Genomic DNA, 519,295 nt, shown 5'->3' with positions numbered 1-519,295 from the left:
CACATTGTTAATACAAGACACCTGCTTGATTCGCTTGTAATTAAACAAGTTGTGTAACATCTAAACATTTTTTTGCAGAAGAAACCCAATCCTTCCCTACTGTCGATGTTGACGAATGAATGGCGAGAGGTGTCGATGGAGTTGGGAAAGTAGCCATCATACGTCAATAAACATTTCCTATGTGAACGTTTTTATGTCACTCTTAATGAAGCTCCCAAAGGAGGCTATGGAGGTCAAGGAAACGTCTTCTTGGAACTGATATAACACACTGGTACAAATATGTAGCTTCATAGGTATACCACAAACCTAAAATTATTTCCGAACTGTTCCATGACGTAACAATCATGTGGAACTGACACACTGGTGTCACAGGTAACATCGCACGTCTTCAAAACATTTTCACGAATCGACAGGTTCATGATATTAATGCTACTTAATGGAAAATTGCAAAGTTATATGAAGCTAGACTAAGTCATTTGCGATTTGAGTACGATATGACGTATTTTACAAGTACACAATAAAATCGATTAAGCTAATCGAAATGCAATTATGATCTGTCCTATTCGTACATAAAATGCAACGGGACACAACCTGACGGCAGTTCACATCAAGAAGCGAAATTCGATTAACCAAAAGAAGTCAAAGAAGAAGAGAAAGTTGTTAACTTTTACATACGTGAACCATTTTTAATCCTGATTCCGTTAAATTTTGTACACTGATCCTTTATCCGATTTGTCACAGAACACTACCTTAGACTATGATGCATTGGATACTCACGAAATAGAATTTTATGATGAGAGTAGCTACATCATTTTTCAGATATTTTATGGGTCAAAACGTGCATTCACTATACCCATAGCGTAATAAAGCAGTAGAATTCCTTTCTCAGAACATAAACGTGTATCAACCATATTCAAAGAATTCATTTTTTGTAGATGACAGACATCATAGCGTTCTTGGTTGTTCTGATTGCGGTCAATTCTCTGAACGCCCTCCAAGTCCCATTCACGGGTTTGGATCTCGCCAGGCGAGCTCCAGCAATTTGTCGACTTGATCCCGATCGAGGACCTTCTCGAAATATCGAAAGCCTACCTGGCCTAGGACGAACATTTCCAAACAGCCATGAAGTTGATGAACAGCAACGAGTCGAAACAATGAGTACAAGACTTGGAACATGCGTCTGAATTCAAGGTGCTGCTGAACTGGACAGTGTTTTTGATGTAAACTTGGTGGTGAACAATTTCAACAAAGCTCTTAGTATCCGACCTCTGACCTCTAGGATAACAGCTTACTTGACTCCTTACAAGGTCACCGGTGGAATCAATGGCTATATGGAGGATACCGCTTCCCTTATTTCGATGGATGACCTGATGCGTCTCTACGAAGACAAAATTGAGCACGCCAAGGTGTTTAGAGACTTGGTGCACGAAGTGGTTTTGAACAAGTACTTAACATTCTACATGTTCATTTTCTCGAACAAGAACTTCCTGGAAATGGGACAACAGGTCGTAGACGCTGGTTTCAACATAGAAATTTTCCAAGCCTTGTCCCCATTTTTTCTTATAATTTCCATTGCAGTTTAAAGTTTTACATGTCAAAAATGTATTTATATTTGATATTTCAATGGTATTTATTGCAGCTTCCCGGTATAAGGAATAAAATATATTATGATGAATTAAAATATCATCTTCTTCATGTTATGTCCCTTTTATCTTTGCTCTACATAAACAGTCCGATTTTTATAGAAGAAAAACTTTGTTAGTATGCTATTAGAAAATCTGCGATAATTTGCATTTACTCCATAATTGTAAAATTTCGAAAAGGTAATATTTCTAGAGAATAATTTTTGGAATATGTTTATATGTTTAGGGATAATTTTAGAAAGGTGTGATACATTATCATCAAAATGTTGCAAATATTATAGTATAGGATTGTATATGCAATTCCAGCTATGAACACTTTATGCGTAATTATGGATACGTGAAAAAATGGCACAAAATGACAAGACAGTACGTGTATTGCAGTTTACGCAAGCATTTTTCTTATCTATTAGGAAGCAGCAACTCGAGTGACGATAACGAAATGTTATCAAACAGGAGGAGTCCCTTTACCGATTATTCGCTATCTTTCGCTTGTCAAATTATGTGTATCTACTGCCCTCTCACATTCGAACATACTCTTTTATTGTGGTAAAATACAGGGCACGTGTCTTATCCACTTATAATTGACTAATTTCACATTTAAATGACGTAATCATATGAATAACGTTTGAACGTTCTTTTGAAAATTCTGTTTCTGTCGCAATTGTGCATATATGCGGATATTTTGCAAATTATATGGTAAATTCTACGTCACTAAACCCAAATGTGTAAAAATAAAAAATCTGAAATGTATTATGTTTGCATTCCACTGCAGTTTATTACTCAATAATGATTATTAATAGTTCATGACAATTCTTAGGTGACTAATGCCTGCGTTAGATAGGCGTGCAGCTCATTGAATAGTTCGATCGCGAATGTGATCTCTAGTCCACCCTCTTTCGCCCAGAAATAGTGATGATGTAGCACATCGTTGGTCTCAATCGCGTTGCAAAACTCCAGGTAGTCTTTGGACCTCAACTCATACAGAAATCTGCGGAAGCTCGCCGAGTATTTCACCTTTTGTCGCAATAGTTCGTGCAGCTCGTCCAGAGGCATGGTCTCCAGGATTTTATTGATCATCACGGTCAGGCCTCCGGCTGCCATACTCGGATCGTATTTGATGAACCTGGGAGACGTCTTCCAAAAGCATCGTATCTTCTCTTGCCAGGAATCCACGTCCAAACCATTCTGTCGTAGAAAACTGATCAATTTGTTTGCTTCAGGCATGTTCTGGAACTCCCGCAATATGAATCTCTTCTGGTCGTTCACGAAGCTCACGGTATCTCCGATCTGGGGGTCGTATTCCATGTATCTTTCAATGATTCGTTGTACTTCTTTTATAGGGACGAACGCCAAAATGTCTTTGAGATCTTCGTCGAGGGAGCTGTTGTCTTCCAATGGAAATACGTTTAATAAATCTGGATCGTTCGATCGAACTCTGATCCGATAGGCAAGGAATCCGAAAAAAGCAACCGAAGCAGCGGCTACCATGGTAACAATCATAATTTGAGGGTTCATCTCTTTCAGAAGATTAAGGTTGATTCTTAATGTTGATTTAATAAGAAATCATTGTACGATATGATTCGTTTCAAGCGCAAAATTCTTGACCAATTATCGACAATGTTTGTTAATGTAAATCCACTAGTCTGGTACAACATGTAAAAAACAGGATAAGAGGTTAGAGTTTCGAACAATGTTGCAACTGCGCAAAGTTTAACCCTTCAGAAACTTACGACGAAAGTTTGCACACTTAAGATACGGAAGAGAGAAAGACCTTGTTCAAAGTGGCCGAGTAGATTCGCCAGGCCATCGTACCATGATAGACATCCCTTTGCTAGGTTAACGTTTGACGCGTTCCTTAAAGAACACACGAGACGAAAGCAAATTATGACGGTTAAACTTCTATTGGCCGAGATATCCTCTTTTTGACACGAGATTTATTAACCTAGTGGATTTGTGCAGCGGTTACAACAAAAAATTTAGATTTTCTTTATTCCGCGAATTTAACAGGGCGAGCCATTGCGAAGATTAGCATGCACCTGCGATACTACATTTTTATTTGCGCTGAAAGTTCGCGAAGTCAGCGGAGTTTCATGAATCTAAATGTAGTGGTTGCACGAAACTACCTTCACATATGTCGTTGAGCGAAATAAAGAAGATAATTGATAATTTTTAAAACTATTATTTATTCTTCTATCTACTTTTAAATTAAACTACTATTACTATCTAATAGAACGTAGCTAATTTTTTAATGAATAAATTATCTTTGAATAATAGAGAATAATAGAATTTCATAGTTAATCGTTCTTTCAGATGAGCAGATCACGAAAATATTATTTTCTGCGCAAACTACATGCGTTCAATATTTCATTTGACAAAACGGTTCTTGCTATGCACCAGTCTAATATTATTTAATGCAATCATTTCATATAAACTTATAATAATTGTTTAAACGCAAAGATCTCGAGCTACATAGATTATTGAAGAGTTACAAGTGTAGGTCTGTAATATTTTTTAATTGAGAAATGTAGTACATGTCGCCTATCATCTCCGTAATTTTCCTTTCGCATGATTCTATTATCATTTCGAGAAGAGTCGTGACGTTGATATTTTCAAACGTTTCGCTTAATAATCAAATTCGCATCGTCTGGCGTGATAGTCTTCTTAAAATGCATTTCGAAGATATCGTCAATGTTTTATCATGCAAACGAGCTACGTTACAATACGTGCACGATACGCGGTGATAGTTAAAATGAAACGTAATATATTAAATGTAAATACAGTAAAATGAATGGTTGCAATACAATTGTATTCGACAGATTATGGTTATATTTCGAGGATTCTTCATATTATCATATTGTCACCTAATCCACCAACACATAATTACGTAATTAATAAATCTACTTATTTTTTCTAGTAAATAACGCATGTGCGCACATTATATGTTGTACTTAATATACTTTGAAATTATTTGATGTTTGATACACGAATTTTTACATATTTCACGCATTTTTACACGTTGCGCAAAGAACGTCTAAATATATGATATACAGATATATTTGACTATTTCATTTATAGTTTATCTTATTATCATATAATTTCTTTTTATTTATATTTATTTATTTGATAAAAAAATAGTAAGAAATTTCCTTTGTAGGTACTTTATTGCATAGGAATATATTTTGCGACGTACTCTTGTGTCAGGGGCGGTTTCATTAAGATTTTAAAGTACCTTTTTTAAGCTCTATTTTTAAATCGTTGGAGTATACTTATATTCTAGCTTACAAATAGCTTGTTAGCTGAAATCGCACAAATAATGTGGGTGCATCAGTGCTATTTATCAGGATAACTTTTCAGGAAATAGACATTTAGAAAACAATAAATTGGTGCTCAATTTCAACCAGCCGCATTTTTTGCGTAATAGGATACATTACAAAACAGTTTATTTTGAACACTCGTAATATACCTAAGATTTCTTGTAAGTAATAATCATCGATAAAAAAAACGTGAAACATACACACATTCCTTATCTATTACAAAAAATAGGTAGGCTATTAGTTATATAACATCACAGATTACTATGAGCCAAGATAATGTCAATAATGATAGATTCCTTGAAGAAGTAATCGTAATCTATCGAGTACAATTGTGTCGCAATGTTTAATTTCAATTATTGTTTTATATCGTACACTTAAAGTACTATTTACGTGTGATAAAAGGAAACGATACCTGTAAAATATGTTTTAAGTGAACTATTAACTTCTTATATAAATTTTATTGGTGTATACAATTGAAAATTCCAAACATCGAATGATTTTAATGTATGAACCGATCTTTCTCATTAAGGCATTATTTTAAGCTAGAATTATCATATTAAATAATAAATGGTGATAACAATAAAATTCGCTATTATCCTTCGCCACCAACCAATAAATAATGTTTGAATATATAGGCTTGTATATAGGCTTATTTATCTTTATTATACTATAGATATATTAGAAATTTTTCCGATCAATTGATTTGACATATAGGAATTTTTTAGTGTCTGTATTTGTATATTATTTTTTTCATATTTTTCCACTTATTTATTTATAAATGGTGAGAAATTTAGTTTATATTTTATTATATGGTAACATCTTGTTATGACTGAATAGAAGTTAACAAATTTAGGGAAAAATCATAAATTAAGAAAAACTTGTAGTTGTTATAAATTCTTTACTGTAACATAATTATACATTCTGTTTTTAGATTTAGGTTCCGTTATTCCACTTCTATTATCTGATAAGAACAGAATTACATTGGCTACTACTGTTTCGTAGTTTTGATTATATCGATATGATTGATAGCCACAGATATCATTTTACAGTTTTTGATTATGATGTAATGTTCGTTATGAAACAGCACAAAAATTAATAACGCGAAATTAAATAATTTTAACTTTTAAACAATTCCTACACAGATTTTTCTGGCATGCGAATTATTCATTCGGCTCAATTTCACTTTAAAAAGCAGGAGTTATCTATTCAAAATTTCTCATGGAAATAAAACTTTAATCCGTAGATTATATAATATTACTTCTTTTTCTACAAATATTTATTTGACATTGTATTTAATATTTCGCCATTGTGTTTACCATGTATTTAATATTTTAACATTAATTTCAAATATTTTCTATGTTATAAAAAGAAATGTAAAAACAGGAAAGAAAGAACAGCATTATTTTACTAATGTCAATTAACTTAATATATTTATAAGATATTATTCTGAAATTAACATACATATATATGAAATAATTTTACATGTTACAAATCACAATTTTTAGTCAATTATATATACATACAAACAGTCTATACGCGCATTCTTATCTGTAATACTTAAAGATATTTATAGATCAACGCTTTAGCTATGACAAATGTGAAGAAATTCGTGTGGAACGTATTGGTGTCGACATAGAGATAGTCAAGCTGTAGTAGTATTCTTTGGAAATGAGGATTCGTGAAGGTACTTGCGAAAAGGTTCTCGTATTGAAGAGATAGAATTTCGTGCAAGAAATTTCTGAAAACCTCAGAAGTCACGACCTTGTATTCGAACAAATTCGATATGTTGTACACAGATATGACCTCTGAAACGTCTTTTATATAACCTGCGATTCCTCCGGTAATTCTGAGATTAGAATTCACATTAGTTTTTCCGATATTCGCTGCCAAGGAATCTTTTATGTCCTTCATTAAAGTGTAACCGTCAAGACCTTGGTTTAACAAATACTGCATGAGGGTTTCGAGTTCGGGTAAAGCTTCCACGTCGTCGATGAAGCCTTTCATATCATCGGATTGCAAGAAAGTCATAATCCATTGGAATTCCTTGTCTCTGGCTTGATATACTTGCGTGAGCTCCAGTACTTTGTCGATGGGCACCAGGTTCACGAAATCCTGCAATTCCTTGGCCAGGGCACCTGTGCCAACGCTTGGCAACATGTAAGCGTTGAGATGGCTGGCTGCGGCCAGGATAGTCAAAACTGTGAGAGCGAATTTCATCTGAAAATTGGGATAAATTATGAAAAAATGGAAAATCGCGATGAAATTTATTGAAATGATTTAGCGTTCGATCATTATGGAATTATGAACCTATTTATACAGTGTCGTTAATAGAATTTATGTTAATTAACAGAAATTGGTATGTATATATTATTGTACAATGCACTCAAACGATATAGGAATAAAAATCTTTAATTAATTTCAGAATAATATGCAAATGGTTCTAATTACAACTATGAATTACGGTTAATTCATTAATTCTTAAATTATGAATGATTGCAATTATACTTAAAACTATATGCTACTTACTGTAGGACCTGGGTTTTTTTCCTTATTAATGCCGGGAGAATTATAACGCCCATTACTTTTTTATTCCGTCTTATATATCACGGTGAATTTGACTTACTCATTCTGATAAGATTATTTGAATTAGTCATTATTAAAAAGGTCACTAATATATGAGACACGAGTAATGCCGTTCCCAAATCTGATTCGTCAAATAGATAATTAATCCAAATAACACTATAACTCAATTTTAGGATGAGTAGTGTAAAAAATAACAAGTAACAAGAGTAATAAAAAGTTACTGCTATTTTATCGGTGCATATATGTCGATATTTTTAGGGTTTATAAGATTTTTAATGCTACTTATGAATGGAAAAATTGTTCGATTAAATATTTTTCACTTTTTTGCAGTTAGAATCAAAAGAACGTTTGGATGTAATATGGATTGTAAAATATGAAATATTTTTATTTTACGTCATCTATCGTCTATATATTATCTAGTATCTATTATTATTTATCTGTATTTTATATTGTATCATACATGGGATATACGGAATGTAATGTAAAATACATTTTTGTTATTATTACGTGTTAATGTCATATCACAAAAAATTTTCATCACGAAAAGTAAAAGGATAATTATTTTTTAAAAATATAATCAAGTTAATTGAAACACTGAAGGCATCGTATCGTTTATAAGCTCTAGCTTGAACGAAGTTAATCCTTTAAAAATTTGCAAAATTAATGGATATCATAATTAATTATATAATATCGATTATAGCCTTATGTAAAGTTTAAGGCAAATAAAATGTTAATTGCTGAATGAGATCTATGATATACTTACTTTAAAGCGCCGCAATTAGTGCAGTAATTTTTTTGAAAATTATAAGAAATCATCACCTAATTATCATACTGCTGTTATGAACATTTATGTGGCGTCCTCTATGTCGACGCTTATGAATCACAAACTCATTACGGTTATAAAACTTTGCAAATCGGACGTGACAATCAATGTAAATATCGCTATTGTACAGTACCAGCCAACTGTACGAAAACATAGATTGAATACCAAATTAACGTTGAACATAAATTCGAACCGAAGTTAATAATGACAGAATATATTTAGTTTCAGGTTCTTCATCACCGTTAAATTAATTATTAGATGTGAATTATTAATTATTTAAAACAATATACACTTATATATGTATATATTATTTCGAAATATACATTTTCATTAATCTTACCTACTTTGCATGTATCTCTTTTATAAATTAATGGATAATTACCGACAAACGTAAGAAACCGTACGTATCATATGCTTAATGATAACATATTAAACACTTAACTAATGTGTAGGTATAGCAGAGTGTAAATTATCGAAACAGGTAAGTAGACAATCTAGTAAATCGGTAGTAATATTCTTCGATAATTCAGACAAGATTACATGAGATATAGAAATTGCCGATTATTTTTTTAAGTACCGAATCAATATCGAATTAATTGAAAGTGGCGAATCTACGTAGCATTGTGCAATATTATTTAGTTGAAAAAAATGCTAAAACGTGAAAAAAGAATTTATTTTCTATTCTAAAGAGCTTGAGTAGTATACTTCATCATCGTAATATTAAGTAAGAATTAGTTTTTTAAAGATGGATCCCCAAGCATTAATCACATCAAAAATGGCTTATGCGTGTCATAAATTTTCTTATACACATTTTAATAAAAATGAAACACCACTTTCTAGTTCGTTAAATAACTTATTTTACTAAGGTAGTATATTTCCTTAAATTTCCATTTTTGTATCATTGAAATCCTCGCCTCTTTATTCATATAGAGAGATTCAATAGATAGATACAATTATACATACAAGTGCTTCTTTCCCAAAGGTCACTAAAATGTTTTAATATCAAGCACCATAGAAATTTCTACATTAGAACATTAATTTCACTCTAAAAATTCTCTCGCTCATATCACTATTTTTTCTGAGACTCTGCATTAATCCCAAAAAATCGCGTTCCATCATTAACTGCCTGTCTTGGTAAGTTGAAGATCGATTTGTCGAATAATGATCAATTTCAACTTTCGTCGAAAATAGTTATTCGTTAACGCCGTGTTTTGCTGATCAAACAGAAAAGCAAAAGGGCACCGGGTGCAGCGAATGGCCTCAACTAGCAACGGTAGCTATTCGATAAATAAAAGAGGACCTTGTTCGAGCACGTGGCGCTAACTTTTAAAAGGAAAGTATGGGGTGTCTTAACCGACGCGTCTTCTCCGTTGCCGCGGGGTTTAGTTACCCTTTCACTCTGTCCTTCTCTGGTGAGAACTAACAGAAGGACGAACAAGGGAAGGAACAAGCTGGTGCACGCTGCTTCTCTAATTAAAATTGTTACAATTTAATAAGCCTCGGAACTTTCCATTGGCGCGTTAGAATGAAGCAGGAAGTCATAAGAGGGACAAGTGAGAAAGAAGGGAAATGACACTTGAATCCACGAAGCTTGAGGAATGGAAGACGAACAACGATTGGGAGGAAGAGGGAGAAAAGAAAGTTCCAAAAGGAAAAGATGGTAGATGTGGCTGAACGCGATAGGATAATTATGATTTGCACGCAGAGAAACAGACACAATTTAGTAAAATTGAAGTGGCCTAACAGTATGAGGAATAAGAAATAAACAAGCAGAGAAAATAAAATAATGCAACCAATAAGAGTAGTACTCTACCAGACATAAATCCTAACCTATTTTTGTTTTTGCCAAGATTAAGCGAAATCTTTGAAATATGTTCGAACTAAAATACATATAGTATATGTATATTTTCTCTATAAGTTGATGAATTTTTGCTTCAGAACAGGAAAATGAACATATCACACAGTAAGTTTTCGAGATTTAATAGAAATTAAATGACTACGATTTGTTAAATTCTAAATTAGCCACAAAAAAAAAAAATCGAGCTTCAGAAGATCAAGCATTATTCAGTGATAGATTCCTTTTAGAAGTTGAAATACCAAGAAGTCGACTCTGGGGAGACGAATACCAAGCACCTTTTCGATGAAATCCCTGATAGGGACAAGGTCCACTCCATCGTTAATGACCTTCTGTCTCATTTCCAGGAATATTGGTGATTGATAAACTGTGCTGACGATTCTCTGGAATTCGTCGGAGTGCAGTCTTTGCATAAAGTTCTGGAAAGCAGGGGAGGTGTGCATCTTTTCATTGTACATGGCCGTGAATTTGTCCAAAGGGAGGGCAGCCTCTACAGCGTTGAACAGAGCTTTCAACCCACCAAGGTTTGACAATGTATTCATCGATGAGAATTTTTTGGGTGGGACGTAATCCTCCATACCGAACAATTTATGAATTTTGCTGATCACCTTTGTCATGTCCAAGCCAGAATCTTCCATGTACTTCACCAAATTCTGATATTCTGGCATAGCTTCAACCTTGCGGACCAAATCGTGGAATGCTTCGCTGTACATGTATTCGATTGCCCTTTGAACTTCGTCGTCTTCCAGGTAGGACATAACGATGTTCATTATTTTGTTCTCGTCGACCAGATTCAGGAAGTCATGAATGTCTCTGGATAGTTCGTCAGAGGCGAAGATTTCCGCTCGTAACATGGCACGGGAGTTGACTCTGGGAAGGTGAATGCCAAGCACTTTTTCGATGAAATCCCTGATAGGGACAAGATCCACTCCGTCGTTGATGACCTTCTGTCTCATTTCCAGGAAGATTGGTGATTGGTAAACCGTGTTGACGATTGTCTGGAATTCATTGGAGTGCAGTCTTTGCATGAAATTCTGGAAAGCAGGGGAGGTGTGCATCTTTTCATTGTACATGGCCGTGAATTTGTCCAAAGGGAGGGCAGCCTCTACAGCGTTGAACAGAGCTTTCAATCCACCAAGGTTTGACAATGTATTCATCGATGAGAATTTTTTGGGTGGGACGTAATCCTCCATACCGAACAATTTATGAATTTTGCTGATCACCTTTGTCATGTCCAAGCCAGAGTCTTCCATGTACTTCACCAAATTCTGATATTCTGGCATAGCTTCGACCTTGCGGACCAAATCGTGGAATGCTTCGCTGTACATGTATTCGATTGCCCTCTGAACTTCGTCGTCTTCCAGGTAGGACATAACGATGTTCATTATTTTGTTCTCGTCGACCAGATTCAGGAAGTCATGAATATCCCTGGACAGTTCATCAGAGGCAAAGGTTTTCGATTTAGGCATTTCGAAGATTGGGAATTCAATACCAAGAACGGTATAGATGATGTCTTCGATTAATATTATGTCAATTCCTTTGTTTACCAGCATTGCACGGAAGCTGAGGTAATTTCTGTTTTCGTAGAGAGCGTCCACAAATTTTTGGTTATCCTGTGACTTCAGTTGGGCTACGAAATCGCGCCAAGCGTCGGATGTTCTCATCTTGTACACGTAACCACGAATGATCACGTCATAAGAGATGAGTTGCTTCACGTCTTCGAACAAACCTTTCACTCCACCAGTGATTTGTTTTTTGCTAAACTGCTGGAATGGTGGAATGCCAATTATTTTGTTTAATTTATTCAGCTCGGCGTAAATGTAGACACCGTTTTTTTCTAGATAGTCTGCGAACTTATGGAACTCGTAAAGAGTTTCGATCTCCGAGACCATTGTCTTGAATTGTGATGAGCCGAAGTATTGAAGTAGCTCTTGGAATTCGGAATCTTCCGCGGCATATTCTAGGACGACAGAAGCAACCTTGTCCATCGGGATCAAGTCCAGGAAGTATTGTATATCTTCATGGAGCGGTCCCTTGCCGAAATCTGGGAGATAATGAGAGTTCACAGTTGCGAACGCAAATATCGCCGTGAACAATACCCCTGAGACCTTCATCTGCAAAACGGACGATACATAGTTAATTCAATAGTAAATGAGACACAATGAAAATGGAAGCATCTTCGATGGTATAAATCGAGACGAAACGTTAACGCATTTAATGAGGTCGGATTAATTGACCGCGTTAAAATTTGTTTCTTTTAAACAATCTCGATGAGTTTTGGAGAAATTTTCCCAATGACAAAATTTAATTTATCCATTCGCAGTGTTTGAAAATAAAATTGCTCAGATGCCAATAAATATAAAACAAACGTATTGAGAAACTCATTTAGACAACAGGTATTTAATAGTTTTTGAGCAAAAATAATTATAATATAAAATTTTATTTTAGAAGCATCTGTGAACTCACCGTAGCTTTGTGGGAAGACTGTAGTACTTCATGAATTTTCTATCGGCTAAACTGCTTTATATATACTGGAACGTATTCAAATAAATAAATGAAGATATCGAGATACCTGAGAGAATGATAAGATTTCATTATACGTGCACCTGTGTCTCAGCACTTGCAGAGATTAGTGTCTTATTGTAATTGATTATCAGTATAACATTTATAGATCAGTAATATTTACAATATCAACATCGCGCGATTTTTATTTTCATCCGGGATTAAATTTTTCGCAATAAGTGACTAATCATTGATCTTATTTACTATCTATACTATCTATACTATAATTATTATTGATGAAATATAGAAATATGGAATAGCAACATGGAAATATATAAAGTTTGCGCAGAAAGAACATGATGAAATTATTTTTGCTAATTTCATGACCTTTATGCCCCTTGGTAGCTAAGATAATTGGAAAGGAAATCCCACAATCTAATAGAAGTACAATGTATTTAACATGGAATTGATTATTGTATTTTAAAGTCACTTTTTTCGTTTTTCTGTGATCTTCATACACCTTACATCCACATTTTAATTTTTTCATATGTAATTTCTTTTTAATTAATTAGCTTTTGTATAATGCACTTCAAAACGTCATAGCATGAACCCATAAAATAACATTGCAGTCTAGATAATGACATTTTGTTTCTTTTATACCATTTGTTTGTTTTATGTTTTTATAGCTTTTGCTTTGCATCTGCATATTTAAGGCAACAAAGCAGACGTACCGTATTTATAAATTTCATTTTTCTTGACTTTGCGGTAAAATTTCTACACAACGCATTCTGTTGTTAAACACAGCATCCAACGAGTTACAAATTCATTCGTTTTTAGACCTTTGATGCATTTATTCGTAATATTACAAAATGTAGCTTAACTTTTCGTAAAGTAAATTATTTATTTTAAGTATCTGAGGTTGCTCGCATTTAAAGAATTAAAGATTTCCTTTTTCCTTTTCGACGGCGACTATTGTGTGGGAAACATCGTTTGAATACTTATCTTTGAATACTTAATTAGAATCAAAATGGTATCGCTGGCATTAACATTTATCTCTGTTATATTTGCTCGAGCCTATGATTTTTATGACGATAGTAGACAACTTATTATACATACCAGTTGAAATGATCGTTAAGAATTTTCGCAGGATATTCCATCTTATCACCAGCAATTCTTTTTGACATAAAAAAATTCTATTGATGTGAATCTTTTATTCATAAGTAAACTGTAGGCAAGTAAAGATGTATCTAAACAACCTTCTAGAAACTAGAGAAACTGTCCTATTTATGATTAAAAATAAAAAAAAGTGATGATACGAAGAGTATCGTCTCTATGATAACATGTTTTTAATTCAAAATAGGAAGCAATGCTGATTATTAACTGATATCAAAATTAGATGTGCTGCTTTTAATTATCATGTATCGAGAGTATCTTATCCTGCGTATTATTTTGTATATCTGTACACTTCACATTTCTGAAAATATCTATTTGTTATTGTTTTACGTTCTGTTACTAAAGCTGGCAGCAGTGAGATTCAATATGACATGGAAATAATAGTGATCCCAATTCATTTAGTATTTATCATCATAGAATTAATTTATCTACACTCATTTAACCTATATAAGGGCGATTCTGCAAAGGTGGGATTTATTTAGCAGTAATTTTATCCACATACTTTTTCATTTAATTTATGAATTGTAACAAGTTTAAGGTGTGACAGAGAACATTGCTCCAAAAGCGGTCGGACAAATGAATAACTACATGTAATTTTACTTTTTTAGAAACTATCTACTGGCGACTGAGATTTCGTCAAGGGTCTCATGTAATCATCTGTATTTAAATATTTTATTTAATAAAAAGAAATTATCTTTTCTCACACTTTCTATTACAAAGAATTAATTAAAAGATAATTACTTTTCAGAAGGATTATTTACAAAATTTGGACATCCAATATCATACGTCAATAATAATTTGTAATCGCCTAGATTATAAACGAACTAATTACCAGTCCTGATAATTGTCAGCTAAATTTGAAAGTGGAAACAAAAATAATTAAATCTAAAAAAACAATCAATATTTATTAATCATAAATGAATCATCAATCTTGACAAATTGTCAGTTAAACTCAAAAACCAAAGTATTGCATTTTTAAAACTTTTCTTTCTTTTCTTTTTTTTATACGTGGAGAAATCCTTATGGACACCCCCCCCCCCTGCTTGGAAGCGATGGGGTAGTGTCGGACTATACCGACTAAAATCCCACGGTGGACCGCCCGACGCTCAGCTGGAATATCCGGGACCCAGAAAATTTTCGGGTTACTGCCGGAGCACCCCTGCGTCTTCTGTCTAAAGAAATCGTTTCTTGGTTAGTTCGGACATTAGTAGGGACCACCTCTCTCTACGCTATCTCCTGGGCTGTCGTGCAAGTCTAAGGAGGTCCAGATCCTCCTCGGCGTGTCGGCCTCTATGACTACCTAGGACGGCGTAGGGCCGTCCTTCGGCGCGGAACCCTGCCAGGGTGGGATGTTCTCACCCTCTCCCGCTCTGTTCGTTCCTTTACGAGCATTACGCCTTCGCAATATAAGCGCACTGCGAGGAGTTCTTGTCGTCCCCTCAGCATCGCTTTCACAACCGACGAGGGGTTTAATCTTTCGTCAATCGTCAGCCGTAGAATACGACATGGGGCCTCCCAAGCCGGACAAAATTCTAACGTGTGCTGGGCCGTGTCCTCGCCCTCGCCGCAATGGTGACAGGTGCTCGTCATCTCTCTTCCGATTTTCTTCAGGTATTCCTCGAATACTCCATGTCCTGCGAGCACCAGCGTCGTCCGGAGGGATAGTGGAAGCCCTCCGCGGTCTCTCCAAGCTTCCCAGTTTGGCAGGACCGATCTAACGGCTCGGTGGCCCCGGATCTGGTCTTCGGTGAGTAGGTGGGAGCGCCACCCTTCCCACACCTCTCGTCTAATTTCCCCCCGAACGTCTCGGACCGCCTGCTCGGTGGGGGAGAGAGTTCCCGCCTGAGCTTCAGCTCCTCTGGTCTTCGTACACTCGTCAGAGCGCCAAGACCTGGAGCTCGAATGGAGGAGACACCACCAGGACAGTCGTCGACGCATATGATACCGTCCGGTATCCCCTTACGATCCTGATGGCGGTCGTCCTATGAAACCTCCTCAGCAAGAGTAGACTGTATCGACTTTTCATCAGATCCTCTGCCTACACCGGAGTCCCGTACAGGACCCGAGAGCATTTTTAAAACTAACGAATATTTATTCCTTACATAAACAAACTGGTGATCAATCCGCGTTCTTTATTATAAACTAAAGTAAATAAATTGTGCACTTTATTTTCTAACGTTCAGGACTGAATTATGACATTACCTAAACAATGCAAGGCATTTTCTAAGTTTAATATAAATACGCTCAACACACATTTTTCTCAAGCCCACGGATTCTTTTTTCTGTCTCCTATCATATTGTTTGACAGGGGACTGAGATCAGGAGACTGTGAATTTTAAGGTAAAATGTTATAAATTTTCAAGCGAATTATTATTCAATTTTGATGTTAAAAAGAAGGTTGGAAGCCTATGTTATATTTACGTCACATTAAATAATACTTAGAAAAGATAACAAAATTGGAATATAATACGTACCAGGAGATTAAAAAGGTAGCTGGCAGCAACAGGTGATTATCAACGAATCTACAATTTTAGGTAATCAAAAATGACCACTTGTTACAAAACGTAATAGATGCACTAACTTGTTTTGATTACTTTTTATTTACTTCGCGTGTTTTCATTGTTATTACCATAGACATGGTTTTTTTTTTAATAATTTTGCAGACAGGGAACCGAAATATAGAAATAATGAAAAAAGTTACATGCCGATGACTTTTGTCAATAAAATGAAATCAATTAAAGTAAAGATAAATGTGAATGATAAATACGACCATTGTAAAGTAAATATAAAAAGGTAAATAATAATAAAGTAAATAATATCAAATTTATTCACTGAACATAAGATGTAGAGTAAATTTTGTAGTTCTGACATGACAGAGGACTGAGAATTGTGTGAAGAAAAGGTAATTTTTCATATAAATAAGCTTAATTGATAGTACTTCATAATTTGTCCATAAAATCACAGTTATTATCTTTCTCTCTCATGCAAATATAATTTAATGTTTAAGGGTTTTAATGTTTAACGTTTTTAAGGGCGTTAAAAAGTGAGAGCCGTAAAAAATTTCCACTTCTGTAGAATAATTTATACTCGTACATTTTTGAGTTTTTAAATTATAGATAGCTTACGCACTCATAATTATATTTTTCATTTGAAATACAAAATATTTAAAGCTATATCCCCCTTTTCGTTATTATATTAATTAATTTGTCTCGTAATACTCTGAAACATATCTCTAATTAAAACTGTTTATTTCGGGATATTGTACAATAGTTCATTAATTCCAGGATGTTTTCAATTATTTGCTTAAACATTTTACGTGTTTTAGAAATTTTGTTATACAAATAAGTGGATCCCGGTTTACCAGGAATGTTATAAATGTTGTGAAAAGAATTATGAAGTTTCCCAGCAGATAGTGTTCTATTGTAACATTACGATTTAAGATACAAGGCATGATATTAAGGAAGATGAAATTAAGAATTTAGTCGCAAATAGAATCTTAGTTCTTTGTCTAAAAGTTCGTCTCTAATAGATTCTTCTTTGTAACTTTTAAGTCATATTGCAAATCTATAATTAACAATTTGGACATCAGACTGCTTGATAAAAGAATATTTCATTTTATTTTATATTCTATACCTTATACGACGAAGACTAATGATTTTCATCCTACGATTCTAATTGAGGATTTATACCTGTGCTGTCTTACACAATTGAACTAATATCGCTAATGATATTAGCGAAATTTGTCAAGTTATAGTCTACAAGTTACTAGTATTAATAAAATCTTATAAATCTTTCGATTATTCGACGAAAAACTATAAAACTGTAAAAAGAGACATGCAACTTACTAATTTACTAATATCATTATTTGTAAAATTATTGTGCCGGAAGATACAGATATTTTTTGATGAACACCTTAAAGTTCTTGAAGGTTAAAAACGAAAGATTGGAGCAAAGGGCACTCTGAGGGAAGAACATTTGGCGACGTATTTATATATATGCTTATTTATTGATTAAATTTTAAAAAAATATCGAAATATAAAAAGGAACTATAAAATTTAACAGGAGACATGGAGACCCAATTGGTTTTCCATGAAATCTTTGCCTTTTTTGAGGTTGACACCGTAGCTCTGAAGCTTTGCTAAGTAGTTATTGAAGGTAGGATTGGCGCACATAGTGTCGACGAGTCTTTGAGAGGTGGGGGATCCCAAGAAATGTATGAAGTCGGCGAACACCTTGGAGTTGGCCACCTTCTGTCTGAACAAAGCTCGGAGCTGTTCCATAGGCAGCATTGCTTCAACTTGATCGAGGTAACCACGGATTCCACCGGTGACGGCCCTCCTAGCGCGGTTTGGTGGGACGAGTTTTGCCAGATGCAGGAAATCATTGATTTTGTTCGCCAGGTAGTACGCATCGAGACCGGCATTTTGCTGGTAGTTGAGGAGGTCCCGGAATTCAGGGATGCTTTCAAGACTAGATACGAAGTTCCTGAATTCGTTTGTTTGCAAATAGTTTAACCATGCTTGCATTTCTGAGTCTTGGTTCATGTATTCGTGAAGGAGCGCGACTATATCGTCAAGAGGAATAATGTTGACGAAGTCCTGGAGCTCAGCGGCGAGGGCACCGTTTCCGGTGCGTGGGACTACATAGGCATTCAGGGGACTGGCGAAGGCCAGAACAGCCAAGACAGCGGCGAATTTCATCTGTAAATGCATGTGAAATGTTCGCGAATAATTATGGATGAAATTAAAATTATTCGAGATACAAATTTAAAATAAATTCGATTAGATAGCAAATTAAAACGCAAGTAACTTTTAATATAGAGAAACAGATGAAAATAAATCTTTCAGAGCTGAATAGTAATATCAAATTAATGTCTGTAATATTTATGTTACATGTACTTGTATAATATTTAGAATATCTTTTTCAATGTTATATTAAATCGTTTTGTGCACTACTCACCATGTTGCCTGAGTGAACAGATTCAACTAAGTATATCATCACTGTAGACTGCCGGTCGTTTATATACACATTTAACTACTGATCTACTCTCCATTAAGATAAGATTATATCAATTAATACTCATAAATATTTTTGATTCTTTTGGGATATTAAACACAGATATGTGAAATGTTGATAAGACGAAACATTTCAGTGATATTTATCTTTCAATAGGACGATTCGATCTATTCCTAACAAGTCATGGCATAAATTTGTTTGATAATTTGATTAACAATTTCAAAAGAATTTATCTATTTATTACGATATTGATATAAAATATCGTCTTCGTCACCATTTTGATGTCGTTAGTTTTCAGAATTATATTACGTAAGAGAGCTAATTACAAACAAAACTTTATAATATAGCTTGCTAGAAAAATAAAAAGGGACAAATTCATCGTTACACGATTTCAGAAACCAGCAATAAAGGAAGACTCTGAAGTATTTAATTGCAGTATGCTACAAAAACGGCATCGTAATTGTTCTCCAAAAGGACAACAAAAGGTTCGACATTCCACCTGCGTTCAAGTTGCAACGGTGAGTCGTATCAAATTATTTTCTACTACTGGCCAGGCAAACTTTTGCCGATATTATGGCAGCACGTGGTGGTAACAGCCTTCCATGGTGGGCTCATCGTTACTGGCATAACGGTCTAGAGGATTTTCACGACGAAACAGGGAACAACTAAGGAAAATGTGTTCGCAGTTAAGGATCCACCCGTTTCTGATTGGCGATCTCGATATTAGCAGCAAAACTCCTTTCTGAAATCGAACTTGAACCGTAAAAGATGAGTTTTGTAAAAAGCATCAGGCAAATGTTTGGTTACTTTTAGTAAAAGGTAGATGCATTTAGAAAACGAATTAGATTATAGAATAACAGAAGGACAACTTAATCGAGGCATAATTAAAAATTTGTATTCAATCAATAAAGAATGCATACAATTAACATTGTATAAAAGAAGCCTTCGTGTTACTATTGCACTTAACTATCGCATAGAAAATTAATCGTTTCGATGTTTGAGCATGCAAGGGCCGATAACATCAAGTGAGTGTCCTACACGCTTATCTGTTTATGTTTGAACCAGATAAGCGCATAATGGGCTATTATCGAGAACATTTGAATATGTTATTTGACCGATCGATTTTGGAGATTTCGTGATAACCGATAAAATTCTGAGATACATTCACATTTAGCTATCCTTGTCAATCACATTCTTATTACATCTGTCGATCTGCTTCTTGTTTTTTTAAAATTGTTATCCATTAAATCAAAATCTCAATTCGCTTCTTGACCTTGTACTTTGGGAATATTTGTTTTTACTTTCACTCGTATGACAAGTAATCTCCTGTAAACATCTTTACTCCGAATAACGTAATTATCAAAAATAGCTTCTAACAAGTAACGTTGCCTGAACAAAAGCTGAACTAGAAAATATTCATGTACCACTTATGTGAATCTTTCACTGCAAGAAAATTCACTTTCCATTTGTAGGAGAGCATCTATAATAACGTAATTTTCTAACAAACAATACGCAACGTCTAAAACCTTTTAAAAGACAATCAGAACGATGTCCTCTACAATATATTTCAAACTCTCTACTCGGAAGATTCGCGAGTTTGCCGCTAAAACTCGCAAAGAAATCTGTTGAAACAGGTGTAATCTGACGAGGAAGACCGGTAGCGAAGCAAATGCGATGGCCAATTGGAAATCCCCTTGGTTTGATGGACGAAAAAAAGAGATCGATGGAACAGGGTCGAAGGAGAGAGACAAAGTTCGGTCGCTCGTTCCTCGTTAGGGACTGCGCGACGTAGCTTTCAGCGGAATCGAAAACGAAGAAGGAGTCTCGGACAATTCGGAGGGATCCAGGGTAAGAAATGCGGCGGAAGAGGTGGCCGTAACAAATCCTCGGCGAGTAATCGAGGTCGTGTCTTGGCCAGGTTTTACTCTCAAACACTTAACTCTATTGAGATTGGATTCCCCGGCAGTTCTCTCCCGTGCGCGAGCTTCCTGTTCCGCTCCTTGATCCTCTTCCTCTGTTTCGTTTCTCTTTCAAACAACGAGCTCTCATTCTCTTTCGTCCTTTCAAGATCCACGCCCACGACTGGTTGGCTGGTTTCTTGCAAACGAAAATCTTATTGCAAGCGACGCGATAAAATACTCCGAAGGGACGAACGAGACCTATCCTTCTATTCACGAACTTCGATACTGGACGAATGGATCGTATGAAGCTCGTCAAAGCTTTCTTAGGGGTAAGATACAGCGTCTCGTAAAAGTTAAACCGAGGGTTCATTTGACGTAAGCTAGGTATGCTCGATTCTTCTTCGTCTTTGCTTAATTTTTCCATCGTTAATATCACATTAAGCCGAGATTCTATTTAAAGACTTTTCTTTTTGAAAATAGGGAAATTTGGTTGACACTATAATAATATGTTTTTAATATTTTCGTGATAAGCGGATATCATCGAAGTTTTAAAGACCTCCGATTTAGAGAACTGATTTCTTAGAGAACCTTCGGACGCCGAATCAAAAGGCGATAATATCGAAATCGAGTAATAAGGTAATAATATTAGTGAATAATCAGTATCGTGTTGATAAGTAGCGAGTTATCGACATCTTCCACTTACAAATTTCGGATAACGTTAACGGATGACTACGAAGGACAAACTACACAAAGATAGATACATGGATTGTGATATTGGATGATCACGATCAAATTCTCGTTTGCTACAATTAATTAATAAACAGATGATCGTATAAAATTTGTCGATGCTACGAAAGATCATATGTTTCCACGCAAATAACCTTATATTCGTCGACGAAGAAAAGAAAAGTCTGTATGTGCGATTTTCCACAAATGACAATGGACTTTCCGTGCGAAATTCATCTGTGAATCCGTAAGATACGATGCCGCGTCTGGACACATCGAGTCTAATATAAACGTCTTAGAATCTGTGAATCGTGGGATCCAAGGGATATCAGTAATTGTCAGAGAACACGAGGGTTTCAGGAAACTCTGAACATCAAGGTATAAAGGGGATGCGGTTCAGAGAACGTGGCTGATCATGCAAGACTACACTACTGCTCACTGCTGAATCTGAGAAGCTCGCAATCGCAATTTTCTCGTCACACTTTCCACCTTCGCGAAAAACATTGATTTTATCCTAACCTCGACAATTTCTTCGAGAACTCCCAGCTCTTTGTCTTTCCGAGTCTCTTAGGTTAAAGTTTGCTTGGAATTACAGATGTCTGGCTACTTTCACTGGTTCGTTTATTCGATACCTATACCACATAGGATTCTTTGCTTGCGATTGATTCTTAATATATTTGGAACATTTGTTAATGGTGAAGCGATAGTAGTCTACATGCTTCCAAATTAAATTACTACTTATAAAAGATGTCTGAAAGCTCGCAATAAATTCTACTAAAGAAATACGAATTTTATCTATCACTATGCAAGAAAACGTAGTTGCAGAATATTTCCATTGCTCTTCGATAAACATTATATAAAACAAAACAATCCTTTGTTCTTCACTTGAACCTCAAATTACGATATTAATTCGATTAGACAGGTCACGTAATTCATAAGCCCGTTAATAGTTCAATTTTCGATTGATATCGATTTGACAAACATTCAGGAAGATTTGACCAATCAGAAAGAAGCGAGTTTCCAGAACGAACGGGTCATATCAACAGAGAGAGCGAAGCGAACCCAGCGAAACCGAGTGCTCGCTTGTATTTCAATGTCGACGCATCCGGTTGGGTCGACGAGTGATGTGGTCTGCTATCCTCGTGCATCCGGCGGTCGCCAAACAGAGTACGGCCAGTGCTCTCGTTGTCTGTTTGCACCGTTTCAACTTTCCTTGACCCGACATGACCGTCACGATCGTCCCTCTCGTACAAATCTTCCTTTACCCTGTTAGTCCCCAAGAAGATATACGACAGAAAAACGCGCATTATTCGTACATTTGCATTCGATTCTCGTCAATCGAATATCAGAAACATCGTTTTTGGGGACATATTTTGCAAATGTATTTTTGTCAACGTTATTAGTTCGGATGAGAGCAAACATACGATGAAAATGTTGCAACTATCCATATATGTCGACGAGAAATCGATATTTTTCATACCTTTTACGCGATATGGAACATTTGTACGTTTTGAAACCTTTGAGTGCTGTTTGAGGTTTTTCTTTAAGAGAGGTTTCGTTGAACTGGGTTAGAGAGGTTTCGCGAAAATTAAAAGGGTTGTCTGCTGATGGCACGGCTTTTAGCTTGGTAAGCATGGAGATAATGTAAATTGTTATCGAAACTAGATACAAATGAGATTCAACAGACTCTGCGCAAATGTCAACGCAAGTGTACACGCGTAAAGTCAAATTGCTCGTTTAAGTGATGGACGCGAAATACGGTAAAATACTGGGAAACATCGTATTCCAGCTACCGGTCAATTATTATTGACGAATATTTGAACAGTACTATAATTGCATCGTTTTATTTCTGCTTACATGTAGATATAGTGAAAATAACACCGTATAGAAACGTTCGTAAATAATAGTACGGAAATAAAAATGTTATGCGTTTTAACAAAATATGTAACTTGAGTCAAAATTAAGTTATGAAAGTTTTCTATAAGAAATCTCTGGAGTATAAAATACTAGTTAAATAAACCTCGAAAATATAAAAAGATTCACAATCACGTATAAAACAGAAATATTCCAAAGATTTGAATCAGTATGGAATTATGCGATTGTTTCATATCTATCGATTTTCGAGCATAATATTATCTAAACAATCTTCGATATTTCTATTGTCAATATCACATAATTCTCAAAAGTCAGAAGACAATTCGACTTTGACCTTGTGGCGCGGGATAACGATAATATACAACAATCCTCTCTGTTGAAGGACCATTATAGACGCGGCGTTTGCATCGTGTGCGTGCACCTACGCGCCGCTGTGATAACGAGCAAACTTTTCGCTCCGGCCACTCGAGCAAAGTAATTATGCTCGTATTCCTCGTCGAGTTACATTAATTAACGTCGGCTGCGGTCATGACGGAAGCGACGTCGGCTGCTCGCGAAGACCTTTCCAAGGGGTGACTACCCTCGTGTATACCGAAGAATCCCGAGTAACGTAAGACGAAGGTTTAACACACATAGTTAAATGTAACTGAATATACAAAATGTCCCGCGTTATACGGTAATCATCTCAGGAATTGATCGCATGCTTGAAAATAATAAAAAATGTCCATCTAAGCATGTGTTTTGTTCCGAATTTTTTGTTTCCTCAATTGTTATCTGGTTACTAGACTGCAAATTTTTATGCATGTAGTATCTTATATAGGTCTAAAGCAAGGACAAGTAAGGATGCTTTATTTGTTAACAAGTTGATGTAGTTTATGTATTTAATGATGAATATAATGATAAAGCGTAACAGTACGTAAAAACAGTGATAAACAATGTCAACGTGTTCGTTCGGCTTAGTGGCTTTATACTCCCAACCTCTCGACATGTGCTCTTAGAATCTTCAAAAAGGACTGCTTGATCTTAGATCATTTCTTGGTCTTATCGGGGAGATGACCCCACTACGCTCAAATCACGCCACCGTTCGCGCCTATGATCACGTATGCCGCCTTCTTTGTGGATGAAACAACGGACCGAAATCGACGTTTCTGGAAGTCGCTGCTTGGCGACAACTATGCGCTCGTCGATACGTTGTATGCCCCTCGTCGGGCAGATAAGGCGATCCGCCTGCGACATTGCAGGACCGCGAGTGACATCCAGAAACGTAACCCATACTGAAGCTTCGCAGCGTAACAAAGCGTACAAAGCGAGAAAATATATGGAATATCGTAAATATAAAAATACTCATTATAATACTTGATAGATGAAGCAAATTTTTATTTACATTACACTTTTCTAATTAAACCAATAAAAATGTGAATTTACATAGACATCCTTAGTCTAGTGATTATATTTGCAGAAGATACTTCAAATGACTTTGTATTTCAGCCTGTAGACATCTTGTCATTGATCGGAATGATATCTTCGATCTTGTAAGAATGATACAAAGGCATGTTTGCTTTGCAGCAGCATTTCGAAGGCAATAAACCATGAGGTGTGGAGCACGGTCTTTGCCGAATTTAACGGGACATCTGGTATCTTGTGACATACACACAGGTGAGACGGTCTTTCCTCGTGGCGTCCGACACTAAGAGCCAACAGTGGGGGGAATCTCTTGGGTCACCAAGCGAAATCACATTTTACCTCGATACACCCGCTTCTACGGGAGCAATTTTCTCGAGAGCAAACAAGCAGACCTTCTCGCATGCATTAAAGTTTGAACGGGTTCGCAAGAAGCCAGTGCACGCCACTTCCTGTGTACAAGGTCGAAAGTCCTCCCAGGTCTTTGGCGATGAAATGAAATTTCGATCGATCCACCGGGCGGCGCGTATCGTGATCCTTCCAGCGCAAGCCTTTTCCCAGAGTCCCCGCTTCGTGATCACATATAGATATTACAGGACATTACCTTTCGAATATTTTGCTTTCGAACAGGGTCGTCTTTTCTTTTGCGTCGAAAATCTTCGAATTTGTCGTTTCCTACATTGCTCACGCTTCTGTTCCTTCGTAAAGGGATGTCTTTCACCTCTTATCTCGTATCCTTGTGAACTGTTGACAATTCTGGTTAGGAATTTTCATAAATTTATATGAATTCATAGCACCATTAACGAAGTATTATACTTTATTTTGAATTTGTCTTTATTGCTTTACTGAAATTACTAAGAAACAAATCTGTCGCCTTATCGGTATCCCCTTCAATTGTCGATTATAAGAATGAATGTTCGCTATAAGCCCTCCAAAGTTATATCGTCAAAATTCATTTCGACGAATCTTTGAATATATTCCTTATGCAAATAGTATTCGTCATTCCTCGGTTAGATGCCATTAGGTCGGCGGTATAATTTTCGTTCGAGTAAACCGCTTATATCTTTAGAGTGACCCCGAGAGACTCCGTCCTGTCCTTTTGTAAGAGCATTGTTTTGGACGGTGCAGTTTATCTGCATGGAACCACATGTTATTGTTGTGTACTTTGCCTACGTTCGTGCACCGCTCGTTCGTATCTCGTGATATAATAACCAGCAGCGACAATGCTTTAATCCAGGGACTGGTGCAGGGCACAAAAGGTGTGAGCCACGGAAGTAAGCTGATTAGGAAGCTGCCCCCTTGTTCTCGGATTCTGAACCTCCCTTCGAGGCTCCTCTGCCCTTCTCTCTCGCCTCATCTTTCTCCTCCCTTCCTCCGATTCTCTCCTTTTGCCTATACTTTTTTAACTACTCTTCAATTTTCGCCTTCTCGCTTTCCATTATATTCTCTCATTTTAATGCAATTTCTCTACCGTCTTATTTGAAATATTAAAATTTTCTTCTTTCGCTAATAAGGGTTGCAGCGAGCAAACATCGACCCTTTCAAGTCTTCACTTCCCGAGAACTATTTTACTTCTCCATCGTTTTGGCATCAAATAGCAATGCTATCGATATCGACAAACGACTGCCTTATTCCTTCCACCTTACGGAAGCAAACACTTCGTTGTTCCACACTTTTCGAGAACTCGACCAAAACATGTTTTCGGTTTCTCGCGGAGGAATCTTCATACAGCACTTTCTAACGATAATATTTCGCACAGCTTCGATCACCATTACTGCAACTGCGAGTAGTCTCTGTGTATTTGCCAACTTCGCTTCTTTCGAACTTGTTTAGTGTAACGGCTCTTTGAAACAGTTCCGAGAAGCAGAACCGTTGTATTGCAAATTACGTGCTTTTCCTCGAGCGTCCCTGTTTTTTCCAAAGTTTACCATTGGAAATCTTTCAATCAACAACTGGCGCCCTTCGTACTTTCAATCAAAAACTTGTCTCGAGAATTCCAATCTCAAAAATGGATACCAGCCTGTGGAATATTTTACTATTCGAAGAAATTGTGATCGGAAAAATGTTAACTCGTTCAGTAACAGTAAATCGTTCTGTTTGCTGGTTTCTAATTTCAAGAATTTGTAACCTTGCACAAATCCAAATACTTTTGCGTGAACATGATTAAATAAGTGTTTTATATAATTGCAACGTGACATTACGATAACTTTTATCGAAATTAAAAGATATGTATTAGCGGAGGCTTTAATATTTTAAGGATTAAAACATGATAAACATTATGGAGGCTTCAAGCTCTGAAATATTAAAAGATAACCAAGCTTAATTGAAGCTCGCATTTGCCCTAGCCCCAAAAGCTCAATTACATTTCAAGACACAAACGCCTTAGACGATTCCGCATCTTTATTTATTCCTAGTCCGAGTTGATCATAACTCTGCGACCTGTTTACGACTCCCCATAGAGCAACACACGAATATAGTTCCGCTGAATAGAATAGAACCTTCCGAGAATGTAGCTCCGTTCTGAAACCGCGAAATGGTTGCAGCGTGTGAGGCCACGTTGATCGTGTGTAGGCGTGTGCGCGCGAGAGCCAGCGGTAAGATTTTAATCTCTGGTTTTACGCGCGAAAAGCCGCGCTAATCTTCCGGTGAAATTTACGCGACGCGCGCGAGCCGCCTTTTAAATCCGCCGGAAGTGCTTGCACGTGATAAGTATGGACGATGGCCGTGATCATCCTCTGACCGCTTCCCGCACAACCACTTCGTGCCTGCAAAAAATTGTGAAAACTGCTGCTAGAAAAATCAGAAAATTTTCTATTGCTGAGTTTTTAATCTTTTCTAAGTTTTGTTTATTAATATTCTACTCTATAAATTAGACAGCACAATTCTATACATTTTGAAGAAACTTCAGTATTCATAAGGCTATGAAATTCTTTTTAGATGTTTAACTTTCGTAATGAGTTTGTATTCTAAGTATATATTGTTCCAATGAATTTTTATATCTTAATAAAGTAATATGTAAGTTACTTTATTTATCTTTCTCAAGTAAATTTATAGTAGTATGGAAGTTTGGAGACCAAGAAAAAGTGAGATTCGGCCAATGAAATTGTTAACGTGAAGGTACGTATGACACGATATACATTCACATGAATAACGATAAACCATAAAGCTTGTTCGTTTAATTGTCTCATATTATACCGTTTCTCTGCAAGCGAGCTTGGTGCTGAATAGAAGAGATCGATTGAAGGATGAAGTTTCTTTACGATGATCGCTAAATCGTTACACAGACTTCGGCTACATCACGAGAAACGTGCAAACGAGGTACTTACTTTGGATTCAAATCCGCCAGGATAGTCCAATTTAAAACTTTTCAGACACTTAGAACGTTACGCGGTTCCGTTCTCTCTACGATTGATGCTCAGACGTTGCCTACTCAAGGTCATTCTGCTCCTAGAAGTTCTTATTTATACACGATAACTTTCTTTACTTTCCAATTTTTATTGGTAAAAATAAAACAAAACAATTTGCATGCTATCGATATCGCTAAAGCAGCGCTAATGAAGTGCAAAAGTTTCTCTCGATATCACAGAATCAATGATGGGTCAAGTTAAACTAACGTGAAACTAGCCAGGTCGCGTTATTAATAATTACGTAATCCGTTTAATATGTTCTCCACAATTCTTGCTCGATGACGAAAGAGGAGGAGTTCACGAATCGGTAAACAGCCACGTGTTATGCAAATCAGGAACAGTCGTGTACGGTGGTCCTATACACAGAGACAATCCCGGTACGACGTGTACATGTGTATAAAGGCGCGAAGCAACGCAGTACGTTATAAGCCGCAACCGGAATAAGCATGTAAAGTAGAGTCCGTGCCATCATGGTGACATGTGCGAATGTTCCAGCTGAAAGGTGAAACACGCGACACGATACACTCGCTGATGAACCTGGATATTCTCTTCCTCGTTTTATACGTTTTTCACCTTCTATCGACCGTCGCAAGACTGAATTTTGCTAGAGAGAAGTGTAAATCGAGAAAGCTAATTTGAAAATGGAAAATTGGTAGATTATGCTATTTATCTGTTTCGATGTGGTTTTATTGGAATGTGAAAGAGATCTACGCCATGGTGTCAATTTTTGCATAATGACTAAGCTATACATGTTTATGGATACTCATATTTTTACAAACGCAGCTAAAGAAATAAGAAATAACAGGATGTTTCATCCAGCTCTATAGAATTCACTATACAAGGTACTATAAAAGGTACAAGGTTTTATTTCCTTTAAGCTAAATCGAAAAGTTCCGAGTCGAACGTCGAGATCCATCTGACAAGAGCTCGAGGAGGATACAAACTGTTACTGTGTCTTCCGTTAGCATCGATGAAACTTTTCAACTCGGATCATTCAATTAGGATGCAAAAGTCTCGAGTTAGGCGTCTCGCAGGTTTCCTGGCCCGTGGGACAAATCTTGTGCGATAGTTTTTCGCCCATTCTCGTCACCAATACGAAGAGAACTTGTGTTTTTCTTCCAGAGAAACAAGTCTAAATCGTAAATAAAAGCTCTTTCGAAAATTTCTTCCATTTTTATCATTTGTAAAATTTCTAATCGTTCCTTTTATATTACCTTACAATTTCTTTTGTCTATGTAATTCAGTGTGTCCTAATATTCATATTTTATGTTGGAAAATATTTAGAATACTGGAAAGATATTTAAAAAATGATAAAATATTTTACATAAAAATTATTATTTCCAACAGAAAAAACTAAATTCGAAAGGAGAAAAAACTAAAATTGAGTTTCCTTTCGCTGAATGCTAGTTTTCTCGCCCTTATGATATACGCAGATCAATAATTTGAGCTTTAATTTAGACTAACCGAGTCAAGCATTTAAGGCTAAAATTCTAAATAACCGACTACCCCGTAACGCGTTTATATTTGATGGGCTGTGAGAAAGGAGGCAAAAGATCAGTCTTGATCCAAATTTTTGTCAACTACGAATCGTATTTGCTTCGGATCACATCGAATTTTGCTTCCACGATACAGAGTTCTGATAAAACTCGTTTAGAAGCTGGCCACTTTGTGTAATGTTCTATCACATGGAAAGCCTGGCGTAATGAGACGCTGAAGAATTTTCAACGAGGCACCACGAAAAGCGTGCACCAGCCCGTGAAGTATCCTTTTCATTTCGCGCCTTCTACTCTGGGGAATTGCCACTTTGTTTTTTAATGAAACCTCGCCGCGTCGCGTTTGACTCGAATATATACCTATACGTTCGATTAGCTTTCCTGCATTCGACGAAGCAAGTAACACAAGGAATATGCTGTCTCAGATATAGTTAAGTCATTTTGTTTTTCGTGACCATCGCATAATGATTATGTAATCCAGGGGTTTCCAACATGTTTTTAAGGGGAGCGGGCTATTATCGAATCATATAACGATAAGGTAACCCTGATCCTCTTGAAACGCGATAATCGTGCTGAGATTGGAGATTGGTACTGCTAATCAAAGAACATATATACATAATCGAGTCCTCATTTCAGATTTTGTTATCAAGAAGGTTCGTACGTATACTGATATAATATTGAGAATAAATCACGGTTTTCAAGCAACACGTTTTCCGTTAAATTATTCGAAGGTTTGTCTTTAACTTTTTTAACGTTTTGTGTATTTGACATTAAAAATGGAAAATCCAAAATTTTAACTAGAATGTTTACACATTCCGGTATAAATAATTTAATAAAACACCAATTCCGCAGAAGCTGCATTAAATCGATCTTAAATTTTGCTACGAACTTTCCGAATAACGCGCTTTACTTTCTCTTAAGTTGTAGCAGGATCTGCGACTTTTACGCCAAGTAAAATCACGGCTGCCAAAGCTAGCTTCTCTTGCTCCTTCTTTTTCTTTTTTTTTTTTTCAACAGTAAAGCAATAAACGGAAGTCGTCAGAGCATAATTAATGGCCGGGCTGACGAGCCTGGAAGAGATCGGAGGACAAAGTTTCGAAGGCAAGAAGGGCAAGTGGCAGGAGCGAGTCTCGGTTGCATTATTAAGCAGCGCGTCTCGGCGAGACCGAGTGGCGGTAGCGCGAGTCTCAGACAGGCCAGAGGATTAAAGAGTTGCTAATATCGCGCTAATTGTCCGCTGAAGGAGTTCTACCAGGACATCGTTCGCAAAGATCCACGTAGCTCGATGCCGATGCGAATAAGAAATTCATGCCAGTCGCTATCAAAAGGCATTTAGAGACGTTCCACTTTGATTTAGGGGCTGATCCTGTGGATTGCCGTGGAATTTTATACCTGACTCTTAGGCGGCTCGATTCGAAACGTCATACGACGATGTATTTCTTCGGAGAAGTCGAAGAATTGCAGGGCTTTAAGCCTTCGCGGTAATAAATCGTGTTAGACTCACAGAGTCTTTGGATTCTTCTTTTCATAATTTCAAAGATATATATATAATTCAGATAATTCAGAGATATAATATATATATATATATACGATACATATATTTATTTGTATCATAGTTACTGATTATTAAAGTATGAAAATATATATCCTAATTATGAACAGACTTTGAAAGTAATTTATTGTAAATGAATTAACGATGATAACATCTAAGACTTTATTTCTATGAATTCTTGTAGGCAATTTTTAGTATTCATGAAAATAATTAAGGAAACTCTATGGTAGATTTAGAACTCAGAGGTAGATCTAGAGATCATAGATCATTATTACTTAGCCGTTAGTTACCATTTTAAGCTCCGTAGCTTAACTTGAATGGCTATGATTCGAGAGAATAATGCAATTGCCATGTTACAGTAGGAACACTGTGTGTCTCGATTGAATATCTAATGTTATTAAGTGCGGATAAACAATTATTTCGAGCAGCTCGGTTCCGTAGTTTAATTTCACGTTTAAAAATATACAGCAAATAATGTAGCGCGTTAGTACGAAAAATATAGCAGATAAATACCCTCAACTTTTAATTTACACTATTCTCAGGTTCAAAGGCAGCCGCGTGCAACTTCCTGTTGATTTTCAACAAAGTTACTTAATTCGTTTCTCTTTATGCTGCCCGCTTTTTCCCTTGTTATGGTCAACAATAGTGCCTGCCATTCCTCTGTATTTGCTGGAAACTCCACGAACGAAAATATCGAAGCATTTCGACGACTTCTTGACAGCAAGATCGATAACAGAATATTATCTGGATTTTTCCTGCAGCAAGCGAGACGGCGAAGTTCGGTAAAGCTGGCTTATCGTGCCTTTCTCCCTCTTCCTGGTTTTTTTTCTACAATGAAAGAAGACGTCGCCCCGATATCATCGATTTCCATTGTACGTGCGTTTCGCAAAAAAAAAAAAAAAAAGAATAATAATAAAACAACAAACCTCCGAACGATCCCTTTGTTTTTGTGATTGCACCAAAACAAAACCAAGAATCGATGTTACGTTGATCCCTTGTGCGAGACTGGTTTCAGTTACGCGGTAGTCTGCGGAAGAAAATAAGTCACGTGATGCGTGATCTAACCGCCCTGTTAAATGTCGAAGTTAAGTACCTTTCTCACGTAAAAAGTTCGTTAAGGGTGGCGGACAACGGATGCATAAAATATATGTTGTAGTTTCAATGCAGTGAAATGCACTTTAATCCATTAAAGGCTAATGCTGTGTTATTTCACTTGCAAATTCTTTCAGTTAATTTACGATATTAAATTCAGTTTTGCACATTTGTTAGATATTTCTTTTTCGTCGTTATTCTTTCTTTTCCTAGATACTACAACTTTAAGAAATTTAAATAAGTTGAGGTATTTATAACGCTATGACAAGCTATTAACTTCCTAGATTATGCGGAATTTGTTTTATATTTTTCTATATTTTAGTGCATTTCGCGTGACTTAATAAAGTATCAGCTATGCCTTACTTTATATAAATTTTAATTTTATATAAATTAAAATAGTGTATTTATCTGTTATTTCACTACTCGCTCCTTAACCAGTTTAATTACTTTCCATCCAACAAGAAGTAAAGAAGAAGCGGCACAAGTGTTTAAGACACTGTATCTTTTGTCAGCTAAAAGTAGATTCCTCGATCTAGCTAATCGTAGTTTTGAATCTCTTGATCCGAGTCACTTTTCTCGACGATCTGCCGTGAAATCTGAACGGGCCACGAGAAACCGATACGCCTGTGATGGAACGTGAGCAATAGAGATAGAAAAAAGAAAAAGTGAAACAAATATAATACTTGTACTGTCGACAAGATAACCGGCCGAGGACAATGTATTTTCTTCGACGTTCGACAAAATCGAATTACGGTCGGATCAGAAGGCGGCCGGCCGCCTTTCCTCCTTTCTGGTTTCAATTGCTGCGCGGCCTCGCGATTGGACGAGTGCCGTAGAAATTAAATAAGCGCGCGCAAACAGAGAACGCAGGAAAGTTCGTTAAAGGGAGGAAAGGCGGGCCAAACAAGCGGCGTTCTCTTTATTTCGCCTCCGGATGCAATCGAATATTTTTCTTTCCTTTGCCTTTCGTACCTTTTTCTTCCCCTTCTTTTCCATCTTTCCCCGATTTCGTTTATTTTTCTTCGTCTGTACGCCCCCTCCATCTGGCGCACTATTGTATATCTGTCTGCGTCTGTCAAGGGGGATCGGTGTACGATCAGTGGAACAACGTACAACGCCCTTTAATTTTTCACGGTCCGATGTTATCGTACCCTCGTTATAGAGCAGACACCCTCGGAGATAGAGAAAAATCGACGTGGACGATAAATAAATACCTACGTGTCAGTGTCTTTCTAGGAATCTCTGATTCTGATTTCGTTACGAACTTGCAACTTTTACGCATTGGAAACTCGTGGTCCTTCTTTGAATTACGATCAATATGATTGGAATTTAGAGTACGTATTTTAACAAGACATCAAACTTTATTAATGAAAAGAATTGAAACGTCCGTTCGATGGAGTATAGATGAGAATACGCGAGAAGAAGGAGAGTTCATTCAGGAACGATTCTCCTTTCATTCAGTTCGAAGGATTACGTAAATGCGTAAGATTCGCTGAAAGAAATATGTAAAATGAATGTATTCAGTAGAGTGAAATGCATACACGAGTCAGAAATTGAAAACGAACGAGATCAAAGAGCTCTTGATCTGCCTCCGTTTGCCTTCACAAATGTTCGTTAATCAAATAAAACGTTGCGTCTCTTTTAAGCCACGTACAAGTGCCTCGAACTTAGAAAATATTTCAGACAAGCAAGATATACTATAGAAAACGTTTTTCGCCGGGTTGCAATCTCTGCTCTTAATTGTGTACATGATGAGCAAAACAGGGGAGATACGAAATAATCGAGTGGGAAGATCGAGTCCGGATCAGACGATCGCGGAGCAAATAACCGACATTGAATCGTGACAATTGTGCGGTTAGAGTATTCGTTTATTTATATTGGATCGCAAATGGGGGAGAGTATGAAATCGCGGGACAGAATCGTTTCATCCATGCCTGCCGTTGTTCTGCTATTGACATACGCTTTAATATTCGATGACACGGCCTACAAGTGCAATCGAACCTTTCGGTAAATACCGGTTAGGGATTTTTTATTTTTTATTTTTATTTCTCTTTTATTTCGCATGCAGCGCAACTCCAGTTATTATTTTTCCTCTCCCGAAAACACAAGCTGCGGGACAATTTTTCGAGATGCGACACCAATCACGCCTAACGTTTGTCATTGTTTCAAAAGTACCATCCACCGTGCCGAATGGATCTGATGATGTTTTTGAAAAGATCAAACAACTTCATTGTATACTCGCTATCGAACAAAAAAAAAAAAAAAAAGAAAAGAATACTAAGCAAAATGCAACGAACATTCTTTCATCTCTCCATTCTTTATTCTTTCTTTTAATTATTAAATTGTTCTGCTTCTCCCGACTTTCCCCAACTTTCCAAACAGAATTTGTTACATTAAAAACGTAACGGAACTTGCGTGCATCTCGAGTGAAGAACTCGAAGAAATTTCTCGGAAGGAACATCGGAAGCTTGAAACTTATTTACCTCAAAGCTTGCTTCTTATCCGATGGATCAGTAGCGGTACAAAGATGAATTTACAAAAAAAAAAAAAAAAAAAAGAAAACATCTTAACGTTACAAGCCTGACCTATTTTCTATGGTACATTTCTTTTAGAAAGGGTCGAAACGCGTTATTTGTCATCGTCAATGTCGTGACGGTTCGACAGTGAACATTCTTAAACCAATTAAATCCGCGTCGTCGTCGTGGGTAGTGTCGACCGAGGAGAATAAACTTTCTGGCGAAAAGTTCGTTAACGTCGTCCCATCGAAATAGAAGCAGAAACGTTCACTAGGTGATGAATACATCGTCCTTGAAACGATCGAGAGATTTATGCGCAACAGTGAAGGCAGGCGATAGCGTGCATTTGCATTTCCGGCCGCTAATACGCGATACTTCGATCACCATTAGTCGTGTATGCTCGCTGTAATTTCGTAGCGGCCTCGGGAGCGGATAATTAATTTGTAAATGGCAGCCGAATCAATTGCCTCGAGCCGATCCTCTTAATGAAGTCTCGCGTTCCGATTCTAGTTTCGACCGTCGTTTCTATTTGGTTCGTTGATCTTGGTTTTGTATCCTCCGGTGTCTACGGTATCGATGATTGTTTATTTGTTTAAAAAAGTATCTTTCTCGGCGAAATTAACAGAGAGAAAAATTAACAAAATATCGACGCGATTTTAAACGATTTTAATCGATAATTTAATTCATCGTGTAACTTAATCGACATTTGTTACCTATTGTGACTACGGTTTTGGTTTTCGAACAGTGGTAACTTAGTTACCACAAGCGTTATATCGTAAAGTTTCTCGCGGAAATGTCTTGTTATTTGCAACCGATCGTCCCGTTTTATCGCGCGTTGCATCCGCAAACCAAGAAAGTGGGTTAACTTCGTATGACCGGCCGATCTTCCGGTGCACGATTCTCCCGGTATCAAGAGAACAAACACGCTTCCAGACCAATTACGCGTTTTAGTGACGCGTAACTGCCGAACATCTGTTAAAGGGATTATCCGAGTTTCCTACGAATTCACGGCAATTCCGGCTCGAATTATTTTTCGGCTGATAGAGGTATAAGGTTTATCAAACCGCATAAAATACGTTAACGATTACGAGCAAGCTACGTTTTTATCTGTTTGTTAAAAGAATAGTTTGTATAATTTCCAAGTACCATGATAGTTGATTTGCAGTTTGTCCATCTATTTCTTATAGCGATTCTAATTATTTTTCGCGGTAATAAAGTGATTCAACGTTGCATTAAATGTAGCATTAAACGTAATTGCATAATTAAATATGTTCAGTAACTCGATCATTGCCTAATAACACTCAACATCTGCGGCAAGTCACGGGCATCCGCAAGCACCGTAGGCGTCCAGTTCGAATTTCCATTGCGAGTCTATTGAACCGTCTCGACGCGCCTCAGAGTAGCGCCCAGTCTCATGGAAATTGAACATCGAGCAACACCTTTAGAAGTTTCGCTTCCAAACCTGGAGACTTCGATCTTCCTGTAAATCATTCTACGCTACCACCCTCGAAACTATTTGGTTCTCGCTGCTTTGCATGCACCAACTCCTAATATCACGAAATTAATGAACATCGAAGTGTAATCGGCGCATAACCTTGGTCGGAACTCCGCCAGAATTACCAAATCGAGTTCATGACGTCGATTAAGCAAACAGAATTTTTCTCCGTGCAGATACACGTAACCGAGTTAACAGTTGCTTGCGGGACGTATCTTCGAGTTTACGCAACTGCAGCGTCGCTGCCAACAAGTTTGGTCGTTTACATCGAGTACCACGCGCAAGGTGCAACTAGTGGTGATAGACGGAGAGGAGTGTGTGTGAGTGCGCGCGAAAGAGAGGAAGAGAGAGAGAGAGAGAGAGAGAGAAGCGAGAGGAAATTCGGAAATCTACGTAGAACGTCTGCATAGACCGCGTAGAGTTCTCTAAGTTCGCGAGGATTCGAAGGACAGAAATGGCGTCTTTCGGTCCACGTGAACATCGATTTTTGTTCGAGTTAAACACAGTTAACCGACCGAAACTGCTCGGAACGGTGTGTAAAGGGGAGCGTAAAATCGAGAACACGAATTGAGTTTTAACGACGCTTCTTGTGTCTGACCCGTTTCCGTCTGTTTCTACTGAAACAATCTAGTTACGATGCTCGGTTTAACGTGGCTTGATTATTAGCAAACGTAAGTCGTGAAACAAATTAGTCCATAAAGTCGAGGATATGAAGTCATTTTACGATCTGTCGTTGATAGTTCGTGGTTCGAGTTAAGTTAGGTATGATGTTAATCGCGTGGTAGTTTTTCACTGCTTAATAATTACAATATGCAGGAAGTATACTGGTCAACATTATAAATATATTTTCTACGTTTCGTCTTAGAATTTATTTGTGCTATTTTCTTGTTATATATAGGAGTAATTTATTTTTCGAGAAGTTTAACTTTAATTGTGTATATAATGAAATTTATAAAAAGGAGAGTAGATCAGCTATTGTAATTGGCACGCTTAATCGCTTAATCGAATTTTCACAAACAATTTTCTGTCTTTCATGAAATAAATATTTAATTAGTCTTAAATTCCAGCAATAACCAGACCAATCAACTTTCCATTAGCCATTTCTGGAAACAAAGGTTCAACATGTATTCGAGTTCAAACAGAAAGCAGAAGAAGCACTACCCAGTAATAAAAAAATAACGAGGAGCAGCGGTTAGCCGGGAGGCATCGAGCTGAGGAGGAAAGCTCCATAAGCAACGTGAAATTTTCAACGCGTTAATAACAGCGCAACGCTCGGAGGAAATTGTACGCGCGCGTCGCCGCTTTCTCTCATTCCCCGTTCCACCGTTGCCCTTTCCGGTAGTTCCCAGCCTCCCGCGTATTCCGCGACTTCTTCGGCTACTTTTTCCCCAGGCTTCCGACGCGACGGGGGAAGCGTCGCGGCGCCGAATGAAAGCGGCGGCCGCGCGTCACGCGCCGCTAGAAATTCAATTTCCCGTCCGCGCCGGACGTCGATGCTTTTGGGAAAACAACTGTCAGCCCGCGTGGACGAAGCGAAAGGTCCACGACCATTTATCGGCCTTTCGACAAGCCTTCGATTCCGCGAAACGCCGATCGTTTGACGGACTCTTTACGCCAGTTATACTTCCTATGGACCGAGAGAAAATGCCTCTGTCTCATGATGTCTCGCGCTAGAATACTGTCACTGACAGCAAAATGTGCTATTTTGATTCGAAGGCTGTATTTTCAATCCTTATAAGTCCAATGGTTGGATTGCTACAATTTTTCTGACATCATTGAAACGTGAAACGAAAAATCACTTTTCTGTGTTTTCTCAAAAAAGTTAAAAAGAGAGATCGTAGTTTTAAATGTATTACAATTTACCAGCTATTACTAGAACTGCGTTTATAGCTTAAAAAAAGATCGTAGTCTCAAACTGGAATTCAGTAACCTAATTAATCTGATCAAAGCATTAATGTTATAATAAGAATGTTTCTATCCTCAGGATGGAAACTTCCAATAAATTTTCAAGCGTCAGAATATTTCTTACGAGCAACTCTTCTAAAAATGAAACTATTAAGAGCAAACTATTTTACAACAAAGAAGAAGCTAAAAAAGTAGTACGATGGAGTAATGTCCCTGGGCTTGGTCGTTTCTCGCGAGCTATAAAAAATTCATAACATATTGCTATGACACGGCGGGAAGGAATGTTCGATCGAATCTTAGGCAACAGGAGGATTTCGGATCGATTCGATCAATGATCGATTGACGATCACCCCTGGCTAGACTTAGCAGACAAAATGACATGGATGAACGATCGTCCTGGCGCGATAGAGGGTTGATGGGAATTGTGGCACGCCGTTTATTCGGTGGCGAACGAGGCGAATCGAAGTGAGGGATAACGTCGATACGTTTACGCGCTTCCGTGTTTCCGCCGCAATATCCTGAAGCCCATTGGATCCTGATAATCCGTGAGTGCGAAATCACCGATTTGCACGTATCGCGCTGATTGAGTGCGTGTGTATTTTAACGGTATTATACGCACCGTTCATGAGCAAGCTGTATCGGACCGATAATAAGTTCGGTTTTACTTTCACCGACGTGAATGCTTCGATCGTTGAACGAGTCTACTTTTACGTCCATTCTTTTCGGTGAAAAGCTTCTGTTTTACGAGAACGACAACAGTGTGGAAATTTTTTATTGAATTATCTTTGAAAGAATGAAAAGATGGAATTTGAAGTATTAAAAAGTTATTTTAAAAATTTATGAAATGGAAATATCGAATTGCATTATAAAAGAAAACACGCGACGTTCCTTAAGAACAATTTTCCTCAAGAACAAAAATTAAGAAAGTTTTTAACTACAAATTTTCACAATATTGACGTTTCTCTTGAATAGAAACGAAGTTTCCTCCTTATTTCCGCACCGAGAGCCTTAAACGTTCCTTATTTTCTTCATAAATTGACGAAGGCTTTTTTCGACAAAATTTATAGGAAAAGAGAAAAGATAAAGGAAGGCTATTACGTTAAAAATACCTTCGTTAACGAATACATACCTTCGTAGTTTGTGATCCTGTATCAACGATAGAACGAGAGCATGCGATCAGTCGAGCTTGCGTAAGCTTAGAATAATATTCGTTGCCCATCGTAGAGTCGACGTTGCAACGGCGCAGCTCATTACACCCGGTATGCATAAGAGGATGATTCTCGAGGCAACGACGAACCTTTACGATGGCCATGGTCAGTTAATGAGGTTTTTGCAAAAGGGAAGCGTAATTTGGACTTATGGAGAATATCTAGCTAACGAATGTTTTCTATGATGACCTCTCGACTTGTTCTAATATTATAAAACCTGTTTTATTCTGAGCGATTGCGAATGATTTTAAATGACCTGGAACAACCTTGAATAAATTTTGAATTCCCTTGAACGACCTTCAATGTCCTTGCATAGATCTTAGTTAGTCAAACATATGTTAATTTCGTAGAAACGTTTACTACAATTTTGGACATGTTTTAAGTTTAGGAATTCGGATAAAAAAGAGATGATATCTCGTTTCTGATCAAAGAATCACTTACATTCTAATAAGTTGCTTGGTTTTAAGTCAATTGGCATAAAAATGGAATTGATTCGAACTTGGTTTATTCAAAGGTGCTTTGACTCTAATTTCATTCAAATCCAATAGCAATTAGAATAGCTGTTTTCGATGCTGTTCTAATACGACGATCAATGGACGCGGCTATCATGGTCGTACACAGGACAAGATGGATCGAAGTTACGATCGAGTACAGAGGGTTAATTGCGGAATTAAGACGAGTCGATTCGCCGCGTTCGATCGCGTTGATGAAATTCACAAGTTCCGCGAGCCTCGGAAAGATGAAGTGCTCTCCTCCTCGAATATCGATTAACGATAATATCTGTCCGTTGGAAACTCGCATCGAAGTACGTGATTACCTATTGTCAGCCGGAACTCAATTTTCTAATAGAGTGCTATAAACAAATTCCCCTAGTAGAGAGTATCCGTGGAATTTCGAACCGAGAAATTTTTCATCGGAACGACTGAATGTCGCTTAAGGGGAAATTACTGATATTCCGCTGCTAATATCCTTCGAAAGGAATGATTATAAAGGAATAACAAGAACGTGCTACAAGGGAAACAGAAGGACTCTTCCTTCTATAACCATGTAATGAAAAAGCGTTAGTGTTCGTTTCATTTTCTTATCGACTTCGTACTTTCGATCCTCCTCGAAGCGTCATTTTTATTGTCCTTTTCCTCGCGAGAACCCATTCCGAAGGGCGTGTTAATGAATCAGGAGGCTCGCGAACCTCGGTAATTAATTCTTAACACGATGGTTTCACGATTCGGCGATTTCCGCCCTCTGTTGCGTTCTCGTCGGCAATAAAGTTTGTGTACGGCGATTCGAGATAATTCGAGCAACCACAACGTGCACGCGTGTACATAAATTTGCGACTCTCAAGATTTTACGAGTACCGGGTCCCAAGGTCGATTCTAATCTTCTGGAATTTTACTGTCTTCCCCAACGTACAATTCCCTCCCCGATATATGCAGTCTAACATTTCTTACAAGACATTTAATGTGTCTGATCGCGATCTACTTTTACTACTTTCCCCTTCTTACTTTTCTACTTTACCATTTTTGCTAAATTCAAACATTCTTATCCTTACAATCCTTTGAATGCTTATAAGCAAGCGTTTCGACAGTTTATTTCACAGCAATTAGCAAGTTATCCTTTTCGTAACGATATTCTGAAATTGGTCATCTTATCTTTTAGCTGTCTATTTATTTATCAGTGTCGGTCATTTTATCATTAGATAGTTTTTAGTAGGATGCAAGTGCAGGATGTTTGTAGTACATCGAGGCGTCGCTAGGTAGCCTATAAGATATTTGCTTTCTCGCTAATTGTCTTAAAGATAGTACGTTACATTATATACGAGAAACAAAACGTACCTAACGTAGTTCCTTCGGTGGTTGGAACGATGTAAAGAAGAGTTAGCGTGGGCCCTGCGTAAGGATGACAAGTAAAGTCGTGAAGTATTGCATTGAAATATATGTAATGTTGTGGTACACCAGGATTGACTGTGTAGTTAGTAATACTACTACATATAGTATAGGTGTGTGTGTGTGTGTGTGTGTGTGTGTGCGTGTGTGCGTGCGTGCGTGCGTACGTGCGTGCGTGCGTGCGTGCGTGCGTGCGTGCGTGCGTGCGTGCGTGCGTGCGTGCGTGCGTGCGTGCGTGCGTGCGTGCGTGCGTGCGTGCGTGCGTGCGTGCGTGCGTGCGTGCGTGCGTGCGTGCGTGCGTGCGTGCGTGCGTGCGTGCGTGCGTGCGTGCGTGCGTGCGTGCGTGCGTGCGTGCGTGCGTGCGTGCGTGCGTGCGTGCGTGTGTGTGTGTGTGTGTGTGTGTGTGTGTGTGTGTGTATATGCGTGCCAGCATCTCTGGAACAGAAGAAAATATCAGTTGGCAAGAAGTGAGACTAGAAGAGTGGGTGAAACACATGTAATTGTTATTTATGAACATCTTGTAATCGCATGTTAAATAAATATAAAAATTTTTTATTTTGCCATCTTTACATGTAATGAAAGTGTTCCTACATATTTATTTCTGCGATTACGATCCACAATTGTCAACACGTAGTATGCATTCGGCGTAACCAGAATCTAATATGATAAATGGTTAATGTTTTATTTGAGACGACTTAAGTTTGTAAAAGAGGAAGTCATATAATATAGGTTTTCGTCTTCCTGCAATTATAAGGTTTCTCGGAGTGAAATATTTATTTTGCGAGTACATCGTATCCCGGCGACTTATATCGGGGTTCCATGCACTCGTACTGTAGAAATAATGGTCCCAGTAAGCATATCGGCATAGCAAACTACGCGTAATACGTTGGACAACTTGATAATAACTTGCGGCCTGGAGTTTCAGATAACCAAATTTATTGTGCCGTGATCAAACATCCCGAATACGAAAGATTCTAATAAACGGCTTCCGTTGCGGGGAAAATTCAAAATGTCAAAAGTATCCTTATAATTTTTTAGAATTTTCAACCTCAAAATGTCGCTTTAAAATAGAAACGAAGAGCAATTTGAAAAACACTATCGCGCTATGAGTGTGAAAATTGTGACGTTGGTCTATGTGTCGTACCGTGCTTTAAAATATATCACACTCAATTGTATTATTAATTATTAAAGTAACTTATTACAGTTAAAGTACATGCATCACATCTTTGAGAAAAATTATAATTTAATTATCAAAAACTTCATTCGAATGTGCTTGCGTAGAGAACAGCATTGTCCGTCATACATTGCAGTGCTGTATCGTTTACGCGTAATTCGCGTCAATCTCTGCCATACAGAGAAACAGCCCCGCACAAAATTCAACCGTTTCTAAGAGGTTAAGATCAGCGAAAGCTGCCAAAGCTTCCCAGAAATTGACAGGGCGCCACGTGTCACGCGGCATGGCTTAACGACATCAGGAAGTTTCTTCTCCAAATAATCTTGGAAGGACTTACATCGACGTCATGGGACCGCCATCTTGCGGCTAGTAATCCGGGCTTTGCAAGTCAAATCGCGAGAATGGATTTTCGGTGATGTCAAGGACCGCGGAGAATCGACGAAGCTGCAGGGACAGAGCGCTTGCAAATTCAAGAACGCCATACAGTTAAACTGCTCGAAGAACGAGCGTTGTCAAAATATGGAGTCATATGAATCATTTAACACGTTCTAGGAATGTAAATCGAGTTTAATTACTTGCTATCGTTCAATCAAATGGTAACACCTGCACAGATTATAAATGTATCGATAAAAGTAATTCGTGTTAATCAAGAGATTGATTACTAAGTAAATGACTAACTATTGACTACGTAAATAGCATCGAGTTCAATGCTGATAAAGTTCTTGGTAGCAATCGTCAATGTCTCGTTCGAAGAAGAGGAATCATTAGTGTTCGTAGTTGAAAATAATTAGCTTTGTAGTTCTGGATTGAAGAAGAAATCTGAAGTTCCCAGAAAGACAAGAAGAATTCGAGAAAAGTTAAATCAATCGATAAATAAACAAGATTTTTGCCAAATTAACTCTGGTTCTCGCTGTTTCTGTAAGCTTGAAAAATCTGCTTTCAGAAAAAAGGAATAATAACTTGGTAAACAAGTTCTGAACGTATTTGTGCGATTTTTCCATGTGAATTTTCAACAAATAAAAAATAGAACATCTGTGCTTTGTACTATTTTTCAACACAAGTAGAAAAATAAAATCGAACTATCGATTATAGATCGACGGATAAGGTTTGGAGCATTAACATCCTATTTAGCCTATTCTCGAAAATGGGTATCGATGTAGATAAGTTTCTAATCAGTAGCTCCGAATCACAGCATTTACCAATTTTTCTTTTTTATCCGACCACTTTTATCTTGAAAAGGTTGCTATCGATTTGTCATCATAAGCCGGGCGATTCGATAGCTAGGAACAAATTTACACGCATATATTAACGTCCAATATCTATTCATCACGTTTCACTCTCTAGAGCAAACTTTGCAAACAGACTTCGATTCCCATAATTCATCAGGATTTCTAGATTTCCGAGTTCGCCTCGAGCCTATCTCACCAGCAGACATCTCTTCTTTTACAGATTCTCTTTCTTTTCTCTCGTCAGTTTCCGCCGCTTATCGAACGCGGTTCGCGAGCACAACACACGCACGGCTCGTGTATTCAACCGGGGAGGATAAAGGAAAACTAGCAGGTGCAGTGTCCTGGAAACTAGAGGAACGGTTTTCGCTGTTCGCAGTTCTGTCTGCTCGCGTGGAATCGCGATTTCGCGTCTATGATCGATAGCGACGAGCTGGCATAAATTTCACGCTTCTTCCAAATTTCCAACGAAACTCTCAACTTCCGAATAGGAAGGTTGAAGTTATGAATATTTTCCGGAATACTCAAAAGAACTTTCAAGATGACTACGTGAAGTTAACAATTGGAAAGTACATTACGGTCATTCTGATTATCTTCACAACTGGATTAATCGATCTTCCTTCCGAAAATGGAATTCGATGTGATTAGAAGTTTAATGATCCGATCTCTGAGAAGTGCTTTTGTAATTCCGATAAGGCTAATGAACTTCTCTTTATATTAATCATCTCGTGATTTTTGCTTTTTCTTGATTTCTGCCTGCTCATGATCATGCAAAAATACATACAAATACAAATAACGCGTAAATCTTATACACAGAAGCATCATACAATTCCGTATTTGCCAATTTCCTACAATTCATGACTCAGACACAGCGATTTAGATAATTTCGGATATTTTAGCAGCACGTACGTGTAACGTAATGAATGTTTGCGAGTAATGGAACGTGCCAGTTTCACGATAATAGGACCCTGTTTTTAACCCGCAAGCAACAAGCTCTAATATATTGCATAAACTTTATTGCATCACGAGTATCTACTTTTCTTCACTCCTGTCGCGGTCTTTTCAATACGTCGCTTTATTTCCTTTGTAAAGTTAGCCTAAAGTGTTCTCAACTTGCAAATACCAATATGATAGAACTAGGGGACAATGTAAAACATATTTGCGTATCTCATAGCAATTTCATTAAGCTTAAACGAAGTTAATCTCGTCTTTGTGAGGATATTTCATTCTAATTATCTTTAGAGAGGTTATATGTAGGATGATGACATAGAAATAACGATATTGGTAAGTTATAAAATTCGCATAAATTTACCATCTTGATAGATGCTATGAATTCGTAATAAAATTGTTATTCCCAAGATTATTTAGACTTCGAACGTAACTTGCTACGTAAGTAAGAAACATCTTTTACCTCTTAATTGTTTGGTCGATATAAACAATCCATTATAATAATAAGAAAATATATAATGTCACGTGCATTCGGTGTCTAGCTTTTAGCATATCACTGTCTGTTGCAGCGAAATCAAGAAGATTGTTGGATTTTTCCAACATTTGGATTAAGTAGAAAAAATACAGTTTTTCCCATTCTTTGACTTTATTAGTTTATGTATTATTCCTAATCAAATTTAATTATCGTGATATATAGTAAATAAATTATAATAGATTTTAGAGACACTCCGGCATTCCGTAGCAATATGTATTTGTCATTTTAAAATTGACTAAAAAAGAAGAACTGAACAACTTATCAGACTGCTAAAACTATTTGCATCTTTCATGTTGTTCCCAGCGCCTTATTCAGGAACTATTCTATATAAAAACAGAGTGATTTCGAATCGACTAGCGAAAGATTTCGATATTCGTCACGTCTCGATCTCCACCTCCTTATTTCGAGGATCGCCAGGACAGAAAACGCTGTGACACGGTATCACGGAGGAACTATAATTTACGAGGGGCGAATCTGTCCGGGACAGCCATAAACGCTGCGAGGATGACTCCTGATGTTCAGGGGCATTAACTTCGACGTGAATCCAGACAAGGGAGTGAATCGCGCGACGATATCGCGGCAACGAATAACAAATTAGATATCGCCGCGGGTTAAAGAGGCCGGAAATCTTTTGCTAACGACTTCGTATCCTTGCCCCATTCGGATTTGCATTTACATCGTTGTACTCGCTCATAAACATAATAATACTACGGATGGAAGGGGGTGTTCGGTCCAGGGGTGAGTTTCTACTTTGTGACGAACGCTTAGATTCGTTTTCATAGACAGAAAGAGAAGGACAGAGAAGGAAAGAGAGAGTTTAGAGCGCGCTGGGAAGTCAGTTCGTAAACGTTCGTATAATTTATACGAACTCTCCTCCACGCACGGCGTGTATTTATACGCTCCCGCGAGCGCATTTGCATGCGAGCTTAGGGACGCCGCGCCGGCCTTTTGCATACTTCGAAACGCTAGATACAACCGTAGAATCGGGTGTCTCTGACTCTGAACCTACGTTAATTCCGTCTGCTCTACACGTAATAACGTATCGCGAGAGCACTCGCGTTTTTAGTGGGAGCAGATGTGAATTGGTTGAAGTAGTTCTTCGATTAATAAAGTTATATTCTTTGGTTTTGTTTCTAATCCGTGACTATTCTGCGCTTAGAAAAAAAGGTTGGTTCGGGACTGATCTCTTAATCTGATTTGATAAGTTCTCTGATAACATATGAAGACTACAGGGAAAAAATACGGTAAGTCATACCTCATCTGTAGGATGTTTAAAATATACACATGTATCGAGAAGAATGCGTATTTCGAACGAAAATGTTTGATTCTCAGTATAGTCCTGGTATTGTATCCTTGATACGAAGAGAGACTATAATAAAACAGTATAAACAGTAGCTGGAATGTTTCGTAGCTGCACGCTCGAAAAAGTAGAGCAGTGCGACGATTCTAATTAAAAGCTCTTAAGTACTTGACGATGCGAGCAAGACTTGAAAGGGACTCGTTGAAACGGTGTGTGCAACTGAATGATTAAAGGGTCAAATAGAGAGGGAATAATGAGAGCCGCCGTGTCACATCTCTCTCCAACTTCGACCTAACATTTCTTGAGACACTGTAAATCATTAATCATCCTCTTAACGTTTTACTTTGATACCAAGTGCCTTAGAGAACTTCTGGATGCTAGGAATTTTAGGTAACAAAAAATTTACCAAAGATCTCGTCTAATTTTACATTGTTCAGAAATACCTTACTTTAAAGGCTGCAGCTTTTCTAAACCTCTAATGTAACCTCTTCTTCTTCAATGTTCTTTGATGACTCATCTCATTTTTAAATTCGTTGTGGTCTAAAATACTTTGTCACCGGATTTCTCCATTAACTCTTCCTTCCATATTTATATCTTTCTCTTCATACTGTATATTATATATGTATATACCGTATACTGGAATATTATGTGCATTCTAATAGATATTTTCCACAAACAATAATTAAATTGTCTTATTTTCAGATGTCAAACTCTCGATCAATAAACGAGCCTCTTCTTCTAACTGTATTCGATCTATCAAAAATAACCAACTAAATTTCCATATCTTTCCAGCTCTGTACAGCATATACCAGTTTCGCGTCGAACAGCAAAGCGGATGCAAACTGGCGAACAAGTGGGAGTCGTAGAAGCTAAGACAGATGAAAATTGTAGCAGCGGCCGATGCGATTGCACCTTCGCAGCGGATCATCGTTTACAACGACACGCTCTTAGGCGGAGTAGGTAGTTAGGCTCGTATTACATTTACGCGACGTGCCGCATTAATTTATTATCCTGTAGTCGCGTTAGCCATCGCTATACCAGCGCTCCTGTTACAGGCGCTAAGGTAATTATAACTCAACTCCCGACACGCGAAACTATGCAAAGCCAATCTAAGCCCCCGATCCGCGTCCCCCGTCCGCTTCCAATTCCCTCAGCCTTTCCGTCAGCATACCTTCCATCGTGGCCCAACGTCTTGAGTAACGAACATCGGTGTCGTGATGGATCGACGCGCGACGCCGCGCCGCCTTCCGCCATTAAATCGCGTTGCGTTCCGAGGTAAGAGCGCGCGCGATCTACCTAGCCGCCTGGGCCTCCATTACTTTCGCGGTTCGACTGCCTCGAATTTGTTCGGTACCACATCTGAGCTTAACCGGCGTAAATCAGATTTCAGAGTTTAGAAGGGACCACGGGGGTATTTAGCCCCGGCTTTGATAGGAATTATTCCATGTAATTCTGTTGCCCAGCTTTGTATAAGGGCTCTTAACTCATTAAACCCGTTATTTATAGATCGCGGGTGTTTACGCGTTTACGGGAAAGTTTAATGTGGAACAATGTGCATAACGCATGTAATATGCAAAAGTATATTGAATATTCGAAGTAAAGTACATATATAGTCGTTATAATGTTTCGAATGCGATACAAATCCGTGTTTGATTGCGTTTGTTTAACCGCGTTCATAAAAATATAAATTTTAATAAACATTCGTAGACTGGTAGTTCAGGATAAATGTACGATTATAGAGAAGAATAGAGCATAGAATATAAAGTTATAGATTTGATAGAGTTATAAATTCAATAAACAAATCAACGATATGTTAATAAATTAGCGGCTCGTGGTCTTATCAATCGCGGTCAGGTGTCTGTTTCTAAAAAACGAACTTTCAGTGCTTTATTTAGCAAAGGAAGGGAGATCGTCTGACAACAGATCCAGCTGAATGGACGACAGTGTTGCATTAAGAATTCATGAAGTGGCTTGATGGGAAGAGGTTGATTAAAACATCGAAATTTTCAGTCAAATATTCTCTCCTGCATCTCTTGTTTTACGACAAAGCCTCGTTTTTCATGTTAAAATGAGATAGGCAACAGAATATTCAATTTAATGTGACATCGTATGCATATTCAAAGAAACTTAGGAAATTATTAAACCCTCAGAGGATAGTTTGATAGATGTTGGAAATTGGGCCTATTCACTGATTATTCCAGTTTGAAGTAGCCCTACTTCTTCCCTGTCTTGATCGAACGAATGGTGGATTACATGAAGATATTGACTGTTCCATGTAAAATATACGACGAAAGAGGAAGAAATTCTCACATAACCTAGCATCTCGTTCGATCATCCATCAACGATAACGATGCTCAAACTGAGGATGCGCCAAAGTTCGTTTGTTTGATGCTTCCGCTACATTAAATCGTAGATTTGTGAACAATCGAAATCCAGATTAGTAAAATTATATTTGTTGGCTGGTGATCGCATTCCAAGTCGCATAAATTCGCCAACAGCATCGTCTTCGCATCCTTTCTGATCGATTCGCGCTCTCCTGTTCCTGATTTCCGCTCCATCCACGAACGTTTCGTGTTTTACATTGTCTGGAGAATGAATCCTTGCTTCCACTGAAAAGTTTCGCGATAGACGCTCGAACATCGTTTGAATTTCCCCGCGATATGGAATCACGATAACGTTTTATGGCTAGTAATTGTCTGTGTGTCTCGAGCTCTGTTTCGTCTCCGAAGTTATTGAGAACTTTATGACTCGATGTATACATCTTTAGTGTCTTACATTGGGACGAAGTCATAATTTTAGAATGCCAGAAAGACGCAGAAGAAGATTCATGTGTTTGCGTTACCGAATGGAAATGGTCGTACTGAAGTGTGATTTTCTTTCACGGTATATATTTACGAAGAACATGAATTATATCGAAAGTACGGCAAAGAAAAGTATAGCAAGAAAATTACAGTTGTTTTGCGATCTTTTGGATAGAGAAACGTACAAGGCTGAGCAACCAAGGTTGTAAATTCGAATACTAACAACAGAGTTGGTCGTGCGTGCACTGTCCTCGTGAAACAGCGGAAAGTGCTGCGGGAGCAATTTTTTTGGATATTTTATGTGACTCGACCACCCAAGCTGCATTATGAATACACGAGGAACCCTTGTTGGCAATTATATTAAGGAAAAGACGGTGAATGTTTCCTTCAGGGGCGCTTCGTAACGTTGTGGAACGAAATATTCTGGAAAGCGTGGAATTTCTCTTATCCGACTTCACACACGGAACAGGAGCCCAGTTAAGGGTATTTGGGTATACCTTTAACTCATCTCCAAAAACTCCATCTCGTGAATGAAAGGCTACTGCATATTGTGATCTATGCATCGTTCCAGAATAGAGGATTTTAAAACAAACACACATGAAAAGGGCGGCCAATAGTCACAAAGCAAGCGGATTTCGTATCCTGAAACGGATGGCGATAATATTTTCCGGGACAACGAAGCGCCAGAGGAGTCTAGAACCTATATATATATATGCGCACGTGTAACTGTATACGTGCGGTCTAGCATCGAACGAAGTGATTCTACGGTGTGGAAGAGAGAAGGAAACGGAGTCGATCACGTAGACCCGTGGAGGGAAGGTTGTTCGAGGGTGCTCGAACGGACGTGGGAGAGAAAGGATGAGTAGAGACGGAGAAGCGCGGTTTTCGACGAACCGGAGGATACCGAGGCGGGGTCACGTTCCATGGAAGTAACTTGGCTAGCAAAGCCTTCGGGGCTATCAAACTTTCGGCTTGATACATCGAACCCAGGCAAGTTCTCGCACCATATTCTACCCCCGTGGCCCCGCTATCTCGCTCTGTTCCCGTACCGGGGACTGATCAGCCCCTATTGTGATTCGCGGCCAGCACAGACGCTGCAACCTCTTCCAGCACCGACTCTATTTGCAGTGGGCGTTAATACGGGCGATGGAACCGGCCACACAGTCGGTATGTCTCATCCTTTAGAATGATCAGGGGATGTATGGAGAGGGCGAACGAGGTAGTACGAAGGCTATACGTGCGTTTACTATACATCCACGGATACGTGACTGGTCCACGCACAGAGATTTCGTTCCGGAAGAACTCCGAAATATAGACAACTTTGCCTGCGAGTGTGTTCACGCGATTTAAAGTCGGTGAAGTTAAAGCGAATATTATTATGTTATTTACAGTGGTACTTTTGTTACGTAAATGTAAAAATCCGAATCGCTATAATTGAAATATTAATAGAAATTGTAATGATGACTCAATTTTCACAAATATTTCCTTCTAAACAAGTTATTTAGAGATAGAAGCAAGTAAAGTAAAGTATATCTATATGTATATATACGTCTTATGACTTATGTATGTAATTAGTTTAATATTTGAGAATGTTGTATATGGGAGCTTAATATAATATATCGATGCTTAGTATATGCCCGCCGAACAGCTACTGTACGTTAAACTAATACGTTCGGAGTACAGCATTATTCAGGCGCCACGCGTGGCTGACTACGCGCGATATCATTCTCCTTATCCTATATACATGCAAGACAAGAACGCTTAACCGCAACTTAATCCACGTAATTTACCCTTCTCTCAGTGACTGCTGTTTAATTCCACATTATCCACCAACAGTATTTTTATGGAACCAGTTAGAAACTCTCATTTGCACACAAACCAGTCTGTATATCCGAACATTCATCGAGCTCGGTGTAGGAATGAAAATGCACACACGTAACTCGGGCGGCGAGACCGCAGAGCAGAAAGGAACGAGCGCGAGTACGAACAATTGTTAGGAATAAGTGGACACGGCGTTCAAGATAAAATACGAGCTCCGAAGCCGGCGACGAAGGGGCGGAAACACGAGGGCTCTCGCTATTAGATTATGGGTGGCCGAACAACAAGATTGCGGACGAAGGGGAAGAGGTCCATTAGTTTCGCCAGCCGTATCTTGCGCCGTGTAACTGGGTTAACAATTTGGCGGTCCCATTCTCCATCGCAGACCTCTCTCATCCCTTTGGACGCGCTGGAAACGCAATTGGAAAATTCTCCACGTCGCGCTACTTACAAACCGCGACAGCTTGCTGGATTCGTCGCGTAAAATTGATTATAAGTCTTCGAGTTAATTTCAGTTCTTGGTACTTTTAATTTATTACGATGTATTTGTATAGCTTCTGTGGCTTGTAAATTTGTTGAGGCTTCTGTGAACATTTAAATTACGATCAATTAAACCATTAAGGTCGATACTCGCTTAAAAAATTTATATGTATTTATTTTGATTCGCTATCTTCTCACTTGTTATTGGATTGTTCAAAAAATTCTTTGCCTTTTTAGAATGTTCAAACAACACAGTCTTTTTCTACGTGCAATCCTATCGTTGAGTTTAAATTTGCATCTGCAGCTCATATATAAGATGTATCGGGTGACACGAAGAAGCCATCGACGATCAATTGATTTTGAGTACGAAGCAGCGCCCGTTTATTTCGTCTTCTGATCCCTGCGTTTGTCTCTTCGAGCCGAAGGATCAAATGCGTTCAAATCGACAAAGAAATCCCGCTCGTAATTTAAGGATCGAAGCTCGCTCAGAGCGGGAAAAGAAAATATCGGGTATCAAATAACTGCATAGTAGGTGAGTCCTGGCCCTGAACAGAATTAAATTCCATCGAGACACTTGAGAGAGCGGTGACTTGCTCGTGGAGGGATCACACGAAAGGGTAGGTCTCTGCGATTTCATTCTGCTGGGCCGAGGGCTTGAGAACGTTCTCGGGGATTTGGTCGTCTGCGAGTTTGTGGCATTCAAAACTCATCCCATTCAAATCTTTCTGGACCTCGTCTCTCTCTGTCCACTCGTCTTCGACAGCCAGAGGACAGTGCGAGCCGAATGCCGCTCCGTGCTTTGGTAAGTATCGTCGGTATAATGCTTCTGATAGGACTGCGCCATCCTTTTAATCCGGAAAAAACATGTCTGATACGGAAAGTCGATGAATTTTATTGCATTCCGTTTGTTTATTTATTACTATAATTGTTTTGCTATAAACTATTATGGGAGGAAAGATCTTTAGAGAAACGATTGAATGTGTCTGACTAAATATTATTATTTTCTACTTAGAAACGGCAGAGTTTTATATTAAATATGCATTTATGTTTCATTCTGCGAATTTGTATAGTTATTTATTTATTTGTACTATCTATGTTTAAGTATGTACTATACTTTGTAAGACATAATATATTAGAAATAATTCTCTAGTTCTTCAAACCCTCCATCATCAAGAGAGAGTATTAAGTGATCATTTACTAAAAGCAAAGAGTAATTTTTTTTATACGTATGTACCATAAATAATTATAGAAAATATATAAATGTTACATAACGGATAAAAATGCCTCCAGGCAGGGTTGAATAAATTATTTATACAATTATGCCTGTTAAAGATTCCAAAAGTTCTTATAACGAGATTGTAGCTCGCAACATTGAAATCACCGAACTCCATTTGATGTCCAGCGATAGAAACCCCCAGCCTGGGGTTATCCCGTTAGCCAATTCTCGGTTATTTGCCGTATCCTCTTGAGCGGTAGTTCTTTAGTTTCAGGGTTTCCGGATTGGTCTGAAGTAGCTCGGATTAAGCGAATCCGGCTCGCTAGATGCAAGCCGCACCTATTTCTTCTCCTTTCAAGGAAGGAAAACGTTTAAAGGTTTTACCTCTTTGCCAAGTCTAGGGGCTATATTTTTCTTACAGCTCGCTGCTCGCGTCCGGTTCCGTGCCGCGTATTCACCGGCCGAAAATTTTCGGACGATCCGAACATTAGCCGCAATCGCAACTCTTCCGTGCTCCAGACAGATTAATTGGATACCTACGTTTTACGGTTCTTCCCAACGGGAACAATGATTCTTGGTTAGATATTTCAAAGTTCACGGTGTTATAGCGGCGACGTATTTTTCTACGGCTTGGAGGCATTTAACTCGACACTATTCTGCCTTCGAGCGATTTATAGCAGAGTGTTCGATATTGTGTTGCCCTAAGAAATAATCATAAATTTCAACTTAAGAGAAATAACACAGCGCATAGAATCGAAATCGAAATTGACTGCACATGTAGCCTGATTTGGTTTGCCTGATTCTATCATACAATGATCTATCACTGTTTAGCAAAAATTTGTAACGAGAGTTTCTCTTGTTCCTTTATTCCAGAGGAATAAGCAGAGAGAATGTGAGAAAGAGAGAGAAATTTCGCGTTGATCAGGAACAGTTGTAAATTTTCCAACGAAGAACGTTTTGCATCAGGATTATACAGTATCCGTGTTACAAAGTGACTGGTTTCCGCTTTCGAAATTGCCCATTGGCCTTTGTCTCTCCTCAGACGGCTATGTATCGTTGCCTAGGAAACTTCTCTCATCCCTGGAGCGAATGCTAAACCAAATTTTGGTCGGTGGAAATTCGTGAACCGTTCTTTGCAGGCCCGAATACGAAAGTTGCTTTAACGCAATTCGAGAACGCATACAACAGTCGCAAACACTTTTCTGGATCCCACGTAAATAGGGGGTTATTAGGGCGGAAGCAATTAAGCGGCGCGCAATTGCCTAATTGGCAGTCCCCTCGTGTATAAATAACGTCGACAGCTTGTACGCGATTCGTAACGCTAAAGATAGTCTTTGTACTTTCTTCGCTTATTAGTTTTTTCAACTGTATTTCATTCTAATCTATACGAATAAAGTTTGTAAGTGACATCAAATCGGCTGTACCGACAGAGTATGTAATCATCGCGTGACTGTGTTAAGTTACTATAAATGCTCCTCCTTTGACTGTAATACAATTTAATTTTTGGCGACGTTGCATCTCGTGCTTGAACGTACTAACAGCGCAAAGTTTAACTCGATAAACAACATGAAACGATAAAAATTTAATCATAGCCATAACATTAAATTTTCAATCTGAAACGCTCGTTATTGCACTAATTTCGACGAAGCACGACGATATCTTTCGATAGCAGAACCACCATCAACGGAAGAAAATTAATATTGCGAAGGTAGTTTGTCCAAGGGACGATTAAATTCGGTCTTAATTAAATCAGCCGAGAAAAAACGTAAGCGCGATAAGCATGCCAAGCGACGTGGTTCCTTCGCATTGGTCGTTGAAACGACGATTCGAATGCTGCCAGCCGATCCGTGCCCTCTAGAATGGCAATTCCATGGAACAGGGTCAACGAAGGGATGGGACCAATAAGGAAGAGAGAGAAAGAGAGAAATAAAACGAAGGATAAGGATGTATAGAGATAGTAAAACGTCGTTTATGGGCCGATTGGATGAAAAACGCGGCGAACGCCCTCTTTATATTTCGTCGAGAATGGCTTCGTATCTGGACACTGGTTGGGAACCCCCGTAGAGAAAGGGCACATTATAATTTCCCATAAAACGTTTTATGATGACAAAACGCCGTGAACCCTCTTCCTGCGACGACCATCGGCGATGGTTATAGTTTCAGAGAGGAACGCGCAGTAAACCGTACAACCTGTGCGACATGTAACGCAACGAAACGGCTGATCGTTGTCCTTTTGTCCCTTCCTGTGACACGCGTCAAAGCGTTTATTCCTGTTGGCTATGAATATTACGAGTGCATCGTGTCTTTGATGAATGCACGTGGACGAGAAAATCGGCTGTTTGCTTGCTGATCTCATTCGACGAGATGCTTTCGTCATGGGACGGAAGGTTCATCACGTTCCAGATTTATAATATCGCTTTTTATCTAAGAACTACAATAGTTTTTCGTATCGTAGCGATTATTATTGACTTGACTCGCGACTGAGAGAAAAGTTGAGATAAAGACGTGTCGTGGAGTTTATTCGTGATAAGAACAAACGAGATATCCGATAGAAATAAAGCTAAGGCTTCAAGAAGGTAAGTCTAGGCACTAGGATCCCCGTAAAGAGATGTCGAGCGCTTTGAAACTTCGTTCTCCGTTACTTCGTAAATTTCTCAACAATCTCTATGAAGCATCCTTCCTTGACTATAAAGAGTTCGAAGTTCGATCGATTTTACGTATTCTACGCGATACTCACCTTGTTGGATCGTCTGAAAATTCGGTAGCTCTGATCAAACCGCAGGATTTGAACTGCCACGCGAGATACTGTTGGGGTCGAATGAAGAATACGAGACAAGTGATCGTGTTTTGTATTTTTTTGTCATTTTTTTCAACAGGAACGTACGTTTATTTGCACTGAGCAGAAATACAAGCTATTCATGAAAGATGAGGTTACAGCGGCCGCAAGCCCCCCCCCCCCCCCGCCCTTTTTTCCTCTCTGCACCCCGGCGTTCGTCAAACTCGAACAGACACTTTTATCCTCCGGATAAACGCGCGCAAAGCAACTCGTTCTTCTCTCTCCCTCTCACCTCACCTGCTTCCCCTTCACTTCCCCTTCCCGCCCGTAGTCGAGTGTACCCTTTTCTTTCTTTTTTCGTTTTCCTTTCTTTTTTTTTTCATTATTCTTAATCGCTTTGCGTTTTCTTACCACCGCACCGCCCGAACGTAGAGCAAGATTATTAATTATCATACATGTACATATAATTACATTTTTGTGCATTATCATAATTTAATATACATATATAGATGATATATATTATATCTTAGAAAATAAATATATATATATTTTTATATATATATATATTTCAATATCATTTTTTTTTTATTTCATCTTCGTGTAATTCTCCTTAAAAAATAACGATATTTAAAGTACGCTAACGGTGTTTTTTTTCTTTATAATAAGAGCCACCAAGAGAGGAAAGAAAAGAATGAAGAGGAATAAAGTGCTTCTTTCTCTCTCTTTCTCGCATACACGCACACGCACGCTTCGTATATGTATATTTATACTTATATTATATATTTATGTATACGTATATATCCGCAAGCAGCGCACAGTATACACGTGCATAGGAATTACGCAAAAACACAAACACACATACTCGCGCGCGCACACGTACAGACACAAGACGCTTTCGAAAAAAGAAAAAACTTCCCTTCTCCGTTTTGCATACGTCTAACCCATTCAATTTTCTCATTCATTCTCTTGCACCTTCCCTTAAGTTTCCCAATCATATCAGCCCTAAGCATTTTTCCATTCCTCTAGTTTTACTCTTGCGCTCTATACCTTGTTCCCTTCCCATTCACCAATCCTTCTTCCTATCAATTTTTACTAACTGTTCCGAGGTGACCATCGTCCACCCCCGCGCAAAAGGGACGAAGATAATTTCGAGTCACGGCTTCCCCTAACAAAAACCAGTGGCATCCTCAAGCCGACCAGTTATCGTTGACCATCGATCGATATTCTTCACGATACTTTCACAGAGTAACTAGATTATTTTCTTTCCTTTACTGTGAAACGATTTGTGAGAATTTGCAGACAGGTCAATACTCGCACGAGTTCTTCCTCGAGTGATCTAATTGCATTTGTGTAAAACTAAATTAAGTACAGAAGACGAAATAAGATATTTATTTGTGTAAAAAATTTTATTACCAATTTCCAAATATTAATACCAATATTCCATTCCAAATATAAACATTTATAAATATTAGTAGTATTGTATTTTAATGTTTAGAAGCATACAGATTTCTTTATCAGAATTATTCCAGATTAAAAATTTGCTCACTTTTCCTTTCAGCCCTTCACTTTCATGAGGATAGGTCGAATTACGAATTCTCTACCTCTAAATTATCTCCATTCTTCCGAATTTTTCTATGACCAACCTCGGCGTTGCAACGAATATCCGCACAAGAAGCAATTGCTATATCCGTCGAATAGTGACTATCACATAAAAGCTAATTTCTTAATTCACGAAAGAAACGGCCACCATTTGAGAGCGAATGGGCCAGCATAAACGCTAATTCATACTAATTACGATCCTACTAAATCGATAAATATATTGCCAGTCGAGTCTACAAAGACGTATCAAGACCAACTCATTACGCTAAGATCCTAATGAACCACAGGATCGATAAACAGAGTTAACAAATTCGACTAAAATCGAGCCTCTATCAAAGATACTCTTTTTAAACATTTTCTTGCTCATTTTTCCTCGCAAGATCACATTTTACGATCTTTCATCGTAAATGACCACCAGGAATCGGTTTAATATCTCATTAGGAGGACATCTGTGTTGAAAGCAAGCTCACTCAAGCACACGATGAGAAATTTGTTTATTAATTGAATTATTTACAAAGCGCGGCCGGCCCGGTCGCTCCGTTAGCCGAATAAAGAAGCATGCGTTAATCGTTCGTTAACGCAAAAAATCATCTCTAGGCAGACAACAATTATAAATCGATGGGAATCGCATTGAACAAGATACGTTTGCGATCGAGAACGATCGACGAAAGTATGTTAGACAAGTTCCGAAGGGGCGAAGAGCGCGCGAAACGAACCCAGAAGGTTTATGAAAATAATAAAAGTAGCGTCCTGGTCGACCGGGCAACGGTAGCGTTGAAAGCGCTTCCGTAAATATTTTCTCAGCCCCTCTCGGCTCGATCGACACGCATCCCATGATTCCCTGTCGCGTTTCCCATCGATCGTCGCAGCAATTTCGTGCACACATCGAGTTAAAAGGTTCCGATCGCAAAGGTACGCAGGAAGAACGTTATCTCGTCGACGCTCGTCGAGCCATCCTCCGCATCCAGCAATATTCGTTTCGCGATCGATGGATATGGATCGCGTTACATAGTGTGCCTCGTTTTACGAATCGATGCACTCCGAGTTCCTCCCGAAGTTAGCGATTCGTGGAACATTTTTGCTCGTTCAGCTCGTTCGCGGTTTGCTCTTGGTTTCGCCTTTGTACATGATGAACGAATAAAATCAAGGGTAACGTTAAAAGATCAAGAACAATGCGGTAGTACAGCTCTTACGATATTAATCATAGCGGCGATATCAATGATATAAGGATAGCAATTAAGACTCTGCAATTAGATTAAATAATTCACATAAAAATTTCTGCGCGAAGTAATTCCTAAGAATTTGCAATTCGCACGTACATTCATCGCGTTCTTCTTTCTTTTTCGATCTTCAGCTTTTCGTACACTACCCCACCCGATAATCCATCGACTCGATAATCTACCTCGATTCACGGCACGTCGCCTCCACGAGACATTACACTTTGTTCACTCATGCATTCGGTACACCATACATCTTCGCGGTCTTTAGCTTCTTTGTACATCTTTGTTCTTCACGCACGTGCACGCAGTCGCGATCTTTCTCTCGTACACGAGTCTCCCCAGCTCTCTGTTCGTTTGTCTCAACGATCAATCATCGAAGGTTTTTCTACGAAATTGAGGGTTCGAATAATAATTTCATCTTTTTCACGGTATCTGCTTTTTTATCTCAAAGCTAAAAACGACCAGAGAGAACCAAGAAGACCAACAATAAGAAAAAGCAGAAGAAGAAGAAAGGAAAGAATTAAACGCACAAAGGACAAGCTAGCAGTTTGGCTCGTTTTATCTTTCGACCAGTCCTTTGTGGCTTGTTTTCGTACCCAATCTGTGGGGCTTCCCATTTTGATAGGGTCTCTAGTATCCATAGATGTTCGCTTCAAACCTTCCAGGTTTCTCAGAATCATCATATGAAAAGTGCTACCTTTATATCTACGACAGCACGCTTTTAGCATGTAAATGTCTACCAGACAACGACATTAAAAAGTAGCAATTTTCAAATTCATTTCCAGATACAATTTCATCGATATCAATAGAAGTCCGAGGATTGTTCCAACCACCTGAATTCAGAATTCAAGTTCGACAATCTTTTGGAGACAAGAAACCAAACCTCTATGAATACTATTACACAGGGATCGACGGAGAAGTAGTAACTTTTAAAAGGAGAATTTCAGGGAAACACGAGTAGATGTCAGTCGATTGTAGGACGCAACTGATCGGTATTCCTCTGTGACTTTCTCGAACGATCCGGTACACGGTGCACAATTTCGATTCTTTTCTCGACGAAATCTCGAGTTGCTGTCGGACGTGATGGAAAATTACAAAATCTCGTGTCGAAGGATTTCGAGGCGAGTCTCTCTGTTCGTTATTCCCGCGAACGATCGCGAGGTTTTTGTGCCGCAGCTCTATATCCTCGTCGAATCTCGAGTGTTCCTTTAGAATCGGCAAGTAGGCCTGCGTAAAGAGCAATTAGGCGTTGATTCTCGAAAGGAGATTATTTTCACGTTTTGCGCATCGTTCGTTATCCTGTACGCTTTCTTTCCCTTTTTCTTCTTTTCTCGATCGTTCGTTTCACGCTCCTCCCTTCCTTCCCGCCTAACTACTAGCGGTAATCCTAACGGAATACTCTAATTATACATTTACATTTATATTTATAATATATATAATATATTTATATATAATAATAACCAATACAAATATCACATGTGATCACCTACTAGTCTCGTTACACGAGTACTCGCTAATCCCGTTGTACAAGACGAGCCGAGCCTTCGAGAGTTTTTCAAGTCAGCGCGGAGCTCTCGACTGTTGGAAGTCGTGGCGTGTAAATTAGTCCCGGTACTTTGGAAGGATATTTTCTGTTTTTTCCTTTTATTTTCCACGTTTTACTTGGTTTTCTTACTATTTTAGTCCGTTATATTTGTTTATCTAAATCTTCTTTTCTTTTCTTTTTTTTTTTGGTTTCTTCTGTTTTTCTCTGCATTACTCTCGCTCGTTTTTCCTTCTTTTTCTTTTTATATTCTGCATTCTTTTATTTTATCTTTCTTTTAACGAGTCATCGTAGGATAGATTCTTAATAATCGTATACAATACAACTCGCTCGGTGTTTAATCCTCGAACGATCGTCGAGACTGTTCGAACGACGAGACTCCTTTCTGGCCGACCTCTATACTCGTCGATCCCGCCTAAATTTAAAAATCGTGTAGCGCGCTTAATCACGCTTCGATCGAAACACGCGCATCAATACGTTCTCCCGAGCGTCCACATGCAGCCTGCTCGAATCGTAGCACGCTTTGGTGCACACTCGTATGCGTTGTTTATACAGCAGCCCATGAAATACAAGAGCGGATGTTTCCACGGGCCTTGGGGGTGGCTTGACGTATCCCTGCATCAAACTTCGCTGGACAGCCTCAAGAAGAGCGGTGTCGAGGGATGTTTTCTCAACGAGGTGATCGATAGCCTCCGGAACGAGCTGATAAAAAGCCAGACTACTGCCTGTTTTCGTTCGAAAGAGCTCGAGTTGAAATATTTCGATATTTCGAATATCCTTGGATATCCATTGCCAAATTTTATATTTTAATATCGTACAGCGAAATTTTTTTCCATTCTTTCAGTTGTTGGCGATCTGTAGAATAATTTCGTGGTTCTGGGATTATCTGTCACCTCGGTGAGGAAACGAAGAGTTAGTACACAATACAGCGTTAATAGAAGAAGATGAAGAAGAAGAAGAAGAAGAAGAAGACAAAGAGGAAGAAATAACGCTGAGAGAAAGGAGCGACGGCTGCGCAAGCGCATTCTTCGTTTATTACAATTATATTCCCCAGCGGCAAAAAAGCTGCGATTACAAGACTCTTTATTCGCTTAATCCCGTTCTCTCTATCTGTCTTCGATTTACTTGCCCTCTGCCTCTCTATCGCACGCATTAGTTTCGCATTTTTTCTCCTCTTTTTTTTGTATCTTTAGTTTGCGTTCCGCTTTGTCGTAATACAAAATACTCGCTTAAAGTTTCTCCACGTCTTTTTACGCGCAGGATCACACGTAATAAATCACATTATCCTAATATGTTAATATTCACAATTATACAAATAGAGATGTATACACAACGAGGTACAGAATTCCAGAAAAAAATCATACTCGCTCGCACGAAAATTCTCGGTCTTTCGCTCGATCCCCTTTCGTCACAATAGAATCGCGCTTGCACCCGCAATTTCACGTAAGATATATTTATTCGTTCAAGCGTTCGCCTTTCACTCTTCACTGCAATGTATAATGCAATTATTAATACATCTAGAAACACCGTGTTCGTTTTACGTACAAGAAGAAACGTCAATGATCGACAGTTAATCGTGGTTAAAACATAGAGCACGGTCGCATGTCTGTATAAAATCCCTAAAAATACTATTATACCCTACCATGAATTGTGTTGGATGACAATAGTGACTATGCAGTGACTGTTTTCCATTTTCGAAGTCAATTTCTGGCTCGCGCCACGAGACACACCTTCTTCTATTCCTTAGGGAACAACCGTCGAGCCGCTACCTGTTTCTTTTTTTTTCCTTTTCCATTCTGCAGTTTTATTCTTTTCTATTTATTTTTTTTTTCTACGGCTCGTTGGAGATTAAACAACCAGGCTGTTCCAGGGGAATCGCGTCCCAATGGACGAGAGGCGATTCGTTCTCGCGGCGAGTACCTCGAAGATAGAGTCATGACCGAAATCGTTCGGTTCCTTTTCAGTTAGGCCTGGAGGCAGCCCGACTTTCCTGCGATTCGTCGGTTCTTGTGTACCTCGTGAAAAGCGATTTATTTATCGGAATGCATTGTTCGCCTCTCTCCATCCCATATTTTCCTTTTCATATACCCTATGCGTTGTAACCGAATTTCTTTGCTCTCGCCTTTTTTTTTCCGCCAAGAACTCCTGTTGGTATGTTATCCCTTTCCGCGTTCCTTTTCTGTCCTTCTGTACCCTTCTGTTTTTTCCCGCATTTGTGTCGCCTCGAGATCGAGACACGCGTACGTACATAACGTGTAATGGGTAGACAACGATGCTATTCTTTCCTTTTCCAATATTTCCATGAGCGTGTGTGTTTGTGTTTTCTGGTATGTGCATGTGTAAATTTGCGTTTTCCGTTGTTACCTTTTTTTCGTCGGTGTGCACCGTGTGTTATCGGTGGTATCGAGAGACTCGTGTCGCTGTTAATGTGTCATGAACCGCGTCTTATCGTTTTTCTGCCGGTATACGAAGAGATAAACGTTTATCCGATCGCCTTGTTCGCGTTGAACTTTGGCTGATTCTCAGGATATATTCTTCTTGCAGATGTGCTTACGTTCGTATTAGTTCGTACATGTGTGATATTTTAATGTATGCGTGCATATTCGTGTAAGATGAAATTAGAGACGCGGAGAAGGACGGACGCCCCTTAATACGCTGCGCCCCCTGTGATATTTTTCTTTGTTTTCTTTGATATTGTTCTTTGTTTCAATTAACTCGTTGCACGATTTTTACAAGTCTTTAAATGCCAAAGGTCACTTTTTTTAAAATATAGGTATCTCTCTTCCCCACCCTCTCATAAGCATGCTTCGATCCCTCCCATTTCGATCCCACATTTCTCTGCTTAGTTTCCTTTCAACACTTTCTCTTCCTCTTTCTCGCAATTTTTGCCCCTCGAGCTTCCCCTTCTCTATCTCTCTTTCTCTCGCTCTCTCTCCCACTCTTTCGCTTCTATACTCACACAGAAAAGCTTCAACACGCGAAACCAAATTACCCTTAGCACTTAGCCTAACCACCTTTCCCCTCGCTATTTACTTAAATCTCTTCTAAAGCTGTAATTTCCTAAAAATAACGTTAGTTCTTTAATCAGTTCGTTTTTTAGTGTATTGAATTTTACACATGCCCTATTTTTCATCGTATTCTATTTCTCCTCTTTTACGATACCTGTTCGACGACACGAACGGTAAAAATCGAACGCGTCGAATTGAATTTAAACGAGGAGTCCTCGCCTGTTTCTTCCTAAAATAGATCTTATCCCATTTTGTTCGTGCTGTTCCTTTTTTATCCCTTACGTCCTTCGGTCGCGTCTGTTTCTCACGTCGTTTCTCTTTTCTACCTTCCATTTTCATTCGAACGCTTTCTCCCCCGACACTCATCCATTCACGCCGGCTCTCTGTCACTCACGGTCTTCCTCGCTTTCACGTAAAATCCTGCAATTCACAGAGTTACTATACAGCATGACTGAAAATATTTCAGACCACAATTAAGACAATTACGAATCGTGCCGCATCTGTCTGCCTTTCTTCCCCTTTCTTCCCTATTCTTCTTTCTTTTCGTGAACTGCTCGGTATTCATGTACGCTCTTCGTGTCCATGCTCGTTGAAATATTTCTTTTTTCTTCACCATTTCACCAACTTCTTATACACTATATTCCTCACGCTACGTCTCGACCTTATTGTACGCAAGTATCATAAAACACTTATGTCCATCTATTGTACCTCGTACAACGATACAGTATCTTCTAAAAGATTCCTTAGAGTTTCTCTTAGGTACTTACATCTCTATCTATGTATATCCACCTATCTATATTTATAGACTTTTTTTTATTCATTTATATATAATAACTCTTTTAAATCCCCCCTCCCACCCGTCCCCAATTCACCCCGATCTTTCATTCTTTCTTTTTCGTTCCGCCTTTCCTCTCTTCGTCGAACTATTTATCTGCCTATCTAAGGTGTCTATCTAACGTTCTAGCTATCCATCTATCTAAACTTCTAACTACCATTTATTAGTTTTCTTAAGGTGCCCGCTTTCTCTCGCCTTATCTTTACTCGCTCGACTTATCGTTTCTCTCTTTTAATTACACCTGTATCATCTGTCTTTCCTAATCTTCTCTATATCGACCCTTTTCATCCATTACACGCTTGCTTCGCATTGCTCGAGTTTGAAACAAACGCGGATCTTGTCATTCGCGTGCGATCCTTCGTTACGTATTATATTAATGTACGTGTATTTATATCTACAGTGTTTCGTTGGTCGCCGGGATGGAAACGCGCGAAACGCTCGTCGCGATCGCGAGGTCCGATCATTACGACTCGATCGTTCCGTCTCCTACCCCATCTTTTTCCTCTACTCCTCGTGGTTAAAGTCGCCGTCGGTCGAGAAAGCTTCTCAGTCGCGCTAGATACACGAAGCGGAGAGCCCGCGAAGAGAGAAGATGGTACGAGTCGTTCCGAGATTTTCCGATCTCGAGGAGCGAGAGGATCGAGCGAAACGCGGGCTCGTTTGATCGTTGGGGGGTTGCGAACGATCCGGACGACGGGTTCGTGTATGTAACGAGAGGAGCGTCGTGACCGAGCGACGAGCACCGTTTTTCGTATCCTTGTTCTCGCCACTCTCGCCCTATCAGAGACAAAGGAAAAAGAAAAAATGTGTATCGAGAAAAAAGAGCGGTCGGGGCGTCCTTTGTATCGGGACGCCGCGCGATACCTCGCAGTATATGGCTATCAAAAAGACATCTGGCTCCTCGTTTATCTTCGTTTATCCTAAGTCCTTGTAAATGCTGCATATATATATTTACTTTATTTATAATTATCCGTGAACATGGTAACAAATAATGAAACACTGACAAAAATTGCACAATATACAAACTTAGTGTTCTGCTCTCACACTCTTTTTCTCACACTTTCTCTCTCACACGCATACTCTACCTTTTCTTCTTTTTACTTTTTTTATGCTTTCTTCCTGTCGTGGATTCGTTTGTGTCTTTCTCTCGCTCTTTCTCACTCTCTTTCCCTATGCATGTTCGTTTTCTTTGAAAATCCCCGTCACACCTTATCTCTTTCTATAACCCCCGAAATCGTTTTTGAAACACATTCTCGCGGGGAAAAAGAAATGTGGTCACTCAAGCGTACACACCTCCTTGACACACTCACGCAAATTGACGCAAAGAAAGAAGGAAAAAAATATTATAGAGAAAAGAAGAAATACACAGGTGCCACAGACATCGAATAACGCGCACACATACATACGCAACCACACGCGCGCGAACCGCGTCGACGCTCTCATATCAGTCAGGCTTAATTTGTAGGTACGGTATCGTTACGTTCTACGTGCGTTATCAGTTAATTTATTTGGCCACTGAACATTTAAAATTTAATTTCTTTTTTTTATTCTTTTCCTTTAAATCTTCGTTTCGCCCGCCAGCTCGGCCGCTCTTTGCGCTGTTCCGCGCTTTCAGGTAAGATTAGTCTTCTTAAGCGGTAAACTCCTTGCCTTCACGTTCTGTTTCTCTTACTTCATTCATATTTAATCGTTTTAGGTTATTACTCTATTTTCTTTTTTAATTTCTTTCTTAATCGCTTTTACTACTCTATTTTGTTCACCATTCGTTCGATGAGCGATCTGCGATCCATCGTTCGTTCAGTCCACGGATACAATTCACATTTTTATTTCAAGTAACTAATTTGTGTTACCCCTCGTCAATGTTTTTCTTTTCTTTCATTTTTCGTTACGTTTCTCTAGTTTCTCTTTCCCCTCTTTTCTCTCGTTCCTCCTTTTTGTGTTTCCATTTATATTCCCCTCCACTGTCATTTCCCTACGTGATTTCGATCCCGTTTGTCCGCACGGAAATCGATTATTAGCGAGACAACGATGCATATCGACCGGAAGATCATAGTGTTCTCGGGACACGCATAGTCGAGGTGAACTGCGAGCGCCGTCTGCCATCCGGGTTTTGCGTGCGTACGAGAGGGGGTGGCGTGCTCGGCGGGTGAGTCTGACGCGTGGAAACGGTTCTAGAGCTTTGTGCGGAATGTTGCCCGTTTATACTTTGTATAATCCCTTATGTATAACAATATATTGTTTCGGTGAGTAAGACGAGAATATTAAAAAATATATATATCATTTATTTCTGTTGAGCCTCCGACAAGAATCTTGCCCGCCGCGCCGGGACGCGTCGCCACCCCCGTCCATACGTCGCGCGGTTACGCGTGAAACAAAACAGGAGAACGTTACCTAAAAAGCAATCGTACAAAAGTACAAAGTCAGATTCCATATATACTTTTTTTTCTTCACTTATTTTCGTTAAAAACCATAGGACGCGCGCCACTACGAAAGAAGCCCCGTTCGGTCGAATTCTTTTTTAAGGAAAAAAGTACCCTCGAACCGGTGTCCGAGGGTTGTACGCGATTCTTTCTTCCTTAAAAATCACTCGTGAATATTCTCGATGAGTAAAACGGTCGAATCTATCGTTGAATAGGATCATTCTAGCGTTCTTTTTTTTTTCTCGTCTATCGTATATATCGGTATCATTCGCACAAGCTCCCGGTGGAAACGACGCTATGGTAAAAGGATGAAAGGGCGGCGGACCGGATCATCGGTCGAATGGAGGCGCCTCGCGATATAATTCGCACTGTAAATTTGGGATTAGCGCACGGCACGGGTAAACTTTGCCTCCGTCGAAACTGGCCGAAATCACGTATTCAATTACGGTTCGTCCTCTCGCTTCGTGCCCTCATCCGCCGCCCCCTTACAACAAACCTCCGTGTGACACGGTTCCGCGTTCCACCGGGTCGCGAATACAATTTCGATTATTGCCACCCGTCGAAGGATCGAAGCTCAAAAGCGTCGTGCACGTTTCCCACCCACTAACTGCTTTTCCCGTGGCCCCCATTCATTGGGATATGAGAGGGAGAAGCATGTATACGTGTAATATATATGGTTTTCTCTGTGTATATGTGTAAGAAAGAAGAGGATAAATGAAAGAGAAAGGAAATAACGTTTTGGCACCGACAGACAGCGTATTATTGTCCTCGCGAACCGGGTTTCCTTGACTTTCGTTCGAATCTAAACGCGACGCCTTTGAAACATCGTCAGATCGGTGTTTCTCAAACTGTGTGCGCTACGTTTCATCGTTTTATCAGGTTTCTTTTATCATTTTTCTTTTGCTATTTTATTTTATCTTAATTATCTTTCCTTCTTTCTCTTTTTTTTGCGTTAGTTAAAGTTTCGGTTTCTGGAATTCGACCGTTTTACGGAAGACAGACGGCTTACAAGGGTTCACACACGAGCTGTACACCGCTGTCGCCGGACAATTTCGCTCGTTCGATTAACTTCCTCTGACTCCGAAGCAGCCATTCGCGTAGGCTATATCTCCAACGGTACACGCGCCGATCTTACAATTTAATGAATTGGCAGTGATTAACTTCCCGGGACGAGACTCGTAGCGCGTTGTCTTCCAGCTGCTCGCCCCGGTGGCTCCGTCTAATCGCATCAACAATACCAGTCTAATCCGCATCTGATCGTTGTCGACCCACCTGCTGTCTCTAGTGCCAGCGTTTCTCGCGTAGTAAATATCATCAGACCTTCTTCCTGTCTCTACTCCTCGCCTTTTAGTCTAAACGAACTGCCTCGAAGAACAGAGGAACGCGCGTCTACCTGTTTTTCCGATTGCGATTTCCAATTGCAATCAATCTACGAAGTGTCCTGAATCTATAATCTCAACGATACAGTTCCAATGCCGATTGTTTATCGTTCATCGGTCGATTGTTGTCCGTTCTAATGGACAATAGCCACCAGAAGTGGCCGTTCTTCACCGATCGTCTCGCTCATCATCGATTCCCTCTTATAGACAGTATCAAAGCCCGCAGAATATCTTGCAATCATATTACACCGACGAAAATCGTGGCCAAATTGAGGGCCATCGTAGCGGTCGATCGTCGGTGATCGAGTTCGATGTGGATCGTCAGGTATCTGTGGAAAAAACGCAATCACGTGGAGGCCGTGTTGCTCGACGGCCTCGGGAATCCTCGGGAAGGAAGGAGCTTCGTCTGCCGGTCCTGGACTGTTCCGCGCGTTGAGGACCGTTCTCGATGACGATCGATTACACGTGTCTCTTCATATGGAGGGCTAGATGATCGCTGCGAGAGAAGCATCGGTCGCAATGTCGACACTTGAACGGTTTCGCGCCAGTGTGCTTGCGATAGTGGCGCGTCAGCTCGTCGGAACGCGCGAATCGCCACTCGCAACCCTCCCAGCTGCACTTATACGGCTTCTCTCCTGGAACGAAATAGAATCGATATATTAGTTGCGATGATTTACCTTATTTTGAAGAAATTTCTTCATTTTAGGAACTGTTACAGATTATACAAGGGCATATAAGCAAATTTGAGAATAAATTTTTATATCTAGAAGGCACTAAGGATTAATCCCATCATAAAATTTAGGAAAAAACGAGCGATCTACGCTTCAAGAATCGAGAGTTAGATGACTTCCGTTTAGATTCGAGGAGCTAAATTATTCCAGGCGTAGAAATCGGAAACATAAGTACCATATTAAAACTAATAACACGCAACTTATCCTGATCGTGAACATTTTAATAAGCTTCACATATGTACTAACCTCCATAACTTTCCGATATTCTGCGACACACTAGACGTGCGCACGACGAAAGGGGTTTTATTGTCCCGGCCACGCGCGTCCCTTAAAATTACTAAAACCGAGGACGGTATATAAAATTCCACGTATAAAACGCTGCCGGCTGGTGGATCGACAATAAAGTGGCGGGCGACTGAAGGAGGAATGGATCCTCTGGTAGCACGTGTGCCGCGACAAGGGATGATCATGGAACGGCTGGCACATTATTAACACGTAAATAATCTATTTGGTAATATAGAAAGAGGCTGACTTTGATGAGACCGCATTACAGGACAGGAAATGTGGACGCGCCACCTGTGGCGCTTTGCCGTTGTGTTCAACAAACTGTTAGGTCTTTGTGTCGTGTAAGAGGAGGAGAGGGTGAAAATTAAAAAATAAAAAGCAAAATATCGGAAAGAGGATAAAGACCAATTGATACGAATACTGGTAAGCATTTGATCGTTGCATGTAAAGAGGGAATTGTCTCAATTTGAGATTAGGAGATTTTTGTTAAATAAAATATCGTAGAAAATGGGGAAAGCATAGTGGAAAGACTGGAAGAACTCTGAAAGACCTTAAAGCCCGCTATTAAAGGTTGAAAAACTTGGAAAGACTTTGTCTTGGTGGATTTAGCAAGGCGCTAGCAGTTTGAAAGGCAGCTAGGAAGATTGAAGCAACTCCGGGGGCTTCGATGATTGTCGTTAAAGTTTCAGAGACGCTTCATCGTGGCTTTTCAGAAAAGTAGCAGAATCGAAAGCAAGTTTTTGTCTTCGACGGAAGGTGGTTCTCCTCGTCCAATGTTTGTCGCGTCTCTAATCAAGACGAAGTGTATACGCTATTCCTTCATAAAAACGAAAATAATGGGGGAGCGCGTAATGGCGACCGCGTGGAAAAGACGATATAAACGCGCGTATAAAACCGCGAAGTAAAACGTTTTGACATCTACATCGTGCGACCCTAAACTTAATGAATTAAAAAAAAAAGAGAGACTGACAGGGAGGGTCAGGAGAAAAGGAGCAGGACAGAGAAGAAGCCTTTAACGCAGTCGACATTCGCGTGATGTGCTGTTTTTATTGTCGCGTGCTTGTTTGCGCGCGGCTGCGAACGCTTCACGTGTAATTTAAACGCAGTAATGTCGTGGTCATACTGTGAACGCGTGATCTTAAAAAAATGTCCGTCCCCTTAATATTGTTTTCCCCCGTGTCATATCATACCACTAATCGCTCAAAGAAATTCGCGAACGAAATTTAATGTAATCTTTGATCGCGATTTTTTTCGCGATAATAATGCTTTCCTGGAATAATTCATCAACCTTCTTTCTTTACGCAAGGCAAGCTTGACTCGAACGTAGTAGAGAAAAAGGTTGTAACGTTTCACGAATCCTCTCTGCGAATCCTCTCACCGCAGCAAGAAGCAAAACTTTCTCCCTTTCAACGTTCTCCGCGAACGTGCAACCACTTTACAAACCCAGGGACCTACCTAACGACGCACCAACGCGGGCACCCTACTTCATTCAATTCCAGTAACACGCTCCGACCGAGCGGCTTTAAACGCACGCAATCGCCGTCGTGTCGAGCTATCGCTCGCACACACCGAAGACATTCGTGAAGCCATTCGTTACGATTTCCTTAATATTCCTCTCCCCTTCCACGGGAAGATCAATTCCTGCTAACGAATTGACGAGCAGAAAATTCTACTCGATGCCGTGCGCCGGAAGACAAGACAGAGTTACGACTGACGTTTACTCAACATCGATGCACGGAGGTTGGAAAAATTTACACAGCATCCAATTCCTAGCCTCGAAATTGTTCCGCGACGAGATTCGCTTTTTCCATGAGCTCCACCCCATCGTGGGAAGCAACGACGACAAATCCAGCGCGAACGTGGCGACGCATAACCAAATCCGATTCTCTCACACCTCGTGTCACGCTGGCTGGTTGCTTTGTCAGAGATAGCCGCGACTTTCTACAGGAAAAACGACGCTCACGTCCTCGTGTATCCTTCCGCGCGTGTTCGGTTGAACTACCCTGGCGCGGACATCCACGAGATGGAGGATGAGCGTCGTCTTCCTGTGCACGGCTAGAAATTGCCGCAGCCAAGGCTGGCAGCAAGAATTTCGTGAACGATAAGGATAAACTGTTCGGAGGTGGCGGAGCAATATATTCGCGAGGCTGCTGCGAATACATTCCCGGCGCTTGAGTGGCGGAAGGAAAAATTGGTGACTGCATAAGGTACCATAGAATTGCGTGAAGAAAGGCAGAACTTGAGTCTCGCGCTTCCGTTCTAAGAACGGCGACGTGACTTGTGTCGAGTTCGCTATTGCTTTGGGATGTATCGATGAAAGCCGCATCCCTGATTTAAATTCAGGTTAGTTGTTTGATTCGACGTTATTTTGCGCGGAATAGAACTAACTTTGTATATTTGAAATAACATGTAAATACAGGATGACTCAGAAAAATTTTGATGAAACTGGAATGTGCTATAAATCTTTTCCGAATATGCATAGGGAGTATCGATAGGGTTAGAGGTTGAATGCTTTGTGCAAGAGCATTTATATCTGTAATACAGCTCCTTTCTCGATGCAACTGCAATATGCAGCTGCGTTTCGGAGTAGAGCAAATAGAACAGTGGAGCAAAGCCATCGAAAAATGGATTCTCGTGTTTTATATGAATAATGTGCACCATTTCGAAGAATTATGCCGAGACATTCTGTAAATTTACGTATTCGAATATTCATGATGTTGAAATAGCAATTTTTAAGTGTGCACTTTTAAACATCCCCCTTTCTTCTTTCTTTTTTTTTTTCTGTAAAACAACGAAACGTCAAACAATCATAATCCCATTACCCTCTCATCATTATAACCCTCTGGCCGTATCTACACCCTCTAACTTTATCTCTGTACATCGATCCCCTATCTCGATGCCCTCTCATTATCAGGACATTAGTCCCTCTCGATCAATAATGTACCTTCCATTTCACCTTTGCCTCGTTCTACCGTGGAATCGCACCCTTCCCCCCTATAACCTAAAATCCCCGGCCGCGAACAGAATTACAGAAAAAATCAACGGGACCATTACACGTGCAATTAAACGAACCAAAAAAAAAGGGGGAAGAGAGAAGGAAAAAGCAGAGGAAGAACGAAAAACAAATAAAGAGAGAAGGCAAAAAAAGAAAGGGAGAAAAAGCAGGAAAAAATCAACGTGCGACGTGTCGCGTGCGTGCATAGGCTCCATCGAAAAGGCAAATTGAATTTCGAGTAACCATGGTGACTGCGTAACGTGGCGAACGACCGCAGTCAGTGTGTGTCGCCCGCGAGAGACACGCGCGTGTGTATTATGCGTGGAACAGAAGCGTGTGCGGGTCAGTCAACTTGGACGCGTGTGAGTGTGCGTGTCACGGCCGCGGCGGAGACGCGCGCCAGGTGGACGGGGCGGAACGATGTGTAGGTGCATCGTGCATTGCGCATTTTATCGCCGCATAATGGCCTCCCGGCGGTTCGTTACCACCTACGTAATAAAGCCATATTAAACAGGACGGCTTAAAGTGTTAACCTGCTCTACCCTCTCGACGTCCCGCCCCTGTTCTGCGCTCGTTTCGAGCCCGTAACGAACGTTGCTAAACGACGCGATACGTCAGCTCCGCGCAACCCCCTATCCCATATCACCAGCTTTGTTCCGTACGAGTATCAGTCGTCTGTTTATCTCCTTTGTTGATGTGCGTGCACAGTTCGGGAGATTGGGTAATTTCTTCCTGCTCTCCGAAGGAGGGATGCTGTTATTGTTCGATGGTACCGAGGGTAGTGTTTCCCTTGGTCGCATAGTCGTCCGTTACCCGAGCCCTCGGATGTCGGGGAAAAATAGGATTAAGGTTTTATTAACAATAAGTTAAAACGCTTCGATGGTTTCGCAGGCGTTTCGAGATACTGATGCTTCGAATAACGCTCGTTCGATATTCTTCGAGCGATTTTTATAAAATCCATGTGACCCATGGAGAATGGGAAGAAACTTCCCAACGCACTTACCATTATAACGAATTCTCGTTCACCGCCCTAACTGCGTTTTATGCACATCATCCATAAATTCCGCGTATATTCCATACAAACCAGACCCGGTACAAATAGAACATGATAGAGGAAGAGGGATGCGAGGACAGTCGCGGCGGTGGGGAAAGCTAGAAGTGGCTGGTTTCACGTAGTCCTCGATGACGTTCGTCCCGTTCGGCGTAGAAACGATTTTTCTATGTCCTTCCCTCCATCTGACGTTCCTCGAGAGGTCTGAGTGGGTCGGTATTGCGTCGATATGTCAGACCGTCCCTGGCAATGTGTGTTCGTCGTCTTTGCATTTTATTAAGTCCGTCGTCGGCGACGATGTATAGGCTACCTTCCGTCATGTCGCCCAGGGATAGGACAACCGGAATTTATGACCAAGGATTCCATCCCTAGTCCTGTCTCTCTTCTACTCCCTTTCTTTCTATTTCTTTCCTGTCCTCTGTCCTTTACATCCGAACACGTTCCGCGCGAGAAACGTTTCGACGAGAGAAACGCGCCTAATACCGAAGGACGTTTCGTGGATCCGCATGACAGATCGGTGGACGTGGAAGATTCTTTTTCTTTCTCGTTTCTAGTGTGCGCGCGTGCACCATCGAGAGATTCTGAGAGACGAGAATCCGCCAGGTCGATGGAAGTAAAATTTTTTACAGTTTCGACGTGCTAGAGATTCTGGTTGTCCAGCATAGGATATTCAGACGAACCAGCGGCGATATCCTGACAGAGAAGATCGATCAGGAATCTGGGAATAACTTTATTCATGTTCGCGGAGAGAATTTTTCCTGACAGCATTGAAATTCTTTCATGTACAGGAAGTTGAGAGATGGCTGGAGAATACTGAAAGATATTTGTTTATATTTATTTATATTTAAATAAATATTTATAGTTACTGCTTTGACCGTGTCCTGTATTTTTCTTGAAATTCTTCACGGACTTCAAATGTGAATTGCGAATTTCGATCGTGAAAATTTGAATGATTCTCGACGATGCATGAAATTTATAACATGGAAATATCTGCGAAGTTTTCCTTCACGATTTGATTGCCAGTAAATCGCTGCTAGTCAGTAAACGCAGGTCGCAAAGTAAAATTTCGTTGAACGTTAGTATCGCAAGCTTTCGCGAAGTGGTTTTACGTTACACTTTCCGGGAAGAGATACGATATTTCTTTCGTCACGCGTGTCGATGGAAAATGTCAAATTACGATGAAAATTTGGCGAGCGAATATTTTCTAAAATTACGTGTCGACGGAAATGAAAATTTAATTAACCTCGATCTGTATGTATCCTCCATTAAAAGTCTACCATTTCTTTCTTTTCTTTTCTTTTTTTTTTTTTTTTTTATTAAAGCTCCATAACCAAACAGACATAATACTCCGAGTTAAATACGATAAAAAATTGAGAAAAAATTTAATTTCCTTCGCGAAGCGGAGCACTTCAATTTCCAACGAAGCAAAAATCGAGGATCGGCGTTCGAAAAAATCTTGATCCGTTCCACTTGCGCGGAAGTCGGAACGGCGGAGAGCCGGATTTTCTTCATTTTCTTTCGTAGAAATATCGTAGACTGTAAAGCGGTAACAGCTTTCTTCCTGCGAAGAATTGCGCGTCCCACAAAGCGAGACATGATTTTCTACAGCTGCGAACGTTTAACCCCCCGCCGTTTCAGCGTTGTATTAATACGAAGAAAGGATCGTGAAAATTACTCGACCCTGAGGACTGTCTCGTTAAATTTAACTCCTTTCAAGATTGTGCGCGACAAAAATTCGATAAAGTAAAGCCGGTTGATCGTTTAAGGGAGAAAAGGTGAATTGTGAAACAAAAAAAAAAGGAGAAGAAAAGAGGAAATAGAAAAGAAGAATTCGAGCAAAATATTACGAACCGCGCGAAAAATTTCCAGTCCGCGTAACAAAGGGCGAAACTTCGCAAACCACAAAAGAAGATTCTACATTGTTCTACGAGAGCCATTGTAGCGGACGCTGTACAACTCTTTTTTATTTTTCCGCATTTAGCTGGTTTTAAAGGACGCTATTCCTACCGTTACGATCGTGTGACAATTTTACAACCGGACGATACAATCTTCTATCGGTATTTTAATCAAAGTTCGTAGACCCTTCGAACTGTAATAAATTTTTCCATTGATCCACGAATATCGAAGAATATTTAACGAATAACGGAACGGCATATCCAACGTTCTTTCCGTAAGGATTAATAAAACTCGTCACGTTTTGGAATACGTTTAGCTGGAATTGCAAGAGACTGTCTTGTAAGGTTGCTTGATAGATTGTTCGCGGTGGTGCTGAATTTACGTTCGCACGATACGAAGGGTTCCCGGGTACGATGTTTTATATTTTTTCCCGCCGTTCCACTTGAGAAACGACGTTGTCAAACCCTACCCCTAGACAGGGGCGGTTCAGGAAAATTTTGCTAGGGAATCGGGTTGGCAAGTCGTTGCTTTTTCGAGGGACAAATTTTGCGCCGGGACGGCGGCACTGCGGCGCGCGGTCGTATACTAAAATAGGATGAAGCACGATAGAAATGAAAAATGAAACGGGATTTCCCGTAAAGAAATATCGTACGCCCCGAAAGAGAAGCGTATGAGGTGTTTGTTTCGGAAGGTCGCAGCATTTATTTCGGAAACGGAAACGTTTCGGCGGATATAAAGCAGGATCCCAAAAGAAGAATGGGGATAAAATCACGTGTTTCGAGGGAAAGAAAGAAGTACTTCCGTAAAGAACTAACTTACACGCGGAACTTTTACTCACTCAGCATCCTTCGACTTTCTAATTATGCACTTCGCGTTGTTTATGTTTCGAGAAATAATTTCATAAATTTGTGTAAGGCAAAGTGTTCGCGACATTTCGTGGACAGGATTTACGTCAGAAATAACAGGAAAAGTCGCAGGTTGTAACATACTTAAGAAGGATTTGATCTTCTGTAAATGCAGCGTGTCTGAGCATATACGGAATATTCTACTTGTATTTCGTAGATAGCAACCAAAAGCAGAAGTCTTATCGTGTTGAATTTTATGAAACTACTACAAAGCCAAACATTCTTTCTATTTATATATAACCAACCATTTTCCCTTTGGAAAGAAATATTTTCCAAAAATGTTGTTTTATCACAACAACGTGCGTCACTATAACTGGCCTATTCTACTGGCAATAATTCCACAATGCAGCGCACCAAAAATTCGGACTTTCCAAAAACACAAACTAAAAGCTACATGCGATCTACTACAACCAGCTACTATTTCCTACCCTGTAACATTAAATTTAGTTATTTCAAAGATGAAAGTATTCTCTCTAATTAATCATAGAGTCGAATAAGAGATTCGGTGCGAAACGTCACACGCGTAAAACTTCTTAGCGTCTCGGAGTAAGTTGTAACGGAAAGTTGAAACGGTCGATCGTTGAAGATCGATGACAGGGCGCGTGGTTTTCCCGGTAGTGTGCGACGATGTGTGCGAGTACACCCGGGTTCTTGGCTGCCTGTTTCCGTCCCAGCGGTATCGACTACGGTTAGAGATAGCACGTTCCTCGTGTTGTGAACTGCGGTTTCGCTGTCAACTGTAGCGAGAACTTTGACGACGTTTCCAATTGTTTGCGGTGCCAGGGTACCGGGGATCGGCAGTGGCGGACGAGGGACGGCGGCGGCTTCTAACTTCGCTGCGTGTTTCGAACGTATTTCGAACAGTGCCCGAGGTACGAATCGATATGTACGTACACGAAGATCACCCGTGTCTCACGTGTATGTATGCATGTGCACACGCGTATCCACGCAAGACAGAGCAAGAGAGGGTTACATGCATACATGTACGCCCTTGTTCATTACATAGTATCAGAACATATTCTGATTTTACGCAAGATGTGATAATTGGTCCAAATTACCAAGGAAGCGATAATCGATCAGCATTTTGCATTCATGCAAGAATTTAATCTTACCATAAAGTTAAGCTTCTTCGCCTAAGATTTTAAACGAGATAATAATTCTCAAAGGTTTCGATAATAACGCCTATTTGAGACCCACTTCATTTTCTAAAAATATTCTAATACTTATGAGTGGAGGTGTGTAAGGTATAATCCACAACCGAACGAACTTTCCTGTAAATAATACAAGGGTCGGGAAGATTATTTCGGGAATAATGCAGCAGCCGTTGATAAGAATTTTAAGTATTCACCGATTGCCCCGGTTGCAGGTACGCGCGTGGGAATGCGAATAATCGAGCAGTGAATTAATCAGAGTATCATTTGGGAATTGATGCACGACAAAAGCTTCAGGTTTAAGAGTTTCCAGCCGCTTTGCCGCGGTGAGCAAGTTAGACAGCTTAGCGCTGAACACTTAAAGGAGGAGCTATAGAGTTGTGTCTAGTCTGAACTGATCAGAATCGCCCAGGGTAAAACACACAGGCTTCGAGGTTAGGTCCGGGTTAAATCGCACTTAACGCCGAAGACTCGAGATTCGGCAAGCTGCTAATTAGTTTCTACAAACCACCTAGTCTTACCGAGGAATCTCTCTTCTGCAAAATCGCCTCTCAAAACTTCCTATTGACTCTTATATCGTTTGAAATATAATAAATAGAGTTATTTGCATCACCTAATCTTCAACATCTTAAAATCTTAAACATTGCACGGAATAATCAAACTTGTTGTATATTATGGATACCATTAGTCTTTAAGTGAGCAATCTATTTTCAAATGTAGATCATCTAAAAATTGTTCGTAATCGAATTTGGTGAATTACAAGGCAAATTATTTAGCTGCATTCAAATATCTTTTTGATTCAAATAATTCTATCGCATTCTATCGTTCAAACAACGAACGAAGCAAGCAACGGTGGAAACAAAGATCGACCCACGCCACGATCAATCGACGTGTATCGAGGAAAATACGCGAGAGGCTTCGTGTTTGAGGTTTAAGCGTAAGAGTAGACGCTTTCAATTCTGCGAATACATTCGCCTAAAGGCAGAAATACGCGAAAAGGGTGGGAAACCAGTGGCCCGACTTCGGTTTCTCCCGCTATTATTTACAAATCGTATTACTGTGTACAGGCCAATGTGTCGTGGCCTGAAATTCCTGATAATAATGCGGGACCACCCCTCTCATATCGACGTGTGGAGAAATTTTGGATTATACTCAAGTAGGGAACGAAGATTTATTCCGAAGCCGACGGGATTTCTCGTTTCCCCGAGTGGCCATTTATATTGCAGAAAGAAAACTTTCGAGCATCTTGACTGATGTAATGTTGCTTTGGGAGGCTCACGGCTGAAAATTATTGGATTAAAGTCGATCGATTTGATTGCAGAGAAACGCCAGTTTTGTCTTATTTTAGAGAGCTAAAACATTTTAAGTACGCTCACCATATTTTATTTTGTTTAGTTAGGTAAATAACGTTCACTTGTAAACAGCTCATGCAGATAATAATTTCAGAATAATTTAATCAGACGAAATAATAAACATACAAAAATCAATCATTTTAGTTTGCTCATTCTGCGTGTCATCGGATATTTCATATTATAACAAGAATTTGGGGAAAGCAAAAATGACAGAATAAACGATTATGAAGCAATTTAATACCTTGAGTCCTTTTCACCTGAAATTTACTTTTGATTCGACACAGAGGAGCATACGCGGCGTTCACATCGACTAAATTTCGTAGTCAGAATCCTTTCGAACGAGAGCCAGAAACGAACAACCGCGGCGTTCAAGAGCGAGCTTGGAAACGACTGGAGAAGTTGATTTCCAAATCCCAGGCCCGATAACGCAATAACTCTTCGCGTTGTTTGTTTTCGAACAGAATAACGCGTTTTGGACCCCTCGCTAGGTCGATAAATTATCGGGCCGTGATTTCCTTATTTTTCGCGTGGGAACAATAGCCACGGACTCGACGCGAAATTTGAAAGGTTTCAATACATCCCTCGCGGTGAATGCAAAGAGGAAACGCTCTGGTAATGTGCAGAACAGCCTCTTCCGAATGGCTAGAACGCATCGCGAGCAGCCACGTAGCGATAAATAATTTTCCAGGGCCTGTGTGTATCGGTCGCACTCTCTGCAGCCTTTTATTATTTTCCTCATCCTTCGTTTGATTTAAGCGCGTTCGAACGCCATTCTATTTCTAAGGCGTAAATTATCGCGCCTTGGCTGACCTATTTGCGGCTGTTGCCTCTCGCTACGTAATATTATTCGCTCGAACGACAATCAGTACGTTACTTTGACCGATATCCGACGATCGAGGAAAACCGTGTACTCGATCATCGAGTTGTTGCACGAAGTTGTAATTAAAAACGAGATGATCGAAACTGGTTATTGGTTCCGCGAAATCGATCAGGAGAGATCGATGAGACGCGAATGACGTTATTATAATACGACTCATCTTGGAAATAATTCGCGAAAACGCGATGATAACGTAAAAATATTTTCGTCAAGACCTTTGTCGAAGTTTATTAAAAATTCAGTGAGACGATCGAAGTGGTTTGAACGTATAGAGTTTCCCGTCTCTTTGATTTTTCTTTTCCTATGAATTCGACGCGAGGACGTTCGATCAATGCCGGACAAATCCACGGGATAACGAATCTGTCGTTCCTTAATTTTCCAAATATATTGACATTCCATCAACGAGCACTAAGGGAACGATTGCGAAAAGTTTCCAACGAAACGATTGGACTCCGTAGAGGGATCAAAGTCCTGTCCACAGCTCGAGACGCGAGAACAATGGTGTTTGGAATGGAATTCCGGAACAGAAAGTCTCTGTAATTGGAAATCTCTCTCTTTTTCCCTTCTTCTTTTCCATCTTCGTCTTCTTCTTCGGGCGTATAGTTGCTGGGAGACTGGTTGGACCATCGGATCGATAGTTCCTCGATTCCCACGAGGAAATCGTATAGAAAGGCTTTGCCAGCGTAAAAACGGAGAAATCACTGAAACGCGATATTGACGGGCAAAGTGGATAAACAAGGAACAAATCCTGTTTCCTCGAAAATGTTTAACGCTCTCCTGGCAATACTTTTCGTTCGAACAATCGTGTCCCGTTAAACGTCTCGACAAATCCATCTCGACGTTGATGCAATCGGTGTGTGCCTATTCCATTTCGCCAACTGAATGAAACAAAACGTCGAAAACAAAAATACAACGTTTCCATTCCGCGATATATATCGTGAACGACGAAATCGGAGTTGGAGAAAACCTGTGCTTCACAGCGAGACCATAACACCGCGGTCGATCTCATCAACTTGGCTCCGCTGTTTAGAGTTAACATCTTATCGGCTCGTTAGAAGGGAATTAACAGGACCCTGGACGATGGCTTTGACTGTTAAATCGTCTAATCGGATCGATTCGTCGTTAAGACGAGAGTCTTGAAACGTAGTGAGAGGGAGATCCCAAGGAGAGCTGGGTCAGGGATGAACGACCTCCTGCTGGCCCGGCGGATATCTACATGCCGAAAGATCCTCGAAAGGAAAGTTCGCCGATGGAATTCGTAACGAGCCTTCATGTTGACTCGGCCACACGATCGCCCGTACTCCGTGATTCGACGATTCGCCTCGTTTCGCGTCCCGGTCCTCGCGAACGCTCCTTCCAAGCCGGCAGTAATTAGATTCGCCGACCGAGATCAAAGTATACCGGTATTTCCATCTCTGGAAGAAAGTTGCTCGCGGACTTTTCTCCGCCCGCCTTCAGCCAACTTTTTCGTTTGCGTCTCTTACCAGCACTACCTTTTCTTCTCTCTTTCTATCCTCGTCTCTTCGAATTCGTTGGAATCTGAGAAGGCACCATCGACGGTGGATAACCATACACGTGCCTAGCATTGAAGGTTCGTACTTGATTTCGATGATAAAATTTGATTCGAGAAATAAAAGAACGGTGGTTGAAGTGTCTAAAATATTGAACTATTTTCATAAGTAATAAGATTCTTCTCGGTAGGGATTGCTTGTTGAAAATAAACATCTATCTGGATATTTCCGCAAATTGCTTGTTATTCTTATACCAGCTTTTCTACTCCTCTTTTACAAAACTGATAAACTGCTTATATAGATGTTTATATATTTACGGAGAGTTCAAAGATGCAAAACTCTAAAGGATTATATACTATGCAAAAACATATAAAATATACAGAGCAAAGTACACGTTATTATATTTCGGAGATAAAACAGATATTTATTTAGCTTTGAAAGTACGAAAACCGAATAAAATAAATTTCTGCTTTCAGAAAAACAGCTACTTATAGAACGACATAACAAAAACGCTAAAAGTATATTCTATCAAGAACCTGTGCTCGGCACAATCGTGTACAGCAGACGGACTAGCAAACACAATGGGACATCGAAAACTGGTTACTCGAAAAGGAAACAATATCGGATTGGATTAAGCGAAACCCTGTGAACGTCGAAGCGTTACACGAGTCCGCGGGGCGAACGATTAACTGGAAAATCCCGGGGATCCGTCAGCGGGAACATCCGTCACCGGGAAACCAATTACGACGGAGGTAATAGCCGGCTAGGGGGCAGGACACGCGTGGCGTCCTTTTCAGCCAGTTCTCCCCGACCAACGTTTTCAGCGAAATAAACGTTCGACCGTAGTACGATACGTGCGCAGACATCGTCTGGTGCAGCGCGTTCCAAGCACGAAGGGAGATCCTTGCGTCAGGACGAATTCATAACAGAGTCATAATTGCGGGACGGGGCCCCACAGTATGCATAATCCCGTAGTTAGCAGTTCTGCTTAACGATCCGCGAGAAGCAATCCCGACGTACCTGCCACGCTGCAGGATGAAGGTATCCCAGCCAACCTCTCTCTTATTGCCAACCCCCTCACCCTCTGCCTGTCTCTTCCCTTTTATTTCTATTTCTTTCCCTTTTCGCCCCGTTCTTTCCACCTATCTATTCCCTTCTCGCTACTTTTCGCTAGTTCTTTCTGTTTTCTTATTTTCTTGGTCTTGCTATTCATTACTCTGCTTTTATTCATTTCCTATTTACTTGTTTTAGCTTTCTAAACAAGCGATGAACGAAGTTATCGACAGATGTTCGTTAAAAACTTGTAGAAATTTATAAACGAGGTGACTGAAGTATACACGAGATTTTAGAGGAAAACTACTCGGTGGCAATACTTTTTTTTTTATCACTGTGTAATTGTATTTAGGATGATTCGAATAGAAATGGTTGCATAGAAGTATACTGTACAGATCCAAATTCTTGCACCTTGGTTCGCGTTCACCTTGTACTGCTCTAGCGTTTCCCCTTCTGCTTTTGTTCCTGTTTCTCTGTAATTCTCTTCTTCCATCAACCTGTCCCATACCTATTCGCTTCTCTAGGAATACTCTCGCTAAGCTCATCCTCCCTAATACAGAGGCTGAAATTACACATCTGTGCGCTTTCCTGTAGACACGAAGCAACGTGTATGGATGCAGATGTGCACACGCGGATAGGTAAATAAACACATATGAAGGCGGCCGTGCGCACACGTGTAACTATTCACGTGCGTAAATATATGTGGACGCGTATACACGTTTAATCACTTGTACGTACAATATTACGGGAACGAGGGCGCGTGTGCTCGCGGCGAAACACGCCGGGATCCGATGTAATGATGGAGCGGATTTTCAGATAAATTTATGAAAGACACGATGCATGTGAAATGAATCGCGTGATTAAATATTTGACGGCTACCCGCCAGGTCAACGATGTATTTTACCGTTGAAGAATTTACATCGAATCGAATTCGATCAATTCGACTTGCGTTTCACGTCAAACTACATTTTGAAATTCGGAACATGGTAATTTGAGTGGCATTTCAAAACGAAACATTTTACAGAGCATTAGAGGTAGAAATGAAACGTAAGTAGAATGTGAACTGAACTGGCCAGACCAACGAGTTTAAAGTCTAGTGCAAACGAACAATGCGATACTGTTGCAATTTAGTACTGCACTTGCACTCCCGTCATCAGGAACGCAAAAAAATAATGCTTCTACATATGTATATGTAAGAACACCAAGAGTGATTTTGTAGACGTGGAATCAACGTACGCAGATAATTACGCGCGTGTACACCTGAACGCGTATCTGCTCCCGCCGAAGGGATTTGAAGCGTAAAGAGACAAAAAGCATGAAAAGAGAAGGGATGAAGGGGGTTGCAAGCGGAACGAGAAAGAGGAGAATCCTCGTTAATTACAGTTCTCCGCCATCACCTGCTGCCGCAACCAACGGGGAATAACCGCGAGACGAAGAAGAGAGAAGCGGTATCTGCATGATAATAACGTGTTCGGTCAGTTCCTCGCACAAAGTGACGCAACTTATCGAAGTGACGGGGATGTTGGAAGATTATTCATGTCTCACATGTTTCGTTCGTTTTCTCGTGATGAATGTCTAGATGAAACGGAGAAGCGTACTTTTTCGAGAATTATCTTTGCATATTTAGTATGCCTAAATAAACAAGATGGTAAACAAGATGGAATAAAGATGGTTCAGGGTAGTAAATTATTAGTTCAGGGTATTAAGTATTTGATTTTGAATAAATTTTAAAAGAGGGATCGTAGAAAACCAAAAGCGTAGAACGAGTTTCCTTGTTTACATTTTATCATAACTAAAAAATCATATCCAATTTCTGAAAACCATCTTTTCACTCGAATATCTCGTACGATAAATAATCGCGATAGCTATATCAAAATCCGATTAAACGAAAATCTTTGCCGCGAAGCAAGCCGCCTTGTTACATTCTCATTAGGAGATAAGCGTAATTTAAGTTGTACCGCGAAATGCAAAGAACGGTTATTCTCTCTATCGATCGAAGAAAATACACGGGTAGGCTGGTTCGATGGTATTAAACATGTATCATCCGGCTTCGCGCACATGGGCCTCGCATTCATCCGGTTTGCGTACACGATTCGAGTACCCCAGAGCCGTCGTACAAGCCGAACAGGCTCCCTTAATTCGGCTTCGTAATTAATTATGCATTGTTATTTACCGCGATAAGGGAGACAGGGAACGCGTCGGGGAATTTATCCCTGGTTGCTCACCGAGATACGTCCGCGATTGTTTCCCGTCCGTTCCCCACCGTCAGACGCCAGGGATAATCGCGTGACTAACGATTAACTGAATCGCGAAGAAAGGGCGCGCGGTGTCGCGTGAAACGCGCAAAATTATCGAGCTACCGCACGGTATCGTACAGAGACAGACGCGTTCTGTAACGTTTATTAATGGCCAGCATCGGTACATTTGATAATTGGTAACGCGCGTCACCTTAATTACAGAAAGCGTGATGAATGTTCGTAAGAACCGAAGGAATACTTTACGCTGCCTGGTCATCGAATTAGAATCGCTAAAAACTTTCCAACATTTTTCATTTTCTTTTTTGTCAAACTGAAAGGAACGAATGAACTCTATAATAGCGAAATGTATTAAGTGTTATACACGTCTTAACACTTTGTGTTTTCTTCCATTTGCCTTGATTATGTACTTTCTAACGCGCAATGGAGTGCTGTGTAATTTATGTTTTCATTATGACAATGTTAAATGATCTGGGATGAGTGCACGTGTGATTTGAATGGATTCTAAGCATTTTCAGTGGCAATAGAAATCGAATCATTTGTATGACTATTAAATATCTTTTGATGGAAGAAACTCTGTCATTTGTGATAGAGCGTCAAAAATGAAACTTTTACATATGTTTCTAATTCGATGACCAGTGACTACATTCGATCATTATCGCAAGCTCTATCATTCAACCGATAGTACAAATACTACAAAGTGACACGAAAGAGAATAATCTAACGGTATTCGTTTCAAGAATTCTTCTATAATTCTTCATTCGCTAATAACAGCTTGGTAGGTAAATACAGACGAAAGGAAAGTTAAAACCATCTCTCAAAGAAACTCTCGAGGGAATGTTAATCGAAGTCTGAACGCTCTGTTTCCAGCGCAATACTCGACCCCATCGATCGCTCTGTTCCGGTCAAACTTTTTGCCCCATTAAACCTCTCTCTTCGACTCTAATCGCAAACTAATCGATCGATCGCAACTGGTAGGTGCCGTGAAAAACGCGGTTAGATAGGATCACTCACCTGTGTGCGTCCTCTGATGGGCTTTCAGATGCGAGCTCTTGGTGTATACCTTCTTGCAACCCGGAAATTGGCATTTGTGTATCCTGCGCTTCGTATCAGGTGGACTGTGCTCGTGGCTCCTCGCGTGGTGCCTGTTAGCTACGGTGCTCGCAGCTGCAGTTGTCCCTGCGTGTGCATGTTGCGTGCCAGCAACTGCGGGGTAACCATTCGCTGTGACGGAGATCAGTCTGTAAGAAAAACAGAGTCATATCAGAACCATGCTTCTTGCAGCTCAAGTTTAAATTGACCATAAAACTGTCTCGAACTTTTTATTCGAGGATTTTGCGTGCTACCGATCCTGTTTGATGACTCGGTTATTTTAACGGATATTTTCTAGAATTTGTTTGATGTGGCTAGCACCGATAGTGGAATTTGTGAAAATAGAAATTGTAGCGAAGGTATAGTTTCCAGGTCATCGATTTCCAGGATTTACATATTATCGAAATTCATGTAAATGCTAAAAGGCTGCCTCTTTATTTACTTGCCGCGCGGTTTTACGATGCATCATCAACCAAGACGAGCTTATACGTTTCGACGAAATAGAAAAAGTTGGCGAATTCGTATAGAACTGTCGTTAATCATTCGGCCAATCTTCCAAGAAAATTTCGTCGATGTAAAAGTAACTCGAAATTAAACAACTTCGTTGCTCTACAAAATGTTCTACCTTCGTTATCCTTAATTATCCTCTTCTATCTACCTTCCTCCATAATTATTATCCTTAATTCATAATCTTAATTCTAAATATCTTTCAAAGTTCGTGGTAAATTGCAAAAATTTTTAGTGAAAAATCAGTTACCTTGCGACACCCTGCGCGTTGCTGGTGGTAACCCTGACGATGGCGCTCCTGCCGCCCGTCCCATGAAGGTTGAGGTTCTGCACATCGAGCATCGAACTCCCGCTCGACGAGTGACTGGAGTTGGAATGACCTTGACCCGAGCCCGGGCTCGACGGTGGTGTCAGGATTTGACCTTCGCTTTCGCAGCCGCTATCCTCTTCCTCCTCGATTTCCTGGTGCCGGGTAACATAATTCATTACGCAACGGGATTACGACAACGGGTGGAGGCTTCTGATTAAAGTGCAAGCAACTGGTTAAAACGGTATCGAACATCGATATCGTTACCGCGGCCTCGCGCGTGAATCGATCAGTGCCAAATGACCCCGTAAACGGATTACACATAGCTGTGCGTACGTAAACGCATGCCGCATGCACGTGTGCACGAATTACACAGGTTCACATAGCCGGTAGAAAATAGGAAGAATCGTTATTTGTATAACAGCCGGTGTTTGACGGTAATTGAAATTTGACGGGCATTGTGCGCGCGATACGTCGGAACGATACTGCACGAAAAAGGGTGGGAGCGATACAACTGAACCTGTAAACGCAGGTGTTCTTGTCGCGGCATACGCACCAGTCGCGATAATTAATTTCGTTTGATCGTTCCTTTCGTGGCATTCGCGCCGTATTAATCGCCTCGCTCAAAACTCGATGGTCGAAACTCGTTGGCAAATGGAACAAAAGAAAAACAAAAGAAGCGACATATAATGCTGCGGTTACGGTGGGTGCATGTTCTGACGAACTGTCGTTCTGATGAATGAAGTAACTGAGGAATGAGGTAGCCAGTGCCACAAAAATCTGTGTATACGAAGAATACAGGCGAAGAAATATACATAAGTAGAATTTAATATATAGTTAATAATATAGTTAAAATGATCCTATTTGATTCAAAGCCTTAGTAATATGTAATTGATTAGAGAAGATAATGAATTCTAAGCTTGCTCTTATACGAAAAACAAAAACAGTGACCTATCGTATCTTTCTTCTGGGATCTTCGCATAATTGATTTTTTAAGTAATTTAATAGAACGTTGAGTCGCCAGAAAATGCATCCATTGTAACTATAGCCTACATACATACGTCATAAATTCAAGATAAAAGAACACATCATTGCGAAGAGAAAATTCGAAAGATTCGCATGCATATCCGGTTGGGACGCACCTCGTGTTCCTCGTCCTCTTCGAGGTCCTCGCTGGGTTCTTTCTTGAGAATAAACGCCGTGCACGAAACGGAGGGTGAACTATCCCAGGACAGTGCCGAACACGCCGAACTCGATGACGACATCGACAAGGAATCAAGGTGCCGATCTAGGAGATCCCTATCGCGGCCGTTGTGGTTGTGATCGCCTGGACTGAACTTTATATCGTCCAGACAGAGCGTTTCCCTGTCTTCCGACGACGTCGTCACCTGTGTCACGCGAACGCCGAGGTTAAGAAGAAAGAAACGACTTTGACACGTGGCTCCAGACATACTCGAAGCGAGTGGAACTTGGCGGACGATCCTATGAGGAGGTATTTTATGGCTTCGACGCGGATACTCACCTCCATTTTGATTGGCGATTCGAATTGTGCGTTGGTGGTGCCGGTGGACGCTGTCCACGAGATAGGGGGCGCCCTGAAGAGGTTCCAGGGTGCCGTATCTAACTCTGTGGGCAACTTTTTGTACGACTGCAGCTTCGGCTCGTCCTTCAGGTACCTCTCCATCTCGTAGCATGTCTGGAATAATACATCAGGAGTTAGTTACTTTGAAATACTCGAAAGCTTTGATTAATCTACTATAGTTGCACATAACTGTGAAATCAAATCCTCGACTGCCTATATTTCTATATATTTACTTTGTTTATTTATGACGATCATTAATATCTGTGTATGTTTCAAACTAAATTAAAAAGTTGTGGTTATTACTACAATCCTTTTCTTGTATAATGATTATAAAGGCTGAAATTCATTACACATTGAAGATTACAAATAACCTTACGCGATGTTGAATAAAAAGAAGGATTATAAAGTTATTATTATTAACAGCCAGACAACAACAGTAAATTTTCCCTAAAATTCGGTGTACAAAGGAACGCGGTTCTAACGAAGGGCGTGATAAACCGCACGGTTCGAAATCGTGGAAGACGTGATGTAAACTATCTTTTGAGCATCGTGGACGTATCAGAAGTCTGGCGAAACCTTTCGATCCGATCGCGAAGCAAACACCTGCGGCGATGCGAACTTCTCGAGACAGCGGCAAAATTATCTGCAGCAGCCAAGCGGTCGTGTACGCGAAAACACATCGACGTCTTCATCGTCGTCGAAACAGCTACTCGCGAGTTACCGAACTTCCCTCCCTCCGCCTGCTTTCTCTCTCTCTCTCCTTCCCCCGTAGGCTGTGCCAGTTTCCTACAATTCCTCGGAGACGAAGTGCAAAGTTATGCTACTTCGGTCTGCATGAGGAATTGTGCGCGAGCTATGCTCCGCAATGAGATTACGTCGCCGATGACTTGCTTCTGCGCGAATCCTCTGTCCCCTCAGGTCCTGCTTGTCCGGTTACTTTAATGGATCTCTCCCCCTCCCATTTCCGTTTTAATATTTTAATAAATTTCCCAAGAATTCTCGAGGTTGCAATAGATGATTCATGCGACCTCGATGACGGGAAATTTTAATAGAAACGCTCAAGATCTAATGAAGAATAGACCAAAATAGATGGACTCTATCAACGCTCAAGATGAATGTCCTTTGTATATTAAAGCTCGGTGGTTTTAATAAAAGTTTCGTTGATCTTCAAGGTGAATTTTCATTACAACCGCTGTCAGCGTGGTTGTGTTCTCTCCTCTAGAATTATTCAGCCGCCCTCGAAGTCGAGTCTCGTGCTCAAGACGATTCCAGGAAGACGCAAGGAAACGGCACCGAGTATTTCGCTGTCGCGAGATTTTCACGCTGCTCTATTACCGAGCGAGGGGTATTAATTATTGGCAACGCGATCTTCCAACAGCGGTTGAATTATGCGGTCGACACGAAGCGAGACGTTTTACTCTCCTTACTTGCCACAGGCTGCACCGCGATAACTGCTAACCGTTCCCCGTGTACCAGACCGCGTCTTCCTTCGGGCATTCTCTGCCAATTTATTACCGCAGCTAACGGTTAGCAGCGACGGCGACGGTTTTGTCCGACGGTTTCACGGATGAAACCACTTATCTGCATCGCCGCCGTGCTATAATTCCTCTTTTCTATAAGCCCACTTTAGGGCCAGTCGATAATGGTAACAAAGACGCGGGAAAACGGTGATTGGAAGCTATTTTATTCCAGCTGCATCGAACCAGGCCCTTCTCTTTCCGGCAATTTACACCGTTGACTCTTCCCCGAGTTTTGATAACTCGATAGTCAAACTATTATTATTAGATCAATTACTGTCGAATTTCTTAATAATACACAGATTATCACTTTTTTATCTTTTACGTATCTTGAATAATTTTACCAAAGACTCGTAGCAATGAATTATTTATTTAGTTATTTGACAGGTAAAAAGAATCTGTAATGTATTAAGAATACCGGACATGACAAAAATTGACAAAGTATAATTTTCGTTATGAGCCCCTCTGACTATTTACGACCACCGATTGACCATTCGAAATGCTTGACACGCGCTGACGAATGAAATTCTCGTTCCTGGTGGTACACGAAAATCAGGAAATTCGATTAATCAGCGAACAACGTCCATTACCGGTTTTTCTTCCTTGCAGCGTGAGCCACAGAGGAAATTCAGAAATTGCAGTCACGATACAAGGGCGGGAAGGTTGGCGCGCTGTAATTATCCACGCTGTACCGACCGATCACTATGATACCGGGGATTTCCCGATCATTGTAACGCTAATTAAAGCGGAGAGACGGCACGCAGGTCGCGGTTGCAACATCGTCGTTGCATTTTGATGGCCAACGGTAATAATCGTTCTATGAATCTGCATGTATATACCGAGAGAGCCGTGACCATAAATTGCTGGAGCGAATTGACGGGCAAGAGGTGAGCTACTCTTGCGCGCGCATGTTGTAAATATAATGAGAAGCCTGCATTGTAAAATTTGACACGCGGAACCGATGAATTACAAATAGTAGTCCCGTTACAATTACCGGCCAGCCGACTCTTGATCTCGTTACGTTCGATGGAATTATCGCTGTCGAATGACATTCGGCGAAATTAGCATCGAATCGGCGCACGTCAATTGCAAGAAACGTCCACGCGGTTAATCAATTAAAACAACTCGTTATTATCTCTTAATCTGATGAGAAATATCCAGTATTAATGAAGTTTATTTACCATTTATTTGATACCTGTATTAAGATTAAGAATTATAGACGAGATAGAGCAGAGTATGTTCTGATTAATAGCATTTGGTGACTCCCATAATGGTCAATGCGTTGACAGTACCTAAATTGTAGCAGGGTAATAGCACAATTCAATAAAGTTCAAGAAGATTTAAGAAGATGGCTAGTTTGCTCGGAGACTAATCGGCCGGATGGCATTCACGTTGCTTCGGGTTGAAATTAAACCAGATGGAAGTTTGTCAAGTTGACGTGTAGGGATTTTTCGGAAAGCGGGAAAAATGGCGACAGGACGAAGTTACAGGGCTCCGTCTAATATCGTTGCTCCCTTCGGCAAGAAAAATAATCATTCTCAGACTCCTTCATTATTCACGATTAAAGTTCGTCCAGGAAGTTCGCGGAAGCGAGTAACGGCGTTAATATAACTTGGGAAAAGAATTTTATCACCAACTCCGGAATCGTTCCTCCTCCCGGTTACTTGACTCGCCACTAATCGACATTGGGCCATTATAACGCTGTTTCATGCTGATCGAACGAATTCGACCAAAAGTAGATATCGATGAAAATCAATAAAACTTTAAGCAAATATTCAGACCATCTTCTTACGAAACTTTACTGCATTCCAAGCCAAACAGGTATGTTTAAAAAGTTTTATTCAACTTTATCCACAACGTGACACTTTCACACGTGATGCAGAGGTTTGCAGTCAGACAATGGTCTGAGGCATACGTGACCGTGAAATACGAGAAGGTACGCCGGTGTTCACAATAGTGCCCGTCGTAAGCAATTGCAGGACGAAAAGGAATTGAAGAAAGATATCATAAACTCCATCTGATTCAAAATACTGTATAATAATTCCAGAATATACTGCAAGATCTATAGATTGGTGGATTACACAATCGTTACCATAATGATTTTCCATTGGACAGAAACATAAGCGACCGAATCACGAAATGCCCCATTACGCTTTTACCGATAACAGTGATAACCCCATAAGCCGTCGCCGTTGGATTTACGAGGCATACACCGTTGTATATTTGCCGGATGAAAACGCGTTCGTTTGATGATTAAACAGCGATCCTCCTGATGTGAATCCAACACCGAGGTCATTACTATGCATAAGGTAAACGACGTTCGTTCCTCCGCATTGAAAAGACTGCTGATATAATTCATAAGTTCCACGTGCACGTGACGTTAAGTTTCATAGAACTTCCATCAAAGAACTGGATTGTTTCGACTTGAATGTCACATCTGTTGGAATCTACGCGGCACTTCTTATGCAAAATAGACGAGTAATAATTAAAAAACCGACATCTGGTTTTGACATGGAATTATTGTTATTGCATATATTACGCGTTTAGTGTGAGATCTACGAGATCCCTAATTATGACTATACTTTCATTCAAACGTTCCAGATTCATGCTTCGCTTGTACGTTCGTTGATTTGAAACCAACTTCAACAAATACGCATGATACAATATATGTATTCACAATCCTAAGATGTCCATATTTCCTTCCATAACCTACAGATCCTATAAAACGTGCCCAATCGAATGACGAGAAACATAAATTTATGACAAACCCCTATTACTCTATCCCCTCACGAATATATCCTTTCGCCAAACAACCCATACGAAACTGCTATCGATCGTTGGACGTCTATCAGTAGAAACATCTACGTTTGATCCTCTCTCTAGTATCCCTGGCCTTCATCGATACGACGCTTTTCCAGGAGAGCCGCTCTAATGCGCGCTCGAGAATCGGATGGATTATGGAGGAAAATCAGGGAACTGGAACACACAGGCGAGACGTGGCGCGAGTCGATAATATCCTCGTGTTGTTCTACGTCTCCAAATCTCTCGAATCGGATGCGAACTGATCGTAGTGGGACAAAGCACGTGAAAATAGAGGATCTAGGAAAGATGTGTGACGCATGACTGAAGCGCTGTGTAAACGAGTGGTTGTATGTGACGCGATTCTCAATAGACTTGGTTACCGTTGTAACGAGCCCGATTCCGGGAAGCACAAAGCCAACTTCCCTGTGCTCATTCATAACCAGAGGAAAACTTGAAGAGGAATCCGCTCCCTTCGTGCTAATGCTTCGCTTCGCCATCTTCTACGCGCAATCTTCTACTTGTTTTCTGGCTATCCCGCTGGCGGCGAATTTGAGGTATTCTCTGGTTCCCTCTTCTACGTATGAAAATACCTTTCCGACGTAAAGATGCTCCTTGTTCGTATTATCGTAGTATGTCAGGAATTTCAGTTTTCGTTATTATACTTATTGTTCCAAATTATAGTCTGGAAAAAGCGTGCTTGGATAACGAGCTTTCTGTTATCTTCCTCTCATATAGGGAAACTAAATCGTTGAGCTAGGCCAAAACATATTACATGTCACCAGCGTGTTTGTTACCCGAATATACAACCAAGATGTTCATAAGGGCTAATTGTAGACGTAGATACACATCCCTCGTGGATACCATATCTCCCAAAATTACAATACAGTTTATCCTGAGAGTTACGTGTAACTTCGTTCCTCTGAGTCTATGTTATAACAAAAACATTTATCGAAATATGCTATAAATATAACTGTCAGAGATCCCCATTCTATAAACGACAGAAAAGAGCAAAGAATACAATAAACAAAGACATATAGATTACGAAATTTCCCTTTCTAACTTCGAAGCTTTCAATCTTTGGTGCCATCTGACCGAAAGAGGGGAAAAGAATCAGCTGAGATCAAGGATCCCAAACGACGTACGATTTACGAGAGACTTTGGCGATAACGGTATCAGCGAAGAATCCACGTAACAAAATGGTCAATTCATGTCGAAACACAGGCAGCAACAAACAAGCAAGGAAAAGATAAAAAGAGGGGAAACTAGCGTTGTAACGGAGGGAAAAGAATGATCGTCACCGCGAGCTAGACGAAGAACACGTGGAAAATGACTCGCGTTCCCAGGATCCCGTTATCGAGGCACTCGTAGATCCGACTGAACTTTCTCTCCGACGCAATTCAGCCTCTTTTCGATCCTTCTCGTTCTCCAGAACTTGGAATCTCGCGTTACTCAGCCTGCGGTGACGCTTTGACGGTAATGATCAGAGAACCTGGGGGACTTGGCAGTAACAGTAAAATAAACCACTCTCGAAAGGACGCGTCTCAGACGGTGAAAACATTGGAAACGCGGGGTTGAAGAGGCAGAACAGACATTAGAGATCGTGATGGACGAGGAAAGGGACGAGGAAAATCGGCTTCGGGCTTTGGAAACCGAGTAAAGGCAGGACAGAGTTTAACGTTTACGCTGTTGAAATATTTGGACACGTTCCGGTCTTGAAAGAAGATGATCCACTTTGTCGGATGTATAGAATACGAAAGAAATACCGTTGGACTTTGATACCACGATAGGATTTGACGGCGACGATTTTCGACTGATCAGATTCGATGTGGAGACCTTAAACTCGTGGGACCGAACTTTAAACTCACCGGATGCACGAGGGTTAGTGACGGAGCTGGGTTCTAGGGGACCAAATACGGGATGATCCTAAACACGGCGATACTGATGTGAACAGTCCACACATGGATAATCTAATATAAACCCCTAACCTAATATTAAATATTAGGACTGTATACCAAGAGTTTCTAATTTGATAGATATAATTTGATAAATTCGAGAAAGATATTTTAAAGTTACAGTTTCAGAATATTCGCAATATAGAGATTCAAAAAGTTTGAGTGGACCTACAGCGTAGCCATGATTCACGAAAAGTGTGTACGAATGGTTTTAAGATTGAGAAACAGAATAAGAAGACCTCATAGCTATAAAACTCTAAAATATTCAAAGTATTCCTAAGTGTTCAAATGGATTCCAAAAGTTCAAATGGACCTACATATCTAGTCATTATGATTCACAAAGGTTGAAATGCAGTTGGAAATCTACAACAACCGAGTGCAGCCGAGATTATCACTATTCCAGTATCCTTAAATTCCTCAGACACCACCCACGAGCAAAGTTCTTCGAGATAAAGTTCTTCGAACTTGCAGTTAGGCGATCGTCTGCCTTAAATGACGATCGGAAACATAGCGTCCCTGTGACTAGTCTACGGGCTTCTTTTGTGTCCGGTTGCACATGGTGGACGCGAAGTTCCGCAGTAATTTCGCAGCGCTGTCATTAACAGAATTCGTGGCCCAGTCGAGAGAAAATGAATGATAACCCGGGCCGGTCTGGCGCGTAGAACCATCAATGCTGTTCAGCCCTCCTGCGGAGGCCAACACGGTGGCAGGCTGCCAAGTCGTTAAAGAGATTCCCGCAACTTTAAGGGTGCCGTAAACCTGCGAATTTATCTCGTCCTTTCCTCCTACTTTCTCGACTTCATACCAATGGACATCCCCTTCCCTTTCGCAAAATTTCGACGAAAGCATCGCACGGCCCTTTCTCTTCTCGCCTCTGTGCTCTCTCGTTTGTTTCTCTTGGTTAAGCGAGGGAGAGAGAGAGAGAGAGAGAAGGACGAAGAAGGGGCGGAGTCAGGTGCATTCCACGGATATCAGGATTTCGGTCGGTGGAACTGATTAAATGGAATATATCGTGTCCTGGTTCCGTGCCACGTACACGTACGCTACAATCGCAGGAGATACGAAACCGCACGGCGACACTTTGTCGCGCGCCGGACAGGATTTACGATCACGGCCCTTTAGGCGTTTGAATTACTGTCTCGATTTTACGAAATCGAGAGAACCGTCGAATCACCAGACGCCATGCCAAGTTTCCTTCTTTACACGTGTACATACGTGCGCGTACATCGGTTGAAACGACCATTGCCAGATTTATCGCGCTCGTACCATGGAGATCCGAGAGTTTAGTGATTAACGATTGCGAGGGATGATTGCTGCGTTTTCGGGCTATATTCATAGGCTAACGCATTTCCATCATTTCGTAGTCAACGTTGAATTTGCACGAAATATTTAATGCGCTCGAACGTTGAAAGTCTATTTGTAGAAATAAAAATGATCAACGTACTATAAGGTTACTTCACACTTTTCATAATTATCTCTAGTTCCCATATAATTAAACGTAATCGGCTATAACGTCAACAGAGCGAATTAGCATGAAAACGGCGTCAATTTACTTCCAAATCCCCTAAATTGCATCGCACATATGTAGTATCGTTAATCGAACGACATTCCTTGCCCCTGAAGCATTCGCGACGTTCGTACCGATACACGACTACATTTCAACGACGCGCCCTAAGCCCCTGCGCCCCCGACTGTCTCTGGAGAGCATCAGCGTTCCATTCAGAGGCTCAGTCTCCTAATTCGATTATGAATATTCGAGTGAACGTCGAAACTCCCCTGTTTGAACTCGATCGAGCGGCCTTCAGAAGCGCTTCCGCGTGGACGACGTTAGGATTAGACTTCGAGATAAAGCGAGACAATCGCTCGAAGACACAGTTTATATAAACTTGGACTAACGTGAAATTTCACCGAAGCTCGAAGCTTTCCTTCCAATTGAAAATGCAATGGGACGTTGTCGTCGTGCGTGTAGCGTGACCCAGGGTCAGGGTTAACGACGTTAACAAGCCGTGACTGACTGACTTACGACTAATTCAACCGTTCCCTCGTCCACGAACAGATGCCAGGCACAAGCCTCGTTTCGTCGATGGAACGCGATGCGGGTTGTGCTAGCTTTGGTCTCGTTAGGGTGCGGTCCTGCGAAAGGCTGCAATTGTTTGTTATTGTTGTGACGTCACCTCGTTAAGAGCGGCCGCGCGTCTACTCTCGTTAGACGGTCATTTGTAACCCTCCGCGCGAGGGCCGCGATTGGGAAACGCGGGAAACCGAGCTGGAATGCGGTTGAATTCGCTCTGAGATTCGAGCGCTCGACGAATTCCTCCGTGGATGCTTGATGGAGCTAAATTGATTCGGGACCCTTTTGCGTTGACGGCGTTACGGTCGATGATGGATGGAATGACGGAAAAAGGGGGATGAATACGCTGGTAGATCGTAGATCCTGGATTTCGTGTCTCGCAGCAAACCATCGAACACTTTAAACGATCCATCTTGCTCCTGTAAGATTTTGCAGCGATATGTTTTGACAATTATTACGTTCACGCTTAAATCAAAAATCGAATACCGTCACTCTAGCAACATTTATCAGGAAACTATTATGAATATATCATACACGTTGTACAAAACTTCCTGAAATTCATTAGTTCTGCGAGGAAACACCACTGACACGATCACATTTGTTAAAACTGGAAATGCACATACAAGTTACGAGTCCACCGTGGTAGGGAAGATAAATGGTTTCCGAAAGTTTTCGGAGATTCGATTCGAAGACGCTCTATCGAGACGATCGATCCGACAGGTCCAACGTCCAACCAATTAACTATAACACACGTTTCTAACAGCGAACGCAATCAAGCACGGTACGTACAAGCAGCATCAATTCCGGCGACAGGCCGTTTTATCGTGGTATCAGAGGGGGCAGGTAATAGCGTTGGCTAAGCAAACAGCCGATTTTTATTAGGCTTCGTGGTCCCTTTGTGAACGGAGGAGCTTATCGTCAAGGAGGAATACTCTTGCGTTCGTCCTCTCCTCCGTCGATCTTCTTGTCATTGTCTCGTCCTATCTTCCGACCTCCCTTCTCGTCTTCCAGAAGGAACGTTTCAAAGCCTCGGCATCAGCCCTTACGAAGATTCGGGGACACGACGAGAGGGATCAGTGCCAAGGATCATAGGGTTCAAATTCTCGGAAGAACCGCAAACTAACTGGCTTTTCGTTGTACAACCAAGATCAAAAAGATTTCCAGCCGTCACCACAGGGGACGCATGCTCGCCTCGTCTACGCGGTATATAACCTCGATCCGAACTGGAGGCTTCTTTTCTACGCGAGCTGCTCGTTCCCGAAGGCGCTCTTACCGTCATGCCACGCAATCTTCTCCGCTCCGGAGCAAATCGAGCAAAAACTCGTCGTCGCCCTTGAAACCATCCTAGCTCCGACTTTCCCCGAGATCGTTCTTGCATTCCTTCAGATTCTTTTACGGTGGCTCCCACCCCTTCCGCTACGCCGTGATCGTCCACCTATTTTATACGTTTCCACCCCAACTACCGTCTAGGGATTTCGTCTCCTCGCTACTCTGGTTGCGTGTTCTTTCTACTTTGGTATTATAGGTGCTTCGTGCAGGTATCTCTTGGAATAATGACTTTTTGGTAATTTTGATGATAAAAAAAAAAGAACTGAGAAATTGTTTATCGAGATATCAATCTTGAAAGCGTTTTTTGCCTTAGGACATGACTACAAGCAATTTATTACTACGGTTACTTTATCGCAGTAGCTCTAATATTCTTCATGAACATTAATTTATTGGAAGAGACACAATGAGGTCGTTATTTTGTAGATTGTTAATGGGGCTATGAAGACTTACCATCTTTCGCGCAATCCATTACTATATGTATACTTCAGATAAAAAGTTTCTACGCCGAGAAAGTAATAAAATTGCAAAATTTATATCCTCGTCGTTATATTCATACACTGCAAATTAACTAACTAGAATATTTTAATAATTCATGAACAATAATTCGCGAAGAATAATACTCTGTTTTCATCGTGGTCGTTGAATAATCCCTATTGAAGTATCACCGAATCAAAAGTCGAAGCACGATCGCGGCGAGAAATTAAAGAAATGAAATCTCTCGGGGATGAAGATAAACAAATCACAAGTCACGCTCACGAACGCAACGCGAATCTGTCGGCCATGCGTGCGGGGCCGTTCGACCATGCCGCTTTCATCGAATTCGACAGCACCGGCCGGAAACGAATCGGTGGAATGGGGTAAAATGCGCGGTGGACGGTTCATTCGTTGTGAAATACGCTTCCGTCGTGCGTCTGTTGCTCTCACCGTCGCGAAAGGAACTTCTCTATTCACGATGAATGGCCGCAACGAGCGCGTACAGGTGTCGATACGTCATGGTTTGCGGCTTCGAACAGCAGAGGCGCGGTTGCTCGATATGAAAAGAAGATATCGATCTCCTGATCGACCACGATATTTATAACAGAATTTTTTGAGAATATTTCTCTTCTGTTAAACTGCTGTTAATTGGAGTTTTTGTGTCTTTTCGCAAAAGTAACGACAGCAATATAGACTTAACGAAGGATTTATCCGCCTACGAAGGCTTAAGGGATCTGAATAAAAGCTTCAGAAAAAAAAAAAAAAAAGAAAAACTGCAGTTCGATCACGGTAGCAGAAAACGGGTAGTAAAAGTTTGAAGCATAAAGATCCAGGACGATAAAAATCAAGCTAGAACCGGACAGTAATGGCCTGTGGAAATTTTAAAAGCCACCTCGGTCCGATTACGACGATAACTCTGTCCTCGTTCGTAGGGATTCCTGACGATCCATATAGACCTGGACCTGGCGAGTCGCGCAACTTCGTGTTCGCGAGTGTTCAATGTAACGATATTTACGGTAGGCCGGGAACCGCAAGCGATATCGGCCTTATCTGTATTCACGAGCACGATATAAATTGCATAATAAATCGCGGCGCAACGTCGCCGGAACGAACGTCTATCGCGCATCTAATTGGTTTACGTGTATCGTACACAGACCTGGTACCGATACGCATGAAAAGCGGAAGGGAAATAGACCATACCAAGAGGCAGAGAAGAGAACGAGGAAACCCGAGACGACGTCGAGCGCCTAACTAAAGTTAGCGGAGAAGATATGCTGTAGGAAAGGAGGCTGGAAAGTAGAAGGTGACTGTGTAAATTGCGAAGGCTTGTTGGACGTGGCAGGAGCATCAGAAACCGTCGAGACGAAGCGGAACAGAGCACGAACAGCCGTCGTTTCTGGATCGTCTTTTTCTTTTTTCTATCGCGCTCCATTCGGCCTTCTCGTTCGCCAGACAGACTCCCTTAGGGAGACCGCCATTGAAAACGCGATTTCTTCCTTCCCTCCTTCGCTCTATTCCGTGGTGTGCTTCTTTTTCTCTCATTATCCTCTTCCTTGCTTCATTCTTCGGTCGCGAGAATTGGAACGTTCGCGTACGGGACTATCGGCTTCTTCTTCGCCTGGCGAACCGGCGAACGAACCAGCTCGGTCGTTCGCTCGTCGTAAATCTGCGTAATGAGGCGTGTCGAAAGGTAGCTTACTAGATGAACTATAATGCCACCAACTGACGATTGGTTCAGCCTCTTTCATGCTCTCCACATTCACCGAAGATTCTTTCAATATCCTTCCTTTCTCGTCGGGCGTCGAACCTATCTCCTCCGCCTCCTGCCTCGTTCCTCGTTATTTCTACAATTATCCCGGAGGTTTTCATCCAAGCTGCGGAGGAATTTTCATTAGCCTGCGGCAACGGGACCGTGGCCAGATGGCCCCTGGATGGAAATTTTATTGCGCGCACGTTACCAACCAGAGTTAATTTAACGATAGTATCGATGATACAGGAAAATATAGTCGAACGACTATGGGAGCCGAAGTTACATCGTCGAAAAAATTCGCGGATAGTTAGTTTCAGGGAAACGTTGAGTCTCGAAAGCACCTTTAAAGAGTTTGTTGTTATGCCAATCTAAACTGGCGAAAGAAAATTTCCATTATTCGAGTCCCTAACGATCGAACATCGATACCAACTAGAAGCATGCACAATCCGAACTTCGGTTTCCGCGTCTAGCAGACGACCGTAATCATTTCGCTTCAGACCGTGGACAATTGATTCGTCGTCAGTGAGAAGAAAGGGTCGGTTAATTCATTAAAAATGCTTCCAGAGCACGGCGTCCTGGAGAAGGGTATCGAGGAAGAGGATCCCCGCAAAAATCTTGGTTCCACGCGGTTGAATAGCGCGGATCCCGAAGCAACAACGGAGGCGGCGGCGGCACCGGTAGACATTATTAAATTACATTTAGAAGCGTGGAGCGGGGGTGTCGGAGGAGGAAAAGTGACGGAGTAGGGACAAAGAGGGCCGGCGCGCGCTCGCGGCTGTATATATTAATTTGCTGCCGACAATACATATTCAAGTTGGAATTCATACGCTGTCAGAGGCAGCGCTCGGTCGACTGAATAGATAGACATTATGGATGTCATACGGAAGCAGGAGTGGCGCGAAGCGAGAGAGGGACGCGCGACGTATGGGAACGTACGTTTCGCGTATGGTTCACGCTCGTATGGCTGTACGAGCCGCGACAGGGACGGATAAACACGACGAAAGAACGGGTACGACATAGAGAGGAGAGCAGGATAGGAAGAGCGGATGCAGAAACGAGGGAGCACAGAGCGAAAGAAAGAGAGAGACGGATAGAGAGGAGAGAAACTGCATTGCACGTTCCATCGTGACGTGACATCCTATTCGAGAACACGCGCCGCATGTAACAAGCGGTTCCGAAACTTCTCCGGTAACCGTCGAACGAGGCTACCTGCATTTTACATCCGCCGTTTATTGCGCGGTTGCGCGGAAACGTGCCGCGAAAAACGCGACACCCTGTCTTCGGCTTTTAATCCAGGCGCGCGCCGGTCATTCGATCGTTACTAGGATGAACCGCCGGTGTTTTGCGGATGAACGTGGCTGAAAGGGAGCTTGAAAAACGCGATACCGCTCCGTTGCGTTTTTACGGAACGGAAGGGCGTGGAGTGATCGAATTGCTGGACTTGGCAGCTGGATTTGCTGTTCGAAAGAGGAGGTCGGGTGTGCGGAATCTGGTTCTTATTGGAATCAACGTGTGTGCGAAAATGGCAATTTCCTCTTCACAGGCAGTTGATCTAACAGGATTATCTAACGGATTAAACAGGATTATTTAATTCTAGATAGGTTAAATTAGAATTATCGTGTATTTTCTTTTAATATCGAATAGGAAGGAAAGGGGAGGATTTCTCGTTAGAATTTTTTACAGGATCGAAAGGAAAGTTGTTAAATCATCCTCTTTTTTTATACAGGGATATACGCCGCTGGAACACCTCTTCCGAAGTCTATCATTCATAAAGTACCCGCCGGAAAGGCCATTTCGTCGAACGCGCGGAGAATACTGGCGAATCCTCACACCCGTAGCCAAAACGGAGGATAAATCGCCGGTACGTGAATCATCGACGATATCGATCTCTTCCTCATTCGTTACCAGTCCATAAGCTCGTGCCAACCGTTTCATCATCTTTCTATTGAATTAAGTAAACCGTGACTAGAAACAGGCTTGAATGACGCGAAATCTAACTGTTAAACGAGATACGGAGAACAACGTCGGTTCGAGTGCGAATTTCAATCCCGATTTGAATTAAGATAGGCTGAATTAGATTAATAGCTGATATTTTATCCGCGTACTGAGCAGCTTTCATAGATGCTATCAAATAACAAGGAAAATGTAATTACGTCGAAAACTTTGGCGAAAGATTTCCGTTTCTGTAACGATTTCGTCGTGCGATCGAACAACGTTCATACGAACCGCTAACCTTTCTCTGGATTTCTGGCCCCGGAGGTTCGTGAATCCAGCGAGGTAGAAGGAAAGAAACCACGATGGGCCCCGGGCCAACGCACAAAGAAGCAGAAACTCGCCCGCGAATGTACGAACGCGTAAATCACCGCGCACGGAACCGCGAGGGAAAAGTTCGGGTCTGTTACTCCGGTTCAGCGACGAAGCCGGAGGCCATAACTTTAAGCCGCTCGACTTGCTCTACGACGACGACATCCACGAGGACGAGGACGAGGATGGAACGGTGGAATCGAGACGCGAGCTCGACTTTCCCACACGGTTCCGGTGTTCCATTTACTCGAGGCGCGCGTGAAACGGACAACTGCTACCGTGGCTCGTGCCAGGAGAACTCGTTCCATGAACACGACTTGGCAGATTTATCACTCGCTATCTCCTTGGAATCTTTTCTACCATTCTTGGAAGGATCTGACGATGAGTTAATTGACGAGGATAGCGTTCTTGCCTTGATGAATTCTTTAGTCAATTGGAGAAATTGTTAAGAATATATTTTGCAGAATCAGGAGCTTTTAGCGTTTATACAATTTCATATACGGAATATACGACTAGAAATGAGTACTATATACAAACGTCGATAACAACGAAAGTATGAACCTTAGGAATTACAATTCCAACGCTTCGCTATTTTTCACAGCTCTTTCTTTGTTCCTCCTATCGTAATCTAACTGCAAAATCAACCACCTTACTCAACCAATTCTTTCAATTACGAATCTTCGATCCAGAATCCCTTCGGGTGGTCTGAAAAACCACAAGACTCCACGACATAAAGTGGCGGCGTATTTCGTGACCAGCACGTGTATGGCGCTACGCAATCGTGACGCGGCCCGTTCACTTTCGTGGCCCGGCCATTTACGGCAGGGCGTGCGTGAAAGTCGGGAATGTCGTGGTGTATCAGGGACGATGGCACCGATTACATCGATCCCGGTGATTATTCCGCGAGGGCCCGCTCGTGTAACCGTGGGCTTTCATCCTCTACTCTCAGTGGCTCGTTCATTGTCCCGAGCTGGGTTGAATCGCGCGGTGACCGACCACGCACGTGCACGACGAAGCCTTCGTGCCACTTTCAACGCGCTGATATAATGGGGCCAGGTAGAATTCTACACGACGCGCGCGCACAATGGGACCCCGGTCTCTCGGCTCTGGTCCCTTCGTTGTAACACAATGGACGTAGTCCTGCCACCTCTTGAAAAGGAAAGTTATGTTTTCTCGCGACGACTCCGGGTCATATTTCTGGGGATAATGGCCGAAATCGGTGGATATTTCGGTCACCTTTCTTGCTCTCCTTTGGCCTGGAAATTTTTGGTACCAGAGACCAGCCATGTATATGGAAGAGTAAATAATGGGACGTAGAGTTTTATGCTGCACGCGCCAGTATTTTATCGTTTAATCTCGGCTGACTACTGTTGACCTTATTCTACTTTTCTGCAAGTTTCCGTGTTTTATCTGTACAGGGACGTTGAGATACGGAAAAGAAAAATTATAAATCTTCGTAAAAAGGCATTCGCTGTAGTTCGTAGCGCGGTACAAACGAAACTTCCCCAGGTATGTCATAATTCGATGTTACGTAAGAAACCGGTTGGAAGCGTGGGCCAACCTTGAGAAACCCTCCGAGAAGAAATCGATCATTCCCCCGATTGCAGACCCAAAAACGGGCAAAGGAACGGTCTCGGAACGAGATGAAAGTGGATCGAATATACATATACACGTTGCTTTTGGGATATATCGACAAAAACGTGAACTTTGTACGTAAAATATACGCACGATTTGTCCATAAATCTTTCGTACATAAAATCATTATTCCTCCACTCGTGTTTGGACCTACTTTCGCATTAAATAACAAGCGGTACCCCGTCAAAGAAGATTAATAGTAACCTACATAGAATTTTCCAAAGAAAAAGGAACTAAGAGTCTAAAAACTCTCTAACGAGTTAACGAATGTTGCCGCGAAGTCGCGCACGCGACCTCTTTATTTATAGGAGTTACCTCTCGTTCCAGACCGCGTCGCTTGGTTTTCCATCTTCCTGCGGGCTCGCGACCGGACACGCTCGCTCCACTTTTTCTCCTTTTTTCTCACCCTAGCGTAATTTATTCCCCGTGAAAAAGTTCGACGATAAATTCAACTTTCAGCGTTTCTGCATCGCCACCCCTATAGCAGGCTGACATTGCCTCGTTAACGACTCGATTAGCTCACGTGCTCGTCCATTTCCCTCTGCCTTCGTTTTCCCTCTTGCTCGCCGGTCGATGCATAATTCAAGCGTTATATGGGCCGCTGTGAGGCAGAGCGCGATCGATTCGACCGCTTAGGCCGCTGTCTGCTCTAAGGCAAACTACTTCTAACGCTTTGCGTTGCCCGTTAATGGCTGTTTGCGTCGGACATAAAGTATGCGCGCGATCGTTGCGTTGCGCACACGCCAAGAAAGGCAGCAATTAAGCCGGACTACGTAAAAATCGTGATCACGGTTACGAGTTAACTAATGGTTGCACGATCAGCTTCTACTCCCAACGTGAAAAAATTGCTATCACCGCGGATTTCTCCGAGCACGCGGCGAATTTACTTCATTTTAATTCATTCTGTCGATAAGAATTAATACCGCGACGGTTTTAATATCATCCGATCGAACAGTGACTGTGGTCAGAGTCGTTATTTCGTTTACAGAAGAACGTCGCTGATCGTTAACGAGATAGCTCCATCTCCGACGTCGATTGCTCGGTAATTTCGGTTTGGTGATCAGATTCAGATTGTGTCCAGTGTTAAATCATCTCCATATAATCATAGTAAACCATGAAAGAAACAAAATATCAGATTCGTTAATAAAGATTACCGGACAGTGTTTCATTTTAATACTCCATGAAAATCATGTTAATGCATCGCTACTGTCCTGTGTATTGCGTCAAGATTGAAAAGATAAGTCTCGTGCGTTTTATCAATTGCTATATATAGAGTCCGAATCGCGACCAATCTTCCGCGTAATTCTTCAATCGCTCAGAAAACCTGAAGTCTCCCTGGTGAAAGACGAGAGGGAGAAACGGGTTCTTTCAAAACTCCAGCGTAGCTTGGAGATTTTATTGACAACGCGTACATGTAGCGGAGAAGAGTCGAGGTGGAGAGTCCTCGTGCCTTCGTCCCAGATGGATCCTTCTCGTCGTTTCCTGGTGTTCATCCTGGGCAGGTTTCAGACGCGCAAGGAGAGAGAGGCAGAGCGATGTTGAGAGAGAGAGGGAGAGAGAGAGAGAGTCTTGACGGTCGCAAACAGCGGGTAGGACGAGCGACAGCGAAGGCGGAGGAACAGGAGTGAGAGGGGAGGAATCGACTTTGTTGCTCGAAGGTTTACACGGCCAATCTCGCTTTGATGTCCCTCCCGTCTCGCTGCCGCCTCCTCGCGAACCCTTCGAGCTACGACAACCCCTTACGACCTGCTACACACACACATACACACGCACACATACGACAGATTACGTTTGTCGTACGAGCTGACGTGTAGTTTTGTTGCGTATGTGTATTTGTACGTACGAGCGTCGGTATACACGAAGCAGACGCATATTTATACGCGGATAGAAGTGTGCTCGCGTGTGTTTGCTCCAGTCTACAGCCTCTGGTTTCCGGCCCGTGGACGCGTAGTCATGTGTAAACCTCTGCTCTCTGACGAACGGCTGACGGTGGGAGGTGATTCTTCGTGGCTGCTGCGGAACACGCAAGGATGAAAGGAAAAAGTGGAACAACGTTCCCTCGTTGCGTTGCAATTGGCTACGGTTTTGCGGTAAGACGAAACGACAGCAACGTTTCGAGTCGCGTTTCTAGAATGTGGTAAAGAAATTAACGGAATACTTGTAAGAGTTTTAAATTTACACCAATCTATCATAGCTTTTTACTTAAAGGCTAAAAGCCTACAGTTCCGTTTTTAGACGCACGTAAGCACGCCAGAAATAGATCGAAAGTCAGTTATTTAAGTCTGTTCTACGTATATAAAGACGATGTTCATTAAAAGTACCAATATAGATTGAACTTCGCCCGCAGAAACGTCTTGTTTAATTTATGACAACCTAGAATCTAAAGTCTGAATAACCTATATTTACTCGTGTCATAGTTTCATTCTTTGAATGCGCCAACGATCTTAACTTAAACTTGCAATCCTATAGGCTTGGCGAATAGTGGCAGAAAAGTTAAACGACTACGAGGTACGCATCGTCCAATTAGTTCGATGTATTCATCAATGACGAAATATCGCAGGAGGCTACCACCATTTGTCGTTCAAGAAATAGCCAGCCAGGCTGCACCATGTAATCTCACAATCAGTTTTACACGATCGACCGGTCAACGATGTATTTTCCTTGAAATAAGAAACACCTGTCCCCGGTACAGATATTCGAAAACGTTTATCCCTAACAGACAATCGGATCCACTCTTTCAATAGTGGTCACCGGCCGAGTCCACAAATTTCGTTACGGACGCAACGCATCGACGACGAGATCCGCGACAGCCGGGATATAAAGGTAATTTGTTCGGGACGGCTTTTAGCTTGCCTGCCTCGTATGGAACACCTGCGACCTCCGTATGCGCCGATCTCGATATAAAACGGACCGTTCCGCAATCTGTCCATCCTGAATAACCCGCCATGTCTTTCGTAACTGGGTCCCCGGGAAACAACGTAGCGTATTGTCAAAAATTATTTTTATAAAATTAAAATTAAAATTATTAAGAACGAATATCGTCAAAACCCAATGTATCGTATTAACATCAAAAAGTTGTGCCGTGTTACACTGTGCGTATTTTGTTGTGTGCTTTCATTGCCCTTCTTAGTGAAAATATTAAATTTATTCAATTTTCAAGATATATTGAAATTATATAGAAAATTGCGAAATAATGTATAAATATTTTTCAATATATAATTATATATAAATATTTTTAATTGAATGAAGAAAAAGGAAGGTGGCTCTGAATGAAACGGTTTTCGGTGTACCAAAATTCTGAAATCTTCCTCCCCGAGGCATGTCCGTTAATAAAGAACCAGCGAATTTTACGAGAAGTCCAAGGAACGAGCGTGGAACAACGATTCGCAATCTCCGAACGATCCCTGTCACCCAATCTTCATTCATGCACCACCATTAAACCGAATTTACATAGAGAGGACCGGCGACTCGCCGGGATACCAGAAAAATTTACGCGTGGTCCGATGTCAGACCGGTTCCAGCGTGGTCATCTGAAATAAAGAGAAACGCCGATGGTTCTCGCGCTTGTTGCAATTTCTTCGTTACAGAACGAAAAACAAGAGGGAGGAAAGCGCGCTCGTGTGTATACGTGTAACGTGTCACTGGAACGCCGTGGAATCTCCCCTTCACTTGTTGCGTCTTACGCGAGTACGAGGAAGTCGTTTCATCCGGCAACGACGTTCCTGGAACGCGAATTAATTGCCGGCGTCAAATTGTATCGTTCTTAGTCGTCGCGCGCGCCACCCTGCGTCGCCCTAAAGTGGTACTTTAATTTTCCCGTGCGACGATCGCATTATCCGATTGCCATCTCGTTATTATTTTCTCCAACGATCGTGTCCAATAGTTTCCAGCGTATGAAAATTACGTTGTCGTGACCCGGACTCATAACGTCCGCGTGTCTTGCTCCGATGATCGGAAAACACGGCAATTCTTTATCTGTTTGCTCGCTTTGCACGCCACCTAGCGGTTGGAATCACGATATACATAATTGTTTAACGGAATCATGGACGTGAAATTAATTGTCAAATTATCGAGGATACGCGATACTATAGCTCAATTATGAGTTTAAAAGTAGGCGTTTGCAATAGGTCATATTAACGCATTGTTGATCGTCTACTTTACGCAGAAACTAACACAGGTTACTGAATTGGATAACCATGATAAGTAATTTAACAAATATTTGACAAACTATCCATCTTATATTTCAATAATTACATGAATTGATGTATGTGCAAACACATCAACAATGCGTGAATATGATCAAACAGGAAGCCACGATAAAAATTTTCAAGAAATCCTGACACCGTGATCCATTTATGTCAATTCAGCGTGATTGATTCTCCATCATGCAAATACGATGGTACTTTAAAGAGAAACGGTTTATAGCAGTGTCGCAAGATAATTAGTACTCGAGATAACCGATAATTCGTTCGAGAATAACAATGGTAATTAAAAGGAAACAAGAACGGACGAAACGGGACAAGATGAAACCGAAACATTCGTTGAAGTTGTTAGTGGCAACGAACGAGAAACCTAAACGCATTGAAATGATGTAGGTAGCACAAATAATCGGGAGGAAGCACTAATTGCTCGGGTATTTGCTCTTCTTTACCGTGAAATTTTTATCCGTGAATCTGGCGCGCCTCAACAGCCGAGTGTTTGCTTACACGGAACATCGCTAAAACCATTTTACATCCGACCGCGTTACAAGAATCGTCGGCTCTGGCCTCAAAGCGTTTCATCGACTAGGCCGGACGCACTAGAAAAAGCAACTCGAACGAACGGCCAATAATTTATCCCGTCCACCCCGTTCACGGAGCTTTCGTCGCGAATCGAAAGTTCCTAGCTAATGACTGCCATTCCGAGACGCGATCTCGTTACTTTCATTACCGTCCCGCGTTACATCCATATACGTAGCACCGTATATGTTCGCCACAACTCGTATACAGGCATCTCTTTGGCCCATAAAGTTTTTTATAGATACATCTTGCGCACAGCGCGCGTCGGTATCTCGTTGTGCGCGCGAGTCCCTGACCGCAACTTCGCGTAACGTACAACGTATAACGATGGAAGGTCACGAGCGCTCGTAAACTTTGCCAGACGTACAATGGCTTGAGAAAGTATCCTACCACTCACCGTAAAAAGATATTTATTGCAAAGCTATGCCTATTTAGTAAACAATTAGCATACAATATGAATGACCACCTCGAATGCTAATGAAATTTCAAAACCTTTCATATAATACGTAATACTCATAAAAGGTTCCTATATACGTTCGAATACTTTCATGAGCTACTGTACGTTGCATTAACATAAAGATCAACATAGTCCCGGGGCTGTATCGTTCAAGAGAAACGACGCAAATAGGAGAAAACGATGGTAAGCTGTGCGATCTGTTTCTCTCTCAAAAGGATCTAGCTAATTCAAACTAGTGCAGCGAAGAGCCATTTGTCATCGGGTTTCAACGGTTGGACGCCTATTCGTGTTGTAACATGCCCTTTACCACCCGGTTCAAATTAGAATAAACTGAACACGAAATACGCGATGTTCCTTAGGTACCAGTCAAGAAACAAAAAAGACGACGCCATCACTAGTCTAGTCTAACTTCGTTTGAAGCGTAGTTCCGCGACGGACCTAGCGTACCTCGTTCCTTTGACCGAGTCGAAACACGGAGGAGCAAATAAAGATCGCGCCGCCGCGTAGATTCTCGCCACGCGAGGCTGTACATCGCGTTTGATGTACTTTTAATATCGGCGTAATGCTCGTGTCGCGTTAAACGTAGCCCGGAGTAAAGTTGCATCGTGGCGTTCCGTCGGGTTGGCTGGCAGACATCAAAGCGACCCGGGAGAGCGATGCTCCGCGAGATCGTAAGTCGGTCGACGGGAAGTTAAATTCATTACCGGATGATTTCATTGGCCGAGGAAATGAAACGTCTGTCGACAAGCGGCTCGAAAACGGGAGCGAGATGTAACCGGCTAATTACGACCGTTTGTAAATCGACAATGATAACCGTGAAACATTATTGCACGTTATTATTACGGGTTGTTAAATTTGTACGGTTCTAATTTTTTTATGAATCGTTACAGTGATATGAAAGGTTTACGTTATTTTATCAGATACAGAGCAAGAGTCGATGAAAAAGGGGATGATTAAATAATTATTCTAAATGCTAATGGCAGCAGCGATCGGCGAACACGGTGTAATTTAACGTAGGCGTACTATTTGATGAGCAATTAATGATGTAGGATATTAGTAATATTCTATCCTCGCGTACGCGTTACCAAAGCCATCGCTTAATCTACTTGGTTAATTACGAAACTTCATTATCTACACGCATGTAACACTGCCATAGCGGTTCGTTGTGCTCGCGTTCACGTGTGATTGCCTGCATATTCATAATCGTTCATGTTAATTCGCTTCTATTTAGGATTAACTGTATTAGACGCGATTCCTTTTCACTTTATTCTTTATCATTCTTTTCTTTACGTTTTCTTTTTATGTATTTCATTTCGTAAAATGAAGAAGCAAGCGATCGATGGATTAATTCATTCACGTGATCGTCGAAGAGTTTCACGAGCACCTCGATCTATTCAAGATAACATTTTTCTTGTTTCCATAAAATTTATTAGTGATACACCTTGCAGGTTCGTTTTAATGCTAGCAGCATCGTGCCCCGCGCGACAATGCAGTCACCAATCGCGTACCCTCGTAAATCTCAATCAATACCGTATAAAGTAGAACAAAGATAAAGGTTAAATAGGAAGGGGAAAGAAATTGGTACTACTGGAATATCCAATCTATGTTCACCGATATTGAAACGATTCACATTCAATCAATGATTTTATTAATTGTAATTTTCCTATATTAATCCTGTATAATCTATGTTAAATACTAATAGTATTTAAATTTCGATTTCATCTCAAAAATTCAAAATGATATTTATTGGAACATCCAATCTATGTTTACCGTACTGAAATGATTTGCATTCAATCCGTCATTTTATTAATAACAATTTCCCTACATTAGCCCTATGTGATCTATATTCTATATTAATAGTATTTAAATAAGTAAATTTCGATTTCATCTGAATAAATTCAAAATGAAAAAATATGGAATTGCATTAATTATGGAATAAACCAATACAGGAAGATTAAGCTACCCTGAAAACAGAAGTGCTTTAAAGAGGTTACCGGAGTTCCAACCACTGATACACAAATTAACACTGCAAACTATCGATTCGTGTATCGCGTCAGAATTTCGCCAGACGGTGAAATCCCCTCTTTCCCATAAACAACTTTATGATGACGCGTTTCGTGTCTCAGGTAATTTCGATGCTCGTTCAACGTTGTGCTCGACCGCAGACCGATGTCCATGTGTGGCAATAGAAACGCGAATCGCGACCGCTCGTAAATCGACACGTGCAACGCTTGAAAATGTCTCGAGTTGCCCAATACCGGCTGACATTTACGCGCAATTATTCAATTTAATTAACCGTCGCCGTTAAACGCGTCGCTTGGTGGCGTCGACGCGCGTCGCACTGGTGGTCTCTCGCGACTGAGATTATCCCAGACTGCCGGTTTTATGGGAGAACTTTGCTGGACATAGCAAGCAGACTCATCGCCGTGCGGTTTATCGCGTTACGCGATACGGGAGTTTCGACGTGCTTCTCGTTGGCGATTATTATCAGGCAAGCCATGCTAAGATTTATCGACTACTTTACTCCTTTCATCCTTCCACGGTTGCTCCAAGGAAAGATGGAGGACGGTGGAGTTTGGTTAACAACGAGCGTCGAGCGTGTAATTACGTAATTGGATGATCAATCACGCGGAGCTTCTAATTTTTCAGGCGAAGCGCCTCGCCGTAGAGATATTAATTGCGCGGAATTCTTGATGCGACGGGCGTGTTGTTGCTTGGAAAGTAACTAAACGAAAGGATGAAAGAGAGAAATACTTCTACGTTCTGTTATTCAACTGCGTAAGGAGATTCTTCAAAAAATGGCTAGCCACCACGATTATGACTCAGATTGTCGTTCATTCCGAAATAAAAATCGAAGAAGTGAAATTACCGAGGCAAACAATGGAAGAATAAGGCCAAAGGGCAGTGATCGAGAAAACCACAAGAGGATCTCGTCTGTTCCCAGAAAAGAATCGTTGATATCAAGAAGTCGACGGATTCGGAATCCCGTAACTCGACTCGAATCAATCGAAGGTGATTTGTAAGGTTGGAGCAGGGGAGGGAGGTGGTAGAAAACGAAGTCGCGTATTAAAATCGGTATAAAACGTTATTATCCGGCGACGTAATTCCGCGGTACCGATCGTAAGCTCCCGTGAGTCGAGCCTGGCGTTCCTATCGGCGTGGAAACCAACTTCCCTCTGGTAGGGGTGCGGCTGGAGTCCGTTCAACTTCCAGATAATGCACTCACCTCCATCTTTGCCGCTGTTTCCCTCTCCCCCTTTCCTTCCCTGGAAAGCAGGGCTCTTTCGCCTGGTGGCAGCCGCCCGAAGGGAAGAATTCGATATCAAATTCTTTTAAGAACATCCCGCGCGACCGAGACGGCTGCGAACGAGAACGGGAGGAAAGGACGAATACTGGCGGTCTCGAGGGTCCGACGGAAGATATTGCCGCATTCCTATGGTACATAATGAGCTGTGAAATTTGGAGGAGGTCATCTCGCGTGGAATTCCTTTCGCTGAAACCGTTATCGAGAGAGAAATTTTTGATTGCCCCGAGCCGTTAGACTCAATTTCTTCATAGTCTTTCGTAGAAATCAGTTGTTTTCTTGCAAATTAAAGGATCCCTGTTTATATAACGTTCGCCAATTTTTGGCGTATCTATGCGTTTCCCTTCGCTAAGGAGGAAGACAAAAATATCGCCGATAGTAACAGATTTTTATGATATGAGTAACAACGTCGTAGAACGTCTTAACGTCGATATTCCTCACGGGTGGAAACGAAGGATGACCTCTTCTCCGTAACGTCCGTTCAATCCGCGTACCGGTTGTAAACAAACAAATTGCCAGATCAAGTTTTACGATCCAGTTATAAACAGCTCGATATTGAGAGGCAATGAAAGGAAAACGCGCGATCACATCTAACATCTACGACTGCTTCCCACGGAGGAAGCGTTGCGCCTTAGCTGTAAACGACCTTGAACCATCGCCTCGAACTGGGGAATTAATCGAAGCCGCGGCGCTCGATCGTAAATCATACGCGTTTTATTCGACCCTATTCGCGGTTGGCCGTGGTCTAACACCTGGTACGTAAAGAGCTTCCCAGCTGGCGAGGCCGTAAACCGTCTTCCGGAACACAAACCGCCACACCACCGGAGGGATAGTTACTATCTCGGTACGCTAGCTGAAAATACCGTAAACCACTCCTCTCTGTTCTGGCGAAGCATCTTTAAGACCTCGTGATGCCTTTCCCCTCACAACTCCCGTCGGGGATTCACCGGGCGTCCGTGAGCTGGCTGGAAAGTTTTCCACCGGCACGCGGCCGGAATACGAACTAGAAATCGTGTTTTAATTAAGCGGCCTCCACGCGCCGCGCGCTTCCGCTTGAATCGCGACACATTTTACAACGAGATAAATTTGTGCCGTTTGGAAAATAGAATGATACTATTACCACTTATAGTGATTTATTTTTACTTACGTACATAACAGTCTGAGTGACAAGAATTTTAATGTTTAGCTCCCTTACCTGTAACAGAAAAAGGACGTATAAATTAATAAAAGGTTGTGTATAATCAGAGAAGGTTATTAACCAGAGGTGACAGTCACAATTCATTCAATCCCTTTCACTTTTATATCCTGTCTACCCTTGTTCATCACGTCTCATTGTTTATGAACTTCTCGCACGTTCGCGTTTCTTTCGAATCGCATTTCCGCTTCCCTATTCCCGGCCCTTCTCCCCAGCGACACTTACTTTCTCTACAGGTTCTGCCTACGTCCGTGTCTTTCCCCCTCCTCCATGTTTCCCTCCGCCAGCCCTTCATTTCCCCGCTTCGGTTCTTACGTTTATTTCAGCCACCCTTCCCTCGACCAACCCCTGCGCCGTCGACGTCAACAAACATCTTGATTATACCGTGAAAGCCGCCTCTACTCCGAATCCTGACTGGAAGCTCGACTTTACTTTTCCCTTCTCCCTCGGCCTCGAAAAGCTCTCTCCATGCTTTCCACGTTTCTTAACACTGTCCTCGTTCGCATTCCCTTTTCCTAGATCTATCCATCTCTGTCCGTCATGCGGGATCTCTCCCTATCCATCTGCGTGTTTATCCCGCTTCGTTTTCTCTGTTTTACACCTTTCTTCTATTTCCATTCGTTACGTCCCTTCTGTCGCGCTTCCACTTTCGCTCTATTTATCTCCATCTTCCGTCTTTGCCTACCTTCTCACGTTTACCGGCTTTCTGCCTCCTCATCCCCTTATCCTAGCCTCCGTAGACGACCCCTTCCCCCTCCACGCTCATTTCCGTGCCCCTTTCTCTTCCTTCACCGATTCCTTCTGCAACGCCCGCGCTTCAAGCTCCGACGCGCGAATGGCACAGCCGCCGGTATTTGCATGCGAAATTAATGCCTTTCTATTTCGCCCCGAATTAAACGCAAGTTTGCATAAAGAAACGTCGATTTATTCGTTTATTCTTCGAGTTAAAAAGAAAACGGACAGTTCAAGATGGGGGCAAGAACGATCCCGTCGCTTCAAGACTAGGGACGTCCTCGTCATCGCATCGCCACGAACATCGCAGCACCTTCCCTTTAAATTCGTTTCCCTCTTTCTTCTCGGACCTTCCCTTCACATTTTTCGATCTTTCTCCTTCTCTTCTTCCCCTTTGCAAAGAAGCGCGCAGGGGGGATGAAGAGGAAAAACTCATAGGGCAGCTGCTGGTGGTTTTTGCCGTTCCTCCGCTGTCAATCGACGACGATCCACCGACAACTTCGTAAACGACGTTACGCCCTCTGCTCCCTCCCGTTCCACGCTACGCTTTTTTCCCTTGACCCTACAGCTCGACCGGTCGTTTTTACGAGCCGCCTCGAAGGATCCCCAGTCGTTTTATCGTGGAGATGCGGAATTTCGACAATACGAGGGTCTGATAATCGAATTTGACGATTTCAATCGTGGGCGAGAAAGACTTTCGAGGCATTAACCTCTCCACGAAAACAGTCCTCATTACGGTCGAAGAGTCGAAGAATCGAAGAATCTCGAGGAAGATAATGGCGGTTGATTGCGGCGTATCGACGCGGGAACAGCAGATCGAAAGGAATTCTAGAAAGTTGGCGGATGAAAAATAAAGGTTCGTAGAGCGACGAACGCGCGTCGGTTGAATGAGTTCGTTAAAAACGTACATCGAATACTTCTGAATGACCAATCAGGCGAACCGAAGTCATTGACAACCGATGGAATGTAGAAACTGTCGAGCAGCTATGCTACAAGGATCCAAGTGCTCGTTGAAAAGAAGTTTTCTTCGATATAACGGAGTATAAAGCTGGAGTAAGAGATGTTCAAGTATCTAATTTATGCATCTGTCCGTGTTTCCAAGTTTTTAACAAATAAAAGGAGACCTCAGAGGAAAGGTTCCTGAATTTTCTGTTTTGTAAATCTATGCATAATTACGAAAACTCCACAGACTGGCAAATATAAACTTTACCATTCCGTGTAACAATATTTAATATTTACAATACGATGAAATTTCAAAATGCTAAACATATCTACAATATGGACATATATTCAAGTTTTCTATAGTAAGTTCAAATATCTTCGAAAAGAAAAGAGTTATAAATGTTTAGAAAATACGAAGGCTTGGTATTCAATCTAAACTTGGGTATCATCACGAAATCCTCTGCTGTCTGCTTTAACATGTGAGTACGAGCCTGAGCTGCCAAATCACGAATTACAACGTGGAAGCATTTCGCCCCATTCTTGTCTACTTTCACGACGCCAGAAAGATACAACCGTAACGGGACAAAGAATCTCGTTATACGTTTCAATTACCCGTCGCCTTCCGTGGCCAGGGACCATTTATCTTCATTTGGTATCACGCGGGTCGTGGCGTATTTCCGGCGCAACGTGACCCCATCCCTTCCAGTCGCGCCGATAGCGATCGCGCGATTAATCTGACACACAAATCCGCACCAATTAAAACGCCGTGTCCGATAAAAGATTAATTCACGAACCGGTTGGTGGAACCACTCGCCGATAGCGCAGCAAGCGTTTCGTGATATTAATATGGGATCATAATTTACCGTAACACGACAAACAGATCGGTTCCAAGGGGAGAATACAGCCTTTCAAGCTGCGAATTCTAGAATACTTTGCGTTTATTGGTTACTATAATTCTCAATGTACGATGCTTCTGTGGAATTTTTCAGGCGACGTAGTTAATTCAGGATATTGGAATTTCAATGTGTTTCAGAGTTAGTTGGATAATACTACGCTAACATTTACATGAATTAATTGTTAACTCCTTCGTAAAATGGACCAAAGTGTAAACCAATTATCGTTAATTATAGTTCTCTATCGATATTGAAATTAATGTTAAAACGATTTTCCAATTAAACTGTGTAAATAAATATTCACCGAAATATTTTCTTTTATACTCATTTATCAACATGTAGCAGCCGCGGCAGTGCGCGCAACGCGCTCGTCGTGGCTCGAACGACTCGTTTCTCAGACTATCCACTGTGAAAAAGGTCGCAGCTTGGCCCGTAACTCGAGCACGCTTGAGAGAGTCGAGGAGCGGCGGATTTTTAAAGCGGACTAACTCCGTTTGAAGACAGACAGCGAGAATGAGGCAGGCAAGAGTAAAACGAGAAAGACGAGCGTGGAATCGCGTCGTAATTCGTTACAGCGTTTGGTTTTACAGAGCGAAAGGTGAAAATCGCGAAGAACGAACTCCGATAAGGTTTTTCCTTTTTCTCATCCCTTACGCTTCTGCCGAACGGAATATTTCTCGATGGGGATGCTAGGTCGACGAGTGGGAGTATACAACCATCGTATAATCTAACCCTCTCACGCACCCTTCGCAACTCTAAACGTGACTTATCTCTTTGCGCAATATCGTTACTGTTACTCGTCTTCTTTGTAGTCCTTTGTACATGCGGGGTGAACTTGAAGAAATGGCGACTAAGAAACACGTTTCTATGTATGAAGCCCGAATTGAATATTTTTGAGTTTGGAGTTTTCTGTATCGCAAGTAGCGGAAAAAAGAAACGGGAAGAAAACGAGTGATCTAATATTTTTATCGGCTGACATTTTTTGTTAAAGCGTTCTTTATAGATTTTAGAGTATTATTTGCAAATTGAATACTTCGCGGAGAAGCAAATGAAGATGGTCGACTGTTTTTCTTTTTTTTACGTTTGTAATTCTATATATTTATCGCTTGGTTTTTTTCGTTAAAGTGTTCTTTACGAGTTCCACTCAAAGCGTAATATCGCAAATGACCATCAGGGCACCGAATTCAACGTTTCTGTTCCCTTTAAATCGACGACTATCGGTACGGTCGAACGAGCCCCGGTGAAATACTGCGGTCGAAGGAGCGCAATTCTCACTCGAGACGCGCGAGTTTTATCTGGCAAATTTACGAGAACGGACAGACGTTCCATGAATCCCGGCTCTGTCGCGGATAAATCCGGACGTCAGGGACGCGTTCCGCTCGAACCACGACTAGACTGTCAACGAATAGTTCCCCTCCCCGACTATCGTAACTACGAATCGCGGAAACGATTGAACTACGATCTCTACATCCAGGCAATACGCATACGGTTGTCGAAACACGTTCGAAAGTCGTACCATGGAATTATAGACGGAATTATTGATCCTCTACGTTCGTAATCTTTTTCCTCACCAGTATATAACATAGTAGTTTTATTTTGTTATATTTACACGCGAGTAGAAATATTAATCAATATTACAATGATCTCTAATTGTATATTTTAATGCAATTTTATAATTGGACAGTACAAAAGAACTTAATAATACGAAAAAAAGACGTCGAATTCCAATATTTCCATAACAATAAATTTTATATATTACACTGCGCCATTTACCTAGTATACCAAAAATAACTAGCACAAAATGAATAAATAATGAAAAAAAGGTACTAATCCACAAACAAATTTTACTTTTGTCTAAATTCCTCATGAGACAGCACTAATGCTATTACCTACCTCACAATGGAATTGTAACCCCTGAACCACATAAAATTCCATGTACGGATGCCTTCGCGCAACCCCCATTCTCATTGTTACACACCAACAGGAAAGAAACTGCACGCGTGCACGCTCGATATCGAGACTCGACGCCGAACGGGCAGTCGTGTCCCTCGGCATAGCATCTTGGGCATCCCGTGAGCACGAGGCATGTGTGCAACGCGCGCGCTTCATGGTACATCACGGAGCAGCTCGCGCGTCCCGCGTGCGTGTACGTTCTATATGGATGCATAGCGGGCATCGCGAGCGTTCTGTAAGTAGCTCGATCGTGCGCGCGCGTTCTCTACGAGCGGATGTCCGCGTAGGTGTACGATACCAGCGCGCAACCAACCGCTCGTGTTACTTGCTGAAATTCAAATGGAATTGGAATACAATGCCGGTCGATGTCCACGTGAAACCACGTGAACAGTTTCGTTAAAATGTTCCGTGTAAAAGTGTCAAAGATCGTGGGACATTTCGTGGGAAATTACTTGTGTATATCGCTTTAATCTATTCCAATTATTGTATGAAAATTACGGGAATAGTATATGGAAAGATTTTCCTTATCTATTTTTCTTCCTATCATGCGTTCGTTCTTTTTCTTTATTTTTTTCTCTCAATCGAGTAACCGATCAAGTCAACAAAACTATTAACCGCGACCCCATTTCGCAAAGAAGAAACTGAAGAACGAAACAAAGTATATTCCCATGGCCTTCTATAGATTATCGTCGTGTCAGGCTAAACAATCGTCCCTTGGCCGGGAAACGCCGATCCAATTCATGCAAATGTCCCAGAGAAAAATAGCGGACTTCGTGTAGGGTAGCAGGATTCGCAATTTGTACGCGATCGAACGGTCGTTCCGAGAAAAAGAATAACTGCGACGAGCCGGGTCAGGGCGATCCTGATCGACCCACATTGATCATGCGCAGTACCTACACTTGGCTGCGAGAAGGATCAAGTATCCGACAGAACGTACAATGAAAGATCACCGTGTCCAATGGATCGATCGAAACGCACTGGAAGCGCCGTCTGCAGTCACGACACGTTCCTCTCGTGAAACAACGCGGTTTCTAGTGGCCATTTGCTTTATACTAGCGACCATGTGTGACACTACAAGGAGATAACATCGCGCAGACACACCGTTTGTGTCTAGAAATAGCACGAGAAATCGAACGTCGCTGATGGATGCTTAAATGGGACAGACCAGAGTCGATGCTGAATGTTAACGAGCCACGATCAATGAGTACTTTTGAATTCAAGAACAGAGGAATCGCTAGCGAGATCTAGACTGCTGCAGCAGTGGAACTTGTGCCAAGATTCTATTCGCTGGTGGAATGCAAAACTTATACGGCATAGTTATCCAAGGACGTGAGACTATACGCAAGAAGATAGCCAAGGAATCGCTGGTCTAGAAATGCTTAAATAAAATTTATGAAAATGTTACGTAGACCAAGGATGAGTAATCGGCGAGAGTTGATCGATCATGCATCGACTTAAACGATTTCGAGGAAGGTAAAAGGACGAGATCGATCAAAACCGCATTTAGATTGTATTTACAACTGTTTCTAGACTAAGCACAACAAAATCTTCCGATAAAACCATATAATCATACCGTTTATTGAGTATAAAATTTACCCAACCCGTATTCTTTCAGAGATTCGATCTCGAGGGGTGTCACAGACTGGATCTTCTCATAGGATCATACAGAGAACGATGATGTAAAGTGAAGGGAAGAATAAAGAGGGATGAAAAAGGGTACTTGAATAAAAAGGATTTATTTTTGCATCGGCCGTTGTATTCGAGCATTTCTTTTGCCTTATGCGGCGGTGTGATATTAAATCCTTCTTTTTCTTCCGTCCCTTCATTTCGGCCAGCTACCCTCCGTATTTTTTTATCCGCCGACTCTCGAGATCCAGTCCCATTCCGAAACAAATCCGACCAATTCGGTTGCAACCACTCCATACTCGAAAAAAGAGCTCGTTATCGAATCAACCATTATAGCATGACACCCTTCTGCTCTTTCTATCTATGCGAGCGCATGTGCGCACAGATGTGCGTGTGTTTGACTACGCGCTCACAGGCACGTACGCGATCGCTTGTGGTTCACCCTTAACATAGATTGTTCATTGATCGATCATCAAAATTCAAGGTTTTTTTAATCCAAATGTATTTCTTTTTTTATTCGTAGAAAAGTTCGTTGATGTTATCAAATTTTTATATGTCAGAAAAATGACGTGTTTATAGATGAAATAAGATACAATTTCGATACGTGTAACATACAAATATTCCTCTAAAAATTTAATTACAGAACATGCTAGTAACATAGGAAGTATTGTTCGATTTCGAAACGCGATTCTCGTTTGGACACGTAAGAACAATCGGGCGAGGATACAAGATAGTCAGCGTCATCAACGAGCGGTCGTTTAATCGACCCTTTCAAGCTGCGATTTCCGGTCGGGCGACACGAGCCACGGTCCGACAATCAGAGCTGGCAAACGTTAATTTAACGCCACGCTTTCGGGAAATCCGTTTTTGCGAATCCCGCACTTGGGTTAATTGCTAGACCAGAGGGGGTTGGGGTTAATAGTGGTGGCGGCGGTCGGTGTTACCAGGATGAATGGAATCGCCGTGCGAAAGTACAGGTAACACGCTGCCGTTGCTCGTTTGCTTGTTTTCGTTCACCTCTTTATCCTATCGTGTACAAATCCTTCCTGCGAATACAGTCGTTTTTAGTACTTCCTTCCGATAACATGAGTATATACATATAACATTTAACACGGGTGATTTTTGATTAACAGACTATTTTTATTTTCAATCATGTCATATTGAATGACGAAGCAAGATCAAATCCAATAAAAATGTCATCTTCAATTAGAATATTTATCAATATCAATATCGGAAAGAATTCATTTAACGTATGAAATATAAACATTTACTATATTTAATTGATAAATTAAATTTTATATATATATTAATAAATAAATTTACACTTCCTACAATCGCACGGTATATCCAATCTACATGGCACCATGTTCTTTATTCACCCCATGCACCTAGCACTTCCGCTGAACAGGGTGCCAAAATCGTTCGATAATGACGACGACAGAAAAAGAGCGCGTTATCTCCGTGGTACAGCTAGTGCACGGATGGGTGCTGTCGCGGCGAGAGATTCGGCAGCGTAGATTAGACGGTCCCATTGTTTCGCGATCGCGAAAAGTGTACACGGTGATGGAACGTTCTCGCTACAACGCTGTTCGATAGCTAACCCGAATTGGCCAGGAAATTATTTTCATTGCCAAAATTGATTTTCGCCAGCGGTGTTCGTGCGATTAACGTTAAAAATATGGATAAACTTCCCGATTGCAGACCGACGCCGGATCGATGTTTGCTCGAACGATAAATGTCCCGGTAATAATAACGTTTGTGTACCTCATCAAGTATTTGTTTTCTCTGATGCATGGTGTACTTTCGTATCAATCAATATTACTATCACCTTGTAATGCGTTGCTCGACGATTCTACCGCTAATTATCAGGCCGATTAATTTGTAGCTATCGACGGTTCACGAATTACGCGCGGTTCTCGTTCGTGGTGAGCAACAACTTTTTTGTAAAAAAGATCAACTATCTATGGATCGTGTGCACGGTACCGAGATGCACGGCCTCGATATGACTAGCCTTTAAGGAACTGTCGTTAAGTTATCGCGAGATCTGTAGTGCTACTCAAGCTCTTCTTCTCTTCTCTTCTCTCTTGCTCTTTGTATCATGATGAGAGTTCGACGAATTATGAGACTACGTACACCTCGATATATACGAGCAATATATATATGAAACAAACATTTACGTGAAACTACATATATTTCGACTATATAAAAATATAATTCCATCTTAAAATCTATAAAAAAAGCTTAGCGATATAAGGTTATGTCCCTCTGGAAACAAGGATTATCAACTGAAGTCGTCTTTAACTACAATGAATCTACGCGAAATATAACTTTTTTCATACAATTAAAACGTACGGGACTTTGCTGCGTATACACGTTCTACGAACTCCCTTCGCGTTCCAGTACCGGATCCTACGAACGCCCTTCTGATTCGAAGGCAGGAAAAACGTGGCGGCTGAATTTCCCGGTGCGATTCGACGGACCTTTTGTCGAAGCGGTGAAGTCAATCGGTCTCATTCAACGGATTCCCCGTTGTTGCCTCGAGGAGGAGGAAGAATGAAGGGGGATGGAGGAGGGTGAGACGATCAGAGATGGAAGGCAGGAGGTAGTAAGGGTGGAAGGGTGTTGGAAGAACGGACAGGTCTCGCAAGCCCGGCGTCAGCGTCGGCGGATGTCGAATTCACCCTACTCCTCCTCCTGAAACCGTTCGATTTCTCTTTCCCTTGTACGCGCGCGCCTCCGGCCAATTCGAAATCACATTAAGTCCGTCTCAATGCGTCCAGTCAAAACTCCAATTTAAAAGTTCCCTTGCCCGACCCCGGAGTTCTCTGCCACTCCCCGATCGACTAGAATTAGAAATACCGAAAATAGTTCTTCATAGATCGACTACCGACTAATTGCAGCCTTGGCCCGTGAAGAACGCATACGTGCACAAGGGAGAATATAGTCGATATGTAGAGAGTTTATATAGCCTGTGTTTATACACCTCGAGTTCATCCTTTTGTCGAATGTTTGACGGCTCTGCGTACACGAAAACCTCGAATAGAAGAAAAGACCTCTGAGAGATCCTTTTCTTTGAAAGCTGAATAATCGACGAATTCTTCGCTAAAAACTGTTGGTTAAAGAACACAGTTTAATTTCGCGTATCTGTTCTTAAATCTTGGAAACTCGATAAAAATAACGTAAAATTCATCTCTCTTTGCCGGTTCAATTTAATAACCTCGTTTTCTTGGTGCTCTGTTTTTGCGGGCTCGCTAGAAACGAATCTCATTTTGCAGTCACGGTTCCTTTTTTCTGTCCGTGTTTCCTTCAAAGAAGAGATTCTTCCCGAAAATTGATTCCTGATTTAGCGAAGCTCCACGATGGTTTCCCATTATTCCGCCGACTGTTATCCGTCACTGTGAAACGCCCCGTTACATCACATCGACAAAGGCACAAAGACGTCTGCCAACTAAAGTATGTAATCCGATGAGGCGCGCAATGGCCGACATAGCTGCGAAACGTCTCTTTGGGATCCGAAAGGCGTAACGAATTTACTACCAAATTTACGGGCTCGTTGTTTCGCTCGAATCCCAAAGATCGTGTCCGGACCTCTGAAGACGGTCAAAGAAAATGTGAACGTAAAACACGACCAGGACAAAGGAAATGAAGAACGGAGGAAGAAGAAGAGAGGCTAAGGCAACGAGACGATAAATCAAGGAATTTTGATCTTCACGGCGAGACACTAATGCTCAGTTAATCCCGGAAAGTTGGAGCGACGTGGTCGACGCGTAACGGGGCCGCGCATCGAATATAAAATATGTAGGAAGTTTCCTTGAACCTAAGAGGAGCGAAGAAGAGGTAAAAGCGTCGATGGAGGAGCTGAAGGCGAAAAAAAGCAAGGGGGATGTTGAAAAACAGAGGCTCGAGAGGAAGAAGAAGAAGAGGAGGAAGATACGGAACACGAAGGTCCGTTGTTTTCTGGGTAAACATAAATCCCACGTCGAAATAAGTTTAAAATTGCCGCGTAATCCACGGGACTGCGAGCGTTCGAGTCAGCTGCGAAAAAGTTTCTTTCTTCGCCGGACACCGAGGACTCGGTAAGTGGAGACGTTAAATGCACCGTTGTTGAAGCAGCGTCGGGAATATTTTTCCAACCATCAGGATGACGGTGGAGAAGAAAGGAATCTCATTAATTCCCGGACCGAAGACGACAGCCGTCAAAAGTTTCCGCGCGACGACGACGGCGGACCGTCAGGGCTGAAAATTCTTTCGATCATGTCTGGTTTAGTCTGGTCCCGTCTCGTGGCTCGATAAAAGACACACACAACTATACGTCCGTTCTAATTTTCCCCGATCGTAATTGAATCCTCGTTGCTCGATCCTGTAACGAACGGCACGTTACTTTTCTTTCTTCATCCCGGCGGGTAATCGGCGATCGGTCATCGTTCGACGTTATTGCTTCTCCGGGCTCGCCCTTTTCGATATTTCGTTCCACCATGTAATTCGTTTGTTCTTCCATCGAGCAACGTAGCGTTCGCGTCCCTTGTAATGGAACGACGAGGTAAATTCGATTTTCTTCGACCGATTGAAATATCGAAAGATTCGATGGATGCTTTAATCGCAAAAGCTTCGGCGAGGCATTTAAACCGCTTCTAAATATGTTCAAGTAGTTACCAGTTCAGAGATAACGGGCCAAACAAAGATTGTATAATTCTACAAAAAATTTTGCTGCTATATGTGTATAACAATTTACGAATTATTTTCGTAACAGTGGTCATTGCACCTATGATTGCTTCTAAACGATTCTTTATATCGAATACATTTTTCACGATCACAGATCGAGAAATTCGATTAGAAACGACGATGTACTCGACCAATACACCCACCGGTCAGGGCAATTAAATCTAAAATAATTGGTCTGGGCCAGGTCCACGCAGGTCATTCGACTTTCTAACGTTTCCGAAAGATACATTATCGAATGGTTCTACCGCAATGTACGCATTAATCCCGTGTAGAACCGCAACAAATTAAATCCATCGGGCCAGTAAATCCCTTGGAAGACGCATCGCGTACCTGAGCACGGCCACATTAAATACAGTTACCCAACCAACCGAGATAGAATCGTCCGTGGCCTTTGCAGAGATCAACGATCTAGCGGAACCAAGGCGTGGTTGATGGATAATGAAGACGAAGGTGCAAAGGTCTATCACGGCCGGCCGATGGTATTAGACTATCAACGTATTAAGCGCTGATCGAGGAAAGGAATTGCCGTTTCTCTAGATACATGAAACCCTAGAGAGTTCCTTCACTGATCGATACTGATCGACCTCTGCCGAGGTCTAGATATGAATAAATACTCTTACGAGAAGAAATCTCCAGATGTAAATCTGATCGTTTAATAGATTTTTCACGTGATAGTAAAGCTTGAAACATCGATACTAATGGTAATACTTTATAAAATGTTTAATCCTTTTCGTAAGTTTCATATGTTACTTATCTTCCGTACTGTAAATTTCATATTTTAAATATTATAAAAAATTATAACTTTTGTATTCTTTGAAGCAAGGATGCATTTACCAGAAGATGTCGAAGCGTAATCTGTTATATAGAACCGTTAATTAACGAAACTGCCATACAAAACTTTGTACTACGAACCTATTATGTATAGCTGTATGTAGAGTATCGGGTTCGATCGATGAGTGTAAATTTCGAGAACGTTGCGTCAATAAGCGGAGGAACCGATACTCGTGTTTAATCGTTCAATCGATTGCGACCAGGTGGTGTTGAAAGAGTCGATGATACTGCGTTTCATTTATGTATTCGTACTATTCAGCGTAAGCTACTGCTTATCGCAATAAAGAAAACGTTGACTAATAGCGTGTTCGATTACCAGTACTTCTTTCACGATAGAAGTAAATATTTGCAATTTCATTGTTTTCAATTAAACAATGTTTCGCAAAAGATCAACTTTAAGAAGATAACAGGGAAATCTATGCGTGACAAGCAAAAGAATAGACACGGAGAATATGAAGACAAGAAGTTCAGAGATTAATAAGACTCCGTACGATAAGAGATCGACTTCTTATCTTCGTTCGTTATGGTACCCTGTGCACCCGATGGAGAACCGGTTATTTCAGAACGGTTGTGGGTTAACTAGAAAATTTTATAGCATATTGTACCGAGTGCTACCTGACTTCTTATCCCCTGACCGAAATGAGAAACGATAAAATCGATAGGTGGCTCGAGTCGCGTTTCACCTTCGGCCAACGTTGTTATTTCGAGCAGCCGCGATTATAATGATCGTTTAATTGACCGCATTGTACGGCTGTGTATCGCGATCCTCGAACGAACAAATCCACTCGTCCGTCCTGTTGAATTATGCAGCACCGAAGACGAGCGATTTGTTGATTACGCGTTGAAAAACAATGGCCATTTGTAGGTCGGTTGCGTCGGTCGTAGAACAATGAATACCCTGTCTGCCGGATGACTCAGACAATTAATAGCGCGAGAACGTCGGCTGGCTCTACTTCCTGAATTTTCGTAATCGATGCAATTCGCACAGATGCGAATGATTATCGAGTCCTTTGAAATAATACCGAGTGCACGGTAAGAAGAATGTTTTCCTTGGATAAGTTGTGAACGCTTTATGTTGGTTTAACTAGTCGGGAATGTTCTTTGAAGAGAAGGATAAATTATAGACGTACGAAGAAGAGAGTGTTAGATTGAAGGATGATGAGTATGACAGGTTGATTGTCATGTGAAAGGCGAAAGAATATATTCCCGAGTTCAGAAGAGAAAGTATCGTGAAAGAATGTTAAAAGCACCAGTGCTAGAGGCGGTCTATCTTTTAACTGTCTCATTCGTATTTATCATGCCAAGGTTGATCGTATTGCTTACATCCTACACGGTATAAGAACTTCATCCAATTCGTTTTGTAAAATAGCAAAGAAGTATGTACAATGTTTTAAACTCTAGAGCAGGAACTTCTTCTTGAACTGTGCTCAGCTTACGCGTTATTTTTCCTCTGATTTCTTGTGCGTTACGTGCTCGTAAACGTCACATCGCCCGGCAAAACCTTCTAGCAAAATTTCCTGATACCTGATTGCTGTGCTCGTCAAAGTTGTCTTCTCTTTTTCATTCCTCTTCTAAACTGCGTAACGTTGATGTTATGTTCTGAATACATTCCAGCGGGAGGTCGAACCTTGTCCCTAGGAATCTTAATGGAGCCGGAGGATAAGCGGGTCCACGCGAGGGGAGGATCAGTTCTCATCTCTGGTCAGAGCAAACAAACGTAATTGCACGCAAGCTCCTCCCCGTCTCGTGGCCTCTATTACTCCGGCTACGATTTAATCAAGGAAGCGGCATAAAACTATTATCGGTGGCACGGCTAGTTAACGGGACCGAGGGATCATAGGGTCGATAGAAACGATAGACTCAGAATGCGCGTTTTCTAGCGTGAGATCGAGACCCACCTGTCATGTGGACACGCCCGGAATGCCGCTCCTTGTTGCTCGATTTCTGAAGTTACGTTCTTGCCAGCTCTGTTCCATTATATCGGTGATAACTGAATGATGTTTGAAATTATGTAGTTTATTGCAGGTGAGATGTAACGTTAGGTGGCCATTGAACGGAACCAACATGAGTTCTATAGTATCTGTACTACATTCTTCACACTCCACTTGCTACTATTTTATTTCAATGTTAATTAATAGGTTTGTTACTAGTGAAAGATAGTTGAACTTAATAAAAAATTTATTCTGAGATATAGCGCTTAGATGAGTAATAATTATGAAATGAAGAACAAGAATTCATTCATGGTACTCCTATACTAGTGCTGAATAAATGCAGGAAATAATTTCCTGATATGTGTAATATGTACAATAATTTAGAGTAATTTACAATAATTTTACAAGTACAAATTAATTTCCTGGATGAAAGGATCACGTCAGAAATATTCAGTTCTAGAAACGAGTTCTAAAAATCGATAATCCTGGCGCCTGTAATTTCTTCACGGAAGAAAACGAAACGGAAGTGGTCGGAAACGGCACGACTCGTTGTCGTCGCAATTTCCCTCGGTAGATAGACGCGATACGTGGTCGCACTTATCGAAAGCAAGCACGGTTTGTCACCAGTCTGTCACACATCGTCGTCGACGCAGTGAAGGCAGTCGCATGGAAACGATCGTGCGCACACTTTGTTTCAACCTCGCGTATATGACGCTTCCAAGTAACGCACTCGATGCCTGCCGTGAGAATTACTGACGCTCTCGCGTTGCAACGGGGAGATTAATCACGCGATAGCGCCTTAACGACTCTCGAGCGACAACCCCTACCAGACTTTTTTCTTCTCGCCGTCAACCACCGATACGAGCTATCCAACCACCTCGATACGTACTCTCCATAATTTCACCACCGTTTCCAACCATTACGTTAAGTTTCGTTTTACGACGACGGTTCACAGGAATTTTTACATCTTATTTTGATGTAGGTCACGAAATTCTATTGGGAAAATGAATATTTTAAAAGTAATCTTAGAAGTGGGGTAAAAAATCTCAAAGTTCTTCATTTTCTTTAGCAACCAAGTCCAATTTGTTACTTATCTTACACGAATATGGTATGAGTTTTCTATATGTGGCGGCACTCGACGAGCCAAATACCACCACTCGACACTAACTGGTGTTGGACGACGGCAGCGCAATGGTTAGCGCCTTAGGTTATGAACGTTCGGAACCAGGGTTCGAATCCCGGCGACCGGAGTCCGATTTTTCTTCCACGCACCAAAAAAGCGGAGGAAAAAACAGCAATACCCCAGCAGCGCCATCTACAGCCCCTGGCAACAATTACTCTGGAGGAGGCTCAGCAACTACACTATCACGGACAAACATATACCACCTCATATATGATCAATAAGTTTCCTAGATAATATCTATGAACAGGGGTGTACCTATCGTAATCCAATAGCCAAGAACTGTAAACTTGATAAATCTCTATCGACGAGATGATAAAAGAAAACAATAGATCGGTCAGGAGGAATACTCGCGCAAAATTTAACCACGCGAACTATACTGGTAACAATCCGAGCCGCGTATTTTCCGTTCAAGCCCCGCAAATAATCTCCGGTTTCGCGTGCAGCGGCCGTAAAAAGCGAGGAAAGCAGAGTTCGCGATCGTTTGTCCTTCCGGCCATTATCGTAGTTGGCGGGAGCCGGGCGTTATCGCGCGTTTCCGCGCCTGTTTAAACATCACGCGACACGTCCCTCTGGTCCGGGGGATTAAAGAGAGGGGTAGGAGGGCGAAGTCCGTAGTAGAAACGCAGCTGCATCCTAAGGGTCGTTAATGATATTCGCAGGTGACACATCTAATTCAGTGACTGTGCACGCCGGAAGCTGGATGTGATACCGGCGCGGCGCGTTGTCATCGTGCACAATGAGGATAAACGAGAACAAACGGCGGCCGAGGTGAGAGGGCATGTTTGCATTTTCATGTCGTTGCCAGCGGCAGGAAATACGCGAAATTACGGCTGGCTCGCCACCGCCGCCTGTTTCCAACCATTTACTTAGCCAGACCGCGTGTGCACAACGGATAACCAGTTCGCGGAAAGAAAGAAATCGTTTGATTGTTACGCTCGCGGAAGCGTCCTTGCAACCACGTTCGTGTATACGCTTATTTATTGCCACCGGATGGATAATCAACTTCGAAACGGTTGCTTTATAATCGCTGGATTAGAGACACGCGATGCAACAAAGTGGTTCCAGGTGATTGGCGAGACGGTTGAATTACGCACGTAAGAGGATGTCTTTAAGCAGGGAAAATTACTTTGTTGCACGGCAGTCGGCAATCTTGTGAATCGAAATTTCTCTCGGCGAGCAGAATTTTTCCCTCGAAGTCAAACCGGTATACAAGATTTATTAATATATGGAATTAATTTAATTCAACCACGAGTCTCTATCGTTCGTCGGAAGGTAGAATTCAGGTTAAGAACAGGTTCAAGAGAGTACAGTTACGTATCGGATACGTTATACGCGTTTAAGATTCTTTAACCTATGTAATACACTAACCATTCACGGTATCGGAAGGTCGTAAAGTCTTGTTCGGATTAGAAAAGCTTGTATTCGTACAAAAAAGAAACTACTTAGTAGAAGTGGTGTGAATTTAGGAAAGATGACTACAAGTGAGTATCTAATAGAACTTTCAAGTCAAGAAATACCATACACAATGTTGCACAAAAGCCTACATCTTTCAGGAACGATGATTTTCGACAAAGTAAGAAAATGGAAAGGGAGCCATAAATTCAAGATCTTGGGTTCATGGAGGTAATTCGTTGGGGCCGAGACTGCTGAAATAGAACAAACGCGGTCGCAGTGGAGGTGAATGCGAGCAAAGACGAAGGACGCGGTGCATTTCTCAAGGAAATGCACGAGAGATACGCGGTCAGCGAACCGGCTGCGTCGGTTTCAGCAAGAAGAAACGACGGAGGTTAAAAAAAGAGGAGGATCGAGAAAGATGCGAGGCATGAAAGGCAGCAGCACGAGCCTGCAGACCCGGTGAATACGTGGCGCGCAACGTATGTTATACGCGTGCTTATTTTAATTCGCTTGTTAGAGGGCCAAGAGGGATCAAAAGGGGTCGGCGACGATGTGCTCCATTCGCGTGGCGCGCTGTTCTTGCGCTCTCTCCTCCTCTATCTTCGCAGTAGAATCCGCTTTTTCAACATGGGAAAAAATTCGCGTCCTGGTTTCGCCTCGAAATTCACCGTCCCGTGTCCTTAACACGCTGTTCACCGACTATTTTATGCGAAAACTAACACGTCTCACCGGCTATTTTCATAATCCAACAAGAACATATGCTTAAATCTAAATAAATTTTAATAATCTCATTTGTACATAATTTATTTCCATAAACTTGGTGTATTCGCTAAAATATGAGTGTTAATGCTTATTTTGAGCGTGGCAGCTTGTGCACACTGCAAATATTCATGCAAATTTATACTTTTATGAGTACAATTAAAAAATGGAATTAATTATACTTGGGATATTTCATATATTTTTGTAGATTACATACATTCTGTGTTTTTTCGGGCGCTTAAATTTCCCATAAATGTATAAAAATCCACGGTCTAATAATTACTTACATTTTCTGTTTTTTCGGTATGTTATAAGTAGATAATTCCAAAAATTCCTCATTAAAGAATTTCCAACACGTTATTTCGCAGAATTTAACGATATTAAAATTCTGATTAACATGCCAAAATTCCATGCAGCTGAGTAATATAAACAATTTTATACTTTAATAATTGCGTAAATTGATTCATATACAAGCATGAGTGCACTCGAGACCGGTCAATAACATTAAGCGAAGAATGGTAAACTGATATAACGTTCAATGTTTGCAGATGATCAGCGTAATCGGTGAAACAAAATGAAAATTGAATAAGCCGAAGGCAGTAATTCTTATCGTTAAACATGTAATTACGCAACTCGTGCTGAGAAGTGTGGTAATAATAGTCGCTATTATTAAACCTACTATTATAGCAACATTATGACTACAATGTTATTATCCAATAACGTATAAAGTACTAGTTAATACTACCGATTGTATCTTTTTAATTGCAATAACTCAAGGTGAATAATAGCTGTATGTGAAAGTAAAAAAGATACTTTAAAGAGGAGCAATTCTATGCTCTATTATCGAAAGTTTCACTACGAATTATAAAATTTCAATTTAAATTTCGATGACATCTTAATTTTAAAATTCCAAAATCCTTTACGTTTCGCGTCGCGACTACTGAATGGAATAATGACAGGTTTTCGTGAAAGCTTCGAGCTGGTGACGTTCGATCATCGAACAAATGCAGTTTAGTGGCGTGCGTGTCGATCACATTACTGTCATTACTGTCAACACGGGCGTGGACGGATGAACGTTTCGGATGAAAATGATGCGATTTAACACTTCACTTTGCCAGGTCATCGCTATAAGGATCCTTTTTCCAGTTGAGGAGATAACAGAATTCCTAAAAACGCGCGATATGGATGAAATCGCGAATTTCTAACGCAGTATCGGATATTGCAATAAAATTAAATCTGTATTCTACTTCGTATTAATCAAAATTTGAAAATTATATGAATATTTGACGTAATAGTAAAACATAATAATAAACAAAGCATGTAACTTAATGGGAAATCGCGTAGAAAATTTAGATGTTCGAGTTGAATATATTTTGTTCAGAATTGTTGAATAGTTCTTCCATGGAATTGCACTGTATTCTTTCCTTTAAAAAAGTACGTAATCGATTCTTACAGAAGATACCAGCAGAGCGCGATGTATGAATTAAAATAAACTTTCCGCCGCGTTACCCTGTTCTTTTCACTCCCCCGCGTTTACATTTCGTCGCTTTAACTGAATAACTTTCCTTTTTCCCACAATTCTTTCCTGCAGTCTTCCGTGTCTCGTGATACATTTACAGTTAATGCAAATGTGAAAAGGGATCCGTTGGCTTCTTCTTTACAATACAATTTCATTTCTCGCAGTCGTTTCTCCTAGCCGAGCCACGACCAAGGAATATCAATATAATATTTCCAATATAGAATACACTATTCGATTGTGCGGGGTCAATGGTATCTTTTCTATTGTTATCCGGCGTTATTAGAAATTATCTCTTCGCCTTGAAACGCCAAGTTGGCAAAAAGGAATCCACATTGCGATTCTTCTTCCAAAGCAGATTTTCGTTTTCCTTCCTTCTTCTCGATATAAATAATTTTATTTGTAATATGGAAAAATATAATCTTTCGGAAATAAAATTTAAATTATGACATAGAAAATTTACAGTATCTTTTGATCTTTCTTTATTTAAATTCTGAATATTTCTTTTAGTCGATGCTCGTTCGTAGTTAGGAATATTCGCAGCAAACAAGTATATTCTTACCATTTTATTTGGCTTGTGTAACGACTGTGTTATACCAAGCACAGAAAAGGAAACAAATTGAACTGCGTAGAAGGAAGAAAAAGGCGAGTATGTTTATCGAGATTCCAGTTGAAGATTGAAACGCGACTGATGGAATCTCGGACGTGACCAACCGACTAATGTTGTTTTACTCCTCTCGCGAATCGCACATGACTCTCCTCGCAGAATTAGAAACACCATTAGCTAGCTTGAATTTCACACTGACGTAGTTGACTTGGTCAGTAGGCCATGATCTACATTTTCCTTCCAAGATCAATTAAAGTGTCTGACATATTTCACTCTAATCACTCCTTTCCCACTTTCGCTTATCAACTCTGTCAAAATACCGATACGTCTCGTATCAAATAACTATAAAACTAATTGTAGCCTCGTTAAAAGTTTTACTACTATTGTACGATAGAACTCTATTTCTCTGAATTCATCAGAGGACAAACTATTTGCGAAATTAATCGGGACTTAATTCAAGTAAAATTTCTTTCATACTCATTACGCGGTCAAACTGGCGACTGTGGAGGGGAAGCTAAAGTTTGACTACGCTTTCAAACATTTCATCAGCACATGGTGCGAGCAGCTACTTTGAGACGCGATCTCTCGTTTCGCCCGAGGTGCAAACTGGTCGAAGACCCGTCCGCTTATCAGTATCAGAGCGTAATCATGGTCCGAGCCGAGCTTCCTCTAATTATTAATTAACATTTCGCGTTGAACGGCTAGCTGGCTATCTATTAATCGTGTGGCGCGGCTGCCCGAGTCGATCGTTCGAGAAAGCGGCAAAAATAATTTGCGCTCGGAGCTAGGTAAAGGTAACGAAAGAGCGAAGCGAACTTCTTTCTCCTTTCTCGAGTTCCTTTCACGAAGAGAAATAACGAGTGCCCTGTGAAAAGGAAGGCCGTGAAAAGCCCGCTAGCCCCGGCTGCTGTTGCCCGTGTACACGCACCTAATGCGATGGTAACGCGCGATCAAAGGCTTGAAAGGGGCCGCGTGTTTTCTCGAATTAGGCCGTGAATGCATGCCAGCCTACTTTGATTAGGAGACTGCCGAAGAAAGAACGGCTTGTTGCGCCCGTGCACGGTATCCTTGGCCCCGTCAGCGTCCCTTTTCTTCCCGTGTTTGCCGTCTTTCTTCGCCATGTTCGTGGCTCGAAGAAAATGAATTACACCGACGTTCTACCCAGTAGTTTATTCTTATTAACCGACTTACCGTGTATCGCGAATTTCTTGAGAATTCTCGGAAGAGGAGTGTATAAATAATTCGAGTATATTCGCGACGAGTCAAAATAATGCAAGATGAAATATTATTTCTTGGCGCGAATCTTTCAAAATGTTCTAGTCGAAGAGTTCGAAGTGAGAATGAAATTTGATTATATTACACAATTCCTCGTCAACACCCTGAAATCTGTGATACAACGAAGGAACGAGCGGGCAAACGATGTCCAACAAATTGTAAGAACTGACCGAACGAAATTACAGTCCCCTAGTTCGATCTACCCTCCTGTTAGCCGGTTCCGTGAAGGCTATCGACGGCGAACGTATAGAGAAACGCACACGAGAAAGGGAAGACATCGAGGTATCTTCGAGCGACGAACGTGAACCGGTTGAAGAAGAGTGGAGAGAGCCGTAGTAGGCCGTGCACATCCTCAGACTGTGTAATCTGTCGTCATGGCGACGCGGGCAAAGCCTCTCGGCGCCTTTCCTTCTGAATTATTTACGGGCACCGTCTCCACGAGGACGGTGTCACGGCTCGAGGACAGACCCCGGTTGACCTGGATTGCGATCAGAGACACCGAAAGTCACTTTTTCCTATCTTACGATTGCTACTAACGGGATCGTGAGAGGGTGGACCGACGTTCCTCGTCAGAAAGGGGGAGCCTTTTTCTATTTCGTTGGCATTCCTAAGTAGCCAGAGTTTATCGAGAATCGTGGCACGCTTGGGGGATTAGAATTCGACCCGAAATCGAGTCGAGACTTCGCCCGTGAGCATCGAGTGGCTTTTATCAGACACTGCTAATGGGATCTCGTTGAACCGTTTTTTTCGAAAGGGATGAAGAAGCGAATCAACGAGTTACGAGTCGGAAATAATGGATTGAAATTATTCGACGCGTGGTACGCGAAATCGAATAATCTCGCGTCCGATGGAAAAACGTTGATTTTAATTGGAAAACATCGGCCCCGGTTTCCCGGGGATGGTTCGTGATAAAAAATACGTATTAAAATCAATTTTTACAGAGATTACGGATTGCCAGGACGAGAGTGCTCGCCGGTACTTTTCTATGGTTGATGAAATAATAACGAGAAATACGAGATATTTCCAAGTAATGAAGAGTTATGCGGTTGTTGATAATTTATAAGCGATATCGGCGGCTGATCGATGACACTTCCACGTCGTTGCTCATCGTTACGTGGACCGATATTATTTGTCGGAATTCTATTTGTCTCCGTCTGACAATATTAATTTAACATCCTATTAATATTGCGAGCATTAATTTATGTTGGTCATTGTCGGTCGACTGTCGTTTACCGAATGCGTGTATATACCACCGCATTTATGGACGCACGCGTACGCCACTGAAAGCGTCCGCAAATGCGTTTAGAAATTAATGTCCCAGGTGCCTTCGTGCATCTCCTACTCGAAAGAAACCCTATATTTCCCCGAGCCTTCGTTCACCAGACAGTAAAACAGAAAACAACACTAAACCCCGATAGACTCGAGTGCAACATACTACTATTTACTTTACACTTCTACTACTTTTGTTTCCAACATTTTTCGCAGGCTGTTTGCCATTGATCTTCCACTTTCGTCCGAACACGCTGCGGCAAAAATTACCAAGAAACGCCATGAACGGACGCTGTATCGCGTAATAGCCGTCCCCTTTTCGTTCGAAAGTCGAGCCGTGCCACTCCACACCGTTGCTTTACGCTCGAACCAGCTCTCTGTCCACCCTCGTCGATTTCACCGTGTTCGATACCGAAATAACTTCATGGCCCGGACGAAAAGCTGTAAAAAAATTCAACAAGAACTTGCAATTCGATCCTCGAACTGCCATCCCCGGCAGCTGCAACGCGGACAAAGCGACGCGAATCGCGTTTTAATTACTCTCATTCCTGATACTTTTTGAGTCTTTCTGCCACGCGGCAACTTTCACTCGAAGATATTTCAAACTTCCGTTTAATTAACTCGACCCTCTCAGCGCTGCCCCTCGGGGACACCGTTGGCGTCGTTGTCTACCGTTCGCAGGAATTAGTTTCATTTTTCAGGGCGTACGCGACAACGGCTGCAACAAGGAATCACATTATCTCGCCTGACATTTACTCGAACGGAAGAAGCTCTCTCGCTGTATTATTGTAATTGATTCCTCCAGGATCTGCAAGAGAGGCAGCAGTGTCAGGATCGAAGGCACGCAGAGGGAGGGTAAGTCGATTATCGAGACTCGGTCGATAAGGCAAAGAAGAACGCCTAGCGTTCGGACAGATTTACGTCTGCCTCGATAAACCTTCGAGATTAAGAGTGCCGAGTTCTTTCTCTCTTTTCCCTTCTCTTCCATTCCTTTCTTTCTAGTTCCCTTCCGCCCGATCCAGACCGAACGAAACTTTATTTCGAAATCCATGGAGCACGCTCGGTCGTGATGAAACCATATATACTGCACCAGATACGTATCAGCCGGCATTACGGAAACATTACGGAATGATCGATTTTTCGCGGTCCTGTTTTTTTTCCACGGAGCAGCCTCGAAAGAGAGCCGTGTGCTAGGGAGCGAGCAGTGTCACGCACGATCCGCCAACAGATAAACGTGCTTCGACGATTTCAGACCTGTGCTCCGACCTCTGATTCGAGGGATGAAAAAGAGATCGAGATTTCTTGCGACAGAGTCTATCGTACGTGGAGATAAGAACGGAGTTCAGGCTTTGTGAAAGAGGGTCACTCTTTGGTGATTCTATATTATAAAATTATCTTTCCTTTATATACAGAAAGATCTTACTTCATCTTTACTATCGCTTTTTCATCTATTGTTAGAATGTTTATATATACCTTAAGACCGAAAAGATTATTCCTCTTTTTAACTGTGTTACACCAAATTATACTAAAGTATCGTGTCTTTCAAGGGGTCAAATTTTACATGACATTATCATCCATATCATTCTTTGCATAGAACTTTAAAAGGACACGACAATTGGATCGTGTGACATTATTATTCGCGAGAATTGTTCGAAACAGAAACATTATTCTCGCGTATAAACATCTTTCTTAATATCGGCCCGTCTCGTCAGAAAACTTTGGGAAATGATGGTGCCGCGATTGAAATAATATCATCGATTAAAAAAAAAAAGAAAAAAAAATAGAAGAGAGAAGAACGAAGGAAAGAGGAATAATAATAGCGAAACGTTAAAACGTTAAAATATAACAGGGGAATGCGAACCACTCTTGAAACCGGCGGCCACGCCGGAGGGGAGTGAGTTTTCGGAAGCGCGCGGGCGCGGTAAACGAAAATGTTTTCAATATTTCCAGCGGCGATAAAACTCAATCGATGGAAATCAAGTACCCTCGGCACGGGCTGCGTCACGAGTCGCCGAAAGTATTGCACACAGAGGATAAAAGCATGCAATTAGAGAAATTGCAGTTCACCCCGCTTTCCTGGCGGTGACGGTGGCTGTGTGCGCGCGCGTTCACGACCAAGTTTATCGCACATCAATCCGAATAATGGTGTATCGATGCAATGCGTTTTTCAAGTGCGTCGATACTCGTTTCGAGCACGCATCTCGCGTGTGGAAACAATGGGAACGAACAAATAAAGAAAAAAAAGAGGAATAGAAAAAATAAAACGAGATGCAAACCGGGGGAAAAAATTGGATACCTACGGAATCATATTCGAGCGGGACGCGTTCGCTACGCGCTTGTTCCGAGCGAATCTCATCGATTCCAACGTGTATTTACATATCGTTCGAACAGTCGGCAGAATCGAATTCGCGTCTTTCGACCGAGTCTTTGACAGCAAATAATAGTACTGGCCCGCTGCGAAAATAAACCGAAATCAATATTATTGCTGGTGAAATTTATTTCCAGCCTTTACATTCATACTTATCGATAAATACGTTGAACGCAATCGGTGTTAAAGTCGGGAAACTCAAATCTCGATAACAGGCGCAAGACGCGATGTTTATCGAAGCGTAGAGACTGTGTACGATGTTGGATCGTAGGGAGTAGAAAATTTGGGCGATATCAGGGAAGTAGCCCTTAATTTCTGTGGTCGTTCTTCGCTCGCGGTTACGCTGTTGTTCCAACCGCATGGCTAATGAAATCTTCCGCCTTTCGCCTCGACTATCAGCGTCGCGTCTCTCCAGGGTATTCATCGGTAATTCGCTTCAGATGGTATCTTTAAATAGAGGTCGTGTCTCTGTAAAGACGCGCGACAAGGAAAAAGCTTGGAACGTTTACAGTGGATAGGATAAAAGATCTTCGCACGAGGATTTTTTGCGCGATCGTCACAGTTTCTTGCGGAAAGATCGTCAATTTCTTGCCGACTCTTGAAAGTTTGTGGTACATGCCGTCTTTTTTTTGTTAGCAAATTCAACGAAAGATTTAGTGAACGTTGTGGAAAAAGGCACAAAGACAATGGTAAAACATGATTAGGTTTATGACTCAGATTCTTCGGCGACTTTATGAATTTACGTGATTTCCATAAGTTGCGTAAGCGTTCGGTCGGTTCGATGCAAATGTCTAAGGTTGCGTTTGAAATTTATTCAAAGATTACGCTGTTCTCCACATGCTGTCTATTTATATACTTCCAAGCCGCGTGGCAGAATTCACGATTATAGACTCTGAAATGCGTGAAACTTAGACTATGAATAACCGCATGTATGTATGAAACAAGAGGTTACCTCCGTCTAGGAATAACAGCAAGAATCGCAATAGCTTTTAAAAGCGCGAACGCAAACGAGAACTCTTTTCGAACTACAGATCTTTTACGCGTTCCTATTTACCAACCTTTTATTCTATATTCACTTCTGTAAGTATAAAAACTATGCCATCCTCTTATCTTTCACCTTTCGACGAACGAACACCTTACGTTCCCTATCGCGCTAAGAAACCTTTCCCCATTCCCGCGCAAACGACGCAATCATTTCGCTAGTACGTTCTACGTTTATCTCTGAGTAAGTAAGTACCGTCAGTAGTTTGCATTCCACTGAAAACTCCTTCTTTTTGGGCGCGCCATGGATAGACGACGACCGAGGTCGAGGTCACCGCCGATGAGGATAGTCTTTTGCGCACCACCGGTAACGAACGACGTCGTAACGACGTCGTTCCTGAGATATACAGACGTCTTGGCCTCGAGTACGTTCATTTTACCCCCACCCGTTACTGGTCTCGCGATTATAGCACAGTGACGCGTGGATATATCGGGGGTTGCCGGTTTACAAGTTGAGCTCCTGCATACCTAGCGCTGTTGGTCCTCTTTTCTCCGATGACTGGACTCGATCTGCAGTCCCGTACGACCCGTTCTCCACTGTGAACCGACCCTAAAGAATCGCCCCATTAACGCGATTTATGGCCAGCCAGACTTCGAAAAAAAATATCTATCCGGCCGTCGCCCGCCCTCCTCTATATGCGTGCGGCTGACTCTGTCATAGCCACAGGGGAACGTTACAGGTCAACCGACAACAGCAAAAGTCTGGTCGCGGGAATGCGAACCACCATTGCGTATGATTTTCGGAGCTGCCGTCGGGGAGAACATCCGTCCATCCCGACTACGCCGGAATCGCCGCCGTAATGTGCTGATCACGTATCGATGATGAATGTTAATTAGCGAAATTACGACTACCGGTTACATGACCGATCGCAACGTCCATGTAACGAATCTTCGTGCATCATGGCCGAAGGATATTTGCCTTGGTAATTGTCGTCATCGAACAGGCGATACACAACCTTAGAATCTCTCTCTTAGTATTTTCAGAAAATTCTTTAAGCCATCTATATACAGGGGTTGAACGAAATAAAACACCTCTTATATGTTTTGTATGTCATAAATGTATATGACATATATTCTTATGTAATATATATTCTTTAACATCACCTTAATTGGCTTCTGTGTCGGACTATGAAAAAAATTTCAGTCGTAGATAAAGAATCGACAAATCCGTACGGGAAACTAGAAAACCAAAAGGGCCCCCTCTAGTCTTGTGGCAGAGCAGCACGGATCCGCGTGTAAAACCGCTAAGTGCAATTTCATCGGATGCATCGTTGATGCACAGCGAGGCCTTTCAACGAGACGTTCGACAATGCCTTTAATCAACAATAATTCTACGCACATGGAGGGTCCCGGCGAGGGATTTCAAGGGAGAGGGAGTGAGTTGGGAGGCGAATAGAGGTGGGGGTACGATCGAGGTCCGCGTTACGTTTTCTCTCTGTTCCCTGCGGACCTGCGTCCAGGAGCTTCCGCCAGGGGAAACCGTCCACTGGAAAATTAACACTGTCGGGATTTTCGTCCGATACGTCGCCCCCGATCCATTCGCGACGTTGTGCCACCCCCGCGCTCCCCTTTTCCTTTCTCTCTCTAGCTTTACGTGTTCCCCTTGCGCTGTACTTGCCTGCCATTGCCGGGCGAATTTATTTCTTCCGTCAGTGATTCCTCTCCATGCCACGTTGCGCACGTGCATTATACGCGTACGCGGACCCCGCCGCTTCTGAAAACGGAAACAGCCGCGCCCAGTAAGCTGGAAATTATTTTGGGCGCCGGTATTACCATGAGAATGTGCCGTTGATTTTGACGACGGTGTTGTACGACGATGGTCAAGAGGGAACGCGATTTCAACGAGTTTGACTTTAATAGAACGATGTTATAATCATTCTTAACTCTGTTATATCGTATCTATACATAATCCCCTATAATAATGTAGTGGAGAACTGTCTACGTCCGGTAATCATGAAAATAAGTAAAGGAAAATATGATTTTATTGACATAACAACCGCTCCAAACAAGTTCGGATCTGCTACTAAATTGTCTTGGTATTTCTGTACCAGAAAATTATCTGGGAACATAAATAACAAAGAGCTATCATCTTGTAGGAATAGCTAAAACAAACATAAGTGGAGGATGCTATACGTTGTTATAGCACTCCAAGGTTAAGAGAAACCACGGGGAACGATGTTTAATTCTTATGAGAAAAATGGTACAATATGTCATAATTTAAAAAAAAATGGCTGAACTGTTATAAGTATTCTCACATCACTGAGTCCTATTGAGACATAGCATTCCATTATAAAGGCAAGTACGTAATCGGTTTTAAAAATAATGGTTAATTTATTCTTTTTCAAACTTGAATATAATTGCATTTATTGTTAAAAGGAAACCGACCTCGGAAGAATTAAGTAATTTCTACGTCTGAATTATTTTAAACCACATGCCTCGTCTATAAAAAAGTAGCTCAAAGATTCGCATATCCTTCAATTGAATCCAAATTCGAGCTAAAGTAACGTTCTCCCTATCCAGTGAGGTGGCAAAACAAATTTCCGACATTCGAATGATCGTGTAGCTCTTTTATTTAGCTTCCTTCCCCCAACGCCGTGACCCCGTCGACTTCCATCATTTATTTAACTTCCGGGCTAAGCCGAGGCGCACCGGATGGAAAGCGACGGATCGTGAAAGATGGAGAGCAACGATTACGCTGCGCAGGCTAAGCGTACGCACGTGTCGGTCACGTACAAAGCACGTAAATACGAGAGACGATTTCGGCAGCTGGGGAAACAACGGGAACCCTTTTGCCTCGTTTCCGGATTTCCCTGTCCCTCGAACCGATCCGCACTGCGTTTACACGCTGCTCGAACGCGAACAAAGACGCGAACAGGAAATCGTTCGCGAGATCTCTTCCTATTCCCGAACAACCCTCGTCGAGCATTGTCGTTCGACTAATGTAACACAATCATCATTAAGATCATTGAACTGGGGAACCAGAGACATTTCTCCTTCTTTCTCTAGATTTTTCTGTTTTTGGTTATAAAAGCTAAGGCACGATAAGGTTATTTGAGTCAGAAGGATATTCGCGAGTCAAATAATTTACTTTGTAATTCGCCAAATTTGGTTAAGAACAATTTTTTAACGATCTATATTCGATCTAAATTGAAAATGTTTATTTAACCTTCTTCTCCAATATGTTTCGTGAGTGAAGGATGATGTGTTTTATTTTCCTTCGCGGTGCAAGAGTTGCTAAAGAAACGATTAACGAGTTCCGTGGATTTACAAGAGACGAGGACTACGAGTCTGTTGTGAAATATTATACAAGAAGTTCGTGAACTATCCGTGTTCTCGTTGATACTAGTTCAACGTTGATGAATGGTCTTGTTCTTACTAAGTACAATGAGTTCTTCGAGTTTCCTTAACAATTAATTTCAGTTTGTGCGAAATAAGCACTTTACACATAGCAAATTTTAATCTATTCCTCTGGAAATTATTTTTTATTCGGTATTATATATGATATTTATTTAAAGTATGAGCCATTCGTAAAGTGTAGTAGAATCTTATCTAATTTCGCGCAAACGTATCAGACAGCTATCCAAAGTAATATACTGTTGCCTTCCAAGCGCGAGTGTCGTTGCTCTATAGCTGTGTATGCATTAATCATAAATACCGCCTCGACTACTTGAAGACGCAGTGTCACGTTGCCTCCAGTGCTTTGCTGGCAGTTATGCCTTGCAGGTAAATTCGATGACTCAACCGAATCAATCGACTCTGTTTAATCCACACGTGTTTCTACTTTGGAAATGTTACGCAATAAAATTCCAACCGCCTAATTCGCCAAACCCATACTAATAATTCAAAGCACATTTGGCCAATAAATAATTTGTTTGCTCTTTTCGACATACACGATCTTCGCTATCCATGTACTTACGTTCTTAGAATACCGAAAAGTTTGTATATTTTGATAAATTGTTGTTCAGCAGATTTAAATATTTACAGGGCTAGGAATACGTTTCCTAAGAGATCATAAATCGAACGCTGGTCGCAAAATCGGATCACCGACGAATCTGACACGGTATCGGATCCTTCGAAACTACGAATGACCGACGAAGACGGACGCGAAAACCAGACGAGATCGAATGGGAGATGGGAAGAGCGGAGAAAGAGACGGAGGAGAAGCCAGACGTTGTACACAAGGGAAATAACATGCTTCGTCAACAGTGCTGCTGTAACTAATGGATATTCTGGCGGAATAGAGTGGAGAAATGGACGGTCCACCTCCGCACGAACAAGCTCACCATCCGGAATGCACTGCTCCTCGTTATATCAACGACGTCACGGCTGCTGAAATTTACGAATCTCGCGTCTGCGACAGGCATCCCCCGTTCACGAAGCTACACACGCCGCGAGATTGCTTTGGAGCACGTGCAGAGCCTCGACGAGAAGGGAACTCGTGGACGGGTTAAGACATGCCGATTGCATTACCGCCAATGCGCGAGTAACACCGGACTCGCTAGAAATTGGTTCTCTCGTTGACAAACAGAAAGTCAGACATTGGACTGCGGAACGAATATGGTCACCGCGTAGCCTTTCTTTGCAGTGAGATTGCGTTTTTGACTTGTTTACTGGGTTAACTGTTGACCAGAAACTTCTGTAATAGGTCCAAATCAATTTTAGGTAGATTGATTTTGGCTTTTACGAATGTAAATATGATATAATTTATTTGTAAGACAAATGAAACAGTATGTAGTGGTAGGAGATTCTTACATAAGATGTTGAAGAACTGGCTGATATCCAAGCGAGTGATTTGAATGATAAGTTAACCTATTTTCTCTTATTTATGGGCTCAATGAAGTTAAAATGTGTATTGTGAACGACAACAGGATTGATGTCGTCTTTTACGGTGATACGAGATCAAAAAATTGAGAAAAATAATAAAAATTTCTTCGACAGATGATAGTAATTTAGTGACAAGTGATAGTAATTTATAGACAATTTAGTGGACTGAGTCTCAACATTAGACCGAGCAGCGTTTAAACTAAATATAAATCGCATTAGACTAAACATTTAATCGAATATTCACGACGCTTCAGTAGATCTACTGACTCGAAAAACCTACCGGTTGAACGAAGAATTGTTTTTGTCGGCGATTCAAGGAAAGCGCGCGGCGGCGTCTCGTTTGCGTTTTTTGGTCAAATACGGACTTTCGTTCGGAGCCCTATTTACTCAAACTGGGAGCGTAGAAATTTTCGACCGACCGCAATCCAGCCTCTGCATCTGCATAGGATCGACGTCGAAACGGGCTAAAAGAAAACGGACGAACAGACAGAAGAAACGATCGAAGAAATTACTTGCGAAGCATTCGGTAGCGGGTATGGATCCAGCAAAGCTGACCTGGGGTAAGGGAAACAGAGAGAGGAAGGGTACAACGTACCATTCGTATCCACCAACGTATTCCTTCCTTTCGTTCTTTACCTCAAGTAACGAGTACGCACAATCGTTTAACTTTCCCCGAAGAAAAACAGGTATCCAGGTTTCTCGTCGTTCTCCTTAGCCCAGCTCGCTCCATCAATTATTCCCGTTAGAAGCGCGGCTCTCGCGCTTCACCGCACGTGCAATTTCTTACAGAGATATCTAAGTTGACCGTTTCATCGTTAGATATCCGGTTGATCAATTCATCTTTTACTCTTACATAGAATTTTCTATGTTGTGAAGATGTTACTGAAGCATTACGAAGTAATTCTAAAATGGTGATATTTTTTGTAGATATTGTAAATTAAATGCTTTTCACTACCGTTGTCCTGATAAATTAAATAAATTACGAAAAATTTTATTTTAGTCAATATCTCCAAATATTCCCAAAAATAACAAAATTATAGAAAGTATATTTATTGGTAATCGTAGCGTAAACGAGATGGCATTAAGGGGTACGGTGGTATTACGGAAGGAAAACTGGGAGAAACGAAGACGAACGGAATATCCCGATCGCGTCTCCGTGGTTTCGAGGTTAGGTCGGCTCATTCACGACGAGCTGGCACGTCGAAAGTCGTTCGGCTTTCAGCCGGCTGGCGCGTACGCGAGTAGACCGCGCAGTCGTGGACTTTTACTTTCCAGCCCTTACGAGGCCGCTTGTTCTCATCAGCGCCGGTGAATGGCGCGCCGCCTCTTACACCGGCGTCGCTGCCGCCGCCACCGTCGCCGCCATTGTGCGAATATGAAATCGATAGAATCGCGTGTACACGCGGCATTATCCACCTGCCGGCTGCAGAAGATCTGGCGCCGACCAGGCTCCCCTTTCTTCGTCCTTATCGATATATCCGTCGTAATTCGGACGATCGATTGCGACAGCCTCGAGTCAAACCCCTTTCGTTGTGCCCGAAGGGCATGTACGTTAGACCTCAACCGAGTTTAGCGACTGCTCGTTGTCAGAGGAAGATAAATCCTAGAGGAGACGCCTAGAATTGACGTCTCTCAGCATTTTAAGTAAAAAGAATTTATACTTTTTTCGAGGAAATTAAATTGAAGACGAGAAATGTATCTTAAAACTTTCAATTTTGAAGTGTCCGTAAAAATTCAGTATAAAAATGAGTCATTTATTAAGATTAGCATATTACTGTTTTATAAGACTAATAGCTAATTTGAAAAGAAAGGAAATTTAGTATTCTTAGTTATATCGCTCTTCTTATTAAACCATCAAAATGCTTCACGTCGTTTTCTGTTCCGCGAAAACTAGTCTTCGGCTGAAATCTTTTCATGCTTGAAATTAGCGACGCGTGCAGCGGTAAAGGCGGTTAATAGCCAGACGAACGTCATAAATTACGCGGCAATGAAATTTCAGCGACGTAACGACAAATAACGAGGGGCAGGGTCGAGAAGGAGTGCCCTTCCTAGATGAAAAACCAAAAAATAGAAACAGGGAAACGGAGAGGGAGAGAGAGAGAAAGAAGAAAAATATAGCGTCTAGTGTGTAAACGTAAGGGACATTTGTACCTGTCAGTAATCGCATTTATCTTCGCCGGTGTCGCCCGTTATGAAGGATCGCCCTGTTCGTTTGACAGAAAAATTTTTCGAAAACAAACACGTTGTATCTATGTATCGCGAATACGTGCGCGTACACGCCAGTGTACGAGGAATTTATCACAAAATAATGTATCCATTTGTCAAAATTAACGCGTCGATAAATCTCGACGATGGTAACTTCCGCGTCCCAAAGAAAAAAGGGAAGAAAAGTTAGAAGAAAAGCAAAGAAATGGTCGTGCACTACGTGAAGGAAGACGTTCCATCGCAAGGAAGAAGCTCGCGTTACGCGGATACGTCCAGTTACAGATATTTATTGCATTAATCACAGGCAAGCCACGGTTACGAGCTAAACGATCGAGCCACGAAAGCTTCGAGTCGTTGGTTGTTTTTCCGGGAATTACGACCGTCCAGGCCCGGCTCTAATCCAATTCCCAGGTTAGTTTAAGCGAACCCCTCGGCGTACACGCGATGGAATCGCAGAACTGCGGACGTTTCGAGCAACCCCTCGCGCGTAACGCGACTCGTTCCCATGTTTCTCGCGTGTTACGCGTCGCTCTCCCTTGAAAACTTTCAACCGAGGAGAAGTTTCACGTGGACTCGTCGTGTTTCAATCGTTCTTTTTTTCTCTCTCGTTTCCCTGTTTCTTGGAGAACAGTTAGAAAAAGAGCAGGGTATTGCCGCTAAACCAATTTGCTTCGTAGGATTTCGTCGTGTTTATTTTAGTTTTTACTTCGAGGCGGTCTATGGATAAAAAGAAGACAGACCCTCATGTTATTTCAATGTGTAAAAGAATGTTCGAAGGGAAATTGTTCGACTAGAGTTTCGGCTTTAGTTAATTTAAAAATGTCGAATGTCTAAGTTTCAAGTACATTTAAAGCATATTTGTTAAAAAAGATAGGAAAGTCACAAAATATTCTCCGGTGCAATTTCTATCGGCGGTCTGGAAAGAGGAAACAGAAATAATTGGACCATAACGTCACCTGGAGAACGTTTTAAAAAGTTTTAAGTAGCCCCTTGTACAGCACCACGTTGCACTCTGTGACTTCACCCCCGCCCCTCCCCTATTAGGGTATTCCAACTTATAAATGATATATAGCATCGTAGCCGGCGGCACAGCGCTTATATTAAAAGTTTATCTTCCTCTAGAAATTTCACGATGTGAATTGACTTGTGACTAATCGGATGAGAAACTTGTTCGAACAATGCCCTGACGCCGGAAGTTTCATCGGCTTCTTCGCGAGGAGCAACCTTGAAATGTGTTTTATATCGACGGTCGGAAGGCAACTAGTCTTTTTGAAATTTAACGAAAATGTATGAGAAAGTTGCACGAGAGATATTATCAAGGAAAGAAACGATAAAGAACCATTAACTGCTTATTTAAGTTCAAACTTTTGAAATTACGTAGTTTAATACCTTATGTATTTGAAAAATTGAATTTTTGAACAATTAAAAGCTAAACAATTTGAATAATTAAAAATTTGAAACTTCAAACGTTTCAAAATTTAAAAAATTATAGATTTAAGACTTCGATATTTAATTCAAATGCAAAGTTTTGAATATAAATAATGAGCAAATCGCGATGAAAATTCCTGAGCTGTGATCAATCCATTATACTTGAGGCAACAACCCTGCAATGTAAATGCAATTTCCTGGTTCTGAACGATAAAAACGGGTTTCCATGGGAAAATCTATCATAATAGCAGAGTACTTGAGTTCAGGTTAATCTGTTCGAGGATTAGTTCATATACGGTTACGTGGAACGTACAATAACGATGCAAAGCGTTCGAACGGTCGGCAAATGGAACCGTATGACCTACCGCAACGAGCTGTAACCTGTGCCATAACGGTTGTATTCCATAACTTACGATCCATACGTAATATTTAGCTAAACTATTAAAGGAATCGTAACTCTAAACTATCAAACTTCCGAGACGTTTAATTACCAATTCTTACGAGAAATATTCCTAAACGTATACGCTCTTTCACCCGAATAACATGAAAATTCAACATGACACATTCTCATTTATATACGATGTAGCTTTATTTTCTAAATATCTTATCCAATATTAAACTTGTTTCATCGAGAACGAAAAAACGAACGCCAGCATAAATTCGGCCGAACTTCACCAATTCGACTTCCGCGGACAATTAATAAAACTCGCGACATGCATATGCATGGCGGCGTGCTTTAGCAAAGTTCGACCCTCCGCGTTCCTGTTCCATATTCACGTGAGCCAGGACTACTTCGAATGTCGCCCACGGTCGACAATTTCGCGGGGTCGACTTGGTCGATTCGTCGGTTTCTGGATACGACAGCGGCTGAATGCCGCGGGAAACAGTCGGCACGATCGATCGCATTCGTGTAGACTTATGACTTTCCATTTCTTACGCTCGATGCGATTGTAGAATCGCGTCGGGGAATGTTTATCGGGCGTCAGTGACGTTGAAGAGTCGTAAAAAAGGTAAAAAGCGAGGTGAAAAGAGAAAGAAGGAGCGAAACCCATGCCGGAGGGCCTGTCTCGCGGAATTCGATGGAAGGATTCTTCTCGTGGCAGCTCTGACTTTTTAATCCTGCCTTCGACCGTTCGTAGATAACGCTGGAAAATACCACTCGCTCCTGTCTGTACCCCTGGAACCGTGAAATGTGAGCGTTCCCGATATCGTCCAATTTATCCTTCACCAGAGAGAAAGAATCCGAAACTCGTCTGTGAAATATCCGCGTAAAATGTGTCGTATTTAGTGATTCCTTTGTTTTTCGATGTGAATAGTCGTTTGTCAGCAGTCACAGATTTTTATTCGATAATTTTTGGAGGAGTTTGATAAATGGTTATTGAAAAGTATGGCTGAAGTGAAGTATTCTAGATAGTATTTTCAGGACAGGACGCTAGAACAACAGATTGGTTTCAGCATCGTGGAACGTGACGTGAACGAGGTGGATGATGTCGCATGCAGTTGCATCGACGTGTCGGAAAGCGGATTCGCTCGGATACTAAACATTCCTCATTAAAACTATTTACATAAGCTCCGTGGCATAATAAGATCAAAGAGATTTTGCGCCCTCCTAAGCCGCGAATCCTCCCTGCCAGTCACTTGCAACTTCATAGCTTGACTAAGTTAAGCTATAAGTTAACGGTGAAGCTCGAACGTTTTCCACGAAACGATTACTTTAACGTCGATCTCGTTCCTCTCGTTGCAATCTCAAGGGAATTTCTAAATTAAAAAAATTTCGGCGAAGCACCTGAGCGACGCTAATGAAAATGATCGTTGTACCATCCTGCTGATAGTCTCGTTATCCACACTTGACCGCGTTTAATATCGAAGTTTCCAAGAAAAGAACGGGAACTGTCGGGGATCAAGAAGGATCAGAGAAGAACGCTTTGCCCGAGGAATAAATGACGCGAGAACAGCACGAGATTCGTCGTTCTGATTGTACCTTAGACTACGAGGAACAGAGCGGTGGACGACCATATTGGCAATCTCGCGATTCTCTGCGTCACTGGTGTCTATCTTTGGACATAACCCCGTATAGAGAAAGCGCCAGTTCGCCTGGATCTATTAAATCTAATCCTGAACCCTCAAGAGCCCCTAAGATAGTTTCAGCTCTTCTGACCTGGAAGTGAAATAAATCGCGGGAACTTCTATATCTAGCGAGTCTAGGGGTCGTGGATCTAAAATAAAGGAGCCCTACGGTATCTAATGTTATTCTTCTCCTTCGTGCCATTCTAGCTGAACAAAGAAATCCCATTCCCCAAAGAAAAGGTTCTTGCATTAATTTTCGATAATGCGAACGTTCCTTTTCTTTTCTCCTTTCTTAAGTTTCCTCAATTAAGAATTCCAAGTCCTCTTGACTGCTGGATTCCAATGTAAAATTCCATCGAAGAAACCGAAAATGAGCAATCGACTCGCGAAAAAACCGGAAGCATCCGCCGGTAAATCAAACGTCGAATTACTCCAGACCATCGGAGCCTCTTGTCTTTAAAGTTTCAACCGGGAGTAGACGACCGGGGGATTCAGTCGGATCCGTTGAACCTATAATCCCGGGCCCTTTCTGTCCCTAAGACGATAGCAATTCTGGCTTCCTTGACCCGGAAATTCGCCAGTTCCCGCGGGACTTCCAGATCCTTCTTTACCACCGCTAAGCACAGAGCGAGAGAAAGAGAAATAGAGAGAGGGAAAGAGAGAGAGATCCTGTACCCGGGACGTTTCGGGATCGTGGAGAAAGCGGGTCGGAGCCAGAGAGAAGGAGCTCACTTGGCAACGAGCACTTCGTCTTCCGCGGCGCGGAAAGGCTCGTGGAAAAGCGGGATCGGCTGAGAACAAAAGCGCAGGAACGGCTCTGAAGGAGCCACTCTGGGCTATTTTCACGCGTGAATCGTTCCTTCCGTATGTACGGGCTGAAACACTCGCATTTCACCTCGTGGAGAATCGTACGAACGCCGCTGCTCTCACGAGATCCCTCGGATATCCGCTTGGCTACGAATTACTTCAGCCAATGTAGCGAGCTGCACGTGGCGGCCTGAATTCTACCAGTTCAACTTGCTCCTGCCTCAAAGACAGGAAACTGATTTCGTGGAACATTTGAATAATGTAATTGCAGTTTAGAATTCAAGTTCGAACGCACACTTTTCTGAAATACCATGTAGACTTCGGTTTCCATAAGTATCCAACGTGAGTGCAATAAAAATTGCATACCGTGCGAATCATTTACCAGTCACGAGCGCGACGTAACGATAAATAAATATGCACATACGGAACGAGCCGTAGTATCTGCAACAATATCGTTCCAGGAGAAATCCGCTCGATATTTTCACCCTTCCAATTGCAAGTCTCCCAAGAGAAGAACATTCGAAGGAGGCTTTTATGGACAAAGAAACTTTGCGCGAACATGTATAAAAAATCAGGCTTGACTTCTGTATCGAGAACAGCTGGAAAGAAAACGAACGATTATAACTTGCAACGATTTATGGTCCGTAAAATGTCCAAGATCCAGTACTTGATAATATTTAGTAGCTGAAACAAATCTCTGTTTAAGTTCCACCTCTTTATTCGCGTTAATAAAAATAGAAATTTTCATAAATATCCGCAGTCTACTAATTATGTATCCTGATAAATAAAACTAGTATCACTGCGATAGCTTTTTCTTTAGATCTGTATAGTACAATGTAGAATAACACAGTTGGCCCGCCTTTTCGTGCAGAATTCCTAGAATCCATTGGTGGTTTCACCCTTACTAGCCGGAGAATTCAAGCGGAAGAGGCGGTGCGATCGTTCGCGTGTAATTTCAATCAGCTGTTCGAGTACACGCGAGACAGCGAGCGGTCCGCGCACACACACGGTGAACCCCTTGCGCCAAATGCATTTTTCATGGCAACGAAGGCCTGCTGACAAACACGGAGGCGGGAGTGGACGAAGGGTGGTGCCGATGAGAGGCTTCGAGCACCGTGGAGTTCTGCGGTCTCTGGATTATCCGCCGCTGACAGATGAATGCCAACGTCCGACCGGCTTGATTGGCATCCTCCGTGTTCCGCCAGTTCTCCCGAACGAAAAATATTTTATAAACGCACGGGTAATTGACGCGCGAAGCCGGCGTTTTCGCGGATTTATCCGACATTGGCTTATCCTCGTTCTCGCCACCCTTCGCGTCGAATTTTCACGCCTATCGGCCGGCTTCTCGCCATCTAGTCGGTTTCTTTTTTTGCACGTCTGCTGCATTTCCGTACATCTTTTTCGGTTATTTTCCTCGCAACGAGAAAGTTTATACGTATATTTATATATGTTTCGAATGGTACGTTATTTTCTTCGCGGGAAAACTCGCAAATTTCAAGAATGATTTTATCGAATTTATTAATTCTGCAATGTTATAGCGGAGCTGCCTTTTTGATCCACGTTTCCGAACAATGGTTACGATTTCGCTATATAGAAAATTCTTGCGACTACTTCATACAGCGAAACTCCATAATACAAAGTTATTGCTTCTTCGATCTTCGATTCGTCTTTCGTCGCGACAATCTTTGACCGGCGGCACCGGCTTTAATGGCCGCTTAGATCTGCACCGTCGACGCTATCCACAGCACAATTTCAGCGGAAATGCCGCTATTACGTACATCTGGCTACGTTCGAGCCAGTCCCGCGTCTGAGAATTGACTTACGGTTAAACATAACCCGTGACCCGTGTATGCGATCGGGCAACGTAATGTTACCTGTGTTATCGTTTGTCGAACTTGTTACATAAGGATCGCCTTACATTCCAAAGCAGTGTATCTGATATTTTTATTAGACTGTATGGATCAATTTTAATAGATATAATTCGGATTCTGAACGCGTTTCTTGGACCAATTTTATCAAGAACCATCTAGATTTTACGACACGTAATGAAAGATAGAAAGTCGTAGTTGTTAACATAAAAATTATTGAAAATTGTATCCATTTTAGATACGAAGAAACTAAGCAGGAATAACTCAAATATCTTAAATCCATCGTTATGTCCTGATGCAAATCACGCGATATCGAAGAGATGAAAGAAATCGGAAGTTCCTTTCGATCGAACAACCCAAGTCACTCCTTCCACAAGGCGAATCCATCAGAAATAACGCGGTACACCCACCAGTCACTGTTCCGTTCGGTGAATCCGCGAGCCCTGCAGGTTGCCGTTTCCCCTGGTCGATGCAAATTCGAGTTTCACCCCTGTCACGTTGGCAGGCAGTAAAACGAATACAAAAGAAAACAGAACACGAGAGGAACTAAGAACGGTGATCGGAACGAGGGTGGAGGGTGAAACGCGTCCGGTGGAGTTCGAAATTCGTCGGCTCGCATTTCATTTCGCTCGATAACCGAAGTTATCTCTTTTCCGGATCGGAAGCGCGTCCCGGTCCATCGCGGTCACCCGATTTCGCCGGAATATCGGGACTGATAGGCCCCGGCGTCGCATTACCATAAATATCAAAGGCAGGACTGCTGCACGGAATGGAACGGTCGCCGAAGGGCAAATTGTAACGTAGGGCGTAGGAGTTCTCGCTTCGAGTTGCCAACTTACGAGTACGCCGGGATTACGATGCAGTTTCTACGAGTGCGCCAAGAGGGAGGGCTTGAGAGCTGGAGGGTGAACCGAGAAGAACAAGAGGGTGAAAGATGGAAGGAGAGAACGAGAAAGAGGAAGAGAGGTGGAGTCGCCGTGGAGGCGATCGAGTCGCGCGTCGCTATTATTTACGGGGCAAGTTGCAAAGTGAGAAAAATTACGTTGGCCCGGCAGCCTTGCCGAGACAACGCAACGGTGCTTTATGCCGCAAGGGTCGACGCGTATATCGCGCGCTCGCTGCGAGCGGACTGGCTGTCGAGAATGTTTACGAGTGTTCAGCTTGGCTGAGAACGAAACGCACTGAGATTACACCGTCTGCGACACTGCACCGTGTCTATGATCTTGTACATTTGTCGAGTCTTTACGCGTATACGCAGGCTTGTTTACTGGTTTTACGCAGGATTGGCGCGTATTTCTGATATGGTGTTGTAGAATTAGAGAGTTACATGTAATACAGAAGCGATGAATAATAGAGAATAAAATTTGCGCATGACAGCTTTCTACGGGTAAGAAAGATCTTGTGATTTAATTTCAGAAATTCACTGTTATAATTCCAAATGTGAAAACATTGGATTCTGAGATTCTAGAACCATTTACATTTTCATAATCTAATCTCAGAGCATATTTCCCTGTAAAATCACTTGTTTTCAATGAAACCCTCATTTGCTTCAAATTAACCATTCATGGAAACTTAAATCGGTGGATGAATAAAGATTCCAAGAATTTTCAGTTTGTCACGAAGATTCGATGTAATCAACCAACCACGAAAAAAGTACTGTGCAATTTAAAATGTCGTAAGAACGTCCGTGGCTATTAACTTCTAATTCCTTGTGTTATTACGACTCGCAAGCACGCGGTATCCTTAAGCGGGTTTCCGTGTGCACGCGGAAGACAAGATTGCCGCCGTCCTCGCGTAATTATGCGAGCTTAATGAGAGGAAAATGAAAAGCCGTTGCCAGCCAGGGCACGCTAATTTTCTAATATGTTTGAGAGCGGCTCCTCCTAAGACGACGTTAAATTTGCGAACTCGAGCAAGAAAGACGATGGAATACGTGCGCGCTAATTGTTGTTACATCGAGGCGTCAGCCCGCTAGTAGAATGGGAAACCCATAATCAGACACCTCGGGGCTCAACTCCTGCGCCGTGAGTTTAGAATTGTTTATACACTTTATGAATGGCAAACGAGTTAATGGCGCATCTAATTTATTAGAAAAAAATAAAAAATTGTGCAAAATGAGAAAAAAAATTGATCGCTGCTGATAATTATCGTCTAGTGTACATAAAAAGAACAACAGCTACTATTTTGACTTTCTCTTGTATTAAGAATTGAAAATTTCGATAGAGGTTTATTTTAATTATTTATAGAGTAGTTGAAGTTCGACTTCGAAAGCACAGTCTACATTTTACATTAAAAAAAATTAATATATGAAAATTAATTTTAAAACTACTCTTTGACACATTGATTAATTTCCAACAATTTACACATTTGTAGCTTGTTCCACTGGATGGACCGTTTAATTCGACGATAATTTAATAAACAGCGATTCCAGCGGCCGACTTCCGCTCGTCGACTGAATTAAATCGATCGATAAGCACTGATTGACCCCTTCGGTTCCAGAGGTGGGGGAAAAAAAGCGGAACGATCGAGTGTGCACGTCGAGGCATAAATAACACCGTGTCGGTTCCGACCCTCCTTTTTACCGTATTCTGGCCTACCAAACGATCTCGCGTGCTAATTTTAATTTATCGTTCCCGGTGGAAAAATAGAGGACGATCTCGCGCGCTTCCGACCCGTTATTTGGAACATCGTCGGATCAATGTATCCGCCGGATCCAGCTTCGCCGCTTCTCGTTCACCGTGCCAAAATTCTCCGTCAGCCGATGGAAGCGGCAAAAAGCGAGAGAGGAAAACGCGCGCCGACGGTCGTGCGATTAAAGCATCGTTAGCATCGATTAGCCTCGCTAAATTCAACTTTGCCACGGTTTTTCGCGCTACGAAATCACTGTAGAACCAGTTCATACACATTTTGTCGGGTTTAATTAAAAACGATTCTTCCTAAATCGAACGAGAAAGTACCGGAGACTCGAGAGGAAGTACCGCTAAACTTCTACTGAAAGAGTGCCACTTTCAGCAGCCACTTTTGAAAGGGCGGCACGAAGTCATGGCTTTCTGGACCATTTCGTTTCCCCACCTCCTCGTTCCAGTTTCCTCTCGTGTTCACCGAAAATCCTTAGAAGAAACTCACGCGAAGGTGCCCAAGAACAATTTCCTCCGATCCAGAGCGAACGAGAGTGCTTACGGTTCATTTCGCGCGTGTCTGCCAGGTTTGGCTGTCTAATTTTTATCCAAATCCGACCGCTATCGCAAAAATTCCCTTTTTCCTCGACGTAATCCACGGAATATGCGTAACCAGCAACTATCTTGCGTCGCATAAATCCCAAATTTCCCGCGTTGGCCACAAGAAACATCGCGCGAGCCATAACTCGTTGAGAACCGGCGAAAATACGTGGAACCAGTCCACGATTCTCGGACGAAGGAAAAACAACATTGTCCTTGTTTAATCCCTCGACTGACCGCTGTAAATCTCCGGATACGGTAAAGCAGCCGAGTCCCGGGGAAACCTGGATCGGGTGCGTGCAGTCGGAATATGGGAAAGCACGGTAAATTCAAAGGAGAGCGCCGTATATTCTGTAACCTTTAACGCAATTAAGTTGAAATTCAGGGGTGTGCACGTGGCCGCACCGTGTGCTTTTAACCAAATGGTCCTAGCGAGCAAACAGCGCGGCGAAACGTCTACGCTTATGCAAAAGTGGCGAGTAATTTGTGCCCGTTTTTCCTGCGAGGAAGAAGCTGCTTGGCAAGGCCTGCAAATGCTCACCAATCTGTTCGCGGTATCGTTGCATAACGCCGCTGCAAAAAATGCGGTGCAGTTTCCGCGTTTTTTCCGAAGACCGATCGTTTTCTTTTTTTTTCTTCCCCCCTCTTTCCGTTTCTTTCTTTCCATGTTTTTGCAGGTTACGTAGCACAATATATAGGATATCCGGGGACATAGCGAGTCCGTAAGAACGATTCGATGAATATAAATGGTACGCGAGAGATGCGAATTCATAGAGAGGCGTGCCGTAATTTTTTGGTGCGCACCTGCACATTTTATAGATCAGTGAATCCGTGATGGTGCTATCGTTTTAGTGGTGCTGAAATCGATGAAGTTTTTCTTTAAACGCGGTTAATTTTGCTTCGAGCTTGGCCATTAAACTGCTATAAATTACTTTTGTACATTATCTGTTGGTCAATACATTTTAGCTACTGCAAGAAATGCCACGATCGAAATAAAATTAAGCGTCCGCCACTGAAAGGTTAACCGATCGATTTTCGATATTCCGTGGTAAAATCAATTACCGTTTCAATTTAAATGACGTAGAGAGCGGTGAAGTTAAAATTAGAATCATTTGTAAGTCCTCGTCCAAAGACCCATTGGTAAAACCAATGCACGAATGATCTTTGATTCAGATACAGGCTTGGCTCAGTATCAAAGCGAACGATCGTTCCTTTTATCCGGCGGAACACCCGTTATCGCCCTTAATACCCGTGTAGCAACATACGAAGAGGAAAATTACAGTTTCGCACTGATACACAGCAATGAAAATCTCCGAAAGGAGGCGATTCTTAGTCATGGCCACGTGCGCTCGTCGATACGAGAGTGGCAAAGAAATGAGCAGGCGTTCATCCATGGTCGTTTGCGTTCCTTCTCCGGTTGTAAATGTTTAACTTGGAAGGAAAGGGGGCGAAAGATAACGTGGATTCGCCGTTTGTACGTTAAACACATCCGCTGAAAGGAAAGGTGCTCTTAGACTCGGTTTATCTTCTCTCACGCTCGATCGTAGAACCTCTACCATGTATCATTGCGTATACCATTGTGCGTACCACTATACTTGCGTACCATGAGATCGAATCGCCGTGGTTCTTCGAATAACAAAAATCTGCCTTTTTCTTCTTTACGACAAGAACGATACGAAGTAGCAAAATATCACAAAATACTCTACAGAAATATGTAAGTATCAAGAGAGAAAGATAAAATGTATAGAACGACGAAGGAAGAAGAAAATTTGCACTCGATGCAGCCTTGAAAATTTATCGTTTGCCACTTTTCTAATAGGGTTCGCGAACGACGCGCCGGAAGCGACGCCATGCTTCTTTGTTCCCTCCTGGGAGTGTATTTATAGCGCAGCTGAAAAGGAACATCGAAATTCGGCGCGCACCAATGAAATACGAATCTCTCGGAAAATGGCCGCACAAGTAGCCATCGTTACGAACCGGAAAAGGCTAGCTACGTGTTTGGAAGTGCATGGTCATGTGATAGCTTCCATATACTTGTTTCGAAACAACAATGGATCCGCACATCCGGAGTATGCAAATCGCGTTCGAAGGTTTGGACCTTTTCGTTGGTTATTGTTAATGGATTTCGATAAACAACATCGAATGAATTATAGAATTTACGCGAAATATCGTTACGTTTATAATTACGTTAAATCAGAATCAAATACACTGCTGCTCGGACAAACGTGATCTGTATATGACGGGCACTAGAATTAAATGCAAAAGTTTATTCGTTTTTCGAACGTTTAATTTTAGAATGACTGACTCTAATGAGACGTCGCTATGAACTTCGAACGTAGTCTGAAAATTTAGACACGTGATAATGGAGGAATGTAAATTTCGCGGTAGACAAGCGTCAAGCGGCCAACGACTAATTTCACACTTCGCGGATCGAATTCGAGCGTCACATTTTATCCATGTCATGACTCTTTCATAACCGTGTGTCGCGAAATCATAATTCTCCCGCGCTTGCTGATTTTCAAAAAATTTCACCTCTCCCATGGAAAACTTTCGTACATTTTTTAAATGTCCCCGACCTTCCATCTAATTATTAAACTAACTCGAATCGTAATGTTGGAAAGTTCGTACTCTATAGAAACTCGCGTTTCAGTCAGGTCCTGGAAGTCTTGCTCCAGTCGCGATTCGTACTAATCATCGCATTAACGAAAACACTTACAGCGTTCCGTGAAGATTACAGTCTCCCTGAAATATCAAAATTGCAGCATCCCATTGATCTTCGCAGTTATTATTCATACCCGTGTTGAAACCAGAAGCTCACGGAATATTCTCGAGCCTTGTGAAAGCAACAATTCGGTACGAAGTCTCCAAGTTACACGCTCTTCAAAGAGCGATTTTGCAACTGGTGCTAATTGAAACGAGGCTCGAGCATCGCGCTTTTGTTTCCGAAAAAGAGTCACCCTGTCGCTTGCAATTTACGAAAGATTGTTTCAACTACGTATATAGCGAGCTTAATAGATAAATTTGTGAACTCTATTTCATTTTCCTAAGAATCTTAGCCTTACACATAGAATGTACAAAGCAGAGATTATTTTCAAACGTATATAATAAAATCTTTAACTCTTTCCAACCCCTGAGTATGTGCTTCATTCCTACGATCCAACTATTCAGGATGCACCGTCTAATAGATCAAAGCGTACAAACGTACACAAAGCAAGACAAACTCAAGCGTAAACATCGTGAACGCGTACGTATCCTAAGGAATGCGTCTCGTATATGCACTTTACGTTAGGGACGGGTTGGTGATCCATAGGCGGAAGAGGGCACGCGAAAACCGCGCTTAATTTTGTAGAATCTCGCCCGAATTCCATGAACTTGGCGGACGATTATGCGTATTCCATTAACTCGAAATGCAATTAGAAATAAAGGAGCTTGCTAGAATACCTGCGATTCCCCTCGTCCTCTTATTCGCTACCCCTCGTTGCCTGACCAACCCCCTGGGGCGGCCATTGCGGAAAACACTGGCAGAGAATAGCCAAACCGGTGAAAATTAGCGCTTACCTAAAAAACAAAAGACAGAGAAAAACGATTAAATTTTGCTTCACGCTCGTTTCTCGCACGTTGTAACTTCAGCTGATAAAAAGCAAAGTTGAGTGTGTAAAAATGGTTAGGTAAAATAGAGAAAAAACTTTTACTTTATTAACTTAACGTTTAGAAAATTCGAGTATTTATATAGTTTAATTGCGAACTGTTCGTCAGAAATATATTTAATTACCATTCTCGCATATCAAAGTAAAGAAATTGACCATGGAAGTTCGAAACAATCGTCTCGCTTAACGAAGATTTTATCGATCATTCGACCGATCGATCGACGAGGCGGTAATTATTATCAAATGCTGTCGCTTGCGTAGATGCGAGAAAACGAACAGTCACTCGCGACGGAACGTTCTAATTAATATCGACTGGCTAAAAAGAGGCGTACGCTCGGTCAGTTCTGGCGCAAAGGTGCTCTTTCGTGCGTCGAATAATCAACGCCGAACGCGACGCAAAGCTGTCCAGCCGAGCGACAAAATCGAAAGTAACGACACGTCGAGTAATTATTATTTTGATCGTCGAGCCGTGAGCACGAACTACGCAGAAGGGGAGAAGAATAGGGGGATCGAATCTCATATCCGACCGGAGTGGCTCATGGCTTTTGATCGGACTGACTCTACTCCGTGTCTTCCGGTTTCTCGCATATCGTTCCGCCCTTGATTGCACCGGTAATGAATGAGTCTTGCGTTACATTCACCGAACGGTTATTTTCAAACGATATCGTTTACTATGTAATCAACATTCGATTTCATTAAATGCGATTTCATGTAAATGAAATGTGATCGACGAAGAAACGGATATTTTTATTATTCGTTTGTACCATGGATTTTTTAGCTTTTTGCAACACCATCCTTTGAATATCACGCGTGCAAATACATTCTATATCCCATCAAGCTTGAAATAAATCACGACTCGTGCTTTGATCCACATGAACGATCTCCAATACAAATTTCCACACCAACACATTGTTATCTGAACTTAACACACGGCGTAGAATTAAGCCGAGGATCCACAACAAAACTATGTTACAACGTTGTTCAACACAATGGCAACCATTTTCAGGTAATTCCGCGCTGCAGTTCCTTCCTCCCACCCCTTTTTTCTTCTCCAACCACTCCCTCTCCCTCTTTCTCTCTCTTTCTCTCTCCCGTGATTCCGTAATACAGTCGCCATTATTCTCTCGACATTAACGACCTATAATTATTTCCAATTGTTCTGAATTTAGTGGACCATGGCGTGCGGAACGTATCCTCGCACGATATTGCTCAGAGAGACGGCACAAATACATTTCGAGTTAGTCTTTAACCATTTGTACGTACTCACGGAAGATTTTCCTTGGCGAACCTATATTCCGCGACTTACACAGAATTCTATGCAAATGATTCCCGATTTAAAAGTATGGCATCTTCAATTTTCTTACTTTCCTAATGTATTCGAACAATTCCCTAGGCCCGTGTGAAATATTCGCCATGGCTATTGAAAATTTCACGATGACAGATTAATAGCGTTATAGCGAATAAATACAATTCTCTATGAATTTATTCGCATTGACGCGAAAAATTTCCTCTAAGATTGCGAATTTATGTACTCTTCTACCGTGATGGATTTATTTCGTGTTTCAAAATGTCATTTCGCTGCCGTTACTTTGTGACGCATGAATACTTGATCTGTCAGACGATTGTCAAATATTCGCAACGAAAATTTTGCGATTTCCGATGTGAATACATTAACGTCGCTGCTGTAAATATTTCACATTGGTTTGGCAGATTCTCTAGATCTTTTAATTTTTATCCAAACTATTGCTCTGATGTTAAAAACAAATGTAACACTCCGTATTCCGTTCATAGCCACAATCACGTTTTGCTTCTTCCAAAAAGTAAAACGATATAGTAAAACTGGGTAAAGTCTATTGATTTATTTCCACATATTTCTTCCAACCAGAGGATCGCTGATTGCTTCGAAATCTCTACAAACGTTTGTCTTTCCATGGAACAGCAAATCACGTTTCTTTGCGACCGCGAAACTCGCTGGATTCGAGTATCCGAACATTACGCGTTTTGCATATATTAACGTCCTTTTATTCGTCCCTCTGACTGATTACAGGAGAGACAATTCGTTGGCGCCGGGTGGACACGTTGAAAGCCTCTAGCCCCGTAGTCGGCTACGAATTCGGAATCGTCGATGGGAAATACGTTCACCGAATTCGTTACCGAGATTAGGTTACACCGGGCCCGGTAATGCAAGCGGCCGATGCGCACGGATAACGCGAGTTCGGCGCTCCTAAATTAAGGCTCGGCGAAATATGGTGTGTGTTGCCATACGCGGCTCGCTACACGCGTACATCGGGGCGAGATAGCAGAATTGGCAGGAAATTGCAAATTGCCGGCGAGAGCCGGTCCGGACCGCGGCTGTGCGCCCGCCATTTCGAACCTACGAAATAACCTGACCTGCAAATTGAAACCGGTCGTCGCCACTCGAAGCGGCCCGACCACCGATAACCGGTCGACTGCCAGCTGACGACCGCCCCAAAGCGTCCCGGAAAAATAAGCGCCACCCGAAGGCTGCGAACGAGTTGGATTTTACGTTCATGTATCTCTATACATACGTATGTGTACATACACGTGAATATCATACTTGGTACTCGTATACCAGCGTTCGTTCGTTTCGCATCCGGCGATTCTTCGATTATTTGTCGAATTTTTCGTTTCCGATGTGTTTCGGGGTAAAGGGGTTTGTTCAGCGATTTGTCTCAATTAACGAATTTTTGCTTCTTCCATTTGTAAGTTCATTCCACAGATTCATGAAAATTTAATAACGAGATCGGCGCGTCAATGTGTCGCTCGACGGTGTCTAACGAACCGACTGCCACTCTGAATAAATATTTCAATACGCGGTCCCGGAACAAGGTTCCCACTCGTTCCGATAACGTCGCACGTTTCCGGTAGGGGAAAACACCGAGCCTCGTAATTTCGTACCGTTTCTCCCTCCATCTCTGTCCACCGAACGATCGGTCTTTTTCGTGTTGAGAATGGAACGAATGAATATCAAATACTGGTTGCAAATTGGAATAATGCGACCTAGTTGAAGATCGAATATTTTTTCCTGAAACACATAGTATATTTATCGTAGCGTTTCTTTTTTTATCGCGATATAAAACAGATCGTAGAACGAAGGGACACGGGAGGATGACTTGTGCAGGAAGAGAATAGGAAATTTCCTGGCGTTGCTCGCGTTTTCACGGAACACAGTCACCCGTCATCGGTTGTGTGTTCACCCTCCGGCCAGTGTCAAACCAGGCCGTAGCAGGGTGCAAACGAGCTCCCCACGGCCTCGTATTCATGTGCTAGCTGGCCGCGCGATTATTTACCTTTAATTAGAAGCTTCGACCTATTGCTTAGCACGCCGAGCCCAGGGGTATCGTGCCGCCGGCGTTGAACAAGCTGCTCTCAGCGCGCATTTACGATATCTATAAATATGCAGATGCATTAATAAACACCGGCGTGCCGGAATTTTAATATCCTCGCCTGGAATTGTTAGTTTTCCCACGAAGAGCTGACGAAAACGGAACGATTTGGAAGTGAATTCAAAGAACGTAAACTGTATTATTGAGAATGTTATGGTTACATTTTATGGAATATTTCAGCTTACGTTTTGAAAGTTTATTACACCGAGGAAATATTATATTGGAAATGGAAAGTATTACTGACTGTCCTGGCTTTATTGTTGCTTATTATCTTCTTTTTCTATTATATACTTTTTAAATTACTGTGCCTCACGAAAGTATTTAAAAAATTTTAAACAGTATAATTTCGATGCGAATAATGATCACAATGTACATCAACTATAGCTTTCCTGGAAATGGAATTTAAAAGATTCTTCTGTCTGGTTTCACATTTTGCCATCCTTTGATTCCGGCGCAAAGCAAAATTACAGAATTTTTCTGACGAAATCTATGGCTCACCTAACCGGTTTTCACCCGTGTAAATACATTTGTACGAACGTAAAAGGAACAATTTTTAAAAGACTTTGAGTCTCTCTATCCGAATTTTCAGCGAAAAGAAACTCAGTGCGGTTTAACCAACAATTCGAACAACGTCCATTTTTATTTATACATCTGTTCGGTAAAACGCACACGTATCCGATCAAAATGCGATCGGAGAGATATTAAGCAGTCACGTCGAATGGCATCCGGAAGGGCGACACAGCGGCGCGACCTTAAAGGAAACTTCTCAGTCGGCTAGCTCCATTTTTAGCGTTGTCGATAGCAGGAAAAGTCGTCGAGAAGCCGTTTCGCGATTTGTTCGGCGTAGTTTACCCGTGAGTGGACATCAAACGAAACATACAAGCACTGAGGACTAGTCGAAGACCGCAAACCGTTCTTACGTGTCCGTGTACGGACTTTCCACGCGGAAATCGGTCCACGTCGTCTCTTTAAATCGCCGTTTCACGCCGAGAGATCCGATGCGAACCATCGAAAAACCTCACGAAGTTTCTCGACTTTCAAGTTGTTTCCCGTTTCTTCGTAAGTGAGTGGAGGATTGCATTTTTGGAACGGATTAACTTCGACATTACTGTGTTATTTGCAGATGGCAAGGAAGCATGTACGACGATGGTTGAAGTTTTAGAAAATATTTTCGCGATAATTTTCATTACAGACATCAGCGATAAAAACGCTGATGTTGCACAAAATATTTCTTCACCGCAATTTCCATCAAATATAAGCAATAGGATAGACAAACGAAAATAACGAGCAAAGTAAAACAAGCGCCAAAAAACCTAAATACGTCCCCTATATTTCTATATAATTGCAATCTCCCTTTATTTCTTCCAACACAAAAATTCCATCATGCTTCGTCCGCAAGATTCCTGCATACCAATCCATCTTTATTATCACTCCCATCTAGTATCCTACTCTCACATATCCAACCGTCATAATCCACTCAATATTACGCAACACTAAAACCATCCCATACATCCATCTCTCCTAAACACGGATCACATTAAACCAACGTCCGTTATTCGAAAAATTTATTTCCTAAACCGGTCGTCCATCGATCCCGGACTAAGAATGGTGTCTGCGTGATCGGGCCAGGTTCTGGCCAGCTATGAAATCCGAAGAAAAACCGTGGCAGCATCAGCAGGTGAGAGTATACATAAATCTTAGACTCTTGCTCCCTTCTGAAAAATAAACCTTTCGTTCCTTTCTTGGCGCGCGCGTTACGACGCCACGACCGGCGACCCTGTTTCCGTAGCGGGTGGTAGATGAAAGTTTTCCTTTGTGCCGCGCCTTGTCACGCCGGCCATTTCAGCCAGAACGGAGAGAAGCCCAGAGACCTTCGGCCTCGGGGGTTGAAGCAGGGCGAACGAGGGGGTGGCGCGTTTTCTGTACACATATTCTGAAATCCCGGGGGTGTCTGACCGAGTGCTCGCCGGTAGCCCGGGAGAATGAGAGACTGCCGTTTCATGCCCTTTCTCGAGCGCGAAAAGAAAGTTTGAGCCGGATGGAACGCGACCAGAGACCGTCTCGCGTGGCTCTCTTCTTAGGCGGAGGGAAAATTTATAACGCGCGATTCTACGCGTACAAGAAAATTCTCGTGGATCAGCGCTCAACCACGTTCTCGTCATACGCTTTTGTACTTACATTATCTTCTCTTTTTCTTTCAGAAATTGAGAGTTCTTTCAATTTATTGAATATTTTATAAATTATCTTTTACTAATTCTAGCAATTTTGTAAATTAGCTTCTGCATATTGTTTCCTTTTTCTCGTTGCTTTAATTTCTCATCGTAGTGAGAGAATACCCGTTCTAGTAAGAGACCAGAAGTTGTTATAAATTGTTCGTTTTCTTTTGCAGGATTTACATCAGAAGGAAGGCTTTAATTCGCAAGTTCCGTTCGAAAGAAGGACGAGCCTGGAAATTCTTAATGAATACCACCAGTGGCTGGTATTTACACCGGCTCACGTTCGAGATCGAGGCGAGAGCCAACTTTTCCCATGTTTAGTTAACTCTTCGACTCCGCGGCGCCTTCTCTCCTTCCGTTCTGTGTACACCGGTGCGAAACCGAGGAATGGAAGAGATAAACCAATAGCGGTTGGTTCGGTCAAGGGCTCAGTTCAAACGTTTCTTTTTTAATTAAACAACACAACCGACGCTTGCGGTTCCACTTTGCGCTTTAGGTCCCAGAATGAAACTGTTCTGAGTTCACGACAATTGCAAGAAGGTAGATCAAATCAGGCTCGACCATTAGAAACATGTATTTACACTGAATACAAAATCTAATTCCTCGATGAGAGACGACTTTTGCCAGTTTCACGAACAAAATATTCGTAATCTTTTCCACTTGCAAATTTTTCGTTTGACACGATTCTGTACCGAATATAGATTGCTAGGAATTGTGCAACTTCATGCAAGACAATTCATTATCTAATAGCCTTAGAAATTACATTTCCATTCTAATAATCCAATCACGCGTCACACCATCTAACCTCATCTAATAAAATTCTTCACACATTTCCTCCACCTTCAACATCATCAAATCAAACATACATTTTCAAACATAATCATCCATTCCAAATCTCGTTTGGCAATCATCATTCGCGAAACATGCTGAGAAATAAGCGTGTCCCGCTGTACGGTAGAATTAAAAGCAAATATCACGGTGTCCGGGAGCAGGGCAAATCAAGATCGATGTACCGGGTCGAGCCGCGTTATTACGACTACTGATATAGAGGCACGTGCGTACGAACGCGAGAGGGTCTGTGGGAGGTAGAAATCCAGATACATTATCTGGTGTATCCGTAATAACGGCAGGTTGGACAATCGGCCAGCCGGCCAAATGGAGGCAAACTCGCTTGGTGGTCCCTTATTCTTCGTGTACACAACCTCGTATATACTTCAGGATTACGAGAGGCCGCTGGTCTTACCTTTGATCCTTCTCTTTCCACCCACGAACACCAGGGTGCAAACATACTTGGTGGAAGCTGATGCAACCCCCATGAGCAATCTCACCGGGACCATATTGCATCCGCTCCGTTAAAACAGCGGGACGCGTGTATACAGAGCCACGCGTTATGCTATTTGGTTGCGTCTTACCTGTTCCACGAAGATTGCATTCATAGAGCGAGTTGGTTAGAGATGTTTCCTTTTCCCTTTTTTACGGAGACTGGGGATTCCAGAGTAGAGAAAATGGAGGTAGCTGGGAAGAGGAATGGGTTTGTAGGGTGAAAGGAGGTGGATTGAGAGAGCCGAATGTACTTTTGTGTGGATACGGTGGTACTGTTACGGTAGCGTTGTCCTGTTAGGACGAACGAATATAGATAGAAAAAGGAACATTGGATCTTCGTTTTGTTTTCTATCGATTACGATTGTCGCTTCAGTATATTCTGTGTGCTTTATTGCAAATAGTACAAACGTCTAAGCATTTTGCGTATACATAATTTGTGGATGGGAATGGATATTTAGAGAAGCCATGGAGCAGAAAATTAATTTAATTAGAATTAGAACTAATAATAGAAATAGGTCAACAATCCAAGGAACGCGACTGTCAAGATTCATGTTGAAAAGAAAGTAAGTCTCGGTGAAATGAACAATTGATCGAGCCAATGCAAAACGCGGTAGGCACGCTTGCATTAAAATGCGAGCACGTGTTTGTGTACGAGGGCGTCGCGAGCGGAGGGACGTTGGCTGTAGCGGCGATAAAATCCTCGGAATTCCTGGCTCATTAAATGACGCGAGGCACGACAAACGGGCGTCGGAGCTTGCTCGATCGAACGCGCGCCGGCACGCCGCTTGCCAAACCCGCACGACTGTTTGGCGATCGCAAACACACGGCTGAAATATTAACGCGATAGCAGCGGGAAACGTTCGACCCTTCGGGAAACTTTCACCGACTAGTTATCGATCCTGGAACCTGCAGTGTACTAGCCTAAATGGATCGTGCCACGAAATTTCCAGGGATGAGGATCGCAAAGAAAAAATCGATGAAGCTGTAAAAGTGGGTGTCGAGATGGTGAGTATTTGATTACGATTAAAAACTGTTCATTTCTGAAGATCCCAATACGTACTTTTATCACGCGCAGTTAAATCTTCATACGATATCATGCTTCGAAAATCTCTATTCACTTACAATCAATGATATAACCTATACGGTCTTATCTGTCCTCGATCACTCATCATTTCTACGATGCAAATCTGACCCTGTATAAATATCCCCAATCCAACAAATATATTATAAAATGCAAAAGATACAACTCTGCTGACATAACAGGAATTACTAATACAGAAATAATCACCAAACTGCAAAAACTCATACTATTAAGTGCTCATAATTTACGAGTACGTTATCGTATTCATTCTCAGTGAGCGCGAACGAGAATCGCAACATGTAACGACTTCCTGCCGCTTCTTTCGACCCGATACAAGACCGATAGGATGAAGAGCGCAGGTACTACGCGAACGCTGTTTCCCTGGATGATTAAGGTTCCAGCGACTGGCGACATTTATCCTCGTTTAGCCGGAGAACCTGGCCATTTAAAGGCGTCCTGGGGTCCGCGAGCTAGCAGCCGGTAGGCAGCCGCCATTAGGCGGCAATAACGCCGGCTGGCCTGCACGGAAGCGAGCTATTGAGGCCGTCGTCGGCTTAACGCGCCGCTTGCAGTTCGCCCGCAGTCGCGATTACAGCTAAGTGCATTCGCTCCGCTGCCACGAGCCCCTTCTCCGTCGACCACTACACCGGCTAGTGTTATACCGTTGCACGTGCACCAAGAACACGCTGCATCAGCCAGCGAATACTAGATAGACTGGCCATGGAACTACGACTCGTTCGTTTGCTCTTCGAGGTGAAAGCGCCACGTTCGATAAGGGCAATCGGGGAAGATAAAACAAGAAAGCTTTTATACATACACCTCAAACGTGTTTCAAAAAATATAGGATATGTCAAACTTATATTGACATTATAGAAAACAATAGGAAACGATTGAAATCGTAAATGTCTCTTCCATTTAAATGTTAAAATAATTTTGACGTACTTTATATTATTTTATTTATTAGATTAGAAAAAAGAAAACAGCTCATCCATCAACGTTCCTAAAGGCAATATTTCACGTTTCATCCGCGTGTCTTCCGATCCACAAAACGAATCATTCTCTCGTACACGCGAACGCCGTCCAAATTTCACGAAAGGGAAAGAGAGAAGAAGAGACAGCACGCGTTGGTGGAACAGCTGAAAACGAGGAATCGGCGAGGGACGAGAAGAAAGGGAAACGGACGTGTGTTTCGAGCGTGTGTTCCGCCACCCCCTGAACGCCGACGGGAAGGATAAGAAGAGGAAGGGAACCGCTAGCCCTCCGTACATTTCCACCCCAACCCATGGGTCCGAGCGTACCGTATAAATAGATAGGCTTGAACGAGACCGTAAAAGCTTGCGGTCTCGTTTCGAATAATTGGATTTGTCTGGAACGGGACCGAGAGACGCCGACAATTCGCGCGCGCGACCACGCGTTCCTGTGACTGTGTGCAAACGTGATTCATTCTCCGGCAAGCTCGTTCTCCATTTCCGGCAAGCTCGTTTTGAATTCGTCGCCTCCTTCTCCTCCCCGATTTCAGGCCGGCCGGGCAACCACCGAGCGCATTCGACCGCGGCTTCTACCTCGGACCAAACAAGGAAGCGGAGAAAGGACGGGGAGCGTAAAATTTGAAATGGTGCTATCGCGAAGTCAAAGCTTCGGAAACGAGGGTTTCCTTTAACGGTTATATTATACATTCTCATGCGATAATTCCACACGAAAGAATCTTCTTAGAGAATTTTCCTAGAAAAGCTCACTGGTATAAAATTTTGCCAAAAAGCCATTTCACATTTTTTCTTTTTTTTTCAGCGATTTGGTTAGACAAATGAAATTCCAATTTTAAGGGTGGAATTTTTAACGAATATAGAACGAGTAGATCTCGATTAACAGGCCATCATTTTATAATGCGCAGAGTTCCACTGTGTAAACGCGGCAGAGGAACAGGAAAATCTCGTCAAACGATCCGAAGCTTGTTCGTGCACACAGCGTTCGACGATCTCGCACAAAGAGCTGCACCTGCACAACCACTACTGTTCCCCGCATACCGGCGCAATTACACTTAACGCGGCAGAATTACGAGGCATTCGTGCGGCACGAAAATCCGCGCGGAATTACAAGCATAATTTCGACACTGGTCGAACCTGGTTTCGTCGAGTCGCTTCATACACGCGATCGATCCGATTCGGCAAACAGTCGTTTCTTCACCGGGTCTTTGCAATTTTCGTGGATAATTTATGCGAGCGCGCGCGCGCGCGCTGCACCCCTGCGATCTGCTGACTCATAAGGTTCGTTTGCATGCTTGCGTGTCGCAAGTCCACCCTAAGGGGTACGCGTCATGCAGAAAACTGGGAGTACCGTGCGCCCGTGCACGTACACACGTTGAAACAACGTGCCTCGTCGATCGCATCGACGTGAGGGAGAAAGGAGAGGAAGTACAAAAATTAGTCAATATAGTTTTAAAAGATCTAATCGCGAGAAAGCGAAGAAAGATCGGAATCAAAGGAGCCACGGTAGATTGCTCGCGAACCGATATAAGAGAGGACCGAGTAGTTAGAATCGAGAAGAGGGAAGAGTCGATCGTTCGTTTGCATAATATTTATCGGCGATTTCTTCACCGATAAGAAGATCACGGTTCGTCGGCGTAACGAGGGAGTAGATGGAGATGGAAGTTTCGAGAAGGCTCGAATCGAGAGATCGGCGATAAGCGACAGAGCAGGGTGGAAAAGTTCAGCGTGACCAACTTTATCTACCCCGCTGGGGTAGATGAAAGGATCAGCTCGCGTGTGAAAATGCGCTCGGTATCCTCGCGCTCGAAGCGAGATATCGGCTCGATGCACGCGACTAATTAAAAATCACGAATACGAGACGCGTACGAGATCAGCGTGAAAAAGCGTGCCGCTTTCACAGAGATAGTAGGAAAGAGAGAGAGAGAGAGAGAGAGAGAGAGAGAGAGAGAAAGAGAGGAGAAGAGAAGGAGACGGTAAATCAGAGGTGGGGTACGCGAAGAGAGTAGAGCAGCCAATTTGATTACCCGATAATAATTAATTGCTCGTTACGTCGCGCGGCGCGATGCAATTAATCACTGTCGACGGCTTTTCATTTTTCTTGTCCCCATCTGTCCCTCTATTCTCTCTTCATCGTGTCATTCCCTCCTTATCGCCCTCGTTCTCTTTGATTCGCCCGGATCGACTATCTTTCTCTCTTTTTCACCGCCGTCCTCCCTTCTTCCACCTTTCTATCCCACCCCTCTTCGCGTACATTTTTCTTCTCTTTTTGCCTTCCTCTACTTTTTTTTTTATTCAGTCAGGTTGGTTAGCTAGCTGCTTCGTGGTCGCACTCTATCATGCGAGGTTCATTAGGCTGGACGTGTCACGACCGCGTGGGTGACCGTGTGCCATCAAATTGCGAACACGGACCGTGTCCCATTCTGCTGCACGAAGTGCGCTTCAAGAGTGGCCCGAATGGGGGGAAAAGGGAAAACAGAGGGTCGACGGAGGACAAAATAAATAAATAATCGTCGTCGTTGGTTGGCACACGGGACCCGGCTCTCCGCTCACCCCTCGTAGCTGAGACGGGGAGGGGGAAGAGAACGCGAGGCTGGGGACTCGACGGGGCTATAATCGATCGGGGACGAGCGAAACGTGAAAACGCGAAATTTCCGCGGGACGCCCGGCAAGCCGAGGCTGTAACGTGAATTACGAGCAGGACGCGAGCAAACTACGCGGAAGAACGTAATTGCGCGCCAGACTACCCCCGGCGAGCTTATTAAGTAAAGGTAAAGACGTTGCGTAATGAGGCGAGCTACTTAACGGTGAGAATTCTGATATCGAAAACCGGTGGAAGGGATGTCAATGTTGGCGCTGGTACACGGATAAAAAGGCGAACGCGCAATTGCCGCACCGGCGAGCTTCGGGATTTTCATTAAAGCGCGGTCCTTTGAAGTCGGCCAAGTAACTGGTAATATTTTGCGAGAGTCACGCGCGATTGACGAAGCCGTGTAACGATCGTGCGGAGATTTCCCGATAAAGTCGAGAATCTGTCTTTGCGTGAGATTCCAGGAACGACGCAATTTCGAACGATTTAATAACTCGGATTAACGTACTATCGATTTGCATTCAAAATCCTTTAAGATTCCGATTCGGCTGGTTATAAGAATATATCTATGTGATCTTAAAACTCAGCAACGTATTAACGCAACATTTTTTTAGAATTTTCTCCTGATTAATCAATAGTCCAGTTACTCTGATTCAACTTGCTCGAAGTAAATTCTTGACTAATCAGAACGAGGCTTCGCTCTAAAATACTCCAACGTTCCGCAAGTTACACAATTCGCCGTTGCTATAGTAAACTTCCAAAATGCATCTGCTCTACTTGCCTCTAAAACACCCGACAAGAACCGACAAATTTGGACTTGGAAACAAGCTAGCGGAAAAACGGTTAGAAGAAACTTGACCACGTCGTACCAGCCGTACCGTGACTTCCGGGGAGACATTACCGGTTTTTGCTGGACGCTCTTGATGCAAACTTGTTATACGTCGGCGGATCGTTATGCTCAACGGGGCGAGAAATCATCGAGCTGCGAGAAATCAAAATGTTTGACGACGCTCGTTCGACTTGGTGACGTGTGCGCGCTCGCGTGCCACCTACACACGTCTGGAACACGGAAGGGTGCGCACACATGGTCGGGGATCGAAACGCGAGGGATGAGTTTGACGGTCGGCGGCCAATCATCGGCATATGCCACGGCATGGAGTTCATGAGTGACGTGCCGACGCTGTCTATCCGGGACGGAATACTTGATATCGGGACTACGGGGTAGCACCGAGAATCGCTTAATATGCAGAGTAGGATTAGGAGATGCGTATGCTTGATACACCCTCTGCCACGATCCTCTTCGACCTATGGCGACTTCGAAATTGAAAGACGACTATACTTTCTGGTCGAGCTGTTTGAATTCTTGGAAGTTGTCTTCTTGGAGTCATTGAAATTTTATTGTTGCCGTTGGAAACATAGTTAGGATATTTTGGCCATAATATCTTCATCGTTTTATAGTTTGATTGTTCCATTCATTTCGTTTTAGTTAAAGTTTAGGTTAAATCCAAACAGAGTATATTTAAGAACTTCCCAGTACAACAGATTATCGCAATATAATAGGGATCGTAATAAAGATAAATTAATTCGAAATTCAACCCTGTTAGAACTTAGAGATCGAGGCCCCTTAACCTACTTTTAAGCAACTACTAAATACAATGTATACTTCAACAACTATTATCGAACCTTCAGCACGATATAAAGAGGAACATAGTACACGCGAGTGAACTTTATTGTTTCCACTAAGAGTATTTAAAATTCCATCTATCAACGTCTCGTTGCCATTAAAGAGGCATCGATAAGACAGCGGCGGCAGAGAAAGATTTCTCGCGTTGCGACGAACGGCCGGCGGCCATAAATATTTCCCGATTTTTTCTTTTTCAAGCCCGGTTGTTATACAATCTCCCTTTGTACCTGTATTTGCTTTCGGGAGGCCAAGCCAGATCGCAAAGGCCAGAGGTAAAATGTTTTATATTTTACCACCGCACCAGAGATCGGGTCTTTGCCATTACATGAACGGAACACGCACGCGCAAATTCGAACCGGAAAACAGCAGGGGGTACGGTAGACCGTGGTGTTCACGGAATACTAATGCTTATCAATCCCGAGGGTGCTATTCCTATGGCATATTGCCGATCGGATGAGACCCACGGAAGCTACTACTTCTTTCGAAGGGCGCTCTTTCAGCTCTGGAATCGCTAATGATGACGTATGCGTGATCCTTTTCCATGGCGCATGTTGCATGACGATGCCAAGCTGAGGAAACGTCGAAAGATACAATGCACCTTGGAAGTTAAACGATACGTCGATTTGTAAGGAAAAGCAGGATTTACATAATATTCTAGGGACATTCTAGAGGATAGTATTCCAGAGGATACTCATCTAGGAAGAGCAACGTTAGGAAGCAGTATCCCAGAGAACAGTACTCGAGGGATGATACCCTGAGGGTTTAAGTATTCCAAGGAACGGTATTCCAGAGGGTAACGTTTTAGGAAATAGTCTTCCGCAGTGTAACACCGTACAGGGAATTCTGCGAAGGCATAAAATTCTAGGGTATAGTATCCTAGGCAACAGCCTGTCGTTCTTGTATTCCTTTAAACCTACCCTGGTAAAAACAAAAAAAAACTTTAGTATTCGAAACATCCTCTTCTTACAAGACAAAACTAAGTAAAATATAAATTGGAGCAAATAACTTCAGGCACCAAAAAGTCAAGGTTGCAAAGAACTTTCAAAGAATGGTATCCTTGTAAACCAAAGGGAACACGAATAGGGCTTCAGATCGACGCGAATCGTCGCCTTATCGTCCGTTTCCTCTCGGTCGAGCGTAAGGAAACTGCTCGAGGGACGCATTACGGGGTGGGCTGTGAGGCGTTTCCGCCTCCGTCTTCGAAGATGTCCAGGTTGACGTAATGCTTTCCCCGAACAGGGCGAGGACAATCGAGGCGGCATGTACAATCGTGTCACGCTAACGAGCGCGTCCTTCGACTAACATCGTTAGCAGAGATTGCAGCGGAGAGGAGAGGCAGAACGCAGCTTCCCCCTTCGGCCGTGCGACAAGCGGAAGTATCGCGATTATTCCGGCGCAGAACCAACGCGTTTCCAGAGCCACGCGCGCGGTTCGATTCGTTCGTTCGATCTACCTGCGAAGCTCGTTACCACGATCAACTTGAAATATGCGCGTGTACACGGAATTAATACCGGTCGATAAGGAGCTTAGCCGGTCGCACGGTTTTAATTCGCCTAACTGCCGCTGTTATCCGACCACGGCTCTCTCGAGTGCAGCACGCCTCTTTAATTCGCAACCGTTTCATGATGATACACTTTAGTTTTGGGAATTATCGTACATATCGGTATATTGCCCGGAACTACGAAAAGAGAGAGAAACGAAGGGAAACGATTTGGTTTTTTCTAGGAGAAAACCAGGTGGCTAGGAACGATAACTCGCACGACGAACGATGGGGGAAAATTATCGCGAAGGACGCGCGAGAGTTAGCCGAAAGAAAAGTCTCAAAGGGAGGCATTACGTTTGGCTCTCTCGGCCGGCTGTTCCAGTGGTGTCTGCGGGTGAAATACGATTGAACCGAGCGAACCGATATTCGGTTGGAATCGGTGGGAGGCGAGGTAAAGAATAAGAGCGCTTTTTCTTCGCGTGAGGTAAGAACAGTGGAGAAGAACAAAGGAGAGAAACGTGGAAAACTCGAGGGTTTGTAGAGGTGAAGCGTCGTGAAAAAAGCGGGAGAAGCGAGAGAGCCACGGGGTAGCCAGTAGAGTTTACGAGAAATCCTGGCCGTTAGCCAGGTTGCCCGCTCTGCGTCCGGGTGAAAATTATTCGAGATATGAATTTACGGTCGGCGCTGGGCTATAGAACGAAAGAAGCACGAACCAGAAAGAGGGGAAAAGGGGACAGGGTTACGAACACCGGTGGAAGGTTAGGGAGAGGAAGCAGCGTGGATGACGACGAAGTCTCCGAGAGCTAGATAAGGCGAGTCGCGGTAGGACTTAATAAACTTAGAAACCCGAGCGGCAAACCCACCAGTCTATCCGAAATTCCACCCCCAACCGCCGTCGCTGCCGCTGCCGTTGCCACCAACCACCGTCAAACCTGGTCCCCTGCTTATCCCTTGGCCCGACAACCCTCTCACGGCTCTCAAATTACCTCAGCGTCGAATTTCACAGGCTGCGGTTTTTCGAGCCACACGCTGCCTCTCTTCGATACTCTCTCGCCTCGACCTCTTTTACCAGTCGACGGCGAGACGCTCGAAAATCGTGTCGCGAGCGAACGAACAAACCAACGAGTAACCTCGGTCCAGCGTTTCCAAGCCCGATCAAAGAGCTAATTTTCGTCTTTGAAGTGTCACGGTATTCACTGTCTTGCGATATCGTCGCTGGAACGTCGCTTTCGAACTAATTTGATCGAACGGTTTCCACGTTCTTTATTTCAAGAAAGTAAGAGAATTAAGTGATGCATAGAGAACTTACTGTCTTTAGACAATTAGCAATATATCAAAAGCATCCACCAGACAAAGGAAAATTGCAAGCTATTTTTGAACCTCTGTTGAGACGAAGATAAAGCACAGATTTTTAACTCGGGAAGATTAAACTTAGACTATCCCTCTTGTCGCAACTGGAATATTTTCCGCGCCTGGGCGACGTTATCCAGAAAATCCAACGTCGGTTTCAGCAATGCTGAGAGACGACCCGCCGTGTCCCGTCTCTTCGCAGAATATACGTCGGCCCTTAAAACCTTAATGAACTCTTGTCTGCTGTCGAGTAAAACGCCATCCGGAAGAGTCCGCGTAGCCGGAAATTAAGGAAGTCCCCGAAACGTCGCGTATCAAAAGTTGAGTAACTTCTTGGCGTGCACGTTCGTACGTAAGCGGCGAGCTGGGTCGCGTTAACGCGCAAAGATATGGGGCTGAAGTCCAGTCGGATCGTTTCCGCGCCAACTTTGGACGTCCACGGAATTTAAATGCGTCCTGGCCACGACTCTGCTTTTCCGCTCCGTTTCTTAATCGTCGTTTACAGCCGCCATCGCGATAGAGTTCCGTATCGCTGCAACTTTGTTCGACGATCAGTGGGAAAACTTAGGGTTTGCGCTCGAGGAAGAAGGCGAGCGCACGATTTTTCACGCGGAATATTCAGTCGGTGGAAATATTCAACGCACGGGCTGGAACACACTCTACGTTAGGGAACGGCGTGAAACGGGAAGGCACAAAGTACCAATTTCAAACGTGATCTCGCGGCTTACGTTTAAGGAAACTTTGTAAACACGAGTCATGAAGTATGCATGGTTTGCGCGATCGAACGCGGCTGGGCACCGCGTCTGAGCCGCATTCGACTTTCCATCATACAGATGCTGTGCGCAACCAGAAACTGATCAAAGTTTTCTCGATACGACAGGATTTCAAATTAGTTATTTATACGCCGCATCGAAAGAAAGAAAATGACGACGATGCTTTGGTCTATAGGATGATGACTGGAATTGGGTGGTTGAATGAGGATGGAATACTCATTTTTGCTTTGTGATGTGTCAATGGCTACTGTCGTAATTCTGAGCGAAAGATTGGAAATTAATAGAAACAAATAATACAAATAAAAGGAAATTGGAATAATACAAATTAATTTGATACAATTTTTATTCAATTTCACATTCAATTATATATTATTCATATTGAAATTTTGTTTCAGTCTGTAGGTTAGAAATGTATTTCGCATGTTTGTATGTATACATATTTCACTATACTATAATGAATCAATATTGCAGAAGCAACTACGCTCATCATTCTGACGTACCCCACAATATTCCCAACCGTAACTTTTTCTTTGAAAATCCGAAACACGATGAATACCGATTTTCAGATACAGAAACCGCGCAGCTGTCAGTGCGTTCTGCTTTCGATTAGTACGTTAAACATTATAATAGATACAATATAGTCAGATCTCCGTTGCAGGAAAGTACCCATATAATTCCTATTAGTCAGCTTGCTACAGAGCTTGGAATTTCAGTAGTTTCAGCCTAACGCGGTCAGACAGCGCGGGTATTATTGCGAGAGAAGCGGTGCACGCCATTATCGTGTGATACCATTGTGTCGACTGTGTGTTGTCTCGCATCGGGGCAAAGGTAAAAGAAACAACTGAAAGAGAAAGATGAAAACACGTTGATAGGATAAAGAAGGGAAAAAAATAGGGACGGGAATATCTAGGAGAAACGTCGCGGAGAAAAGCGAGAACACAGGAATGCCTGCGGAACAGAGACATTGGAGGGGAGAGAAAACACGCACTATTGTTTTACGCTACTTTGTTATGCGACTGCCGGTCGACCGTGCACCGAGGGAACGTCGCCAACCTGACAACCTACATCGGGCACAATGACGCCGTCCGCGCTCGGTATATCCGTGCAATTGGAAAATAAGTCGTCGCGTGGCAAAAACGTTTCGCGGTGGCAAGATGGACGAGCGGCACGGGAACACACGGCTACAAAAGGACAACCACGTGGATCGAGTTTATCGCGCGAACGTGACCGGTTCGTTGTTTTTAGGATCAGGCATTCCTATGCATTTTACGCTGGCGCCGGAGATAAGCGCCAGATTCTAATTAGGATTCAACAGACTTGGAATTTATCGCCGGGTGAAAAGAGCGCGTGCTACGTGGCTGTCAGGCTAACTGAGTTTGCTACCCAATCTTTTCCTTTCTTTCATTTTTCGTTGTTTTTCTTTCGATAGTCAAATCGAAATGGAGTCCTTTCGTTTCTTATCTTACGATAAATGCGAATTGCAATGATTAAGACCCGAGTAAAAGAGAGAACCAGGGTAATATCTTGTAAATTTGTGCAATTTCAAAAATTCATGGTGATGGTTACAGACAGTCCAAATAGAGAAATTAGTGGTAGAATAGGGCGTCAAACAGTTGCGTAAAGTAATCGCGTTAACGGCAACAATAAAATCGCGAGGGTACTCGACGAACGGACAGAAGTCGGTCTTTATGACGTCAATTAGGAAGAGGGCGGCCATGGGGAATCAGTGAGAGAGGGAGAGGGAGAGGAAGATAGGCAGTTTTACAGGGATTTTAATTCAAACGGAGACACTCGACCGCGAAACGAGCGGCACTCGTCTTGTTCGGCGACGAAAGCCAGCCGCGATGCGTCGTGTTTCTCGTTGGGAGATAACTGGCCCGTGGATGCCGCAAATTGCTGGAATTTCGAAGTGGCTAACAACACATAGATACGCGCGGCCCGAGTGGGAAAAATCCCGTTCGCGGTAGCTTTCCGAATTACGTCGTAATTAGTGCGCGATATAATATGCCGTGGGTCATGGATTGAGTAAAGTGTTCAAAACGTTCAAGTGAAGGACCGACTACCGTTGAAGTGAAGGACCGTAGGATAGAAGAGGTTTGCAACGGGGTTGAAAAACGTAAAGAGCATGCTGAAGAATCGTCCCGCCGTCTAAAGCCACCGGAAAATTCATCGAACGGAGGCGTGCGCGCTTGCTGTCCTCCGAACTCTGCTCTTCTTCCTCCTCCTTTTCTAGTTCTCTCCCTTTCTCTCTTTCGAGAGCACTCGCTTGGATATCGAAAACAATTTCAATTTGAAAAGTTTAAATACCCCGACCAGGAGGTGGCGGAGGGGGTTAGTGGTGGAGGAGGACAGCGTGTACGCTTGTGAGGCTGAAAAGAGATAGAACGGAACGAAAGCGGCCGACAGAGAATGGAGGACAGGGAATTGCGAGAAAGAGCGAGAAGCACAGGGGCTTTGTGAAAGTGGTCGGTATTTCGAATTTCCCTTTAATTTGAAATATAAGGATCCTTCTCTCCATGGTCCTTGCCGCCCGGAAACTCGCAACCCTCTCAAAGGCGACGCTATCTCCCCGACTCTTGCACCCTCGACTTGAAAGCCCGCCTCCCTTCCCCAGCCCCTTCCGGCTCCGCGCACCGCTTCCGTCTTCGCCTTCGCCGCCCGTTTTCTTCGGTCTTTCACCTTCGTTTCTCGCCGTCATTCCCGCTCGAAATTCGCGAATTAGTCTCTTTCAGAGACAACCTTCCTTCTCCTTCGTAAACTCGCCTGTCCCCCACCCTCTCGTTGTCATGGGATTGCCACCCTCTTGAGCGTGTCTGCGAGAACGCGCCACCCGAAAAATTGTTGGAGCTCGGTGATGGAAACTTTGACGCGTTTTAAGGCGAATCTCGCAGAATCGATGAGAATGAGCGGTGATTATTAAAGTTTCGTAAAGAAATTCATTTACTATTCCATATAAATAATAAGCATACTCGTATAATACGAAAAGATATTAAATATATGTTTTGGAAGTTCAAGATTAAATTTTCCTGCAAATTGATGCATCGAATTAACTATAATTTGAACGTTTATTCTCGTGATTCGATGGTAAAGGGAAATCTTGCAGACAACAGCGACAATTAAACGCAACACGCGCCTCGTGAGTCCGAAATGTTTCGCCATGCTCTGCGGAAGTTCCTCGAAAACTTGAGTTGCTGCGGTTGGCAATTCATTGTACATTCTGGTGACATGGTGATCTATGTTCAGTCGAAGAAATTCTGATGCTTCTAACTTTTCTGCTTAGTTCGAAAATGGTGATACTATTTAAGTACATTCGATATAGGATCGTTGATTTCTTAAACCTCTGAACTACTTTTACCCTATTTCCGTTATTTAAAATCTTTTCTCATTCTGATTCTCACATGTAAGAAATTATGAAAGAGAACGGAGGAGACAATTTTAAAGCTAAGACACATGATTAAGTAAGCAGTATCTGGTCCTCGATTTGTTCTATATCGACTCGACGATACTAATTGAGTTCATGGCATTATATTTCCGTTCAAGGTGTTCTGAAAAATCTGATATTATCGACTATCGACTGTCAATAAATTAAATATAAAATTCAAATTAAATATTCAGATAGACAAATTCGTGAATATTCACGATCCAGACATTAGTTACACCTACGATATAATCTTATTAATATTACGAAATTCATAATGAGACTTCAGTAAAAGGATTATAATTACACTTTCCATGAGTCTCCACAGAGCATCAATCTCAAAGATGAATCACTTCCAACAACGGTAAAAGGCATGACTCAGCACGAGCGTAGAAGGGCCACGATTAAGTTGGTATCGAGCAATCGGACCAGGGATCGGTGAATCCTTACATGGCGACGCGACGAGACGCGCGAGGGTCGTGGTTACCAGCCATAAAGAAGTACATGGGACGAGCGAAGGGGAAAGTTGCACTTTTAATAAAGAACCGCATGTTCCGTGTTGCTCGTTCCTTCGCTCCTCCCACGGTTAAGTCGCGTGTTTATACGCGAGCGTTTTACTCATCTCTCCGGCGTGACAATATTAGTTCGTAATATGAAAAAGAATGGTCGTCGCTTCGTGAAGCGGAAGCTGGTGTTGCGGAGAAGCGACGCGAAGAGGACGCGTCATAAATTTCATTTTGCGCCCCCGCAACCGTCGGAACGTAACGCGGTGACGACGCAAACCGTTATTAAAAGTCAAGTGAGCATTCGTTAAAGGGGTTAATCCCGTAACCGATTCGATGTCTGACTGGCTCCGTTTTGAAAGTTTTATTAACGCGCGAGCACCCTTTCGTTATCCACGCGCGTGCCAGGAATACTAATAAGCGTTTTCCAACGGCGCGTAAGAGACGCAAGTAAGCGACGTTAATGCCAGCCATGTGAAAAAATATGGTTCCCTGATTAAGATGATGTAAGAATGGCGTTTAAGAAGCTTAAGTTTAATTAACTCCAAGTAATTCTGTTTATGTGCACGTGAATCTTCTTACAGTTTGTCTACCAAGAATAATTGTTACCCATAATAGTGAGTTTTACTTCGTCTTCCACTCCTCTTATTTTATTATTTCTAATAGATAACTCTATGTTCAGGTTTCGTTCCCTTTCGTTTACTGCAAATTCTTGCACTTTCATAGCTGCGACAATTTTGTCGACGATGGCATGTGTACAATTTTGAAATTAAAGTTCTCTGGCTTTTTGACGGTAATTTATAGAAATTTCTAGTCCCGAGTGAACGACTTGTTCGAAACGTTCGATCTAAGAGAAATGATTTCAGCGTTCAACGATCTCCGAACGAAATAATTGCTCCTGAAACGAAAGAAGTTAAATGAGTCCCTCACGGAAGTTCAACGAGCATCGGCGGCGCCACTCCAGCAGGCGACCGGGCTGAATCGACGGGGACGACAGATTTTTCAGGGACGCGCCCCGACCTACCGCTCGATCCCGATTCAATGCGAGGATAATGAAATTTTTCTGCTCGTCGATCCCGACCATTTTTGCTCTCGTCTTTCTCCATTTGCTTCGTCCATCTCCTTCCACTCTTAGCTGCACACCTATCTCGTTCGTTCTTTTATTCTCTCCCCTCCACGGTCCACGGTCAACATACCTTAACTCCATTTATCACTTCTCTTGTTCCCCTTCCTCTATCTATCTCTGTTCCACTCCCATCTTTCTCTTTCATCTTCCCCTGGATCGCGTTGTTTACACGAATGCGTGCTGCGCGCACGCGGAACGAGTGAACAGACAAGCGTTCAGGGGGTGAAACAGGCTCGAGTACTCGGACCCGTCCGAATGCCAAGAGGGAAAGGGCTGGCGTGCTCGATGGACACTGCACGATGAAGTATTAGAAGAGCCACGAGAAAGACACCGACTGCCTCTATTTTCCGTCTCCTTTTTTAACGAGTCGGTCACGTGTTTCCTCAATTAAACCGAGAGCCATCGAGCCCTTCCACAATGGCCTACAAACACGTTCCTACACGAGCGTGCACGCTACCGTAGCTCATGTCCATTTACGCTTCGTGCGCGTATATAAGCAGCTGCCTTGTCCGGGGGAATAACTATTAATCACACATTAATTCGTCATTATCGCTCCCGATTAGCTAGCACGCGATATTTAGCGAGAAAAATTCAAGACGAACCTTGTGATTTAGAAAAGATGGGATATCGAATAGTCTTTGAAGAAAGAAGATCGTTCAGTGGTGGGAAAGCGCTACTCGTTGAACTTGAATGGTCGATTGATTCCAAACAAACTCTAACAGTAACCTTTACTTCATTTATAAAAGAATCTTCTTGTTCGCATCTAACTATATCAGGAAGTTACGCAATTTTTCGTGGATACGGTTATTAGGCTAAGCTATGGAGAAATAACAGGACCGAAGAATGAACGCTAGAAACAAGTCCGAAGCGTGGGAGCACCGCTTTGTGGAACAGGTGTGCACACGGGTCCATACGATAGGATCGGTGCTTTCGGAGTTACCATTCCGGTGCTCACGATTTCAGTCGAATGGCCTTTAATTAAGCCGGCTTTAGGGGCGTAAGCTCGTTATCTTGATCTTGGGGGGTCGTCGAAGTCGTGGGGGTCCCTTTTACTTACGTTCGAACCCCCGTGAATGACCGTGGCTCGCACGTGAGCGTCCGCCTTCCCGACGTATTTCATGTACATCGCCGTAACACGTACGCCCATGAATCACACGTTATGATTCATTGGAGGCTTTTGGCAAACAACACGGTAATTGGTGAGTTTTTGGAAAACACGAACTCGACGACGATTCGATTCATTAACACGATTATTCGGTTGAAAGGGGCCAAGAGTTTGTAAATAGAGGTGTATCCTTAGTTAAGGCTACGAGAGTCGATGACGATGACAACGATGCGCGAGCGTGTAACCATGGGACGACGATAACCCTGCTGAGTCGAGTAAACGCACGCGAGGGATCCTCGAAAGCATTAGAGGCATCGTCGAAAGGTACATAAAGAGACAATTAACTCGACGCAGCGGTAGAGCAGCGTGGAGAGCAGCCAGAGAACCGGTGACGAGAACCACGAGGATGAAAGATAAACTTCGCGAGTAAGAGGATGGAGTAGATTGAGGTTCCCGCGGGACATTCGATGCGGTGGTGGTTCGCCCGCAGCGCAACGAACGTTCCTCGCAATTCTCGCGGCTGTGGCGATCGTATATGCACCAGGGATACCCGGGGTGGGCGCGGATGAGAACACCGAGAGCGAGCTACGAGCGAGCCAAGCGGAAGAAGACGTAAGTACTCACGAGCGAGTGAAACGGACGACGAGAAGAGGCGGTGGTGGGTAGGAAAAATGAAAAGAGGAAAGTACCCAGCGGGAAAGAAACGAGGGAGGGAGTCAAGAAAATTACTCCTGTGGGATGGGCGGCAGAAGAGCGAGAGTAGATAGATGGCGCCCAAGAGGGTGGTAAGACTCGGCTACCAAATGGTACGAACATCGTCCAGATGCATCGTGTATCCCGACATATAACTCCTTACGAACGCGGACGCCTTCCGCAAGCGCAAGGAGTAAGAGGCTGCATCTCCGTTCTATCTCCAGCATCTATCTTCTTTTCAAACGATTCTTGCCGTACTCTCGATCCGACGAATCGTTTCGTTCTCGTCATCGAACCTGAAAGAGCTGACCGACCGCACACGGATATTGATCGAGCAAAAGTTCACAGATAACGAAGAGATACGAAGAAGAGTTTGAGAGTGGAAGATTGCTCGATCGTTGACAGAATCGAGATCGCTTGCCAGGTAAGAGTAGATACGTACACTATCCTTCGCTCTGCTCGTGAAAACAGTCGAACGAACAAGTGTACCCTCCGTGCCTCGAGAATGTCAAACGTCCTCGTTCTCATTGTCGTTGCTTCCGTCGTCGTCGTTGTAGTCGTCTTCCTTCACGTCGTTGCAAACGTTGTCGTTCGGAAACGAGGGAAGACGATGGTTGCGAGAAATCACCGGGGTGCAAGAAACGCTGACGCCGAGCGTCGTCCGGCGAATTCGAAATGGCTCGAACGGAGGAGAACCGGACGGATGAAGGGAGGGGCGGATAGGGAACGAGAGAAAGAGAATACGGTATCATATTCGTAGCGCTTTCCCATTAGATGGTGTCAAACGGCAGGAAAAATTTTGAGAAAGTGGACGTAAGGGGAACGAGGACGAATAGCGGGACAGCTTCGGCTAGGATTAATTTCCATGACTCGACTTTCGATCTGGAAAGAGCTGAGCCATGGCGGAAGATCGACCGACTACACCACGACTAGTACAGGCCCTACGAGGCTCGTAGATAACGCCTACGCTCTACGTTCGAGTGCTTCCTGAAACGTAGACGTTCCGAGAACGGGAAGAGCGATGACTCAACCGGTGTGTCGTGTCCAAGCTTTTCGATCGTGCCGCTACTAACACACGCGTAAATCGAATTAAACCGTGTCGTCATTGTCGTTAATATACCTCTATATTTACTAAGATCTGGTATTTAATATGTTAATTTTTATTTCATGGTCCTTTATTCATATTTCATGGTAAAGTTAACGTTTGTCTTTAATACCATAAAGCTTGTGGAAGATATCGGATAAAATCAACGACGTATAAACAATCTCGAAACGGAATACGCTTCAAAGCGGCCAGTTTTCTTCTGGACTCCGAAACGTCAAAATTGCACGTGCGAATTCGACGATCAGGCCGAGAAAGAAGTTTTTTTGCGGTTTCCTGGAGGACAAGCGTGACAGTAGGAATGCGGGCTTTAAGCGGAGGCATCATCCTGGAAAATGAAGCTTCCTAGTGAAATTTCCTTCAGATCTTCGCTCTCTGTATCTGAGAAAGTGGAACGAGTCGTCGAAGGTTGGAAGGGGACGCGAGAGGAACGTTAGGGATGTGATGAGGACGGAGACAGGATAGAATGAGGGAAAGCCAAGTAGGTAGGTGGTGTCGTGGATAAGCGAGAATAGGGTCGATGATATTAGCTCGATTATACGACGTTCGATCCACAATTTTCCGAATCACCAGCATCGCGCCCACCATTAGCTCTTCGTCCTTTTTTTGCGTCGATTATCGAACGGAGGGACGTCTTCCCATCCTGTCAACAGAGGGAGAGAGAGTTTCCTCAGATTTGTCTATCCCTCTGCAACCACCAACCTCTCGCCACCGATGTCATCGGTTCCTGGGGGAGGTCGCTAATGTGCCTCGAACACGCCGCGTGTCTCGGCATACTAAACATCTCGCGAGGCCGCAAATTCAGGTAGATACATTTTCTACCCCGGGGATTCGACGGAAGGACGCTTAGGTGGCTCGTTGTAGTTGCAAATACTCTGACTCGCTCGAGTTATTTCAGAACAACTTCATTGTACAGAGAGAGATGAACGTATCATTTGTTAATAACAACATAATTGAGTTTTCGATTTAAATATACACCGGTCTTTTATTTTAAAAAATTAAAAGAAACTTTTCTGCGAATATGTTTGTGTTATATCAGAAGGTTTATTTTTACTTTCCGAGAACATTAATTTGGTGCACACAGAGATATCTGAATCTTCCTGTGCACGTTATCCGGATGGCCTGCGGCTATCAATGTAAACCGGTTGCTTGACTAATTCTCGTGGTAACGAGCTTCGACAGACTCCATTCGTTCCATCGAACAGAGAGCAACGACTGCTTCGTCTCGATCATTCCGAAGTCTCTTCCTCTTTCCGTTCGTTCGCCGCTGTAAATAATTTCCCGGTTCGCGGGAGGAGAAAGAGGTAGGGGTTGTAGAACGCAATAACGATGCCGCGAAAGTTTGCAGGCGGTGCAGATTCGCCAGACGGAAACGTTGTCCGGCGACGTAATTGCGAACTTTCAGAAGGAAGCGCAAAGAGGAAATATACATAAAAACGCGTTCTTGCACGGCGTCTCGTTACGGTTGTTCGGTCAAAAGCGATACATCGCCCTCGACGGTGGCCAGCGTTGCTCTGGCCGCGTAATGAAACGCCATTATTAAATTGAAACACCGTTTGAGGTGTGTACAGGACGGAACAATCCTCCGTTCTCATTACGCAACCAACCTGCCCTACTCTCACCCCTCTTGCACTATCTCACTCTCTCTATGGTTTGTATACCCACATGTACATTCTACACATATATTTTAATTCAACGAACTGCAAGCGGCAGATTAAATTTCGCGCGCCGGAATGGGATGTTACGGGCGAAAAATTTCAAAAAGGGACGAACTACCGCGCCGCCAAGTCTCTGAATTCATTTTAGGGGCACGCGCTTATAGAGGCCGCGGAAGAAGACATTTGGAGAAGGACAGAGAGAGGTAGGCAGAGAGAGGAAGAGAGAGAGAGAGAAAGAGAGAGAGGGAGGGAGAAATTACCCCGGGGAGGGCAGAGATCGCTGGAATTTTATGCCGCGTCAGTGGGAAAGCCCGTCCCCCCGCAAACGGACCCTCTATCGCCAAATAATACGGCCCTGTCTGCCTCTCTGCCTGCCTACCGCGTAGTCGGCCGCGACCGCAAAATTGTTGGAGCTGACGCGTGATTTTCTACCAGCGTTTCCGTACGAGCGACCGCCGACGCGCTCGGCTATTTAGTTTCCCGTTTTTCTTCGTAACACACGCTCGCCTGCGGTTCTATCCCCAGGGACAAGATAACTTCTATCATCTAGACGAAAATTGACTCGATAAAAAGATCCAAACTTTCAAAGTCCTATTCGATTTTCTAATTTTTCACGTTCTCGACAGTTATGGTAACCTTGACGCGAAAGCCCGTTCCTCGAAGACAGGATAGAATCGACACAGCAGAATTCAACGTCCTTCTAAGAGTTCCACGAGCCTTCGATTTCCTGCGACACCCACAACCGTTCGATACTGGTCAGATAACGAGCTCGGGTGTCACGAATCGACGTGCACGTATCGGCTTTCCATCCAGTCCTTACCTCTATAAATATTTCACGTATCACGAGTAACTATTAATAAAACGACGACCTTGTCAAAGACCGAGAAATCGACGTTCGACGGTCACATTTCTATCTCCATTTCTCTTCCTCATGTTTCGCGACGAATCAACGATCCAGGACAAAAGGGTACGCGACGCGATACTTCTTGCTCGATCGTCAGCAGCTGCAGAATTCACGGTGAATTAACCGTGGCCGCTGGTTCCAGGCACGACGGTAATAATCGAGAGACGTCTCGGTGTCGCGTCCAGCGGGACGAACCGAGGGGTAGGAAACGTTTTCCCTCGCGAATTATTTATACGATTTCCGCTCGAATTCAGACGATACGATGGCCGAACATCAGAGGGCAAAAATCGACGGTGGACGATCGATAAAAAGGAGAACTGTACGCCCTCTTGTCCCGATTCTATTACACGCCAATAACTCGTGCGTCGAGTCACCCTAATTTCCATTCTGCCATCGAGAGGCACGTCCGATTTAATGCCGTTCTTCCAACTTTTATCGACGTTCCTGTCAGGATAGCGCTGACTACTATCAGGGATGAAATTAGAGAAGGGGAGGAAACGCGTTTGGTGGACAGCGCGCGGTTATTCAGAGAGTGGGACACGTTATAATTTTGAGGGAAGTAATTACGAGAACGCGAGAAGAACGGTCTCGACTCGGCGGTTCTTGAGAAAATTAAAGTGTGAGCTGAGGAGTCGCCTTGCCTAATTAAGAAATCCATCCACATCTTCGCCTTTCAAGATCGAAGCAGCAGCGCCGCAACTGAAAACGACGAAGATAAGACTTGGCTGCGACAAGAGAGAAGCGAAATGAGAGGAACGAAGAAAGTGAGACAGGTCTAGAATGAACGAACGAGAAGAGTAGACAGCGAGAGAGAAAAGGGGACCGAAATGGTAAGAACCGTAATTAAATCGGAGCAAAATCCCGCGGAATAATTAATTGGAGAGCTCCTAAAGTATACCGGGCGCGTCGGTGGACGCGTAACGTCGTTAGCCAAGGGCCTTTCGAGGGTCGTAAACCCCGTAGGCGGCCCTTTGGTAACCGTCCTCCCACTTCTCTCTCAAGAGGGCTCGCCTCGAGAGCAAAATGGAAGAAGAAAGGGTGCCAGTTTGCTTCTAACTTCCCGGAAAACTAAATTATTCCTGTTACGCATGTACGGGTTCTCTCTCTCTCTCTCTCTCTCTCTCTCTTTCTCTCAAACGAACGAACGAACGAATGAAAGAAAGAACGAACAGATGTCAGAGCGATGGAGGAAGGAGAAGCGAGAGGCTGTATTATCTTTTTTCTTCTTTCACTAAAGAGTTTTATAGCGATTTGTAACGAAAAATTGTTTCGCGCAATGGGATCGGATTTATTGGTAGGCGCAATTTCTATTTTCTCTTTCGAGACGGAAATAGCTGTTGATAACAGTTTCGTAAATTTTTGCCAATAGAGCGCGTTCAATTTCGATACATAAAACCATCAACTATACGCGTCAGCCGTTCTGCTGACTGGAAATTCAGGTTCACTCCTGTTATTTACAATAAACGAGTTACGTTTCTATTTGATGGAGGGTATAACTATTATTGTGCATATACCTAAATCATATTGGTCTGTGTACAATCCCACTGTGTACATTAAAAAATTGAACAGAACTTTACTACCACGTTCGACGCGTGTTTTATTTTTGTTTTCAGTTTTATATCCACCAATAAATAAAATTTTAAATAACAGTTACTTAAAAAATGAAATAGGAGTTCACCAATTTTACAAATACTCGTACGATATTTTTTATCGACCGTAGCAACAACGTTTCAACTGCAAAAAAACCTCGAGCAACCCTATCGTCGACCATTCATTTCCATGAAAATTTGGCCGGTCCAGGGATATTATACGCAGACAAGCATGCAAGAAGCAAGATCGTGCAATGTGAGTGTCGGAGACGCGTTTGTCGATCCGTGAAGGGCCAGCGGAGGGAATCGAGGTCCGAAACCGCCATCCTGGCTTCGAACATCCCTCGTCAGTGATGCGACCATCGTTGTCCGCGCCGAATGTTCTCCTCGATCAGAACGTCACACGCGCGTCCCCGAGATTTGTGCGGCTGCCTGGAATGCGAAACGTTTGCGGTTCGACCGTCTGCCCTGAGTCTAGTTCACCTACGGTGTTCTTGGATTCGCTCCAAGCTACGCTAATTAGGGGGTGACTTGGTCGTCAACGGATTTTTTGACGTCGTCCGCGATAGTTCGATTTAGGGTATGAACCGTTTCGATTTAGAATTAATCGAAAGTGACAAAAAATTCAAAGAAAAGAATGTATTTTCTGTATAATTGTAATGTCGGGTACAAGCGTGAATTCGATTAAACATTAAAAAACAAGGAGTAAAAGTCTCGTATGGACGAATGTGTTAGCTTTGGTGACTGAAAACCATCGATGAAAGCTCGCTGTACAGGGATTAGGGTCAAATATCTTGTTATATTTGTATTATCGGCGTTTTTCTGTGGGAAAGCGAGGTCAGTTTTAACCACGTACTGGAAGTAATCGCTTCGCAATCCTTGAAATCCTATCATGTCGCATGTAGCATAAAATATATTACATTCTATAAAATCCTTATAAACCCTATTTACAGATATTTATATCTCCGATCCAGTTATTGAAGAGTAACATCACCTAACTCTGTGAAGACACGATCATAAAAATTCTGTGATTCGTCTTTCTTTTTATTTCTTACTTCCTCTCCCCCCCCCCCCGTTTCTTTTTTTCTTTTATCGAGAAATCCGAGTTGCTGCATTCGTACAAGTTTGCAAACACATTCCGTGGAACGATCAAATGGTCGGGCCAATAGCATTCCGCGCATACTTCATCGCTCGAATAAGGGTGGAAGCGATGCATCGTACGAATCGGTGACACTCGGTCGCGACACGGACCACGGGATTACGGAACGAGCGACACGGAAACAGAAACGGACGATAAACGGATCTCGCGAGCTCCCTCCCTGTCGATTGCCTTCCACCATACGGCTCCAATATATGTTCGTCTGACGCGTCGCAAATGCAGTCGCCAGGGAGACGGTCAGGGAATCGTTTACTACAGTCGTTTGAAGATTCATACCGCACCAGTGAACAACCTCCTTTCCCGCCGACTACGAATCGATTTTTCGGTTTACGATATAACACTCCATTAAACCATATAAATAATATACAAATAGAATTTTTAACTTAAATTAAGAGAAGACGCTCAGAATATAAGGTAGCTCACGAAAGTATTTGTAGTTTGTAACTTCAATACGTTGTAGCTTCAATATGGTACATTGTTAGATCGATTTCAGACTTGTAGATGGTAACCGTGTCTCGTCCCAGCGCTAATGAAATTTCAAAATGTTTTATGGAACACACGTAAAATGTACGTAAAAGTGTTATATGCTATAAGCATTCGAATACTTCTACGAACTACTGTGCGTATTGCGGTAGAAGATTGGGAAACAAGAAAGGTCGACGACACCGGAAGATGACAGAAGTCGTCGCGACAAACGCGCCGCTATTCACGACGTCGCAATGCGGCGGAGTTGTATTTAAAATCGACCCAGTTCCCGGGGTAATCGCAAAGATCGACCAACCCACCGCATTTTCGGCCCTCCTCGACGAAATGCGTTTCCGTTCCCTTGATACGAATCCACCGCGATACAAGAGTCCGTTGCTGGATTGCGACGCGCTTTCAGCCGGATATATGGTCGCGAGTACAGCATTTGCATGATTTCGTAGTCGTATATAACCGACGCTTTGCACGGACTGCTTAAGTTATTCCGTTTAGAAGGGGAATGCTTCGAAAATCAGTTTATACCAGCAGACCTCCGCATTGCGAAACCGGAGTAAGGCCGAAAGTACAATCGGGAGTAAGCAATTCTCGTGCTTCTAAACTTTGAAAAATCCATCGAATATTCCGTAGGAGAAAAATTCATGGTTTCTGGAGTAAATTGTAACGAGCTTTGGCCCCTTCCGTGGTCGATCGTTACGAGCTTAGCTATGACTCGTGGCACGCACAGTTACTGATTGCCAGTGGCACGACGACGAGACGAATTGTAATTTCTTAATCAAGCGGGTGTGCACTAGTGCGCGCGAGTCCCCGTGTACGGTGAATAGCTGAGAGGACGCGTTGCAAAGCAATCCGGCGGAGTTTCCCGTTGCTAGCCCGAACTTTGGCAAGATTACGGCCTCTACACGGACATTGTCTGGCTGTGGTGCGCATACACCGGCTCCTGCTCGCCTTGGGGTATTTCATCCACGCAATAAACACGGACAGATATATACGCGCACCGCCGCGCAGCATAGCGGAGCCAAGGGCTTTAATGCGCTCTCATTTTCCACGGCGAATATATCGCATCATCACGCGCGCTGCTTTCCTCGAGCATACTAATTCGCGCTTCGAATGAAAGAAGAAAAAAAGGAAGAGAGAAGAGGGGACGACCGTATTCGGTTATTCCCTTTCCCTCGCTTTCTCCCGACCCCTGTGAAACCGTGGAATTATTCTTTTTCACGGGAGCTGCGAATAGATATTTTTTTCTTCCTTCTCCCTTCTATCTCTTTTTCTCTCTATCCCTCCGCTTTTAGAGTATGGCATAGAGAAAGGTTTATTAGATCTCATACCGATCGTTGCATAGAATTTAGCATAAAAGACACTCGAGATCTTTTTGAAAGTAGAATTAATTTCATCCGAGAACTCGAGAGGTGTTATTTCAAGCCCCCGTGAAGTCTCATTCAAATTCGGGGGAAACTTCGCTCCGAAACCAGCCTAACTCGTATTCAGAAACTCCGCTCTTATTTAACCTACTTGCACTTACAACCAGTATCTCGGGGAGTCGGTTGTCGTGCTCCGTCAACGCGAGCGACCAAGATTCAAGAAAGTTACGCGACCGCACAATACCCATGAGTCAACGTTTGCTTCTCGAGTGATTTAACCGAATCAAGACCGGTGACAAATCGGGTGAAAACGTCACGGATGAGACACGCTGATCGTTCGCTATTTCCGAGGTCTATTTCTGAACGAGGGCGTGATTATGCGAATCGTCGGGAACAAACGCATACTGTGTGCACCGTTATGGGCCTTACGCGAGCTTCTATTTCGAGTAAGCGTGTCATCGTCATCGTTTCCGAGCGGCGTAGCGGGGACGTGTCGTGTCGTTCACGAGCGGCTCTCGACGAACGGAGCAAGAGAGCCGAGAGAGCAGCGGCTAAAGAGAGAGAGGAAACGAGAGCGACGAGGTAGCTCTCTTCATTCATGCCGGCAACGAGCGCTTCATTGGCCCAGATTAGAACGTGAATAGTAGCGGTGGACATACGGTGAGCTCTCGCAGGTGGATTCGATTTCCTCGTGCACTCGACCTCCGGGAAACTGAGTCAAGAGGACGGGCGTGAAAGATTAAATGGGCTGAGATACGAGTTGGACGAGCCGAGGGAGAGCTACCGCCGCTCTAGTAAAACTTTCATCAAAGCGCTCCTGGATACGTTACCGTCGAGACGTTTCTTTCTCTTGGCTTGCTTCAACGTCGATACCGCTCTCTCTAGTAAAAGATTATGTACATACCTGGAAGAAAAAGAGAAAACGAATTAACTTCTAATTCGAGATATATATTTCGTTGAGTAAAAATTGAAAAATTCGTACGATGGTTATACACAGTCGAAAAAGTTATAACCATTTTTTGACAAGGATTACGTCATGAAAAGACTGATATGTCAATCACATCATTTTCCAATAAGTTCTCCGTACCGATAGTTTTTACCTATTTCCATCACGTTTGACATTGCACAAATAACGCCCACGCGATGCCAACTTTATATCTACAACTCTATCCATATTTTCGTTTGTATTTCGATTACATGCATTCCACGAGCGACACTGACTTTCCTGAATTTTCTACCTAATTTATTCAAGACATTCTAAATGAAGTTTAAGTGAAACGATTTCGTATCAATAATATAATTATTAATTAATTAACTTTCTATACCTCTTACAAATAACTGTCGCAACATACGTTTTAAATAAAAAGAAAAGTAGTTTAGAATTAAATATGTACATTCTGGCATTTATGAAAAAGCGACGCAGAGGACCGCGTGTTATTTGTTAAAAGAAAGAAACAAGTTTTAACCCAAGATGGTTTCCGCAGCGGAGATATACATAGCAACATAGAGGGCATCGTGAGAAGATATTTAAAGTTTTCCTCGTTTTCTTACCCAGAAACGGGCAAGGACATATGCTTTGTCCCTCGAAGCTCTCCTCGAGGGACGCTTGTACGCTCGCCTATAGCTGAAACTTTGGCGCGAGTTTCCCACGAAGCTGCAGTTGCAGTCTTTGCCGCGAGCCACGTCGTCGCGGAACCGTGGCTTGCGATGTCTTCTACAAGCGAACCGTGTTACAACTTCCTGCAAGACCGCTCTTCTTTTTCAAAGTAACGGCGACTCCGCAATTCGCAGCGTCTTTTGAACGATTGAAACTGCATGCTATACATCGAATCAACCGATCCCTCGAGAGCTTTATTCTTGGAAATTTAACACATACGATGCATAGAACTCAAAACTGACAACAAAGATACCAATTTTACATTGTGAATTGCTGTTTCGAATTTCTTAAAGTGATATTTTACTACGAGTCACGTTTTAGACCATCTCTAGCATTTTTTTTTTTTTTTTTTTTCCTAAGAACATTCGTTGTGAACTTTCGATATTGAAATTTTTCACGTATAATTCAGTAATATTCACAATTTTGTTGCAAAGAGATAGTCGAATTAATGGCTCAATAAATTCCAAAACTTTGGTATTTCAGCTGCAGCGTTCTAGTTTTCTAGTTTCGCTTTGTTCGTTTCTAGGTGAACAAAATATCGTGGGAATAGAAAACAGGAAAACTCCAGCTTCGCTCATTCATTCGATATGCTTAATTCTTCAAATTCTATTTGGTCGGTCGCGTTTCGGTTTCTGCTGTTGTTCGGTTTGCTCTGAAACATTCATCGACGTTACGAAGGCCTGGCTGGAGGAGATGAAGGCAAGCCACAGGCTTCTTATTAAATTTCTATCGTGGTCCCAGCATATGTCGCTATAAAGCGATCGTTTTTACGAGAGCGTGTATCGAGCAAACACGAGGCATCCCCGCGGCTATTTATACGGCGACCAGGGGTGGCAATCGTAACAGACGCCTCGACCACGCTCGGGTCGAACCGTCGATTCGTCAACTTGTCTGGCATTCGCCCGAGTTGCGAGTCGTATGACCGATCGAACGACAACGACCAGAAGCTGTTTCCCTGCGTAATTCATACGGTCACATCTGTCACGAATTATGGTAATAAGCATTGTCCAGTCGACAACGTGTTTTCCGATTGATTTGCGCACAAGAAAAGCATTTCCAAGGGATCCATCGGATTTAGGGAAACTTTTCTGGCATGAAATGGGGGATCAGTGTATTTATTAAGAATTGCTTAATTGAATATCGTTACGATTAGCATTCCTGAGCGATGACTAAGCACAGGATTCACATCAATACGTTCTTTTACTCCCAATCGCTTATTTTTTTCCATATTTCATCTCCTATTGCGAATCTTCTATTCCATGCACATCCTCTATTTATACAACTTTTGTGCACAATCTTTCATAGTGCTTTCTTCTAATCAAAGAATCGTCTGGATTCCTCCGCACGTGAACGCAATCAGGGACATCGAATCGAAGTCCAAGTTGGCCGAACAAAGAGGCGGACGAAGACCAGGCCTCGAAGAAAGAGCCGACATACGCACGATAACGGATTGCCGCGGAAAAACTGTCCTTTCAGTCGCAGACGTCGAGAGATCGCAATCGTGTGGTCGGCCTCGCCAGAAGGGTAGAACCGACTAAGAGACTAAGAAAAGGAAAGAGAGAGCAAACCGGTCGACAGGTTCGAAAGGGTCATGGCTATTTCCTCGTAAAGGGGATTCCATCGTGGAACAGGACTGCGGAAACAAAGAAGGAAATGTGACGGGACGCCGCGAAGTTGAAAGCAAAGAAGAACGGGCGAATGCGAGCGAGAGGCGGCGCGGTGAGGTACGCTAGACGCGTATATCGATTACCGGCTCGCTGTCTCGAGTCTGAAGCACACACAGGAACTGAGAAAGGGAGGAGGTGGTGCGTGGAGAGAGCGGGAATCCTATTCCTCTCGGGCTGCGAGCAAATCCTTCCGCCTTCATCCGGTCGGGCTTCTCCCGGCGGTATCGCGCGAATCCCTGATTTTCCGGCTGTTTTCGAAAAATCAGTCGACGTCGCCTGTGTGTGCTCACGATCCAGTGATTCGAGGATTTATCAAGCCTGGGAATTCCAGACTCGCGGATCGTTCTTTCGAGAGTTCATACTCAAATTCTCTCAGCGATTTTCCACCGTTTCTGCCTCGGAATTTTGATACGGATTCGAACACGGGTGAAGGTCGGGTGATTGGCTGTAAATTAAATGTCGCGTATACCCTCGACGATGTCAGAAAGTTAATAGGAGTTTTTTAGACCTACTCTGCCCCGGTTCCTCTACGTTTCAGACGTTCATCCATTACAGAGATTAAAGGAACTGGCGAGAAAGAATGAAATTTTACAGAAACTGCGTCGGGTTCTTCCTGACAAAAATCCCCGGATTCTCGAAATCCGGTTATACGTTTCCATCGTTCGACGTGTCTCGTCTCCTTCTATATTTATTTCTCCATTGATTTATTCATTCCCATGTTGGTGCATACTACTCGCTGGTCGAGGGTGACCTTCGTTCGCGCTCCAATTCTTTCGTTTCCCCTCGAAAGTTCACACGAACGAGACACATAGCTGTGTTTCGAAACGCTGCACGATGTTTCTCCGGTTCTCGCGTGGTTTCGCGCGTCCCCTTATTTCTTGGCCGATGCCCTCTTTAACTTCGACCAGGGGTGAGCCCGTGTTTCGCTCGATAACCTAATATCGCGATCGTTTAACACCGCTACATACCGTGCTCCCCTAATATCACCGTTTGCCCAGCCGTGTTGAACAGATTACCATGCACGACGTCCAACGAATTTCAGAACTCGTCGTTCCTCGGTTTGCAGCACGCTCTCGAGCAACATTTGGTTCGCTCGATTGTGAAATGTTTAAGAGAGCGTGTGGCTGGATTCGTTTCAACTGCTGCTTTGCCATGCACGTGCGAAGAGCACGCAATACCAATATGTTAATACCAAGTTTCTTCTATGTAGATCTGACGTTAAGCCCAGCTACATATATTGCAGCTATATACAGTCTACTCGAGCTACGCATCGATCGTTTCGTAAAGATCGACCACGTTTCTCTCACATTTGCGACATATTTCGTAGCAAACGTCGTCGGTATCAAAGAGAGACAGAGAGAGAGAGAGAGAGAGCGGGAAGATCGATGGCACGGATCGATGTCGGCACGTGTCTGCCGCTTTTAAAAGTAGCCAGGAAAAGAAGGAATAGCTCCAACCAATGCGATTAAACGGCAGAGCCGCGTTAAAAAGCATCGCTAATTTGCAGCCACCCGTACCTTCGACCTTTTTGCACGGTCTGGGCGTTAAAGCAATTATGGTTGCGGTAATTCCACGAATTAATTCCCTTCAGCCTGGTACGCGGCCCTCTCAGCCACCTCTGCTGAAGCTACACTCCGATTCTAACCACTCTTCAAACTCGCGGAAATTGTTACGTTACCGCTAAAAATCGACAATCGAATTTGCGAATTGATATTTCGCTAAAGATTACTGTTTTGCACCGATTATGGTCGTCAGTCGGTTTTCTCAGATCACAGTCTATCAGACCAAAATATCGAGAAGAATGTTCACAGATTTGAAAAATCGATATCAATTGCATAACTAGATTTAATTAAACTGGCGTGACGATTTTCATAATATCGAGAGCTGTTGCGCGAAGCTGTTCAAAGAACAGGATGTTGTACGATATTTCCACGTCGTTAAATCTCCTAGTAAAAGCACGACAAGCTGTAGCTCGTAACCCCCTCCTACTTCATGATATATTTAAGCAGCTTAAGTATCGCAAGGTTTATTAGGAAAAGATGGTACAGAGACTCGAACGATGCATTTTCGAAATTAAAAAGTCACCTCTTCGTTGCCCCCTCTGTTCGGCGTGGCGTGTCAACGACGTATTAATTAATGGCCAAAGTCGTCGCGCGTGGTTAACGCAACTTTTAATTGCTTTCGCGAAACTACCGGTCTCGCGGAAACTTGAACGGCTTTTAAGTTCACGCTTACAATACTTTGTGCAAAACCCCGTTCGTACGCGATTCATCCGCTTTCATTTCGTATGTGGCGAAAAAAGAAAAATACGCGACAGTTTGCGGGACGTTATTTTCCCGTTCATCTAGCTTTAGTCGAATAGATTGCGATCGTTTCATCCCATGAAATTATCGCGAACCACCACCATGTTTATACCGCCTTTAATGACACACCCTCCCTCGTGGCTCGTGCTTGGCCACTTAAGCACCGGGCTTAATGGCGCGGAATTAAGGTGAAGGAATAACTCATTCGTACGCGTAACGTCGATGGGGACCATCAGCCCCGCTCCAATCCTCTCCCGGTCTGTAATAACTTTATTCCGATGCGGCTGCCACCCTAAATACAACCTCCCTTCGACCACACGAAATCCCACGAACGCACCCCGAATTCTCGACGAGCAGTTAAGTGGATCGATCTTAATTCTTCCGCGATGGATCCCGTGCACTTTCACCGACAAAAGTGCTTCACGTTCCCCTCTTTTTCTCTTTCTTCATCCTCTACCGCTTTCTTCCTTGCACTTTTAACCCCTTCCATGGACAGCCGTTCGCTTGCAATTTCCTTTTTCTCTCTTTTCATCGACTCGTTGGGGAGAATAACAAACGGCACTTCCTCCTCCTCGATTGTGCTTACACAACCGCGAGATCGACAGTGGTCTCTCCGTTTGAATACGAGAACCGAGTTGAAGAGCCGATCTCTTTTCTCATTTTTCTTCGATGAGTAAAACGATCGTGGTTTTTTGAGGGGTGGCCAGTGAAAATTTTTGGGGCTTCGTTACGCGATATTTGACTGTGGTAATTATTGGATTTCAAATATTTGACTGTTGAAATGTTTTAATTTCAAATATTTGTATTTTTCGAATTTTTGAATTCGTAATATTATTAACCTGATTTAATTTCCAAATTTTCTGGGAGTACGTTGCAGAACATTTGACTATTGGATTTTCTAATCCTGAATAATTGATCGTTACAGCATTGAACTACTGGATATTTAAATTAGAAAATTGTAAAATACTTTAATTCTTTAACCCGTAACTTTGTTAACTTAAATTAGTTTCTGCATAACTAACTCTGTTGGTTCCGGTTGAGCGAATTACTGAATCAATTCTGCAAAATGTAATTCACTAAACGGCGAAAGTTCGAGTTCTGTCAACCTCCGTTGCTTTTTACAGCTATAGCTATATACTTTTTACCAACTATTATACCGATCGGAGTCGGGATCGCGGAGCACAATCGCGAACCTAAACAACCGATGGGCAAATTCACGGAAAGCCTCGTCCGGAGTTCCAATTAAACTTTAGCAATTGCTGCGCTAATTATCCGCCCTCTGGTCATTTTCCAAATTAAGTAAGCTTCGACGGAAGCGGCAGTCAAGAGACAGCCAGTGTTATTCCAAGTTTCTGCTCGTGCGGATTGATTAATATCGACGTCCGAAGTCTCCTTCTCGACTCTTTCAATTCGTTACATTCGAACTCAAAGTCAAAATCTTATCGCTAATTTCTCTTTGCAAAATTCCTTTAAGGCAGACCTACAATTGACTAAAATCCCGTTGCATGAGAAGGAACACGAAAGCGGAAGAAATTCGAATCACGATTCTAAAGAGAATTAAACGGGAGCTAGCAGAAGAAAATCTAAAGCAGGAGAAGTGCCAGAATCGCAACGATTCTGGCGTGGTACGGCGTGTTTAGGCTCCAACAGGTAGATTCAGCACGGTCGACAATGCTCCGCAATGCAGTAAGGAAATTCGCACCTCGTGACTGTTATTTCTTCCCTTCCATCAAGTTTCCCCCTGTGTCAGCGCGTTTGTACGCCGTGCTTCTGTTCCACGTGTTATTAGGGCTCCGTGAGAATCGCAGTGCCACCCTTCCGACTATACAGCGGCAGCATTTTCAGATATTTCTAGGTGGTACGTTTCTAAATTTCTGCCGCTTTCTATCGATTTTCCACGTTGTAAGCTCTTCTTGACGAGTACAAGAAAGATGGAAAAGGCAGACAATAAATGCAGATCGTGCGGCTAAGAAATAGTTCCTTTTTGGTTCCTTAATAGTATTCTAGACAACAAGAAAAGAATATTCTTGGTGCCTAAGATTTCGAAATTACATAGTTCCAATAAAAGTATCGGTATTTATTGTTCGAAGAATCAAGTACGAATGGATATTATGACACATACCGGATGATGTCGCCTCGAGAAGGCGGCAGGGGTTGATTTCTGCTCTCGCAAATGCTCCCCACAGCACGAAGACGGCGAGCGATAAAGATGAATATGGAAAACATGGAAGGGGACTACAGAACGCAAGAACAGAAGGAGAGCGAGAGAAATAGGAAGAATGGTAGCCAAGAAGAAGGATAGGTATATAGAAAGAGAGAAACATGCAACCTACGATTGGAGTACCGCGTCGAGATCCGCTACGATGGTAGAGAGCCTCCCACGAGGGACACGGACAGAGTACAAAGAGAAATAAAGAGGCAAAGAGAAACCGGTTTCATTCAACCGCCATTTAAAAATTCTGAAACCACGACTCTTTGAAAAATAATCAACGGACGAACGGCGCGGGTTGCGTAACTCTTAGAAAGTGGCTCTTCGTGTCTCGACCGATGCCGGAGGAGGAGTAGAACCAGAAGAAGGAGAAGAAGAAGCAAAAGAAAAAGACGTATATCACGTGGTGGTGCAACAAAGAAGGAAAATAGCGAGCGTGCACGATACACAGAGCCGTAGATGGAACATCGTAAGCCCCTCTGTGCGCCTATGGGGAACAAGGAGAGTTTCCTGCGCCTTTGAATATACGTATATACAAGAGCCGCACGCGCGCGTATCACGCTACCTCTCGACGGACATTCCGGTTCCGGTTTTGCCTTTGATAACGAGTATCGATTATCGATGGGGAGCCGCATCTTCCATTCGAGTATGACTCCAGACATTGGAATCACTTTTTCTCTCTGGCTTTCTGCTCCCTTTCTTCTCTCAAAGGAGCGAGCCTTTTCGCGTGCACCAGCCACGGTTTATCATCGACGTTTCCGTGCTTTCCTTTATGCCCCCCCCCCTCTATTCTAAAGCCCCGGTTATTTCCTGAACAACCGACTCGACGAAATCGTGACCGCGAATAGCGAAACATCGCGGCGATCTCGCGACTTGTTCTTCTACTTCTCCGCATATTTTCGAGACCCAAACTAGTGCTAGTTCCGATGGATTCGCGTGTATCGACCAAATCGGCCAAGACTACTTGATATTGTATTTAAATACATATCGATTAGCAAGTTAAAGAGAAAAATTGTATTATTTTCTATCAAGAATTAAACAATTGATATAAACAGTTAAATATGTAAATAGATATATAAAGATTCTCTCGAGATTGTCCAAGAGACTTGTCCAATATAGGTTTATTTAGGTAGCAGTCGTATTTGGAATACATCTATGTCATCCATCACGATGTGTTGCGTCACCATATGTAGAAAGTAATATATAGGTATAATTATGCTCCATAAGCCAACTGACTCGATACATTAAAATAACTTTTCCCTCCATAAAGTTAACCGTCGACCCACTATATTCAACATGTCATGTTCTCGGTAAATTCGATAGGTTAATCAAATCAATTTTCAAATCTCAGATGTTCAGGAAACCTACTCCATTTGCTAAATTCAGCGCGAAAAATCCAGCATGAAGGATCGATATCACGGCTGGTTCGAATCGGCAAAGGTCGTTGCCATTTTTTTTAACCTGCGGTTCAATAATTCTCGATCCGTCGACGCATAAATAATGAACGCTGTTCCGTCGGCCACGTAAATCAAATCGACGACAGCCGTTTCATTTCGAGGTCGATTTGTCTGCCGCACTCGGTCGGCTCGATCTTCCAGCGAAATACCGACCACCCCCGGTGGCGGAAGCACGTGTTCGTGAAATATTGCAGCACGTTACTTCGAATGCCGAGGCTGTTCGCGGCGTGGGCTGACGCTGATCCACGCGGATCCCGTCGAAGGAACGCGCGACGAATTTTAAGACGCGAACCGATCGCTAGTCTGCTGCTGTGTCTATTGACGTTTCGTGCCTGGAAAAGGTATGTGTCGGAGACGGTCCAGAGAACGAAAATATCCAGGACTTTTCCTTGGAAAAATCCTTTTACGAGTGTATTGTGTGTACGAGATATTTTGAAATTCGATTAGCGTTATAGCGAGACTCGACTGTCACGATTACGTTGGCTAAGCTCGAAAAAAATGAGAATGTGCTCAGAATATTTCGTAGAGATCAAAAACGTATCCACCGTAAGACATAGATTCTTGAACAATGATCTGAAATATTAGCAAGTGATGTCTAATGGAAAATCTACTATATAATTCTCATTCTTTATTCCTGCTTAGCTCCATCGAATCGATCAACCGAGAAAATACACGCTACCACGAACCTCTGTCTAAACATGCCACCAATCGCCGAAAGAAAAAGAAACAAACCAAACTTTCGTAAGTAGAAACAGTCTAATCCTTGAATCTCATAAAAATCAAAGAACCTTTGTTTACAGCTAAAAACAAGAAAAAAAAAAAAAAAGAAGAAAAGAAGAACGATAGACAAGAGCGTTAAACTGCTCGACAATTTCCGAAGATTAATTAACGGAATGATTGATCAGACACGCCGATACAAAAGCGCCGGCTTATTGTCGCGAATTAAAAACCGCCCAAGGTCGAGGCAGCAACACATAAGAACGAGGCCCGCTCCTCCAGCTTAGTGACGAGCTGTAACGAGCCAGTTGAACATTACGTCGTCCGTTAATTAACTTAACGACCGTTCAAGTGGCCCGCGGAAACGAGCAGCCCGCCATCCGCCCACGCGTTACTCACTCAAAGTTCCCAGTGTGAACGATCCTTTACGACGACAACGGATCGTGCACTAAGATAGGAAGAAGATGAACGTTTCAAGCGGCTCGTGGGTGGAACGAAGAGACGAGCACGTCCCACGGGCTCGCGTTACCATCACGAAGCATCTAGACTGGACTAGCGGCTATTTATAGGGCTCGATTAAACATGATCGGCCGGAGAATCCACGCGGGAGTCGCGAGTTCTTTTTCCGGCCTTTTATGAACGGGCTGGATCAAAGGATCCCGGGGAGAAAAATGTTTACGCTGCTCGTTAATGGACTGTACTAACTCTTGCCCTATGGCGGTACATTTCCTTCTCTTTCTTTTAAAGGGCACTGCTTTCCGGTGTAGATACCGTCTGCGCGGTTGTGTTTGTGGTTGATGTATAGATGAAGATTATAGAGGCAACAGACAGTGTCATAAATTGTTCCTACTATACGGGACCCCACTCGTTTTATTTGTCTTCTTTCGTTTCACTCTTTTGTAATTTAATCGAACGACGAGCACGTCAAAATATGTTAAACGGTTAAACGAAAGCGTAGCCCACGTAATTAAACGTTGATGCTAAATCTCTGTAGGATATCCGCCCATTACGTTAACATGGGCCGACTAACGTAACAACGCCACGGTATGATGTTGTACAGTGTAACGCAATCTCGAGGGTAGAAAGATACGGGACGAGAAAGTTGTGTCTGCGCCGGCGAAAATGAAAAATCGGGAAGGTTTACAGAACGGGACGTCGTATCGTTAAAAGTTCCACGAAAAACGCCGATTTCGTTACGGAGTTGGTAGTTTGTTTCCTTTTCTTCTTTTTCGTTTTGTAACGTTAAAGCGGTAACGACGCCGAGACATCGTTCGGATGTGATTCGTTTAAAAAACGAGGATCGTTAGGTGATTGCGTAAAGATGTTTAATCCAATCTCGTGGCGCTTCTTAAAAACACTTTATTAGTGCGAAGGTTCGATAAAAGAAAAACAACGCTATTTTGGATCATCAACTGTTTTCTTTTCAACGAAAAAAGCACGGCAAAAGTAATTCTTACTTGAAAGGATAATAAAGTAGAACGAAATCACTTTAAAACTTCCATCGCCTTCAATGAATGCTACGCGCCGTAGGTGTTGAAGATTGCGAACTTTGGTTGAGATCGGGCAATTAGCAAAAATAATCAGCAGTCAAATGGTCGTTACGCGATGCGCAGATAAATAATTAGTTGTTACGTAAGGCGTCCGTTCGCGTGGGTTGCGTCAAGCGATATTGTGACTCGTCCGTGTTTTCCCAGAGATAATGAAGTCTCTGTTGCGATTTCGTTCTCACAGTGCCTGCTCGATTGCTTTAAACGCCGATTCGAATCGGTCTTGCGTGTGCACACACGCGAACGATCCTCGTTGCGTCCTGTTCTATACTATCGACGCTTGCGTAACGTCGCATTGCCTCTCGACCGAGAGTGTCGTTCAACGACTACCATAAACCGCGATACAAAGATCTCGAACGGGGAGACAAGAGAGATGAGAGAAAGAACGAGCGAGGGAAAGAAAGAGAATGAAGAAAGGAAAAAGAAGAAAGAGATCGAGCACGAGAGTGGCGGGGGGAAAGCGAGTGGAAATCAACGAAGGGGTGGAAAGGGCGGAAGGAGGGCAACGGGAAAGCCGTGAATGGAAGACAAGCGACGAGAAGAATCGCGCGCGAAAAGAGAAACGACGGAGTAGTAAGCGGTTGGCGGAAGGAGGAGGGGTTGGTGCAGGGTAGGGGGCGTTATAACGGGAGTTTTACGACAGAACGGTTTAATTGTCCGTGCTTCGTGGTCGGCGGCCATTCTACGTCGAGTACTCGGAGTATTCTGTGTGTGCCAAGGCTCAATTCGTACTTTCTCTCTCTCTGTGCCTGTATTCCTCCCTCCCACCCGGTGCAACGTTCTCTCACTCGGTATCACTCTCTCTTTCTCACCTTTTTCTCTCCCTTCCTCGCTCTCCCACCCCCGTTCCCAGGGAACAACGGCACGAAACGCGAAACCGTTTCATTATCAAGCACGGTCGGGCTCGCTTTTGTGGCGTATACTGTAGACTACAGAGAGACCAGAGAGTCAGAGAGGGAATGCAGTGACGGCAGAGAGGAAAGAAGAGGTACGAGTTGCGGGCGGCAGGCGGAGGTGGCGAAGGGAGGACAAAACACAGAGAGTCGGAGGGAACAAGGGACAGAGAAACGAATCCAGATGGTCGGGATGAATCCATTATGCGGCAGGATGGCTGATAACGCGCCTCTCTATCTCGTAGTCGGGGCAAACAGTTATCGTTTCGTAATTGATAGCTACAACGAGTGCGGGATTTGCCCTTTCCTACCTCGCTCTCTCGTTCTCTCGTTTTGCTCTCGGCCTGTACAAGCGTGCTACCGGTTCGGCCAATACCGCCGTAAGTGGCGGCCAACGAATTACGAGCAGCAACCACTTTGTTACCGGCCAAGCACCGACGCTCTCGTACTCGGCTGCTCGATTTTGCCTCGAATCACCGCCCCCTCCCGCAGCCTCCTGTCTTGTACCAGCCTGACCTAACTGACGATCATCGCATCTACGAAACGTTACGGACTCGTTTCGTCGATCGTTTTCCCGCAACGGCTATTTTTCTTCGAGATAAAATTGTTTTAGGAGCAATATTGTTATTTTTAATACTCTGTAATTGGCTAACAGGATACGGAACAAAAAATGATTTTATAAATTTAAGTAACAATAGGAGGAAAACGATGAAACCAAAAGAACCCGATCCGAAGATTCTTCTAGGCGTTGAAAGAAAAGGGCTAATATTTACGAGCGCGTTGCAGGGCTTGTCGAGAGAGCGACTTTATCCTTGGCAGCCTAATGGAGCCATATCGTCGTGACGTTAAGTTCGCGTGCGCGGCGTTTTTAGCGTCGCAATAACCGGGCAGCCGCACGTGCATCGAAACCGGGTCTTAAGGCTGCAGCGCCGGTAAAAGCCTTAGATATGAATATGCGCATAAATGTGTATGCATGCGGGGGTCTTAGAACACCGAAAGGGCGTTTCCAAAGCAACGTAATCGCCCTCCTCTCCGGATCATTTGCACAAGATCCTTCCGTGATATTCCTCCGTCACAAAAACGAGGAGGGCTTTTAAATTAAATTAGAAACGCGAATCGAATCGAATCTATCCGATCCGTTTATCCACCAAAGATCATTCGATTCGTTCTAGATGGAGACGATCACGGCGAAATGGACCAGTAGATCGTACGATCTGTCGGGAACTAAAGTTTACACAGTTAAAGATACAAACATATGATTTGCGATATTTTTACGAATATAGGAAAATCGAGCTTCGTTTACAAGTGCATCCCGTCAACCTCTTTTTGTCTTTTCCCAACTTCTTTTAATTCTGTTTGAATCGCTAGATTAACTTTTGTTAATATTGCGAGTGTTATCGAAGAAGAAGCAATGTGATTTTAATACTGTGCAATTGTAATAAAAAAAAACTGCAACCGTTATTCTCAAAACGAGATAATTACAGAATGCTAGACATAATGCTTACACTCCTCTAGAGAGTTGTTAATATACAACGTCATTGTGTATGTTCTTTCAAGTATAATCTTGAAATAAAAAAGTTGCATCTGTCGTAATTGGATTCGCAGGATGGCGGACCAGGTACGATCGAGCAAACATTTTTTCAGGGATGGAATGCCATCGACGTGGATTACGTAGCCGATTTGGAGCTTGCGTGGCACTCTTAAAACCAGCTGGCGCGGCTCGAGACGCGGTATGCGGCAACCGGAATTCACGGGGTCGTAACCGCGACCTATCGGCGAATATTGGATGCCGTTGCATGCCGCTGCTCACCTCGGCATACCAGCCGAGCATACGAAGGAATGCGTGTCCTACTGCGCGATGGAAAGCTTCCCGTCCAAGGTTAGATGTCGACGAGAGTACGTGTGTACACGCGTGCCCGTCGGTGCTTCGAGTGAATGAGACCTGGGAACGGGCCGCGCTCGATACATTCCACCTTTACGCCATGAAACGACCGAGCATCTGTATGCAAGTATACCTAGCGCTGTCCGCTGTTCTTCGTATTGCCGATGTTTCCAGCTCCTTACTCTCTGCTGTAACGTGGGATTCGAGGAACTTTGCACTCACGGAAATTACGAGTGTCGAAAGTTTGACTCAGGAGAGCGAGAAGAGAATAGCGAGAGTAAGGAGAATAAATCTCGTCGAGCTGGAAGTAGACTCTCTTCTACTATATAAAGAGATAATTGTCGAAAATTGGAAAATTTCATTTGTACGGTCAAGAAAATAATTTTGTGAAACAGTGGCACAGTTTTCATTCGAAAGCTTGATTAATCAAGGTTCAGGTATATAATTCAATTATTTCAAGTTCGAGCTATTTAGCGAGTATCTATTTCGAAAATGAATTAAATTCATCAATACTGATTAAGGCACACTTGCTACGATCAAGTGCCGTGAAACTGCTGTAAGTAGGGAAAGGAATTTCAAGATTAGAAATTGGAGTAATTAGGCTCTGTATTCTATTCTTGGAGAACGTTGCACCGTGGTAGTTGAATGCACTTTTGCGCCTTCGAAGAAGAGACTGCAAGAAGAACACGCGGACTAACGTCAGCTGCGCGGTTGCGCCATCGAAAATTCTATTGTTCCCGTTGCGAGCCAACGTTAACGAGATAATATTGAGAAGAACGACGCGACGAACCAACAATCCGTCACGTTGCCGACGTTTAGTATTCCCTCTAATGGATTTTCTGCGCGTTATTTCGCATTATTATTCGTTACTAGATAAAACTTAATCGACCAACCTTCAATTATCGTTTCCTTCAACGATGCTTTAAAGTTTGATCGCTTTGAAATAATATTATTGAAGTGACTAAAAGTTTGAATATTTCGAAAACTTGCTAAGAGCTTTTGAATTCTCAGTAAAGTTGTTCATAAATAAATTTCATTTTAATTTCAAAATGAATACCTTTTTTTTTTCTAACTTCCTGTTAATAAACCGCTTCTAAACACATTCTCGTTAAATTTCTATGTCTGCTCAGAATTCTAAAGCCACGGGAAGACATCCATCAAAGACTTAACACCAGTAAAGATCTAAAATACGCGTCCGTTCTTTCCACCCTGGACGAGAAGGATACCCTATAACGTTGGACACGTTTCGCAGAGCAGCGGCCCATGAACTTTCGCCAGACCGAGAAACGCCAATTGAAATGCACGAGCACCACTCTGGCTGGAAGTCACTTTCGGCAGTCCTGAAATAACAGTCCGACGGACAACGTGCTGAGAATCTGTCGCTTCCTGAAACGGCCAGCCGGCGAGATGCGAATTCGTAATTGGCCCAGAGACGATTTCACTGGATACTACGGATCCCGCTGTAAACACGGCCTCGTAAAATGAATGTTGCTGAACCTAAGTATTCCGACGAGTACAGACCTCGTCGCGCGTTTACGGTTTTTCCGAAGCGTACGTGCAACTATCCGCTGACGATTAATTTCGCACGAAATTTCGTGCAAATTTTCGTATAAAGTTTCATATAAAATTTCACAGAAAATTTCACTTAAATTTTGTACCAAATTTTGCACAATGCTTTCACCGAATTTCGTTCCAATAATAAGGATTTCGTCTCGAAAATTTTTAATTACAGCTAAAAAAACAAAATTACCTTAGCCGCACGTATTTTTCCCCTTGGACTAGGCTCGCGAATAAGTTATATCAAAGGATACGTGCGACGAACATGACGCTTTCATTGACAAAAACAAATGAAAAGGACGGAGAGCGGTAGAGGAGGGTTAGGTCGGGAAGAAAATTAGCGTCCACGTGAAATAACGAGCACATGATGCAACTCTCTTTCGCGATGCTCGTTCGACGCGGCGAAATGGAGCAAGATAAAAGAAAGATGTAAAAACGTAATGAAGTCAAGCGAAGCCGAATATTTTTCAAAAAATATCGCGTGGTCCAAGCCGCGACTGGCGAGATTGGATGACTCGGGACGATGCAAACAGAAAAACGAGAAAGCGAGAAAGGCATGGTGGAAGGGTACAAAAAATAAGAGAAAAAAAGAAGAGGGGACGTTAATGCCACCACCAGTTGCAACGTTGCAGACCTACGATGTCCGTACATCCGCTGGTTACGCGGAGAAACACCACGACACGTGGCTGTGTACAAAAGAGCCACGTCGTTGACCGATGAATATGCATGAGTGTGAAATGATAAAATCGTACGTATTTCGTTGTGTACTTTTCCCCCCTCGGTGGGTGTGTGCTTTTAAAAATAAAGCAACAACTCTTGGAACGAACGAGCCATTAATGTCGATACGCGATGTCTAAAAACCGCATCGACGATGCGCGTCCACGAAATCGACATTTTTATAACACTGCGCTTTTTTTTTCTCCCTCTGTCTTCCTTGTTTTTCATGTCCTCGTTCGTTTCCACAGATCGTGGCGCAAAGGTATCAAGAGAGAAACGATCCACCGGAAACGAAGTAACGATGCTATACAGCCGTCAGGATTTACGATGCCACCGCAGCTATTGCTGACTTGAAATTCGTGTTCACTACGAGGGGCGACCACGTTTAGAACACGTTTAAAGTACAATCCGACGACTACTATAGCTTTGCGCGTTGTTTTTGTTCGTTAACGATTTACTAAGGTTAGATATTAAAAAAGAAAGAGTGAAAAGTGTTTGATGTATGCTTAGAGTTATTTACGTTTTAAAATACCTAAAAAGAATAGTATTCGCAATTTAATCTTAATACTCTCTTTCGTCATATGACAAGTTTTTGTATCACAACAAATCGACTTTCTGATTAATTTGTAAATAATGTCTTTTACGAGTTCACGGTTTCAATTAACACCAAATATAGTTACAATCCTTTCACGACCATTTTCTCGTAAAATCCGCGGTAATTGCTGCCGGCAATGCACGATTCACGATACTGACCTACCCAAGCAGCTGTTGCACGCACCCTTCACGCTTGCAATCTCTCAGCTCTCTTTAACAGCCCCGTTGTCACTCTTCGCCTGCTCGTTACTTGCGTTACATGCGTTACCAGTGACAGCTCAACCCTTAACCGGTGGGGTGGGTTTAAAATGCAGCCGCGTTTGATTGGTCATAACAGATGTCCAAGTGAGAAGATTGTATCTTCGATAATGTATGGCAGCTGGGTCGATAGGGGTAATGAACTGTTAGTGTCATGATAGATTTATCATAATGAGAATTAACAATTCTTTCTGATTGGTTCGTGTATCGTTCCACCGAAGTTAATTAACGAAATGATTATTTTCGTTGCTAAAATAGCAAAACGGAATATATAGTGCGCTAATTAAACGCAAACTAATCCATTTTGAATATTATTCCGCAGCAGTGCCTGAACACTTACGATTATCAAAAACAAACGCCAACAAAGGGAAATATTCTGACAAACGGGAAACAAATTGTTCTAACTGTTAAATTACATTCCATGGTTTTTCATGGCATGATTTCTACGACGAGTACGATCTGAAGAAAGGGTCCTCGGTTCGCGGAAAACGAAAAAGAGAAAGGAAGGAGAACGTTAAAGGCTTTCTTCGTTTCGCGGCGCTCCTCGTCTCGTTTGCCTCCTCTGTCTCGCAAAACCGGCGTCGTTTTTCTTTCCTTCAAACGTCCCTCGGAACTTCGCGATACTTCCCTTCTCGGTGTGGCCGCGGGTTCTTTCGTCTAGTTCGCTCACCACCACCCACCCACCCCTGTCGTTCCGTTCTCTCCCCTACCATTCATCCCATATTCTCGCGTACTCCAGCGGGCGGCTCGTTAAAAAAATCAAAAGAGAGAAAATAATTATGAGTACACGAATCCACCCTCGTAACGCTCGCTAGTCAAAGCTCACGTGACCCGGGGCTTTCGACCCACCCTACCCCATTGGTCCACTTTCACGGTAGGTCTCGACACGATTTCGTGCCCGCCATGCGTAACGAAAAAAAGCGGAGAGTGAGAGAGCCACGGGGATGGCAGGAGGAGTAAAAGGGAGAGAGGAAGGAAGCGGAGAAGGAAGAGAAAGATCGTGGAGACGAGAGGGGCGGAGAGAGAGAGAGAGAGAGAGATAAACGAACAGGGGAGAAAGTGAGGGGGGAGAGAGAAGGAGAAAGAGAAAAAACGCGTCGTTCCGAGAAAGGAGAGGAGCTGCTGGCAAGACGGGATCGATACGCGCAGCGTTCGAGCCTTCCGTTGCGCAGTACTTAGAGCCCTTTTCTAGAAATTAATCGATAGGTGAAACATACGAAATGCCTCTCACGCAAGGTCGCTCGTAATCGGCAACGTGAACGTCGCGTTGCATCGATGCTATTATTTTGGAAGTCGAAACGCGCTCACGAATCCGACCACCCGTTACTGTCTTTTACAATTTATTGAGAGAAAAAAGCTCCCCCTTTTCCTTCTAGTGAGAGTAGCGAAATAAAGCAAAGTGTACCATATCAAGAACCTGAGTATTTCTTTGAAATATTTTATTTTCTACATCCCGAAACAAGAAAAATCACATCTACATTCGCGAAAAGCCAATGTGATTAATATTACTAATTTGGATTTAAAATTCAATTCGAATTATTATCTTATACCATCATCCTTATTTTAGTTAAATCAAAATTTAAAAATTTCCTCATTGTTGACATGGTACAACCTTGTCCGAATAACCTCGTCCAACGAAAGAAAACAAAGCGTGCGTTACTTTTTTACTGATATCACCGACGCCGACTAAAGCGATGTCGCCGACGTTGAACAGCGAGAAGAAACGGATATATGCAAAGTCCATGTCGCCGATAGTGACGTCTCATTGACTGCGTGAACCAGTGTTGTTCTATGAATAGATCGCACCGTCGAATAGTCTTCGCGACGGTCGTTCTCTGTTCGGCTGGTCCATTAAGCGCACGCGAACCTCGTGCCTAAGATCGTTGCCAGAGAAAAGCGCAGGTTCGAGGCTTTTGACCCCTTTCGAATAAGCGGTCGGTTGCGTAACACTTGGCACGATCGCGCGTTATATCGAACTAGCTATGCGACTCGTGTCCACGAGACAAAACGCGCGACGCGTCGCGTCGTCCAACAATTCGGATAATTCGTTACGTAACATCAGTTAGACGTTGATCGAAAGAGACCACTTCTGTCAACCGATGAAAGATTGATCGGCGGATAATTGAAATCTCGAGGTCGATTATTGGTCTCGTTGAGGACTATTGCTCATGGTTGATTTTAAATAAAAGAATCAACTCACGTTGTTTAAGCGAAGATGTTTAATTTCGCGCTTTATTTCTTTGTGATCTTCGGGTTTGTATTTGAAAATCACATATATCTATATAGATGTTCCCATCTTTTGCTAATGATATTCAACGTAGAAAATGAAGGGAAATGAATTTATTATATTTTCCCCACATCTCCATCTGTGATTTACTTTTTGAGATTGTATAAAGATAGCACTCTCAGATAGTACTATCAGAGTAGAATTATTAGAGTTTCGAAATATTTCTGTGACTTTCTTTTATGTATGTTCATTCTTGTGTTAAGTGTGTTAGAAGTTCGTCGTTGTTCTTTTCTGAACTTTCACCTGTTCGACCTAAGACTTCTACATGAACATTTTTATATTTATGACACATATCTGGCGATCTGAATACGAAGGAAAAGAAAGAAATCTATTGTTCGCTGTTTTCTCCCCTCAGGTAGATGCGGTAGTAATAATTCACGCGTCATTAATGCGTTTGGTATTCGTTTTGAGTCGAAGTTTCACGAAATTCGTGTTCGCTTTCTTCTTCTCTGACATTTGGAAATCGGGAAGCTCAATTTATGTCGATGATTTTACGATTAACTGCGTTCCGAGGGAAGGAAAGCAACAGGAAACGAGTTCGTCACACTTTTATTTGCACACGAATTTTTCGAACTTATGTCGCGTATCGTCTTCTGTCGCGAGTCGAACTATTCGTGAAAGTTTTGGAAAGTTTGACGAGGTTTCCCCGGCGTTTGGCCAGAGGCCACTGACATATGGACGAGCCATGGAATTCAGGGTTTTAACGAGCACATGAAAATGCAGACGATCGCGCGACCAGCCTGCACTCGCGTGTATTTTATAAATTCGATACGCGTAACTTGGCCGTATGATTGCGCTGCAACCGGAAACGTTTCCGATGTAAATGCATTTGGTCGTTACGAAATTTGCCATGGAGATGAGCGATCGTGTTTCATTTGGGAATCGTCATTACGAGATCGATTTATAATTGAGATACCATGTGTGCCATAATATGCATCCTACCTTGTTCGTTAGTATCGGAATTTCGAAAATTCCACAGGAAGAAACAAAGGAAGACTCATACAAAGACAGGGTTATTTGAATTGTCTAAGGTTCGGTATTTGAAAATCTAATCTTGAACTTTACGCACTAAATAATCAAATTTCTTGTATATTGTGAGAGACAAAACGAGAAAGTTCATAATTGAACGTGGCGAATTACAAAGCAAATCATTTAACTTGAATCAAATAACTGTACCATATATACTACAATAAAAGCATTGTCTCGTTTCTTTTATAATTCGAAGTAATCGAGAACAAAGAAAACGGAAGAAAGAGAGGAAAGTCGATGAAAGGAAATTTAATGTTCCGTAGGAAACACGACGCCAGGCTGATGCGATTCTTCGGTGCAGAGAAGGAACAATTATCATTCGTAGAAGCGAAGAGCTGCAGCGGCTACGGTTGATGAATCTCGTTACGGTGCATCAACGTATGGCCAGCGTCAGCGTCGAGAAATCATGATTTCGCTGCTTTTCTGCCCACATCCGCCTTCTCCCCTGGCCGACAGCTCTATTGTTGCATTATCTTCGGGCACTGACCACGTCGAGATTAAAGTTTTAAAGTTCCATAGAGAAGCCTGAGGAGGAACCTAGAAAACTGACGAGAACGCGTTCTGCATAAAGGCTAGGCGAGCCAGCCGCGTCGCACAAAGGCGTGAACATCGAGGGACGCCGGATTGGAAACACAGCGACTGTATCGTTTCTGTATTTTTCATTTCGATTCAATTTCAGCCGGCTTCCTTCATATTGGAATCGATTCCCTTTCCGCGATACGAAACAAACTCCTGCTGTGGAAATAATAATGGCACTTCGCGATACGAGCCAGATTTCCTCTCGATTCCAATGTTGTTTACCGTCTTTCTTTAGAATAAATGTTTCGATAGATTTCAAAAGGAAGTAACGTTGTGTGAATATAATTAGAATACAAAGAGATCAATTGTGAGCGTATACTATCGGTATTGCTACTTTAAGAATACCGTATTTGATACGTATCTTAACGAAGACTCTCGTCGCGTGAAAAACTATTATCGTCTATTGGTTGAAGTATATTTCAAAATTAATTCTTCGCCAAACTAACACGGTGTGTAACTTTAGCGACATTGAATCAATAACTCAACTACGAAGCACTTGTACGACCTCGTTGGTAACTTCATACTTTATACCTCACATACTTACGCTCAGAAAATAGACGGACCTGTCTTTAAAGTCTGAGTCGATAAAGTTTCCCATCGTTCATAAATCTACTTCGGAAAAAGCACGGCAAAGAAAAAGTATACTTCCTGCTGGCAGCACGTAGTCAATGTGAAAGAGGAAATCAACGCGTCATTCATCCGGTTCGATGAGTCACGAGATGACGAGAACGAGGAAGATTCGGCTCGAAAGAGCGTATTACGCCACTGGCTTAAGTCCTCGTTACATACAGCCCCGGAGTTCATGAAAGTTCCACTGGAACGAAACTCGGCCGGGCTTCCAGCCGGCCGGCTGTTCGTCGCCGCGCTGTATTTCCGCTTCTCTCTTATGCTCTTCTCGTTGTCATCATCGTCGTCGTTCGTCCCCTCGAAAGCCTGGATTCACGAGCTCGCGCCGCAACTATGGAAACACTGTCTCGCTCGCCAAGGATCTCCAGGGAGCCGAGAAGCTCCGCTGCAGATGCTAGAAATACCAGTCGTCGACCGTTCTCCGCCTACCGCCCCCACCGTCTCCATGGTTCCACGATATTATTTTATTGGACGTGTCGTATTAAGTCACGTACGAAGCATCGAATACCACGATATAAACGTGTATTCGAAATAATTCCCAGGGAAATTGGTCCAATTACGGGCAAGTACCGCTCCAAATATTTAGATTGGCCACCGATCGAGATCCTGTCGAACTCGGAATCGCTCGACCGATCCGTGCTTCTTGCGAATTTCGAACTTGTTGTCTCTCGATCAAGATGGAGTGGGATACCGGAGTGTTTCAAGCAGCGGGCCAGTTTTGTTCGAGTGACTCGGTGCTGAAGGAACCTTTGGGATTCGGTAATTAGTGGTTTCGCTCTGGTCTCTTGATTCACGGTTAAGTTTGTTCCACGATCACGTGAATGCGCATTTTCGAGCAACCAGTCTCGTCCAAAGAAATGCGCACGGCAACCGAAACTCTATACAACGTTGTATAACGACTAAAATACTGCGTCTCTTTGCTGTTTTTCGAACGAGTCAGCTGTGTTGCTCGTGCTACGATCATGATAAGAGCGAAACATGAGATTCCTAATGATTATCAGGAGACAAGCAGTTGTGCTGTTCTGATCTTGCACTCTGTACTTCTGTGAAATTGATGCTTCGTGTTTCCAAAGAATAATGAGCGTGAGAATGAAATATTACGTCGACACTGAACTAGTAAAACATTTCTATAAATTGCTCTTTCTACAAATCAATCACCATCTGATAACGCGTTCACCTGCACGCTATTCGTTTTTCAATAAACCATTCTGCAACATCATTAGTCGAACACCATAGAACGTTACATCAGAAGGGATAACGCGGAGGTCCACGCGGAGCCGGTGCCGCGACCGAATAAGAAACGCAAGTTTTTCCGTGGAGTCAAGTACGTTTGATTAATGCACCGTTTCCTCTGGGAAACGGAGCCTCGTCGATCTAGAAATCTGTTATCTGGCTAGTCGTTTTCCAGTGCTCCAGACCCGGTTTCCTCTTCCCCGTCCGGCGGCGGAACGAGCTTCGACAAATCGTGCAGCCAGTAGAAGGACTAATTACACCTACCACGGAAGGACGATTCGCTAACGAGTTTCCGGCTGGTGCTCGCGACCGATTCGCGCTGGAATTAAACCGACTGCGTCGACGATGTACGGTCAATTTTGATCCCGGGTAAACGTCGTCGGGACTGAGTTAATCTCTTTCATTAAGGTCGACCATCGGTCTCGTTCCACCGTGAGGAGTTGCCACAAGCAATATGGCGGTGCACGAAAGTGTTTGCCGACCTCGAGAGATGCGAATACGATAGCTGCCACCGACTATTATTTTTCGTCGCGCCATTTAATGGCATCTTTTTCATACTGTTGCTTTTTCTCGTATGATTTACAGATACGGTTATTACCTCAGGAATCTATTATCAAAGGGGAGAAGTAAACGTCGAGTAAAAAAGAAATCGAAGAAAGAGGAGACCGTAATGGTAGATGGATTTTAAGAAAATCTGTGGAAGAGATAGATAAGCGGGAACAGGAAGAACGAGCACAAACGAAATGACTTGCGAGAACGTAACAAGGCTGTAAAGATAAGTTGAAAAACACGCTGATATTATCTCGGAAATTGGACAGAAAATATTTAACCAGCCTAATTTCACGCACAGGAAAGAGCCTCGTTCACGTGTCTTTCGTCATCCATCTTGCAATTAAATCGCTTCATAAAACAACGAGAATTACGCAACGCCACTATAAAAGTGAAGTAATCCTCATACCAGTATTGAAATTCGATCGCTTAAGCAAGAAAGTTCTATGAGGAACGGTTACAATACCTCCGATGACAAAAATCTGTCAAACGATCCCAAGGAATTTTCCCGGTCGCGCAACGTTGCGTAATAAAAGTCCGACATTCTCGTTCTTCTCCTCCTCGTTTCCCCTTTCTCTGTTTTCCTTTCCGGGATAATAAAATTCTCCGCGAGCAATTAGCCCTTGTAACCGGTGGTTGCGCGGAGGAACATAGATCGGGTCGACATAATTTTCGAACTTCCTTGTTCGAGCTAATTCGACCGCGCACTCTGTTCGTGGCGCTCTATAGTCGTAACACGAGGCTATAAATTAGCGGAAGAACGACCTGAGGAATATCGACCCGGTTCCGGGCGGTGTTTGCGCGATTATACCGGACACTCGTCGACTGGCCACCTACGCGCTAATGAAAGGCTGGCCTTTAGTCGTAAACTTTGTCCCTAAAAAGAGACCTCTGCCAGCTCGAAAGGGGACGTGGGTGGAGAAAAAACGAAACATTGTTGCGAGGAGGATTGATGGAACCGAGCGAACCTCGTTTGCGGCGCTCGTTTTCGTTGGCAAATGTTTGCCTCGATGGATAACGACATAAGTACTCGGCTGGAGCGTCTTGGGCAGAGGTAGTTGTCTGTGTACCCTATCTTTTTAGAGTCGGTACATAATACGAGACGTGAATTTCAATTGGATTATTCGCGAGGAAACAAGAGAGACGGAAGATTGGTAGCTCCGAAAGTATCTCCATTTCTAGCGAATAAATACTAGCTGCCGATTGCATATTTCAATTCGTGTTGCTTAATCCGGATGAGTTAAACGAATGAAAATACGTGAGCTGCGTGCTGACTTTCTACTTTTAATTTCGTGGTTCGTTCTAATACCAAGACGAATGAAAGAAATAGACTTATAGTTACAAGAGTACCTACAAGCTAACTGATAGATAATCGAAACCATCGAAGTTTTTTCGATTGAGGATATCAAAATTAAATTAAAATAGGCGAATTAGTCCGAAATTAACCACGATCGCATTAACGAATTTAGATTTGTAACTCGATGCGGAAATCTGTATCCTGCTTTATCAGAGTACCACGCTATTTGATATTCAACCGCGATATTTTTGATACTAATGGACCGATAATCTTCCTTCATTTCGTGTAATTTTTATCAACGCCTTCGTTTAATCTCATTAATTGAAATTCCTCTATTCCTTCCCATTTCTAACACTTTGATTTTAATGGACAGAGATGATCTGCCACGCGAGTGAGCGTTTATAGAAATGTATCAGTGTGTGTGTGTGTGTGTGTGTGTGTGTGTGTGTGTGCATGCAAGAGATGTATTATTATTATTATGCTGCATTCTCGTGGCAGAATACTAGCGGAGCTAATAAGAGAACAGGCCCACCGCGAAATTGCTTTCTGCCGTTTGATCATAATCCAATCGTTCCACCACGGACTAAACCGTCTAATGGGACGCGGAACCCCGACATCTCGGCCGGAAAATTTATGAACGGCTGTTACTCTATGCAAAGAGGCCGCCCAGTGGAGGAATGTTCGGCGAAACGCCGAGTTGCGCCGCGCGCCACTGTTAAATTAATGCAGTTTCTGCCCTTTAAACGGCGTAACGCGTACGCACCATCGGGAAAGCACGTTCCCATTCTCGCGAACGACTAAAAAGGAAATCGAATTGTCCCACAGAAAGAGAAACACGCGTACATCGAGGTAAACGCGAGTTTCTCTCCTAACTCAAGTATACTGCAGTGGAGCACTGCATTCTCTATTCATTTTCATTTTGACTACATCTAAAGCATGGTAGCTCTTTGTTATTTATACTTTTTGAGTCCTCTTGCGTAATTGAACCAATATCATTAGTGAAACTTTACAAGTCACAAACTACAAGTACTATTAGTTTTCTAATTATCCTGTAAGAGGGTCCTGGTAATATTTTGACGTGTAAGTAAACTCTATGCCATTAAAATATATTTTTCAGCCATTTAAATTTTATTGAATTTTATCCTTTTGTGATTCGAATTTCTGATATAGCGACGAACGCATGGTATTCCAAGATTAAACGCAAGTTCCTAGGTGACTTATTTTTCAACTAGGTTGACCCTACACACGAAGGCAACGAAAAGGGAGATCGATTGCAAAACTCGACAGAAAGAGCAACAGTGCAATGACAATCGGTAACAGGATCCAGCCGATGTGGAAAAGTAGCCCTTTGAAGACGAGAACTCTTTGTAGCCAACGTTAAGAGCCACGGAAACTTTCGGAAATTTCAAGAGCGCGCTTACCGGCCAAGATTTTCCTAAGTTTCTCGACGATGAGGGCTTCAAAGGCGAAGTTATCAGTTGAAGGAGGCTTTAAAAGTCTCCCGTATCTAATTGCTCCGGTTAACGTTTATCGCGTTGATACGCTCGCTTTTTATGGACGGTCTCATTATCTGCGAGTAACGACGCGCAACAGCCGAGCTCGTTCGCGCTCCGTTGCTCCTAAAATAGGTAAAGAAGCTGCTGCGACAAGGTCCCTCAGCAAAAATGGTCGTAAAATTACGCAACGTCTCCGAGGTTCCTTCCATTAGACCTGGCATGTCCTAGAAGTCATTGCGTTCATGCAGTTTCGAGATATCTTTCGCTCGAACGTGCAGTTTTTCGCCGCTGACATCATAGGCGATCGTAAAACCGCAATAAAATTCGCTGCTCGCGTGCAATGACTAGATGTCCGAAAATATCAAATGCGCTCGGGGGTACTGGAATGAGGAAGTCATGTAAAATAGAGTTGCTCGAAATAAGGAAAATGACGTGTCTGAGAGCTGTAATTAGTGCGGAATATTTGCAAAGATTAAATTGGAATAGATTAACTGGCAGCGGAATGTTACCTTAATATTGTACTTCGTTGGTCAGAAGAGACAAAAACTGGCAATTTTCTGAATTGCAATTCACCTTATTTTGGATTGTCAGCAACAAATTTTACTTTTGGTTATCAAACCGAGAAAAATAAATAGCAGAGGCAGGTACCAAAATCTCTGGAGAAAAATCACGTGGCTGGAAGTGTGTTACAAAATGAGAGTTGCACCGTTGCGAGTCTGCAAACTGATTAAGCCGCAGATAAGATATCGAAGCATCGGTGGATTTTATCTCGTACTCTCTTTGCATATAGATGGAAATACTCGTAATATGATACGACGTTGGTGTCTGTTTGGAAGAAGGTCCTAAAATATAAAATACGTTTCCTCTGCATAGCGACTTCATAAAACTTCGCAGAAACGAATCACCTCGAAAGATCGACTTTAGATTGGCGAAGTATCAATACGATCGAGGGGAGAACGGAATGTTACGATAGAAAGTTCGGACAATCACGAAACGTGCTGTCAGCTCGCGTCACTTCTCAGAGCGATACTGGTATCGCGATTTTATATACTTGTGTTGAAAGCGGTTACTTACATAATTTGAGCGTCCAGATCAAGCTGTTGTGGTTTTTAACACGTCGGAGTCGACTTGCAGGTGCTAAAATGGTAATCTGGTTGATTTCTAGGTGCGAAAGTGCGAATTCGAAGATCGTACAAGTCGGTCGTGCAAATTGAAGTTTCTATTTGGTCGAATTTTTTAATCATCTTTGAAGATATCACGAGAATCCTCGTGATTAAGGAAAAAAAGAGTAATAAATGAATTAAGTGGTGTCAAAAAAGAAGCCCGGCGGTTTCCAGAGGCGAGCGCGTCCATGGTCAAACGAGTACAGGCTACCGGTGTTGATGATGTAACTCCGACCAGTCTCTCTGTGTCGTGCACAGCCACGTAAATCTGCGTCTACCTCGTCCCGAGAGCGCGTATGCCCACCTCTTTTCAACTTTCTCTCTTGACGAGTAAACAGGACGGTTCAGCTGTGCTGTCGTGCCAGCTGGTCCGCACGATGGCATGGAATTTGCATTTTTATTGGAACCTTACGTCCCACGGAAAGACGTACGGGTATCTGTGTGCACACTCGTGATCTCGCCCATCGAATTCTCGGTTCGCTCTTTTTTTCACTCTGTAACCCGTTCGAACGAGAATCGACAAGGCTGGGGCGAGTGGAATTATTGGCAGTCCTCCGTGGAAATCGTAGAATCAGAAAATCTTCGTTGGGGAACCGTTCGATTTGTCAGTCTCGAATCCCAAACGTAGAAACCAGATAGAGGAAGAGGTGGGAGAGGCACATGCGCGAGTACGTGGCAATCGTACGTAACGAAATTAACATAAATTTCCCGTTAACGAGCCGAGCAAGCGGTAACGACGGCTCGAAGGTAGTCAGTTGCTATCAGATCTTCTTCAAGGCCTGTTCATAAAAGACGACACGTACGAAGCTGAATGCAGTCCGGTGAATGCAGCCGTTTGTGGCACGGCCTTGGGCCAACGAAGAACGCCGAGCACCGTTGAGAACAGCTAAGAACCGTTGAGGACACCCAAGGACCCCAAACAAGTTCTAGCCTCCCGCAATCCTCTGCTGGTATTCTATTTTTGAGGCCGTCCGGTATCGCGTGTCGCCGTTTCTCCAAAATAGCCTTATTGCTGCGCGGATCTACCGCAGCTAAGAGGAGACGCATTCCATTTATTTTCTCGAGTGTTGCGTCGAACCTTTGTCACGGTGTTAAATTCAAATAAGTTGACGGAGCATGGCCATCTTCCATAATTTTGGTTATCTCTGATGTCATTTTATTGGATTTTACTCAATCTGTATCTATTTAACTCATCGGTATCTTTCGGAGAATGGAAGTGTATAAAAATTTTTGAATATTACTGTTTATACAGATGACGTAATATTACTTTCTTTTTATACGTTTTAACAACAATTTAACGAGAATATAATATTCTTTATATTTCATAAATCCACGTCGTTATTTACGTACAATTAAACCGCAGAATGTCCCTTTTTGGCGCGTTTCTTCCCAACAAAAATCACCAATTAATGCCCACGCGACGTGCATCGATTTTCCGCTGGTCGTGACCCGCCAGGACTCGACTGATTTACAACCACGCGAATTTCCGCCCGGAGCTGTGCGCGGACACGTCACAGTTCCATTTGTTAAACGACCAAGTCCGCCAAAGTTCTCGAGATTACTCGCGATCGTGACTCACACGCTCACGCACATCCGCCGCGTCGATTTCATTAATGATTATATCTCGATTGGTCGATCGATTACAAAATGCTTGAGTTAAACTGAAATTGCCGGAGGCGAGATCATAGCCTTCATTCAGTATGTGGAATATTTAAATATTTTAACGAAGATCGGAGTAATATTTGATCATTAAAAACTGTGATTAGTTATCGGAGATGAATTTTGAAATATTCTCTCTTATCGAATGTAATTCATCATTCCTGAATAAAATTGGGTTGATTTTCTTTTTTATAAAGTTATCGCATGCATTGAATGAGCGGGTTACAAATTTCATTAAAAAATGGAGAATGTTCAATTTATGAAAACGCGAAGGTAAAACCGAACACCCAACAGTTTGAACGATTCCACAGGTGCCGGTTGCACTCAAACGACTACGCTCTTTATCGAGAATGAATAATTTCTCCTCGGGCGAGGCGCACCAAATCGATTGGGCCACTGATTTTCCCAATCCTCGGGAATTTCCTTAGGGAAATTAGCCTCATCGGAAGATTCCCATGGTTCACGTCAAGCGAGATCGCTGGATTATGGGGGAAGGGACAGCCAGGGGAAGCTTTGCGAAGTTTCACTTCCCTCGAATTCACCACGAGCCACGGCACACTTTGCTTCTTGTCTTCTTCTTTATTTCGCCTTTGCGAATCGAGCGCGTTTCTCTCTGAACATTTCCATTTTTCTTTCCTTTTTTCTTTTCTTGAAAGTAGTTGCGAATTCGACGATAAATCACGCGAGACGAAACACAGCATGGTCCCCAGGTCGCATTTATCGCGATGGATACGAGGCTACCGGCAGGCCGGAAAGTTCCAGAGCAAAAGTTACTTTTCCAATAATCACGCTGTGGGATATGGTAATTTCTAATGAACAGGATTTTAATTAAACGTCCAGCCAACTCGGCGGACTTCGCCGTAGCCGCGTCTCATACTCATTTAACTCGAGTCTTTTAACTGAAAAGTGAATTAGCGATAATGGGACAACTATTTTCTCGTCCATTATGCGCTGGACACGTTCGCTGGACATACCGACACGTCCCAGTCGTCTGTCTCTGTGGGCGAGAGGCTCTTTCGACGTTTGGATCGCGCGCGGCCACATGTTCCGACTACGCCACTTTTTGAAATGAATCGAAAAAATCGATGACCGGTTTCGCGGTGGACGCACGGACCGATATTTCGTGCGACTGCCGGCATTCAATTAAAATCAAACCGGCGGGAAATGGAAAGAGTCGATGGCAGCAGCGCGCGCCGGAACTTCGGCCGGAGCCAGTTTCAAATTTGAATGTCTGATTGGACCAGCGAAATTCAATTAAGCGCGGTGGCGTTGAAAGGAGATCAACGCGGCCCTGAGGACCGCGGGCGCTTCATTTTGAAAGATCTTTTGCCGTTCTTTGTCCGCGTGCCAAGCAGACTTTACGCCAGTGCTCATGAATGATCGATCCACGTCGACTTTAAATCGCCTCTCCCTAAACTATTTCTGAAATATCTCTCGTGCGAATTCTTCAGTTTTCGGCATCGATCATGCGCGTGGACCGTGCAGTTTTTGATCAAACGTCTCTTTAATCGACGATAATTGGAAAATGTTGCGTAACATAAAGTGAAATTTTAATAGAAAAGTCTGTATGCTTTGAAACTTTAAAGCACGTTATTACGTGTAAATTCGTAATAAAATTACGCAGATAAACATGGAAAATATACTTGTAGCACTTTTCCACTGAGTCTTTCTGTTGTATAACGCGATGAAAATAATCAGCGCCTAAACTAGGACACAGGCGGAAATTCCAACCGTAATTTCGAGAAAGTGTACATATTTGTATAACGAATGAAATTAAAGGATTTTTACCTCTTCCATTCATTCTTTCACGAGCTCGTTTCATACCTGTACACGCTGCATAATGAGAAGTCGTGCTCGTTTGAAAAAAAGATCCAATCACCGGGAAACACGGCTCGTTACGTCATTTCCCCGTAACAAAGGTGTCCTCGTCCGCGTTCAAACAAACAACTGGAGAGCTGGTTGCAATTTCGAGGAGCATCAGCAGCGATTACGAACGAATCAAAGTTGAGAATTCGCGGCAACGATTCCACCCTGCGCACGGTGGTCGGACTCAACCCCACCGAAACTCTAAATTGCTCGGCAATGTTCTTTATCCTTACAGACTAACGGTGTTGGCCAACCCCGACGGCATAAGAACACTCATAAACTGCAGCTTCTTTGCCTGAACGCTTGTAAAAGAGAATTAAGAGGACCTCTCTTCTTGCCAGTTTGTTCGGAAATAAGAATTCTGCGGCATTTACAAAGAGGCCAGTTTACGTTTGACCGAGGCCACGAGTGTACCTTTGAAATGAAAAATCGTCAGATTCCCCGTCTGATATTCTTTCACCCCTCTGTCCTCTCTATTTTTCCGACGTTTCAAGAGATACTCGGTGGTAGAATCGGAATGTTTCCCTGCAGCCGGTCCCGCGGTCGTTGATCGTTGCCCCCTTCGTCATTGTTCACGATTCCCGGACAATTTAGTCCATTATTACGAACACCGAGCTTAAGAATGTAGGTTGGGGTCACTGTTTTAATTATTCCAGCGTGGACGTTAATTGACGAAGTGTCGGAGAAATGAATGAAACATAGCGCCGCGTTAGACAGCAAATCGCGTGGGAGCATCTATTCATAAACAGCACTGATCTAGATCGTCGGAGAATCGATTATTATAGGCGCGACGCAGCGTCTACTAGCGTTCGCGACCTTTCATCTACAATTAAGCTCATTAACGCCCGTTCCCGACTGATAATTAGCTGAAACGTACGCAACAAAGCGTGGAAACCCGGCCAGCTTCAATTGGCCGTGCTTCAGCGTAGCCTCGGCAAGCTCGTATGTACTCGTCATCTTCCAAGAATGTTAATCACGTCTGGGGATCGACACGATCGCGTCTATAGTCTTCCTTTCGACGAGAGCCGTACGTTGAATGAATCAGCCTATGTATGTTTCACGTATGTCGAGTCGCTACATACTTAAATCAGAGATATGTATAATATTTGAGAAATGCCCGTCGGCGGTCGAATCTGTTTAATATCAACTAGCGTAAACTGTGTTTCTTCGTGGAAACGAGAAGAATCCATAGCGTTTCATCAGCAATCGTAGCTGCGCGAGTTTATTGGAAATTGAAAGGAAGAAGTTAGGAGAAATTAAAAAGCTCGTCGCATACTTTCGCTGGGAGCAACAGCGGAACCGCATCGATCCAATTTAAAGTATGAAAAGCGGCAAGAAATTCCGAAGAAAATATGAAATCACGAAAGTTACGCCAACTATTTAGCTGGCCGATGGAACTTTCGTGCGAAGTGTAGGAGAGAAAAGTTAAGGAAGAAATTCGAAAAAGGGCCCGAAATATTTTCTTTCTCCTTCCTCGATTGTGACTCGAGAATCTTGTGAAAAGTGGTGTTCTTTAAAGAACTGCTAGAACGGAAACCGCACTTAAATAGGTTACGCGGCGTCGTTCTAAAAGATCCACGTTCGCCGCAGTAAGTAGCGGGGCCTCGCCCTTCCAACAGCCGAGCCGAGTATCTCGTTTGATTTGATGGAAACCCGCCTTAAACGTAACGGCGATAAAAGGGCGATGCTTCTCCAGGACGACGGTAATAGCCGGCTAGTGATTGAAATTTTTATCGCTCCCTTTCCCTTTCGACTCGTTCCTTTCTCTTCTTCGATCGATCGGAATACATTTCTCGTCAATGTACCAAAAATTCGCGGTTTCAGATTTATACGAGACGGGTCGAGTATAACGCGGAATTTACATGACAAAGTGGTGTTGCCGGTCGATTCTCGTCTAAGTGGATCGAGCGTCGTTAGAGTCTCTTTCGAGGAGTCCGTTCACTCCGTTTTTATCCTGTCGCGGGCGGACATTATCCTTGAAAACGTACCAGGAACGTCTGTCGCTTTCCAACCAAGGGGCATCTCACCGATACGACTATCAGAGAGAATGGAGTGCTTTAATTGATCCGATACCGATCGATATTTTCAGCTCGACCTTGCGATAGCGTAGGTGAAGTGGCAAAGAAATAGAAAAGAAAGGAAAATCAATCCGCGGCAGACTTCGAAACGAGAACGTTAAACGCGAAATCGTGGTTTTAATTTAAAGGGAAATCTATTAACTTTACAGGACGAACGGTGTACATTGTACAGGAAAATAGATATTTCAAGCAATAAAAGACCGTTTACATTTTCCCTGACATACTGACACTCCATGTTTGTTTCAGCTCGCGAAACTACCCTCTCAAAAGGACTTCGAAATCGCGTTCCGAAACGAGACCAATATACGGGATGTCAAGCAAACGTCGCACTGGGTCACGCTCTGTCGCCGCCAACTTTTTTCATTTCCCCGTAGCGACAGCCTAATTTCGAGGCCTGGAACCGGCTATCAAAGGCTTAATTATTCGGTAGAAATCTCCTAAAAGGTCGCGCTCGAACCAACGTTGGTTCAACCAGTTTCCGTTGAAATTTTATAGTAGAAAACTTCATCGCGCAACGTCCGTATCCTAGCGAACGAAGCCCTAATACATAGATTATGCGTCCGGTGTGACGAGTGTCTTTTTCCAGAGCGAAATTTCCATTGTAAATTCTGAGAACGTAAAACGGGCCGTCTCGAAGCGACGAGGACGCAACAGGCATCGTAGGCGTGCATCTCGACGCATCTGTGCCTGCTGCTGCACTTTCCGATGCACGTGCACACACGAACACAAGAGACACGCGACGAGAGATTTGCAACATTGTCTGGTACAGTCAGACAACGTCTCTTGGCTCGCTCGAGCGTGTAATCGACCGGTCTAAGCGTCCCCTTGTGCACGCGCCCATGTCCACGTGTGCATGCACCAAGAGGGTTGCTGCTCTCCGCTTTGTTTCCCGCTCCCGCCGCTCTATGAAGTTCTCGTGAAAAATGTGTTTTGCGGATGATACACTTCACGGCAAGTGGGCCACGCGACATCCTGACTGCCTTCGTAATTCTCTTCTCATCGTGTTCACCTCGTTCTTATCGGTTAGTCTCGGCAAGACGGGAATTCAATGATCAATGGCAGTGTCGCGCGACGAATTATGATTGCCAGTGGAAATTGGACGAAGGAAATTGAACGCCATGCGGTTGCGGATGCTAATGCGAAGAGAAAATCTCATCGCGATGGCATTGCTATGAATACACAACTAAAAAGAATAGGAAAATTTTTCTTTCGAATATTCTAAATTTCCAATTTGCGAACATGAATAATCCTGAACTCCGGAATTAAAGAAACACAATGCTTATATCTATTACCTTTTTGTATTTTTCTATGCATGGAGTTGATCAGTGTGACTTCTGAACGACTTAATTTTTAATCCATGTTTCAACGTGGTTGAGAAAATTTTTAACTAAGTAGACCTTCAACATCGAGAAAGCGATTCAAGGAACGAACACATCAAATTCCCTGGAAATTCATCTGTCTTCTATCCAGGCTCGAGGATCGTTCTGACGACCAGGACCACGAGATCTGCCCCGCGTCAATAGTCGACTGCTTCTGCACTGCTTCACCGTGAAACACTCGTGCGATGCTCGAAAGTGGAAGATCCCTCTCGAAAAGTCGAAAAGTCAAATGGCATGTTAAAAAATATGTTCGTACCACCGAGGAAGCACCGATATTCGAAGACAGAATGACAGAAACGTAACCGCGTCGAGGTCGGAGCTTTTCACTTTAAAAAGCGCTCGGTCTCTCGGACATTTTCCGAGCGACGTGAAATTAATCCGAATTACGAACGCAAAGGGGAATGGTGAAATTTCATTCTTTCCGTCGAACGACCGTTTACCGGACCGATAGACGGGATAACGTACTGCGAAACGGTTTTCGTTAAAACAATTCCGTGCCACGCTGTCGATCGTCATAGCGAATTAAAGGCAATTATCGGAGTGACTGAACCATAATACGGAAATCGCGACTGGGAACGTATAACGAGCGTATCCCAAACGTCGATGTTTATATAACTGGCGAACAACAGCGTTCACGATTAAACGCTTCGTTAATGTAGAAAGTTGTAGAATGAATAGATTGGAGAGATAAAATCGCAATTAATAGTTGGTTCAGGCCTATCGTGTTCTTTACGTAAAATTTCTTATTCAATTTTGTTTTTTTATCGCTGAAAAGTTTTCTAAGTTTAGGGAAAATTTGATTGTAAGAAATTAAATGACCTTTAAATGTTCACGTATAGTAAGAACAGTTTCTGGCTAGATGTTACAGCTTCGTCTTTCTGAAACAAGAGCATGATACAACGTACAAATCCAAGAACCGTAATAGGGTTAAGTGGATATCAAGAAGTAGCTTGATACCTCTACAAACACAACACCCTAGAGTTCAAGGCACTAACTCATTTTGGGACGAGCTCTTGAGAGGGGAATTACAGAGGCGAGTCTCTAAACTCTAAACTAAAAAGCACGTGTTTTTTCCTCCATCGATCTTCTGTTTCGTTCGATAATTATAATTCCCAACTAATCGTGAATAAAAAATGGGGCTCCATGGCGAGGAAAAAATTAACGAGCGAGAAACGAAATGAGTCGATACAAAAGGTTTCCCAAAGATGTGTCATAGAAAAGAGCGGTGATGGAGTGCTTCGATATTTTCCAGAAGTATAACTCCTCGCGGGTTATCTCGCGACCGAGAAAAGATCCGGGAGCAAAAGCCTACAACGTCGCCTTGTTCTCAGTTCTCGAGTGCAGCAGGCAAACAATACCAGTAGTGTTCAATGCGAAAGTTTCACGATTCCCACTTCTCCTTCCCCGTTCGACCCTTCACTGAACCCTCTTTCACTCAAGCGACTCTGCTAACGAAGACCAGAAACTCCTGGAACTAACCTTATTTGTATGGTAAACGCATGTGAGCTGGACGGATGTGTAATGAATGCGTGCGCCTGTATGGGAAATGAATGAAGTCATTCTCGCATGGAGGCGAACGCCGAGCAAAAGGAAAGCTTCGATGTCTCCTCAAGGTGAGGGAAGGGGAGTTTGCGAAATTTGTCGTGCAAGAAGCGCCATGGCGACGATCGAGAATCGTGAAACTATGTAGGGATATGTCGTAGAAGACCAGCAACAAAAATCTAACTGATAGCAATAAAAATTAAATCTCGATATAGATAAGAATTTCGTAACGTAATCGCTTGCACGTACGTAATTTACGCGAGCGAAACGAAAATAACGAAGAGTCACAAATAAATACGTTTACGGAGCAGTTTAAAAAAATTGCATTACACGATTATGATAAAACTGATTATCGCTTTGTAATCCGATGGCGCTTCGCGAGAAAGCGGACGATTATTTATGGCACGTATTCCCCGTCGTATGAAAATATCAATGAGAATTGGACTGCTGCCACTTCTCTCTCGGTCGTATACTCGTACGCGCGTATCTCTGACACGCGCGAGGAAATTTGTAACGCGGCAAATTACCCGAATTCATTGTAACGCTGTGGTTGACGAGCAAATCCCCGGAACTCGACAGCTCCGACCCGTGAATAAAATTTACAAACGCTACCGTCCCGATCTCTCGTTCTCCTAGATTAAAGCGCAATTTAATAATTATTTGTATTAACAGAGACATAATAATGGATCTTATATTATTGATATAATCTTTGGTATTTATTCGTGATATTTATATCTAACGTATTCGATAAATTTCGCGTTTCCTCGAATTTTTTCCCCAAACAATATTGCTTTCAACTGTAAATTCCGCGATACAAAGAAGCATTCCTGTATAACCACAGAACATAGAGTATTTATCTGACGGAGGGATATTCGTGAGATCGAAATCCACACTTTTAATGAATGAGTTAAAACGAACGATAACAGTTTGCGAACGATTATACATACACAATCGCGAACAGATTCCGCGACGATTCTTGCTATCCATTTTCTCGCTGTTAGCGCCGATTTCGTATATAAGCACATACGTGTGTTCTAGTGGCGATTGTCGAGATAATTAACGACGAATCGATGCGCGTCTCCGCAACGAAACCTCGTAACAAAGACGATGAAAGGATAAGAGTCCATAACAATGACCACGATAACCACAAACCATTAATTGATAAGAATGATCGAACGATCGAAAGGTGGCGACAATGAGTAGAGAGAAAATAAATGAAATTTGCTTTTTCCGGTTTTACAGTTAATGACTTCACGTCCGTATATATACGTATAACGCGATATGTACATATCAGATAAACGTATTAAAAATATGATACTCGTATATGTTATATTGTTTGTGTTTCTATGCAAAGGAATAAGTAAACACGGCTTGTAATGTAACGCCTGATAAAAGCTATCTCGCGAGTGTCGTTGGCAAGGAATGGGACACACACTATCGGGTGTGTACAGCGAAGCAATTTGTCGCAAACAAGTGTTATTAGCGTCGCATTACTAGCGTGCTTTCGAAGTTGTTATGCCTGTTCACGGTCGTATGCAATGAGAAACGTTCTTAGGCTTACGTTTAACGACTGACTAACGGAAATGAACGATAGTCATGAGAGCAAGGGAGGATCGAAACTTTGACTCCGCTAGCGTATAAAATAAAATTGAAACGTAGAGCGATATAATTATTCAGAACGCACGATATCTTAATCAAGCAGTTAACTGCTTACTTACTCCATGAAATCTACCAATTTCTAATTATGCAAAGTATCGAAGTTATCCATGTGCAATTATGTTCTAAATTTTATCGCTAAGATTCTTCACAGAAGCTAACAATGCTCTAAAATGAAAAATTCTTCTTCAGTTACTCAATGAATTGAAATTATCTACGCACAATTTTATTTTATGTTTTACCGGCGGAGTATTTGGCAAATATCTAGGATACATAACAACGAAGGAGGAGAAGAAGATGAAACTTAACAGTTAGCAAACCAATTATCCAGCATATTAAAGTTATTCGCACGCAATCACGCTTTGAATTTCATCGGCATGGTCCTCCGCAAAAAATCACGGTACTCCAAAACGAAAGGAGAAAAAGGAGGATGTTAAACAGAGCGATGTCCCGTTGCGCGCGTTGCATAGTGACTCGATTGTAAATCGTCGGGTTGGCGTGCGTTGCATCATTCATGCGAGCGGAGGGCGAGGGCGCCGTATTTGGCTGCGTCTCATCCGAGGCTTTCTCGCCACAGGGAGGGCTATTTGTTCATTAATCTTATAACGCAACTTCTACGGCATGAATTACTGATGCCCGGGTTCGCTTATCCTGGCGTCGCGAACCAGCGTGAAACATCGCGCGATTCCACGTCGAAAGGTTTCAATTAACTGCCGGCGGACCGGTGGCGAGCGTTGAAAAACCATCCCACGTGGATGTGACCGGATCCGTTCGCGAATTGCGAAATTTATGGAACGTTATTGTAGCGTAGGCCGCGTGTGGTTGGTTAATTGAATTTTGCATCGGCGAGACTCGTGAGAGTTAAGTTTAAATAGCAGAGTAGCCACGCAAACCAGGCTTTTTTCGAGGCTATAGATAAAAACTTAAGTCGTAGATGAAAAGGGTCAAGTTCGTTCCTCTCCAAAAAACAGGTTCCTTTTTTGTTCATTAAAAGCGTTTGCGTAACGATACAGATATCCTTGACCATAGATATGATTACGTGAAAGAAAGTCTGTAGAGAATTCTGAGAAGATTTCTACAGAAAAGTCAATAACGATAACCGGATACAGGAAAATTCAACATTCATCACGGACATTAATATAGTCGTTTTGAGAAACTCTGATTAAGAATTTTCATTGTAATACATCGGTTTCCTTTCATCGCAATTTATATACAAGCGAACAATACTTGCGCGATGATCGTTTCGGACAAGAATGGCCGTTGTTTCTTGTATACTGTAGTTTCTGTCAAGTCGCTAATGAACAGGCGTAGAGCAGAAACATGCTCGCGCTTTTCCGCTATTATTTCACCGAATTTACTTCTAAGCGAAGCGCACAGCGGCTGACCCAGTTTCTCCGGCACCGAAAGAAAAACACGTGAATATGACATTTATTAAAAATTCAAGCGAGTGGCTACTTGGCACGCTCTGCGCGGCCAAAGCCAGTGGGTGGGTCTCAATGCCCGGGTGAAACGCAGCGCGATGAAATCGCGGCCAAAAATATTCGTTACAAGAAGAATAGAGAGCGAGAGAAAGCGTCTCCACGTGGCAACAATAGAGAGAACAAACGTTTCTGCGGTCCGCTTTTTTGATCCGTGGATATATTTCTCGTCCTTCTAAGTTTGAAAAAGATTTGATTGTTCAACCGTGCGGTAATTATATAGTTTCAGAGATATACATATGCAAATATATATATATATATATTGCAAAATTATTAAATTCGGTGAAATGTGTCCAATTTTATATAACTATCGATCGTGCTTCCAGATAAACTGGTTTGTCAGATTCACATCTAATTTCCACAAAAAAGAAATTCGCGTAATTTAATAAGTACCGCCATGAACGAGGTAAGGAATCCGAGTCGCGCACCCATCGGCGTCACGCGTCTAAAGAGGCGTAACGAGAAAGACACGGAATGGAAAAAAGAAGATTACGCTGGTGGCAAGCCATTAATTGGAATGCCCAATTACCGGTGTCCGCGAACGAATATTAAATTCCCCGACTCTCGAACACGCGTCTCATGGCACTCTATTTCAGCCGCGAACATTCTTGCTAGACAACAAACACTGCCTGGAATTAGAATTCTGCGTCACGGCGACAGCGTACCGTGCGACGCAATAAAAGGTGAGCAAAGCGAGACGAGCGACTCGATTACGTTCAAGCACCAGAGAAACCGGTCTTCCGTAAACCTAGAACGCGCGCGGCCGTATTTCAACGCCGACTCGCTGGCTCCTGCTTCGTTTCTCCGGAGGCGGTAGCGACGTAACCCATCCAACTGGTTGACGCTCGTCCTCCAAACAGGTCGCTCGTCAAAAGTCGAAATTTTGTAAATCCTTGAAAGAAACGAAATGGACCATATGACGGTAAAATAAATGAACGACTCGTACAGGTTGCACAACACAGTTTACGAACGCGAAGCGAGCGGCACGACTTTTCTTTGTGACAATGGCAAGTGTGCCGTTGGACAAGGGCCCTTCACAATAGCGTAACACGAAACGGTACGCGATGGCAGCTAAGTGCGTCGTCGTTCTTTGATGAACGCGCACCGAACAACAGAGTTTCTCAGTGCGACTTTTGCTCCTATTTTCGTTCAGGAAGAATACAAAAAAATATTGAAGATTCTAGACTATGCTGGGGATTTTGAAGAATCTAGACACTAGAGAGTCTAGAGCTCCGAATGCTATCACTGGATCGTAGGTGATTAACAATAGTTCAGGTGATTAACAATAGTAAAGTTACATAAATCTGGAGTACCTCATTTTTATTCCTTATAAGTAAATTTCCATAGATCGTTCACAAAATTTTTCTCTCCAATTTTTGTTCTAAATTAAAAAAATGTTTCAATATTTAATCTAACCAACGAGCGTATAATGTAATGAAAACACTATAAAATTTCTGAGAGACCATTTGAAAAATTATCGCAAGAAGTGAAAAATTTAAATTGAGGAAAAATACCCCAAAACAAAAGGTAACTTAAATCTAACTAGCGAGGGTTGGAACAACTATGGAAGGAGTTTGAGAGACACTGGAGCGGTACACATCAGTGAGAAGAATGAGGCGGTCGTTAAGGGAGGTAGGGTTGCAGCAGGGCTCGGAGGGGTAAGCCAGGGGGGCCACTTCTATTGAGGCTCTTTTTTTCGCTTCTTTCATGCCAGCAACACAAGTGGAGTCAATGACTGCCGCGGGCCCATTCATGAAATTTATCGAGGTAATCGGCCGGTTACACTCTGTACGAGAGTCTGCGGGATGATCGTGGCTGCGTACACGCGCCACGCGTCTCTGCTCGTCGGCTCTGAAACCCTCTGTTTTACGAGTCTCGCGATCGCTATCGAGTTTCCTCTCGCCAACGTCGTTATAACCGACAGTGGATACCTGGAAACCAGGTTGGAGAGCTTGCCTTCCGGGACAGCTGTCGGCACGCTTAGTTTTCGATTTAGCGAGTCGAAGGGCGGACGGTTGCAACTTTTTCGCGAGGGCGCGATTAGTTTGCGCTTCGTGTTCGCAGGCAGCTTGAATTTTTAAGCGGTTTTTTTTTCCTCGGACCCTGCCTGACCCTCGACAGCTGCTACAAACCATGCTACGGCAAATGATTTCTTAAAATAGGGCGGTTGCACGTTTTTCAGAGAATCTCCGTCCATATAATTTTCGGTAAAATCAAAAAGGGTGAGGTAACGAGCACGGAGGTGCAGTAAAACGTTTAAAGAATTCAAGCGCGCTGATGCAAATGGAAATAATACGTACGATTGATAACGCCAGCCCATGCGCGTAAATATAAAAAATAAAACATATGTTCCCATGGCGGAAACGAAAATCGGCGTTTTTACCGAAAAAATTGTTCAGACAAGAAGCAGCTCCGTTCAACGTCATCCGATCTAAAAATTCAGTCTGAAAATTCGATACCTATTGTCATTAACCTGGATATAATATCGTATTGAAATTGAATTAGTCCTATGGACAGATTGTCGATCGAAATAATGGAACAATGGAATCGACGTCGTGTCTATTATGTGAGACAAAAAGGAGTATTTCAGTATTCAACTCCTTAATTTCAGAAAACTTACTTCTGGCTTCTGTGTTCAATAATATCTTTTTCTAGTCATGTTTAGATCTTTTCCTATGAAAAATTCCTTATAAGCCCTCTTTTCTATTCTCCTCTTGCTCGTAAACGTTCCTGCGTGTCGTTCAACGGTGGCTTACACGGCACCCTCGATCCAACGCGCGTTCATACAAAACACGGAGAACCTACGCGACGGGTCGTTTCAACATCGCCAGATCCTCGTATAAGCGCGACAAAGGAGCATAGTTTCGCTGGCAAACCGGCGGCCGCGTCGCGCTGTGCCGCTGTGTTTGCCGACGATCGAATGATCGATCTGCTCGATCGCGAACTAGACGACGATCCATATATGTGTGCGTATTTGCGCGCGCGCTTCGACAAATATAAGCGAGTAGATTGCGTTCTCATGCGAAAAGCATACGCTGCGTGCAACTACGCCGGCGTGCGCGCTGTTGCATTCGTAAAGCCCACTGCTGCACGGGAGAACCGCCGACGCGGACGTCAACAAATGCGCGCGATACCCACATTGTTGGGAGTTCAATGCGCTTCGTTGACTTTGACGGAAGTGGAAGAGCGAGGGTCAGTTGGAGGGTAGAGGGTGAAGAGGGATACAGGCGATGGCGCAATGTGTGTGTATGTGTGGTTAGTGAGAAAGATTGTTTGATGTTGATGGTGAAGGGTGATTATTAGATGGGGTTGTTGTTTGAATGGAAATTTTAATGGTACGCCGTAGAACTTCGTTCATCTGAACTTATAGAAGGAGATGATAATTTCGATAATCGAATGGTTCTGATAATAGAAGCTCGCTAGTTATATCCTTCATCTATTCTTATTAGTTTCTGGACGATAGGATCTAATCACTGGAAAAACGAGTTTGAACGTTGTACGGTTGCGCGTTTTGTCTACGTTCTGCTATTTTATTTTATTGTATTACGTTTTGTATTACGTATAGTCGACCCTTTCCTGATACATTATGTAATTTATTCAGAATACAAATGAATCATTATGTAAATAAGTATATAGAACGATAAGAAAATAAGTTCTTACAACTTCCCTCAATCATAGTTTGGATGATAGAAACACACGTATGAATTCGTATATCCGAACAGTATTTGAACGTTCACTTATTCGTATAAACAAAGTATGGCCAAACGGAGTTCCACCTCATTGAGATTTATCGCCGTATGTTATGTTTAGCAAGTAGTCTCGTTGGTAGATTGTTCACAGAGTTTATCTTCCTGAAAAAGAAAGGATCACAACCTACATACATTTCGACAGTCGGCATTTGCTTAGGACAACTTCAGTCGAATTTCATTTGAAGCTACAATTATGAGACAACGATGCAGCGTAACGATATAGGAAACTTAATAGAAATATTCGTCGAGTATCAGCTATTATTTTCACTAAGCAACGTGGCGCAAGATTCGACTTTCCATGCAGCGTTTAAAATATTCTTCCCGAGAAGCACGTAGCAGGTTCTACGCATCTCTCCTCTCTTGAGCTACCCATCCACGTATCTGGAATGCGAGCTACGCTATCCCCGTCTACAGCGTGAAAAAATTTCGTGGAAACGCGGGGTCACGTTTTCGCCAATGGCGCCCTTGCAACTTTCGTATCGCGGCCACCGCTGCAAACAAACCTTTGAGCTTTTTCAAGAACCTTCTTTGGAAGAGTTCTGCACGGCTGAACCTTTGCGTGACACGACACAAGCAACCTGACTCTACCACACTTCCTTCGTTTTTCTAACGAGGAGCAGAAAAAAATGACAATCTTCTAATCAAGTTTCTTTTTTTTTTATAATAGAAACAACGACGACAAATGAAAAAGAATTCATCGACGTGATTAATCGATCGTGTCGTGGTAAATTCATCGGCGTCTGCTGTAAATAAATTTGGTGCAGGCTGACTTACGTGCTATAAACGCATTTCACTTCTAAATACATTGGAAAAGGTTAATCGATAGAAGTCACCGCGAATAAAAGATCAAGGTTCGAATTCTTTTGTCTCTTGGCCTGCTCTTTTGGATCAACCCCTAACCTTATCAGGGAAACACGTCGAAACCACGTGTCTTACAAAGATTCAATACTTATCTTCTTTTCCGACCTGTAATCTTAGGATTAAGAACTCGGGATTAAAAATCTCCGTGTCCCAGTTTTGCCAACAGTACGCAGCTTTCTCCCCGATAATAATTCACCGATTGAGGCGACCGTAGAGTATTCGCTGTTCGATTCTTCTCTGAACAGTCACGCTATCTTTGTTCCTTTCGACTTCCACCTCTGCTGTTACTTTCCTGTTTCATCCGCGTTGCGAGCATTATACACAATTAAGCGGAGGAAGACGTTGAGTCAAACGACGCCAGACGGAAAATCGATAGGCAACGATATCTCGGCTGTCTTGTCTCCGTCGTCGGGTAATATCGGTGTGGTATGCCTATAACGTACAGTACTAACGACACAGACTAGTCGCCCAGCTTAAAATACGTTGCTATCATAGAAATGTTTTGAATTTCTCGCGAAAGAGAAAAAGCTGCAAGATAAATTTACGTAAAATTCAACAAACTGGAATAATTCCTCTGAAAAATTGACGGATTATGCACGTAATATATCTGGAAATAAATATGAGTTTCGAAAGCGTTTGTGGACAATTGAACACTTATTGAAAGAAGCTATTATTATTAATCGTTATTTAATTAATGTTAGTAATCGTTTGAATTCGACAGAGTGAAAGTTTGACACAGTCTTGTGCAACATTGTGCAACGTTCGGTAAATACGAGCAAGTCGGCTGTCGACAGCAGTTGGCTCGATCTTTCGACTATTTTTACTATTTTACAGCGTTTAGTTAACGTATCGTTTCCGCCGCGCGGAGAAATTTTTCCACTGTGAAACTCGAGCCACGGGGGTGCTGCATCGCGGCGCTTTGTCGGGTTTAACGTTGATTACGATGTTTATAGCGGAACGTAGCATAATAAGTGAGCGCCACTCTAAACAGCGAGACACGCGTACGTGTTAGGTGCTGCGGCACTCGCGACTACGGAGAGCGTAACAAGATTTATGGTAATTAAAACACGCGAACCGTTTAAGAGGCTATTTTGCTCATTATCGTGATAATAAGGGTAATAATAGACGATGATCATGGATGATGATTCTATGGACGCTTTGTTTTTGCACTGGTTCTTTTGAAATCTTCTACACCGTCGCGTTCGATCGCCTTCTAATGCAAATCGTATGTGTTTGGCCTTGTACGTGTCTAAAGCTTGATGAGCAATGTAAGCTGTTTCGCGAAACGTGATAATAATTTCCAAACTGTGATTGACACAGATCGATAGTTAGGGCTTCGAGAGTGAATTTGTTAAAAAAGGAACATAGATACTTTTCAGAAAACTAGATTATTCTTTGATGCATTATTCCTATGATAATTTCATACTCGTAATTTACTTTGACGTATGACTTTAACTGGCTACGAGACATAACATAAAACTCAAAGTTATTTGCTTCTCTTGTCCTCAGCACGATTGATCTGCTTTCTCCCGGGATCTTTCACACGAGCTTGTTTATATAATTGATTCGTCGAATCGCGGAAATAGAATCAGCCGTTCAAGAGTGAATTAACAAGCGTCCGTCCTCTCGTGCATCTCCGTCTGCACATCATCCTCCCTCGGATTACTTGCAGAGGGGCTATCTTTGTAATCGAGGATGACGACTGCAATACACGTCATCCACGGTAAGTGGCAACATCGTAACGTCGAATCGGATTGTAACAGGAATATGCAGGTCACGCGCCGATGCCACTGGATAACCGTGTCATCGATTAAATCCTATAAATACAACTGTCGGCCGACCATCGGACCATCCGAGTATCAATCGCGATGGGAAGAGTGGCTGTCCGCGGTCTACCAAGGGTCGAGCGAGATCCATCCTCCCTGACAACAGTTTTCTATCCCGGGGTGAGTATGCCGCAAGTTAAAAATCGAACAGAACGTACTCGAGCATTGCTTTACGTTCGTGCAAGTTTCATACATGGAGAGGATTGAGAAAATTTTGAACTAAAAGAACGAGAATGTTTCTGGCTGTTCGTGCATGGGAAATATACAAATTTATCGAGGAACGTCGAAGCGGAATGTGGAAAGATTTTCGCATGTACGTAGCTAGAAACAGGGCAAAGATGAAGTGATTGCACGGCGAAAAAGTAAATGTCGAAGTCTACGGGAATAATCGATTGTGCGAGACATAGTACGTACCGGGTGAAATTCGTGTAGCTACAGGGGAAGCAAGGTTTCTTTTTTTTCTTCGAAAATTTCGTGATATTCGATATTCCTACGTGCCATGGAGCTCGCGCGCCAGTTCTCTTGTATCAACTCGACGAGATCGAATTCTTGCCGTGCCAATTAAAAGAGAGCGTAATTGAAAAATTTCGCCAATCTATCCCGACGATCATCAAATAATTCCGTGCGATATCGACCTCGGATTCGACCTCGTTGCTCGGTGATTAGAAGGGTATGGTATGCCGCGGTATGTAGCTCGTGTCCGACGATATTTTTAAATAAAATTCGTCATGCCATCCCTTGCGAATTCGATCGACTGCATATATAAACTCCTTTGTAATTTTAGAAATGACTCTGGTAGAAGTTTCGGTGGAGAATGGTTGATTCTAAAAACAAGGAACGCAAAATGGAAATGGCAGCCGTGAAATAAAGTATCGACCGATAGACATCTTTGAAAGTACATAGCATCCGGTGGCTAAACATCAGATAAGTTAGGAGTTGGGTCGATTTGAGCAATTTAAGGAAGATTTGGAATTGCATGGAAAAATAAGATAACAGAAGGGAGCACGTGCCATCTGCTACCAAGTTCCTTCTCTTTTTCGATCTTCTATCTCTCGAGCAAACGAAAACGTGGCCTCCATCTGCTTTTGCAGATGTTTCATCTACTTGACGCCCCCTAACCACCGAGAAAAATGTTTGGTTTTGTGACCTTATCCTACGAAGGATCTCTCCGTCGGTCTATTTTTGGGGAACTCCGGCTCTGGGTAAAACAATAAATAGTACTACCTAAATAAATCTCATTCGCGGACTCCATTGCGACCCAAAAAGTTCAACCTTTCTCTTGGCAAGTGTCGAGGAAACGATCCTTCTTATATATGTACCTAGAAATTTATGGAAATAGATCCTACCTTTTTAGTCTTCGTGGTCTTGTTCAACGAAATTGGCCACCCAAACCTAATTGTCCAATTTAGAGAGAATATACAGAAAATTACCATATCATAACGCTAGACATTTCAGGCTTTCACAATTTCTTCGTCATACTTTCAACAAAAAAATATTTCGTACTACATTTCGAACACTGTACGGCGCTATTACAGAAATAAAGGATGACGTTATCTAATAACTCACGTCATCATCCCATAAGAACGCGATATTCGGCATGGTAATAATTTTACACGGAAATTACCGTATTGATCTGTAGCTGGATTCGGCTTATTTTATACGTCCGGCCATTTGTCGTGTTATGACCGAATACTCGATCCGTCAGATTATTCTGAAAATTCCAGGGGAAAACTTTCATAACCTTCCCCGTCATATGACTTTCGATTAACATTTAAAACCAATGACGCGACTACTATTAACGCGGTCATTGACGACACGATATCTACAGCTTCCTAAAATGACTCTGTTTACCGCTAACACAACTTTTAAACCTTAGTGTGACTTTCAAAGAATGACCATAAGCGTCAATGACTCGACCTTAGCTTTCAGAGTTAATAATATGACCCATAATGCTTTTATCTCACTGAAATGAAAACGCTAAAGATTTTATTACAGAGGTAGAAGCGATTCGATAGCATTATAATATTCAATTAGCTGCAGTAATATCACCGCGACTGAGTATAAAGCTCACACAGGGATTTTCCAGAAAGAGATATCACTTGCGCCGGTGAACCGGTAAACGTTTTATCAGAACAAAGTCGTGTAGTCTAGTGTTTCAGCCACCACAACAATTGCACCCGCTAAGCAATACTTCGCGTTTATAATTGCAATTTCAGAGGTGGCATCTACCACGCGCACGTGTTACCTTGCTTTGATTATTGTTTCTACAACTAAGGCTATTGGTCATATTTCTAGTTGTCCTGTGATATTCGCAGCTTGGTCGCCTGGTTGCTGCTATTTTAAATTCGCAACGAGAGTCGACAGTTCGAAACTTACTTCTACTCGTTAATTACTCAAATAGGAACAAAACTCTATTTGATGGAATAGGTACACATACCACTAATTATCACTGAAGCAATAAATCTCTCCGTAATTAAGCTAAAAAGTGAATCGAACAAAAACTCGATAATAGCGGAATTATTCCAATTATGAGGAAAGGAAAAAAACCTTCAAAATTAACAAGCTACCCAACAGACTCGAGACAAAAAAAGAACTGTTTAAGTAAAGAAGGAACGTACAGAAGTATAACAGATCTCGTGCAACGCGAAAATATTACTTTATCAACAATCAAAAATACTTATTAGCATCCTTTTATATTTATTATAGAAACGGGAAGCAAGCATTTTAAAGCTCAACACATTACCTAGCAGATCAAAGTTCACCGAATCGCGCTATTCGCTTTCGTTTCTCAACGTTATTAGAAACGAACCAATTCACGCGTTTGCATTTCACTGGCTGATATCCAATCCGTATCACGACACGCCAACGCAAACTTTCTTCAAGTTCCTCTTCTCCGAACCAACAATAATCCATGTCTCCATTTGCAATTCCACTCTTACACGACTAATCATTTTCACCGGTCGACGCTTCACCGAAAAGCTATTCACCGCTAGCGTGCAGCCAGCGTAGAGTCACGACGAAAACGCCTCGCGCGAAAAGCAACGAACTTCGTTGAGACGACTTCCCACCCTCTTCATTCGTCATCGGTATCCGCAACGAAATCGAAAACCGTCTGCCGCAACGCGAAACGAACGTGGATACACGAACGGAGACACGGACTGAAAACAGACAGACAGACAGACAGACAGACAGACAGACGCGACGCGGTGAGGAGGACAGGGTGCGTCGAGGGTGGACGAAGTTTCCACGAAGAACTCGAGCCTAGTTGGCATGGCTTGCCAATAGCGACGTGGCACGAAATTTCGGGCTGCGTTAAGGAGGGTGTTAAGATATTAAATCCGAGAGCTTCGCCGGCTTCGGGTTCCCAACTAATTATGGAGTTCGCTGCTACAACCTTACACCCACCCCTGCCCATTTCCCGCCCGTTGCAGGCCCATCTCACCCCCGTCTCATCCTGCGAGCTCGGCTAGCAATTGATTTAAGACTTCACTTGCAGCTGTGCGGATGCAAAATTGCACCGAGGAAATTTTACCTTGGCTTGTTCATCTTCCACCTCTTTAGTGTTAGGCTTTTTTGTGGAAAACAGGCTTCTTAAGGTGACTTCCGTTGGTTCTACGACGCGTGCAAAGAAATCTCGAATGGATATAGAGGCGCGTTCTTACCTGAAATCAAAAAAAGAACAAGGTTAGTCGAATGCAGTAAGAATTTGCGATCTAATAATTAGTGTCAGATTCCTGACAGTGTCTGATGAAAGGAAAGAAATAAATTAGACAGTTGAAAAATTACGACAATAAATACTGTTATGCTGTATCCAGCGCATGGAAAACACAACGATAAACCAAAGGAAGTTATGACAGGTCTGACAACGTTGTTCCAGAAAACGTAAATTTGTTTCTTTTGTAAATTTCAAACGTGTTATTGAGGTTTTCTTGCGCGCGCGAAGCCGTGCAATGAGTCACGGCGCAACCTGAAAACATGATTTGCAATTTGTCGAGACGCTTTACTGTCTTTCCTGCCTCTTTAATTTACGAGCGGCCAAAACATTGACGGAAAACATCGACATTGTTATGTCATCGCGTCGCGAGTTACAAAATCACTTCCACAAATTCCACTGCGCGATTCGTTAATTATGCAAAGTAATGTTTCGTGTAACGCGCACGCGTTAACTCTTTACGCGTTCGACGATTTTTTCGTGACGACGCATAATGCAGCACGTTGATACTCGACAGAGAGTAAAAACCAATCGTTTCCGCTATATATAGAACGAACAGCCCTGCAGCAAACTGGATATCGATGCATACGTGATTTAATTAACTCCCAGTCTGCTTAATAAAGGCTTATTGTTCGGATCGCATTCAAACAGGCACGATTAATCGTGTTAAAGGGAACAAGGAAAATGGTAAACAGTAACGACGACCGAGGAGGTAATAAACGCGCACCTTTTAACGGAAATACTTTGACATTTCTTGATTAGTCTCGAGACACGTTCGTTTATTATCGAAATTTCGTTAAAAGGATTGAAAAAAGAAGGAGTAAAATTACAGATTCGCAATATCACCTGAATGTGGAATATTTTCTCGATAGCTTTGTTAAATAACCTGAACCACTAGTTCGTTTCCATCGATCAGCAAAAAATAATAACGCAGTACCTGTTAATAAACAATTCCAACAAATTTCTCAATACCTTTAGTCAATGCGTTATTACACAAACTCGTTATATGAAATACCAATATGGTAAGATACGGTAAGAAAAGAAGAAGCCGATATTTCTGGCGATTTCTGACGAATAAATCAATTATCGAGCAATTCCATGGTTGAGGAATTCCTAGAAGGAATACAAGAACGTGTCAAATTCCTCGATACTCGGATACAAAAAGCAGGCATGTTGTATTCAAGTCCAATTCCAATTCCAACGCTCCAATTAGTCGGCGTCCTAACGATTTAAGACATTACGCAATGGACGCAGACGTCGTTTCTTGGGAACACGTCGGCCGTAAAGGCTCGCGTAGGTCAGTGAAAGGCACACGGCTCTTCGAGTGAATCGACGTGCTGCTTCGCGTTCCATCGTCACGGGAAAAAGGAAGAGGAGAGAACGCCGTAATTTCTGGGGAAAGCCCCGCGGAATAATAGGATTCGCGACTGCACAAAGCCCTTTTTCTTCTGTCGTTTCGTCTTTCGTTCGCCTCGCGACTCGCGTCTCCGTTTTATTACCGACCCAGAGCTTCATTAAACGCTTTCAGGGTTGGAATTTATTTAGGGGCCAGATGTAACACACTCAGCCGAATACGTGTGAGTGACATGTATATATTTTTGCCGTTTTTCATATTGCGAGACATCGCGAGAGGCGAAGGATCGCGTTTGATCCCAAATGAAGGAACGAAAACCTCGTTGATGATACTCAGCTTTTACCGTTCGCTTTGATTACGATGGTAATTCGGCCGAAACGTGATTCCCCTGTACAGCGGAGCCAGCTATTTTTCTAGGCATCGGGCAAGCAGTCGTTTAAAGGATTTAAGTTTAAAATGGAAAAAGAATTTCTTTGGATTTAACATGACCTAGATATTTCCAACTCAATTTACGTCTTCTATTGTACTCTGTAAAATCATCCGTACTTTCACGATCTTTCTCACTCTTATAAATACATATTCGCATGAACGCACGAACAAATTAATCAACTTAATGTTGGTCATCAATACTGAATTCAATTAGCAAATTCTAATGAAAGAACACCTTGTTACGGAGTATCGCGCGAATCCGAAGAACGTACGCAAGGCACGATGCATGATGTTTTTTCATCAGTTACGCGTACCTCCGGCCAATGACGGGCTGGTTGCGTCGACGCTATAAATATTAATCCTATAATTGGCCTACAAAGTGATTTACTCGTCTCGTAAACGCACGCCGTCGTTATTTATATCGTCGCATGCAGCGTGCGCTTGCTAACGGAATCTGTTCGCGTAGGTTATGCGCGCCGATGAAAACACCAGATTCATTACGTATACTGCCAACGTGAAGTCGCAATCAATTCTTACAGGCGGACGAACACACTGATCGTCTCTGGCGTACTCTTGTGACGACGAAATAGTCGTAGGAAAATCGTTTGTTTGGGCGAAACGAGAGAAAAAAGGATTTTCTCGACGCAATAGTAGTTGGAGTTCTATCGACGTAGTTCGAGAGTAGTTGCTGAAATATCGTTCTTCGATTCTGAAATTTTCCACAAGTTCCGAGCGCCATTTAGCTGTCTGGCTTTCGCGGTTTCTTGCCTCCTTATACAGGAAGTGCCCTTTACGTTCTACATATTTCATCCGGCCGCTATCTGAACTCGTTCAGAAACTCGATTTAATTCCGCCCTTAAGGAAGAGACGAATGAGAAGGGTCGAAGAGAGAAAAGAGAATTCGGAACCTACTCGACGGTACAGTGAATTTTTTCGGCAGACCCGTCGTTCTGTACCCTTGTTTCGATCCTGGAACAAGGAAAGAACGTCGATCGTTTACGCCGTCCGACCGTCAGGGCTTGTCCAAGAATACCAATGACCCGAGGAAATTGCAAAGAAAGAAGACAAGAACACCGGAGATCTCGTGCAACCTGACGGTCTATATTTTCGCCTCTCTCGATCAAACATGCGATCTTGTTGTGTTGGAACTAATGTCTCAACGTTTGAAGTTGTTCTTTGAAATCTAGCGATTTTTCTTATTTTAACTTCTAACTTTCTTTTTCAATTTTATTTAATTATTAAACTAAATATTAACTGCTTAATTTTAATAATTCTGACTTTATATCAACTACATACACGTGCTATTAGCTACCAGTTTGCTACATAAAATTAGATTTATGTTACAAGGGTAAAATCACAATTTTTCTACGATTTTCCACTTTCTACTAAATATAAGAACAGCAATTGACACTCCTGACATTTAAAAGAGCCAAGAATCGAGCAAAACGTAATCCCAATCAATCTACCAACGTCCCAATTCGATCGCTAAAAATTATTTCGCCCTCGACAATCTCGCGAGCGTCGATTTAATTCCAACGATGCGCGAAGGATTTCTTTAGGATCGAATTAAGAAAGAAAAAAGGGAGCAAAGAAAGAGGTCCAATTACCGGCAGAATTGGATGGTTCCGCAACGCGTCGCGCGGTTTTTTGCTCCTGATCATCGGCGCCGTGTATTCCGTAACCCAGTTCCGTGACGCGGTTTCTCAGCCCGTTTTCTTTCCGGCACTTGACGATCTTAATCCAGGCGAAGTCGGCTCTCGCGTGCACCTAAGTAGCTGTGCCGACCTCCCGGCGCTTTTCCATATGCACGCTTCGCGTACTTACGCGCGAGTGCCCGATCAGGTCACATACAGACGTGTACGCGGTGCACGTCGCCGTCATCGTCGTCGTCGTGCACGCAGTTCCTTACCGCAACGAAATCGATACGCGTTCTTTCGACTTTTTCTCGAGTGTCTCCACTATGTCGTCTAGCGAAGGAGGAAAGCATCGAATACTCGTGGCATTCGCTTCGAAATCTATCTACTGCCGATTCGAGGAGACTGAATATGCCGGAGATTGCAGTTCGAGATGCTTGTAAATGGCTAACTCGTGTGTTCTCGCTGAATGCGCGTCGTTCCTTCGTCGTTCAAGAAATTCTAATAGTGATAATACTATTTATTATAGATGCCATACTCTTTGCTATAGTGAAATGCAAGCACAAACCAGGATATGTACACGAGAAAAGAGTAGAATGGAGTATAAGGCTTCATAAGGGAATGTCAGGATGGTCAATGTAATCGTTTATAATTTTGAAGATAAACATTAGGTCGGATATAAATTTACAGTTCTGTTCTAGTGTGGGTAGTCAGAGTGTAATTAAAAATGGATTCTAATTATGCTACGTTCTTCGAATCGACTTGCTAATTTTGTGGAGAAGAAAAGGTAAAAATTTTTCTACAGAATAAGTATGGATCTGATAGTTAGGGTTCCAATTAGGGGAGGAAAGAGGTATATTTATTATTCGGCATTTCATAGACCTGAACTGAGGCGTTTCAGGCTTGGAGATCTTACAATTTCTTTATTTCATAGTATATATGTGTTTTATGGTTTCACGTCGATGTATACAGCTCCTTTTATGAAATTTATTAGGAAGCAAAATGGATCGATAGTCTGAGAGACTCAATTCACTATAGGAGAGTCACGTGAAAATCCGTTCTCCGATTAGGAAAGCTTTAGACATCACGTCAGCGACTTTTACGACTCGAAACTTGATCGTCGCTCTAACGGCTTCTGAGCCATAAACCGGCTGATGGACGAGCCAGAATATGAGCTACCTCAATACCACCGTTTAATATTTATTAATCAATCACCCGTACGTCGACGGAATATCTCAGCACGTCGACCGAGAGCTGCTGCGACTAGATCGCATAGCGTACTGGTCGTTTCTAAAGTCGGATAACAAATTTTCAAACTTCCTTATGTATTTTCTTTCCGTCATTAGCTATTGTATTATTACATATAATAACAATATATAAAAACTAACGTCATATTTTTCAATTTTTACTGAAAATTGCAACGCATGTTTGCAGGCTTATATCTTCGAATCTACCAGGCTATTTTCTTCTTCTATTATTTTATATTAAAAGTATTTTCTTTTAACTATTAAATAACGGAATGGAAATTGGGAAACTAACAAAAATGAATTTCTTGTGTCTTTCTCTGATCCTTAGTTACGATCTTAACCTATGTTCAGATATTTCACAATGGTTTCTTACTTTGGAATCACTCTGTAAAAGAAACGACGACCATCATGCCTTCACGCTCCTCATCCACACAGGAATTTTCTCGAGATCGTGATCGCGAATGATGGCGGCTCCTTTCGACGAGAACGCACCATTCATAACAGCCGCGACGCTGTCGAAAGGTAACGATCGCTGTTTGTTCGTCGATTACTGGCTACGACGTGACATAATGTGAGTTATCGGTCAACGGATGCGCGGCGCGAGCATGGCCAATCAATGGCGTGGCAACCGGGAAATATTTATGACCGTGGTTACAAAGTCCTCGCGAGCCACCGATAGCCAATAATCTATATTTTTGTTTCTGACTGTGATGAATGCTAATGCCGACGCGTGCTTGCGCGATGAATCACGCGCTCCGCCAACAAAATCTCACGTATATTTCACTAACTTGTGCGCGACTTCGCGACGTGCCGTGACGTATTTCACAGCAACGACATCTCCTTGTTGTTCTTGCTTCAAGGTTACAGTCGTGACATTGAAGCTTTGGAATATTTGAATCGACGAATGTCCTTCAGCTGTAATTTGTTGATGTAAGGAGAATGATAAAGAGAGAATGACAGAAAGAAAAATGAATCATCAATTTGAAACTTTGTTAAAGTACATTTCTGGCTGATCTAAATACGTATAACGTATATGTGAGTCTTAGCATAAACACAGATGGTACAATTCAATCATTCGTATGATAGACGAAATTATCTAAGAACAACAATGAACCTGGTTATCGAAACGCTTATTAATAAACGCTTACTAACAATCATAGACCGAAGTCAAAGAGGAAAGTACAGTGCAAAGAGTTGAATTAACGAAAGATTCTGACTTAGTTACGGGGTCACGATTACTCACGACTATTCACAGCTATTCCTTTGTTAATTATAATTAGCGTATCAAGCGAGGATACGTGTTACGTCGCCTTCGACAAGCGAGCAAACTTCCCTTCCCAGTATCTCCTTAGCTCAATCACGACACACAGCGTTCACGAATCGAGAACATCTGTTCGATGTCAGGTTTGCAAACGTGGCGAACGTTGAAAGCGATCATCGTCGACAGCCTTTACGATCGTTTACGTAACCCCCGTGAAACGTGCGTGCAACCTCGATACAGCTTAAGCGTGCAAGCCGCGCGATGCGTGAACGTGATGCGTCCTCACGCCCACGTGTCTCTAATTGCGGGATGCGAACAGTCGAGGCCGTGTTGCGACTCGACTTTCGCTCGCTAAATTCACTCGCTCGTTACGGCTTTGTTTTCTAGCCGACTGTGGCCCGTTCAAACCGATAACGACACCCTGTTCGACGTTTCGTCGCACTCTTTTTCGTCACTGTAATAAACGACGCTAGGCGCGTTACACGTTGTTTTTACGAATCGACAGTAAAATCTACGAGCGTTCAGTGTCGCGCGGATTTTTCAACGAGTTCGCGAATCGTCGGAAATACGGGCGGGCTTAATGAAAAGCCATTGCTTTGTCGAAGAGATGCTTGAAACGGTCTGCGCAGCAGATGGGCACAAATAATCCTGCTGAACCGCTTTAAAGGCGTATACACAAGCGTGTTTCAGTGCTTGTCTTCCTACTCCTTAATCGGAAATGTGTATTTTTTTAATGATAGAACACAAGGTATCTTTGAAATTCCTCTCTAACATCAATATTACGGTACTCAGTTCTATCGCTGTTATGTAGGTAGGTACCTTAAAACGAACATTTCACACGCTTACGAATATCGACGTAGAAAACGTCAACTGAGAACTTTATTCGCTCCTATCGTATCGAAGCTTCTCGTTGAAAGAGCAAACATATCGATTCCGCGTGAAAGGGGACACAGGATGCACGGCACGAGGTCGAAATTAAAGACACTCCACCGTTACGATTAGATTACGTAGCTTCGTGTTGGCGTCCGCCAGGAAGCGCAGGCGGATCGTTGAAACGGCGCGATGGAAATCGTCTTGATCATATACATGCACATACGCCGTTGCAACCACTTTTCTCGGTGCATCCATGCACGCAGACAGACTCAGACTCAGACTCAGCCGCTGCCAGCTAGGTATTTACACGGTACGCCGCGTACCGACTTGACGCGTTCGCACACCCACGCACGGAGCACGCAACAGCTCGTCCCACCTTCTCTCTCTCTCTCTTTCACTCGACGTGGTTACAAACGCGGTCTCGATCCGTGGGACACGAAAGAGAGCGTCTCGCTACGGCTGTGCTCACGTTATACGGGATGTTACAATGAGCGTGACGTCATTTCCGGAATATCCAGCACCGACTGTGAGGAGGAAGCTAGGTCGGTAGGTTGGTAGGTAGCCAGATGGATCAAACACATGGATTAGCCTGCGTGCCCGCGTATATACCGAGTGCTCGGCGAATTTTGCGTGAATCTTATCGGTCTTGTATCTCCTGTTTGCGCGAAGAAGATGGGATGCGTGTAGATACGAAGATGTTGAGAAAGGATTTGTCGACTGCAGGCGTTAGGAAAGGTCTGGGCTGTGGGAGTTTTAGAGTGATCGCCTGTCTTCAAGATTTCAATCGCTGACAAATGTATGGATAAGACGTTCGAAATAAAAATTACACATATACATAATACCTTCTCAATGAACTTTTACAAACACAGCCATTGATAGTAAAAACGCACAAACGCTAGTATTTAAGAAACTGAGTAATTTGTTCTCTGAAAGAGATGCGAACACGTCGCATTCAGAAGTTACAAATTTTTCAAAATTCAAGTTTTACCTATCACGAAAAGTTCCAGCGAAAATCGCAAATTCAGTTCTCCGCGACATTTTATGAGAAGCTGGTATCGAAATGTCAGAGGTCCCAAGGTGTAGAGAATTTTGACACCCCGTACACCCGAGCGCGGGCATCGAGTGTGGTGGTATCCGATCGGTAACAGCGCACCACCGACTCGCAGACGGCTGGCTTTTCTCGCTTACCGGAAATTACGAAATGGCGTTACTTTCCGCGTTTCCGTCGGCGTAACGCAAATACGAATCCCATCGACACCGTGCCCATTTCCGTGGATTACGTGGAGACGAGGGGCCGTACGTACGGTATCGACGGAGGGGCTGGCGGATCGAGAAAAGGGGGATGATGATGCTCTCTCTCGGTACGGCCGAGCCAAATACCACTTCATACGTCGTTGGAACGGATCGAAGCTCACGCTGCTGGGATTAAAGCGGCGATCAGAGTACGATTCGCGCAGGAATTACTGCCTCGAGATTCACGTTGGAACGGTTAGGGGGAAAAGAGGAAGACAACTCGGGGAAATTGCTCTCCGCGTTCTGGTGCATACTCAAAACACTTTATTTCGTTCGAACGGTGCCGGAAACGCCGCGAGGTTTCCCAAGTTCTCGCGTCTTTCGCTACGCTCCTCCAACAGATGCACCCAGGAATTTCTCGTGAAAATATTTGACGATACAAATTAAGAAAAGTTAGTGGAAGGAGGAGCGTAGGGAACTCTCGTGAGCGTGGAAACTCGTCACGGAATTCCGGGCTATTTGCATGGTCGCGTAATGAACGATCCTGCACCCTGGTTGTTTGTATCGGGACCGGTGTTGCTTTTTGATATCCCAGATCGTCGAACTTTCCGTGCGGCGCGTGCTTTCCACGCCAGTCCAACGAACTCGTAAACACAGGCCGTGTTAGCGCGTTTGTCCTGCAATGTTTTTCTTTACAGAGATTGATTGGTCGAATGCAAATCTACACGCTCGACGAGGAATCGAATTTTCAATCGTGTTACGTCGACCTACGTAAGCATCGACTACGATCGACCAAGTCTCTGCGTTGTACACTTTCTTTGTCAGTCGTGCATACGAATGGAATTTGCCTCGAGCTAATCGTTGGAATGGTCTGTAGTGGTTGGTAAATAGCCAAGAGAAATATCGACCGAGTGTTCGACGTGACTGGATAAGTACCAGTCGTTAAAGTAGCTAACGAAGATCGTCTACGATCGATCGTCGATTCATCGTTCGTTATATGCACGCGCTATGACAGTGCACAAGGTAGATAAGGACGAAGGAAGCAATAGAGAGCAAGAGGTTAGACTTCCGGCAAATAAATCACACCCTGCGGATTAGCCTGGCTAATAGCGTCGCCACGTAACGAGGTCTGCTAAGTTAATAAAGCAAGCATAGTCGCTTCCCGATGCGGGATACTGTTTCCAGTGACAACTTTGTTCGCTGTGACCGCGTTAGTCGGCTAACTGCTATTATTTAACGTCGCGTGTCGTCGGTTCGCGGTACAGTTTCGGTGATAAAAATAACGATTGTCGGTGGAAAAGTTCGTGTCTCCGGAGGCTTGCGTGAAACGTGGTTAAACGAACGTTGACGTGTCTCCGACGTGATCCTCCATGAAAGAACGCGACATATACTGTGAAACCTGCGATATACGTTCACCACAGTTTCAGCGAAAATACGACATAACACGACACGCACTGTTGTCGTTGTTAATTCCTGCGGCGATTAGCCTCCAATTACCTTAATGACAACGCGGACAGACGATGACCCTTAATCATTGCTGGCCAATCAGAGTTCCTTCAAGCCCAGCGTCCCATTCGTCGTCCTCTTTCCGTGTTCTCGTTTCGACGTCAACGTGATCCTTGGAAAATTCCGGAAGTCGACGCGGTCAAGCGATCAGATACATTTTCACGGTCGTTAGTCGAATAATACAGAAAGAAAAGGAGGAAAGACGATACAGAGAAGGGGACGTCAGGGTCCGAGATAAAGAGACTGAGAGTGAGAGAGAAAGAGAGAGAGAGAATGCTTTTGGTTCCGAATGAGCCCCGTTTCTCCCGTGCCATCATCCAGTTCGCCCAGTCGGTTTCCCCTTTTATGGCACATAACCGTGACTATTTTCACGGAGCAGGCAAGTAATTCAATTTATAATTGAGCGAAAACCGCCGCTAGTGGTGCCATCGCGTCTAGCCAACAGTCTGTTGGCCCGACTCCGTACGGGTCATTAGTACGTCGGCATATCGACCGCCGTTTCTGACGGCCCCTTCTACCATCAGTCGAGAGAGACCGACCGCCGCACCAACCCCCGGTCAGTCATTAGGAAATACTTCCACAGTCCATCCATTCACCAGTCTGGCCTCTTTTCGACCTTGCTCGCGTGCCGGCCGCCGTGGAGAAATCTTCGACGAATAGCAGTTTCTCCGAATGCTCCGATCGAACATTCTGCGCCCTCGATCGTTTCGGAATCTTCGGATTAGCGGCGGAGAAGGGTGGCGTTCTTTGAATATTACGAACGGGGAATCAGAATCCGTCGATGCCTCTAAGTAGGTCGGTTGATAGAGCAATCGTCGTGAAAAGGAAACGATTTAGTCGCGAGTCCTGGAGAATCCTTTTGTTCCCGTCGAGAATGGGTATCTAGTGGAAGATTTATCAGTCCTGGAGTGGCGTTAGTCGTTCTAGAGTTTTCAAAGCTTCGAACGTGCAGAGCGTGAGTTATCTCGGATTAAGCTTCTCGTTTGGTTGATGGCTTACCTCGAGCAGGAAAAATTGGTAAGATGCCTTGCATCAGTGAGATTTCCCAAGCTCGAGCTCGGTTACGGAGCCACATGTCGGTAATAGACTCGTTAGGTATTCATCCGATTATGGATGGAAATTGTAGGGAAGCGAAGTAAAGATGAAAATCGTAGTTATATGCTTTACGAGGACCGGTGATACCGTCATGCTTAGGAATAGACCTTCGCAATCAAGGTTCTTGTCGAGATCCGCGTTCTCAGATGAAAAGATACGCGGACCAGCGATACGAATTGTGCCATGGACATAACGGTATATCTCGTATGAGTTGGAATCTGCCACTCATATTCCAGTACGTATTACAAAGCTATTTCTCTGGCAGAGTACGTTTCGTTTTTCTAAGTGATTATTCCTCTTGTAAAAGCACCGCTTTTAAAAATTAAACCAACATTCGAACAATCGATCGAAGCACTAAGCGAGGGGCGAATTTCATCGATTCCTACGAATATGATCAGAGAACGGAAAGTATCTCCTTTGAATTAAGTTCTATGAAACTCAACAGCTACGATCCAATCATGGATATTATCAATTGTTTCGGCCTCGGTTATTTCGGCCTTCGGCTGATCACTAGTTCTTTCGTCGTTCGTTCATTCCAGTGCGCGCGCGGTCCGCTAAAATATGCGCGCGCACGCGTGCAAGCGTAATCCATACTTTCAAATTCCCGCGGGAACCCGCCGCGTCGCGGCTTTAATGCCATTCCACTTTGGCAAGCGTAATCCACGAAAGAAGGGGCTCTGGAGGGAGCGTAAGACGCAAGCTTCTCCGAATAAACGTTTCGAGTGCATAAAAGAAGCATGGCGAGTCTAATTGAACGAAAGTATAAAAATTTAAGGAAATTTTACTCCGCATATCGAAAGTAGATCAAAATCCCAGATGCGTAGCGTAAATTAGTCGATTAGAAATTTTAATGTCGCGCAGATGCCTTTTTCCATGTCAGCGAGAACATATTGCAATAAAAATACGACTTGTGAAGTTTCATTTAGATCGGTAAATAGTCTATAGATGCAATGAAATAACTTTCTAAGAAATTATGTTGAATAGTGTATAGTGTTGACCTTTCGGATTTATAACCTCCGACCTTTAATATATATAGAGAAACTTGTCTCGGCTGCATTTGATGAAGGAATACTATAACAAGTTGCAGCAACAATTTATTTACGAGGGTGAATATCCAGCAACAACTTCCAGAACGTTTAATTGATATTTCAAAAAGAGATAATTCGAAACATTCCAAAATCATATCAATGATGTGATTAACAAATTCAGCTGAACATAGGTGATAAAAGAAGATTAAAGGTGAGTTCGAATACCTCGAGCAACAAAATTTGTCTTCCATCTATCTTGCTGGAACCAACCAGGAAAAAATAAGAACAGAAGCTGCCAGGTCAATCAAAGAGCAGGTTTTCAGGAAGCTTTCATTTCCGTTAGGTGAAATAAAAATGGAAAGGAGAAAAACGACGTTCGAAGACGCGAGACGTACGGTCATTCATAGAATCCTGGCAAACTTACCCGGTCTACGGAGCGCATCACTGTTCTACCCGGAGCTTCGTGCTCATCCCCGTTCTCGCGGGGCGCAATGAATCAAAGCCGAACGAACATTACCGTGAGCGTATTGTTCGCGCAATAGAATTCGAGCCAGAGAAGCTCTCCTTTCTCTCCCGGTAAGGACGAACTTGGAACACGCCGGTGTAACCGTTGTTCCCGTCTTTTTCCCTTTCACGCCATCTTCCTTACCGCCCTTCCTCTTCTCCACTAGCCACCTTTTCTTCCTCTGTCCGTGTTGCTCGCTCGTCACGGCGTCTCCATGGAAACGAGGACCAAAAGCTCCGTCCCGGAGAGCTACACCGGCGAACTGATCGAGACGGAACCCAACATACGGCGTAAGTACACGAAGAACAGAGAAGAAGAAACAGCCGATGAGGAGTAAGGGTTAGGCAGCCTGGAAAGGAGACGCTGCACGAAGGACACCGATGTCGTTGACGTCAACGACGACGCAGACAGAGAATAGAGACAAGACAGAGACGGCTAACACGGAGGCAGGGAAACTTTGTAGACACGACGTTTCCTGTCGACGAGGACGACGTAACCTCGCGGTGCGAGTGAACCACTGGCCTCAGCATAAGCGCGAGCGAAACCTTCGACCAAGTGCCCAGAGACGGTAACCCAGCGTGCGCCGGGGAGACTGCTAAATCATGTAAACATCGTGTAAATCCACGACACGGGTTCCGCTTGGATCTAGGAGCTCGGTCGTAAAACCGACTGAATATCCACGCGACGCGTGGCCTCGTCCTTCTGTATGCAGCTTCTCGTTCATACGACGAGTGTCCAAGCGTGTTGCATATAGTCGAGCTCCACGGTATCACGCGTGATCTGACAACGAACTGCGGAGATTGGTCATCCTTGTGTGTATCCTTGTATTCGGTGTTCACGTATGTGAAAACGATATTTGCTCGTGCCGCGCGTGTAACCGTGTCAGAAGAGCATTAGATTCGGACGGATTTACCGATAATAAACTGTCGTACGGGGAGATGCGATTTAAGGTACATATTCGTAGCCGGGTGCCGATACCAATAGCCAACCTATTACTGACGTTGCCTGATATATGGTACGGTCGGTCACTATTGACTCCAATAAAGGGCTCGAGACCGATCGTTCCAGGCTCCGAGATTATTTCCAACGATACGATGGAAACGCTTGCTGGAATTAGAGCTCCGGGATCGTTAATTCTCGATCGTGAGATTTCGATTCTGCATCTGAATTCAATGTTCGAATTAGAGGATCGTTCGTATATTTTTGAAAGACGTCGAGCTGAGATTTATTTTCCGTATATGTTATTTCTATCTTCGATAAATATCTAATTTGTAATTTCGAAAGAGGAATAATTTAGATGAATGAATCGAATAAAATAATCCAATGAAACTTTCATTAGATTCAGATCTAATTCCAATCCACTTTCTGCGATTGTTTCAGCAATGCTTGTTTTCTCGAGTTTCATTTTCTGTATCTCGCTATAGCTTTTCGCTTTTCATCGTTCAGTAATGTCGTATTGTTCGAAAATTTGTATCAGCTGTAGAAATTCTAAATCGCGCGACGTAATGCGATTACGGTTCGTGTAATGCTTGGAGCAATGCATTGTGAATAAATGCATGCAGCGATCGAACAGGTAGATTGAGAGAAAGAGTCAAAGCGGTGACGTACACGAGAGAGGGTAGTTTATCGAGAACGTGGCGGTAGCACCGCACCAAGTTCGGATCTGTTTCAGTATTTTAACGGGAAGATGATCGAGAGTTCGGTCCGTGCAATAGCTTTCTCTCAACTTACCATCGATACTCGTGGCACGGCCAACTTTATAGAAGCAAACTTCGCTATCGGACCGGGATCTATCGATTCTCTATAATAAATTGTTTCCACCGCATCGTCCATTTTCCACAGCGACAAATTCGTACGTCTCCCGACGACCTCTACATCATCGGGATCCCGCTAAATGGCCGGTCTTAACGCTGTTATTTACCGTATCGACGAGAGAGAAAAAAAAGAAAGGAAGGAAGGAAAAAGAAGAGAAGTCGCGAAACGCGAGATTAAACGAAGTAGAATCTTCTGGAAGGATCGAGTTTTGTGTAAATGGTCGGGAATGAACGAACAGAACAAAAAGTGTTCTCGACGAAAAGTTAAAACGCCGAGGAAAACCGCAAACGCGAAAAACGCGGGGGTCGTTCGTTCGTCGCGTCACGAGTTTACCGTTCGCACGTGGATAATCCAACTTAAGTTCATTAAACAGCCGCGTGTTCGCTGGCTGAATGAGGAAAAAATGCCATGGACAAACAACACCAGGTGCAACCGGTGTAATAAGCTGCGTAAATGAATCTTTTCATCCCGTTCTCGGTTGGAATTCACCCCTCGCTCGCGCGCCTGTTGCGTCGACGCGTAATTTTCGATATTAATGTGTCATCAACGCAGATTCGCACCGACTAAATTATGCGTCCGCGATGAAAACGAAGAGTTTATTAAGTGGACAACCGACTGTGCCGATTAAATGGCCCCTCGCTGTCGCTTTCAAGCGCACACGAATTAAATACAGAGGAACGCAATTTTTCATGCATCAAATACCAAAACTGTTTCTTCTCGACGAGTTGTATTTTCTCGAGTATAAATCTTATTCGAGACTCGAAATCTCCATAGGAGATTGCGTACATTTCGAGGCAGCATACTTGAACGAATCGCCCATTTTTATCCCTCCAAGACAGCTCTCCGCTTGGTCTACGCCCTAATGCAGCTTCGTCCATCCCCTATCAATTCTCCAACCACCCTCTATATTTTATTTCGCTGTCACTATCAAATCTGAGATCCTGCGATTCGTCCACCATTTGTCGCAATAGGATTTTCTCTACGCTGACCATTACGTTTCGCAAAAACTCGAGAGTGCTACGATGATCGTGGACGTTTACGAGTCATTTGATTTCGTGTATCGCCTCCCCAGCGAAATTTCCATTTTTACAAGATATCATCGAGTTTCTCGGATAGAAGAGAATCCTCTTTCGCTAGATCCGCAACAAACAAAATAGTTCCAATCATATTTCTTATTAAATGGCTGTTTTAGTACCGTCGTTTCGAGTATCTAGAGAAGCAATGAATAATGACCGATAAGACATTAAAATTCAATCGAGATGAGAGGCTCGCTAACATTTTATCGCTTTCCATCTATCGCACGCGTCTTTCGTACAGTTTTTTCCATGCAGCTGTATAATACCTCCATCAAGCTACGTTACCAAGCTTCTCCTACAAGGGTCATGATTATAACGCACGAACGGTCAATAACAGTGAATCTTAGTACACGCGGTGCGCGTTCCCCCGCGATGCCAGGGGCCTGGACATAATTACGCGTAGCGGCGCAAGTTACGCTTAAGTGTGTAATATAATCCGCCGGCATTAACGGTACAATGTTATTACACGTGTTAAATTTGATCGCCGGCTATAAGTTTCGCGCGCCTCGAGTCGTGTCTTAACAATGCTCGCCACACAACACCCCCTTCTCTCTTCCGATAGTTCTACGTCTTTGCATGGAATCAATATCGATTTTCACCCTCTTACCGACTAGCCTATACGCTTATAACCCCGTTCAATCTGCGGTTAAACGGCCTCCGGTTAGAGCTCCGCGTTTCCAACGATGTAGACGCGGTTGTTTGATAAATAAATAATCTGATGCGTCTGGTATCGGCTAGTTGATCGCACGCTGTCTGCTTTTAATAGTAATGCTCGATTATGTTCGAAAATTCTTGCAAACAATGATGCTTGTTTCTATTCTTGCCAACGTTATCTTGATTCTTCGTACGATAGAAGACAGACAGAGAAAAAGCATAGATTTTTTTACACAATTACAGCATAGAACTATCTTGTAAGTTATGGTTCATGTGTTGGTGTGGATTAATGCGTAGGAAGCGAATGTAGGAAGTGGGACAAAATATAGTTTTTCTTCGAAAGGAGAATGGGTCATCGAAGTCAATGTTCTACTATAGACTCTCGTTTCAACTGCATGATGTAAACGCGATGCACAGTTTAGAAACATCAAAGACAGGATGTACAATCTAGAAAACATTTCGACCCAGAAAATATCACAAACCTATACCGATTTGTATGAAAGATTGACATAGTGAGAGAGAGAGAGAGAGAGAGAGAGAGAGAGGCAGAGGAGTTACACATTGAAGGTTAACGGGCGAACGGATGCAAGTTAAACCGCCCGAGGACAAGTTATCCGTCAGTGGCCATAAGTGGCCGAAAAAGCGGAAATTGGAGTAGAAATCGGTCGTTGGTGGCGGTATCGTCGCGGAGGGGGTGGTTACAACGGAATTTCAGGGACGAGAATCAAACTAAATCCCTGGTTGGCGACGGGTCGAGGGACGCCGGACCCTCCATGATTTATGTCCGCGGGGGTGCTGATACAATGGGAGAATAATGAAGTTGAGCTACCGTCCGACCAGTCCCGACGGCTTAGGTTGGCAAATTAGACAGAGAATATGGGGCGAGAGTCTGTCGGATCGTGCGGGGGTGGCTGTCAAAGGAGGAGGGGAGCACGACGGAACTCTCGCTGGGGGCACAGAAACAAGGGGCTTCCACGTTGCGATTACACCAAAGGGAAATCCATATTGTGAATGTCCGAGTGACTGACTGGACCGTTCCCCTACTATCTCTACGCTTTTCTCGCCCTGTATCCTCTGAGCTCTGGTTTCATTCTACACTCCTCTCGTCTATCCGACGCGATATCTACGAGGCTGTAGTGCATCATCAACGATGGACATGCATTTTCGTCCTGCATCAGATATTAAAGGGTGCTCGGTGAGTGGCATTACTCGCGACGTAAAATTAAATGCGTCTTCTGTTCGAATTGCTCTTAAATCTATCGAGATATACCTACTAGCTCTAAATACACGTTATGCTTTTACGATCCTTTCTGTTAAAATTCTCTCTGTTAATCTTTCGTACGCCTGCTTTTACGTTCTTAAACAAGTATACCGTCACAATATAACGAAAGACGCCGTCAATCAAGTCAAAGATTGACGACGCAATTGAGTCCCGTTTTAACTCACCCTGGTTCGACCGATGCGTTCTTTTGTTCGAACCGGCACCCATTTCAGCCGCTTCCCTGTACCCTACCCTATATCTTAATGACGCACCTGTCAAACACACCTGATGCTATAGGTACGCAGCACACCTGGTCGATCGGAGCACCGAAGCTCGAGAAGCGTCGTCGCGGATGCTATTTAATCCCGGGCAAAGGCGAGGCGTAACGATTCGTAGCGTTTACATTGCAACGAGGACGGACCATTAATTGCATCGTAACACGGGACAGACTGCAATAAAACGTCACGCGTTGACGGCAAATCTGATATTGTTTATTGCGTCGTTCGTCATAATTAGGAGCTGCCGCATCGGTGAGGCGGAAGCGCGTAATTAAACTGCTGTAACGATAACGCTCGTAATACTTACGAATTAATTACGAGATAAACGCGCCGAGCTGGCTTCGCGTGCTCATGCCCGACGAGATCATGCTTCCGAAACTTTTAAAGTTGGCGCGAAATATAGACACACGACCCGACATCGACTAGTGCAGCGCAACTCTTTTGCATAAAATTTAAACACTATAACGAACCTCGAGCGTATCGTAATCCTCTAGCTTGTACCGCGCTCGCGGAGTTTTTAATCGGTTTATTACAAAGGGCATCCGTCGAGCGGATAAGGTTATCAAAACGAAACCCGGGTAAAATACGCGACGTCCACAGACAGAGAGAAGGCGTAGGGGTGGAGGCAAAGGCTGAAGAAACTTACAACGGTGTGGCGCGACAAAAAAGCAACGAGCCACGGTTCCGAGCTACCTTGTTAAAAAGTCCCTCTTAACGAGTGCGATGTAAAAGCGGCATCTCAACGTGGAATAAGATGCTTGACATTGTTTATCGGAAGATAGCGAGAGCGCGTTGCCGTACGAGCGAACCTCTTCCACGGAGTAGCGAAGATAGCTCGGTTGAAAGCTCTTCTCGACTCTGTCGATCAACACGATCGATTATGCGCCTTCTTTCGCGGTAATGACGATGCTTTCCGTATACACGACCTGCATACGACGTGTTCCATAAACTTTATTAAACTTTGATGCAAACTATCCCGCGCGGTTTAGCACTTCGTTTCTCGAGCGTTTGCGAACAAGTTTAAGAATCGGACAAAGGATGTACGATAACGTTGCGTTATCCGGTCGTGAGTCGAGACTTTACCTGCAAATTCGTTATCGAGGAACACCTTTATTTATTGCTTATCACGTTTGTTTATCTTACGTATGTACAAAGCAATTGAAAAAGATGATTTTGTGAGGTCGGTTGGAAAAATTGATGAGAACAGAAACGATCAATTTTAACACGATCAGAATTAATTGATCGCGTTTGGACAGAACAAATTATGAAAATGTACCCGTATTTAAAAGATTACAGAAGAAAATACGCTGCACTACTGTATTTATCCCAAATAATATACGCTGAAAAAAGTATCGGTAATGGTTAAATGCAAGATACCATCGACATGTAAAATCCAGCAAATGCTTCTTTGAAGAGATTATGCGGTTTCCGTGCGAATTCTAATACACTTCGGCGTCGAAACAAACCACGAAGGCATGAGGTAGGAGGAGGCGCGCAAACAAGGCTTGCTTTAGCGGGCCGAGCTCGCCTCCGGAATTACGACTTTACGAGCGTTTCAATTTCTCGGCTTACGTTCCACCCCTACGGGGACTCATCCGATTAAGCGACTTTACGATCCCGTGGTATCTTAAGAGGAAGACGGACGGCAGTTTGGCTTCCACGGAGGCAGCCTCCTACGGGGGTGGCTTCCACCCTTCCGTAAATCTGACCAACGTGCACCGTGCGGTCGAGAGGAATTACGATCGGTCGCGTCGTCGCTCGCAAATGGGTCAAACGGACCGTGACCTTGGTGCCAGAAGCCATGGAGAGCGTCAGGAGAGTTTACCTTGAACTTGCGAGGGAAATATCGCGTCGCAGCGGCGATCAGAGAATTGTAAAATTTCACCGGCTGGAAGATTCAATTTATTCCGTCTTATTCGATTACGCCGTTTTATGGAGCTTGAGACCGATACCATCGCGCGAGCTTTATGACCACCTTTACGAGCGGGAACGCGTGCGTGTTTCAACCGAAAGCTATCTGATATTCCGTCCGCTTTACCGCCGTAGCCTTTACGCGGAATTACTCGTATCTAACTGTTCGACCACCTTATCACGCGACTCGCTTAGACATATCGTGGAATATAGAATTTTCTGAGAAGCTTTTGCTAGAAGCTTTTGTAACGTCGTAGTAGTGGAAGTAATATTTTGATAGGCTCGCTTCTTCTCTTCAAACAAAACCTTCTTTTACACGCACGATCATAAAATCGCATAACAAAGAAAAGCAATATATCGAGACGAAATTCTCACCACTCTCGTATCAACTCTTTATTCGTGACTCTCGTTATTCGATAAAGGTTCGTAATGGGATAGAAACAAGAATAAGAATTCTCAGACCTGTTACGAGAAGATTTAGAAGATCGTAGAAATTCATATATGGAGCAGGCAATCCCCGTGTTACGAGTTTCCTCCGATCGATATCGCAGTTTCGGACTACGGACCAGAAGCGATTTTCCTAGCAGTTAATTGCAAATAACGGCGCGATCGGAAGGGATCACGGATCGAATCGGTATGTAGTATCAGCTGGAAGTTTTCGATTAACGTCTCCAGACTGTTCGTGTGTAGCGCGTGCAGGACCGCAGGTTATTTATCGAGGTGCAAAAATCGAAGCTGTCTCGACCTCGCTCACGGATGCCCCGTTCCACTTTTAGCCGCGCTGTAAAACCATTACGAGACCCATTAGAGAGCCCCGAAGCTCTTTCCATCGGAATCGTAGAAAAGTTTCGCGGTAACTTGGGTAATTAACGAGGCCGTGGAACTCGTTCACTTCCCGATATCAGGTCGAGAACTCGAAACGGCGCCCGTGTCCAGAGAGATTCGCATCTAAATCGATTTCGCCGGTAACGGAGTCCGATAATGGTCGCGTTAATCAGCCCCGGCGTCGTCACGGTGACTTCCGGGGCAATTACATGTATCAAGGTCACCGGTTTGGCTTAAAAAAATATCGCCTCTAGCTCCGACTCGCATCGAGAACAAACCCCCCGTTGAATATGCAGTGGTTTGGCTCGATCTATAGGCGAATCGTTTTTCGCCAATATATCACAACGATCCGAACGAAGAAGCGATTAATTAATTCGCCTTCGGTTCTGCCTCGTTGAAGATCCTCCAGATGCGAAAATACACCGATGCAACGAAGAATTATCTTTTCGCCAACCACTTTTAATCAGGTAAACATCCATTCGATTTACAGCAGAGTTTGGTCGAGTGATGGATATGCTGGCACCTTTCACGTTTCTTACCGAGGAATTTTCTATCAAAGTTTATTACAGCAAAATTTCATTCAAGTATCGATTCCCTCGAAACGTTGCTCTAATGTTGGATATCTTTGAGACTAAAGTTTTACAGACATTTTCATAGGGTTTTACCCGAGTTAGAGCTTAAACAGAAGTCCGAAGTCAGTGGGTGTTTTAAAGTTGTTGTTAGTCGATGGGAGAAGAAGCGTTCGATATTTTGTTTTCTGCACTTTCCTTTAATCGCTTTTGGATCGTTCGGTAATTGCCGTTGAGCTCACGATTATCTTATCGCTATCACGCGTTCCACGAATGAAAGGGTAACAATTAATTATCGTGAAAAGGAGTGCAGTATGACAAATCGAGCGAATTACGAATTCGAAGAGCAATCGACTAAAAACGAATCTGCTGCGTTCGTCTACACGGATCGAGCAATCGAGTCGTTCCATTGAAACTGACTGCTACGCCATTTTTCATAAGGCAACGCCACCGCGTAAACCTTTAAATGTCCATTTTTCTCAGAGAATTTATCGGTACATTTACTTCGCGGTAGAAGTAAGTACTCGGTCCAAGCTCACTTGACCGACTCGAATATAGTCGTGTTCGTGATACGAAACGTTGCTTCATAATCCGCCTATAAATCGTCTTAATACTTGGCGACTCGTACCTGATCGCCGTTTGATATCGGTAAATGTAAGAGGAATCTGGTATTACGTGCACATCAATGACGATTTATTTTCTTCAGAATCATTCCTACGGTTTGTATATCCTAAGGTTACCTTGAAGTTTCAACTGTTCTCATGGGTAGCGTGAAACATAGATCAGCGATAGGAAATAATCTGTCACTTCAAGAACTCTTTTTCGACGATATTTTCCTCAGGTATATGTTACTGTGGCGAAATTGCGACTTAGAAAAGTTTTTATATTCGGAGAAGCAATTCTGATAAGATAGGGCGATTCTGGGAAAGAAGGTAGATTCCAAGGTATTTTAGCAATAAGAAACGATACGAAGGCATCAGGAAAAGAATTCCGCCAAGACAATAAAGCAAAAGATAAAAGTATTGCGAGGCATCAAAAAAGGATTTCAGCGGCAGAAAGTAGCAGAAAGGTATTAGAAAAGGAATTCTATCAAAGAAAAAAGCTAGAATTAGTATCTTATGTATAACGAAAATAATTCCAAAGACAGCGCACAAACATTAAAATGGATAACATAAAACATTTTTACAAAGTTAAAGTTCTGCTTTCTGTAAGATGCTAAATAACGATACAAGCAAACCAGAAAAGATACTAAAAAGATCTACTGCCTGAACCACCCGTAAGATCGCTTCATGCGGATCTGACGGAGGTATCGGATCCTTAAGCTTCCGTCAATCAGATCATCCCAATACCACGATCACGTAAACTTTGTCACTTGATCGATTTTATGATCACGACCCGTGAACTCTTGCGGTCTACCACAACATCGACAAAGCCGCACAACTTCATCAAATAAATACTGAACGAAATACTTAAAAGCAGGATTTCCTTAAATCCAAGCGATAAAACCGTATAGTCCGGACCGTGTACAAGCATATCGATTTCAAGTGACCCTCGTTATTCGGGCACGTTCTTCTGCGGTCTGAGAAGTCACTTAAATTTTCTCCAGACATCATTTACCGAGTTTTACCGCGGTTAGGAATGGGAGGCCAACTAAAAGTTGGAGAACGACACGGTAATCCGTCGGATAATACGCGATAAGTCCCCTGGCTTCGTGAATCGGATGGCTATGTCCCGCGAAATCTCCCGTAGCTTTTGTTTTAACGTCCATGGGATCTTTATTGATTTCTAATCACCGAAGATTTCTGCTTCGTATGCGCCGAACGATTCATCCTAAACAACGATGCTTCGCGCGCGCGCGTTTTTAACATTTATGGGAAATTTAAAGGTAAAAATCCACAGTCTAATTGTCACGGTTAATGAGTTTGCATCGTCTCCCAACATGAGGCGAGAGTTCAAAGTTCTTGAATTTAGGGGGATTTATTAACTTTTAATCTAACAACTTGAATGTCTCGTTATATTACGTACAGGACTAGATGTTCTTTGAATAGACAAAGACGTTTGTTCGGTAATAGGTAAGTTGATATCGTTCATCAACGTTAAGAGCCTCGAAAGGAAAATCCGCATACATTTAACGATAAATTAGCCGCGGGGTTCGTTCCGCCTCTATGCCACGCCTCCAAAGGCGCGATATGTGTAATAAATCAGGAAAGCAGCGGGTCACAGGGTATGTTTATGCCCGAAGAACGAAGAGTGAAAATCATATCTCCGTCGCCCGCTGTCGCGCGATCAGTAAGCACAATGCCCCGTTTCAATTCTATTGTTTGCACTCGCGTTGCATGAAAATTACGGATATATTTCTCCTTGTTCGTCATTCTCTTCTTTGTGGTAACATACAGAAATAAAGAGAAAGAGAGAGAGAGAGAGAGAGAGAGAGAAAGAATACATCCAAGAGGAAGAGCGAGCAAATTTCTTGGAGGATTTAGCGTGACCGAGAATATTGGCAGATAAAGTAGCTCGATGAAAGCAGTTTGCCGCTTTGAAAGCGGCGAATCTCGTAAAATAAATACCTTTCGTTACGACCGACCGGGGTAATTTATTATTATACGCTACAGAGAGAGGGGTATTAAAAAGATGCGGAAGGCATTAAGGAGACGTTCCAACAAAGTAACGTTTAACCCTTTGTCGGGACTATTAATTTTTCGCGAGAGCGCGCAGTTTTATTGAGGAACGGTGATTAATAACCCCCCGCACGACTTACACCCTTCCACGGCTCTCTTTGGCTGCCTGCGTTTCAACGGAACCGAAAGAGATACGGGTCTCGGGAAAAATTCAAATTATCCGACCCCGCTGCTGCTTCATGTAGCCTCCGTATTAACTTCTGCTCCGTGCGATTTGCATACCGGCATGATAAAAATGTCGAAACGTGCCACGACTTCGTAGACTGGATACTCGCCTCGTAGCACGTGAAACTCGCGGTCACTGAAATTTCCAACTCAATGATACTCAAGCGGGTAATTACGCGGAAAACAGCCACCCGTTCGGGCTAACATCGATACGATTCCAGCAATCTACGCGAAACTCAGGAGATACGCGATCTGGACAGGACGACGCGTTGATTTAGAAGCGGATAGTGAAGTTCAGCCTCCGCGGAGCCAGCCGCACGGTTTCTCCCGATTAAACGAGCGTTCTACGCCGAGCTATCGGCCGAGCATCGATCATCGGCCTCCCGGTTGCGCGCTTTTCGCCGTTCGCCTTTCCTTTCCGCTCGACTCGTCATTTTTGGCCCGTCAGTTCGGCCGACACGAGCTCGCGGAACGCGTCACGATACATCGCCGAGAGGAAAACGAGTTTCTATCGACTAACAGCCGATATATCTCTTCCGGCGCGCGCACTTTCGAAAACACGAACGAAAAGGCTGTCAGCGATCAGTGACGACAATGACAACGACGACGGGTAAACGCGAGACTCGGTAATACTAAGCGGACTCTCGGATTTTAATTCCGATGAGAAATTGACGCTTGCCGGAACTATACTGATGAAATATCGCCTTTCAGATTTGAATGAGTTTCGAATTGGTTAGACGAAACTGAAATTGTGCATTATATCTCCGTTCTCCTAATAGTAAAGTTTGGACAATCGTTATAACTCGCGATTTTCTCCTAGACAAATTTCCAATTTCCAATCTGTATCGGTATCTATACTCGAAGAATCTTACTTCGATATTCCATGAAGATAGCGTCTAGTCGTTCGTATCGAGCAATTATTCAAATACAAATCTCTGCTTCCTTATACGTTACCATTTTGTATTCATTTCTCAACGAACCGGTTCTGGCCGCAAAGGATCGATTCGCTTATCTACTGATCAGTTTCTCACCTGCAACAAAACCCAAAAGAGATGGAATTAATCGCATATCATCCGTAGAAACGACGAGCGCGCGATAACGCGAAGGATATCGAGCGAGAAACGCGGTTCGAAGCTCCGACGAACATCGAAGCGAAATTGAAACGAGGTTAATTTATAGGAGTACCGAGAACGATCGCAAAGAGACTCGCTTACCGTGGGATTAATTAAGCATTTGTGAGAGCACAGGTCGACCCCGTAACGACGACATTAATAGAACGTCATCGGCCGATCGCGAGCATCGCTCGGAGTATGTATTCTTTACGATTCTCTACATCGAACGATCCTCATCGACAGCCACAGCAGGCCCAAGATCCCCGTCTGCGCGAATATTCCAACGTATTATTTTTTAACCGACTCAGTCATCGGATTAACGATCGTTCCAACCTTCCTACCTGTCCACTGGGATTCCTGACTACGACGAAAGTTCGTTGGAAGCGAGCTCGAGGAAATGGACAATTTCGCGGGGACATAAGTAGCAGGAAATGGAGTAATTTGGTAAAAGAATCGTAATTCGAGTACGTGGGAGATTAGGTGGTTTAGCGGATCTAAAACACGGCTGGAAGGTATCCGAGAAATTTATGGATATAGTCATGGGTTATAGACGCCATCAGAGAATAAAAAGCCTCGAAAATGAACGGGTAACACGTGCGGTGAAACGACGACGTCAAGGGGACATGAAAAGTAGCCCGTGTAACTGCACACGGGATAGGATTCTTGCTTGCGGAGAATCGTTCTCGGATTACTTCGGCTCCGAGTCCTTCTTGTTAACGCCAGAAACAAAACGACGCCCTCGTGAATTTCGAGACTTTTTTCCGCCACGAGACCCGTAACGTCGTAAATAGCCCGTAACTTGGCTCGTCCCTTTTCTTATCCAGCCCGCGAGCGTACGTTTCGCTAATTTAATCGATATCTCGGCTAACCGATAGCAATGGTCCCGTTACGCGATTAGGTGCCTGCAGATAAGTCGTCACGATAGGATCACGGTAACGTCGTTACGTGGCCGTCGAGCGTGCGGTGTGGAAAAACGCGATTGTTCACGCGCGCGTATATACGTGTCGGTCGTGCGCATATACCAGGTCGTGTATTCCGTGCTCTTATCGGGCGGAGATACAAAGTGGAAAAAGTTTCCTCGCGGCGTACACACGGTTATCTCCAAGAGTTTAGCGTTTCGCAATCGACGCGTAGCAGGAACGAGCGGAGCAAGAAGAAGACGTCTCTCGAAGACACGGAGGATCCTTCGGAATCGCCTTGTTCGTGTTTGATCTCATCAAAGTTTCGCGATGAACCTGGATTCCAGGCGTTCGTTTAGCCGGCAGCTTTACAAGCGCTGGCAACGAGCAGCCGTTCGGATAATTATTTAATTCCCCCTCGGTTTCTGCCGCTATCGGTTCTCTCCCTCGTCGACCAACGGTACACACAACGTCGAACGAAAGCGTTGCCCGTTTCCTGGCGCGTACCAATCGGGCCACGATAAACCCCGGATATCTCCAGATATTCGTGGAACCTCTTGTTGAAACAGGGAAGACGATTACGTTTCTTGGGAAACGTCGTCGATGGCTCACCTCGACACTACCGGTGAGGTGATCGATGTTTCGCAACGAACGTATCGAGTACACGCGTATCTCGCTTCGCGTTCGATTCCAGGGATCGATATACGATATACCGATATACGATTATTTAGCCTCGATTTAGTCTCGAATTTTCCGTTCTTCGCGTAATCCTCGCGTGATCCAGGAGAGAGATCGTTGAAGTAAAAAAGAGATCCAACTCGGTTGAAATCGATGATACGAACTTTGTAGCGTGCCAATGAAGCAACGGGCCAGTTAGCCACGCGCTCTTCGCCGTGCTTTTCTTCTCGAATCGTACGACCTATTAGCGGGCTAACTGCTTGATTACACTTGAGTAGTGCTTAATGCTTGACCTATAAACTGCTTCACCTTTGCACCTCCGTCACGATATTGTTCGCGATCGAGAGGCTGGGGCCGCGTGGCGCGACGCGGCGAACAAACGACTCCAAACATTCGACGGCTGCGGCGCGGAGCGGTGCAATAGAGGCGAGAGATCGATGCCCCGACGGGAGGTGGTCGTAGAACTCGAATGCACTCGAGCCAAAGCACGAGTGCTCGTCGAGAAAGGCCCTCGAAGCCCGCAAACTTTTCGCCGCAATGCGACGACCAGGAAACGTAACTTCCCTCCTCGGAAGCGGTCCCTGTGAAAAAACTAGACTCCACGCTTCCTGCGTCTCCTCTGCGTGTTCCTTCCGTGTTCTACGGATCTTTCTCAGCGCCGTTTTCCACCACAATCGATATACGGTAGAACCCTCCGATCCGTCGATATACACGATCTGACTCGTCCTTTCGTCTTGCGAACCCACCGTAGCCGCAGTATTTCACGATCGTGGACGACGTTTCAGTGCGCCGTAACCGATAAATACGAGGTTCAATTCGACGCCGATTCTCTCGTCCGATTCCAGTCGAAACAAGACGAACGGACCTCTAACGTAGAAGAAACGTAGAGTTTCCTTTATTCTCCTTCCTTGATCGAATCCACTTTACTTAATTCGAAAATTATTCGGAGTACGAAGACGAAGACGAAGGCTACGACGATGGATTCGATCTTCCGGATATCTCGATTCGTGGTACGAACAGTACAACTGGACACGAGGGTCGTAAAGAGAGAATACGTGTAGGTATATCTATTAGGTAGACAACTAAGTGATTGTGGATTTTGTCATTAGGTGTCATTAGGTGTCATTAGGTGTCATTAGGTGGTAATGACAAAATCCGCAATCACTTAGTTGTCTACCTAATAGTTATGAGAGACTAGAAGGCTGAGCAAGCCAATATTTGGAGGATTAGTTGAACGTAACGCGTACCATCGATAGGAATATCAGTTTCGAAGGTAAGTATACTCGGCGGAGAATGAAATGGGTAGTTGGAGGATGGAGGTGGGGGATAGGTGCATAAATAAATAAACGAGGGAAGGGAGAAGAAACAAGGGTAGGAAGAGGGATAGATGGAACTGTGGAGGGAAAGAGAGGCAGGAAGCAATGTTAATGACATCAGAGGGTCGACATCAAAAGGACCAGCTCTTTCGAGCGCTGCATATGGCTGCGAAGTGGTGGCATGTAACCGCACGGCTCTCTCGCGATATTGCGACACAGTCGCGCGATTAATTACGCGTCCGCCGACGGAGCGGTTTCGGATCGAACGCACCCGTTACGTAACGCGATTGCGTGGACCAAATAATTGCATCAACAAGACTAAGAGCGAGGATAAAAGGACGAAAAGCGTGAAAAGTTGACGAAGAATGTCCAAGTGGTGTGATTCTGGCATTAAGGGACTGCAACAACGTTCTAGTTTTACAAAAATTCTGGATAAATTCTGGCCCATCTACTAACAACTTTAGTTTGTTACAAAATGAATTCATTTAATGGTGTGCACAACATTTGTGCTTAAATGAATCCTAGGGTGAATACACTATAGAGGATTAGTACGTATATAGTTTTGGTATGTGTACTCGTAAATCCACTTTAAGTTATATATCGCGGCGCCAATTACAGACGTAGATAAGTCAAAGATTAGTTATAGAATCAAGGATTATAACGTCTCCCATACGCGATTACTACACTATCTTTCAATCGTAAAAAAAAGTGACCACCGGTCACGTTACTCATTAATCGTGACATTTCCTACGATTAATCGCAGTAGTAGCTACTAGAACTATATCGTGGACACTAGTAAGCGGAAGAAACGCAGAAACCGTGACAATTATAAAAATGGTGTTCGTTTGCTAGAACCGCCAATTGTAGATAACGGTTCCAGTCACTCGAGTCATGTAATCGTAGATATCTTATCGAAAAAGAACACAGTGGAATTTCTATCAAGGAAATTCACGATTCGTCAAAAGATTCTTGCAATCGAGAACCTGTCTCGAAAAACTTCGATGACGATTATGTCGAAAAGGGCACACCTCGCGGATTTCAATACCCTCAAATAGGTACGTTATACAGGACAACGATCTGAGTAACTTTTCCTCATGCGTGTTATCGCCGTTCGCATTTATATTTCGAGATAATTTGTAAAAATAGACTTGATATATTCAGGTTTGGTATTTTTTGAGGTTAGGTTTCGACTAGATACTACGTAAAAAGCAACGCTTATACGAAACTGTATAGTAGTATACTATCATTCATTAACCGGGAACATTTCAGCCATAATCCCAAAAAAAGGCAGTTGTGCAGCCATTATAATGCAGCTTTTTATTCACTCCGGAGTAGACAGACGCATTTTTATAAATTTTCATATTGTATAAAGGAAAAAGATAAATGGATAAATTATGGGTTAGGATAAAGTAGTGGTAGCTATCAGGCGGCCAGCGGTGTTAAGCGTAACATAATTTTCAATGAATCTATAGATAAATATTTGAAATGTCGCACTATGTTAATTTATTTGTCTGTTCGTCATATACACGATAATTGGAGTCAGAAGATGTGTACACATGTTTTCCGTACTTAATGATAAGCAGACGCGGTATTAGTTTTTGAGTTATAAGCAAATGTATGTTTTGTTGTATATATGAATAATAATAAATAGTAGTAATCAAATTTACGATACACTTAGAAAATTGCATGAAATAAGATCTAAATCGTTAATTAATTGGCCGGATGCCAACCTAACCTAACCTATAATCCATTGATTTATTCTTTTTTACTCATATTAAGGATGATTAATATAAATGAGTTAAGTTTAGGAGCTATATAAAAACGCGACCACCTATATACCAGAATGAGGTGTATCTAATGGAAATTAAATTTAACTGAAACTTTTTACGAATATCTCGCAAACGAAGGTCGAGTAGTGGTTATTACATGTGTAGGAAAAAGTTGTTCAGAATGTTAACCTTGACAACATATTTCAAGCTCATAGAAATCAGCGAGGTGTGCCCTTTTCTGTATAATTACCGCCTTGAGACTACATTTACCAGATTAAAAATCACAAGAGGAGGACATGACGAGTCACGTTTCCTTTTTTTTTTTTTTTTTTTTTTTTTATAAAATAACAATCTTAAAATCCGATATATCGTTAACCAATCCTATCGAAATTATTTCTGCATTAACGTTTGGTATTAAATATGTGCTGTTATCTCTACCTCTTGAACACTCAAAACGCAAGTCATGCGGTATAGCATTAATCAAGATAAATTAACATAACAAGTAGATAAATTGATATTGTTAGTTTCTTATAAAACATCAGAGATTTATCCATGACCAAGTGATACAAAAGTCAGGAAATCAACAGAAATGTACTTATTATACTTTTCCCATGACGACTTCCATTGCAAAATTTCCCCTCGGTTTGGAGAACACGTGGCGGCGGAACGTAATTAAGGAAACGGTGCGAACGGGGAATTATAGCTGGTTGGTAATTGGTCGGCTGTCTTGGCCGAGTTCGCGAAATCGCGGCAAAGTGTGCCTGGCGTGCGATAAAATATGCATTCAGGAACGCGCGTCACGCCGTCGCTCAACTTTCCATCCCGAGAACGGCGAAAGTTTCGACCGGTCGCGTCGACATTTCTCGCGTCGCGACGCGTGCACCCACCGCCACTACCGCCACCACCATCGTCATAGCTGCCGCCGGCCGCGGCGGAACGATAACGCTAATTAAATACGAGTCGCACTGACACCGCGTCCGCCTAACGAGGCCCGTAATTACGCGACGGCTTCATCTTCTCCAGGCAAAAACCCCGTCCTGGACCATTACTCCAGGAATAAATCGTCATGAGGAGGAATTCCAGAAGTTTCTTACTCGAAGATGCTAGATATTTGCTGGATAAGAGTACTTCTGATCTGTATCGTGTGAATTGTTAATTATCTGATGTCTGGGTATGAATGGAAGAAGAATATTTAATCCTTTCGCCCTTTTACGGATAACGTACAATGACAGAAGATAAAGATCGATAATATAAATTGCTTGAAAAAAATATTGCAAATGGAACGTTGCATCGATGCAATGTATATTTCTCGATGATACATATTCGTCAAGATCATTTCTTTACATTTTGATCTCGGTTGCAGAGGGGTTAAAGGAGGACAACGTGTTGAGAAACGATTATCGGGAAAAGTTTGAATTTGATACGGAGTTACCGAGTTAAATTTAGTAATCGATAAAAACTGCCTTGATCGCTTTAATTAGTCGTTTTATATTAAAGATTGTTATAAATAATTTCTGAGCTGATGGTAATAATAATCCAGAAACGAGAATGATTCAGTTTAGAAAGTAATCGCGATGACACGTTCATATTTTCAGGGTAAAACGCCAACAGCAAAATAAATATAAACGCAACAGTCTGCCGGTACATTGTAATTCTAAAACTGGCCCTCTCTAAACTCACTGGACAGTTGTTTCGCTCGCTGTGCTCTCTAAACTTCGCTGCCCTCTCGCAACAACTGACCGCCCTTACGGTCATTGTCTTCCATGTATTTCATCTATACATGTAGATACACGCATATACGTTCACATATACATTCAACATCACCACTAATGCTAGAATTCTAAATTCTGAAACAAATCGCGATGAAGAACCATCCATTCTATGATAACACACGAACAGTATCTTAATCGTTCATTTTATTTTCTTAATTTCGTTTCCATAACTTCGTAATGATTCGGTGCATTAACGTCAGTTCTCGATTGTCCAATAGAATGCTCGCAATAGAACTCTTCATACTTCATGCTTAAAAATTCCTTCCCTCATAATCATAATCACTGGTTTAATTTCTTTAATTTTCTAAATTTGGCCCTCATAATCGTTCATTCTTTCGAACGATTTCAACGAACGATTTGCAGCCATTGTCACGTTCACGCGTTGATGTGGATAGTGGAGGAAAATATTCAGAGTTGAAATTCAAGGAAATCGACGCAGCTCGGGCACCATCGAGGCCGCGTTACAAAAGGACGGAACGCGGTTTGAAACGGCGCACCAACGTACCGTGAGCCAGAGCAGATAGCGGAGTAAAGTAGCTCCTAGAAGTAATGTCAACTTTTATGTAACGACCATTGTCAGCCGACAGTGGAGTTCAGTGGAAACGCCTTACGATTCTCGGAGCATTCGAGCTTCGTCGTCAAGGCAGAAGTAAATGCGTCGTGTTACGAGCGACGCACACGCGCGCCAACGCGTGCAACGTTGTCGCGCAGCCTGAACTAGAGGTGAAGAAGCTGGTTGAAGGAAATTGTGTTGCATCGTATCTGAAAGAGGATTCAGTGATGGATGTTTTTGCAAGTAATTGAGTAGAATCTATAAAATTTAACGGCAAAGTTTATTACTCTTTTAAGCCTTTGAAATTCAACATAAAATAGCCATCACGATGGAGTTAATAGACAAAGAAAATTGTAACAGAAAATGTTATTATTCTAAAATATTTAAAGAATTTTATATGGTTCAAAGATGAATAGCTCTATTAACGAATAGTGCATTAAAAACCTCAATTTTATAAATTTTTGTGATTGTCAATAATACGTATAGACGCAAAATTCCTATGAGCAAATGACGAATTTGGTGAGAACCGAGGAGCGCCGTTACGGATTTTGATACTGCTTGGAATTACCGGTTGGGATCAGATGGTGGAAATTTGATCGGAACTAATCCTAAGTACATAATTAATTTCGTACATCGCCGCTCTGTTCATTGGATAAGAAAGAAACCCTCCTGACGAATTGATTGCTTCCGTGTATCGAGTTAACGGGTTCTCTAGACATCTGTATGGAAACGCGAATTCAGCCTGTAATAGTCGCAGATAAGCGTGGAAGCTTCGTTCGACTTAATGAAGACAATTTCTAAACAACTTAACCTCGAAAGATATCGGCATGAGTCAAATACAATTGCGCATAACCGAACATCCTTGAAAATGAAAAGAATGTAATGAATCGTTCGACTAATCTAAACCACGTAAAAATTCCAAATATATCAACAGCCTATAGCTCCATCCTCAATCTCTATACGGCAAATCCAGTACTAAATTCTAAGAACCACCCTGTGTTTCACACGGGTCGTCTATTCATCAGGAACGTCGACGCTATTCCGTGAGTTACCTACATGGTCGACGCACGAAGGCTCGATTCCCTGGAAATTTCGAGGCAAAGGGCAGCAGCATCCCCCGAAATCACGGTCGGGATGGTAGGCGTGCGAAGGGTAGTGAGAGAAGCGGGCGTAGTCGGGCTCGAATTGCGGCTAAAAGCGAGAATGCATCCGGGGGCATTAGCGAGGTGTCTATTTTCATTTAAGGTAGAAGCCGGCTAGGGGTCAGATGGCGATAATTCGGTCGGTAATAGTCGCTACTCGTATAAGCAGTCTGCAGGCTGCGTTCGGCTAACAGGCTGGCTATGGACAACGGCGTGCTACGGGGGGCGGGGGGGGGTAGGCCAGGGCACACAGGGTGGAAGGATTGAGGAGGGGTGAAGAGCGAGCCGGCGCGGCGGCGACCGTGAACGTAGGAAAGAGGGTAGGGGACGATTCGCCGCGGGGGAAATGAAAATAAATGATAGCGACGCCCGTAATTAATTTAACGCGCGAGAACGGACTGCGAGGCGACTCGAGCGGGCTGCTTTATACGCGACGCGCGTATAAACATGTCCGCGCGTGTGCGTGAACGAACGCACCTCTGCCTCTGCATGGCTACGTCCCTAGAACGGGAACCGGATTACGCGATCCTCGTATCTGGCTGCCGGTCCTGGAAAAATATTCCCAGTAAATGTCGTATCTCTGGGGCAAAAGTCTGCCAAGGGTCTCGAATTTGAACGTTTCATTCGAAGGGGTGAGATAAAAGAGTTTGAATTTGGAGATGTTTTCCAAGAGCGGTGAAATAGCAGCCAGTAACCTTGACGCAAATAATCGATAACACCACCTTCGGCGGAAGAGTTACGGGTTTGTTTTCTCTCGGCTGACAACGTTTATTGTTCAACCTACTTCGCCGATTCTGTTTCGCGTTATTAAAATTAGGAGCGAACTTCCAAGTAACTTCGTAGTCGTTCTATATCGTCGGTGGGATCGACCCGGAACTCGGTCAACGTTCATACACGCGCGCGATGTAAACGAGGCTAAAATTACGATCAGTTGGTCGACGAAAGCCACGAGAGAGAAACCACGCCACAGCATCGTAAGTGTCAATATCGCCCTAATAATGCTTCGAGTGGGACTTTTAAATGCACGGTTACGGTTCGTCAAAAATACCTTCATATAGCTACCGTGTTCCATGTGATTGCGTCGTGATTTTTGCCCGCTACGCGATAAAACCGTGGTCGATCGTGCCTGCAAATCTCATTACCAATTCGTGGGTGTCAAGCACGAACAAATATAAAGCCGTCGGTAATATCTAAACGACAAATAGCCCGAAATCTCATTAATAAATCGCTCGTGTGTACGCCGGGACAGTCGGTCGTTTATCGAATATACGATTCGTCCTCGGTAAACCACGACAATTTCATCGCGATGTTATTGCGTTCACGTGTTCCAGCTCTGCGTTCCACGCTTGTCTCCTATTGGCCGCTGATTTTTATTTCCACGCGGGGAGAGCCTTTCTTAAAGCGGAACGAACACGAAGAATGCTTGCAGAATATTGAAATTTATTGAAGTAAAGGTCGCTAAAAGTTCGTAGAAATAACAGAGTTCAGTCATTGACGTCACCAAATACGTAACATCACTAATTTCAAAATCTAAATACGAGTTGGTCAATTCCTTGTACCATTAAGCGTATTTAACATTATCTGTCGAACTATGATCCTATTCGTGATAAAGGAGATACGTAAAGAATGTGCGCAGGCCCGAGCTAATCCACGTTCGTGCACGCATCTCTGCCGACGATAGGTGTTAACAGCACGTACATTTATTGCATGCGACGTTATTGGGCCTGGTAACGACGTCCGTCGTGTTTCCCCGGAAAACAAGCTCGGACGAGAAGCGAAATGGCATACGTATTTGCATGGGAACGAGTGATACAGCTTCGTGCCATCGGTTGTTTCGTAGGATGCGAAAAAACTCACGAGGGGGAACTAGAAAGAAAGCCTAATCGAATGGAGCTCTTGGATATCTTTCCTTGATCCTGTTATATATTACGTTTCCCCTCGTGTTTATTCGCAGTCTCATCTCTGACGAAAAGTCGTATAGGGAGTGGAAAAGTCTTGTTTGCTAATCAGTCAGACGCCTGTAGGAAAATTTATTCGAAATATCCTCTAGCCATTTCTAGATTGGTGAGAGGGAATGCAGGAAACGAATCGAGTTATAGATAAATAATCACTGTTGAATAAGCGCCGTGGTGTCTGTGTATCCTAGTAAAAGGTTTTTGCTTTAAGTTCTGTAACGAAATTAAACAATTACTACTCCAAGGTTATAAAAGAACATTAAAAGGACAAATTTCATAGAAAGAATCAAGATAATTAAACGAACGAACGAGCCGTTCTCGCGATCCTCTCTTTAAGAGCTATTTAAAGAAGTCGAACAAAGAATATCGTCGAGTCGCGTCATCGCAAAATGTAGACGGAACGTCTGCTCGTTTGCGTGGAACACAGCGCAGAAAAGGCAAAATCGCAAATGTGACCAGAACGTATTTGTATAGACGCAACGGTGGCTGCCCTTTATACCGATGACTGGTTTCTGGGGCGTGAAAACCCCGCGAGAATGGTAGAAAAAGGGGAGGAAAGCGGCGATCTGGTCGAACGAAGTGCACGCCACTGACTCGATCTTTCCGAATCGATATTCTCGTTTCTTCTTATTCAACCGCGACTATTGTGCCCGGGATTTTCGATTGGATTATGCCGAAAGGAGGGTTCGGAAAATTACCGTGGTTATCAACCAATTTCTCTGGAACAGATTTCTTCGTGATGGAGCAATTCGAGCCTGTTCCACGGCGATTCGATATTCACGTTCCATTAGAATCGAACGAGGAATCTCTAGTCGCCGGGGCAATACAACAGAAATGGAATCCGCGTAGAAGAAAAACTCACGTAATTAACGGCGCTGCGCGAGAAAAGATATGCTCTCGTGAAATCTGGTATTCGTGCGGTTTGGCCACGGTCGACGCGAACCACGTTCTCGGCACAATTGTCGAGCCATGCTCGCCCCGGCGAAACCGCTCTTTTAAATCACGTTTCTTGCGAATTTAGACACGTAGGAGGGGCGATCCCCTCTCGCGCGAGTGCTCGAGTCGCTTTGAATTCCCACGAAGCTGTCCGTCGAAGCCAAAAGCAGACCCTTTGAAGCCCCTGTAATTACCGAGTCCGACTTCCTGGCGTACGCGAGAGCGAGGGAAACAGATAGACCGGCCAACAGAAAAGACAGACCCCGCTACTGCCCTTAATGACTGCCACGTTTTGTGCGTGCATCGAGACAGGGACGCTCGAGACCGAATCACGCGACTTCCAGGGAAACGCGCCACCCCTCTTGCCGCAGGTACGACAGCTCGCAACTTTCCCGTAACACCCTCGTATAATCGTACAAGGGTCAGGTTGTTCGTCCCACACTTGTACGAGCGATCTTCGATCAAGCTAAATAAGAGAAATTGAAATTGCAATAGCATATCGATAATACAACGACTTGAATAAAAAGGCAAATCTAGTGTAGACGAACGTAGTTGTAAATAGCATCGAATCGTTGTTGGTCTGAGTTAAATTTGCCATGGTTCAGAAGGCGAGAAAAGATTTCAGGCGAAAGAGTGGCGCGGTTTTTCGCATGGTCATAGCGAGTGGCACGAAAACTTCTCCTCCGGCTTCTTGAACGTATTATATATCGCGTGCTACGCTGAAACCCATGTATCATGCAAAAGGCTCCATTTCCTTTCGATCGGATACCACCGTTACATTCCCCAAGGGCGATAAGGTAGGTACGAAGCTGAGGTCGACTGCAGAGGGTCAAAGGCCCTTATTGTCCTACAGTGTGCGTCACGGTATCGCGACATCGTGCATCTGACGGCAACAGCTTCCGTCTCCGTTTCTCTCTTTTCGTTCGTCCGTCAGCTTCACTCCCTACGGACTTTTGCACGGTACCAACTCGTTCCAGGGATGAAAATGCAACGTGGGAGGGACGCGGGGAGTTGCGGTTCCGCTACAAAGTACTTTGTAAATCGCGTTTTGTGAAACGAGAACGCGCGGCAGGGGCCAATAAAATTCAGTCGGGGATTTAAAAGGGATACACCGGTTAATCGTGTCGCGATCGAACTACAGAAACGGTTCGGGCCCTGAAAAAAAATGCAAAGGGACAAAGGAAAAGCGCGATTTTGAACTCGGTATCGTTCTGACTGAATCGCAACGGCTTCCAGGTGGAAAGCGAGCGCGCGACGCGGTTGCACCCTTTATCGGCGGCGAAAATGCGATTGCGGGAAAGACAGATGCGTGGTGACGGGGAATCCCGACGCCCGGTTCCCATCGAATTCCATGCAAGTTAAAGCCGGATTAACTACAGATGGATGGAGCCTTCGATAAGGCGACGTTTTGTTTCTTCCAACGTTTGTTCGCGCTGCTACTGAACGAAAAATGATACATATTCGGCTGAGTATGCGAAATTGCATCACGAACGTCTTTTGTAGAATCGCTGTTTACCTTGTTGGAAAAATAAATATTTAACCATACTCTTCTCTTTGCTTTTTCTATCTCGTTCGAATCCCTTCAGACATCTTCTTTCCTTTGGAATACCTCGTTTATGAAAGGAATGGAATATGCACGATCAACGATTACAAACTATCTATGTTTTCATAAAATCTATTGAAATTTAACATCGATTTTGAGTCGTATAGAGTAGAACAGTAGAGTTAAGAATTAAATAGAAGTCGCAGTCGTAAACAGAATGTTTTAACGAACGAGCGCTTTCAACGTACGCGTTAAAATAAACTTCTATTTTTCCTGCACACGGTGTAATTGTAATACATTGACACCGTGGATAACGATACCTGGAAATCTCAACACCTTTTTTCAAATGACTGACAAACGGTGATCTCTGTTTACGACCGTTGCACCCTCTTGTCTAGGCGCGAATTTAACGCGACAATGGTTAAACCATTCGAACTGATAAAAGGTACTCCAGGAACATTAACTAAAAAGCGTGGAAATCCGGCAGCGCTTATTTTCGCAGAATAGAATTTGCATACGGCCGCACGACAATGCGAATTTATAAATCGACGGACATCCGCATGATCCGGCTTATACGAATATTCGCATTATTCGACTAACACGGATATTGCCGACTGGTTGCGGATATTCGTATTATTCGGATTCCACGGATTTACCTGCAGCCCGAACATTACAAATATGGAAATATTACAAACAGAGACGGGACAGCGACGCAACGCCTGAAAATTCGCGAATCGAACAGTAATACGAATAATTGTTCCGGTTACAGTGTCCCCGCAAATCCGCCTATTTCGTATAATTCCCCCATATTCGACCGGTTCGCAGACAATCTACGCATTTACCACGCGACGCGAATACAACTCTGTCCTTTCGACCCTTAAATTCAGCTTTTTCCTTTCTGTTTTTCGACGCTATTTTAGCAATGAAACATCGAAAAACACGTTAATTGTAATTAGTGAACTAGGCGCGAATTTACATCGGTAGAAGGGCCACCTTTTCAGATAAATTGCTACAATTTTTCAGTGTGTAAATTTTCACGTATTTAGTCGCGTTCCTTCAACATTGTTCGTGCTCTGCGTGTGACGTGCGCTCGTTGATATTTAACATTCTCCATAATGTGTGCACGGTGACGTCTATAATATCACGGTAACGTGTGTAACGTGTGTTCGATGATGTTTAACCGCGCGCCCCGTAAGCTACCTAATTGCGTTCCCTTCCACGTGCAAACACGATCCACCCTCTACCTCGACTTCGGTTCTTATCAATGTTAATATCAATTTTTCGATAACAACTCATAAATACACAGAAATTCCGATCGAAAATCAAACCGATTCCTTTATACGCCGGGAAATTTGAAACAAATTTTCTGTGAGGAAAGCAACGTGGCTATCGCACTGAAATTACTGCGACGATTTCCACTCGAAATCGACGAAAAGCATAGAAGCTCGTCCCATGAAGCAGACTCCACGCAGACGAAGAAAACGCGGGAACCGCGCGACCGCTCCGCTCATCCGCGCGCGGTCCGCGTGAAAGTGGTTCTAAAAGAATAGAGTTAGCGGGAAAATGCGGTTGCCGTTTCAGCTACGTCGGTGCCAGGGGCCGGTAGGTAGGCAGCCAGAGGCAGCGGCGAGGAACGAGCGAGCGAGCGAGCGCTCGACGCGATCAATAACACGTGTGTACGCACCGACACACACCGCCGCACGCACTTTTACATTCAACACCGGTGTGCCGGTGGCACCCCAACCGATCCACAACCACCGCGCCACGACCACCGTCGCCACCACTACCGCGATCACCGCCACCCTCCCCAGCCATCTTTCTCCAACCAATGCTTTGCGTGTCTTCTGTCTTCCTCGCACTATATCCCCTTTCTCTTTCTGCCATTCACCGTTCACTATACATTCTCGTTCTCTTCTTCTAGCTCTTCCTCCGCCTCTTCCTCTTTCTCTTCCTCGTTCGTCGTCAGACACGAAGCAATCCCGCGCATTACGAGCGCCCTTCTATCCTCTCTTACGGTGATCGTGGTCGCGTTGGCTCGTGCGCGCGCGCACGTACGAAACACGCGACGGTGCACGCAGAAATTACACGTACAGAAATGTATACTACCTACCTAGCCACCGGCGCCGATATATAAACGCGGAAACGTCCGGAGGGAATGGAAACGTGTAATTGTGTAAATGGTACAATGGCCGACGGTCCCTCGTTAGAGAGATCGTCCCCACCGTGGAAACAAGATTCTGATTAACGCCCGAATTTTATCATCCACCGCAGCTCGTTTGCTTCTACCAGCTTCCATCTCTCTTTATTCTTCTTTCCTCTATTTCGCGTTTTCCATCGTTTCGCTACTTTCGTTACTCGTGTCCCGTTTTCTAAAGAGTCTTTCCGTTTCCGTTCCACTGGCTGGCGAACTTTCTCCACGCGTGCACCGACGCGTTTCCGCGTCTTCGCTGAAATCCACCTTCCCTCATTTCCACCGCGTCGTTTCCGCCAACGCATTCGACGTAATTTCGATACTGCCTATTCCGAGAACTTGAACGCGTGTTTTCTTTTTCGAGCGAACGGCGCCGTTAAAGGGGATCGCTGTATCGCGTGTACGAGCAGAAGAGTCTTTACAATGGCACAGCCTTCGTAGAATCGAGGACGTGAACGGTCCATGGGCAAACACAGAGGACGAACGCGCTGTAATTTCACGTGGAAATCCATTTAAAGCGATTGAACGCTGGATTCGGAGAAGAGGATAGGGAAGAAAAAAAAAAACTGTTCGAATCGTGGGATCGCAAACGTTTTATCGCACGATCGTGATGCTGGATTTAAATTTACTCGATTTCAGGCAATCCAATTTGGCTAATGAAACGACGCTGTTTGTCGCTAGGCGAGCACAAGCGCGCCTGTCGTGTCTCTTTTCCGCCCTTTATCCCGTTTCTACCCTCTCGACTCTCCTTGTCGTTTCGTAATGTACAGACCAAAACGGCCAGGTAATTAAGTTGTAATTGATAAGCGTGTTATTTCGTCGATATGGCCCTCCCGCGGAAAAGGAAAATTACGTCGATTCGCTCGAGCCCGATGAAATGGGCATCGCCTCGCGCTGTGACTGTGGACTTCGCGTTGTGTGGCATGCCGCCCCAGCGCGTGCATTTCAACCCCCGTCGAATTTGTCCTGTGATTAATCGGGCGAACGTAAATTAAGAATTTTGCGTTACACGCGACAATGCGCTCTATATCCTATAAATTATATTCGTTGGACATGGCATTGTTCCTGACTAATTATAAGAAAAAATTCCGTACACTATCGCGAACGTAACTTTGAAAAAAGTAAAGCAAAGAGCGTAACTTTGCGGTGTCGGTGCCTAACGCGAAAACGGAAGGGCTGGCTCGGTGAAAACGGGGCTCGCGATTATAAATAGTGGAAAATACCGCGAACAAACGGAGCTGTGCACGCAGCCGTGGCCAAATACTCGCTAGTTCCGGCTATGGGTCGCAACGGAAGTGCAGCCGTAAACCCGGGCACATAGGTGCCGACCACAATGGCTCGTAGAAAGCGGCCGTGTGTATCGAGGAACGGTCGGCAGCGTTAAAATTCACGCCCGGCTCGACCGATTCGTTTTTCGTCCGCGCGACAGTTAATAAACACGTTTATTACTCCCAGTTATGGAACGCATAGTCGGCTAGGCTGGTGGAGGCGTGTGTACGCGAGTATCGGCCGAATTAAACGAGGATTTATATCGATCAGGAGACCGAGTATGGCTATAAAACGATATTGAAATTAATCGTCGACGAGAACGATCGGGGATACGTGTCGAAAACGAGCGTGCCGCTACGAAACCAAAGAACGAGAGAAAATGTCGATACGTCGCGCGAAGCAGAAAACAGCCGGCGCAAGGTGAATGACACGCCGACAATCGCTGGTGCAGCTACAATAACGGTTCGATCAGCAAAACCTCCGCGTTCCCGGTAATCTTGCAACATTCCGCGCATACCACGGCCACGCTGCTTCGCTCCTCGACCAGCGTTGAATAATAAATATATAAATACCATCGCGCCGGATCCGGGGAACCGTACAATTTCCTCCGCTAGCGATTCAGGACCGAACGACTTCCTATCCCGTGCGCAAACGATCGTCCCTGCGGTACCAAATGGCCATTTAGCGAAAACCAGGAAACGACAGGTCCGCTAGATTTATGCAACGACGAATTAACGTCGATTGATTCGCGAAAAATATCGTCGGTTTCTGCGGCGGTGCCCACTGAGACACAAGATGCCTGGTCATCGTTGTGGTCGTAGTTGCCATGGCAAAAAGCGCGAGCTCGTGGTTTACGAGCGGTCAAAGGAAAACTGCGGAAAAGGAGAATTGCTCGCGGACAGGGAAGAAACGTCGTAGAATGACTGAGACAGAGACATAGGAATTGCGCGTTCCAACTGCTTTCTTTCTCGTCGTTTCGTTTGCCGAGTAATCGCCTTTATACGGAGTTACTTGGGCTAACGAGCCTGGTCAACGAAAAACGTTTTCGTTAAATTACCATTAAATTGCCAATCATTGAACAGTGGGAGGCTTCGTTTTTCTCCGTTTACGAATCAGACATCTCGCCGTGATAAGTTTAACGATCGAGTAGAACGCGAGTTGTAGATTTCGATTAAATAAATCAGACGCAAACCAGGAATACTCGAAGCGAACGTCGAGCTCGAAAGGGGTGATGTTTCGAATCTACCAGCCCCAAAATTTGTACAACGAGCGTAGATCGTAGAATCTTGTTTCAGGGGAGGGTTTGGATGAATCGCTGTTGAACACGCGAACGTCTACCCTCGTTCTACCCGGCCATGGCGTGCGAGTGCACGCACGCCGGCGAGACATCCGGCGTACACGTAACGAGGGTGTACGCGCGGTTGGTCGGTAGATCGGTAGTGTAGTTCACGGTGGTGAAAACTTGGCTCGCGCTTGGCTACCGTAAATAGCGGTTGTGAGCGGTCGCATAAAATTCGCCACGAGTCCACGGCAATGTATTCAAAAGCATCGGCTGCAGATATTATTTATGTTAATATAATAGTCTTCTCACCCTGCACACCGCTTTTCTACAGCAACAGCCTCCACGATGGAGATAGGTGGGAGTAACATGGGGGGGGGGGCGGAAAGGGAAACGCTGGCTGAAGCAACGAAGTTGTAGGTCGAAAGGGATAGAACAGAGGCATAGAGGAAGGGCGGAAGAGAGCTAGCTAAGGTAATAATATGCGTGTACGCGAATATACGCTCGCGACGTGTGCGGCCAACACACGACGGAATTCACGCACCTGCTCCCCACCGAGTTTCTAGCCTCGCCCTCTGGGACGTAATTTGTGAGGTTTACAGGCAACCAGGGGTCGAAGGACACGCCATAAAAGGGATTTCCAAAAGACAGCGAGACCCGCGAGAGGCCAGCCGTATCTACCATAGTATGTCCTCGCCTATGGTTGATCCTTCGATACTCGATCCTCTCCGGCTAAATAGATTGACCTGCGAATCGAGGCCGGGCGCCCCTTGAAATCTTCTACCCGTTCGACCGGGATAATATTATTTTCGTCGCACGGTAAACTGAAAGAAAAGAGGCTACGACCATCCCTGAAATGAAAACCAACCCTTTCGCCTGGGGATCGTAATACACTTTGCCGGATACTTTTGCCCGAGAACAGCGCAAAAGAAGACTCGATTCGATATCGATCCGAACCAAACATAGCTGCCAATGATCAACGGTTTCGTTATCGATGACTCACGAGCCTTACTCGCGAGGTTTCCTAGTTTGTCAGCGCTGTAATCGGCAGGCAATCGCGTGCTCGTTCAATTATTGACCGGCTCGCGAGCTCCTACGCATCGGTTTTCTTCGATATTTCTGCACTTCAGAGCCAAACTGTTTTCTTAAAAATTTACCGTTCTCCTTTTTTTTTTTTTTTTTTTTTTTTTTGAAGATTGTATTATATACAAAATCATTCTCTTTCTCTCTACTATCATTTTATGTTCTATTGAGAAATACCAAAAAAGGACATAGGTCAATTTATGTTTCATATAGAGATTTCTTTTATGAAAACACATACGAGGGAACTTCGAGAGCAAGACACAACCTTGACTTCGCATTATCTATGTAAAATCCAACAGCTTCGCGAGTCCACAATTACGTTGTAGATCATAACAAAACGATTACCCCCAATTCAACCATACTGATCGCGTTCAATCTTAAGAATAGAGGAAACTGTACTTCTCTGATTACTAAACTCGATTCCATCTTCCTAAATTATCGTCCACATAGAAACTATGAAGTTGAGAACTGATTACTTCAGAAAATAACCCGAGTTATGCCAATCATAAATCAACTTTATATTCGAGACAGACTTTTGAGAAAACAAGGTTAAGCGCTCGCCAATAAATATATCGTAGAGAAATAAAACAAAAACTAGCGCGTGTTTTAACACAGGGAACACGTTCATACGGAGAACGACCATGAAAAAGCAATAAAGCGAGGGAAACAACGACGGCCGTTTCGATCGGCTGGCAAATTCGACAACTTCGTCGGCCGCGTTCGCGATGGATCACACTCCCAATCGAGGAAAAAAGAAAAAGAGAAGGGAAAATAAAAAGAAAGGAAAAATGAAAGGGAGACGTAAAAACGCGGGGGGGAGACTCGAGCGCGACTCGACGCAAGCGACGGCGTAATAGGAGGCTGCGGTCGATAAGACCAAAAAGACGGACGGTCGGATGAGCGGGCTGGCGAGCGAGTGAATTGCTACGCGAGGGGGGATGGTAGATCTGGTTACTCCACTCCTGTTATCCGTTTGAGGCAGTTACCCCCGCTTTCAGCTCTGTTAAAGACACATAACCGCGCTTCGCGAGAGGGAAAAAAGGAGAGGAAGAAAAGGGAGAGAAAAAAGGAAGGAAACGAGCCGGAGTGAAAACAACGATCCTTCGAAAGCAACGCTATTCAAACTTTACCCAGACCGTAATTAATTGTGTATCTCCGTTTAATCGAGAATTGGCCAGAACCACGGTTCATCGGCGTCGGATGTCGTTTCATTCGTTTTCTTTCTTCGCACAGCCAAATCCTGTACATCGAATCCTTTCGCGGAGAACCACTGATGGATCGGCTAACCGTGTCTGGTGAAAATATCGTTCTCGATTCGAAACAGCAGACTTTCGTTTAAAGCTATCAGTTGGACGCCGATCGATAACATGCTAGTTATTTTGGTGGAATTCGCGTAATGCGGAGCGACCCGACCTAATCGATGAACCGAAGAAGCAACCAGTTATAGGGGAAAAAGTTCAAGGGAGAAGTTTCTTCTCAGTTCGATCGACCACTCGTACGGTGAACGCTCCGACGCGTTGAGGCTCCGTCATAACGGTGAAACCGATTTTTCGTATGTATCCTACGCGTCAGAGGCTGTGGTACATCCAGCCAATCTTGCCGATAAATCATGCTAATGGTGGATTGGTACTGCAGGTATCATCGCGTTAATACGATAAGAACAATAACTCGATGTTACGATAAACGTTCACCGTTGTATTTTCTATCATAATAATCATCTATTATAATATTATAACAATCATAATAGTTATAATAATACAATAATCATAAAATTGGCGGACTATAGCGTGCGATCTTAATCATGGAACACAGAGCTGTTTAAAAATGTTAGAAGTTTTTCGAATAAAAAAATTCGGTTAATAATTTTCACGTACATGAAATGAATTTCATGATAAATTATCGAAGACTTCAAATAGGAATTCGTAAATCTTCAACGTGTTTATCGAAACTCGCAAGTGTTAAAATCCGTCGCTATCGACTTGTCAGATGATTCACAGAATGTTAAGTAATTTTGCTTGATATCGCGATTCCAAATCTATGCACATATACAAAATATTTGATTATTCCGTGTTTGAACGTATCTTGATAAAATCGATGTTTTAACGCCGATACAATTCCAAGGAAATGTTGAATTAATTATTCGACGAGAAGTACCGTATACTACGCCCTTCTAATGTAGGATAAGGGAAACTCGTTTCTTAAATATCTCACCATCTAGATACTAATTCACTTAATGTATTTCTAAACGACCCAAACGAGCCAGGAAAAAAATGTGGTTGCTCGCCGCACCCATAACAGACCAATAACTCACATCCGCCATCGACGATGCCGTACAAAGATTCCAATAAAAGAGGGAGAATCCTCGAAACGTGGTGGATTAAACATCAGCTACAGACATCTCTGCGTAATATCGACTAATGCCGCGATTAAAATCCACAAGGACAGCTCCATTAAGGTCATTCCAGACACGCGTTCCATAGCGTCATTCTCCTAATAACAGAGCCGCTTCTGTCTCGAAACACCATAAAGGTCGTGCTATTCGAGGCGCCGACGAAATTCCGCCATTTTGGAAATTCTTCTCCAATTTCACTCGTTTTATTTTCAAGAAGCGTAGTCGACGAAGAAGGCACGTTCGTTAAGGCACGAGCGGAAGAAGTACATCTGGTCATCGAATTTTTTACTCGTCGGTGGTCCGCGTATAGTTTTCACGCGTATTTTCCTGCCCGCGTGCATGTGCAGGACGTACCTATCACGTGCGTGCATGGTACGTTCTCGGAATGCACACGCGGGCAAAGAGTTTGGCCGGTAGTATCGCCGATGCAACGGTGCACGCGCGCTGAAATTCAATGCCGAAGTATGCATGCTCGCGTGTGGCAGCATGATAATGATATTCCACGGGTTTGTTCGCTGCTCGGAACGCAATTCCTCGCCCTTCTACTCTTTCCATTCCACCTTCGGTTCTCCTTTCAGCAGCGTAGTGTCAAGGCTTGAAAAGTTACGCTCGAATCGACTCCGGGATCGTCTTCGGTAGAAACAAAGGTTCGTGTAAATTTTCCATGGTTCAAAGGTATTTGCGCGTTGTGTCGCGTCTCGTCTTCCTGACGAAGCGTCGAATTTATAGTTCTGTGTTTTTTACCTCGAATGTTGGATCGCCCCTTCTGTTTGCGATAACGTATGCTCGGAACGGTAATGTGCGATTTCTCACTTGCAAAACGCTGTCTGGATTTGAACGAGCTGCGGATGTTTTTAAAACTCTTGGAATAAAATCGTAAACTCGGTGACAGTAGTGTATTTTCTCCATTTCACTGTATAAAGAACGTCGAAAACGATAATCGACGAGGAAGGGGTGGCTTCAACGCGCGTTCGGCATAAACGCGCGCAATAATCGAGTTCCTCGCAGCGGACGAAGTCAATTAAAAATATTTCATTATTTTTGCAGGCCGTTACCCGCTTGAAATTCAATATCTCTCGATTTTTCCAGCGGCTCTGAAAATTGCGTCCAGTATAATCGTTTCGCGGCACAGCGTCGCGTAAATATCGCGTCCATCGATTTGCGGTAGCAAGGAAGACTCGCAAGTTTTCCAAATTTCGATCCTCGTCATGTAACAATTCGTTAATTGCGTGAGGTGTCGGGAAACTAATTCCGCGATGTACCGTTAATGGTCGGTTTGATTCGTAAAATTCAATAAACGATCACATTTGTAACTGCGCACCCGCCTATATAATAACGTTCGTAACGAATTCGTTTGAAAATTAAATACATATTGATGAAAAAAATCATGACAGCAACTTTCCGAGCCCACCATCAATACTCATTAATTCACCATGGATTTAATTAAATTTCAATGACGGCCGACCTTTCAAAACGCAACCCCTGCTTGGACAATGCAACCAAAGCGCTACCTAAATCACGATAGCAACATTGACTCCATTTTCCCGCTTCATCCGCGCTTTACAACCCTGCTGGACGCCGGGGGCGGATGCGTTTGCGAGGTCTGCACCGCTGGTCATTACGCATTACGCATTCATAAGCCGGGATTTAAGGTTAGGTCGTAGCCCGACGCTAAGTGCATTAATATCCACTTTTAGCAGAGACGAATGCACTAGGGACTGTCACAGTCCCCTCCCTTGCCTGTGCATGTATTTAACTGCGTCGTCAAGGTGCACACGTAGGGTGGCGATCGAGGGCCGAAGGGTGAGTGACACGTCACTTTCCGAATAAAATCGAAGCTTCAGGCTCTTTCATTCTCCACCACGTCGATGGAACTCCTTACAATCGCGTCGTATTATGGCGTCTTTTATCGTATAGAGAGACGATAAAGGCGTGACGCTTAATTTCTTCGATATTCCCTCCTGAGAGTGTACCCGTTTAATTGACCATTCTGTTCGTTCGTTCGTTCTATGTTACTCGTATGCAAATTTGATGGGCTAATTAGGAAACTTTCGAGAAGCGAGGTCGCTCGGTCGTTATTTGGAATCGTTAAACGACGAGAGTGCTAGAAAATCGGTTTACCAGCCAAGCTAAACATACATGCATATCGATCATGGATCATTTTTTAATTCGCACAAATTTTCCAGCCGATAGTCTAGCGTTCGTCGTGAAGAGTGGAAAGGATCGAAGAGGGGAAATCGAAGAGGGAGACAATCGGAGGCAGGAAAACGTAAGAAGATTGCAGAGTCGAAAGAGCAGACTCCTGTAGCTGGCGCGAAAGGTGAGGTTGAAAGCCCCGTCCCTTCCTACTCGTCGCGTCGCTTTCACACTCTTTCTCTTTCACTCTCCGCTTTCCACGATCTATGGCCGGCTTAACTCCGGCACGCTCGTATTTTACAGGACACTCACAGAGTCGTAGTGCGCACGTACACGTGCCCGGAGGCACCAATACACAGACAGAAGGAGGAGAACACCCCCTGCTGGAAGTGTCTCCCCGAACGCTTGAGGCCCTTCCTCCCCAGTGCCACAGGACGCTCGAACGCGCCGCCATCCCTCGGCGTCTTTCCCCCAAAACCTTGCCACCCCGTATAAGCTAAAAACGACCTGGTCGCTTAAGGTTTCGTTTAATCTTCCCTTATCCTACGTCCTGGCAGGTACCCGTACGATCGCACGAGATCTCACCCCGATCCTTTTTTCGTCCTTCTATCGCAGATGGAACACGGGGGATCTTTTCCCGGTGGTTCTCGTGTCCGTGCGACGTTTAGGACGATGCCTCTTCCTGCCGCCTCTCTCTCCGAGTCCGTGGATTTAATATTGATGAAGGGCTCTCTCGGCTGAGAGAACACAAACGTGATTCGTGTTCCTTCGAGCATGGTGTATTTTCCTTTATCACGGGTAGCGCGCAATTAAAAAGGATGCTTTTCCGCGTTGCGTTTAAAAATTACAGAGTATTTCTTTTTTTTTCCAACGTGCAATTTAATCTCCGTGCATGTAAATATCGAAGTCAGTACGGTGGAAATTAAACGTCGAAGAGATCGTAATTTGATTTTTACCGAGTCTACACGGTTCCACGTGGTGCGTATTGAATTATAAGCTGTCACAGCCGGAAGTACATTTGTACCGTGACGCCGGCTACCGGTGTCTTGCTCGTTTTTCACGGCAATTTCATTATCACTGCTCTCGGATCCGGAGTCATTCGATCACCCGTGCAGCCTACCAGTCTTGCCGGAGCTACTCCGGGCTCGCGCAAATAAATCTAACGCCCGGTGAGGGTGACAAGACACACCGTCGTGTTCCTCTCATCTGTTCCCGGCGAGATAGAAGTCGGTCGATCAGTCATTGCGACAGCCCTCCTGCAACGACTCCAGACAAATCGGTAGAGAGCGAGACGGGTGAAAGTCTTGGTCGCTTCCTTTTCTTCGTGGAACGACCCATTACTCGCGTCAGCCACGAAGTTCCCAGTAAATTCGTGTTTTGCCTCCAATTTTCTGTGCTTTACCTAGTTGTGCGCATTGCAAACGATGAATGGAGAAGCTATTCTATCCAAATATAAACGTTTGGCCTACATAAAAAATTCTTCAGCTTAAAAAGTAAATACGACGATCGAATCAACCTCTGTAGATTTTTCAGCAACAATTCTATTGTTTTATTTTCTTTTGAATTATTCTTTGTCATTTTATCAATTTGCAACGAACGTTGTTTTACGTGGATTCAACGACCATATAACGGCTATCCAATTCCTCTTGTTCGTATCCGTTTCCCATGACCAAAAGGCCAACTCCTTCTCCTCAATCCAATCCCCTATTTTTCTTCCTTCCGCACTCGTTTCCTGAGGGATTGGTTATAAACGCTAGCAGCGAACCGGCGCCCGATATCCTCTGCGCAGAATGCTTCAGCGCGCGGTCTTTCGGTCGTTTTCGAGCACAATTTTAGAGCAGCGAAAGCCCGGCGACAAAAGAGGTAGGGGAGAGGAGAAGCATGGACACAGTGCGGTCGTCGTTTGGCCGACGAGCAACCTTTGTATCGAGGGCAGCGACTGTGAATCCGGTAGCAGTCGGTGTACACACCGCTCTTCCTGCTCGTAACGCGAAAACACGGTCCGCGACTTTGTCCCGTGAACGCTTTCCTGACGATCCTCGGGATAGGCCAAATTTAAATTCTACGTGGAAATTGCGCCGAGTTCGTTAACCTTCTCCCGTGGTACTTGGACCAACTAATGGTCAATCGTGCGTTAAAGTACCGTGAATTCCTCTAATACTATCGTTTTTAATTTAATCCAAAGGTTTAACAAACGAAATATTAAATACGCCTAAAAAGTTCTGCGTCACCCCGTATACAATTTAACGCCATTATAACACACTTTAACTGTCGATACGCGATAAGTCCAGGCTACATATTCGCATAAGCGCCTACAAAAATTACAACGAAAGATCGATCGAGCGACGCGAGTCGATGGCGCGTTCCTTTTTGCGTGGAAATCCAATTTCTTCGCTGGAGAACGGTAAATAACGCGGGGAATTTTTTCCGAAAAGTATACGGGAGAAAGATCGTGCAGGATTACGGGCGTGTAGGGGGGTAGGAAGAGACGCGGAAGGATGAAAAGGAAGAAGGAAATCGGATGGAACGAGAAAAACGGACGGAGGTAGTTGCGGAGCGCAAGAACGGAACCGCGCTGGCGTGGTCAGCCGAAGGCAAAACAACAGCCACGAGCTTTATTGACTGGAACCGATGAAAAACGAGGAGAGATCGGCCACCAGCGTCGTTCTGCCGCACGCCGAAACTCCCAGCTCCCTTCCTGCCTCGCTTAAACTTCTGCCGCGTCTGCTATCGATGCGATAGGTAAACACCAGCGATAGATACGCGACATTACCAACGAGGATACGTACATATGTACGTCGTATAGTCGCTACGATTTTCCAGCTATCCCTTTGGAATACGCCGGAAATATTGTCGCTCGTCTATCCCCGTCGTTCCGAGCGTTTCTTCAACTGATCGATTAACCTCGTTGCGATTCTTCGTTCAAGCTGACTCGACGTCTGGTTCCAGCGTATCTAATGATGATTTAATCCGAATCAATCATGATCTCCAAAAAATACCAAATGAATACTTATATCCTGAATTAAAAGGATCTTACGCGTTAACTCACGTACAAGAAGAAAACGACGATTCGAAAATGGTTCAAAGACCATCGTGGATAAATAATATCTATTGGAAGAGCAACGTCCAGGTTTCTCCCCTTTTTTTCGCAATCGATATTGTCTCCCCGTGCTCCCAGCGGCGCATTACACAATCGTACCTGCTGTATCGCGCAACTTATCTCTCGCGCGGCTCGCGACACGTTTTCTCGGCTTGATTGCATAACGCGGTTTACATACCGCAATTTAAATATTCCACCTCGGTGCGTCCCGTTGTTCGCGTGTTTTTTCCTGAAACGTTAAACGTGCTGGCTCTAAGAAATACCACTTGAACAACTTCCTCTCCTAACTAACTTTACGATATGCTTTCAAGCGTGATACTATTTTGAAGTCGCATGAAAGCCATGAAATTAAGCGTCAAAGAAGGTCTACGAATCGAGCGTGATTCCGTCCGACAGAAAATCGAGTCGATTCCGAACTCCGACGGAGATCGGTCCCGGTGCAATTTCAAAGATTACATCGAGAAACGAACGATGACGACTGGCAGCGCGACATCGGCCTCTGGATCAACTTCCGGTTTCACTGGAGACCGCAGCGCGAAAGATTAACGACGTATCGTGTCCAGCGTCATGCTCGGCAAGTATCGAACGGTGGACAGCCCTGTCGATTCCTTTGGGACTTTGACGATGAAACAGGAAGAAGGGAGGGCGATCGATCACGTCGTGCCATCGTGAAGCGGATCGTTGACTCGTCGACCGACGAATAATCGCCGAGGTATTTCGTTACGCGGAACGCCGTGGACGGAAATTTAATGGAGAAGAAACCTCGTTTTTCATTCTTCGTTTAAGAGCAGCCTCTCGAAAATCAAACGTAATTTATAAGTATGTTTCTTGATAATTAGAGTCTGCCTGCTTGGCAAGGCTATTTAATAAAGGTTGTGGAATTAGTTTATCGATCCACGTACGATTATATTCGATCTACATACTCTTTTCTATCGAAGTTCGAATCCAAAATTTCCGTTATACCGCGAGTAAAGCTTGTACGTGGCCTTACTCCTATCTGATCTCCACATCTTAGGAACGTCAGTACCGATAAGAGAGATAAGAGGTATGTTTCCCTTGAGCCGCCATATAAGCTGTTCGGGTTTGTTATGCGAGAAACGGCATTCTCTAAAAGATAATAGCGCTATCTGTCGTACGACGTAATTTCTCGTCGAACGATATTACTCAAGAAATCAAAATTCCATTGCGTTTAACGACCAGACAATCCCGATGATCGCTGTAACTCGTTGAAGAACTGGGAAACGGCATCAAGAATCCTCTAAACGGCTTTCCCCGCGCGATGAAAAGAGCCGTGCATCATTGAGTTCTCGTGGAGAATCTACAAAGGAAGTGGAGCAATTTTTTTCGATGCGTACGCGCCCGACACCTCGCCACATGCATATCACACAGGGACGCGAAACGAGCTTTACAGCTTACGCGTACGCGACGAATCAGTGCTCATCAAGGCCGGTTGTGGTTGCGCGTTTCTGCCGCCAATGGTGCCGCTCCATTCAAAAGGAGTGATACGACGACACAGGTTACGAAGGGTGCGGCAATCGAGAGAGATAGACAAAACGAGAAGGAAAAAGAAAAACAGAAAGAGAAGAAGATGCAGTAAGAGAGAAAGAAGTTCGCGTGTCGGAGAAGGGACGCTTTGAGGGCGGAATGTTTTCATTTTAAGGTCCTCCAGCGTCCTTCAGAGCCTTTCCACTGGAAGCCCCTTCCCGTTTCTTTTCTCTGATGCACTGCCTCACCCCCTCGAGAGTCTCCCGAACAGCCACACCGGCACGTCGCCCACCACCACTACCATCGAAAACGACGACGACGACGACGCCCGCTGCCGCCTCGGGTTTTTAACCCATTCTTTCGCGCATTTGCAGCTTTTCCAGCACGCCTTTGATGCGACTGCTTGGGGTTGCCCGCTAGTTTCTTTGTATATAACCGAGTATACAGAGAGAGAGAGAGAAAGAGACTGGCGAAGCTCGACCTCGACTTCCTCCGCTCTTTTCCGCTGTTCCGGTCTGCCTTCTTCGCTCTTTGTTTACACAGTACCACCGCTGGATGCTTGGATAACGTTCGGGAAACAACCCCTCGAATCGCTCCTTCTCCATCTACCTATTCTTAACAGTCCTCTCGCTTTTTACCCTATCCTCTCAGCGTCTACTTGTCGTTAATCATTGTGCCGCGAACGCATTGTCGATTCCGCCTCTTCGGCGAACGAAAAGAAGAGAATCGACCCACGATGAAACTTGCTGATCGAGCTCGAGGGTGCGGCCCAGTCGAGGGTGTAACGCTTCAAAGCGGTTGGAAATCACGCGTTCCGAGGAATCAGCCCGAACGAAGCGACTTCCACACTGTCGTCCTGCTCGTGAATCAACGCAAAAAGGAACTCGAAGGAAGTACCACGCATATGCTCGTTAAAGTTTCATCAAACGCTTACAGCGTGACTAATTAAGCGGGCAGCGTGCGAATTCCAGACGAAAACAGCAGCCGCGCTAATGGTCGGAGCTCGTAAAGAAGTCTCGCGCATAAACTTGAACGCGAGAAGCAGGCACGTAAGGTAAATGAACGGCGAAAAGAAAACAATACGCGTTGCGGAGCCAAAGAGCAATTTCATCTCTCGATTTTCTTTTTCCAACTCCTTTCTTCGCATCCCTTCCCCCTCTTTTTCCCCTTTTTCCTTTCCCTCTTTTCTATTTCTCACCTAACACTCGCGGAAACTCGAACGATTCGACTCGGTAACAGGAACGAGCCGCGTGTTTTCATCGCGACGTACTTTGCGACAATCGTAATTTACATAAGCTTTCTTTTCATCTCGATGACGTCTCGAGCCAATGAATACGCGTCAAGGGGCGCAAGAAGTCGTGTAAAACGCGCGAGAATCGAAATCCTTACGAGCGCTTCGCTCACTTCTAACCGGCACGGCGCGGCGCGGCGTCGCGTCGCGTCATTTCTCCACGATTGAACATCTCTTCTCCCTTCGCTGTCTGTCGCGGCGCGAATGTAAAAAGATTTAAGTACAGGAAAAACTTCCCGTCATTGTTGCTTCTTTCGTCACGATCCCCTACTGTTTTACGGTTATTCTTGTCGCCCACGACAGTCAACCGCGCCGCTGACGGATGACTCGACGTGCGGTTTCCGAAGAATCGGAACGTTTCTTCGACCGACGTTTCTACGATATCTGTATTTGTCCTGCTCCGAAAGCAATCCTATCTTTACGACTAATTCGATAATACGACCACCTCGACCGAGTGTAATTGAAGCGATATCGCCGAGAAAAGTTCGGTGAGTCACAGATAGACGAGGACAGCAGGTGAAGATAGAAATTCTATTTGGAGAAAAACGGCTAAACAAATATCTATCACATGTGCAAGTAATAAAGCCAAGAAGAAACGAATCGTAGCGAGTTTAGTGGCTTAAGATATCAAACGCTAGAGGCGATACACGAGAAAGCAGCGTGTTTTTGAAAACGAATTGTACATGGAAAAACTCTTCGCCTAGTTTTTCTTTATTAAAGTTTTCTTCAAAGGGCAACAAGAACGTTAAAATTTTGCAGCACGAACTACTACAAGTTCCGCGAAAGCCGGCCAGGCTTCCGTTTGGAAGGAATCCATAAAACTGAGGCAAGATGTCGGTTTATGAAACCGAGACCCGACTATCCTTCCAAAAAGATTCGAAAAGAGTGCTTTGTCCGTTGATTTTTGCATGCAAAGCGGTACGACACGTAAAATCGTTGCGATGAAGCCAGCTCATAAAAAAAAGGAAAGCGGAAAGAGAAAAAGAATGAAGAGAGGAGGAAGAGAGCTACAAAACAAATCGCGGACTATATGCTCGACTTTCGGTTATTAGTCTATCCGTGCAGCCAGAAGAGATAATTGAAAAATCAACCGTAAAGTTATCGATTTTCTGTCGGGCGTATAACACCCGATATACACTGGCTGGAACACGAGATGCTCGTTTTCTATAAGCGACTGGGGCTAGATGTCGACGTGTATTCAACAACAGCTTTACGAGCGGCGCTCCGCTCTTTTATCAGAAATAAACATTTGACTACCGAGAACGCGAACGCGCATTCCATCGCGATGTAACGCAATCAAAAAGCTCACCGATCTTTACGGCCTCGTAAATAAAATTCGTAAGAAGATGGCCGTACCACCGTCTGTTTCTTCCTCTTTAGGTAACTTCTTGTTCGTTCTTATTCATCGTGGACGATATCGCGAAGTCGACTCCTTAGGAGCGTCCCTGAGTCACTACTACGCCCTCGCGATTACGTTTCGCGACTCAAACATTCTGACATATCAGACCGCTGCCATCGCGGCGCGTATAAATCTTGACGATAATGGGGCTCGCGTCGAGCTGCTGCATTGTCTCGCGCCTCCCTGCACTATGCCATCGTTTAAAAGTTACCGTAACGGGAATTTTTCTTCTGACAAAAGACTCTTAACCAGCCACGGGTGAGGAATACTGAAATTGCGTCATATCCTGAAATTCTGCGCCGGAGATCCAGAATGGAAGGAACTAAGCTAAGGGATTTTAAGCTGAAGCTATTTTTTTATGAAAATGTCCGTGTCCCGTGGTATACACCCGAGGATAGAGTCGGAAGTAGTTTCTCTGTGACACAAACAACTTTAGAAGATTGCTCTGCGAATTGTGGTCAGACGTTTTCTCGAAAAAACCGGGAGACGTTGAGCAATCATCGCGCGCTGACAAACACACGCGAATTCCGTTGAAAGTTTCTTCCAGTTCTATATCCGATAAGGTCGTGTTCTACTTTTCCATAGATACTATCTTCTGTTTTGCAGAATCGAAGCTCGTGTTCTCACTTAGGCCCTACGCCGCGCGAAATCGCGCTTATCACGCAGATAAATGTTCGCATCGTCGATTTTATCGAAGTCGGGTCTCGCGTGTTTGTATCCGCGAAACGAACGCTTCGTCGTCGTTCGAGCGAATCGAACGACCACGGGAGAACAGGAAACGGTTACCATATCGACGCCAGATATTTTACCTCCTACCTTCCATGGAAGTCTTCGTTTTCGCTTCTCTACCCTTACGCGAACCCGTTCCGAGAAAAACACGGAAGACGCCAACTCGCCAGAATTTTCTTTCCGCGTGCTGAGTTCAACTTATAGAAAGCAGAATCCGATAGAGCTGCCAGTTTGTAACGAGCTAGAGCGAACACCGATGAAATTTTCTTTAAAAGAAATTCAACTTCGTTTAAAGATCGTCATTGATTATTATGAATACAATTTGTAATCGAAAGGGACAAGTTTCGTAGAACTCAATCACGTTCTAGGATTACAATCTGTAGGATTACAGAATCGACAACTTGACGTGAATCATAACTGGAGTAGATCGAAAGATCGATCTTTTCTTTTTCTTCGTTCTTTTTTTTTTTTTTTTTGTTCAAGGATCGAATTAAAAATAGATGATCGTAGGCACTAAGAACGTAAATACGTTCTATAATAAACGTACATTGCTACGAATCCAGTATAATCCTAGCGATTCCCAGAAACGTCACCATATTCTTTCCCGCTAAGTCTCTGAAATGGCTTCCATCTTCAGAGAAACACTTTCTAAGCAATCTGTGCCGTAGAAGTTTCTTCCATTTACCCTGGAAAAGCACGAGCCTTCGAGAGAGCCGTGGCTTCCACTTGAAGCAACCTGTATCTTCTTACGCAAACAGCCGTTGCGTCACGCTCGTTCCTTCTATCGGAACCTCGTGTACACCGTTCGTATTTACTAGGAACGTAGACACAGGCAACAGAGGGACGACGTAGAAAAGAAAGGAGGACGAGCACGTGTAACGCTCGGTTACGACCCGCTGTGACCGATAAGTAGCGCTCAGTCCCGCTTCGAAACTCGCGCGGCCTCGGGCGAATCACCACGACCCGAACCGTCCCTCCAGCCACGCCGAATCACCAGTCAGCTTCCCCCAGGTTTTACCTGGCACGAATAACGCTGTGTGCACGTGTATCGAATATCCGATTTCGAGCGCGACTGCACGGACGTGGGCGACGAGGATTTACCGTACGCCCGTGACAAGAAACGAATATTTTATTTATTTATCCCCCTTCGGACGGACGTGCGGTGTCAAGAAGGCACCGATGCCTGCTAAGATGGATTAACGAGCTGGATTATGCACGCCGAGTTCACAGCGTACGAGGAGATTACGACTTTCGGAGCCATAATCCGTACGTCCTGAATCGCTCCCCTTCTGATACCAGTTCGATAATTGCGTTGATGCGTAGGGTTTATAATTTGGCAAGGTGAGATGAAATCCAGATAAGATCTGAATCTTCTTGGTTTTGGTTTGCGAAGAGCAATAAAATAGCTTTGCTCTTATGTTACTTTCCATCGGTAAAAGTTGTACTTTGACTAACACTTTCATGGCGGCTATTACTCGAGAAAGTAGCGTCTATTTTTTCCGATCGGTATAGATTTCTACATACGGATGCATAGTATCGCTTTTCGTAGTCAGTGAATTACGAAGAATCAATTTCGCGCTGACCGCGTCCGAAACTTTCAAATCTACGTATCAACTGGTATTTTCCTTCACCTTGTAGAAGTCGTCCGTGGGAACGAAACTGGATCTGCATGGAACGAGATCGAAATGCAATTTTATAGAGCAATGTCTACAGATCAGAGAATTTACCGGAGATCGTCGCGAAATCGTAACCATAGAGAAACGAAAATGGCTGATCTCGCAGTAAGGATTCGATCTTCCGGAACGGGCAACCTCAAATTCAGTGCAGTCGTGGACGCGGTGGAACAGCCACTTTCGCGTCGATTTTCCCCGAAACGTAGCAGCGCACGTACGAACGTTACACGGTTGCCATAATTCAGAACGAACACCACAGGAGTTTCCTTGCACGTACACGAAGATTGGTGGTGTCGTAGGCGCGCGCAGGCAACGCCACGCTTCGGGACACCATCCACTTTGCTCGTAAAAATACCGGTGCAGCTGGCAAAGAGACCGACCGAGACTGGCAAAAATAACACTTGAAGAGGTCTTACTTACGGGCCACGCGGTTGGGGAAAATTCGAGCGACGAGGCGACGAAGAAAAAGGTGTGGAAGACACGGTCGCGCCGTTGGAAAGGGAGCACGGCGTGACAGAAAGGGAGCTGACGGTGAAGCGAGCGTGCATGCATTTACCCTGACACGAGCGTGTACATGGAAAGGGGACTAGTTTTACCCCGTGAAAGAGAAATGAGAAATTCATACGAAGCATCTGGAGCACTTCTGACTGCGTTTGAGGTCGGAGAATCTTGACAGATTCTATTGGTTATAGTTGTGTGTATCGCAAATAAGAAATGTCTTTGTGATTTCTGAGCGACGCATTGTAGGAACGCAGTTTCCAAGGTAATTTGCAACGAGACGCTGGAAAAGATAAACAATTACGAAACGACGGTATTATAAGTAGGCATATTCGTGAATCGATCTCTTGAAAATCACAAGTTCGTTTAACCAACTTCTCAAGAATGCGGCGGCTGCCAAACGGAACATAAACTCGTTCGTTCGTCAAAGTGTCCATTGTGTTTCGTCCGGTTGACCAATGCAACGACAATTCAACAGCGGTTATAATGGCAGCAAGTGCACGTCGTCACGGTCCATTTGGCCTGGCTGCAAAAAAAGCGCTTCGCGATGCTCTCCCGAATTACACATAAATTTCTCTCTAATGCGCATCCAGCGCATTTGCAAAGAGCTGAACGGCGAGAGGAAAAGACTTTTGGCACGGCAAGGATAGCGAATCGAGCCGAGCTTCTGGCTGCGGGTTCGATGCACGTGGCTTGACGCATGATCTCTGCCGTGAATCGTGCTCTGCTTCCTCGACCGAGAAGAAACTGCACCCCCATTGGCTGTTGCCTTTTACGATCGCAAAATTGCTCAGCGAATTGGCCGAACGACTCGTTTAGCGAACGTCACGAGAAATTTTTCCGATAATGCGATTCCGTATGTTTCTCGATGAATTATCGTAAATATATCATTTATTTATCGCAAATGTACATCGTTATGTTTTCGCTGTGGCTCGGTATCGTCCAGTATCGCTTGATATCGGCGCCAGATCTTTGATAAACCGTTTCGCTATTTCTTTCGCCACTTATCGCGTCACACATACCCGCTCGAGCTTTGAACATCGTAGTCGCATTATCGTTCTTGGATTACCGATAAACCACTTCGACCATCTTTCACGTTGTTCCGTTTCTCATTCGATGCGATTTTTCCACGACATTTTTCTCTCAACGAGAAAGACGAAGGAAGGAGAGGGAGAAATCGATAAGTGATTTTCGCGATTTTTCACATTGCTCGTCGACGCAGCGAGAAACGGTGAAACACGTAGAGAAGCGTATTTCGAAACCACGTCGAGCCGTTCCATACGATTCCACGTCCAAAATGTACCTGTACAAAGAACAGAAGACTGCGTCAAAGGATGTGCCGTTGGAGCGCGGCAAGCCGATAGTCACGAAAAGCAACGTCACGTGCGCCAGACGAGAAGAAAGGAATTGGATATTCGCAATAGGGACGGCCGGCACGATTACTCAGACGTGCTTTTCAGCATCGGATCAAGGAGGACGTGGAAAAAGGGAGAGGTTAAGATGGCGAAGGTGCGATGTTCTTCTTTCGACGAAGCTTTCTGCGCTCCGACTCCCGACCCACGCCACGCTTTATGCCACGTAGTGCTCTTTTATGCTCTCAAGACGACGCGACGTACCGTTTCTTTCTGCCCTCGACTTACGACTGAATAATTCGTTTTGTTCGCACAGAGGTGTTAATATCGACACTTTGTCTTTCTTTGCCTTTCTTCCACTCCTCTTCGATATCTTCGAAACCTATCGCATTTAGAGAAAGACGTCCATAACGGGAGGACAAGACTGTTTTTATCGACTTTTTTTCTATATCGATCCTACGACGAATAAGAAACGAATAAGAAACGAACAAGGCAGGTAAGAGCAAGATGAACGGTATATGAGGGAGAGAAAGGTACAAAAGGGAATAAAGAAAGAGAAGACAGCGGCAGCTTTCTGTTACAAACTCGCCCCGGCAAAGCAAAATAAAATTAACCTTCGCCGCGTTTTATATAGCCCGTCTCTCGCGAAAAGACGAGAAGCAGCAACAGCAGGAAGAAACGGAGGTACCCACTGGCACTGTCTCTCTTGGTTCCTGTCTGCCAGCTCGAGTCTGCCTCCGTCCTTTGCTTGGTAGCAGCATCGTCTACTCGTCTGCTCTGCTATGCCGGTTCCCTCGTCGTCTCCGGTGCCGTCGTCTCTCGCTCGAGCCGAGTTCGAGCTTGTCTCATTCTTACACGCAAACTCCATTAGAAGACCCCTGAACTCGCGGGGAATATCGTATTATGACACCGGAGGGCTCGGAAACGGCTCAAGGAAGGAAAGAAGCGCATCGTTTGGTGGACGAACCGGCGATTCAAGAGAGAAAAGGAACGAACACGGACGTATAAAGGAGGAAAAGCGATTCGTGGAAAACGCAGAATGATCTGCTCGCGTCTATTTTTTCCTCGTTGTAATAAGAATATTTTGCCGCAATACGCGACCATTTACAGCACATCGACGAAAGAATCGCGAGCGAGCTGATATCGCGGTAGCAGTTGTAATCGTCGGTAAGGCGCACTTATCGCCGCGTCGATAAATACCCTGGAATGATGACGATAACATTTACTAACGCGAACCATGCTATCTCGCCGGAAACGTCTCGATATTTTATTGATAATACATTTTTATCGTATTCGTACACTCGTAAAGAGGGGTGGAACGCGGACCGAATGCATTACGCCGCTCTAAGACGCTGCGCATGGCGGGAATACTTGTCCTTAGAAATTCCCAGAGACATCGTAACGTTTCGGTACATTTCTTTTCGTCATATCCACTCGTGGCGCGTAGGCGCTCGTTTCAGCCCTTCGAATGAAATACGTTGAAACGCACACACCTGCTCCTATCTTGCTTTAAATAAAAGGGAATCGCTTAGGGATCGTTTAGACGTCGAAATGAAAAATACATGCTCCGTAACGGTATGTCAACGTTGTTCCAACCTTTTATGCGAGACATAGCTCTGTCTCTCTCGGAATTCGATCAAAGCTCGACGAGAGCGAAATTCCTCTAATCTCTCTCTAGTCACTGCTCGCTGCAAAGAAGAAGAGAAGCAAGGTAAGAGAGAAAGCGAGAGAGTTATTCCGTCAGAAGCGGGAAAACGGACGGGCCCTGCAGAACGCGTGGCACCGTAAATTCAGTTCTGTTTCCTCCTCCTTTCTCCCAACTGCTTTTCTACCCTCTCGTCGCTCGAAGCCAACGGAGGGAAGGCAAAGAGAATTTTACGAATCGAAGCACGACGAGTGCACCTTCTTCCTCGGCGGTACAACGGCGACGTAGACGACGACGACAACGACTACGGTGAAGAAAATCGATAGTCTGCCTCAGCCTCTCTTTGAGAGTTTCTTGCGATCGCTCGTCGAACTCTCACCTCCAACCACCACACCATCACCACCAACACCACTGTACCACCACACCGTCGTCGCTCACCCCTAACCCAACGACGGCTCTCAACTTACCCCTGAGCCAACTTCCATACCTTTAGACGCGATCCATAACGCTTTTTGCCCGAAGCCTCGGACGAGGCAAAATAGTTCGAAACCCTGGGTCATCCATCAAACCAACGCGATTCTCCACGACCTTCCCTGCAAGATTCTTCGACCTCTATTTAGTCTTGCCAGCCAGAACGGTCTTCGGTTGCACGCTGCGCTCGTATCGGATAAAATCTGTACGCGAGCTACCACGGTTTTATGGCCACCGACGACGAGAACCCTGTCGCGTTGAAACTTTTATCAATTTCGAGAGACGACGTTCTCCCCACTCGTTTTATCTCGCCGTGACGCGTTTGCCAATATCAGCAGCATCTTCGGAGCACGAGCTTTTTAATTGCGAATATCGCTGCAATTCTTTAACGATCGAATCGGAAAAAATGTCCACTAACGTAACCTATCGGTAAATTACATAACCTTTAACTTCGGCGTTAAACAAAAATATTTTTTACTAGTCTTTTGATAAGGAAGGAACTTTTGAGCAGAGATAATGGATGCAACGTCACGTCAATTATTAGAGAATTAATAGTACAATGTGTGCGAGGAGTTGAAAATAATTCGATGTCCCTCTAGATTTAGACCCGAGTGGAACATATCGACCCGGTGGTATATCCAGACATTAGAGACCGAGATCCATCGATGTACTAAAAGTAGAAGGAATATCTGTCCTACCAACCGCCGTTACACCCGATCCACCCTGCCGAACGTTACTCAACCTTACTGGCGTAACTAACATTTCGTTTCCCCTCGTAGCCTATAACTGGTTCACCGACGATTTACGAGGTTCCAGTTGTTCTCGGAAGAACAAAGAGAAAAGAAACACGGAAACAGCGTTGGATATAGGGTGTTTTATCTCTCACACTTCATATTTTTCTGCTCGTTACTCTCTCGTAACGAAAAATCATGGTTAACGATCCACGAATCCAAGAAGCGAACAATGCGACACGATACTCCATTCTTTGTGAAACTATCGACTTTTTTTTATTCTTTTCATGTACGATAAACCGAATTACAGGAAAAAATTTGATATTACTCGTTACCTGGTTACTCTGGACCATAACACAACTCTATAATGCGAATCTACAGATTCAACTTCGAAAGCGTTTCGAAATTTCGAACATTGGGAACACTCGTAACGTCGTTTACGGTACCAGCAATGTCCTTGAGCTCGCAACTGATTTCGAACATAATATGCGTCACACAGAGAAAATAATGAAACGCAGACTCGGGTGGATGCAAGTTTTCGAGTAGGCACTTGGAACAATACGAACGGGCACGCATGCAACAGAATAACAATGAGCGGAGAGGCGGGCAAAACTTGCCTCGTCGGTCCTAACCGAGCATTTATTACGACGCAATCCAGTTATCGAAGTTAACCGACAGGACAAGTTGATTGCAGAATAATACGGTGTAATATCCATCCGTGCCTCGGCTCACGCAACCACCGACAGATCGTCTGGTTCGTTGCTTTCGAACGATGACATACTTTCATCGGTATCTTTCCTTCACGCGTCACCACGCTATTTTTATCGATCCCGGAGTGTTGAGTCCACGCGCACGAATACGACGGCTCGCGTAGAAAATAGAAAGAGATCCCTTCCTCGCTGCCATTTTCAATCGCCACGTTAACGATGTTAATGAGTCGCGGGCCGTAATCGGCCACGCGCCAGGTAGCCGCCAGTGAATCTTCGATCGCTTCACGGACCACCGCGGCTGTCAATTTTGTTTCCAATTCGTCGTAGAGTCGTAAAGTAATGCCACTCTACTACCAACAGCGTAAAAGCGTTAAAACGCCGACCGCGAGTCGCGTTCAATGGACGCCAGAGGAAAAACCGGCGCGCATAAACGAAGAAAAATTATCCAACCCTCGTCGCTCGGCCGAGAGTCGTCTTTTTCCCCTACGTGCACACCTGTGCCCGTGTACTTGTCATAAGTAAGCGGAAAAACGGGTCACACGAAACGAGAACATCCATCCGCGACGCCGCTCTCTGACATCAATTACCGAGTTAGCGCGCGAACTTGTTTTCCCACACTCTACTCGGTGGCTTCCTGATACTTAACTCTCCAATTAACGCACCTGCTTGAATCAGCCGAGCGCGGATCACTAGAGCAAGAAGTTCTCTCTGTTTATGCGTGTGCACACGCCTCTGCGGAAACGAACGTCGACGAGAGGAAGCGTTTGTCGAGAGTGGAAAGAGACGAAAACATGGAGCAGGAACGAAGAGAAAGATGAAAGCAACCATCGCGATTTATTGCCCAATTTGTCGGGAAAGCCTGTTTGGTTCAGTCTTAGATGGTCCGTGAAATGGCCAGTGTAATTATTTTTCAAGGTCTCGGCCTTTGAGAAAAGCCACGATGAGCTCTCGCGCCAGCAATGGTAATGAAAATAACACGAGCCACCGAGTGCTGGCGGTTAAATATCAACCGGTCTGAATGTATTCTTAGGCCGACTGGCTGGCCTGTTGGTAGAAAACGGTAAACACAATTCCATATTTACCAGTTCGCTCGTTTAACGCTGTGTCCACAGAAATTATAATACGTTTGAACGTTCGGCCGGCCCATTGCCAGTTATACAGTTATTCATCTACTGGCTTTCCAGAAAATTTCCACCTAACCAAAGAACATGCTCGAGACACGAAATTTCGTAATTTCAGTTACAAGCATCGCGAAACGGACATCGCAAGACAGGCGGAGACGTTGAAGAGCTCTCGCTACTAATTGCCACCACGGAATAAGGATCCCGAACTTCTTAGCTTTTTTGCAGTCATCGATTTCTCTCAATTGGTAAAAATAGATCGACTTTCTTGTTAAGACCAACGTCCTTCACCGTGACTGGCTGAGCATCATTGGTCACCGCGACATCAACGACGCTTTTGTCGATCTTTTAAAGAACGAAGAACACGTTCGAGAAGAAATAAGAGGAAAATCGGTGACAGCGTGATTGTCAAGGAAAGACTGATGGAATCGTGAGACGATCGTGCGCGAGAAAGTCGGTGCATGCCGCGTGCAACGGCAGCAGCAACGAAGACACGGAGACACGGTGTACGCGGTTAACCTGCATCGAAGATAGGCCCTAACGAGCTGTAGTTCGCTACGTAATGGAGGTTACGTCTCGCTGATAATTTCCGATAAGTGCTCGGCCGCGTTAACTGGAGCAACCGCCCTCCGGGCTCCTTGCCTCTCCACGATCTACAGTATCGGCGTACTAACAACACCTACACCACGTACACGAGTGCTCCTCTTCTCGTTACTCCCGCCGTGTACGCGTCTATATCCAGCGCGGTGATTAACCGAGCCACATTGGCAGCCCTAAAGAAGATGAAAGCCGTGCACGAGCGAGCAATCGGGTTATTGCTGTCGGTGAAATTCCGTTTTAAAGGGGTCTGTTGCCCGATCAATTCCGATCCGTCGAATTAGTCTAGCCGAGTGTCGAGCGTCGCCGTCGTCGCCGTCGTCGGTCGAAGAGAAATAACGAAACAGTCAATGCCTCGATATTTGTCACAGGACCGCTTTATCGTTCTCCCTACGGCGCGTGTTGGCCAACGATTCATCAATTTTGCGGTCGATCGAACGGATTAACGGACTACGTGCACCAGCTGATTTATAAATATAAACGGAGCTCTTGCACGTTCGTCGCGGATAATGAAGAATCATATGGACCGCGTCGCGAGCACACGCCGCCTACTAACGGTAAGTAACGCCACATACGAGAGAGACGGGGACGAATGTACCGTGGAACCCGTGACCAATGACTGTTTTAGAGATCACTTTGTCAGTCGCGTCGCGTCGTTGCGTTGCGTTGCGTTGTGTGGTATTGGTGCGACGAGCGTGTGCTTGCGCATTCCTTTTCATCAAAACGAAGAAATGCGGTGTAGTGAATTCGATATGGTATGTGAGGAACCATCTATTCTTATAATTGGTTAATTTAGTTTACTATATCCGCTATTATTTTTTGGAACTTTTACTACCTTCTTTCGTTAAAAATTTAATCATATATCAAACAGATACGAGATACGGACAAACTCTATAGTGTTCGCACGAAGCAATCTGCTCTATCACAAACGAGCATCAACGCAAACAATTTGCACAGCGTTACACAAATAAATGTCGCGACGGGTCGATCCAACGTGTTCGCGTCTCCGTTATTACCTCAATTACCTTCTCAATTTATTATAGCTGGTAAAACGTTACGCGGGAATATAGTTTGCGCCCAAAATCGTGCAGCGTTTGGAGAGAAATTGAATTGAGGAAACGAAGGAAGAAGAAACGGGAGAGGAACAGAGACGAGCCACAAATGAGGATAGAGTACGGTAAAAGGAAGACATTGCGAAGTTGAGGAAAACTTTGTCGAATTGAGCCGGCTCGTTTTCCGACAGTAATTGTCCCGATCCGTTTCCGGCGGCATGGTTTGCTCGTTATAGGGGCTGTGGGGAGCATCGATTATTCCCAATTATAATAACAAATGCAAATCAGGAATAACGACTCGGCAGTCCGGTAATAAAGTTTTCCCGAACGGTCGCTCGTTGGTGCTTTTATCGTCCATTCGAGCGACATCTTTTCGGTCGAGTTCCACCGGCCGATTGTTTCCGCGTCGAACGCGTTGCCAACAAATGGATGATTTTTCGGTAATATTGGGTTGGCAAATAAGTGATTGCGGATTTGGTCATTAGGTGATATTGACAAAATCCGTAATCACTTAGTTGCCAACCTAATAGAAACGGAATTCGATGGAAATCACTGAACGAAAGTGGCCGCGATGAACCGTGCGCGCGATCCAACGCGAAGCCCGCGTGGCCGCTAACAACTAATTAATTAAAATTCAAGTTACGGTTATAGTGGAAATAAAGGCAGAATTACAAGCGGCTCGGTCGCGATCAAGACTGCGCAACGGGTCTCGAGAGTGCAACAGCACGCCGCTCGTAATTACAGCAACAGAAAGGAGCAGAGAAAAAACGAAAAAGGAAAATTATGCAAAACGAGCTCGGCCTAATTTTTGCGAAACGCTCGCTCACGCTACTCTTCCCTGGTTCCTCGTTCGTTGGCACACCGCTTGGTGACGACTGATCGAGCCAACCGGTAATTAAGTTTAATTACGAGACACAACTTCAGCTGTCGTAAGTCACCGCCCCTCCCAAAAAAGTAATTGCCCCTGTCTCGCATTTTTACGCTGACATTACCCCCTAGGCGAAATCTTTTCTTTCGCCGGGAGATTTGCTCGACAAGTAAGAGGCACGAAGGGAGAAGAGATGCCATTGCCACACCGAGGACCGACCACTTTTGCCACAGCATCGCGCCGCTTAACACGGCACGTCGGACACTCGAGAGGGCCACACAGAATGAAGACGACGTTGTAAGGGTGACGATCGAATAGAAAGGAGTGAGAGAGGTAGTTTTGTTCTTATAAAAAGGAAAAAAAGAGAGAATGTTCGGTGAATATTCGAAACGAACGCAGGAGAAACATGAAGAGAAGCGAGCCGAGAGGAATTTCAAGCTATGTGCGCGGGGGGGGGGGGATATATAGTAGTAGGACGAACGGGACCGATTACCGTGAGTAATGGCGATAATCGTCACGGGACCTGCAGCTAGAGTCACGACATCGACCTGAGCCCGCCAATAGCCAAACCTAGCAGAACTGAATATTCATTAGCGATGATAATGCCACACGATTCTCCATCCTGTACAGCTCCCTTCTCTCGTTTCACTCGCGTTACCTCCTACAGTCTCTGCACCACTGGCAATCTTGCCAACCAGCCAGTAGCTTTAGTCTCCACCTCTATCCTTTTTCTTTTCGCTCGATTCACCCTGTCACTGTTATTTTTTCCTACCCTCCACTATACTCCACTGCCTTCGACTGGCTTTCCTCCTTTTTCTCCTTCCTCAGTCACTATTCATTATCGTTAATACCAACTCGTCCCTTCGTCACAAACTCCCTTATCCTTCCAAGTTTTACTCTAGACTCCCTGTCCCCGGCTTTCACCCCACGCCAGTTTCCATATCCATTTATTTCCACGAATTCCTGTATGCCAGCCAATTCCTATGCACAAAATTCCACGAACTCGCCCACGATTATCCGAGGGCCCGGCGTTCGCCGGGCACAGAATCGCAGTGGCTGATTATTATTCAGAAAGTATAACGCTCGGGCCAGCGCGAGGGAGCAAGGCGAATCGAATACTCGCGTACGTTTCCGCATAACTTAAGGGAAGTAACATGCAGAACGCGCTCGTTTCCCAGCGTCGATATTCTTGGGTGAAAAGTTCGTCCCGGTCCAACGAGCCTGCGTCCAAAGATCGCGATAAGCGAACGCGACGAGCCGTTTGAAAGCTGCCCGCGAGGGAACGCATCGTGTTCTCTCTGTGCATGATTCGCTGCGAATAGAGATCGAAGACGCGCGGATAATTGTTCGATGGAACACGGAGCGACGGTTATAAAACAACCTTTTCAATTTTATTCTATACATACCTACCTGATTTTCTTCGGATCGGTCATGACTAGATGGTTAATCAGAGAATGGAACAGAGTCACGATCGTTTTCAACGTAGTGTTTTGACAAGTGTTTTGGACGAATCGTTGTTGATTTTCCGCACGCAATGATTTATGGAATCTAACTTGGAGATTACCTGAAACGAAAAATAAAAAGATACATAAGTGGAAATTTATTGGAAGTATTGGAAGTTAGACTCATCGAACACGTTTTAAAACCATTAAATACACAGAGTGTTTCGAAATGAATACAAAAGTGGCTCTGACAAATGGCTTGCGACATCTAATAATTCATTAATATTTTTACGTTTAAACCGTACGTTGCTCTGTACATATCATTTCCTGGTACGTGAATAATACTCGTGTCGTTAAAAAAGCTCGTAATTAGAGTCGTAGTATAGCGCCGGAAATGAGTTCGCCGATGCTTGGATGACCAGTGAGTCACGTCGGCGACCCATTGAATCATCATTGGCGATTAATCGCGACGAACAACGAGATACGTTCTGCTTTCGCTACGTCGTTTATTCTCGACGACCTCGTCGCAACCGAGTTGAATAATTTCAACGCGGTCCCGGTAAGAATAATTTAGGACGTATTTTGTTCATCCTCCTCTCTTCGGTTGAAAAGATGGCGATGGGAACAAAAGAAACGTGTGCTGGCAGGAGCCAGCCGGAAAAGCAAAACGACACCGGCGCTTGGAAATTTACAGCTAGGGCGAAAGAGGAAAGGGGCAGATTCGAGCTATTGCGCGCGTGCAAAATAACCTGCGAAGCATGTGTGTGCACGCATTCGTCTTTCCGCGCGACGAACCAGCCCAAGGGCTCGCGCGACCTAAATACACGCCACGTTCCAGCTCCGCTTCTCTTCGAGAAACGGTTTCGCCCTCTCTTTCCCCTGTACGAGTCACGAATCCGCGCCAAAGAGAATCTCGAAAGAGTCGGATCATAAATCTTCGGCTTCCTCGCCGCGAGAATATCCCGATTTTCAGTCCTCTGTCGTGACAAGAAAAGATTTTCTTTTCCCTTCCCCTGTTTCGCGGTTCTACGGTCTTCCAGTGAGTCCCCCTCTCTCTCTCTCTCTTTCTCTCTCTCTCTGTGAGTTCACCGTTCTCCAACGTTCCAATCGAGTTACAAGAGACAAATCCTACGAGTCTCGATCCAGCTCTCTCCGCTAATGATGCTGAGATCGGTGTTGATCGAAATCCCAAGCAAAGACGAGCGACCGTTTACGCTCGTGACTCGTGAACCTACTCGAACGTTGCCCAACCATCTGATTACCAAACAATGACGAATCGATGATCCGGATTACGGCGAAAGAGATATTCGCAACAGTGAAAATACGTATCAGGAAATTGACCGATTACGTAAATTTCGCGATAACTGAACCTAGCGTCACCGAATGTTCGAGAGATTGCGCTATCGTAATCGGTACATATTATGCAGTAAGAAATAATAAAGTTACATACGACAGATCGTTTACTTCGTGTTTTCGTGTCGAGCCACTCCGACTACATGTTTCTTCGACCGTTCCATTTGTCCGAGGTATATAGTACGGATAAAAGGCTCGTATTTGTCGATGGTTCCGAAGAAAATACAGAAACGTGGGGAAGGAAGCGAAAAAATGCGAGAGTTAATGCGTCGACATTGTTCTCGACTCTCGCACATCCGCGAGCGAAGATATCGACATTTGCATTTACAGTTCAAACGCTTTTCGCTGGGCATTGTGTGTGCACGGGCGATCCGGAGTAAAAGGTTCGATAACGGATCGCCTTTTAGAGATCGATTTAACTCGATTCTCTCTCCATCTCGGTCAAGGAGCCTGCTATAACTTCTCGGTCCCGTCGTCTCGACAAGCAGCCCGTACCGCTCTCTCCTCATCGATGATGTCATCCTTTTAATGCGGAACGTCGAGCAGCCCGCGGCAAATGAAAATATGCTCAGACGTGTGCTGACATTTGAATGGTAAGTATACTCGAAGGTTAAGTAATTCATTTCTCGAATCGAACTCGACTCTCCCCTCGGACACTCGTTATCGGTCTATTCTTGTATGAAGAAAGAGCCCATATGCTCGGAAGCATCCCTTTCTATTAAAAATCGAAATTTTCCTTAAGGATATCCATCCTTTAAATACATAAAAGAACGCTTATTCTCTACATACATCTCTGTCCATAAATATTCAGATATATCTAACAGAAAGGTAAACTTGAATCATATTATTAAATTTACCATTGTATTTTTTATTCTTTGACTCTATGTGTTCTATAAATGATTCCACGAACGGATCAATGATTACGCTTTATACGAGACTACCAAGTATCTTAATACTCATGAACAGACGCGTACCTTCACCCCTATACCCTTCATAGTCCAACCAGCCAAACGATCTTAACCTCATCCAACGTTCTCAGCCTGCACCCAAAATTACCGCAACAAGCCCGAATGCTCGACCAAGCCATTAACAAAGAACGAAACAACGTTGCGAGATAAATGGAGACTAACGCAAGAAGCAGAGACGACGAGAGCACGTGGATGTAAATCGTCATTACGATCGAAATGTGGAGCAGGGGCATCGCCGAAGGGCTGGGCGAAGGGGTGTCTTCATGCAAATCTTATCGAACGTAAAAGCTTGTGGAATGGCGCGGAGATGGCAAGAAGATTGGAGCTGCCGGTGGAAGAGCAGTGTCATTCCTTATCTGCAGCCTTGGCCGCATAAATGCATCGTAACGGGGCGCGTTCAAACGCCGGCCCGCCGACTGGGGATACGCCAACCGGCTGCATCGTAGACTGCACCAATACAATGCATTTCGCGTACTCCGACAATGTCCGACGTGGTATCTATAGCGCGGGACGGCGACCGAGCGAAAGGGGCGAAGATACAGCGGCAAACGGCTGACGCATTGTTTCGTAAACATCATTTGGCGGTATCTCACGAGGCTGAAATTTTTCGGCCGGCCTCTATTTAAACACTTTTAATATGCATCTCTACGTGCCTTGCCTAACTAGCTCTGCACGAAATCCACCGTTCTCCTATCCCTCGTGCCGTTTACCCTTTTATGCTTATCGCGCGGTGTATTCTGTTCCTATACGCTGGGGGGGGGGGGGATCGGTTTAAGCACGATGCCGTTAAAACTTCGTTTTTTCCAAATTCTTCTTCGTATCAATGTGTCAGAGAATTTATTAATTTACAGAGAAGTAGCGTGACGTAAGAGAAGACGTGTCGTATTGGCTTTATTAACGATAAAATTGAAGCTTGAAAGGATGAAGTCATATTGTTGGTTAACAACTATTCGCGAGTCATAGATCCAATTTACAGCGAACGAGGTACGAATATCTGATACATTTGTTTACTTTGTAATAGAACAAATAGAACGCCAGAGGTTTATTCAAGGAACTAGTAGAGGAAACGGTGACCAGTTTACGCAGCAAAATTCCGAACAATTAATACGACGTCGCTATACCATTCGTGACACTAGAAGCGAAAATTCATCTTTCCTTTCTATCTCAAGACCTAGAGAGTAACGTAACGAAGTATACGTAAGCGCATATTCTATGCATCGTCCTCAAGAGCCGGGAACTAAAGTGTTCGTGACCAAGTTAATTCACTCTAGACGCGGACAACAAAAGCGAACGCGAAGCTGGGAACAATGTGATGATCAGAGCGGAAACGGTAAAATTTGAAATTCAGCGCGAGGAACAGCGCATAAATCGTGCAGGAGCGGGACACCGAGCGCGACGAACGAGCTGTGAGGCGGCTTCCTCGTTCTCTTCGGAGTTAGCCAGGTCGGAACTGGTTTTCGTACGAAAATTACCGCAACACGATACGCGGGCGGTGTGTATTTACGAGCACGTGCTCGGCGTCCCGGCACGCGTGGAATAGGCTACATGGAAAATGGAGCGGCGGATGCAAGGATGCGTGACCCTACGGGCCAGACGTTGCGCGGAACCACCCTCGTCGAAAGTTCGCGCATGGGAAAATATTCGGAAGCAGCAATTAAAAGTTTCGGGCTTATCTCGAACCGAATGGGGATTCGAGGATACTGCAATTAAACGGTCGAGTGCGGCGTGGGAAGAATTGCGAAAAAAGTCCAAGAGGGAGACGGATCGCTTGTTAACCAAATGATAATGAAATTTTTATCGTATTAGACCGTTCCTTGACGAAATGAGTAATTTTTACCGTGTGTACCATTTGACGTGTTTGATTTGCGATCGCGAATAGTAGGTCAGAGCAAAGAAGAATATTCGAGCGAAATACTCGGTACACCGATAATCACACGTCTCGTCTCGGTATGATCGATACCTTGAACTTGAGTTAGCAGAAACAGGGGACAGAAAGCGGAGATGATCGTGCCTCTGGTTGCCGGCGAACGCGTGACGTATAGCATCGTGGGATCTACAGCGCGGCATTAACAGTGATGTAGCGTCCCTGAATGTAATATCGTGTCGCGTATAACCCGATACACTCTAACGCATGAACCGATATTACTTTTCGGAGGGGGGAATAAATTCGAAGCGACGCGCAGTTCCGCGTAAAACGTAAATATACTGGAGAATATTCGAGTCGTTTCGAAATATATTATCTTCCGTTGTGGCGGGGGCGCAGGAACGGGAACGACGACTAGCAAACATTCCGGGACTTTTCATCTCGCGATAGTAAACGTCCCTTGTTGCCGCGCTATGGAGCCAAGAGGAGAGGAAAAGCGGGATGCTGAACGATGAACCGTTGAAAAAAATACGAAATAAAGAGCGAAGGCTCGCGAAATCGCGCGACGAGCGGAAGGAACGCTGCGAGACGAGGGAACAGGGATGTTATCGCAAAAATAGAGAGACTTTCGTGGCTTCTTAGCGAGGGTGGAAGCGCGGACGCGGCAAGGGCGAGCAGCGGAGATCGGCGGCGGGAAGAGGGGAACAGCAGAGAATTCATTAAGGTATGAATAATGCGTCTGCGATGCCAAGGCTGCTGCCGAGAGCACCACCGTGCATACCATGGCCTGCCCACGGCACGGCTGGAAGAGCATGGCTAAAATTAAAGCGGATTCACCCCCTCCGCGGCCACGGCCTCTAGGCGAAAACGTTCTTCGCCACTCACAGCCGCCACGTGCTTTTCTTCGAAGGAACGTAGGCTACGGACGAACAAGGAAAAACGATGGGACGTGTAGAAAGGACGAAAGATCAACCGACAAAAATGTTAACTATCGAGGAAGATTTTCGAGCGAGATTGTGATACACGGATAAAAAGATTCTCCTACCACTGTTCTATATTTTGAATTTTCAATTTACCGTTATGGGAAATGTATGTAAAATAAAAAGTTCAAAATACCAATCCGAAAACCTTCAACGTACTTCTTTACGAGCAAGATTTTAACGTCTCGAAAATAGTTAATGGTCTACACTCGGAACAGTGCGTCGTTATAGTGAAAGCGGTTATCGGGAACATCGCGTGAAAATACAAAAACGTATTCCATTCATCGCGATTACGATCGATTCCGAGACTCAATGTCCCAATGGTAACTTTCCCGTTTATCTAGTTGTAACGAGAAATCTCCGGAAACCGCGGTCACGACTCGCTTTAAATACCTTCCAATATCGTTCTAATGGAGCAAATACGCCATCATGTTTTTCCATATATGCCACGCGGCCACAAGCCTGTTTCGCAAGTGCGGAAGAACAAACGACTTAACAGAAGACTAAATATGGAGCCACCAGGATTTCACTATTTCCACGAAATTACTTAATCGATTGACGATGATCATTCAATAGCTGCGATCCTCCCCTTAACGCCTGGTGACGCCATTGTCGCGATTATAATCGCTGTACGCACGCATAACAAATCTTCCACGCCTCGTCGAGAGAACTTGGATTTCCATCGTACATACATAGAGATATACGTCGTTGATTTCGTCGATTTTCACCGCGACTGGTATGCAGATCCAGCAGTAGGTCGTGCGAATGATTGTACAACTCACTACCAAGGCGATTTATTTGCAAAGACATCGACATTACGTAGAATCATTCCTTGTATTGGGACACACATGCTTTAAAGGTTGCCGCGACTTGATTCGCGACAAACACAGCGAACGACGAGCGTGCCAGACGAGTTTTACGAGCTCCATGGATCGAAGAGTGATATGTCGCGTCTTTTTCGACCGGAATCTTTTTCAGCGATTATACGTATTTGCTCGATGAAAGGGGCCAGAACGGGTCTCTGTTTACCGTGACGAAGACACTAATGACGTTAGAGGAGACGCGACGGTGTAAATTCATTAGCAGCTGGCATCGCGTCCTCGTGGATGAAAAGCGTAGCGACTGGAAGGATGGAGCTCGATCAAAATCCACCGACATAAGCTTTCAATGTGTCGTCTGTCACGCGAAAATATTAACTTCTCGAAATCTCGAGATTATCCCTTAAAACTACGAATTTGCAATTCTACATAAAGTAATCGCGTTTAAATACGGAAATATATTTTATACATTTTTTGCTACGAAGTAAATCTGACAGAATAGACACAGTAAAGTCCTCGTAACGCGAAAGAGCGCGGAAAACTGCGCAGTTTCACGATACGCCCAGAAATACCTAGATCCATCTTCTCGTAGTGGTTGGTGGCGTCTCGCATATAGGTGTACGAGGCTTTTCGAGTATCCGGCGTGGATGCTTGCCAGATGTCTGCCAAAGCCGTGTTTCGGATGTGTACGCTGAGAGCTAACCAGAGGCCCAATGCGGCTCGGAAGTCGATGACTGAGCGACAGCTGGTATTAACTGACCGACGAATGAAATAGGTAGGGAAGGTAAGCGACTACTGGGAAAGAACGCAGTGGTGGAGTATCTGGAACGTCTTCCGGGAAATACACGCGAGAGATCATGTCCTGTCGCATCGTTGAACCGTCAGGAATTTGTGACATCATCGCGCATTACCAAAAAATCTTAGCTTGAAATATTCCTGGCACGAATGTCGGGGACAGAGTTATGAATCCGATAAAAGCTGAATAGCGATCGATTTAAAAATGATGTAAACATTCGACAGAGAAAGAGGGAACGGATTTATGCGAACCAGCCTGAATTCTCGGAAATTCAAACGGCGTGGCTTGCAGGTTTTTCAGCGGTGGATCCAAAAACATCGAGGCACGCTGGTAACCCAGTTACGATAGGGGCGCGTGTGTTTCTCTTTCGTGATTCTTACGGTTTCCACCGGCATTAATTAGCTAATTGACCGAGACACGCGGTTAATTAAGCCTCGAACGACTACACCTCCGAGAATAATAGAAGGCGCAACCATGCGTAGGAAGCGTTCGCGGTATGAAAGACTCGAAAAACGGATCCGATTAAAAGAGAACGGTTTCACCATGTTATAATATACCATTCTATGCTAGTGTTTCGACATCGTATTCACTGTTAAGTGATGAGTTATTCGGCGAGATTCAAAAGACGAGGAACTCAAAAGTAGAGACGCGTAGCAGAGACGCGAAGAAGCTTTAAACTATAGAAAGAATAGGAAAGAAAGAGGTACGAAGAATAAAAAAGGATGAAAAGATAGAAGCAGCTGCAGCGAATGATACAAGTAGACGAAGAAAAAGACGAAGAGCTCCTTATGAAGGAGTCGACAACTTATTCGAGATATTAATTTCTCGTTAAAACTCGCTCGGTGAGCTTTAGAGTAAAGGCGGACTAGTACGCCTTGAAATGGCATGGAACAGTTAGGAAGAAAACGAGATGCGGAAAGAAAAGGGAAAAGGGTAAGTCTGCCGCGGAGAAACTCGTTGCCTGCTTCTTCGGAGCAAAGACCGTAAATCGAGCGACGATCTTCCTTCTTCGCGACGACCAAGTAATTACGGCAACGAGGGACACTCAGTTACCGAGCAGCCCTTTATCACCGGTCATCATAATCCAGCAAGGAAGACCAGCCAGCAGACACACAACGCTGAATCGTTTAATATAACGTCCTTCTTTATTCGAATTTCAGAAACATACATATTTAACGATTGCATACATTAATATGTTACGCGAAACGTTACCACGAATACCATAAGTCTTTCACCGAAAGCGATTTATCCGATGCTTGTTAGCGATCATCCTTCACCGTGACAGGTGGCAAGAAGTACAACGATCGATCTTCCGCGAGGATTCCTTTTACCACAGAATTTTCAGACGATCTCGAACACACTTGAGCACCCTCTTACAGCACGTGTGAGCATGCTCGCGCGCTGGCCTTTTCAGGTGAGTTACGACGAGGATAGCGCATGGAGCGGAGCAACGGGGACCGTATTATTTCACTTTGGTGACAAATTTCACGTGGAAAGAAGAAAGAATGCAACCGACGGTCGCGGGGGAATAGAGAAGGTGGCAGGTGAAAGAGCCGTAGCGTAAACGGGGGAAAGGGTACGAAAGGGTGGAAAGGGGATACAGAGGACGGCGATAGAGAGGGACGAACAAATGGAGGGAAGAAAAAAAGAAAGAAAAAGTGGAAGAAGGGGAAAGACACGGGGAACGCGACGGCGGCGCGTCCGCGCGCAGCCGGCGGAAATACGGAAAACGACTGGCCTCTTTTTCCTCCATCCGGTTTGAATTACTATCATCTCGGCGAGCATTGTCTATTGTGGCGGAGAATTATTTTATTATCGCCCGGTCGGTCGGCTTCGAATGCTCTCGGGAGATCCACGGGACTGTGAAGTGGAGGAGGAGAAAGAGACGAGGACCGGTGGAGGCAGTGTCGGCGAGAGAAGAGGCGAAGGGGTGGTGCAGACACGGAGGAACGACCGTGCAGCTTCCACGGTCCCGCGATTTATTGATCTCGCGAAAGAAAACGAGAGGACCGTCGAAAAACGCAGCCGCCGCGACCACCACCGTCGGGGAAAATGGAAAAATATCGGACGGAAGTAATGCTGCTCTCCTCTGACTCATCCCATTCGCGTAATTACCAACGAACCTCCCCCCGGCTCCTGATGTTACAATCGTTCCGACGATTTGTAGCGGCATCCGTGACCGTGGTCGTGGCACCGAATAAATACTACCGGCATTTCGTGTTACACGCTCGCGAGGATGTTCGACGAGAAGATCGGTCGATTTAAGTATGGTCAATGAAATGGATAAAATATGTGCTTCCTTTTAAAGGATTGTTTATAGAGGAAAGAACGCTTCGTCCGTAGGTAAAGTAAAAAAGATATGTGAAAAGTTTTACGTCGATTAACGCGTAATCTATGCCACGAGTAATTTAAAGATCATCCCGTTGTTCGTTATCGATTTGTATAATTAATACGTGTACTGAATGTCGTTTCGAAGACCATAACGAAGAAATATCGATATTACTCTAATTACTCTGAATCGTCGCAACCTGATCGTAATTTACAGTTTCCATCGATGCGTCGATTACGATATCACTGCGAAGCATTCAGCGGTCCCAGGATACGGTGTCAATAGAAGGACAGCCAGGAAGAGCGATGGAGAGCGGCGTATCACGCGATCAGTCGGCGCGACAGCGAATTACCTGATAATAGGGCTGACCCAACAAGCCTATAGCGACCTTTTCGAATTAATTAATGCCGTGGACCTGTATACCGGAATATCCGCGGGGAATGCAACTTGTTAAATCACTGGATCGTAAAATGGCTGACGTCCTACTGCTCGCGCGTTTCTCTCTTTATCGCCAGGTTATATACGTATAAGCTAACTTTCATTCGCGTATCTTGTGCACGTATACTCCAAATAAGAACGTGTAAAGTAAAGGCCTTTTCACGATAATTTCGGTGTAGTAAAGATGCAACGCGGTAACGAGCTGATAGCTGTGCGTTACAACGAAAGCATTCTACCACGCTTGCCGATATCGATATCTCGGTTGTATCGAATTTCGAAAGGGATAACGATACAACGGGTGCACGCACGCTCGTCGTGTTTCAAGCCCAACATCGCGTCGTGTGCACGATAACTAAACCTCGAGTGCTTTCCCTCTCGCATTACGGCACTTACAGCTGTTTTGTCTCTCGACAGCGCGGCGGTTGCTCCCTGGCTGTTTCCATTTTAGGAGAACTCGCGCACCGGGATAAAACGAGTCTCGTATGTAGAATTCACCCTTTCGATCGTGAATGATTTTATTGTACAAATTAAACTTCGTACGAGGTATCGTTTCATTGATGAATCTAGGGAATTGAATTCGTATCGACATGTTACGTGCCCCGTTTGCCAAATGGTTACGCCGACCGACAAAACTACTCTAAGTCGCATTGAGAAATCGTTGCTGCGTAAAGCTCTAGTGCTCGCCCTTGCCTATCCTCCTTTAGTTTCATTCGCCGGTGTAACAAGCACGGCAAGAATCGATTCAGCGTGGCGGCTGGCTCGCGATGCACGCCGGAAAATCCTTACGTCATTGAAAACGCGCACGTGTACGGGCCCGGCTCGTAGTACTCGCGAATTGTACACACGGGAAGCGATCAATATCTGTTTTCCAACTTCTCGTTTCGATTCCAGCCACTCTATCCATCGGTCTGCAGCCATTGCTGCGCTCACCAATACACCCGAACCGTGTGCTTCGGTTCGTATCTCGTAACGACGTAACTTCTGATGGGAAAAATCGAAGCCATTCGAAGAAATGACGTTCGACCTCGATAACGCGAACCATGCGGTGGAACATCGCGTAAGTGCTCGACCGTTGAAAATAACGAGGATAATCGCGAAGCGCGCAACCTTCTTCCCGGCAATCCTATTTTCTATATCTCCAGTGAAATTGCCAGGGAGAAAGAAGTCGACCGAAAATCGGCCCGGAGATACGCGCGAACTGGAATTCGCTTAACGATCGGTTTCGCGTATCGCACCAGTTATAAATAACATCCCGAGTAGATTCGACGTTCGGATTGGTAACGTCATCAGTCTGCTTAACACCTACCATCTGTACCACAAGCAGACGGCGAAAGTGGCATACACGGAACAATAAATTTCCTTTTTCTTTTCGCAAAAGCAACGCGAACGTAAATAATCGTCCGTCGATTTTGTTCGAAGCTGTGTATCGTGTATCAACGAGACGAGCCTACGCAACGATGCACGCAAAAGGAGCTGACCAACTGCGAAACACGACAATTACGAATTTAAAGATGGTATCGGAGCACACCTGAGAAAGATACTCGCGCCAATAGCTTCTCTCGCGAACGCGCAACGTCGATACTTCCTCACCATCACGAGCAAGACCAACGATTACTCATCCGAGTTTCACCCAATTTGGCCTGCGCTTATGAAATATTAATAGATTCTGGTGAAACTTAATTTATTCCCCGAGACGAGTCACCGACACAATATCTAACCGGGCACGAGACTGTTGTCGAACGGTTTAACACGATATCCAGACTCGTCTCGTAGTTGTAAGTCCACAATGCTGTCCATCATCTCGCGTGACAAGAGAAATCATTGCTACGTGCGCGCGATCGTATAGTGGAACTGGTTACGCAGGATCGTTCCAGGACATCGAGGCTCGACTGAATTGCGGCGCGACAAGATCGATCCAATAATGCTTCGACAAATGTGTTGTTTGCGTTAGCTAAGTACACGCAAACCAGTGGCTCTCAAATTATAAGAAACGAATTCTTTCTTCACTTTCCACAATATACGAAGCAATTCATCAAAAATCTAAAATTGAAATAGAATAAATCAATTTGTTCTACCGAGCGTCAAAATAACAATCAGGGCGCGAACATTTAAGAGTCATACTACATCATTGGTGTCGTGTATGACGTTCACGTATTGACTTATCACTCTCGGATCGCGTAATTGGCAAATGCGTTTTTTCAGCGATAATAGGAAAGATAAAGCGAGTTGCATGTTCTTTCGCAAAGACTAGAAAAGAGCGGATCTTCTGCGATCGTCACCATCGTCCGGCTCCTCGCTCGCCGTCACTGTTTATTAGCGAGATTTATCGAGCTCGCTACGCCCCGTAATAACACGGCACGCTGATTTATTCAGATTTCATTCATGAAATTACGCTTCTCCAGGCGTGTGTACACGCTCGTATAATATGCGTGCACATGTACAGATCGTGAGTCTTCGACGTAGCATCGCCACCACCACTATCACTGGTGCGGCGGCATCATAGCCGTCGCCATCGCCATCGCTGTGCACGCATAAGAGAAGAGGTAGCCGATCGTTCCGAGCTCAATAACTTTCAAACGCAGGACAGCTTTCCAATCTAGCTCATTAACATCAATGATGCTCCGTTACAACGCAGTGGCATGGCTCGAGAGCGGCCAGTGGCGCTCATACACCGCATCAGTCGGCCAATCAACGTCGACTACGTGGCCGCCACGGAAATTCAAGTATTGGATACGAAATCGATCGGCCGGATCGAGTTTTTCCTGCGTCCACCATGTTGATGTAAACAAATGTTGTTACGTGACGCGATGGCTCGTTTGATCGCTCGCAGTCGATTTAAGGTTAATGGATTAAGTAGCTCGAATTCAATCCGATCGAAAAACAAATTTATTGGCAATTATTTCGAGCCGGATCGTCGTACTGACTTGACTCCCTATGTGGGAATGCTCAACGATCATAGGAAGAGAATAATAGATCACTCGCACAGATATTTAGACAACTTTGAAATATGTATTCCGCCAGGCTTTCTCCTCCCACCCATATTTTTTATACGGCCAACAGTTAAAAAGGTTTCGTGCCCAGCCATGGAATATTGCTAACAGATGCTGCACCGAAAATTCTAAACTTCTTTTTCGTTCAGTAAAAATCTACGCGTGGGCGAGACCACGTTGCAGTCGGTGAATGTAGAGCGAAAATGAACTGCTACAATTAAGTTCATTCAACTCATGGCCGTTTACTACCGAGTAACAATTAACGCAATAATGTTCTACAAATATTCGTTAAACCCAACAGATGGCGAGCCAAAAGCGAGTCATCGTAAAAAACAAACCGTGTTGTATATCCAGAATAAACGAAATATGGTTTTCCTAGAAACACCCGTGAATAAAACAACGAAATCGGCACAACCGTTCAAACATCGAATTAATCAATAGCGCTGTCAAGCCAGTGTCAATATACGATTTCGAAGTGGTTCCTTAATATAATTTGAGTCAATGTCTCTTAGCTAACACTTGGAAACTTACACAATCCGTTTGTGGAATAAGCAAACACTCCATCTTTTATATTTATTCCTGCAAGGAGATACGCGGCCAACTCAAAGCTCGAATATATCTAGTAATACATCTTGAGGAGGAGAGGGTAAAACGTATGCCGTGCGTTTACCGGTACAGCTGTCGCGACGCGGAAGAAAAATTGCTGCTCTGGTCGGCGTGTAATTTTTACACGTCCTGGTCGGATCGAGAATTTTTGAAATTTCCAGGACGACCGTCGATCTTTTTCGCGACGACAGGATACACGGCTGGCGAATCTACGGACGGAATGCGTGCACGGCGTTGTAACGACGATTCACGGCGCGACGAGCAACCTTAATGTATTTACAGAGCTGAAACCCATTAACGCGTGTCTGCCAGTTGTTAACGGCGTGGCTGGTTGGCTGGCTGAACGAGCAGCCGACTTATCGTTTCGCTTCCGGCCGTGAGAACGCCGTTACGTTCCTCTGTACAGCTTAAGACGAGACTAACGATCAAGCCAACCACCTACCTCTCTCTTTCACCCTCTCTCCTGACGTGTTTGTCGTTTGACGTCCGGATTTTCACGTCGATCCGCTTACCGGCCGATCGACGACGAAATTTCGCGAGTAAGATCGATGCAAATGTCGCTGTGGATCCGCTTAACCGGTGCGACAGAGATGGATAAAACTGAGATAGAGGGACACGGGTGAGATAGCGGAGAAAATCGAGGGAAAAACTAGAAGAGAATAGAAGAGGGAAAGAACAGAGGGAGGGATTTTAATCCCGGCAGCCGAGCGAAATTTCCTGGAATCCAAATATCGGTCGTCGCGGCGCATCAATATTCATGATCTTGATATTACATTGAATCGAGTTTCGACAGGTTACGCAACGAAAGTAAAAATAACAGCAACGAAAGTAAAGAAGATACAATACGATATAGTCATTGCGTTTGAGTCATCCATTAGGAGCGAGTACATATTATGTATCGTGAAAATAGCGTGTAACTGTTTGCACGACGATTTTTTTCGCGTAAAATACAGATCACTCGCAGCTGCAATAAACGGTATTCGAGCGAAGATGATTACTCGATGCTGATTCATCCAGTGCGAATTAAACAGCTTTATCGATCGGTCACACCGTATACCGGAATGCTTATCAATGAATCATAAAAATTCGGGGTAAACGTACTAGTTGCGTAGACGAGTCTATCAATCATACCAGTTACGCGTAGCACGGTCCATCAATCAAATTGCTATGGTATCGCTCGTTTCGTACCCTGGCATCTTCCTATTTATATTTTCACTCGGCTCGACGCGCCATCCAAGTTATCGATGCGTCCGCTCGAATCGATTCTCGATGGCAAATTTATCGTGAAATCGTGTCGTCCCGGATTATAAGGGAACATCCGGTCGCGGCAAGCGGGACGAAGAGAAAAAAAGATGATTATGATGCTGAAATACATATAGAAACGTGTCTTTCAAGCTTATCAAACGGATCCATTTGATCCAAACGAATCGACGTTCGAAACTAAAATCAGCAACAACTACGAGTACCTCGTCGAAACTTCACGTCTAATTGGAAAAAAGGTTCACCGGCATGCAGGTGTCTCTCTGTTAAGGTCAAATTTAAAACACGGCCACGTCTTCCATTAATCACCGAGAGCAGATATCCAATTAGTCTTGACGACATTTTGGTAGTTAATACTTGAGAAATTACGAGGGAAAAAGTATCCTTGAATTAACAAGAACCGAGTAACCAACGAAATACCAACGTATAGCAGCGAGTAAAAGGTTCATCACGTTTTTCTGTTTTAAATTTCCCTTTCTTTTTTTAATGAACCAAACACCCTCGAACATGTTTCACGCTCGATAACTCAGGGGACGTTATCCGTGGGAAATTTCAATTATTCCGCCTAGACTCGCAAACGACGCGTTTAGAAACACGGACCGAAAGCGCCATTCTAAAGTTAGACGAGTCGCTGTTCTCCGAGCTCTAAGAATAACTTTACCGTGTCGTCCTGTAAACAAACAAAGACCATCTGACATGTTCCGAAGCTGAACATCATCACGCTGCAACTGCGAGCGCATATGTTCCGCACCGGGCATTCTATTGCGTTGCAGCAATTGCGCAATTTCACTGTGACGAGTGCGCGTTCACTTCTTTTCTGGCTCGTGGAAAATTTCATTTCAGCTACGATGTCGCGCTTCGATCATAAGTCCTCGATATTTCGCTTAACGTTATCGTATTCGAAATTTTTGATCCCCTAATCCTGGCTGCATGCAAAATGGTAAATGTTTAACTTGTAATGTTTCGCTCCCTATGGGGCTTTGGAAAGTCAAGCATTGTCCCTGACAACGTGCCCTTTAGAAAACACCATCTGTTACATTCCCCGAGATCGAGAATTTTAACCTGGGGTAGCTTGGGTAAACAAGAAATTGTACACTATCCTCCGAAATTGAGCGGCTCTTTACGGTTCTTCTGTTTGGACGTTAGCTAAATGGTTGACTTTTCAGGGCTAGACAAGAAAAAAAGGAAAGAATAGAAACTGAAGATCATATCGGTTTTAATGTATTGTCCGTAAATCCAGCGCGTCTAACTGGTGTTGTTTTCATGGGTAATTTGCAACCAACAGCTAATCGAGTAACAGAGTGATTCTAATAACGTTTATTTACTTACACGCGCTACCCGATATTTCCATTTTTATTTAAAACGCGTGTCTTAACGCTTGCTGTGGAATTACGATATTTGCACGTTGCAAATCAAACGAGGAAGACCTTCAACGAGGAATGAAAACGTCAACGTTTTCAAAAATAATTACTTCAACCTCGATTCGTTTTACAAGCCAGTCCACGGTAATTGCCCGAGGACGTCTCCGATGGCATTCGTCTACAAATTTTATCACCTCGAGTACACGTTGACGTAAGATCCCGAAAATTCCTGAGCATCGATCGCGGCACGTTTTATCGCCGACGATACAGCCGCGCCAACGTTTCCAACGTTTATAACGATCAACAGCTGTCAACAGGCTTAAATGTCGACGAAGCGAACGTTAAAAAATAACTATAAAACGATGAGAGTCCTGTATGCGGGATTGTCACGCGCTATTGTTGTCTACCGTTCGACGCGTAAGAGGACAGTGAGGCTGGAACAATATAACAATAGAACACAGCGAGGCAATGATCGTGACCACTGTGCACGATGCACTGCTTTCCAGCTACGGAAGGAATGGATAGCTTTTCCACAGAAACCTCCGCGACGATTGATTACATGCAGCTAACAACGCAACCATGCAAGTGGCTTAACGAGTCGGGTTAAGAAGCTATAAAAAGACTAAAACATCGGTTTATAACGAGACGAGCGATATTACAACTAAAAGCGGGAGATATATAAACATGGAAAGTAAAGGTAATCGTCTTGGTGGTCACGCTATCTTATCTAATTGTCTTCTTTGTCTTCTTCAAAGACCAATCTTAATTGATCGCAACAATAAGTCGCACTTACTAACTCATCGCGTCAATGATTCCATTACGCGAGCTTCGAAAATTTATTAACCAAACAGAAGGAAGGCACGAACGGGACGAGAACATTTTACCAGCTATCACGGCTTTATCGGAAGCAGCTTTTTTTTATCTATGAGACGTAATTAAGACTCGATAATTTATCGCACCATTCGGCGACAAGCAAGTAATCGGTAATCGAGAGAACATATTTTTTTTATCGCTTCGTTTTTCTCACATTTCCACTGATGCGCTAATATCCAACATTTCGAGCAAGGGCTTTGATAAATTTTAATAGGATTATATGTCTTTTCGCCGCAAATGTACGCGCACGTCGAACAAAACGGCCACAAAATTTGTCTGACCGATCAAACCGACGGACCGAATGACGGATAAAGGGGCGAGGAGAGGAAGACCAATTTGTTTTTATCGGTCCTTTGTTTCTCTCTTCGGTTTTGTAGCCCCAGTCCTCTGCTGCCGCCCTCTTTCCGCTCTTCCACCCTTGTCCCCGTTGATTTAGCTTGCAGCAGTTCGATACAAGCGCCGGTTCACGCAAAGCACGTTAATTCGACCGTGACTATCTACGCAAATTTTCCTCGACCGATTGTGCCTTCGACACAAAATGGTCAACTATTAACACGCGACGAGACTGCGCTTGTCTCCTAGTCAGCCGTTTTGTATCATTGCGTCTGATATACTAATAACGATAAGCTCGATGAATCAGAATGGCCAGACAATGCACGCTACTTCCACCATCCATTAAATTTTGTACGTTCATTGTCATTCACCCACAACATGAATCACCTTATCGAAATTATTCGATTCAAATATTAAAGCGAATGTCACAACTTTCATTTGTTTCCTTCGTCCCGAATAGAAGTTTGGTCATCGAAGATACGAGTTCCGTACGTTCACCCCGCCTCGGAGGATACCGCGAGTTACGCAAAGCCTCGCAGCATCTCGATCAGAAACACAAGGCGTAGATTTCCGAGACGCGGCCAACGTCCTTCCACAACGTCTGGTCTACTACGTGTACCATGTGTATACCGACCGGTTTGATCGGCTGTGTCGCCTTTTTCTGTCGGCTTTCCCAAGCGTTTCTCTTGTCTCTTTCTCCTCCATTGCTATCTACTCTCTACAAACGAACTCTCGTACTTGTCCCGTATACGCGCGATTCTCTTCCCGCGTTTCCGGTTTCCAGCACTTCGCAGTTGACCCCCGCGACCCGGATGGCAAGATTAAACGCGAACAAATCTCTCCTGTTCCCTCTCGTCTCGCCACGACATTTTACTCCCTTTCTCTTCGTCGTTTACTCCGGATATCGTGCAACGCATCTACCAACGCCGTACCGTCGCGGTAATAAGTTATATAGGTGGAGTTCGATTAACTCTGTGGTGACCCTCAATAAAATTAGGGGAACACAGGCTGACCGAATTGATAAATGCTTTAACTCGGTGTTCTCGCCTAGCGCCACGGCGTTAATGAGATTTAACGAGGACGCTCCCGAGAAGTCGCGGGGCGCAAACACGACCGCGAGCGACAGGATCCATTCTGGTACGCGAGAGAAACGGTGAAACGCGTGGCGTGCCATCGCAGTGAGCACACCGACAGAAACTCAGAAATAAACCATCGTGGTTCGCTTTATCCCGACTCTCTTCGTTTGAAACGAAACGCGCTCGTACCGTGTCCCCCACGAAACGGAACAGGAACGAGGGATAAGCGCGATTGTACCGTAACTACCGCGAGAACATCCTGCGTTCGAGGTTTTCACGGGACGCATCGATATTTCCCATGCATCGCGAGTAGGTAGGCAGATTTTGCCCGACCCTCTGTGAACGTTCGCTCGCGACTAAACGGTGTAAAGCTTCCACCGAATTTTTCAGCCGATCGAGTTTGTTCGATAACCAACGTGTGTGGTTACACGACCCAGGGAAATACGGTAGACTTGGAAGAGATATTGAATCGACTGGTGGTGACTCGCGCAGTTCCTCGAATCGATTATCAAACAGCAACGATAGCGCGGAGCGTAGAAATTACGATAGTTTGGCAAGCGACACCGGGTTCGAAGAAAACGCAGCAGCTAGCGTGGTTAGGAAAGAAGGTTGCGCCATCGAAGGTTAACAATGCCACGTTCCGTAGCCACGGCTACAATGGCATCTTTCGCATCACTCACATTGCGAGCCATTGTACCGGGAAAACCATTGTTTCTCGTCCCATTGCGCGCATCGGCGGCCTAAAGGTACGGGAGAGGGAGAGGGGAAAGAGAGATCGAGGGTGGAAACGGGGGCGGTGGGGTTGGAATACGAACGGGACAGACTCGCGTACCAACGGCCCGTGTTCGAGACAAAAGAGTTACGTCAGGCCCATTCACCCAAAACGCCTTTGTGCGTTCGGATATTCTTATTTCAATGCCAACAAGAGGAACGGAACAGAGGAGACGCTGCAAGAGGAGTATCGGTATACACCGACACTCGGTCAAGTCACTCAGTCGTGTGCCGTTTAAAGCCGCTCGGAGATTTGCTCTTTTCTCTATCCATTCGGGAATATATCGCGCGCACGAGAGCCACCGAAAGAATCAAGAGAAAATCACGGTGAAAGAGTGCGAAATATTACGAAACTCCCGGTTCTCATCCAAACGGGAACGTGTTTGGAAAATCTACTGTTTACCGATGAAACCGACTCGCGTATCGTTCCATTTCGTTCGGGGATTTCGGTACTTTCTACTTAAAAAAATATATATAAGTATATATGGATGTACAGCCGTGTACGCGCGTACCCAGTTTTTGAATTTCGCTCGGACGATAAGCGGGAAATAAATATGCAGAGCTATTTCCTTGTTGTCTCGATACGGTCGCATCGTCTACCTTATCGTTCGAGCTTTCACGATGAAAACACGGATCGCGAACAACCAGTGGGAAAGCGACTCGACCACCTCAGGTTTCTCGCAATTACCGACTGCCCGGAAAAATCGAAACCGTATTAAATGCTGTGTAAAAAAAGAAGAAGCCGCGATGAGATATACAATTAATGAATTTCTGAAGCGTTGCTCATTACAGTATTACCGTGTGATCCTGTAATGTGCACCTGCGAAGCATGTCGAATATTTCACTGATTTTCATGCGTTCCGAGTCCTCGTGCCTTGTTAAAAAACACATCACACACGAGGACGCGCGTCCTGTATTCCTCGTTACGAGCGGCATCGTGCGTTCGTGATTTCAGAGAGATAATGAATCATTCGCATACCTTCCAACTTGGAAAATACATCTATAAAATGCGGCAAAACAAGAAAATGGCAAGAATGATTCCTTCCATTTCAACGGAGAATTATTGAAGTAAGGGAGATATATCGCGCAAACGACAATCGCGATGATTCACTGGAATGTTTATCACATAGCAAAGCACGCGACGCATAGAGTTACACGAATATCTTCCTCGATACGTTCCTCCGTCTATTCAACGTTCACAATAACTCGAGAGGAGATCCAACAAATTTTCAATCTCGCACGTGCAGCAATGCTACAGCGCAGCGCTCGGTTATTTATGCGCTTGTCTATAAAATTCGAAGCTCGCGAGGGAAGCGATACACGTCCGGGTGAAAGTCGTGCAAAAGAAACTCTCACGAAATTCTCGATAGATAAGCGAATGCGACCAAAGGACGAGGAGGAACAGAATCAACGGGGCGGAGGGAATGGAAAAGAGAAACGGAGCGAGATTGTCGTCGGCAATGCACACGACACATGGCAGAATTGTGAAACGTACGTGTACCGATACACACGCCGTAAAATATCGCGTTGAGTCGAGTGTGTCGTAATACGCGACACGAAGTGGAAGCTCCAACCTATGTATAAGGAGAAAACAAAAATATCACCGATGCCGCGCAGCGGCTGTCACGAGCGTATAATTCATGCGAGCAAAAGTTCTGTGGCTCGCGGTCCGCCGCGGTTCTCGCGCGAATCGTTCGAGCTTTCACGCGTGTGTCGTAAAACACGAAGCTCACTAGCAACACAACATCGTTTTGAAGGCGACGATATTGTGTACACGTCGGTAAACAAGTGAGTACGAGACGAGGAAAAACCAATAGATGTTGGTGCATATCGGACGACGTGACCAACTCGATGCGTATCATGGCAGCGAAATGAAAAGGTACATATATAGAAAAAAGAGAGAAAGAGAGAGCGAAAAAGTTACGTTCAATTGCGATTTACAACGAGATCGAATCAAGGCAATTCGAAACGAGGCAAAATTCAATCGAAAATATTACAAGCACAACTGCTATCCGGCAGGAAATTTTAATTCGCGATTTTGATTCACGCATGACAATATCGTATCCCGTATTAATCGAGGAAGCGAGAGCAATGTTGCAGTAGTGAAAATATTTGTACGCACGGCAATGCACGCGATCCGCCTAACGATCAATTATTCAATCTGCTGAATTATTTACGAAAAAATATTTTCCGTTTCGCGAGTAGAAGCGGAGGGAGAATGGTTGGTTGGTTCATAAACGAGCATACGCATATTAGAGGCCTCAGGATCCGCTTAGCGTATCGGGAATGAATAATTCATCGTGACTTGATACGTAGGATGTATTTCAGTAATTGCATCAGGTGTTAGATGAAAGGAAACTTCAACAAGGTCGCTTGACACCTTACACTGGCTATTTTTAACATCAATTCCTTTTTTCCCCGCTCATCATTGTTGGCTTGGACAATTATCGTAATTAGCTACATTAATTGGCAGCGTTCTAGGAATTATCGCTTAAAAACGGTATTCAAATACCAACAACTGATCGATGTTGCGTTTCATCTCTTAATCCAATTCCACGATGGAAAACTACCAAACATTTCTTGTCTTTGTGTCTTCTGATGTTTGTTCGACACAGCGGATATCTTGTAACAATTTATAATAATAGCAAGCAATTTACGTTAATTACGAGGAAACTCGAAATCAACGAATCAGAAAAATATCCATGTATAACTGAGTTTGTAACGAGCAGACGAGCTTCTCGGAGTGCGACGCGATCGAATTTTCGCACAGACGGGCATTATCGTCTATCTCGCGCTATTTCGCGAAATTCCTTGGTCGTCTGGTTCACGCCGAAATTCGGCCAAGTTACATCAGTTCTGACGGCGTCGCGCGTCAGAGCCTCGCTTCCTCGCCAACGACAATAATTGCTGGCGAAACTGGATCGTGTAAAGTTGGGAATACAAGAATATACAACAGAGCACCTGTCGAATCGCATTATCGGTCACGCGACCAACGCCGTCGCGTTGTCGATGTGACCCAACCATCTGTTCGCCTATCGAATGACGCTGTCCATGTACATCAGTGCGTACCTCGTAAAAACGGTGCCGATGCTGGTTACAAAACTAGCGTTACTTTCGGCAAATATCGCCATGAGACCAAGTTTTATACCGGCTAGTAGTTACGTATAGCACAAGGACGGAGGTTCGCGAATCCGGTTTTAGAAAGAACAAACACACGGTCCAGGAGTAATGAGATCAGTTGCTGGAACAACGAACTAATCTACATGCGTCCTATTCTCTGTTCGTTCGATAAAGTAGATACGCGAAATAACTCCGAAGCTATTCGAGTATTGTCGGATGCAAAAATAGAGTCAGAGACCAAGAGACTGAGCATGATTAAATAGATGGTATTTCTTTCTTTGACCGACGTTTCGCTTACTCTCCAAACACGAGAGATACCGCGGAGTGTAGAAAGCCGGAGAAATTCCATTTAAAATAGTGGCCACTTCCGACAAATTCGATTTCAGCAGCGAGGCGAATAAAGTCGCGGTAAAAGGAACGAGACACGAGGTAAATTAATGCAATCAGAAAGATCGTAATTGAGGAGGACAACGGGGACCCGATGAGGGAGCTGTGGCCGATCTCGGGAATAGGACGATATTGCTTGCTCCTAGCTAGCTAGCGTGACGTATTTCTTGGTCGATAATAAAAACACTCGATCGTACGGGTAATTAACGAGAAAGAAAAGAAAGCGACTAAAGTGCCGGTCGGTTTTCAGTTGGAAACCCTTCGAGACGTTCAATTAGGCACCGCGCCAAACTAGACCCGACCCAACAATGTTGCGCAGGTCAAATGTCGAGTACCAAGCGACAAACCGAGATTTCCTCGCCATAAATTTCACCACGCGACCTAATCATCGAATACGCCATCGGCAATTAAAAGAACGACAATTAAAATGTACTACTTAAATGACAAGAGATAAAATCAAAAGTACGAAATTACGAAAGGTAATTAAAAGGGAAGGAGGATTCGCTGACTTTTTTAAAATTCCTCGAATAGCACATCGATTTCGATAAGAAATAATATATTACGAATTTTTGTGGTTAAAATGCGTGATATTTGATTAAAAAGGTAGATAGACAGATAGATACATAGATAGATAGATAGATAGATAGATAGATAGATAGAGAGAGAGAGAGAGAGAGAGAGAGAGATGTGTATAGTTTGTGTGAAATATCAAGCAAAAGTTAAAAAGTATGCATATATATTGCTCAGCTAATGTCAATGTATATTATGGAAATTTTCAGAATTTTAATTCACCAATAAAAAGTCGTTTGGTTGGACTACAGATCAAGAAATATCGCCGATAGTTTATTTGCGTTTGATGAAATAGTTCTTTAATTATTAGAATACTTGAACTCCTTCCGCTATATATATATATATATTAAACTTGGTTTTATTCGTTAAGAAAAACAGTTATAGCCAATATTAATGGAATCTTCGCTCTCTCTATTCTCTTACGTGTATTTTAAAACAACCTGTACGACGACGGTGACCTAAAATATGATAGAAAAAAAGGCTGGAAATTCCAGAGAATCGCGATGGTAGCGAACCGTTAAAGCAACACGCAACGCGAACTTACGGCGCTACCAGTGACGTCACGCGTACTATTTTAACGAAGCGAGGAAACTGTTGTACTCCGGCTGAGATATTGAATGGGGAACAAGTACGTCCCTCCTGCCTTCACCGACCACTGGAAGGTCATTGCACACTCGTAAACAAACAGGACGCGCCGTCTATAGTACGCTCGGCCGCGTCACTGAACGTACACACCGATCTAATACCACGGCTCAAGGTCGTCCCGTCATAATAGCCCGCTGCATATCGATAATCGATTTAAACGGAGTCCGACCAAAAAATGGCCAGAGAAACCAAATTTCTCGGAGATTAGTCGTAAATTCAAATTTTACGAAAAAAGATGGCGACATAACTGTTCACGAACGAATTTATTGAAATTTTCAAATATAGTAAAAGATACGGACAAGAAACGGATAAGAAACGGACGAAGTTATCTAGCGTGTAATTGACTTCACGTGCGTCAGTGAACTCGATGGACAACGACACGCGTTACTTACTACGTTGACCGTTAGAAATTCAAATATGGCGGTCGAGGTTACAAGCGCCTTTTCGCGTTCGAAATTCACGGCCGCTGTTTGAACTTGTTCGTACGATGTAACGCTAGACGCTAGGTTTTGACTTATTACTCCGTTCTCTTTTAATGAGAAAGTAGTAACTGACATCTATAAGGCAGGACAACGAATTTACGAGGTGGTATGGATTCAAATGTAGAAGCATTCTTACCTGTTGCCAATGATCCTCGAGCGATGGCTGGGCCGAAAAGTATCCGGTGTCGTGTATATCTTGCAACTCCCTAAATATGTTCCCACTCGGCAGGATATCCATGGTTACGCCGGTGATCCGTTCGTAACTGGCTTCGGCACAAAAAAAGAAACCGACTCCTTCGAACCAAACGAAACCAACAAGAAGATATAAACAAACAACAAAACTCTGATTTGCTATACTCGTATACGGAGGACTTAGATGGTAATGGTGCCCGGTCACTAACTGCACGCCGATACGCGGCTCGCGATTCTAACGCACGCACGTACACGCAGCAGGTAGTGGCACGCACACGTGCTTATCATCGAAGAAGCACCGACGGTTACGACGTCACCGTAGTAGGATGACCGACAGAGACCGATACGGAGCGAGAGAAGCGAGATTTACAGACAAATGACTTCTGTGGTCAAGACGAGGGGAAGACCGGCTAATCGCTTCCTTTTTCCGCGCCCGCACAAACACCAACGAACACTATTGGCTCGTATACTCAGCGAGTGGAATATCTGATTGCACTACCGGCGTTCTACTGTTGCTGCCACCACGGCGCTGTGCTGCGTTGGTACAGTCGTCGAAAAGAAAGCGGCACGCGACGCACTGCACGATCTCTGCAGCCAAGGAAATAACTCACTGCAACGCCGTTGCGTGTGCAGATCGACGTTCTGTCTGTTCTTGATAGCGTCGCGTACACGAGACACGCGCGACAGCATCCATCATACGTGGAACGTGACGACGAGGAACCTTGTAACCACGAACGACGAAACGTCAAAGCGCCGGCACGAGTCACGACCCGGTATGTGTTCGAATCATTCGGCTTCTCACTTTATACTCCCAAAATCTCTCTCTCTCTCTCTCTCTCTCTCTATCTATCTATCTATCTATCTCTCTTGTTCACTCGTTATACGTTTGCTTCGATCGTTCAATACTCTCTGTCGATTTCTTTTCCTCTCTTACTTCTTTCCTTTCTTGTTCTTTACCACTCTATCTCTTTCTTTCGTTCTCGCTACGACGCGAAATTGGAGCTAACCACTGTCGACGTTCTATATTCACTGGCCTTCCTTCTCTCTCGTTCTTTTTGCTCCGGTAACTCGTGTACATATACACTTTGGCGAGGAACACACGCGGCTCGGCCGTCACCTACCGGCTTTTTTCCCGCGACACTTGCGGACGTGGCGTCGTGTCACCGTATTCAATCGCGCCGGTCACAACGATCACGAGCTAGATACACGTCGCTGGGGATGAACAACGAAGAAACACCTACAAGATATTTAACACTCCGCAAGGAGCAACGATATCCCCAACGGCTAATGCGTACAGACTCTTCCGCGCGAGCGCCGAAGAGTGACTGACGTTCCCTTGCCATAACTGTACGCGAGGAGGGCCGAACTCGGCCGAGTTGTACCGAACGCGCGCTCGGTGCCGGCGACGCGTTATCACGGCCGGCGACCGCTTCGCGTCGTGGCAGCACCGCTCGGTGGCGTCGCGACGCCGTTTCCCTTGCCTTTTACATCGCCTTTTCTTTCGCATCCACCTATCTTTGACTCGCGTGCCATTTTCTTACAAAATATCCTACAACGAAACGATCGGTATTATGGTTCCAGCAGAAAAGTCTTTAAGAGGAAATTGCCTTGTGCGTGGTAACGTAAATTAAGTTATTCCTTTTTTTGTTTTCCTTTCTATTATACATGCATTCCAATTGCTATACTCTTATAAGTATTCTATACCTAGAATAATGAGTTAAGTTTACTAATATATGAATGGTAATTTATAGACAACTTTGATAAAGGATCGTTATGTCTCGGATTCCTTTTTGTATCGAACTGTAATTACGGATCCTTTTTAGTGGAACCCGATAGCATAGCATTGGCACGAGAAACGATTAGTTTCTGTTTGAGTGGTAGTAAATTACAGCGTCAGTTACACTCTCTGTTCTTTGAGCCAAAACTCGAATAGGCTGGCTGAAGTTCAGCCTGATGGTCATTCCTAATGTCATTGTATTCATTTAGCTATTTTCGAACTGTTATTGTCATCTTATCTACAACTAACATCTAGGAATTTACGCGTATGAACAATATTGCTATTTCCACTAAATCTAATCATAGAAACGATGTCAGATACGTCGTATATACTTCTGGCTTCATTATATTTTCCTTAATTTCGACATCGAACTCGAATCTACGTACGTCGTCATATTAAATTTATTACTCTTTTATGAGGAAACGTATTTGAAAACAGTCACTTAGAATCTCTTGCTTGCCACGATTTCTCGCGGCTTATTCGATCGACTCTTACACATGAGACATCGATTATGAGCGAAGAATTATTCGAAAATGAATAATCGGTCGTGAGTCAACGGGCGCTCAGAGCGGAAAGTGGAGAGAGAGATGAACGCGTTATGTCGCTGTACGTGATTCATGGATTCTGCGCATTCGTTAAAAGCTGTTTTGTAGACGCTACTATAACGCTCGGGAATGTTAGATTAGATACGTAAGCGGCATTTATGGCGAATGGAATTAGAAGACCGGCTCCACTTATCAAGTCTGTACCTCGTTTCCGTTCGAGCTATCTTCGTCGAGCTATCGCCCCGGAGCGCAGGGAGGACGACCACCGGATCCAAAGGACTCTTTTTTTTCTCTATGTGTCACCCTTTTGTAGTCGTATATATTTTTGACGATGCAACAACGTTGTTATTCCTCTTACAAAGAACGCGCGTATGCGAACATCATCGATGTGTTTTCAGCAAGAACAAACCGGAAATATTTGCAAGGAAACCAACAAGAAATGGAGGAAAGGTGCGCACAAAATGCATTAATATCAGTCTACTGTGAAGAGTGATCGCATTAACTTTCAGATAACGCTAATATCCTCCTGATTGATTCTGAATGTTACGTAGCACTGGAGTCTGACCTCTCGTAACCTCTCAACTTCGACTCGGTTTCTTGGATGCATTCGGTTCTCTCAGTGGGTTAAGACGGCCCGGCACCATAAATATGGTGGTTGTTGTTGGATCCAAGCCCAGCTCTCGAAAGCTTTCTTGTGCACCGAGATGCATTGGATCGTCGATTTTCGCTGTTAGTTATGGAGTAAACCGACAGAACGTTTGTTAGTCTGGAAAACAGTTGTTTGGTGAACATCGGCGTGCAAAACGACCACATCGTCTGTTTCGCCCTCGCTAATTCCATTCTTCTTCGCAGTTATTCCTTCTATTCTCGCTACGTCTATACAGAAAATATATGTATATCATACCGAGTTCGTTCCTCGATTATGAGATAGCGAGTGCACGCCGACGAATTTAACGTTCTCTCATTCGGATGGGAGTCGTTTCTTTCTCGCTTGGCACGAGAAGCGCCTCGATCACGAATCGTATCGTTCGCGAAAGATCCGAAGTCGCGCACACGTAATCTATTTCCGATGATAATTTACATAGAATTGTAACGACTGTTAATCCCTTCAGCGTCGTTTTGTCAAAGCACGTATATAGGAGCATTTGCTTGTTACGAGCTTTTTTGATCAACGGATCAAACACCACTAAGAAGGCCATCCACGAATACAATGACCTGATCGTTAACCCTCTTTCCGGCTGTTGTCACCAGGGTGCAATAGCCGAGAAAGCAACGGACTTCTGTATCCTCTGCTTTATCGCGCAAAACGTTTCAGCTTGGCTCACTGTTGTTATTGCTTTATTATACCGTATTGTATTTGCTCGCTTAAAGTAATCGTACAATTACATGTATAAAGAATTAACGAAAAATTCCTCTAATTCCTTCCTTTCTCCTTTCACGAACGAAACATTAATTTACATTATAACGTTAGTTACATTTGTCCAGAATGCAATTATCCCGAGTTACATTTCGCTCGTAACGCTTCCTCTCGCGTTTCTGCCCGCCAGCGGTCCAAGGTGAACCACACGGCCGTCGTGGCGGCAACATTCGGCTCTCGACAGTACGTTTTCTTTGCTCGCTCACGATTTTCACGATCGTGTACAGAGCGCAAGGAACACCGTAAGTATGACGTAATGTTCGTGTTGCATAATTCCACGGCAAAGGCTGCAACACTCGCACACCGCATCGCAACTATTCGTGTCAACTGTTATTCTTTGAACGACCCTCGCCGACTAGCTTGGCCGCTCGCATCCTTGAAGCTTGGAATTTATGGGACGAGGACACATGACCATGCGTATCGCTAGCGCTAATGATCTCTTTCGGTAGCGTTCGTGAAAGTTCATTGAACAATAAAGAACGCACCTGTCCGATCGTTAAACATCTTGAACGTTCATTTTGTCTATACCCATCTGTGTGCTCGATAGATCAGTTTCGGTTGGTGCACGCGGAGAAGAGAAGTCTGTCGTCGTAAATTACGACGTGCCGCGAATATCCCGCTCCTATCGAAATAAATTTTCACGAGCGCTTTCGAAATACGGTGGAACGCGGGAAAGTCCGCCTACTAATGAGGAGGCACGCGTGCACACGAAAGCCACGTAGCTTCCACTGTTTGATATCGTCACCGCGTATTTAGTTGCCGGCTAGCAGCATATTTGACTTGACAGAACTTTCCACGGGAATTACAGCTCTGACCCTAAACCATACTTGCTTTGTGTACTTATTGCGATTCAAAGTACTGACACGTCAGTACCTGAGTCCCCGTTGCATTGAAGCAAGAGAACTAGTAAAAACTATTCCAACGAAACGAGCCTGAAATTGCAATGCGAAAATGGTGTAACTTCCAGTTACGTTTGTTCTACGACACGACTGAGTGTAAGAAATTTTTATTGTCGCCACGGAAGGTAACTAGATAAAATTATATATAATAAAACACAGACGGCATAAGGGAGCCAGCATAACGAGAATGACCCCCATGTTCTCATATTAGACGACGTAAGTGGGACAAAAACGCCGATTTAAGATTCTTCTTTCTCCTTGTGGTACTCTGACACAGGGTGATCGGCCGAAGTCTCCTCAACACACACTCGTAAAAATGCGTCGAGGGTTTCGACAAAATTAAGGAACTTTACAATTCACATTCCCCCGAATTATGTATGAGTCACATTATGGTCGAAAATCGTGATACGTTAAATTTCTTTTCTCCTAGTGAAGGGGATCCTCGTTAAGAGTTAAAATTTACAACCGCTTTGACGCATTAGTGGTTCCCATCAGAGTGCTTCCCGAAAGAATATAATCGTTTTATTTCGCCTTGTTCAATTTTCATCGATTGATGAACTTTAACGTGCTTGCACGTTCGCCTAAGATCTAATGGCGCCTAAGGAAGAATCGAATTTTCGCCTTCAGCAGCTAGCGTATGTGCAAAATCGACTGGTTAACCGCGATTTCATGTCATTCCTCGAGGGTGTGCATCCTGCCCTCGTGACATCGTCCCAGTGGTCCATTAAAGCCTGAGGAAGCAAGCTGGTCGTCGTGAACCGCAAAATCGTGCTATCTAGGACGATGCTTTCAGGATTCAACTGTGCTCCACACATCTCGAGAAAACTTGACGAAATTCACAGTTACAAAAGTGAACGCAATGGAATAATCAAGAGAAATTTATTCCCCAAACGAATATGAGTAATTAGGGTTATGTAGAGCAAATATTATACGTTGTAATATTAATTTAAACTAACGAGTCGCGATGGCGGAGTGACCGTACGTTTCGTAAATTCCAGGAAAATATTAACGCTGAAAGTACGTGCACACGTGTAATTTGAATTTTAAGTACAATTAAGTTAATTACTCCAAATATTTAATAGTGCCGTTTTTCTTGATCAACGAATGCGAAATCCTCGAATTATTCGATTTACAGTTATGTAAACGTACGAAGAAATGTTAGTCTTCATCGTGCAAATGACGGGTTTATAATATTTTCAAGCAAGAACCGATTAAACATTAGCTATTATGGTAGATACCACAAAAGTCGTTTTAATAATTAAAAAAGTTAATCCAACTTAATCGTCTTACTTGTTAAGTTTGCGTCGTAAACCTCCTTTTATGCATAACGAACAACCCTGTCCTTTGCATAACTCCTGACAAATTCCCTATCTCATCGGTCCCCTCGGTTTAGGGTTCGAGATTTCAACGCAACAAAAAACCACCCTTCTGTAACCCCTGCACCTGATAACCTGTGCACGTTAGAATCGAATTAAAATCACTCTCGTACCAGGGATTTATTCCCCGGCTACAACCTTCCTGCACTGTTCAGCCTCCGAAAACTTGTCTCCATTAAAATCAGATAACATTTGTCAGAGCCTTGGTTCACGTATACACGACCTGTGATCCTTTTCCGGAACAGCTTCGAGAACTATGACATTATGGAGGGATTAGCGCCAAGAAAGTCGAACGAAAGATAAAGGACCTAACTCTTGGATCATCTTTAAATGTCTTTCGCTGTATCCATAAAAACGGAAGCGATAAAGAAGTATATCTAAATGTAATACTTTTAAACAGTGAAATTTTTGGTGCGTAATTCAAATTTTCTACTCGGTTAGAGTGCGCAAGATACATAGACGTCAGTATGATAAACGTAGCTTTATGACTAGTTCAGATACAGTATTTGGTTATTACTCGTGAAAAACGAGAGCTGTCCATTTTTGTGTGCGTTAATACGAAGATATGGAGTTCATGCAATATATCAGCGATATTCCTAGCCTCGAACCTTATCCCCTTTATTCGAGTCGTGGCACGCGTAGGTACACACTCCGCCTACCGCAAAAGCCTTCGTCACGCAGGACGTGCTCGGTTTTTCACCGGCAATACACCCATGGTATTTCAGGACCATTTATACCCGCAGCTAAAGGTTAAATCTCTAGCAAACAGCTGCTCAAAAAGTCACTTGCCACCTAATTAATAGGAAATGCTTTTCCCTTGCTTTTTTTCTATTGTTATTTTCGAATAACTACCCTAAACCCCCAACTATTACAATTCCCTTTTAACTTCCTTTCAACATTCTTTCACCCTCTCGGCGAACACAAGATTCTACCATAGTTACGAACCAGTCTGTTCTACTTTTACCCGATAATCTATCGTTCTTGGATTTTTATTTTAACTCCACTCCGCAGAAATACTTCATTGATTATCTTGAGAGTATTCCATCGTAAACGCCACAAGAAATATGTACGTCTAAGTATCCTGAGCATTAATTTCTCAAACAGATTTCCGGCTCGTATTTTAGACGTTTTTGTCGAAACCTCGACACGACCGGCAGGACATCGTGCCAAGATTTCTCCTCATCGGAGAACACGGGCACGAAAATTTTGAAACAGCTACACTTAAGATGTTTCGCGAAGCCAGGAAAATCCTTTATTTCGATTTGTCGCGCAGACAAGGAGGAGCGTGTGTGTGCAGCAAGCACGGAAACGGGTAGGAGGAGAGAGAGAGAGAGAAAGGCGAAGGCACGAAATTTCACTTAGGCTTTTGTCCGGAGGAGGGTGACTTGCACGACTGAGTCACTGTGAGTATCCCAGGGCGATATACAGACAAGCTCCGTTAGACGTATATCTACGTTGTGTTTCTCATGTATATTTCGACGATCTGTCGGGGCCAAGAGTCGGCTAGAGCTTCGTTGATCCTTTCAAGGGTAAAAAACAGGCCTGCAAGAAACCGCGCTTTAATGGACGAAACGAGTTCCCAACCACATGAAGCAATATTGCTTCCGCCTTATACTCCCTCCTTGTTCTACCTCGTGCGATACTCCCCTCTTGCCGAGAATTCTCCTCGGTCCACGTTGAAATAACACCGATCACGCCGTACAGCCCCTGGCTGACGTGTTTCGAGCCACCTATATCTATCCTTCCCCGATGCTGCTTCTCCTTGTGCCACTTCGCGGTTTCTCCCTTGCGATTGGGACAAGCTACATCCGACGGGGAAAAAACACAAGAAGGAAGAGCCTAACTTCATTTAGTCGCGAAATAGGTATTCTACGGACAGTGATTGAACGACATTTAGAGGGCGCCGAAGGAAACTCTGAACAACAGGTTTAGCAAGGAAACCGGAGGTTTCCTCCTTGGGAAAACATTGTCCGCAGTTGTGTTCTCATTCGGCTGCACTTGTCTTTCTTATATCGTTTAATACAAGACGCACGAATGGTAGAAATTACGCTGTTTTCGATGTTCATTATGTAAATGGCGAACCATGGTCGTGGGGTTAAGTCGATGTACGCGGTATAGGAGCAGCATCATTGGCAACAATAGAATGACGGTACATCTTTGCGGCGTGACTCTCATTTATAGTCGTTCTGATGCAGAAGGATCGATGTTTAACGATCGACACGGACGACTCGAAGATGATTCATCGGTCGTTTGGTACACGTGGACGATGATTGGACATCTTCTGGGAGCAACTAGGGTTAAGAACGATTCGAACGATTGAATATATCGTAATAAGATTCATGTCGTAAATACGTAATTGATTCACATATATAATTTTAGTTTTAGTTTTATTAACGGAATACTTTTGTCTGAATGGACATGTATCTGTCATGAAGAAAACCGTGACGTATACTGTCAAGGTAGGTTTACGATCGTGGCAAAAAGGCATAGAAACGAGGAAGTCGAAATGAGTGCGAAGCAAAGAGAAAAAATGAGGTACGAGATAAAGGGAATTTTTCCTGGCGCACCGGAAGTAGTGTACCGCTCTAACAGAGTTCGAAAGAGTTAAACTTTATCGCTGGCAGTGAGAGAGGAAACGGTGGAAAGAAAAAGAGAAATGAATGGAGGATAGCAAAGAGGTCGAATAGAGAGCACAGAGCGGGAATGGGGTTCCGTTCTGGCCCTTGGAACTAAGTCTCTTTGTTCCAATTATCGCGGTTCTTCGTCGACCAACCGAGCTTGCCCGCAGAAGCGATTTGACCTTTTCCGTTTCCGGTTAACCGCACGGTAGATGCGGTTACTCTTTTCTTTGGTGACACGATTTTCTCTTGTTCGCAGGTGCTCGAACTTTTCCCATGTTGCAATTCACTTGATAACGTCCACGTCCCATCGCCTCGGGATCTACTCGGGCGACAGTGGTTCTTCCGATAGTGGAATCCGTTTCGCCGGAGATTAAACTCGCGGACGCTGACGCTAACAGCGCGCAAACGAAAGAAGGGAAACGGCACAGGCGTCGCCGGTTCATCGGGAGGGGGTCGCAAACAAAAAAAGAATCGCAGAACGAAAATGCCGCGACAATTTTCTAGACCTACATTTTCCGGCCAATTGAACTCCACCAATGCTATCTACTTGCTTTTCGATTACAACAATGCTCCCTTCAGCAGGTTCAAGCACGCGTGCTCGTGCACCCTCTGACTAGCAATTATCTCGACACGCTTCAGGAAGGATCTCTTCGAGGGGTGCGAAACGGTTATCCCACGTGTCGTTTCTGTCCCGATCGGCTTCCTGTGACGCGTGTGTGCGTGTGCAAGTTCCGTACTCGAAGAACGCGCCTCGAGGGGTGGGTTGAACGCGATCGTTCCGCTAAGTTGAAGAAGGGATTCGAAGGCTGGAAGCCCCCGGGGGGAAAGGACAGGTTCAGAAGGAGAGACAGGGCGGGGAGTGAGTGGCTGATGCTACGGAGTCGCGTTGAGCCAGATGGATCGGCGATCGTTTGTCGTTCTTAACGCCACAGGGGCTCAACGGCAGCGTTGATATTCACCGACTGATGCCGGAAAAATTACCCGATTAGTTGGTACTCTCCCCTCACCTCCGCATTCTCCTCTTGTACCACTATACAGCATCCAGCAGCTCGTTCCTTTCTCCTTCAGCGAATCTCGACCAATCTGGCCCAATTCTCAACCCTCCTGAACTCCGTTCCAGCGTATGAGAACAACCCCCTACCTTGTAATGCACCCCCATTAATTAGGATTTTCCTAGCCAGAGAAATTAACGCGAACCGGCTAAAACCACACGGAACTAGGATAGCGATTTGTCTCGGTAACCTCCTTTACGAAACATCTATTTCCCATACATCATCCTTGTAAATTGTCCTTTCGAACAAAGTGATCCCGTATAATGCTCTGGTATAATTTACGAAGTGGTGTATATACCAAAAGTTGTACCGTACACGGTTTTCGTTAATCTTCACGAAGTTGAACAATAATCCGTATCGATAGATACGGAAAATAAAATAAATGCAACGTAATATAGGTACATAGCGAGAAAGGTAGTTTTAAAGACTCGTAATAGATACCTGTACAGATATGGGTAAGTATATACAAGTTTCGTCTTTGATAATGTAACCGACGGGATGCAGAATGTGGGCCGAGGGCAGAGAGTATAGGAGGGTGGTAAGAGTGGCTTAGGGGCTCTTAATAATTCGGATGCACCGAAGTGCCTCGTACCTACTCGCCTGGCCCCCTTCATATACATATATCTGCAGACACTTAGCGACCGTATAAGCAGAACATCCTGGAGGCAGGAGGGTTGGCGGGGGTAGCGGAGGAATACGTAAATTCGCGCTATGGCTGCCGCGTTGCTACAGGACTTTTATCGTGCAGAAACATTTACCGCGCTGCGCGGGGCATTTACATGCAAACGTGATCGCCTTCCATGTTTTCCTCCCTGACTTTCCTTCTTACGAAGGTCAACGCATTACGTTTTCCGTTCCATGTTTCCTTCATCCCTCCGCATCCTCTTCAACCCCGTTTCCATCTCTCTGTAGGAATTAGCCCTCTTCCTTTGCCTGCCACTTATTCGTCTCTCTCCATCGTATATAAGCGTTCTCTCTGCCTCCGTGCCGGATTCTGCGATTCTTTTCTCCTCGCTGGCACGTCACCCCTTCTATATTTTGCTCTTTTGTGCTTTTTGTAGCCGCCACTGGATACGAGAGGCACGGAACGCGTGAAGATGGAAAAAAACAGCCGCGAACGATCACAGCCGTCCGTGTATAAAGCACGGTCACAATTGCAATGCCACTTTCCGTATATTTGTTCTCCTATACATGCCATTCAGCGACGTATCAACAGGTTTTGGGGTGCGACGAGATCCGTCCACGGTATACCAGGGAAATCGTCTCCATTTATTTTCACGTTACGCGAAATAGGCGGTCGACTGATAAATCTTAAAGCGGAACGCGTTGATCAGGAATTATCGGCGTGTAGCTTTTATCCGTCGCCGTAATCCATTTCGTCGCGTCTATGGCGCAAAAGAAGCGTCCTATAAAGAACAATAAGGGATGTTGCCAGACTGAAACGAGGATTTGCGAGATGCATCGTATAAGGCCTCGAATTTCATACAGTTTCGTTTCTTTCTGCTTTTCCCTGTCGTTTACAAATTTATGTAAAAATTCCTTTCAGGTCCGATTTTCGCGCAAGTATCCAAAAAGAGTGTACAAGCGCATAAAAGGTTGGCGGAGAGCAACGCACCAGATACGAACGTTTCACAAAGCGGCTAGGATTTTAATAACTCGACGAACGCGCCCGTGATTTTAATCGCTTCTCGTCGATACGACGATCAAAGTTTCTGCACAGAAAGAACTACCGTCCGAAATTAAGGTAGCACGTGCTTAAACGAGAATTTCCGACGAGCGAAACGCGACCTGGTTGAAGTTTCTTGTAATTTCATGAGACGACGAAAACAAATTTTCCAATAATGGTGCTTGTCGCGACCATTAAGTACACTGGAGAATAGAAGGAGAGGTAGAGATGCGGGAAAAGGAACAGAGCCGTAAGAAGGAACAGGAAGTTCGTCAGTGACATATTAGAGAACGAGAGATGTTTCTCAACTGTGGGGGTGGGTCTACTCTGCCGGTCGTCGTACTTCGAGTCTTGTTGGATATGCATAGCACCGCGGTCATTTGTAACGCTCAACCCCTCTGGCGTATCTAAGGGAGCTTTTCGCGGCGGTGACCCTACCACCCTTCATCCGACCGCCGCTTGTTCTTCCTGTCTCTGCTACTCTACAACGCCACCAACACTATCAGCTTCTTTTCTTTCGCGATGGGGGGTGACGTCACGCGAGAAAGCGACGTATCACCCGCCGGCAGTCATCCGGTGGCTCGCAAAACCCTTCTCGACACGACGCGACGTGACTCGCGACGTTAACTGGAGACAGGAGACTGCAGCGGGAGAAGAAATAAAGAAACGAAAGTAGAGAAAGAAAATTCAAAGCGAGAAAGAAAGGAGGAAGAAATGACGGTGGTGGTGCAACTGAAAGGGAAGCAACCGGAGAAAGGGAGTCAGAAGAACGAGTTTGCTACGACCTGACCTGCCGTTCCTCCAGTTTGTCCCGTTCCATGGTAGAAACAGAAGCCGACGAGCTGAGTCCTTTTCTTCCCTGCATCTTCCTTAGCTTCCTCTTGTCTTCTATATCCGGCAATCTCATTGCATCGGGCGGAAAACGTGTCTCGCGGAGATAATGAAGCTGACGAGAGAAAAACTATACCTGGCCCAGCGTGAAAGCGAACGGATAAATGTTTCCACCAGCTACCAGAGGACGTTAAACATGAGAATTGTTATCCTCGTTGCGGAAACTCCGCGATACGTTATATGGAAGCTTGTTCTCTGTTAATTGTGTATAATTTGAATAGCGTCGCGGTGAATTTTTCAACAAGTCATCATACAAGACTTCGAAAAATTTCCATAAACAGCGACCGATCGTTTCACTTCAATCGCATCGATAATGGAACTCTACTAAGCGAAATAAAATCCTAATCGCGGTGCCATTATTTCCTCATTATCCGCTATTACCGCTCTAACTCAAATGCAAAGTGACGTCGTAAAATTACTGTTACATAGTACACTAATGGTATTTATAATTATCCTTGTCAGGCGAAAGTCGCCTCGAACTAATTTCCTTCCGTTACGAGTAGAGCTCTCTAAAACGAAATCGTAACACATGGAAAACGTAGGAAATAGCTCCGTCGTGCCGTAGAATAATTTCGTAACTGGCGCATAGCTGCTTCTTCACATTCTATATATGTATATACATATAACTTATATATATGTGCATAACTTTGATAACCGAAGGACTGTCTCCGCTTTTGTACCTGATAGTTCACGTGGAGAGTTCACTACGTGAAACTCGTGGGCCAAGCCGTTTCAGGATTTTGAACGGCAGCAAAGGTCGAAAGCCGACGCCGAACCTTAGCGAACCATTACGATAATCCTGTTGGACCTCTGGTGCTCGGGATTTGACTCCGGGCAAGGCGGTGATGGGGCGAGCATTAAATTCATCCCCGTTCGGACCTGGTGCTATACGTAACAAGGCACGAAGATCGCAATCCCGATATTTTCTACATCGAATGTTTCGCCAGGCTTTAGCCTCACTGGCTCGTATTGTGAGTTGGTGGCGAGCCGAGCAATTTTGAAAATATTCTTATTGCTACGTTCGTATCTTTATCCATTCGTGTATTTTCCGCATCGGGTTCTTCCATTCGGAATAAATCATTTTATAATATGTACGCGAAAAATATTTCTTTTTAGTTTTCAAACAATTTTGAATATATATTGTAATAATTATGGTATTAAATTATAGCAAAGAGGAGAGAAGTATGAACGAATAGTATATCAAGTTTCGTTAAATTTCTCTGCAAGATACTATTTGAAAGCGAGGTCGCGATGTCAAGTTGAATCGTGAGTCTATTAGTAACCCAGGAGAATCGTAATGCCGATAATTTTTCTGTTTGAAGAGCGGCCCCTTTCAGTAAGAGAGTATTCATCCATATTCCACGCCGTCATAAAAGCTCCACACGCGCTTCTTCGGTGGATATTTTTCTTGGTGGTTTGCCAAGAAATGTCTCTTTCATTCCTCGTAAAGTTTCAGGAATATAAGTGTAACTCGCAGTAGTGCTGTACTCAACGCTCGTCGCTTTCTGTGTCCCTGATCGTTTAATAGTTTGAAACGGTGTATGATGCCAATAAATTGTTCACTCTAGCATTTAACACAAGAGAAAAGAGAAAACGAAATATCTTTTCGAGCTATTCAAATCATCAACAAATATAAAATTAGTAAATATAATTCGGAATTCCCTTGAATAGCGTTTCGTTCCATTTTTCCTTTCAAAATGTAGCGAACTTGTATCCGTCCGAATGGACACATTTTCAAGATGATATCGATTTCCCATTATGTCCTAAGCCACATCCCGCAAGACGTTCAATTGATCCTGCTAGCACACATTTGTCGCTACACGGAACGAGGAAGCCTACTTTCGCGAGCCTGTCATATCCTGCGGCCGATCTCCTTTTCTCTGCCCTTCTTCGCCTCCATCTTTCAGATTCGTTCGTTCTTATGATCTCTTAAAAAATGTTCGGCTACTTCGTGTCAATCCGTTTCCATCCGTCCGTTCATCCAGCTCTCTTATCCACGTACAAGCTTACATAGTACTCGATGGGAAATCTATGTAGGGTTCCTCTTCCCACTCAGACCACTTAATTAATTCAATCAATACAACACGCGACAAGCGTGTCACAGACATGCAGGCTCCCTGCTTCTGAGGGTCTAAACCCTTCGCCTTGCAAAACTCCGAATCATGGTCGTGAAAAATAATAAGCCTCTTCTGCGTAAAATTAATCCCTTGAACGTTCCAAACCATATATTTCATCTGAACGTCAATCATTGTGCGTTCATCGTTCGGAAGGAACAACGATCGAAAATGGATACTGTAAATAGTATTATTGAAAATTTTATTGAAGGCGTAAATCTCTGGTGGACACCGCGTCTAGGATATTTAATGTAATAACGACGATTTACGCGAGGGCAGTAGGCAAAACGGACATCCTCGAGAATCGCCTCAGTCCTCGACGCGAGATAATTCGAACGAAGTGGCTGTGAATAGCAGATAAGCGGCGAAAGTTCTTCGTCTGGAAGCTAGAAAACGTAGCTCGCGACCACCGATTGCTCCAGACAGTCGCTCGCGACGCTTAAAAGCGCTCTCTCGCTCTCAGACCTCTCTCATTTATTTCTCGAGCGCGGAATCTCATAAAGACCGTTGAAGATCGATGAACATTCGTTGCGGATCCCGCATTCGTTCCAGCGTCGAGACGAAACGAGAAGAAACCAGAGCGCAAGAGATGGAAGGAGAAAGTATTAGACGTGGAGGAAAAGAGAGATTCGTGACGAGATCTGCTCGAAGGGATATTCATCGAAACGTGAAACGTTTTTTAAGGCAACATCGCGTACGAACACAGGCTGACGGATGGCGGAGGCTCTTTATCTCGTGGAGGATGCGGTCTTTATCGGGTCGGAAAGTACGTTAGCCACTGGTATCCCGGTAAGATTAGGATGTCGAGAATTGGTAAGTTGGGTTAGGCGGTCGTTTGGTTGGTGCAGATAAAGCGGAACGAAGTCGACAACCTGGATTTCCAAGTTCACGAACTTTGTTTCACTTGAAACCGATAATAAGGATAATAGGAGAACGGAGCGGCGCGGCGGCGCGTTGTTTCTCGAGTTGCACGCCGCTGAATATTTTCGTTAAGACAGGAAAGAGAAGAAAAAGTATATGAAGAATGTGAAAGCGAGGAAATTAAAAATCAAAAATCAAAAGATATTAAAGAAAAATGGGAAAGCGGAAAGGAGACCATCAATAAGGATTTCACAACCGCGAGTGCGCTGGTGCGCTGTTACGTAATAACGACTTTTAAAATACAGACCACCATGGTAGAACCCATGAAATTAATGCTCTGATGTCGTTAGGCAGATTCCCTTTCCATCGAACCCGTCGATCGTTCCCGCGGAACTTGCCGCGAACTGCAATTTCCACTGAGTTAAGTATTTTTTAACGAGCCACAGTTTTTTAATATCGCGAGGCCACTTAACGGATTTCGCCCGCGTATTTCCACGTAAGCCCATCGAACTAGAGAATTACCGAAGCTGAGAGAAAGAAGAGGACACGAGTATAGTAACTCGGGAAGGATTATTAGAGCGACCGCGATAATTTTCTAAGAACACCGAACGTATATACATACTCTGTATTCTCTTAGTACGCAATCCCTCGTTTATTATAAAGCAATATTTACACAGCGGTCTGGCCTTGTTCGTCCCTGCTTCTCGGCCACAACTCGTGGCCTCTTAGGACGGTAAGCTGGTTTTGGCTGACTCTTCTCTGGCTGGAATCTCGTGAATTAAAGGCAAAGTTGATAAACCCGAAAGAATGTTTGGATTTTCTGGCGAGATGCTGCGGAGAAGGGTTGCAGAAGCCGGAGGGAGGTCGCGGGGGGCGGCAAAGCATTCCGATCCTCGAGGGAAGCACCCTCGAGGATGCCGTACCGCACTGATGTGTGTTGTACCAAGCCGCAATGTACACACGCATTCACGTACACACTTACGCGCTTACTCGCCCAGCGCACGCGAATTCTTCTTCGTGCGGATACGTTGTACGCGAGCACGTGGATACGTATCCCGGATGTGATGCACATCATATCCATTCGCATATCTAGCGAGCATTTTCGAGACCGACCTAACGATTTCTCTGAACAAAATGAAAGAATGATTCCGAATGAAAAGGAACGAAGAGGAAATGGGCAACGTACAGTGTACGTAGAAAAAGTAGAAAAAAAAGGAACCGGAATAGACGTATCGTTGAAAGGATTTCGATTCTCGACAAGAGCAATGTTTCCCGGGCGTTTCGAGCTTTCAATCTCAGCGTCGCTTGTGCGAGTTTCGAAATTATTCCAGGAAGTGGCGTGTCACTGTCGCGAATGTATATGCGAAATTTCGAATTTCGTTCGCGTCGTTTCGTATCCGGCCCGCGTCTCGAGACCTGTTCGCATGCCTCGAGCGAGATTAAAGGTAAACACCGCGCGAAGATTGGCAGTGGCAGTATTGACTGTTTGAGAAAATTGCAGCTACGGTTGAATAAGAGATTCGGCGACTGAAAAGAGTCTGCTAGGTCCGATGTGTACTCGCACTGAGATACGTTACCTAAGTAATGCATATTATATTTCGCGGATGAAGCTAGGAAACGTCGAACACCAGCTCCGATAATACCGATATGTATGCTCGGAAAGACGCGTAATCCCTGTCGTGAATCGATCGTAAAATACAAGCAGCCATGTTATCGACTATAAAATTGTATTTGCTCTTCGGATGTAGCGCGTCTGGCAAGAATAGAGTGGCAATAAACGCGAGGAAGAAGGATGAGATACGTAACGGATAGGCTGAAAGAAATTGTAACCACGCGGACGAGGTGACGGAGGATGGATTGAATGTCCTGTATCTTGGCGAAAAATGGAGGCAACGCTAGGTCACAAAATGAACATCGCAACACGTAGATGACAGTTGGAAAAGGTATGATATATCGATAAGAAAAGATAGATTTATGAAACTTAAGCACGAGATTGGACTAATGTCCCTAAATTTTTGGTAATTACGGTTAACTAATTGATTAGGAAAATATTACGCTAACCGTTATACGATTATTCTTTGGTTAATTGCAGAAAATTATTTCCTAATGCTTACCATTACCAATGTAAACTACAACATCGATTAACCGATAAATCTAATCCCTTAGACCTCTATGTTAACTTTCAAGCGCGTGACTGTAAACGCGATGTCATAGCAGCGTCGACACGAAAGCAGGGTGCAAAAGCGCGACTACGGTGCTTTCGAACCGAACGATTTTATCTCGCCGCTTCAATTTTCCCAGGAAATTGAATTAACGTCACTCGAAAAGTGGCTGTACGCGCTCGTAATTTCGATACACGCGAGCACCGACTAATACTCCTAAACTTGTATGCATCGATGTTACGAAGATCTCGTGATTTCAACAAGGTAAACGCTTTAAGAACGAGTTTAAGATCGAGGCGACATCGATCGGTTTCACTTACGGACGAATGTCAATCTCATGGCGGGTTTAATTAACGGGAAAAATGTGAGATTCCGTAGTAGCCGCGACTGATGGAAATAAGGACGACAAATCGGGCAAGCTAATTGCAATCGGCGTCGTTGAACAGCCATCCACGACGAGTTACGTGCCAAACTTAACCGTAAGTATGCGAGTGAGCGGCATTACCATTCGATCATCGTAGTTCGTGCGCTGCGGTATAACGAGTCATTGGACTTCGAGGTCTGCCAATGACGGAGGGAATGAATTATGCAGTCCATTCTACGGATTATGGTGACCGGAGGATGTACACTGACGCGCGACAGCCAACGACTTATTGGCCACGATTTATATCCAGCCGGGCATGCATGTGTAACGAAGATCCCTGCTGCGTATAATCACTCCATGGCTTAATCGACTTTTTTTCAGCTTCAACTACGGCAATTATGCGCTGAAATCGACTCTCTACGCGATGACTTGACTTTTACGAAACAAGTATAAGTATCGCTCGGATCGGTCTCTTTAACGATCAGTTTTGTAATATTATAAACGATATTCCAGCTTTCACGAAATTATTTTCCTTGCTTTATTTTTGGATGCGAAAATTTTCGAAAGTACGTCGTTTACCATCGTGGTCTATTATTCACCACGAATGCAACGCGTAATCCATCCCGCGACTAAGCATCATCAATCGACGAACCTTGTTCTTGGGAACCACTCTCCGCTTCCATATTTCACCGACTTAGATCACGGGTCGAGATAAATGCTCTAAAAATCCCGGTGGCTATCCGTATCAGGAAACGTCAGATTCCAGCGGCGTGATTGCAAGATATGAAGTTGGAAGGAAGACCCGTTCACGCGCGTGAATCGTAGGTGATTCCGGGGGATGATCATCGAAAACGTTCTCGTCATCGGCGATCAGCCGCGTTGTTTCCTTTCAACGCATCGCCTTCCATCTCGACATTCTCGGCCACGAGCACAACGACAGTCTTCTTTTCCTGTAGACGTCGTCGTGGCATACCGGGCATTGTTGCCGGGCACGGTATCGCGTCTATTGTCTAGAAAGACGGGGGTGTGCGCATACTATCTCTCGGAGCGGCATTAATGCACGTAAGGGTGGCAGCCTGGCGCCATCTTGCTCCGTAAACACTCGCACGTAAATTGGGACTGAACGCGCCTCTCGGTACACCGGAACGAGGTCCCGTTGGGTCGAATGGCCTCTGTTCTTGCAGGGATTCTCAGCTCTCGCCGGATCCAAACATTACCCAGTTCGTTTTTATGCAAGCTGCCTCGAAGAACGCGGTGGCGCGCGCGAACACGATTAGCTAGCGCTAATTCTAACGCGTAGATTCTATCTCTTCCGCGCGACACAACGATTACGAAGACGAAGAACGGTGCCCACGGGGACGGAACATCTAATTTGGCTAAGTAGAGACCACGACTCTTGTTAAGATTGCTCGAACGACCTAGCCACCGAGACGATAGCGGCATTTTACAACGAAAGGAAAAGAGAGTAAGGACGAACAAAATCTTTTTATAACTCGTTACCATCGTCCAGAAGAGAAAAAGAAGCAGCGTATTCTGCTGTCTGGATACAATGTCGGCGAAGTTAGCTCGTTGTATAAAAGATAGGGGTCGAGGATGATGATAAAGCGGAGCTTTTGATTCGCCGTAAAGTAAGATAAAGTTTCAGCCGCGGAAACGCGAATACGCGGACACGAAACGTTCTGGTAGTGCTACGAGGCTTGTCCGTGGTTCGTACTCTTGCGGGCAGTTGCGAGAATGTACACTTACGCAGCCATGCAAGGACAAGAAGTTACGTTCCTACTCCCCGCGGTACTTATATCCGAAGCACGTTATCATGGGTTCCCCTTCACGAGGGTTGCCATTCTCGTACCTTCCGCTTCTTTATGTTACGGCCAATTCAGTATTCTCCAGACGTTGTCTCTTTCCTCTTTTTCTCTCTTTCTCTTCCCCCACGTTGTACGTTCTCTTTTTCTTTGTTTCGTTCTAACGCGCTCTCCATCGTTTCGCTCTTTCTGCCGTCCTTTGCGTTGTCCTTTCTTCTATCTATCTCCCATTTTATTCTTGTCTCCCTCTTTTCTTTTCCCGTCTTGGTCAAGCCACTTACTTTTCCTTTCTTCAGAACCGAAAGTGAGGACCTATGAACGGAATATCCCTTCGACCGAAATATTTTACGGTTTTGTGAACGCGAATATACCGACGCCTCTTCGGCCGTTCGTCCTACCCCTGCTACTTCAAACCCTCTTGTCTACTTCCGCATCCTGCGCGTCAGATAAGAAAAAATGTACACGCAAATCTCATTTTACCACTTACCCTAACTCTTCGACCATAACGGCTGTCCTCTACCACCATGGAACTCGTTTCTGCCCTGATGGTGTATACAGTTTCCGTGATTTCAGCATACGATAGAGCCACCAGCCATAATTTACGCGATGTCAGATCGCGACAAATGTACAAAATGTTCATACATATGGCAGGGGTCGATCTTTCGAGTAAAATTGACGGTTGTCTATTTTAGATCCACGCTGTTACTTTGATCGTATCCTCGATATATTTCGATCGTCGAATTCCAAATGATTTAGATTCGACCGAAACGCTCGTTAACTACGCTCGGCATGTGTTCGTCGATTTCGAAGTCCGTACCACGTGCCGACCATCGGTAACGCTTTAACGTGGCAGCGTTTAAGAGCTGTTCAATTATTAAGGAACGGCTGTGTAAAGTGAAAACACAGTTCGGAATCACGTAGCGCTTTGTCGGAATTACGTGCAGCCCGAGGCTTCTCGATGGAAAACGACCCGAATTGAAACAATTAAGAACGAAGCTGGCATCGAAAGTAAAGGTCGCGAGCGTGTCACGTTACCACGATAAAGATCCGTGCTATGCACGCGGGGGCGGCATGCACGCGTAAGCGTAATTATTTTTTCGGTGTAACGATTGCGGGCAACGCGACCCGAGGTTAAACGGTCGCCACGAATCGACTGACTCACCGCTTGTCGAGCCACCCTAGACTTCATTTAGGTTATTTCTTACCTCGCCCGCACAAGCGAACCAAACGCTAATTACGTAATATGGCCGAAGGAAGCACCCAGGATCGACCGTTTAAGCGCGTTGAAGCAAAGCGCACGGTATGGAACGCCTCGCGGTCACAGTAAATCGGACAACGACGAATTAGGGACGACGAACCTTAATTAATCACTTCTCTGCGTTCCATTACGTCGAATGACAGACTGCACGGGTTCAATCGTCAGCATTCGACCGTCGTAAAATCTCTGAATACGAAACTGTCAGATTTATAATACGTGAGAAATGCGCGATATAGTTTCGCTTTGGAGATTTAAAGTTCGCGTGATTTAAAGATTTACTTTACGCGGAGTGGATTATGCATGGTAGTCTGGTTTCGAGTAAAAAGTCTTGCGTAACGGTAGATATTTTGCGTATCTTAATATTTGCTGCTCGTCCAGTCATGATGAGAGTTTCGGCCAGCAGAGAGGCCACTCGCTCGATTTCCCTTCGTAACACGGCTAATTCCACGCTGCTAACAGTCTACAAGTGCCTGTACACGCACCGAGGGCCCCGTTAACGGGGTCAGTCCCGTGGCTCCGCGTATTCTCGGCGTGCACCTGTGCGCTCGTCGGCGATGCGTCGCGATGGCCGCTGGCTCGCCTTGAGGCAACTGGACCGTGCGAACTTTTTTTCTCTGTCCGAAAAACGAATGCTTGATGCACGGCTGGATCGACGCGTCCATTAACCCACATTCTCAAGTACGCGCGCGGATCGAAAGTGCTGCGTGTCATTGGCCACGATCGAGTTGCCGGCGGACATCGATATTTATCGACGGCTATGACTCCAGGGGCCGATGACGCCATCGTTAATTCCGTAACGAGACGTAGTCAGAGGCACCTCGAGCATCGCTCGAAGCAGCGCCCACCGACTCTTTTGTGTATGCGTAATTTCGAATTCAGTTTGAAAGAACATCGTCGTCCCAAATAAGAGGCGGCAATTTCGATGCTATAGAGTCGCGACAACAGTGAAAGTGGCTCCGTGTGTATCATTGTCTTTCGTGGGACAAACGACACGGACAGTTTCAGTTACTCGAAGGCCCGACCCAGTTACTCGAAACCCGGTGGAAAAGTGTACGCGGTCGAAAGCCGTTCCAGCAATGTTCTCCTCCATGCAATGACGCAACGACTTCGTGCGGTCGAGCTCGTCGCGGGCTTAATTAGCGGTTAAAAAGTCAATTAGCGGTGACCGTGTTTGTTAACCTTCCACGGGTGTCGCGTGACACGCATACCTACGGTGCGGATTCCCAGCGACCACGTAGAACAAAACGGCACCCATACAAAGGGGAAAATGTCGCGCATGATCCCTACCTTTGCTCATTTGGTTCGCGTCCTTTCTTTCCTGACACCCTGCGCGTCGTTACATCCACACTCGCGTCCCGCACGGAACGGACAGCCTAGTAAAAAATTACACGTCCAATTAAACGTTGAATCACTCATCCTGCTGCCCCTTTTCATTCCGCCTAACTCGGAGAGCCGAGAAGTCTCCCTATCCTTTCCTTCTCGTCGCCCCTTCGTTGAATCCTCGTACTCTTCGCCCCTCTTCCTTCGCCTTACTTTATCCTACGTCTCCGTTAGCTATCGTTCCCGGACAATGAGTGCAATTGCTTCGGTTTCAGAAAGGTTAACGCACCGGGTTAAATGCCGGGGAATTCGGTGTCGCTTTCGGGCGGCGCGGCCACGGGATCATCGTAGCTCCCTTCGTCACCGTGCCAGTCTAGGCATTAAAGGTTCGTTAAGGATCGGGTCGGAGAACGTCCAGAGCCAATCCTCTCGCCAGCCAGCCAGCAAGAGCTCCCCGTTGGCAAACCGATTCTCCCTTCGTTTTCTCCCTTCTCGTTTTCCCTGCCTGCTTTTTATCTCCTTCGAACCGATACCCAGCGCGCGGTTCTTTTTTGTCTCCATCGCTATCGTAATCAGGCTCGTGGCAGAGACGCGGTCCACTGCTTTCCACCACAGGGTGACGAGTCCAGGAAACGTGGTCGACGACAAGAAGCTTGATTGGCGAATACGACGACGCGTCGCTCAGCCAGGTATCCCGCGTTCAACCCTATTCAACCAGCCGACTCGAGCAAAAACTATCCGAGCTCTCTCGACTCGCTGGAATGCAATCCTCGGCTCCTCGGTAGCACGTGGTTCGATAAGTTACGGCACCGCGGCTCACGCTCGATGATTCACGTTGGAATCGCAATCTCTGTTTTGCCGTGCGCGGCGGAAATTGCTCGCGATCCCCTGGAATTCGTATTCATCAAGTTGCACGGTTCTGCAAATAACCGACCGATTTCGCCTCTCGCGCGAAATGAAACGTCGAAACGTGGTAAACGCGGCTTCTCCTTGTAGCGGCCTGGATAAGGCGAAGGAACGCGTTCCTCGTTCTCGCGAGAAACGTTTCCCTGTCACGTGGCCTGATTAAACGCGATACCATCACCGGCAAATCGTATTATCTGTTCGGTTGTTTTCTCCCATGTAAATCTGCTCGACGAACAACCTCCTCGGAAGAACCAGCACCAACAATTTTGGTGTTCGATTACACGAGAAAGTGGTTTATTACATGCTCGTCTCGAAAATATGAAGCAAACTAAAAGATAGATTTTAATCTTCTTAACTTTATTTGTGTATATGTATCGTGTACCAAGTAGTTTCTGTATTCGGCGTTCCTGACGATCGAGTCTCTTTATCCGAACGCAAACTCCTATTCTCTGAAAAATCATGGGTAATGAGAAAAATTAGTGAAACCTTACCGTAAGAACTTTCACGTATGAATTTCTCAACAAATTCAGATGAACGAAGTTCGACCATGTAATATTATGATTTAAAAAAAAGAAATCGAGATCCAAACACTGTCCCAATGGGGTCAAATGAAAATAAGAGTCGGCGCAATCGCAGTTTATAATTATAAATTACGCAGAAAGACGAGTCCGAAACGAACGCACCGCGAAGCAAATCCGGCATATCCTCTTTAAGTCCATCTCTCGATCTTTAAAACGATCAAGTCCGATCCCCGTTGCGTTCACACTCGAGTGGTCGTTGCAGCGGTTGTAGATTGCACAAGAGACCGTGGCAGTGTATCTCCAGCTGCGAGGGTACCGTGAGCCGGCTAGAAAGACAGAGACGGGTAATACCTAGATAGCGAGAAAGGAAAAGAGACGGCTGAACGAATTGCAATTTGCACGGTGAAATGCTGCAAGGTCATTGCTCTGGCATTAGGGACGACCAAACGAACGATCTCCGGAATGAGCTGGATGAAAGCACGGTCTCTTGATCGAAGGGAATGACAGCCTGGTCTCCCTCTTTCTCTTTCTTGCTCTGTACTCCCGTTTCGACTACAACCGCATTGGATCGGCCTGGCCGTGTACGCGGCCGCGCTAAATCGCTCCATTCTAGTGCCAGTTAGAGTTCAATGAATTCTTCGTCCCACTCCTTTTGGAGTCGCTGCTGGCTCGCTGATAAGCACGACGAAGGTTGTAGAACGATCTCCGCTCTATCCCGTCGCGTTGCATCGAGCACGAAACGATTCTAGGATCGCAATTTCTGTCCTTTCCACGCGAGGATATCGCTGTTGCGTGATGGCTGAAAGGAATATATAGTGGAAAAGGAGAAGGTTCGAGGATGAGGCGAAATCGGATACGGCTTTTCATCCTGTTATTTAACTTATCAGTAAATCTGTCTTGTAGATTTTACTTTGACCCTACAGGCATTTCGTAGATAGTAGAAACGGGACCCGCTGGCACTGAGCTAAGCTTTGACGTTCAGATAGTTTCGTCTGTTCTGTCTATGACTGTATCGTGATACAGAAGCATAGTGGAATACAGCGTTACAAACAGCGGAGAAATATCAGAAAAGTCAATGGCTTTTCGCGAACACGTGTTGATCCTCAGACAAGGTGAAACTGTGTAAAGGAATCTACGAATTGAAGAGAACGTTATTAATAGAGTTTGCGATAGATCGCGATAGATGCTAGTAGAAGTAAAAGATTTAGAGTTCCTTTTCTTTTCTGATGAAATTGGGCCCTGGGAAGTAGGTCAATTCGCGAACTGGATAAATTCAGTCAACCGCGAGTGAACGAGGGAGAATACGGTGTGGAATAAAATTATCGATCGCGGGACACAAACAGAACGGAACGGAAAAGGAAGAAGCAAGGAGAGGTACAAAGAAAGGAGAATGAGGCAGAGAGAAGAGCACCTGGAAAGGACAGCCACGTTGCAGGCTTTCGTGCAATTTCGCTAAAAGCATTAATTTGGATTAAAAGATCGTCTACGCGCCGAAAAGATGGACTCCTTTAAGGAATTGAAACGGTATTCTCTCCGTGGTCGGACTTAATTGCTCGTTCGTGGCGCGTGCCTCCGCCAATAAGAAAAATTTACTTAAGATTTATTTAAGATTCGTTTCGTCTGTACGTGTGCCGATGCTTCAGAAGCTTCAACTTAGAAAACGTTCTCGATATCATATTCTTCACTTGCAGCAGGTAAGAAAGTGAATGTCCATAATTGAATTCCTAATAGCGCAAGTCACTTTGATGAAATTCTTTCCTTTAACAATGTTTCATTCATCTGTGTTTACTGTGTGAGACCGCGAAACACAATGAGTCCCGGAATAATTTATTCTTCGAATATTTAATTATCAATGGTGTTGGAACAAGTTCCATATATTCAAAGTACTATATACACAGAGCAGTGTCCTCCTATTTTCACGGAAATTATTTCAGTTTCGACCGTGCCGAATTAATCTGTTGCACAGATAACGCAATTTTAGTTTCGACTGTGTCGAATTAATCTGCGACGGAGATAGCGCAGTTCTATAATTTCACAATCCTTGTTTAATCGGTAAAACTTAATGATAAATTTAATTCCATTATCCTAACACGTCGTGTCCAATCGGATAAAATTACGCAGTGACGGGAATAAAATAAAAGTTAGGAAAGCATGAAAGATTAGGGTTGGCAACCTTTAAGCCGAGTTTCGATAGGAGATCCGACAGGGAAGGAAAACTGCAAAGAAAACCAAGCGCGAAAGCGGGGAGTCTCATTAGATTCTGCGGGCGCTGCTTCGCAGAAGTTTACTTTCGAAATATCGGCAAACGATGAACACGGAATCTCAACGAGGGAGAAAGAGAACGGCGAATCATTCTTATTGCAGTCGGGTGCACGACGGAGAAATTGTTAGTTGCCAAACTTACGGTACTATGAAGCTCTTCAGGAACGTTGTCCTTTGTCCTCGTAAGTCGCGAAGCTCCCGAACGATACTGTTTGCAAGACGGTTACGAAATTTGCGAGTTTCCCCATCAACTTTCATAATTTCGTCGACTTTTCCGTGAATCGCATCATATTTTTATTGCTCGTATCGTCGTATCGTTTTTATCAATTGTATTACTCTATTTGCGAAGCGTGTTAGCTTTTTTGTGGAGATCTCTGTTGGTTTCCGCGAGTTGTAAAATTAAGGAAACGAATGGTAGAGCAGTAGAGTTGCACAAGAGAGTAAATCGACGTGGTTCAGTCATCTTCCGTGTAGTCAAGACGCCACATAGCAAATTAACTATACGAGGTTACGAAATTATCGTATTGCACGACGGCATCATAATTTGGAATTATTCTAGTATACCTGATTGCACCTGATTGCCTGTCGTTAATGACACAAGAATTGTTGACACATCATTTACCACTTGCCGATTCTCAAGTATTTCTAGTCAATCTTTCGAGGAGAAAATTGAAACTCGTTGTCATTCTCGATTAAATACCATATTAGCAGATCCATTGCAATGCACGCTCGGGAAAGAGGCAAAAATAAAAGACACATATTTGATGTTCAATCTTCTTGCAAAACATCTGTTTACTATGTAAAACATCACATCGAGCATAATTCTATTAGCGGTGTGTATATACGCTATGCAACGAGGTAATCGAGAAAGCAACATCAAAATGAATATATTATGAATGCGACGGGTGACGCGCGGTTTGATAAGCTGATCCATAGCGAAACAGAGTGACGCCTAAAAACGCGTATGTAAATCTTCTGTGGCTGAACTTGCACCCCACCGATGCGACGGACAGCGGAGCAAAAACACGAATTTTCCATTCAAATTTCACGCTGTCCCGCATAGCGGTGAAACGTGGCTCGCGCGCCGGACAATTCGACGCTCTGGATCAACCGAAAAAAAGTGGTGAGCCGAGAGGAAACAGGACAAAATACGCGCGTGAAGGCCATCGCTCTGAAGCGAACGCGGAAAACGAGAAGATGGAACACGCGACGGGAGAAAATGAGCGGAGACTAAAGGATCTCTCTAAGGGATAAAGAAAAAGAGAGAAAGAGAGAGAGAAAGAAAGGGATGGGAATGCAACGAGCGCTCGACGAACGCGGTTTCCGATAGTCATCTCTGCATCGTATAAATCTACTTAACAATGGACAGGAGTGCACTTCCTGAAACGGGGCCACGAATGCGCCGAGGAGCGCCAACAAAAATCGACGACCATTCATCGACGAAATACCGATTCCCTGCATTTTAACTAGATGTGTTTGTTCCGCGAACACGATTCTGCTACGTCTGTGGAAACCGTGTATGTAATTCGAGTTGACTGTGGTACCAGCTTCTCCGCAGTTGCGTTGCGTGATGGATTAACCGTTGTTGGAATGGAGAGAGGAGAGGATGACTATCTGGCGTTATATGCTGAGACGATGATGGAATGTCCGACTAAGATTATTGAAGATAATATGGTAGCGTGGGTGGTAGTTGGGTGATGAAGTTTGAGAAAAGTTCATCTGTGAAATGAGCCGTTCAAAGCTACATATATTAATTAACTCCAAAACTGGAGTAAAACTCCTTTTTTTAAATGTTCGACATTAATCGTGCATCTGGATAATGAGATTAAGAAATCTACAAAAAGTTAGATCAGTTTGGACTCCGAAAGGCTACGACTGAAAACTAACGTGGTAGTATCGATTCCTATAGCGAGTCTACTGTTTGGAAATCTCTGTCGGCTACAAAATTTATAAATAATAAAAGCTACTTGTCTCCTTTCGCTGTGACGCCTATATATATATTCTCTCGAGAGTGGAGACTCGCACGGAGAGTGTATCAACGATTCTGTATTCACGTTTCAGCCAAGTAGTATCGTGTTGAGAGAAAGAAACACGAGCGTCGTATTGTGGGAAAAGCGTCGTGAGACGGTTTTCCGCGTGGTGGATCGAGAAGGGGTCGTCTAACCGCGATATTAAATAAAAGAAGAGCACTCTGACAGAGCTGGCGGCAAGCCGATTGCCGATGGATATACGGCACCTCCTCGCCGCGCGAACACGTACGTTTATTATGGTGTATGGCCATCTACATCGTCGCACCGCAACACCGTCTGCTTGGAAATGCACCACTATTAAAGCGCATCCCTCGCATCCTTCCCGGCAACGTCGCGCACGGCATTCGTTGATATGCAGACGATGACACGCTTTCCGGTTCCGGCAGATTTCGCACTCCCGTCTCGTATGCCGCGAAGCTGCTGGATCTTCTCGCGTAAATCCTCCGAGGGTAGCTCCGAGAGACGTACCGGTTTGCAGCTTCGTCCATTTTTCATCGCGCGAAAAATACGCGAGCGGTCGTTATCGCCTGCTCAGAGAGGAACATTTTTCCCGGTTGTTTTATTAATGGATGATGTTTCAAAGTTTCCCGCTACTATCATCCGCGTTCGTAGGAATTCCTTTCTGAACTTGATTGTCCTTTATCTCTTTTTACCGGATGTTTTTATTTCAGTAAAAATTGAACGATAAAACCTTCGTTGCTTCTATTTCTAGAAAGAATATTTGTTATCGAGATAATGATGCAAGAGAATCCTCAATAGTTTCAATTTCATTCTACGGTACATTGAATGAAATTTTTTATGCGAGCCGATTGAAGAAAAAAGTTCTCTATGGCTAGAATAGCAATATGATATTGTTTGACAGCGTGTCGCGTTCGTAAATCCCTGCCGCGTCGCCTAAGGTTGGATTTTCGATCAGAATTTCCGTAATGTGGCCCAGGTGGAAGTTACGCGAGGAATCAGGACACTCGGTGTTCCACGAAAAAAGCAGGAGATTCAGTTACGTACAGGCAGTTGCTGAACAGGCTTGTGACTTTCCATAAAGGTGAACAAGGGGGTGTTAGTACCGGGGATGAAGTCCCCACGGTGAAAAGTTTTCTCCCCGCTTTGGAAACACGATCGGACGATACATCGCTGGTACGTGCGGAGTATATCGAAGCTGGCACCAGTTAACGTCGAGTTTTGTGCATACGCGATGCAGCGAACGAAAAACCTCCGCAGGCTGGTGCACGTGCGCTCTACGTTCTGCATATGCGCCGTATGGTCGATCATGGTTCCCCGAACTTCCCGTTACAGGGAATAATTCATTTTCTTTCTCTCATTTCCTCTCTTCTTCGTGCCTTGCTCTCTGCCACAGTCGCTCCCTCTTCCTCGTCAACTTGATGGTCTTTTTTCTGTTCTTTCCCGCAGTTCAAGGGCAAATCGGGGCTGACACACGACGTACGAGCCAACTTGTAATCGCTTCACGGCCCCACAGTTCAAAAAGACACACTTCTCTCCCTTTCTACTTGGCTTCACATCCTTCGGAGACAATGTGGCGTCTGTCTTCGAGTAGCGGTGTGGAAGATGCGACGTTGCGCTAAAATTCAACCGTGTCCTCGCTACTTCCGTCTCATTCTTCCCCTCTGTTCTACACAGTTGTCGTTTGTTCGACAACAATAGCAGAAATTTCGTTCTTTTCCCGCGTCTGTCTTCGTCCACCCTCCGTCGGCCGCTTTTTATCCTGGCACACGTATCTGTTCGAGCGACTCCTGCAAATCACATTAACGTCAACCGCGTGACGTGTTTTCCTGTTTTGCAAGCGAGACGACGACACAACGCTCGCTTATGAATAACGCTCCGCCGACCAGCGTGCTCCTCGCAAAGCTTTATGATCCGCGATTTCGACTGGCTTAACTCGATCGTCTTCATCGTGCGTGGATCATCCGACCTCGTTCTCCGTGTACTCATTTCCATCTCCCTCTTTCTATCTTGCCTCCTGACTTTCTCGTTATCTTTTTTGTCCTTCTCTCCTCTGTTTCTCTTCCCTTGATTCGCCACGGCCCTCTCCGCATGGTCTTCGTTCCACACGCGAATCCGAAGGATTACGATGTGCTTATTTGCGTACCGAATTATGCAATTGAAGCACCGCCCGACTGTGTGGTTATTTCATGCGTGAAAGTAACGCCAGGAGTACCGGTCGCATAACAATGTTGAATACGAAATAGCGCTGAGTGAGCACGAAGATGCGAAATCTCAGTGTCAGAGCCGAAACGCTCCAAGGGTTATCGTTTGATGTGGCTACGCTTCCGCCCGTGTTTCATCAGGCAATTGCTTGAAAGCCAACCATCGGGAAAAACAGATTCGAACCGATTGATACAACCTTTTCAACATTTTCCCTGCTCTTTTCTGATTTTCGTTGCCATTTCGCTCCGTGTTTTATTATTTGATCATTTTCGTCGCTACTTTGAAACGTTATTCATATTAATTTCGTAGACGGTAGACTTAGAAACGAATACTACGTCTTTTTCTCCGCTTTGTTCGTGACTTCGAATGTCCTTGGTTATGTAACCATCGATTTCTTTCTGCATCTTTTTGTACAACTATCCAATTGTTTCTTCAGCGAGGTAGTAAATAACACAGTTGAAGGCATTTGTTCCTATCTAGCATTATATGCCGTATTAAAGCGTGTCCTTTTTTATCTGCCTCCTTTTCATCTTTCCCGTTATAAATGCGACGTAGAATCCGCTATCTATGACCACAAAAATACCAATTTTCTTTCAATCGTTATTTTCTCGTACAAACGTCGCCATTTAAAACCGCGCGTGCAGCCCTGCAATGTCCATTTGAAAACCAAAAGCCAAGAAAGGAGAGGGACGAAAAACCACGTTGTATGCACGTGGAAAAATTATTTCCGTTACGCCAAAATGGATTGTTCGTTGAGGCCTTGAAAAGCACGTTCCGCGACTAGCGCGACTAGCTTCACAAAATAAAATTTCGCGATTAAAAAACTCCTCGTCGATAGAAATCGTTATATTGCTGCAACGAACCTCCCGCAAAAACATGTAGGGAAGGACAAAAAGAACAATTACATATTAATAAGCGAGCGGAACCTTGTCGATCTTTACCGTTCACCACGACTAACCGGTGAATTCGATTCGTATCGGATAACCAGCACCGGAAACCTCTTTTTCTCATGCAAACGAGCAATTAGTCGTACGTGCCTTCGCGATTGAGTCACGATCGCAGCAGGTATGGGGGAACACGCGAAAGGGAGCTGACGCGATGACGAGCACAGTCAGGACGACGGGAGAAGCGACTTGGCGCGCGAGCGATCGCGCGCACGTATACGCATGGGCCGATTGCGCAACCGACAGTGGCGCGCGTAGCATCCGGTAAGTAATTTTAGATGCGTCGGTATGCGCGCGTGGTCAGCCAGTGAGCCGCCCTGTGTTGCGGAGAACTGCACCAGGAAAAGGGGAACAATGCTTTTCCCGTTCGAGACCGGGATCGCTCGTTGATTGCACCATCATTGTGCTGATTGTGAGAATAATTGATAAATGGAATTCTTCTGGGAGATTGCGCAGAGGATGCTTCGGTGTTGGATAATTTTAGAAAGCTGTCGGTGGTGGATTATTTTACTACACACGAAGAATGTAGATGATAATGAAGGAATGCGAAATGATGATAACCGCCGATGAATCAAATGCTATTTTGGTATGCAGAAACGCTGACTCATGAAAAATTATTATCTTAAAAGAATTTTGAATTGGGAAATACGTAATTTTGTAAATTACGAAAATGAAAAAGTTAGGGGAAAAAATTTGCCACGTGAACATAAACTGCGAACAAAATTTCGAGCCTTACGTAGTAAAAATAGAAATCGCCAACTACTAAAGTTCTTTGGCAAGAAAGTTAAACAAAGAATAAGATAGGCGCCGCAAATAAACAAGGACAAAAATGATAAAGCAATCGTTGGCGTAACGTCGTGCACGTACTATCGTTTGCTCGATCGCAACTATATCGCGTGTACAGGACAAGAAACGTGCCTGCTATTTGATCGTCCGTAAATCGAGTAATGCTTTCACGTCGACCTAGTAACGGAACTTTTCGGCGCAATTGTTTCACCGCGCTCGATAACAGTGATGCTTCAATATTTACTCCAGAAGCGAAACCAATTAACGAATAAGCAATAAAAAAAAGAAGGAAGGCGAGACGAGAAAGGAGCAGGAGGGAAGCGGGTAAGAGCGGCCAGCTACATTCATTGTCAGCGAACAGCATAAAAAAGAAACAGAGCACGCGGAATACGAGTCAATAGAGCGGAAGATGGAATTTCCACTTCGCTATAGAAAAAGTGAAACTAGTTCCCACGCGAGCGACGATAAAATATTAATGCTATCGATTCCACCGTGAAACCCCAAGAAAAAGCCGCTATAAAATCAATTTTTTTTCGAGCTTCACCGCATATTGCATACGTAAGAGAGGACAGCTCGTGGTTTATCGGTATTGCGATAAGAAACAGAGGATACAGTCTCCACGGTGGTGACACGCTTCACCGGATTCACAGAAAGTCCCCACGATTGATATACGCGATAGACAATCTGCATGGCTCGAACTTCCCTTTGATTCAGATTTCATTCACTGTTTCTTGCGTGCTGCTTTCGGTTGCAACTTCGGTGGCAGAAACGCAGAAGTTCGCGCGCACTTTTCATGGTCGAACTACGGTGACGCGAGCAACTGGTTGCATCGATGACCACGAGCTTCGACTGTGAGAAATGACGGAAGTTGGAATGCTCGTGTATCCGTTAGCGTGTTTCGTAAGAACGAATTAGATGATAAGGGCTTTCAAGCGTGCGACGGTGGAATTAATTCCGCTAGATGGTAACAGATACAACAGGAAAATATATCTCTCGATTATTTAAATACCTTGTCAGATCATCTCTCTTCTCCGATCTTTCTGCATCGATGAATTTAATGATATTCTCAATGATAGTTAAAGGAATACTGAGAAAAAATTGTCTTCCTAAGACATACATACGAAGCAAACATCGTAGACATTCTAATCGATGACAGTGATGTCGTGCTCTCCTATGAATCATGGCATGACGGCTAAACGCATAGCGCAGTAAACCGCAACGTCTGTTTTGAAAGTTAATCGCTACGATGCAGCATTGAAATTCGTAATACGTGGCAGGGAGCCACATCCATCGCATACGAAGCTCCGATAAGTGGTCGACAAAACTACGACCGTCAAAACCGCATAGAAAACTCCGTATCTAGAATGCTAGATGCTCGCAGAAATCCACGTTGCGAATAGCTGTAAGCGAAAGGGATTGCGCACGAAACCGAATCGTAGCAAATATTTATATAGGAACTGCAACCGAGAAGCGCCGCGCAACATTTACCATTTTTCTCTTAAATCCACGTATATGCGTCTGTTTTCACGATACAGTAAGTCCAACAAATTCACTTTACCATTTGTACGTATAAGTGAATATTCATGGATTTTTACGCGATGTAAATATTCATAAATTGGCCCAGCTAGACTGTTTGTCGAGCAAAATAACGAAACGTCCGATTAAAATAATCGCTACGCTGAATTATTTTTCCAGGAAATTTAATATGCAAAGCCTGGATGATCGTGTGATCGGTACGCGGTTGCTGAAACTTGATTTCAGAGAAGCGGACAGGTTAACGCCGAAGAACGACTTGATGACGCGTTGGATTTTAAATCTAGGCTAGAGTCGATACCCGTTCGACGAGAACTGCGCGGTAAGAGGACCAGCCACCGGTAATATCCGGACTGTTTTCACGTTCTACGCGACAACTTTTAGCGGAGCAATGTAATCTCGCCGTGGTACGTGTCAAGTACCGTGCGATAAGACATGGAACGTTACGATAATTGAATACACAATTGTTTCGGCCGATACCGAAACGCGGCGGAACATATCGCGCGTGAAAACAGTGGTGCGCGATGGTTTCACAGCAGGTAGCCTGGAAATACGGCCGCTTAAACGCGAATCGAATGTTTTTCAATCGAAAATCCGTGTTCATCGAGATTGATTCGAAGAAATTCCATCAAAGATGAACTTGTTCTATTGCAGGCTTGCTCATCGGATACACGATGAGCGTATTTTCCCTTACAATTGGCGCATGTTATTCGAAATTCTCGTAAAACTGTGGTCGGATTGCAGTGGGTTTGCAGTCCAAGATGCTCTCGTTCTTTTCAGCAACGAATACTTCTCTGTTTGTGGAAACGCGACGAAGTTTCTAGATACTTGGCTTACTACAAGCTTTTGAAGGACTCTGTAGTACTGACCCACGGTGGATTTCACTTTTGAACAATCGACTTATTTTTCTTTCCGCTGTTCTTTTTTTTCAAGTTTATCCAGTGTGCTCGAACGAGAAGAATGCGAGGCATTTGCGAATCTGCGAATCCAGGAGGGCTTGTTCTAGAAACACTTGCGCGCAACGCGCCGAGAGAATGGTAAAAGAGGTCGGAACTGTTACGGCAATTGTGTGTGCGCGTTGTAAAGATAACGACGCTCTCATGGCAATACCTGCACGGTTATCATTAAGACCAGCACCGGTTGAAAACGTTACGCGGCCAAGAGACGCGGAGGTTGTTCGTCGGCGACGCCAGGCATCCTACATTTTCGTCCGGTTCCAGTTTGCTTACGCAACTTTCGCGGATGCACAGTAATGCACATACACGATACAAAGGGAAAGAATCGCTGGGAAAAAGAAGAGGAGCGTCGTGGAACGCGCACCATTTCTGCCGCGTGGAATTCGAGGATCGTAAACAGTTGACATTCGCTGCGATTTATGCGACTATGAATGGCTGACATTTGAATATTACGCAGATTTCTTCGACGAGCGCAGTCACGGCTATGCTCGCGGCGTGTTACTGTTATGACCGCCATTATATAGAATTTATTCGTTGTACCGTTACACGGAGTGTTCGTTTACAACGGTGGCGTCCAATTTTCATCGCGATGCGACCGACGATAATGAGGAAGGCGCCCGTGCCAAATTCAGACGAACTCGTTTGAGCGTCAATTTCGTCGTCAAAGATCCTTCTTGTACGTATATATGTAAATATGTATTACATTTAAAGCATACGTGAATATTATGACAATCAGATGGATACAGGTTTATGGTAATTAAGTGAGAAAAGGCTGTTTTATAAATCGTACGACCGATGCGATCAAGAAACGATAAAAAGAAGGAAAGGTTGTACGCTGGAACCGGTTGTGTAACGCTTTACGCGGTGTAGTAAAGATGATTCATATCAAGGAGGCACGCATTTTCTGAATGACCTATAGAAACCTGTATTTGCTTGCGTGTATACCTACATGTATTCAGAATTGTTCAACACGGCCATCTTATATCACAGAGGATCTTGCGTCGTAGTGACTGGTTTTTGCATTTCTTTCCTCCATCCTTTTTTTTTTTTTTTTTTTTTTTAACTCCGACGATGATGTCATATTTCATGGCTCGTTTCTCCTACCTGTGACTGAAAACCTCTTAAAGAACGCGTGAACACCTAATCATTCTCGACGTTCGATATCCTGTTTTTGCCTCGGTGAATGAATTTAAAAATTACGACTTGGCATGTTTACGAGGAAAACGCTTGACGCCATTCCTCGAAATGATTCTCTACTTTTTTAAATTTGTGTTAATGGCGAAGCACACGATGATATCATCGGTAACGAGAGTCATTGTTCAAACACACGACTCACTTGTTTCATTGACTGATTCATTAGTCTTGTCGTCTGTGTACATTCTACGATCAAGCGAATCCAATCATCTCGCGACATCAGAAAAGCTACTACTGTTCAATGAATTGTCTTTTTCTCGTCAACGTGACGGTACCGGTAATTGACGGATTAGTCACGGTCCGGTGACTCACGATTTCTGGAATATCGACATTGATATTTGCGACACGAATACAGAAGGATCGTACGACGAACTAATCGCCTCTGAAACGCATGTTTGTTAATCGAGGACATCGGTTCTTTCAAACTTCGTCAATTCGATTCTCTTGAACTTGAAAACAACGATCAAAGTTTCTACGTACATATGCTTAACGAGATCGTCAGAATTCTTTTACGCAGCGTACAACAGGAAACGCGAACTTGTTCGCCGACTACGATCATCGCAAGATATCGCCTCGTTGCTCGAAACACGTGTGCCAGCTATCGCGCCACGGTTTTAATAAATAGACGCTCTCGACTGCGACAAGATACGCGGCGCGTGTACGAGTTTATGCGCTCAATCTTCTGCAACGCGAGGCATGGAAGGTATATAAAGCACTTAAATTGAAAAAGAGCAGCGATCGAAGGCATGTTAAACCACATACACGCGATGTTCTCTCGATCCTGATAGGAGACACGAGGCGGTATCCTTATATTCCAAAGTATAATTTAATAGAAACATTATGCGTGCAACGGTAATTGGAAAATATTTCTTGCGAATGAAACTTGTCAGATGGAAACATTTATGTATTCTAATAACGAAATGGATTTTGAATGTTTGTCAAAATTCCAAAGCCGTGTAACGTGACAAGGGTTGACGAACCCTCGCGATACTAACCCCGTCTTGCTCATCGATTCTGCTTCATAGTACTGGGATTTCGTAGTTCCAATCAGACCAACGCGTCCACCAGTCGAGGCAAAAGCAATTTGCAAATAGGTTCGACAGTGTAGGTTGATGCGGGGGTTGAACGGTGTCGCATCGGATTCGCGTGACACGCGGGTCCAGGAACGATACGCGAGATCCATCGCGGATATCCACGTCAAAATACTAATTAGTCGTCGGACGGACCCTGCGCGCGTTCTCTACTCTGCTCTCGCGGTCACGCTCAAGTATTCACCCCTCTACGATGACGCATCGATCATTGATTCCAATTCGGATCTGATTTTACCGACTGTTTCGTCCAGAAATTGGATTTTCCAGTTTCCACTGGGAGCGGCAGAGAGGATCATTGTGCCATGGGTTTAAAGGGTGCCGCGTTAGAAGGGCTGTTACCGATACTTCGTTAAATATTAAGCATCCTCCACGCGGACATAGGGTTCGATAATGAGCCCCTGTACGCGCGTTGCTCTCTGTTTGTTCCCGAAACGAAATTTCATTGGTTAGCGATCGATGGATCGGCTATTTTTGCGACAAAAGAAAAGAAAAACATTACCGGTACTTTGTTAGTTAAACTTACTTTAATGATGGTACCCTTTCGGTAAAATTATCGTATTGCAGGAAATTTTTCTAAAAACGAAAGAGAGATTCTAGAAATTCTAGATTCTGTCTATTACATTTGTTATTATTCAGATTTTTTTATAGCAATAGCTGCCAATTTTTATACAAATGTAATATCTATAGAATACTCTTTTAATGGTATTAATTTTCTCTAGAAGGATGACACCGATTCGAATCGACGTTTTTATCAGAAATCCTCGATGAAAATATCCGCTCGCGTGTTGCACAGCTGGTAAAACATTCGCAACAAAGAATCATTTTCCAAATAAGTGTATTTGTGTCGACGCATTTACGATAATCCAATAAGGTCGGCAGCGAATTCAGTGGCGTTAGTTCTCGCGTCCTTTGCAAGGATTTCCAGCAATAATACTCCGGCCTGTTAAAGCGATCGCCTAGGAGATTATCCGTAATTGCTAATAGACCGAATAGTCGGTCGTGATATTAGGTAAGTACCAACGTTTACATTGCCGCCGACAGTAATACGATGGAAATTCGCGGTAACGAGACGAAGAGAGGGGAGACCTCGTTCCTTTAGAATTCCATCGAATTGCCTCGAAATTATAATAATAGATTTCAACGAATCCTTTTACTCTTCGTTAATTCTCAGTTTCTTTCATCTTCGCTTCCAATTTTCATTCAAAAGCGAAAATTCTAAATGTATCACGCAGAGAGTCGTTACAAGAGAACACATGACTTTACGTAAAAATAAAATTATGCAATTCTACCATAAAAATTTTTATTAAGAAAATACTTGAAACGGAACCACAGCTTTCAGATTAAAAGTTATACTATTTGAGTTGCCATCCACGATTCGCGAAAACTTGCAAGCAAGGAACGTTAAGAAACTGCCAGAGATTAAGCCAACGTCGATCTTCCTGATCCGAGAATTTCGGAAGATGAAGCTCCTTACCCGTTTCAAAACTCAAGCGTTTCAACGACGAATTGGAACGCGTAGTTCCCATTGCTGTACGTAATCCGCGATCTACAGGAGTTACGCTCGCGGCGTCCTTGCGAACGATAATCGCTCGAGGAAACGCTCAAGCGCGATTATGCAACTGTAACTCGTGTTCGATATCACCGTTTGTTACGTTTGCGATCTCGTTTCGATTTTTTATGGTTATTCTACGAACAGCAGGGAGTACAAGCTCGAGGAATTGCGGACGATTATTTCCACATGTTGTCTCTGTCCTGCTATCGAAAGGTTCCGTACACTTCTTAAGTTTCGATCGATGAACGAAACGTTCGGTTCCACGATGAGGCTATTGTTCTCCGATGGTGTTGATTCGATGCGTTTTTCACGCGGTTGGTGGTCGACGATGAATAGAAAGGCAGGAATTATTATTCCAACGGCGGATAATCAAGAATTAACCATCATCGGAATACCGTTCTTCAAAGTATTGATACTGGATTCGCTCGACGTCATATTCAACGGCGCACAATGTTACAAATGAATATCATTTACGATTCTATTGGCTGCCTGACGAACTATAGATCGGAATAAAACAGCAAAGTGCTACCGCTCATCGAACTATGTCTTCTTTCCCAGTTTCCGTCGATATTGCCTTTATCGGCGAGAATTACCATAATTCACCTACATTTTCAGAGACGCGTTTTAAGACGGTCGATAAGCGCCAACTCTGGCGTAAAGTAAACCCTCGCATCCGACGAGCTACGAGTGGTACCTCTCGCTCGCGTTCGTCAGAAAGTCGCGTTTTTATTCCACGTTTATCGCGGATTCTCATGACCTCGCTGTCTTATCCGTCATTTTTAGCCGGAGGTGATTTCTTTGAAAGCTAACCGACTCGCCGAGCTCTCGTCGCTAACAACCACGGCGCCCCTTAATTGCGCGGCTCGACACACTTCTTACTATAGTTAATCGTATAACATGCCACGTTATGGCCTCGTATTTACGTAATCGAAGTTTCATTCATGCTTCTCGACTGACAAAGGACTCGCCCTTAAAGCGCAACAACAGTCACGCTTTGCCATCGGCGTATTTTCATTTTGTTTTTCTAGAATCGATTCAACGACTCGCGCTCGCCATTTATCCCGCACAACTTCTCAGGAAATGCGGTTTCCTTTCGTGGTGAAAATGATATCATTTTTCGGCCCGATCGCTTACGCGCGCGGTTCTAAAACGAGGTTCAGGATGTGGGTTGACCGATAATCCTTGATTGCGTAGCTTGAAGTTTATGGTTACGATTTCCCAGATAACTTTTATTCTTATTACTCAATATAGCCTAGAAATACGCGATTAAAATTGAAGTTTACGGGGTCAAGTAGTTGATATCGAGGATGATACAAGGTGCGCTTTTAAGATGATCACGTGCAATAAACTGGGGCACTCTTGCTAAAAGAAGAAAATTTCTATTCTCCACTGCATGGTGCTGTTTATTCCAACATATCGTAAAACACATACAGTACTCTTAAAAAAATAAATGAAGTCGACCTTGACACATTCCTGGCTTTATTATGCCATACTGTATTTATCCAACACACGTGTATTCTTTTTCTTATATCATAATTCGATCTTAATTCTCTCATTAAATAGCGTTATTAAGATTCCGCTTGTGCAATTTACCTTTTCGTCAGGAACATGAGAACGCTCGGATGTAAAATTCGCGCGACACGTTGCGCAACCGTGTAGGCAAGAGGAGCAAAGTCGAAGGATCAGGCGGAGGATCGGACGATTAGGCGATCGAGCGGCCAAGCGAGCAACCAGTTTCCTCATCGACGTGACATAACCGTTGCGAATCAATTACGGTGTGGAAGCCCGTTGAAATCGCTTCTGGCATATTCCGCTCGAATCGACCGGCGACATCCGCCGTTCTGACGCCGAAAGCCGATCGCGTCGCGCGTACAAACACAAACGAGGGTGCGCGCGCGCCCGTGCAACCCCCGTCAACGCATATACGATATCCTTGAGTAGACTTGGCCTGTATGGCGGGCAAATATTTACCGGCATATTTCGGAGATCGTTAATATTGGCTCTCGCCAATACCCTCGTATTGATCTCGCGCGAGCTAGGCTTATGTAATCCAAAGGTCGTATCACTTTGCGACGATTATCGCCGATTCCGTATCTGAAAATACTAGTCGAGGCGGTTTTGCGAACGCGTTTGCGGTTTTCATTCGCGGAGATTCCGAGGCTGACGCTTTTGGCGAATTAGCGATGAAGTGCGTGTTTAGTTTGTACGTTACGTGTTATCGTTGGCGTTTAAAGTATGTACATCTCGGAAGCACGTAAATTGAATTGAATTATATTTGGATGGCTGTGGAATATTACACGGCGTAATTTTAATCAAACTTTCGCAACGTTTAGCGGTCTACGTTAACGTTATACTCGTACAAGAGAAATCCGTGTATAATTCGACTGGTTAGAGTAGTTATCAGATATATCTTACTAGGATGTAATTTCGAAAGGAAACGTAACCGCAGGCAAAAAATTTTCCAGCGAAATATCCCAAAGAACGTCTTATTACCGGTAGACCACCGCGTAAGCCGCGTAATTTTAATTAATTTAGAAGTTAGCACGTTCCGGCCGCGATACTCGGGTCGTAACATCCATTCTGTCCATTACGATTAATTAGCTTCCGCGCAGACGAGCCATTTGTGTGTTCCACTTTGATTCGAAGAATACTTAATGGGGGGTGCTTGGTTCATTAAGTCGATGAGGTGTACAACAATAATTTACCTTGCGATACAACCTCTGGCATACCATGGCTATACCACGAGTATAATGCTACAGCGGAGATGCATAAGAAAAAAAGGGATAACTTGTAAATACCCGACGCTCATTAAACACAGTTTCGTTCCTCCCGTTTAATACGTTTTAATAACCACTGCTACGCAACGCGATATGCTAATCGACGCTAGAAATTTGCAATTACATTCCCTCCTAATTACCGGACTGCGTACGCGAAGCTAAAGGGTCTCGTCGAACTTAGCCGCGTTGAAAGCTGAATTTTACTCCCGTAATCTGCAAATCCAGCAATTTTACTCGAAAATGAGGAAATATCGAATTTACGACAACGAATTAATATCGCGATAACGATAAAATGGTTGCATCGTTTTCCCACATTTTCAATTGGTCAAAGATCGAAATCGTCCCTGCCATGAATTTGCGTCCGCTTTGATCCAACAGGAAGTATAAAAAGTCAAACGAACAACTGGAGAAATTTTGGGATCTCTTAGCTTGTCGAACAATCTCGATTAAAAGCAACGTTTATAGTTGTACGCACCGAGAGTTCGTCATGGATAGTATCCAGAGAGAACACGAATGTAAGTGGCGGAAGGCAGTGTAGGAGGAGCGGACCTGCATCCACCGCTTCCGGAAGCAGCCACGCGCAAAGGAATTCCGTTCACGGGTATGTCACCTCGGCGCAACGTATCATTACGAGTTTCGTTCATGTCCCAGAGTTATTACGAGGATCCTATTTCATTGAATGTCACGTATTACAGATTCTCTCTGTAAATACAACGTTTTTTGTTTGACGAGCAAAGTACAGTAGTTAGCCTTCTTTTGTTCGGTATTGTTCGTTGCTTATTTCCATGCTTATTTTATTTCCTCTGTTTCCATCGAATAAACATTACCGACATTTTACGATTTTCATCTTCATTCTTCAATTTCACGAGAAATTCTTTAAACAAAGCTACTCATTTGGCGATGATATTGGTCCAATTGAAATTCGAGGTAAAGTAACCAATTGACGATCACTAATTTTTCGACTTAGAAATCATGGTATCGACCTTCTCAATAAAATCCTACTCACCTGCATCTGTAATATCGTATCGTGTAAAATTTCCATTCCGAGTAGCCAAGAACGACATAACGAGAATAATCGTAACTGTGTTCAGCGATTTCTAATTGCGAACGGGTACGATGTTGCAGGCGGCGCGACGCGTCGGTTAAGATAAAACGGCGGACGCGCGTCGCCGGAAACGGCGGTGGCTGCATTTAAATTCAATTATACAGGTGTTGTCGGCTGGCTACGTAAAAATCCACATTAAACGCGACATAAATTATGAAACGGAGTCGCGGCTAGCGATATAGAGAAAAAGATGAATAACGTGGAACGCTAAGTTCGCGGCACGCTGAACAACGAGTGCGGTGCACTTTACGGGCAGTAACTAACTCCTGACATTTATTTCAACGGTTCGTATACCGGGGTTTATCCGTCTTTTACGGCCACTCGTTGGCTGTCGCTCTTTTTCGTATTCCTCATGGGAGATGAAAGTAGAGGATGCCTGTTTTTTCGTCGCACCGACTACCACATAAATATCGACAAATATATGTATATTGTTCCTTTCCTTCTGACACCTCCCAGAATATTTGTTCACCGTCTATTCATCTTTCGTCAATTTCATACCATCTACTTGACTTTTTATTTTTACGTATCTTAGTTTCACGCGTGTTACGCGAGTGATATTTGTGAGAGATCAGAGTTATTAACTATTAAGCTGTATCACGTAGGTACCGATCAACTCCACAGAATGAGAATTACAAAGAAGCAATGATATGAAAATATCGTTCTTCAAAATTCGCCTGAGAATTTACGATTCTTTGTGCTAATCATGTACTTGGGTACAACAAAAGCTCGCACTTGGTCAATTTGGCTTCTAAAAGACTCGATCATGTTCCTGTTTCAGTGAAAATTAACATGAACTTTGTCAAAAGCGCTTGAATGTTTTTAGTAATAGCAAAAAATATATATATCCGAAATCTACAGCTTTAACATATTTGGTGCATTCGGTGTCAATTATGAGTTGCTGCCGTTTAAACGGTAAAAGCTCTACGTTTTATGATCGTTGCACGAATTGCAATGGCATGTTCTCGAAACGTTGTATGAACGTCGTTAACCGATTACGTTAAATTGGTGTGTAAGGACTCGTTGAAACTAGTGCAACTTTATTCTCGTTCGACGAATACCTTCGTGGAACGCGTTGAAAGCGTTTTAAGCGGATTAAATCGAATTAGAATACGCCACCGCGGAATTTGACTCCGGGTTTCATCGCGAGCCCTGCAAAGCTCATCTGTCTTTGTTAATTTCACCAATCAAGGCCGGACAATGGATCGATTGCATCCAGATAGTACAAATACGTACAATGGGACATCTCAACAGGCGAACCCTTTGTCGATGAAAGTCTGTTACATTGTTCGATGGCCGGCCTTTTGAATACTCCGTACGCGAAAGCAATGACCAACGTAACCAGTGGAACGCAAACTGGAACGTGTGATTATCGATCTGCTAAAAATTCGCGTTTTGCGCTTATTTCGAAAACCTGAACCTGAATTACCTGATTGCGTGTAAACGAGTTAATCATCCATATCGAAACTGTGGAATTAGTTATTCCACGTTTCTCTTCTCTTATTTTTTAAAGTCCGTTATTCCGATCCAATGAATGCTTTGAGTGCAATTACTAAATTTCCAGCTCCGTGTCATATAAAATATAACAAAATTTTCTATTCTTTTTACGATTAATATTTAAATTGGTGTAACAGAAAATTCGGTAAGATGTTAAGCCTATGTTGTACATCGCCCGCGGTTCAGCGGAAGAACTTGCACGGAACCGTGTAATTAATTATATTCATGTAACGCACGCACACGTATGACGTACGTTGGTGTCAGCTATGTGTGTATGCATGCGTGCACACGAACGTTTTGTAACTTGTCCCGCACAGAAACGCGTCTGTTCAGCTTGTTCTACGAGTGAGCGGCGAGTCCTGGCAACTTCATGCTCACCCGCTATACTTTCCAAAGGGTAACTAGGATGAGTATCATGACGCGTTTAAATATCCCACCAACCTAATTACAGGAAGTAGATCTATTTTCCAAATGTTAGTTCGTTGCTCTGTTTTCTCCGGTCATGTTAGTTCGGCATTCCGATTCATTATAGACTGTAACGTGATTTCGTTGTTTGTGTAGTATCTTCGACCTAGTCTTATACAAAATGCTCGTACGGTGAATAGAGTAACGGTTTAACCAACGTCACGACTAATGCTATTCTATCGCCGGCATTAGAGTTATAAATCCGATGTTGGTTACAGAAGGCGGCATAGTCCACTCGGGATAATCCTGTAATCGCGTGGTACGAATGAATTTAAGGCGGAGATCCGTATAAGCCCTCATTATAATGTCTTTTTACTAGTTTACGTAAAAGGATATGAAAGTCGACGCGGTTGAACGTTTCCTCTGGCCATTTTTATAGGCACGAAGGGGCAGAATTTAAAAGACATAAGCGCCTTGAACAAAGATAAATAGCTGAGCAGTGGGCGTTCTTACTTTGTGAAACGCGAAATGTCTCCTTTATAATCCTTCATAGATTTATACAAATTTACAAAAATACTTAAATGCGTACGTAATGTACCGAAGGTACAATAGTACTTCATTTATTTTAACTCCACTTAATTGAAGGAAATTTTAGTCAATGTCCGATCAGTTGAACTACTACCGATTGAATTCACCCGTCTGAATACTAAATCTCATTATGTGAACGATAAATTATAAGTAACAAGTATCCCTTTCTTCCTCCTGCCTGTTCTTTCTTCTTTTTAGTTTCGCTCCTCCTCTCGCGCGCACACTCATACAGTTTCCAAAGATATATGCAACTATGCGGTCATCTTCGATGCGATCGTATTGCACCGGCTATGGTATGCACACGCTTGGTAAAACTTTCTCAGACCACCTACGTTGAAATCGTACTACAGTACCTTAAATTAGAATAATTAAACATATGTATTTTAATAAGAATCAATTTTATTCTTTATTGAGAAGGTCCTGCGTTTACATGTTTGTTTTATGAATAAAACGTTCGATATCTTGCGTATAACTGACCATTCGTTAAGACTAAAAAGCAAAATTACATTGGTAGGTGGAGATCTCTGTTTGAACACTACTTGATAGACCACCTAGGGTTAGGGTTAAGCAGATCGTATCTTTCATCCCCCGTCTTTGATCATTTTTTTCTTTCAACTACAATATTGCATCCAACGAGCTAATCAGTTCGTTCTGACCTATGTTGAACCCGATCGTTAACAGAAGCGGCGGGATAATCGCTGCAGATAACCATATTCCGGTTTTGCGGCTAATTGAACTGCTGATTGATGTATTATCTTCCGGACGAATCGTTGCGCAGCCCGATTGCCATTTGATCGGTTTCATCAACGGGTCGAGGCAGCGTTCGCCGAGCGAAGAAAATATTTTTAACCTTTCTACGTTTACGCAAACTACGCGGCGTTGCGCCGTACCGCGTTCGTCCAGAAACACTTCATTAGCATCCGCTTATTTACAGTAAAAATAATATCGTCGAGATACTTTGATCGTAGTTGTGGAAATAACGAGAATCTGACGTATACCTGTCAACGTAATGACGATTCAACCAATCAGTGCCGAAAATGTCAATTCGTATACAGCGATAGGACGACCAACTTCAAATATAATTCGTCACATCTACAGGAAGTATTAATATCACCACGAAATTACCAAAGCTTTCGGTAATCCATATAATACTATTCGACTGAACTAAAATTACAATAAAGTTTGCGCAAGTGCAAAGATATATTACTACAAAAATATTAGTTGAGACTTATGAATTTGATTGATTTTTAGTTGGTTTTTGTTTGTTTACTTAAATTATTAGAAAGTGGAGCTGCTTGTTACGGCAACTCCTTTAATCCTTGGAACTAATTTCTTGGAAAGGGGCTCTGACGTAATACGTAAATACGTCAGGTATTCGTATCTCACTCGCATTCAACGAAGAAGAGAGAAACGCGTGTACCTTTCTCAATAACTGGACAACCAGGTAAGTTCCGAAAATAAACGAATCGAATTCTCCTTGTCACACAAAAGTTTTAATATCAAACTCAACCTCATTGAACTAGGAATCTCCATCAAACAAGACGTCATTTTCCCATTTCTCTGTACAGCAGGGTCCATAACAATTTCCCAACGACTTTACCTTTCTCTAACGCCAACTCCCGACCAGGGAAAAACTGCGAGCCGTATTGTCGGGCCACTCGTGATGCTTGTTTCGCAGCCACTTTCGCGAAGCGTCTCTCGAGCGGTTCGTCTCGCGAGAGAAGCATTGAATCGGAGAAGGGAGCGGCAGCCCATCCCCTCGGGGGTGTGCACACGGACAGGAAAAGAGAAGAAGGAGCAACGCGCGCGGCGAAGGAGGGCCGTACTTTGCATTTTTATTGGCACATTACGTCCGCCGCTCCTCGCCACTGTAAGCAAGCGTCAAAACCGTCTTCCGGCGATCGCGGGTACGTGCCGACTGAAGTGGCAGGATGATTCCACCGACCGAGTCTTATTGGAAATTTCACCGATAACTCGGTGCTCCATTAAGGGACGGCCACGGCGGCGACCGGGAATCGCGCGGGCTCCTGCATTCGATGCACGAATTAATGGATCGACATGCTTGCTCACGTCTGATGGATTCGCTTACCTGTAGATTGCTGCGGTAAGATAGGGGAAAATTGGATCGACTGCAACGATTCCCTCTCGCGATTCGTCTTTTCCGTGTAGTAAGTAAGAGAGAGGTAGTGTCAGAGTTTTCTCGTGGAAGTCGAGATCGCCGATGGAAGCGGTTAATTGGCCGGTGATCGGTCGATGTGGATAGAGTTGCGGTTATCGAGGGTTTTATTGTTAAATGATTGGGGTAATCTGAGGAGGAGAGAGGAGGAAGGTTAAAAAAGAACAGGTGGATGTTAGAGTTTCGCTCGAATAAACTGTTGAATATTCAACGAGATTTCACAAGAATAGCGGCATATTGTTATATTTGACGAAGAAAGTATTTTAGAATACATATAAAAAAATACGTACACGTACACGTATTTACAAGTCTTCAGAACTCGATCCAGTTTAAATAACGAATCCCGTAAAGACAAAAAGTTCTTCTACCTCCACTTCTAGTTTATTCACAATTACATGCCATTCTTTATATCTCTTCTCCTCCCTTTCTCTAGTATTATTTGCAACCATATCCAGCAACTGACTACAAAAATGGAAAAGATAAACAGAAAATGACATTTGTTGCCCGGCATAAAGTACAGATATCTTAACCAGTGCACGATACTATGAATTTACCATTTAATACGCAGCTCTCCTGGCTGACGTTTTATTAAGCCGCGCCGTTCGTTTCGCGGACACGCGGCTACAAGTAATTTCGATCCGAAATAGCAGGATCAACGCGGAGAGAAATGTTTGCTCTTCGCTAGACTTGACGAGTAATTTACTGTCACAACTTACCGGGACACAATAACGCGCGTTTTGCTCGCGAAGGATTAATTATACCGGGCCGTATTACGTCCAGGTGGACGTCCGACGTGTCTGTAAACGACAGCCGTCGTATTTTCATTTCGCCGAACCTAACGATGCGACCGCAGCAACGCCACGGATCGCGCGCCGGTTATATGAAATATCGTTCGCGTTTCATTCGCGTGTCCCGCGAATCATCGAGATTCAAAGATCGCGCGCGTCGATCCTACATCACGAAAAATGTTACTGACCCACGGTAAAATGAAAATTCAATCGATTGATTAGAAACCTGTGAATAAATCGATTAAAAAGAAATTGAACGAGTTTCGAATTTTATGGTCTCGGGATTTCATCGGGATCCGTGCGAGCGTGTCATCGTAAAATTTGAATCGCTCACCGTTTAAAATATACAAATGCCGACAATTTAAACTTTTGCTTGGTGAAATTTGTGGAGCGCTGTTGAATTAATTTAACAAATGTGACCATAATTCCCTATAATAAACACGAAATGTAACTCACGTAATTGATGTTTTTCCTACAATTTTTATATGCAATCAACAAGTAATTATACACAAATATTACAATATTTGTGAGGATTGACTCGTATAACCGTATCGTTAAACTTGCTCATTTCTTTCTGCAAATTCTATTGTTTAGCTGAGACGATGTCCTCGAAAGGACCGTGTGATTCCTACCGTGTCTCTTACATCCAGTGACACGTGGAACGATAAGCGATCGTTGCTATCCAGACAGAAGGACATATTATCTATCGCGGGTCTTGCGCGAAGGTAGGTGTACTCAGGGAGAAACGAGAGAAGCGTAGAGGCGACAGAGAGTCCCCGAATGCAATGCGATGCCTATCGATCGGCCGCCATGTGTGAAATAACTCACACAAATAACGCACACGCCGATCCGCATACAGCCATGTACACGCCGCCACCCTTGACAGAAATGTTCTTTCTTGCGAGCTCGAATATTCCGGCAGACAAGGCCAACCACGCGGCTGACGGGAGAGGATGAGTGGTAAGAGGAAGTAGAAGTAACGCGCGTGTAACGGCGCACTCGGTGGTCGAGCCGGATTTTTATCCAGGATCCGACGATCATCTCATTGATGAATACGCAGTTTTCATGAATACCATATGAGGTTTGTCAGGACGTGTATCTTCGGTACGGCGCGACATTCGATACGATCTCGCGCGAAGATCGGAACGTCGAGCCGTTTCGTCTTTCGCGAGGGGATTTGCACCCAGACATCTTCGAAACCGTGACGAAAATTTGATCGTCGCATATTATTTATGACTTACGAGACTGAGATGAGAAAATAACGGCTGGCTTCGGGCAGAAACATAGTCAAGACAGGGATCGATCCCGAGCCTGTTTTATTTCATTTCGATCGTGTGCTGCGTGGTTAAGGTCTTCGTGGTTTCGGTCTGTCTTCGATCGATTATCAGAAACTATTTTTACGATGCGATAATCTCTATCGAAAAGCCCACAATTTGCGTTTCTTATTTTTTGTAGATCGCTTAGGAAACGAAGAGCTGAAAGATGAATCACAGTTGTAGTCTTGAAATTCGAAGAGTATCGTCACATTTTTCGATAATTATTTTACAGTGATTGTTCTACTGTACCATGAAATTTTATTTATTTATATTGTATATATTTTTCTATATAAAAAAAAATCAAACGTATACTTCTGGTTCGCCTTTTGCCTCATTTTAAGTAAGTTCCGCGTCAACTTTGCCGGCGAAGGGATTAGCGCATCGCGGTCGTTATAAAAGCCGCGAACCGATTTCATTTTATCGCGACGCTGTCATCGGCGAATTACCGCGTAAACCGGCCGGCCGGCGGACCGCCGCTCGAGTGGATATTACGCTGGATCTGCAATAACTGTAAGCGTTTCGGGATTTATATCGTTTCATCCTCATGTAACCACCATATTGGCCGCTGCTTCAGAGCTGCTAAGCCCCTTACCATTCGCCCCGCGCCGAACAATATCCGGCTAACTTATATTCGAAATGTTGCAGCTCACCGTTGCCCTCCCGCCCTTCCCGATCCGCTCACTGCCTCTCTTCTGACCAGCGCCGATCGACTCGAGCCAGTCCGCTGGCCCTGCCGATGCACTGAAAATATTGTAACCGGTTCCCACTTTTCTCTCATTCAATATCAGCCTTGTTATTTACGATATGTATTATCCGGTAAGAAATATGACAATCGCTGCCGCTTGTCGCGGTAGATTACCGGCCTCGAGAAGTCGTTGCAGAACGGATGCTCTCTCCGATGAGGCCACGTGATACACTAGTTTTGTTCCTTAAACGTCTTATCGAGTTATTGCGGTTTAAGGAACGGAAGTACATTAGGAATCGAAGTAGAATTGACTGTCATCTTGGAATATTCTACTCTGTATTATATCGAGGAAGTTCTCCTTGTTACAGCATGGATATTGAAAACATAATTCTTAGAAATAGTCGTTTGAGAATGTATTCCTGCTACTTTGACGTTTATAGCAAACCTGTTAGGTAACCTTACCGATGAGTCCACTGATGAATAGATCCCGCGCGAAACGCATCCTTCGCCCTCTTTGCTTCCTCTAATATCGCAACGTCACGCGGTAATATAACATAATTGATTGATGATGCATAAATCTCAAATATACTCTAGCCACGCAAACTTAATATAATAATATCCCAGCGTTTCCTTAAATCCAAAGATTCCACAGAAATAAATCATCGTCTTCTGCGTCCATAGCAGTTTTTCCAGCCGAGACAGAATCACGAGGCATTTATAAAAGAAGACAAAGATCTTGCTAAGGTCCATTTAGATGATCGGCGGTTTCGCTTTGTAACAGGGGTGAAAATCGCGGTTTCCTTCGGAACGCGACGCATCTATGCTAAGAGGAACGGTAGCCAAGGTGAAAAGAGCCGACGGAGCGATCGTTGAATCACGGCCAGATTGTGGGATGAGAGGCAGGATTGGAAACGACCGGTTTTCGGTAGTCTGCCAGAGGTTTTCGTTGTACGCGAAACTCTTTCCTCCTTCCTCTGCCTTGTATCGTTCGGTATCTCCTTCACTCTCTGCGCTTTCTCGCCGCATTCATTCGTGTACATCGCTCACCCTCGTCCCTCCTTCTATCTCCTCGCAGTTCTGGCTTCATCCCTTTCGTCGCTTCTGTCCGCCTCCTCGCGAAACGATAAATTTCCCGGCTTTAAATCCCGGTCGCGGTACCCGAGCATCTCCACGACCGCGGCCACCGAACGATTCTACAATACACCATGAACGGACGTACAGCTTGTACCGACTTCGCGTGTCTTGTTTACCGGCCTGACGACATATTTATGAGGCTTACACATACTCCCGCCCCGATCCAATCTCGATATTCGCATCACCTCCCCTTCGCGCCATCTTCATTCTCCAAAACTCTAAACCATCTCGTTTTGCCTTCGATTCTTCGATACTGTTCTTCTTTCGTCGCGTTTCTGTCTCTTCTTTCGAGTTTTGATTTCTGGCTGAAGTCTAGTATTGTGCAGAGCTAGAAAAAGAGCAAATGGAAGGAATACGATTGATCGTAACAGCTTAGATTCACTTCGATTTTATACGAACTTTTAGCTGTAACATGTTATTTACTATTGTACGTTATACGATGCATGTGGCCTGATGAGTGAAGCAAGCGAAGTATATATCAGCAGCCTTCCTTATAGTTTCATATAATCTTGTATCAAGGGATTCTGTTGAATTCTGTTGCAATTTTCTCGGATCTGTGGTGTCTCAAAAGTTTTATGTAATGTGGGTTCATCTGGTAAGCGTCCAAGGTTTGTCGTTAGGAATAGTCATTAATTATGACATCGTTCACCCTCGTAGGGGAAAGGATAAGCAAATTAACGCGTCACATCCTGCATTTGGGACTCCCCTTCGGGATAAATTTATCGGGCTCTGGTGGAAGCTCCACCTCGACGACGCTGGACCAGCTTGGGGCGGAACTTCCTCGTATGCTCGTGTTCCGGTTCCGATAAGAGCCCGTGTCGCTTAATTAATTCTCAGCATCAATTTTCTTCCGACGTTTTCGAATATTTCCCTTTCTCGTAAAATCGTGAAACCTTTGTAACGCAGCCAGATGAAACTCTACTCCTTCACCTTCCAAAAGCAGTCGCGCTGTCACACCAAAATTATCGAATGAACTTAAAACTACCAAGACATTGTTTGAGGAATTAAAAAAACACGCTGGAGGTTGCCCGAAGCTACGCGTGGTCTGCATTTCGATTCACGTTATCGATCATCGCGGTAGAAGCTTGTAATGGGAAGTTTATTAGGGAGCCATAAATGAAATAGGCCGTCAGCGTGTCTCTTTGTACGCATCACAGACGCGGAGTCAATTCAAAACCCTGGTCACGAATCACGGCGTCTGTCCGCGTCGTGGATGGGAATCGACGCGTCGCGGTCGAACGCGCGAAATATACGAACGACGCGATCGATCTCTCCGGTAATTGACTGATTATCGGACCGAAGAAGTCTCCCTTTCAAAACCCAAGTTGCCAGACCCATGGCTTCCTGATACTACCGAGATCAACACCTTCTCGTCGAGCGTGAAACGTTCTGTGTGATAAGGTTTTCTCGAGCTATGTTACGAATCGTAAATTCGCGACGTTCGATTCTCTGGGGAAGAAGAAAAATCTGAAGTGTATTTATCTCGAGTAACTGCAACGATGGAAGATATGAAATTGAAAAGCCGTTTCTCGTCTTTAATTGCTTGAATTATTGCATGGAAAAGATACATCCAATCTTGATTTCCTAGTTCCAAGTTCATAACGAAGGTGAACAACTCAGTTCTTTTTTCAACATCGTCGTCAGCCTTTCTGAATATTTTAGGCGTTTTTGAAAGCACAAGAATACCATTATCGTAAAACAGAAAAGATACCGGTGCAAAAGGTCCTCTTAATATTACAGTACGTTAAATATACAAGACAAAAATGGTGTCTAGAGCATACTTTTACAACCTTCGATAAATAGTACGCTTTTTTCCGCTACTTTTTATTTGTCATTGATGTAACTCAAGTGCCTACAAGTATAGGGGACATTTTCCAATTTAGCTCAATCGCACGCAGCATTGAACGTACGTAAGAAGACAGTAGACTGCACGACCAGAACAGTCGAGCGGCGATTATTCTGTCGTTGCATCCAGTTTTCTCGTTTCGTTCTTCCAAATTTCATCGGGTTTACAATGACAGCACCGGCGGTAGGAATTGATTTGGGAACAACCTATTCGTGTGTCGGCGTATTTCTCAATGGAAAAGTCGAGATCGTCGCTAATGACCAAGGAAATCGCACTACACCGAGCTACGTGGCGTTTACCGAAGCGGAGAGGTTAATCGGTGATGCAGCCAAGAATCAAGTAGCTATGAATCCCACGAACACGATCTTTGGTAGGGTTATAATTCGATGATCGTGTCAAAGTTTAATTCCTAATCACAGACTTCCTTATTTTTGACATTACTGTTACCGATAGTCTACGGATGGATTTCTTGATAATTGTATTCATTAAAATACTGTATTATGATACATAAAAGCCACAGATAGAAATCACTATAAATTACCTTTCACAAATTTCAAATCTTAAAATTTGTTCAATTCTCCGGAATTTAGATTGTAATAATGAAATTACGATAAACCAAATTTCTTCTAAAAGACTACTGATTTGTATTTGAGGATTGAAACGAAGCTAAGCAAAATGTTCCATCTTCTAAAAAGAAAAAAAAAAAAATAAGAAAACAAAATTAAGAGATACTTCTTGAATTCGGACGTAAAATCAAAACGTAGAGCATTACGCGAGCAGAATTTTTGATAATCACGCTGGCAAGGTCCGTCGACTTGGCAGCGTAGCTAGGATCCCAAGAATCACCGTCATTTCCGGGTTTCTGGGCTGGCTTCCGGCGCAGTAGCTGGTCCGCGAAAAGAAACGCGACCGGAAACCAGTTCAACGTCGAGAACGCTCTCGTTTCGTGGCTGCCAAATCGACTTACCGTTCCGAGATCTATAGTCGTTCAGCGGACGAGGTCGAAATTCGCCCACGATAAGTTCGCTCGTTTCGCCACGATAAGAGCGTGATCGTGATCGTTGCGTCTCTCGATCATGCGCTGAATTCGCGGCCAATTATGCGATCGCTGCCAGAAATCCTCGAATCGATGACTAAGGGAAGCGTAAATGAAATCGTCCGACAGATGCGAAGAGGCTGATTGGCAGACGTTACGATGATCCATCAGTCCAAGCTGACATGAAACAGTGGCCGTTCACCGTAGTTAACGACGGAGGAAAACCGAAAATCCGAGTTCGGTACAAGGTGAGTTGGCTAACGTTTAACGGGACCTGACGTCCAACCGCGTGAACATCCACAGTTAGACAAGGAATTTAATTAGAAACGTTTGACTTTGTTCTGTGTACGGTATCAATGTTGCTTTATGGATGTTGGCCTACATTTCGAACAATCAGTATCTTATCAAACTGTAAACTCATCCTTTGTAAGCTGGCATATTTTCCTACATTCTTAAGGATTGACGTTCAATCATAAATTTTTCACTTTTCCGAGCTTTCAAGGAAACTGGAACGATTCTTGGATACTTATCGGTATTTCTATGGTATCATGTTCGTTCGTTCAGGTTCGTTATGTCAATTATTCCGAACCTTTTTTAATAAAAATAAACATCAAATCTAAAATTCCATTTGGCTCTAGGGAAGAGTAGGCCATCTTTCAAACGAAACCTAAGAAATTAAACGTTTCGGAGGAATTTATAACACACTCTCGCTCTTCTCTATGATCAATTCTATCCCGAGTTGCTATATCGATTCTAGGGTGAGACGAAGTCCTTCTTTCCCGAAGAGATCTCGTCGATGGTTTTGACGAAAATGAAGGAAACGGCGGAAGCTTATTTAGGAAAGTCCGTCACGAACGCCGTGATTACGGTACCAGCGTACTTCAACGATTCCCAGCGACAGGCTACCAAGGACGCCGGTACTATCTCCGGCTTGAATGTCCTGAGGATCATTAACGAGCCGACTGCCGCAGCTATTGCTTACGGCCTCGACAAAAAGGGCCGCGGTGAAAGGAACGTTCTGATCTTCGATCTCGGCGGCGGTACTTTCGACGTATCGATACTGACTATCAACGACGGCATATTCGAAGTAAGTTTCGTCTATGCACGGACCGCGAACCGCATTCCTCCGCGAAGGAACTTCCTTTTTCCTACTGCCGTTGGAACCCTCTCGGGACGGAGCTACGTGCTTTTCCACGCTGTGAGAAACAAGTCCAAGGAAAGTTTTTAAATAAAAGCACCGTTCCTTATGGTTTAATGCGAAAGCTACGTAGAACGAATAAATGCCAGCAACTAAGTCTTCTGACTCAGCAATTTTACTGCCAAAAGAGAGTAATGCTGCAGCGTGATGTTTCGTTATTATCTTCTGTTAATCTGACGATTTTAGTAATGATTTGATTAAGTCAGTACCTTGAGTATCGAATAGAATAATTTCTACGTCGAGAGTTTTAACGCTTTAACGTCTGCTGATTTGTTGCTATCTTTCTGCATGGCTCGAGTAAACGAGAATTTTTTTAATTTCATCGCATGATATTAAATTCCTCTGTGCTTCAAGATCACTGACCGCCAACGTGTTAAGACTCGTAGGATTTTTTTACTTTCTTGTAGAAACGTGAGTTTCTCTGACTCAACATAATTTTTACTCGCTCTAGTTTTAAACACAGTAGCACAAGAATGCTTTGAAAGAGCGATTATAAAGTTACGACGGTTTTGACAGTAAATATTCAGATTATCAGGTATCGCGTTAAAATCGAAATTTCTGGAAATATCGAGGTTAATTGTAAAGTTACGACAGATATCCAACAATAAAATTAATATTACCAGAAGAGTAGAGAACTTGCATTCTAGAATAGAATACGCATATAATTTCAGGTGAAGGCCACTGCCGGTGACACCCACCTGGGTGGCGAGGACTTCGACAGTCGCATGGTGACACACTTCACACAAGAGTTCTCAAGAAAGTTTAAGAAGGATCTGGCGACGAACAAACGAGCTGTTCGTCGGTTGAGAACAGCGTGCGAACGCGCCAAGAGAACCTTGTCCTCATCGACGCAAGCCAACATCGAAATCGATTCCCTGCTCGATGGCATCGACTTTTACACGTCCATCACGCGCGCTCGCTTCGAAGAGCTCAACCAAGATCTCTTCAAGTGTACGTTACAGCCAGTTGAGGAAGCTCTGCGCGACGCCAAGATGGACAAATCTCAGATTCACGACATCGTGCTCGTCGGTGGCTCGACTAGAATTCCACGAATCCAGAGGTTCCTTCAGGTTGCTTTCATTCTTTATTTATTTACGGGATAACCCTTTCATACATAAAAGATAGCATATAGGCAGGAACAAGTATTCACTGTTGGCGAGCAACGCCCTCTGAGCCAACGTTTGACGCGACGCGGTGTGTCGGTTCTTTAAAACGAAGTTAGGGTGATACAGGGCAGGTTCGATAATGAAACGCATTAAAATTCGATTACATTTCCTAGCGGAGCGACCCCAGTGTTTTAAGGGTTCGAAACGCAGGACGAGGGTACGGTCGCGAACAATATAGGGAGGGGGAGGGGGGTCGACGCCCCCAGAACGAACGTTACAAAATTAATGAGCTCTATGACAAAGTCAACACCCGCGTTTTTCGACCCTGCGCGTAGTCACCGCGTTACCGGTACCATTAAACGTACAGCCTGCTCGAATATATTTATGGTGTTTGACGGCACGAAGGGCTTCGACTTTTATCGTTCGGACACCAATAATCGTAATTGAATTAGAGTACTTTGGAGGCCATTGCGATCGTTGCGATAAATTCTAATATGACTGCGTTCGCAATTTATTGTCCTTTCCAATAGAGACTGATTAACGTAATGTAACGATCGAGCTTGATGCGACGAAATTAGAAAATCTTTAAATAAACTAATAGAATATGTGAATATCCTTCTGCATATTTGAACTTACTAAGTACTGTGGCGTCTGTTATTCTTCGACTCCTAAAGTTATTTATTCTTCCAGACCATTAAATACTTTAACGACTTTATCTTTGTAATTACTAAACTGATGCAAATGTTTCTAGGAATAAGTCTTCACTTTCATCTTCTGAGTTACATATCTCATCGCGATAATTTACTTACTATTCTAGATTTAAGTACACATTAGAGATTGATTCTGGTATTAAGAAAAAAGAGATTTTTTAAACAAACAAACGAGATCCCAATCCCTTTTCCTTCCATTGACAGGACTTTTTTAATGGAAAGGACCTTAACAAATCGATAAATGCGGACGAGGCTGTGGCGTACGGGGCGGCAGTGCAGGCGGCCATATTGCAGGGTGACAAGTCCGAAGCCGTACAGGATCTGCTGCTCCTGGACGTGACTCCGTTGTCCCTCGGGATAGAGACCGCCGGTGGCGTGATGACCGCTCTCATCAAACGCAACACCACGATCCCGACCAAGCAGACGCAAACTTTCACTACCTACTCGGACAATCAACCGAGCGTCCTGATCCAGGTTTACGAGGGGGAGAGAGCAATGACCAAGGACAACAACCTCCTGGGAAAATTCGAGCTTTCTGGGATTCCGCCGGCGCATCGAGGCATACCGCAAATCGAAGTGTGTCTTTTCATAGAAACTTCAAATTAATTATTGAATCCTTTTCTCAGGACCGTTAAACGTTCGCAATTAACGCATAAATCAATGATTACCAGTATCGACAATTAAAGCAGAGAAGCTGACTACTAGCTCCCATAACGATAAATCGCAAGATCGCTAATAAACGTTTCGTAGACTGGAAAAACCAGAGATAAGAAAACAATTCCAATAGAGTATCAGCGGTGCTGGTACGTAGCGAGACGCAGCAATTGCGTCGAAAAAGGAAATCCTTGGCAAGGATATACACAAATCCGTCGAGAGGACGAGGGTTAGGGTTACGACTGGACAGGGTTGAGAGATCCTTTCCAGACGATTCCGTGCCTCGAGATTTCTTTTCTGCCTGTTGCCACCAGTGTACGAGTCGGATGGAACTCTATTGGAATTGTCAGGCTGTCCGGATAAGTATCGGAACGGAAAGCAGACGCGGAGGTGGAAGGACTCGAAGGAATGGAGATGGCGTCTGGACCGCGCGATGTCGAACAAAACAACGGAGAAAGTGTCGTTTTTCTTTCTTTTCTTCTTCTTTCAGATTTCTTCCATTCTTTTGCTTCCCAGGTGACCTTCGACATCGACGCGAACGGTATCTTGAACGTGTCTGCCGTGGAGAAATCAACGAACAAGGAGAACAAGATAACGATAACCAACGACAAGGGACGACTCAGCAAGGAGGACATAGAACGAATGGTGAACGAAGCGGAAAGATACCACGCGGAAGACCAATCGCAGAAGGAGAGAATCGCGGCGAAGAACAACCTCGAGTCGTATTGCTTTAACGTAAAGAATTCCATCGAGGATGAGAATATCAAGGCGAAGATTGCGGAAGGAGACCGGAAACTCATAGCTAACAAGTGCAATGAAATCATCAAGTGGCTCGATATCAATACTTCCGCCACTAAGGAGCAGTTCGAGAATAAATTAAAAGATGCTGAAAAAGTATGTTTTCTTTTTAATATGTTCTTATTACATATTTTATATTATATCTGTGGAGGGAGATATGTTTTTCTTCTTTTTTCCTTTTTGAATAATGAATTCAACAGGCGCTATTGTAATCGAATCGTGATACGAATTTAGTGAACCTGTTGAAGTTTTTGCTTTATTATCTTCTGCAGGTCCTTTAATTATCTACTAACGATACGAACGAATAGTAGCTTTCTACCTAACCGACTAATAATATATTTCCTTGAAAGTCCCATTATTATAGTTTATTCATAATTAGCACGTAGTTGTCGTTGTTCTAATTTATAAATAAAACATGTTAATTTTTCAGGTTTGTAAACCGATTTTTACCAAATTTTACAACAGCACAGGATACGGGCAAAATTATAGCTCTTCGGCCAATCCAACGATAGAGGAAATAGACTGACTGGATATTTACCCTCGGTAGGTTATACCGCGTGCCGCCGGTGCTTTGATAAAACTTTTCACGCGATATTTAAAATTCGTTGTTCATATTTTTCGCACGACTCTATATTAAACGAGCTTAATTCCGAACGATCAAAATATTTGTGAACCCAAGACAATTGAACGCTTGTAAGCAATTAAAACAGTTCACAAGGTTGAATCATAAAATAAACGGCTCCACGTTAATTTCCAACGCATTATTTATTGCAAGCGAGTTTGGGAAAGGTAGTTATCGTAATGATTTCGTAATACATTCGAGATATGCGATAATATTGTCAGACTAACACAACGACCTAGCGTCGCCGCTTACGTGTACGGTACGCACGTATCAATGTGTATACAGCGTGTAAACTGTTTCATCAAACGGGTCCTTCTCGCATCACGTTAAAAATTAATATTGTTTATGCATGTAAAGAATATGTACACAAAAGGGGGAAGGGAGACACTATTAAATATTTAATGAACTTAGCGTACAGGTAAATATAGCCTACGCATTAATGGAACGTTTCTTCTCGTAAAAAATAGATTATGCAGAGCACCATGGTTTCTTCATCATATTAATCATCAACGTCTTCCGTTTTTCTCTTTTTTTCCATTTTCTACTTTTTGTTTTTTTATCTTCGAATTAACTGAATTTCTTATATACAATTTTCCGTATCGTTGTCGCGAATCACCGCGATGAATCGCGACGCTGTAACGCTGTTTGCAAGCACATTACGAAATGTGGCTAATTCCCGAGTCGGACGGGCGCCGAGATTACAGTGTCAGCGCCTTATCAGCGCGGTATCTTGCGAACAATCGAGAAACAAACGAGGAACAGAAACTGACTATAATGTTGTCGCAAAATTTTATGCCCTGTGCTCAGTCTTTCACGCGCGTTACAATTTACTTTTTGTTCGTTCTTCTCGTTCCGCGCGAAACGGTTCGATCGGCTGATCACTTTCTAATTTACGATCCTTTCCAATTTGTACTGAGATATTAGGTTAATCCGTACCAGTTTTTACATTAAGTGGAATTCCAGTGAATTCAACTATTTCATGATATTCGATCGTTAGAAATTAAGTTACAACAGATAGTAGATTTGACGATCCGAAAGTGTTACAGATTCAGCAGCTCGTAGTTTCGAGCATTGCGAAATCGAAATAGATCGTTTGGTATTCCACCTTCATCTCTGTTTTCGCTCTAGTGCCGCTAAGTAATTTAAAGCATTCCAATATACTCGTTTATTTCAATCACGGAATTATGCAATCGCGCCGCGAACCTTTCGCTGGGTCGAGTAACAGAAGACAGATTCCATCTCGGGATCTTTGAGTCTGTCAGTAAGTATCTCATTACCGAGCTCAAAAAACCGGAGGATCCTACGCTTCAAATTTTTGCCACGTCTTCTTCGTTCTCGAATTCGTCGTCGAGATCGAGGCTGATCGTTGCGACACGATTGTCGAAACGAAGAACGCAGGGTATGTACGCAAGAACGGGATGTAAAAAAAAAAAAAGAAAAATGGCTCAAAGGCGGGGAAAGGAGCGACGAACTGCTTGGAAAATGACCGAGGCATAAAATTTTTCGTAAGACCACCATGGAGGCTCGAAATTATTTATCTTTGATATGTTCGCTTTCGAGAGTCCTTGGTACGGTCGTACAGAAGTAAGTAAGATCACAAGCGTCATAGAGGCTCACGAGAGCCTCTGGGGTTAGAACAAAAACATAAAAAATAGTAATCGTTGTATATGTGAGCATGTATGTATGTATAATGGTTTCGAAAGTGTTTCGAATCCGAGTCTCGTGCATATTTACGCACCTGTATCATCGAATCATGTGTGTTGTGTTGTGTCGTGTGTTTCCTATGATATATCACTTAAACGCTAGCTTGTTTCATCTTTTATAATTATATACATGTTACAACGTCGCTAGGCATGCCTGTATTGTTCGGATATAGTATATCTGACGAGCACGTGACTCCTTACCCTTTATATCACATATCGTATATACGAAGGCACCAGAAGTAATTCTAGGTCAAGAATCATACCGCGGCTTGAGCGCCGCTCACATTATGCTAACCAGGTAATGGAAACATCCATAAGCTGTACACGTGTTTACTTTCAGTGGCGTTCGTCCAAACGTTGCCACGAATGGAATACGTCGAAACGTAAGAGCGACCCACTGCTCGAGCTTTTCTTCCGTCACGTTTTTAATTTATCATCGCCGAGAAAATAACGTGATTGCAATATATTAAAATTCCGACCACCCCAATATATCTAATACATAAATCACAAGAAAATTAACCGGAAGATACACTTGGATCGAATAACTTTGATCGTTAAAGATCTATTTCATATCACACAATTTTAAACGAAAGAAACGAAATTTTATTCCATTTCGTTGCCTTATCAACGAGTGTACCCATTCGTGGCGCCTACTTCGATACTTCATTCTTCATCTCGGCTCACGAACCACATGATACAATTAGTGCAAGTTTAGTAAAGACTAGCCATTCGAGGCCGTCTCTGGATCACGCTTGGATCTTAAATATCGTCCATCGTCGTGCGATAATTAATTTTACTTTCGCATAACATCACGATGAATCGATATAAAATTCTCGAATCGTGCAATTTTGCACCAACGAGAAGACGTCTCGATGATTAGTCCATCTAGGACTCCAAGGATATGTACAATGAACACGTGTGTTTCTTAAAAAAAAAAGAGAAGAAAGAAAAACGATTCCAAGCTACCAATACGCCTATTCGCTAGAGATATCACGTTCCATTCATCGATTCGAACACACGCGTAGCAGGATCGTTTACAAAATTCAACGTGTCGTTTGCAAAATACCATGGATCTGATCGCGTGTTCCTTCCTGTCGTAAAAAAATCGTATCATGCTCGAGGGAACACGCGTTTTCAGGTATAAACAGGCGTCTCTGGTGCGATCAGATCGCGATCGGGTTCGCGTTTGTTTTACGACTAGTCGATCGCTTCCCTCAGTGCGGCAAGCTGCTCCTCTCCAAGCTTCACTTTGTCCTGAATCTCACGGCCGTCCACGATCAGCTTCGCCTTCATGTTGATGAAGTGTTGATAATCCGCGAACTCTTCTTCGTTCAGGTACTTCGACAGAATTGTCGATACGTTCACACTGCGCTTGTCGATGTTGCTTTTTAGGATCTTCGCCTCTTCCAGTTGATCTATCAACTTGTCTCTTTTACTCTCCAGGATTTTCTGCGAATAAAAATAGAATGTTCTTTATTATCGTTCTTTGTTAAAAATTACTTGGAGTTTCCTAATTGCTGCAATATGTGGTAGAAGCTTATTAATTCATTGAGAAACAGTAGTTCATGTAACTGAAGTTTATTGATTTCCTCCTCTAGCTATGATTTCTCTTGGATTTCTATTTACTTTAAAGTTTTTACTAGAATTAATTTTTAACCATGTAATGAAACTTATTGCATAAGATCTCGTCGATAAATCAAGACGACTTTCTGCCTGGCACATGATTAATTGCACCTGCATTCTCCGTCCTTCCTGTTCAACAATTACAAATCGCCTTACGAAAGCACGTAACACCGCGAGTCGATGACAACGCAAGGACGCCGAGTAAAATTTCAATAAACGCGTATTCACTCCAACGCGGTCCGTGTTTATTTAAAATATCTTGCTTCGACGACAAATTATCGCTGTTTGCTTCGGTCAATCGACCTTGTATCCTACCCGTTTATCAATTTACGCGTACATTTCCAGAAAAAAACTAAATATTAATATCCGCGCATTTAATTAAACTATTACTCATTGTCTGTCGGTCCTTGTTCAGTAAAACTATTCACATAATAAATTAAATATAATATTTAAATTAAGAATTTACCCTTTCCGCGTGATCAGCCGGCATTCCGTACAGAGCATTCTCAGCTCGAGCCAATCTACCGCTCAGGCCAAGAAGAAGGCTCGTGATCTTGCCTACTTCCTCCACGTGGAGCCGATACTTGGAAGCTTCCGCTGGTCTCGCGACCGCGGTGATCCTCGTGGCCACTCGCGCTCCCAAAGCTTCGTTTACATCTCCCTCTTCTCGCACAGCTTCCTGTTCCGCTCTCAGAACCACCAGCTTCTTGTCCAGCCTCATCATCAGCTCTTCCTGCGAAGAAAATCGACAACGTTTCAAGGATTCGCCCTTTTCGACCGCATGACAGAACGCAACGGAAACAGACCGTTGTTCACGTCATTTTTAAGACAGCTTGATCAATGGGAAGATGCATTAGGCGACAGAGGATTAGAATCCTGATGACTTGATACGAAAGGGAAAGCAAGGTTTAAGAGAGTTGAAGGATGATTATATAGAAAAAAAAAGGAAGAGCTCGGTTCCGGGAATCGTTCGCATAAATTAATACATTCGCAGCTGGTAATTTTAAGGAAAGTTCCTGCGATTAAAGAACGAATAAGAATTTTAAGAATGTACTTTCAAATATCCCATGCCTTATACTAGTTACTGTTGTTAATTCGAGTAAACATATTCCCAGAGTTATTGATCATTGAACAGCTTTATGAAAAAGGGATCCATAAAACAAACCTTTGAATTAATCAAATTATTGGAATTTTAGTTCTAGTATTTTAAATTTGTAGCTATAATGGCTCTTAAAGAGCTGTGTTATGTTTGAAAACTAAATTATATATTGCCCATATTTCTCACAGAACTGTAACTCATTTTTCGTGGTCTTGGTCCAATTAGATAGGATTGATTTAATCATATTTCCAAAAAATCATTAAAAGCGTAATATTACGTTACCGACTACTGGGCGTATGAATACAACCAACTCTTTTCCATAAAAATTTCCTTACCTTTTTCTGCCTGAGATCAAGACTGTCGGTGGGAACGACAGGCGGCGACGAGTCTTCCTGCCGCGTCAACCCCTCGACGGTCACGTCACGCGTGTATCTTGTGAGGAATCTCGCCTTTCCTTCGGATGTGGTGAAGTAAGCCGATGTCGGGGACAGAGGACTCGTCAAGTCCGTCGATAATGGAGTGACCGGAGTAGAGGGTATCGTCTCGTGCCTGCAACAAGCATAGTTTCCATCTCTAAATCATTCGTTGGCGACTGGTCTTGATGTAATCCTGGCGATCACGGGCCACAAAAATCCTTGAGCAAAATTCGTGATCGTGGACGACACGGATTGCATCAGCCGGCAGCATGACTCACGATCGAATCGATCGGCACGTTTTGTACAATGGGGAACGTCGCACGGATGATTTACTGTGTCGATGCAAACGCATGTCTTGTCGCGCGGAACCACGTGGTTTCTCGTAATACGTTCTGCTCAGGGTTTGATGAATTTGAATTGTCGTGGCTCTCCGTTTGTTAAATGATGGATGGCCAAGTAGATAGAGCACGACTAAAATATTTAAATTGGATGCATTCTCTCGAGATACTACAATACTATACTATCGGAGAACCCCTCTAGTAGTAATTAACCGCTCGTCTTATAATACAATATCGGGCGACACACGTGATTAGAGTCAGGGTTAAGATTAAACGAAAACAAGTTTAATTTGAATTTTGAACAAGCAACAGTTCATCTTAATGTTATGCATGCTCCGATTCTTCTAAAAGCGTAGAATATATGCAAGTATATGATAGAAATAGCAAGGAAATGATATTAAGCGAATCTTTGGAGTTCTTTTCTATATCCGCTAGAAAAATCGCATGGCAAGGGGTTAGTCGTGTTATAAGAGCAATTTTATAAAAGAGGAGAAAGTGATAAAGAAAGGAAAGCGCGGTTTGTGGCAGTTCGAAGAGTAAGCACACCGATTAGCCGACTGTAACGCTCGACTCGGCTCGCTCGTTGAACTACAGGGAATTAATGAAAAGCGGAAGTGGATGCTGCAGCGAATATGACCACCATGCCGCGTTTACGCGCAGATCTTACGCGCCGCGCTTCAAGAAGCCACCCGTGACCGCTTTCGAAAGCGTTTCTGCTCCACCGGGGTGTGGTAGGAAGCTCTTTTGCTCGGGTTCTCCGTATAGTTAACGAAGCAAACGTTACAAAGTTGTACCGGTGCCTACGGGGAAACGTTAGTTAAGCGGAACGACTCTAGGGTGTATAGTTAGTTAGTTCGCTATGAACGGATCAGCGGATGTTCTTAAGTCGGCGATTAGTTCAGATTGTACGGGAGTAGGTATTGCGAAAGGGAACATGGGTTTTAATGTACTTCTCCGTATCTTTGGTCTCCATGTTGAACGTGTTCTTGTGGCGTGCAGATTGTGACGACAACCGCGTGCTAAGATCGAGCGAAACGATGTCACCGCTAGTCCGTGTGAGACTGGCGAACGAAATGATGCGTAGACCACCAAGTAGCTAACCTAACAATATCATTTATGGTTAGTTACGTAACCGCCTTGCGCCTCTAGTACTTTCTCCCGGCGCGTGCCAGCGAAAATATTGTCCTCGATTGGTCGGGTGGTTCCAGATTGGCGGGAAAGGGAAAAACTCGTTTCTCCATCGAAATTAATCAGTGACAACTTTAAAAGGCACCGAAGAACGTTCGTGGCTACCTTTACTAACTTAATTGCCGAAAAATATTTTTCACTTTCCTTTTACGAGAAGCAAAGTGTATGAAGATATTAAATTTTATTTCAAGATCTAATAGCCTTCCTGCATTCTTTGTATCATTTCCAAACCAATCATCTTCTTATCGTTAAGGAACTTTTAAAGTCCGAGCACGGTGTGTGACTTCAATTTTACGTTGAACATTAAAAATCATTTTATTTGCCAAAATAAGAAGAAAATTGGAACGTAAAAATTCGAGGATAATGACAGATTCATCGTCCCTTCTCGCGATCTCGTAAAACGTCTTCAAACAAGAGCACGAAAGAAGAAACGATAGATATATGGCGACTAGGAAATTATAAATCATACAAATAGCCCAGACAATTTATTCTGTGTCATCGATTCATACCTCCTCTTGAAAACGACAATTATATCCCGACGTTAATAGAGTTCGTTTAACGATGCCTGACTGGGAATCTCGCGGTCACGCCCACGTAAACGTCACTCGCCGTCCAATAAAGGTCCTTTCCATGAGCGACGACCTCTTTAGTCGAGGATCTTGTTTGCGGTGCAACGTGAAAAAGGGAAAACTCCTTGACACCGTTCCGCCGCGACCGAAGCGGGAAATTTTCTGAAATCGCGCGAATTGCCCCAATCGTGAAAATTTATAAGACTCGAGCGCGTTTTTGTAACTAGATCTGTATCTAATCACTGGGATCGGGGACACGGCTCGATTGATAATGCTGCATGGTCGAGGTGTTCGGTGAAAGTGGCAGTCGCAGGTTCGCTCATGGAACAACCTGTATGAAATATCGACGTGGCGTATCGTCTGGGACGATCGGTTAACATTTATGTAACGATAATGAGAGGAAACGGCGCGGATAGCTGAGAGAACATGCAAATGATAGTTTCAAAGCTATGGAAATTATAGGATTTTGCATGGTCGTTTCAATCGAACATCGCTCGCTATGAGTTTAAAGTAATAATCTATAAAGTGAAATGCGGGTTAAAAGTATCTTCTGAATTTCAATCTATCGTGAGGTATGCTTCTTTCTACGATTCGTGACTATTATCTCGGCACTATTATCAAGTTATTATTATAATTTGGAACGATAAACATACAAAATTTATATTATGTAGATTTAACATTTCGAACTTTAATCTACGGATCCTCGCGGTAATATTTCCAACGTCTAAACAAGGAACAAATAACATTCTTTTGTACAACACACGCGGGAATCTCCTTGATAACCAGTTTCCAAAGAGCCTCCAATTATTCGAATTACAATAATAATACTCACTTTTTCTCCTCGTCTCCGTTCTCGGAGCACGGGGTCGTCGGTTCCTCGAGGGAGAGTCGGCGCCTAGGTCGCGGTTGCAAGGTCGCTTCCACCCTGAATAAACCGGTAACATAGTCGGTAGGCTTTTTGTGCTCCGGCGCTGGAACTGATAAGAACAAATCGTTACATGGCTTGATCGTTTTGTTCAGCGAATTTCTGCACGCTTGGAATCCACGTGCGAGCATATACGTTGTACATGAACCAGGCTAAAGGCAATAACGACGCGTAATTGAATAATACGGTTGACCCGTCGATTGGTTTAACGCTTATTAAAATAAAAGGTCGACGGCCCCGCCAGTGGACTCCACCTCGTTGCAGATGACGCACGAGCGCATCAATGGACACGTGGTAGGTCTGTATGTAACTAGTAACTACAAACTAGCTTGCGTATCTTATCGGTGTGTCCGCGAGTGTCGTATAAATGGTAAAAATTTTGACAAGCCGATCAAAGTCGATGACACTAGCCAGGCTAAATTTGCTCGCGATAAGCCGTCGATGGAATAGGAGAATTACTAATATCGATGTCTGGCTGACTTTTATGCGACGTAATTGTCTCGAACACGGGTAATCCGGGATCAGCCTAAACCAGGGATCAAAGACCCAATGATGAAAGAATAAAATATGACAGATATAAAACATGTCTAAACATTTTACGTTCGACCGAAAGCTAACGGTATTCTTTAACGTTTCCCCCTCTCCTTCTTCTTTTTTTTTTTTTTTTTTTTTATCAATAAGCTATCGACGAGACCACAACTCACCTAGAAGAGGCACCAATTTGTCGTTCGGATTGAGCTGGCTCGCCAAATCCCTGCCCAGTTCCTCACATTCGATTTCTTCTGGTAGTTTCTTTCTGCACAGTGGAATTTCCTGAGTCTTGGTTGGTGTTTCGCACTCCGTTGGCTCCAAGATTTCGGTCTGCGAGGCTGCGTCACTGGTAGTAGTGTTCACTCGGAGCACAACTTCGGTACGTTGCACCAATGTCAGTCCCTCTATTCCTGGTTGAGGCGACATACACGGTGATACCGGAGGAGATGGTCTGTCTTCCTCGACTGGAGAATTCCTCGACGACGATGAAGAAGAAGCCTTCGACACGCTCGAGATCGAGGACGTCGAGGACCTTCCTCCGGATCTGGACTTACTGGACGAGGAAGATCTGTCTACTCTCAGCTCTATCTCGTTCGTTTGACTCGAACGGACAGGCGAGCTAGATCTGTTCGAGGAACCAGTGTTGTCCGTTTGTGTAGGACTGGAGACTTTTCTGTTGTTAGGTGAAGAATTCTCGCTCTTAGAAAAGCTGTTGGATAATATCCGTGGCGAAACACGAGGGTCTGACGATCTACCGGACGAAGAACTGGAACAGCTTCCAGATCGTCTCGGTACGGCGCCTCTCGAGCTGTCTCCTTCCATCTGATCCGGTGTTCTAGGAGGTGAATTGGTCGGGGCTGGAGGCCTTTCCGAAACGGCCGACGCCTCGATGGAGCTTCGAACTTCGTGACCTCGTGGCCAGCAACTGTCCGTCGTGATCGTCATTGTCGTGGATGCCGACGATGTCGTAATGCATGTAGTGATCGTGCTGGTCGACGTTGACGTAGCGTTCATTCTCTTCTCGTTACGCCGATTGAGCAGCTCGATGTTCTGCGAGGTCATTTCGATGGTAGCGCTACGCTCGCGGAAGAAATCCTCCTCGACAACCGCTGAGGGCGCGTCCATGCTTCGACTCTGTTTCTAATTGTAATTTATTCGATTAATCTTTCGTTAAAGTATAACAGAGACGAAAATTTTCAATAGAATTAAACATATATAGATTCTAAATATTTTTTCACAGATGATAGATTTTCTAACTAACTAATAAAAAAAGTAATTACTATGCTTTCTAGTTTATGCCTTTATGGGAAATTAAAATTTTTAAAGATGTACATACAAATAGCGTAATATGAAAACAATCTGGTAATTACTAAAATAAAATAAATACAGTAAAATTTTCTTCTCTACGTCCTTACTACTTCCCTACCACGTACCATAAGAAAACAGTAAGTACTACGAGTACTTCGAGGAAACACTACTCACTATAAGAAAGAATATATCAATAATGGCTGTGCTGTTCCACTGGGGTAACCTACTCCAGCGAGGATGTATCGGTACAATACGCGCTAAACGTCCGAAAAGAAATATTACCTCTCTGTTCTGAGGTAGGGGTTCGCAACTGGCCGCCAGCTTCCTGCGTTCGCGTTCCAGCTGTCGGTTCCTGTCGTTAAGGATCTCGACGCTCTGGGGCGACAGCCGTTCCCTACGTTGCTCATAATCGTGCCTTTTCTCTTGCTGCCTCTTCTCCTGATGATGATGATGATGGTGATGATGCTGATGTCGATCCTCCAGGTTATCGTTATTATTATTCTCGCTGGTTCGTGATCTCGCCTCACTTGACTGCAGTTTCTTGTTCAAATCGTGCGACAACTTTCCGATCACCTCCGCCGAGTGTTGTTGCTGTTGTTGTTGTTGCTGTTGCGCGGACCGTTCCTCCAGCCGATGATGAAGAGCGTCCACGCTGTGAGACTTGGAAAGCTCTGGCTGTTGCGAATGATGATTGTTGTGATGGTGATGGTGATGGGGCTGCAACGGATGATGAGGCGTGACGCGCAGAAGAACCGGATCGTCGTGATCCCGCGGCGGTGGCCAGTCCTCTAGGCGAGATGTCGGTGACATGGTTCTTTTGTAACTGCCCTCGGTGTCGGGCGCTCCTCGTTCTCGACGATACGCCAAGTAAGAGGCCTTCGATTGACTCCTAGAACGAGAAAATTGGATGCTTACGTTAGGAGATCCTGATGAAGTTAGATCGCAAAGACAGTTGTTCAGAAAGTCGTACTTCTTAAATTTTACTACGCACTTTCCGAACAGCTCAACTACTTATCGATAACTTACTTGATTGACTAGTTTCGTTGTGCAACTACAAAAACATACCCAAGGAGTTAGAACGAAAAACGAAGAGTAATTATTCGTCTAACGCTGGCTGTTTGAAAAGTTTACACCGTGTGATTTATAGGGTGATCGATTGCGAAGTAAGACAGTTAGCGTTATAGATTAGGGTCGATACAATCTTTAGGAATTTTTGAATTACATAACGATACGCATCGACCTAAATTCTTACGGTTTTCTTATCTTCATTTTTATTGCTGTAGGATATCTTGGCGAGGATGATCCATCGTCTAGCAAGACAAATACTGTTCTATATTACAATCGCGTCTTCGTCATTTGTTTGATCCGGCACCACGCCCGAAATTTCCGTTATTGCTCAGCTATCAAAAATAAACGGATGAAAATAGAGCATCGCGAGACAGGAAATACGCACATGGTAAGGTTCGAACGTAAATAGTTGCGCATCTGTTCACTTTGATCGTGCGACTTGGCGTACCTACGACTACAAGGTTAGGTTATACTTGAATTTCCAGTTCGCGCCTGGTTAGAGACAGGTTCGTTCGAATTTCGATGAGGTTTGTTCGTATGAACTCGCGTCTGATTATCCAGAAGGCGGCGTCTTTCTAACTGGACGCGATACACGTAGATGTTCGGAGAAAAAAGTGGACGATTCGTAAACACGCGATTTCCTCGAAATTTAGATTCCATGTTCTTTCTCGACCGTGTCACGATTTCTTGTTTGTACTTAGTTCAGACGCAAACGTTCGAGAGCAATTACGAGTGATAAACTTACGCATAATTGCTCTTTGAACTTTTAGATTCTTTTCGTGACCCGCGGAATTCTTTATTTCGATATCTTTAGCGACAGGGTCGCGAAATGGCAATAAGCTTGAAATATCAGGCAATTCAATAGAATGCAACGTTTATGTTCGGCTGAAGGGTCCGTTGCTAGTTATCCTATTAATACTCGATAGAAATTATCTGCGTACATATATTCATAAGCGTAATTACTACGTCGTGATCAAATTTCGAGTATTGGCGGAATCGCGATTAAACGGGGACCCCCATCCACGGACAAAGCATAAATAAGCATACGAGCCGATAGAATGGAAATTCTTTACCAATCCCATTTCTACGCCCATATTTAATACACTTCACCGCGATATTTACGTTTCTGCGCGTAATTGACGCGCAATTATACGCTAGAAAATTCTAATAAAGCCAGTGGAACGGGACGTTTGCCCACGTCCATGAACAAAATGTCGATTCCGGCTCGTTATAAATAGTATATTCTCTTTTATTCGATGTAATTTATTCTCATATTTGCAATGGGGCATGGGATTGGCGTTAAGGTTTGTCGAACCTATTCGTGATTCCACGAACGGAACACAAAGTGCTCTTTGGCGAGCGTGCCGAGAGTAAAAGTGATCCATTGTTCGGGCGTCTTGCTTGCGAAATTCTTACCAACGCATCCACATCGATTAATCGCGAAGCGTGATTGATTAATTCGCAACGATTCACTTGCCGTCCCTTTAAATAAGGATACGAAACACCCAATACTCGGATTATAATGCAAGTGCAGCTCGATGGATACCGGATACGACGAGAGCGTGTTACGTGAATTTCAACGAGCGTTCCGGTTCGGGGAACGCTCCCGATCCTTTCTCAGCGGCTTTTCCGCAAAGACGCGTGCGCGTGGAAAGTGATCCGATCGTCGGGATGACGAGTAACGCTCTCTTTACTCGCCTAGGATCAGACGAAATTACGTAAGCAGCGTTTCGTGCGAAAGTCATCGTAATCGGAAGGAAAGTGTAACATCTGTTGGCAGATCTAGTATGTGAAACGCTTTGTTAGAGAAGAGAAAAGATCATGTAATATCTTTTAGACGAACGATTTACTAACTATTCTTTGAACGTCGGAAGAAAAGAAAGAATGAAAGAAAGAAACTAGGACGTAAGCAAATTTCTATTTTAATGTAGGTGTCAGTTAAAGTGGTTCCTTGGCTACCGTTTATGGTATGCTCTTTAAATTCTATCCTTCTTACGATTCGAAAGCGATGACAATCAGTACAGCAATTATCTCGGTCTCGGTGCAATCGTCCGGTTGAAACCGAAGTCCGTGACAATCGATATCTCCGATGACTTATCATTAATTGATACTTGACTTCTTGCAAGGCAATAATCTACGTTATTGCAATTCGATATCTATGTCAAATTTGCTCGTTTCGATCGAATCTGGGCTGATATTGTCATGCTCCGTCTGTCGGTATATCGTCATCGCGTGCCGGATTTACGGCCCAAATATAGGTGTACTTTGAAACGTACATGCGTAACAAGAGTAATGCGAAACATGGTTAAATAGCTACGCCTCGAGTCGCTTTCTTGAATTAATCAATCGCGAATACTATGTTCGATGAAACATGACTTGATTATAATTAGGTATAAAAATCTAATCTCTTATGATTCTTAATTAACGAATTACACATTACTGTCTATGTTTTGTACTTTCCTTGCTTGATGGGAGAAAAATAAGTTTTACGAGTCACATGATTCTACATAAGGGTTTAAACGAGGGAGGTATAAGACAGACAGGTAAAACAGAAACTTTTCTTCGAAGAACCGCTGGACTAGAAGTTCACACGGCTATCTTGCGCTGGATTTCTGCCCCGTTCTGGTTAGGAACGTGCGTGGCTGCCGGCGGAAAAGAAAGTTTTTGTCGTAACGAGGTAGTCCGAGCTAAGGACGAAAGTAAAATTTGCATCTCGATTCTAATCACGTGGCTGACTCGACACGATTTTGTCGTGATCGGAGCAGAGAACTCGACACCAATCAACTCGTCATAATTTTGTCAACAAAGAACGCAAACGGGTCAAGCGACTCTGTTTAAATTTCTTTTTAAAATCTTCCACGAGTTTCTGAACCACTTTTACGACCATTCTTTCGAATAATACTCATCTCCTCCTTAATACTTCCTCGTATACGTATATTTGGAGAAAATAAATCTCCTTAATTTAGCGGGACCAATAATTCGGATCCGCAACAAAGTGTGTCAAGTGAAACGCGATTAGTTCGAAACAAAAATGACCGGCGAACTTCCGAACTAACACGAGACTGGCATCCAACAACAACCATTAATTCGTACTACCTGCGTCACGCACAAAAACATCCTCGAAAATTAAAGCTTCAAAACGATCGGGTCGAGAGTTGATTGGCAAAAAAAGGAAAAAGGAGGATCTCACGAGAAATCGGCGCGGGTCCGATGCTCTATCATTTCCGAAGCGCGCGATAGTTCAGCGTGAGAACGAACCTGGAAGAAAAATCAGCCATCCCGGATCCTCGAGCATGCGAATCGCTTCCGCGAGCGTTGCGTTCGTACGTATCTTTGTCCTAGAATGTTCCGACCTCTAGAGCGAACTGCTCGATTCGGCTCTGCCTTTTTTTTTCATGGCTTCTCGTTTAATCGTCCAGAAACGGCCGCGTACCGTAAACGATTCCATTGTAAAATCGCCGTTACGTAACGTGGCCGTGTAACTCAACGTGTTGCGCAAGCGGCGCGGCGCGTGATAGCGCGAGATATAGGTATAATTTTATAAGTATATACAATTATGTAAGCGGACACAGGAGACAGGAGTCGCGACTGTAGGAGACCGCGATTTCCTGTTGCGTTCTCCGATCGCGCAAATTCATCCGCATCACCTATTGAATTCTTTCTTCATTACCTCTTGAGTCGATCTCGAAACAAGCTAGAGAAAAACAACAGTTTCCAGTCGGATCGGTGGAAAAGCTCGAACCCGGAAAACAGATCGCAGGGAAAGTGCTTTACAAATTGCTTGGCGCTCGAGATATATGCACACGACGTGCTTTTAAACGAGGACTGGTAATAAGGTTCGTTCGTAAAATAAGTAACGAGGCATTTTGCCGGACGGAGCTGACCGCAACGGGTAGCTGGCGAACATCAGGCTTAAAAGTTACTCCTGGTAATGACCATACGTAACGACGTACACGCACGGGACCCCTTTCACGACACGTGTTTCTCCTCGGTTCCTCTTTTTCTTCCCTCTCGAATGCGGATAATTATCGCCTGGGATAAAGCACGCACGCGAATAACCAGGAGGAAGCTGTCGACGCGTTCGCGTCTTTTTTTTTCTCCCCCGGTGTAGCGCGTTTGTCCTTACGTTCTGGTGGCGATCAAGAGAGCTTAATTAAGTAGGCGTAAGCGCGGAAGACGCTGCGACGAGGCTAAAGCGTTTCTTTAATCGTGAAACTATGATTTTGTTCGTTTTTCACGTTCTCTGTCTATGCTTTTCTCTTTCACGAGGTAAAGGCAGAGGAGAAATCCCAGAAGTTTCTAAAAATGGTTTATCGATTCTTAGGCTCAGATTAATAGCACGATCAATTAGGAGTCCACTTAGCGAACGTAGCCAATTTCGAAACTTTATTGCTCCAGTTTCCTTACCGTAATATTAAACTGTATATTAGGGAGCCGTACGTATTACGAAATTTGCTACGATTATCCATTCCAAATTCTCTGTCGTAAATTTCCCTAATAAAAACGTCTCGAAATACCGTTGATTTTCTCTCTTTTTTCCTTTCTTCGATTATATCGGACATTGTCTAATCTGCAGGCCGTTTTTTCGACAAGGTGTTGGTCGAAGAAAATGATCGATAAAAAATCTAAAAAGACCGATTACGTAAGGCAGCACTACTCGTTCGATCATTAAGTTGAAATTACCTATAAATCGTGGGTCAACAACTGCAGCCTGTCAAAAAAAATTTGCGAGGCAAATAACAATGCTGCAGCTCGGTTGTAGGAGTTAAAAGTAGAATCGGCGAATTATTGGCGGGATGCAGCTTCTTTCGCCCGGTAGTCGCTGCAAGAACCAGTATATCACGGTAATTGATGGTTAGCAGCGTATTTCACGGCCGGTCGCCTTCGATCTATAGCCGAGCTCAAATGTTGGGCGTTTATCTCCAGAAACGATATCGGCTTTGGACAAGCAGATAATACCAATGCAAACATATTGACCCGCTTTTTTTCGAAATTCCATTGCATACCTTTGACTCGCGTTCTACGATCGATATCGATAAGACTTTACGCCGTATAGTCGATGTTTATTCTCGAAAGAGGAAAATTTATGAAGTTATTCCCAGCAATCGTTAGTGTACACGTGCTTGCACCATTAGCGTAAATCGAAGAAATTGTAACAGCCAAGCTTTTAAACGTTCATGATGAAAAATTAATTCGAAAGAGAAATCTAAGAGAACTGTAATTGCGCGAAATTACCAACAATGTTACTCCTTAATTTATATTTCATTTTTATAGAGAAAACACTACGTTTGAAAACAACATATCTAATGCAAACGCGTTTCATTATACGCGTGAATATCACGTACATCGCGAAGTGACATTTACATGCCACGGTATATCGATACGAAATAATACATTACGAAGGAGTAGCGGATATTCGAGAATAATTTAAGTTTGTCTGGATCGTCACGATTTTATTCCGTGACTGTGAGGAAAGATAGAGGTGGCACCAAAGTGCAATGTCGAGTGCAAAGAAAATTTTTGCATTTGTTAGTCCTTCATGTGCTTTCACGAATTTCCGCTTACAGTCGTTTAGCTAACTCTTTCGTGCGCTATCGTCTGGATCTGAAATAATTAGGCGTGTTGATAATATCCTTTCATCGGTTGTCAGTTTGTTGCCACGATCGCGACATCGAGTTCTCGACCAATCTGGAACCAATAACGTTTCCGTTCTCCTTGCCTCGATTTGCTTTATTCGACGCGATTACCAGTCCCCCGGTCCACCGATCGAGGAACATTAAATTCCAAGGAAATACCGATGCGTGTATTGTGTATCGAGGCACGAACAAGAACGAATCGTTCGTGCAGTGAGATAAACGTCGTTGAAATGTTCCTCCGAATCACGAATATTCCAGCAAGCTCGAAATTGGTTGCCTTACCAATTTAATACGTGACCAATTAAGTTCGTGCAAAGTGGAAAAAGTGGTTTCCATGTTATTTGGAGGTGTCTGTTGGGTTGTGAGAGGCCGTGTTTTAAACTGGATTTATTTATCATCGTTTATTTGCGCGTGGGTATGCGAACGAATACGTAAACCTTCTGATAATTAATTAAATGCGAGAAACACACCGAGTGTTTACTTCAATAATATTTCTTCAAGACCGGGCGATCAGTGACGCTCCTTTACAGTGTATCGACCGATCGATTCAACAATTTAAAATTTATATGAAATATTTAGTTTGTTTCTTTTTTAGGAATCTTTGGTATATGATTTTACGATACTTAATCTATTCGTATTTCCAAAACATGGTGCTCTGAGGGCAGGGTCTCCTCTCTTTGCTTGACGAACTTTTGACTTTTCTTCAAATGAAATGCTAGAACTAAAATAAAAGCTTTTAACGCTGGATTGTTCAGTAGGCTCGTAAAACATCGAATGGAAGTCTGTGGATGCCAAAGATGCCAAGATTTCGTCGGTTAAAGCCATTGAGGTCGAGTTATAGTTGGTAGACAACAGCGGAGATAGCGAGTTACAGAACAATTATTACAACACTTCGCTAATTAACTCAAACCGAGTTTGATCACGCGTAACTTCGTCGCCGATACGACGACGACTTGGCGAACCGAGAGAAAGAGGGACGGGCGAAAGAAGGAAGTGCAACAATTTAATATTTATGAGAGCGTCAGGGCAACAGTTTAGTCATTCGGACGGATCGCTGCGGCGATCGTCGTATCCGGTGGCACGAAAGGATGCCGATTCAAGCGAATCATCTGGAACGCGCGTTTTCATGCCGTGAAGCGCCTGTGCCGTGATGGGCTAATATCACTTCGCCCAACGATCGCCCAACTAGAAACGTAACTGTATAACCTGATTCAGTAACGTAATTATTTATCATATAAATCACGCTATGTGCATAATGAAAATGACTACTTTAAGACCTTTTTTCCATTTGCTAGAACGGAATAGAAAAATTAAAAGCTGGACTCAATGCATAAAACGCTGCGTAATCAGAGAGACTATGACAAACATATGATTCTCAAATTTTTGTATCCCAGTGTTTTCTGTCATCTTAACAAACGAAAACACTCTGAGAACTTTCAGGAAGACACTAGCGTAAAAGAAAATATTACACGTTTTAACGACTCTACCACATTTTCGTCAAATTCAGGAAATTCTTTAACGATGAAAGAATACGAATGAGATAAAAATGTTCCAAAGATCGTAGTGGAATTAAATATCGATACCGATATCTCGAAGCTCTAGAATTCCAAAGATCTATTACTTTATCTCTTTTATACACTTTATCATTAATTCACAAAACACTTGCGATCGAATTCCACTGAAGGTGGCCGACGTTTTAAACCTACTCCATAAACTCATAGCCACCTGTCACCTTTTGTATTACCACTTGTCGCTAATCAAGCGATTCAAATACAAAACCATATGGAGCATTTCAGTCCCGTCATCGTTCCGTAAGCCGCTTGAAAGCCTCGACCAATATTATTATATCGAACCCTTTGAAGATACTCAGAAGCTCCGAATTATCATCCGTATTATCATACTTTATTCGCAAGGGCTTCGTATATCGTCGAAACACAGGGAAACCCTAAAATGTTGGCAAATGATCCAGAGCAACGACTAAGCCGATTTCATGGAATCGCGGTCGCAATATCGATCGGTTCTCGCTTTCTACGTTGAAAAAGTTTATTCAGGATGCCAGGTCGAGTGCAACGTAATCGACTTGGCTATTGTTTTCGCGAGAGCGTTGCTTCAAACGGCACAGGTGTTAACTAAATACAAATGGCCGCGATACCTACCCAGGTATGCGTATGTAAATGCTCGCATCGTGGACGCGTTTCTACGTCGGCTTTGGTTCTTTCGAGGCTAATGACTGACAACCAGCTGTTCGTTTCGGCAATTTGCAACACGAAAAGGTAATTAGCACTTACAGAAAAAGACATCACCGGACAAGGTATACGTCAAACTAAATGAAGACGTTGCGCGTCGTAAAAAGTGAAAACAGAAGTACTGTTTGCCACGAACGTCCTGTGAAACATTGGAAATTAAAGATTGTCGCCTTCGACACGTCCGGGAAACGATATTCGGTTCGAAGAACTTTTAATTTCCTATTGAAACAAAATCCAAACAAATTGAAGGCGTTTCACGAAATCGAGTGATCACGAGCTTTATTTCGTTTCGTCATTCGGTTTATTTTTCTGTGGAAACGCAGGACCGGGCGACAATGCGAGTGAAATCTCGTGTTGTTCGCGTTGCACGAAAAGTAGGTAACCTTCGTTCGCTGGCGATCTCGAAAAATGCGTTTCGACTTGAGGATATCGGATGAAAGTACGCCTCGTTACCCCGGGAATTGCAGCAGTCACAGTACTGTCGAGGACACTGTCGGCAATGTTGGGCCGACTTTTTACGAATCGGCAATACGAACGATTGAAATTTACGGCTCGTTGTTTCGATCCTTGGATTGCTTTTCGAGAAGGTCCGCGACGCTGCGCTGCTCGAAATAATCGACGAATTTCGAAATAACCATGAGGCTTGAAATTTAAATTGTTTTATAGATAACTATGTTTCTCAATCTTGTAACGCTGTTTGCATCCAACCGTATTTTTTTTATCGATATAAACCTTTTGTTACCTAAAAGGATTTTTCTTTGTAGAAACGAGAACAAGTTTGAAACATCAACATTCAAGAACCACAGTAGAATTAAAACAGTCGATAAAAAATATTACAAAACGCAATAAAACAAATAGTTATTTTACACTTAGGGTAGCATCTTGTTACTTTAATTGTTGGCAACAAGCAATTTTCCCTGCCGTGAAGAAACGACCGTCCACAGAGCGCGACGCGTCACTCGGGCACAATTAGCAATTTTCCACGATTCGCTCGAATTTCATCGTCTGCCCTTGGTCTCGCGTCGCGAGTCACGGTTTTCGACCTCGTCTTCATGGAACCCGCTCCTGCGGCCAACGTACTTATCTTCTCTCCTCCTACTCAGCTCCGAACACCGTGGAGTACTGTTATGAGTAGCAGAAATGCTGAACAACGGGCAGCCATAAGCATCAACGAACAGGTATTTCGCTATTTTCCCATGGTGCACAGCTATCACGAATCGATCGCTACTCCTTCCGTACGAATTCTAAAAGCAGTTCACTCGCAGTCTCACGAAAAACGCGTTATGTCGTCGCGTCCTGGAGGGAACAATCGCCAATTACTCTATTGTCGTCGATGACGTGGCATTATTCTTACATCTTGCAAACGAAGTTCCGTCGCGACATTTGGATTTTTATAAAGAAGAATCAGCATGAAGAGAAGTATAAAGGAAGGAAGCTCAAGAGTGAGTTTCTGCTCACTTTCCACTGCCACGCTTTCATCCTACTTTGCTACCACTATCAGCACCTGTGATCTTGTTGGAAAGATTTGCGCCTGATGAATTAAAAATAGGAACTGGAAATACTTTACGTAAACGATTTCCTTCCGCCAGGGAATAAAATTTATTCGCAACAAAAATAAAAGTTATTTCCACGTATCGGAGGAAAGATGAACAATGGAAGTTTCATAATTTTACCTTTGGTCTCGATCAAGAAATTCCAGAGTGTCTTTTGTAAGTGAAACACGCCTTTAACCTGCTTATCACCAGTTTGAAGGACACGCCTGTCCAGATAATTGTAAGGCACTCGAAATTGAAGATAACTCAAGAGTTGGACGAAGGATAAAGTTTCTACGAGCGCAGGCTTTTACAATCATGCGAGAATTTGCATACTTATCCCGCGAAATAGAACCTTGACGTGACATGTCCTTCACTCCAATTGCTCATCGCATTCGAAACACCATCCTTGTGTTACGCCGTCCGGTCTGGCAACTTATACCGCACCCAATGATCAACGATCAATCGTTTCAACGACCAAAAGATGCAAATGATCCATGAATCACCCTGGAAATTCTTGTCACCCATCGTGTTAAAACGTATCTTAATTTCAATTCTTCGTTGATCGAAGCACAAAAGAACATCAAATTGTTCGCGTGTAACAATGAATTCAACGTTCGAGCCGTCCAATACGTTTCGTTGATTTGCGTCACAGACGATGGTCGTTGTTCAAACCGATTCAAACTTAGCGATATTCGTTATTATCGTTTCTGCATTTAGCACGAAACCACGTGAATTTCTTGGCGCGCGATTAATGGAAACTAATACGTCGTTTCGGCTCATAAACCTCCCGATACGAAGGAGGATTCACTTTCGCGCGTCAGTTAACTCTTATTTCCATTCAAGGTCTCCGTGATTCATACGCGTTTATAAAATGCAATTGCACGCTGCAAACAAACGCATGACAGTCATCAGCCTACTACGCTCGTAACAGCCTGCATTTATTATAAACGCGCATAAGCGAGAGGGGAGTCGGGTTGTTTTCGTAACGTGCGGAAATTCAGGTCAATCGCTCGATTCCTCATCCACGCGTCTTCATAATTATAAAGTTGTCTGTTTTCGATCTTCATGTTGGTACACGAATTCCGTCTAATTTTTCGATAGCGACAATGCAATAGTGATAAGTTACGCACCTTCAGATTTTCCACAAATTTGAGAAATCTACTTGCGATTATTATGTTAGAGATAAGAATAAGATAAACGTATCTGTGTTAAAGAACAACTAAAAGTATAAAGGAAATGAGAAAATTTTAAAACGTCGCGTCGATGAATAATGGCTTGGAGTAACACATCAGGCAGTATTGCCTTTGTTTCAGTGAAAACTACTTGATAAAGCTGGTATCTGTGCGTGGGAAGAGTGTTATCGGAGTTATCAAACCCGCATGACAGCGTTAACCTGCGTACTTATCGCTCGCCCTCGGTAATATATTTCGTCCGAACTTTCAAACGCGTTGCGTACTATTCACCGGGTTCTTCTTGTATGCGTATACCCCTAGAAAAATTCTACAGACGTCGTACAACAACGATTCGTGCTTAGTGCATTCGTTTCTGGCCTCGATAAATTACGTTGCGTCCTTGGCGCCCTGATACAATCCCTGGAAGATCCTTGCAGGAAGTTGCCGTAAAAAGAGGAAGAACATTTGCTACACGATTTCGCTTCGATCAGAATCCTTCATTTAATTACAAACAACGTTAATTACTCTCCGAACGACACTCGTGAATTAAAAGAACGGCGGTAAACGCGTAATAGATCATCTTGTAGCGGCTGGTCGCGAGAGCAATTAGGGCATTTGTCAGCGCTTGACTTCGCGTTCGAGACCAACGAAAGGAAAATTATCCTTGAAAGTTACAGGCTAATTACCAGATAGAAATTGGTGTTCAGCGCACACTGTATACTCATAATATCGCATAATAATCGATTTCAGCAAGTTAACTCGACGATTAACTTCACACTTCCTTGAAGGTTCCGCAAGTAGCACAATACTGAAATTTCTACGCGTCCGTTTCACGCGACACATTCCAAAACGATAAACCGTACACTTGACACGTATTCTAAAAGCGAAGCTAGTCGTTAAATTAACTTTACGAGGGACCGACGTTTTCGTTGTTATGTCATTAAACGTAGCGTGACGTACTGGTGCAAGTCCATGATGGTTTTTTTACGTAATCCCACGAAGTCTGCGGGACAGGGTCGCGACACGTTTCACCGTAATAAAAAGTGCGCGTTTACGAGCCGGCCAACAACACGAACACGTGGCTACCAATCGACTTTCACGTTCTTACAGGTTAGAGATAGGCCGAACCGCAACGATCGGACACTCTACTCGTTTCTGAAATTTTTCGCTTTACTCTGGTCGCGTTAATTCTGCGGTAAAGTCAGGTACAACTTGGTAGAAGAAGCGTGTCGATCGATACCTCGAGATCCGATAAGAAGCGACCTGTGGACTCGTGTCGAATTTCTCAGGGAAACGTGAAACTTTGGTCGAATTCGCCGCTAGCGACGAGCATGATGAAATATAAACTGCGAATTTTACCATATCGAAAGCTCGATCTGGCTTGCATAATTCGCGAGTTTGTATGAAAAAATAAGAAGGCCCTAGGAAGATATGATTGGAGCATTCTAAAATCCAAATCCTTCGAATCGTGTAAACACGAGTTCGCAATAACTCCGAAACATGCAACGCTTTCACGAATCCATCGCAAATACTCGTGAAAACCGACTTCGAAAACCCGAAACTATTAGCAGAATCAGCCCGCATAAAATTGAATTCGCTCGCGGTTATCGAGCCACTTACGAACAGTTACCTTCGCTCTATCGATTCCTCGTCAGTGTTTCGATAACATTCAAATGACAGCGCTTCCAATTATGCATTAGTCATAGCACCTTATACGCAATAACAGTGAGTAGTAGTACAAAGATGGTACCATCAACAATCACGAAACCTTTCACGAAAAGACATCGTGTAATTTCATCGGCTCGTCAATTCTCTACGTCAACGTGATCAGGGTAAATAAAATGGTCGATGATCGGCTTCGTGGCCTTGACAGAGCCGCGAACGACCGTAAAGAGGAGGCTGCTACCAGGTTGCGTAGTATGTTCCTTGCAAACGACGTACAGTGATTCATGCTCGACCCCGCGGCCCTCGTTCGTCCGCCATAACGGTTTCAACGTCGATTAAAATACGTAATGGACACCTTAATTGGTGAGCGACACGTAACGCGTGCCTGCACGATCTAAAATCGCGGAAGTCGCGGTTGTAAAGCGTCGTCTACTTTCCCACGCTTCGAATTAATTGCTCCCTGACAGACACCGTGAAGGTTTTTCTTCTTGCGTGCTCAGTAATTCATACATTTGTCATTCTAGAAATAGTTACTGTGGTTTCTGACAAGTGGCTAATACATATTTTCAATAGGAAGGATGACAAGAGCACGTGGCAGTCAACAAGTGACCAATGTTGATGATCACAAACCGAGAAACGTTTGAAAACACGAAATCGGAGTCGATCTAAACTCGTTTCATCGATCCAGATCGATTACCTGGTCATTTGAGTAATGCCTCGAACGAGTTGGTTACAAAAGCTAGTCTAATTGAATTTGATCTATTCGAGCTGTTTAAAACGTGTCAGCGAACTCGAATTTCTTGGACGATTCGATGTCTGTTTAAGCCTGCTATTCGACTGTGGCTCGGTTCTCGAATTATTCAACTTATTTGTTCGGATCGATTTCACTCGATTCCACCTCCATTCGAACCTCCAATTACAAATGAACCGATCTGCTCCACCGAGAACGTAAATCACCGGGCTAGAATCGTGTGAATTAATGAGGCCAAAGCGAGCAAGCTACGCTTTAAGTTTGAGCGCATAAAACGCAACGGCTTTTAATTCAATGAGCATTGTGCGAACTTGTCGCGTGTTCAATTGCTTGTGGCACGCAAATCTGCCCGTTTCTACCTTTATTTATACCTTATTAATAAAAACGACGATAAAAAAGACGTCGGGACGAAAATCTGAACGGTGAATGAATTATATAGATCAGTCTTCGTATTAACGTGGGACAGAAAGAATCGTCCAATAAAAGACAGATATGAAAGTTATACAAAAGTGGCGGATGAGACAACTCAAATCTTTCATTTGGAATAATAAATCTGATTGACGCGTATCCACCTCGCATATTGCTCGACGAATCACATGCGTTCTCGGAGGTGGAACAGCAGGAAGCTGAAAGTGCAACGGGGCATGTGTCAAAAAGAGATACTCTCAATGTCGACACCCACGCACGTGCTGACCATGTCAATCAAGCAAGAACGATTTCTACCGAAACGACAGTTCGATGTGTTGATTGGAACGACATTTTAAAACAGTGTTGCTCTATACATTGATTAACTTGGACGCGGAAGAACGACGAAGACGAAGGAAGCGAATAGAGCGCGAGATTCAGGTTCTGCAACATTGCGAGATCAGTGTCAGCAGATTGGCCTCTTTTCCGATCCGGAGAAACGACTAACGCGGAGGAACGGAGCGTAAAGGAACACGTAGAAAGCATTTGTCAAGAGGCCAAGATCTCTCAGTGGCATGTTAAAAAGCGGCGAAACAAACTGGCACGGGCTATCCGCAAGAAGTACTCTCATTTTCCATGCTTCGCTGGTCGGAGACAAGGTCCTCCAAAGGTTCGCGAAGATGCGTGCCAACAACAGAAGAAGAAGAGTGCATGCATTGGTAGAATGAGACCGTGGATCGACTCAGTGGAACGAAGATGGCGGAGCGAGGTTGTTCGAATAGTAGAATGAGATCAATCGATAAATAGTTAATTGTCACGATCATCGCATGGAAATCGACTGAACTGGGATTGGCTGTTGAGGAGTTGAGCATTAAGTTGACGGAAACGCGCACAGCACCTTCGACGTTTTGTCTCGCTTATACCTGCACTTATCTTTTCTCAGGAATATGATTCGTAGAAGGCTGTTCTCCGTTTTATTGCAGCTTTCGTTCGCGATTTTCTTTCCACTCACGGAGACGTAATTAGGAATGACAAAGACCCTTATCCTTCTTTACGACGACGTAAAAATGTTTTAGTGCTTTCGGTGGAACCCTCTTCCGTAACAGAAGACATCTAAGCGTACGGAAATGGCAACGATGTTCAAGTTTGGCTTCTATCTCCAGTTTCAATGCTACGATATCTTTAAAAAGATAAGATATTCCAGAAAACTTACTCTGCGTACTTATGCGACGAAACGAAAAGATTAATAAAAAGTGGAGTTGATCACTTAGGCTTCTGAGAGGCTCGTATTTCATCTAAAAGTTCGAAGACAGCGAACAAATACGTCTGAAAGAGCAGGGACAACACTAAAAGCCGGCAAACACCATTACCAGAGTGGTCGAGTGACAGAATCCTTTCTTCTGAGACGCATAATCGCAGAGAAGTTCAAAGGTTGAGGTTGTCGTGGTTTTGTCACGTCTTGAAAATCAATGTACCCACGCTGAGGATGGCAATCTCTAGACCTCGCGTGCCGAGCGTTCCAATTTTACTTTTCCAGCGACTCGCGCACGATCGTTGTCTTCTCGCCTCGTGCGTCTGTTCGTTCCCGCTCGCTGTCTGGCGATACGTTCCAACCGCGAACAAACGAAGGCTCGAGTGAGAGTACATCGTCGCAGGATGCAATCTCATGTGGCAAGTGATCGAGGTTATTTATAGACTAATTCAACCGTGAAACTATGAGCGATAATGGAGACGGGAGCAAGAATGGAGAGCAAGAATGTTCCCTTTCAGCAAACATATTACTTTTTTGTTACACGAGAAGATAATAAGCAAAGACTTGGTATTGTAGTGATTAGCGGTGTAATGTCGGAAAATATACAAACAAGCAATGAATAGACGTAAACCAATAAATTGAAAATGTTCTTCTTGTCTAAAATATTTTTCATATTTATATTTCAAAACTGAAGTTTTATCATTTTCCTCCTGTGTATCTCTTTCCTTTCATTCAATTTAAAATTACGAAATATGTGAAAAGCCGTGCTATCGATTTCGATAAAAGCACAAAGCACTCGATCATGGAGGACGTGTGAACGCACAGTCGCTTCGAATTAATAACAAGAAGAGAAGAGAACAGAGCAGTAGCTCGATAACGCGGAAACAGCTGCGGCGATAAAAGGGATCGTGTTCCTCTGTCCCGGCGAGGAATTGTAACTTCTCCGGGTCGCTGGTGACAGGCATGGAATTTACTGCGATGCCTCTGCGCGTGTACTCTTCGTCCGACCGCGACGTACGAGCACGTTCGTTCTAAAAATTAATGCCGAACCGGATGACGAAGACTAATTGTAAATGGTGCTGCCAATCCGTGGGAATTCGCGCGCTGATTAAATCGCAGCCGCTATGGCGATCACAGCTGCTGCCGCCGCCGCAAGAGGTGGTGTAAATGATGAGCTCGGCATCCACGGGCCGAACGTACTAACGATTTCCTCGGAACGAATTAGGAAACGTCGATTTGATAGAGCGGCCGCTGCAAGAATGTGATACTTCGCACTGCACTATGCTTGGTGGAAAATATTTGTTGCGAGGATAATTAACGATCGCCAGGCAACAGACCGTGTTTAACCCTCTTTGAACATCGCCATCGCCACGCATCAGTTATTATTTTATCCGTGAGACAGTCTACTACGTTTTCTTGCACAATATGCGTTATTAGTTTCGTCGATTAAATAGCTACTGATAGAATCAAATTAGTGGTTTCTGGAATGGTATCGACACCACCGTGATTAAAATTTTTTATAATTATTATTGAATCGTAACTTGTTAATCAGGTGATCGGTTATTGATATGGAATACTAATTAATGGACGTGCGTGGTGCTTGGACTATTATTAAGTAGATTGAAAGTAATGTCCAGTACAGTTAGTTTGATGTATATAATTTATCATAATACAGTTGATTTGAGATAGCGAACTGGTATAATCAATAGTCAAGCACGTACGAAGAAAAGGAATCGATCAGTCGTGTTTTTCCAATCAGGTTTCTAATCAATGCAGCTAAATTAAGGAAACCTTTTCTTCGGGAGAGTAATGTTCTCTTCCTGTTGTTGCTTGGAAATTCGACGTTCGTTGTATGCCCACGAATCTAAACCTAGTTCTGAAAGGTTCAACCGTGTCAATGGAAAATTGCGATTACAGGAATAATCTTTGAGAACGTTGTTAACATACCGGCGATACACGCACGTGAAAAACGACGAGAATAACCAGAACGCAGAAAGAAGTCGACAGTACGGTAATTATAAAAGCCAAGAAGAAGAGGAATCGGGTGAAAGAGAAAGAACAAGAAAGACAGACGAGGGAGGTAGATTGCGAGTGAACCACCTCGGATGGAAAAGTAATGAAGCAAAATAAAGAAGGTGAATGGTGGGAACTAAGTAGTCATTCCGAGGCGTTGAAAGACAAAGGATAACGGAAAAGGGGATTTTTAAGGCGGTTAATGGAGAGGCGGTGGAGTGGCTACGAAGAAGTCATGAACGAGTCGCGTCGAGCGAGGAAAAGAATTCGATGCTGTTAACGGTCGCGAATGCGAAAGGGCATACTGTTAAACGCCTTAAAAGTCTTGACTGGTGGTGTTAAAGGTCCGTTTGGTACTGGTATTACGAGGATTATTACGGAGATATCGCGTCAAAGTGTGACGAGCAAAAGCCTAACCGGTGTGAATTGTGAATCGTTTCCGTGTAACTGGCACGAAGCCATGGCTCAAACCATAACCAAGTTTAATATCGTTCGTGGCTAAATTACTATCCTTCCGACGAATCGATCCGTCTAATATCCTTTCCCATATTTTACGAGACACTTCAGAGCGTTCTTCTCCCGGTTGGTAACGAAGCTGCATCGGAACTATTTATCTTCGCGGTTACCTAACACATCGCCGGAGAGGTGAACGGTGCAAAAACGCTGCTGAAACACCGTCATCGATCCAATCTGACGCGCGTAAACGACGATAATCGATCGGCGAACAAAAAAGCGATCTGGCTCGCGTCGACCTGAACCATTAAGTCGAACAGGATGTTCGCGACATTAAACTCCGGACGAACTGATTCACACGAATCGTAAAAGCATAGCTCTGATGGTACGCCGTGCGTTCGACTTTGAGGAATAATAAATAAACCTAGTTTGATTACCGCGTTATATCTTAAATCAAACATCAGGGGTAGATTAAAGACATTTTCATTGGACGTTCGTGGCTAGAGGTTCGACTAAAAGAGAAAACCATCAAAGAACCAGAAGCGGGAACCCCGGTTGGCGACACGAGACTTCGATTAATCCCATCTCGACGTCCAAGAACTCAATTTTGCCGGAGCAATTACCACCGTAAATGATTCCCAGCTGACATTCCACGGTAATGACAAAAGAAACAACCGGAGAGAGAGGAGGACGGTTCGAGAAGCAGACCGATTTCCCAGAAGTCATCGTAGAGGCGTCCAAACAAAGGGGCTTGTTGTTTCTTCCGCCTACAAACCCAGCTACCGTGTACACGGAGCTCGTTCAAGGTAAAATATCTTTGAATTCCGATAGGTTCGCCCGAGAACGGTATAGATCGTGACGAGGCTATTGATATTCATCTGATCTCGAGTGTCCTTCGCGTGCTATCCTTTATGATAAGTCGCACCAACCGATGATAGTTACTAGACGAGTAAAGTGTCGCTATTAATGGTCGACGATGACGAAGAATAAACTACGGCCGGTGACATTAAAGAGTGGGTCCGATGACTGAGTAGTTCAACAGATGAGAATTATTAGAAAGTGGACAATCGCGGAGAGTAAATATTACCGCGGTAAATGAGAGACTTTAATCCCTTGATAAACGTCTCGTAACTCATATAAATAACTCCGTGAAAGTCTACCTTTCGTTATCTAACGATTTTTCTTTTTTAAAACTGATGATATATCGAGTGACATTAGACCCGCAACACTGAAGTGCTTTATTAGTACATAGAAGAAGGCTGTTAATAATTCCAGACAATATAACGTGGCAGTTCACCGTGTCGAAAAGGATACATTCGTTTAAAAATCCCAATGTGTTATTCGTAGTATTTATAGTCAATAAAGTCACTTTTGAATAGCGCAAAATAATGGCAGCTCCGTCTGAACTTTGATCGCGACACGTTGCTTCGTATACCTATTTCACCGTCGAGCAAACGTCGATCCATCAGCCATCGACCAAAGTCATCCTTGATCGGCACGAATATTCATTTCGCGCGAAAGTTGTCCAATGTCGAGTGAACGAAATTTCCTAATAGCGTGGCCGTGATCAATCATCGTCTTCGTGTATCTATGTTCACTTTCTTCATCGCGAAGGGCTCCGTCGCGACTTTTCCGGCACGATCTATCCGGCGCTGAATCGATTACCTCTTCTTGGGATCACCGACACCCGGAGCTTCCATAAATCAACCGGGAACTCATAGGACGAACCAGAGGCGCTCCGGGCCGTAAATCGCGAAACGTCTCTATTCGCGTCCGTTCGTAGATACGCGCGAGCGGCATCACCTTCTGCCTCCAGGTCCTTACCACGGTTTTATTTTGCGCCCATATCTCGCACGTGATTTTTTTCATGTCATTGATTTAGTTCCACGTAGGCTATAACTGAACGAATGGTGGGATGTCAAAACGAAGGATCGTAGATTGGAAATGAAATTTTCAAAGTGGAATCGGTACACGCGCGTATAAAGTGTATCGAGCAAATATTTGCGATGGAACTAAAAGTTTACGTACACGCGCTAGAATAATCTAGTTCTGTGCCAGTATATCTTCGGACTAATGCACTAGCCTCTTTCCTATTTAAGAAGTCGAAGATCTAAATACGTTCTCCCAGCGAAAGCAGGAATAGTTCTAGTTCAGTCAGTCGATTAAAGTCAAAGTCTTGACTGAGTGGTTTATATACGAGTCTATAATCCTGGTGATTCTGCAACAAATAAAACTTGTCCAGCAAAACCACCGACCAGCTTCGCTCACGGTTTGTTCCGCTCAACGAGAGTGGCTCTCGTTAGAGGGGCCCACGATGACAAATGCATCGATTAAGTAATTATTACTCTCGATTACCGGTGCCTTCGTTCTTCTCTCTTTCGATTTTTCCAAACCTATCATTCCCTGTTCAACACTGTTGCAATCGTTCTTCAGCGATCGCAAATCAAACGATCGGAAGAAATCGAATGCCGGCTAATTAATTGGTCTCAGTCCCGCGAACGCGATCTTTTTTCGACCACTTAATTCCGCTTTGGCAACCGTTTCTCCAATTACGCCGAGAAACCCGAGAAAATCGAATACGGATGATCGAGCCAGCCGAGCAGTAACACCGCGATCTTATCGAGCTGATATCCTGTCGCTCCGCGTCACGAGCCTGTCTCGAGGAATCGATCGCACGTCTCGGCTGCTAGGCTAATATTGACAGCCGGTGACACGGGTTCACCGACACGGACACGCGGCAACGATCGTCGCCAACCGCCGCGCCGCGCCGATCTAAATGCCTCGATACCATTTTATCGATCGTTCTCGCGCTCTCTACGGGCTTCGAGAGCATACTTGAAGCACAGTCGAAGGAGAATTCACAGCAGAAACGTTCCACTCGATTCCCTTCGATTGTCTGACGCGATATTTATTCATTCAGTATATTGTTCCAAGTATTTGCTTAGTTACATATCTGATCCATTTAATATTTTTATTTTATCAAAGCTCGTAAATCTCAAGAGGAATTTATTTGCGTTAGACCGACCATTTCCTATTTTTCTATGCCGTGTTATTTTATCCTTTTCTAAATACGAAAAACATTATTGTTAAATCTTCCTCAATAGGAGGAGCGAAGATGGAACAGGTGTCAGTCTGGTTGCTAGACAGCACGTGGTAATTAATATTTCGCGATGTTAACTCGGAAGCGTATTCTCGAGTATCTATACGCGGACGTATGCGTAGAACACGGGCCCGGCGTGAAAGCTAATGAGCCAGTGCAGCGATCTCGTCAGAAAACGAGCGATGGCTCATTACGCCGTGGCTGCAGCCTCGCGTCTAGAACGGACGCGTGTGGCCGCGTCCTCGCGTGCATTGTTTGCGATGTTAACGACGCGTCCGTATCTGATTCGATGCACTACAAAGGGAAATCCTCGCATTTGATTCTGAGTTTCAATTCAGACTGGATCGTTTCGTCATGCCGATTTTCCATGAGCGGAAAATTCGCGTGAAATACATTAATCGGGATGGAATATCGATAGAACGACTGTGCCAAGTCTACCGTTAAACTCGGTCCCGAGGCGTGTCTCTTCCTCGATGATGGATTTATTTTCTGAGAAGAGCGATTTAATTGAACAGTCCATTAGCGGCGATATTTCATCTTGTACAGAGAGGTCGAAGCATCCTGATTGAAAGCCAGCCAATGAATGGGTGTATCTGTACGCGGAATTGAAACGAAGATGCGTTTACCGGGGAACGGAGTTAATAGACGACCGATTGTGCCAGTTGAGTTGACCACTACGATATACGCGATGTCGTGGAAATTTGTTTTTTTTTTACAGCTGATATATTCTAGATACTTCGTATTATTTATACCATTGTAGCTTTTTATGGTTTTACCCATGGCAGTACTATTTATTGATATGCCTATTAATTCTCTCATTTGTATGATCATATGCCTACGTATTTAGAATTATGAAATAAAATAAAATATTACTCTGATCAAAAGGCGGAATAGGTCATTTTTACTCTATTCGTTATTCAACTACAATAAAATAAAATTTATGAGATTAGAGGAATACCATGAAATATTGATCAATGTTTCAAATTTTATATCTAATTGCCTCATTACATCTTTTATCACAGTCATTTTACCGCAATCTGTCCGAAGAAAAATCGAGCTTAGTAGATTCAACGGCTATTAGTCGACCATGAGACTGAAGTCTCGTTCGTGAGAGAACAACGGTCCATTATGTCAGACACAGCGAAGCGTGTCGCAAAGAGAGGACCGGAAGAGCTGGCTGCCAAGTCTGAGATGCTCCTAAGAGCGATAGCAAAACTGCTTCCGGTCCTTTCTAATCATTATTAATCGATCGATGACTTTGATCGAAACAAAATCGGACCATGGATACGCGTTAATATCGAAATGAGCGTAATTAGAATCTCAGAACATGATAATCGGAAGTCGATAATACCGGCAGCCTGGGGAAGGCGATTGTTGATAGTCGGATCGCGAGCAGACGACGAGAATGAACTCTCGTAGACGCGAGGGCGCCGATTGAGAGATACATTGAAAGACTTTAATTCGAAAGGGCACCGATGTTCTCCGTAAATTTTTGCGTGTTTTTATCGATCAAAGTGGAACGTGAGAAAGGAGGACTTGGTGCAAAGATGGTGAAGATTTGGATGATTAGAGGAAACTGATTAGTTGAGAGTCGAGGCAAAAAACTAGGACAGAATTATCGTACAATTGAACGCATGTTTTCGTCGATGGTTGTCTGCTCATAAAAAATCTGATCTCATAATGTTAGGTAAGTTTTCCAAAATTTGTATTCGATATATTTAGTAATTTCAATATTGTATATACATCATATACTATCGTAAACAAATTAATTGCGACAAAGCAGGCGATAATTGTTTTATTACCAACAGGTTTATTTGCTATTTTCCTGCCGCAGCTGTACTCCGTCTCCACAAGGGAGAAACGTGCTGACAACACGAAAGATGGAAGAAGACGGTATAAGAAAGAGAAAGAGAGAAGTTTTGAAACGATGTTGCAAGTTGAACGGCGCGATACAACATTGGCATTTCACCTTTCTTGCAGTAATTCAGCCTGCATACCCTGAACTGAATCCGGCGAAATGGAAACGTTCCATAAAGTTCCTTTAATTGCTATGTTTGGGCTACGAGTCGAACGAGGAACGAAGTGAAAAAATATTTCGATTAAAAGAGTGAAAGAGAGGAAAGAAAGGAAGGAATGATAAACACGTTTGAGTTACACGTTTAACGTACTGCAACAAGTAAATACGCGAGGCACCGTTGCTGGCGGCAAGAAGCGGAAATAAATACGGCCGTCGCGGCGTAACGTGTAAACGTTAAATTAACCGGTTAAATATCCGTTTGATCCGGCAGTTAAATAACAACCTACCACATGGTGTACATACAATATAGTTAAGAGATTGGGAGAAAGAGCGCGCGTACGGGGAAAAGGAGAAGGGGAGTGTAGGGAGAAATATATGTAGAGGATACGATAGAAAGAAAGGGAAAGAGAAAGAGAAAGATACGAGACAACCATGCGTCGTTACTGAATACGCCGAGAATACGTATTCACGAATCGACCGCGAATCGCCAATAAAGTCAACGATGAACCTCGATCATCGAGTTCGATAAATACAGCGTCCTTGCGCGACTCTATGAGGATCACAAAGCACGACAAATAGAGTACGAGGCACGAGGAGAGTTAGCCAACGAAAGACACGCTCGCTTTGCTATTCTTTCTTGCCTGTTGCGGCCGTATCGAACGGATAGTTCCCAGGCTTCGCTTGCTCGGTTACTTCTTAGGCTACGTAAGCCGATTCCCCTGAAACTAGCCATCCTATATCTATCTACGAACCGTATCAAATGTATATGTATATACATGTATGGTCGATAGATGAGTTAATTAATACGAACACACGTGAAAAGCCAGATACGTTAATCCGCTTCGTCAAACGGTTTTTCCACGTGAGCTCTGCTCGTCGACGGTGAGACTTAAAATTCAACGGATTCGAGCATGTAATATGCGTCGCTAACATCGCTTATCCGGTTGATTGATGGGCATTGTCGTAAAGAAACTATTTTCGAACGGTTTGCTGTGTCATAAGGAACGATCAACATTTTATTTTTCAATGGATGAGAGCAACAAACGACGCTTTGTTCGCAGCTACCTTGGAAGGCTTCCAGAAGAAGCGGTGGCTACGGGAAGCCTTTGAACAGTAACGCCTCGATATTCATACGCGTTCTTTTTCAAAGCTTCGTCTGAGACGGTAACCAAGCAAAACATTGAATATTTCCTCGATGACTCTCCATTCGATCGCTACGACCCTATAATATTGTACAAGCAAAGAGATCGTTGGAATTTGCGATTTCTTGCACATTCGATTCCTCCGTAGAATCAATATAACAGAGTATGTTAGGTCACGGTCGAAAATTAGCCAAGATGGCGATCATTCGTGAACTTTGATCGCTTAGAGACCCATGTCCTCTGTTAATTCGTTCCAAGGATTTTTTTACGACTGGATCACTCAAGATCTACGCTCCACGACAAGAAAACTATCCACGAGTTCATCCATCACTGTCAAGCGGAAAGCTCGTCGGCCGATAAACTTTCTACTTATCGTTCAATACACGCACGCAAATACGCCGATAAACCACGCAGTGAACCCACTGTATCTTTTTATCACACAGGTGAAAATGAATGACGCGATAGCGTGCGCTTCTTACCAGTGCATGCCTCTTCGACTACGTTTCCTAAGCGAACCCCCGACCCCTGTCGATGTTTTTCAACCGCGACGCGCTATCGTAAAGAACGAACGAAGGAAGCATTGGGTCCACCGCTACCCACCAATTTCGCTCCAATGAACCGAATCTCTCTTCCTACGTGTTCCTCTGAACGATTTGCCGAGCGTAACGGTCAAATTTTGCTTCCTGTCACGAGACCTGAGCACACCATCGCGGAAGAATTGCGCAGATCAGTGACCGCGATTTTCGAAACCTCGACGTAAATGAAAACTAAAACTTTTGACTGATACGATGCATTGAATATTAGAGGATAGGTTGACATTATCAATTAGGTCTAGAGATATGGAGAAATGTGAATGGAATTCGGTAATCTACTAGATTCGAATGAAGTCCAAGTCTGAGATAAGATTGACTTATACAAGATATGTTGTATTACGAAGAGAACGGTACACCGTGATCGAAGATTATTTGCTCGGTGCTATAAATTAAGGTTAAATTCAACGTCCGGTGTTTAGAATACTAAGAATAGTATGGGTATTTCCATGTCTATATTTCTCCTCGTCTTTATAAATTATAAGATTTTATAAACGTGATATTTCTAAAGAGACAAATTGTTATTAGCTCTTTAAGTGAACCAATCGTATCGACTATAAAACGTCGTGCAAAGGAAATAAAAATCGGAAAGATCCTGACATTCAGAGACATTATTCAAATCAACGCGTACCTTCGTATCCGGAATTTATTGCTCCCGAAAACCATCGTGCCGATGCTGCCCACGACGTTGTAAATGTTCAGATTCAACATCTGTCCATCAGCCGTGTGCTCGTGTCGCGGCGTTACAAACACCTCAGATCATCGTATCTCCTCCGTTGGAGGATGCTATCCACTCGCGTTTTTGTCTTCTGTTCTGTCTCGTCACCGTGCAACCAATCACACATTTGTCAACATCCCTTTAATCCCCTCTTCACTCGCCGTTGTGTACTCCGTTTGAACACGCTGAGAAAGATCGAGGAACACCGAGAACGACGAATAAATTACGATCAACATTCGTATACCAACTGAATCGCGTTCGAGTATCAATGATGCCACTGTGTGTTGACAGCTGTCATCGACTTTCGGAAAGACCGACGCGACACAAATGCCACGAACGCTGTCAACGGAATGACTGCGGAGCACGGGTCGCGATCGTCGACGCCGCGTTGAGGAAGGGGAAGGCGTACGAGCGAGAGGGAGATAGAAAGGCTTCAGAGAGGCGGACAAGGACAGAGCAGGCGACGTTAGCCGAAGGTCCACGAAGAGCGGCGAGGGGCCCGATCCAGGGACGAATACACGGGGACAGGTCAACGTGTCTCATTATCTTCCCCTGTGATCTGAACCGGCAAACTGTACGCATGTAAATAGTGCGGGGAACGCTCATGCTCGCACCCCTGAATCGCATTAATGCCGTTGACAGGTCTACCTGACTACTACCGTGCTACGGTGGAAACGACACGAGATGTATCTGCCCGGGGAACCGGTTTAATTTGATGTCTAGAGAGCGGCTAATAAACTCTGAGATATGTGATTCGCTCTTTTCTGGATTGCCTTTCGTTTCGTGATGCCGTGCCACGAATTCGAACTCTCTGAGTGGGGTGAAAGGATACTTCAGTGGGATAGTGAAATTTAACGCATCAATCGTCATCTGCATCTATCGTATTCAATACATACAAACATATGCAGAATCAATTCGATTTCTTGTTTGAAATATGTTACTACAAACGATGTATTAAAATAATACGCGCTTATATTGTTCGCTCTATTTAATTTTCGAAATAATAGTTTGTATTTAGTATACGAACGTTGACCCCGTTTCTAACATTTCGGCGAAACAATGAAAACAATACACGAACAATCATGGAAGCTACTTTACATCGTTCGTGGATTGTTCATTGCCGTACAACAAGCTTTACGAATTAATTCCTAAATGGGCGGTTGGTCTGTGGATTATTATACGCTACAGGCCCGTGATTCGCAGGTTGCAACATCTGCAGTCATAACTCATTTCCTAGGAGGACAACGTTCGTAAGTTACGGCCATGGTGGGCACAGGCCGTAGCCGCGAATACTGTAATTTATATGTTATAACTGCCGAAGTTGCGAAGCGAGAGTTTATGACTTCGAAAAGGACGCCGAAGCTTTCCTGGCTGTCGGTTCAGCGGCAGGACGCTGTAAACGTCATCCACATCGATCTGTGCTCTGTACCTGCCGCGTGATTATCCTTTTCGCGTAATAAACATGACCGAGGTATTCATTCGGGTTGTGATTAAATCTTCGCGGCATCGAGGGCTCGAACGCGAGCCAAGTCGGGTCTACGCACACGTCGCGTAATTTACACGAGCCTCCTGCAATCTCCGATCTTCGATAATGTGTCTCGATGATACAAAATCGTGGAGAGCGTCGGCAAGGGGTGGCGAGTTTACGGATGATCACCGGCGCCGATGCTGGCCGATTTAATGGAATAGAAATATAAGGAGTCTTCTTTCTTGTCCTTCATCTTTTTTTTATATAGAGAGAGTCAGTATCGAGAGCCATCTTCGGATATTTCAAACTTCGTCTATTTCATTTCAGATAATTTTTTTATATGTTCCTATTTGATTAGTAATTATTAATCAAATAATTTCTTAATCAGAAACTGTAATTATAAAATAATCGAATCAATTTCTCAAAAACAGTGTACAGAGAAATAGGGGCTAAACGAAGAAGGATAACGCCGACAAGATCGTAAAACCGTATGACGAGTGAGCTTGTCTTCACCAGTTAGCAAGTTGATCTATTAGCGATGCTAGACGAGATCTAACATTTCGCACATATGCTTCTGAGAAACCATGGTCAGTCGCGTCCGCCGTAAAATTTCCATCGACATCTGACTCGCCGCCTCCCAACGCGCTGAATCTTTTCTATATACGTGGCACGTCTACTCTTCCTCGGTACGTTAGCCACGTTTATTAGAAGCGAAGGGCGGTCAGGCGTGTTCAGTTACGGCCATACATTTTTAACAGTTTCCTCGATCTGCGAAGGTCCGGTCCTCCTTTTTCGCATTCCCGTGTAATAACAGGTCTGCCCGCTGAGATCGAGCGGATCCGCTCGTCCCAAGACAGAAAACCGGCACAGCCCGCGGCGATTGTCGTAGGTAAGTGAGTTTGACGCACAACGCGGCTGAATACTTGGCCAAGACCTCTCTTACTCCTCTCTTCTACTACCTTCCACCACCGTTTTGCGTTCCAGCTCATTCCATCTCTTTCATGCTCGATCGATCGAAAATACAAGTCTCGTTTTTCCTCGTTCGTTCTCCATCTTCATCGATTCAAGACGTAACCTCTTCTTCGACACCCGTAGACATTCGGGTATCCTCGCGAGAATCACGAGACACGTAGTCGGATGGAAAGAACAAGGGATAAAGAGAGAAAGCATCTTGTCCAGAGTAGCGCCCGGTTTGATTGATCGGGTGAAATACTGTGGCGAGCCGAACGAGTCAAAATATAGGACTTCCACTTATCGCGTGTACGCTGGCTGGAATCGTGTCCACGATCTCTCAATGACGAATGGAATCCATGGGGACGGAACGTGAGCAACGATAACATCGCGAGATCCTCGGATGAGCATCGTGGATAAAACGAAAGAAAGAAAGCGAGAGCAAAAAAGCAAAGGAAAAAAAGAGCAGAAAGGTAAAGAAGCGAAACAAGCGGGCCAGTTTCACCTGATTTTTATGGCCGCTCTTGGGCAAAAGCTGCATGCGCGCTGTGCGCGATGAGTAACACCGGAGAGGCTCGTGTACCGGCACCGTTACTTTTTATCCGACCCTCCTTCTCTGCCATGAACAATCCCGGTCCGAAACTCGATGAGATATGATTTTTAACCGACGGACAAATGAACGTCGTCAGTCGTGTATTTTTTCAAGGGATAACAGCTTGAAATTCTATTTTGGCACCACTGGGTCCGTAATTCGATGGATGCCGGACGAGAGACCGTCTCGAATCGGGCAACTTTCCAAATTCTAGTTCCGAGCGCTTCCCGACCTCCGTCCCGACGTTTCATTTCAGGAGCAGACGTTTCAACAAGGGAGTTATTACGCTGACATTCACGGTTTAAATATCGTACAGAGCGTTTCTATAAATAGGGGCCACCGCGTGCTTAATATCACGATATGTACATGAGCTTTGTACGAGACTTGTTTTTCTAGGAAATCGGTATTATTCTAAATGTTGGATTCTGTTTGCTGGATGCGAGCCAAATATCTGGAATTGAAGGAATGCTTTGCATTCAATGGGAGGAGTATATTATCGACTGAGAACGCGTGGAAGATGCTTTCGTAAAAAAACACGTAGGCTTATGGGAAGAACCGCGAGGGCAAGAGTCGCTGAAGTACATGACATATTGCAAAGTGGCGAGGCTTGTTCCCATTTATCAATGGAGCGGTTATCGGTGCACTTCCGCGGACAGCTGGAAAAACGATGCCATAGAAAGTGCGTTTATACTTTGCTCTCTTTCCAGCGAACGGAATGGCAGATTACGAGAACGAGGACAATGCTACTCTTCGTGCAGATATTTTTCCTATCGTAATAGTCGAAGGCGGAGACGCTACGGCGAAAGTTCGTACTTCCAGTCAACCACTAATAAGTACCCACGAAAAATAAATGATTTCTTAATCCACAATCGAAAAAAATAATGGTTACGTTGAAAACTTAGTTACTGTAACGATATTTTTCAGAAAATTAAAGCCTCGCCAATATCGTAAACGTAGATACACTTCCAACGTGAATTATTCAAAAAATATGTCACGTGGATGCGACATATGAAGATTTACGAAACACTTAATCGAGAACCGCTAATATAGTCGTCAAACAAGCGAACAACCATCTTGATCCTCGCATAGGTAAACCATCTGACTTTTTCCCGGTGATGTCATTCGTTATTCTGGACATCGGTAATGCCTCTAATGTAACTGTCGTGTATGTATATATGGCAGATGCTATTCCGGTCGATTCGCGACCCTGGATCCTCTCGCAGGCACAAAGTCGTTTTAAGCTGGTATCGAAATTTGGCGAACAGCCGGCTCGCGAAAGAAAAACAAATTGCTAATCACACGTTGGCATCTTCGTCCATTAATATTACAGAAAGTCCTTTCATTTGTCGGACCTGGCCTAATAAATTCACTGTCGGCGCCGTATTCACAGCGACAACGTTCGTCGTGACACGCTGTCAATCAGATCGAGATCTACGTCGATTTCTACGACATCGTGGAGTCTGGCTTCTCATCGATTTGCTTTGAGACATTGTGTTCACGTTCGCACATCTGTTTTTACCGCCGTGAACTGTTTTCTATTCAGAGAAAATGGGGAAAGCCCCTATCCATTTTGAAAACCGAGATTGCTCGCCAGATGATTTTTGTCCACCATGTGTTTGCCAAACCTTTGCTTTAAGCTGGACATTGAAATTCTTTATGTTATTTCTCAAACAAAATCTGGAAGTTTAACCACGGATGTAGCATAATTGTAATGCAAACAGCAGACTGTTCGACACGTTGTACATCAGAGACAGCGGAACGGAGGAAATACGTAAGCTCTCGTCACGTTCGACTCTCACGATAGTGCATAATCTATCAGTATACTTAATACCACAACCTTCAAGTTTACACAAGTCATTTCGTAATTTACGGACATCATAGTTAGGGGCTGTCTCACAAGAATACTCGGATCGTTATGTTTCAGCAAGAAGAATTTATTATCTCTCTGTTTATGTTACCTCTGCCAGCATCAACTGCGGTTGGTCTACTGCGATCCTACGCTCTTGAATGAGCTCTAAACCAATTATATTTCTTATTTCCCACCCACTTTTGCTATTCGTATCTTAAATAATACGTAATTTCTATAAACAGTCATCACGACGAAATTCCAAGTAGAAACACGAAACATGTCAGAGATACCTAAACTTTATTATCAGACTCTTCCGTAATTTTTTCAAAAATTCCGAGAAACATTCGACCTCTAGCTTCAAAGCTTCCGTTCACGACTATTTCTCAATATTCTCGTCCAAACATTATTTTCAGGAATTCGAGTGCCGGAATAGCGTCATCCTATTTATATCGTAGCGATGCGGTCGTCGTGATGCAGACGTTCTATTCCACACGCGCAGAAGGCGAACATCATCCGTAGCACCAGAGGATGCGCCCGTGATCTCTGCGGTTTAATGGCTGGCCTTCTTGCAGGTGCAACAGTCGCGGTTACCCCTGGCCACCAATGTCACTGACCCACGGCAATTTTCCAGAGAGCAGCGGTCAACGATTTCTTGGGCCGTGTCGCGAGGGGTCGTGAAACGTCGCAGTCGTTTATGCGCTCGTTCGTCCCTGGGTCGGTCGACTCGTGAACACACCGGAAACTTTACGATCCGGAGCTTTTATTACACGACAGTTTGGCCACACATGGCTCTGAACAATCGTATGCGAGCATCCGAAGCGCACACAGGTCTAACGTTTTTTTCGTTCGATCCTTTGCCAGGTCCTCTGACCATTCATCGGAATAATAGTCCTTTCATTGGAAACACGTGTCCGTCGGAAGTGAATTTATTTTTCTATTTCGGAAATTCGATATCACGAACCAAGACGTTTCCATTTTGGAGATGTAGGAAAGCTTTGACTTGTATCGATAATTATATTGCATTTGGCTTTGTTATTTTTTTGCGTTTAGAGATAATGATTTATGAAAATGTACTCGTATAAAAAGGTTAACTGAAAATGCAATAAATCTGAAGTCAAAGGATTCTAAGGGGAAAAGTAAAACCAGTGAACGCAGTGAAAGCTGCGGGAAGCAAAACACCTCGAAGTAGCGGCCGACCTTATCGTCGACACGGTGAATTGATGTTAACAGGAGCCAATTAAATGGAACGCCAGCGAAACTGGACTACTTGACGGAACGAGACGATGGAAGGTGGGCTTCATCGACGAGGAAGTAGGCGGTACACGTGTTTACCCAGGTGCAAGCGACACGTAGACATTTTTCACTATAGAATTAGCCTCGATCGAGGTTTAAAGAAAAAACGATCGGCTCGAACATTTTTTCAGACCACGCGTTCTAACGGTAAATTACTTGGTTAATAATGTCGAGCAATTTGACCATTTACTCGTGAGATAAAGTGTCGCCATGAAGATACCGTTCCTCGAGACGCTCCCGTGAGTCCGTGTCCGGTGTTCGCCGGTCTCGACTCGCTGCCCATTGTCTTCTTTCGTCGTTGTCATTCCTGTCCCTTGTCACTTGCTTCCTATACCCCCCGAGCTTCCTCGATGCTCCGTTTGGAACGAAGTCGAAGTCAAAGTCGAGACGAGGACGCTCGTCAGACTCAGCAAATTAAATAGACTACCGTATTTTAGAGATTAAAACTACAGATCTTCAACGAAAGTATTAATTTCGATAATTGTTTTCAATTAATCCGAAGCATAGCCGATAATGTATTAGCAATCTGGAGAATATAAAAAAAGAAATGGAGAAATCAAGAAGGAAATACGTAGAAAATATTGTACGTGGAAACGGTGATGATCGAGGTTAACGAGGAACGAGGGGAAACTCGTTACACAATAAATCGTGTGAATCAATATCAATTCGCGTAAAAGTTACTTGTAAAACGACGTATCCGGTAAATCCATAATCGCTATATTACGACCAGTAATTAATTAAATGTATATATCTGTTCCAATATTTATAACGGGTTATCTGAGAAATACAGAACAGACTCCTGGTAGGCGTTTCCGTTCTTTGCGAAAACATAAAGTCGATTAGATATACTAATTCGCGAGTTGATAAAGTTTACCTCGTTAGACTGAAAATTTCGTAATATTTCAGGAGAGTCGTTAGCTGCACCTAATAAAATCGAAACAAGCAAAACCACCTAAGTATTACAGGTTTTATGAATGTCGCTTCTGCTCCAATCGTCGTACAGTTACGAAATTTGCTAACAATGTAAGACACTTTCTTTTCGTCGGATGTTAATCGACTAGTTAATGAAGGCGTATACGCTACCACTATCGCTTCTAAACCCGCTTAGAATTAGTCAGGATTGCATGCAATTGACCCCGTTTCTTGGCAAGTCGTCAAACGAGTCTCGCCACGCACGAAGGGAGGACGTTACAAGTTGTTGGAAGACTGCTCGAATGAGTGTGCTCGACTTTCCGACCGACGAAAGTACTTCTGCCGCAATCAGAACGCCGGCATCGTTCTCCTTTTAATTACCGTTGATAATTAGTAGACGCTGCATCGTACTCTTGCGACACACGCATTTACATCTTCGCTACGGATAATCGTGTGAATAGTTAAACGATACTTTGAGGATGATAACTTCAAGCGACGAGAGTCAGCAATATATATTATGATGTATCATTTCTTACTTGTTGCTTCTTGTTAATATTATCAAACGAATTATTTTATGACTCATATCCGTAGAGATAAAGCGTTTAATTAAAAGTATATCGAACGATGCTTTCTCGCATTTCCCCACGCGAGATCGAGAACCGATAACTGTAACTACGCCCGATAAATATATATATTTTAGAGATAATCCATCGATTCCACAATCAAACTGGAGTTATTATTTCACAGCCCGCCGTCGCAAGAATGGCAAATAAAATTCTCTAGTTTCGAAATCGCTTATCGAGCGTTGAGTGGATCGGTAGAATAAACGAACAGATAAACATATAACAAATTTTTCCGCGAGCGATTCGAACACATTCTCCTACGCTCTTTGACGTCAAACTATTTAATTGTAATCAAAATCGGAGTTTTAAGTATAAATATAATCGTGAAATAATAATTTACAATTTACCAATTATGAATTACGATTATATCGTGTAACCGTCGATGTCGCTACGCAAATATACACCTTGATAACGAGTGTCGTTCAGTATAACGTTACGATGTATCGTCTTATTCCTTTTTAGCAAAGATTTTTACATTTTAGCACTATCTCATATTGAACTTGAAGTCATATTGAGTTCGTTCGAAGGAAAAATCTTTCCTTTCCTTTCAAAACTCTTCAATGCTTTCAAAGTCAATGTATTTTTAATAGTCATGTCAAAGTTTACAAGAAAGATCTATGTATGCTTTAAGAATCACGTCTTTGGAAGAAAGGTTAATCTAATTCCTTTGACGCGAGCACGTATTCGATTCGAAGCGTGGTGGCGATAAAACAAGAAAAATCGTCTCGACTAGCGATAATACGATATACCGTGGACTTCTTTTTCTTCCTTGGCTATAGCCTTATGCGGTGTCATCCGACGTAGTAAGGAGAGGAGATTCGACGACAAGTAACCGATGTTAAGCGATACTTGGCATACTCGTCGGTTACCCTGTCGAGGTCGCGGTCTTTCTTCCATGCAATCTCAGGTGCAGAATGGAACGAGTTTTGCTTGTGCAGCGGCGAGAAGAAAGGGACTAAGGTACGATTCAAGAGCGAAACGAAGAGAACTGGGGAAACGTGAAGACTCGGCTCAAATACCATGATGATAGTGACATCTAACCAGATGCTTTATTTAAGTTAGTAGCTTGAAGAATGAAATATTGCTTATTAAAACAGTGGAGGGCTAAAATGAGATCAGTCATGTATGTCAATCGTGTTCCACATCTGACGAGACGTCTCCAAGCGACTTTGTTCCCAAGAAATGCGTACAATTTAGATTGTGGAGCGTGGCTAACGAGCAAATTGGCGCCGTTAATAGTTAAGGTCGAATAATTTTGTTTCAAAGAGAAATGTCTGCGATAAACTTTGGTTCTTTCCTTAAATTCCGTGGACAGAATTTTTTAACAAGTATTTCAAGAATAGCTCGTGTTCAATAGAATCATTCAACTTTCCCTCTGGAAACGCTATTATTTTCTTAAATATATTTACGCTAAATGATATGTACATATTTATGGCCGTATCATTAATCTCTTCGAACATCGAACTCGTAACGGAAAGCGAAACTGCCAGCATAAAGAGTATCAGTAACTACGCTGCGGGTAGTCACGTAATCAAAACGGTGGAATAATTTTTAAACCAACATTCTTCGAATAACTATGACTTTACGATCGTTATTAAGAGAAACGTCGATCCATTCTAGGGATTGTTTAATCGTGGCAACTGAACCGGCAGACGTTTCCTGCGAAAATACATTTTTGCGCACTCGACCAGGCACGAGGCTGAAGCACAATCGCAATTACGCGATTAGATTACCGCCTCGAATGGAATCTGCGATCTGAATCAGCGCATTTTTCCCGTCAGTTTGATGCTGACCAGATGTTATCGAAGAAAAATAAATTCGCATGATTTCTTGAGTACCGGCGTGGAACGCGTCTACCGTTGTCTGCTATGAGAGTTAAGAGAAGATTCAAACATAGAACTGTATCGTGTTCTAACCCGCTACACACGGGGATCTTTCTTATTGGACGAGGCCGAATAGTCGACGAATTCTCACGCGTTCAATTCTTCTATCCGTGTGGTGGAACAGCAGTGCCACGGCGAGCATAATCGAGCACCGAAGAACAGGCAAACACGCCCGTGGTGCCACGCGGTAACCTTTTTTCTGACATTTCTGCCTCGTGGCTCGGTTTAGCCGAAAGGTTAAGCCTCCGCTTGAATACCCCGGACGAAAGAAAGAGGGAGAGGCGGCAGGCGAGAATAATCGGCAGCCACGTTAAATACCTGCCAACTTCATCGTACAGAAGATCTCTCTGTCTTGTCTCTTCCCGTCGAAGGTCAAAACGAAGCGGAGCGTTTGCTTCCCGAACCGTGTCGCAGGGTCGGAATCTCGTTCGTCGCAGTCGACAACTCGACCATCACAGAAGCCAAGCTGGTCACCCAATCAGAGCGAGAACGAAACAAAAGAAAGGTGAAAAGACTTATCGCTCTGTGAGATCGAGCCTACATCCTGTGCCCTCCGTGGAACGAGTCCGACCGGTGAATCTCCACAACCGTGCAATTACTATTAATCCATCGTTAATTTTCTTCCATTTGGATGAAGTCGTTCGCGATCTCAGGTATAATCTCGTCGTTGCTTTCTGCAATTGGTCAGAGTGCGCCTCATGACCCAAAAAATCATGGACCGGTGAACAAAGAGGCGCTGGGTCACGGAGAACCTCCGCTTCCGTGAAACGCGCTACCACGATCCTCCGGATGGCAGGGCGCTTCGTGTGCGATCGACCTTGCCCGAGTTCTTGCTTTTCAAGAACGCAAAGACTCGCGTTGCAAGGAAGCCACTGACGACTTTTTTCTTGCAACCACGACTGGTCTGAACGAGGTTCGAGACAAGTTGTACCTTCTTCGTTTCGCGTTTTCTATCTTTGAGGTAACCGATCGCAATTAAGGTTCAATACCCCCCTAGTTCTTCTGAAGATTATAAGAGTTTCAAGCAACAACTTTGTCAAGGACGCGGCGGAAACAAAGAGAACCCGCGGCAGAGATGAAGCAGATAAAAAGCTGAAGGTTCGCGGGGGAATAACGATTTCAGAGTTTAATGGTGAATTTACGTGGACGTGACGATTAAAACCAGCGGGGATCGTGAACAGTTCCGAGGAGTCATTCGCTGGCAGCCAGCGACGATGTCGTTTAAGACTCTCACCGGACGCGATTCAGGGAAAGTCACACGCTCGTAAATCAACGCGGTAATGGGCACCGTTAGATTTGCAATGATAATCTCATGGTAATGCATACGATTCGGTCGAGCGGACGAACGAGAAAATAATTAACGAGCGAGCCAAGAGTTCGCCGAACTATCGGCATCGCTGGTGCTGATCCCCGGGGATTTACGAGTTCCTGGATTTAAACCGGCACAAAAACGAGCATCAAGGGATCTCGTCTGGCTTCGTAGCTTGATAATCCATCGGTAATTCTTGCTCAAGGCTCGTACGAGCCAGTAACGATTCTACGATGTTCGGTCTGGGGAGTCCACGAGTTTCTTTCGTACGAATATTGAGTACTTAAAGAGAAGCTGGTTCGCAAATTTTTTTACTTTTAGTTTTAATCTTCGAGAATTCATAATCGAATTCCAGTTTGAGGCTATGGCTTTACAGTGTTGTATCAATTGATTATAAAAAGCGGTACTGAAGCATTAATAAGGAGAACAAGTTGCAAATTGCTCGAACCGGCTAGTTCACGCAGATTATGTGTCATAAACTTGCAAATTATTAAACAAACATTACGTATTTTTATGAGAGGAATGATGATTAACGCTGATCCTCATGGAATTTCAGCAAAATTTTTTCGTGTTTCTTCTCAAGCCACAAATCAAAAGCAAGCGTTGTGTTTACGGTTCTCGGTGAAACGACGCCATCAAGGGATGTAGCTCGAACGTTTTCGCGACGCGGTGCGTCAATTTCACGAGTGATCTATCGATCTTCGAGGGTCGTTAATAAGCATCCCGTCAACAGCGTAGGGTAAGGTGTATCCGCGGTTGCCTCTAATTCAACTGATCGATCGCAGGATAAGGGGTCCGTACGATGGGACACTATACGTATAATGGACGATCCTGCGAGCGCCAAGCGGTGGCAGCAACCATTTACCATTCAATTACGCCGCAATTACAGGATCGTGTGCGTTCCGTGGCTCAAGCTCTTCGACGATCGCATACCGTGCGCCTTTTCTCGATAGACGTTTCGACCCTCTCTCTGAAATCTTTAATTGACGACTGTAAAACGAACAACCCGCGAGATTCTCGAGATTACAAAACGCGACAAAAAGGTAATGATTCCTAATGCCCGCCGAAAAGCGAGATAATGGTTCTTACGATATCTTCGATGCGAACCAACGATCTTCAGTCTTATTAACAGGCTCCTGCGTCGCTGATACATACAAGTACACGTAATGAAGAATAATTTAAGAGTCATACCAGAGAAATGACGAGGGTCATTAAAAAAGCATCAAACTTACCCCTGTAGCGCATGTGGAGGTGCCGGTCGCGGCGGAGGTGGCAACGATTTTCTGCCTGGAGTGTTCTGTCGCGGCGCCAGGGGTGGAGGAGGAGAACTAGGTGAACCAGTACCACCGTATCTATCCGTAGGACACTGAGGTTGAGGTTTTTGTTTCGGTGCGTCGATGTACTTAGGGGGCAGGGCGTAGTAATTCCTCTGTGTCACGTCTCCGTGACGTTGGTGATGGTTGGGCACGTATTTCGGGGGCTCGTGATATTTCTGAGGACTCGACTCCGACGGGAACATTTTGGAATTGGCCTCGTAGCCCGTCTTCACTGGACTACCAATTGCAAAACTGTGGTTTCCACCTTCTAGATATTTGGACGCGCACTTAGAATTCTCAGACACGGGCAGGTAGTTTGGTCTCGTTGCCTGATTAGATTGATTACTCGAGGCACTTTTATCGACGTTCTTAGGCACTTGCGGCTGAGGTCTCTGACCAGAAGAGGATTCCAGTCTCTGAGCCGAATCGTTCCTGAGTAAACCAGAAACATCGATTCGCGTTCCGTCCACTCGCATCGATTCTTGCCGAATGATTCTCGGTTCCACGGGTACTTGAGGAGCAGGTCTCTGGTTCCCAGAGTCGCTGTATCGCTGCGAGATGAGATCAGGTAGTTGCGCCGGTGGCCTGCTAGAGAAAGGTCGCTCCTCCGATATTCTCCTGGCTGGCGTTACTCTACCATTCACCATTAACTTCTGTGTTGATGGGTATCTTAAACTGGACCGACCCGTAGCCACCATTCTATGTGTGGCGAATCCAGCTGAAACACCGTTCTCCAGCACCATCTCGGAGTCGACATGCTTCAATGCTATGGCAGGTCTAACGAATTGGTGTTGCTCCTGTTCCTGGGACACCGTCTTTACGGGCGAATTTGGGGAAGACTTTCCGGACTTCTCGTGATCTCTCTTGGAACCATGTTTCGACCTTCTCATCGAATGTCTCTCTAATTTATGTCTGTCGCAAGATCTATCACGAATCTTTGTCTCCTCAGATTGATGGTGCGTGCTGCTAGGCTTGCGCTGGCTCTCAGTGAAACAATCTTCGCTGAGCTCTGGCGGCGGAGGTGGCAGTGGATCATCGCAATCGTGAACTTCGTTTTCAGTCACTGTAGGAGGAGATGGCGGTGGCAAATCGGGACTGGGTACACGGTCGTTGTAAACGTTTCTTAAGTGTGGTTTTTTGGGTGGCCTTTCTGGCACCCAATCGTCGATAGATATAGCTGGTCCTACTATCACAGGACCTAGCAAGTCCGTAGAGAGACTACCGCAGCTGTTGCTGTGCTGATGCTTAGGACTCGACAGTTCTCCATTACCTTGGTTCTGATTCCTGTTGCCATTTTCTCGCCAGGTGCCACTGGCGTAGTCGGAGGCGGAGCTCGCTCGTCTCGAGGAAGACGGTCTAGGACGAGGGGGTGGCTGAGGAGGGGGGCTTTGAGGCGCAGGAGCTATTCCTTGGGCTAGTTGCGGTTCTGATCTCCAGGATGCCTGGTGGTGTCTCTCGTAGAAGGAAAGCAATGCTTTCTTTTGTATAGCTTTTAACGTTGGGTCAGAGACCCTGTGGCGCTTTTCTGGATCCAAGTAAGTGTAACGCATCTGTTGTTGTTGTTGTTGTTGCTTCTCCAGTTCATTTATACGTTCCGCCACTGACATTTGTGGCTGTTGAGGCAGTGCCGGCACCATTCTGAAAGAAAGAATACAAATTTAATAAACTTTTGATAAGGACAAGGGATCTTTGAGGTATGTGGAATTATAACGACACCTTGAAGATTGCGTAGATTCCTGAGGCTGAGTAGTGCTAACAGGGTACAGCTTGCGTTGATTTCGTTCGCGGTCCAAGTACAACACACTCTCTGAATGGTGTCTTTGTGGAGTTTGAACTCTGGCACTGTGAGCGATCAACTGTTTGCTACACGGATGTCCGTTCGCTTGACTAACATCCGACATCGATCCATGTATAGGGTTCCAATTTTCGGGACTCTGAGGAGTCGCAGCACCGAGCTGCTGACGAATTGGACTCTGTGGCATCGGTTGAGCCAGTGAACCATACTTATCACCTTCGATCCTCACCGAATTGTCCCACTGAGATCCTGACTGCGATTTATCCACTAGAGATTCCTCGTCGATGTTCGACTCTTGCCACTTGCTCTCTCGAACGGTCGACGAAACGTCTGCTACGTTGGTCGATGTGTTGCAATGATTGATCACAGCCGGCAAGCTAGATCTACCCTGACTCTGTTTGTTGCGATCGTTCATCGAAACTTGCCATTTGTCTGGCCATTTTTCGCTGTGCCTGCCCTTTGTGGTTGGAGATAAACCGCTGGTGCTGACGTCGCTCATAGATCCTTGCCACTTGTCATGACAGCTGTTGTTAGGTTTCTGAGGCAAAATTCCACCGTTAACGCTGCTCACGTCCGACATCGATCCGTGATGCCACCGATCCGAAGCGCCCTGGCGAGCTGGCAATCCGCTGGACACGCTCACGTCCGACATCGATCCGTGCCATTTCAAAGTCTCGCTGCTCGAGGCGCTTCCGCTGGACGTCGTCACTACGCTATCTCTTCCTTCCCTTGATGTATCCTCCCAGGTGGAGGTTGGCCTCTGTGCCACTGCCTCGCTGTCTCTTCTCAACCTGCACGAGCAATTTGAGTTTAAATATTACATCACAAGATAAACGAACGATTATCGAATAAATTGTCCAGTATCGTACCTATCGAGGAAAGGAGTGTTCGTCGTAGAATCGACACTGGAAACGTAACTGTGATAACCTTCTGATTGTGCGTAGCTAGCTTGCTGAGAATGTTGCACCCTCGTGTATTCTTCAAGGCCCGCTTGTGTTAGGGTTGCTTCCCTGTAAATGTCCACCTACCAACCAAAGCAGAATCCAATTACTACATTAATCCATTGGCAAGAGAAAACGTTGAACGACCAAGGTTAAGCGTTACCTGGGACACCTGAGGATCCTGATAGCTTCTAACGTAGGCTTCCAAATCGGCATGGCTGAGGGTCTGAGCCGTTTGTTGCTCGCGTTCAGGAGGCGATGGCACCACATACTCCGCATCACCCAGAGCTTTGCCCTCGCGATCCACGCGAGGCCACAATCTTGATTCCTCTTCCACGGTGGTTCTATTACGCGACTCGAAAGTTTCCGCTGGGATCTTCTCGCAACGTTCCATCACCGTCTTCAGCTGCAACAGGAAAATCGTTGTTTTTCCTGAGTGGTATTCGAAACGTTTTCGTCCGTCCGCCTTCGCGTACACGAGTGTTGTACCGCGGGGCTGCGTAATCGATTGCGCAATCAGCACAGGCCGCGCATACATTTGCCTGAACCTCGGTGCGTAATTGAACTTAAGCTGTATTCAGTTTTTGCCACGCGAGCCGCTCTTCCCATCGAGTGTCAGCGTAATGCCTTTCGGTTTAAAATAAACCACCAGGCAACGAGCTAATTACCGAAGTGAGCAAAAAACGCGTCCAGCTAATAAGGAAGTTCTAAATTGAGCAAAAGGAAAGTCGAATGAATTACGGCGCATTAACGTTCCCCTGTACCTGGAAACGTTGGAATTCGTGTACAAGACGAGGATTCTTAAAAGTCTTGGGAGGAGACATGGGGCGCTGGTCGGGCGAAACAACGCTTCGCCTCGAAATCGTTGGCCTACTTTTCAGGAAGTCGCCGGCGCAACCACGCGGCGATTATGTCACCGTGAGAGAGAAAGGAGGGTGCGAGTGTGGGAGATTAATTATACGCGTCGTTTTAGGACGTAGCGATTTACCAAGGTTCCGACGTGCCCGTCGTTCCACCGATGTTTAACGCGACACGGTTCGACCAATTAAACTTCCTTCGGCCGAGGTTCTGCATGTGCCCGGACACACGTCGTCGCTGTCCTCTCGTGGAACATTTCGCGTGCAACCAGAAGCGCGCCGAAAATGGTACGATAAGCTCGGCCGGTGTCCGCTCGTGACTCGTTAACACCGAAAGTGCTTCACCTCCTTGCAAATGAGTTTTCAATTTCGTAACCGCCTGTGACGCGAAGGAATGCTTGCTGCACCGACACGTGTGCGAGTAAGTACACCGAATGAATCGGATCGTGAGATTTTATCGGCCTGCTGACGCATCGGATCGGGAAAAATTCCCACCGGCGGCGAATCGATCGAGATCTACGACGTGATACTGTGAATGGGCATAGAGATACGTTACCTGCTGCGTGAACGTAGGATTGGGCCTCTTCGTGTGCGGTCTGGTGTACTGGGCAGGCTTCTCCTTCGGGTAGTTGGTGTGATCGGTCCAAGACTTGGATCGATGTGATCCGCTGTGTCCTGAGCTGTGAACATCCTCGTCGGGGTGTCGCTCCGGCGCGCTCGGCCACGACGGGTACTTCTCGTGACCGGGGCCATAGCAGACGCCTTTGAGGCTCGACGCGTCTCGGACTGGCGGTGTTGGCGGTGGCGACGCTTCGTCTCTTTCATTGAGAGGGAGCGTGTAACTGTCGAATCCAAGACTCTCGCTATACCTGTTCGTGCAAACAAGGAAATACGTCCATTAATGGCACGCGCGTTGAATCGTGTTTGGTCACTAGTCAACATCTATGGAAACGTCGTGACGAATCGTACGCGTGGGAGCAATTATACGCGAACCGAGAGCGAATAGTCGGTGATTAGCGCTCGCACCGCGCGATGAATCACCTGCGAGACGCTCGACAGTCCCGGTAGCTGACCACGGATCTTTTCTCTCCTCGTCGGCGATGTCATTGAACCACTTTATTAGCAGGATGTGTGGCCGCCGCGTAATTTATGGAATGACGAACAAGTTCAACGTAACTGGAAACGTGTATAATCAGGCTATAATTGCGACGTCGTGCGTGGACCCCGTCTTCCTAACGACGAGATACCACGCTGCTCGCAACACTACGTTTGACCTATCGCGAAATCTAAGTGTGCCGAGACTAATACAGAGAACGTCTAATTGGCTGCCAAACGGTATCTCTTATCTTGCCTGCAAAAAGCTGCTCGATAAAAGAGTGCGCGAGCTAACCGTGGAAACTCGTTCCCCGATACAGATGGGGCAAAATAATTCATTTCGATGCAACCGGCGGATCGATTCCTCAATGAATTCTCGAACGAAGAAGAGAAACAGGATTTGAATGACTGGAAACATATTTTCTTTAGAAAATCGATAGAAATCGGCATGCAACGATTTTACGTTCGGAAGTTCAATGATTCTAAATATAAAAAATTAAAAAGATCGAAGATTTAAGAACGCGAGTTGCGTCAATTCAGATGTAACATCGCGTGAAAGATAAATGTCTCGAAAAGCAAAAGGCAATAAGAATGACTGACAGCAGAGATGACACGACTAACAAAAGTCGATCGAAGGTTACGTACCCGCTGTCGTTCTTGTAGCCCGCAGTATTCTTCTTGTAAGTTTCGTTGTAACCGGCAACTGTGGCTTTCTTCGCTGCGTTGGTAGCCTCGTGCTCGTTTTCCGTGGACCTCCTACCGTCGTTTCTACGCCGATAGTACTCGTTAGGAGGCACCGTCCGAGACGGACTCTGCTTAAGGCCATAGCCTTCCTGAGGATACGACGAGGTACTCTTGAAATTGGCAGTCTCGCTGCCATGGCCGTGACTCGCGTACTTGTAGGAGCCTGGAGGACAGGAAGGTGGGCCCGGGGCCTCATCCTGGACTCGATATCCTGGCGGCGACGGCTGCAATTCCGTCATCGTGTAACCAACGTCCCCGCCATCCGGGATACACCTATGCAAACCAGTAAAAATAGGTTCATTAGTTTGCGTTTTTATCGTCGTGTCGATGTTTTATAAAGGATAGATAAAAGTAATTGAATTATTAACTGAGTTATTAGAACTTAGATTTTCGGTTTTACATAGCATAACCGATCTGTCAATTGAAACATCCAGGCCAGACAATTTCCTCTTTAACATCCAAGCGTTCTCCCCTACGTGATAATCGTCAATGTCATTCAGTGAGCCACTTTGATAATTGTATCTTCCTCTCGAGGTTTTTATTAGTTTTGTACGATAGCCATTACAATAAGTTTATCCGAATTCTTTCTCCACCTCACCAATTTCTTTCGCGCATCTTACCTCGTACGGAAGTAAGATCCAGTTTTCAGAGTCCCGGTTCCCCGCGTTTCTTACACCACCGTCTTTTACACTACAGAAGCAACTCCTCACATTCCGAGGATCTTACGTTCCGTGGATTAACATTACTTCCGACCAATAAATTCGACTGTCCCGAGGCAATTTACCGGAATATGCAAAAACTTGTAACATTCTCACGCGTCCTTTTTCATCGACGAACGCGTACACTTTTTACCGCTTTATGGAGGAAATAAGCCGAGCAGACAGCCTTCTAATTGAATGGTCGGAAGGTTAATTAAGACAGTAGTCGAACGATCCTGACGGTGTACCGCGAAACGGTACCAATTTAAATTAAAATCGTTAATCAGGAACGCAGCCACAGAGCCGACGCGGAACGGTTCGCGATTAGTCTCGGTTTTACGGATATCACCGTTGATCGACCACGGTCACGCGTAAATTACAACATACCGTAGCTTTCACTCGGTGCACGCGCACCGTATATATAGATTCCTGGGAATCTAGATCCCCGGAGATCTATCGGATCGCGACTCGACCACGCACCTTTTACGACTGCCACCACCGTACACACTAATCAATTTGTTCACGCGCGGAAAGTACATTGTTTAAGTGCAAACTCGACGAATCGGGCGCTATAGGCGTGTCCGCGATAAAATCCAACGAGCTCGCTTTAACCTTTCGCTCGCGATCACGAGGAACGAGGCGCGATGAGTCGCGCCAATGCTGCTTTATCGAGACTATCGAGCGTCGTTCTTGACTTATATGTGCCGTGTAGTAAGGTCTGTGGATGAGAAAGGTGTGCCTCGGTAGCGCCTTGCTAATGAGGATGAATGGACCATGATCTAGACATGAATTAAGGGAGATTCGAAATTGGCGCTGGAATTATGTAGTAGCTTTCAGTTTTACGGTAATCGTATTTTATCTTTGTTAATAGGCCCATAAACTTCTGTTTCTAGTACCACTTAGAACATCGATCTTCTTGTATTAGAACAGAAAAGTAGGTTGGACATATCGTGCATGATATGACAAATGCTTTATTACGAGCATGGGTAAACGTTGCTCTCGACTAAACACCTACATTCTACATTAACTCTTTAATCAAAAGAAGTCGGATGAACTTTGGCATGCTCTCAAAGCCGCATTACAAAGGATGACTCGGTTGCTCCTGACACGCTCGTGGCTCAAAGAAGTCGAATAAAGGATTGCTTTCATTTGTCGCTGATGAAAAATTGCTACCCACGCGTGGCCTCCGCGAGACGGTTTCGTTGGAACGGGAACGCGTCATATTGACCGTCATCCGGCAGTGAGATGTGGGTCAGCCGAATGCTCCCGAAGATCTGCGGCTGGCCGAACAATCGGCCGTGTATCATCAGTTATCACGACGTATCCTGCGATCGCTGCGTGATACGAATAAGCCGTTCTAGATTCTTCCACGTTAACCCGGGAACCGCTCGCGTCCGAGCACACAATCGTTGTCGTTGTATGCCCCGCGCGATCAAGATCGATGACGTTGGCGGAAGGCATCCACCGCCGTTCCTCTGCCGTATTCTCTTAAACGCTTAAACGTTTCTATGGACACAGTCCGTTGATCCTGTCCCCAACGGCTGGACATACGAATGAAAACGTGAGAAGCGGACAAGGAATTCGCCCGGTAAATCCTCGACGCCTCCATGACCATGTATATTTATGTCTATGCACGCGTGAAACCGGTACATCAGTGAGGTCAGCGATATAGAAGAGAAGGAAGATGGAAGAAATCATCTGGTCCACGATGCAACTCAACCCACCGCGATTTTTCCTCCAGGCGTTCCTCGATCGTGGCGGATGATCCTCGATCTCGAGCTCCACTTACCAGTTCGCTGGATCCACGCGTTCTCAAGCGGCCTGCACGCATTCCGCCGGTTCAACGGGTTGCAAAATGCGGCGGAACGATTTTGTAACGAGCGAAAGTATGCGGCTGGTGTACCGCAATGCATAGCAATACGTAAAAACTAATAATAAGAGATCGTTTCGAGTGCCTCGATCTACGCCTGCCGTTAACGAAAAGTAAGTAGAGCGACTTAATAAATGGATTGAACGCGAATTGACAAGTCGTAATAAGCTAATCATATTTAATAACCACGACGGCTGGATGACGATAGACAACGAGCCGCAGAGACACGAATTCGACAAAACGTAGCGGCCGAGAATCGTAAACAGCTCCGAGCAACCGCGTTTAAAGCTAATAAATTGAATATAAAAGCCCGCTATCAGGTCTCGTATACACCAGGAACTCACGATCTTTAGCGTGCGTTAAATTGAATTCGTTATGGTGGGCGTGTCGGCGCTGTAGTTTCACGTAATAAGAAACGAGCCTGAATAGACGCACATGACAGAATTATGATCCTTTGGGATTCGAAATGCCTGTCGTTTCGTACAAATATACTGCGAATTCCTATATTTCAACGATTCTGCGTTTTCTACGTAATCTTGTTTTTCTTTGTTCCAACGATTCTGCGTTTTCTACATAATCTTGGTTTTTCTTTGTTCCAAAGATTCGTGGACTAGGTAGGTCAGTTTAGCGAATTAACGTGCTACTCGTGCATCGTTTTTCCCTCACGCAAATTGTCTCGCGGAACGCAAACTGGTAGAAACGAGTCCAATTACGATGGTTCCTTTGTACTCGCGAGTGAGTTGCATCGCGTCTGACAACAAAATATCCGCTCTTCTGCACCGGTTCTTAGTAATAGTTTAATAATAGTAGCTGTAATCATATCCTACCGGATTCCTTGGGCGAACACGCAACCCTGTTCCGGAACGTGTAATTTTCCCTGTCGGAACCGTCAAAACTTTAAGCAGGAGAACGCGCCAAATAGAGAACATTAGAAAAATCAGGCCAGTAGCGCGATGACTGTGTTTACAGACATTATTTTCGATGAATGAATCTTTTTCTTTTTTTTCTTTAAAAATTATCGTGATGTTTTCCAAATGGAAATTATGTAGGGAACTAATGAGATTTGGAATTTTCGAGTGCGTGTCTCTTGGTCGTATACGTGGCGAATACATTATGTAGGTAAATCTCCAAGGGAACGTGTAATTTCCTCAGTTAGGATCATCAAAAATGCTCGTGCACCCAATAATTCTTGTCCGCTGTACACGGTTATTTTACGTACTAATACACCGTTCTTGATATTTCTTTTTACGAACACTGTTGCCATTTTGGTAATGGTCGACGATCTTTGGACGTTAGCTCTGCAATTTCGAGGTTTCAGCAACAATTTGAAAGATCAAGCAATATCGTTGTGTTTTTCGTATGCGATCTATCCCGAAACAAATGCTCTCCGTATCAAAGCAATTGAGTAGAAATTTTTCTCAATTTTACAAACTTTGACATTCCCAAATTTTGGATCCTTGAAACTTTAAAAATTGAAATGCACCGTGATAAGATCGATACACTGAATACTCGAAGAGGGTTGGTTTCTGCGGTAGAAACGTTAATAAACTCATCGCGTGGTGAAAACGGAACGCGGAACGAAACTCGTACACGCAAGCCGTGCCTAAATTATCAGATCGTTACGAGAGCGGCGGACAAAACGAGCAGCATGGTCTCCAACATGGTTGAATGGGCTGGAATCGCGCGTACGACAGAACGAATCTGAATGGAACGTAACGAGACGTAACGCGCTCGAATGGGAATGGAACGCAGTTGAACTGGGGGAAATACGTCGAGTCGAATCAAGTAAAACGAACCGTACTGTTCAACAACCAAAAACGAAAGTACAAGAAACAGATCGTACGCAATACGAGCCATTTGGCGAGCCACACGCAGAAGAAAGACAAGAGAACCGAGAAAGACGATAAAAGAAGAAGATGAACCGTGATGATACGGGATATGGTTGCGGAATTACGCGTGCGAAAAGGAAAAAGAGAGGCGACGACGTTGAATCTCGGCTTGTACGTCCTTAAATCACCGGCGTTAATTGCCGGTCGAGCGAGATCGTCGCCTTGAGTTTCGCCGTGATAAATTCGCGGCGATTCATTCGCAACGTGCACGCGTTCGTCCTCGAGGGTTGTTTTCCCTGTTCGCGCGCCGCTGCGTCTTTCCTCGCCTTCTTTGCGCCGGCTTTATCGCGTCGCGTCGGATTGCAAGCTCGCAAACAGTGGGATCCTTTCGACAAGCGCGCAACTCGACGAAGTTCACAGAATCTGCAGCGACGCGGAGTATCGCGTTTCCAAAGACCAAGGACGGTTGCGAGATGCCGCGGAGGAAGTGGATACGCGCGTATCGGAGGCGCTAAAGAAATTTGTCGTCGCATTAAAGACGCGGAATGCCGGGATTAAGTGTCAGGGAGGAACGTAAGGAATGGCGTTTGTGAAGCGGTGGATACCTATAATCTGCCAGAGACGAGAGAGTAGACATAAACAAAACTACTTACAATCGAGTGTTACTAGACGGCAACCAATAGCTGCAGCAATCGTATTTTGTTTATGTCTACTCTCTCGTCTCGTTGCACAGATTATACAGTGTCTTTCTTCAGAAGACTTTCCTATTTCGTGTAAATTTGTTTTCATTACTTAAAGCAAAATTAGATTTCAAGTCAATCGATTCATCGCTAATTCATAGAGTAAAATAGGATTATCTGTTTAAAGGTAGAGTCATGATTCTGGAAGTTATTATTCTTTATAATAGCATTAGAGATGGTGCATATTCGCAGAGAACGAGAAACGATGAGCCGCCGCTAATTTCCTGTATGACAGTCTAACAGTAGATCCAGCGGTTCAATTAGAGGCTCCGATCAGGAAGTAAACATTTACGAATCTTTTATTTCGCCGCGAGAACTGTTAACTGTTTTAGAAAAACGTTGCATACGTTTCGTAAGAATAGTAATCCACGTGTAATTACGATTACTTAAGCGCAGTTAGCCGTGCACGCCAGTCGTATAAAACAAATGTTTCCCTTCGGCTTACACTTTTAAACGATGCCAAATTAAATATCTGTCGAGATCTAACCGGTACACTTCATTCTTCGCGGTTTCCGGCAGCAGTTTGATCCAGCTGTTCGACACAGCTCCCGTGATTACCGTAAATCGTTCTTTACGTAACGCCATCAACCGAACGATATCAGCTTTTAATGCACCAGCTCTGCGCGTCCTATCGAATCGCATAAATTCACGTCCGATACCACCGATATTAACGAGTCTATTGCTACACTGTAGTCATTTTGCGCTTTCAAATTGGTCAATGCACATTTCCATTAAAAAAATAGATGCTAAAATATATAGATGCAGCATTTTCAGGAAGTGCAACAAATCTCACTGTCTTCCGTATGCTGGAACAAGAATTAGACGATCGTGGGCAGAGTAAATCAGAAAGTTCACGGGAGAAAGAAGAAAAAAATGGCTTGAACGACCGGCTCGTGAACGTTATTCGCGTTACATCACGTAATTAATGCGGCCGACGCGCACGTGTTAGTTAGGGGAACGATCGAGAGCGAGCACTCGAGAGTCGGATTTTAATTCGCCTGTAATACGCGCGCGCGCGCGCGCTATTTTAATCAGGCGCAGTATGGAATTAATGGCGGCACCGATGCATCTATCAACCTGCTTTCGAGATAAAGACGTTTCGATGATGCTGGTCGCGCGATACCAACTCCACGATTAAAGGAGTGAAAGTCTCTCCTCGAGATTCGCTATTTATATGGATTACCATACAGTCTGACAACGAATTCTTGCACGAGGAATTTCGAGGCGAGAGATACAGACGAAATAAATAACTAGATAATTCTTTCGCAATGATAAATGTTGAGAGAGGTGCGATGAAAGGTCCCAGAAATTGCTGTGAACTACACAGTGGACTACAAAGAACATTCGAATTAAAATGTTAATGAGAACACATCCCCTTGACGTTATCAATATCCTGTGACGGCAAGGAGGCATTAATTCTTCTTTTGCGTTGTCCATCGAAATAGCAACCGATTTGGTTATACTTCAACGATGCTGTATCCACGGATCTCGAATAATTGGTTGATAGGATTCATTCCGGTGGAGAGGCTGGAGCGCAATTGGCGGCGTGCGATTCACGATGCATCGTAAAAGGAAGTAAAGAAGCCGATGGAAAAACAATGAAGGTCAGCGTGCGCGGGTCGCGTTCCTCGCGGCGACAGCGGGCCTCGGAAAAAGAAATTGACGAGGAATGCGGGAGGAGGTTAAACGGCCGGCCGTAGAATACCAGAGACAAGATACGAGAGGGCTTATCGTGTCCCCGCGTCTATTTCTCGATCGCTCCGAGCGGTAAATTCAACGCGAGCACTGTCCTCGAGCGAGCAAAACGACAGGATGGAAGGCAATTACCGCCGGAGACAGCGAAAAAGCCAGATCGATAGACGATAAAGGGGCTTTCGTTATGACGAACGAGCGAGATGGCCGTGTACGACCGTACGAGGATTCAGAGACGATGAAAAATAAAGAAGAAGTTCTTGCGAGTGTGTTTCAGAACTCAGGCCTGCCGCCGAATGATCGATAATTAACGTCCCCATAGTAAGCTTTAACTTACGACGAGCAAATAATCGTGATGTCTTGGTCCGGAGTTGTGAATCTTATAGTTAAATCGTCAATCTTATGAAAATTTTATACATCCGTTTGATAAATTGCAGATCACAGAGAAAGAAGCCGAAGCATAGCTTCTTCCCTCTCTCTTTTTTTTCATAAAGATCACAATACGTGTGAGTACTATGGATCACGATTTACGATTTACGATTACGTATAAACTTCGAATGACACGATTAGCACGCTTATTTTCAGTGTCGTTAATTCTGTTCAGATCGTGAACGCCCTGGAGGCCGCGTTTGTTATCGTAAATTGAGATTAAGAGGAATATCAACTCGCAGCTCGACGCGTGTAAATCGGAGAAAGATAGGGGAGAGCTAGACAGCTAGGGTACCTCTTAAAAGCCCTATTAATCCAGGCAACATTACCGACCCAACGTTCGTCATGGACGACCGTTGCTCGGAGACACGAATTATAAATATTCAGGCTGCGACGACGAGCCTGCAATGCAGCTCGCAGACAGGAATACGAGGGCTGGAAGGAAGCGTTTCACGAGAATCCGTGGGCCGCGGAATGGAAATCTGGCCGCGATTCGATTTTTTTTCTTCTGTTGCTGCCGGTCAGAATTATGATCCAGCCCCCGAGGCACGAGAGCGTTGGTGGCAGGGCCGTGCCATGGGTCTGCGTAGGCCCCTGTTGGCCGGATTGGTTGCTTCCAACGGTAGCTGGGTCTCGAAGAAAATGCAGGCCACGTGTACATTCTGCTGGTATTCTCCGAGAGATGTCTACGAATGCTGTACATCCATTAGCGTAGGACGTCGTTCCTATATAACGTCAATAGAATAGCGGGTTTTTCATTTGTACAGCTCATGGAAAAGTCTATTAGGCCGTTATAGCGGCTAAAGTAGGTTAATGCGTTTGATATTACGAGAGGGTGTAACTCTCGTCCTTCCCGAAGGAATAGTGAGCTTTAAATTTCCATGGTCGTAAGCTTCCTTGAGTTGTTGCTATTCGAATGCTCAGTTACTAACCACGATTTTGTAGTAGACGATTGTGGTAGTTAATAGCTGAAACTTCGAACGTTATTTATGATATACGGTCCTCCCATAAAATTCTGTACCATCGTTTTGATTACCATCGAATCGTTCATCACACATTCCAAACCAGGTATTTCCACTTGAGTTCGCGTGTACGGATAGCGAGCGAGCAAACACTCGTAAGAGAAGTAAGTTGCACGATTCAAGGATGAAATTACGAGGAAAGTATATCCACGATTAATCCAGGATGCCTCAGCGATCGTCTTCAGGTGCGACTGTAACTGTTCAAGGTAAGTGCCACCGAGTTCTCGTTTATAGTAGGTAACAGGATAACGTTTCAAAGTCTATTTATCAAAGCATCTCGACTCCGTTAGCGGGAACGATAACGCGCGTATTAATAACAATCAATTAACGGAGATGAACGTGCATAGCACGGACCACGTCGATAAATCGAAGAATTCGAGGGCGCGTGAGAAGGATAACCGAGCTTACTTCCACGCTGATTTCAATAGCGCACGAACAAAGCAGATTTTTCAACAGACGAACACGCATATTTGCACGTGACGACAGGCTTGTGGGTCGCGCAAAAGTACATAGGGACTTTTACGCAGTCGCAAAACAGCCCAGCCACTGATCGACAAGGTATATTGATTTTTATCGTGCCGATACCAGGGAACGTCGATCATTAAACATTCGTTTGACGTAACACGACGTTTACTTCACTATAGTGTTTTCGTGACAATAAATATCGCAATAGCACCACATTCTTCATAAAATTGAATTCGATTCGAATAATTTTCGCTTTAATCTTTCGCAATTTTCTTTGTTAAAGTTTCTTTGATTGTACACATTTGTAATCCTTTAGAAAGTATCATCCTCCCAAAGAGATATCACGCTGAACGCCATCGTAAGATATCCCCGACACGTTTCAAATTTCCAAAATTTATAAGAATCCAATTTTAGCGACACGGAACACAAAAGTGTTACGCCCGGTCGAAAATTATCATTCGCACAGCGCGTAAATATTCTTTTATTTTCAGACAGGATAGCAGGATGCCGACGGTGAAACTTATTGCCCTTATTAACGCGATCATTCGCGAGTCGACCTGAGGACGTACGATCGCGGAAGGGGACGAGAAGACGACGAACACAGTGAACGAGAGAAGGGAAACGACGCGACGCGTTGAAATACGACGAAACGTGCACGGCTGGTCAAACGCTCGGAGGAACGGATCGTAATTTTCTTCGCTTTGGTCTCTCGCTGGCTCGATCGAGGGCTCGTGTTCCCTTTCGAAAGTCCGTGCCATAACTTGGCCGGTGCTTCGTTGCCCGGTTATACGTATGAAACATTAAGCCCGTATAGCGTTCGCTGATTAACGCGTACTTTCATGCGAGGGACGCATCCAGGATCAACGATAACGCACGGCATCGCCATCTCGAATGTTGTACTTGTAACCCAAATTGCTTTACGGTATCCTTTTTACCCGTATTTATAAGCAATAGAGCGCTTGCGAGAAATTAAGCAAACTTGAAAAATCGTCGAGAAATTATCGAAACTATTCAGAATTACTGAGTCTGAAATTTTAACCCTTTCTTTCTTGCTCTTCCGCGCCCTGAATCATTATTTTAATTACAAGACTATTAACAATCTATCGCAGTAATCGTCGCAATAATGTTTCGATTAATCTTGATATCCACATCATTAATTTTCCCATTCTATGTATTGTTATTTATCTTCATGAATAGTTCAAATGATTCAGATTTTGCAAACAGTTTCTGCCATCTTCTGAGTAGAAAATTCTGATTGATCGATCGTTTTCCTAATAACCTACGTCAATTATTGTGTCTTTTTTTTATCTAGCAGCTATTCCAATGTACGAAAGCGTACTTACATATTCCCGTTGCAATATATTGTACAATCACTTGTTTCGCGTTTCATCGTAAACATCGAATCTAACACCAGGAAGCTCGCGAGTACTAGGGTTTCGGAATCGATTCTTATCGATCGTTTTCTCGCGAATAGCCTCCGTCGGATTCGTCGCCCCGTGAAATGCGACCGACGTTGATCGCGATTCGATTCCACGCCGGATTCGTCCTCGATCTTCGATCAGTTTGCTCGACGGTTCAAGTGTCACTCCATCGTACAGATCTTCAGATAGTCAATAGCGGAAAGGAGAGGTTGAACGAGAAAAATCGGGCCGTCGCAATTTGTTATTTACCATTCTCTACGTTCGGTAGCAATTATTCCGCGGCGATGCGATTCGATAGCACGCGGTCGGGTGCACTTTCATCCGGCAGTGTGCAGTTTTACGGCGCGTCGAATCGCGCGTCCATTTGTTGCCGCGGAGATTATCTATCTGCATATTTCTTCGGCCCGCGAGATCCCGCTGATACCTCAAACGATCGGCTGGATCATATATCTCCGACGAAAGAGAAAAATCGGACACGCTTGCTCCCCCGATCGATCGATCGCGTGATAGGCTATTGTGTTTCTCTAATTCGCTGCCCCGATCGGCGGCGTCGGTTAATCGCGATCTCGTTGGGTCGAAGGTGCACGATCTCGACCTTGGACCTGACTCGATCGCATACCTTTCTAAATTTTCGCAACTTCAGTCATTTACAGAAGAAGATTTGTTACGACAATAAATTAAATGAGATATAATGATCTATCGAAAAAGTCGAGTGCGATGGGTATGCTGTTCCATGTTATTCCATAACGACAATTTGTCTTTTATTCGCGAGTAAAAATTCATACCAAGAAATTTCATCAAGAACTTTAGCAAGGGAAGAGTTTATACATCCTGAATCTGTTAATGGTCGCGCATTCGATTGGAATGTTGTGCGATTTCCTTGGAGCAATGCGTGTATTCGGAAGAGGCAGTGCGCAGAGCATCGAGGGCCGATCGAATAAATTCGTCCCGCGGAATAGGTCGCGGCTGGGAACGAGAAAATGCTCTCAGGCCCGAGGGATCGAGGCAGAGCGGTTCGTTCCTCCCACGGTCCCATCGCAGACCTTATCTGCCTGGCATACGCGCGAGTGCGTCGAAAAGAATCAGCCAGCAGGCTCTCTCGTACGCGCGTTGCAAATGCGTACACGCGGTGTGTACGATTTCCTGGAGTAACGGCCCCGAGGTGATTCCTCGTAGCGCGGTCTTTCGCTCTTTCCTGCTCTTGTATGGCGATAAACGCGAAAAGAAAATGGACGATTATCGAGTCAATGCATCGGTATCGCGACGATATCCGGGTGGAACGAGCGTCCGGGTGTTTCCGCGCGCGCGAGTCTCGAATAATTTCGCTCGAACGGAATGGCGTTTCGAACTTTATAGATCGGCGTAGCGTGGGCAAGGCGCTAATTAACGGATAGACAAATCGATCCGGCATACGAAGGGCGTAATAGGCGTAAACTGTTCGGTGCAGCTGCTCGGTTCTAACCGGTATCGATGGATCGTGCACGTGGAAGCGTCGCGTTGCGCCACGAGAACCGTACCTCGCCGATTGCGCCATCGGCAACGCTCGCGGAATACGACGAAGGGGAACTGATTAATTAACGCGGAAAGAGGCGGTGTTGGAGGGGGCGAACGCTGCGGGCGACTCGACCTTGTCGGTATTCGCCGCTAGAGGAACTCGTGCATAGAATAATACGGTGTGTTCAGGGTATGAACGGCAACGGTTCGGAGGATTTTTATTCTCGCCGTGGCAGACAAACGAACGGAGAGCAAGACGAGACCGCGGCATTAAGATTCCGCGGGACGTTATTAATCGTTTAAGCAAACACGAGATTCGCTCGTGAAATCAACTTAATCGAGTTTATCAGCGTGAGACTTCCGTACATGGATACGCCGGACAACGAAACGGAATACGCGGAGAAAAAATGAAAGGCACCGGACGAGTATTGACGAGAAGAAGAAGTCACGTAGTGCCGCATTTTACAGTAATATCGTTATTACCGCGTGTTTGACGCTCCGACGCAATTTAAAGCGCCGTCTACGCAGTCAGAAATAAATTTGAACGGGAACGTAGACGCGGGATGAATCTATTAATTGCTAGAGAGCCGCGAGTTTGCCTTGCCACGGTCCAGCTTCCTTATCAAGAAAAGAAGTTATCGGGAATGACGTATCGACCGATCGGTATCGCCCCGCTGCGTAACTATGGAACCGCGAGTTATCGAGCCCCTTGCGTGCTTCATCGCGTCAAGTCCGAGGGAGGAAAAGCTCGTACCTCCTACGGCGACCGCGTTTCTATACACGAGCGCAATCAAAGAACGCCGATTCGTTCGTTCGATTCTAAGAGCCAGCTGGGGAGCAGAATTTCTTGCCTCGAATACTCGTTTTACCAGGGCATCGTCTGAGTTACGTCGCACAGACCAGCGAGTCGTATGGAACGAATGACGCGATCACGAACCGCGGCATGGACGCTCTCGTTCGCCTGATTCAGCGAATTAAGCAAGCGATTCGATGTAGGTAGACCTTGATGATCCGTGGGGCCCCGATTCTGATGCAATCTACCTGCAAACGCTTCGAAAGGAGCATCGAATGTATCTTTGGGCAACGATCTAGAGAAACGAATATAATTATTTCCTTGATACATATTTAGTCCTTGTTATTGTTCCGCGATGACAAACAGAAAAATTCAGAACATGAAACAGCAATAGCCTCTCTGAAGAGAAAAAATGAAAAAGAATCGTATAACCGTAACGACCTATAACACAGGCCTAACTTCGTGATTCAACGATCAAAAAACTTTACGAAGAAAAAAGAAAAATATATATATATATATATGTATGAACCACTTGCAAGTCGTGAACAACTTTGCACGCGTTGAAATCACCAGCTCGCTGCTCCGCCTAGCGTTGAAATCTCCAGAGACACGATCGCGGCTGGCAAGTTATTCCAGCTTCGAAGTTCACCGGACCGCTCACGAGGTACGCGGTAATGAGCGGTCCACAGCGGTAATTCGCAGGGAAGCCGTTCGACTCCGAAGTTAGTACGCTGGCTCGGAGAGGACCGGGCGAACGAGACGATGCAACGTCCAGAGGGGTCTAGAGGGCCAGTGGAGGCCCCGCGGACCGAGCCTATGGGTTAGTAGAAGGGACCTCGCACGAACGGAGAGAGAACCGGTCCTTCCTCTGGCTCGACGACTCCTCTCGCTCCTCTCTCCTTTCATTGGCGTAGGACAACGAGCGTGGGTGCTAACCGAAGCCGCGCGGATTTTGCCGCGACCGCGAGAGGATCTCCTAACACGAGCCCTACTGCTCCTCGTTAGCGGTTGATTAGTATGGATGATGAGGCGCAGGAAATTTTACGAGGAACGTGCCTGCTTCTTTTGGCCTCCCGTGGGTGGATGAATTGGATGCAATTATGATTTCTCCGCGGAACGGGGCAGGTTGCGTTAGAAGATTGCCCGGTGTAATTTCCTTTCTCTTTTTCTAGTTCTTTCATGCAGGACTGCGAGATTGAGAGATTGTTGATAATAAATGATCGAGTTCGAGGTTCGTTCGTTTAACAGCGAAGCGGAGGTAGCATTCCGCGAACGTACGTATCGCATGAGCGTGCACGAACGCGAAGGTTCAAACCTGGAATCGAGGTACTTTTTCGACGATGACCTCCCTTCATACTCCCCACCGTGTTTCGGTCATTAACCTCGGAGCCCTTTCGCGTGATACGAGCACGTACACCCACAAAAAGCCTGAGAGCGAGCGCATGTCATTACATAAGCGTATGATGAACGCATAAGTAACTGTAATGCGCATCGGCCCTCCCGCTTCGTATACTTCCGATACTATCGAGCCTCGATAAATGGACGCGAACGTCCGAGTTGTAGATGCAACGGAATAAAAAGGACCCTGACGTTGCGGACCATCGTGTTCGATTACATAACCGATCGCGATTGGATCCTGTAAAAGACAACAACCACACGAATCTTGACTGGAAAGCGGGATTCCTCGTAAATCCCGTCGAGGAGTTATCGACGTCGCGAGTTCTCCTCGAGCCGCGAATCATCCTAACCCGACGAATCGTTGGGCGAAATCGCCGCGCTTCTTTCGAGGCCAACGATCACGGTAATTGAAGGCACCTACGCACGGTCAACAGAAGAGATCGGTGCTTCCGAAGCAGACGAACATCCGTGTACCGAGTGCCGTTAGACCACCACCCTCTTGTCAACGGCTGTCAAGCAAAGGAGCACTGCCCTCGCTTCGCACTCAGCCGCTTAGTTCTTGGCGACTGACAACCAACTCGTGCAAGAGGCCGCAATACGTACACCCACCTGCAGCACAAAACGACAGAGAAGTGAATCACGCGTTGCTCGCATATAATTCACACGAAGTGGGGGCCAGATACTGTTAACCGCTGTCACTCGCTGACAGCTGAGACACTACGAGCCCCTTCCTACGTCTCCTCTTTCTTCAAGCTTTTTATCACGATCGCCTAGATTTCAGATCGTTCGACCACGAAACGTCTAGGTCAACGAAGAGTAATCTCCGTTGATCGATCGGTATTTGCATCTCTTGAAACTGCCTCCCGGTGCTTCTCTTTCTTCTCCGAGGATCCATTACGCAGGTGACACTGGCAACGTTTAGCTGGCGGCGTTGTACAGTATACTCGGTAAATCGGGGGTCGATGCATTGCCTCCGGTGAATCTTTGATCTTCGATGAAAATACGGGGAAGGAACAACGTTGGCAGATGGTCTACTTCGCTTCTGTTTTGATAAACGGGAGAAGCTTAAGGCATAGTCGTCTTAAGGCTGTAAGAGCGTCTTCGAGTTCTCGAAATACAAAAGCTCTTTTACGAGACGTATGTAAACACGCGCGTACACCTATTCACGATTTTGGGTCACGTTCGGCGTTCGTCCCACTTGGTTGCTAACTCTGTTGCCGCAGTACAATCGAACGCTCGCGACCGGTATTCACCGCCTTACCCATCTCTCGGCTACCTACTATTTACAGTATAAGAGATAAACAGCGGCTCCTTTCGCGCCTGTTTACGGTACTCGCGGGGTAGATTAAAATCAGCGAAAGAAATACGCGTCTCGAGTAGGCCATGAGGAACGTAGTCGTTCCCTACGTGCGCGCAACATCACGCATGCACGGAGATCATGTTTCCCGAACAAGTACCAAACAGGGAAAAAAAAAAGAGAAGGGGAGATCGGTGTCACCGAAAATCAAGCGGCCCACCCGGTCGATCGCCGAGCAGTGAACACGAGCGTGCTCGAAGACACCGTGGCCAGATATACAATAAATATCGGCGACAAATTAACGCGCGCCGAGGGAGAAGGCTCGGTTGCTCGGCGGGCAGTCGTCGGGTAAACGTGCAATTACTAATTACAGATAGCCGGTGATTCGAGTAACGGGAACGCGAAACGCTGCACTGCCTACCGTGGTGCGCGCAGGGTAATTTAATTAACGGCAATTATATCGCCGGCACGCTGATTTATGCGTCCTGATGGAATCGCGACGTCCGTAACGCGACACGGATCCTTCCTCCTTCGCGCGACGCCTGCGTGCACCACACACTTTCACCGTATCCGTAACGCACCATTATGCCACGCTTTAAATCTCCGCGTGACCACGGGAACGGCCACGTTAATTGGCGTTATCCGCGCGAAACGCGTCACGAAAAAGAGCCCGATGCGCAAAAACCCGATACCCACGACGTTCCTCGTCGATCGGACCGCCTTCGTCCCTCACGAACCAAAGATAAACGAGAAACTTTGCTCCGCCACGACACGGCCACTAAGAGCCACAAAGAGCCACTCGATACGCACCCTATACTGCCAATCAAGGTGTCAACGCTATCTGGAGTACGTTTCGAGGCGGTTCTCTCCTCGACTCACGAGCCCGTCAGGATACCAGTCATCCAGAAGGTTGGAAGCGTATCGCGAGCGGATGCCGCGAGGGTTTCGGACGTTAATTGAATAATTTGCATCCCACCTGTCGGTATTCGTCTGGATGGGACGCGCTGTATGACGGAACGAGGTCACAAATGGGTTGGATTCTTTCTTCGCTAATCTCGTCCGTCTACCGGTCATCAACAATTTCAAGCGTCAACTAAAACGAGCAGACGAATATTATTCCGAGAAATCAGAAACGACTTCACAGCAACGAAATTGCACGTTCGAGCGAAAACACCTTATTGCAGTAAATGAGAACCGGACGATCACGCGAGACGCTGCTTAAAGGAAACGAAGAATAAATCGATTTAACTGGTTGTCATTAGCGTGCATTGTCAGGAACGACGGAGTTTTAAGCGATCGTGGTGCGTTTGAGATTATTACAAATTGCAGGTTGGCGCACGGATGCAATAAGGCTCATTCGTCATCGTTTCACAGTGGCGACGGTCATTGTTATTTAAATCCGCGCATCGTGGTGCTTGCTCGCGGTACAGTTCTTCTCCATGGTATACTTCGACAAACAGGCTGCGCGAAGAGAAGCAACCGGGTTGCACGAGTTTCGCCGCGAACCCGCTCGTTGCTCAGGAATTTCACCTAGGCAGAAATGCACCCCGCGAGTATCGAGAGACCGGTTATTGCTCGACATTCCTGACCGTCGACCAGATGTCATCGGCCAAGGCAACCTCACGGAAAAAGGCAAACCGGAGGACATCGACTTTAATGCGACGGTATCGGTTTCAGTCTCCGAATACCACGGCAAAGAGCCACCTGCCTCTCTGTCAGCCTTCATGAACGCACGTGGAATCGTTCTGGAAACGGCGATCCATTCAACAGCGGGATAGAAAAAAGGACTACCTTGAGGGAACGACGCAAAGAACACGCTCTGTGTGATTTGGAATTAACGTCGCCCAACCACTTTGCTCTTAAAAACCAACCGCCGTAGCTGAATGCCTTGCAAATTCGCGAAACGGAATTTCTCGATGTCCAAATCAACATGGCTATGGCGAAGATTCTATTTGTTGACAACGCGTAGGTAGACGCGCGTAATGTATCGCCAAATATGAACATTAGCGAATTCTTTCGACTATTAAGACGGTCATTTGTCACTTTCGAGGCTACGATCTACAGACGCTTTTGAAAATCGATAAGTAATTCCAAGCGAAAGCGAAGAAGTCTCTACGGAAGTTTGAAGTTCATCGATGCCAAATTTCACGAGGAGAGGCATTTACTGCGTCGATGATATTTTGTCGGCAATTATATTTAGAATTCGTAATCCGTTAAGCGAGAGGTCAAGTGGGTTAGGGGGTTATGAGCGGCGATTTCAAAAAGTGGCCGTGTCACGTCGCAAGGCCAAGAATGCAATCGGCGGCGTACGTCTCTTTCTCGATTCGTTTCCAGGCCTTTCGGCCCTTGTACGGTCGACGGTCGGGCAAGAAGTGGTCGTTCGAGCATCGAGGCACGGCCGCTGCAGCCGTATGAGGCAGCGACACCTCTTTCGTCGGCTTCGCGTCTCAACACGTGCTGCTCCAGAAATCAAATGCACCGGGGGAAAAACCGTGCATCGCGTCTGTAGATTAAAATAAAAACGCGAACCGGGCGTCCGCTCGTCCGCGCGCAACCCGCTTGAAAACACCAACCGGGCTTTTTCGTGTTTCTCCTTCTCGACGCCCGATCCTCCAACAGTTTATAAAAAAGTCGCGCGACAGGTCGCCGTAAAAAAGTAATTGCAACGTATCGCAGTTTCCATCGAAATTCCGTGCTGTCACTTCGATCTAGCGATGCACAATGCAACTACCGATAGATCGAGCGGATTTCGGTGATCGGTCGAGTATCGATCGCGTCGATCGACTTCGTTATTCGCTACCTGTCCGTCTACTTAGCTCGGCTAGATCGAGTATCTGCGACACGTAGGATAGGATCAGGATGGAGTTGGTTGGATGAATAGGAGTCTTGCGATTCTTGTCGCAAACGATAGACGAACGGCAGAGTCGATAACGGAAGGAATGCTTGGTTCGCGGATTAGTAGCCTGACATATGTCATAAGAGATATTACTACGTAAAAATATTAGAACGTAGGAATACCTCGAGCAACAAATGTATCTGGATTAATCGAATTTACGTTCAATAAGTATCAAGAATGATAGCACGAACCACTCGAATCTTGTGCCTAACGTAAATACACGTTCCGCCTCGATTGTAATGCGCTTACCACTAACGATACAAATCGCCGGTATAAACTCCTCCCCGAATCGATTCCATATTTTTACGACTTCATCGCGAACTCGACAACGTGAATCGTTGTTACATTCCCCCACCCCCACCCGATCCAATTAATCTTAACGTGTATCGAATAGCGCGCTGCAACACACTTCCACGTAGCAACCCCTATGAATTCGGAGCGGCGAACCGATTGTTCGACGAATGGAAAAAAGTTTGGATAATCGAGAGCGGCAAAAGAGCGATTAACGGCAATAATAAAAGCGGCGTTATCGAGCCGCGGACCAGCAGCTCCATTAAAACAGCCGCAACAGTCCGTTGCCGTAATTTTACGTCGTTTCCCGCAGCTATCGTTGGATCTCCGCGGCGCTACTTCAAGGTTCCGAGCCGTGTAAAGCTGGCTGCTACGCTCCTTTACGACGCTCCGCGCCATACGCTAATAACTCACGCTCTCAACTATCAGATAGGTGTATAACAGAAGCGCTGCCTCGTTCTATCTTCCTCCGGGGTTCGAGCCACGAAGGCAGCATCGTTGCTCCCAGGCCGACGATTCGTTCGCGCGCGAGAATGAACCGCGATTTATCGCCGTGATGCGGCCGAGAGCCCGCAGGACCCTCTTTTTCGCGGCCGCACACCGATCCAAAGGGAGAGCAAACCGGCAAACGAGGGATACCTTTGGCCGCAGATAAATACTCGCCCTGGCGACTTTATCACTCGCGCGTACACGTGTAGACCCGTGTGCATACACGTTGAGTGCGTAAGGTGGATTGAAAAGCGCGTACGATGGAGGATAGTGTTTTTAGCAGAAAGGTTTGCTACGCGAGCAGCAAATGGATCGAGTTCGATACGCGATAGCTTAAATCGATTGAAGCTCGTAAGGTCGATTGTTTTATGTTAGTGACATTAGATTAGCAGTTTGCATAAACTTGTATTGAACGAATTGATATCAAAAAGTAGTAACCTTCTTTTTCGAATAACTTTTACGATATATTATTAACAAAAAGTTAGGAGTCATTAATGTGCTGTAATTTACATCCTCTTGCTATGATATAAACTCGGTGATAATAAATGATGTAGCGTCAAGTGATAGAATCTATTTGTACAAGCAGAGAAATGGGAAGACGGCTAATCAGCGTGAAGGAATGAGAAAAATTGTTATCGGGCTCATCGCGGAGCTCTGTTTCTGCCTGCGGTCGGCCCGTTTATTTGCTCCAATTTGTTGCGCTTTAATTCCCGCGCGGCGCGCAGTCACGTTACTAATGATGTTATGAACGTTCTGTCATTGCGCGGATTCCCGGCGATCGCTTCGATACGCGTTCGACGAGCGGTTTTAGCCCGGCTACCGGTTGCATCCCCGCATGCCACGGATCCGAGCGCATGCCGGCAACGAGTTTTTCATCGAGCTCGTACGCCAAGCAGAGTCACCGCGACTCGTCTTCTCGGCGACCACGAAAGAAGCTGCCTTCGCGTCGTTTAATTTCGACGACAACGAAGACGACGAGAACGAGGAGAGAACGATGAGAGACGAACACCGAGTCGAGGACGACTCGGTATCGATCGCAATTACCGGCGCGCAACCGAGAACCAACAGCCACCACGGACAAAACGAGCCGCAGTTCCTTCCCGGCGAGAACGCGGAACAGTCGTGAACAGATGTCGTTCCGTGGAATGCCGACCGCCGATCCTACGGGCTCTCGTCTCTCCGTCCTTCCTCGTTTCTTCCCGTTCTGGAACCGACGACGCCAGAGACGCGACGTTCTCGGAACGAACTCGCCTGATATCTTGTCGACGGATGCCCATATTTTTCCCTATGGTCGAACGGTAGCCACCTCTTTTTTTCTAAGTTCTTTGAACCCATGCCAGTCGAAAGCATCAGTGGAAAGGTTGAAGGTTCCCTTTTTCGTTTAATCATAACGATAAATCTAGTGTATAAAGAATTTTTTTTTTAATGCCATAGGAATAAATTACGAGAGTCTGTTTTTCATGCGTCTTGGAATTTCCAGAAAATTCTGTCGAGTAAAAGATCCAAGTATCTGAAGCATTTCAAGTATCCAACCCCTCGAAAACGCCCAAATCGTCGAAATTCTTTGACCCTCTGGATAACCCGGTCCGAACAAGCAACAAGATAGGCCAAGTATCTTTCAAGCATGCGACCATCGAACACCGCTATTGAAAACGTCGAGCGTGACAACGTCCACCGATCTCTTCGACACGGTCAATATTTTCGAGCCAATTAATTTCCATAAAAACGTGCGAACCGAGGCAAGCCGAGAGGCAAGGCGGCGCGGTGCGACGAACATCCCGATAAACTCGCCAGCCAATTACACCGAATTTATTCGCCACGACGTCGATTAGCCACACCGTGGCTCTCGGCTCTTCGATTATTCCCTCTCCTGTGTTTCCGTGCACATCGTAATTCCTGACGAAGCTCGACGAGGTGATACATCAGCGATGGTAATGGAGAGAAAGCGCGACGCGCGGACTTTTTCGCCAGGCCGGATACGGTCCATGCGTGGGAGCATCCTTCGATCGATCGATCCACGATTACACCGGGCTACACGGATAAATTCGAGCGCGATTGTCCATGCTCTGTGTCGATCGTCGATAATCTTTACGATGAGCGTGAAGCATGCTCTGGACGCTGGACGAAGGAAGAAAAAAGGTGTCGCGATCGTGGTCGTGGCGTAACACTTAAATGACGGGGCCACGACTTCCTACAAATTGCCCATAAATCGGCGACCAAGCGACTGACAGCCGAGCGAAATGCCAATCCGCCATCGATTCTTAGTCGTAGCGAGAAAAGCTTTCCATTCCGGAGGGGCCGTTTCGTGAATAATCGAGCACTCGACCGTTTTGAACGCGCAAACGTATCGTAAGCAGGATAAATGGAATTGAGGCGTGCGTTTATTAAATGAAACAGTGTCGCGAGAAAGAAGAACGTTTCTCGTGAAGAGCGTGAAGTTCACCAAAGGAATGCCTCTCCCATGAAAACGTTTCGCATGACAGACGTCCGTTGGCCGGCGATAAATCTCGTGACTCGTAGGCTGACTGGCAGCCCGCTTAGACGGCGGCACGCTCGTTCTTCCTTAATCACCTTTTTCAATTTATTCGCTTACGAAACGCCGGCTTTTTACCGCGTTACACGTCCTCGCGCGCGGTCCGCTTCGAATACCGTTCCCTGCACTCGCTGAAAAAACTGTCTCGAATCTGTTCGTAGAATTACCCGGCGAATAGAACAATAGATCTGTTGACTGGACTATTTGGATCGTAAAACGACGCATTGCAAAAGCAAAACAGGCCTCAATGGATAGATATCTTGAATGGGTTAATTGGGTGTTGGCAAACAGAGTTAGCGATACAATCGCCGATTAGGCACCGATGAATTGCAAACTATCGCGTGGAACAATTTCTACCTGCTTTCAATTTTTACTTGAATTTAAGTACGCTTTTTGTATCTTTCGTAAGGATATTTTAAAATAGATTTAAATGGCGGTTGTATTAACTACATACGTTGTAAAGAAACGATTAATAAGCAGAACTCTAAAGGTACATTCCGCTAAGAGAATCGTGGACATTTTTCTCTGACGTGAGACAGCCAGATGACGGGTAATGACAGCGTTAATTCAAAGATTTGATGTTTCCCTGTGTGGTCTCTGGTCACGTGAAATCGATCTTGACGGGAAGACCTGGGAACGAAGCCCGGTATCGAGCACGCAGGTGTGGCTAAACGTTCGCAACGAGCAATCATGCGCTATTAAATGGTGCAGCTCGACGGAGCATCGGCTTATGAGTTGTAACGAAGTCCGGCTAATGCCGAGTCGTCAAACAAATTTATGCGTGCGTATCAGATGTCAGCAATTACGGCGAGTTAACATTTCCGTGAATCTTGGGAAGACACTCTTCCCATAATTGTCCGGCACCATGATGTTCGTTTCCTCTCGTGGGATCGCACTCCCGAACATATCACGGAAAGATTTGACTTTCGAAATGTGTTTGACTAAATCTTACTGTTAATAATTATAGTCGTATGGTGAATTGGAGACGTAAATGAATTTGATTACACGCTGTCGGTAATACGAATTTGGAATATTTTATTTGAATAGCAGAAAGAGGAAAGTATTTTTAACAAATCGTTTGCAGCCATAACGAATGCAAGCCTGAAGGCGAAGGAAAATAAATTCGTAACGTTCTCACGAGGCAGTCGAAAATCCTCAGGGCTCGCGTGTAACGTTACGCGCACGTTTGCCCGCTGTGCAGGTACGAGTTAGTAAACCTCGAATAATTCCGTCATGCAGTATTCTTTAATCGGTGATAAATAAAAAGAAGTGGGAAAAGAAAAGAAAGTCGAATAAAATAAAGAAGTGGGAGAAAGGTAAACAGCGAAGGAGAAAAGAAGAAAGACAGAAATTCTTCCCACACGAGTTTAGGGGCTTGCCGCGGCGCGGCATTGACCTTTAACATCGCGCACCGCGTTAATCCTGCTTCCCCACCCCCAACCATCCGATGCAGCGATGAATGAAACGATCCCGGCCATTAATCGTCGCGCCGTTTCCACGAAGGAACGCACGCCTCGGCGCCGAGCTATGCTGATTTCAATTAATTTCACGACATTCCAGCTTTTTCTCCGACGGTGAGAAGCAGCCCGGGACGATTGTAAGCGTCGCGAATTCTCCGCGAGGGTTGCAAAAGAAAAGTCCACCGGCGTTCCCCTCCGCGTCCACATACAGGGGAAAGAAACGCATTACTGTTTGCCCCGGCTGTTCGAGGGTTCGACCGGGCCTCGGACCAGACCTGGACTCTCTTTCCCTCGGGCGAATGCCGCGAGTTCTGCGTTATAAAACACTTTATAATTGCATTTCCTGAGGGGCTACGGAGTAACGATAATTGTGGTAATGGCACGAAGAAATATGGTATTAAAATATGTACCAACCGTGTTCTTTTTTCCCTCACACAACAGATCGATGCGACGTTCGTCCTGTCGAGGGGTAATTGCGCCAATGATAGGAGGCTTCGCGTTCGAGAAGAAGTAGAAAGGATTCGCTTAACCTTGCTGGTTTTTCGAGTGCCGCGTTCCGTCATTTTACGAGTGTACGACGAAAAACACCATAACGGAGATTACGAGGGGAATAAACCTGCTGGTTCAATGCTAGCAATGAAATCCTTCGTTTACATATTGCTTTTTAATTGATAAAACGTTGGACGATCGCACGGTGGACGACGCGGCGTCTCTGCTCGTTTACAGTCGAGGGAATATTATATTCCAGCAGTGAGAATATGGAAAAATTCATTGATAGGATTCGCCAAATGAAAATAGATGATCGCGGAGACCTTTTAATGGCCGACGCGCGTTCGATCATTGTCGCGCAATTGCTTCGTTAACGACCATTTTACAAGCGTACAGGGAAAGGTACTCGAGCGTTGGCATACTTCACGGGAGATTATGTATTAGAAATTACCGCGTGTCGCGTCTGGCGACAATGAACGTCAGAACCGTCTACTGTCGTGCGAGATCCGACCGATACTCTCTCGAATAATTCAACCGATCGACCCATATAGGGAACGCGTTGCCACGGTGTATTATTAGATAGCTGCGGGGGAGTCTTAATTCAAAGCCGGAGGTACGTGCCTAGATGAATTCTAGGCTGCTCTTACCTTAGCTCCGCTTCTCTCCTGAATACTTCATGTTATTTGGAAATAAGTTTCTAGTCGTAAATTTTAAGCAGCTTAGAATATATCGGATTGTGTAATATGCAGGAAAGTTTTATTATGAGATTTCACCAGCGATAATCGTTAAGTGGATACGAAGGGAGAACGTGGAAAACTTGATCCATGCAGAACTGGAATTAAACGAATTTGGTATGGTAGACGAATCGTAAACCTAGATATCATCGCACTAAGATGGATTTATGGAAATTAGATGAATGGGACAAATTGTTTAAAAGAAACTGTAATTATATTGCGTACAGACAGATTATTACTTCTAGAAAAATTATAAATACAATCAACAGTTAGAACACGTGGGACTTCCGCGCAATCGAAGACAATTCGCATCACTGTACGAAAATTTCCTAGTTCCATCAATCTCGATGGGTACGACAATATAACGACATAAATCATCATAGCTCAAGACACATGGCGTTAAATTTCTATATACATCCTTCGATATATGTAAAGAAGAAGAAGTCCCAGCTTCTTCAAGTTATATTTCTGTAGTTATATTTGTAGTCCTCATTTTGGTTTGAATTCAATTTAGAATGGAAGCCGCTTAGTATTCCATACGGGCAGACTCCAGACGTTTAAAGTAATCTCATCATCTGGCCATCTGTCACGGCATGTCCATGGCAAACAACAGTCAGCATTCGCGATTTCGCTTTTGTTCCGGCTGGTTCGTTTCGAGGTTCCGTCTGGCTACGTAAACCAGTTCGACCGTGAAGCGTAGGCGGTTCGCCACGGCGCGGCGCGGCGACAGCGAAGAGCAAGAACGAGACACGCGTTTACGCGTTTCCATAATAAAACACAATGCACATCGGGGTATATTCTCTGGCCTACGCTCAACATCCGCCGTTCAAGGTTCCCAGGGTATGTACGTGCAATCGTAAAGCAGAGTTCAGCGCGAGGGGAGCGTGCTTCTTGAAATGTTTATACTCGAGTTTCTCGTCAACGACAGCGGCCACAAAATCCTGTGGCGCAATAACGGCGCAAGGACGACTTCTGGTCGCGGCTACGACGGCTGGCGAACGAGAAAGGATTCTCGTCGTGTGTTTCTCGCGCGGTGGCGAGAAAAAAACCCACAGCCGTAAACCTCTTGTCGCTCGATACGGCCGCGATAACTTCCGTCGTTACGGCCGTCTTCTGACTTTGCGGATCACCTCGTAATTAAGATGAGAAGTAAACACCGGTTCCGATAAAACGAAATACGCGAGAACGTTGCACGACGAACGAAAAAACCGAACAGATATCCTCGCAGAAACGCTCGAATCCGCCTACTGGAAATAAAACGAGCGCTCTTGAAATGCAGTTGTCTCGATGCAAATGTCGAACACTTTCAACGATAATACAATGTTTCAGGTTTAAGAGAATGGAATTTAAAGTAGATACGGATTCCTTGATCCCGTAGGTGAAGTTTGTTATTTGGATATTCTTACAAGTACCTTCGTATAGCAAAGGAAACGAATCGATCTTAATGAATACGACCGAGACAGATATTTAATTCCAGATTAAACACTAGCAGTGTATGAAGAATCGCAGGGTACTTGGGATCCCTTCGACCGAAGAAGATATTAATCGCGCGAAGGGAAAAGCGAGCAAGATGATCAGGTGCAACATTCGATACGCGAGCTTGCGTATTACGGGGCGTCGTAAACCTCGATGTTCTATCATTACGTCGAAATACAGCGCTGGTAACCGGTATCAATAAGGAGGAGACCGTGTACTAGTGATATGGAAAGGTCTATTTTCACTCGACGGCATTCCTGGGTGGTTACGGCAAACATCCATGAACTTCCTGAATTCTTAAGAAGGGAAAACTCGGATAATCGAGGCGAACCTTTAATCGGATAGTCGAGACAATTACGCAGTCAGGTGTCTGGTGCTGAGTTACAGCAAACAACGTCGCCCGGAATCGAACGATCGCAGAAATCATCTCAACGTGGGCACGCCTATGTGTTATATTTAACTTCGTTTAAAAAGATGACCAAAACCGATTGACGTAATAATCACCACGATCTCCTTTCTAGCCAGATTTGCGGTATATTGAACAGCTTTGATCGTAAAACGGAAAGTGAATTTATACATTTTTGCCGTTGCTCGGTAATAGCTCTGAATCGCCGTTTCTCCGACAGTTCCATGTTACTTTACAGTCGTACGGTAGTGACATGTGCTAACTGGACTCGTGAAATTGATCAGCGGGTTCGTAAGGTACACCTGCAATCGATATCGTGGAGAAAACCACACGCGTTACGTTTCCTGGCAATGAGGTGCTCCTTTTACAAGGACGCGGGAAAAGGATGTTGTAGCTGAGGCAACATGTACGGTTAATGAGCCTCGACATATGGTGCTTTTAGCGTTAGAGCGAGGAACGAGGATAAGGGCACCGTGGGCAGTAGATGGAAGAAAAAATATAATTTCAGAGACATAGAGTTTGAAATCTGGATTCCTCCGATCGTGGAAAGACTATTCCGAGAGTTGAACTATGCAGCTGTGTTCCTCGGTTTAATCTCGGTATTGAAACTATACCGCCCACAGAGAAGCAACCAGATTGACGCTTAAAAAGATTTGCGCAAGAGGTATACAAATAGAAGGTAATGGCGATTGGTTTATCTGTATATAAACCGGGTATCTTTGTTCTCCAGGAACATTGTAAAAAGTGTTTTGAACAAAGGTGACACGGATCGATGAAAACAGCATATGTGCAAAAAGAAGAAACTCTCAAGGGTGCTTGTACTTTCCATGTAAAGATACGTTCACAATGGGCGAACAATGTTTCGCGTTTTTAATGAAGTTCTTTTGAAAAGTACAAAGGAAAGTGGAGAGCATAATAAGTGAAAAATGTGACACGATACGAGATGGACAAAAAGTAATTCCGGTCAAGGAAGCTGAATCTGAAATTCTATGGCACTTGGCTTCTACTTTCTTCGCCCTTACTTTCTACCGTAACTAGGCAGCTCTGCATTTAGCGTGAAAACACGCCGCTTTGTGTGTTTCACCTTCGCGGCGAGAACATGAATTATAACGAGACTCGAGTACGATAAATGAGCTCTGAGACTAGTTTCAAGGAGATAACGTTCACGTTGACGTTTCTTCGTTTCAGACGGTAGTGACGTTGAAATATTGAAACGGACCGGGCCCGACCTTGTCGACGGTCCTTTTTACTACCGGTTCATCTCGTTCTTTGTGCTCGGCTCCAGTGACGAGCACAATGAGAAATCGCTTCTGTTACCCAACCACCGCGGATGGTGCTCCCGGTTTTTAATATAAAGCGATTCGCTTTCGGGCATTCTCGAGATCGTCAAGATTGCACCAAAAGGTGCCACAGGAGATGGAAAAATAAAAGAACAGGGTTGATTTGTTTCAGAATTCAAGAATTTTCAAATATTGCATTTCAAATATTTAACTCTTCGTAGGCAAATTGGATTTTTGACGATTAAAGTCTCGAGTTTCTTTCCTCCAAATTTTTATTCTCATTAAAAAAAAAATCTCGGATACTTAACAGACAGTTGTATTAAGAACACTGACAAGTATTCGGAATTCTGTTAGATCTTTTGTAAGCTTGCTAACTATGTACGCTTTGATATGAACGATCTAATTTGCTTACGCAGTGTAAAAAGATACATTTGCTTGGAGAGAGTCGATTCAATTTCCCAGAAGTCATCTTTTCTTACCTCAAATAAACAACAACAACGAATCAAGATATATCGTCACATATTCTCAGCCCGTATGCGCCTACAACGACAGCATATCCCGTACATCCTACCGTTCAGCGAATTCCTTCGTTCCGAAAGAATGGCTCTGTCATCGCACGCGGAAACGGAGAATATGGAACGTCGTCGTGTCGTAAATCGACACGTAGTACCGAAGACGAGCGTCTCCTCTTTCCTTGAGGTCAGCGAAGGAGCCGGAAATGCGGGTCTCCCTCGAGAACCATGGATGTAGTTATGCCCTCGCTGGCCTCGAAGGTCAGATCGTTGGCGAGATCAACGACGACGATCGAACGAGCATCGCCGAGACGCACCATCGATAAAGAGGACTTAGCTGGCGCGTTCGAGCGCCCGCGGCGCTCGTTTCTACGCTGCTTCTTTGAACAGGAGGAGCATCCTGTATATAAAGGAAGTCGAGCAAACAACAAGATGACAACCGTATACCGACATTCTGTCGACTGTCCTGCGTGGGCATATAACGAGATCTCGTTTGAAGCGTTGTTATTCGGCTTTACGACTGTTTCTTTTTGATCAGATCTCCATGCTCTGCTAACGTCCTAACAACGAATGTGCCGACTTTTTACCAGAACGTTATTCGGCTAGAGTAAAGCAGACACGAAGTTCGTAGCTGGAAAAATTAGATGATTCATAGAAGAGACAGAAAAAGATGTTCTACAACTTTTCCTGCCAAAATTTTTTATTAAACATTCCACTTCTGGTCCTCTTGCGCATCTAATCGGCTGTGTTTGATTTTTCTGAACTTCTGAACTTCTGCCATTGAAATCTTTGAATTTAGGTTTATTAATTTAGCCGAATTAAGGATTGAACACTCGTAGCAGAAGAAAGCGTTGACAATTTTTTAAACGGGTAACGTTTAAAAATATTCCGGACTAAATTCCAATGGGGAGGTAACGGGCGATTCTTTTCCATAACACGAACAATTCTTCGTACCGTAAGGATGACACGAGGCGTGCGCTAATTTCACGCTAACGTGTGTACACGGCAATTAAGCGGATGAGAGTAAGCAGAAAAAGGCATCCGCTCGCACGTGAAAATTGTATCGCAATCCACAAAGCAGCCTGAGAAATCCTGGAAATCATTACGACAGCGTGTCACGTTGGCCCCCGAGACAAAGAAACATTAGATGCATCTGTGAATAAAACCGAGCTCGCGTGTCTTAATGTTCCCACGTGTTACTGGGTCAGTATACTTTTTAAAAGCGGGTACCGTACGGCCACCTTAACCCATAGATAATCTACAAACCTTCTGGGCCTTCGACGTTATAAGGACATTACACCATTCAAAAATCTTGCAGGTGCGTTACGTTTATTATGAAAAAGAGACAGATCATGTAACTTCTATATACATTTTCAGATAGCAAATTTTTTAAGCAACGCACATATATAACATACAAGTTTTCTATGTTAAGCGTTCAAATATTTTCGTGAACCAACGCGTAAAATAATCAACTTACAATTTTCGTAATGACATTTAATAGCTGAAAGATGTATTCCATTGCTTTAATTAAGTTCATAAATATATGAAGCCTAATAAACATCCACGGTCTACTAATGATCGTTAAACGATGGTACTGCCGACTATTCGTCGAACAGCGTAGAAATTTGTTCAACAGCGTAGATTAGCTCCAACCGACGATCAACAAATTGCTACCAGTTTCTTGCGACTTTTGTCCTTCCGCGATAGAGGTTCGCGCGTCAGGGTTTATCGATTGTACGTTGAACGTTATCGCCAGCGCCGGGCAACGCTTACATCCATTACACGTCCAGGATAATTGCACGACAGTGAACGAGGGCCCATCGACTCTCTCGACCGGCGGTAACGTTTTACGGCTAATTAACGTTTGTCCCTATCGGTGGGATCGTTACGCGGGCTTCGGGAGCGACGTTCGACAAAAACCGCACGAAACTTGACGTTCCCGCGATTTCCACGAAAGCCATCGCAATGCTGGTGAATCGACGCTCGTAAATCCCGCCGCTTACCATTACCGTTAGTACTCGAAGAGCAGGAAAGGAATGGGAGAAAGAGGCAAGAAACGTAAAAGAGAGGAACGAACGACGAGAGAGGAATTGCGGTCGGCTCCTTTCCTTTCGCCCTTGAAGCGCGAAAATGTAATTGCATTCCGCGAACACGGCGCCTAGCGTGACCCAGAACAACCGAGTAATCGTCGAAACGAACAACGGATAACCGAGAATAACGATTGGTGCTTGGTTTGGTTATACCAAAGAGTTCGCCAAGAACTCTCGAAAACGCCCACGATCGGGCTGAAGAGCTGACCCCGACGTCACCTCGATGGCGCCACACGTTGCTGGAAACCTCGCTGGACGAAGGTTACTTTCGCAATCGTCTGGACCAACCGTGGATACGAAAAAACGTGGTCACAGCGTGATTCTTCTTCGAGGTAGACAGGACTGATTTAAGCCATCGAGGTTAGAAGCGTGGGTGGCACATACGCGGAATACCGAGTCTCGAAATCCGGCGGCGACCTGCATGGATCGTCTGGTCGAGTTACATACACACCTAGTAGAGTAATGAAAGATTCGAAGGAAGATCCGGGACGAGATGATTCTTTCTGCGTTTGTTAACAATTTTTGCTGCTAATATGCAGTAACAGACCACGTTGTTATATGACTTTGACGTATGGCACGTAAGGTATGAATAAATACAGCAGATAACACGCAATCGCGAAAAAACGCGATACTGTTATATAAACGTTCAAAAACGTCGAAGTAAAAGGGTTTAGCGGAGGAAGCATAACGATAATGTTAAGTTTCAGTATACGGAATGTGGAGTAAACATGTACATAAATAAGATAAACAGCTTTAAAAAGATAATATTATTATACATACTGACCGGTAGATACCTAAGCAAGAAAAAATGCCCCTTTTTCTTGTTAGTTCGGCAACGAATAGCGACCCCATTATACACATGATGGGTTTCGATGCTTCCTTGGCGACTATAACATCATCGATAAATCACATCCGCAATTACAGCTTTAATTAGACCGTGTAACAATATCTAGTTAGCACAACACGATCGCTTAATCAACTAAGTCGCTAACAAGAAATGTCGCTTTATGGAACGAAGAGACTCTCGGTGACTGCCTAATTAGTTCGTGGATCGATCCAGTGCTGTACAATAGATGAAGATAAGAGACGATAAAAAAACACGTCATGCTACTTATTCTATCATTACAGAATCATTGATGCAATTATCAACTACGGATAGACCACGCTTTGTAAATGGTATTTCCATCTGCTAGCACGATCAAATTCAATAGCGTAAGCGTTTAATTATCTCGGCGAACATCACGCCAACTCCAGCATCCGATTCTCCATCGAATGGGTTATAATCAAAACGTTAATGAGAACGGAAATTAAATCCGTTCGGCTATAACAATACGGCCGACTCGAGGATTGTAGAATCGACTCGAGCGAAATTGTAGTCGAAAAAAACAGATGGAGCCGTAAATCCTTGCACGATTCACGGTTCAATCGTGGCCCGTGCAAGGTACGGACGAATCGATTCTCGGATACGGGCGAGCAATCGTTTTCATTATGAATTACGAGGTCGTGGTCTCGCAAGGTTGCGATCGACTTTATTGCCGCTAACTTTATAGACTTTAATCGAACATATATTAAAATCGGAAGATTCCTTAGCCATGATAGATGAATAGAATTTCGATTTGCGAAACGTTCCACCTTCGAACTTTCCAAGAACTATTTTCCATAATTTGTACAGCACTCCTACCTGTCGACGTCTCTATTCACGTTTCTGTATCGGGTTCAGCCTTCGACTAGTTCGAAAGCGGTAGCCGTGTCACAAGTGGATAAAACGTGTACCCGTCAATTGAGATGCCAAGAAGATCGATCGAGGAACAGTTATGCGTTAATTGTATAATTCTACAGGCAGGCTGCCCGTTACGCAACCTCTGGTTCCACCGTTCCATTGTCCTTTCCAAATCAGAACTTATACCCTGCCGGTCGAACGCGACGTCGAAACTCCGCGCCGTCATCGATGTAATTATGCTTGCGACTATTACGGCCCCATAATGCCTATATAATCCGAGCGAAATTGCGCAAGTGGCAAAGGTTATCGTTCCAGGTACCGGCCCGATCGATACATTCCCCCGCGAGTCTTTTGCTACCGTTTGGTCGATGCTACTCGGCTCCTTCCAGGCAAGAAACTTTTACCATTAAAGCAACTTTCTGGTCTCGCAGCTTGTAGTCTGCTATGGAAGATAACTTCAATTAGGAAGATAATCTTAATGCGCGTAGTTTGTATCGAGGTAGCAATTATGACGATATATCTGAATTGGTAATTCTGCATGTTGAAGAATTTTTAGGAAAGCTACAGAATGTAATTTATAGGTTATAGAAAAGAGCAATCTCGCACGAAAAGAGATATTACGGAGCACTTCCTCTCGACTTTATTCTTCCATAGACTATAGCCGCTATAAACATTGAAAAATAAAACTATCATATCATATCCGCATGTATATCATAAAAATATTATATCCGCACTATACGCTGTAGTTGGTTCGAGAGGCAGAATCCTGCTACTCAGCGTCAGCCCTCGCGACCAACGCTATACTCGATAATAGCCTGACATTATCAGATAAATCCACACACGGACAGCCTGACTAAACTGGCCTAGTACCGGGTACTGTGACCTCGTCGAGGCGATAACGCTCGATCACAATGATGGCCACTTCTTGCGGTCGTTCACGGTAGATGGTCTGGCCACTTGAATCCTCGCACAAGGTTCAAGGTAATTGATGGAAGCTGTTGCTCACCGAACGAATTGTAAGCTTCCAATGTCTCATTGAACGGACGATATTTCGATCCATGAAGAAGGACGCGTACGTGGCTGGATACGCAGCGCGTCTCAATGCTGCAGGTTAGGTAACGGTGCAGCAGCCAAGTGGCAAACACGAAGCCGACTTAACCCGCAGAAGGTAAGAGGAAAGACGAAGTCGTGCACGACTTTGCACGAAGACTAGGTGTGCGTGCGACGAACGATGGAAAAATATTCTTCTCGACTGTAAACTGTAAGTCATCTTCACCTAGCCCAGATCTCGAATCGGTCTCTGAACGACCACGACTTCCGTCGTGACTGATCTTACTTCAGACTCGATCGTTCGAACGATTATCATCCCGACTAGACTGGCAGAGTCTGGCGAGAAGAAAGGCGGTACAACGGTAACGGTGAAGAGATAACTCTAGGATGAGAAACCAAGAGAAACCCTTTGAGTTCGTAACTGATAGAAGTTGGGACTCGATCTGGGAGGAGAAAGGGAGAAAGCGAAAGCTCGAGTCACCGTGATGAATCCGGAAGTTTCTCCTCGGGGGAGAATTCCGGAGTGGCATGGCGGATCGAATCGTGACGCTCACCTGGTGAGACGGTTCAGTAACGAAATAGATAGTCGTTTAGAAACGAACATCGAACGTTAGGTAGATACAAGAGGAATTATTTTAGGGAAAGAACGGAGAGAATTTCTTGTCACGAAGAAAGATCCGGCAGCTTGATATCCTTAAACAATTTTTGCCATAACATGAACATTGGACCACCGGTACAAAATTTTTCGAAATCCGACACCAAACTTCCACGTGACTTAGCAGGCCCTGACGATCAGCCACGCTGAATGTGCGGGTTTTCTTTTAAAGTTCCACCTTTTCGATCAAACACCGTGGAGAAGCCTGTACTCGGGGGCAGGCAGATGTATGGGTGGTAAACCGAGACGCGGTAAGGTCTGCCGACTGGATCTTTCGAATGTAAGGCCGAGGCGTCATTCCAGGGACCACCTGGTAACCAGCAATCATATACATATATCCTTGGTTCTCGAAATTCCTATGACCTGAAGCAGAAACGATGCTGCTATTCGTTGAACGAAAAACGATCGTTCGAAAACAGATGATTCGATCATTCCAACGCATCGACTGGTTTCACAACCATTACCATGATGTAAATTGTAACTCGCGTTACTGATATTACACCGCGGTAAATATCGCGAGAAATAATTCGAGAGTATTGGAATTCACGAAACATTCGATGGATTCATTTGCTGTATTTTCTGAGACGTGAAACTTGGGCTTAAAATAGCCGGGCTGAAAAAGTGGGTTTTGAAATGCATGGTTCGAGAGACTCGTTTGTCACTTTCAAGGTGCACAACACATTCGTAAAGTTTCTCGTGTATCGCTGTTGCGAATCCAAAAAATTCGTCACCGTTATGCAAAAGAGTTCAAAGGTGACAGCGTTCGTCATTCGCATCCTCGAACCATCCAACGTTGGACGAGCTGGTCCGACGAAAATACAGTTGCCGCAACGGTGAACGGTGAATAAATTTACTTAACTAATGCGCCGAGGCACGGACGCCGGCTGCGAATTAGCGGGAAACGTAATGGCTCGGTGATTACTCGCTTAGTAAACGAGTAGCCAAAATTATCATCGAATCGAGTCGATCCGAAATAGTCCGAATCGTTTAGTCATCGTCCCAAGGCAGCGTTCCACTCGCACAAGAATCGCGTTCTGGCGTCGATAGGCAGCCACGTTGCCACACCGGGACGGCGACCGGCAATAAATTACGAAGATTGATGTTTCGCAAATCAAAGGCGATCTGCCGGAGCCGCGCGGCTCGGCGGAGGCAGAAGAAGGAACGCCGCCACCGTCGCGCCGCCGTCGTTCGTTGGAGGAAGAGGACTTAAACGGCCACGAGAAGCGGTCGGAAGAGCTCACAAAGAAATCGTCTCGCCACCTACGACGACCTCACGGCTCTTTTGCCCCTCAGTCCCTCGTTCCCCGCGAGTATTAGGATTTACGGTCTGCACGGGATTGGAGCCGCTCTCGTGGTCGGCACGGCGTTCACGCCGCTTGAACGAGTTTTACGAGTCGTGTCGATTTGCAGATCGGAAAGGTTGACCCGTTCCTTCGTCAGTCGGCCGGCACGACGTCTTTAAACTGCTCGAAAAGCAGTCTTACTTTACGTCCGTATCAGAGTTTACGGTTCGCACGACCCCGATGCGAAGTGGATCTTAGAGGCCATCACGACGATTTGCATGGTTCGAATGCCGTTTTCAAGGCGTGCCGTTCGCTTTTCAACCTAGACTGTGCCAAGCTGCTGCTTCTCGTTCGAGCACGCTTGTCCTTTCGGAATCGCAGCGAGACCGACCAGCTAGCCGCCGCCACCGCCGCCGCGTAATAGGCCCGACAGCGAAGCGGCGTTAACGATCCCCGTGGCAATGCGATTTCCTCCGGTCGTGCGAGAAACGCGACCGTTCCTTTCTTCCAATGCCAAGATTACCGGCTGATTTTTGCTCTGGCTAACCTGCGTCCCTCTTTTTACCCAGCACGAAACTCGCTTCGATTTACGGCACTGTATTTCCACTCTGCGTCCAATGTAAGCAATTCTTTTCGTTGCTAACTGATTCGTCGATTTCTATCTGATCAAATATGTATCTCTAATTATATACGCGTATTCTCGATTGCTTCGTTGCAAACATTTAAGAACGAGAAAATTTGTGGTGCAATAAAAAAAAAAAAAAAGAAAGAAGGGAAAAGAAAAAAATAAAACGCGTGTCACTTTAACAAGATTTTATCGAACCTACGCCCTAATTGCAGTCAACGTCTTCTCTGGTACAGGCCTGATCGCTTCGTGTTGTCAAGCAATTTCGGCGGACCACCGGAGGGATACGATTGAAAAGAGACGCGCGGGCGCGAGCAAAAATAACGGTCGACGAAATCGTTAACGGGAAAGAAAGGCGAAGGATGAAACGGCACAAAGCGAGTCGATCACGAGCGCGATTATCATTGTAACGGCATTTCTTACGATAATTGAAGGATCGTGCTGCGTTTCGGCAAGCTCGAAATATACCTCCAACGACGAATGCCGCGAGTTACACGCGAGTAGCGCGAGAACCGCGCGCGATCCACTCGATCGCGAAACGCGCGTCTTAATTCGGATCAAGGACAGGCGACTTAAGCTAGCCCAGGTTCCGTGGATCCCACTCGTTTCTATCGTGTTCCAACTAGTTCCAAGCTGACGGTAAACTGCTCCGATAGACCGTAACCGCGAAACAATAAGAAGCCGACGGCAATTTCGCAATTCAACAGAAATGTCAAGCGACCAACGTGCGATACAATTGTCCTCTGACAAAGTATTCGAATTGTAGGTACACGCGAACCACGAGCACGGATCGAATTGCTTGTATCGCTGGATAGGGAAGCTAAATCATCGGTTTTATAGAGTTTCGTTGTGACATGCATTGTAAGTTACATGTAGCATCTCTATATGGTAGTTTGATTCAAGTGGGATAGATATATCACTCGAACATAAGGTCTATTGATTACAACATAAGTTAAACTCGGGATAAGTTCGTGATACCTTTGAATTTTTTCTGTTGTAATATAGGAATATACATAAGATAATATAGCAGAATGAAAAACAGGTTGAATAACCATTTGTTCTAGAAAAAAGTGTATAACAAAACTGCAAGTTGTTCTCAATCCTAAGGTACCAATAATTAAGAGATTACATGGATCGTTTTCTGCATTCCTGACCACTATCATCTTCTCGGTTATATGGAATCATCTCGGCCGATCTGCGTTTAAAATGTTCCCGGTATTTTTCACCAGACATGGCCATAAAATTGTCGAACAGTAAACGAAAGTGACTGGAACCAGCGTCGTGATCCGTATTTGGAAGCGTTCCGGTGAGTATAATTCACGACTCGTCCTTAAAACGTGATCTTCGAGGGATCACGCGCATTGGTTTTCTCACAAAAATTCTGAGGTTAACTGTAAAACGGTGCCTCTGAACGAACACACGTGAGTTAAAGCTGTGTCTAGGCGCGCTCGCGCGCGGATAAAGCCCGCGGGTACAGCCGCAAACACACCCACTCTCGTGGTCCGCTAATGGAATTACCTGTTCGAGTTTACAGAAACCCATAACTGGGGTTTGTTCTAGGAACGCGGGTCGTGCGAATGCGCGCAGCTTCGTGTGCGTGCTCCTGAGCTGTTTCGAGCGCGTGTGAGATCGCGCGCGCGCTCGTGCGCTGCGATGAAAATTATCCCCAAAGGCGATCGGTGACCTTCGATCCTGCAGTGCCTCGCTGGTTTCCCGACGTGAAAAGTCCTGATTTTTGTCGCAGATCGCAAGACTTCCATGAATTTTATTCAATAATAATGTAAATAAGTAAGAATATAAACAATTGTAAAACATAAACAAACAAGAGATGTAAAACGTAATACAAACAATTAAAAAATATAAGCAAATAAGCAAAAATTTAAGCAACACATATATAGTATGATAAGAGTGTTCAATGCGAGAGGTTTATTAATTTATATGAACGACCTAACGATTGGTTGAAATGAATTGTCTAATAGATTCTCATATCGGAGCGATCGCTAATTGGATCACGTATCTACCGATGGAATACTGGTAGCTAACAATTAAGGAACTTTTTTAATCAGCAATAATTTCGTAGGATACTCGGATATTATATTTCGTAGGATGCCCGACGTGAAATTGCCAAAGGATATCGATGGCGTACGATTGATGAAATAATTAGCGATGTCCGGGCAGTCTTTCTCTGTTATCCAGTGTAGATAGAGATCTTGCAGGCTTTATTCATCCGGTGTAGCGGTACATTGAAAGGAAATAGCTGGGCACAGTGGTGAAGAAGCTTGCTATACGACTTCCAGAACCGTCTGCCTTCGATATTTCCTTTCCCCATTTAATTCGTCACGCCACCTTCTAACTGTGTATTATTAGAGACACGGGGTCTCGATGGTGGTGCGCGCGCCTCTGCGATACCAGAGGAAATATCTTCCTCGCGATTATACGAACAGGAAAGAAGCAAAACGGGCGATACCTTTCTGTCGAATGCATTCGACGCGGAGTATCGGCGTCGAACGAGTCGAATCAACGAAACTATACCTCCGAATTAACAATTACAGGTAGATTCTAACGATTCTAACGGCCTGCGGAAATATTAGCCTGTACACGCTTAACGGTATACAAAATTTATCTATCGCGTAGCTCAACCGCACGTCTCTTTCAACGAAAATTCCTCGCCGAAGAACAGAGAGAATCGCAAACGAGATGCGTACACGGCTGAACGCGCTAAGCAAACAACGGGAATTCGTTTCCGTGGGATGGTGCACTTCCACGCCCACGCCAACCCTTCGTTGCTGGCTCGCAAGGTACACACATTCGATACGGAAGGATCGAACGTCAAACAATGCCAGTCGCTGTATAGTCTCGCGGCTGCGGCTCGCTTCTAACTGTTTAACGTCGTCGCTAACTAGAGAAACGACGAGCAGGGAAACGAGAAGGGATCCAGCAGCTCCACGTAATACCGTGGGAGCCAACGACCTCGTTTCACGGTTTCTTCTCCGTGAAAGTGTTCCGATATTACGAGACCGTGGCGTACTGTTAACCTCCCGACAACGGAACACACGCTTGAAATCTGCTCGCAACACGGCCGAGATCGCGAACCTGATAGATCGCGGTCATTTGTTCGGCACGATCGCGTTGTCCCGCGTTTGTCGCTCGTTTGCTCCATCAGTTACGTAAGGGTAAACGTCCTGGACGTGGCTTGTAAAGCGCGTTTAACTCTATTCACCGATAGACAATACGTTATCGTATAATAAGTAACAAACGTGGAGAGCTTTCCCGCACGATCGCTCGACGAAATTTATGTAAGAGGAAAAGCAAACGATCCCACGTTCATATCGAGCTGAACGGAGAAAACCAAAGAATCGAAGATTCGCGTATCCAATGGCGCTCCTCATACCAGATCCCCAGTGCTTTTACCGTTAAATCGGCAAAGCGGTTTCCACAATTTTGCCGTAATAATCCGATCGTTCCGTCCGCGAAACGCTCCGACGGAGCTGCTATACCGATAGAGAGACTCAACGAACCAACGAATCGACGAACGAACTCGGAAAGCAACGAGAGCGCGGGAGAGACCCTGCAGGCAATCGCCGTAGTGCGGCAATGAATCATCCGGTTAACGCAGCCTGTCTCGTCATTACTTTCCTTAGCGATCGCCTTAGCGTTCCAAGACCAGTCTCGCCAAGCAGCGGGTAAGGTCAGATGCGAGCGAACGCCGCGTTCTCGGGAACGTGGTTCGTGGTTTTTAGTGGAATGCGCGCCCGAGAGAATCGAGAATCTGCCTACGATCAAAAGCCATCGGCCTCGCGTCTATTTTCCAACACCGATGTTGGAAACCATCTCGACGTAGCTGCAAAGTCGTCGTGTTACTATCTATCGCGATTCTCGTCGCGTTTCCTCTGAAACTCGTTCGGATGGAATTATGAAGTTTGAGAAATCTTTGGACGCGCTCTTTATATCGGCGATACGAGATATGGTCGAACGGATCATCCGAGAGACCACACGCACGCCGTCCATCGAGAAATTGAGCGCGCGGTCAGATTCCTCGCGAGTTGTCCAGCTACTCGGCACATTCACGTAACGCGGCACGATCGCTATCGATGGATTCCGTTGAATTCTCGCGTTCACGGTGCGCCTGCCAGGCATGCGTTGATGCGCTCCCGTACGCGTTGAATTTTATTCAGTCGGATGGATGGCGAACCGCCGACAGCCCCTTGCTATTTTCGGCCAAGCATCCCAGTCTGAGTAATTAGGATGCCTCGAATAGCAACGAGGAAACTCTTCGCCGTTCCCCTCCCTCCGTTAACTTAATTAACTTGGATGTTATGGAATTCTCGTGGGAAAGAATTCGGAATTGTTTTAAGCCGCCAGAGTTTGAGTAGACCCGCGAATTTTGCAGTCTGAAGATTATCTCTCTCCTTGATCTTCGATCACACTCTAACGTAACGAAAGAAAATATTCCACATGTTACATAGTTAATTAAAAGTCGGCGCGGAACTTCGTCATGCGCGAATTTTCGGCTTCGTTTGCATTCGCGACAAAGCAGAGACCGATCGATCTCTTTGCAAACTTTCGACGGCCAAACGACTCATTGTACCCCGTTCTTTGACATGCAGATCACCCTTTCAGGGAACGCCGAAACGAAAGCGACAGTCGCATTTCTAAAGCCTGTCGTCATACCAAAAATGCTTCCAATGTATCCGAACGGAGATCTCGAGGCGTCGAAAGTGTGAAAGCGAAGAACACCTTGAGGACAAGGCTCGGTTGGCAAGGGCCTCGACTAGGTTCGCTAGGCACGCCTCTTCCATCGGAATATCGATACGTGAACGTCGTGGTACGCCAGCTAAATATTTAAGAGCGATCGGGGACGTTCTGACCTACATCGTTTCATTCACTCGAACGACAGATACATTATCATTCTTTCTAATAGCTTCGATTGAAGCTCATTCGAAAACGATCGATCAAAATATACGTAAGGTAGTACATGATTGTGATGCAAATTCAAGAAGAACGCTACCTTCAGGACACGCGTCGATTAGATCCTCGTTCTATCCTCCAGCGAAGTTCTCACCGAATCGACAAAACGAAAACGGCAAAATGAAAAAATATCGCGGCAACGCTCGTCATAAATACTTCGATAGACGTTCCCGCGGCGCAGCGAGGGGCCGAATAAAGCTTCTCGCATCTCGGCCGCAGGAAATTTAATAGCGCGTACACGGTCTTGCGGCGAGTAGAGTCCGATCGTCGTTTTATTCGTAACATTCCTGTCGCACTTAATGACGTCAGAGCTCGGGGCAACGCGTAGGGCACGCGACTTGCACGGCTATGCGAAGGATCCCTACCAAGGTCGGCCGCTACCGACTAGGATTATCCCGTGGAATCCTCCTCGATCGCCGCTTCGAGCACGTTGCTGCTGCTCGAGCAAAACGTCTCTCGTCTCGTCTCCTCTCTGCTTCTCTCGTCCCGCTCCGCTCTCTCGAGGTCGACCGGACTGGGGAGGGAATGACTTCGGGGGAATTTACGGTGGTTAATCTGTATCTAGACTCGTACACTGTCCTCGGTTGCGTTCCCTCCATATGCATAATTCACGTTTGCATAAAACGGCTCTTCGACCGTGCTCCACGGTTTCATTTAGCCTGGGACCTCTCTTTATATCCTCTCGCGCACGGACCGTCCTATTGAACCATCAATCTTTTCTGATCCACGCTGTGCTCCTTTTGCGATTCATACCCAAGCGGCCTATCCTACGGACCCCGTTTAGCGTCCGAGAATATGGATTTATAGAAGCAAATGACGGTCATCTCGAAAACCACGATCGATCTCAAGCTCGACCCGGGAATCCTCCATTTCCCGTATCATCGGTGTGTACTTCGTGCTTGGAAGGAATGATCGACCCTAAAGGAATTTTATAACTATATATGTTACGTCGCGCACTCCATCCCGTGGGGCTTGACAGCCAACGGTCTACGTGCCGTCTTTCGAACCCTCAATAGGCCCAAGGACCTACTATAAACTTGAACTCCTAACTGCATTGTCCTTGGGTTTATTACGCGCTCTTAAGAATTACGGAGAAAGCAGATAGTGGTCTAACGCAAAAAGTGGAAATGTATCTAACGGAAAAGCTGGTTTTTCCCATAAACAATGTCGCCCATGAACCACGTTGGTAGGAGACTTCTTCCTCCTGTCTTCATTGCCAACATTGGTCATAACCAATCGGCATCGCGAATCATTGCCCTCACTTTCCTAACTAAAAATGTCAGCAACGAATCCGCGTTCTACGTTCAAAGGGCATACCGATATCGAGCTTTCCTCCGTAATCACATCAGAACGAACTTCAGAGTTCCTACGGCTCTCACAGTTTCTACGGCTCATACTGTTCCTACTGCTCCGACTGCTTCTACTACTGCTTCTACGCCATCAGGAGGGTCAACTCTACTGGTTCTCATAACCAACGAACAGTCAAAGTCAAAGTCTAGCTAGTCAGTCAAAGTCAACATATACACTCTATTCTCTCATCTACGAATAATCCTTTTCTTCGTCACCTGTATTAATCAATGGCGTTACTAATTTGTGTAATTGTACAAAGTGTTGGAAATATACATTTGTATAACCCTGTGAATCGCAGTGTTATACTAGAACAACCACCCCTATTATCCTAACCGAAATAAGGGGATCGAACTATTTGTGGTGTCGATTATTACAATCGTAACGGGAATTTACGACACCCGTTGACGCATTTTCTAGCGTCTAGCGTCTAGAGACTGCGTCTCCCCGCGATAGCTCGAATTTACAATATATGTGGCTCTTATTTCCGTAAATTTATATCTTCTAGCGAAATACTGACCAATTTAGAAAAATTCACTACGGATTTAAAATGATTTCGTTAATATCGTATTCTTTTTCGAGTTGACGAAGTCGAAAGGATTCTATTGATCCTGTGCATTTCTCGAAGTTCCCGGTATTTCCGTTCCGTCGATCAGTCAGAAGGTCCAAGGAATGGGCCTGAAAATTGAAGACGATCGATGTACCGAAACCCAACTCCGCTCGGAAACCCCGCAGACATTTCCGGCCTGTCGCGTCCTTTCTTTCACGACGTAATTCTCTCGGCTCGTTCAGAGGACGTCCGCAAGATTTTCGAGATGTCGTCGCGATGAGTCAGAATTCGCGATCGCCGGTTCGGATGTCGCGACTGTACCCCAGGCATAACAAGCTGCGCATACAGACAATGTTGCAAGAGAGTAATACCGAGAGGATCAAACATGCGCAGCTCCAGAAGAGAAGAAAACCGAGAGAGAAAGACGACTACGGTCATTGGTAGTAACCTCACGTGCGGTACCTCGAGCTCGACACCGTGTACTCCGCTTGATCCCCCTTTTCTTGTTCCCGCGATCCGCACCGCGCCACAGCCTCGCCATCCCTCGTTGCAACAGAAGCTACCTCGAATAGCCCAATCCCTACACGGAAATTCGCTGTTCTTCGAGTCGTACATGGAGATTTCTTACACTCGGAATAGTTAAGAGTCCGTTAATTTCAATCGAATGGGGAAAACATCATGAAATTGTTAGACATTTTGTCAGGTTAAAAGTTTAAACGTACAGACGTCATTTACAAGTGATAAATTTCTTTAGTAGATACGACGTGCGATATTAACTATGTAAAAAAAGTAATTATAGTCACAAATGAAATCTATTCGAGTATCTATTGTTTTCCAAAATCAATGCAACAGTAGATTTTCCATTTGCACACGAATGAACTGTCTCCATTTAGAACACAAGATAGCTATATCACAATAAGGCGCGATGAGAACCCTATCTCCTTCTCTTTGTTCGTTTCTCTAGCGTAAGTACTTGTCGCTTCCTTATCTAGTAACTTCACGCTTCGTCCACGCTTTATCGTCGCGTTCGGAAAACAAATGATCGGTTGAATCGATCGAATTCAATGCCAAACGGCTGACGTAACCGAGACGAAAGAGGCGTCGCGCGTTTGCCATTGAATTGAAATTCATCGACTAGCTTCTCGGCGCTCAGTACGCGCTCCCATGGGAACGCGTTTCGCTAATAACCGAACAAAAACCAGTAATTGCAAGTCGCTAAGAAAGGAGCCTCGATACTAATGAGCGACCGCTCCGCGGCTACGTTTTTCCCCGACAGGATAATAAGATCCGATTGATTCGTCGTAAGAACGAACAACTATCGAAACGCGGCGATTTCAATGAACGCCAAAGATCGCAGCTCTTCGTCGTTTTCTTCCGCGATTGACCGGTGTGGTTTCTTCGCGCGGAACCGAGAAAAATCGCGGGTATCGAGGGCGGTCTGTCATTACGTCGTTCTTCTAATGGAGCTTTCGCTCTGAAATGATAGACCTTAATGCTCGCATTTACCAAGGCGCAGCGGATAACTAGTTTGGACAGCTTGTTAAGCGTCGGGAAAAACAAGTCGATGAAGCAGTAATCAAACAGATTACAGCTAGTCGGCGTTCAGCCGTTTCATTATCCCAGCGTTCGCGATACCACGTCGAGAAACGATTCACGAAATCGTAGAATGTCACCGGAGGGCCAGTTTCGAGATGCCAATCTCGAAATTTCCCGATTGCTCGAATCGAATAACGAGCGGGATCACGCTCGTTAGGTTCGTCAATTCGGATCGCGTCCCGGATAAAACCAGCGGTCGACTCGAAAACTGATCGGATGCCTCGCGTTCCTATCGTTATTACGAGCACCGATGAGCTAATGAAACTTGATAAATTGAGCGGAGTAGTGGCGCGAAACGGCGATCCACGCCGTGATGAAATCGTTACGGTCGAAAAGGCCCATTCGTAACGATATCTCTTGTAATCCATCGTACAGTCATCGTGGTCGTCCGGTATCTCATCGCGATGGTAGATCGCCGGTAAACGAACGCCTCGCGATTAATCCGCCGTACTCGCGAGACAATGGAGCCGTTCTAAATACCGGTTACCGATCCCGTTGACCAATCCGTGGACTTCGACAAGCCGTTGCATCGAGTGCCCGGAGAACTCGACGATCTCGTTTGCTATGCACTGCTGAGAATGGTTGTTCGGTAGACACGTCACCAGACACAACGACGCTTGTGCAACGTAACCTAGATACTCGGGCGACGTGTTGCACCTAGCTCGATGATTCGTACACGAGATCAGGAATGCCATTCAAATCTTCTAATTCGCTTCGAATGTATAGCTAATCCTTAATTACGCCTTCTGTAATTTTCAGAATCTACCGGCGAAGATTGATGGAGAAAGGCAGATGGCAACGCGAGAAAGAGGATTCCACTTTCAGATTCGATTTCTAAAGTATATTTTAGGTACCCAGCACTGATGCACAAAGATAAAAAAGTAACGCTACAATCAACTCAAAATTTAGGGTACATTCGGCTGTGTAAATGTCACAATTTCTTCGGGCCAACCGGAGAGAGTCTTACGAAATGGAAATGCCGAGCAACGGAGCGAAGAACTGTTCACACCATAAAGTGACAATGAGCCGACAGAATCCGGCGTAATAAACTCGAAACGAAAGCGGCCCGTGGAACGGTTCTGGAGGCGAAGGTCATTCAGCGACATCTTCGGTCAACGGACGTAGACCGAGAAGACCGATTTCGAGGGAACTGGTTTCCGTTCCCGAGGTCCGTGACATCCTGGAGGATACGAAACATCGACCTTCTTGAACCCACCAAAGTCGAGTAACGCTGCACGCGAACATAATTAAAGCGTATCACCGCGTCCACCTTACGACGGATCCTGCACTCTGCATACCAGCACCGCGTAAACGCATACTTTCACCGATCTCGTGGCACGTGGTTCGATTCGACTGGCTCCGGTATTGGCGCGATTGCACGCAGCGATTCCTATCAATGCGAAATCAGAGCTAGCTTCGTATTATGCTCGGGCCATTACCGGTCCATTTATCTTCGCAGCGCGTTCATTCGCTCGTTTTGTCTCCGGTCACGACTCGCGTCAACTCGTGGTTTCGCCGTTCGTGCCACTTTCGCGCATTGACGCGTGGAATTACGAAATCGGTCTTTCTCGAATTCATTCGGTTTATCTGTAGTACGAGGTCTTCGGCGTTGTTAGCGCTAATCCAACGACAGCCAATGTTCACGACGCGATTTGTCGATTATTTCAATACACGAGTTTCGCCTACGTGCGCTGATAACGATAAAGGGAACGATCGATGTCACGATTGGCGTCAACAACCTTGAGATGTAGCTTTTAAGAGGCGAGAGAATTTAAAAGCACGCGTGGCCCGATAAGGGCCTCAACCTTCGCCTCGACAAGCCACGCGGAGGAAACGTACCAGGAACACGAATCGAACGCTACCGCGAACGATTACATTCTGGGTACAATAAAGTTCGATGGTACACGGGCGTGCGCTATCGGTACCGAGTAATCTCTCGCGACCAGCAAACCGAACGATCGAACGCGTTGCCTTCGAAAGGATTGCTCTTTCCGAGTACCTTCCAAGGACCTTTCGAAGAACGTTAAATATTCTCGGCCGGTGAACTTCTTATGGTTCCGATCGGACACTCGAAACGACGTGCTTGCACGCGACTGTTCACCGCGTCGCGTCGTGTCGATCGTGACACGCGCGGCATCGTGGAAACTTCGGAAAAAGGAAAGAAACGATCAACGAGGACAAAGTCGAGGAATGATCTCGCGTTCTCGGTAAACGATTCGCGCTACCGATACACGCGTCGTTTAACAACACGAGTGTCCTCTCTCACGCACGTGACACTACGAGCTGCACGCTTAGAAAGCGAGAGGGAGCGAGTTCTTCTGGTCATGCAACAGAGCAATCGACTGTTACAGATTATCGCATGCCAACGCTGATGAAGCCCGCCTTCGTTTCTCTTTTAAATGCACCATGCCGGCAAGTTTCCTTCTAGTTTCTCCTGGAGAAACCGATCTACGTGCAGCGTTCGCTTAATAGCGCGAAGACACTCCTGAAGTAATCGTTCGGCGACACGGAAAGCAGAGTAGAGTCATTACAAAGTAGACTACAAGTTCCGACAGATATTTTTTTGCACCAATAGGAATTCTAAAGGAAACGATTTTATACCTTTCCCGACAAAAATACTCAGACCTTCTTCGCGGTACTCGTTGCGAAACACGAACGAGGCTTCGATCCAATGATTCAAGCACATCTTTCATATTACAAACATTCGGCACTTCGTGCACATCCACTCTCGCAAGACGATTCAAGGTCTCGTGCAAAAAGTGCTTGCTCGAATCGCGATTGTCTGGTGTCAGCAGGTTCTACCTCATTGATAGTAACCATGTAAGAAGCTAAATATTTCGTACAAAGAAGAACAGAATGTATCACGAGCGGAGAAGACCAAGTAAATTAAATTGCGCTCTCAAACGATACTGAAAGCGTAAAAATCACGCCGGACTCGGTTTCGAGTTTGTCAGCTCGTAAATGGAAATATATTCGTATATTCGACGCCGGAGATTACTATAACTCTACTAATTCAAATCAATTCATCCGACCGGATAATTCGATTTATTTTTCACTCGCGTCCTTTTTATTATACCATATTAATCGTTTCCGCTCGAGATGGATTCGTGACTGTCCTCGAACACGAATGCAACAGATTAAAAAAGAATCGATCGATCTCATATAGTGAATACGAAAAAAAAGAACCGTGAAATCGCGATTTCCTCGTTCCCATGAAGTAGCCCGTCGCGAAAAAAAATCTATAAAGACGCGATCAAACGTCTTCCTTTTTCTCGAGTCGCTTAAGATCAAGTGTAATTAATCGTATCGATCATGCAGGCATCGAACGGCTGACGATCGTTGTAGAGAGTCGAATGAGGCGGACAATAATTACGATTTCAATCGGAGCATACGACAGCAACATAAACGCGAGCACGCAACCGTATGCGTGCGCGCGGAATCTGCATACGCTCGTACGATACACGACGTTACAAAAATTTCTGCTAGCGTTCCTGGCTCTCGTGACGGTGGGGCATCGATGAAAAGGGAAAAAATTCGACTCGGATCGAGCAGAAGACAAGGTTTGTGGGACGAAGAACGTCTTTCGTGGTTAAGTTCGTACGTGGAGAGACCGGTGCTTGCGTGTCTGCGAGTTTCACGCAAGGAGGTGACAGTGAAAGTCCTGAATCACATTCCAAGAGATTCCAAGAGAGAACTATTAATAGCCGGGCCCGACAAGTTAGGGTAGCTCGATTGGGATAATCGATTGTTGTCAATGACGAAAGCATTCCATTAATTGCGTGAGTTCTTTTCATTCTCAGAGAGGAACTGATATGTACGTAATACGTTACCCGAGAGCTGGTAGCCTAAGCGAGTCAGAGGGAACAAATTCTCAACGTACCTGAAACAGAATGAGAAAGTAATCAAAATTAATCTCCGTTTACCATCCGTTTAGAATTTTAAGTGCTAAATAAGCCCACCCTTGTATTACAATATCCATTCCTGCAGTTTCGTTATTACAGAGCAAAAAGATCCGCTGTATCGACGATAAACTCGTGTGCGTCAATTACTTTATTTAATCAAGGCACGATCACGATCCAGAGGGATTAAACGAGACTCGCAGAGGATAAAAATGGGAACAAGTACATACCTACTCTTCGTAATTCGTACCTGTATCACGTATCTCCGCTGTAAGCGAAACAAAATAGAACGGAACGAAACAAAATGAAAAAGGACGACGCAACGAAAGGCAGAAAAGTCCAGGTGGGAAAGCAATTCCCGATTCTCAGAAAGATCGGCTGGTTTTTTGCCAGGCAATCTTCACAATGGCGCAACCCGCTGTGAAAAACTGTTACACTTCTTCGAAGATGGATCAACGAACTCGAGCTAAGGCGGGACTAGGTTGGACTCGGAGGACGCGGCCAGAAATGTCAAGAAACGACCTTCGCCACCTCCTCTCTCGACCAAGCGTCTAGCAACGTAACGTAGCGCAACCGGATGGGCACCGGCTGGTCTTGTCTCCTCCCGTGATAGCGACGACCCTAACTGTGAGAGCCCGATGGTTATCGAAACTGCGAAGAGCTAGGCGTACGTAATCGCTGTAACGCGGTGTCTAATGACGCGAGTAAGTGCGTTTACGCGCGCGCACGTTCGCCGGAGCTGCGTGTTCTCGGACAATTGTCGGGTTGGATACTTATTGCGCGGCAGCCTGTTGCGCGTGCACACGCACGTCGAGCCGAGCGCAATCAACCGGTAATGACAATGTGAGCTCGCGGAACATCCGATTCTAGACTCCCATTTAGGGGACACGTTATAGGTGTTTCCTGATACCTGGCAACCGTCTAAAAACCAGCATAGCCAATTGGTCATTGCATGATTACACGTTTGCCACAAACTTTGCTTTTCGTGGGACGCACTAACCTAACACTTAGAACGTCTGTCGGTGAATTCATCTGGCAATCGATAGAAGAATTTTCTTGGGAATGGGCGAAGCAGGTACGCGTTGATGTTGCTCAGCTGCAAATCCGGAATGAATCTTCTCTCGATTTCAATGGGTGTATTAGTCTCGGTAGTGGAATCTAGGGGCGGAGGCAAGCGGTAATTAGCGTCTGACGTTTGAGTCGAAAAACTGGCGCGTCAAACTGGCACCGGCATTTGGCCTGATTATACCTCTGATGCATCGGATGTTGTTTGCCCTTTGGAATGACAGGCTGCGACGCGGTTTTTTGTGACCCACATATTACCTCGACAACTATCGGAGCGAAAGTGTCCTTCAACGATTTTCAATTGTTCCGAGTCTGCTATCTACGACGATGCAACAACGGTCTGAAACGTGACATACTGGCGTCGACGATAAACAAGCAGTAACGTAGGATACCGTGCAATGTGATATCGCCGAAGTGATACATAAAGTATGATCGTTATGAGAACAACGAAGATTCGCGCGTAAAACGCGGCGCATGCTTCTCTCTGCGACACTAAAACCGACTGGAAGGTAGAGTGTAGTCGATGCAACTGAATAACTAAAGGTATCTTAAATCATATCCCAAGCGGAGAAGGAATGATTCAGCACGGAGGTATCCCAATGAACCGGAAGCTGCATTCCGACGATTGGGATCGTGGATCCCTTTCACGACCCCGATGTTATTTATAAAAGATTGGCTACGTGACTCAGAATGTTGGATTTCGTGCGGCTATGGTTGCGTTCGGTCAGTTTTGAGTCATCGTTCGAAGTAAACACAAGTTGGCGCACGTGTCATACACGATTCAGCATAGAAGCGTAATTGCGTCGTAAAACGTGATGCTCCTCGAGATTAGAATGTTAATTGCGCGTTCCAGTGGCAGGATCGAGAACGAAGACATAGATCTTGCCGATGATGGCTTTAAGCCGACACGAATATGCTTCGTCGAAGGATTCACGATGATCTAGATTAGAACCGCTGGAGCGCGTGGACAGCTCGACTTACCGCAACACTCGTTCTCGCATTCGTAACCGAACTCATAATCCGTTTACACGCGATGAACGCCGTTTTAACCCATTTTGCATCAATTTAGAGTGGCGAGGACGAACCAAAATAAGGCTTCCCAGTCGAAGCGATATCTCGGTCTCCCGCACAAGCCCTACAATCGACTATACTTCGGAACCATTTATTCGCGTTGTCTAGCGCTATATATCGCACGGTGGAACGAAACGCTTGCATAATCGAGGTGGTATCCGAGAACCGAAACAGGATAAGACGAGTTCTGATTCGGTGCTCGACTCGAAAGTGAGTGGATAGCACTGGCGTGGGTCGGTGAAGTGAGTTCAGTGTCAGATCCGAGACGAGTACTCTCATCTGGCATGCATAAAATACTTCGGTGGCGCCAACGTGTCGGCCAGCTCTTATAGTCGATACCCGCAAGAGCCTGTACATACGCTGTTCCTTCAGCTTTCTTTCTCTCCTTCGCTCTTTATCGCTCGCAGCGTGTTTCCTTTTATCCACCTTCCCAGCGACTTTCTCTCTCTCCTTCTCTCCCCTTCCCGTCTTTCTTCCTGGCTATCTTTCTATCCCTTTTTCTACCTCTTGCTCGCTCTTTCTCACCATCACTGATCCAAAGGCAGGCGAACGTGCTGGCAGGTATGTGCATTTTTATGCGCTCATTTATGCCCACGCGTTCACTAAAAATAATCCCGTATCGAAGACCGAGCATAATGAACGCTCGCCGCCGGTTGCTGAACGAATTCTTCCTCGGCTGATCCCTTTTCATGCTTCGACGCGATCCACCGAAGTTCCCTTCTTATTTCGAACCGCGTTTTCAACGTTTTATTTCGATCTACGAGCCAAGAAGCATGAAAGTACGTATACTGGAAGTATGCAAATGCGTTCATTAGAACCGCGACGGATTTACTGTATAATCATCGAAGAACGATTAACGTATTCCGAACGTTAACCAAACTATTCGAAGCTCAATCGTTACAACTTCGATTTATCCACTATTAACCATATAACTCCTCCATCATTCTTGCCGTATCTTCTCATTATTCCATCTAAGAACACGATCCTCCTAATTGCCCCGAGCAATATCCAGGCATTCATAAAAATCAATATTCAAAACCGATGCTTTACCGCTCGAAGCAACAGTTCCATAAATGATAAACTTTCAGAGGAAACAACCCGATAGCGAGCGAGCACAAGAGGCGCACACATTGGAGGAAACTTGTTCCGCGCTTGTATCGAGATCCGACGCTTGTTTACATACCGACGTAATGCGCAACATTCGAAATTACATCTTTTCTATCCTATCGATTGCTACTCGCCTAACGATCTCTCACCTTTCAACTCGCGCCGCGAACGCGTTTTCTTCGTTTCAATCAACTGCAAACACCACTTACCGACTGCATCGCAACACGGGAGGCCTTCTCGACGCTTAGCAACAGTGTAACCCCGGCTACTCCTTCTTTAATGGAACGTAATCTCAATGGTCGACGTGAAAAACCGCACGTCTAACCCGTAGGATTTACGGTTTCAGGGTGGTCATCAGCCGCGTTTGTAAACCGAGAAACGAGCCTCGATTTGCGACATATGCAATACGTGCGAAACATGATGGGGTTAACTTCAGTGGCTGTATAATTTTCTACCACTAATTAATGGCGTGTTTAGAACATAACTACGCAAGCGCAACAATTCCAGTGATACATTATTCTTCAGTCGTAGTATATCAGAACCATGCGATATAAGTTCATTCGTTCCTTTTTCTACGTTTCTTTTGCAGGAGAGTGTTCGTCGAAACACCTTCGTGACGCCGACGCGTGCTCCGGCACGCTCCCCCGTCGTTGTTAATGATTCGGGACGGAACATTTTAATTGGCGGCAATTGCCCGTCCGCGCTTAATTGGCAGCTGTAAATAATTCGGCGCATAACTCTCCGCGTCGCACCGGCTCGACTTCACAGACAGAGTCGGTCCGTGGGCCGAAACCCGCGCAGCCTCTCGCGAGCCCGCGTTAATGATCGACTCGCGATACCGAGACGAGAGTACACGCGTACACAGTCGTAAATAAATGGCTCATCCTGCCCTCCGACTCTCCATTCGCCATATATGAGATGCCTCTTCACGATCGCCCACGCAACGTTCGTATCGCGCTCGGTTCTTCGAGTCTTCGTTCGCGAGAATCCTCGAGACGGCCTTCGAATCGTTAGGCTGACGGGTCACCACGATGGACGAGAAGGTTTAAGGGTCGCTTCGAGAACGATTGTTACGTAATAATCGCTCGTGAAAGTATATTGTGCATCGTGATGTCGCGTACGCCCACGAAATTTTACATCGAAATCATAAAATGTCGATAGAAATCTAGTAGGAATACAAAAAATTCGAGTTTCTAAAAATTCTGCAAATGATACGTAATTGGATTCAGATATTCATTCGTTTTAGCATACATTACAATATACACGTATGTATATGTAAGTAATCTGAGTCATGTAAGGAGAATAAATTGCTGTGGCATTTACTTTCGATACAGCTTCGTCATTTAATTCACAGAGTTTGTTCATTATAGGATCGTTCGGTTTAGCATACTCCGCTGTATAATTTCATCGGCTGAAAATCGTATAAAAATTTGATAGACCTCCGACGAAACCTAAAACAATAATCGTTTAATAGCTGACGAAGATTTGCAGAGTATAAAGTACGAGAAGACGTTTAACGAGCGAAATTATTGGAACGCTATTTGCTCTGGTCCGCCACCGGAGAAGGTAAATTATTCTGAGAACGATTTTACAAATCGTTCTACTTAGCGGTAAGCGCCGATCGTTCAAGATAGAAACCCTTTGCGCTGCACCGATTACTACGAAAGTGTTTCGCAATTTGGATTTATGTGCCGCTGAGTTTGATCGCGTTGCCTCCAATTTAGGTCGGACACGAGGTCATTGTCTTAACTACGAATCAAAGATCGGATACACAACGCGGCTATGTGACTGAAAGCGCTTGTCGAAACATTCGATGCGACGAAACTGGTTGCTATGCGGCGTACCATTTGTATCGTATAAGCAAGCACGAGGAGACACGTGCCTAGCTGCGTACCTGTTTCGCAGACTCTCGCCGTATTCTCGTACGTGCATTTCACACGCGTGTACGCCAATTTAGAATGGCACTTTTAATAGGTTGTGAATGGATCACGACACACGCCGTATTTTCCTAGCGAGAATCGAGAAAAGTGGCCAGTTGCGAAAAAGATGTAATCCCGGTATCTATATTTAGAACGAGCAGAAAAGTGTTTTCATACTTTATTAATATTATACATTAGGTTAACCTATTAAGAGGCTGATACATTTTCAACAAACGATACGTTTATGTCTTTAGCAATTCAATCAGTCTACCATTCTCTTGATCGACCATTACCTATTCCGTTTTCTTCGTAAAGACTTCTTTTGTTCTTTTATCAATATTATATCTCCGATTTGATACACAAGCAGGAAAGAAAAAGGGGTAGAGGCTTAACGTGGCTGTTCGTGTGCGAAACACGTTTCTGCGTCAAAGGATCGTAGGGTTTCTGCCTTTTAAGGAGCCAAGTAATTTATAAAGCATAAAGGGGTATTTAATTTTAACCACTATAATCAGCGGAATGATTCGATTTTTCGCGTTGGTGGAACAACGTCGTAATAAAATCTCCGCGGCGGGTCGATTTGTAAACGCATTAAGCTCCGATCGCATCGAATCCTCCTCGAGCATTGTCTTCGCGGGACGATGTAATTTATTGTAATCGTTCGATACGCGTACGCATTGCCCATCGTATTTCAATAAATAAACCCGAGTTGGCTGGTGATCACGTGCTCCCTTTCAAAATTGTTTTAAACGAACGTTCGATTATGGACGGTCTGTTCCATGACAATGTAAAATCATCGTAACAGGATGGCGGCGTAATTTCCATTGAAAATAACCTCGCGGCCGAACAAAGTCATCTAATGACGATTATTCTGAAAAGTCTCGAGTACCCGCCGCCGTTCAAAGAACAGAAAACTTCATTTGTCTTCGCTCGACGCTCGTTAGACTTCCGAAGTACGCACCCTTTTCGAAGCGACGAAGTTGATGATGCATCAACTTCAACGAACCTATACACGCATCGAATGTGAATATTACTATGACGAGACGAACGCGAATGGCGTCAAAGGGAAAAGTTGCCCCGGCGATAATTGCAGGGATGAAAGCAGGTGTTTCTACGCTCGCAACTCGACGTGAAACAACCTCCATGATATTTCTATGCGCTTGAATAAATCGCGGTGCGTGCCGCAATATCGTGATATCCAATAGACGTACTTGGAGGATCGACCATGCGTAAACCAAGCATTTCAAAGAATCTTGTATTACGCTTCGTTCTACGCAATTAGCAACGAAGATACTAGTGAAGTTCACCATCGAAAGCAGTCGATCCTGCATGTGTACTCAACGAGGAAAGGTTGAGCCGCCGGCTTCCGAGGAAAAGACCAGCCGTAACAATTCGACATTTCCTGTGGGAACTTCCTTTCCGTTAGACTTATTAAACGCCACTAGCTACCGTGATCTCGCTTCACGCCGCACGCAGACGTAATCACAATTTCCACACTACATTTTACATCGTGTTTATTATATAATAGAATCGTTACGTAAGGAAATTGGAGCAGCGTAAGTAAAATCGCAAACATACAAATGATACGTAGATGCAACATGTTCGACAGAAACCGCCTAATCCGACAGAATGCGCACTTCGCGAAAGTTGCAAACCAGTTTGCAACATGCCAATACGCAAGTTCGTTTCAACGGGAATGAGAACTTCAATTTATCCACTAGGATAGTAAGTGAAATTTATTGGCTAGAAATTTCTGAATAGTGTCAATGAATTTATACATATTTATGTAGATATACTTATATGGTTCGTGGAAATTTCGAACAGCTTCAATTTATTTCCTCACGGTCGACACAAATTCCATCCAGCGTTCTACCTATGAAAAATCGAAGAAAGCAACACTAACGGAGCTATTCTCAAGCAGAAAACCGAATGGACCTACGAGTCGTCATAAATCTTCGTTCTGACGTTTCCATTTCGCCACCACTTTCCCTTTTCGATAATGAGATATGCACACCGTACATCCGGCTATTCTTACAGATAATCCGCGCCAGGAGGTTCTCTCGCGAAGAAGCACGAAACGCGACGAAGAGCAAGATTACGCGCGCGTGTTGTGCGAAATTCTTAAAGAGGGTCCAAAAAAGGGAAGTCGAGGATCGGTTTAACCGCGGCGCGGACGAGCAAAAGCGCTGCGTCGACGCCGACGATGAGATAACTCGGTCGCCAGATTAGAGATCCCCGTTTCCCCGTGAATTTATCGTGGCTACGTGAAAAAATCCACTTTGTCGGCGGTTCGTTGGCGAAATCGCGGCCGCGCAGGTGATCGACGGGAGGAGCAAGTCGAATTATCGACGGGTAATCGAATTAAGAGGACAAGTACTTACGCTAATGGAGGTTCGCGATCCACGAATAGTTGAGATTCGACGAAATCTCTTTGAAAGGAGGCCGCCCGGATAAAAAAATTATCAAAAGATTGGGCAATCGATTTGGTTTAATCGATTCGATTAATTGCTCGAAGTAGATCGTTGGAGAATCGTGAGAAAATAATCGGTGAGAATGGAAATGTTACGTCTACGTAGAAAATATTATTGCATTTGAAAGAACGAGAGGGATTGTTAGGAGGAAGAGGAACTGGAGTTCGTGTGAGAATGAAAATTGAATGCATTCATTCATCGAGCATTCTCACGACGATAGGCGAGTTCGAGTATTAACTTTCGTTCGAAGCACCGCAGGATCAAGAGGCCAACCGAACGAGTTGGCACACAAAATACCACCTTCGAAGGTTTAACGATCGTGTTTCTCCGGACCGGCCTTGGAAGCTGTTCCGTTCGTATTCGCAGCAGTTACGTAATCGTCTAACAACGATAGGTGGGAGCCACCCCGCTAGATTCGCGCTGTTTTCTTCCTTAGAAAAAAAAGACGAAGAGAAACTGGAATCAAGGCGAGCCTGAAATGTCACCAGTTCTCGAGGTAGATATTGAAGATTCGATATACGAACCTGTGGCATGTTAATTCTTAAGAGTTTGAGAACCATTTGATTTACCAAAGTCACGATTTTGTTATAAAATAAATAATATGAAATCAAATAAAAAGTTAAGACCTTAATCATTTTTCTGGACAACGAACATAAATATAATTAATATGTAATATAATTAATATGTAATATGTAATATAATAAATATTCACAGTTTTAGAGAGAAAGTTATTACACATCAACGAACATCGTTTGAACTGAGATTAACAGAAAAATAACAAACTACACTGACGCAATGAATCCAGTATCATGAAGATCACAAGTAATCGGTCTTACATTCCGACAGCCATCGAAACCAGCTGCTGGCATCGTCGTCCCCTCCACGACTGAATGAATTGGAATGTCCGTTGACTAGTTATCCGGGCAACGATACCATAGCGTTGAACACCAACAGCGGCGATGCGTGATGATGGATACCATAAACTACAAACTATCGACTACCGGTGTCATCAACCCAGGATACGCTTTTGAAAATAATCGCTACATAAATACATATTACGAACAATGTAAATCGTATTAAAAACACAATAACGAATCCCACCTGATATTACGATTAAAAAAACAAAAGATCTGCTACTCCAAATTCCGAGTCACACGATTCGCCTTGGAAGAAACGTAAAATCGTACCGAAGCCAACAGTCTCCCAGCAGGAACGTCTCAACGCGATGTCATTGCCTCTGAAAGCTTATCCGAGCAAGTTATCCGCGTGAGTCGACGTACTGCGCGAAGTCCAGCGGTTCACCGTACCGGAACCACGCTCCTCCAAGCCACATTCTTCGTCACTATATTTACGGCACTGTGTCATACTGTCTGAAGTCGGGAACGAAACGTGCGGAACGGAGAAACCGAGGTTACCGTGAGATTGATCCACCTTGTGACCCGAACGTGGACGATTCTCTTGGCGTTTCGAACGCGTAGCGAGCAAAACGGAGCGAGAATCGACACGACAGCTCCGTGTCCTACAACGTAGATGGATATGAACGATAGGCAGGCGCGCGCTGCTGACATGCATTCGGGACGCGGACGTGTAGGTGATTCTGCCCGATGTATCGCCGCTTCGAGACTTTCAGGATCGTTCTGTATAATGTTAAGTAACGGTACGAATGCGATTGTGCCAGGACGAACGAGAACGTGTACAAATAACAATGATACGCCGATACCGCGAACCTCCGGCGTGGACTTCATGTTCTTTCGTATCTGCTTACCATTTGCATGAACGGTCGCCTTCGTGGTTTCTCGTCCGAATAACGAGGATTGTAAGAGTCTTATCGACCGGTTGTGAAAAAGGAATCATTTTCGAGGTCCAGTGGGATGGAGTACAACCTGAGAAGATTGAGATATTACGACTCGACGACGGAAATTCTAACTCTAGTACACGAAAACACCTACACGGATTATTTACATAGATACGAGTGAGCACTGAGATATGACGTAATGCATTAAAAACAAACACCAGAATATATTATGGAAATATCTACGCACAGGAATAATTATGATTCCGAAAAAATAAAAGTACATGATATTGGTATACGCGTGAAATATACACGGAAGACATTCCACCGGATGAGAAGTGTGAAAAAGCCGATTTAATCCTCCAATTATGAGTCAGATTCGTTGTGCACGTTCAAAAAGTGGCGATGTTGGAGCAATTTGCATTTATTTAAATCTCTCCGGCTTACGAGCATGCTTGTACCGTCTGTGTCACATTCGCACCTTTATCTTAAACGCACCGGTATCGCCGCCTTCGACCGCCACTTTTCGCCTCAAGTTTACGGACGTGCCGCGCCGGGGCATTGACTCCTCACCGATTTACTCTCGACAAGACATGGCTTTCGCACCGGTCGACGTTACGAGGACTCACGTAATTGCTGACGGCTGCTAATACGTCCTGCTGCGAGAGAAGAAAAACCAGATTCGCAACTTTGAAAGCGCGTCCGGTCGCCTGGATCCGCGGCGTCCCGCCACGAGGATCCTGTCTAATTTCAAGAAAATCCGACTTCCAATTCGAACCCATTACAATTTTCAACTTTCCCCTCTCCTTTTTCGTTTATGCCCCGATCGATAGGTCCTGTGAATTGGATCGAAACGATCCTTGATCGCTCTTTTCATTTTGCTAACGTATAATGATACTCCGTTCCAACGTATTATAGAGTATGAATAACGGTAACCGCCTCGATGATTATCCTTGCAAAAAGCAACAGTGAATTCGGTTACGACGGAAGGAAGAAAGAAAGTAAGACGAAGTAACGAAAACGTTCGTCCGACGACGCCATTGGCGGCCAGAAGTCTTCCACAACCACGTAAATACATAGGATATTCGCCTTCCAGTTGAATTCAACGTGGGTGTCCATGTCCATGAACTCGCGTATGCGACGTTCGCAGTACGGCCGGGATATTAATCAAACGCAAACGATTATAAAGCTGGCTCGATCGACGCGAATATATCTTCGCCGAGGGATGACGTCAGCCAAGCCGGCGAGCACTTGACGGCAGCTCGATATACACGCAGTTGATCGCGCAAGAAACGTTTGTTTTTGCAAACGTCCAACAGGAGAAAGAGCAGAAAGAAAGAAAGGAACGGAAAAGAGATAATTTTAGCGTCGACCAGGCATTACGCCATGATACAGGTTTTAAATGCATATAATTTATTCCGCACGGCGACGGCGCGTGTCTCGTGCACGCCTCGCGGATCGCGCCGCAAACGAAAAGAATTCGCGAACAACGCGATAGCCCTGACGTTCACTACTGCGCACGCGGGCTCGCTCACGCCCGTGATCCCGTGTCGAGTAATTTATTCGCGTAGCTCTATTAGGATTAGGTGTCGCGCCCTGTTCGCGAAACCGGCAGTAGCTTGTCGCTCGACGCGTTCCAGAACGGCTAAGCCCTCGAGAGACTCGCTAACTAGATCCAGAGAGTACACGGTATGCTGCATGGCTTCGTTCGTCCGGTCCGTATCGTTAAAAGGGGTTGCAAGTGCACGGATACCGTACTAGTGGCAGTAACACTCGTCCACGCTCGGCTCGCGTGCCTTTCTTTTATTTGTCATCGATACTAGACGCCTTGCCCCGTCAACGATGGACAACGAGGTCACTGTCAGTCATGGGAACGAGCGCGAGCGTCTCGACGCCGCATGTCGCGGACGAGGACACGCTGTAGCAAAATGTTTCGCATACTTTCACGATGTACCGTACAACGATTAGACGATTGACGATTATCCGCCGTCAACGCGAACGAATTGTGACGTTGTTCGTCCTGAGTCTCGTTGCATAGAGAACCGGCACGATTTGTACGTTCGAAACGAGACTGATGTGTTCTAAGACTGATATCAGGCAGCAACGGTTAGTATAATGATAGAAACGGACAGCAAGCATACATATAGGTCGATATCTTTGAAACGTTAGTCGTATTTGTTGTTTTTTAATCGAACGATCTCTTATCGATTTCTTGAGAAATGCTGATTTGTGCCTAAAGAGGAGACGACATGTATGGAATCAAAGCGATACCCTTCATTGAGTCCCAGCTATTCGAATTATTTCATCAGATTCATTGATGTGTAAGTATCAAACGATACGATATGCGCTTGATAGAAGCGTACGAGATAACCGAGAGACGAATAAAGAAACGATTGAATGTAACCCCTAGACTGGCCGGTCGATAGCACCAGACCTGTGTCATTCTTGATTTAACGCAACCTTACCGAGATCTAGATTGCGTCGAGCGTTTAGTTACGGCGATGACAACGAACGATCGTCAGACCCGAATGATTCACCCGCACTTGAATGACTATTTAGTTCGTAAGAAAAACTACTCTAGTCGATGATCTGTTAAATTGCTTCAATAACTTTATCTTTGCCGACAGAACTGTTACTTCAGTATTACCGAAACGTTCAACGACATTTCATAAAGTTAATCAATACGTAGATCATAAAATCCTAAGTTCCACACCATTACACCAACATTAAACTGCATCTTCGTTGAAGCGACAGGCAAGAACTTCTTATTTAGGTTTCAAATTTCACTCCACATTCCAAATTGTTAGCTGCATCTCGATGTTTCTGCACGTTCCTTCGCGTTTCTAATAAATTGTTGAATGTTAGTGGATTCTAACCAGAGTTGTTGCTTGACAGAATTGTTGAGCGTGGACGTAACTTTAGGAAGCACCGCACGACAAGGTTCAAAGAACTTTTTGGCTCGTATGTATACGGCTACAAATGTTCGTCGCAACGGGAACCGGCCCGACGACGGCCAAAGCGGCAGCAGGAAGGCACGCGCGCGCGCCGCGTCAGAAGACGTCGGGTGTGCTCACGAATATGAAAAGTACGCACATTTATGAGCTAAGCAAACGCGCGTGCGATGCTGCACACGTTCATGGAACGGAACTATCGGACAGGTTACCGGGTTATGTGGATGGAAACACACTCGTGCACGCTCACGTTTGCATATGTGAACGCCAGATTACACGCGAGCCACGGTTTCTCGTAAACGCAATGTTTCCTGCACACCCTATTCCTTTCTCTTCTTTAGTTACTTACATACGGATAAATCGCCGTAAAGATGGTCGAGGTAGATGCATCCCTGCGTTCTCGAACGATAAAGGAAACAAGAACACATCGGCGGACCACGGGAAAATATGGTGTCGTAGTATAACGTGAGAAATCCCGGCGAGAGATCTCCTCCGGCCGTGTATCACCGTTGTGTGGCCACCGATCATTTCATGCCTGTTCTACGACCCGTCACCGAACAACCGGAAAGATTTTGCACCGTTAGGACGTCTTATCGGACGGCGTGTGCATTATTGCATCGATATTTCATGCCACGCTGGGACAACGCCAATGGGGAAAATACCACATAGAATTCGCCGAGGAAAATGATTCACGGTGCTCGTTACCCTTTGAATGGTAACGCGCCGATGCGTGGGCACGATTGCGCTCCGATACGTGGAGCACTCGTGGTAATTATTCAGGCGCACCATTTCTTTGATCTTTTCCAATTATGGACGTATGAAGCTTTCTTGGAAGATTTGCAGAATTTATAGGACTTTCGATATCTGTCTAACCTCGTTACACGCATGTATGTTTGTCTCACAATGGATTCACTGGGTCTAGAAATTTTTGATCGTGATCTTAGTTTCAGAAATTCTTAGTTTGACAGTTTCAGAAGAAGATTTGAGAAGTTTAATGATTAATGGGATGCTGGAGTCAATAAGATCTGGAGTCCTTATCTTGGATCTACGATATCGAGAACATCCTAATCTCATGGTCTCTAGAACATCCCCTATTACTCTTGTGACCCTTCCAACTATTGAGAACTCTCGAACTACATAACCTAAGATCGAAGACCACCTAACCCCAAGATCTATAAATCTAGAAACGTCTCTATGAATTTTGATTTCTATCATATGGTAGGTACCCCGACGAATCCTCATCGAATACTATGAATTTAACGGTCGCTATATCGCGTTTGATAGACCCAGCGAGATCTTGATTGAATCTACGGACCTCCTATCGATCCTAATATATAAGAACGCCACCATATCGCGCCTGATAAATCGAAATTTATCCGTATCAGCTTTGTCCTTTCCATATCCCCCAACAAATATCTTCTGCTTACTGAAGAGGGAAAGGAAATGAAGCATAGTAAGAGAATCGAGCTAGCGGCTCTTATAGCGTTTAGATATTCCTTTGTATACCAGAGAAGTATCATCGGAAAGCGAACAGCTCATAATAACTGTCTACCGCGTCTCTTCGATTTTATGGCGCCATTCAAGGTGGTATCTCATCCCCTTTTTTTCTCCATTATACATGTGGCTCAAGAGTATCGAATTTGAACGTTACATTCGCAACAGTGGCGAAGGCGTTCGACTTTTCGCATAATGCTAAAATACGATAACAGCTGTGCTGTGGCTGAGGTGCATTAATAAAATGACATATGAGAGTCCTTGATAACCAGTTTTCACCCGACTGCCGACCACTAATTTTCCCACTTATCATTCTACGCTGCTATGCTGCGACTCCTAATAATCCGTTTCGCCTCGTAATAATGTGATCAATCAGTTGTTTCGACAACGGAGAGCCAGTCGGTAGAGCCCAGGGGGAAAAAGGTATCGTTTCAATTAGTTCCCTAACGAGACGCCCGAAGGTTCCGAATAAATGTAGGACTACCTAGAACAATACCCCATTATATCAGATCGAGTTCCGATATATTAGCTACGGGTTGGAATAAAAAACTGATTAGAATCACACTCCTGCTACTCTAAACACTGGGTCGGTGTACGCGGTAATACGTAGCCTCGAGCCAGAGGTATCAAACTTGCCTACGTTTTCCGGTTACAAATTAATTTCGAGGCTAGCATCGAGTTGAGACCCTCCGCCGTTATAACAGCAAAGGCGGAAAATGTAAATCCCATCGAGACACGGAGCGCGTAGGTGCTACGCAGCATTAATACCCTCTCGCGAGATCTTTCCCCATGCACACGTCTACCGCAACCGATCGCGAGAATAATAACGTGGATTCCTTTTTCGGTCCGACGAGACTCGTAAGCCTTTCATCGCCTCTCGATTAATACGCTAGATCCATTAGTAACGCTACTTCGTTAAAAACTCTAATAAACACCCTCGAGTCTCTGCTGTTCATGCGCAACCGAACTATATAAGTGGATAGATCCTGTATATTATCATCTTAGACTACTTGTTCTCCGTTATTTCTGGTTTATAGGTTAATTCGTCGAAACAAGGGAGAACGAATGGTTCGTGTCGAGATTTTACAGTCGAAATGTTAGCGAAATTAACACGCAACGTGCAATTTCACCGACCACTTACGATCGTAATAATTCTCGCAGCGTGTATTTTAGGTGAATAATCGTGGTAAAATGGATTTATTCTCGCCGTTTAACGACGTCTTTACGCGATTATTATGCGAAGGAGACCGATATTGATTCCCACAAAGCGTAGTTTTCACACAAGAAAGCAACGACGCGCTACGGAGATACGAAATCCCGTGGAATGCTGATCTCACGAGTGCGTTCGTTGCGTAACTCGCTGGATAACGGTACCGTTTCACACCGATAACATCGACGGGGAAAATCGTTTAGTGAAAACCTATCAAACTAATGCCTCGTTTCAATATTTTATAATCGACATAACCGAGCTGCATTTAGACACTCTATCATTTGGAAACGTACAATATTTCCCCCACAGACCTAAATCTTTCGCTGCCACAATGTTCGCGGCTTTAAATCAATCCCTTTCAAGGTGCTTTGAATCTGAAGCAATAGGTCTACGAACGTCGATACGAAACCTAATTCCACCTTTCCATATCGAAAATCAAGATTTACGTTCATCGATCTCCTAACGTAGCAGGATAATATCCATTTTCTAAACAAATCTTTCCCAACTGCGCCTAACGGTCTAGACAGTAAATCACCCCCTTTCAGACTGTTCAATTTCTCAGTGAACCGAATCGAACACGCGTCGACGCGACTCCAAAATTCCGCTCAAAGCCAAGATTTCCTTCTGGCCTTTCATCGATCGGGGCACGCGTTTCCTGCGCGGCGCGTTTGCTCGTGATGCTATACAAACACGGCTGGAACAGACACGCCGCAAATTGCGGAGCGCATACAAAAGGAAAGGTTAAGCCTCGTTGCACATACACGCGTACACAGATACACACGCACCGACAACAACCATTAAGTGCGTGGGTATATACCCAGGCAACTCGTACTCCCGCACGCGGCCGCCGATAGTTATCGATTCTGCTAATCGACATTAGCATTCCAAATGTCAGTATATACCCGGTATAATCTAAGTACACATGCGGCGGGCACAACACACGCGTTTGTACACGCGTGCACCGATCGAGGGTAAGTCGTATCGGGAGAAAGTTACGATACAGCCATGGCGCAGGCGTAGGAATACAAGGTACTCCTCGAGCCAGTGGCATGACAGTGCTAAATGGTTCTAACCGCGTTAACGACACACACCGGCTGGATTTTGCCACTCACCCGATCGCTGATCGGGAACGGAGCAGTCTCGCGCTGCGAGACAGATCGCTACCCTCGATGCTCGGCGCATTACATCAATTACGATATGGACGCGAAACTTCAAAGCAGCGGCGAAATTTATCGGTGCACAATGAGACATTAATCCGAGCGTTCGCGATCATTTACATAACTGCCCGGTAATGGCGGCTCGACGTCGGATTGATGCTAATTAAGCTTCAATGGGCATCGATCACCCAACTGATTTTCCTCGATCCAAATCAAGGAAACAATGGAAGCCAAGAGGGGATTATGAAATTTGCACAATTTTTTAGTTTGGTTCGTCTCTTCATAGTCGTACGATCTATTTATTTATAAATAGATCGGTATCGATGCAGTATGTAAGTTGAATTGTTTTTTGTAATCTCGGCAACATGTATATTTCCAGCTTATAATTAAGATACCAGCATAGATAAAAATAATATGGACAGGTAGCAATTAAGGACGAGACAGAAATGTCAATTTGATTATCTTTTATGTGTAATTTAAATCAATTAACGCGTTTCCAGTCTTCGGCATAGCAGGCAAATCAATAGTACCTTACAAATGAAAAACCAGGGCCGATTGATACGACTTTCATCTGGATCGTCGTACATACCTGCCTTAACTATCTCCGATCAAGTTTCTCACGTGCAAAAAGTGCAACTAAATTACCAAGAAGAAAGCACTTGGCGATTTGTACTCTTGAACGTTCCCAGGCTGCTTCGTCCATCACGTTTGCTCGTCGATACGAATTTCACGTATACGATGGCGTAAAATAAAACCGCGTCTCCATGCGTTCGTCGCGTGTTCGCCGGCAGGAATGCGGTCGTATCTAGTCCGGAAAACGCGACGCGTGTGGCATAGAATTGGATAAAAGCATCGCTGCTTTTATATCTGGCTGGCGTAACACGACCTGACGACCAGAGTCGCGATACAATTTCACGCGGTAGCGAAAAATACCTAAGCCACCAAAGAGAAGACAGACGTTCGTGAAATCTCGCGATCAAAGCGGTGGACACGCGATAGAATCCTTGTTCGAGGCGACCCGATTGTGTCAGCTCGAGACGAGCATGCTTCGCAGATTCTTCTAGACGTACCGTTAAGTAACCCCGGTGAAAATAATGAGATCGAGCGAATCTGTTCGAGGCCGACATCAGCTGTTGCGAGTCGAGCGTCGCATCGTCGCCGCTGTGGCGCCGCGGCTATATGATTTGATTCAATCTTATCCTGTTTCGAGAACAGAATAGCTGCGGGTTTGGAATCTGTACGGTTGAGATAGGTCTAATCGTTCGAGTTAGTTAAGGATAATTGGCATAATTAAATAGGATGAAGAGTTTAAAAGTATAGTTAGTGCGTAGAATTAATTAAATTCATATACTGCCCCTTTCATCCGGTCCTTGGTACTCGTTATCCTTGAGAGTAGCATAAACGATATGAGAAAAAATACGTATGTCTAGAACGATTTAGATAATTTTAATATTAACCGACCGGTAATTGTCCTGTCGAGAACAAGGTACTATAACAGTAAAGCAAGTAATGATCCTTTTCCTTGGTATCGGCTCAAAATTCCTGTACTCGGCAAACGAGTTAGACCAAGAAATAAACCAAATAACATCATCTCCAACCTACTTGCCTACAAAGTGACTTAAACGCTTCGTACCTAGTACGTATCGGATAGTGAGCGGAAACTGTTTGAATCTTCGCGTAACCTACCGGAACGCTTTCGCAACCGCGACACGTTCGATCGCCAAATTCGTAGCTGCTAGCAAATTCTCTTCCTTTCCAGTCGCTCTTCCCCTTCCTTTCCTTTTACACCGGCCTCGATTTTCGAGCCACCGCTGCTACAATCCACTTTAAAATTCCTCGGACGATATTCAGACCCCTCTGCAAGCTCGTACCTTGGCGATCTCTGGCAAAGTAGGCTCGTGTAACATGCGACAAATATCGACAAGCACCCAGTCGTAAACGTCGCGAATTATTGCGACGGTAAATCCCGGTTCGAAGGATAACCGAGCCGTACAAAGCGGCGATAACGAGCGTCCATGTTTGCTCGTATCGAAATCACGACACAGAATGTAGGAGAAAGAGTAGCGAGAGAGAAGAAAAGAGAAAGAATGCCAGGGAGCAACTGGCCCTCGATTCCATCACTGGCTTTATTTACTTGGCTGGTTCGAAACCTAAGTCAACAATCACGCCGAATACCTGCAAAGGGTATAACAATCCCTATTTTACCTAGGTATCGGAGTCCTCATGAATCATGAAAATATTTCTCAGAGACGTTTCGTCACTTCTCCTCACCGAAGAATTCGACCAACCTACCCTGTCGTTCGTCTTGCTTTCATTTTGGACTACAATACTGTACGAGAATGCAAACAATGCGCAACAGGATATTACCAGAAAGCTCAAGCTCGGTCTAATCCATTATCATTTGGACTTTGAGCACAGAGATATTTCACACGTGGGCTAATTCTAAACAAGAACAAAATGGACAGTCGGAGGATCTTTTCGAGGTAGAAAACATTCTTTGTATTTCAATGAAGTTCGATAAATGTTTATTGTAGTGTAATTACTTACATTTTAAATCCTCCAGTTCGTCATAGATGAAAGAAAGACAAGAGGTTATTGATATGTAAAGAAGGCTATAATTTTGTCCATTATAGTTTATTGTTTGCTGAGAAGTATATCCACGTAATACCAAAGAATAATCGAAGCACAAACGATCGAGGCGTTATTGGCAATTCGCTAATCATCTGGGTTTCTTCGAGCGAGGAAATGATCGCTAAAAGAAAGTCATATAGCGACCGAGATACGCCACGTTGCAATGAAATCGTATAACAAAGCGGTTAAATTTGCCTTGAATTTCTTGCCGCAACGTATTCTCAGATTATTACAGCGCGCGCTATTCCGATCATGCGCCGTTTAACCTGACATTCAGGGAATTGTCTGTCGCAAGTGAACTCAGTTTGCGCAACCTCGCGAGATACGGACAGGAAACATTAGCCTGACGCTATTCTTAATTTCGATACGTTATTGCGGTTATTACGAATCACGATGTTATTAAATACATCATTGTGCAATTGAAAAACACTTTGTAATTCAAAGATGGAATGCTGAGGATGGAAAGGGAAAATGATATCTCGATAACGGTATCGAAAATTTCTTAATGCTTGTCTTGCCGAAAGGATTCAAGAGCAAAAACATTAAACGATCCTGTCGGCGAAATGAAGCGTGACAAATATTTTCGCCAAGAAATCATCGAGCAGATTTCACAAAATCTCCTAATGAATTTATACGGGCTTTCTCGCAAATTCCGATGTTTTTCCATCGGTAAAACACAAAAAGATACGAACATCTTGTACAAAGTGCGGTCTTAAAAATATACAAGGTCCGTATGGTTTATTGTATATATATATCTATCTATTAGCAAAGGAACTCTTTTGTATAAATTTACGACCAACTCTAGTGAGACAATCGCTATCTATCTCGCAGAAACTGTGTATCTAAGAAGGATTCGAGCGAAACAGCAGACTGCGAGCTAGTTAACCGTTATCATTGTTTCGTGTACCAAACGTGTCGAATAACAGCACGCTTGGGCGCATCTTGCAGTCACATAGCCGAGCGATCGTTAATTAAAGTAATAATGGTATTATACTCACTTCGAATATAGAAGTCGATGTAGCGGCGTCCACGCATCGTCGCTCAACTATCGAATTCGCGATCCTTCGAACCGCGGGGAAATCAGAAAAAGTAAAATGCGTAATCTTCGCTACTAGATAACAGCTGAAGTGATGAAACACAGTTCTACCAGATGTATCACGACTACCGGAAATCTTATGCTCGGCTACCGTTTGCAACTGTTATCTCCTTCTCTGTGCAACGATCCGATAAAATGATCGATATCGATGGATCTCGATACCGTCTTCCCGAAGAATGCGAAGTCCGTAGCATAAATAACAAACGGTTATCTCGAGAAGAAGCGAAGAATTCTCGTTACGAAATCTACGATATAATATAGTACCGACGAATAAAATAAGCTCGATGCAATCACTCGTCGAGCATTCTGATAATCGAGTCTGCGGGACATCGTAGAAAAGTTGGACTCCGCGAGAGGAATAAAATTGCGAGATGTTAACAGTACGATATTATCGCGACCGAGGAAAAATGTTTATCTATCGTAAATTCTATACTATCGCTTGCAATTCACGTTGTGCGATTTCAGGAATCTCGGATTGGTAATAAAGACGGTTTATTATGCGACTTTCTTTTCCTCTATCTGGAATTCTCTCTTTTCTCGGGCTGATTGCTCGACAACGAGTCGGTTAAAACACTGATTGCATATATCGCGATTGGGATTCCGTAAGAGGCGATATACGTGGCCTTATTTCAGTCAAGGACTCTCATAATTTTTCGAGATCATCGGCTTCGATAAAGTTTGATTTTCTGCTGCGACGCCGGCACTCGGGTTTGCTCGAGCGCGAAACAAACGTGAAAAGAAAGGAACCGGACTCAACGCGTCGCGGTCGCGCGCGAACCGGTGAACGTTTTTAAACCTTATCATTGACCTATCATATGGAAATGAGCAGATAACGTATTGACTATGGAAAGGATAATATTTAACCCGGCCGAGAGAAAAATCCCGAGCCATTGTTGGTTTCCTTTGTCCACGTTTCTGCTCAAGATAACTTATCTTCTTTGCATTAGCACGAATCCGTATGTATTTACCATTCTCCGCACTCGATTTTTATGTTTTGTCACAAAACTTTCAAGATAAATATTAAGGATGATGGAGAGTTAGATTAGTTTTAGTATGATCTCGAAAACAGTTAGCTGGCTGGAAGTTTCGCTCAGGTCAGAACGCCAGTGAATACACAAGGGTCGTTCATAGTTCGCGGGCGAATCGCTTGCACAATGACCGGTTTGCTTTGTGCGACGTGTCATCGACATTTGCAGAATTGCTCATTGTCGCAAATGACTCGAGCTCCGCGGCACGAATCGTCGGTTCGAGCAAAAGGCACGCAAAGACTACCTCTCCGCTGGAGTCTGTTCCATCGTGTTATCTATTATCGATTATAAATCGCCGTCGCGTTGAACCTGCGGCTAAATCCGAGATGTATCGTCGTCTCGATGCATCGAATACACGGCGTTAAATCGATCGTTCCTTTTCTTGAACACAATGGGAGAAAAGCAACGACGTTGAGCGACGACGAGACTAAATTTAGTTGGACGCCGTGTAAATGGCCGTGAATACTTGGCAGACATCTCAAGGCTCTTTCCGATAACACAAGTCAATCCGGTCGATCAACTTTACTCTAAATTGCCCAGGGAAAATGGAATATAACGGAAATTTGTCTCGTCTCCAGATTAATTCAGGTTGATCCGCACTTTCAAAAGATAACCACGAGGTAGGTTGGAATGACTTGATGCGATAGGAAATCCCGCCACTTAAATGATAATAACAGTCTGGTGTTAATGCATTCCAGAGATTTACCGAGTCGTTTATCATAAATCGCCAATAGTATGCAATAAAATTGCACGTAGGTAATATCAAAACGCAACAAGTAACAACCGATGGGTTCAAGAGAATCCCATTGCTCGTACACGTTACTTCCTCTCGATCTCCAACCCTCAACCCCATCGATTTCTTAAGATTACGGTTCAATCGTCGATTATAGTTACTCCGGATAGTTGCCTGTGGAGAATGGCTATTGCCTGCCAACAGGAATATTAATGCGAAAGTTATTTGCTAGGCCGATCTTTTCCTTCCTTCCCTCGGTATTCACCGGCTCGTCTACCCATTCCCTTCGTTATCCTACATTACTCCCCGTTTAATCTCTCTTTTTCTCCGAGCGAAGGACATCCGGTTTCGTCGTCCGGCGAGCATCCGCTGCTCTGCTATAGAACAACCGGCCCAGACGTGCGAAACGGTAGGAGGCCGACCGGATAGAGAAACGGCTACGAGAGAAATGCTCGAGATGCTTCGAGATACGCAGGCTAGACCGTCGTCGACCAAGTAAATCGCAGATCGTCGCTTCAGATATAATCATTCAGCAGTTTCGCGTCGTGAGATATCTTCAAGTAGTGACACATCGGCGATATTTTTCGTCCAACAACTCTTTACTCTGAGATCGTTCGCGTCGAAGTGAGTCGGTCCAAATAATTGCCGGATCATCGGTCCGAATGACTTCATACTCTTCGTAGGTACTTTAGACGGCTCGACGCGCTAGATAACATGAGGTATTCGAAGTAAATATTAGCGTACTGGATGTACGGTTCGTTTCTTCCGCCTCTGATATCCTGAACCGCCTTTGCGAACGTGATTCTCTAATTGCTCGCTTCGAGCAACGTAATAAAACGCAATGCCCGATTCCTACATTGAGTAACGCACATAGCCGCACGGGCAAATAAACTTCGATTATTATTGTTTCTAGCGTGGGCAATTTACGGTAGAACCGTAGAACAGCGAGCCACGGATCTGACTTACGTTAGTGGTGCACGATCATTCTTAAGCGTCCGGGGCTTGCTCCGTGCAGAAAAATTCTGTGCCCTCGTATAGTAGTTCCTAGATTAGCAAGTCACTAATGACCCGGCCATTCGTCATGCTACATAATTCTCCTCCCGTGTTTGATACTAATATGAATTCGTAGCAGAGCAGCAAGTCGAACTGCTCCTTCGGGTTTCTACTGCTCACGGATATACCATAATGACCCTCTCGCGGCGTCAAGAACGCCTCGGAGTTAAAAGTCCGAATATCTCCCGAATTCGTGCGAGTGACCCAGAATATTACTAACTTCGTGAGAAAACTGGAACGTCTTCTAGTCAAACTGGCTTGCCGTTCCAACCAGCAATCGGTGAGAAGAGGTGCGAGCAACGGAGCCAGAGACCTATATTTACTGTGACTACCACGAACTCACGTAATCCACGAGAGGGAGACCGAAACACCTCCCGCACAGCGTCGTCAAGCCATACGTGCTCTATTAGAGGCAATGATGTTTCATCTATGCTCCATGCAAACGCTTTTCTTCCTTTCTGGACAAAAGTTTCTGTATATACAATTCCTATCGGATTCTTACCGGATCTACGATTTCCTCTGAAACCTTGACCGATATCCGAGCAGATGCTACGCCAAGGTTCTTACGTCGATTGAAAAATTGCACGTGGCTACTTTGCATAATATTACTCGAATAATAATTAAGCTGGACGAAACATAATACATTGTGAGACTTAAGGCGAGATTGCATGCAACAAGTGTTGAAAGTCAACAAGTACTGCTAGCTATAACGTCATCGCGTTATATCGTTAAATTATTATACATATGCAACGTGATAAGTTCGGTATTGATCGAATGGCGGCAACTCGTTAGATGGTAAGCAAAACAGAAACATAGCGAATTAATCAACGGTAATGATCTCGAAATACGACCGACAAGTAATTCCCATAGGTTTACCCGGGGATAAGAGAATCGTCTTCATATGTACGTACGTACATCGATACCTGTTTATGCTGGTAATTATTACATCAGTCTGGTAGATAATACTTAAAAAACGATCTATCATAGGATTTTTTCGAATGTACTAGAGTCATTGAGACAGGAATCGCGCAATGCTCGTGAGCTCTCACGTGAAAACAAAAACGAACAATATTATGCTATAGTCGTATCGAATCCAGTGCCGTGATAATTTATATTCGAGCAATCTATTTTCTATCACTCGTCGGGGAAAATTCGTGTGATCGAGATTTATCTAAAATAGAAAGTGAAAGGAATAAGCTTGCGTAATTTGTTTTCCATATATTAACAATTACTGCCAGTGTCATGCTTTTTTCCTATCAATCAACAATATTTAATGACAGAATCGCAGTTTCACGAGTTCAATAAAATACGATCGTGAGAAGGAAGTTAATTTTATCGAATGATTCCTCGCGGTAGTATTTCCGAGAAAAACTACGTACAGGTACTCCAGCTTCATTGAAGAATTTCTAAAAGTCAATATGTACCCCGGAAAAAACCTCGCTCTCTGTTACGACTCAACTACGAACTATTTAGTTCGACAATAAGGTTGTCGTAGTGGATACGCAATGAATGTGTGTGTTGTTTACGCCGTGCGTCATGTCTCCTTTCATTTACTAAACTCCTGATCTTTGATGTTGTATCTTCACTATATATTAACACTCGGTTGAATTAGAATTCGCGTGGCACGCTGAATAGGTACACTTAGTACACGTTGTACACAATGACATGTAGCAACGCGTAATACTGAACAAATATTTACTGACGAGCTAGCTAGGAAATCGGGGGGATTCGCGTGAAAACGCGTGTTTGAATTACTAATCGTGCCACGGTATGAATGTCGGTTGACGGCCGTCGAAAGCAAGGCAACTGAAACGTTTCACGAGCGTTTCAAATTCAGATTTTATCTATAAAGAGTGGTTTCGTTACCCTACTTTCGTTGCTTTCCATGGCTTCCATATAATCACCATAATAGCCCGCATAAATTCCCTCCCAATCAAAATTTTCATTTATTCGTGATAGCAAACTTGATAGACACACGATGAGCAAAAACAACCCGTTTATGGGTGTTCCAGGGTGAAACAGCTCCTGATGAACAAGAAGCAAGAAACTCAACGCGTCAAACACGAGGCGAATAGACGAACTTTCACTTTAATTCGCTGACGAGAGGTCGCGACCTCGGTCGATTCGACCTGATCGGTATATAAGTTAATGGTATTTTAACAAGGATCATATTCGGGTATCCGGCATAGCTCTGCTTATTCATTCAACTTTTGCCCGAGACCGTAATTAACAAGCGTAGGTAGGTACGTTGATATCGATGGCCGGTAGCACGTGAGGTTCCTCATACGGCAGGATCCTTCTGTCCTTAAAGCTGGTCATGATTCATTCATGAGGCGAGTCTTCAATTGCAACCAGCAACCAGGGAAACAAGCACAACCGTAGATAAGTTTCGCGATACTCGATGTCAATTTCTCGCTACATCCTTTCCAGAAACAAGTATTAGCATCAAGGTCGACGAAATTACTGGACGAATATTTCTATTCAATTGCGGTAATTAATTCTATTAGGACTTCGGTATTAACTGACAATGACACATTGAATGGGCTTAATTATTCGATTTTCAGACCTGAATGACAGAGTCGAACGAAAAACAGAGATAGGGCCTGGGCGGTGTTATTTCATCGATTCGTGTTGCTTCAGGCAGATCGTACGAAAAACTATCGTGTCGAAAGTCCGGGGAAGGAAGCGGCTTCGACCTTCGACGACGCGAAGAAGAAACAACCCACGGATTTATCGACGTAAAGGTCAAGGCACTCGAGAGTATATGTATATTGAGTCGATGTCAAGGCCGACGTACTTACTGAACGATACAACGCCGTGCGCGTGTGAATTTTTCATTGGAAAATCGGTCGGTTCAAGGTTTACGAACTGATGAGTCAGAAAGGAAGAAAATAAAACAACGAAAGAAAGAGAGAAAGATTATGAGATAAAAGTTAGAAATTTTACGAATATGCATGAAAATATAGGGCTACAGAGGCATATATGTGTAGTTACATGATTAAATAGTCGCGATCTTACAAACAATCTATTCGCTATATACAAGCTATAGGTATATTAAAAACATTCCCATATCAGACGTAAATTCCTTCTTTCAACCTTCACGTTTGACTCACTGTCCAAACACGAGATATCCTAAGCACTTTAACAAACACATCAACAAAGAGACCCAAAACGTTTCACCAAGACTGATGCTACTTACTAACACATTTTCCATACACGCTAATACGAAAATTGTTATTGAACGTATAAACGAAACGAGGTAACGGGAGAACATGCAATCTTCCTAGAGGAAAGCAATCCGAAAGAACAATGTGCCATGCGGAAAATGGTCGAGGTCCGTGTGTGAGAAAAATTCTCTGAGAATGTTTAGCGTGCTGTTAATGGTGAGTACATACAATCGGGGATGCGCGCACTTCGTGTCTAGATATCCCGTTGCGAGCTCGTTCCTGCCGCCGCTGTTGAGGCTGTTGCTCGTGAGCAACACACAAATACCGAAGATCCGGTAAGGATCGTTATCTCTCGAGCTTGCCCGTGCAAACGAAAGAAATGCGACCCGTTAAAATACGCGGCGATTCGTTCCTTCTCACCGTGTGAGAATTACGACGTGATGCGCGCGCATTGTACGCCATGCTCGATTTTTCGCAAATGATTACGTTCGAAAAGCAACGCGATTATGAGTAAAATGAGTGTTTACGATGATAACGTGATCGAAGCCCAATGACAGTACGTTTAATTTTGTTCGATCGATGCGATCGAGGTAACAATTACGAAGCCATTATATAACGATCGTATAATTTTCGTTTGCACGTGGAACAACTCCGACTCTCGGTTTCGAAAGGAAAAAGGAGAACGCAACGCGTACAATGCTCAAGGGAAACGAGGATCAACCATGCAGGTGTACGAGTAGAACATAACGCCAGGTACCCTGTTCCGCTTTCCACAAGAAATGCAAGAAACAACAACTCCGACGAGTCGAGGTCGCCTAGAGCGTCTCGGGTTCGCAAGCCCATGGAATCCGAGGGGATCGCAGCCGTCGTCGTATTCTATGCCACCTGGCAGCGAACTGACAGCTGGTGGAGACCGACGAAATAGAAAAATGAAAACAAATAGATACCTGTAAGTTGGCAGATTCCCACCTGTTGATTCAGCGTCGACTAGGTTTTCTTGCGGTTGCTACGCGCGGGCCCGGTTCCAACGGACAAACGATATCCAGGATGACGACCGGTCGTGGTTCGTAGAAGGCACACAGAGTAAGTCGGAGAGAGAGGTTAGAACGATCGGTAATACCGTGAGAGCGACAGAGACCGAACGAGCACATCCACTGTTACACGCACAGCACGTTAACGCGCCGGCTGAATCCTGCCCCGCTTTACACCACGTGCGAGATCTTTCGTTAATAATAATCGACCGGTAAAACGATCGTGTTGTCACGGTGACATCGTCGCGGGGGCAGGTATAACGTTAATGCGCGAACAAGCGTCTTTCTTAGCGTCTCGTGACGACGACAGAAAGGACACCGTCATTCCACCGTCGAGTTCGGAACGAGACGCGTTCCACGATCCACTCCGCACGAGCTCTGATACACGACTGTAGCCGAAGTTGCACGACAGCATGACCGAGCAGAGGGGCCGAGAAACGGCGAACGAAGCCGAGTCGGCTCGACTCTGACCGACCGCGGCCGAACCCACAAGATGGAATGCACGCGGACGGAAATCAGGCGGGATCGGAATCGGGATCGAGCTTGGGTTTGCGCTCGGGCTCTCGGGATTGGGCTCGGACTCTCCGGTTCGAAGCCGACCCAAGGCAAACGACCGCTCTACCCCGCTTCTTTCGTTCCTCCGCGCCGTACTGCCCCCACCGGCTGGTATAATCTATGTCTATTATCCTCCTCTCTGTGTTTCTTTATTCCCTATATACCGGCATCTTTGTCCCCTATCTTCCTCTCTTGTCCGTGATGTTGATTTTCTAGTTTGTTGTAATATTCGCCATGCGAAATTCGCGGTCGAGATAGACGGTAATTAACGTGCTGTTGCATCTAGACTAGTATAGAGACTTCTTTTTGCAATTTTCTAGTTTTTAATCATTCAATTGCTTCTCTTGAAATCGAGAGCAAACTAAACCGAAGTTCGATTTCTTTCCGATTCATCGTCGCATTTGATAATTCTCAGCTTGACGATTGGTCTCTATCGAAATCGTCGAGGAAGTGAAAGCAATTTATCGCGATGACGTTTTCACTCGCGATGTGGGTGTAGCGCAATTGTTAAAAAAGAAAGAACAGATAAAAAAGGCGTTTGGAAGTTTCTTTTCGTGCCACGTTTGTTTCGTCGTGCAACCCGTGTCTCATTTGCATATCCCGGAATGTGAAATTGAAGATGATAAATAAGAGCAAAAGTTATTTAATGGCAAAACCCGGTACCAAGGTGCGGGATGAGACGTATAAAAATTCGTGGCGTATCGCGTACGCGAGGCGATACATTTCTTTTCCGTCAAATCGAATGTTATCGTTAATCACATCGGATTGCCGCGACGAAGATAAAGTGGCTCCCTGACGAATTTACATTAGCGCACAGCGGCGATGTCGTCGAGAAATCCAGTCTTGCAATTAGAACGCTCACTCTTAAAACCCATACGATGATATCGGAATTACGCGGCAAACCTTTTAATCCAACACTCTGTGATAATATGTTAATATTTCAAGGAATGAAGGAAGTCAACTTAACCTCCATACGGGTTGTACCGGTTCGCATAGGAAGAAAGTTCCGTCGCGTTCTGATGAATCTTCTAAGCGCAGGTGTTGTTTATTCTTCGAAATTGTTTCACGTGGGCGGTAATATTTCTAGAACGCACACCAGCCAGCTTTATTTAGATCTAATCTCGTAATCGCGTCATTAAGGCCTTTTCTCGCGCGTTTCACTTCTTCGCAGGTTTCTTGACACCATTCGATCCGGTGAACGATGGCAGTAAAACGAAATTCAATGATAACGGATTACCGTTCCTGTAGATACACCCGAATGTTTATCGTGGACATCGGTGGTCCCTCCACAAAGAAATGTACATTCTCGATACCATAAAACTCGTGGCGAGTTCTCTCGCTTCCTTCACCCACGCGGCCTCCGTCCCATAAAATGTGACTAAAACGCGGCATACCCGCGCGTTTATTACATGTTTATGAGTATACTTACATAATGCTGTCCGTGTACGTTTCAGTTCGGCGAGACTTTACGGGTCGGCCATGCCGTTTACCAATGTAACGTA

General features: G+C 43.9%; 6 protein-coding genes across 11 annotated transcripts; 1 reads left to right on the top strand and 5 right to left on the bottom strand.

Moving 5' to 3' along the window:
• Positions 1 to 2,410: 2,410 nt before the first annotated feature.
• On the bottom strand, positions 2,411 to 3,673 carry LOC100651486. Its single transcript, XM_003396737.3, has 2 exons — positions 3,374 to 3,673; positions 2,411 to 3,286 (listed from the first exon to the last, which is right to left on the bottom strand). The coding sequence occupies exon 2, from the start codon at positions 3,156 to 3,158 to the stop codon at positions 2,457 to 2,459; it is 702 nt and encodes a 233-aa protein (XP_003396785.1). The 5' UTR covers positions 3,159 to 3,286; positions 3,374 to 3,673; the 3' UTR covers positions 2,411 to 2,456.
• A 2,826-nt stretch (positions 3,674 to 6,499) lies between these two features.
• On the bottom strand, positions 6,500 to 7,624 carry LOC125385477. The gene is made up of 2 exons (XM_048407684.1): positions 7,484 to 7,624; positions 6,500 to 7,174 (listed from the first exon to the last, which is right to left on the bottom strand). The coding sequence occupies exon 2, from the start codon at positions 7,172 to 7,174 to the stop codon at positions 6,515 to 6,517; it is 660 nt and encodes a 219-aa protein (XP_048263641.1). The 5' UTR covers positions 7,484 to 7,624; the 3' UTR covers positions 6,500 to 6,514.
• A 2,703-nt stretch (positions 7,625 to 10,327) lies between these two features.
• LOC100651249 lies at positions 10,328 to 18,946 on the bottom strand. Its single transcript, XM_048407646.1, has 4 exons — positions 18,853 to 18,946; positions 17,954 to 18,593; positions 15,885 to 15,973; positions 10,328 to 12,332 (listed from the first exon to the last, which is right to left on the bottom strand). The coding sequence occupies exons 1-4, from the start codon at positions 18,889 to 18,891 to the stop codon at positions 10,428 to 10,430; spliced, it is 2,673 nt and encodes an 890-aa protein (XP_048263603.1). The 5' UTR covers positions 18,892 to 18,946; the 3' UTR covers positions 10,328 to 10,427.
• A 38,767-nt stretch (positions 18,947 to 57,713) lies between these two features.
• LOC100650325 (Krueppel-like factor 6) lies at positions 57,714 to 332,525 on the bottom strand. The gene is made up of 6 exons (XM_003396728.4): positions 331,121 to 332,525; positions 87,132 to 87,305; positions 86,752 to 86,997; positions 85,553 to 85,764; positions 84,718 to 84,944; positions 57,714 to 68,276 (listed from the first exon to the last, which is right to left on the bottom strand). The coding sequence occupies exons 1-6, from the start codon at positions 331,220 to 331,222 to the stop codon at positions 68,101 to 68,103; spliced, it is 1,137 nt and encodes a 378-aa protein (XP_003396776.1). The 5' UTR covers positions 331,223 to 332,525; the 3' UTR covers positions 57,714 to 68,100.
• On the top strand, positions 331,828 to 389,805 carry LOC100650203 (heat shock 70 kDa protein cognate 4). 5 transcript variants are annotated; one of them, XM_048407629.1, is made up of 8 exons: positions 362,436 to 364,447; positions 364,609 to 366,078; positions 384,719 to 384,837; positions 385,347 to 385,676; positions 386,459 to 386,857; positions 387,808 to 388,179; positions 388,774 to 389,151; positions 389,486 to 389,805. In XM_048407629.1, the coding sequence occupies exons 3-8, from the start codon at positions 384,772 to 384,774 to the stop codon at positions 389,579 to 389,581; spliced, it is 1,641 nt and encodes a 546-aa protein (XP_048263586.1). In that variant the 5' UTR covers positions 362,436 to 364,447; positions 364,609 to 366,078; positions 384,719 to 384,771; the 3' UTR covers positions 389,582 to 389,805. The 5 variants fall into 5 exon arrangements, with proteins under 5 accessions (XP_048263588.1, XP_048263586.1, XP_048263585.1 ...); XM_048407631.1 differs by lacking the exons at positions 362,436 to 364,447; positions 364,609 to 366,078 and adding an exon at positions 331,828 to 331,949; XM_048407628.1 differs by having other exon boundaries at positions 362,436 to 366,078.
• Positions 389,802 to 517,654, bottom strand: LOC100650079. Of its 2 annotated transcripts, none has more exons than XM_048407627.1 (13): positions 517,155 to 517,654; positions 442,670 to 443,041; positions 441,486 to 441,798; positions 440,236 to 440,478; positions 440,001 to 440,155; positions 439,053 to 439,922; positions 437,253 to 438,974; positions 399,660 to 400,266; positions 398,243 to 399,209; positions 397,446 to 397,590; positions 394,438 to 394,651; positions 393,470 to 393,736; positions 389,802 to 392,829 (listed from the first exon to the last, which is right to left on the bottom strand). In XM_048407627.1, exons 2-13 carry the CDS (start codon positions 443,005 to 443,007, stop codon positions 392,578 to 392,580), a joined length of 6,093 nt encoding a protein of 2,030 aa, XP_048263584.1. In that variant the 5' UTR covers positions 443,008 to 443,041; positions 517,155 to 517,654; the 3' UTR covers positions 389,802 to 392,577. The 2 variants fall into 2 exon arrangements, with proteins under 2 accessions (XP_048263584.1, XP_020719691.2); XM_020864032.2 differs by having other exon boundaries at positions 517,177 to 517,654.
• Positions 517,655 to 519,295: the final 1,641 nt, after the last annotated feature.

The sequence above is a fragment of the Bombus terrestris genome, chromosome 7 (assembly GCF_910591885.1).
Source record: "Bombus terrestris chromosome 7, iyBomTerr1.2, whole genome shotgun sequence".
NCBI lineage: Eukaryota > Metazoa > Arthropoda > Insecta > Hymenoptera > Apidae > Bombus > Bombus terrestris.
Note: the sequence above shows the minus strand (reverse complement) of the source record. Positions and strands in the feature narration are given on the sequence as shown.

Bases quoted from the DNA above. Each gene is read 5' to 3' on its own strand.
- LOC100651486 (XM_003396737.3), bottom strand. From the start codon at position 3,158: ATGAACCCTCAAATTATGATTGTTACCATGGTAGCCGCTGCTTCGGTT.
- LOC125385477 (XM_048407684.1), bottom strand. From the start codon at position 7,174: ATGAAATTCGCTCTCACAGTTTTGACTATCCTGGCCGCAGCCAGCCAT.
- LOC100651249 (XM_048407646.1), bottom strand. From the start codon at position 18,891: ATGATATACTTAGTTGAATCTGTTCACTCAGGCAACATG. The intron at 18,594-18,852 runs GTGAGTAGTGCA...ATGCATTTACAG, and splicing joins CTGTTCACTCAGGCAACATG to ATGAAATTCGCCGCTGTCTT. The intron at 15,974-17,953 runs GTTAAATTTTAT...AATATTCGTTAG, and splicing joins ATTGGGTCTCCATGTCTCCT to TTTTAAAAATGCTCTCGGGT.
- LOC100650325 (XM_003396728.4), bottom strand. From the start codon at position 331,222: ATGGATATCCTGCCGAGTGGGAACATATTTAGGGAGTTGCAAGATATA. The intron at 87,306-331,120 runs GTAAGAATGCTT...GTATTATTCCAG, and splicing joins TCGAGGATCATTGGCAACAG to ACATGCTACGAGATGGAGAG. The intron at 68,277-84,717 runs GTGAGTGATCCT...ATTTCGTTCCAG, and splicing joins CCATCAGAGGACGCACACAG to GAGAGAAGCCGTATAAGTGC.
- LOC100650203 (XM_003396727.4), top strand. From the start codon at position 383,722: ATGACAGCACCGGCGGTAGGAATTGATTTGGGAACAACCTATTCGTGT. The intron at 384,838-385,346 runs GTGAGTTGGCTA...TATCGATTCTAG, and splicing joins AAATCCGAGTTCGGTACAAG to GGTGAGACGAAGTCCTTCTT. The intron at 385,677-386,458 runs GTAAGTTTCGTC...ATATAATTTCAG, and splicing joins TCAACGACGGCATATTCGAA to GTGAAGGCCACTGCCGGTGA.
- LOC100650079 (XM_048407627.1), bottom strand. From the start codon at position 443,007: ATGACGGAATTGCAGCCGTCGCCGCCAGGATATCGAGTCCAGGATGAG. The intron at 439,923-440,000 runs GTACGATACTGG...TTGCTCGTGCAG, and splicing joins AACACTCCTTTCCTCGATAG to GTTGAGAAGAGACAGCGAGG. The intron at 394,652-397,445 runs GTGAGTATTATT...TGCTTGTTGCAG, and splicing joins AACGGAGACGAGGAGAAAAA to GCACGAGACGATACCCTCTA.